Genomic DNA, 576,716 nt, shown 5'->3' with positions numbered 1-576,716 from the left:
ACCTGAGTTAAATATGAGTGTCACAGCAAAGGGTCTGAATACTTAGGACCATGTGATATCTCAGGTTTTTTTTTGTTTTTTTTTTGTTTTTTAATAAATCTGCAAAAATGTCAACAATTCTGTGTTTTTCTGTCAATTTGGGGTGCTGTGTGTACATTAATGAGGAAAAAAAATGAACTTTTAAATGATTTTAGCAAATGGCTGCAATATAACAAAGAGTGAAAAATTTAAGGGGGTCTGAATACTTTCCGTCCCCACTGTATATGGGGTAGGGATGAGCCGAACACCCCTCGGTTCGCTTCACACCAGAACCTGCGAACGGACCAAAAGTTTGCGCGAACTTTAGAACCCCGTTTAAAGTCTATGGGACTCGACCGTTCAAAATCAAAAGTGCTCATTTTAAAGGCTAATATGCAAGTTATTGTCCTAAAAAGTGTTTGGGGACCCAAGTCCTGCCCCAGGGGACATGTATCAATGCAAAAAAAAAGTTTTAAAAACGGCCGTTTTTTTTTTTAGGAGCAGTGATTTTAATGACGCTTAAAGTGAAAAAAAAGTGAAACATTCCTTTAAATATCGTACCTGGGGGGTGTCTATAGTATGCCTGTAATGTGGCGCGTGTTTCCCGTGCTTAGAACAGTCCCTGCACAAAATGACATTTTTAAAGGAATAAAAAGTCATTCAAAACTGCTTGCGGCTTTAATGTAATGTCGGGTCCCAGCAATATGGATGAAAATCAGTGTGACAAACGGCATGGGTACCCCCCCAGTCCATTACCAGGCCCTTTGGGTCTTGTATAGATATTAAGGTTAACCCCGCACCCAAATTAAAAAAAGGAAAGGCGTGGGGCCCCCAGGCCCTATATACTCTGAACAGCAGTATACAGGCGGTGCAAACAAGACAGGGACTGTAGGTTTGTTAAGTAGAATCTGTTTGTAATTTTGAACTGGTACATTTTTAAAGTGTAGCTCCAGCCAAACAATCTATTTTTAAGCTTTTTGGAAAACCATAGGGAAGGGTTATCACCCCTGTAACATTTGTTTTGCTGTCTGTGCACCTCTTCAGAAGATTTCACCTCACTTTCTGTCCCAATGACAAATGTTTTTTGAAAATTTTGGGGTTTTTAGTGAAACAAGGATTGGTGATAAAGCATCAGTGGAGAGGAGACATGTTTTTCCCATATTAACTCTTACAGGAGAGAATTTCCCTTCCTAGGGGTAGATTTCATCTCACTTCCTGTTGTCTCCTCCTTCCGTTTGCAAGTAGGAGTCATTTGTAAGTTGGATGTTTGAAAGTAGGGGCCTGCCCTATATACTCTGCAGAAATTGGGGCCTTAGGTGTTGGTGTTGCCACAACACTGTAAGCCCTCACAGTTACTCTTGGTGGGCGCAGGAATGGGCCCTGCTGTGAAATAGTAGATCAAGAATTGTAATTACATGTCCCTGTTGAACAGGGGCAGAAAAATTGAGCCTTAGCCACTGCTGCCACAACACTGCAACCCCTCACAGATACTATAGTTGGAGCGCAGGAATGAGCCCTGCTGTAAAGTATTGCATCAAAAATTGTAATTACATGCCCCTGTTAAACAGGGGCAGAAAAATTGGGCCTTAGCCACTGGTGGCAGTGCCCAGAATCAAAAATGTTCTTACAAGCTATCAGCATGAAAATTGAGGAGGAAGAGGATTGTCACTCAGCATAACAGGATAGTCACTCAGCATAGGCAGTCTTGAAGGGATCTCACATTTAAAAAAAAAAAAAAAAAATGATTCAGTTACATCAGCATCAGGTGCTTGGTAGCTGGTGATCCAAGACTGATTCATTTTTATGAAGGTCAGCCGATTGACCGATTCGGTGGACAGGCGCACCCTATGATCGGTTACAAAGCCTGCAGCAGGATTGAATGTGCGTTCCGAGGTGTCCAAGTCTGATCTTGCCCCTAGGTATTCCTGCACCATGTGAATCAGACACTGGCGATGGTTGCTGGAACCGATCATACCTTGGGGCTGCAGACTAAAAAATTGTCTGAACGCATCGGTCAGACGGCCACTATCTCCACCGCTCCTTCTGTGACTGACCGAAGCCTCAGCAACACGTTTTCCTGGAGGAACAGGAAATTGTAACTTCCCAGGCTCTGGAAACGCGTTGCATAAACCTTTCTGCAAGGCCTCCCGAAGATGTTTCATCCTCTGCTCCCTCTGCGACAGCAAGATAAGGTCCGCCACCTTACCCTTGTAACGTGGATCAAGGAGGGTTGCCAGCCAGTAATGATCCCTCCCCTTGATACCACGAATATGAGGATCCTTCCGCAGGCTTTGCAGGATCAGGGAGGACATGCAGCGTAGATTTGCTGAGGCATTCGGTCCAAAGTCCTCTGGGTCACGAAGGACGACATGATCCGCAGCCACCTCCTCCCAGCCACGTACAAGTCCATGGGTTTCTTTGGACTGTAAATGATCCCTTGAAGAATGCTGCTGATGCTGAGTGCCAGAATTCACCTCCATGCTGACACAATCCTCCTCCTCCACCCCCTCAATCCTCGTCCTGCTTGATCGGCGGACACGCAGGAACCCCATATTGACAGAAAAACACAGAATTGTTGACATTTTTGCAGATTTATTAAAAAAGAAAATGTGAAATATCACATGGTCCTAAGTATTCAGACCCTTTGCTGTGACACTCATATATTTAACTCAGGTGCTGTCGATTTCTTCTGATCATCCTTGACATCCTGCAATCCCAGGTACCTGCCCAAGAACTGCTGCACCACCAAGTTAAGGACGTGAGCCAAACAGGGCACATGGGTCAGTTGTCCCTGTCGGAGGGCGGAGAGGAGGTTGGTGCCGTTGTCGCAAACCACCATTCCTGGCTTAAGCTGGTGTGGCGTCAACCACCTCTGAACCCGCCCCTGCAGAGCTGACAGAATTTCTGCCCCAGTGTAGCTCCTGTCCCCCAAGCACACCAACTCAAGCACCACATGACATCTTTTTGCCTGTGTGCTTGCGTAGCCCCTTCAACGCCTACGGAGCACCGCTGGTTCTGAGGACAAATCAGCACAGGAAAAGGCCATGGAGGAAGAAGAGGAGGGGGTGGAGGAGAGAGGTGTGGCAGAATCACCACTATTAGAATTTTGGAGGCGTGGTGGCGGAACAACCTCCAACACTACTGCACCCTGTCCTGCATCCTTCCCAGCTGCCCAATGAGTCACCCAGTGCGCGTTGAAAGATGGGTAACGTACCTGTCCATGTCTGCTGGACCATGAGTCAGTGATGATATGCACCTTACCGCTGACTGCCCTGTCCAGCGAGGCCAAGACATTGCCTTCCACATGCTGGTAGAGAGCCGGAATCGCCTTCCGTGAGAAAGTGGCGTTTGGGAACCTGCCACTGAGGAACCGCACATTCCACAAACTCACGGAAGGGGGCAGAGTTTACCAACTGAAAAGGTAGCAGTTGACGTGCTAGCAATTTAGCCAAGCTAGCATTCAACCGCTGGGCATGTGGATGGCTGTGAGCAAACTTCTTTCGGCGGTGCAGCAGCTGGGGCAGGGAAACTTGCCTGGTACAATCTGACATCGGTGTACCAATAGCAGATTGCCCGCAAGTACTTGGCTGTGACGCACCTAATTCTACACCTTCATTCCTCTCAGTGCAGGTTTCAGAGAGCACTGAAGGTATAGTGGGGTTGGAGATCCCAGCTGATGAGGAGCAAGCAGAGGTCCGCTTTGTTCTTTGGTGTGGGTCTTTTAGATACACTTGCCAATGAACTGCATGGCAGGTCGACATATGTCTGGTCAAGCATGTGGTGCCCAAGCGGGTGATGTTTTGGCCACGCGAGATACGCTTGAGATATATATGTGTGTGTATATGTATATATGTATGTGTGTGTGTGTGTGTGTGTGTGTGTGTATATATATATATATATATATATATATGCATATATATATAAATGCATATGTATACACAATACACTGTAAGTTAACTGACTGACTCACCTGCCTACTCTAACTTTAAATCCAAATGACACTGTCTCTATCTCTCTCCACCGCCGCAACGCACTACAGAAGGCAGCCACGTAGGCGGCCTTATATAGTGTGGGGCGTGTACTAAACCCCCTGAGCCATAATTCGCCAAAGCCACCCTGGCTTTGGCCGATTATGGCTCTCTGTACAGACCGCGCTGTGATTGGCCAAGCATGCGGATTATAGTGCATGCTTGGCCAATCATCAGCCAGCAATGCACAGCGATACCGCAGTGAATTATGGGCCATGACGCGCCACTTGAATTTGGCGCGAACGGCCCATAACGTTCGCAATTCGAACAATTGAACAGGCGAGTCGAACATGGCAGAAGCTCATCCCTAATATGGGGTATGAAGTGGACGTGGTACTCATATTACAATACTCGATTGCAGTAGGTCAAAGAGAAAAGCAGTAAGGATCAAACTATCAGTAAAGGTGATGCGTTTTAATCTCTTCGTTGTATGTATTTAGTTGAGGAATATGAGAATCCCATTTGTGGGTCATATAATGAAAAATAGAGAAAATGGAGAAAAGGAAGTAGAAAAGAAAAAGGACTAAGTGTTAAGACGATGCAGGCCAGTAGGTCAGCTTAAAATGGAGAACAGGGGTAAGTAAATTGAAAAGGAAAGAAGACAAAGAAGGAAGAGTCTCTTGTGGTGGTAGCATGACTCGCGACAAGGAAATGCGTACAATTGATAATGAGGTGAGAAAATTAGTAAGGCAACAACAATAATTGTATGTGGGACGTTGAGATACTACTATAGTTGTACCTACAGTGTCGCCCTGCTTTTAGGTACACATTTATCTGGGAATTCTTCAAACAACAGTAATTGGTCGAAAATAGATAGTGGTTGGTATGTCCTTATTAGATAAGGCACCTCATCCCAACGGTTAGTTTAGAGAAAGGGACAGAGGGAAGGGGATTATTGCGGTGCCAAAACTAATCAGTGAAGATAATCATTAAAGTAGCAAATTTTATTACAATTATATTTAAAAACATATATTCCAAATACACATTCACATGCATATTGAAAGGAGCATATAGGATATACTGTTGGCCGAGATGATATTGGCTTATTAAAGTGGCGGGTCAGGTCTTCCCTACGTTTCGCCAAGACATTGGCTTCCTCAGGGGAACAAGACGCGACCAGAATAATTATAGCTCTACAGAAAGAAAAAACATTATTTTTTAGAATACGCCACATCAAGTAAATATAATATACAAAAAATATACTATTAAACATGGTGCGCAATACTGAATAGTTGGGCGAAAGGGTACTAGTTGTCTCATCCCCCTCCCCAAAAAAACATATAGTGGGAATAAACACCCCACTACCCCAAAGCAATCACCCAACCTACCCTGTTGCCCCCACAGGGCAGGGTCAGCAGGGAAATAGGTCCCAAGGATGGCAAGCCAGCACTGCTGCAGTGTGGCTTCAGAGGACAAAAGGGAGACCAATAAAAGGTACAAAAAAAATAAATATTAGAGACAAATAGCTCACATAGAGCCCATGTCTATTGCATAAATAGGTCTACATAGCCTCAATACATACCAAAAACACATATGGATAATGTTTAAAAGAAGGGGCGCTGAAATGACCAGAGTAGTATAATCAGTCATAGAAAGGCATTTAGACTGGAGTTTTGGAATCGAAAAACTAAATAACAATGAAATAAAATAAAGTAAATAGTGTCACAGGTATAGAAATATAAAATAAGTAAACTCAATCTAACATGCAGAGTATCACTATATGGTGACTATTAGCTTACCATTTATAAAAGTGTGGTGCAGTTTTAGATTTCAAAATGTTGTTCAAATGAACAAAGGGTATTGATTGAGAACGGTGCCTGGATTGAACGCCAAGCAAACCCAGAATATCACAACGTAAAAAGCCTAAGGCAAAGGAGTGATAAAAAAGGAAAATAGCAGTAAGATTAGAAGCTGCTCAGTAATAGAGTGATATGGCTCAATGAAAACAAGAGACCCCCCATTCTTGGCATTACCAATACCTACTGTAGGAAAGTTCAGAGTACCAACGCCCCTTGAAGACAGCGAAAGGAGCCTGGCAGGATCAACCTTTTAAGCCCCCCCACCCGGTCGGCGTGTGACATCAGACCGGGAGCTAACGGAGTACGGCCACCGCACCTGCGCATTACCAACCCCCGGCAGCCTACAATGCCCAGAATGCCTGGCGTGACGTCAATCGTGTCACATGGCCCAAGCCGTGCAGCATGAACAGACGGAGGCGGGACATAAAAAGGGGTCCTCCAATGGGAAGGACAGGGAGACACCGTCCATACCTATGTGGGAGGGTGTAAAAAGAGGCCGATGATAGGGGGTGAAGGGTGGCCAATAGGCGGGCCGAATGTCGAATGACAGTCTGCCCTTGGGTGTCCATACAGCCACCGGCTGTGATCGGATTGCTGTCCCTAGGGAAAATTTCCACTCGCTCCACAACCAGAGGGGGCACAGAGCAAATGGAGAAAGATGGAGAAGGGGAAAATGGTAATGGAGGAGAAGGGACCAGAGGAGAACAGTTGGACAAGAGACCCTGCAAACTTGACCCATCCTCCCCATACCAAATCCTCCAATCAGTACACGCAGCATGTATACAAATGTCAATAACATTAATACATATCAAAGAAATTATAAGGTTGAGCATCACTAAAAATAATGCAAAAAGTATGAACAATTGAATTCATGAAATTAGATACCTTACATTTAAATATAATTGGGTAAAAAATTGAAGATATAAAGAATCATAAAAAGAATTAAAGACAATATTATGAAGGATATATGACCCGAACATACTCTGTTGATCCTGAGGTGGTACTGGGATCATAGGGGCAATGAATAATCGGTTATGGAATAAGGGAGGGGAGGTGAAAGGCCAGTAGAATGTAGTCCCGGCCTGGGGCCAAGTACACTAACCACAATCAACCCAAGCGGAGGCACATTCAGAAGATAGGTTTTGGGTATACCAGTGTGTATATTAGATCTGAAAATAAAAAACAATACATAAAGTGGGCTAAACCACAACTATAAAAGGGATTTAAAACTAACACTTATTTAAGCCCAGATATTTAGTAGCATCTAAACTGTGTATCTACTTGGTTTCTAACTGTAGTAAGGTAACGTCGATTCCACCACCTCGAGCATGTAAAGGTACATGCTCAAGTGCGGCAAAACGAACAAGACTGGAATCAAAATCATGTTGGCATCCAATATGTCTATTGAGGGCAGTAGTCGTTAGCTGTTTATATAATGGTGTGATGTGATCTTTGATACGCTTAAATTACGAGCGTTTCGTTTTACCCACGTAAAAACATCCGCACTGGCAGGTAGCCAGGTAGACAACTCCCACAGTTTTGCACTTAACCCTATCTTTAACTATATGAGTTTGGCCATTAGGAAGAATAATATCTTTAGAGTTGGAAATGAAAGAGCAGACATCACATCGCCTGCAAGGGAATGTGCCAGTTGAGGTAGTAGTGTCTAAATTTCTACGCATATGATGTCTGGTTACCAAACGGTCCCTCATAGAGGGAGCCCGTCGGTATCTAATCACAGGATAAGGTTTTATATATTTCTTAATTGTACTAACTGCCGTCAATAGAGGCCGAAATTTGGTGAGAATACCTCTCCTCTGAGTGTGTTGTTTGGAAAATTGGGTAATGATACGAACCGATTGATCTTTGGGGGTTTTCTAGAATGAATAAGGTCCCTTCTGTTCAATTTAACTACTCTATTAAATGCCCTTTTAAAAAGGGATGCAGAATTTCATTATACAGTGAATGACTTGTATCTCGGATTACATCAAAGAGGATACAGTCAATCCCTTTTGAAAAAGGGCATTTAATAGAGTAGTTAATAATGTAGGAATAGTGTTGATAGAGACTAGTTTGTGCAATTGAACCAATACCGTAGAAGACCAGGCTGCGAATGACATTGGAAATTTCCAAGCAGGGTAGAAGGCGGGATTCCTGAAGAAGGAAAGGAGGGGGTTATGTGGGGATTGGAGGTTGCAAGAACTCCTGAATTTGTCCCAGGTAGCCAGGGAATGCTTGGTTATGGGATTAGAGAGATGGGCTCTATCTTTGGGTTTGAGCCACAGCAATGGTGTCACTGTCAATTGATTCAACAGCAATCCATAGGGGAATTTCCACAGTAGCTGTGATAATTGTGCCACATAGTAGTTGGAAGAAAAGTTCGGTAAACCTAACCCACCGCTTATTTTTTTAACAGCATTGATTTAGGTAGGTGAGGTTTTGTGGTGCTCCATATAAATGACATAACTCTGCGTTGCGTGAGTCTTAAGAAATATGACGGTGTTGGAATGGGAAGTTCTCTAAATAAATATAAGAATTTTAGTAATATCGACATCTTTATGGCATTAATTCTCCCTAGCCATGACAAGAAAAGAGAAGACTACTGTTTCATTAAGCCAGTGGTTTGTTTCAGTAATGGTAAATTAATTTGCTGCGAACAGGTCTGGTAGTGAGGTCGTGAGTTGCACTCCTAAGTACGGGATTTGGTGAGATACCCAATTAAATGGTAGAGGTTTGGGCTTGTTGAAGCTCAGATTGTGTTAAGGAAACATTCAGCACATTCGATTTTGTGGGGTTGACATAGAGTCTGGAGATATGGGCCAATGTATCTAATAGGTCTAGTATATTTGGGTGGACACATGAGAATGAGTTCAAAAGATGAGGATATTGTCTGCGAAGAGACATAATTTATGTTGATGCCCGCCTAGTTCTATAACAAACAAATGGCCCCTGCCCCCACCTATAACTGGCCTTCACAGCAAGGAGCACATGGAAGGGCTATCACATGAAAGACAGACAGAACATTCCATAGCTCAACTCACCAACCAGTCTGCCAAATGACCAAATTAACCTGTCCAACAGTCTGCGTTAATAACAGGGGTTTAGTTGACACACATTTGCAAACGCATGCATAAGCTGCAAGGCCTCTTCATGGCACCCTGTGTATGCTTGCAGTCCTAACGCTACTGAATTTATAAGCGTTTCCACTTTGAAGCACATGCATTAACCACTTGAGCCCCGGACCATTATGCTGCCTAAGGACCAGAGGTCTTTTTCCAATTTGGCACTGCGTCGCTTTAACTGCTAATTGCGCGGTCATGCAATGCTGTACCCAAACGAAATTTGCGTCCTTTTCTTCCCACAAATAGAGCTTTCTTTTGATGGTTTTGATCACCTCTGCGGTTTTTATTTTTTGCGCTATAAAAGGAAAAAGACCGAAAATTTTGAAAAAAAATGATATTTTCTACTTTTTGTTATTAAAAAAAATCCAATAAACTCAATTTTAGTCATACATTTAGGCCAAAATGTATTCGGCCACATGTCTTTGGTAAAAAAATTTCAATAAGCGTATATTTATTGGTTTGCGCAAAAGTTATAGCGTCTACAAACTAGGGTACATTTTCTGGAATTTACACAGCTTTTAGTTTATGACTGCCTATGTCATTTCTTGAGGTGCTAAAATGGCAGGGCAGTACAAACCCCCCCAAATGACCCCATTTTGGAAAGTAGACACCCCAAGGAAATTGCTGAGAGGCATGTTGAACCCATTGAATATTTATTTTTTTTGTCCCAAGTGATTGAATAATGACAAAAAAAAAAAAAAAAAAAATATTTACAATAAGTTGTCACTAAATGATATATTGCTCACACAGGCCATGGGCCTATGTGGAATTGCACCCCAAAATACATTCAGCTGCTTCTCCTGAGTATGGGGATACCACATATGTGTGGGACTTTTTGGGAGCCTAGCCGCGTACGGGGCCCCGAAAACCAATCACCGCCTTCAGGATTTCTAAGGGTGTAAATTTTTGATTTCACTCTTCACTGCCTATCACAGTTTCGGAGGCCATGGAATGCCCAGGTGGCACAAAACCTCCCCAAATGACCCCATTTTGGAAAGTAGACACCCCAAGCTATTTGCTGAGAGGCATGGTGAGTATTTTGCAGCTCATTTGTTTTTGAAAATTTTTCATTTTTCAATTTTCAAAACTTTGTGACAAAAAGTGAGGTCTGCAAAATACTCACTATACCTCTCAGCAAATAGCTTGGGGTGTCTACTTTCCAAAATGGGGTCATTTGGGGGGGGTTTGTGCCACTGTGAAGGCAGTGAAGAGTGAAATAAAAAATTCACGCCCTTAGAAAGCCTGAAGGCGGTGCTTGGTTTTCGGGGTCCCGTACGCGGCTAGGCTCCCAAAAAGTCTCACACATGTGGTATCCCCATACTCAGGAGAAGCAGCAGAATGTATTTTGGGGTGTAATTTCACATATTCCCATGGCATGTTTGAGCAATATATCATTTAGTGACAACTTTGTGCAAAAAAAAAAAAAAAAATTTGTCTCTTTCCCGCAACTTGTGTCGCAATATAAAATATTCCATGGACTCGACATGCCTCTCAGCAAATAGCTTGGGGTGTCTACTTTCCAAAATGGGGTCATTTGTGGGGGTTTTGAACTGTCCTGGCATTTTATGCACAACATTTAGAAGCTTATCTCACACATCACCCACTCTTCTAACCACTTGAAGACAAAGCCCTTTCTGACACTTTTTGTTTACATGAAAAAGTAATTTTTTTTTTTGCAAGAAAATTACTTTGAACCCCCACACATTATATATATTTTTTAAAGCAAATGCCCTACAGATTAAAATGGTGGGTGTTTCATTTTTTTTTTTCACACAGTATTTGCGCAGCGATTTTTCAAACACATTTTTTGGGGAAAAAACACACTTTTTTAAATTTTAATGCACTAAAACACACTATATTGCCCAAATTTTTGATGAAATAAAAAAGATGATCTTAGGCCGAGTACATGGATACCAAACATGACATGCTTTACAATTGCGCACAAACGTACAGTGGCAACAAAATAAATACATTTTTAAAAGCCGTTACAGGTTACCACTTTAGATTTACAGAGGAGGTCTACTGCAAAAATTGCTGCCCTCGATCTGACCTTCGCAGTGATACCTCACATGCATGGTGCAATTGCTGTTTACGTTTGACGACAGACCGCCGCTTGCGTTCGCCTTAGCGCGAGAGCAGGGGGGACAGAGGTGCTTTTTTTTTCTTTTTTTTTCTTTATTATTTTTTTTGCTTTTTTATCTTATTTTTAAACTGTTCCTTTCATTTTTTTTTTTATAATTTTTATTGTTATCTCGGGGAATGTAAATATCCCCTATGATAGCAATAGGTAGTGACAGGTACTCTTTTTTTGAAAAAATTGGGGTCTATTAGACCCTAGATCTCTCCTCTGCCCTCAAAGCATCTGACCACACCAAGATCGGTGTGATAAAATGCTTCCCCAATTTCCCAATGGCGCTATTTACATCCAGCAAAATCTAAGTCATAAAATGCTCGTAGCTTCCGGTTTCTTAGGCCATAGAGATGTTTGGAGCCACTCTGGTCTCTGATCAGCTCTATGGTCAGCTGGCTGAATCACCGGATGCATTCTCAGGTTCCCTGTTGAGACAGGAGAGCCCCAGAAAAACACGGAAGACGGGGGGGGGGCATTCCCTCCCATGGCTTGTAAAAGCAGTCTAGAGGCTAATTAGCCGCTAGGATTGCTTTTACATGAAAGCCGACCGCTGGCTGAAAAGAATGATACCAAGATGATACCTAAACCTGCAGGCATCATTCTGGTATAACCACTCAAAGTCGTGAATGGCGTACCTGAAGACAAAAAAATGGTTAACAATAAAGCACAGTAAACGGTAAAGTATAAAAAATTGCATACCTGAAAAACAAACATGATAAAACATAATAACAATAAAACATTGCAGAATAGAATACAGTAAAAAAGAGCAGAACAATAGAGAGAGAGAGAGAGAACAATAAAACGACAACTATTTTTTATATATATATATATATATATATATATATATATATATATATATATATATATATATAATATATAGTATATATATATTATATATTATATATTATATATTTTTTTTAATGCTTTTTTTGTAACTAACTTTTATAACTGTAACCGGTTCCACGTTCGGGTCTCTCAAAATGCGATGGCATCTTGGGAGACCCTGTGAAAGTGTGCCTAGTCTGTGCAATGCTGTACCCTACGCTAATACTCAATTAGTGAATGGTAGCGTTCAAAACATTCACCAATGCAAAGACCGGGATTGTCAGGACAGGAGGGACAATAATAGCGGGTGTCACACCTATATCCGCGCTTGCTGCAGACACGACATCTTTTTTGGGGGGGTTCGTTGGGTAGGGGTACTCGGGAGGACATAAAGAAAATGCCTCTCATGCAGCCGACTGCATTTGGTTGGGGATGTGAATGGGGGGGAAGTACGGGTGCTGCAGAAGCAGTGGGTTCCCAATTAGGATTGGCGAATGCAGCAGGAAGGGCATTATGGGCACGACGGGCCTGTGTTTGTCTTCTTGGTGGCAGCGGGATACTACTTGTGCTTGCCACCTCACCAGCTTGAACTGCACTTATGGGACTCGCCACGTCACCAAGTGTTACTGCAGTACTGGTTTGACTACGACTGGGGTGTACTAGGCCGCTGGTGCTTGCCAGTTCAATAAAAAGCTACCAAAAAAACTGTTAGCGATCGCAGGGATCAGGCCTGACTCTGCGAACGCTGCAGTTATGCGTTTAGTGTTTTGTAAGTGACAGTGATCGATTGATACTGCACTTGGGTGGGCTGGGCCGGGCGGAGGGGCAAAACGCAGGTGCTAGCAGGTATCTGGGCTGATCCCACTAACACTGCGTTTTTGGGAACCCTAAACTGCTGGGGACGCTAGTATAGATCTGATCAGATATTGATTCGTTCAGATACTATACCACTAAGGGAGGTGTATGCTGCGTGCGTGGGTGTTAGTGGTACTGGCGCTAACCTGACGCTGCCTGGGGCTGGTGCTTGCCAGTTCACCAAAATGCTACTAAAAAAACTGTTAGCGATCGCAGGGATCAGGCCTGACTCTGCGAACACTGCAGTTATGCATTTAGTGTTTTGTAAGTGACAGTGATCCATCGATACTGCACTTGGGTGGGCTGGGCTGGGCCGGGCGGAGGGGCAAAACGCAGGTGCTAGCAGGTATCTGGGCTGATCCCGCTAACACTGCGTTTTTGGGAACCCTAAACTGCTGGGGACGCTAGTATAGATCTGATCGGATCAGATATTGATCCGTTCAGATACTATACCACTAAGGGAGGCGTATGCTGCGTGCGTGGGTGTTAGCGGTACTGGTGCTAACCTGACGCTGCCTGGGGCTGGTGCTTGCCAGTTTACCAAAATGCTACCAAAAAAACTGTTAGCGATCGCAAGGATCAGGCCTGACTCTGCGAACGCTGCAGTTATGCGTTTAGTGTTTTGTAAGTGACAGTGATCGATCGATACTGCACCACTTGGGTGGGCTGGGCCGGGCGGAGGGGCAAAACGCAGGTGCTAGCAGGTATCTGGGGTGATCCCGCTAACACTGCGTTTTTGGGAACCCTAAACTGCTGGGGACGCTAGTATAGATCTGATCGGATCAGATATTGATCCGTTCAGATACTATACCACTAAGGAAGGCGTATGCTGCGTGCGTGGGTGTTAGCGGTACTGGCGCTAATCTGACGCTGCCTGGGGGCGACGCATATCACCTCCGGGCGATCAGGGGGCTAGACCTTTATTCGGTAATAAACGGCGGGTGCCCTGACACTATAAAAAATAAACAAACTAACCAGCGTCACCCGTAACACTTATATGGTGATCAGTGGTGAAAGGGTTAACTAGGGGGCAATCAAGGGGTTAAAACATTTATTAGGTAATATATGGGGGTCCCTGATGCAAAAAAACGTTGACGGCGAACCTAAATATTTACGTCCCTAACTAGCGTCACCAGCAACACTAATACAGCGATCAGAAAAATGATCGCTTAGTGACAATGGCGACAGGGGGTGATCAAGGGGTTAAAACTTTATTAGGGGGGGTTAGGGGGGCACCCTAGACCTAAAGGGGGCTAACCCTAACTGTCCTAACAAGACTGTCCTGTAACTGTCACAAACTGACACTATGCAGTAATCAGAAAAAAAAAAAAAAAAACTGCTTGGTGTCAGTTTGTGACGGCAGGGGGGGTGATCGGGCGGCGATCAGGTGGATCGGGGTGTTTTGTGTGCCTGGCATGTTCTACTGTGTGTGTGTGTGTGTGTGTGTGTGTGTTTTCACTCACAGTGCAGTCTTCTCTCCTTGGCGCCGGAACGGAAAATACCGAGCCGAGGAGAGATGACATCATTTCCTTTGCTGCTGTTTAGCATACAGCAGCAAAGGAATGTTCCCATTGGCCGGCGGCGATTGCGTGGGGGGGGGGGGCCACGAACGGATGGCCTCCCCCTCATCTCCGATCGCCGGGGGACAAAACAGGACCGCCCCGGGGGGAGTCCGATCGGACCCCCCACCCGCGGGAGGCAAATCACGTACATGTACGTGATTTTGCCTGCCCGTGCCGCCTTGCCGACGTACATCGGCGTGAGGCGGTCCTTAAGTGGTTAAATGAATAGATGAGGGGCAGGTGGGCCTGGAGGCAGCCCAATCCCCCTTAAAGGAACAGGAGCACACTGGAAACCCAGCAAGAGCACAATGGCAGCAAAGGTATACAGTGTGTCCCCAGACCAAATATACACCAGTAACAAACAAATGGCCCCTGCCCCCACCTATAACTGGCCTTCACAGCAAGGAGCACATGGAAGGGCTATCACATGAAAGACAAAAACAGAACGTTCCATAGCTCAACTCACCAACCAGTCTGCCAACTGACCAAATTACAGAGAAGAAAGTATGCCAAATTATTCTGCGCTGCCCTAAGGAAAGAGAATAAGCAGCTAACACGGCCAGTAGGATATGTGCATATAGGAAAGAAAACAAAATGAGTGTAGCGCTAAAACAATCTTAAATGTCCAACATAGAGACAATATAGTCCAAGAGCTGGTAAACCTCTAGGTACGAATTAGAAGAAAGTCCTCCCAAATTTGTGTGGCTCCTAATAGATGATAGTCCATAGAAATTAAGTGACTTCATGTGTGGAACATATCATTGATATGCACCCATTGATATGTTCCACACGTGAAGTCACTTAATTTCTATGGACTATCATCTATTAGGAGCCACACAAATATGGAGGACTTTCTTCTAATTCGTACCTAGAGGTTTACCAGCTCTTGGACTATATTGTCTCTATGTTGGACATTTAAGATTGATTTAACGCTACACTCATTTTGTTTTCTTTCTCAACTGACCAAATTAACCTGTCCAACAGTCTGCGTTAAAAACAGGGGTTTAGTTAGCACGCATTTGCTAAACGCATGCATAAGCTGCAAGGCCTCTTCAAGGCACCCTGTTTATGCTTGCAGACCTATCGCTACTGAATTTATAAGCGTCTCCACAATGGAAGCACATGCATTAAATGGATAGATGAGGGGCAGGTGAGCCTGAAGGCAGCCCAATTCCCCTTAAATGAACAGGAGCACACTGGACACCCAGCAAGAGCACAGTGGCAGCAAAGGTGTACAGTGTGTCCCCGGACCATATTTTACACCAGGACAAACAAATGGGCCCCTGCCCCCACCTATAACTGCCTTCACAGCAAGGAGCACATGGAAGGGCAAGGGCTCTATTACAAGGGATGAACAACATCCCTTGTGACAGCATGGGCCGTGACAGGTCCTCTTTATGGAGAGATCTAGGGTCCATTAGACCCACAAATTTCTCCTCTGGCCTCCAATACAGCTGATCAGACACAAATCGGTCTTATCGGCTGCTAACGGCCAGGAAAACAGAGGTGGAACCGGAAGTGACGACATACTAATTGCTTCCTGTTTCCGGTATCACAAAGAGGGAGGAACAGTGTCAGTTCCTCTCTCTCTGTTCTGTGCAGCATTGCTCCGAGGCTACGTGATCGGACGGCAGAGCCCGGGAAAGGTGGTGGGAAGGGGGTATTTAGCCACATAAATTACTTCTGTATTAAAGGGAATCATTGGCTGAAAATTTTCATACTGCCTGCTGTGGACATCCTACGGTCGGCAAGTGGTTAAATCAAACGCTTCTTGCCTTGTTAAAGCGTTTAACCCCCCCAAAAAAATATGCTGCTCCTGTCTCTTTAATGTGCCAGCTGCAGCATGGTACTTTTGCTTTTTTGCATTACTTCTCTGTATTTCTTACAATACCTGTTTAATCCTGACAGCTCCTGTCTTCCCCCCTGAGAACAGACCACAATTATCATGGCTGCTGAGCCAAGATACCGCAGTCTAAATGCGTTTCTGCATCATCCGCAGGTCTCCCCTTTCCTCTGCCTGTTTTCAGCTCCCCCTCCCTCTTCCTGTCAACACCGTAGTCTGGATTGAGAAAGATGATCTCCTACACTCCCAGCCACGCCCCTCAAGCCTCCGACCTCCCCTTATAACCAGTCCAACACACGCCTAAAAAAAATACTGGCCTCCGACCTCCCCTTATAGCCAGTCCAACACACGCCTAAAAAAAAGTACCAGCCTCCAGTTTTCCCATATAGCTGGTCCAACACACTGACTACCCGATCACTACACACTGACAGCCCTATCACTACACACCACACACTTGTACACACAGCATTGATGGCCACAGGGAGGAAGATAAGAGATTCCTCTTCTGACGTATCTTGCATACATCAGAAGGAATCTGTGTCCCTCCTACTCAGCTCCCTCAGCTTGGATATAAAGATGAAACAGGACAAGTGGCAGAGCTAAAAAAGGCTAGTTAAAAGGTATTTACACAAAAAAAAAAATAAGATGCTGCAATGCTTAGGGAACCATGTACGATGTGCCTGATTAACCACTTGCTTACTGGGCACTTAAACCCCCCTCCTGTCCAGACCAATTTTCAGCTTTCAGCGCTGTCCCACTTTGAATGACAATTGCGCGATCATACAACACGGTACCCAAATGAAATTTTTATCATTTTTTTCCCACAAATAGAGCTTTCTTTTGATGGTATTTGATCACCTCTACGGTTTTTATTTTTTGTTAAAAAAATTGAAAGACAGAATTTAAAAAAAAAAATTATATTTTTTTAATATTTTGTTATCAATTTTTGCAAACAGTTAATTTTTCTCCTTCGTTGATGTACGCTGATGAGGCGGCACTGATGGGCACCGATAGGTGGCTGTGATGGGCACTGATGGGTGGTGGTTATGGGCACTGATGGGTGGCAGTGTTGGGCACTGATTGATGGCAGCACTGCTAGGTGGCACTAGTAGGTGGCACTTGTGGGCATTGATAGGTGGCACTTGTGGGCTTTAATAGGTGGCACTTGTGGGCTTTAATAGGTGGCACTTGTGGGCACTGGCAGATGACACTTGTGGGCTTTAATAGGTGGCACTTGTGGGCACTGGCAGATGGCACTTGAAGGCACAGATGAGGCATCTGTGCCTCCTTCCTCTTCGGGACCGATGTCCCTTTGACATAAGCCGGTGATCGGCTTTTTTTTCCTCCTCACGCTGTCAGCGTGAGGAGAAAACGAAACCGATCACTGAGCTTTTGTTTACATCATGTGACCAGCTGTCATTGGCTGACAGCTGATCACATGGTAAGGGGCCGGGAACGGCCCCTTACTCGGATCTGTGATCATCCGAGTCTCCGTGACTCGGTGATCACAGCGCGCACACCGCGCGCCCTGCAGGGTGCGCGCGGTGCGCGTGCATAGGGGAGGACGTCATATGACGTCCTCCCGGAGATTGAGGTCCGCGCTGTAGCCGTCATTCGGCTATGGCCCGGACCTCAAGTGGTTAATTGGAGGCAATTGGATTAACATCCATTTTAACCACTTGCCAACTGGACGCTTTTACCTCCTTCCTGCCCAGGCCAATTTTCAGCTTTTCGTGCTATCACACTTTTACATAGTTAGTCAGGTTGAAAAAAGACACAAGTCCATCTAGTTCAACCATAAAAATAAAAAATATTGTACAATCCCATTTACCCAATTCTATACCCACAGTTGATCCAGAGGAAGGCGAAAAACCCCAGCAGAGCATGCTCCAAATTGCTACAGCAGGGGAAAAAATTCCTTCCTGATCCCCCAAAGTGCAATCGGAATTTCCCTGGATCAACTTTACCTATAAATGTTAGTACCCAGTTATATTATGTACATTTGGGAAAGTATCCAGGCCTTTCTTAAAGCAATCTTCTGAGCTGGCCAGAACCACCTCTGGAGGGAGTCTATTCCACATTTTCACAGCTCTTACTGTGAAGAGACCTTTCCGTATTTGGAAATGAAATCTCTTTTTCTCTAGACGTAAAGACTGCCCCCTTGTCCTCTGTGTTGACCGTAAAGTGAATAACTCAACACCAAGTTCATATGAACCTTCCTAGCACAAGCCCTCCCTAATCTTGTCTCCTAGCACAGCCCAACCTATCCCTCCTCCTAGCACCCCCCCAACCCCCATTAATAACCTTAATTACTTCTCCTGGAACAGCTCCCCTAATCCTCACTTCTACAACAGCTCCCCTAATACCTCCTCCTAGCACAACCCACCCACCTCTACCCAAATTTCCCGTCTAGCACATGGCTGTAGATGGTTTGGAAAGGGTGCTAGGCCCCCCACCTAGCACAAACCCTTCCAAATCACCTTCCTAGCATAAACCCTCCCTAATCCTGTCTCCTAGCACAGACCACCTTATCCCTCCTCCTAGCACAGCCCCCCAATCCCTCCTCCTAGTACAACCCACCCACCTCTACCCAAATTTCCCTTCTAGCACATGGCTGTAGATGGTTTGGAAAGGGTGCTAGGCCCCCCACCTAGCACAAACCCTTCCAAATCACCTTCCTAGCACAAACCCTCCCTAATCCTGTCTCCTAGCACAGACCACCTTATCCCTCCTCCTAGCACAGCCCCCCCAATCCCTCCTCCTAGTACAACCCACCCACCTCTACCCAAATTTCCCTTCTAGCACATGGCTGTAGATGGTTTGGAAAGGGTGCTAGGCCCCCCACCTAGCACAAACCCTTCCAAATCACCTTCCTAGCACAAACCCTCCCTAATCCTGTCTCCTAGCACAGACCACCTTATCCCTCCTCCTAGCACAGCCCCCCCAATCCCTCCTCCTAGTACAACCCACCCACCTCTACCCAAATTTCCCTTCTAGCACATGGCTGTAGATGGTTTGGGAAGGGTGCTAGGCCCCCCACCTAGCACAAACCTTCCCAAATCACCTCCCTAGCACAAACCCTCCCTAATCCCATCTCCTAGCACAGCCCACCCTATTCCTCCTCCTTTCACCTCCCCCCAAAATAACCCTCCTAGCACAACCCCCCCAATACCTCCTCCTAGCACAACCAACCCACCTCTACTCAAATTCCCATTCTGGCACATGGTTATAGATGATTTAGAAAGAGCGCTAGGCCCCCCTCCTAGCACAAACCTTCCTAAATCACCTCCATAGCACAAACCCTCCCTAATCCTATCTCCTTGCACCCCCCCCCCCTAAAATAACCTTCCTAGCACAACCCCCTCACCTCTACCCAGATCCCAACAACCTGGTGTGTTTGGCTTCATTTCAGCTTCTGAATGGCTTTCCATGTGTCACTGACAAAGGAAAAGCCATTATACAGCTGCTGTTCCTCAGCTGAAATTGAAGGTTCAATAGGGTCTCCGTCACAATCAATGTTGTTCATCAGGTCTTCCGGTTTTATCCTCTCTCTTGTGAAGTTTCTGAAGCTCTAAAAAAGAAAGAGAGAGAGCCATGAGATCCACCACTTATTAGAAGAAATGCCTTTATGACCTTTGGGGACCATCTGCCCATGTGTGGGCCATTCAAGTCCATAGGACTGAAATGTCAGATACCAGTCACCACTGTGCATAAGCAAAGATAAGGATTGTCACTATTAGAATTGTGCAAACTCACTTCTGAATAGTTTATATTTGTCCCCTAATCTCACTTCTCCTGAGTCTCCAGATTGAGTCAGGCAATAAGGCAAATATACTGTGCACTGCAAATGCACTTGCTCCAGAGCTTAGTAAATGAGGTAAACTTTGCAAAGAACACTTGACTGCATGCAACAAAAATAAAACAAACAGTGTTTTTGGTTGCACATGATTGGATAATAGAAATCAGCAGAGCTTTCCCTTAGAACTAGAGCAACTGCGCTTGCCGTACACAGTATATTTGCCTTTAGTAAATCAACCCCAGTGTCTCCCAGTTCTTGAGTGCATAACTGCATCAAATAAAAGAACCCTGTGGCCGTGAAATGTAAGTCCTTCCCTGAGACTCTCAAACTGGTGAGTCAGATTCAAGGTAAAGCTAAGATGGCAAATGAAAATGCTGCACAATTAGAATAAATGAAGTCTGAATATTCAGATTCTCCTCTCCTAACACTTATACTGAATTACATGTGATAGAAAGAGATATATCTATATCTATATCTATATATATATATATAATCTATATCTATTTGCCTATTTTTAGGTGATCCTGCTTCACTGTGTCAGCCAGTAGCAGCTGCAGGGGAGAGCAGGGAGCACTAAAAACTGTTGGGCCATATGAGTCTATGGGTGATGTCACCACTCCTAGGCATTCCAGCCACTGCCGGTGTTCTGCCGAGAAAGTTCCCCCCGGCGGATCAGGACTCCCCTGTACTGCGCAGGCCGTTCGTACTGCGCAAGCGCAGTGCATGCGCAGTACAGGGGGGGTCCTTGTCCGCCGGGGGAACTTTTTCAGCAAGACACCGGCACTATCTCCTCTCCCTTGCAGCTGCTTTTTCTGGCTGACACAAGGAAGTCAGATCACCTGACCAGATTGGAGCAGCCTGATAGGCAAGTATATACATCTTTTTTACATAGGTTAATCAATAGATGTTGGGGGAGGGGACATTTTTAAGATTAGTTAGGGTTTAGCTTGGAATTCCTCTAGAAGCACAATGATACTCTCTCACAAATGTCATTGTCTCCTCTATAAACACCCCCGCTAAAAGTGTCATGATTGGTCACAGCTGTGTACAGTGACAGGTTGGTGGACCGTATACAAACTGCTCAGATTTTTTTACTTACCTTCCGTTGTACGAAAAAAGGAGGGCGTGCCTCCCCCGCTTCCACTTCCTTCCAGTTTATGCCGTTGAAAAATGGGTGATCTTGTATGTCGGCAATGAAATCATTGCGTCTGCATGGATCTTTACACAGGAGCTGTGGGGGAAAAAAATAGAAAAACATAAGATGACAGCTATGGCATAACATTGCTAAGAAGTCTATTTATACAGTCCTGTGGCCTTCACTCTCCGCACATTGCAGGAAATACTCCACACGGCGCTGGTAATGTACATCCTATTAATAAATTGCTGAGCGCAATGTGGAGTCTACGGTGTGTTCTCTGCATAATGCTGCAAAGAATGCATGATCATAGGACGGAGTGCCGTCACATGACACTTTTTTTTTTTTCTTTTTTTTTTTTTAACGATCATTAGATTGAATGGGGCTTCACTTTTGTTCAGAGTCCCAAAGCAAGTTAAGTTCAAATCGTATTTATAAAGCACACTGGCTCCTTGGCTGAGCCTATATGTCTACTTTCCCTGTCCCGCTTGGACTGTCACTACGTACCTTTTCCAGAAGGTCCTTGACGTCGGGGTCAGCGCCCTTTGGGTAGCGTGGCACATCATACTTTATAGCTCGTGCCTCAGTCAAACTCTCTGGAAAGGCAAATCGATTAAATGCCAGATCAAATAGTAAGATCCCCAATGCAAAGTAATCCACGGCTCCATCATACGGAACTTTGAACAACATCTGTGAGAAAATCAGAGAGAGAGAGTAGGATTAGAATGACAAATCAGACTGGAAAGCAGCATCATTTAGAACAAGGTTCCACCCAGAAGTTTTCATTAAAATGTATAATTTAGGTTATTTAGAATCATCCAACTTCTATGTGGAGCCGACATAAACAAGCCATTACACACTGTCCAGATTCACTGTCTGTACACACAGAGCTATAAGTACAATTCTTTGACCCTTGCCAAATTGGCAAGAGTAATTTTTATCCTGACATATTTATATTAATAATGATATCAGTGATACATCATATATGGATTTTAACTAATCCTGAGCAAAGATATGGGTCTCCCAGGGCTGGATGATAACTGGACAGGGTCCCCCAGGGCTGGAAGGTAACTGGACAGGGTCCCCCAGGGCTGGATGACTCCCGAGCGAAACTTCCCATCCCAGAACACAATCAAATCTGAGCTTTCTATAGTCCAGATAAAGCGGTTATTTCTTGCCCGGTTATTGGCACATCAGAGAGAACCTATCCCTGTGGATTAAACTTGTCCCAACTTCCTATCAGTGCTGAAAGCTCTGATTATTCAACTTCCAAAAGTGGTGCTAGTTCCAGGGCAGGCCACACATACGGACATGCCAGCCATTGAACTAGCACTGCTGCTGGGAGTCAGTGCCTTTCTTTAGTGCCAGATGCGACCCTCAGTTGAGACTGGTAAAGGCCAAGCTGACAGGTTCTCTTTTTATTCTGGTCAATAATTATACTGTGTATATTGGTTTTCTATCATCTAGGCCTAATCTGGTTCATAGTTGCACTTCATACACAGGTTCTCTTTAATTCTGGACAGGCCCAATCTGGTCCTTTATTGACAGATTTATACAGGTTTCTTTAGGACTAATATGATATATAATTGCTATGTACATGAGCATATTAGAAAAGTAGAAAAAATTATTTTTTAACTTACTTCTGGAGCCGCATTAAACATACGTCCAAAGTATTCTGTCACCATGTTGTATCCAAACACGTTTAATACTGCCAAGCCGAAGTCCGCGATCTTTACATGACCGGTGCTGTCTACAAGAATGTTATCATTCTTTATGTCCCTGTGGAGAGAAAATAAGTGTCATTTCTGCATTTCAGACAATTATCCCCCATATACCCCAATATTACTGATCCACAGAGGGATCGACAATACCAAAGCTCCCTTTTCTAGCACAGTCCATGCACAGCTTGATACAATTCAGGAAACAGTCGATTCTTTCATGAACTGATTGCACTAAATGAGCTGTGCTGTCATTAAAGTGGAGGACCACCCTGAAAAAAAAATTCACCAAAAATCCTAAAAAAAAAAAAAAAAAAAAAAAAAAAATTTGAAAAAAAAAAAAAAAAGTTTAAACTTGCCTAAACCCTTGTTGCTAGGCAGTCTTCCTATTCTGCGGCGTGTTATGCTCCTCGGTGAGCGGCCCTGTTGTCTTCTGGGAACTGTGTGTGTTCCGAGAACACCACGGGGCCATTCAGAGTGCCGCTCGCGCGAGCACAGTAGGGAACTGGCAGTGAAGGCTCAAGGCTCCACTGCCTATTTCCCTTACCTAGGATGGCGGTGCCGAGGGAGGGGTCGGCCTCGGGCGGCCGACATCGTGGGCACCCAGGACAGGTAAGTATTTATTTAAAGTCAGCAGCTACAGTGTTTGTAGCTGCTGACTTTTACTTTTTTTTTTTACGGCCGGAATCCCGCTTTAACCACGTACAGACCACTACTGGGCATTTATTAACAATGCCTTTGGGCAGCTGTTGCGCCCTCTAACCACTGTGTAGTGAGCCATGCTTGTACAGCTCACTACACAGACACAGTGTGCAGAGCTGATCTGAACAGCTTAGTACCTTGCGATCGCTGTGATGACCACATTGCCAATCCCTTCTGCTTACATGAGAGAAAGGAGAAGAATTGTAATAACCCATGAATAGGGAATGAATGGAACAGCAACTGAACCATTCATTCATCGGGGGTTGGGGTAAAATGATTGAAGAATGTTATATTTACCTGTGAACGATGCCTCTGGAATGCAAGTACTCCAGACCACACACGAGCTCCGCTGCCACGAGTTTGAGTGTGGGGAGGTCCATTGTGTCAGTGGGCTCAATTATGCCACTTGCCTCCAATGCGTCAGGCAGATCTCCTCCTCTCATATAGTCCATAACATAGAATAAGTAATTCTGGAGAAAGAATACAGACAGGTCAGTGAATGAATTTCAGTTAAAAGGTCCAAATGAAAGTAACTAACATGTTACAATTTTCTACCAAAACAAACTACTGAAGATCTATCTATCTATCTATCTATCTATCTATCTATCTATCTATCTATCTATCTATCTATCTATCTATCTATCTCATGTATAGCATCTCACTTTCCAGCGGTTGCTGTAAATACATATGTCTTCTCCTACATCTGATTAATCTCATCCTGGATTCAAGCAATGTTTGTGCTCCTGTATGTTACATTTTATATATGCTGTTCATTTGATAATTCTGACTTTTTAACTTTTCCAACATTAGACTTACCTCCGTCTGGAATGTGGCATAAGCATGGGCACAGAAAAGACTGCCCGCAGCCTTCTCCATGGCTATGCGCTCATTTAGCACCCTGTCTGGGTTCTCCCTAATTGGCTGCCTCTTGTGGGCCATTTTCACAGCCACCAGTAGTCCGCTGTCACGGTGTGTCGCCAGCACCACCTGTAGGAGAGAGACAGTTAATACATCTTTTCCATGCACTCTAGCTGAATATCATTATTATACAATCCTCATGTTCTATGCCTAATTATCTTTCATTACTTCTGTCCTGTTGGTTTTGCCATTTGATGAAATATGACCGACTGCCATATGTGTTCTGTACACAAAAACTTTGTCAGCCTTATTCACCACAGGAGGCTGATTTATAAGCATCAGAATTCACTCAGCAGAAGTCAGACGAGGTGGATTCTGACTGGTTGCTGCACTGCCAGGCACAGTGTGACACTCCCCATTACAATGTTCCCTTGCAGTGGGGTCACCCTCTGCGCTACAAGGGTTAGTTGCTCATTGTAACTTAGGGATAATGAATAAGGTAATGTACTGTATTTACTGTATTCCTTACTCCTGCAGGCCTCCCCCGCACTGCATGACCACTCCCTCCGAAGTGTCTTCCCATTGCCTGGCCGGTTGTAGCTCTCTGATCTCATCCCATATAGTGCAGATCCAGGAGTCCTGCATTATATGGAAGGACGTTGAGGGCCATGGGAAGCGAAGGAGAGTGCTGGCTGCCATTGACGTGACTAACAGACATCCCGACCTGCAAAAACCCATTTCAGGGAAGTTTCAAACTCCTTTCAGGGAGGTGACGCTTCGCGCAGAGCATTGTGCTTGGAGACCACCCAGGTGTGTTAGAAAAGCAAATGAATATTTGCTTTTCTAACACTGAACCGCCTCTCCGGCAATCAGGAAGTGCGGGTCTGATACCCATCACCTGATTTGCTGAAAGGTCAGGCGCTCCTATTGGACATCTAGCAGGAGGAAAAGCATGGAGAACACAGGAGCTGCTCCCTGACCCGCTGCCCATCCCACAGCTCACCGCTGTCATCCGCTGCCTGACACGCCACCGAGATGGGGTAAGTGCCACTCAGACAGCGAGCGGGCAAGGGGGGGTGCTGGTTAAAAGCCGCCGGGGGTCACAGTGGCTGCATTTGATGGGTATAGTGCGGCTGCAATTCATGGGCACAGTGAGGCTGCAATTCATGGGCACAGTGAGGCTGCAATTCATGGCATGGTGAGGCTGCATTTGACTGGGGGGGTAACATGCAGGAAGACAGTGAGATCACCAACACTCACTGCAGCACACCAGTGTGAGCCCACATCATAGAACGCAGGACCAGGTACTGAAAGAAACCTCCTCACCTGCAGGGGGGGATTGGGAGCGAGCAGGAAAGGGGGGGTGGGGAGGCCGGTCACAGCTCATCTACTTGGAAGGAAGGACCCAGCACAAGGCTCAGTCATCAGCATCCAGAGCATCCCTAACAGTATAAAATGTCCTCTTATTTTAAATGTTCCCATCCACACGTCCTATTCAGACGCAGCACACTGGCTGCCCAGAGTGTGGGCGGGGACAGTGAGAAAGGGGGGCTGGAGGAGGCAAAGCGGATCCACCCTCTTCCATTCGGCTTTGCTCTAAAGGGACACAGACTGTCATCTCAGAAGCAGGGAACAGCACTGTGACAGGACAGATGTCCGCTCACAGCACTAACGTTCCTGCACCCCAGCCCAGCCCGCCCCTGACTCAGCCACAGACAGAGCAGCCGTACTCCATTCGGCCACTCGGGCTGCTCTGTCTGTCTGTGGCTGAGTGACAGGTGCAGCCAGGAGATCGCCCTACATTCGCGGGTGTCCGGGAGCCCGCAACCAAATGCGGGAGGTTCCCGCGGCTCGCGGGAGACTTGAGATGTCTGGATTAATAAGTTAATGATCTCGCCGTATTCACCTCCCCCTAGGCAAAATGAGCATTTAACATGCAGAGAGAGCAAAATGGGAATCCCGCCTATTTGAAATCGTAGCACTCACCGAATGAATTTCGGAGGGTGTGATCAAAAATTAGAATTAGTCAACACAGAAAAATAAAAAACAAATAGATCTCCACACACCTACATGAGTGTGTAAATAATGTTTAGAAAAAAACCCTCACAAATGGGAGGGGATAAACAGATCCCACAGTCTGCAGACCTATTCCCTCCCCTAGTATGGTGCTTTTTTCTATGTATATCCCTTTTTATAGGCAATAAAATTATTGTAGTTCAACTCATGTAGGTGTGTGGAGATCTATGTGTTTTTTATTATTCAGTGTTGACTTAAAATGATCATTTAACCCTTGCAGTGGTGGGGGGCAAGGGTGTACAGATAGTCTTGCTGAGGACTTCATTCCAATCCTTCTCCCCGCAGACTTAGCTGAGTGTACATGTTTATGCTGCACATGGTGTACAGTCTTCTGTGCGGAGGGTCATATTGTGTCCCCCCCCAGTGTTTATAGTTTCCTTAGTAATCTTCGATCACTTACCTTCCCAAAGCCTCCTTCTCCAAGTATCTTATGGAAGATGAAGTCGTCTGGACCCAGGGAGGCCGTTTCACGTTCTTTTCTTTTTTTGCTGTGAGTCAATGTCGTTCCGCTAACTCCTAGAGAAAGAAAGAAATTACATTTATTACCCCGTCACCAATCATGTTACAGGAATTGAAGGCTCCAAAACAGAAAGAACTGCTAAAACAGAGTACAGCAAACAAAAACATCTTACTCCAGCTAGAACTGATCATTCTGTTTTGCATGTAGGGCACTTTCACACTGGGACAGGCGGGTATTGGTGGTAAAGTGCCGCTATTTTTAGCAGTGATTTACCGTAGTTTTAACAGCACTTTTTGGCCACTAGTGGGGTGCCTTTAACCCTCACTAGCGGCCGAAAAAGTTTAAAAGTGCAGCTTCGCCAGCGCTGCCCATTGATTTCTATAGGCAAGGGCGCTTTAGGAGCAGTGTAAACACCGCTCCTAAAGCGCCTCAAAGATTCTGCTTGCAGGACTTCTTTTAGCGTCCTGCCAGCGCACCGCTCCAGTGGGCTTTCACATTGGAGTAATAGGAGAGGCGCTTTACAGGCGCTATTTTTAGCGCTATATCGCTTGTAAAGCGCCTCACTGTGAAAGTATCCTAAATCAGTTAAACAAATGTCAAATCGATAGCCAATTCCTCTGCCACAAGGGAAACCAGATCCTATTCAAACAGCGCCCCTCCCTGGTATACTTGGGATCTGACTGCCATCTCACCAATCTTCATGCCAGGATTAGAAATAAATAAAAACTCTCCATTTCTGACCTGATAGAAAGCCAGGATTATGATGTCAGGCCTGGACCATGAGCCATTAAGAAAAGGTCAGCAATTGGAGCCCCTGTATTGTTTTTACAGGGTCCCTTTACCCCTTCCTGCTAGCTCCTTTATGACCCTTTCAACTGGCATCTTTGCTGGACAGCTTGGTCTGTTAAAAAAAAAGCTGAACCACAGACTTACTGGCCGGATCACCAGGTGATAATCTATGTAAAAGATGGAACTCGGGAAAGCAAAGACTGTGATCTACTGACAGCCTGTATCATGTATGTCATTATTCATTTTGGCCAGAGTTCCACTTTAACGTTTCAAAATCTTCCCGATAACAAAGAAAATCTTTGCTGTTTGAGTTAATTTTAACTAATGTTGAAGTTGGTGGAGAAATGCCTTCCCCTCCCTCCTTCCCCATGTACTATATAATAATCCATCGTTATAACACTTACCTGCTTTGTCTGTTCTTCCTTTCTTCGTCACAGGACTCTCACATTCAGTCTCTTCAGTAGATTTCCTCTTCTTGCCTCTCTGTTCTGCGGTGTAATTTCTGCTCGGTGTCTCACCATTCTCCTCTGAAGAGCTCTGTAATGTCCTCTTCTTCACCACAGGACTCTCACATTCAGTCTCTGCAGGAAATGTCCTCTTCTTTCCTCCCTGCTGTGCAGAGCTCTGTCCTGTCTCTGCAGCGCTGTCATATTTGCTCTGCTTCCTTGTAGTATCGTCATCCTCCTCTGAAGAGCTCTGTACTTTCCTCTTCTTGGTCACAGGACTCTCACATTCAGGCTCTTCAGTATATTTCCTCTTCTTTCCTCTCTGCTGTGCAGAGCTCTGTCCTGTCTCTGCAGCGCTGTCATATTTGCTCTGCTTCCTTTTAGTATCGTCGCCCTCCTCTGAAGAGCTCTGTACTTTCCTCTTCTTGGTCACAGGACTCTCACATTCAGGCTCTTCAGTATATTTCCTCTTCTTTCCTCCCTGCTGTGCAGAGCTCTGTCCTGTCTCTGCAGCGCTGTCATATTTGCTCTGCTTCCTTGTAGTATCGTCGCCCTCCTCTGAAGAGCTCTGTACTTTCCTCTTCTTGGTCACAGGACTCTCACATTCAGGCTCTTCAGTATATTCCCTCTCCTTTCCTCTCTGCTGTGCAGAGCTCTGTCCTGTCTCTGCAGGGCTGTCATATTTGCTCTGCTTCCTTGGGGTTGCACCATTCCCCTCCACAGAGCCCCGTCCTTCCTCTCTAGTGCTATCAGATACTTTCTCTCTGCGCCTCTTTCTGGTGCTCATATCTGAATTATTAGATGTTGAACAGCAGACGTTCTCAACTCTGCTGACTTCTTCTTCCTCCTCCTTAGATTCCCTAAGTTGCCTCTGGGAGATTGGAGCAAAAGGCTCCTTCCTCTTACGGATCTGTCTCACCATTTTATTTTTTATTTCTTATCTTTTTTTAAAATATAAATATAAACAAACCGCTCTATTCCTCCTAGAGTCTTTCCTCTAATATATATTATATTATGTTCTATATAACAAAATGAATAATTCACCAACTCTGAAATGGAGCAACTGAAAACACGTCTGTACTCTGCAAGCTTCTAGTTAGAAGTGTCAGAGTGGCATCGTGAGCAGCTGTTTATCAGGTAGGTCTCACTATGACATCATCACTGAACATGTGTTGCCGCGGCAACTGGCTGGGTGGCAGTTATTATGCAAATGAGCAAAATCCCTGCAACATTACTGGACAGCAGATGTGACAGTTATTATGCAAATTAGCCAAATCCCTGCAACATTACTGAACAGCAGATGTGACAGTTATTATGCAAATTAGCAAAATACCTGCAGCATTACTGGACAGCAAATGTGACGGTTATTATGCAAATTAATTCAAATTTCCTTCCAGGTGCCATTCACCTCCTCTGACATATTCTGTAGTGTTGTACAATCACAAATCATTCTACATTAACTGACATATTCTACTCTATTTATTTATTTTTATTTGCAACATCGGCTGGATCCAGTACACAACACTTACAAATTTTACATATATGTGCCATTGTGCATATGTTAATTGTAAGTTTTTCAATCAACATGGACCCTGCCTTAGTGAGCTTCTGAGGGTTTAACCACTTGCCTACTGGGCACTTAATCCCCCTCCTGCCCAGACCAATTTTCAGCTTTCAGTGCTCTCACACTTTGAATGACAATTACTCAGTCATGTAATACTGTAACCAAATGAATTTTTTGTCCTTTTTTTCATACAAATAGAGCTTTCTTTTGGTGATATTTGATTACCTCTGGGTTTTTAATTTTTTGCACTATAAATTAAAAAAGACCAAAAATTTAGGAAAAAAACACATTTTTCTTAGTTTCTGTGATAAAATTTAGCAAATTATTTTTCTTCATAAATTTTGGCCACAATTTATACTGCTACATATCTTTGGTAAAAATAATCCAAATTAGTGGATATTATTTAGTCTGTGTGAAAGTTATAGAGTCTACAAGCTGTGGTTCAAATCATAAAAAAATTGATCACACCTGATGTACTGGTGGCCTATCTCATTTCTTAGTAATAGTGAGTACTGGTGCGCAAACCACAAACTAAAATATAAAAAAAATATATAATACAATGATAAAGCCGCCACCCCAAAGGTGTTCCCACACCAAAAAATATCTGACAAAATAATAGGTAATGTGGCGCTAAATCCAAAAAAAGTGTGCAAAAATACAATATAGATGGTGTGAAATAGTTATTATGATAATAATGTAAAACCACGTAAATGGAAATTCTAAAAGAAAATCCAAATGATAATTGTGTCAAAAACAATTAATCTACCATCATATTGTGTACCAAAGGTTATAATAAACCATTGCTACAACAAAAATTGGGTGTAGGTTTCCCTATTTCTAAATCGCTAATGGGCCTCACACATCCAAAAAACAGGGGTTATCATCAAATAATCCAAAAAGTGACTGAATCCAAGCAAAGCTTAATATTAAGAGTACATTAATAAGTACATCAGACCACTGTGCAAATGAAAACAATAAATATAGTACAAAATAATAAAATTGAATAATGACACTGCAAATTCTGTGTAATAACAATATATGTATATTGCACACCTATCTCATTTCTTGTGACCCGAACAAGTCAGGAAAGTACAAATACCCCCCAAATGACCCCTTTTTTTGAAAGTAGACATTCCAAGGTATTTAGTAAGATGTAGGGGTGCAACGGATCAAAAAACTCACAGTTCGGATCGTTCCTCGGATCAGGAGTCACGGTACGAATCATTTTCGGAAAAACAAAAAAAATCTCCCCCACTGTAATATCCACAGTCTCCCCCACTGTAATAGTATCCACAGTCTCCCCCACTGTAATAATACATTTGCAGGGAATTTGTCAGGGTATGGCAGCGTATTGGCACTGCTGCCATCCGATCTCTCCCCTCCACTGTACAGATCAGTACACAGAGGGGAGAGCAGAACCAGGGTCATGTCATTTGACGGAGCGATCATGTGGTAAACGGCCGCCGGGTGTACCAAGATGGCCGCCACTCCTGAGCTAGGCCGAGGCAGCGGCGCGCTCCGCGGAGCGCATGTGTGCCAATCCGAGCAGGTTGAACCGTTCGGATCACGGGTCGGTGACGATCCGTTGCAGCCCTAGTAAAATGCATGGTGAGGTTTTTGATGTCATTTTTTTCCCACAATTCTTTGCAAAATGAAGATTTTGTTTCTTTCCCACAAAATTGTCATTGTAATAAGTTATTTCTCTCACATGGTATGTGTATACCACAAATGACACCCCAAAATACATTCTGCTACTCCTCAGTATTACGATACGACATGTGTGGGACTTTTTCACAGCCTAGCCACATAGAGAGGCCCAACATGCAGGGAGCACCATCACGTGTTCTAGGAGCAAAAATTACACATCTAACTTGTTGATTACCTATTACATTTCGAAGCCCCTGGAGCACCAGGACAACGACAGATGGCACTGATACGTGGCACTGATGACAGGATGGCACTAATACCTGGCACTGATGACAGATGGCACTGATACGTGGCAACATGACACTGATAACAGATGGCAAGTGACACTGACAGGTGGCACTGATGACAGATGGCACTTATACGTGGCAGTGGGGACAGATGGCACTTATACGTGGCAGTGGGGACAGATGGCACTTATACGTGGCAGTGGGGACAGATGGCACTTATACGTGGCAGTGGGGACAGATGGCACTTATACGTGGCAGTGGGGACAGATGGCACTTATACGTGGCAGTGGGGACAGATGGCACTGACAGGTGGCAGTGGGGACAGATGGCACTGACAGGTGGCAGTGGGGACAGGTGGCACTGACAGGTGGCACTGTGGACAGATGGCAGTGGGGACAGATGGCACTGACAGGTACTCTGGGCACTTTTTATTTTCCGTTTTTTGTTTTTGTTTTTCTGACTCTCACGCTGCAGCTGTTAGCTCTCCCTCTTCACACGCTGTCTCTGTGTGAGGAGGGAGAGTCGGCGATGAGAGATGATCTTATGTGTTTACATATGAGATCATCTCTCATTGGAAGCTCTGATCGCGCTGTAAACGGCCGCTGTGATTGGCTGTGATTGGCCATTTACAGCGATCTGTGACTGGCTGACATAGCCAGTACAGAATTTCCCCAATGTGCGCCCGCGGGAGCGCGCCTCGTGGAAGTAAACAGGAGTACGTCCAGGGACGCCCTCCTGGCAATTGGCGCTGCACTTTCGGCTATAGCGCGGGCGCGAAGTGGTTAAACCCCCTTCCTAATCAGACCAATTTTCAGCTTTCGGTGCTCACATTTTGAATGACAATTACTCAGTCATGCAACACTGTACCCATATGAAATTTTTGTCCTTTTTTTCACACAAATAGAGCTTTCTTTTGGTGGTATTTAATCACCGGTGGGTTTTTTTTTATTGCGCTATAAAAGAAAAAGACTGAAAATTCTGTAAAAAAAAAAATGCATTTTTCTTCATTTCTGTTATAAAATTTTGAAAATTAGTAATTTTTCTACATAAATTTTGGCCAACATTTATACTGCTACATATCTTTGGTAAAAATAACCCAAATTGGTGTATATTATTTGGTCTTTGTGAAAGTTATAGAGTCTACAAGCTGTGGTGCCAATCTCTGTAAATTGATCACACCCGAAGTACTGACGGCCTATCTCATTTCTTGAGACCCTAACATGCCAGGAAAGTACAAATGCCCCTGAAATTACCCCTTTTTGGAAAGTAGGCATTCCAAGGTATTTAGTAAGAGACATTGTGAGTTTTTTGAAGTTGTAATTTTTTCCCACAATTCTTTGCAAAATCAAGATTATTTTTTTCTTTTTTTTTTTTTTCTTCTCTCTGTCCATTTGCCCTCCAACCAGCAGAGCAGTGACATGCTAGCTGCCTGTGAAAACTAGATAAGCCTCTCCTTGCTGAATGTATATGTCCGTGTCTAAGACATCTTGGCAGTTTTTTTTTTTTTTATTCTGCTTTCTAGGTCTGTCTGGGTCCCCTCTATGAGATATATTCAGCTACCCATCCACCTGTAATTATTTACACCTGCGAAATGAAAATCGAGGAGGTACGTGCATATATATATAAATAATCTATTTAAAAAAAACATTTTTTTTTTGTTAAAATGAAAAACGTCTGTAAATGAAATGCTGCTAAACGCGAGTTACCGCATTTAGCAGCATTTACAAGCTGTTACAGGCATTTGGCGTTTGAAATGCCTCTGAACATCCGTCTTAACCCTTTTTTTGCGTTAAAAAAAAATTCTTCTAACTGTACTGCCTAGAAACTACTGTAAACGACTCTGTGTACATGTACTGATAAGATAACATAGAGGAGAGTTCAGGAGAAGCTGAAAATGCCCAAATGCTCCTAAACGTTCGTTTACCAGCAGCAGTGTACATGAGGCCTAAGAATTCTCTCCCTTAAAAAGACTCAGATGCCTCGCTGTGAACTACATATACCACATATACTTTATAAGATGCAGCATTTATATTAAAGTGGTTGTAAACCCTTACAATCCACTTTTATCGGAGCCGCGATACCTGGAAGTTACGCCGGGGGAAATGTCGCCGGCCCGAGCTGTGTACTGGGACTGCTGTGGGGGCTTCGATCTAAGGTTAGTATTTCATAATGATATTGCTATGTCATTGTCTTGCAGTTTTTTTTTTTTTTTTTGTGGGTTTACAACCACTTTGCTACTACAATATTAATCCCTCCAAGGTTAGACATATTTATTTACCTATATTTCTATTCAGTCATTGTACATGTTTTAAGATAAAACGGCTCACTAGTGATTTTGGAATCTTTATGTCCAAACAGCACTTTTTTTTTCACTCTTCTGATTCTAACCGACCCCAGTGGAGTTCAGGCTGATTGCCCCGGCCCCCTGTGCCCCCTACTGGTAACTGGAGGACATTACCTATACTTTCCTTTGTTTTTACTATGGCTATTTCTTCAACCTCCAAACATGTACCAGCCATATATACAGTTAATACATACAAAAAAAGCTTATAGATTTGTAATATATTTTACTTTTAGCAGTTTCTTGAACAATTTGTTGATATGTTTTTATTATAGAATATTACTACTTGCTTCTATATACACCCCTGAAGAAGAAGACTATGAAAGTTATTTTTAAAACGCATTGGATGTGCATTGCATTAAGCACTCTGATGCTTTCAAGTTGGAAGTGTATGTATGAATAGCCATCTCTACCATGTGTTGTATGTGTTTTTTAAAACCATTGTTGTGACATTAACCACTTCAGCCCCAGAATGTTTTACCCCCTTTAATGACCAGGCCATTTTTTGCGATACGGCACTGCGTCAGTTTAACTGACAATTGTGTGGTCGTGCGATGCTGTACCCAAACAAAATTGATGTCCTTTTTTTCCCAAAAATAGAGATTTCTTTTGGTGGTATTTGATCACCTCTGCGGTTTTTATTTTTTGCGCTATAAGCAAACATTGTGGCGGACAAATCTGACCCCAAGTGACACTTTTTTGGGACCAGTGACATTATTACATTGATCAGTGCTATAAAAATTCAGATCGATGTATAAACGACACTGGCAGGTAAAGGGTTAACGCAAATGGGCGATCAAGGGGTTAACTGTGTTCCCTGGGTGTGTTCTAACTGTATGGGGGATGGGCTTACTGGAACATCACAGAGATCGCTGTTCCTGATCACTGGGAACAGCAGATCTCCATGATGTCCTCTGACAGAATGGGGATCCGCCTTATTTACATAGGCAGATCCCTGTTCTGCCTCTGTGTACCGCGATTGCGGGGCGCCGGCGGACATCGAGTCCGCATGAGCCGCCGGCGCTCTCCCGCAGGGTGCAGCAGGCGCGCGTACCTGCAGTTTAACATATATGGACCGATGTACAGGTACATCTGGTTAGGCAGGAGAGCCGGCCTGCCCCAGTATACAGTATATACTGTGGCTGGTTGGCAAGTGGTTAATAAAGTACTTTAAAAGATTTTTACAAACAATATACTCCTAATTGCAATTAATTTGGGTAATATTATCTGTTGCCATGTAAAGTCCCATTTAGGAGAGTCCTTGTTCCATATACATGTATTTAAGGGATGTAGGCAATCATCAGCTATATTTTAGACTTGCCTCCGACATTCTGTAGCGCTGTACAATAACACATTGCTTCTATAAATGTATTTGGCTCTGACATATGCTGTAGCATTGTATAATGGCTCGTTCCTGCTATACATGTACAGTATATGGCTCTGACATATGCCGTACCATGGCACATTGCTGCTATACATGGATATGGCTCTGACATATGCCATAGCATTGTACAGTCACACATTCCTGCTACTCACGGATATGGCTCAGACATATGTCATAGCGCTGTACAATTGCACATTCCTGTTATACATGTACAGTATATGGCTCTGACATATGCTGTACCATTGTACTATGGCACATTCCTGCTACTCACGGATATGGCTCTGTCATATGTCATAGCGCTGTACAATGGCATATTCCTACTATACATGTATATGGCTGTGACACATGCCATACTGTTGTACAATAGCACATTGCTGTTATGCATGTAAATGGCTGTGACATATGCCGTAGTGTTGTACATAGGCACATTCCTGCTACACATGTATATGGCTCTGACATATGCTGTAGCGTATAGGAACTTTGTTGAGAATCCTTCTTCCTATGTCTGGCAGCATGTAGAGAACTCGGTGTTCTGCAGTGGCAGTGTGCGGCCAGACCGGGGTACAGTGACATTGGAACTGGACCTGGTAGGTGACAGTGGTACCTGGGCTGGAAGGGGACTGTCCTCTCCTCTCTGTCCTGCAGATGGCAGAATGTACCCAGCTTTGGTTGTGCGCCCCAAGAACTCACAAATGCACACTCAGCTTCATGCTCTACCCACGCATGCACAGTCTGCTTTCTCTTCCAGCTTAGCTTTCCATGAGAATTTACTGTGCATGTGTGGGTAGGGAGCAAAGCTGAGAGTACAGTTGTGAGTTTTCTGGAGCCACAAGACAGAGAGGGGAAGAAAAGTTATAACATCTGAAGAAGTCAGAATTTATATACAAAACAGCACCGCAATGTTAACCTCTTGCTGACCACGTAATGCACATGTGTGGCCGCAATGAGGGCGGGCTTTAATGCCCACACAGCGCACATACATATCCATGGTGAATGACGTTTCTGTGCAAAGCTGGCCATACACTATACAATGTGATTGTACAATCTTCATTATATTTACCAGAACTATGTAATAGGAGTACAGATTTAAACAACCCGTTCAATTGTATCAGATCAGGCAGGTCCATACACCACAATCTGATGAAGATTGTACAACCACATTGTATACTGTATGGTCTACTTAAGGGACGAAGGAGAGAAGCGAGGACCTGAGTGCGCTGTGTGGATAGGGAGATGGAAGAACGCTCCATGTACTATCACTTGGCAAACACCGCAAGACACTTTACTGCATTGTCATACATTACACCCCAAGTATGTCTGCTGGAAGGTACATTGGGGTCCAAGAATGCCCCCTCCCCCAATCACATCCACCAACTTATGCACATGCACTATACACACCATACCGGTGTCAGGAAGATCCGGCATAACCTCCTCAGTCCTGTGTACACAGAGCCTTAATGGTGGTCATACACACTTCAAAAAATGATTTCTTTCCAGTCAATCTCTAGTTATTTGAGGTCATTGGATTTGGATCAATAATTGGAAGATCTGATCATAAATTATCAATCGAGGGTTAACCATTTCCATACCAAGCCAATTCTGGCATTTTTCTCCTACATGTAAAAATCATCATCATTTTTTACTAAAAAATTATTTAGAAACCCCAAACATTATATTTTTTTTTTAGCACAGACCCTGGCAAATAAAATGGCAATTGTTGAAATTTCACATGGCATTTGCGTATCAATTTTTAAAAGCAATTTTTTGGGGAAAAAAAACAAAACACAATATTTACCTACATTTTTATATAATGTGAAAGATGATGTTAGTGCGAGGTATTGTGCTAGAATGATTGCTCTCACTCTAATGTTTGCGGTGATACCTTACATATTTGGTTCAAAAAAAAAAAATAAATATATATATATATATATATATATATATATATATATATATATATTTATTTTTATTCCTGATACAAGAAAAATAAACATCCCTTGTAATAGGAATAAAGCATGACAGGTCCTCTTTATGGAGGTCAGTGAGACCCCAAATCTCTCCTCTACCCTGGAAAACGTGAGATAAACAAAAAACATTTTTTCCAGGACAAAAAACTGGCAGTGTTTTACATCTGTCAGTGCGGAAAGTGACATCATGACGTAGCTGCAAGCATCATTCAGATATCACTACTTCAACCTAAGCATGTCAGATGACGTCCTTGGGTGGGAAGTGGTTAATCCGGCCATACACAAATAGATTTTCTAACAAACATTTGTATGAAAATTCATCTAATCATTCGGTAAATGTAATTCCAAACGACTTCAACATTTCACTTGTTTTCAACATTCCGTTTTGGAACAAAAAAACTTTCCTGAATGAAAACCACATTCACTGCTGGAAATTTGTTGAAGAAAAAAATTGACATCAATTTCACTCCAATAACATTTTGAAATTTGAACAAACGTTCTTAAAATGAAATGTTTTGACCAAAATTCTACTAGTGTATGGCCAGCTTACGTTCACCTTTTCGCAAAACGAAGAAAGGGTGCACTAGGAAACCCCTCCCCACCCCCGCAAAACGCTGAACTTGGCTCCTTCCATAACCATCCTGTGCCACTCATGCCAACCAGTGCAGCGACATCGTAAAGCTTGTCTATGGTGAGCAGTCATTGGTCAGCCCCGGTATGTGACCACACTGACCAATGAGCATCTCTCTGGGCCCTCTTTGTTCTGGAACAACATCCCAGATGAAAGAAGGTACACATCAGTGCATTTTTTAAATGCCTGGACCGCTGCATTGACTAGTGTGGGCAGTGGAAGATTATCATTGAAGGAGCTAAATGTAATGGGGGGGCAGTGTGAGTCTGTTCAGCTTTTTTTTTTTCCTTTTGAAACTTGAACTAACCCTTTTAAATCAATAAACTTGTAATAGTTACCGGCATCTCCATGGTCTGTTCTCCCCCTGATTGTACAGCCCACCAGTGACGTCTGCTCCTGATTTTACACATGTGCCATACGAGATCTGACAGTTTGTTATTGAAGAAATACAAATCTCATCAGATCTCCTATGAAACGTGTGACATCATTCAAGATCTCCCTGGAGGGCACTGGGGACATCACCTTCTCAGGGGACAACTGTGAGGACCTGGCTACATCACCAGTGCCTAGTGAAAACCTGGATGTATGAGAAGGACCCTGCCTGGTTTTTGGGTTCTGGAAGAGCCCTTTGGCAGCATATCTATGCAGGATATTTCCTGTACATGCACAAACATGGCAATGTTTTGAGCCTTCCACAATAGCTGTCCTGGATGGATCTGAACCTGGAGGCTCCTCTGTGGAATCAGGGAGGGGGCGGGGCAGCATAAACCTAATTCTCGCCTAGAAGAGGTAATGCAGAAGTGCTGCTTTGTAAGAGAGGGAGGAGGGGCAATATGAGACTTAGTTTAAAGTGAAGATCCGCTTTATGTAAAGAACCTGCTCACAGTCGAGCTGTGTGCATCCATTGACACACTCAGAGGTTTGATTGACAGCAGCATTAGCCAGTTGCAGCAGCGGGAGAAACTGTTTAAAGGGATTGTAAATGCAGATTTGTTTTTTTTAATGCATTAAGATATAAAAAAAACCTGTGTGCAGCAGCCCCTCTAATACTTACCTGAGACCACCTTTATCCACCGATGTAGCAGAAGTGTCTCAGCTGGTGGGGACTCCTCTCCTCATTGGCTAAGCCTGCAGCGCAGCACGATTAGCTCCTGCTTCTGTCAATCAAAGTCGGTCAGTCAGCCAACCAGGAAAGAGAGAGGGCGGAGCCGGGTCACGGCTTCCTGTCTGAATGGCTCCCTGTGACTCGGCTCGGGTGCCCCCATAGCAAGCTGTGCAACAGGAGGGAGGGGTCAGGAGCACCGAAGAGGGACCCGAGAAGACTAGTTTTTTGCAAAGAGCAGGTAAGTATAACATGTTTGTTTTTTGTTTTTTTGTTTTTATTTTGTTTTGTTTTTTAAACAAGACTTTACAATGACTTCAAATGTGAAAAGCTCTTTAGTGTGGAGCTTTGCACATTTATACAGTGGATCCTGCTGCTGCTGAGCTCCCTGTGAGAAGAAGGAGAGAAGAGCAGTGCTGCTGCAGACGGGTACAGGACTGGATTGAGATTGGGATCAGGTAAGTATTTAGTGGGGAGAGGGGATCTGACTTGAAAATACACTTTTACCTTGCATTCTAAGCTTTGTGTGCAGCAGCCCCCCTCAGCCCCCACTAACACTTACCTGAGGCCCCTTTCTTTCCAGCAATGTCCCCAAGTGTTTTGGCCATCTCAAATTCTCCTTCCCGATTGGCTGATACACAGCAGCGGTGCCATTGCCCCCCCCCCCCGCTGCTGTCAAAGTTAGCTAGCCAAACAGGGGAGGGAGGGGGTGGGGCCAGGTTTGGGCTCCATGTCTGAATGGATACACAGAGCTGTGACTTGGCTCAGGTGCTCCCATAGCAAGCTGCTTGCTGTGGGGGCACTAAACAGGAGGGAAAGGCCAGGAGCAGTGAAGAGGCACCCAAGAAGAAGAGGATCCGGGCTGCTCTGTGCAAATCCAGTGCAATAGAGGAGGTAAGTATAACATGTTTGTTATTTTTATAGAAAAAAAAACAAGACTTTACAATCACTTTAAGATAAACACCTTTTGCCTTTAGAACCACTTTGATGCTGTTTAGGGATGCCGACATAGAGCTGCAGTCACCAGGAATTGTGTGTTGGTGGTAATGGTTCCATTTAGGGCCAGTTCACACCAGATGCAGTTCCATGCGCTTTTTTTCTGCACAAAATAGATGCACAGTGTTTTCCATGTATTCCAATGGCTCTAGCTCACACCATGCAGTCAGTTTCTGGTCAGTTTCCGGTGCATACTGCATGGTGTGAACTAGAGCCATTGGAATACATGGAAAACACTGTGCATGCATTTTTAGTGCAGACAAAAAGCACATGGATATGCATCTGGTGTGAACTGGCCCTTAATGGTAGTAAACCGCTGGGTTTTTGTTAACCTGAAAGATATACTTTTTCATTAATTTTTTTAAACTTGAAAGGTATACTAGCAAATTTTGTGAAACTTCCCTGAAAACGAAGCCTACCAGCGGCGCGCTGTCACGCTGAAGGCACTTCCATCTTCACCTGGTCTTCCTTACGGGTTCGGACGCTGGCTGTATGAGTGGCTGGAGCCATGATAACACTCCTGCGCACGTGTGCAGGAGCCGCCGTTTTATGGCACAGGACTCTGAAGGAAAGACACTGGTATGCTGTTCCTTCAAAGCATTTCCGCTTGCGAAGTCACCGGCTGCATGTACAGTAAATATCTCCTGTGCAGGTTACACGTTTAGGAGATATTTAGTGTACCCATAGGTAAGCCTTATTATAGATTTATCGATAGGTAAAATTCATGCATGGGCGATTACTTCCTCTTTAAGGGTTTCCTTGCCCACCAGCGACTTACTAGTGGCCAGTTTCTGTGATGGGCAGCCACACTAGCCGGTAGTAAAGCTCAGAACAGGATTGGCCAAGAGCCAACAACCACAGATCAGGGCTCACTAGACGAGAACAGATCTGGTGTGCAGGAACTTGGAGGTAAGTATGGACTTTTTTTTCCCATAAGTACACTTCAGTAAAAACAAAATACATACAGAGAGCACAGCATACCTGTCCTGTAGTGCAGTTTTTCTCCAGGTGATCCTGTAATGCACCACAGAAATTCCAGTCTTTTCCAGTCACTTTTGTTGGTGATGTGAGAACACATGTTTGCTATACAGGAGAGCAATTCCCAACATACATCCTAATGTAAAAGAAAGTGTTGGCCTTAGGAGACATCTCAATTCACACAATCAGAATCAGACTTGCTTAGGATTTTTGTATATGATTGGTGATGCAGGAAGCAGTGGGAGAGAGGAGAAGCACCATGGTCGCACATAGTGTTGGAGGCTTAGCGGCGGAGGTCTGTGTCCCAAATCCCGAATGAATGGAAGCAAGCAAACAATCATTGATGGGCGCTGGTAGGCTGCATTGATGGGCACTGGTAGGCTGCATTGATGGGCACTGGTAGGCTGCATTGATGGGCACTGGTAGGCTGCATTTGATGGGGGCTTCATTCTAAAGGTGGGGTATACATGGGAAGGGCAGAAGGGGTGGGGTCAGGGGTGGAGCCAGGGGGGGTGGCAAAATTAGGTTTGCCTAGAGTGTCAAAAATCCCTGAACCAGCCTGCATTTATACAGTAATTGGTCCCAAAAAAGTGGCTAAAATGTCCGATCTTTCCGCTGCAATGTCGCAGTCCCACTAAAAATTGCTGATCACCGACTTTACTAGTAAAAAAAAAAAAAAAAATTGATAAAAATGCCATAAATCTATCCCCTATTTTGAAGACTCTATTAATTTTGTGCAAAACAATCAATGTACGCTTATTGCGATTTTTTTTTTTTTTTACCAATAATATGTAGAAAAATACATATTGGCCTAAACTGATGAAGACATTTTTTTTTGGGGGGGGGGGGGGGGATTTATTATAGCAAAGTTAAAAGTGTGTTTTTTTTTTTTGTTTTTTTTTTCAAAATTGATGCTCTTTTTATGTTTATAGCGCAAAAATCAAAATCGAAGAGGTGATCAAATACCACTGAAAGAAAGCTCTATTTGTAGGGAAAAAAAGGACATTCATTTTGTTTGTGTACAGTGTCGCACGACTGTCAGTTAAAGCAACGCAGTGCCGTATCGCAAAAAATGGCCTGGTCAGGAAGGGGGTAAATCCTTCCAGGGCTGAAGTGGGTAAATTTAAAACATCCATAGTTGTAAACCAGAAGACCAAATGGCAAAGAGAGATTACCAATGCAATTATTTAAAGAAATATATTTACAGTATTTACCAATGAGAGTCACCAGTAGACGTGTGCAGAACGGAAAGATTTGTTTACGGATAGATTTGTTATGTTACTAATTTTGTGGAGTTCCACCTAATTAAAAGTCAGCAGCTACAAAAAGTGTAGCTGCTGACTTTTAATAATCAGACACTCGCCTGTCCCACAGTCCAGCAATGCGTGCGCATGAAGCCTCACTCCTCTCCTCCTCCTCTCTGCGGCGCCGGCATTCTAACTGTGGGTGATTGGCCGGGCAATCTTCTGCGACCTGTGACGTGTCCCAGAAGATTGCAGGGAGGGAGGGGGGAGAGGTGATCTTCCTTTTCAGTGCTGCGGCACCAGGGAGGAAGTGGGAGCTGGGTGCCTGTAAAAACAGGGTACCCGTTCCTCCCCCAAAATAAGGACTTGCCAAATGTGGCATGTCAGGGGGTCACCAACACTTAAAGCAGAAGTTCCATTTTTGGGTGGAACTCTGCTTTAAGAGGGCAAATCTTCCAGTCCTTAAGTGGTAAAAAAAAAAAAAAAAATTCTATTCGAGTTTGGGTTCTTGACTCAAAAAGTCCCATTGATTGCTTTCAGTTTCCTTCAAATTCTCAGTGTGTGTAGAAATGTAGACCCCCCCTCTGTATTGCCCAGAGTACTGGGATGTCTGCCTTTACACGCACATGAACTTTAATGGCATCCCAGGCTTATTGAGTTGGCCCAGCCTTTGCAGCAATGACAGCTTCAACTCTTCTGGGAATGCTGTCCACAAGGTTAAGGAGTGTTTATGTGAATATTTGGCCATTTTTCCATAAGCGCATTTGTGAGGTCAGAAACTGATGTTGGACGAGAACGCCTGGCGCGCAGTCTCTACTCTAATTCATTCCCATTCATTCATCAAGGTGTTCTATCGGGTTGAGGTCAGGACTCTGTGCAGGCCAGTCAAGTTCCTCCGCAACAAACTCGCTCATCCGTGTCTTTATGGACCTTGCTTTGTGCACTGTCATGTTGGAACAGGAAGAGGCCATCCCCAAACTGTTCCCACAAAGTTGGGAGCATGAAAGTGTCCAAAATGTCTTGGTATGCTGACGCCTTAAGAGTTTCCTTCACTGGAACTAAGGGGCCCAAACCCTGAAAAACAACCCCGCCCCATAATCCCCCATCCACCAAACTTTACACTTGGCACAATGCAGTCAGCCAAGTGCTGGTCTCCTGGCAACCGCCAAACCCAGACACATCCATTGGCTTGCCAGACAGAGAAGCATGATTGGTCACTCCAGAGAACACACCTCCACTGCTCTAGAGTCCATTGGCGGCGTGCTTTACACCACTATATCCAACGCTTTGCATTGCACTTGGATGCAGCTGCTCAGCCATGGAAACCAATTCCATGAAGCTCTCTACACACTGTTGTTGTGCTAATCTAAAGGCCACACGAAGTTTGGAGCTCTGTAGCTATTTGACTCTGCAGACAGTAGGTGACCTCAGAGCACTGTGCGCTTCAGCATGCGTGGACCCCGATCCGTCATTTTACGTGGCATACCACTTCATGGCTGAGTTGTTGTTGCTTCCACTTTATTATAATACCACTAACAGTCACTGAATATTTAGTAGCAAGAAAATTTCCTGGATTAATTTACTGCACAGGTGGCAACCTATAGCGGTACCACGCCTGATTTCACTGAGCTCCTGAAGGCGACCCATTCTTTCACAAGTGTTTGTAGAAGCAGTCTGCATGCCTAGGTGCTTGATTTTACACCTGTGGCCATGGAGGTGATTGGAGCACCTGAATCCAATAATTTGGAGGGGTGTCCTAATACTTTTGGCAATATAGTGTATGACCTCAACTAACGGTCTCTGTTCATTATGAACAAACAGAAGTGAGGGGGGGAAGCAGAGGTTCGAGAGCTCATAGAGGACATTAGAAGGCAGAAAAATACAGAAAGAAATACAGAAGAAACTAATGAAAAATAAATGACAGGCCCGTAAAATTGTGTATGGACATTTTTTTCAGAAAATAAGGATATCGGATATCTTTTAGTGTCACATTAAAGCTGGCCATAAACTATACAATCTGATTGTACAATTGTCTTTAGACTTACCAAAACTATATAATATGGAGCCCGATGTAAACAATCTGTTCCATTTGTATGAAATCAGACAGGCCCTTGCACTACATAGCTGATTGTACAAATGCCTCTGTATTGTTTACATTTGACTCCATATTACATCGTTTTGATATCAAATTAGACTGGCCCTTGTGCTACATAGCAGATGGTAGCAGAGATTGTAAAATCAGACTTTATAGTGTAGGGCAGAAACAACGAATCTATTAATTGACAACTACTCTATCATACAACATCCATACATGTCAGAAGACACAGTGCAGCACACATACAGCTCAGTACACCATCCATACATGTCAAAGTGCCTGAGAACTTGTGAAAGTGTGAGGAGCAATGCCTCATGGGACATGTAGTCTTGGGCAGGAAGTGATTGGTTCTAAAGGCAGAAGTTTTTTTTTTTACCTTGGTATAGGGGTACTCTATACTATACTTTGCAGCTTGCTATTGGGGCACTTTAAAGACAGGAAGAGCCAGAAGCGTCGGTGAGGGACCCCAGAAGGAGAATCGGGGCTGCTCTGTGCAAAACCATTACATAGAGCAGGTAAGTATAGGTTTGTTGTTTAAAAAATCACTTTAACCACTTGCCGACCAGCCGCCGTCATTATACGGCGGCGGGTTACTCATTACCACGAATCGCCGTACCTGTACGTTAATTCCTTTAAGAGCATAGCAGGCACGTGTATGCCCGGAAGCCGCAATGTCCGTTAGCAACCCGTGATCGCGGGCACAAGAGCCAGAAGGGGGATCTGTGTATGTAAACACACAAATCCCTGTTCTGGCAGGGGAGGAGATACAGATCTGCTGTTCCTAGTAATTAGGAACAGCGATCTGTCTCCTCCTCCAGTCAGTCCCACCCCCCCACAGTTAGAAACACATAAGGGAACACATTTAACACATTGTTCACCCCTTAGTGTTAATCCCTTCCCTGCCAGTGACATTTACACAGTAATCGGTGCATTTTTATAGCACTGATCGCTGTATAAATGTCAATGGTCCCAAAAAAGTGTCCAAACTGTCTGCCGCAATGTCGCAGTTCCGCTAAAAATCGCAGATGGCCACCATTACTAGTAAAAAATAAAAATGCCATAAATCTCTCCCCTATTTTGTAGACGCTATAACTTTTGCGCAAACCAATCAATATACACTTATTGCAATTTTTTTACCAAAAATATGTAGAAGAATACATATTGGCCTAAACTGATGAAGAAATTTTAGTTTTTTCAAACTTTTTTTTGGGGGGGATATTTATTATAGCAGAAGGTAAAAAATATTGTTTTTTTATTCTTTTCAAAAGTGTCACTCTTTTTTGTTTATAGCGCAAAAAATAAAAACCGCAGAGGTGATCAAATAGCACCAAAAGAAAGCTCTATTTGTGGGAAAAAAGGACATTGTTTTTTTTTAGTTCAGCATCGCACGACTGCGCAATTGTCAGTTAAAGCAGCGTAGTGCCGTATCGCCAAAAATGGCCTGGTCATTAAGGGGGCAAATCCTTCCAGGGCTTTTTTTTTAAAATAACAAACATATTATACTTACTACCTCTGTGCAAGGGTTTTGCACAGAGCGGTCCTGATCCTCCTTTTCTGGGGTCCCCCAGTGGCACTCCTGGCTCCTCCCTGCATCGATTGTCCCCCACGGAGAGCCGTATTCCATGGGGGCACTCATGCGGGTACGCTCCCGAGTCCTGTTGCTGCGTCCATTGACAGACAGTAGGACTTGGCCCTGCCCCTAATGGCTCCTGCTGCTATCAATTTATCCAATGAGGACCCAAGACAGCGGCTGGAGCTGCTGTGCTCATTCTTGACGCTGGAAGATCGGGTTCAGGTAAGTTAAAGGGGGGGCTCTGGGGGGCTTAATGCATAGAATGCATTAAAGTTGAGTTCTGCCGAAAAAAAATAATTAAAAGTCAGCAGCCACAAAAGATTTAGCTACTGACTTTTAATAATCAGACACTCACCTGTCCTGCGGTCCAGTGATGCGTGCATACAAAGCCCCGCTCCTCTCCCCCTCCTCTTCACGGCACCGGCATTCTTACTGTGGGCGCACGGCTGTGGCTTCATGCGCGCTGTGAATGGCCGGGCAATCTTCTGAGAACTGTGATGTGTCCCAGAAGATTGCATGGAGGCTGATAGATTGGAGGTAATAGAGGGCATTACAATTACATATAAAGTAAACTTTTTCCAGTATTGTGCATTATGTTTTAAATGATCATAATGATGAAAAAAAGTCTTCGCTTTTAGTTCCTCATTTAATGTAATATATATATATATATATCTCCCTTCCACCCCACGTATTTGGAAAGAGTCAGGGACTTTTTTCAACGCAAAACGGTGCTTACTATGGGAATAACGCTCCTGCAGGATTTACACAGGATTACCATCTAACCTGCATTACCTGCTTGACCTAGGGGATAGCTGTTTTCTATCATCTTCATTCAGTCACCTTGTTGATTGCAATTCTTTGGACGACTGCCACAACTACAACCATCCAGCTGTCACATCAGGAAACGTATCTGTGAGTTCACTCATACACATCTTGATCATATCGGCAGTTCTAACGGAGTACTCGGATTGTCAGGACCCATTCACTCACTGGCCGGATCGGATGTATGTAATTATCTGTGCGTCCCCGTGACACTGTATAGCACTTTCCATCTGTGGGGTCATTCCCATTCAGCATAATGCAGATTCACCTGTGCAATAAGTAGCGGGTGCAGGTAGTCCATGACTTCCAGGCAGATATCAGCAACCAGCATCCCAACAATTAGAGTCCATCTGGTGTAAGTAGGTATCGTACTGAATATCTCATTGGGTTCCTTTCAAATGGCTAAGGATGTGGTGCATCAGGGGGTGGGGGCTTCATTTGTTTTTTGTTTGTGGGTCTTTCTGCCTTTTAGCTTTGCCTTCAGCAAGTGAAATGCATGCTCAATTTGGTTGAGATCAGGTGATTAAGTCGGCCATTGCAGAGTTTATTCCACTTCTTTTCCTTCAAAAGCTTCTGGGTTTCTTTTGCAGTGTGTTTTTTATCATTGTCCATCTGTACTGTAAAGCGCCATCCAAACAACTTTGCTACATTTGGCTGACTCTGGGCTGACAGTAAATCTCTAAACACTGTATAATTCATCCAGCTGCTTCTGTCTTCTGTCACATCATCAATAAACACCATTGACCCAGTGCCACTGGAAGCCATGCATGCCCATGCCATCACACTGCCTCCACCATGTTTTACAGATGGCGTTGTATGCCTTGGATCATGAGCTGTTCCAAGCCTTCTCCACACTTTTTTTTTTTTTTTTTCCCCGTCATTCTGGTACAGATCCATTTTAGTCTCATTCGTCCAAAGAATGCTTTTGCAGAACTGATTTGGCTTTTTTAGATGTTTTTTTGGTAAAGTCTAATATGGCTTTTCTATTCTTTATGAATGGTTCACCTTGTAATGAACCCTCTGTATTTGTTCTCGTGAAGTCTTTTCTTGATTGTAGACTTTGACAATGATATGCCCACCCCTGGAGAGTGTCCGTCACTTGTCTGGATATTGTGAATGGGTTTTTCTTTTCCTGCGATCATCCAACACTGTTGTCTTCCATGGACTTCCAGGCCTTATTATGTTGCTGAGCTCACCAGTGCATTCTTCTTTCCTCAGAATGTATTAAACTGTTGATTTGGCCACTATTAATGTTGCTGCTATCTCTTTGATGGAATTGTTTTGTTTTTGAAAACTTATAATAGCCTGTTTCACTTGCCTGGACAGCTCCTTTGAATGCATGATGTAGGTTCACAGCAATAGATTCCAAATGTAAAAACCACACATGGGGGTTATTTACAAAAGGCAAATCCACTTTGCACTACAAGTGCAAACTATCAGTGCAAAGTGCACTTGAAATTGCACTGATAGTGCACTTGGAAGTGCAGTTGTTGTAAATCTGAGGGGTAGATCTGAAATGAGGGGAAGCTCTGCTGATTTTATTATCCAATCATGTGCAAGCTAAAATGCTGTTCTTTATTTTTTAGATCCGTCCCCCTCGGATCTACAGCGACTGCACTTTCAGTGCACTTTCAAGTGCACTTTCAAGTGTACTTTGCACTTGTACTTTGCACTTGTAGTTTGCACTTGTAGTTTGCACTTGTAGTGCAAAGTGGATTTGCCTTTTCGTAAATAACCCCCTTGGAATCAACTCCAGACCTTATAACGAAGGAGAAGCCCACACCTGGCCATGAAACCGCTTTTGATTCAATTGTCCAATTACTTTTGGTCCCTTAAAGGGGGGTGGCTATTCTTAAGAGTTGTAATTCCTAAACCCTTCCTCAATTTTCAATGTACATACCCTCAAATTAAATCTGAGAGTGTACACTTTCAGCCCATATATATCCATTATATAAGGATAGCTCTAATATGTTTTGGTAAATACCTGAAAAAAACTGATTGTGCCTGTGTCCAAATATATATGGACCTAACTGTATAAAGGCATACCCCACTTTTAAGTACACATTGGGGTTTATTTACTAAAGCTGGAAAGTGCAAAATCAGGCTCACTTCTGCATAGAAACCAATGAGCTTCTAATCCAGCTTGTTCAATTAAGCTTTGGTAATAAAACCTGGAAGCTGATTGGTTTCTATGCAGAAGTAAGTCTGATTTTGCACTTTCCAGCTTTAGTAAATAGACCCCATTGTGTACTTAAAAGTGGGGTATGCCTGTATACAGTAATTTACCCATTCATGCAGACATGCATTTATCCATACTTTCACACAGCCATATGCAGTCATTTACTCATACTTGCACATAGTATACATACAGTTTACCCAAAAAAAACATCAATTTACCTATACATGTATGCAGCCATTTACCCATACACACTGGCATGGTTAACGGGGGTTGCAATGGCGAATCTGAGCCATGTCCCTCTGGCAGCTGGGTGCTGAAATACTCCTTTTAGCACCCAGCTGCCAGAGTTAATAGTAGTAGACATAATAGCTGTTTTGGGATTCAGTGTGTGCGGCATCGCTCTGTGTCTGAGCTGAGCATTTCTCCCCTTCAGCCAACCAATGTACTGCATGCAAGCAGCTACAGGGTAGAGGCAAGAGTAAGTCACTAGCCCAGTCTCCTAGGACCTCCTAGGCTAGGGGCTCCTGTTATGCAGTATCTCACAAAAGTGAGTACACCCCTCACATTTTTGTAAATATTTTATTATATCATTTCATGCGACAACACTGAAGAAATGACACTTTGCTACAATATAAAGTAGTGAGTGTACAGCTTGTATAACAGTGTACATTTCCTGTCCCTTTAAAATAACTCAACACACAGCCATTAAAGTGGATGTAAACCCGAACAGTTAACCCGTCTCTTTTATTGTTCAGTGAGAAAAATCTTGACAAACTGAGAGAAACTTTGTCAAATCCTCCCCCTTGCTGTGAGTGACAGGTGGTTTACATATCTCGTGCACTAGCCTAAGACATGCATTATTTTTTAATTCCCTCCCCCACTCCTTTCTTCAGCAGCTCTGCAAGGATTGGCTGTTCCACACCTCAGCATGATTTGGCATACTGTAGTCATGTGGTTACTTTCCTGTCTTTTCACTCGATGTCAGAGATCATAGCAGAAGTTCAGGGTAAGAAATACACAGGAGAAAATGCATATTGACAAGGGGAGGTGTAGAGGTGGGCGGGGAGTCTACTGACATCACGACTCCACCCACGAGCTCCAGACAACAGACCCACCCACAGAATCTGCCATTTTTCGGGTCTAATAACAGACAGAGGGGAGATATTTGACAGGTAAAGATACATGCAGGAGGCATGTATATCCTTATAGATAACCCCTATGGCAGTAGTTTAGAAAGGATGACATTGGGTTTACATCCACTTTAATGTCTAAATCAATGGCCTACAAAAGTGAGTAGACCCCTAAGTGAAAAAATCCAAATTGGGCCCAAAGTGTCAATATTTTGTGTGGCCACCATTATTTTCCAGCACTGCCTTAACCCTCTTGGGCATGGATTTCACCAGAGCTTCACAGGTTGCCACTGGAGTCCTCTGCCACTCCTCTGTGATGACATCACGGAGCTGGCGGATGTTGGAGACCTTGCTTTCCTCCACCTTCCGTTTTGAGGATGCCCCACAGATGCTCAATAGGGTTAAGGTCTGGAGACATGCTGGGCCAGTCCATCACCTTTTACGCTCAGCTTCTTTAACAAGGCAGTGGTCGTCTTAAAGGTGTGTTTGGGGTCATTATCATGTTGGAATACTGCCCTGCAGCCCAGTCTCCGAAGGGAGGGGATCATGCTCGGCTTCAGTATGTCACAGTGCATGTTGGCATTCATGGTTCCCTCAATGAACTGTAGCTCCCCAGTGCCCGCAGCACTCATGCAGCCCCAGACCATGACACTCCCACCACCATGCTTGACTGTAGGCAAGACACACTTATCTTTGTACTCCTCACCTGGTTGCCCCCAAACACGCTTGACACCATCTGAACAAAATACGTTTATCTTGGTCTCATCAGACCACAGGACATGGTTCCAGTAATCCAGGTCCTTAGTCTGCTTGTCTTCAGCAAACTGTTTGCAGGCTTTCTTGTGCATCATCTTTAGAAGACCCTTCCTTCTGGAATGACAGCCATGCAGACCAATTTGATCCAGTGTGCGGCGTATGGTCTGAGCACTGACAGGCTTGCCCCCTACCCCTTCAACCTCTGCAGCAATGTTGGCAGCACTCGTACGTCTATTTCCCAAAGACAACCTCTGGATATGACGCTGAGCATGTGTACTCCACCTCTTTGGTCGACCATGGTGAGGCCTGTTCTGAGTGGAACCTGTCCTGTTAAACCGCTGTATGGTCTCGGTCACCGTTCTGCAGCTCACTTTCAGGGTCTAGCAATCTTCCTATAGCCTAGGCCATCTTTATGTAAAGCAACAATTCTTCTTTTCAGATCCTCAGAGTTCTTTGCCATGAGGTGCCATATAGTTACATAGTTAGTCAGGTTAAAAAAAGACACAAGTCCATCTAGTTCAACCATATAAATGAAAAAATCAAATATACCCAACCCTACACCCACAGTTTATCCAGAGGAAGGGGAAAAGCCCTAGCAAAACATGATCCAATTTGCTACAGCAGGGGAAAAAATTTCCTTCCTAACCCCCAAGAGGCAATTGGATTTTTCGTGGATCAACTTTACCTATAAATGTCAGTACCCAGTTATATTGTGGGCATTTAGGAAAGAATACAGGCCTTTCTTAAAGTTATCTACTGAGCTGGCCAGAACCACCTCTGGAGGGAGTCTATTCCACTTTTTCACAGCTCTCACTGTGAAGAAACCTTTCCGTATTTGGAGATGAAATCTTTTTTCTTCTAGGCGTAAAGAGTGCCCCCTTGTCCTCTGTGTTGACCGTAAAGTGAATAACTCAACACCAAGTTCACTATATGGACCCCTTATATATTTGTACATGTTGATCACATCCCCCCCTTAATCTCCTTCTTATCTCACCAAATTAAACACACCTGCTCCCCATTCACACCTGAGACCTTGTAACACTAACGAGTCTCATGACACCGGGGAGGGAAAATGGCTAATAGGACCCAATTTGTACATTTTCACTTAGGGGTGTACTCACTTTTGTTGCCAGCGATTTAGAAATGAATGGCTGTGTGTTATTTTGATAGGACAGCAAATTTACACTTTTATACAAGCTGTACACTCACTTTTTTACATTGTAGCAAAGTGACATTTCGTGTTGTCACATGAAAAGATATAATAAAATATTTACAAAAATGTGAGGGGTGTACTCACTTTTGTGAGATACTAGATAAACTGCACTATGATCGGGGGAAGTCTGCTCTACAATGATGAGACTGGAGGAAAGAGTCTGTATAGAGCACTGTGATCGGCCTCCTACCCAGCCGAGTACCAGCACCTCACAGTATCCTCTCTACAATCAGCGCATGCGCAGCCCAACTCTCGTCCAGCCAGGTCTCCCTGATGGCATAAGATGTCATGTGCCCTGGGAGTGCAGAGGGGTTGTTCAGGTAGGGAATGGAACATGTACTGTACTGTATTTCACTATATCAACTCACTTTACTGTTAAAAATAAGTGTAAAATGCAAAACTCTGATGGGTGTAACAAGATGTCCGCTTGCCCCCAGTGTATCCTTACTATGGAGGAGTGCGGGGTGTAGCAAGATGGCGGCGACGAAACGTCACGTCCGTTACCAATTCTGACGGGTCGCCAAATCTGATGGAACACGGGCTGCAGGTAAGTGTTGTGCCGGTGTTCTGTCAAATTCTCCAACCCGTCAAACTCCAACCACTTAACTTCTGGTTTATTTAAAACCAGCAGTAATTGGAGTTTTTGACGAATTGGTGGTTGGACACAACACTGGCAACCGAATAGAATCCGGTGCAGGATATTGTGAGCCGAGATTCTTACTCCGCTCCGATACTAGCCAACAAAATGGCCACCTCTGAGGCAGCGACAACTTTGTCTTCGTTAGCTGCTGTGCTGTCAAAACAGCTCAGTCTTCCTGCACCGGACTCTATTCAGTTGTCGGTGTTGTGTCCAACCACCTATTTAGTAAACTCTCTGATTACTAAGTTTTTAAATAAACTGGAAGTGACGTGGTTGGAGATATTGACAGAACATCGGTGGTCGCTGAGATTTATTTGCTGCTCATTACATCTCTCCTTTGTCGGGGGATCCGGGCTCTGTCCATGTCATTATTGGAGGATCTGTTTCTAGGGGGCGGGGTCTTCCTGTAATATTACAATGGATTATTGCATCCATCCCAGCAACTCCACCAAACTTTGATGTTAGAAATTCCCCCAGAGCTGTGCAGAGTGAGCTGTGACTGCAATCAGCTGTAGTAAGGGGGCTCTGTGTATATGGATTTTATATCTGTTTTAAAGACCTTGTGGATTAGTGGTAATGGTATAGTGTCAGGGATGACATCACACGCCTGACGAAGGGGCCCTGTGTGGCTCCGTAACATTGCACTATACTATTTTGTGATGTGATCTTTCTTGAATAAAAACCCCTTTGGACGAAATTGATGATCCTTGGTGTGCTCACAAATATCTAGTTATTGTACACTGCAGCTGACTCTCCCAGGTACAGAAATACGCACGTAAAGCCCATTGATGCCTTAAACTGCCCATGTGCATGAGGCCGAAAAGCCCGATGTTTGCAGCAAGACTCTTTCCTAACCCTAGATTCCAAAAACATTTTGTTGATTTTTCTAATTTGGGTAGGTGATTTGGGCGGCGTTCATACTGCTCCGTTGCAAAAACGCATGTTTTTTGCTGCGTTTCTGGTGCGTTTTTTGGTTGTCTGCACCCATGAGAAATGGGCAAATGACTCAAAAAAAAAAAAATAGGCACCAAAAATGCAAAACGTGTTGCATTTTTTGATCTGGTTTTGCCATGTTTTCTATTCATTTCAATGGGGAGCTTCGTTTTTGAGCTGGTGGTTTTTGAACACCGAAATGGTTTGAAGAGTCCCATAAGATTTAAAGGGAAAAACTTTTTTCTTGTGTTTTAGCATGGTAAAAAGTAGGGATCGACCGATATCGGTTTTTTTTTTTTTGGTGCCGATACAATACAGATTTTTCGGCCACCTCTCAGACCATCGATATTATGTGCCGATAATCTGTACATTTTTATTTTTACACTGTCCTTTTACATTTTTATTAAAAATTTTTATCATTGTTATTGCTGTCACAAGGAATGTAAACATCCCTTGTGACAGTAATAGTCAGTGACAGGTACTCTTTATAGAGAGATCTGGGGTCTAAAAGACTCCAAACTCCTCCTCTGCACTTGAAAGTATTCACAACACCAAGATCAGCGTTTTTGAATACTTTCTATTTTTTAAAACTGGCGCATTTAAAGTGGTCGGGGACCACCACCACTAGTGCCGAATGTCGGGGACCACCACCACTAGTGCCGAATGTCGGGGACCACCACCACTAGTGCCGAATGTCGGGGACCACCACCACTAGTGCCGAATGTCGGGGACCACCACCACTAGTGCCGAATGTCGGGGACCACCACCACTAGTGCCGAATGTCGGGGACCACTAGTGCCGAATGTCGGGGACCACTAGTGCCGAATGTCGGGGACCACTAGTGCCGAATGTCGGGGACCACTAGTGCCGAATGTCGGGGACCACTAGTGCCGAATGTCGGGGACCACCAGTGCCGAATGTCGGGGACCACTAGTGCCGAATGTCGAGGACCACTAGTGCCGAATGTCGGGGACCACCAGTGCCGAATGTCGGGGACCACCACCACCAGTGCCGAATGTCGGGGACCACCACCACCAGTGCCGAATGTCGGGGACCACCACCACCAGTGCCGAATGTCGGGGACCACCACCACCAGTGCCGAATGTCGGGGACCACCACCACCAGTGCCGAGCTGGGATTATTATTAGAAATGAACAACGAAGCGCTGCGCACTGTGCCAATACCGGAGGGAGTTGGACATCAGCGATCGGTGTTCTGATATACTATACCTGACACAGCGGGACATCCCCGCTGTGTCATACAAGCGATTTCTAATAAAAATATCAGCTCTGCACGGAGATCACAATAGCGGGCTATGCAGCGGGGAGACTGTGGATGGGCGGATTGCTGGCAGGGAGGAGAAGGAGGGAGGAGAAGGACACCTCCTCCGTGGGCGCCACAGAACGGGGGCTGTGAGAGCCCTTCCGTGCACAGGATGTCTGCTTCCTCACTGTTTTTTCAGAGGACTACAAGGGGGCGTGTCAGACCGCTGGCTGAGCTTATAAGAGGGATAAAAGCCTGCTGTCTTACAAATAGGAAGTCAGCAGGCAATAAAGATTTTTCAGCACGTTCAGCAGCCTATTACAGAGGAGCTACAGAGCTCAGAAGAACATGGATGGCAAACTTGGTGAAGGTAGGAGATTAGCAACAAGGACATGGAAAAAACATTTTGCCCGGAGTTCTGCTTTAAAGCCATGTTCCAGTGCAACTGTAACATGTCACATAATTGATACTGTAAGGTCTCGTTTACACGTGCTTTCTTGGTGAAGAGTGCATTTGATCAGCGGTGAGGAGGTGTTGTATCTCCTCCTCACCACCTGCTTTAACCCCTTTAACCTTACCGTAGCAAGGCCCAACCATGTGTAGAGCAGTCCTATTCACTTAAATGGGTCATGATCGACAGGCAATAGCACCCACCAAAAGCAGTACGGGATATAATTCTTGTCACATCCATGAAGCAAAGCATCACAGCCGTGGCGTTTGTGAATACCCCCGGCTGCGGCCATCTGCAGCTAACCACTGGGTTTTACTGCCTCCCAACCACTAGTGTAAGGAGCCCTAAACGTTAAAGGGTAACTCCACTTTCATGGGAGAAAAATAGCAAAAAAAATATACAGTGCCTTGAAAAAGTATTCATACCCCTTGAAATGTTCCACATTTTGTCATGTTGCAATCAAAAATGTAAATGTATTGGGATTTTATGTAATAGACCAATTGTGAAGTGGAAGGAAAATTATAAATGGTTTTCAAAATTTATTACAAATATCTGAAAAGTGTGTCGTGCATTTGTATTCAGCCCCTTTACTCTGATACCCCTCACTAAAATATAGTGGAACAAATTGCCTTTAGAAGTCACCTAATTAGTAAATAGAGCCCACCTGTGTGTTATTTAATCTCAGTATAAATACAGCTGTTCTGTGAAGCCCTCAGAGGTTGTTTTTTTTTAGAGAATATTTGTGAACAAACCGCATCGTAAAGGCCAAAGAACACACCAGACAGGTCAGGCATAAAGTTGCGGAGAAGTTTAAAGCAGGGTTAGGTTATAAAAAAAACATCCCAAGCTTTGAACATCTCACAGAGCACTGTTCAATCCATGATTCGGAAATAGAAAGAGTATGGCACAACTGCAAACCTACCGAGACATGACCGTCCACCTAAACTGACAGGCCGGGCAAGGAGAGCATTAATCAGAGAAGCAGCCAAGAGGCCCATGGTTACTCTGGAGGAGCTGCAGAGATCCACAGCTCATGTGGGAGAATCTGTCCACAGGACAACTATTGTTTTGCACTCCAAAAATCTGGCCTTTATGGAAGAGTGGAGTGAAGAAAGCCATTGTTGAAAGAAAGCCATAAGAAGTCCAGTTTGCAGTTTGTGAGAAGCCATGTGGGGGACACAGCAAACGTGTGGAAGAAGGTGCTCTGGTCAGATGAGACCAAAGTTGAACTTTTTGGCCTAAAGGCGGAAAACGAACACTGCACATCACCCTGAACACACCATCCCCACCGTGAAACGTGGTGGTGGCAGCATCATGTTGTGGGGATGCTTTTCTTTAGCAGGGACAGGGAAGCTGGTCAGAGCTGATGGGAAGGTGGATGGAGCCAAATACAGGACAATCTTAGAAGAAAACCTGTTTGAGTCTGCAAAAGACTTGAGACTGTGGCAGAGGTTCACCTTCCAGCAGGACAACCACCCTAAACATACGGCCAGAGCTATAATGGAATGGTTTAGATGAAAGCATATTCATGTGTTAGAATGGCCTAGTCAAAATCCAGACCTAAATCCAATTGAGAATCTGTGGCAAGATTTGAAAATTTCTGTTCAGACGCTCTATCCAGTCTGACAGAGCTTGAGCTATTTTGCAAAGAAGAATGGGCAAAAATGTCCCTCTCAAGATGTGCAAAGCTGGTAGAGACATACCCAAAAAGACTTGCAGCTGTAATTGCAGTGAAAGGTTGTTTCTTCAAAGTATTGAATGGGGGAGGCTGAATACAAATGCACACCACACTTTTCACAAATTTATTTGTAAAAAATATTTAAAAACCATTTACAATTTTCCTTCCACTTCACAATTATGTGCCACTTTGTGTTGGTCTATCACATAAAATCCCAACAAAAGTCATATTGTAATTGAATTTTTTTAAAAGTATCTTTCCTTTTCAATCTACAGCAATATGGCTACCTGGAGGTGTTCTGTAGACAGAATGTGTACAGAATGCTGAATGCTGCCCAGAAACAGTTTCCTGCTTGTGTGATTGGCTCACTAATTTTCCCAGAAGTCTGCACTAAGACACAAGTCAGATTTCAGGCATCCCCTGCAACACAAATGTCATTTTTGGTAAGATACTCTTGATAGAAAATCACTTCTAAAGGGATGCTAACCCTGAAGTTTTCCTCATTAATCCTGCAGGTGTTGCAGTTGATTGATAATTATGAAACCACTCCCATTAGACTCACTTAGCATATGGGCACAGAGAAACAAACTGTGATTTCTTCAGAATAACAAAAGGCAGGACTTTGCAACAAAGTTTGTTAAAACCCTTGCAATGTACATAGATCAACCAGATGGGAATGTTTGTTTCTCAACAAAAGTGGAGTTACTCTTTAAATTAAAAAAAAGCAACGATGTAGTAAACCACATTAGCATTTTACCCAGCAGAGGATGTGTCCTCTCTTTATTTTATCATAATCAATACACACAAATGTTTTCTAATAATTTATACTATGTGACCTTGATTTTTAATTGTTTTATATTCTATGTAGGATCATCTACTCCAGATTCTTACCTCTAAGGGAGCTCACAGTCTAATGCCCCTGCACTAGCCAAACAGATACATGCACTAGGGACAATATGAATGGAATAAAACTAACCCAGCAATGTGTTTGTCCTGGATGGTTTATGTAACAGTCCTGTTTTAAACCCAGTACTACTTATAGAAAACGTTTATGGGTTTGTGTGTTTTGCCATGGTGAATGGGGCTGATGCTTTAATTCTGCTGCTTTACTTTCATACAGAGAAAAAGCCAAGAGATGTATAGCAAATATTGACTTTTTTATACTGCCGTTTAGAGTTCTAGAGTCACAGCTCCAAACTCAGAAGAAGAGCTATGAGAATGAGTTGGAAGCTCTCAAGGGAGAGATCCAGGGTCTACGGGAGGAAAACAACCGCCAGCAACAGCTACTTGCCCAGAACCTGCAACTGCCTCCTGAGGCTCGAATTGAAGCCAGTTTACAGCATGAGATTACCCGGCTGACCAATGAGAATCTGGTATGTAGGTCATTCATTGGGGATGTCCTCAAAAGTATTGCTTAGATTGTGTTTTCATTTATTCATTTGTCTGCAACTCAAGGCTGCCCACTGTCATTTTCTTCTATATGCTGTCTGCATAGGAAAAGCAATTAAAAAAGAGAATCTTGCCTGTAATGGAAATGGAAGGATTGTCTTTTCAAGTATATTCCTGGCTGCCATAGCAGGATTATGGACATGGTAGAGGGAGGAATAGGATTAAGTGTTTGGAAAGCCCTATGCTATAATCACTACACTGGACTCCTGGGGCTGAAAAGGTACATATCAATTTAAAGTGGTTCTAATCTCTAAAGGTCTTTACCTAATGCATTCTCTGCATTAAAATGGTATTAAACCCAAAAACAGAAATGAATTGCAGATTACCAATCATTTGATGTGGTGGCTCTATTAGTTTTCTTTTTTTTTGCTTTTTTCCCTTTGTTCTCACCTGGTGATCTGGCCAGTATCGCACCTCCTGTACTAGAGTGCCTCCACACTGGATAAAGGAGCACAGGGGGCACCTTTTTGGAGAGCATTGTTGTCAGACTGGGGGTAGGAGAGTGTTAGATGTAATAGCAGATTTAGATACACTAACACATTGAAGCCAAACTCCAGCTCACACTTTTATATGCAGTTACAGCAGACTTTTTTTTAGGAATAAAGGTTTTACATAAATAAAATCTGATGATTGTAAGCACCCCTGTAAGTGTTAATGGGTTTGCCTCATCCCTCAAACTGCTACATCTGCAGGAGAGCTTGTTCTTTTGAAACACAGCAAAATTACCGGCCAGATCACCAGGTGATAGTAGAGATGATATAAGGATAAGTTCACCTTTGGGAACATGCTACACCCAATTTTATGGTGGAACATGTAGCACGTTACCAGTGCTGCAGTGGGCTCCGCCCACACGGGCGCATCATTCATACACACAGCTCTGAATGAACTACAAGTCCCGACATCCCTAGGAGCTGTCGCCTTGTAGTCCTCTGTGGCACTGTGGAGCGCTGTGGTAGCTCATTGAGTCTTCCTGTCAAGGAGTATCGGCTTCCCTGTACAGGATGTATGGCAAGCAAATACTCTGACAGTGTGCAGGAGACCTGCATGGCATCTGCTGATTGCTGGTGCAATGCTTTCCAGGCTCCTACTGCAAAAAATGAATACACATATTTTTTTTTTTTTTTTTTTTTTTTTTAAGTGAACTTATTCTGTAAAACGAATGCAGCCAACACATCTAAGAATTGGTAAGCTGCAATAGAACACATGCTTTCTCTTGGATTTATTAGCACTTTAAGGTAAACACTTTTTCACTATATGTCCCCGTCCCCCTCCAGCACTTACCCAAGTCCCATATTGATCCAGCACTGTGCCTAGCTTACAGTCTTCTCTCCCCTCTCTTTCCCCTCTGTCTGCTCTCACATACTTTTCTGAAAGCAGTGGGAGCCATTGACGCTTCTGCTGCTGTCAGTCAAATCCTGTGAGAAGGGAATGGGGTGCAGGACCGTGCTGCGCTGTATGTGTCTATGGAAGCACACAGCCCAGCTCGGGGATTGTGACTGCACGTGTGCCCCCAAGTGGCTTGCCATGAGGGCACATGGAGAAGAGATGAAGCGGAGATCTGAATTCTTTATTTGGAGAGGAACTCAAGCCAAAACTTTTTGTTTTAGATAGATTAGAGTAACAAAGGAAAAAGTATCAGGATCAATACATTTTTTGATATAGGGGTTCTAGCACTTCTAAAAACAATATAAAAATGTTTTTATTGTCCCCCCCCCCCATTTTAGAGCTCTATTTTACTTCCTGCTCCAGTGACACAGCCAGATCTCCCCAAAGGACACACATACATCTATAACTCCTATCAAATCCATCAGGAAAAATGTTTGGAATGAAGTTTCACTTTAAAGAGTTTTGCTGGATTTATCATTTTTGCCTATTTTAAATAAAATAAATGCGCAAACTTGAGATGCCACGTCTGCATTCTGGGCATATGTTCCTGAACACATACTAAACATGGGCACCATTCATTGAAGCGTTCAGCCCCATTTCAGCCTGCCATCAACTTTAACAGACTGCAGACAGCGGGGCTACACGCTGCATCTGTGCCTCTCAGGTGAACTAAAACGCTGGGATTTGACACACCATGGGAATGATTTACTGGAGAGTAAAAAATCTGGTGCAGCTGTGCATGGTAGCCAATCGGCTTCTAAAGCTGGCCATACATTTTACAATTTTCTTTAGATTTATCTTCGACTATGTAGTGGAAAGGCCTGCCTGCATACATATTGAAAGTGTTTCAGTTTGATCGTATATTATATGTTTTAGGTAAATCTAATGGAAAATTGTACAAGAAAAATATCTAATGTATAGCCAGTCTATCTTCAGCTTGTTTAATTAAAGTGGTTCTAAAGTCTAAACATTTTTTACCTTAAAGGAGAAGTACAGCCAAAGCTTGCTCGTTCTGCACTCCTGTGACCTGTTTTCAGCAGACTGATGTCACAGAGCTAGTCCAGGCTCAGGAAACATGACCATGCGGTCAGGATCCACCCACATACCTGGACCGGGACCCGGCTCAGGCTCTCAGCGAGCCGCTGAGAGCCTGAGCCGGCCGCTCCCAGCCCCACAGCCCAGTGTTTCAGTGCGGTGAGCGTGGGGGGGGGGCAGAGCAGACAGCGGTGACTGCCAATCACCAGTTTTCTGCTCAGGGACCACTGAGAACTGAGCAATCAGCAGTGTTTGTTCGATTGGTTCTCAAGCTTAGAGCCGGCAAGGGACATATGCAGCATCGGACTTGCATCCACCTAGGTAAGTATGATTAAAAAAAAAAAAAAATCTCATACTTCGCTTTTAATGCATTCCTTGCATTAAGGTAAAAAATGTTTAAGCATCAGCATCCCCACTCACCCCCACCCCCCCTTTCACTTACCTGAGCCCTGATTGCAGTGCACGTCTGCAGCTCTTCTCCCCTCATTTCCGGCTCTGGCTGGCTTTGCTGGGGCACTGGAATTCATTAGCTCCCAGTGCTGTCAATCAAAGCCAGTGACGCTGAAGGGGGGGGGGCCAAGTCCCACTGTCAATGGATGCTGCAGCCGAGCTTGGGAGCCAGCGCGCATGAGTGCCCTCATTGGAAGCGCCTTCGCATGGGGGCACTGGACAGAGAGGAGTGGACAGGAGCGCCAGTGGAAGACCCAAAAAGAGGAGGTTAGCGGCCGCTCTATGCAATTCCATTGCACAGAGCAGGTAAGTATAGACATGTTTGCAAACGGGAAAGTCTGGACAGCCGCACTTCAATGAAAATGTCTTTATTAAATAAAAATTCAGTCCATACAGCATGCGGAAACAGTGGAATCAAAAAGAACTGACGCGTTTCACACCCCTTACTGGTGCTTAGTCATAGACCTGTTTGTTATTTTTTTGTTTTTTACCTTCACAATCACTTTAAGCTTTGACAAAAATATACCTGGAAACTGATTGGTTTTTATGCAGATGTAGCACTAACTCTCGATGGAGCTGCTAATTTAAGTTGGTCTGTTACCTTCACTCTCCTTCCCTCTGTTTCACCGGCAGCGGGTCTAGGGTTCCGTTGAGTTTACCTCTGGACGACACACACACCAACACTTGAGTACGTTTTCAATGCTTTATTAAACAACTTGCTTAGGAAGTAGCAGGAAAGAGGTGGAAAGGAAACTGCAGAAGAAACTCATATCTTCTTGTAGGGTCTTTGACAAATGTCCTGGTAGAATTTAGATATTATAATAGGATGCGCTCCCCTCATGGGACACACTCCTTGCCCGCCTGGATAGGCCTCTCTCACTTGCCTAGCAGCCAGTACATAGCAGGAACAAAAGTCTCTGTCACAGACTTGTTTGGGACAAATCCGTACGATCCTCTGCCACAGGATGTATTGGTCTTTTTCTGCAATGAACGTCAGTCACAGTGCCTGAACCTTTAAGCCAACCCGGCAACACTATGCTGTATAGTTACTTTCGGATACGTCCTCCAACCGAGTCACCAGGCCCCTCTCCAGACCAGCACTCTGCATGATCCTTCCATGACGGGTCCTCCCCTGGGATCTCCTCGGATGTCCAGCTTCTTCACACGGGATAGACAGCTCAGGACCATTTCTCGGCCGCTGTGGTAGGCCCCAGACAGGCCTCTGGGCCCACCCCTGCGCCGCAGCGACGTGGGCCTCCGGAACGGAGGACCACAAGATAGCTCTCTAATGCATACCTGTCGGCCAGGAGGGCCAGCAGGTGGCTGTAAAACGAACCCCAAAAAATGTCTGTCCCATAAATACCCTCGCCCAGAATGCAACTCTGAGGACCACCTCCACCGAGTTGTCTCCGGGACAAAAGAGCATCCATACGCTTCGACACGTTGACTTTCCAACACTAACCAGTGATAACAGCGACACCCACCGGTCAGCATGGAAACACACGCAACGTCAGCCAAGCTGGAACAGAGGCAAACTTAACCTTCCTAACGAACAAGTTACTAAATTTACCTAACGTGGTAGATCACAAATCTACCAGTGCTACACAGAGCATAGTGTGCAGGTAGCATTATTGGTTTCTGTGGGCAGTTGCTCTGTTTTTGTTGCTGGTTTCTTTGCTCAAGTTTTGGTAAATCAACCTCAATGGCTACATGTGTGTCTCCTATTAGACAAGCCCCATTTAATATGGATTATTTTTGGTGAGAAGAATTTAAATCATTCTGTTACTAGACCACTTACTTTATTTGGAAATACCGTATTTGGCTGTTTTTAGGAGCACCATGCACAAGACAGCATTACCAATGAAATTGTTTTACTAGCATAGTAAAATATTATATGTGAAATCTAAAATCATGCTTTTAATTTATTAACCATGGCTCTGGAATTGAGATTTGTAATTATTGGTCATTGTGAACAAATTAGTCCTTAATGTGAAATTCTAATTGAAGAGGGTACATGCATTCTACCTATTTTTTCAGTATTTTGAGTAGTTCTAAGCAGATGATCCCATGAAGTATCAATCGTACCGGATTTCACTTTACAGACGGATCATTGTATGTAAATCACACATCTGCTTGCTCTTTTGTCCTTGTAGTGTCGTTGAAAACTAACTGAGATTCAGCCTGTCTGGCTGTCTGATGCTGTCGACATGACAAGGCTTCATTGTGTCCCTTACCATCACAGCTTTCAGTGTCATTGTGTCCTGTCTTCATGTTCAGCACAAGAGCACAACTTCTTACTAACCGCATCTGTACACAAAGTTATTCTAACCACAACCCAATGAAATTCTCTAGATTGCAATTTAATTTCACCATTGTTTATTGTACATGACATTATATACAATCCAGTGCAGGTTGAGTGACATACAGATTTGAATCTCCATACTTACAGATAACGTTGTATGTCAGATATGGAATGTTGCAAAGTTTGCCCCATCTGCTTTGACATTTTGTGTACAGTGATTTCATAATTTTATTTTTTTGCCTTTTTAATTTCACCACAGTCCTGGCATTTACCATTACCAAACAGCAAACATGATCATATTTTTTTCTTTTGGTTTCTCTAGTTTTAGGTGTAATGTAGTTTATTTGTGTACATTTTGTTAATACCATCAAACTCAGTTGAACTCTGTCCATCTTCCTAATGCCATTTATGCAGCACTTATTAGTTTACAATCCTAAAGATTATATCTATAAATCTTAATGTGTGAGTAAGTGAGGGAATTCTGGGGCAATGGCCGGTAATACATGGTTTGAATCTCAGCCACTTCAGCAGGAACCGGTCAAAATTTGAACTGTTAATGGGCAGGCTGAATGTACCAAGTTGATCGATCTGTCAACTTGGGTACAACCAGCCTGCCAGATTCTCTTGCGATTATCACTAGCAGCTGCTAGCAATAATCACGCTCTTCTCCTGGCATGGATGGCTTCCCCTGCTGGGAGAAGATAATTGCTGATTCCCCCGTCAGCACTGTCTCTGTGTTGATGGGGGAATCGTGTGAATTTATTTCTTGCAACTCGTAGTTGCAGAAAAGAAATTTGCACTGTGTATGGCCTGCCTATGACTAGGGATGACTGTGGGTATGTTTGGATCATGGTCTGAGCTCATCTGGGCATTATCACTGAATTTAACCAATCATAAGTGGCCCAAGACATTCTCTGACCCACAGCTGCACATGTATATGCATGGCTGCAGGGCGGGGAATGCCTGGACCATCTGATTGGCCACTTCCTAGCTGTATTGCCCAAGTGGGTTCGGACTAGGATCCCTGTGACTATGAGATCCATAGTTCTGAAAGGTAGTGTATACAGGTCGTGTATCCCAGGGACCTGGCAAGGTGAGTAACAGATTGCTTTTATTAGGAAGTGTCTGTGATTCAGAAACCAAGCCGAACTGTTGAGATTATCTGAATTCAATTTTTGAAGGGTTCGGTCAGCAGTTTTTTAATTAATATAAAAGGTATTGTGTTCGGAACATGATTTAATTAATTTTTTTAATAGTTTAATCAGGTAAATATATGAAATATCGCATTTTCATATTTCTTATTGCATTTTCATATTTCTTATATACCTAAATAGTTACAACTCAAGTTACACACAACAATTTTTTTCGTATTTAGACAAATCCAATCAACAAAAAGGTAAACAAAATGTTATAGACTCACTACTACATTTTTATTTTTTGTAAAATTAACTTTTATGAAAGTGATAAATAATTGGATTGTACAAAAGTTGAAAGATTGAGCTGGACCCATAAAGTTGCCTTATAGGTGTTGCTATCCAGTAGTGTTGTGATGAGGGCGATGTAGGTGATCTGGTTATTTTATTTGGCAGGTAGCGTCCATACCCTAGCAGACCACCACAATTTCCTTGATTTATAGGGCAAAGTGGCAAGAGTAAAAATTGAAATGCCACACTATATACAAAATGATATGGATCCAAATCATTCAGTGCCCAGATATAGATTCTAACATCCCACTGAATAGTTACAATGGTAGACAGCATGGATTGTGTATGAACCAATTGCTGACAAGATCTGTGAAGATTAAAATAAAATAAAAAAACGATTGAAGTTCCAGTCAATATTCAGTCCTTATACATTGTTTCCTATTGAAAACCCTGATGAAAGGGATGTTTGTGGGGCCTTCCAAAAAGCATTGTATACTCCTTTTATTAACATAATAAATGAAATAGTGTAGCGCTACCGAAACTACTAAATTATGTGCTCAAAACAGAATTACTATGACAAAACTTATACTTTTGACTTATAGAAATCTTAAATAAGTCAGCTTTCCCCTAATTCAGAAGTAGATGTGATAAAAGTCCAAACACATCATATACTTAAATCAGTAGAGAAGTAGCCCTATTAGAAGCTTCAGTTATGAACAGTGCCAGTAATCTTCTGTGAAATGTTCCACAAAGCATGTGGCAAGTGAGTCCACTCACCTCTATATTGGACCTCAAAGCTTCCTCAGAGGTCAAAAGAGCTTTTCCATAATGGGTACATTATCCAATCTGTCTTTGGCCATAGCCCCTCTCACCAACATCCTCTGTAAGCAACAGCAACAAGAGCATCATAAAATGTAAAAAAAAAGCATTACACATCACTGGCCTCCTTCAAATGTGCACACGATGGCATCATCAGCAGGTACCACTCCTATACGCATTACACCACAAACAGAGCTTCCTCAGTAGGTCCTTTTATTGTCCACTTGACTCCTACTGGAATAAAATTTTATCTGGACTACTGAGCAGTGCTGTGGTGCTTTAGTTCCTAGTTCCATGTCTCATACCGCACAGCTCATGAAGTGGGAACTCCATCAACATGGTGGGAGCACCTAACAGTGTACATTATTTTCCAACTGGATTTTTTTTTCTTTTACCAAGAATGGAAAGCCTTTTTTACACTGACTTGCTCTCAGCTCCTGATTCTTCATGTTGGATGTAATATTTTATATTTTGCCTATTGTGCCAGGATGCCATGATTTGCATGGTTCTTCTGTAGTTGCTCCCTTCTATTTATATTCTGTCTACCCTGCAGTTTTTAAACTTGTAATTTATAGTTGGCAATTCTTTGGGCAGAATTCTACAAGCTTGTTATATATGCCATATGACTTTACTACACAATATTTTTTTTTTTTTGTACTCACTGACAGGTAAATTACCCACAGCATAATATATGTACCTGCACAAGCAAGTGTATCTTCTGACAGATGAAATTATCTGTTGTGCCATAAAAGCCATACTTTAAATGAATGGTTCATTAGACTTGTAGGGGATGTGTAGATTTTTTTTTTACTTGCTGAATTCTGCCCAAATCAGCACTGACACTCCTATACATGCAGTACACACATCCGCCCGTTGGTGGCGCTGTTACCTAGCTGTCTGGTCCTGTTCTACACTAACCTTGGCTTGGCAAGTTGTATGCAAAACCTGCTATGTTGTTTAAAAGGGTGTTTTTTATTAAGATAATGTTAATCTCTGCAGGATCTAATGGAGCAACTTGAGAAGCAGGATAAGACAGTCAGGAAGCTGAAAAAGCAGTTGAAAGTATTTGCAAAGAAAATCGGGGAGCTGGAAGGTAATATGCTGCATCTGCTTTTGTATCATCCAGTTTAATCTGAATATACTGTTTGCTTGATTTTCTCCTCCCACATGGCTTTATAAGAATTCTGTAAACTGGATATTTTTTTTGCTCTGACATTCCTTGAGGAGATGGCAAATAGTTCCAGCATGTACCATGGTAAAAATGTCTGCAGAAGCATTTTCAATACAAATTTCATGCTATTAACTCGGATCTAGCTCCACTATAAGTGGATGTTACTGTGTTGCAGGGAAACCAAAAAAGATATCACACTGGGTCTCCATCTTGGTGATGGTGGCTTTTTATATTTGGACTTCATTAGTGTCATAAAACCCTCAGCCAGATTTGCATATCATGACAAATGAATATACCAATATAGGCATTTGTAAGTAGAACTGATTAAAAAAAAAAAAAATTCCAAATACCTTATTTTATTCTTTATATATATATATATATATATAATGCTGGTCAGGTGACTTTTATTCATATGCTCTGCACTGTGCAATCGGTGGGCAGAGCAACCATTAAACTTCCGATGTATCCTGCAGAAATCACTGCAGGAAGTTTTATTTGTTTTTCTGTGGCTGCCCAGCGTTGATTGGCAGTCACATAGTTTAACTGAAGAAAAAGTATTCTAAATTAAATGAAAAAAAAAAAAATCATCAACAACCGTTTAAGCAATTATTGCTATCCAAAATAACGGTAATAAAATGAATTAAAATGGTGTTAAACAATTTTTTTTTTTTTTTAATGGGCCCTTAAGTGGTTTGTGCCATAATGTGCTAGTATGCCCCACCACTTATCTGTCAAACGGTGCCCTCTATTGCTGCACTGTCATTGTTGCCGTTGGTCCTGGGCGCTTCCATCTTTGTCCCATCTTTCTTGCGGGTTCCATCTGTTTCTGCTGCTTGATTGGCCATGCTGGGATGATGTCACTCCCCCACATGTCCACAGGGAGGCACATCATTGCTGCACAGATCTGATGCTGTACATGTACTCTGAACTGCCCATATGTGGCTTAGTGTACATGAAAGCTGACAGGCAGAGGGAAGCATTTATGACAGTAGAGACCAATAAAGTGTCTCATAAAATCCCTACCTGGCAGCAGTTTTTTTTTTTTTTAAGTTGCGTTAAATACCTCTTTAAATAATAGTTGTTTTATAATGGCGAAGTTGGTTCTGAGCCCCAGTCATTGGGAGATATGGGACAGCTTGTTAGAAATTAGGAAATTAATGGTTTCCCAACAGGCACCAAGGGGAGCATGCACAATAAGAGTGGCAATGTGGCACAGGATCGCCTGCAATGGCGTTGTGACTGACAATGGGGCAGTGCATAGATATTGCAAGGCAACCAGGTATTTATAAAGATCAAACAGATGGATGGTAGTATGCATATGCACACTAGCATAGGACCTAATTTTGAAGACACATATATAAAGAAATGTTTTGGGTTTAATGACACTTTAATACATTACCTCTATATACTCGATAAGGATTCTCAGACAATTCAACAGAATTGTCATGTACACTCAAGGCACCACAGAAACACCAATTTCTATATTTACAATGTAGAACTTAAAAGATGCTGAACAAAAGAAAACTGATAGTGTCTCACATTATAAATATAGATATTGGACTTGAATGCAATACCTTTTTTTTAATCAATAAACTATTATTTATTTATTACATTTTAGTACGGTTTCAATCCAGTCAGTGTTCTAGCATTTAGAAGCTTCAACCTGTAGATTATACAAAGCTTGCAATGAGGCTATAGAGTCAGGAGGGGTGTAAAGAAAGTAACGATCATAACCAACATTTTAAGTCTTCTCCTATCTATCCAAAAAAAAAAATGTAGCTGGAGTTAGGTTTTAAAAAAACAATGGACTTCTGGGAAATATGATTTGCTTAGTAGGATAATCCACCATACCCCTTACAATGGGTATTTAGGACATGACACATCCAGACTTTGGTCTTCATGGTGTGCCGTAGGGTTCTTTTGTTATAGATGTCCTCTGGTTTCGGCATAATTACAGTTTGCACATTTCATATGTATTACAGTTGGTCAAATGGAAAATATGTCTCCTGGTCAAATAGTAGTTGAACCTATTCGTCCACTCAATATACCACGTAAGGAGAAAGACTTCCAAGGAATGCTGGAGTATAAGGAGGAGGATGAACCAAAATTAATTAAAAATCTTATATTGGGGAAGTATATGCAAATGTATTTTTTCCTATGTATTCTGAGCCATAAGCACCACCATACAGCAGCAAATCAAGGCTCTCAGGCTGACCTAAATTTCAAACGTATGGTGAAATATATAGAGCTGTGCTGGTTGGTATGGTAATTAAATGGCTGGAGGAAAAGTTTGGTGATTGTGCCACAGACATAGCTAGGTTTGGTCATCGTACACCGATATATGCCTTCTGCCATTTGTAACATTTTGCAGACATCCTAAACCTCGTATAGCATCCTTACTACTATATATCTGGTTACTGCAATGAAGCAATTTATGTTCCACATACGGTTTATTATCTCCCATCTAAAAATTTAGAACTGAAATTGTCTACCAATATAATCAGTCTGAATTTGAATAATTAATGGAGAGTTGCCAAATGAGCAAATTGATCATAAATGGTCATTGTGTGGGGAATGGCCTACCTCACTTCTGCTTGGTGATAATGCACAGCTGTTATCATCTGCTTTGTCATTTGGAATAAAGTGAAGATGATTTAGTAAACCTAGGCTACCTATTCACTGCCTGCTATATTTTAGCAGTAAGTAATTGACCTTCACTTGTGATACTAAAGCAGTGTAAAGCTGGGCATAGATGAGTCCGTTTTTTTTTTTTTTTTGTTCAGCGAGTGGGTTGAGCAAAAAACTGCCCCCCCTGTGTCTTTGTATTCTGACAGCAGGGAGACTTTCCCCCATAAGAATACACTGATCAAGCTATAGCCAGCAGCACTGATCAAGTGTCTAAAATCCAACAGGGTGGTTGATCGGTAGATTGACTTCTGTTCAACTACCGTGGCCACATATGGATTGAAATGTGGTCAGTGCCTGCTGAACCAGATGAATTTTGGACTATGTATGGCCAGCTTAAGAGTAAGGCCTCTTGCACACAATACTCCTGTTTGAGCATCTATTTTTTCAGCCTTTTTTTTTTTTTGGAAGCATTTGCACGCATATGCGTTCGTGCAAGTTTGTGAGTTTTCGCGCACATGCGAGCAAACTTTTTCTCGCGTTGACAATATGTAATGGACATTTGTGTGCAAATGAGGTGTAAATTGATGACCAAAAATGCTGAATTTTCTATTCTTTATTTTTTACTGAAAAATACACGCCGTTTGTTTATGCTCATGTCTGCATAGGCACATTACAATTAGAGGGCTGTATTTTAGCTCAATAAAAAAATAAGCTGTCCTGAACTTTTTTCAAGCTGCAATGTGCAAGAGGCCTTAGTGAGTACATGGTAATTGACGCGAAACGCATATACATTGTCTGAGCCTTAACAAACATAATAGAAATTGCATTTTAAAAAAAACTTGTAAAACCACACAGTTAGTTGAAGTAGAAAATTGGCTTTAAAAGTTAAGTATGGCCAAAGCTTTTTTGGACACACTTCTCTTGCACACTCCTGTGACCCAGATTCATCCGACAGCTGACTTCACAGACCCGGTCCAGGTTTTGCAAGGAACCCGACTTTAAAGTCAAGATCCACCCGGCATGCTGCTGAGAGCCTGAGCCAGCATCTCCTGCCTCCTTCACAGCCCGTTGCTTCTGTGAGTGCTGCAGGGGCAAAACAAAGACTGGGTGACTGACCATCACCACTCTACTCAGTGAACACTGAGGACTGAGCGATCAGCGGTCATGTGATTGCTCAGTTCTGTTTTAGAGCCAGTGTGGGACAGCTGCACCCAACTATATAGGTAAGTATGTACAGTATCTCACAAGTGAGTACACCCCTCACATTTTTATAAATATTTTATTATATCTTTTCATGTAACAACACTGAAGAAATGACACTTTGCTACAATGTAAAGTAGTGAGTGTGCAGCTTGTAAAACAGTGTAAATTTGCTGTCCCCTCAAAATAACTTGACACACAGCCATTAATGTCTAAACCGCTGGCAACAAAAGTGAGTACACCCCAAAGTGAAAATGTCCAAGTTGGGCCCAATTAGCCATTTTCCCTCCCCGGTGTCATGTGACTCGTTAGCGTTACAAGGTCTCAGGTGCGAATGGGGAGCAGGTGTATTATTAAATTTGGTGTTATCGCTCTCACTCTCTCATACTGGTCACTGGAAATTCAACATGGCACCTCATGGCAAAGAACTCTCTGAGGAGCTGAAAAAAAGAATTGTTGCTCTACATAAAGGTGGCCTAGGCTATAAGAAGATTGCCAGGACGCTGAAACTGAGCTGAAGCACGGTGGCCAAGACTATACAGCGGTTTAACAGGACATGTTCCACTCAGAACAGGCCTTGCCATGGTCGACCAAAGAAGTTGAGTGCACGTACTCAGCGTCATATCCAGAGGTTGCCTTCGGTAAATAGACGTATGAGTGCTGCCAGCATTGCTGCAGAGATTTAAGGGGTGGGGGTCAGCCTGTTAGTGTTCAGACCATACGTCACACACTGCATCAAATTGGTCTGCATGGCTGTCATCCCAGAAGGAAGCCTCTTCTAAAGATGATGCACAAGAAAGCCCGCAGTTTGCTGAAGACAAGCAGACTAAGGACATGGATTACTGTAACCATGTCCTGTGGTCTGATGAGACCAAGATAAACTTATTTGGTTTAGATGGTTTCTAATGTGTGTGGCGGCAACCAGGTGAGGAGTACAAAGACAAGTGTGTCTTGCCTACAGTCAAGCATGGTGGTGGGGAGTGTCATGTTCTGGGGCTGAATGAGTGCTGCCGGTACTGGTGAGCTACGGTTTATTGAGGGAACCATGAATGCCAACATGTACTGTGACATACTGAAGCAGAGCATGATCCCCTCCCTTGGGAGACTAGGCCGCAGGGCAGTATTCCAACATGACGACCCCAAACACTCCTCCAAGATGACTACTGCCTTGCTAAAGACGCTGAGGGTAAAAGTGATGGACTGGCCAAGCATGTCTCCAGACCTAAACCCTAATGAGCATCTATGGGGCATCCTCAAATAGAAGGTGGAGGCGTGCGGGATCTCTAACATCCACCAGCTCCAGGATGTCCTCATGGAGGAGGACTCTAGTGGCAACCTGTGAAGCTCTGGTGAACTCCATGCCCAGGAGGGTTAAGGCAGTGCTGGAAAATAACATAATATTGAAATATAAATATTGACACTTTGGGCCCAATTTGGACATTTTCACTTAGGGGTGTACTCACTTTTGTTGCCAGCGGTTTAGACATTAACCACTTCAGCCCCGGAAGGATTTACCCCCTTCCTGACTAGAGCACTTTTTACAATTTGGCACTGCGTCGCTTTAACTGCTAATTGCGCGGTCATGCAGTGCTGTGTCCAAACGAAATTTGCATCCTTTTCTTCCCACAAATAGAGCTTTCTTTTGATGGTATTTGATCACCTCTGCGGTTTTTATTTTTTGCGCTATAAACGGAAAAAGACCGAAAATTTTGAAAAAAAAATATTTTCTACTTTTTATTATAATAAAAATCCAATAAACTCAATTTTAGTCATACATTTAGGCCAAAATGTATTCGGCCACTTGTATTTGGTAAAAAAAATGTCAATAAGCGTATATTTATTGGTTTGCGCAAAAGTTATAGCGTCTACAAACTAGGGTACATTTTCTGGAATTTACACAGCTTTTAGTTTGACTGCCTATGTCATTTCTTGAGGTGCTAAAATGACAAACCCCACCCCCAAATTACCCCATTTTGGAAAGTAGACACCCCAAGGAAATTGCTGAGAGGCATGGTGAGCCCATTGAAATTTTTTTTTTTTTTTTTTTTGTCCCAAGTGATTGAATAATGACAAAAAAAAATTACAAAAAGTTGTCGCTAAAATTGCACCCCAAAATACATTTAGCTGCTTCTCCTGAGTATGGGGATACCACATGTGTGAGACTTTTTTGGGAGCCTAGCCGCGTACGGGGCCCCGAAAACCAATCACCGCCTTCAGGATTTCTAAGGGCGTAAATTTTTTATTTCACTCTTCACTGCCTATCACATGTTTGAGCAATATATCATTTAGTGACAACTTTGTGCAAAAAAAAAAAAAAAATTGTCTTTTTCCCGCAACTTGTGTCACAATATAAAATATTCCATGGACTCGACATGCCTCTCGGCAAATAGCTTGGGGTGTCTACTTTCCAAAATGGGGTAATTTGGGGGGGTTTTGAACTGTCCCGGCTTTTTATGCACAACATTTAGAAGCTTATGTCACACATCACCCACTCTTCTAACCACTTGAAGACAAAGCCCTTTCTGACACTTTTTGTTTACATGAAAAAAATTTTTTTTTTTTTTTTGCAAGAAAATTACTTTGAACCCCCAAACATTATATATTTTTTTTAAAGCAAATGCCCTACAGATTAAAATGGTGGGTGTTTCATTTTTTTTTTTTTTCACACAGTATTTGCGCAGCGATTTTTCAAACGCATTTTTTTGGGAAAAAACACACTTTTAAAATTTTAATGCACTAAAACACACTATATTGCCCAAGTGTTTGATGAAATAAAAAAGATGATCTTAGGCCGAGTACTTGGATACCAAACATGACATGCTTTAAAATTGCGCACAAACGTGCAGTGGCGACAAACTGAATACATTTTTAAAAGCCTTTACAGGTTACCACTTTAGATTTACAGAGGAGGTCTACTGCTAAAATTACTGCCCTCGATCTGACCTTCGCGGTGATACCTCACATGCATGGAGCAATTGCTGTTTACATTTGACGCCAGACCGACGCTTGCGTTCCCCTTAGCACGAGAGCAGGGGGGCACAGAGATGCTTTTTTTTTTTTTTTTTTTTTTTTTTTTTTTCTTATTTTTTTGCTTTTTTATCTTATTTTTAAACTGTTCCTTTCATTTTGTATTTTTTTTTTATTATCCCAGGGAATGTAAATATCCCCTATGATAGCAATAGGTAGTGACAGGTACTCTTTTTTTTGAAAAAATTGGGGTCTATAAGACGCTAGATCTCTCCTCTGCCCTCAAAGCATCTGACCACACCAAGATCGGTGTGATAAAATGCTTTCCCAATTTCCCAATGGCGCTGTTTACATCCGGCGAAATCTAAGTCATGAAATGCTCGTAGCTTCAGGTTTCTTAGGCCATAGAGATGTTTGGAGCCACTCTGGTCTCTGATCAGCTCTATGGTCAGCTGGCTGAATCACCGGCTGCATTCTCAGGTTCCCTGTTGAGATTGGAGAGCCAGAGAAAAACACGGAAGACTGTGGGGGGGGGCATTCCCTCCCATTGCTTGTAAAAGCAGTCTAGAGGCTAATTAGCCGCTAGGATTGCTTTTACATGAAAGTTGAACGCTGGCTGAAAAGAATGATACCAAGATGATACCTAAACCTGCAGGCATCTTTCTGGTATAACCACTTAAAGTCCTGAATGGCGTACCTGAAGACAAAAAAATGGTTAACAATAAAACACAGTAAACGGTAAAGTAGAAATAATTGCATACCTGAAAAGCAAACATGATAAAACATAATAACAATAAAACATTGCAGAATAGAATACAGTAAAAAAGAGCAGAACAATAGAGAGAGAATAGAGAGAGAGAACAATAAAACGACAACTATTTTTTTTTTTTTACACTTTTTTTTGTAACTGTAACTTTTATAACTGTAACCGGTTCCAGGTTCGGGTCTCTCAAAATGCGATGGCATCTTGGGAGACCCTGTGAAAGTGTGCCTAGTCTGTGCAATGCTGTACCCTACGCTAATACTCAACTAGTGAATGGTAGCATTCAAAACATTCACCAATGCAAAGACCAGGATTGTCAGGACAGGAGGGACAATAATAGCGGGTGTCACGCCTATATCCGCGCTTGCTGCAGACACAACATCTTTTTTGGGGGGGTTCGTTGGGTAGGGGTACTCGGGAGGACATAAAGAAAATGCCTCTCATGCAGCCGACTGCATTTGGTTGGGGATGTGAATGGGGGAAGTACGGGCGCTGCAGAAGTGGTGGGTTCCCAATTATTAGGATTGGCGAATGCAGCAGGAAGGGCACTATGGGAACGACGGGCCTGTGTTTGTCTTCTTGGTGGCAGCGGGACACTACTTGTGCTTGCCACCTCACCAGCTTGAACTGCACTTATGGAACTCGCCACGTCACCAAGTGTTACTGCAGTGCTGGTTTGACTATGACCGGGGTGTACTAGGCCGCTGGTGCTTGCCAGTTCACCAAAACGCTACCAAAAAAACTGTTCGCGATCGCAGGGCTCAGGCCTGACTCTGCGAACGCTGCAGTTATGCGTTTAGTGTTTTGTAAGTGACAGTGATCGATCGATACTGCACTTGGGTGGGCTGGGCCGGGCGGAGGGGCAAAACGCAGGTGCTAGCAGGTATCTGGGCTGATCCCACTAACACTGCGTTTTTGGGAACCCTAAACTGCTGGGGACACTAGTATAGATCTGATCGAATCAGATATTGATCCGTTCAGATACTATACCACTGAGGGAGGTGTACGGTGCGTGCGTGGGTGTTAGCGCTACTGGCACTAACCTGACGCTGCCTGGGGCTGGTGCTTGCCAGTTCACCAAAACGCTACCAAAAAAACTTTTAGCGATCGCAGGGATCAGGCCTGACTCTGCGAGCGCTGCAGTTATGCGTTTAGTGTTTTGTAAGTGACAGTGATCGATCGATACTGCACTTGGGTGGGCTGGGCAGGGCTGGGCGGAGGGGCAAAACGCAGGTGCTAGCAGGCAATGGGGGGTGATCAAGGTGATCAAGGGGTTAAAACTTGGTTAGGGGGGTACCCTAGACCTAAAGGGGGCTAACACTAACTGCCCTACCACACTAACTGTCACAAACTGACACCAATGCAGTAATCAGAAAAAAAAAAAAAAAAACTGCTTGGTGTCAGTGTGACGGGGGGGGGGGGGGGGGGGTGATCGGGGGTGTAATGTATGCCTGGCGTGTTCTACTGTGTGTGTAGTGTTTGTGCACTCACTCGGATGTCTTCTCTCCTTGGCGCCAGAACGGAAAATACAGAGCCGAGGAGAGATGACATCATTTCCTCTGCTGCTGTGTACTATACAGCAGCAGAGAAAGAATCTGATTGGCTGGGAGCGATCGCGGGGGGGGGGGGCACGAATGGATGGTTTACCCCTCACGTCTGATCGCTGCCAGACACAAGCTGACCGCCTCGGGCGGGAGGCAGATCACGTACCAGGTACGTGATTTTGCCTGCCCGTGCCATTCTGCCGCAGTATATCTGTGTTAGGCGGTCGGCAAGTGGTTAATGGCTGTGTGTTAATTTGCTGTCCCGTCAAAATAACTTTACACTGTTATACACGCTGTACACTCACTACTTTACATTGTAGCAAAGTGTAATTTCTTCAGTGTTGTCACATGAAAATATATAATAAAATATTTACAAAAATGTGAGGGGTGTACTCACTTTTGTGAGATACTGTATTTTTTTATTTTACGCACTTCTCCTTTAAGTTGTGGTAAACTATACAGTTAACAGAGACATGGTTGTCTGCATTGAAGCGCATTGCAGCTATCGGCAGTTGCAGCAGTGGGATCATGTTACATGTCCCACCCTAAAAACAGGTGCAAAAAGGTGAACTTATCCTTTAACACCATTTCTGCACAACACACCTGCACTGCAGGGTACTGCAGAGCACCACAGGGTACAGTTTATGCTGCAAAAAAAATGCAGCCTGCGCTAAGTGTTTGTGTAGCCAGAGCCTAGTTGTTTAGACTTAGCTTGAAGTGAAGTGAAGAAACAGATGTTTTATGCAAAGCAAATCATTGTTCAGGGAAATAAGTGACTAGTTTGTCTTACTATCTAAAAGGCCAAACTGAATATTTAGGTTGAAAGTTTTGTAATTAATTTTACGTAAATGATAAATTCACCTTTTTACAAAAAAATATTAAATGCACATTTTTTTGCAGGTAAAAAAAAGTGCATTTTATTATTTTTTGTTGTAGGAGCCTGAAAAGCATTGCACCAGCAATCAGGAAATCACCAGTGCCATGCAGGTCTCCAGCAGACTGTCAGTATATCAACTTGCTTGTACCTCGTACGGGAAAGCCGACACACTCTGACAGGAAGCCTCAATGAACTACCACAGCACTCACAGCACCGTGGTAGTTCATTGAGAACTACAAGCCAACAGCCGCTAAGGCTAAAATTTTGCCAGCTAACGGGGGGGTGGGAGGTCCCTCGCTAGCTGTCAGAGAGGGGGCTGCTCCTTTCATAACTAGTTCGGCACATCACGGATCTGGTGGACTGATCACTGGGAGGGGCTGGGGAAGACCCGGCTGTCATGGTGCACTTTGGCACCAACGATAAAGTCAGAGGCAGATGGAGTGTCCCAAAGAACAATTTTAGGGACTTGGCAGCTAAATTGAGGAAAAGGACCTCCAAGGTAGTATTCTCAGGAATACTACCAGTACATCGAGCCACACCAGAAAGGCATAGGGAGATTAGGGAAGTAAACAAATGGCTGAGGGGCTGGTCTAATAAGGAGGGGTTTGGGTTCCTGGAGGACTGGGCCGACTTCTCAGTCGATCACCAGTACTATAGAAGGGATGGACTGCACCAAAATGAGGAGGGTGCAGATCTGCTTTGGAGTAAAGATGGACAAAAAGAGGGGTTTTTAAACTAGGTGATTGGGGAGGGTCCAGAGGCAGAGATAGTCAACGTGGAACATATTCCAGAGAGTAGTATTGGGGGCATTAGTGGTAGGTTGACTAAAGCACATAAACCCAAGGTAAGTATAGTAACAAGTCCTAGTTGCAATCTCGGAACACCCAATAAGAGGATAGTATGCAACCGGTCTAAACTACGTGGCATGTTCACCAATGCAAGGAGCCTGACGGACAAGATGAGTAAACTAGAGATACTGTTGTACAAGGAGGATTTGGATTTTGTGGGAATTTCAGAGACGGTTCAACAGCTCTCATGATTGGCTGGCAACCATTCAAGGGTATACACTTTATCGCAGGGAAAGAGAGGGTAAAAAGGGGAAGGGGTATGCCTGTATATCAAGAATAATGTACAAGTGAATGTGAGAGATGACATCACTAAGGGAGCTAGGGAGGAGGTGGAATCCATATGAGTAGAGCTAGGGATGAAGCTAAGGGGAAAATAATACTGGAAATATGCTATAGCCCCCCTAACCTGAGGAAGGAGGGGGAGGTGGACCTCCTATAACAATTTGAATTAGCAGCAAGGATGGGAAGTGTTATAATGGGGGATTTTAATTATCCAGATATAGACTGGGTGGAGGGAACCACGCATTCGTCTAAGGCTCGCCAGTTCCTAAATGTCTTGCAGGACAATTTCATGGGTTAGATGGTAGACGCACCAACTAGAAATAAAGCGTTTCTAGATTTACTGATTACGAACAATACCGACCTGATCACGGATGTGGAAATACCGGGCCATTTAGGAAACCCCGATCACAGGTCAATTGACTTCAGTATAAATCACACAAATAGGAAACATAAGGGAAATACAAAGACACTGAATTTCAAAAGAGCCAACTTCCCTAAAGTACGAAGCTTGCTAGAAGATAGATATAAATTGGGATAAAATCTTAGGAACAAAGAACACGGAGGAGAGATGGGTTCGCTTTAACAGTATATTAAATAAGGGCATTAGCCAGTGCATCCCATTGGGTAATAAATTTAAAAGTGCGAACAAAAGTCCTGGATGGCTTAACGCCAATGTAAAAATGCATATAAAAGCAAAAGGGAAGGCCTTCAAAAAATACAAGGTTGAGGGATTGATCATCATCAGCATTCAAACTTTATAAAGAATGCAACAGGAAATGTAAGGGTGAAATTAGGGTGGCTAAGATAGAAAACGAAAGAGACACAGCGGGATAGCCGCCTCTAGTCTCACCCCCGGATTCTGTCTGGGCTGGGAGAACCACCAGCGTACTGTGACTAGGACGACTGTCCCTCAGTACAGCAGGAAATTTAGGAGAGCCAGACCTCCTCCCGATAGGGGAAGGTACAATGTCCGCTTTGCCACCCTGGGTGGCTTCCTGGCCCAGATGAATGAGGTCAGTACTCCCTCCAAGCGCCTAAAGAAGGATCTAGGTATGTGGGATGGGGTTTTATGAAAGAAATATAAAAATTTGGAGAGGAATACTATTTTGAGTAGGTTAACTCTACCCACTGGTGTGAGCAGGAGGGTGCGCCAGGCTGTGCATTTGACTGTAAGAAGGTAGAGGAGAGGTTGCACGTTCTTCTCTGTAAATTTATGTGTGGTGTTGCTAATCTTAATGCCCAGGTAGGTAAATTCCCCCACCCACTGGAGTAGGGTTCCGGTGTCCCCTTTTGGGAGCGAGGGGTGCAGCGGAAACAAGACCGACTTGCCCCAATTTGTGCAGATGCCAGAGAATCGACCAAAGTCCTTAAACAGGTCTAGTGCCCTCCGCAGCAATTGTGAGGCATCCGCAAGATAAAGTTGAGTGCCCCTGCCCAGGGTAAAGGTATCAGAGATTGTACCATTCATGCGGACCCTTGCTCTTGGGCTGGCATAGAGCATCCTCAACCATGTCTTGAATTTTGGCCCAAATCCGAACTTCGAGAGGACCCCCCAAAGGGACTCCCATTCTACTTAGTCAAAGGCTTTTTCAGCATCCAGTGAAGCCACCACTCCCGCCGGCCCTGGTTGTGCCCTGTTCATGTGTGTAAAAAGCCTTCTAATGTTGATGTCTGTTCCCCTCCCCGGCATGAACCCCGTTTGATCCGAATGCGCTAAAGCAGGCTAGGAGTTTTGCATCAACATTTATCAATGAGATAGGACGGTAAGAGGAGCACAGGGATGGGTCCTTGCCTGGCTTGGGGATCACAACTACCACTGCCTCGCTCAGGGAATTCAGGAGCTCTTCCACCCTCTGCGCCTCAATTAACATAGCATGTAGCGTGCCCGTCAGCTCCTCGGCATACTGCTTGTAGAATTCAACCGGTATACCGTCGGGGCCAGGGGTCTTACCGGATTGTAGAGTTTTAAGATCTTTTAAGATTTTGTCCATGGTAATAGGGGCATCAAGCGTCTCGCGATATTTTGCGGTCAGGACCGGGGTGTCAGTGGGGTCTAGGTAGGAAGTCAGTTCATCATTGGTTTTTCTGCCATCTCCAGTCAGAGACTGAAGTGTGTCATAAACCCTAGGGTACTTGGATCTAACAAATTGTGCTTCCTGCAGATCAGCCTTCTCTTCTGCACTGCTCAAGTCAGCACGTCTTTCCCTGTGAACCTGGGCTATAATAGTCTGGTACCTCCCCCTAGTGTATGCTTTGAAAGCATCCCACACCATCAATGCGCTGGCCGGGCCGGGGTTGACTCTCCAATATTCCTGCAGTGCCCTTCTGAATTGACCATCCACCACTTCATCCGACACCCAGAACCTGTATAGTCTCCACAGAGTAATTTCTGGGGCCGAGGAGAGTTCCATGGTTAGAAGAAGCGGCGCATGGTCAGATATGCCCCTGGGAAGTATCCTAATGTCCGCTACCTTGTATAAAGCCAGGCCACCCACATATGCCAGATCGATCCTAGAGAAGGATCGGTGAGATACAGAGTGACAGGTGTATGCCCTGGAGTGAGGATTTCTCCAGCGCCATACATTTCTGCCCACTCCACAAGTCCTGAGTGGGAGTGTCCACTTGCGGACATCCTATCCATGTCCAGGTCAGGATCCATATTGAAGTCTCCTGGTACGACCATGTTATCACTGGCAAATTCTGCAATTTTTGAGGTCATCTGATTTAGAAGAGACAATGATGCTGGGGGGGGGCAAATTCAGTCCTGCTATAACCCACTTAATGGAATGGATCTGTGCATGAATCAGTACATATCTGCCCTCCGAGTCCAATACCAGGTCTAGCAGCCTAAAGGGGAGGGACTTGTGCACCAGGATGCTGATGCCCCTTGCGAAGTTGGAGTGTGTGGAGTGATAGTGGTATCTAATCCAGGGCTTTTTTAGGGTCAGGGTTCTACTACCCACCAAGTGGGTTTCCTGGAGAATGCAGATGTGTGGACTGTGGGTCTTAATGAATTGGAACACCAGAGATCTTTTAACCTGGGAATTCAAACCCCTGGTGTGCCATGATAATATGTGAAGGGATGGCATATTTGCGTCTTGGGAGAGTAATTGTAGGAGTGAAGGGGTGCCGCCCCCCTGAGACCGCTCGTTGGACTCGGAAGGGGCAGTAAGAACAGACAGACAGTACTGAGATTTGTAATGCACTTTCAGAACATGTTAGCAATATTTTTTTCTTAAACCAAAAATTAACCATACACCAGCCCCGTTGGGGCAACTCTCTCTCCCCCACCCCCCCCAACCGCTTAAAACTGAGGCAGGTTTCCATCCCAAAGAAAATAAGCTCGCTGGCTGCAAAGGGGGGTCCTGTGCAAGAGGCGCTCCCAACCCCTCCGAAAGTTCTGCGGGGTCAAGGAGTGAGCTGAACTGCTTCTCCCACTCGCCGTAATGTTTAATTGAACTGTTAGGGACCATGATTTAGGGGGAAAAAGAAAAAGGAAAACTGGGCGTAGGACTGGAGAGGTCCCTTCAGTGGAGAAAAAAATCAACCATCGATAGGTGTGCATGTCAGTTAGGTTCCCTGGAGTCCCGGAATGAGAGGGAACAGTGCATGCCGCAACGGCCTTGAGAGTCTCCTGGCCCATCCTTTGGGGTGTCCCGGGGCACCCTGTGCATGCAACCTTGTGTGTAAACAGGGCACAACAGGTGCAACATAGGTTGTCAAACATCAGGGAAAGACACGGTTAGTGTAGCTCTCAGTGTCAAGCTTGGTCCCGGGACCCAGTGCATGTTAAACGATGTCAGCGGGTACTCACATATCAAGCTCTCGGTTGTCGATCCTGGAGCAGCGACTCCAGCCTTGTGGAAGCCTCTCGGGGGGAGGTGAAAAAGCGGGTTGTTTCTCCATTCTGGACCCTCAGGCAGGCTTGAATGTTGCGTGCCCTCATTGCAGCCTTTACGTGGTCGAACGATTTCCTGAGTTTCTGCATTTCTACTGAATAATCAGGGAAAATCATTAACTTGTTGTTCTGATGTCTCGGATCCCCCACCGTCCTGGACGCGTGGAGGATCTCATCTCTGTCCCCGGAAATTGAGGAGTCTTTGAATGTTCGTGGGGGGCACCCGGTGGGCCAGGTTTAGGTGGGGTATCATCCGTGTGCCCTTTCCACCGCATAGTGAGAAAATAGGTGGGCGTCAGGTAGCAGGTTGCGCAGCATGTCTTCCACATAACAGGTGGGGTTATTGCCCTTTGCACCCTCCGACAAGCCGACTATGCGCAGATTGTTGCGTCTATTTCTGCTCTCGGCGTCTTCCGCTCTATACTCCAGGGCTTTTAACTTTGGTTTGAAGTGAGTGAAGTGCCGCACTATGTTCTGCAACTGTATCGTCTTTGTTACTGACCGTCTGTTCTGTTTCTGCCACCCTGGATCTGAGTTTATCCATATCCTGTCTTAAAAGGCCCACATCCATTTGCACAGCCTCTATTTTTGCAGTGAGGGTGGATTGGCATGTGGCTATGGCCGCCATAATCTCTGCTAGCCAGGGGGATCTTGCTTCCTCAGCTTCCATTGGACCTGTCTGTGATGCCCTGTGTGAACTGCGTGTGGCCCAGGGGTCTGCTGGTGGTTCTGGCAGTGGAAGGGGGCTCTTTAGGAGGAGAGGGAATTTGATTTTTTTCCCCCTTACCGGCCATTGCACCCGATTGGCGGCGCCTCATTCAGGTATCTCTGCGTCCACGTTGGAGGCCTCATGCGCCCCAGGCTCTGTGTGCTGCGCCTCGTGGGGGGGCCGGAGGAGAAGGATAGGATAGTGGCCGCTGCAAGCCAAGCCGAGGCCCACCGACTAGTTCCCCAAACTGCCAGCACTTGGGGCTCCCTCTGCTGGAGGTCAGGCAGGGGATGTGTCACCGTTGGAGGCCTCGTGCACGCCGGGCTCTGTGCCGCACCTCGTGTGGGGACCAGAGCAGGAGCAGAAGGGGAGGATAGCACCCGCTGCATGCCAAACAGTAGCCCGCCGGCTGGTTTCCCAGACTGCCTGTGCTTAGGGCTCCCTCCGCTGATGGTCAGGCAGAGGTCTTGGCACCGATGGTCCGGATTGCGACTCAGATCCCGGCGGAGCTCAGAGGAAAGTGTCAGCTCACAGCGCCATCTTAAACACGCCCACGGAAGGGAGTTTAACAAGACACGTGGCCACTCATTAAAATTAGAAGAAAAGAGGTTTCACCTTAAACTACGTTAGAGGGTTCTTTAGTGTAAAAACGGCAAGTATGTGGAATTCCCTTCCACAGGCTGTGGTCTCAGCGGGGGGCATCGATAGCTTCAAAAAACTATTAGCTAAGCACCTGAACGACCGCAACATACAGGGATATACAATGTAATACTGACACGTAATCACACACATAGGTTGGACTTGTGTCTTTTTTTCAACCTCGCCTACTATGTAACTATATGTAAGTTACATGTTACACCCTGAATATGGGTGCAACATGTTATGAAAGGTCAACTTATCTTTTAAAACTAAATTCCAAGTTTTAAGAAACTGGTGCCTAGATTGTACCTCGCTGCCTCCTAAGCCGTTACCAGTCTGGCCAATGAATCCTCCACCTTGTTTCTTGTGTAAAGCACCTTAGGCAGCTCATGGGTTGCAGGAAAGAAATTTGCACATTTCCACCATCAATGCAGACAGTGCCCGTGGAATCCCTCCTGCCAAGCAATTGTCTTCTCCCGGTAGTTTCGGGAAGCTGTCCCTACCGGGAGAAGACAGTGATTATCGCTAGCAACTCTAGCAGCCGCTTGTGATAATCTGAAGCAAATCTGGCAGGCTGGTTGTACCCAAACTGATCGATTGATCAACTTGGTACATTCAGCCTGCCCATTAATGGTTCAAATCTTGGATGGTTCCCGACCTTAGTTTGGCCACTCATCCTAAGCTGTTGATGGGTATAGCAGAGTTGGAAATTACATGGGTAATAATCTTTATAGTCTGTCTACAAGAGATGAGCTGATGTGATTAGCTATCTGCATGGGCTGCTGGATCAAGCAGTTCAGGAAATTGCAGTGATATCACAAGTTGTAGTTTTTTTGCCAGCTTGCAATACGCGGCCTTAGATCAGCATTGCATTCGTTTTGTAGTAGTTGCACCATTTCACGTCACCCAAACTTTGAGAAGGTAGTGCAACAACTTACATTTTTCTAATTCTCCTCCATTGCTTATACTGGCCTACATTTTGTTCCCTTTCTGCTCTGTTCACCAGCCAGAGCAAAGTAAAACATAGTCCCGTGTAAGCTCTAAGTCAGTCTGGGCTTATCAATCCCCACTTGGCAGTGCTTGGGAATTGTGATTGGTTACCGCCCAACACTGAATTGTGAGAGGGGAGGGTAGACCATTACATGCACCTCATACACAGGAGTACCAAGTATTTCACTTTATTTCAAAAGGCAAACAAAGAGATGGAGGCAAAATATGAGCTTTACAGATGAGAATATGACCTGTAAATACCCAGGAACTTTAAATATACATTTTGTAATCGCTTTGTATTTCTTTACCAGACCTAAAGCCCCGCGGTGTTGCTGTGAACCTTATTCCAGGATTGCCGGCATATATATTATGTGTGTGCGCCATGCTGATTACCTCAATGATGACCAGAAAGTTCGCTCTCTTCTCACATCAACAATTAACGATATTAAAAAGATCTTAAAGGTGAGTTTTTCATCCTTTCCCTCTGATCTCTCTGATCCTTTATTCTACTTTTTTGGGGTTTGTTTGATTCATAACTAATATTTGAAATAATGGTAAGCAGCTAAGAATTGGATGGGATCTGGGAAAACTTGATATTTATAAAAAGTCACTTTTATTTGTGTAGTCTTTTAGGCCCCTTTCACACTGCCGCGACTTGAAAGTTGCGTGATTTTGCAGTGATTTTTATTGCGATTTTGCGGCCGCGATTTAGCCATGATTTTGCAGCGATTTCAGAGAATGCCTGTGTTAACTTGAGGTCTAAGAACCTCGACTCAAAGTCGGACCAAAGTAGTACAGGGACTACTTTGAAGTCGCACAGATATAAATGGTACCCACTAGAAATCATGGGGTACGACTTGTCATGTGACTTTGCAGTCCTAAGTCGCAGGACAAGTCACACAAGTGTGAAAGGGGCCTTAAAATGTTACAAATATAGACAGAAATGGTGTGATCCCAAATCGTTGTTCCTGTCTCTTTAAGACAACCTTACCATCATACAATATAAGGTATATCTCAAATTATAAATGTCCAAAAATCATGATCCAAACAGTGATTAAATAGTCTTTAAAATGTTCTTTGGTATATATGTGATTATATACACCACCAATTCCAGCAGTATCGTAAGAGTTGTTGGTATTTTCAAACGTGCATCAACATAAATATTGTTCCCCTCTATGTTAGCCATCATTCAGCCATCAAAGGGGACTATCCCCTCACCTGATGTGCCCTCACCTGGGGGTTAAAGCTAAGGCACCTTTCACACAGGCTTTCCGATCAGGTCCGCCTGCCAGTTTTTTAAGCGGACCTGATCAGACCCTCCGTTTAACTCTATGAAGCAGTGGATGTATTTTCCATCCATCTGGCGGATCGCATCAAATGGGATCAGATGAAAACAGACAGGGGGTCAATTTTTATCCGATCTCCACATAGAGGACAGTGGGGCTTTGACAGGTCCGTCTCAGCACAGTGAGCGGAGACGGACCTGTCATGCTCCTGCTCATTAGGGATCAGCGGATCGATTCCCCCACTGAGGAAAGCGGAGCCCTAAAGAATGGCCTATATGCGGTATTTGCCACTCTGGGGATCTGAAATGATGTTCCTCTCCTTATGGGTACCTCTGGATCTGGGTCCTCCTCTCCTATGGGTTCTCTGCACTCATCCACATGACCAAAAGAAAAAGCTAAACATAGTGCTTATCCTTTTAAAAACAACCAGTTTTTATTTCAAATGCATCTATAGTAAAACACTCACATTTACCTGGTGCTGTAAGTACATCAGACTGTAAACAGCATTAAATATTGTCAAACTGCAGGTATCTATCCACCAAAGTTCATGTTTACCTCAATCCTCGTGTGGTGCATGCCATGGCGTGATGTTAGACTGGCCCCAGGGAGGTAAGTGGCTGCATTGTCGGACAGCCATTAGGGGAGAAGTTATTCCCTGTCCAGCCCCATAGATAGCATTAGACAGAACATAGGAAGATGGGACTGAATGCTTTATATACTTTGTCCCCTGGGGAACATAACAAATTAATAAAAATGGAAGAAGGGAAAAATCTTTGTAGTACGTTTCAAAAAAAGCATAAAAAAATAATGTATTACAGAATTTTGGTTAGACCACCTTTCCTACAAAAATACCTCTCCAACCAGTAGGTATTAGACTAATGTCTTTCATATAATCATGGTCCGCCATTTATAAGGACAATATAACATCTCTGAAAGTAAAAATTTGAAACTGGAAATCTTTGTGTTGCTTTCTTTTGTGTGAAATCCCCGGTGCTCCTGCCAGTCCCTCTGCTTCCTATTAAAAACTGACCACACTAGGCATGAGAGCTCAGCCTGGTCAGTTTTCTAGCTGTGTTGAGAACTCCACTTGCTCTCCTTCAATAATCAGACTTGTGCTGAACGCCCCGTGCACAGCCATTCATTGGGAAGATCAGTTTGCTCTCTGAACTGTGTATGCAGCTGAAAACAGAGGCTATGTGATCACTTTAAAAAAGGGTATTTATAATGATTCTATTATATTTATACACAAATGTTTTGCCTTACATATCTATTTTAAACTGAATGGGTTTTACAAGGTGAGGGTTTACACATACAGTACTTTAATCTAAAGTACACCTCTATTGGTGATTCATAGTAGTACACCCAAATGGGAATACGTATGCCAACCACCGACCTTCACAAACTCTGTCACTCCACTAGTAAGATTATAACTTTGTAAGCAAAATATCTGGTATTCAGCTCCTCCGGGGTAAACAATTTGACAAGCTGTGTATATCTTGCATGTTTTAAAGTATGTATGTCAGTCAAAATGTGTGATGCCTCCGAGTGTAACCAGAAGTTTGAAAACAGGAGTTCCCACTCCATGGATGGCCTCGGGTGAACAAATGAAACTGCATTTCTGTGCATCTAGTAATCTGACACAGACAAAGCTGGTAATCAGTCATTAATTGATTGATGATTACCGGTAATTACCAGCTTTCCCTTTTTATAAATGTATTCCCAGATCTCATCCAGTTCCTTACTGTTCTCTTTTTCAAGTGGGATCTATAGTTTTGTTTGAAGATACTTGCTTTGCATAGATAGTGGCCATATAATTGTTTGGTATATGTTGGACTAAATAATGAAATTCCTTTTCTTGTGAAAAATAAAAAAAACGAAATTCCTCTTTAAACAAAGCCTCTTCGGGTCGGTTCACACTGGGGCAACACGACTTCAGCGCGACTTTGTACCGCGACTTCAGCGCAACTTCAGCGCGACTTCAGCAAATTACAAGGCGACTTGAAGTCGCCTCCATGACAGGCGACTTCGCCTGTGGCCAATCAGCTCTCTGGGAGGGAGGGGGGGAGGGAGGGGTTTTCCCTGCAAAGTCGCTTGACTTTACAGAGAGATCCGACTTGGAGGCGACTTCCATTGATTTCTATGGTACAGGTCGCCTACCAAGTCGGATCAAAGTAGTACAGGGAGTACGCTCTGAAGTCGGAGCGACTTCAGTAGCGTCTATTAAGACGCTAGCGTTCACTCCCATTGAAACTATTTCTGGGGCGACTTGAGGGCGTACAAGTCGGATCCCAAGTCGCCCCAGTGTGAACCGAGCCTTCAGGTCAAAGTTCTCAGTGATCTGAAAATCGAGATCAGGACTCATCAGAGCAGGCAACGTTTTTCCAATCTTTTATTGTCCAATTTTGGTGAGCCTGTGTAAATTGTAGCCTCAGTTTCCTGTTCCTAGCTAACAGGAGTGGGCTGCTGCTGCTGTAGCCCACGTGCTTCAAGGTGTTGTGCGTTCAGAGATGGTATTCTGCATACCTTGGTTGTAACGAATGGTTATTTGTGTTACTGTTGCTTTTCTATTATATCAAACCAGTCTGCCTATTCTACTCTGACCTCTGACATCAACAAGGCATGTTCCTCCACACAACTGCCACTCACTGGATATTTTCTCTTTTTTTTTTTTTTTGGACCATTCTCTGTAAACCCTAGAGATGGTTGTGCATGAAAATCCCAGTAGATCAGCAGTTTTTGAAATACTCAGACCAGCCCGTCTGGCACCAACAGCCATGCCATGTTCAAAGTCACTTAAATCCCCTTTCTTCCCCATTCTGATACTCTGTTTGAACTTCAGCAAGTCGTCTTCACCACATCTAGATGCCTAAATGCATTGAGTTGCTGCCATGTGATTGGCCGATTAGCAATTTGTGTTACCAAGCAATTGAGCAGGTGTATCTAATGTGGCCAGTAATTGTATTTTCAGTCACTTGTGTTAATCCAGCACTTTGTGGCAATAATGCTTAAAGTGTAAGTTTACATTTACAGAAAAATCTGTAAGGTGAGCTTTCACAGGACCCCAGCCCCCCCCCCCCCCCCCCCCCGTCCCGCTGACCTGCAGTGCAGCGATCTCCTGTTCTGAGCCCCGGTATACCCGCCTCACCAGACCGGGGCTTATAAATCCCCTCGGCATTCTCTCTACTTCTTCCCTGCTGACAAGACGGGCTACACGGGATCTGATTGGTCGACGCCGTTCATGTGTCAGGGCTGACCAATTAGAATGCTCCTAAACGTACCTCCTGACAGGGGACGTTTTGGAGATTAAGCCGAGGGGATTTCCAAGCCGCAGTCCAGTGAGGCGGCTATGCCAGGCCTCATAACGGGAGATCACCGTGCTCCAGGTCAGCGGGACGGGGGGGAGGGGCTGAGGAGGGGGTCCTGTGTAAGTTCACCTTAGAGATTTTTCTGTTAAGGTGAACTTGCCCTTTAAAGTGACACGAATACCCTCCACCAGATGTGCTCTCACCTGGAATATAGGATCGTATAATTAAGTATGGTCTCTAAATGCTTGCATCCTTCATAGTAGACTTAATAAACATTCCCAGATCAATGGATTTCACAGATGCTTCTTCATACCTCCGTGTGCAAGTTTTGCTCCTCTCAGCCGCACATAGGGAAGAAGAAACCACCAAACAGTGTGCTTTATCCTTGTAAAACAATTTATTGCTTCTAAAAACCTCCAGATATCCACTCACTTTTTACAGGTGAAGCACACCAGGCTTATACAGCAAATACAATGAATCTAATAGCCGTGACAATCCACTTTCTTAATAGTATTATTACCGCACTATCTCCATGTACACAGTGTCGTGACATCATCTAGACCCTCCCCTATTAGCAGGAGTTTTCCAAGCCCAGAATGTTATTTAACCACTTCAATACACTTATACACCTTCCTGACCAGACCAATTTTCAGATTTTAGCGCTATCACATTTGGAATGACAATTGCGCGGTCATGCGACGCTGTAACCAAACAAAATTCTTATCATTGTTTTCAGGAGAGCAGCCGATCAGCTCTCCTTTTCTGGCGTCTGTCAGCGCGAGTAGAGGAAAAGCAGATACACGGCTTTTCCTGTTTACACTGATCAGCTGTGATTGGACATAGCTGATAACGTTGTAAATAGCCTCCGTCAGAGGCTCTTTACCTAGATCGGAGATGCAGTGTGTTAGACTGACACACCACACCACGGATCGCCCTGCTGCGCGCCCCCTGCTGGCTCGCGTTCGCTGCTTATCCTGCTGGACGTCATATGACGCCCAATCAGGATAATGAAACCACTTTCCGGCTATCGTTTTGCTATATGGTGGGCAGGAAGTGGTTAAAGTGGTTGCAAACCCCTTACATATACCCAGTGAAGTGACTGGCTTTAGGTGATACACAGAGAGTAAACAAATCCTCCTGCATAAATTGCAGTCTTCTCTACATAAGTCCAGCATTTATACAGCTTGTCTGAGCTGTCAGAAAAAAGGACAGAGAGCTCAAGTTACATTCTGCAGAGCTCAGTGAGGAGAGCGCTATAAGCTGATTGGAGGGAAGGGACATGCCCCCTCCACACAGGAACAGAGCTAAGGATGTGTTTTGGAGCTCCCTGCCCTGTCACCTTTTTTCTCTTGGTGTCAGGAAAACTTGTCAGAAGTGATTCTTGCTGATAACAGAGGAAGGAAGCAGCAGACAGAAATGACAGTTACGGTATCTTAATTGAGACAAGCACACACTATAGAGGGATATGCTTTGTTCATATTTCATGTCTGAGGTTTACTATCCCTTTAAACAGTTCCTCCATATTAAAAAGGATAAGAAAGACTGTTGTTAGTTGTTTTGATCTAAAACATGTTCCAATCCACTAAATGGTTAATGAAATAACAGTGGAAAAATGTCATTAAGTCACATGATGTTGTGTTCACTGGACTTATATAAAGCCATATACTGCGTTGATGATTTACGGTTTGTTACTATAAATCTGTTCTCTTCCTGCATGCACAGTTTGGTTGTTGGCGGGTCTGATTGTCTGCCTTGGGATGAACATGGCTGTATGTGTGATTCATGTATGAATGCAGTCTTAGTGACTGTACCAGGCTGGGCGCAGTTCTGCATGTCCGCGGCTACAGGGAGTGAGACAAACTATGCAGTGACTTGGAGCCGAATTCTACCGTCTCAATGACTTCTGACGAAATGACATGTTATGCATGATGGCTTCTTTCCACTACTGAACAATGGGCATGGTTGTACAGAGCACGCCTGCCAAAACTGCCTAGTCTGAAGTTACTCCCTGCTGTTTAATTCTTCTAGACGTTCTTCTGTAACATTATTCTTAGTATCTGGGCTCTAATAATGAACAATACAATAGGTTTTATCAGGAATTTATTCTGAAATTCTGTTCTGCCCACAGGTAAAATTACTGCAAAAGAAAAGAAATAAAAAATATGCCAAGTTCAAGAGTAAAGTTGTTAAGATTGCAATATTCTATTCTTAAAGCGGTTGTATACCGCTGGACGTTTTTTTTTTTTCCTTGAAAGGTAATGTGATAATTGCATACTAGCACATTATGTGAAACTTACTTGAAAACAAAGCATTCCAGCAATGCGATGTCATCGCTGGAGGCCGCTTCCATCTTCACCCGTCTCGCTTCCGGGTTTGAGGGATCCGGCTCTGTGACGATGACGGCACGATGACGTTAACGGCACAGGGCTCTGAAAGAGTGGCACGGGTGGCCTTTACTTCAGAGTGAATATGCCAGTGACTTCACTGGCTGCATGTATAGTAAACAGTGGTGGCTGGTGCTCCAGCCGGGGTGGGGGGCAAACGAACCCCTGGCGGCGGCAATCAGACCACCCGGACCCCCCCACCACCATCACGGTGGTACTCACGCAGCCGGGTGGCCATGCAGAGCAGAGAGAACCCTCTGCTTCTAGATCTCCCCGTGCATCCTCCCCATCACCGATACCAGCCAATACGATTGCTTCTCCTCTTGGCTAATCGTGCTCCTCAAGCTTCCTGATTGGCTGGGAGGAGAAGCATAAAGACAATAGCGAATATTAATAAGCTATTGTGACACAACTGGGTGGCCTCAGGGCACAGTGCTCTTCACCCCGAGCCCACCCTTTTTTTGAAGCCAATTAGAGCCTCACGTTCTTATCTTCTGCTTAAAAAAAAAAAAACCCCATTGGAATCCATGGTCCGGTGCCCAGCATGCATATTAGGGGCCGGGTGCATGGATTAGGGCGGCGGCGCCTCTACGCTCCATATGGAGTGGCACTGACAGTAAATATCTCCTAATTGGTGCCCGTTTAGGACATATTTACACTACCTATGGGTAAGTCTTATTATATATCTAAACGCTTTCCTACTCTTAATGCCAAATATTTTTAGGGAAATAACAGTGGGCCTTGTGCTCCTAAATTTAATCACTCCTCTTGTATAATATCAGCTGCCCCTGTAAAAGTGTACGCTTACATGTATATACTTTGTGAATCAAATGAAAATGTGGCGCTATATACAAGCTAACAGTTACAATAGTAACTCTGTGCAATAATCTCACAAAATACTCAACATAAAATATTTTACTCACATTTTCATGCGCCCAGCCTGGCACCAAAACAACCATCACTCTGTTAGATGTATTAAGTTGGAAGTGCTGCTGCTCTGGGCGCTCCAAATACCGGAAATGATGTCACTGGAGCTGAAAGTGACAGCCAGAAGTCCCATCTATATGCATTTTGCCTATATGGCATCCTCAGAAAGGAATGTGGTTTCACAGTGGCGGAGGAGACAACATATGATTTGGCAAATTTTCAAGGACTTGTGTTGCACTATGGATATTTGAATTAAGTCTGTGCACAGATATATTTTATTTTGCGGTTTGTACAGTTGAGTATTTTGTGAGAATATTGTATTGTTACCATTGTAACTGTCAGCATTTTTAGCGCCTCCTTTTCATTTGATTCACTAAGATTTTTACATTATTCTTTGTCAGTCATTTTCACATCAACGCAATCCACAAAATTATGTTTAAAAAAAATGTTTTTTTCTTTTTTGTACATAATTACACCAAAAAAAAAAATCTAACACCTATCATAAACAAAGAATAGACCGCCAATAATTTGTCTCATGACCATCATGTCTTTAGACAGACATATTGTTTGAAATGCCAGCAATCTACGAACGTCTAAGCATTCTTCAAATGATCCACTTTTTCAGAACTTATAGATTCATCCATGGACTCCATAATGCCTGGTACAAACATTCAGTTTTTGTTTTTTTTTTCAACCCAGCATGCTGAACGGAAAAAACGGAGAGATTGTTGTACTAATTAAGTGATGTTAGTGCAGCAAACTCTCCACCCCCCCACCAGAACACACTAATCAGTGCTCGGTGCCATTGGCTGAGCGGGTGCTGGTTTTCCAGCATGTTCCTTCAACAGAAGCCGGTCCTTAGACCGGCTTTTGTCAGATGGACTGCTGTACACATGGTCCAAATGTTTGCTGGTTCCTGCTGAACCGGCTGATATTCGAACTGTATGTACCCAGCTTAAGTCTTGAGGAAACGAGATTTCGAAACGAATAATGTTTGATTGATTCTAAACTAGATTCTAGTTGTCCTGACTCTAAATTAAAAACTTAAAAACTAAACTCTAAATTAGAACCAAGTGTGAGGTCAACTGTATCACTATAATCATATGACTACCACCATATAACTATTCTCACATTGTCACACATACAATTACTCCTCAATGTATTTCTGAATATATTATGTACCTAGTTAACCAAGTTGGTTAGATTCAACTATTATTGAAACTTGTGTTTTCATTGAAGATTGATGTATTTGTTTGTTTCTCTTACACAGAAAAGAGGAGATGATTTTGAAACCGTGTCCTTCTGGCTTTCCAACACCTGCCAATTCCTCCATTGCGTGAAGCAGTACAGTGGAGAAGAGGTACTTCACTCCCAAATGTTCTCTGTCTCTCATCGTTGTGCAACCTTAACCTCTTCCCGCCCAGCCCCGACATCCCTTTAACAAGGTCTTTACACCCCGGGGGAACGGGAAGGACTACCCAATCATGTGACCACTGTGATGGACTGTTATAGTAGTCACATGATTGGGAGGCAATCCTGCTGGCTCCCAAGCATTACTAGAGACCAGGGGCTGGCTATGACTGCTGAGAGCACGCAGTGAGCACAAACTGTTAGCACAGAATCCTTAGCTTCCTATGGACGCATATGTGCAGCTTGTGGGCGTTAAAGCTGCACATATGCGTTACATGGGAGGCAAGAGGATAGGACCAGATTGGTTTTAATAGATGGTAGATGAGTTACGATTCTGTGCATCCTCCAAACAATCCCCTAAATATTACAGTTGCCATGTAAACATTAGCTTGTGTAATGTAAGCCTTATAGGCATTTGTGAACAAATTATTTTAAGGGCTCGTTCACACTATATGCAGTGATCTGCTGGTGTGATGTGCTTTGCGTTTGCAGTGTGGAAAAATGCAGCGTGTCTGTATTCTTCCACACCAGGCTGGATGGCCCTACATGTCACTGGACAGCAGTGCAGTGACATGAATAAAGTGTCACTATGTGACATGTCAAATAAAGTTGGAGAAAAAAAAAAACAAGCTGTGCAATGCGCTGAAATAGGCACTGCACAGCTCTCTGCTGGAGCAGACTTGACACTGGCCTGCATAGTAAAACGTTACATTTTACCATTCAGACTAGTGTTAACTTGGGCTAAAACTTACATTTTTTAGTTGCTTAGAAGCTAAATTCACAGGTGAAATGTCTGCAGAAGAATTTGTAACGTTGTGTTGCCAGTTCTGAAATTTTCACAACCCTTCCGGACAGTACAGTATTAAATGATAAAGCTAGGTCACCAATTTGTCCCCAGCCTATGACTGGATATTGAAATAGCAGCAGACCGATGAAATTATCGTTTTTCTCCCTCACCAAATTAACATGTTCCCTGTCAGCACATATACACGTTGCAGAGCTTGGCTATGTACTGACCTTCCCTCTCACAGTCTGAGTGCTGCTGTGTAGTGGATTATAAGATGCAGATATAAAGATGGATTCAAGCGCTTATATCGCTTACATTTACCTTTAAAAAAAAACTGTGAAATAATTTTTTTTTTATAAATAAAGTGGATAGCACAGCTCTTTATTAATTTGCCTCTAGCGTTGGTTACACCCCTGTAGACATATCCAGGGTGTTCCTGTCTGAGACATAACTAAGATGGGCTAATGTATGTCACTTGTCCTGCCTGGTCTTATTGGTGCAATAAAAGAAATGTAGAGCTATTGCAGACTTTATGATACAGGTCTTTTTTGCTGAATACTTTTGGTATTTTTTTAAAAAAGATGTATGGCCAAAGCTTTTTTGGTCATACTTCTCTTATGGATAACGGGAGTACACTTACTTTTGCCCTCCTAGCCCCAGAGTAAGCTGATGGCAGGCTATTGCCTGCTGTCAGCTGAAATGGCAAAGTTGCGCCAGGCTCTAAAAGGATCCTGATAATATTGCTGGGATCCACCTGGCTGTCTAATTGACGGCTGGCCCCACCTCTCAGTGCGCAGCTGAGAGCCGGAGCCAGCTGTACAAACCCCTCCCATGTCTGGCCCTCCAGTGAGCACTGACTGATCAATAGCCAACATGGGGCAGCTGCAGCATTACACTGATGCTGCAGCATTACACTGATGCTGCAGCATGGAGGCGAGTATGCGTGTTTATTTTTTTTAACCCAACTTCTCCTTTAAATAAAATTAATAAAATGCATTTTATTTTATATCTGCCTCAGTTAAAGTTTAACAGTTTCTTATTACTGGACTGTTCTTATAGGAATTGTCTGTTTTTACAAAATGAGAATTCTAGATTGTGTAACACAGAGATGTTGTGGGTAGATTCTGGCATTAAAATTTGCTTATGCCTATATGTATATGAGAAACATTTTCAGATATTAGGAACCTTTGACAAATCTGAAAAGATCAGCAATAATAGAAGATTCTAATGCAGCGTACACAAGAGCGGACTTTCCGACCGGACTACAATCTCACCGTGTGTGGGCTGCATTGGACTTCCGACGGACTTTAGATTTGAAACCTGCTTCAAATCTTTACGTTGTAACTCCGCCGGACTCAGTTCCTAACAGAAAAACCCGTTCGTCTGTATGCTGGTCCGACCGACCAGATATGATGCAGGGGCAGGGTACTACATCTCGCGCTCGCTGCAATAGGCAAAACAAATTTTCCTATTGCGGCCAGCGCGAGGCGACGATGTCCCTTAGGTCTGGTATGGATTTTAAGGGGAACCCCCTTACGCCGAAAAAACAGCGTGGGGTCCCCCCAAAATCCATACCAGACCCCTATCCGAGCACGCAGCCCGGCCGGTCAGGAAAGGGGGTGGGGACAAGCGAGTGCCCTCCCTCCTCCTGAACCGTGCCAAGCCTCAACATGGGGGGTGGGTGCTTTGGGGGAGGGGGGGCCCTGCGGCCCTCCCCTCCCCCAAAGCACCTTGTCCCCATGTTGATGAAGACAAGGGCCTCTTCCCAACAACCCTGGCCGTTGATTGATTTCCTTTTCTAGTCCCGTCGTACCCAAGTCACGTTCAAAATGAACGGACTTGTTTGTGTCTGGGCAAGTCCATTCATTCGGAAAGTCCGTCGTAACTCCGTCGGGAAGACCGGCGGACATAGTCTGCCTGAAAGTCCGGTCGTGTGTAGGCAAGTCCGTGCGTAGTCCGGTCGTGTGTAGGCAAGTCTGTTCGTAAAAAAAAGTCAGTCGGAAGTCTGTCAAAAGTCCGTCGGAAAGTCCGCATGTGTGTACGCCCCATAAGAGCACCTAATTGGCTGAGTGTAGGAGACTTTACTATGGCATACAACAGTCTGGTTCATACACATTGAGTGAGCCATGACTTCCTTCAATCAAGTCATCCATGCACACTTAGTAACTTTGTTTCATGCAAATATTAGTATTACATTTCAAGTTATATCTGTCATATACATGTATTAGGAAAGTTAAAATGTATGTCTATAGATTTGAACTAAGATTGTTTAATTGAAGCATTTGGATCAACATGATATTGTTTCTCTACAGGCATTTATGAAGCACAACACACCCAGGCAGAATGATCATTGTCTAACAAACTTCGACCTTGCTGAATATAGGCAAGTGCTGAGCGACCTGGCCATCCAGATATACCAGCAGCTTGCTGGAAAACTTCTTGCAGCCAATGATTGGTGAGTAATGGGGGATTTATAGAGCTCACGATACTAAATAACTGGCAAATGTGAACCTGTTTTTCCATCTGGAAACTTCAGTCACTTCACTGAGCAAAGCAGGTGATGAGATATTAATACACGGGCCAACGGTCTTTCTGTACACATTTATTTTTACATTGTGAGTAATTTGCCAGAAAAGACAGGAAAGCTGGCAGAGCCATCTCCACCATTCCTCTCGACCCAATAATACATGGATATTTTACACCTGTATCTGAAATCCTCTGTCTTCATTGAACCATGCCCATATGTCTGCTGTGTGACAGTATATCCTTATATGATGTGCCCAAAATATGTGTAGCTTATCTTTGTACATTTCAGCCCTGCCTTATATCAGGCAGGGCCAGGACAAGGGGTGGGAGGGAAGGGTGGGTGCCCTGGGTGCAATGGTTTACTGTAGGGATGGAGGCGCCTGACAGGAGTAGTGATAGCGGCAGTGATTCTGACAAGCAAGTTTCTGCTGGGCGTAGGATCCCTTATGCTTGCAAATCATGAACGGTGTATGTGGGTGGGGGGGTCACAGTTTGGTATCTTTGCCCTGGGCGCTGGCTAACCTTGTCCCAGCAACTAGTTTCAGGTTCCATAATACCATTGTGACTGCCTGTCAGAACATACTTTCCTCCATCATTGTTTGTTATCATGGTTTTCTTTTATAAGTTTTAAATGAAAAAAACTAATGCTAAACATTGCTGTGTATGCCCTTTAGTTTCAGGAATGCTGGAGCATGAAACTATTCAGCTTAACCCTTCAGTACAGACCCCAGTAAAGACTCCCCTTTGGTGCAGATCTCCTTACCAGATCAAGAGTGAGGGAAGTCCTTCCCTCGGTGGGGTCATGTGACTGCGAGCCTTTCCTAAGCTTTGACCTGCCGCTGTCAGACAGCAAGAAGTGGTGCTGCAGTGCCTATGATACTAGCACTACAACAATGCTTCTCCCTGTTTGACAGTGCAGTTGTGCTGTGCAACAAAAGAAAAGTCGGGACAATATAAAGGCTGACATTACTTACACCTACTCCTGACTGTTATTATGATGTTGATTTTAATACTCAGAATACAAAAACATTATATATATAGTTGGTGTATGTGTGTGTGTTTGTATGTATGTAATATATATATATATATATATATATATATATATATATTTTTTTTTTTTTTTTATTTAATTTATCCCGTGAATTTTCCTGTCTGCCAAATAAGTTACATATAAAATCTTGCTACTGCACTTTCTAGATCAGTCGCTGTAGGACTTTCCTTTCTCATGGGATTAGAGGTGCTGATACCTAAAAGCTCCTAAATGTAGGTCAGGAGGCTGATTTTCTGGCAGCACTGCCCATGCAGCAACGCTCGTGGTTTAACTAATCAAATACACCATCATAGATATTCTGATTATAAGGGGTCTTTACTGCTGTCACTTGTAGGTGGTATCAGCATAGCTAATGCGAACAATGAATACACACTGAATTAAAGAATGCCAGTGGAAGGCATCATAGGATATGTAGTGTGAGGCTGGCTGATGCCGGTGATCATGATGACAGGTGCACTACTCCAAGCCTTAAACAGGAAGGTTGGAAAGACTACTTTACCAGTTTGCTGGCCACCACGCAATTACTAATAGATAAAAAAAAAACACGTCCCTAAGCTCAGCCACCAAAAATTGCTATGAGGTAGCCATTACTGTTTAAGCACTTCAATACTGGTCACTTTCACTGCCCAGGCCAATTTTCAGCTTTCAGCACTGTTGCACTTCGTCATGCAACGCTGTACCCCAATGGAATTGTCATCACAAATAGAGCTTTCTTTTGGTGGTATTTAAACACCTCTGGGTTTTTTATTTTTTGCTAAACAAATGAATCAAACCCGAAAATATTGAAAACAAAATTGTTTTTCTTCGTTTCTGTTATAAAATTTTGCAAATAAATAAGTTTTCTCTTTCACTGACTGGCACTGATGAGGCACTAATATGCAGCACTGATGGGTACTGATAGGCGGCACTGATGGGCACTGATGAGCGGCACTGATGGGCACTGATGGGCGGCACTGATGGGTACTGATGAGCGGCACTGATGGGTACTGATGGGCGGCACTGATGGGTGCTGATGGGCGGCACTGATGGGTGCTGATGGGCGGCACTGATGGGTGCTGATGGGCGGCACTGATGGGTGCTGATGGGCGGCACTGATGGGTGCTGATGGGCGGCACTGATGGGTGCTGATGGGCGGCACTGATGGGTGCTGATGGGCGGCACTGATGGGTGCAGATGGGCGGCACTGATGGGTGCAGATGGGCGGCACTGATGGGTGCAGATGGGCGGCACTGATGGGTGCAGATGGGCGGCACTGATGGGTGCAGATGGGCGGCACTGATGGGTGCAGATGGGCGGCACTGATGGGTGCAGATGGGCGGCACTGATGGGTGCAGATGGGCGGCACTGATGGGTGCAGATGGGCGGCACTGATGGGTGCAGATGGGCGGCACTGATGGGTGCAGATGGGCGGCACTGATGGGTGCAGATGGGCGGCACTGATATGCAGCAGATGGGCGGCACTGATGTGCAGCAGATGGGCGGCACTGATGTGCAGCAGATGGGCGGCACTGATGTGCAGCAGATGGGCGGCACTGATGTGCAGCAGATGGGCGGCACTGATGTGCAGCAGATGGGCGGCACTGATGTGCAGCAGATGGGCGGCACTGATGTGCAGCAGATGGGCGGCACTGATGTGCAGCAGATGGGCGGCACTGATGTGCAGCAGATGGGCGGCACTGATGTGCAGCAGATGGGCGGCACTGATGTGCAGCAGATGGGCGGCACTGATGTGCAGCAGATGGGCGGCACTGATGTGCAGCAGATGGGCGGCACTGATGTGCAGCAGATGGGCGGCACTGATGTGCAGCAGATGGGCGGCACTGATGTGCAGCAGATGGGCGGCACTGATGTGCAGCAGATGGGCGGCACTGATGTGCAGCAGATGGGCGGCACTGATGTGCAGCAGATGGGCGGCACTGATGTGCAGCAGATGGGCGGCACTGATTATCACTGCACTGATTATTAGTGCAGACCCACCTCCTCTCAGGATAGGCGCTTATCGGCTCTCCTCTACTCGCGCCCTGTCTCCTGGTAACGCTGTGATCAGCTGTGATTGGACACAGCTGATCACATTGTAAAGAGCCTATGTCATAGGCTCTTCACGGTGGTTGGAGATACTGCACTACCGAGCGCTGTGTTGGAAGCCCCCAGGGGCGCCCACGAGTGGCTTGTTCTGCTGGACATCATATGATGTTCAATCAGAACGGGAGAGCCACCGCTGGCCGCCATTTTGCTATAGGCCGGGCGGGATGTGGTGAAAGAGAGACTTGACAATGTATTTTAACATTAGGTTTGAGTGACACTTTAAAAGTCTTTAAAAACATTTTAAAGTAGACTGCCATGGAGGTAGCATTTTCAGGCGGAGCCCAGTAAAACTGATGTTTCTCAATACAGTTTTTAGTTTTTTTTTTTTTTTTTTTTTCATTGCTGTGCAAATCACATGTGATGTCTGTGCAATGCAAATTCAGCCATACAAACTGGCTGAATTGCATCACATTTGGACCAAACTCGTGCAGGACCCTTTTTTTGTCCGCACCAGAATCGGATGCAAATCGGAATTCCTGTCCGAATTCACAGTTCACAGTGCGATCTACGAACTGATCTGAGGGTATCCATTAACTTATATTGATACCAGCAACGGTACGCAGAAGGCATTGTGAACTGTGATGTATTCTTTAGAGAAAAGCAGAGAAAAGGAATTGAGATCTCTGCTCCGTCCACATCCCTGGCCACCACCAGAGTACTTCTTATACAGGAGTTTGTCTCTTGCCATTATTCATGTAATCTGCTAATCACACCAGCATGGTTACTATAGAAGCCACCAGTGTGTAGAGAGTACAGAAGACCAAGCAGTGCTCTACTTTAATGGTAAATTGTAGTATGCCCTAATGGCTAAAGGCTGCGTCTTTCCACTCCTACCTTAAGGTTAATGATTCATTAAAGAACTGTATAAAGAAGAGTGAATAACCCCTCTTTAAAGGTCAGTAAACCCAATGAATATGTGTAAGAGCTATGAAGGGATAACAGAAATACACATATTTGGCAACTAAAACAGTTGATCTGTCTATTTTGGTGGTTTATTTAGCTTTTGTTTTACGTTCAGCTTTAGGAAGTTTGTGTGTTAAAGTTTCGTGTGCTTGTTACAGTTTAGCAAAGCTAACATTTTAGTTGTTGCTGAGATGAACCGCACCCCACCATATACAGTAAAACCTTGGTTTGAGAGCGTTTTGCAAGACAAGCAACATTTTTTAACAAATTTGGACTTGATATACAAGTGATGTTACATTTAGGCTCCTTTCACACGGGGCGGATCCGTTTGACTGACTCCACTCGCTCAGCGAGGGATCGCTCCATTGATCACCGCTGAGCAGGCGGATGACAGGTCCGTCTCCGTTCACTGTGCAGACTGTCCCGCTCTCCTCTATGGAGTAATTGGATGAAAACGGACCGCTTGTCTTTTTTCAACTGATCCCATCCGATCTACCAGATGGATGGAAAATAGGATCACAATCTGTCTGGATTTGGCGAACAGGATCGGATAGCGGCAGATGTCAGCGGACATGTCACCGCTGACATCCGCCGCTCCATAGGGGTGAATGGATGGTCCGATGAGGTCTGCCTGAAAAACTGACAGGCGGACCTGATCGGACAGCCCATGTGAAAGGGGCCTTAGGCTTGATTCACACTGCCGTGACACAATTGTGTGACTTTGATGCAACATTAGGCTTGGTTCACACCTATGCAGTTTGCTTTTTATTCGTTTCTGCAGTGCATTTTACATTTTTGCACATACGTTTTTGACGCATTTTTTGCTAGGTTTTTGGTGTATTTTGCAATTTTTAAGCTTTTTTTTGGCCAATTTGTTGTTGGCTGGATTAAAAAACACAAATTGTTGCAAAATTGCTGCAAAAACGCACTATATGTATTTTTGCAGCTTCTCCATTGAAGTCTCCTGAACAAAAAAACTCATCATTTTGCTTTAAAAAAGTTCCTGACCCTTTCCAAAGACGCAGCAGCTGAAAAAAGCATGTGAGCATGTCCCATAGGAAACCATTTTAAACGGACTGTAGTGCGTTTCTGCAAAAAGCATTTAAAAAAACGCATAGGTGTGAACTGTCCTTAGAGTCCATGGGACTTGACATGCATCAGAGTAGTGCAGGGACCTTCTTTGAAGTTGCATTAATTGGAAGGGCTGCAATTGAAATGAATGTGTTTTGACTTGATTTAGGGTAGATTTACTAAAACTGGAGCACTCAGAATCTGGTGCAGCTGAGTATGGTAGCCAATCTGCTTCTAACTTCAGCTTGTTCAATTAAACTTTGTCAATAAAACCTGGAAGCTGATTGGTTTCTATGCAGAGCTGCACCAGATTTTGCACTCTTCAGTTTTAGCGAATAAACTCCTAAGTGTCGCAAGTTGGATGACAAATTGCAGCAGTGTGAACTAGGGCTTATTCATTGGATCATCTGTTGCATGTATTTAGAACATCTTTTTCCAACCAGGGTGCCTTCTGGCTTCTTCAGAGGTGCCTTGGCAAAATGCCTAAAAATTGCCTCATGTTCCCCAAAAAATGTCAACAAACCAACAAGTAGATCAAGCCTGTCTTTCTGTTATACAAACCACTGATTTTTTTTTTTGTGCATCGTTACAATTTTGGGCACTGTGAGGTCCAGGCACTGGCATCCCAAAAACTGATGATGTAATTGGTTGATAAGGAAGACGTCCGATGCCTTCATCTTTGTTTGCCCTTCTCCGTCAGCACTGGGGGTCACTTTAGCTGAGTGAGGGGGAAGAGGAATGCTGGAATACTAGTTGGTATATTTGTTTTGTAAAAATAAATCACCTGTAATGTTGGATGTCCTACTTGTGTGGATGTTGGTCCGTTATGTAGATCTATTTGTTTAGTTCTTTACATTTTAGAGTGTGGGGCCTTAAGATTGTGCCCAAATGTAAAGGGTGCCTTGGCTGAAAAAAGGTTGAGAAACACTGATTTAGAAGACTGTCCAAGCTGTCAAACAACGTGTGTTTTGAAAGAATCTTATAGGTATGAGATGACTGTACTGATCAGGAAGGTGATATTTTGTGTTGCACTGTACAGGTACAATGTAAGCCAGTTAGAGGAATGGCTACGGGACAAGAATCTGATGAACAGCGGGGCCAAAGAGACCCTGGAACCCTTAATTCAGGCTGCCCAATTGTTACAAGTGAAGAAGAAAACATATGAAGATGCGGAGGCTATCTGCTCAATGTGCAATGCTCTGACCACTGCTCAGGTAAGGGGACTGTATTTACTGTGAGGATATGAGTCCATCCAGAAGGTTGATGTTTGCCATATGGTCTCTGTGCTTTGTATGTTAATGACCAGCTGCAAATCAGTGCCACTTTGCTTACACAACCAGCATTTTACCAAGTGACGTTAAGTCATGTTATTTTATAGTTTTTTTCTGTATTCTGTATTGTTTTTAGTTAGAGTTTGTTGGACCCACCATTCCAAAACTATGGTCACTAATCCTCCACCCTCCTTTGCAACTTAAAGTGATTGTAAAGCCACTTTGCTATGTTCATACATTCCCCAGTGTTCAATAATGTTATGTGCCCCAGTGTTTGTCCTTTATATAAAAAAAATGCTGTTCTATACCTCATTTCAGAGCACCGCTCAGCGCTCACATGACTGCCCGCCTCTCTCCTCCCCCAATCTGACAGCTACAGTGGGAGGGGCTGAGAATCCCCTGCTGACGTTAGCCGGGAGGAGGAGAGGAGAGAAAGAGAGCGGCGGGCGGTCATGTGTGTGCGCCGAGCGGCGCTATGAAATAAGGTATAAAACTGCATTTTTTTTTATAAAGCACATACACTGGGCACATAACATTATCAAACACTGGGGATTGCATGAAAATTACAAAGTTATTTTAGCAGCAGGAAGGGAGGGGAGGGGGCGGCAATGTCATGAGCTGGCAGGCAGGGACGGGAGGGAAAGGAGGACAGAGGAGATGAGAGGCACATAAACTGACCATGGCATCAGGGGCTCAGCAGCCATGATAAACGTGGTCAGTTTACAGGAAGGGGGGCAGAACCAGCCAGGTATTTTAGATGATAGAAAGGGTCAAATTACACAGCACAAGCACTGTGCTGTTCATGTTTTAAGGATCCTTTTTTTTTTTTTTTTTTTTTTTTTTTTTTTTTTTTTAGGGTAACAAACGCTTTAACAGCCTGCACTCTTGTAGAAAGGCTATGCCCATTACAGTACAACTAAAGTCAAAACTTTTTTCTTTTTTTAGTTTTCTATACATATAGAGTAGAGATGGATTAGAACATCTATCAGTTTTTATTGCTATCTGTACCCCTCTTAAGGAGATTCACCTTCTCCATTTGTCCTGTTTACTGTTATCATTGAAAGTGAAAGGAAAAGAAAGTCCCCATTTTGGGTTGTCTCCAGAAAAGTATTATAGGGGAAATCTTCCAATGAGCACACTAGTTCTGGTGATCTTGGGGTCCCTATGGGATTCCCCTATTTTCCTCTCTCTTCCTGTTTTGGCTATGGGACAGGAAGTGTAGGGAAATCTCCCCAACGGGACACATATGGCAGAAAATAAACTGACAGGGGTTATGACCCTCTTTTACACTATCCAAAATGAGAAAAAAAAAAGTTTTGCCTATATTTCTGCTTTAAGTTAAACAGTATTTGTCAAGTTAGGTACTAATGTTGGACAAGAGGACCTGTCTCACCACTGACATTCCAAGTCATTCCAAAAGTGTTCAGTAGAATTGAGGTCATGGCTCTGAGCAAGATAGTAGAGTTCTTCCACAGCAAACCCTGTCTTTATGGAACTGGCTTTGTGTGTAGAGGCACAGTCCAGCTAGGACAGAAAGGGGCCTTTCCCAAAATCTTTAGAAGCACGCCATTCTAAATGACTACTGGTAAACTTTCCATATGGTTTGTAAAAAATTGAAGAATAATATCTTGTCTTTTTACAGATTGTGAAGGTGTTGAATCTCTATACCCCTGTAAATGAGTTTGAAGAAAGGGTACTGGTAACGTTTATACGCAACATACAGGTACGGTATGATTTTTAATGTTTGGTCATAGGACATATCTTCCACATGTTTTGATACACTTGAGAATGATTTATGACCTCAGCATAAATTACTAATATGTTTGTATTGCTGTGTTTGAGTTGGGTACGCAGTCATAAATGGATAACGAGGGAAGTAGGAAACCTCTTTATTAATGGACAGTAAAACAACAAATACAGTTTGTATTGGTAATAAAAGTGTACAGATTAATAATACAAGATGTGGTCGTACACAAAACACCTGGTAAGACAGTCATGTCCATAAATATTGGGACATTGACACAATTCTAATCTTTTTGACTCTATACACCACCACAATGGGTTTGAAATGAAACGAACAAGATGTGCTTTAACTGCAGACTTTCAGCTTTAATTTGAGGGTACTTACATCCAAATCAGGTGAACGGTGTAGGAATTACAACAGTTTGTATATGTGCCTCCCACTTTTTAAGTGTCCAAAAGTAATGGGACAATTGGCTGCTCAGCTGTTCCATGGCCAGGTGTGTGTTATTCCCTCATTATCCCATTTACAAGGAGCAGGTAAAAGGTCCAGAGTTCATTTCAAGTGTGCTATTTGCATTTGGAATCTGTTGCTGTCAACTCAATATGAGATCCAAAGAGCTGTCACTATCGGCGAAGCAAGCCATCATTGGGCTGAAAAAACAAAACAAACCCATCAGAGATAGCAAAAACATTAGGTGTGGCCAAATCAACTGTTTGGAACATCCTTAAAAAAAAAAGAACGCAGCGGTGAGCTCAGCAACACCAAAAGACCCGGAAGACCACGGAAAACAACTGTAGTGGATGACCGAAGAATTCTGTCCCTGGTGAAGAAAACACTCTTCACAACAGTTGGCCAGATCAAGAACACTCTTCGGGAGGTAGGTGTATGTGTGTCAAAGTCAACAATCAAGAGAAGACTTCACCAGAGTGAATACAGGGGGTTCACCACAAGATGTAAACCATTGGTGAGCCTCAAAAACAGAAAGGCCAGATTAGAGTTTGCCAAACAACATCTAAAAAAGCCTTCACTGTTCTGGAACAACATCCTATGGACAGATGAGACCAAGATCAACTTGTACCAGAGTGATGGGAAGAGAAGAGTATGGAGAAGGAAAGGAACTGCTCATGATCCAAAGCATACCACCTCATCAGTGAAGCATAGTGGTGGTAGTGTCATGGCATGTATGGCTGCCAATGGAACTGGTTCTCTTGTATTTATTGATGATGTGACTGCTGACAAAAGCAGCAGGATGAATTCTGTATTATCTGCTCATATTCAGCAAAATGCTTCAGAACTCATTGGATGGCGCTTCACAGTGCAGATGGACAGTGACCCGAAGCATACTGCGAAAGCAACCAAAGAGTTTTTTAAGGGAAAGAAGTGGAATGTTATGCAATGGCCAAGTCAACCACCTGACCTGAATCCGATTGAGCATGCATTTCACTTGCCAAAAGACAAAACTGAAGGAAAATGCCCCAAGAACAAGCAGGAACTGAAGACAGTTGCAGTAGAGGCCTGGCAGAGCATCACCAGGGATGAAACCCAGCATCTGGTGATGTCTATGCATTCCAGACTTCAGGCTGTAATTGACTGCAAAGGATTTGCAACCAAGTATTAAAAAGTGAAAGTTTGATGGATGATTGTTAATATGTCCATTACTTTTGGTCCCTTAAAAAGTGGGAGGCACATATACAAACTGTTGTAATTCCTACACTGTTCACCTGATTTGGATGTAAATACCCTCAAATTAAAGCTGAAAGTCTGCAATGTTTGTTTCATTTCAAATCCATTGTGGTGGTGTATAGAGCCAAAAAGATTAGAATTGTGTCGATGTCCCAATATTTATGGACCTGACTGTACATACACACGGCATATTAATTATATACATATATACGGTATGTATGATACAGTCAACGACAGTGTCTGAAGTTAAAATTGGCATTTTTTTTTAACTTTGTAGATAGAAAAAAATAAATTCTTTGTGTGAACAGTTATTGTTGGTACAGTCTTCAAGTTTTGGGCGTTTATAGTCTTTCAATTTCATGGTCACTGAAATTCCTTGCACCCAAATATTGCACATAATGTAAAACTTTAAAGCGAATGTACTGCTTTGATTGAGGAAGGTGATGGAATTGTATTAGCTTGGTCATATTTAATGAGAATTATGGTTCAATCAAGTTGTCAGTGTCGGCAGTGTTTTTGGGGTGTACAGGCATTCACCTTGACACAATAGACTTGCATGGAATCTGGATGGACACTCACATTATCCAAGGTCTTTGCCCAGTAACACTGTCTTTATGGGCAAGTGTTGTGCCCACTCATGAATATTGGGATCAGAGCACCTTTATTATAAAAAGTATGAAACTTTTGCCGGCTTGAATAACAGAAAAAAGTAAGGTGAGGCTGAAGGTTTATAGAGGGTGATTAGCAAGAAGAAGAAACTAGCAGGGTTTGTAGGATGGATAAATAAGCCTTTCATTCTCTACAGCTATCCAGTGATTATTGTTATGAAGACTTAAAGTGGTTCTAAAGGCTCAAGGGTTCTTACCCATTTTTATGCATAAAGATAAAAACGTCTGTGTGCAGCAGCCTCCCAGCACCACAATACTTACCTGAGCCCAATAGCGATCCAGCATTGTGAACGAGAGCCTCGGCTCTCTGGGGACTCTCACTCCTCATTGGCTGAGACAGTCAATCACAGCCAGTAAGCCAAGGGGGTGGGGCCGAGTTATGGCTCTCTGTGTGAATGGACACGCAGAGCAGCGGCTCAGGAGCAAGCCTGCTCGGGTGCCCCCATAGCAAAGCTGCTTGCTATGGGGGGACTTGGCAGGAGGGAGGGGCTAGGGGTGCCAGCGGGGGGCTTCAGAAAAGGAGGACTGGGGCTGCTCTGTGCAAAATCATTGCACAGAGCAAGTAAGTATGATATGTTGTTTATTTTTTTTAAAACCAAGGATTTAATACCACTTTAAATGCATACATTGTTAGCTGTCACTTCATAATGTGTGGAAATTAAAATTTCAATATAATTTAATTTTCTGGCCAGTGTAGGGAGGAGAGGTAAAGGACTCTGCTGTCTTAAAGTGACATTAAAGCTTCCTTTCTTATTTAAGTAAAATAATAAACATGTTATACTCACCCGCTCAGTGCAGTGGTTTTGCACAGAGCAGCCCCGATCCTGCTCTTCTGGGGTCTCCCGCTCCTGGTTCCTCCCCCCCCCCCCCCCCCCCCCCCCGCCGAGTGCCCTCATAGGAAGCCGCTTTGGGCCCGATCTGGAGCTGGGCTGTTTGCATCCATTCAGACACACAGCCTGGCTTGGCCCCACCCCCCGCTCTCTGCTCACATGTTTTGACTGACAGCAGCAGGAGCCAATGGCTTCTGTTGCTCTAAGCCAAGCCTGTGAGAGCCAGGAGAGAAGCTGCTGCAGAGATGTGCACAGCGCTGGACTGAGATTGGGCTCAGGTGAGTGTTTAGGGAGGCGGCGGGGGGGTAGCTGCATGTAAAATGTTTTTTACCTTAAAGCAGAGAACACATTAAAGCATTATTGGTGTTGTTTAAGTCTTTTTTTTTTTTTTTTTTCAATAACAAACATGTTCTACTTACCTGCTCTGCTGCAGTAGTTTTGCACAGAGCTGCCCGGATCCTCCTCTTCTTGGGTCCCACACTTGGTACTCCTGGCTCCTCCCTCCTGCCGGGTGCCCCCAGAGCAGCAGGTAGCTTGCTCTGGGGGCACCCAAGCTGGCGCACTCCTGATCCGTGGATCTGTGTGTCCATTCACACACATGGAGCCGTGGCTCGGCCCCGCCCCCTCCTTCTCCTGATTGGCTTACTGGCTGTGATTGAGAGCAGCGGGAGCCAATGCCTAAAAGCCAATCAGAAGTGCGAGTCCCCAGAGAGGCAAGGCTCTCGTTGACATCACTGGGAGAGAGGGGGCTCAGGTATGTGCTGGGAGGGGGAGGGAGGGCAGGCTGCACACAGAAGTTTTTTTTTACTTTCATGAATAGAATGCATGAAGGTAAAAAACCTTGTGCCTTTACAGCCACTTTAAGGTAAAAAACATTTTACTTTAACAACCTTTTTAAGGTGGCCATACACTAGTATGTAGGATGGAACGTTCGTAGGAATATTCGTATGAACATTCTAATGAAATTTATCCGTGCATTTAATGAGTTGATGTATGTGGTTAGAAAGTACTTCAAAATTGTGTTTGCTGTTAACATTTGATTTAGGAATAAGTGGACTTTCCCCAAACAGAAACCACATACACTGTTAGAAATTACATTTTTAAAGAAAAATTTTCCATCCTGCTTCAGATTTTTTCATCGGTATAGTCAAAAAGTAAATTGATTTGACCCACGAACTATTAGAAAATTGAACAAGTGTTCCTAAAACAAGATTTTTACCAGTGTATGGTCAACTTAAAGCGTAACTAAAGTCCCAGTACTTGCCTCTCCTTTAGGCTGGGTTCACACTTATGCGAATTGGATGTGGGTTTCCCCTGCATCCAATTTGCATGACAGAAGAGTGTGCCCGACTCTCAATGGAACCTGGTTTATACAGCTCCAGGGGAAGTACGGAGCGAATTGCACAGCGGTCCTGTGTGTCATTGGCTCCGTTTTAGGTCTGAACTTGGGTAAAAATTGCACAGCGGTCCCGTGCTGTCAGCTGCATCAGAATCAAGTGTGAACATAGCTTTAAAGTGTTTGTAAAGGAAAAAAAAATTATAAAAAAAATAAACATGTTATACTTAGCTGCTCTGTGTAGTTGTTTTGCACAGAGCAGCGCAAACCTTCTTTCTGAGCTACCTGGCTGGCGCTCTGGGCTCCTCCCCATTGCTGAATGTCCCCATAGCAAGCTGCTTGCTGTGGGGGCACTCGTGCATGCTTGTTTCCGAGTCGGCTCTCTGCGTCCATAAGACAGAGAGCGTGGTTCAGCCCCACCCCCGCCTCACTAGCTTTGATTGATATAATGCATGAAGGTAAAAAACCTAGAGTCTTCACAACCAATTTAGTGGTCCAACATCCCTTGCTGGCATCTTCTCCCTTACTTCCTCCATGTGACAGGCTGTGGTCATCTTAATTGGCTGTCGTGGGATGATATCAGTCCTGCACATGTGCCCGAAGTTCAGTCATCCTGGCACACAGACGTTGTGCCGGAATGTAAACTGATCTGTACTTGGGTGCATGCTAAAGAAGTCTGCTTGCAGTCTTTAAATCTGGGACTTTTGTTCCTTTTGAAGTCACAGGACGGTGCCTACTCTGAATGTGTATAACCAGTAAAATTGTGAAATACTTTGATCTAAAATGATTTTGTCTATTTTCCCACAGTTGCATCTAAGGGACCGGAAAGACGCTCCTTAGCTGCTAATAGATGCCAAGCACATCTTCCCTGTCACCTTCCCCTTTAACCCATCATCTCTGGCTTTAGAAACCATTCAGATCCCAGGTAGTCTCAGCCTAGGTTTCATCGCTCGTGTGTAAAGAAAGCCACACTGGGGGGGCGGAGCTAGCAGCTGGTATGTGAACAGCGCTGAGCCAGAGCTCCGTGCAGGACAACAAATCCTTCAGCCAACCTGGGTGTCAGAGACACAGATTCTCCACACCAAAGCCTTCAGTACTCACTCTGGACCTGGCAGACCGCTGTGGTATGGTTAAATCCGGGCGAGCGCCCATGGAATCCTCGGCGGAGCGCCTCTCAGTATGCCTGGGGATCTCAAGATGGCGGCGGCCATGAGGCAGATGAACCAAGCCCCAGCAATACACAGCAGAGCGGAACGGATCGGCCCCCCTCTCACTCTGGCAAGGTAAGCCCGCTGCCCCCTAGAACTAAGGGATTGAGAAGAGGACTCTCCCTGGATGGGCTACCACAGGAAGAACTGGGGGACATAACGCCAGAGGTGGGGGAGGGGGAGCCATCTCTAAAACAGATTATGGAGGCTATATGTACCTGCCAGGCCACACTGACTGAACACATTGATGGAATAAGGGCTGAGATGTCGTTTTTAAAGAAGGATGTACAGACCATTAGAGAAAGGGCTACTGAAGCTGAACAGAGAATTAGTGACCTGGAGGATGTAGTCCGCCCTCTGGAGCATAAAGTGCAGAATATCCACTGTTAAAATGCTCATACAGATAAGCTCGGAGACATGGAAGACTGCCAAAGGAGGAACAATATTCGCCTGGTTGGTTTCCCTGAGAAAGCAGAGGGCAAACAACCTGAAGACTTCCTTGAAATGTGTCTTAAGGACAATATGGCGGATGATACCTTTCACACTTGTTCGCCATAGAGAGGGCCCATAGGGTCCCATCAAAGAAAGCCACACTGCCTCATATCATTTTGGATGTGAATCACCCAGACATGTAAGCTGCAATTAAAGCATTATGGAGTCCACCACTGCATCTCTAAATACATGACTTGTACATCTTCTGCATTTTGTAAATCATGTATAAGAGACTGATAGAAAGATGTCAGTTGGTACGCATACAGTGGAATTGTCCTTAAAGCCTATTGTTTAGGTAATTTGCCTTGATAATAAAACGCCATTCTGGGTCACCAGTTGTGTTCCTAAAATAGCCATTCCCGTCCTAATAGGAGATGGACACAGGTTACATGTAATGTATTTAAATACATTTTCTTAGTGTAATTCCGTGATTCACTGGAAGCAGAAAGGAAGCTACACGTTCTTGTGGTAGACTATATGGTAATCGGTCATTTCATCACTATAGGTGTATGAATACCTGTGTACACTTGTAACAATAGCCAGACCACATCATTATTTATGTTAAAAGAACAATTATATAAAAGTATTAGACGATAAAGAAATCAGCTTTACATGTAATGTAGATGATGTTTATTTGTTAGCACCGTGGTTTACTATGCATATAAAATGTGCTGCTGTGTTTTTGTGTTGCTCTAATGTTACGATATCCGTATTCGGCACTACACAATAAAATATTCATCTCTTTATTATCGAGTATGTTTACAGTCCAATGTGATCTGTTTATTAGGGTAAGCCACAGAATAGGCTGGATTCCTTATCTCTGGAAACAAGGAACAGGCACCTTAAGCACATATGGATTACTGATAAAAATTGCTGTTTTTAAATAAAATAAATAAAATATATAAAAAAAAAAAAAAAAATAGAAGCCTTAACCACTTCCTGCCCGGCCTACAGCAAAATGTCGGTCGGTGATTCAGTTATCCTGACTGGGCGTCATATAACGTCCTTCAGGATAAGAGCCACCGCGCCCGTGGGGGCGCGCATCGCAGTGATCGGTGGAGCGGTGTGTCAGTCTGACACACTGCTCCACCGATCTTGGTAAAGAGCCTCCGGGGGAGGCTCTTTACCACGTGATCAGCCGTGTCCAATCATGGCTGATCACGATGTAAATAGGAAGAGCCGTTGATCGGCTTTTCCTCACTCGCGTCTGACAGACGCGAGTAGAGGAGAGCCGATCGGCGACTCTCCTAACAGGGGGAGGTGCGCAGCCCCCCTCAGATGACCACACTGGACCACCAGGAATGCCACTAGGACCACCAGGGAAGGGGGCAACATGTGCATCCCATCCAAGTAAATACAGTCCTCGCACCGATGTACAGTGTGGTAGCTTGAAAATTAGATGCAAGGTAAATACATTTCCCTCTGTTTGCATGCGGTTTAGGTGTCTCAATTACTGTATGTCCATCTTGCTCTAAATATAATTATAAGAAAAAAATCTATATGCTTTTAAATCTATTTTCAGAGGTGTAAAGTAGTTTAATCAATTCCCACTTCTCCTTTCCTTTCTTTGAGGACACTAAAGCTAGCCATTGTAAGCTGGAATTTTGTTTATTCCCACTGAATTTGCTAAAACTTGAGTCTTAGGTGGCCCTGTCAGCACCACCTGGCTCGATAGAAGACAAAGTAAAAATTGTAAAATCTAAAAATTGACCGAGTCAGTTGGAAAATTATCTGCGAAACAGTGATTCATTCCTACCAGATGCAGTCAATGTTCTTGGTTTCCAAGAAAGAACTTTAGTAAATGATCTCGGATTTATTGATTACATGTGTGCAACCAGAACATCAAATGTGGGGGGGGGGTGTCATAGAATTCATCCCCAGCGAAACCCACACCTGCCACTGGTTTTTCTATGAACTGCATGTTTTAGTGCCATAGAAATCAGGCACATTAACATTTAGAGTCCCGGTAACTAAAAAAATAAAGACTGCCATGCTAGACAAATCTAGCTTCTTTATGTGTGACATTATCATCTTTATAAGAAGGCTGGTACACAGAAACCGGGCGACATTCGGCCAGTGTGTTCAGCAGCCTTTCCGACAGAAGCTGGCCTAATGTCCGGCTTCTGTGGAACGAGAATGTTGGAAGACCAGCAACCGGTTAGCGCTAACAGTCAATGTCTGGTGTGTTCTGGGGGGGGGGCTGCTGTCTCCTTGTCAGCACACAACAGCTCAGTTGGGGAGATCGGTGTACTGACATCATAGTACAGTGAGCTCCTCAGATTTTTTCATTCAGCCCGCTAGGTTGAACAGAAAAAAAATTGTATGTGTGTACCAGGCATTAAGCTGTCCATACACAAACCAAATTTTGACCAGTTCCTGATGGGCTGGCCAAAATGTGATCCATGGGTGGCTCTGGCTGGTACCTTTCCTGCTTGCCATCCTTTAATTGCAAAGTTTAATGCCGCGTACACACGGTCGGACTTTTCTTCTACAAAAGTCTGGACGCCGACGGACAAAATATGGCTGACAATCCGATCGTGTGTGGGCTTCCCCGGACTTTCAGCGGACTTTTCCAGCGGCAAATCTGACGGACTTTAGATTTGAAACATGCTTCAAATCTTTACGTCGTAACTACGCTGGACCCAGAAATCCGCTCGTCTGTGTGCTAGTCCAACGGACAAAAACCCTCGCTAGGGCAGCTATTGGCTACTGGCTATGAACTTCCTTATTTTAGTCCGATGTACGTCATCACGTACGAATCCGTCGGACTTTGGTGTGATCGTATGTAGGCATGTCCATTCGTTAGAAAGTCTGCCGCAAGTCTGCCAAAAGTCCGTCGAAAGTCTGTCGGACAGGCTGTCGGACTTTTGTAGCCGAAAAGTCCGACCGTGTGTACGCGGCATAAGGAGTCGGGCAGAGAATGGTTAGCCGAACAGCACTTACATCCAGCCAGATGCGCTGTACAGATTTTTTTGACAGCCGGTGATAGCCACAGAGATTTGTCCATCCATGTTTAGCAAAAAAAAATCTGTGTGTATGGCCAACTTTAAATACCAAGAGTTTTGATATAGAAGATCTTTATGTTTAGTGTTAAAATGGCGTTGGGATAAAACTACCAAATGTATTGGTGTCAATTTGCAAAAAGAATTGAGGATATTCACTCTACAAAGTAAATTTTCATTTTGTAGTGGAATTTTTACTTAGCTTGGTGAATGTGGGGAAAATTCTTCTTGCTAAATTAACATTAATTCATTTTTCTTTAGTAAACTAACCTAATGTGTTTAATGCGAGCATCGCTTGAACTGCATATTTTAAAAGCTTTGATACTTAAATTTTGATAAAGAATTCCTCCTGCCAACCTCATTAAAGCTTTCTCCATACACTTGTATCTAGATTTATTTATATCCACCTAAGTGGCTTCTTTTAGCAGATACACGTTCCCCCTTGGGTGCTTAATTCTTGATATAATGCCTTCATATAGTTTTTGTTTTTTGGGTTTTTTTTTTTTTTTTTTTTTCAAACTTGCTCACAAGGTTGTCAAACAGCAGTGACAACCAATCAAAAAAAATGAGGAAAGGGGAGGACTTGCACGTATGTGATTGGCAAGCAGATGAGAGAAAGTCAAATTTGCAGCTGGGGGAGAGAGACCTTTTGAAATGAAGCTCTTAAGACTGTGTAGAGAATACGTCCTTTAGTATAAAAATGGCTTCCTTACCACATTTAAGAATAGTGAGTATCAAATACTGGTTATCATTCCATGTGGATTGGTTGATGGGCAAAAAAAAAAAAAAAAAAATAAGATCTTTGAAAAACGTTCACCATGCACGATCTATTCTAGTCAAGGTGGTCAATGCACACGGTGCAGGATACAATGTTTCTCGCGTTTATTTCATTATGACATTAAGATGTAACTTATTCTTTACTAAACTAGGTACCAGAATAGGACTCCTTTCTTAATTCATACTTATACTTGAAAGAAAAAGGTTGTTGCTGAATTTCATTTAGGCAATAATAATAAAGAAGTCCATATGCTAAGAGTTATATTCTTTACTCTGTAATGTCATGCCTAGCAAATATTTGCATCATTAACACTGTAACTAATAAGCTATCACTGCAAACTGTAAAAAATTTTTTTAAAAATTCAAGAATTTGTCTAGCTATTTTATTTCACCAAAATGGTGTGATTTTTTTTTTTTTCTTTTCATGCTTGAACTGATTTTTTTAAAGAATTTATTTAAAAACAGGTGCATAATAATATGAGTGAGTGCTCAGGGGGTCCCCTGGGGACATGCATGCGCACAAAACGTGTTGGGTGGGGCCTGTATGGGCTGACATCACACCGCCAACTCCACAAGTTGGATTGGTGGCCTCTGGAGTGAGTTTATTTGCATTTTTATATACTTTCCATGTGGATTGCTTATTTTATGTACCATTGATCATATTTTAGTAAAATACTACACTATATACTTTTTCTGTATGGGCTCCATGGTGTGAGCTTTATATGCAGAGAAAGGATCACCAGCACCTGAGCTGTTGGAGTCTGATGAACATTGGGCAAAATATGAATTGGATGTGTATTTGCTTATACATTTCATCTATCTGGTGAGTGCATTGCAGAGGTGGTAATGCAGTGCACTGTTGGTGACAATGTGGATTATTTCTGCACTTGGAGACACTGCATATGCATTCTATAGGAAGGAAGATCGATGTTCATCCTTGCCCCTAATTTGGGGATTTCCAGCACAGTTTACACAATGAAAACAGGGCGGGTCTTAAAACCAATGGACATATATGTAAGTAGGGGTGAAACAAAATTGGGTGATAGGGGGTGCTAAAACCATTATATTTCCTATATAACATAAATTAAAGTGAATACGTGCATTAAAGTGCCATATTTTCTTGTATCATACAAACACAAAGTGAAAAGATACATAAATTGCAATATCAAAAAATATATATATATTAATAGTGAAAAAAACATTAATCAAATTATGCTTTTAAAGTCCATAATTCCAATGATGTGTCTCACAAGCAAAAGAGAATTCCATCACCAAATATATTGAATCCACCCAACGTGCTCCAAATTGAAAGCCGTTCACCAGATGGATATGACCTCTTTATTTAAAAAGATGGTCTAATGCGCTTTTGGGAAATCCTGGATTGGATACCCAGATGAGTCCTCTGTAATATGACCTCTTCTCCACCAGAATATCCCATATGGAAGAAACAAAAGGATAATTCCAATGTGCCTTAGCCTGGCACTGAGGATGGTATTAATTACGAAACGTACGTCGAGGCGCTTCCAGTCACGTCACTTCGTGGTCCCAGTTTCTGGTTTTCTCCCATGCACGAGTGGAACGCACGCCGGCTCTGGACGTGAGCCCAGCAGCAAGCGGCTCCATATACAATCTCTGCAGGCTATCCTCAGTGCCAGGCTAAGGCACATTGAAATTATGCTTTTGTTTCTTCCATATGGGATATTGTGGTGGAGAGGAGGTCATATTACAGAGGACTCATCTGGGTATCAAATCCAGGATTTCCCAAAAGCGCATTAGACCATCTTTTTAAATAAAGAGGTCATATCCATCTGGTGAGCAGCTTTCAATTTTGAGCACATTGGGTGGATTCAATATATTTGGTGAAGGAATTCTCTTTTGCTTTTGGTGGGGGGTCTACTAATCCAGACTCATCATTGGGATTATGGACTTTAAAAACATAATTTGTTGTTTTTTTCACTATTAATATATTTGTGTGTGTTTTCTGATATTGCAATTTATATATCTTTTCACTTTTGTGTTTGTATGATACAAGAAAATATTGCACGTAAAGGGACGTATTCATTTTTATTTGTTATATATGAAATATATAATTATTCTAGCGCCCCCTATCACCCAACTTTGTTTCAAGTATTGCAATACATGTGAACCAAAAATTCCTGTTTTTATACAAATGTTTGCTTGTAATATGTAAGTGTGCACAGCAGTATGCAGGCAATTGAAATGCCTTTTAGACGTAGTTGGCTTAAGTACCTAATTTACGAAGGCTCCATTGACACTTGCGAATGGGGTTGCGTGCGAATACATGTGAGAACCCCATCAGCAGTTCCCGGGGATAAGCTGGGGGGAGCACTCCAATGAAAGCACCCGTTCAAATTATCTCTCATGGAGCAGTTACCTGTGATTGATTGTCTATGGAGGCAGACAGTCTGCGCCCAGGGCCAAGCATTTACAGGTAATCACCGCTTGAGCAATTGCTTGCGAGCATCTATGACTAGCTGTGGGAGTTTTTCAGCTTCTTATTGCTTGCAATGGGGCTTCCTCCCTCAACTTATCACCAGAAACCCCTGATGAATTTCTCACATGTAACCACTTACAGCCCTGTTTGAAAGTGGGAATGGGGCCTTAGCTTCCTGTAATCCCCAGTACAGTTGCAGTCTTGCTGTACTGCATTGCACAGTGCTGTTGACCTAACACAGGGAACATGCTTTACAGGAGTGGAGAACAGAGAGATCTGTTTGAGCTGAGGTTTTTTTAACTGCTTAACTTTAGTTTAGTATGAAGGAAGGCCACATACCTGACTGTTCTATCTGGTAGGGGTGACTCGGATCACAAGAACGGTTGAGCAGTATAGCAATACCTAGGGCAGGTAGGAAAGTTGACAGGCCCTTTTTGTATTTTAAATATATACAGCAGGTAAAATAAGTATTGAACACGTCACCATTTTTCTAGGTAAATATATTTCTAAAGGTGCTATTGACATAAAATTGTCACCATATGTGTGTAACAACCTATGCAAACCACACATACAAAGAAACCAAAACAAATAAGTTCAGTGATTAAGTTATGTGTAATGAAATGGAACGACACAGGGAAAAAGTATTGAACACATGAAGAAAGGGAGGTGAAAAAAGGCATTGGAAGCCAAGACACCAGCTGAAATCTATTAGTAATTAGAAAGCAATCCTGCCCCTTGTCAGTGCAAATTAATATCAGCTGGTTCAGTCTCCACTGATGGCCTATAAAAATGTGTCTCATTACCAAGGTGTCACACAAGAAACATCTCATGATGGGAAAAAGCAAAGAGCTCTCTCAAGACCTTCCCAACATTATTGTTGCAAAACATACTGATGGCATTGGTTACAGAAGGATTTCTAAACTTCTGAATGTTCCAGTGAACAATGTTGGGGCCATAATCCAGAAGTGGAAAGAACACAATTTCACCATAAGCCAGCCATGACCAGGTGCTCTCTATAGGATTGCTGACAGAGGAGTGAAAAGAATTATCAGAAGAGTTGTCCATGAGCCAAGGACCGCTTGTGGAGAGCTTCAGAAAGACCTGGAATTAGCAGGTTCAATTGTTTCAAAGAAAACAATAAGTAATGCACTCAAGCACCATGACCTGTATTCACACTCACTCACCAGGCAAGACTCCATTGCAAGAAAAAGCACGTTGAAGCTCCTTTAAAGTTTGCTGCACAACATTTAGACAAGCCTGTAAAATCCTGGGAGAATATAGTCTGGTCAGATCAAACCAAAATTGAACTCTTTGGATGCTATAACACACACCATGTTTAGGGGTCAAATGGTACTGCACATCACCCCAAAAACACCCCTATACCAACAGTGAAGTTTGGAGGTGGGAACATCATGGTGTGGGGCTGTTTTTCAGCATGCGGTACTGGCAAACTTCATATCATTGACGGAAGGGTGAATGGAAAAATGTATCAAGACATTCTTGATAAAAATCTGCTGCCATCTACCAGGATGATGAAGACGAAACGAGGGTGGACTTTTTAGCAAGACAATGATCCCAAACACAAAGCCAAGCAAGCTATCAATTGGTTTCAAAGAGAGAAAATAAAGTGGCTAGAATGGCCCAGCCAATCACCTGACTTGAGTCCATCAGAAAATCTATGGAAAGAACTGAAGATCAGAGTTCATAGAAGAGGTCCAAGGAACCTTCAAGATTTGAAGACTGTGTAGAAGAATGGGCCAAAATCACACCTGAGCAATGCATGTGACTAGTTTCTCCATATCGGAGGCGTCCTGAAGCTGTCATTACCAACAAAGGACTTGTTACAAAGTATTGATTACATTTCAGTTAGCGCGTTCAATACTTTTTTTCCTGTGTCATTCCATTTTATTATGTTTTGGTTTCTTTGTCTGCATGGATTGTTACCGACGGGTGGTGACAATTTCATATCAATACCACCCCACCTTTAGAAATATATTTACCTAGAAAAATGGTGACGTGTTCAACACTTTTTTTTACCCACTGTGTGTGTCTGTATATGTATGTGTATATATACTGTGTGTATGTATACACACACACACACTATATTTTCAAAAGTATTGTGACGCTTGCCTTACATGCACATAATCTTTAATGGCATCCCAGTCTTAGTCCGTAGGGTTCAATATTGAGTTTGCCCACCCTTTCCAGCTATAACAGCTTCAACTCTTCTGGGAAGGCTGTGTGAGGGCTGGGCTCAGCCCTTCCTTCTCAAAGCTCTGTGCACAGCTGACGATCAATTGCCAAAGACTCTTCCTTCCACAGTGACTCACCTGGTCTTCATTTCCTGCTCATCAGCTAGAGCTGCTGGGTATATAAACTCCTTGGATCAGATCTCCTGTGCCTTTGCCTTGGTCAACATATCCAGACTCTCTCTGCTGTGTTTTCCTGTGAAAGACTTTTGCTTGGCTGACTTCCCTTCTGGTTCCTGATCCTGTTTGCTGCAACGACTTCGCTGATCTCTGGACTCCTGTTTCTCTGGGTTGTTCTGACTACCTGTCCTGGTTACCGAACTCTGGCTAAGTTTTGACTACGTTTGCTCTGTTTATACCATTTTATTAAATAGTGTGATTTTTACTGCACTTCTGTCTCGGTCTGATTCATGATTCCTGACAGGCTGTCCACAAGGTTTAGGAGTGTGTCTATGGGAATGTTTGCCCACCCTTTGCAGCTATAACAGCTTCAACTCTTCTGGGAAGGCTGTCCACAAAGTTTAGAAGCGTGTCTATGGGAACGTTTGACCATTCTTCCAGAAGCGCATTTGTGAGGTCAGGCACTGATGTGGACGAGAAGGCCTGCCCCGCAGTCTCCACTCTGATTTATCCCAAAGGTTCTATTGAGTTGAGGTCAGGACTCTGCGCAGGCCACTCAAGTTCCTCCACCCCAAACTCACTCATCCATGTCTTTATGGACCTTGCTTTGTGCACTGGTGCGCAGTCATGTTGGAACAGGAAGGGGCCTTCCCCAAGCTGTTCCCACAAAGTTGGGATTATGAAATTGTCCAAAACGTCTTGGTATGCTGACACCTTAAGAGTTCCCTGCACTGGAACAAAGGGGCCAAGCCCAACCCATGAAAAACAACCCCACACCATAATCCTCCCTCCACCAAATGATTTGGACCAGTGGACAAAGCAAGGTCCATAAAGACATAGATGAGCAAGTTTGGGGTGGAGGAACTTGCTTGTCCTGCACAGTCCTGACCTCAACCTGATAGAACACCTTTGGGATAAATTAGAGCGGAGACTGCGAGCCAGGCCTTCTCATCCACATCAATGCCTAAACTCACAAATGTGCTTCTGGGAGAATGGTCAAACATTCCCATAGACACACTCCTAAACCTTGTGGACAGCCTTTCCAGAAGGGTTAAAGCTGTTATAGCTGCAAAGGGTGGGCAGACTTAATATTTAACCCTACGGACTGAGATGTGCGTGTAAAGGCAGGCGTCCCAATACTATTGGTAATATAGTGTATATACAGTATCTCACAAAAGTGAGTACACCCCTCACATTTTTGTAAATATTTTATTATACCTTTTCATGTGACAACACTGAATAAATGACACTTTGCTACAATGTAAAGTAGTGAGTGTACAGCTTGTATAACAGTGTAAATTTGCTGTCCCCTCAAAATAACTCAACACACAGCCATTAACCACTTCAATACCAGGCACTTATGCATCTTCCCGCCCAGACCAATTTGTAGCTTTCAGCACTCTCACACTTTGAATGACAATTACTCAGTCATGCTACACTGTATCCAAACAAAATGGTTATTTTTTCCTCACATATAGAGCTTTCTTTTGGTGGTATTTAATCACCGGTTTTTTTGCGATTTAAACGAAAAAAACAGCAATTTTTTTTTAAACTCTTTTTTTTTTTTTTTTTTTTTTTTTTTTTTTTTAGTTTCTATTGTAAAATTTTGCAAATAGGTAATTTTTCTTCATAAATGTAGGCCAAAATTTATACTGCTACGTATCTTTGGCAAAAATAACCCAAATTAGTGGATATTATTTGGTCTGTGTGAAAGTTATAGAGCCTACAAGCTATAGTGCCAATCACTGAAAATTGATCACGTCTGATCACACCTGATGTAATGACAGCCTATCTTATTTCTTGAGACCCTAACAAGCCAGGAAAGTACAAATGGGGAAATGGCAGTCTGGTAATAATAAGGGGAACTAATATCTGATGGATGTGTGATCATTTTTGAAGCAATCTCCGATGCACAGGCCAGGTTGGGAGGGACATTAGGGACAATAGCTGGTATCTCTTCTTACTCCTCCTCTGCTGCATACACGGCATTTCTTTTGGCGTCTTCTTCCAGATTCTGTGGGGGGAATGTTATAGGGAAAATGTTGCTCATGATCTTGACTCGCACCATCAGGGCGAATGCTTCCTGGGGCGGGACCTTGTTGGTAAATCAGGGCAGTGAGGTAGGTGATTTGTTGGTTTTGAGGAGACAAACAAATTAAACAGAACCATATGAAACCGGTGAAATACAACTTTCTTATACCAGTAATGGGACTTTCTGGTTGACAAATAGGGTTGCAGCAACTGATTATTTAAATCCACCCCCCATGTACAGATTGTAGTCGTGGACACATTCAGGCTTTACAACAGGGCCACATCTTCTCTGGATCTCCACTAGGGATGAGCTTCGAGTTCGAGTCGAACTCATGTTCGACTCGAACATTGGCTGTTCGCAAGTTCACCGAACAGCGAACAATTTGGGGTGTTCGCGGCAAATTCGAATGCCGCGGAACACCCTTTAAAAGTCTATGGGAGAAATCAAAAGTGCTAATTTTAAAGGCTAATATGCAAGTTATTGTCATAAAAAGTGTTTGGGGACCTGGGTCCTGCCCCAGGGGACATGGATCAATGCAAAAAAAAGTTTTAAAAACGGCCGTTTTTTCAGGAGCAGTGATTTTAATAATACTTAAAGTCAATCAATAAAAGTGTAATATCCCTTTAAATTTCGTACCTGGGGGGTGTCTATAGTGTGCCTGTAAAGGGGCGCATGTTTCCTGTGTTTAGAACAGTCTGACAGCAAAATGACATTTTGAAGGAAAAAACTCATTTAAAACTACCCGCGGCTATTGCATTGCCGACAATACACATAGAAGTTCATTGATAAAAACGGCATGGGAATTCCCCAAAGGGGAACCCCGAACCAAAATTAAAAAAAAAAAATGACGTGGGGGTCCCCCTAAATTCCATACCAGGCCCTTCAGGTCTGGTATGGATATTAAGGGGAACCCCGGCCAAAATTAAAAAAAAAAAATGACGTGGGGTTCCCCCTAAATTCCATACCAGACCCTTCAGGTCTGGTATGGATTTTAAGGGGAACCCCGCGCCAAAAAAAAAAAAAAAAAAACGGCGTGGGGTCCCCCCAAAAATCCATACCAGACCCTTATCCGAGCACGCAACCTGGCAGGCCGCAGGAAAAGAGGGGGGGACAAGAGTGCGGCCCCCCCTCCCTCCTGAACCGTACCAGGCCACATGCCCTCAACATTGGGAGGGTGCTTTGGGGTAGCCCCCCAAAACACCTTGTCCCCATGTTGATGAGGACAAGGGCCTCATCCCCACAACCCTGGCCGGTGGTTGTGGGGGTCTGCGGGCGGGGGGCTTATCGGAATCTGGAAGCCCCCTTTAACAAGGTGACCCCCAGATCCCGGCCCCCCCCCTGTGTGAAATGGTAAGGGGGTACATAAGTACCCCTACCATTTCACGAAAAAAGTGTCAAAAATGTTAAAAATGACAAGAGACAGTTTTTGACAATTCCTTTATTTAAATGCTTCTTCTTTCTTCTATCTTGCTTCATCTTCTGGTTCTTCTGGCTCTTCTGGTTCTTCTGGTTCTTCCTCCGGCGTTCTCGTCCAGCATCTCCTCCGCGGCGTCTTCTGTCTTCTTCTCCTCGGGCCGCTCCGCACCCATGGCATGGGGGGGAGGCTCCCGCTCTTCTCTTCTTCTCTTCTTTTCTTCTTTTCTTCTCTTCTTCTCTTCTTCCTATTCATTTTCTTCTCCGGGCCGCTCCGCAATCCATGCTGGCATGGAGGGAGGCTCCCGCTGTGTGACGGCGCTCCTCGTCTGACAGTTCTTAAATAACAGAGGGGGGCGGGGCCACCCGGTGACCCCGCCCCCTCTGACGCACGGTGACTTGACGGGACTTCCCTGTGGCATTCCCCGTGACGTCACAGGGAAGTCCCGTCAAGTCACCGTGCGTCAGAGGGGGGCGGGGTCACCGGGTGGCCCCGCCCCCCTCTGTTATTTAAGAACTGTCAGACGAGGAGCGCCGTCACACAGCGGGAGCCTCCCTCCATGCCAGCATGGATTGCGGAGCGGCCCGGAGAAGAAAATGAAGAAGAAGAGAAGAAAAGAAGAAAAGAAGAAGAGAAGAAGAGAAGAAGAGAAGAGCGGGAGCCTCCCCCCCATGCCATGGGTGCGGAGCGGCCCGAGGAGAAGAAGACAGAAGACGCCGCGGAGGAGATGCTGGACGAGAACGCCGGAGGAAGAACCAGAAGAACCAGAAGAGCCAGAAGAACCAGAAGATGAAGCAAGATAGAAGAAAGAAGAAGCATTTAAATAAAGGAATTGTCAAAAACTGTCTCTTGTCATTTTTAACATTTTTGACACTTTTTTCGTGAAATGGTAGGGGTACTTATGTACCCCCTTACCATTTCACACAGGGGGGGGGCCGGGATCTGGGGGTCACCTTGTTAAAGGGGGCTTCCAGATTCCGATAAGCCCCCCGCCCGCAGACCCCCACAACCACCGGCCAGGGTTGTGGGGATGAGGCCCTTGTCCTCATCAACATGGGGACAAGGTGTTTTGGGGGGCTACCCCAAAGCACCCTCCCAATGTTGAGGGCATGTGGCCTGGTACGGTTCAGGAGGGAGGGGGGGCCGCACTCTCGTCCCCCCCTCTTTTCCTGCGGCCTGCCAGGTTGCGTGCTCGGATAAGGGTCTGGTATGGATTTTTGGGGGGACCCCACGCCGTTTTTTTTTTTTTTTTTTTGGCGCGGGGTTCCCCTTAAAATCCATACCAGACCTGAAGGGTCTGGTATGGAATTTAGGGGGAACCCCACGTCATTTTTTTTTTTAATTTTGGCTGGGGTTCCCCTTAATATCCATACCAGACCTGAAGGGCCTGGTATGGAATTTAGGGGGACCCCCACGTCATTTTTTTTTTTTAATTTTGGTTCGGGGTTCCCCTTTGGGGAATTCCCATGCCGTTTTTTATCAATGAACTTCTATGTGTATTGTCGGCAATGCAATAGCCGCGGGTAGTTTTAAATGAGTTTTTTCCTTCAAAATGTCATTTTGCTGTCAGACTGTTCTAAACACAGGAAACATGCGCCCCTTTACAGGCACACTATAGACACCCCCCAGGTACGAAATTTAAAGGGATATTACACTTTTATTGTTTGACTTTAAGCATTATTAAAATCACTGCTCCTGAAAAAACGGCCGTTTTTAAAACTTTTTTTTGCATTGATCCATGTCCCCTGGGGCAGGACCCAGGTCCCCAAACACTTTTTATGACAATAACTTGCATATAAGCCTTGAAAATTAGCACTTTTGATTATTCATGTTCGTGTCCCATAGACTTTAACGGTGTTCGCATGTTCGAACGAACTTTTTTCCTGTTCGCATGTTCTGGTGCGAACCGAACAGGGGGGTGTTCGGCTCATCCCTAATCTCCACCAAGGTATCATTGTGGATTGTAGAGAGGATGTGGAAATCTTTCTTGTCCCTCCACTTCATGGCCAACACCTCCTCATTTCTCATGAATGCCGATTCTCCTTTTTACAATTTGTTTGTTAGCAGATTTTGTGGGAATCCATTCCTTTTTTTTTTTTTTTTTTTTTTTTTAAGGTACCACAGGCCAGGGTTTGTTTACTGTAAAGGTGACGAAAAAGGGGCAGGCTGGTATAACAGGGGCTATGCGAGTGCCCAGACAATTTTCCCACTGGTTCCAATATATATGGGGCACTCACGTGGCTGGAGCTGGGAGTCTTTGTCTTCATAAATCTGGAATGTGTACACGTATCCAGTGGCTCGATCACACAATTTATTTTTTACATTTTTTGCTATAATATACCCCCAAAAAATGTAAAATAACAAATTTCTTCATCAGTTTAGGCCAATATGTATTCTGCTACATATTTTTGGTAATAAAAATCGCAATAAGCGTATATTGATTGGTTTGCGCAAAAGTTATAGCGTCTATAAAATAGGGAATAGACTTATGGCATTTTTAATTTTTTTTTTTTTTTTTAATAATGGCGGTGATCAGCAATTTTTAGCTGGATTGCAACATTGCAGTGGACAGATCAGACATTTTTGACACTTTTTTGGAATCAGTGACATCATAGTGATCACAGCTAAAAATAGCCACTGATCACTATATAAATGACACTGGCAAGGAAGGGGTTAACACTAGGGGCGATCAAGGGGTTAAATGTACCCTAGGAAGGTGTTTCTAACTGGGGAGGGAGTGGATTGACTGGGAGTACAGAGAGATCGCTGTTCCTGATCACTAGGAACAGACGATCACTCTATACTCTCCTGTCAGAACAGGGATCTGCTTTGTTTACAAAGGCAGATCCCCATTCTGCCTCTCTGAGGAGCGATCGCGGGTGGCCAGCGCCACATCGCCGCCACCATACCCACGAATCAGTTTCCCCGCTGTGCAGCGGGAGCCACCCTCAGTGACTCATTTGGACACCAGTTCTCAAAAAGGATATCGGGGAACTGGAGAAAGTGCAGAGAAGGGCAACCAAACTGATAAGAGGCATGGGGGAGCTCAGCTATGAGGAAAGATTAGAGGAACTGAATTTGTTCACTCTTGAGAAGAGGAGAATAAGGGGGGATATGATCAACATGTTTAAATATATAAGGGGTCCATATAGTGAACTTGGTGTTGAGTTATTCACTTACGGTCAACACAGAGGACAAGGGGGCACTCTTTACGACTGGAGGAAAAGAGATTTCATCTCCAAATACGGAAAGGTTTCTTCACAGTAAGAGCTGTGAAAATGTGGAATAGACTCCCTCCAGAGGTGGTTCTGGCCAGCTCAGTAGATTGCTTTAAGAAAGGCCTGGATACTTTCCTAAATGTACATAATATAACTGGGTACTGACATTTATAGGTAAAGTTGATCCAGGGAAAATCCGATTGCCTCTCTGGGATCAGGAAGGAATTTTTTCCCCTGCTGTAGCAAATTGGAGCATGCTCTGCTGGGGTTTTTTGCCTTCCTCTGGATCAACTGTGGGTATAGTATTGGGTATATTGGATTGTACTTTTTTTTTTTTTTTTTTTTTTTTATGGTTGGACTGGATGGACTTGTGTCTTTTTTCAACCTGACTAACTATGTAACTATGTAACTCATGCATGAAAGGACATACGGATATGTCGTTTAGCGCAACAGGGCCACCCTGCTGCAGTATATAGGCGGTGGGCGGCCCTTAAGTGGTTAAACCGCTGTATGGTCTTGGCCACCATGCTGCAGCTCAGTTTCTTGGCAATCTTCTTAAAGCCTAGGCCATCTTTATGTAGAGCAACAATTCTTTTTTTTTTTCAGATCCTCAGAGAGTTCTTTGCCACGAGGTGCCATGTTGAACTTCCAAATTTAACACACCTGCTCCCCATTCACACCTGAGACCTTGTAACACTAATGAGTCACATGGCACCAGGGAGGAAAATGGCTAATTGGGCCCAATTTGGACAATTTCACTTAGGGGTGTACTCACTTTTGTTGCCAGACATTAATGGCTGTGTGTTGAGTTATTTTGAGGGGACAGCAAATTTACACTGTTATACAAGCCGTACACTCACTACTTTACATTGTGGCAAAGTGTCATTTATTCAGTGTTGTCACATGAAAAGATATAATAAAATATTTACAAAAATGTGAGGGGTGTACTCACTTTTGTGAGATACTGTGTGTGTGTGTGTGTGTGTGTGTGTGTGTGTGTGTATGTATGTATGTATGTATATATATATATATATATATATATATATATATATATATATATATATATATGTGTATGTATGTGTGTATTTATTTATTTATTTTGACAGTTTGCCTGGAATTTAGCTTTATGTAAAGACACTGAGCATTACAATTGCTGTGTTCACTTCTAACAGATCAACCTTGGTGTCGGTTAGCTTTTAATTTACTGAACCCTTTCTGAAATGATTGAACTCTATTCTATTTCAAACACTTCTGAATGTGCCTTTAATGAATAGCATTTTTCATTTAAGATACTGACACTATCTCTCTTGTTGCTAGTGGAGCCAAAGACAACTGTTAGACAAGCCTTTTTTCATTTTTTTTTTTCTTTTACGGACCTGTTAGCAGCTCTAACCTGGACTATCTAGTTAAACAAGAAATTCTTGCTGAGCAGGAAAAGTAGCTCGGAAAGACAGTTTTTCTTTCAAAGAGAAAACATCTATTCTTAATAAAATGCAATTAAATTTCTTGCATTTGTAATCCTGCCAAGAAACCTCCAAGCACTATCCTTTGGCTATTTAAATTGTCTAATACATTAAAACCTTGGATTGCGAGCATAATTCATTCCAGGAGCATGCTTGTAATCCAAAGCACTTGTATATCAAAGCGAATTTCCCCAGAAGAAATAACGGAAACTCAAATGATTTGTTCCACAACCATTTATTCATAAATCCTTCAGTTAATAGTCCATATAAAATGATTATAGCAATGTGATAAGTTGTGTAACCATAAAATATCCATCCACAAAAGGCAGCCTCTCCGAAGGGGATTAGAAGCAAAACCCAGCAGGAGCCACAGACTATAAAAGAGAAGAGAGCGCCTCTAAGTGTAGCAATATAGTTACATTTAATCAAGGTACAACATTTAGCAACTCGCATTGATGATTAAAAGAGGCACATCTAAGTATGCAGGCATCCGGGGTAAAGCTGTCCACATAGACTGTCCCCCGCACCGCCGGCACTCACCGCTGTCAGTCTACAATCGTGACTGGGAAGACTACCCTGCAGTAGAGCGATCTGAAAGAGAGGCTTGAACCGTACATGAAGCGCAGTGTGGAAGGGACTAAATCAATGGCGGTAAGGAGGACGGTCTATGTGGACAGCTTTACCCTGGATGCCTTCATACTTGTATGTGCCTGTGTTAATCATCAACCATGTGAGTTTCTAAATGTTGTACCTTCATTAAATGTAACCATATTGCTACACTTAGAGGCACCTCTCTTCTCTTTTATACCCAGTTGTGATATGACGCTACTTGAATATCAAGTCAAAATTTGTTTAAAAATGTTTCTGGTCTTGCAAAACGCTCTCAACCCAAGTTACTCTCAAACCAAGGTTTTACTGTATTTTGGTCAGCATGATTTTATCGCCTATTCAGGAGATTAAAAAAAAAAAAAAACTTTTTTTTACATTTTTTATAACAATGTTAAAATTCTTTAAAGAGTTTTTCTATGTTTGCTGTAGACTTATCCAGCAACCCTAGTATTTCTTGAAAATTTCCTATTACAGTGAAACACCAGATGTGGGCAAGTGATGTCTGCTGAATGGGAGACGCACTGAGTATACACCAATAAGCCATAACTTTATGAGCACCCACCTAAGATAGAGCATTGTCCTTTTGCCAAAAAAAAATAACCCTGACCCATTAAGGCATGGACTCTAAAGTAACATCCACATGAATGGCAGAACCCAAGGTTTCCCAGCAGAACATTGCCTAAAGCATTACACTGCCTTGGGTCCTGAGAGGTCCATTGGACCCAGGCGGCACTTTGAGAGGGGCGGCAGAGGCGGCTCTTTAATTATGTGGTCGCCCAATGCCTTCCGCTCACAGGGGCCTCGTGGCTGCCTAATTAAAGAGCCGCCTCTGGGGGTGGATAGCAGAGCTCCCTACTCTACCGCACTGGTTGCTCTTTATTGTCGGATTCCCCGCCTGTGTGCTCGGCTGGCTCTTCGGGGTCCCTCTCTTCTGTCCCATGCAGCGCCACTCAGTTCAGTGTCCTCCCCAGCCAGAGTCCCGCCGCCCTATATCTGCTAACACTGCACTGCACTCCATGCTTCTTCTGGGCAAACAAATTTTAAGCACACAGATGCAGCCCTTTGAGTGAGAGCCAGCTACCCAGAGAACACCGCAGGCTTGTCTGCCAGCCCCCCCAAACCCCCCCACCCCCGTCATACACAGATCTCCCTCGGAGATATGCTGATCGCCCATCCGTTCTTCTGCTGGAGGGAGCCCAGGCGACCATGGATGAGTGCCCTGCAGCTTGGTCATGGTGAGTGAGACGACCCTATATCCCTGAAATAACAAAATATTACAGCGCACACATGCAAAAAAGACATTTACCTCCTGCAAGGCTTATTTAAAACACCTAGACATTTTCAAAAAATATGGGGATTTGGTCACACCATATTGCTATATGGTGCTTAAGCCCACTTACTGCGACAAAGTACCCCATGATTAGTGGGTCCTGCACTATCCATAGACTGGGAGTTTTTTGTTTGTTTGACCCTATATCCCTCACACACCATCCCATACCCCACTCCATCTCCCCTGGACAGGGACTCCCTCTACCCTGGGGACAGGGACCCCCTTATCCCCTGGGGACAGGGACCCCTTCTCACCTCACGGCTTCTCCGCTGCTATCTCCCACCAGGAGCTCTTCCCCTACAGGTAGTCCCGGGGGACCTACTGCTGTCAAATGGGGATGATGAGACCTCTGAGGTGGTGAAACTCACACAGCCCCTTCTCTTCTATGAGACCAAGTTCAAGGAGCTCTATGTGAGTACAGCACTGATAGAGACAGAGCACTGACACGAGCACTTTAAGACTTGATACATGCAATTTATACACTTAATTTTTATCACTTGAATTATATTTTCCATTATGTAATAAAAAGGGGAACCCCGAACCAAAATGTAAAATAAAAAATTGCGTGGGGGTCCTCCCAAAATCCATACCAGACCCTTCAGGTCTATTTTGAAATGGTAGTGGTACAATGTACCCGTTACCAATTCACATAGGGGGAGGCCGGGATCTGGGGGTCCCCTTGTTAAAGGGGGCTTCTAGATTCCGAAAGCCCCTCACCCGCAGACCCTCACAACCACCGGGCAAGGGTTGTGGGGATGAGGCTCTTGTCCCCATCAACATGGGGACAAGGTGCTTTGGGGACCCCCAAAGCATCCTCCCCATGTTGAGGGCATGTGGCCTGGTACGGTTCAGGAGGGGTGGCGCTCTCTCGTCCTCCCCTCTTTTCCTGCGGCCTGCCGGGTTGCGTGCTCGGATAAGGGTCTGGGTATGGATTTTAAGGGGGATCCCTACGCCATTTTTTTAAATTTTGTCTCAGGGTTCCCCTTAAAATCAGGTCTGGGATGGATTTTTTTTGGGGGGGGGGGCCCTACGCCATTTAAAAAAAAAATTGTCGCGGGGTTCCCCTTAATATCAGGTCTGGTATGGATTTTGGGTGGACTCCCACGCAATTTTTTTTTACTTTAGAAATTTCATTTTGCTGTAGTACTGTTCTAAGCACGGGAAAACTGCGCCATTTACAGGCATGCTATAGACACCCCCCAGGCACGATATTTAAAGGAATGTTTCACTTTAAGCATTATTAAAATCACTGCTCCCGAAAAAAGGGCCATTTTTGAAACTTTTTTTTTTTGTATTGATACATGTCCCCTGGGGCACTTTTATGACAATAACTTGCATATAAGCCTTCAAAAAGGAGCACTTTTTTTTTTCATGTTTGTGTCCCATAGACTTTGCCTGTTTGCAAGTTTTGGTCCGAACTGGGAGGTGCTCGGCTCATCCTTAATTGTAGGTGCTTTGGCACAACAAACTGTGATGCAATGTGTGTTCTGACACCTTTCTATCAGAACCAGCATTAACTTTTTCAGCAATCTACAGTAACGCTTCTATTAGACTGGACTACACAGGCCAACTTTCACACCCCACATACATCAATGAGCCTTGGCCGCCCATGCCCTGTTGCCAGTTACTCGGTTTATCTTCCTTGGACCACCTTTGGTCAGTCCTGACCACTGCAGACCGGGAACATCCCAACAAAAGCTACAGTTTTGGAGTTGCTCTGATCCAGTCAGATGGATTCATTTTATTAAATGAAAATAATCATAGTATACTTACCTGCTCTCTCCAATGGTATTGCACAGAGTGGCCCCAAACCTTCTCTTCTAGGGTCCTCTCTTCTAGGGCACTCTCAGCTCCTCCTCTTCTATGTCTGCCCCCAGGGAAAGCTGCTTGCTATGGGGGCACACCTGCGGGCTCGCTCCTGAACTGAGCTGTGTCTATAGACACACACAGCGCATCTTGGCCTTCCCCCTTCCTCACAGGAATTGATGGACAGCAGTGGGAGCCAATGGTTCCCGCTGCTGCCTCTGTGTCCTATGAGGAGAGGAACAGAGACTAGCACTGCTGCAGACAGGCACAGTGCTGGATCAAGATAGGAAAGGTATATAAGGAGGTGAGGGGGTGATAGAACTACTGGGACATTTTTTAACCTAATGCAGGGAATGTATTAAGGTAAAAAATATCCAGCCTTTAGAACAGGGGTGTCCAAACTTTTTTCAAAGAGGGACAAATTTGATGAAGTGAACGTGCGTGAGGGCCGACCATTTTGCCTGATATTCTTTGAACCGTTAAAATTACCGTATTTATCGGCGTATAACAAAAATCGGGAAAATCGTGGGTGCGTGTTATCCGCCGATCTCCGCTCCGCTGAGGGGAGAGGAGCGAGCGCCGCCGATATCACATAGCCGACTACATGGCAAATGAGGTTCAATGTAGAAAAATGTAAAATAATGCATTTGGGTGGCAAAAATATGAATGCATTCTATACGCTGGGGGGAGAACCTCTGGGGGAATCTAGGATGGAAAAGGACCTGGGGGTCCTAGTGGATGATAGGCTCAGCAATGGCAGGCAATGCCAAGCTGCTGCTAACAAAGCAAACAGAATATTGGCATGCATTAAAAGGGGGATCAACTCCAGAGATAAAACGATAATTCTCCCGCTCTACAAGACTCTGGTCCGGCCGCACCTAGAGTATGCGGTCCAGTTCTGGGCACCAGTCCTCAGGAAGGATGTACTGGAAATGGAGCGAGTTCAAAGGAGGGCAACAAAGCTAATAAAGGGTCTGGAGGATCTTAGTTATGAGGAAAGGTTGCGAGCACTGAACTTATTCTCTCTGGAGAAGAGACGCTTGAGAGGGGATATGATTTCAATTTACAAATACCGGACTGGTGACCCCTCAATAGGGATAAAACTTTTTCGCAGAAGAGAGTTTACCAAGACTCGTGGCCACTCATTAAAATTAGAAGAAAAGAGGTTTAATCTTAAACTACGTAGAGGGTTCTTTACTGTAAGAGCGGCAAGGATGTGGAATTCCCTTCCACAGGCGGTGGTCTCAGCGGGGAGCATTGATAGCTTCAAGAAACTATTAGATAAGCACCTGAATGACCACAACATACAGGGATATACAATGCAATACTGACACATAATCACACACATAGGTTGGACTTGATGGACTTGTGTCTTTTTTCAACCTCACCTACTATGAATGTACTCGGCTAGTCTCGGCTCCGCTCACAGTCACGCCCAGTCCCGCCATTGGACCTGTATTATGTCCATCATAGGGGCGGGACTGCGAGAGGAGCCGAGCATAGCCGAGTACACTCGGCTTTGTGTATGTCGGCGGTGTTCTATGTATCAGCTGATGATGTTCGGAGACTTTCGGCATCTCCTATGTCCTCCGTACTGCGTAAGCGCTGCACCTGCGCAGTACAGGGCGGACGCTATCCAATGGGGGACATTATTCAACAGGACACCAGCGCTCGCTCCTCTCCCCTCAGTGGAGCGGAGATCGGCGGCAATTTTAAATAATCAGCCTGCCCGGGCAAGTCTGCAATGACACAAGGCTGCAATGGTAATGACACAAGGCTGCAATGACACTGGACAAGGCTGCGGATGGGGACACTGATAAGGCTGCATTGATGGGCATTTAAATGTAATATTTTACCTTAAACTTCCCACCTAAAAGTTTTTTTCCTTAAAATTCCCTCCTAAACTTGGGGTGCGTGTTATACGCCGGTGCGTTTTATACCCTGATAAATACGGTATATATATATATATATATATATATATATATATATAATCTTTTGTGGCCCCCAATGAATCCCCGAGCACCGCGGGGGGGCCACAAAAAATATCTACTATATTTATCCTTCCTTGGAGGAGACAGGGAGGGGGCGGGACTAGTGCCGTCAGATTACATACAGGAGGATCTCCTGTTTACTCGGCGGCCTCTGTAATAGGAAGTCCCGTCCCCTGGGCTGGCATTGGACAACTGTTCTGTCTATTATAGAAGGTGGGACTTTGTATTAAAGAAGCCGCCGAGTAAACAGGAGATTCTCCTGTATGTAATCTGTTGTCGCTCATCCCGCCCCCTCCCTGTCCCCTCTGAGGCTGCAGATGGGTATCGATCAGGCTGCATTCAGGGCAATGGTGAGGCTGCAGATGGGCACTGATCCTTATTTTGCTTCACAGTTCTTTATTTAAAATTTAAATTTTTTCCTGAAACTTCCTACTTAAAGAGGGAGTCCACCCAAACCGCAAAAAAAAAAAATATTAAAAGCCAGCAGCTACAAATACTGCAGCTGCTGACTTTTAATACATGGCCACTTATCTGTCCCAGGGTCCAGCGATGTCGGCAGGGGACGCCGAGAACCCGCTCGGTTCTCGGCAGCTGCTGCCGCCACCATCCTAGGTGAGGGAATCAGGAGTGAAGCGTTGCGGCTTCACTTCCCGGTTCCCTACTGCGCATGCGCGAGTCGCGCTGCGCATCGTAAGTGGTCCCCGCTATCTCCTGGGAGCTGTGGGCACAGTGGCTGCATATGATGGGCACAAGTGGCTGCACATGATGGGCAAAAGTGGCTGCACATGATGGGCACAAGTGGCTGCATATGATGGGCACAAGTGGCTGCATATGATGGGCACAAGTGACTGCATTTGATTGGCAGTGGCTGCGTTTGATGGGCACAATGGCTGCATATGATGGGCACAAATTGCTGCATTTGATGAGCACAAGTGGCTGCATATGATGGGCACAAGTGGCTGCATTTGATGGGCACAAGTGGCTGCATATGATGGGCACAAGTGGCTGCATTTGATGGGCACAAGTGGCTGCATATGATGGGCACAAGTGGCTACATTGTGGGCACAATGGCTGCATATGATGGGCACAAGTGGCTGCTTATGATGGGCACAAGTGGCTGCTTATGATGGGCACAAGTGGCTGCTTATGATGGGCACAAGTGGCTGTATATGATGGGCACAGTGGCTGCATATGATGGGCACACGTGGCTGCATATGATGGGCACAATGGCTGCATTTGATGGGCAGAGTGAGGCTGCAATTGATGGGGGGGGGGTTCAGTATTTTTCAGTTTGTTTGCGCCCCCCAAAAATTTTGAGCACCAGCAGCCACTACATTACATGCTGAACCAAAGCAGAATTTGGAGACACTTCACTCTTCTCTTTTAGGTCTACATGTAGTGGTGCATAATGGGAAAACGGACTCTGCATGCCCTGTGTGGCTATGATGTCTGATCCAACTAGTGTGATCTGATCCCACTTCCATCTTCCTTCCGGGTTCGCAGACTACGGCTGTGTGAGTGGCCGGATCTGCAATGACATCACTCCCTCTCATGCACAGGAGCCCTCGGTTCCGGCACGGTATGCTGAACCTTCAGAGCACATGCACCGGTAATGTCACAGGCTACATTCAGTGTGAATGTCTCCTAAACTATGCACCTAATGTCACCCTAACCCTCTCTCTGTACCTACTCCAACCCCCAAACCCTCCTTTATCGTTTCTCAGAGTTCTGTTGAAGTGAATTAAATTAAAAACAAACTCTTCCCTGTTAACAAGAGATTGAATGGTTTTCTCTCTTGCTGCCTGTGCCGCCGATTTCTGAAGACATTTAGTATCCTGGCCCCTGCTGCCCATATTGATTTAATCTACTGGCCCCAATGTCACTACTATGTCCTGTGTCAGTTGGAGGAACCACAGCATGCAGCAGGAGACCAGCAAATTGATGCTTCAGGTAGTTTTCAGGATCTCATCAGCCATGTAGCTGCCCATTCCCTAATTTTATCAACGTCCGTCTGTAGGCTGGGGGTAAACATAGCTCCTAAGTACACTCACATACCAGGAAGCACACTGCTATTTTTTATAAAGAATTCTAGACAATTAGGCAAAATTAACATTTCTAAACAGAAAATCTTCATGTTTAGAGGTAGTTTCCACTGAACACCTGACCTGCCACCCTTGGCTTATCGTTTCCGAACTCTTGGCGGGGGCATAACTAGAACCTTCAGGGAAGAAAACCATAAAGGGCCCCCCTGACCCCTGGCCAGGGCACAGTTACAAGTGCCAACTTTGCAACCCTAGTAGTTCCGCCACTGGTGTCAGTAGTTTTTTTTTTTATTATTCTTTTTTTACCACTTTATTTTTTACAATTGTATTTTTTTATTATTTTTTAAAAACATTTTGTAGGAGCCCCGTTGGGGGGCTTTGGTGAGATATCAGGGGTCTAAACAGAACTCTGATGTTTCACCTTTGAGACAGAGAAATGAGATGGGGACCCGGCCTTCTTTCTCCATCTCTCAAGCCTCAGCAGCACAGATTGAATGGACAGAAATAGCTCTGTAAAGAGCTTCTTGTTCATTTACAAACTGAAGCATAGTAAACACAGTTCATTAAGGATCATTGACCCTATTCATTAAGACTATTCTGGATGAAGGGGGCAGGGGGATCACACAGGGGCCGGATGTTAGCAGGAGGTGGATAGGAGGGCCAGGAGGGGGAGGGGGGACATGTAGAGGAACCGATCCCCTCTGTTTTCCTCCTGAAGCTGCTGAAAGGCTGCAGGAGGAAAATGGAGGGGCTGTTCTAGACCAATCTGTTCCTCTATATGCCGCTTCGCTGCCCCTCCTATCCAGGTGTACAGGGGCCGGGTTGCAATTGTGACCCCTGTACGTGCGCCTCTGCAACTTTTGGTTTTATTATTTCAGTTAGTCGAACGTTCTTCATCCATGTTTTAGGGGTGTAGGTTGAAATGTTCTAGACCATTTAAACTAGAGAGGGCTTCACCACAACCACCTCACATGTAATGCAAGTGGTTGCAGCATGGTGCTTTGGGCTTTGAAGGGTAAAACAGTCATCCAGGAGGCATAATGCTTCCAGTCAGCCTATCAACCGCAAGTGTAAAACCTCATACAACTTAGGTTACATTTGCACAGGTGTTTTTCATGCACACACAATTGCATGATTTTGGGGCACATTCATGCACTACATTAGTCTGAATGAAACCTTACTGAGTATGCTAATGTACCCTGACCTGTATATGTGATCATTTGTTTTTGGGGGATGGGAGGGTGGTCCCTGACACATCTAAACTACAGTATATCAAGAAATCCCCTGGAGTAAATAAATTGGAATGTTGTAGTCTAGGGTCAGTAGACCTCCGGATTATATAAAGGTTTCCGCTGGATCAGACAGATTGGAATGTTGTAGTCCAGGGTCAGTGGACCTCCAGATTCTTTGAAAAGGTTCCTATGGGGTAAGCAGGTTTAATGGACCTGGAGATTATATGAAGGGTTCCTCTTGGATAGACAAGTTGGGATGTTCTAGTCCAGGGTCCCTGGACCTCCAGATAATATTAAGGGTTTCCCTGGAGCAGAAAAGTTTTAGTCCAGGGTCCATGGACCTCCAGATTATATGAAGGGTTTCCTGGAGCAGACAAGTTCTACTCCAGGGTGCCTGGACCTCCAGATAATATGAAGGGTTTCCCTGGAGCAGACAAGTTCTAGTCCAGGGTCTATTGACCTCTAGATTATATGAAGCATTCCACTGGAGCAGACAAGTTCTAGTCTAGGGTCCATGGACCTCCAGATTATATTAAGGGTTCCCCTGGAGTGGTCAAGTTCTGGTCCAGGGTCCATGGACCTCCAGATTATATGAAGGGTTCCCCTGGAGCAGATAAATTCTAGTCCAGCGACCTCAGATTATATGAAGGGTTCCCCTGGAGCAGGCAAGTTCTAGTCCAGGGTCCATGGACCTCAGATTATATGAAGGGTTCCCCTGGAACAGACAAGATCTAATCCAGGGTCCATGGACCTACAGATTATATGAAGGGTTCCCCAGGAGCAGACAAGTCCTAGTCTAGGGCCCATGGACCTCAGATTATATGAAGCATTCCAAAGGAGCAGACAAGTTCTAGTCCAGGGTCCATGGACCTCAGATTATATTAAAGGTTCCCCTGGAGCAGACAGGTTCCAGTCCAGGGTCCATGGACCTCCAGATAATAGGTAGGGTTTCCCTGGAGCAGATAAATTCTAGTCCAGGGACCTCAGATTATATGAAGGATTCCCCTGGAGCAGACAAGTTCTAGTCCAGGGTCCATGGACCTCAGATTATATGAAGGGTTCCCCTGGAACAGACAAGTTCTAATCCAGGGTCCATGGACCTCCAGATTCTTTGAAAAGGTTCCTATGGGGTAAGCAGGTTTAATGGACCTGGAGATTATATGAAGGGTTCCTCTTGGATAGACAAGTTGGGATGTTCTAGTCCAGGGTCCCTGGACCTCCAGATAATATTAAGGGTTTCCCTGGAGCAGACAAGTTTTAGTCCAGGGTCCATGGACCTCCAGATTATATGAAGGGTTTCCTGGAGCAGACAAGTTCTACTCCAGGGTGCCTGGACCTCCAGATAATATGAAGGGTTTCCCTGGAGCAGACAAGTTCTAGTCCAGGGTCTATTGACCTCTAGATTATATGAAGCATTCCACTGGAGCGGACAAGTTCTAGTCTAGGGTCCATGGACCTCCAGATTATATTAAGGGTTCCCCTGGAGTGGTCAAGTTCTGGTCCAGGGTCCATGGACCTCCAGATTATATGAAGGGTTCCCCTGGAGCAGATAAATTCTAGTCCAGGGACCTCAGATTATATGAAGGGTTCCCCTGGAACAGACAAGTTCTAATCCAGGGTCCATGGACCTCAGATTATATGAAGCATTCCACTGGAGTAGACAAGTTCTAGTCCAGGGTCCATGGACCTCAGATTATATTAAAGGTTCCCCTGGAGCAGACAGGTTCCAGTCCAGGGTCCATGGACCTCCAGATAATAGGAAGGGTTTCCCTGGAGCAGATAAATTCTAGTCCAGGGACCTCAGATTATATGAAGGATTCCCCTGGAGCAGACAAGTTCTAGTCCAGGGTCCATGGTCCTCAGATTATATGAAGGGTTCCCCTGGAACAGACAAGTTCTAATCCAGGGTCCATGGACCTCCAGATTATATGAAGGATTCCCCAGGAGCAGACAAGTTCTAGTCTAGGGCCCATGGACCTCAGATTATATGAAGCATTCCACTGGAGAAGACAAGTTCTAGTCAAGGGTCCATGGACCTCAGATTATATTAAGGGTTCCCCTGAAGCAGACAGGTTCTAGTCCAGGGTCCATGGACCTCCAGATAATATGAATTGTTTCCCTGGAGCAGACAAGTTCTAGTCCGGGGTTCCTGGACCTCCAGATAATATGAAGGATTTCCCTAGAGCAGATAAATTCTAGTCCAGGGTCCATGGACCTCCAGATTATATTAAGTGTTCCACTGCAGCAGACAAGTTCTAGTTCAGGGTCCATGGACCTCCAGATTATTTGAAGAGTTCCCCTGGAGCAGATAAATTCTAGTCCAGGGTCCATGGACCTTCTAAATATATAAAGGTTTCCTCTGGAATAGCCAGGTTCTAGTCCAGGTCTCATGATGGACCTCCAGATTATATGAAGGGAGCCACTTGAAAAGACAAGTTCTAGTCCAGGCCAGGACCTCCAGATTATATGAAGGCTTCCCCTGGAGTAGTTAAATTCTAGTCCAGGTCCATGGACCTCCAGATTATATGAAGGGTTCCCCTGGAGTAGTTAAATTCTAGTCCAGGTCCATGGACCTCCGGATTATATGAAGGGTTCCTCTGGAGTAGACAGGTTCTAGTCCAGGGTCCATGGAGCTCCAGATTATATGTACGGTTCCTCTGGAGTAGGCAGGTTCTAGTCTAGGTCCCATGATGGACCTCCATCCGTCCTGTAGGAGTTCTCTAACAGTCACACCCCGCTCACTGTACAGTCATCCCACAGGGCGCGCCCACCTGCTCAGCTCCCGGGACAGGTGCAGCGCGGGCACGTCTCTCCGCTGCAGGCAATGCGGACATGAACGCGCACCGAGCACCCCATGGGCAACCCGTGAATGTGTGACCGATCGCTGCGGAGGATTAACCAAGAACAAGGCGGGGGGAGAGCAGATCGGGCGGACCGTCCACCCTGCGGACACCATGGCTCTGGCCGAGCTCTACACTCAGGTATGGTCTCCTCTCCCCGGTGTTCGGACCGCGGGGGGGACAGAAGGGGCTGCTGTGTGATCACCGAGAGGTGACGTCATAGGGGAGCCAGCGATCCCCGCACTGTGCTGTCATCACCAATCATTCATTCCCCGGGATGATTGGAAACAATGAAAAAGATCGGAGGACTTCCTGTACAGTACTGAGTACAATAGAGGCAGCCATAGGGGATCCTTTCTATTGTGTGCACTAAACTTTCTATCCATATGGTGTGCCCACTCTGTACATGGATCCCTATAGAACATCTTGTGTTAAAACTGTAGTAAAGTCTTTTTTTTTTTTCTATATGGGCCCCCAGTGATGTCATAATGGCCCCCCGTGATGTCATAATGGGCCCCAGTGATGTCATAATGGGCCCAAAGCACTGCGCTGTCACCCATCCCGCAGGTCCCCAGTGCTTCCATCTTCACCCCGTCTTCCTTCCAGCTTCTGGCTGCTTGAATCCCTGAATTGTGATGATGTCACCCCCCCCCACATGTGTTCTGGAGTCACAGCACCAAGGCACGCAACGGGTGGCATAAATATACGTTGAGCCACGCATGCACAGCTCAATGTACATTGCAGCTGACAGACAGGGGGAAGTATTTACAGTGAGGGAAAAAAGTATTTGATCCCCCGCTGATTTTGTACGTTTGCCCACTGAGAAAGAAATGATCAGTCTATAATTTTAATGGTAGGTTTATTTTAACAGTGAGAGACAGAATAACAACAGAAATATCCAGAAAAACGCGTTTCAAAAAAGTTAGAAATTGATTTGCATTTTAATGAGTGAAATAAGTATTTGACCCCTTCGCAAAACATGGCTTAGTACTTGATGGCAAAACCCTTGTTGGCGATCACAGAGGTCAGACGTTTCTTGTAGTTGGCCACCAGGTTTGCACACATCTCAGGAGGGATTTTGTCCCACTCCTCTTTGCAGATCCTCTCCAAGTCATTAAGGTATGGAGGCCGACGTTTGGTAACTCGAACCTTCAGCTCCCTCCACATATTTTCTATTGGATTAAGGTCTGGAGACTGGCTAGGCCACTCTAGGACCTTAACGTGCTTCTTCTTGAGCCACTCCTTTGTTGTCTTGGCCGTGTGTTTTGGGTCATTGTCATGCTGGAATACCCATCAATGCCCTGGCTGAGGGAAGGAGGTTCTCAACCAAGATTTGAAGGTACATGGCCCCGTCCATCATCCCTTTGATGCGGTGTAGTTGTCCTGTCCCCGTAGCAGAAAAACACCCCCAAAGCATAATGTTTCCACTTCCATGTTTGATGATGGGGATGGTGTTCTTGGGGTCATAGGCATCATTCCTCCTCCTCCAAACACGGCGAGTTGAGTTGATGCCAAAGAGCTCAATTTTGGTCTCATCTGACCACAACACTTTCACCCAGTTCTCCTCTGAATCATTCAGGGCCGGTTCACACTAGTGCGATGTCAGAGATTGGATGTGATTCGCACCGCACTGCAGTGAAAATTACATGCGATCTCTGTGCGATGCGATTTCAGCCATAAAGATTGTATGGCTGAATTTGCATAAAACTCACACAGGACCCTTTTGTTTGTCCGCAGCAGAATCGGATCGCATGGGAGTTCACACCCATGCGATCCGATTCCTGTCCGAGTTTGCAGATCGCACTGCGATATGCGAACTGTTTTACCTGACACTCCCAGCAGTTCGCATAGGGCAGTGTGAACTGCCACCTGGAAACATGCAATGCGGGAACCCTCAGTGGATTTGCAGGGTTCCCGCATCGCAGCAGTGCGAACTGGCCCTAAGATGTTCATTAGCAAACTTCAGACAGACCTGTACATGTGCTTTCATGAGCAGGGGGACCTTGTGGGAGCTGCAGGGATTCAGTCCTTCATGGTGTAGTGTGTTACCAATTGTTTTCTTGGTGACTATGGTTCCAGCTGCCTTGAGATCATTGACAAGATTCTCTTGTGTAGTTGTGGGCTGATTCCTCACCGTTCTCATGATCATTGAAACTCCACGAAGTAAGATCTCACATGGAGCCCCAGACCGAGGGAGACTGACAGTTATTTTGTGTTTCCTCCATTTGCGGATAATCGCACCAACTGTTGTCACCCTCTCACCAAGCTGTTTGGCGATGGTCTTGTAGCCCATTCCAGCCTTGTGTAGGTCTATTATCTTGTCCCTGACTAAGGCCTCTTTCACACTGACGATCCGTTCAGGTCCGCCTGTCAGTTTTTTAGGCGGACCTGAAGGACCCTCCATAGATCTCTATGGAGCGTCGGATGTCAGCGGTGACATGTCCGCTGACATCCGACCCGCTCCGATCCGAAAAAGTGTAACGGAGGAAAAACCTACTTTTCCATCCATTTTCGGATCGGATCGGGTGACAACGGACTCTACGGTCCATCATCATCCGATCCCCCATAGGGGAGAGCGGCGCTCTGACAGGTCCGTCGCTGAGCAGCGACGGACCTGTCATCTGCCTGCTCAGCGGGGATTGGCGGAGCGATCCCCCGCTGAGCAGAGCGGGCTCCGTACACGGACACGTCCGCGTGAAGGAGCCCTAAGGATGAGCTCTGGCGTGTTCGCACACTCCACGTGCTGAGTCCGCCAGGAAGTCGGCACGGCGCTGCACTAATCACAGGCAGTGAGACGTTTCCCGATCTCTGCAGCCGCACATCGGGAAAATGTGTCACTGCCTGTGATTAGCGCAGCGCCGTGCCGACTTCCTGGCGGGCTCTGCACGTGGGGTGTGCGAACACGCCGGAGCTCATCCTTATCCCTGACATCCTTGGGAAACTCATTGGTCTTGGCCATGGTGGAGAGATTGGAATCTGATTGATTGCTTCTGTGGACAGGTGTCTTTTATACAGGTAACAAACTGAGATTAGGAGCATTCCATTTAAGAGGGTGCTCCTAATCTCAGCTCATTGCCTGTATAGAAGACACCTGGGAGGCAAAAATCTTGCTGATTGATAGGGGATCAAATAATTATTTCACTCATTAAAATGCAAAACCATTTATAACTTTTTTGAAATGTGTTTTTCTGGATATTTTTGTTGTTACTTTGTCTCTCACTGTTAAAATAAACCTACCATTAAAATGATAGATTTATAATTTCTTTGTCACTGGGCAAACGTACAAAATCAGCAGGGGATCAAATACATTTTTCCCTCACTGTATGGCAGAACAAATTGAAAGAGTCTCTTCATTCATAAAATAAAAAACGTGCCTGTCCAGAAGTTTTTAAAAAGTGGGGTTATAGTCATATTAAACCCAACAGCAAACATTTATTATATTGCCACTTACCAACTCTTGGATATGATGGCTGCATCCGTTTTCTTTTTTTAGGCTTTCTTTTTTCTATTTTCATCTGGTGATCCAGCCAGCAAGTCTGCTGTTTTTTCAAGAACACAAGCTCTCCAGCAGAATGTATCAGTTTACATGGACGAGACAAATCACTTAAACTGACAAGTTCTAGTCCAGGTCCCCAAACCTCCAGATTATATGAAGGGTTCCCCTGGAGTAGACAAGTTATAGTTCAGGTCCCATGGACCTCAAGATTATATGGAGGGTTCCCCTGGGGTAGTGAAATTGTAGTCCAGGTCCCATGGACCTCCAGATTTTATGAAGGGTTCCCCTGGGGTAGTGACATTCTAGTCCAGGTCCCATGGACCTCCAGATTATATGAAGGGTTCCCCTGGAGTAGTCAAATTCTAGTCCAGGTCCCATGGACCTCCAGATTATATGAAGGGTTCCCCTGGAGTAGTCAAATTCTAGTCCAGGGTCCATGGAACTCCATATTATATGAAGGGTTTCTCTAGAGTAGACAAGTTCTAGTCCAGGTCCCATGGACCTCCAGATTATATGAAGAGTTCCCCTGGGATGGACAGGTTCTAATCCAGGTCCACCGACCTCCAGATTATATGAAGGGTTCCCCCGGGGTAGTCAAATTCTAGTCCAGGTCCCATAGAACTCCAGGTTATATAAAGGGTTCCTCTGGGATAGACAGGTTCTAATCCAGGTCCATGGACCTCCAGATTATATGAAGGGTTCCCCTGGGGTAGTGAAATTCTAGTCCAGGTCCCATGGACCTCCAGATTATATGAAGGGTTCCCCTGGAGTAGTGAAATTCTAGTCCAGGGTCCATGGAGCTTCATATTATATGAATGGTTCCCCTGGGATAGACAGGTTCTAGTCCAGGTCCCAGTATCAGTTTACATGGATGAGAAAAACCACTTAACCCTGGCAGGGGTGCTTAAAATTAGGGATGCACCGATACCAGTTTTTTAAGACCGAGTATGGGTACCGATACTCTTTCTCAAGTACTCGCCAATATCAATTACTAATACCTATTTTGTCCTTGAATAGCCCTAGTTCACACCAGTGTGGCCAGATCAGTGCAATTTGGACCTCCAATTTCATTGCAGCTTGCGTCTTCATTTATCGGAAGTCTATGCAAGCAACAGTGAAATCGCATAAAAAAAGTAGTGCAGGAACCTTTTCTAAAGTTGCTACGACTTCAGTGGCAATGATTTAAACGATTCCATTGCCGTCAATGCGATGCGACGTGTCATTCGATTTTGAACGGTCAAATTGCATGACAAATCGCGCACTTTAAGGCTCGGTTCACACTGGGGCGACTTGGGATCCGACTTGTACGCCCTCAAGTCGCCCCAAGTCGCCCCAGAAATAGTTTGAATGGGAGTGAACGCTAGCGTCTTAATAGACGCTACTGAAGTCGCTCCGACTTCAGAGCGTACTCCCTGTACTACTTTGATCCGACTTGGTAGGCGACCTGTACCATAGAAATCAATGGAAGTCGCCTCCAAGTCGGATCTCTCTGTAAAGTCAAGCGACTTTGCAGGGAAAACCCCTCCCTCCCCCCCTCCCTCCCAGAGAGCTGATTGCCCCGTGATTGGCCACAGGTGAAGTCGCCTGTCATGGAGGCGACTTCAAGTCGCCTCGTAATTTGCCGAAGTCGCGCTGAAGTCGCGTTGAAGTCGCGGTACAAAGTTGCGCTAAAGTCGTGTCGCCCATGTGTGAACCGACCCTAATGTATCAGTTTTAGTATTGAAGCATTTGCACGAGTACAAGTATGCTTGTAGTGCTTAGTATCGGCATCGGTGCAACCCTACTTAAAATGGTCAGCTTTTTTTATTCATGTAAAATCTTCATCCCAAAAGGAACAAAAACTTTGCTGTACCTGATTATAAAGCGTGAGCTGGAATTTGGCTTCAGTTTGTAATTGTATCTAAATCTGCTAATACATTTAAAACTCCCCCGAACCCAGACTGTCAAGGCTGCTGTCTGCTGTGCCTCCTGTGCTCCTTCATCCAGAGTGGGTACACTATAATACAGGAGGTTTGTTACTGGCCAGATCATCAGATAGAAACAGAGGGAAAAAGCCAATGAAAAGAAAACGAATGCAGCCACCACATCTAATGATTGGTAAGCTGCAATATTTTACATATTTGCTTTTCGGTTTATTACCACCTTGAAATCGGTTTAAAGTCTACTTTTGTTTTTAAGCAGAATAGTGACCCCTGTCAGGTTTTCATTGCTGTAGAAATTCACCCATACACGGATTCTATATGATTCCCCCTCATATTCTATATCACAGTGTAGGTTCACACTGACAGCGGGAATGAAATCGACATTCCCGCATGTCGGTCCAAACTTTGGGGGCGATTTCAGACAAATCTGTGCGGGTTTCTGCACAGATGTCTATGAAAATCGCACCCCGATGTCACCAAAAGTAGTAGAAACTTTTGGAAATCGGTGCGGCGCCGCCAATTCGGACGGTGCCATATCTGGCAGTTGCCGCTGATTTGGCATGCGATTTGACATGTCAAATTGCATGCCAAGTCCCTCCAATGTGAACCAGGGCTAACCCCAGGTTTCCACTATTGCGACCTGAAAGTTGTGTGATTTTGCCGCAATTTTGATGCAACTTGAAGTAATGCCTGTGTATTCTTGGGGTCTATGGAACTCAAGTCACATCAAAGTGGGACCAAAGTAGTGCAGGGACTACTCTGAAGTCGCTGCGACTTGAAGTCACACAGATACGAACAGTACTCATTGGAAATCATAGGGTACGACTTGTCATGCGACTTTGCAGTCCCAAGTCGCATGACAGGTCGCACTAATGGAAACGGAGCCTAACATGGTCACGCTAATTTTTTTTTATTATTAATTATCAGATCCATAAACCAGTGTTAGTGGTAATCTCCCAGTACAGCAATGTTTGGAAGGTTCAGGCATCTGTAGGACACTTGTAAATACTGCCAGCCTAGACTCATCAAGGGAATAGCATTGGAGAGGTCAGAAAACAATGTTCTATCATTATTATTGGCCCACTGCTATGGCCTAGACCTGACACTGGAATGTAGCCAAAGCTGCATGGAGGATCACCGGATCTGGAGGTTTATCACATGAGCTTTAAAAATTTGGAATTGTTCAAGGAGGAGAGTGAGAGATACATTTTGCTTTTTAAAATTTTTCAAATGTTCGCCATAGTGACATACTGTCTCTTTTTTTTTTTTAACCACTACAGCTCCGGAAGGTTTTACCCCCTTCATGACCAGGCCATTTTTTGTGATACAGCACTGCGTTATGAACAATTGTGCGGTTGTGCGACGCTGTACCCAAAAAAAATGTACGTCCCTTTTTTTCCCACAGATAGAGCTTTCTTTTGGTGGTATTTGATCACCTCTGCAGTTTTTATTTTTTGCACTATACACAAAAGACTGACAATTTAAAAAAAAAAAACAAAACAATATTTTTTAATTTCTTCATCAATTTTGGCCAATTTGTATTCTGCCACAATTTTTGGTAAAAAACAAAACAATACGTGTCTATTAATTGGTTTGCACAAAAATTACAGCATCTTAAACTATGGTATATTTTTATTTATTCATTTTTATATTTTTACTAGTAATGGCGGTAAACAGCGAATATCGTACGAAAACGGTCGTCCGAGAAAGGATCGTACGATTTTCGGATTGTGTGTACACTACTTTCGACAGCTGATCACGACCGTTCACCCGATCTTATTCGATCGGGCATGCACGAAAAATTTTTTCGTACGATTCCAGATCGTAAGATTTTCGGTTAGCCAGTATAGTTGTCGTCCTGAAAATTCAATACAAATACATACAACAAATGACATCACTTCCGATTTTTTTTTCTGTCGTACGAGAATTTTCGTGACTTTATTTATCTATTCAATTTCTACTTGCGATTATTAAGCGAAATATGTCATACGATCGGTCATACGATATTCGGATCGTGTGTACGGGCCATTAGTGTGATATTGTGGCGGACAAATCGAACACCTCACTGACACTTTTGACACTTTTTTGGGGTCCAGTGACACTAATACAGTGATCAGTGCTATAAAAATATGCACTGTCACTGTACTAATGACACTGGCAGGGAAGAGGTTATCATCAGGGGCAATCAAAGGGTTAAATGTGTTCCCTATAAGTAATTGCTAGCTATGGGGGAGGTGCTTTGACTGGGGGAATGTAACGATCCGTGTTCCTGCTTAGCAGGAACACAGGATCAGCACATGCCCCTCTCACAGAATGGCGATCTGCCTTGTTTAAATAAGTAGACCGCCGTTCTGTCTTTCTCCTGAACGATCGGCGGGTCCCAGCGGACATCGCCTCCGCCGGACCCATTGATTGGCTCCCGCTGCGTCCAATCACAGTGGGAGTTGGTCACCAGAAGCGCACCCTAGAACTGTCAGGTTACTGACCAGGTATGTGATCTGGCGCAGAGCGGCCCCCTGCTGCAGTAAATATATGGTGGTTGGTTGCTAAGCAGTTAATCTTTTTTATTGGGTTTTCAAGTGTATACAAAGGCTGAGTGTCCAGGCCCACATGGGGTAGGGTACCCAGCAAAAAAACATAGCACAAAATTGTCATGCGACTTCCGTGCAACTATGCATTGTGATTTGCTTGCGACTTTCATGTGACATTAGAGTTCATGGCAAGTCACATCAGAGTAGTGCAGGGACTTTCTTGGAAGACACTGTGACCCGCCCAGAACTAGACCGGTCCATACACCCTCTTCTCCCCCACATTTCAGCAATCTTGGATCCTGACATCATCAAGACCAAAGAAGGTTCTGTAGCCCTGTTCTGGACGTGATGATGCAGAGGGACAGTGCATTGCTGAAGTGTGGGGGGGGGAGTGCTATCTGCCGGGGAGCAGAGGATTAGGTAAATAAAACGCTTTCTCCTGTCCCCTAAACAAAATAAGCTATGAACTCTTGCAGCCCCACTGCAAGAATCTTTTTAGGAATGGTGACAAACAGTGAGGCCTAAACAAGATTTAATTGTACCAGATCTATAGAACCAATGACTAAAAGAAGAGGAGCAACAAAAAAGTTGATTGAGAAACTGGTAGCAGAGTAGAAAAAAGAATGGGATTAGAGTATTAAAGTACATGCATAGCCAATTTTTTTTTTTAAAAGCAACATTAAATCATTTAAAAAAAAAATTAAATAACAAACATGTTATTCTTGCCTGCTCTGCGCAATGGTTTTGCACAGAGCAGCCCCAATCCTCCTTTTCTGAGGTCCCCGCCAGAGCTCCAGGCTCCTCCTCTTCGGCGAAAGCCCCCATGGAAAGCCACTTTCCAGGGGGGCACCCGTGCGTGCTCGCTCACCAGCTGGCCAGTCTGTGTCTATTGACACAGACCAGGCGACTCGGCCCTGCCCTCCCCTACTTCCTTGTCACAGCATTTGATTGACAGCAGTGGCAGCAATTGGTTATATCAATCTGTGCAATGAGGATGTCGCTTGCCTGGCTCAGGTAAGAATAAGGTGGGGGCTGGGGGGGGGGGGGGGGGGGAGCTGCAGCACAGAAGGTTTTTTACCTTAATGCATAGAATGCATTAAGGTAAAAAACCTTGAGGCTTTAGAACTGCGTTACGTTTTAGATATAGCGGGAGATGGGTTAAATCCCTGTCAGTTTATTTTTTGCTGTTTGGGTACCAATGGGGAAATTTAACTTTACTTCCTGTCCCCTGAGATGCAACAGGAAATTAAAATGATACTAAAGTCTAATTTTTTTTTCTTTAAAAATAACAAACATGTTATACTTACCTTCTCTGTGAAATGGTTTTGCACAGAGCAGCCTGGATCCTCCTCTTCTCGGGTCCCTCTTCAGAGATCCTGGCCCCTCTCTCCTGTTGGGTGCCACCACAGCAAGCTGGGCCGCAGCTCCGTGTATCCATTCATACATGGAGCCGTGGTTTGGCCCAGCCCCCCCCCTCTCTTCTGATTGGCTAACTGACTTTGATTGACAGCAGCGGGAGCCAATGGCACCGCTGCTGTGTCTCAGCCAATTAGGAGGGAGAGTCCTAGACAGCCGAGGCACTTGTGCACATCGCTGGATAGAGATGGGGCTCAGGTAAGTATTAGGGGGGCTGCTTCACAAGCAAGGTTTTTTATCTTAATGCATAGAATGCATTAAGATAAAAAAAAAACCTACTGCCTTAACAACCAGTTTAAGAGAGTAAATATCCCAAAGTGATGGGAATTCCCCCTGTAGACAGTTGTCCCTGGTACAGGTGTCCTCACTGCTTGTTCTGGGGGCAATTGTAATATATTGTATTTCCCTTACCTTTTTTTTTCTCAGAGAAAATAATGAGCAGGTCAAACAGAAGGGTAAATCTCCCCAGTGGGGACTCCGACAGCAATAAAAACTTGCAAACAAAACGAACAACCTCATGCGCTCAAGATAACTGCTTTGGCAGTGGCGGACTTTTGATCTTCAGCAGCTTGTCTCTATGCAAGATCTTGCAGCCCTGCGGACTGGGGGAAGTCCAAAAGGAACACTAAAACAGCAAGAACAGAGGGCGCACCAGCCTTGCGCATTACCTTTATAAATATTTTAATGAAGAAATAAAAACAGTAGTACTGTATACTCACAAACAGCATGGAATATAAATATGTCCACAATGTCCCACATTGCCTGGTCCACTGCCCCAATCCCAACAGCCATTTGAAGCGTCTTCCTCATGTTGGGATTGGGGCAGTGGACCAGGCAATATGGGACACTATGGACATTTTTATGAGTTTTATATTCCATGCTGTTTGCGAATATACTACTGTTTTTATGTCTTCAATAAAAAATGTATAACGGTAATGCGCAAGGCTGGTGCGCCCTCTGTTCTTGTTGTTTTAGCATTAAAAACTTCACAGAGGATATAAGCCTTCCCCACTCTATCCAAACCTAAAAAAATATTTTTTGCCTAGGTCAAATCCCGCATACTCTAATACTTATCCAGTTTAATGCCCATCAGTATCTGAGGACGTATAGTGGGAGTCCATATTTTATGAAATGTATGCAAGGAATCATAAAGAATTGCTGATAGCTTTTCATTCACTTAATACTATGCCGTTTTCTTCTTAACTTGTAGACCAGTTAGTGAAGGTCGAGTTTGTTTATCTGCTGTGTATATGAAGGTTATAAACTTAAACCAAGCAGTGCTAAAGCTTTCAGGTTTTAGTTTCGATAAGCCTTCCCAGGAATGTTCCCATATGCTTCTTCCCATTACTATGTATACAAGTTGGTAAACCCCAATCCTGAAGTGTTTGACTTTTGGGCAGTCCCACCATATGTGCAAGAGAGGGCCCATTTTTGGCAATCCACTCTTCTGATTTTCTTTGGTGATTTGTAAATAGCTACACAGTTCCTGCTGTAGCTGATTACTGTAGGCAGCTACAGCAGCAAATGTGTTTATGCAGCTACAAAATAATAATAAAAGGTGGTCAGTAGTTGAGATCTTGCGTGTTTTGATGCTTTTCCAACATGGTGGCTGTACTACTTCTGGTCGTATACAGGAAATGAGGTCAGACGTTACAACAGGAAGTTACTTACGAGAGAGGAGTGGGAGGATCTGGGTGTAGTAGGAGGGGAATAAGGTATACGAGAGAACCAGTCACGAATGCCCCTAGCTTCTGAAGATGCCCAGTGGGAGGTGCGAAACGCGTCAAGCAGGGACGAGATAGTGACGTCTATTCAGCAGTTGGAACGCGCACCGAGGTGGCAAGCCCAAACAATATACATGCTCAAACCTTTCTACTTTTGAAAGTGTATTTGCTTTTAATTTTTTAATAAACTAAATGAAATTATGCTATGGATATCTCTCTCTTCATTGAATTGCATAACACACCTGAGATGTGAACCTGGCAATTGAAGGAGAAAAGAAGGAACTGCATCCATCTGTTAAAGAAAAAGTAAACCCTGATTGGTTTTACTTCCTCTTTTTTCCCCTGCAAAGTAAAAGCATAATGGGCTAGTATGCATCGCATACTTACTGTACCTGCACTTACACTTACCTGCAAATGAAGCCCGCGATGTCCCTGCTCTCCCCGCGGGTTAACGCATCCACCTTCACTTCTCTTCCTTCCGGGGCCATGGACCCCGGCTCTGTGACTGGCCAGGGGTTGCGTGATGTCACTCCAGGGCATGCGCTCTGGAGCCGCCGGTCACGTCACGGGCCCTTTGGAAACGGCATGATTGTGCCCTTTCTTCAGTGCGCATGCGCCGATGACGTTGGCTCAAGCGTGTATGGTAAATATCTCCTAAACCTACACGGTTTAGGAGATATTTCCAGTACCTACAGGTAAGCCTTATTATAGGCTTACCTGTAGGTAAAAGTGGTGTAACAGGGTTTACAACCACTTTAAGGATATATACTATGCTGTTTTGAATTTTACTGTCAGTGAGTGGGGAATTCAGGAGGGGAGCATGGAGTGACATCTGGATTTTCACAAGAGAAACTGTCAGCACTGGCACTTTATTTGCACTTATAGACTACTAATTCTTGTTGAATGCACTGGCACTTTTATATATTTGTGTTTACATATATAATGTATGTGGAAGCAGCGCTGAGTTTAATCCTTTTTTTTTTTTTGCTGACAACCTACAAGGTTATATGACCTTTCACTACAGAAGCAGCTTCAACTATTATTTTTTGACTAGTTTTTTGACTATGTCTTCTTGACAATATTTTTATTCTTACTTTATTTCAATTTTGATATTTTTAGATCTTTTTTATGTTATTTAATTTGATTTATCAGATACAGGAAGATTTCCTGCTTTACATCCATATGCCCACAAACACGTCCATGTGCATGAGCCCTAAGTCAATAAAAAAAAAGACATGTACCTTGGGGGAAGCCAGATTAAACTGTCATTGTCATTGCTTGAGGATGGTATTCTTTGTATCTCAGAGAGTTCTAGGAATTGGCCAAGTTGTCTACTCATACATACATGTTATCTATGTGTTTGTTCGAGCAAGAAAGCATGTTAATAAATAATACATGTCACCAACAAAGCTTTGGAATACCTTATTACTGAAGGTAGTTTATCAATAACTAGGAGAGGGGGCTAAAGGAAAGGTGATACGTGTCACCTGAGGGCCATTGCAATCACTGGAGACAAGCGACTGTTCCGTAAAGTCCACATTTGTTCTTCTACACCATTTTTATTGCTCCGAATTACAGTGGGGACTGAGCCAGTGCTTGTGGTCAGACAATAGGTCAGGTTCTAGGCATACCCATTGAAGGTATTCTGTCTTAGGGGTTACATGGCTTTGTTCCTGATATTCAGTCCTGATAATAACCTGTATTTTAGTTCTACATTGATACCAGCAGGTCAGACCACTCTAGAGTTGCCACCAAATCCCTTTAAACCCGAACACATATTAATTACACAGGTTCTGAGGCTAATTGAATGCAGGTAAGACACTAAGTGGGTTTAGCTTCCACTTTAATCAGCCATGGAACCTGTGTAATTAATATGTGTTCGGGTTTAAAGGGATGAGGTGGCAACCCTAGACCACCCGTTGACATTTTTGTTAGTGGTGCACCGAAATGAAAATTCTGGTGCTGAAAACTGAAAAATCAGGATGCACGTGACCGAAACCAAAACCGAAATTGACGGTTTAAAAAAAAAATATATATATATTTTGTATACCATTGTATTATATTCAACTTTTAAAATAATATCATGAATTGAAATAAATATGAATTTATTGTCAGCCATTATTGGCACCTTTTGAAGCGGTGTTAAAATTCCTGCTTGCCGCATTTTTGGTGCATATTTGGTCAGTTAAAAAAACTGCACCAAAAACGCACCTCCCCATTTAAATGCATTGAAAACACATTAACCACCTCAATACAGGGCACATTCACCCCCTTCCTGCCCAAGCCATTTTTCAGTTTTCAGCGCTGTCGCAATTTGAATGACCATTGCGCGGTCATGCAACACTGCACCCTAATGACATTTTTATAATTTTTTCCCCACAAATAGAGCTTTCTTTTGGTGGTATTTGCGGTTTTTATTTATTGCGCTATAAACAAAAGAAGAGCAACAATTTTGAAAAAACACAATATTTTTTACTTTTTGCTATAATAAATATCCAATTTTTTTTTAAACAAATTTTTTCCTCAGTTTAGGCCGATATGTATTCTTCTATATATTTTTGGTAAAAAAAAAAAATTGCAATAAGCGTATATTGATTGGTTTGCGCAAAAGTTATAGCGTCTACAAAATAGGGGATAGATTTATAGCATTTTTATTTATTTATTTTTTACTAGTAATGGCAGTGATCTGCGATTTTTATTGTGACTGCGATATTGCAGCGGACATATCGGACACTTTTGACACATTTTTGGGACCATTCACATTTATACAGTGATCCGTGCTATAAAAATGCATTGATTACTGTGTAAATGTGACTGGCAGGGAAGGGTTTAACACTAGGGGGCGATCGAGGGGTTAAATGTGTGTCCTAGGGAGGTTATTCTAACTGTGGGGGGAGGGGACTGACTGGGGGGGGTGACCGATCGGTGTCCCTATGTACAAGGGACACACCATCGGTCTCCTCTCCTCTGACAGGACGTGGATCTGCGTGTTTACATACACAGATCCACGGTCCTGCTCTGTTACCTGGCAATCGTTGGTGCCCGGCGGACATCGCGGCCGCCAGGCACGTGCACCGGGTCCCGAGCGACGCAGCGGGCATGCGCGCGCGGCCCCTAGTGGCTCGGGAGGGCGATCACGTCATACGACGTCCGCCCGGAACAAGAGCTGCCTCGTCCCGCCGTCATATGATGGTGGGCGGTAGCCTAGTGGTTAAAAATGCATAAAAAATGCACCCGTTTTGCATTGTTTGTGATGCATCTTTTGAGTCATGTGACTTATGAAAAACACACCATAAGCACTGTAAAATCGCGGCAAAATTCCACGCGTTTTCGTTTTCGGCAGCCATTATCGGCACCTTTTTTTTCGGTGGAAAATTTTTGGCGGCTGAAATTTCAGTGCATCACTAATATTTGTGCCTGAAATCCTGCTTACCTGTTACAGCTATCATGGGGAGCGGGCGTAATAAGCTGGCCATATATTATACAGTGTTCTTGTGCAACTTTCCTTTAGATTTACCAAAACCATATATTATGAGGTCAAACCTAAACACTTTCAATTTGTATGCAATCAGGCAGGTCCTTACACTACATGGTTGGAGGTAAATCTAAAGGAAATTGAATTTAAAAAATGGTATAATATATGGCCAGCCTTACTCCCCCCGCTGGATTTGTGTTTCTGTTCGCAATATGGAAAATACATCTCTAGTTTCCTCTTGTTCAGCCCTGCAGGCTGGATTAGAGATATTAGGCAATTCTATCATTCAGGTTAAATGGCTTGAATGGAGGAATCTCCTCTGCCAGCTATTGTATTCAAATAGTCATGACACCCATGGCTGCCTGAGTACCCTAAAGTCGGCCATACATGGATTTAAATTCAGCCGATTCAGCATGGACTGGCTGAATTTCAATCCATGTATGGGCTAGCTGGTTTTACACAAGTCAATCTATGTCGGCTATAGCCAGCAACACTGGTCATTGTATTCTGGAGTGATTCCCCCATCAGCATCAGCACAAAGGAGCAATAATAAACAAAATAAGGAGATATGCACATAGGTTAAGTTTTAATGGTCAGTTTATTTTTTTTGGCAACAGTGATTCGTTATGGGGCAACCCAATTTTAGCAGCAACAAAATGAACTAATGTAAATTCTAGGAGTAGCCGTAAAGGCACATATGTCCCAAACATAGCCAATTCCAGAAACTCCAATCACGATGTCCATCCAGGCCAGACTGGAGGAGTAACCCCCACTAAATAAAAACACATGATGTGTAATAAATAATATGGGAGGGTGGGGTGGTAGCCACAATCTGGCTGATCTTAGGTGGGCTGGCTTAGCGGAGGGAGGAGAGCTTTTATAGGTTGCAGCATGGCGTCCCAATCCCACCAAAAGCCTCCAGTAGTAAGCTGTTGCTGGGGGAAGATTCCTGTTGTAGAAACCAGTGGCAACCTGTGAATAAAAGTAATCGGGGAGAGGGGATGAGCAATACAGCGCCCTTTGTGCTATCGCATGGGGTCCCTGCTTAGCTCTAGGGACCCAGGGCTCAATTCACAAAAGAATATTGCAAAAGACAATTGGATCACGTGACACGTTTTCCATTTTTTGAATGCGATATTCAGAATATCAATTCACAGTCAGTTTATGCGATATTTCCCGCACAATTGAAAAATGCACGGTAAATATCACATAAACTGACTCTAAAGTCAATTTATCAAGCTGAATAAATAAATAAACACATTCATTGAATAATTATTGGTCTAGCCACACGTTATTCAAGGAGTTAAATTGCTGCTGTTTGTTAAGGAGCCGCCGGTGTCCTTAACAGCCAGCATGGTTATTAAGGAGTGGGCGGCCACCGCGTCCTTAAAGCGGGGTTCCACCCAAATTTTGAACATTATCTCTATTCATTCTCTTCCTTGCCTAGATGCTGACATGCTGTGTAAAAAAATTTAAATCGCCGTAATTACCTTTTTTTTTCTAATCTTCTTAGCACTTCCTGGTTGTCCTCCCATGGGAGTAGGCGTGTTTCTAGCCTCTCCCAGACCTCCCACAGTCCCCTGGGAGCTAGTCTCAGGCTTCCCAGCATGCATTGTGCAACAGCGTCATCACAACATCTCGGTGAATGCTGGGAGCACAGCATTCACCGCATCCAGGAAATACATGCTTGTGGGCTTCAAATGCCCACAGTGAAGATGGAAACCGCCTTCAGTGAATTTTATAAGTTATTCTTTACAGCTTGTGGGCTTCAAATGCCCACAGTGAAGATGGAAACCGCCTTCAGTGAATTTTATAAGTTATTCTTTACAACGAAATCGGACACAGGCGGACTTATTACACAGAACATGTGAGTAGATAATCATGAGAAGAAAAGTTTGTGAATGAACTCCAAAAAAAAAAAACGATAGATAGGTGGACCCCCGCTTTAACAAAGGGTGAGTTATCAGTTGTCAGCAGAATTCCCGGCTGACAGCTGAATGTATAAAAAAAAATTGTCAGCCAAGAAAAAAAACGGTGTGAGCCCCCCCAGTGCATACCAGGCCCTTTGGGTCTTCTATGGATTTTAAGGGAAACAACATGGCAAAAAAAAAAAAAATTGCGTGGGGTGCCCCCAAAAATACATACCAGACCCTTATCCGAGCATGCAGCTCAGCAGGTCAAGAATGGGAGCGGACGAGCCCTCCCCCCGAACCATACCAGGCCACATGCCCTCAACTTAGGGGGGAGCCCAAAGCACCTTGTCCCCATGTTGATAGGGACAAGGTCATCTTCCCCACAACCCTGGCCGGTGGTTGTGAAGGTGTGTGGGCGGGGGGCTTATCAGAATCTGGAAGCCCCCTTTAACAAGGAGGCCACCAGATCCCACCCCCCTCCCCCTATGTAAATCAGTATCCTACCCATTCACAAAAAATGTGAATAAAGACACTACAAGAGTTTTTGACAATTCCTTTATTAAAAAATAAAATGTCCCCTGAAGTAAATCTATCATCAATCATGACGCCCGCTGTACCTGAAAAAAGAGGAGAAAAAAAACAAACCTCCGGCCCCGTCACAGAACTTGTGTCTTTACTTGTTTTTTACACTTTTTGGGTGAATGAGTAAGGGCCTGGTATGGTTCAGGAGGGGGGTGGGTGGGGGGACGCTCGCTCGCACCCTCCCTTTCCTGACCTTCCGGGCTGCATGCTCGGATAAGGGTCTGGTATGGATTTTGGGGGGGACCCCACGCTGTCTTTTTTTAAAAATTTTGGCATGGGGTTCCCCTTAAAATGCATACCAGATCCGAAGGGACTGGAATGTATTGGGTGGGGACCCCAAACTGTTTTTAATTGTTGGCATGTCTAATTTTTAATTGTTGGCATGTTTTCTTTACATTCAGCTGTCAGGGGGGAACCCCCTGACAGCTAATGAGTCATCCGTTGTTAAGGATGCGGTGGCCTGCTTCCTGGCTCACTCCAAGCAGCCAGCTCAATGCCATAAATTACCGCATGAAAATATTCGGTAATTACCGCATTAATGAAACTATATCGCAGTAGTTATTTACCGCACAACTCCTAACCCTGACTGTATTTTCTGTATGTTTCTTTTCTGCAAAGTGCTATGTAAAGTGATTGTAAATTCTTGTTTAAAAAAACCCCCAAAAAACAAACATGTTATACTTACCTGCTCTGTTGCAGTGGATTTGCACAGAGCAGCCTGGATCCTCCTCTTCTCGAGAGTCCCTCTTCTGTGCTCTTGTCCCCACCCCCCTGACGAATGCCCCCACAGCCCATCAACTTTCTGTGGGGGCACCCGAGCTGAGCTGCTGCTCTCTGTGTCCATTCAGAAACACAGCTGCCATTCAGCCCCTTCCCATCTCTCCCCTGATTGGCTAACCAACTTTGACAGCCCTGGAAGCCAATGGCACCGTGGCTGTGCCATAGCCAATCAGTAGGAGAGTCCCGGATGGCCGAGGGAATCGTGGACCTTTCCGGATAAAGATAGGGCTCAGGGTAAGTATTAGGGGGTGCTGGGGTAGCTGCTACACACAAAAGGTTTTTCATCCTAATGCATAGAATGCATTAGGATAAAAAACCTTTTGCCTTTACAAATCCTTTAAAGTGTTACTAAACCCACAACACTAAAATCAGTGTATGTATGCAGTAAAGCATGCTTGTTATACTCACTCTGGAACCTGGAAGAGGTTAATCCTCCATTTTGTATAAAAAGGCTGTTTGATCCTGTCTTCTCTCATCCTCCCTTCTCTCATCCTCCCTTCTCTCATCCTCCCCTTCTTCCATTGTCCCCAATCCATCTGCTGATAGAACATAGCCTTGGAGTCACTCTGCACATGCTCAGTGTGGTGTGGATTTTATTTTTTGGGAGGGTGCATGTGAACAGCACAGGGCCAATCAGCACTGTCCAGACGGAGGGCCAGGGGTCATGCAGCCTCATGAGACAGTCAGAGGAGAATGAAAACTCCTCCTACAAGCTTTACCAGTGCTCGGCTTCACACTGATAGAAGTCACAAGACTGCTATATATTGCTGATGAGAAAAAGTATTTAGAAGTTTATATTTACTAAAATAATTGCATTTCCATGTTCTGTGTACTGTGGGAGAACATATATTGAATGCAGGGTCCTGGATTTAGTAACACTTTAAGGGCTCATGCATATTGTATCTTAAAGAAGCGGCTCCTACAGGCTTTTGAGCTTTTTTGAGCTCTTATTTTTTTCTGCCTGGAAACTCCCCTCCATGTTAGCCAATGTGCCCATGCACTCTATTTTTTTTCAGGAGTTCAGGCTTTTTCAGGAGTTTACAGGCATATGCTCTTAAAGTGGAGTTCCACCCACTTTTACAACTCTTCAGCATCCATCACTAAACTGTGCACTGTAAACGAATTGGATATTTAAAAAAAAAAAATTCTCAGCACCTACTGTATATCTGCTGTATTCATTTGTCACTTCCTCCTGCCTGGCCGTGGCCCATCGCATCATTTCCTGTTTGCAATGCCTTCTGGGAAGGGGCGGCAACTTCCTCTGACACTGCCGTTGCTATGGAAACCTGACCTGAAACCTATTACACTGCTTATGTTGCACTGAGCATGTGCGAGATCTGCAAGGATGAGATCCAGGAAGAAATACAGTCTGGCTTCAGATGCCCACTCTTAAGATGGCCACGGCTTGCTGTAATTTTATAAAATAAACTACTGCTATAAACTAACAAAACAGACCTTAGTTTACAGACTAACTTTACTAGAATGCATTAAGCTTGTGTATTATAGGGGTATTTTTATTTAAAAAGTATAATTTCGTCCGGAACACCACTTTAAAGAGGAAGTAAACCCTGATGGGTTTTACTTCCTCTTTTTTCCCCTGCAGAGTAAAAGCATAATGGGCTAGTATGCATCGCATACTAGCCCATTATGTTGCACTTACCTGCAGGTTTAGGAGATATTCCCAGTACCTACAGTACCCTGTAGTAAACCCTACAGGGTTTACAACCACTTTAAGGAACAGAAGATACAAAGTTATACATTGTTGCACAAAGAGACTTTATTTGGATTTTATTTGGTTGTATTCACACTTTTTTTATAACATTATTTGATGCATTTATAATTTGGTTATTTATAGAGTAAAAGCCCCGATTCGCACTAGAACGCAGTGCTGGAAAACCCTTGATCCGTGCACATTTCCCGCACTGCGTTTAATTTGCACTGCACTTGTGATCTGCAGCGGGTGTCAGTGCAATGTTAAGGACACCCCAAAGACAGGTTGCAAATGCAATGCGTTTTTCTGCACCAGATCACATGGTACAAAACTACCATGCGATCCAGTTGCAGTGTGCATTTCCAAAAGTAGTGCATGCACTACTTTGATGCTATGCAGTGCGATTTGAGCCCATTCAAAATGAATGAGCTCAAATGACACCACACTGAATTGCATGTGAATTGCACAGGAATGCGCCTTTCTCAAAAATGCAGGTAAATACGCTGCAATTGTGATCCGCATTTGGGGTATCGTTAAGAAGAATATATCGACACCCGCAGCAGATCGCACAGGCAGTGCACTTTGAGCATGGTGCGTTACATGCACCTTTCTCGCACAACGTTTTGGTGTGACCTGGCCCTTATAGTAGACAGACATCCCAATTCTCCCGCAAGGTGCAGGAGTCTCCCGCATTTCTGTGGCGGATCCTGCATACTCGCAAGCGCCTCACAATCTCCCGGGAATGATCAGTGCGGCGGGGAACAGCTGTGAACACCGATCTCCTTTGTATAGATTTTTAGCTGACAGCCACTTCTCCTTCTCTCCCTCCTGCGGCTGTCAGCTAAAAAGCTATACAGGGAGATCGGTGTTCACAGCTGCCCCTCCAGCCGCACCGATCATTTCCAGCTGTTTCCTGTGTGCCCCCTCCATGTCCTTCTCCTTCCCCCCCTGTTCTCCTCTGGCCCCCTTCGTGTCCTTCTCCTTCCCCCCGTTCTCCTCCGGCCCCCGTGTTCTCCTCTGCCGCTCCTGTCCTTCTCCTCTGCCCCCCCCCTCGTTCCCTGCAGTCGGCTCCCCTCCTCTCCTCTCCCCCCGGATGCGGGGGGAACTGTCGGGAATTGGACACAGTGAGCGAGATCGCTCCTGTGATAACTGAGCAGAGTAAACTGTGTTACTCTGCTAAGTTTATGAATGAACAGGAACCTCTGTCTCCTGTTCATTCATCTTCAGTGCTGAGAAAAGGACTGGGGAATCTGTATCCTCAGTCCTTTTCTCTGTCTCAAGGGGGAGATGTCAGGGACCCCTGACATCTCACCAAAGCCCCCCCCCCCCCCCTAAAAAAAAAAAAAAAAAAAAAAAAAATAATATGATTGTAAAAAAAAATCTAAAAAATGAAAAAGTGTAAAAATAAAATTAAAAACTACTGACACCACTCTCCCCTGCCCTAACAACACTGCCCACTGCCCCAACCCTCTCCCCCCAAAAATCATTGTGAAAAAAATTAAAAACAAATTAAATTGTAAAAAAATCTGTTATTAAAAATAAAAAAAATACTGACACCGTCCACTTCCTGAAATGAGTTTTTGCAGATTGGGATGTCTGAGTAGAAGATGTGAGCTTCGATGTAAAAAGGGAAGAAAAGCTGCATGTCATCACTGTATTCTGTGGTTAAAACAACAAGCAAAAGGCCATATCCCATCTAACCGGAGGAGGAAGGGATGTTATGCTGAAGCTATAAAATAGCAGTTGGGATCAGATAATATTTGATTTGTTAATTAGCCAAAAAGACGCAGCTAATGTTTACACGTCTGCTTTATATAAAGTGTCATGTAGCATATGCCAGTCTCAGACCAGGATGTACTTCTGAGAGGCAGGAGCTGGATTCACACACCTAATGCTGCATAAGGGGACTCTGCAAGACTGCGTGCAGGTAAGTCCTATAGATCTGGATTGTTGTAGGTCCATCCATCTGCTTCTGTCTGGGCTGGACGAGTCCCACAAACCGGGTAACCATTGTATGTAAGAATTACAGATGGCACCAAACTTTTTGGATTCAGAGGCGTCCTAGCCAGGAGCCAAGAGACAGAAGGTCTCATCCGGGAGCCCCAGGCAGAAGCCAAGAGACAGGAAGGTCTCACCCAGGGGTCAGAGGAGCCACAGCCAGGAGCCAAGAGACAGGAGGTCTCTTCCAGGGGGTCGGAGGAGCCCTAGCCAGGAGACAGAAGGTTTCACCCAGGGGTCAGGGGAGCCCTAGCCAGGAGCCAAGAGAGAAGTTCTCACCCAGGGGTTAGAGAAGCCCCAGCCAGGAGCCAAGAGACAGGAGGTCTCTTCCAGGGGGTCGGAGGAGCCCTAGCCAGGAGACAGGAGGTTTCACCCAGGGGTCAGGGGAGCCCTAGCCAGGAGCCAAGAGAGAGGAAGTTCTCACCCAGGGGTTAGAGGAGCCCCAGCCAGGAGCCAAGAGACTGAAGGTCTCACCCAGGGCTCAGAGGAGCCTCAGCCAGGAGCCAAGAGACATGATGTCTCATCTAGGGGTCAGAGGAGCCCCAGCCAGTAGCCAGAAGGGTTCACCCAGGGGTCAGAAAAGCCCCAGCCAAAAGCCAAGAGCCAAAAGGTCTCACCCAGGGATGAGAGAAGCCCCAGCCAGCAGACAGGAAGTCTCATTACAGGAGTGTCTCCTATCAGGGTGTCAGGAGAACCCCTATCCAGAACCCAGGATTGGGCTATACAGCAGGGTGCTGCCACTAAAGGCTAAGAGAGCCAAGGGAACCAGCAGAGCTGAACACAGTCAGAGGGACTGGTAAGAAGAGCAGTGTTGCTGCCAACGAGGGAGCCAGGTAGCTTGGTATTTTTTGTTTGTTCATATTGATGTGAAAGAACCTTTGTGTGGGCACCTGAGGTTTATGTGAACTTTCCGTTTTATTTAATAAAAGTGAGCTGCAGTGTCCTAAAATAGTTTTGACTGTCGCAACTCTTTGGCGTGTGATCTTGGAAGTGGCATACACCTCATGTGGGTTAACTATTTGTAACACAGCCCTTTTTAATTTAAAATGCCTGGGGTTTGTTCTGCTTTAGGGTGCTTTCACACTGCAAATGCATTTTTGCTGTGCTTTTGATGATTTTTGCCATGTTTCTTAGCAAAAGGGATACGGGATTTAAAGGGATAGGTTTTTCATGCATTTTTCTTACTTTTGTAACCCAAAAACAACGGATCAGTGTGAAGGGGCCTTGAAAGTGATAGTAAAGCTTTGTTTTTTTGAAAATAACAAACATGTCAAAACATGTCAAAGGTTTTGCACAGAGCGACCCTGATCCTCCTTTTCTGGGGTCCCCCGGCGGCGCTCCTGGCTCCTCCTCTTCTCGAGTGCATCCACGGAGAGCTGCTTTGCCTGCTCCTGAGTACTGTTGCTGCGTCCATTAACACAGACAGCTGGACTTGGCCCCGCCCCCCCGTGTCACTGTATTTAATTGACAGCAGCAGGAGCCAATGGCTCCTGCTGTTATCCTATCCAATGAGGATCCGAGACAGCGACTGGAGCTGCTGTGCTCGTCCCCGTCGCTGGAACGATCGGGCTTAGGTAAAAAAAAAGGGGGGCTGCTGCAGCACAAAAGGTTTTTCACCTTAATGCATATAATGCATTAAAGGGGTAGTAAAGGTAAGTGTTTTTTTTTCACCTTAATGCATCCTATGCATTAAGGTGTAAAAACACCTGTGAGTGACCAGGCCCCCAGCCCCCCCCCCATTTTACTTACCTGAACCCTTGAACTTGTCCCACGAACTTGTCTCTCTGCTAGGGGGTTCTCGGCTCCCGCTATCCTGCTATCAATCAAATCCAATGACGCGGCTGCTGGGGGGTGGAGCCGAGTCCTGCATTCGACGTCTATGGACGCCGAATGCTGGACTCGGGAGCACGTCCGCAAGGTAACCCCCCAGGAGAGCACTTCTCTTAGCGGGTTATCTGATGTGGGGAGATAGCCGCCGAGGGACCCCAGAAGACCAGATTCGGGTCCACTCTGTGCAAAACGAGCTGCACAGTGGAGGTAAGTGTGACATGTTTGTTGTTTAAAAAAAAAAATTACCTTTAGTGTCACTTTAAGGTGAAAAAATGTGAGGGTTTACAACCCCTTTAAGTTTAAAAAAATTGCAAAAATAATTCAAAATTTGTGCTTGTAGTTTCCCTTTCAGTTCCCAATGGGAACATCTTCTATTTATGTAAATTACTTTTACGTTGCGCAGGAATGAGGAATAGAAAAATGAAGCGATAAGCTGATGTCAGGGACTTTCTGGTGGTAATGTCACGAGCTGTCTCATATTAGGTGAGCATAATGTGGAAATTACGTAGAGTGGAGTAAACATCCAGACATGATTAGTAGTGTTAGAGTGCATTGTAAAGGTGGATTTGAATTGGGAACACGTCATTCATTTACTATGGAATTTGGTGTTCGTGTAGTTTCTCCAGGGTGGTGTAATCAGAGACAGGCTGACAATACAGAGAACTCAGGACTGCGGCATCCCACCAGATGAGTCAGAACCAACCTGACGACTACAAATAAAATACACAATAGAAATAATTAGGAAGGTCCGGGCTGGAATAAATGACAAAAAGAATATTGAGGTTGAGGCAGGAACTTCAGGCCTACAGTGCATCTGGAAAGTATTCACAGCACTTCACCTTTTCCACATTTTGTTATGTTACAGCCTTATTTCAAAATGCATTCAATTCATTATTTTCCGCAAAATTCTATAAACAATACCCCATAATGACAACATGAAAAAAATGTGTTTGAAATCTTTGCCAATTTATTAAAACTAAAAAAGGAAAAAAAAATCACATGTACATAAGTATTTACAGCCTTTGCCGTGACAAAATTGAGCTCAGGTGCATCCTGTTTCCACTGATCATCCTTGAGATGTTTCTACAACTTGATTGGAGTCCACCTGTCGTAAATTCAATTGATTGGACATGATTTGGAAAGGCCCACACTTGACTATATAAGGTCCCACAGTTAACAGTGCATGTCAGAGCACAAACTAAGCCAAGAAGTCCAAGTAATTGTCTGTAGACAGGATTGGTTTGAGGCACGGTTCTGGGGAAAGTTACAGAAAAAATTCTGTAGCATTGAATGTCCCAATGAGCACAGTAGTCTCTATCATCCGTAAAAGTAAGAAGTTTGGAACCACCAGGACTCTCCCTAGGGCAGGCCGCCCGGCCAAACTGAGCGATCGGGGGGAGAAGGGCCATAGTCAGGAAGGTGACCAAGAACCCGATGGTCACTCTGACAGAGCTCCAGCATTTCTCTGTGGAGAGAGGAGAACCTTCCTGAAGAACAACCATCTCTGCAGCACTCCACCAATCAGGCCTGTATGGTAGAGTGGCCAGACAGAAGCCACTCCTCAGTAAAAGGCACATGATAGCCCACCTGGAGCTTGCCAAAAGATACCTGAAGGTCTCTCAGATCATGAGAAACAAAATTCTCTGGTCTGATGAAACAAAGATTAAACTCTTTGGCCTGAATGGCAAGCATCATGTCTGGAGGAAACCAGGCACTGCTCATCACCTGGCCAATACCATCCCTACAGTGAAGCATGGTGGTGGCAGCATCATGCTGTGGGGATGTTTTTCAGCGGCAGGAACTGGGAAGCTAGTCAGGATCGAGGGAAAGATGAATGCAGCAATGTACAGAGACATCCTTGATGAAAACCTGCTCCAGACACTGAAAGAGTGTGTGGCGAGGAGAGCCGATCTGTGGCATCTCCACGCAGGGGACATCGAGACATGTAATCAGGGCACTGATCATCAGTGCCCTGATTACAATAAAGCACCACAAGTGCCAGAAATCAGTCCCTACTAGTGCCAGCAATCAGTGCCCACAAGTGCCACCAATCAGTGCCCAATAGTAATGCCAGTCAGTGCTAGCTATCAGTGCCGCCTATCAGTGCTCATCAGTGCCCATAAGTGCCACCTCATTAGTGCCGGTTAAGGCAGCCTATCAGTGCCGCCTCATCAGCGCACATCAGTGAAGGAGAAAAATAACTTATTTACAAAATTTACTGACAGAAACTAAGAAAAACTTTTTTTTTTTCAAAATGTTCGGTCTTTTTTGTTGTTGTAAAAAATAAAAAGCCCAGCAGTGATTAAATACCACAAAAAGAAAGCTCTATTTATGTGAAAAAAAAATGATAAAAATTGCACATGGTTGCAGTGTAGCATGACCGCGCAATTGTCATTCAAAGTGTGAAAGCTGAAAACTGGCCTGGGCAGCAAGGGGGTGAAAGTGCCCAGTAGGCAAGTGGTTAAAATGCTTCAGTATTTGACACTTCATGGAGTGTAAGATGCCTGTGTCCACCACCATACACTGTAGTTTTATCCTCTACGTCGCCCCCTACAGTACATCACTACAAGTCACAGCAATGGTGTAGGTGAAGGAAAAAAACAGCATGAGCGTAGGTAGAAGATACGGGTCACCAGAGAGGTGAGAGGGAAGAGCTCTTCTATTGCAGGGCACCTTTATTTGGATTTTTTCCCTTTAACAGAGCAGTGTGTCAGAACATCCTCAACTCTGTATAAACTTAGCATGGCGGCCTTCCACTGTATGAAGTGAGACTCATAAGGTTTCACTTGCTGTTTTATTTTGTACCTTAAAATGATAGTTCACCTTTACAAAAACCTGCCTATGCAGATAAGGAGTGTTTGTAGATGAAAACAAACTGTGTAGCTCTGACTAAAGATGAATAACACCCTTGCTACAGGTGTAGACCATTTACATACCTTATGAAGCCTGACTGGAATGCTCCCAGGACGTTGCTAAGTGAGGCCTAGTCATCACTACTCACCTCCACATCACAGGAGTGAGCTCTTTCTCTGATTCAAACCCCCTCAAATACTCTTTCTCTCCTCTGATGAAGTAGCTCTGAGCTCAGAATTTGAGCGCTCACTCCTGTGATGATGGAGGATGACTAGGCCTCACTTATCAACGTCCTGGGAGTACCTAGCAACTTCCTGGGAGTATTCCAGGCAGGTTTCATAAGGTATGTAAATGGTCTACACCTATAGCAAGAGCTTTATTTAACTTTAGTCAGAGCTGCATTTGTTTATATCTATAGGTGCTCCTTATCTGCATAGGCAGTTTTGTGGTAAAGGTGAACTATCCCTTTAACCACCTCAATACCGGACACTTTCACTGCCTTCCAGCCCAGGCCATTTTTCAGTTTTCAGCGCTGTTGCACTTTGAATGACAATTGCGCGGTCATACAACACTGCACCCTAAAGAAATTTTTATCATCTTTTCCCCATAAATAGAGCTTCTTTTGGTGGTATTTGATCACCTCTGCGGTTTTTATTTATTGCGCTATAAACAAAAGAAAAGGGACAAGTTTGAAAAAACACAATATTTTTTACTTTTTGCTATAATATCCAATTTATTTATTTTTTAAACAAATTTTTTTCTCAGTTTAGGCTGATATGTGTTCTTCTACATATTTTTGGTAAATAAAATCGCAATAAGCATATATTGATTGGTCTGCGCAAAAGTTATAGCGTCTACAAAAAATAGGGGATAGATTTATAGCATTTTTTATTTATTTATTTATTTATTTTACTAGTAATGGCAGCGATCTGTGATTTTTATTGTGACTGCGATATTGAGGCGGACATATCGGACACATATCGGACACTTTTGACACATTTTTGGGACCATTCACATTTATACAGCAATCTGTGCTATAAAAATGCATTGATTACTGTGTAAATGTGACTGGCAGGGAAGGGGTTAACACTAGGGGGCGATCGAGGGGTTAAATGTGTGTCCTAGGGAGGTGATTCTAACTGTGGGGGAGGGGACTGACTGGGGGAGGTGACCGATCGGTGTCCCTATGTACAAGGAACACACCATCGGTCTCTCCTCTGACAGGACGTGGATCTGTGTGTTTAAACACACAGATCCACGGTCCTGCTCTGTTACCCAGCAATCGCGTGTGCCCGGCGGACACGCGCATCGGGTCCTGAGCGACGCCTTCTAGTGGCTCGGGAGGGCGATCACGTCATATGACGTCCGCCCAGAACGAGAGCTGCCTCGTCCCGCAGTCATATGACAGTGGATGGGCGGCTAGTGGTTAAAGTGATTGTAAATGATCACCTTGTAAAACAACCCATTCTGTTTAAAATAGAAATGAAAGGCAAAACATTTTTATATAGATATAAAAAAACTTTATAAAAAACTTTTCTTTCCCTTTTTTTGTAAATGATAACATTCCCTCTGGTCTCAGCTGCTTAAGAGCTGGGGGGGAGGAGAAGATGCAGCACACTGAGCTTCCCAGTGAATGGCTGTGCAATGGGGGCATGTCAGGACAAGTCTGATCATTGGAGAGCAGGCTGAGTTCCCAGCACAGCTAGAGAACTGACCATGATGTGCTCTCCTGCTTAGTGTGGTCAGTTTTTTTAATAGGAAAGCAGGGGGACTGCCGGGAATATCAGGGATTTCCCATTAGGGAAGCAATACAGAGAGAACAGCATACTTTCTCATACAAGTACATTGTACAGGAGGCACACATCAGGAATATGAAGTGTTGGGATAACAAACGCTTTAAGGGCCAATTCACATCATAGAAACGCAGTCCAGATGCATTTCAGATGCTTTTCTGATTTCTGATGCAGTCTAGTGCATTTTTCCCCCCACTTTTTTCTTAACCTTAAATAAGGACATGTGTGTTCCAGTGCATTCCTGGTGTGTTTAGGTGCGTTCCAGTTGTTCCAGTGCGTTTTTGGTGCGTTTAGGTGCGTTTCTGTGCAATCCAGTGTGTTTTTGAGGCGTTTTACAGCATTTCAGTACAGTCCAGTGCAGGAACAAAGGCAGCATGTTCTACTTTTTTTTTCTGGAACTGGAATGCACTGGCACTGCAAGCACTGGTGTGAACTATGCCATTGAAAACCATATAACCTACTTTCCATGTGTTTTTGATGCAGAAACAAAACGCACTGGACTGCATGTGGTATGAACTGGCCCTAAGAGCACAGATAATAGCGATTGTATTTATAACAAATTATTTGTGCAGAGTGTAACTGTATTTACGTTCATTCTGTGTGAATGGGGGCAAAATCAAATGTTATTGGGCTTTTCTCTCCAGGTTTAATGTTCTTCATTCATAAAGAACAAAGTCAATCAGGAAATTACAGCAATATGGCCACTATATGGAGTTGATGATCATTATTTCCTATGATCCTCAGCTCCATCTAGTGGCCATAATGTCGTATTTTCCTGATTAACTGTATTCTGTATGAATGAAGACCATTCGATCTGAACAGAAAATAACCTAATAACGTTCGATTTTGCTCCCATTTGCACAAATGGAGGTTTTTGCAGTTTCACGGGATGAATAGCTCTGTAAATTTTTTTTTTATAAGTACATCCCTAAGTATTAAGTAATTGTAACAGGTACAGGTGCACCATATTTGTTCAGACATGGTAAAGGGTCAGACTGGAATATGATGCTGGCCTTGTTGTTCTCTCCATGGATTGGCTAGATCATTTGGGGACTTCAGGAAGGTAGCTCTACCATGGTTTCTGTCCACCTCGGAGCCCTTCTTTTACTATGACACACTGTTACTGCTCTCCTATTTCATTGACATAAATGCAGACATGCAAATATATCAAGTACCATTCTGCTGAATAAGCACATTATATTGTTTGCTAAGTGGAAAGTGAAGCTTTACAAATGATGAATTTTTTTGAGGAAATTCCACTCTGTGTGGTTATAAATCCTGCCATACCGGTTTTTGCATTGAGTGTATTTCTTTTAGTTTCTTCCGAAGTTTTTGTTCGCCCCATTTAATTCTCTTCTTGCTTATGCTGGCTCCCACATTGTGATTTCCTTTGAAGCGTTTCCTGTTTTCACCCCCTGAGGATATTGAGCATTATCACTTATATCATTATTACCTTCCAATTTTCATTTCGTGTTTGTAATTGCACTTAATTATAGTAGCTTTGTGCATTCATAAGACATTTTGAGATCATGTATTTTAATTCCTTAATAAATACATTATATCATCTTGACACATCGTTCAGCACTTTACTTCGCTCACAGAATCATTTATGTCATTCCTAGAGAATCATACGGTCTAGAATCCTTACAAGAGTCAGAATGTCACATACGCACACAAAGACTCGGGGGCAGTTGTGATCATGCCATTAAAATAACTGGTCCCCACATATGACTCTTGCAAAGGACCACATACTGATGAACTGGTTAGTACACCAGAACCAGTATTCAAGGCAAATCAGGACTGTCCTCTGCACCACTCGTTTATATACTGATGTAGCACCCCCCTAGTGTAGAGCAGGCTGCTAAGTAGAGATGGGCGAACGGTTCGGCCCGGGTATGAGTTTGGGCCAAGCATTTGCCCGTTCGGCCGTTCGCCGAACACCCGAATTTGCAGGGTGTTCGCCAGGTGTTCGCCCCGACCAACACCCTGCAATGCACTGAACGCTGAACAGTGTATTCTGCGCCCTGATTGGGCAAAGCTTTACCCAATCAGGGCACAGTGTAAGTTGTTTGTTAAGGAGTGGGGCCGGGAAGCCGGCCGCAGTGTCCTGAACAACTGATGATTCATCAGCTGTCAATGGGTTTCCCCGCTGACAGCTGAATAAAAAAAAAAAAAAGTGCCGGTTAAAAAAATAAAGAAAAAAACAGCATGGGGTTCCTCCCCCCAGTCCATACCAGGCCCTTCGGGTCTAGTATGGATGTGGAGGGAAACCCCATGCCAAAACAAAAAAGACCAAAAAAACAGCATGGGTTCCCCCCCAAAATCTGTACCAGACCCTTATCGGCATGCAGCCTAGCAGGTCAGGAAAGGGGGGGGGGGGGCGAGTGAGCACTCCCCCCCTCCTGATCCATACCAGGCCACATGCTCTCAACATGGGGGGATGGGTGCTTTGGGGCTGGGGGGGTTGCTCGCCCCAGCCCCAAAGCACCTTGTCTCCATGTTGATGGGGACAAAGGCCTCTTCCCCACAACTGTGGCCCCCAGATCGCCCTCCCCTATGTGAATGAGCTTTGTGAAAAGTGTCAAAAGTAATAAAAACTATACAAGTTTTTGATAATTCCTTTATTAAAAAATAAAAAAATAGTGTCCCTCCATGTAAATCGTCAATTACGCCGCCTGCCAACCCGGGAAAAAAAAACGATTCACCTCCTGGGAAGGTGCCTGCTCTGCGCTTTGCCATTTCTTACATAGCTAAGAGGCCATTTCTTACATCAACATGGGGACAAGGTGCTTTGGGGTGGGGGAGCAGAGCCCCACCCCAAAGCACCCACCCCCCATGTTGAGGACATGTGGCCTGGTATTTTTTCAGGAGGGGGGGGGGCACTCACTCGTCCCCCTCCTTTGCTAACCTGCCAGGCTGCATGCCCAGATAAAGGTCTGATATGGATTGTCAGGTTTTTTTTTTATTTTGGCATGGGGTTCCCCCTAAAATCCATACCAGACCCGAAGGGCCTGGTATGGATTGGGGGGACCCCACACCATTTTTTCTTTATTTTTTCAATAACGTGCTGGCAATTGTAGCCGTCATTTTAAATGGGATTTTACTAGTTTTCTTTAGAAATGTTATTTTTGCTACAGCATGTTCTCTACATGCTACAGATGCGCCCCTTTACAGGCAGACTAAGGGGACCCCCCCCGCCACTATATTTAAAGAAAGTTTTTCATTTTTATTGTTGCACAATTGTAAGCATAATTAAAATCACTGCTTCTGAAAAAACGATTGTTTAACCATTTCAGCCCGGAAGGATTTACCCCCTTCCTGACCAAGCCATTTTTTGCGATACGGCACTGCGTCGCTTTAACTGACAATTGCGATGTTGTACCCAAACAAAATTTATGTCCTTTTTTCCCCACAAATAGAGCTTTCTTTTGGTGGTATTTGATCACCTCTGTGGTTTTTATTTTTTGCTTTATAAATAAAAAAATAGTGACAATTTTGAAAAAAACACAATATTTGGTAACTTTTTGCTATAATAAATATCCCCAAAAAAATAAAAATAAACACATTTCTTCATCAGTTTAGGCCAATATGTATTCTTTTACATATTTTTTGTAAAAAAATTGCAATAAACATATGTTGATTGGTTTGTGCAAAAGTTATAGCGTCTACAAAATGGGATAGATTTATGGCATTTTTATTATTTTTTTATTTTACTAGTAATGACGGTGATGTGCGATTTTTATCGGGACTGCAACATTGCGTCGGACACTTTTGACACTTTTTTGGGACCATTGACATTTATACAGCGATCATAGCTAAAAATAGCCACTAATTACTGTATAAATGTCACTGGCAGCGAAGGGGTTAACGATAGGGGGCGATCAAGGGGTTAACTGTGTTCCCTATGTGTGTTTCTAACTGTGGGAGGAATGTGGCCGGCTTGAAGAGGAGAGAGATTGTTGTTCCTGCTTAGCTGGAACACACAATCTCTCTCTCCTCTCCCCTGACAGAACCGGATTTGTGTGAAAATAGAAAATATCCAACTTACACGTTTTGTCATAATTGACGTCAACACCACCACACCTCTGATGACGTTAATTGTGATGAAACGCGTAAGGCGGGACTTTTGACGTCAGCATGCTGGACGCTGTGACCATATTTTTGGTTTGAAACAAGTGCTGTATTTTCCATTCACATGTGAGTTTACTACCTAATAAATGTAAAGTTATTTATTGAACGTATTACACTATGAAAGTCTTTCTATCTATATTTTTATGAGGATGTGTCCTATACATGCCTGTTGACTTTTGCTGACCACTGAGGGATTAAATAAGCCCTGGACAACTGGTTGTTAGGTATCAATGTCATTGAAGTGATCAGGAGATCTTGATCTGATATCATTGGGCTTTTTGTGACCACTGTATAATCTGAGGGTCCACTACTTCTGGTAAGCTGCATGGCTAGATCACAGTGGTGCTGAATGGTATCTTCTTCACATTGAAGCTGGTGTTGGGCTCTCCTTTTCCATCTACTGTTATTGTGGACTCATTTGTTTGAAGTAATATCAGCTATTTTATATATTATATGGACACTTTATTTTATTTAGTTTTTAATGGATTGTGCAAATGTATTTTTCACCAACCTTATGCTATGTGTAGTAAATAATATCAATGTACCTGAAAAATAATTTATGTATTCATGTTTAAGTATGTAAACTATGCAATAAACCATCACAAACTGCAACAATATTCCCCTGCGCATGAGTGAGATAACCACATAGGGAATATAGCTCTATTGCAAAGATGGATAATTCCCTTGAAGCTGCCCTCTAGGACTGGGGTTGTCCTCAGAACTCTGTAAAGATAAATTAAAGAAAGAGGATACTGGCCTAGTGCATTGTCTCAAAATATTTTTATTAGGTGTCAATAAAATAAATAGGTACTAATAAAAATATGTAGTATCGAGCCACTCAACGTAGTGGCGGCGGGGGATAGATGCAGCATCAGACCATACCTTATACTTCCCTTTTAAATTACAACATGGCTTGTGTAGCAATTGTATATGCTATATTATTTTTTTTTTTTATTTGGTATATTTTTCCACAAAAGTGGAGCTGCCCTTTAAGCAGGTGTAAATTGGATAAGTTTAGTTTCAGGTTGTATTGTTTGCAAGAGAACAACTGCGTGTACAAATGATTGTTTATAACCGACACCCCTAGAAAGGGTTGGCTGGCTGTCAATTTAAAAAAACGGAATATCTTCAATCATGAACCATTTTTCATTATTTCCAGTGACTGCTCTGACAGTAACAACACATTCTATAATCTAGAACTGCAACCCACCATTAAAAAATGTAACCCGTTGACAATAAAAACGTTAAAAATATAAAACGTTATCTTCTGAACGCTGCAAATAGCCTCATTCCCCAATAAGATGCCCTACATTGCGGACTGGCAGGAAGAGGTGAACAAAATCATGGAGGCAGAGAGATGGGTCAATTTTACTAGCGATAGGGAGGAACAATTTAGGAATATTTGGTCTAGTCAGATGTATTATTCTCTTGAAAGGGACAATCCTGTCTGAACACACCCCGCTTTAGACATGTTACCTTGATTATCCAACACCAATAGGTTATCGATCACCCCATGAACCATACACCCCTGGTCCTCGGAACACTGAGCAAGTATTGGTAAACCAGTGAACCAGGTCTTGTTATTTTCTGTCATTTCTTCCTTTCCTGGTTCTTGTCTTTTCTACTGTCTTCAAGTGGCGGCTGGTGTTTTTTTTTTTTTTTTTCTGGGAGGTAGCAAACAATGCCCCCACCCCCCCGTGGGTCGGTCGGTCGGCCCCACACTTACCCCATCTATGGTGCGGGCAGCGCTTCCCTCCTGGTGCTGGCTTCTCCTACGTCTCCTCACAGTGGCCATGCATCTCCTCCCTCCTCTTCCTAGGCCAACAGGATCACTTCTCCTTTCGGCCAACCAGGAAACGGGACCCACTTCCTGATTGGCCAGAAGGAGAATCAGTGTGACAATAGCGAATATTCATTCGCTATTGTCACACAACTGGGTGGGCTCGGGGCGCAGTGCTCTGCGCCCTGAGCCCACACTTTTTTTAAGCCTATTAAAGCCTCAGGCTCTAATCACATGCTTAAAAAAAAAAAACCTAATTGAAATCTATGCGTCCGGCGCCCAGCATGTAGATTAGGGGGCGGAACGCATGGATAGGGGGGCCACCACTGCTGTCTCCTAGACAAAGAGATTTACTACAGGTTCCCTTTATTTCCCAGTTATATTCTACAGTGGAGTGTGGTACGATTTTTACCTCCACTGCTCCTATAACTATCGCACTTCACTAATGCTATACTAGGAAGTTGTGTATCAGATATGTGATTATTTACAACTTATTTGGTCTATGCTATATGATATAGGGAATTTATGATGTGTAACCCATGATATCTCCGTTGAAGACAATCTTTTCCTTTTTGTTTTTTTATTTTCTACCGCAATGTTCTTTATGTATACTTTTGCATACAAACTTTTCAATTAAAAACTGATTATAAAAAAATATATATATATATAAAATGTTCTAAGTCTTCCAGTGGTTGCTCTTGAGATACTTGTTTTATTACTCTTAAACCTGCATACAGCACTTCCCACATGCATACAGAATTCTTTCCCGGCTAGGTGTATTGATACCAATGATGTCATCTGCTTGTGGCAGTGAGCGTGATTTTATATCCTGAACACTAAACGGCTCCTAACGTACTCTGCATATTTTCTGTTACCTAAGGGAGGGTGTCTTAGAATAGGGTGTAACATAATGCCCCTGATTGAGTAAACAGCTTAGTGTTGACTTGTTAGGCTGGGCTTTTTCAAGAAGTAATATTCACACGAAATGTACCATTTACCAATGGAGGCGTCAGGATCTCCAAAGAGAGCTAACAAGTCACTAACTTGCCTCCTACATGCATTTTCCTATGATCCCACTTCATTATGATTTACAAAACCTTGCTGAGTTGTTGGATGGCTGCAATTTTCTGAGCATATCATAAACTTGTTGCGTAGTCCTTGTAGTCCAGGGGTCTCAAACTGGCGGCCCTCTAGCTGTTGCAAAACTACAAGTCCCATCATGCCTCTGCCTGTGGGAGTCATGCTTGTAACTGTCAGCCTTGCAATGCCTCATGGGACTTGTAGTTTCGCAACAGCTGGAGGGCCACCAGTTTGAGACCCCTGTATGTAGTCCATTGCGTTTAGTAAATTTTCACATATTTTATGGTTTTCTGCTACGTTATTGTATATCGTGCAATATAATGATAAAATTATAATACATGGAAAATTTTTCTTTCTTTTTTTTTTTTTTTTTTTTTTAGTTTTTTTTAGTTTTGGATGGAGAGGAGAGGGATTAAAACAGCTGTCAGGTTTTTATTGCTGTCTGTGCCCCCGTTAGGGAGATGCACCCTCTCTCTATTTGTCATGAAAGTAAAATAAAATCCCAAATTTTAGGTTGTCACCAGAACAGCAATAGAAGAGAAATCTTCCAATGGGGGCACTAGTTCTGGTGACCCTGATATCAGCCAGAGATTCCCACACTTTGGTGATTCCCACGCTATCATGGGACAGGATATGAATGGAAATCTCCCCAGTGGTCACAGATGGCAAAAAAAAAAAAAAAACTTACAGGGGTTATATCCCTCCCATACTCTATGCAAAATTATAAAAAAATGCCTTTAGTTTTACTTTTGAAAAAAAAAAATGAACACCTGTAAGGAAATTGTATAATGTGCTGGTATGCATAGCTGTCTCCACTAAGAGGGCTTACATCTTCCCCCATTCTTCCTTCCCGGTTCACCGGCTCTGCCTGTATGTATGGCCAGAGCCGCACTGTCACTCCTGCACATGCTCGCGGGAGCCCTCAGCTCCAGCGTGAAGCTCTGAAGGTCCGGTATAGCATGCCATACCTTCAGAGCACATGCGCTGGTAAAGTCACTGGCTGCATCCAGGGTAAATATCTCCTAAACAGTGCACGTTTAGGAGATATTAATTTTACCTACAGGTAAATCTTATAGGAAATCCTTCTTAAAGAGGAACTGCAGTCTGCTCACATAATTTGTAATAAAAACATCTTTGCCATTCTGAAGCTTCCCTCCAACCACTCTGCATATTATTTTATGTAGCAAGGTCTCAGGCCTCCTTTAGGCTCGGTTCACACAGGGACGACTTGTCAGGCGACCTAGTCGCCTGACAAGTCGCCTCCCGTTCTGTGCTATGGAACCGTTCTAAGGGGAGCGACGCAAGTCGCTCCGACTTAGAAAAAGGTTCCTGTACGACTTCGGGGGCGACTTGGGGTGACTTGCATAGACTTCTATACAGAAGTCGTTTTGCAAGTCGCCCGGGCAGTCGTGTGCAGGTCGCCTCGGTAAGGCGACCTGCAAGTCGTGCCGCCTCTGGTGTGAACCGAGGCTTAGTCTAATGAGAACCTCCAGAGCCAGGAACAGCTGACATCCTTCTGTATACAGTGGGTTGCAAGGCATAGTGGGTGTTATGTAAGGTAGATTCATGGGCGCCAGACACTTCTTGAATGCAAAGAGATTTATTTTCTCTTGAACAGACTTGTGGGAGAGGGTTTAGGGCCAGGACACCCTTAGGTAGTTGCAATGTTAATTGGCAGACTCCGAGACTTCTACAGGTAGACAGCCATGCAGGGAAAGGCATCCAGCAAGACACCACATTTGCATGTGTAGGAGCGCTATCTCCTATGGCAACAGTCTTAGAAAAGTTTCTAACACAAATTGTAACAAACTTCTTTACTGTTATACAATCACTTTTTGTAGCTTCTCAGCCCACTGAGCTCCCAGTCTCTCTCACCAAACTTGCTGATTCACTGCCACTGAATCCCATGAGCTCTTCTAATCTTCTAATCTTTTTACTTTAGTATCTTCCTCAAGCTTCACCCCCGCTTTCCTGCTGGGTCCCTGGCTTGGCACTCCAGATACTCCTCAAGCGTCACCCCACTGGCTGGGTCCCTGGCTTGGCACCTGCCAAAGTTTCATGATTCTTCACCATCCATGGTTGGTGAGAAGACTGCTCCAGTACTTGCTTCAGCTACTCACAGTGGTCCCTGGTAACAAGGTGGATGGTCCATTAGTGGCGACAGTGTCTCCTCTACCTCTGACCATGTCAGGTTCTCCGGCCGGCAGACCTGTCACTCCTGGTTGGACTGCAATCCGCAATCCCAACCCTACATTGCTCTCTTGCTTCTAGATAGGCCCTCAGACAGCGTAGCAGCCAGATGTACCCAGGATAGGCCCAAACTCTGGCCTAGCAGCCCGGGCAGCACAACACACGTCCATCCAGACAGCCATCCAGGTGGCACAAAACCCTGATCACCTGATTCCACCGTAATAAATAGGTTCTCCCAGCAGGCTAAGGGGCCAAGAAAAACCCTGCCCATTGGCTGAGACACCCCATATACTTCTAATCCATCCTTGCATCACCCTTATCTTATCTAATGTCACCAGGTACCCGACCACCCAGTGACAGAAGAGAGAAGTGCAGCGATTCCAGACTTAGGGTGAAATCAATTGATCCCTAGCAATTGGCCAAGGCAACTATACCTGGCAGGTAAATTTAGGAGCAACCCTGCCTAAACATCAGGGTGCTACGTCTATATATACTGTGATTCTGTATTCACCAAATATGCTGCAGAAATCTCCCTCCACTTAGTCTGGCTGCATCCATTTTAACTGTGGGCAGCTGAAGCTGCTGCCTGTTCACTTCCTGGATTTACACAGAGGCACACCTCCAGCTCTGCAGCTCTCATTTGCCCTCTTATGACTCATCCCCCCCCCCCCCCCCCCCTCCCTGGCAAACTCTCATGAGATTGAGAGAGAGAGCTGTGCATGATGTCATAAGCCTAGGCTTTTTACCAGACAACAAACAGGAAGTGGGCTGTATAAGGTATTTACGGGCAGAATAAAAATGTTTTACTATCCAAAGTTAAAACGACAAGGGCAGAAAATGTAATAGATGGAAAGATGAAAAAAATGACTGATGTTCCACTTTAAGTGGACCTCCACTCCCCTGCAGTGTCCTGGGAAGAGATGGTAGATGCTGCTTTACCTATGTATAGACTTACATATACCATTTAGGGTTCTTCCTGGAAGTATGAGAAAGTTTGGTCTTCTTGGACCTCAAGTTGAACGCTGTTGACTATCTCTGTCTTTCTCATTGTTGTTAGACAAATAGACTGACTGTTTACCTGCTATTATTCAGTCTCTCATGTACAATACATGTGACGGATTTTATATTTTATTTGTTGCATTATTGTTTCTGTTTATGTAAGAGGATTACAGTATGCATCATGGCATTGTAGGGTTGAGTTTTGTAGCCGTGTATTCGACTGCTAATCAGATATGGCATTGTACTCTTTATGTGACTACCTATGCTGTATTGTCTTTTTTGTTCAATAAAGCACTCCTGATTTATATAAAAAAATAATAATCACAAAATGGATTTTACTACCACTTTAATCCCACTCACACTTATCCTGGCCCCTTTGCTGATGCTAAGAAAGTTCCTGGAACTTGGTATTGATTTTCTGGATCACTATAAATCATTATGGAACCGGGCAATTTCCACAGTAGCAAATTATGGTTAACAAATAACTAACTTTATTGACAGATGTATAAAAGTAGTTTGTATAGAGCAGCCATTGGTTCCTCTAGGTTAGAGAAAGGGGACGAGGGTGGGAAAAATAGGGCAGTTGCTGAAGCTGACCATATACATGTATATCTATTCCCAGGCTCAAAAATTGTGATGGATTGTCTCGGTACTAATAACAAACAATGTAGATAATATAAAATTTATTTATTACATATAAAAAAGACATACATTGTACATAAAACAGCAATTCTTGGAAGAAATTATATTTCGAGAAACAAATACGTAGGGTTCCCCCAAACAAAGTATCTGTTGATGAAGTAAATCTCAAATTTGACTTTTCCTCTACTATGTTCGCTGTGATATTACTGGCCGATTCTTCAGGAGGAATAATCTATAAAATAGATATTTGAGTAAGGCATAAGTCAAATGCATTACATTCAGAAATGGTAGACAATTGTCATTCAGAAAACACTATATAATGGGTAATAATCAAGTTGCTCACTAGGCTAGACAATGGCTATATGTGAGGCCAAAAACCCGAACTGAAAGTTCCCCCCGCGGCGGACAAGGGATGTGCGGATATGAGTCTAAATAGAAATGTAATAATGATACGAAGAAAATATAATATAAACTGGATTGTTTTGCAATCAATACAGACAATACAATGGTTTTTGACCTCACATATAGCCATTGTCCAGCCTGGTGAGCAACTTGATTATTACCTTTTATATACTATTTGCTGAATTACAATCGTCTATCATTTTTTGAATGTAATGCATTTGACTTGTGCCTTACTCTCATATCTATTTTATAGATTATTACTCCTGAAGAAGCAGTAATAACACAGCGAAACTAGTAGAGGAAAAGTCAAATTCGAGATTGACTTCATCAACAGATACTTTGTTTGGGGGAACCCTAAGTATTTGTTTCTTGAAATATAATTTCTTCCAAGAATTTTTTATATGTATTAAATAATTTTAATATTATCTACATTATTTGTTATTAGTACTGAGACAATCCATCACAACTTTTGAGCCTGGGAATAGATATATGGTCAGCTTCAGCAACTGCCCTATTTTTCCCACCCTCGTCCCCCTTGTCTAGATATCAACTTGGATGATGGTACTTTGCTATTTTTGAGTTACAATCTTCACATGAGGCTATACTCTCCATTTATTATAGGTTTCTCTAGGTTGCTAGGGGGGTTCAATGAGCTGTGGCTGATCTCTGTTTGATGGTGCCTGCATAGTTCCAGGGTCAACGGCACTTGGCACCAATTATCTTTTCAACTGTCTTTAAAGCTGGCCATACACTGATAGGGCTCTTTCAGACAGGCGGTAAGCCTACTGCCCTCTGAAAAGCAATCCCTGGAGGAGAGCACTTCGACAACGTCTGGTAATGCCTGAGCGGGTGAAGTTACCCATAGGCTTCAATTGCCCATCCGTTGTCGACACTCCCTCCTCTCCACTGCATTGGCCGCTGGCTGACCCATCCGATCACATGACCGAACAGGAGCGGCCTGAAAATAGGTAAGCAAATACATCTTTCTTACACAGGTTAGACAGAATAGGTGTTAGGAGGGAGGTGGGGACAGTTTTAGGAGTAGATAGGTTGCTTGTAATTCCACTTTAAAGCCCCACTCTGGGCACCAGATAGAAAGTACCCTTGTAGTGCCCCCACACGGCAAGGGTTAAATGCCTGTTAGGGTTAGAGGGGTAAGGTGTAATACCTCATTCCTTGCTCTGGCATGCTTCCTCCACACTCTATGACCAGTCCCCCAAAGCCTCTTCCCTAAGGCACTCTGGCCAGTATCTCATTGTGATGTCATCATACAACTCAGGACCAGTGGACATTGTATGTGAAGACCCACCCATAAACTGGCGTGTCAGAAAGAAAATGTGAGCACTGGGCAACTTGCCTGAGCAAAGATTAAAATTATTGTAAAGAATATTTTTTTATTTGGTTTAAAATAAAAAGATGTTATACTTACCCGCTCTGTGCAATGATATTGCACAAAGTGATCCCTTACCTCCTCTTCTGGAATCCCCCCACCAGTGCTGTTCACTCCTTACTCCGAGTGCCCCCTCAGCACCTGTGCGGATGTGCTGCTGAGACAGGCTGTGTGCATCTATAGACACACACAGCACCAGTAAGCCACGCCCCTGCTCCCGTCTCAAAGGAGTTTGACAGCAGCAGAAGCCTATGGAGGGTCGGTGATGGTGGGGGGGGGGGGGGTGTCCTTTGTGGTTATCTCAGAGCTTGTTTTAAGCCCAGTGAGCTCCCAAACTCCTATAGTAAGCTGGCAACACATTGACCCTGTTGCCTTTAAATGCCAAGCATTGTCACTTCACAACGTGTGACTAATTTGCCACAACAGCAAATCAAGTGTTTGGCTCAGGGCACAGCTCCATTGATTTAAATGGCCAATTTGACAGTAGGTGTTAGCCACGGCATGTGAAAGGCCTCATCTGTCTAATTTCAGACTTTCAGACTTTAAGACTATGTGGGTGATCGGGGGGTGGGGGGGGTGGGGGCAGTAAAACTTTAGCTTAACCCCCTGTTTTTACTGTCCCAAGGCTGCCCGTGTAAAAGAGACCTTAGAAAGTGGAGAGAGATATCCCCAACAAGGTAATAAAAACCTGACAAATTTTTGACCCTTCCTCAAGCTAATCCATACTTAAAAAGAGAGAGGATTTATACTAAAATACAGCAAAACAATTAAAAGATAATAGTGCTTAAAAAAATGACTTCTAAGTTAAAAAATATATACAGTGAGCTCCAAATTTAGCATCTCAAGATCACAAATCAAAGTGTTAAATCTTGTATTTTCAATATATACTCTTTTATCTGTGAGTGTGTTGATGTGTGCTTTTTATATATACCGTATATATATGCAGTATATACATAATTAAAGCGATATTAAACCCAAAACCGAAAATGTAGTATATCGCAGCTTACCAATCATTAGATGTGGTGATCTGGCAAGTAACACACCTCCTGTATTAGGGAGACACAACTCTGGAGGAGTGAGAACAGGAGGCATAGCAGACAGCAGCATCGTTAGTCTAGGGGGGAGGGGGGGAGTGTATAATGTATTAGCAGATTTAAGTACACTAACAAATTGAAGCCAAACTCCAGCTCACACTTTATGACCAGTTACAGCAAATATTTTTTCCTTTTGGGATAAAAGTTTTGCATGTATAAATAAGAGTTTGTGCTGTGAAAAACAGACTTGCTGGCTGGATCAACAGATGAAAATAGAAGGGGAGAACGTGCCCAGTAATCCAAACCTTCTGGAAGGAAGTCTTCGTGATTGCATCTAAAATATTTAAAAAAATAATACAACCAGATCCATATTTAACTTTGCTTAATCTAAAACCAGAATGGTTAACACTCTCTCAATTCAAACTTATGATCCAACTAATAACGGCTGCAAAACAAACAGTGGCCAAGGCATGGAAATCTCCTACATTGGTACTAGCAGAAACAATTCACAGAATGAATAATACAATGTCCCATGCTAAGATGGTAGCCATCGATCAAAATCAAATTCCAAAATTTGAAAAACTTTGGCATCCTTGGATAAAACAACAGTTCCTGTCAAACTTCAATGACTCTGTCCTGTTGCCATGGTAACAGATTAAATGACTTACAGAGACACCCATTCTAAGGCTTCAAAGAGAACTAAAAAGAATAATAAACTGACGAGCGGGACAACCTTGTGGACCATACCTCTACCTTTCAACCCTTTTTCTTCTTTCTCTTTCCTTTTCTCCACCTTACGATTAAAGCTCATTATCAGAATTTATTTGACCTATATACACTCTACTTGTAAACAATATGTATAGTAGGTATAAATAATTTAAATACATACAAAAGTAACTAAGGAAATTATATATATCTTTAATTTAGGTTTACGTGAACCCAATGTTTAATATTTGAAATTTCATGATATTTACCTATATAAACCCTACTGTAAAACAATGAGCTTACTTTATAGATCCTTGTAAACTTACTTTATGTATCTTTATAACATTGTATACTCAATAAACTTCTTTTGACAAGGAAAATAGAAGGGGAAATTAATGCAGCCGTCACATCTAAGAATTGGTAACATGCAATATAATAAATGTTTGTTTTGGGGTTTCTTATTGCTTGAAACGTATTAAGCACAGTGCCACAGTATACATACTGTACATACAGTCAGGTCCATAAATATTGGGACATCGACACAATTCTAATCTTTTTGGCTCTATACACCACCACAATGGATTTGAAATGAAACAAACAAGACATGACAGATGAACGGTGTAGGAATTACAACAGTTTGTATATGTGCCTACCACTTTTTAAGGGACCAAAAGTAATTGGACAATTGGCTGCTCAGCTGTTCCATGGCCAGGTGTGTGTTATTCCCTCATTATCCCATTTACAAGGAACAGATAAAAGGTCCAGAGTTCATTTCAAGTGTGCTATTTGCATTTGGAATCTGTTGCTGTCAACTCTCAATATGAGATCCAAAGAGCTGTCACTATCAGTGAAGCAAGCCATCATTAGTCTGAAAAAACAAAACAAACCCATCAGAGAGATAGCAAAAACATTAGGTGTGGCCAAATCAACTGTTTGGAACATCCTTAAAAAGAAAGAACGCACCGGTGAGCTCAGTAACACCAAAAGACCCGGAAGACCACGGAAAACAACTGTGGTGGATGACCGAAGAATTCTTTCCCTGGTGAAGAAAACACCCTTCACAACAGTTGGCCAGATCAAGAACACTCTCCAGGAGGTAGGTGTATGTGTGTCAAAGTCAACAATCAAGAGAAGACCTCACCAGAGTGAATACAGAGGGTTCAACACAAGATGAAAACCATTGGTGAGCCTCAAAAACAGGAAGGCCAGATTAGAGTTTGCCAAACATCTAAAAAAGCCTTCACAGTTCTGGAACAACATACTATGGACAGATGAGACCAAGATCAACTTGTACCAGAGTGATTAGAGTTTGCCAAAGAGAAGAGTATGGAGAAGGAAAGGAACTGCTCATGATCCAAAGCATACCACCTCATCAGTGAAGCATGGTGGTGGCAGTGTCATGGCGTGGGCATGTATGGCTGCCAGATGAACTGGTTCTCTTGTATTTATTGATGATGTGACTGGTGACAAAAGCAGCAGGATGAATTCTGAAGTGTTTCGGACAATATTATCTGCTCATATTCAGCAAAATGCTTCAGAACTCATTGGACGGCGCTTCACAGTGCAGATGGACCATGACCCGAAGCATACTGTGAAAGCAACCAAAGAGTTTTTTAAGGGAAAGAAGTGGAATGTTATGCAATGGCCAAGGCAATCACCTGACCTGAATCCGATTGAGCATGCATTTCACTTGCTGAAGACAAAACTGAAGGGAAAATGCCCCAAGAGCAAGCAGGAACTGAAGACAGTTGCAGTAGAGGCCTTGCAAAGCTTCACCAGGGATGAAACCCAGCGTCTGGTGATGTCTATGCGTTCCAGACTTCAGGCTGTAATTAACTGCAAAGGATTTTTAACCAAGTATTAAAAAGTGAAAGTTTGATGGATGATTGTTAATCTGTCCCATTACTTTTGGTCCCTTAAAAAGTGGGAGGCACATATACAAACTGTTGTAATTCCTACACCATTCACCTGATTTGGATGTAAATACCCTCAAATTAAAGCTGAAAGTCTGCAGTTAAAGTACATCTTGTTTGTTTAATTTCAAATCCATTGCGGTGTTGTATAGAGCCCAAAAGATTAGAATTGTGGTGATGTCCCAAAATTTATGGACCTGACTGTACGTAAAGTGGAACTACACTTTATCTGTGTCAAAAACGCTATGTAATTCATTTTTAATACTCAAAGCAAACTCCCTCATCCACTCAGGTCTCTATGATTTATTTTGTTGAGAAACCACCTTGAAAAATACCCCCCTACCGTTTCGACAGGAGGCCTCCCTCCTCTGTTAATGTTATGTCTTTTTTGTCTCTTATGCGCCAGTTCTAGCCCCTGCGAGGGCAGTCTAGGTGCCTTTGACATTGTTGTATGTTTTAATACGATTTCTGCAATAAAAATGTATTGAACCAGAAAAACACCCTCCTAGCATTTCTGGCCATGGCCATCGTGAGTAAGGGCAGATGATCCATGTAGCAATCCATCTGCCCTTAGCTCAAGCATCCATGCAGGTGAGTGTGCTTAGCTGAGAAAACCTCTCCTCCTGCCCTGAAGACTCCTGGGATATATGACATAAGATATAGCAGTAACTGAAAAAAATGTAAAAAAAAAACTTTATAACAAGTAAATATGATAAACTTTCCTATCTATTTACTAATGCTAGCAGCATAAGGATTACAAATAATCAATGTTGATTGGGAGAGTGAAGTTCCACTTTAAGAAAAAAACTATGTGCTGGCAGAAAGTATAAAATGACTGGGTTTGTATTATTGTTGGGGCACATGGTGCAGAATTATTGTCTGAATGTAGTCGTGTCGCATTGTATAGTTAAAAAAAACGATTTTTTTTTTCCCCTTTTCTTCCAGTATAATCGGGTTTGGATCCCTGATGCAGATGAAGTTTGGAAATCTGCTGAAATCACAAAAGACCTGAAGATCGGGGACACTGTGCTTCACCTACGCTTAGAAGATGGCTCTGTAAGGAAGATGGGGGATGGGGCATTGTTAGTACATTTTTAGGTATAAGTGAATATATTTTAGTAGAAGTTGGATCTGTTGCTTCTCAATGGTGGCCATGTTATGACTAATTATAATACAATAGATAGAGTCACCATTGCCTTTCACATATTTTTTATAAAGGGGCGATTAATGTCTCAGTTATATTGGTATCTCCCTTTCCTCATAATGGGAGACACCTATTTACTTTGCCCGATCACTCATCGGTGATGACAGGAAATTAGATATCTGTCTCCATCAATAGTGGCATGCTGCCAAATCCAACATGACTTCTTTTCCTCAATCTTGCTGTTATACGTGCATTTCAAACAAGAACAAGGGATGACCACTTACTGGAGGAATAGATTTTCTAGCATGTTCATATCCAATCAGTAAATGCTGGTTGACTAACATTGATCCCCATGATTAGGCCATGCTGATGATAAAACATGTTGGGGTCATGGTTTTGGGTGGGAGTGAGCAGCTTGCTGTCTTTGTAATAAACCTTGGCTAGAGTTGAAGGTCTTCGGTGTCCAGCCTGTGATTTGGATGGTGGACTACAGTGGAGCAAGAGAGGACTCCAGGACCTTGGTAATGTTCTGATTGCGGGGAATAAAGGAGGATACAAGCTGCCCTATAACAATCTATAACATCTACTGTAACATTTTGTCATCTTGAGCTATTAGATCTTTTTAATGTGTATTCTATTATCATTGCACATATGTGGGTCCACCCATTTTCCTTAGGATTCTTACTTAAGATGGTTTTTCTCAACCTTTTTACCCCAGAGGAACCCTTGAAATCATTTTCAGGTCTCGAGGAACCTTTTACTAAAACCAATTCATTGGTGGTCAGTAAAAAAAAAATGCCCCTTACATTTGTGGTCATCATACGGAATAAGGCAGCCCTTGCAGTGGTAGTCAAAATGCAATCCCTACGGATGGCTTAAAAGATTGTTGGCTTAATGCAACTGGCTCTAACAAGTTGCGTTGACCCCATAACTATGCAGACACCTTAAGATAGGAGGTCAATCAGCCACAGCTCAAGGAACCCCTATCAACCTTTGGAGGAACCCTAGTTGAGAATGGCAGATTTATCAGTATACAGTAGGTTAGATGATTAAACAGCGAGACAGGATAACAATCAAAATGTCAATGTCAGCAGAGGTCTGTATAGCTCTAGGAGTTCCTCTGATATGTGTAAGAACTAAATTAGTCTCTTTAGATATACAGTGCCTTGAAAAAGTATTCATACCCCTTGAAATTTTCCACATTTTGTCATGGTACAACCAAAAACGTAAATGTATTTTATTGGGATTTTATGTTATAGACCAACACAAAGTGGCACATAATTGTGAAATGGAAGGAAAATGAGAATTGTTTTTCTTTTTTTTTTTACAAACAAATATGTGAAAAGTGTGACGTGCATTTGTATTCAGCCCCCTTTATTCTGATACCCCTAACTAAAATCTAGTGAAACCAACTGCCTTCAGAAGTCATCAAATTATTAAATAGAGCCCACCTTTGTGTAATTTAATCTCAGTATAAATACAGCTGTTCTGTGAAGCCCTCAAAGGTTTGTTAGAGAACCTTAGTGAACAAACAGCATCATGAAGGCTAAGGAACACACCAAACAGGTCAGGGATAACGTTTAAAGCAGGGTTAGATTATAAAAAAATATCCCAAGCTTTGGACATCTCATGGAGCACTGTTCAATCCATTATCCGAAAATGGAAAGAGTATGGCACAACTGCAAACCTACCAAGACATGGCCGTCCACCTAAACTGACAGGCCAGGCAAGGAGACCATTAATCAGAGAAGCAGCCAAGAGGTATCATGGTAACTCTGGAGGAGCTGCAGAGATCCACAGCTCAGGTGGGAGAATTTGTCCACAGGACAACTATTAGTCATGCACTCCACAAATCTGGCCTAATGGAAGAGTGGCAAGAAGAAAGCCGTTGCTGAAAGAAATCTATAAGAATTCCCGTTTTTATAGTTTACGAAAAGCCATGTGGGGACACAGCAAACACGTGGAAGAAGGTGCTCTGGTCAGATGAGATCAAAATTGAACTTTTTGGCCTAAAAATAAAATGTTATGTGTGGCGGAAAACTAACACTGCACATCACCCTGAACACACCATCCCCACCATGAAGCATGGTGGTGGCAGCATCATGTTGTGGGGATGCTTTTCTTTAGCAGGGACAGGGAAGCTGGTCAGAGTTGGTGGGAAGATGGATTGAGTCAAAAATAAGGCAATCCTAGAAGAAAACCTGTCTGCAAAAGACTTGAGACTGGGGCGGAGGTTCACCGTCCAGCAGCACAATGACCCTAAATACAGCCGGAGATACAATGGAATGGTTTCGATCAAAGCATATTCATGTGTTGAAATGGCCCAGTCAAAGTCCAGACCTAAATCTGACTGAGAATCTGACTTGACTTGAAAATTGCTGTTCACAGACGCTCTCTATCCAATCTGACAGAGCTTGAGCTATTTTGCAAAGAAGAATGGGCAAAAATGTCACTCACTAGATGTGCAAAGCTGGTAGAGACATACCCAAAAAGACTTGCAGCTGTAATTGCAGTGAAAGGAGGTTCTACAAAATATTGACACCACTTTGTGTTGGTCTATCACATAAAATCCCAATAAAATACATTTATGTTTTTGGTTGTAACATGACAAAATGTGGAAAAGGGGTATGAATATTTTTTCAAGGCACTGTACCTAAATTTGTTATGGAAGTCAAAGTCAAATGATGCTGATCTTCATGTCTACATTTCCCATTAACATAGATACACCACACATCCCACTAGATGCTTTATTCTCAGCATTTATCCAAAGGATGTACTGAATGGTATCCATGCAGGAAACATTCACAATCCCAGGAATGAGCGAAATACTTCATGACTGTGAACTGATGTACAGTATATGACTCGTAATGCAGATGTATGGCACAGAAAAGTTTAAAGTGGAACTCCCGGCAACCAGCTAAATACAGCAGATAAATATTATTTTGCCTTCCACAGGATATGCCATACCACACAAGCAGGAAGATCACTCTCCTGGTTCACCTTTACAGCTCCCTGGGTTAGCTTTCTGCTCAATGTGTGTTGATGTTGTAGATTCATTCTCCAATGAGCAATGTGGAGGCAGAGGCTTGCAACTGGAAGCTGCAAAGCTGAATCAGGTGTAAGGTGTGTCAACTACCTGGAAGGGTAGGATTGCAGAAATGTGTAAATTGCAAGATTGGCTTAACAGAATTACAGATTCTTTGGAAGGTTAAACAAGATGTATATGTAATTAACCCAGGAGGTCCGCTTTAAAAAAAAGTTAAGCATTTTTGCACAAAATAAATATTTTAAAAAACAACTGATTAAAGTGTAGTTCTACTTTTTCAGTCAAATTTGAGAATAACCCCATTATATGTTTATTATGTGATTATCATTCACACAGCATACCTAAAAAATGTGTTTTTTTTTCAAAATGTTCTTACTTTTTGGCTCGGTTCACACCAGTGCGCTGTACGACCTCGCTTGTGATTCGGGATGTCTGTGCAATGCAAATTCAGCCATGCAGATTGTATGGCTGAATTTGCATTGAATTCGGACAGAAGTCGTGCAGGACCTTTTTTTTGGTCCACACCTAAATCGGATCGCATAGGTGTTCACACCCATGCAATCCGATTCATATCCCAACTGACAGTTTGCACTGCGATATGCGAACTGATCTGGGGGTGTCAATAACTTTGTATTGACACCCACAGCAGTTCGCATAAGGCAATGTGAACTGCCTTGCAAGTCATGTGCGACGTGGGAACCCACTGTGGATTTGCAGCATTCCCGCATCGCACCTATGTGAATCGAGCCAACAAATGTTTCTAAAGAGAAGGCCTCTCAGCCAAATGCAAGCATTTTTGGACAGCCTCACAATGTCTTGGTTGCCAAACTCCCTAAACTATTCCTTCATTAACAAACAATGCAGCTGGTGAGCTTCTTTATTAGTTTACAACTGATAATGAAGAGCTGCCAGCACAGTATAGACAGGGATAATTGTTTTAAACATTACTCCCCTGCCCCATGCTGATCTTTACAAAGCAGGGATAGCTTGGTAGGATTTCTAAGCAAGAAAAAAACACTTAAAGATGTAACTAGCATTTTTTTTTAGTTATGCTATGGTAATGGGAACAGGCAAAATATATAAAGCAGGTGTGATCCCAATTTGGCTGAAGAAGTGGAAATACACTTTAGGTCATGTTTTCTTTAGAAGTGGGTGCTGACAGAATCGTAGTCAATCTAATAGGGCAAACAACTAATGCTCACTGGGGAGTAAGAATTTGCTGTTATAAAGGTATACATAAAGTAAAATGTTTAGAATCACTGTTTAGTGGGCATCAAATACTGCAGCAAATATTAGTGGCAGGTCTCTATTATTGTAGTTACAGTGGGGAAAATACTTATTTGATCCCCTGCAGATTTTGTAAGTTTGCCCATTTACAAATGAAGGGCCTATAATGTTTTATCATTGGTGTATTTTATATGATAGAGACAGAGTAGCAATCAAAAATCCAGAAAAAAACAGATGATACAAATGTTACAAATGGAGTTGCAGTTCAGTGAGTAAAATAAGTATTTGATTCCCAAGCAAACCATGACTTAGTACTTGGTGGAGAAACCCTTGTTGGCAAGAACAGAGGTAAGACATTTCTTGTAGTTGGTGACCAGGTTTGCACACATCTCAGGAGGGATTTTGGTCCACTCTTCTTTACAGATCTTTTCTAAATCCTTAAGGAATCTTGGCTGCTTGAAATTTCAGCTCCCTCCCTAAATTTTCTTTAGGATTAAGGTCTGGAGACTGGCTGGGCCACTCCATGACCTTAATGTGCTTCTTTTTTAGCTACTCCTTCATTGCCTTGGCGGTATGTTTTGGATCATTGTCATACTGGAAGACCCATCCACGACCCATCTTCATTGTTTTTACTGAGGGAAGAAGGTTCTTCTCCAAGATTTTATAATCCATGGCCCCGTCCATTGACCCCCTAATGCAGCAAAGTTGACCTGTACCTTTAGCAGAGAAACTGCCCCAAAGCATAATGTTTCCACCTCTGTGCTTGGCTGTAGGGATGGTGTTCTTAGGGTCATAGTCTGCATTTTTGTTCCCCCAAACGCGGCATTTCGAGATAATTCTAAAGAGCTCAATTTTATTCTCATCAGACCACAGCACTTTCTCCCAATCCTTCTCTGTATCAATTAGATGTTCATTGGCAAACTTCAGACGGGTCTGTACATGTGCCTTCTTGAGGAGGGGGACCTTGCAGCCGCTGCAGGATTTCAATCCATGGTGGCGTTTTGTTTTACCAATGGTTTGTTTGGTGACTGTGGTCCCAACTGCCTTGAGATCCTTCACAGGCTCCTCCCATGTAGTTCTGGGCTGATCCCTCACTTTTCTCATGATCATCCCTACCCCATGAGGCAAAATCTTGCATGGAGCTCCAGACAAAGGGCGAATGATGGTTATTTTGTATTTCTTCCATTTGCAAATAATCGCTCCGACAGTTGTCTCCTTCTCACAAGCTTCTTGCTGATGGTCTTGTAGCCCATTCCAGCCATCTGCAGGTCTACAATTTTGTCCCTGACATCCTTTGACAGTTCTTTGCTCTTGCCCATGATGGTGGGTTTGAATGGAAGAAAGAGATTCTGTGGACAGATGTCTTTTACACTCATAATGATTGTAGCCAGGAGCACCACAGGACTAATCTGTGTAGCACATACCAGTCTGTGGGAGCCAGAATTATTGTTGGTTGGTAAGGGATCAAATAATAATTTTGTTCACTGAACTGTAGCTCAATTTGGATTTTTTTGGTTGATATTTTGTATTTCGTTTAAAATACACCTATGATAACAGTTATAGACCCTTCATTTGTTTGTAAGTGGGCATACTTACAAAATCTGCAGGGAATCAAATAAATATTTTCCTCACTGTATGTGTTTTATTCTATTTTCTTAAACATATCTCAGTTCCTTGTATCTGTGGTCTATATGAGGAAATCTCTATGCTGAACATCTAATCAGTGTATGTAAACCTTAAATCTAGTGCTAGTTCACCTTTACGTTCCATACAACTCCCCGTGCACTATCTGTCAATCTGTCAACAACCCCCCCCCCCCCCCCCAAAAAAAAAATAGAGCACCAATCTGCAAAAAAAAGTGTTTCTTTGTAAATTCATATTTGTAGGCCATACATGGCCTGTCCACAAAAAACTCAGTGTAGGCGATGCTACCCTCTGTCTTGCCTGAATAGAATGACAAAGGAACATTTTTTTTCCCTAAATGCTGAAGAGTTGATTGTAAAGTGCTTGGGATGCTGCACTGCATGTGGGGAGAGAGGGAGGAATGTCACTAAAGGTGACCTAACCCATTAAGCAAAAAAACAGTATCATCAGTCTACCATGTGCACTTCTTCCGGTAGCCATTGGGCTATCTATAAGGTTTCTCAGATAGGCAGCCCAATGGTCAACAGGAGGAGTGGACATGTATGCATGTATGTTGACAATGCTGCTTCTAATTGCGAAGTAGTAGCTTAGCATTGTCACCCTGCAACAGGAAGCACTATAACTGGCTGGATCTCTAGGTAAGAAACTTTTTAACAGATTCCCAAAAATAATTTGCTTAAAGTAGTATTAAACCCCCCTATTTTTGAATAGGAAGATGCCAGGGAAGATATACCCGTACGTTTTCTTTTTTAAATTTGCCTCTAGTCAGTTACTCCTGGAAACTTGACAAGCTGCATCCTCCTTGCCCCCACCACCGTTTCCTGAACTAGTGACCGGGAGGGTGCCCGCTGTAAACATTATCAATCAGATACATAACTGCCAGCAGCAGGACTATGTGCCCCAGTACCCCAGTGCCAGTTACATCAGCTCATGCTTGGTCATGCTTGGTCAGCATTGAATTATAGCTGGTCTCTCTGAATACAGCTGACAATCATTCTCTGGGGAAGAAGCTGGGAAATAATCCATCCATATGGTTTCGGGCTGCATATTGGCACCTTGGGCTGCAATGCCAGGCGGTTGCGTGCTTTTGGGGGTCAGATGCTAGGCAACGTTTAAATGCAAATGACAGGAGAACGTTTTTTTTAAACGCAAGGTTTTATTAATACTTTAAGAAAATTGTATACAATGAAACACGATGCCAAACATACTGAAAAATGAATTTTGGGCTTCCATACATTTTTACATTTACATTTGTGACCAATTTTTGTGGACAGATCTCTCTGAGAAGTAGTAGAACAGTGGCAGAATAAATGAATGTGGATAAGATTGATTACTGCTATTATTGTAGGACATTAAATACGTAATTGAGAAGAGTCTGCCGCCTCTCAGAAATCCGGACATTCTTGTTGGAGAAAATGACCTCACCGCTCTCAGTTACTTGCATGAGCCAGCTGTTCTCCACAACCTTAAAGTGCGATTCATGGAGTCCAAACTTATCTACACCTACAGTGGTAAGCAAACATTGTGTCACAGCTGCTTGAAGCTTTCTTCATGGTTTAAAAGATGAAAATGATTAACTTGCATTCCTCTGTATGTTGGGTTGGCTGTTCACAAAAGCTTGCCATCATTCATATTCAAATAATCTGATGTATGTTTTATGATGATGGCCTCACCTAGAGATATAGGGAACAGTTAACAATTTTGTCTCACAGCAAAGCAATGATAACAGGAGCAGTGACACAGATTGGGCAGTAGACTTACTTCCAGGTCACAACTTAATTCATGAATTCCTCTCACAGCACTGCAACAGAATGAAAACTGCACCTGACCACTGAGAACTTGGCTGTAGGGCTGCTCTAGTACACAGTGTTGGTGGAGGAAAATATGAGTAAGGCTATCTTGGGCCAGATCATCTGGATCCCTAGGCAATACAGAGGTCTCTCTAGAAAAATGGCTCCAATCACTACAGAAACATTGAGAATATGAGATAGGCTACGTAAAAGTATATCATGGCAGCATAATAGTCCCCTGATGCCCCTGACAGGTAATAATTATTTCCCGCTCGGGTAAGTTAAACCCATTGGAAAGATTAGTCGACCAAGGGGGAATAAATAGAGAGGGGATCTATAGAATATATAAGATGTTGATGTCCCCTTTGGACGATGGGTCCACGTGTCCCCTGGAGAGTTGGGAAATAAAATTGAATCAGCCATTGCCTGAAATAATGAAAAATAAAGTTCTAAACTATGTTCACTCCACTTCAACGGACACAAGGACAAAATAAATGAACTATAAACTACTAACTAAATGATATTATGTCCCATTAAAATTGCACAAGATGAACCCTGATATATCGCCTCTATGGGGGGAGGTTGGAACCCATGCTCATATTTGGTGGCAGTGCCACCTGATCCAGCTATATTGGGTGGAAGTATTAGATCTAATCAAGAAGATCAGTGGGAGTGAAATTGAGCTAGACCCTTGGCAATGCTTTTTCCATGCGAAGGGGACTTTAAGGAAGAAATATAGAGCAGCAGTCACCCCATTTTTATTGAATGCAGCGAAAGCATTAATCCCGAAACAATGGAAGTCAAAGAAAATACCGATGATAAAGGATTGGCTTAGGGAGGTAGATAAAATCAGACTTATGGGAGAAGTAATACACTCGCAAAATTACTCCAAAATGAGAGTTGTTAGCACTAGGAAGAGTTGGTTGTAATTTAAACAATCCCTGGTCTATGTGAGCTATATGCGAGGGTGGTATTTAGAGGCCCATCTCCTACCCCCCCCCCCCCCCTTTTAATTTTTTTGACATAGGAGAAAATGCACGATTTGCAGGGGAGATGGTAATGGTGGTAGAAAGACGAGTCTCTCTCCTCCTCATAAATAAATAAAAAGGGTAGGGGAAGGTCACGGATTCACTTATACAATAAGAAATTTGCTAACAGTATTTATTATTAACTATTATTATTAACTATTAATATTATAGGAAGGAACTGGGGGAATTATTCACTAATACACAATTAGGTAAGGGTAAATAGATTGAAGGTAAGGGGATAGGCTCTTCAGGGTATGGAATAATGGGAGGTGGGGGGAGGGGGTTCTCCCTTTTTTTTTTTTTTCTTTCTTTCTTGGGGTGAGAGGGTGGAATATTTTTAATTTTTACTTTTTTCCTGAGAAATTTGAAAAATCTGGTCTTTAGATGGATCCAGTTCTGTGTTTTTGTGTTTTTTTTTTTTCTTTTTTGGATGTTTTGTATACTTGTCTTTGAAATGATATGGAAGGTTTTATATGTGTATAAAAATGTTATAAAAATATTTGAAAACAAATAGTACACAGTCGGAATATGAACCTTGCAAGCACAGGGACACCTTTATGAATTTGCCCATTACATATTATTTATAGTAAATTCTGTTGGAGCTCCAACTACCTAGACATTATGTCTGTTGTGACAAGACAGAGCCATGTCATGGTGTCATAAGGGTCAGATGCTATGCCAGGATGCTTGTTTTGACCAGAAAAAAACTGGCTTTGCAGTTTTCTACAGAGTTAGCAAATCCTGGTATGGATCCTGAAGCTCACAGGCTTTGCAGAGTATTAGGTGGGATGAAACCTCCAACCCTGGGTCCACGTATTGATGGTGGCCAGCACCTTTTGATTGAGTAGCTGTGCACATGCCTTATGGCTGCCTTTCTCAATCTTTTACCCCTGGATAAACTTTGTAATATTTTTCAGGTCTCAGGGAACCCCTGTTAAAATGTATTCATTGGCAGTCAGTGGGAATAATGCCCCTATATTGGTGGTCAGTGGAAAGAATGCCCATCTTAGAATAAAGGTCAGAATGTTACTCTCACAGACAGCTAAAAAAAACATTGGTGTCATGCTGCTGGCTCTGGCAAGTGGCATTGGACACGGAACTATGCAGGCACCGTCAGCTGTGGAAGCTCAATCAGCCGCAGCTAAGGAACCCCTAGCAGCCAATGGAGCAATCCTTCTGCAGAACCCTAGATGAGAATGTTTGCCTTATGGTATGGGAGCTGACAAGAGTTCAGGGCTCCACCCTCCCAAGAAAATCATTGTACTGCCAGAGAGCAAGCAGCATGTTCACTGATACACAGGAAGTGTATGACCAAATACTAGCCTGTCTGTTGTTAAAGACAGGTGACATTACCAGGCCATAGCCTGTGAGGAAAAGTTGCAGTTTGTGTGGAGCTAAACTGAAGGTTAGAGTGGATTTCAATAGCTAAGAAGCTGAAGCATTCATGCTGTATGCTGATACCCCTGCAAGAGCATCCTTTCTATTGTTTTCCTTTTGAATAAAAGTTGGCAAAAAAACACTAAATGTTCCTTAATGGTTGAACTGGAGTTCATGAAGGACACTACATTTGAGATGAACCCCCACACTATGTATATGTAGCACCCTTCTAGATAGGTGCTAGGATTAGATAGATAGATTTAGTGTTGGCTTACTGTGTTCTGTGGAGCTGTGTTTTGATAGGTAAATTTAGCTTTTCCCACTGCTGTCAGGAACCATTAATCAGACTCAGACAGAAGTGCTGTAAAAATCACACTATTTAATAAAATGGTAAAATGGTATAAACAGAGCAAACATGGTCAAAACATAGCCAGAGTTCGGTAACCAGGACGGGTAGTCAGAACCAGCCAGAGAAACAGGGGTCCAGAGATCAGCGTAGTCAGGTGCACCAAACATGATCAGGAACCAGAAGGGAAGTCAGCCAAGCAAAAGTCTATCACAGGAAAGCACAGCAGAGAGAGTCTGGATATGTTGACCAAGGCAAAGGCACAGACAATCTGATCCAGGAAGTTTATATAACCAACAGCTCTGCTGACGAGGAGGAAATGAAGACCAGGTGAGTCACTGTGGAATGAAGAGTCTTTGCCAATTAACCGACAGCTGAGCACAGAGCTCTGAGAAGGAAGGGCTGAGCCCAGCCCTGACAACTGCATTTATTGTGGCTGGAATTGCTGTGCTAGGTAAATTTAGTTGCTCACTGTATTCAGTGCTGCTGCCTTTGACTAGTTAGGTCTGCTCAGTGTTTCAGCTTCTGCTGGGTTTGATTGTTTCCACTGCTGTCCAGAAGATTGGAGAAATCTCTAGAAGATAGGTATGAAGCAATGCAAATAGCAGCATGAATATTTATACAGCCCTGGCCAATCCCAGGGAGCAGGGACATGAAGGCTGCTGGGAGACTGTATATATTCTGTGAGCACACTGAGATTGGGGTTTTTCCTGGAGAGGATCAGTCCAGCCTGGAGGGCTTTCTGCCCTCCAGGGCAGTGCTGCCATATGCTTGCTGTTCGTGAAGCCTCAAGGGGGGGACTTGGGGGTCTGGATGCTAAAGCTAGTCTGGTATCACTGGAGGAAAGTGTCGCTTGGAAGTTGAAAGGAGTTAAATAGCGTTTCCTGGAAATTTTGGGAGTACAGACTGCTGAGCGATCTTAGAGTCTTTTTGGCTGCTGCCTCCCCTTTTGTGCTAGAAGGTCAGCTGTGTGTTTGCAAAGGAGACATTGTCTCATGTCCTGAAGAGCTTAGTTTATCTAATTGCTTGTGAAGGGACTATACTCTTATTGCTCAAAAGAAATAAGCTTGTGTGCTTTTGACTGACTGCTTCTACTACAAGCCAAATCCACAGTTTGCTATATGCAGGGGCTTCTGCTTCAGCTTTACAGATAGGAGTTCTCTGTCTTCACTCAGTTCCCTCAACCCTATCCAAGTTCTCCAAAAATAAAAACAACAAAAACAACACCTCTAGACTGATTATTGTGGAAAAGTGTGGCTGAGATTGTGTGCCTGGCTGCAGGGTATCCACTGGGAAAGAACCTGGGCAAAATTCCAAGGGCTCCTACGGGAGTAATCAATACGTATAGTTATTTTAAAGAGGATGTTGTAGTGCATGTAGTGCCTGCTGAATAAGATTGCTGCACCTGCTGAAATATCTGAATACAAGATATGCAAAAAATGTATAACATAAAAGCACAGTGTGCTGTCTTTTTAAGAAAAAAGTTTTAAACTATCAAAATATAATGACCAAAAACAGGGAAATTGTTAAATATATATCAATCATAGATAAATATAAAATAATTAAATTAAATAATGTGCACATAAGGTAACAAAAGTGAGAGTCCCACAGGTGAAAAGTGCTTCTTATGCCGCGTACACACGAGCGGAATTTCCGTCGGAAAAATCTTGGATGGTTTTTCAGACGGAATTCCGCTAAAGCTTGGCTTGCATACACACGGTCACACAAAAGTTCTCTGAACTTTCGACCGTCAAGAACGCGGTGATGTACAACACTACGACGAGCCGAGAAAATGAAGTTCAATGCTTCCGAGCATGCGTCAAATTGTTTCCGAGCATGCATGTTTTTTGCGCATCGGAATTGCATACAGACGAACGGAATTTCCGATAGGAACTTTTTCCGATGGAAAAATAGAGAACCTGCTCTCAATCTTTTGCTGGTGGAAATTCTGCCAGCAAAAGTCCGATGGAGCATACACACGGTTGGAATTTCGGATCAAAAGCGCACATCGGACTTTTGCTGGCGGAATTTCCGCTCGTGTGTACGGGGCAGTAGGATCAGCCTGGTAATTCAAGTCCTCAGCAGTGTTCACACAACAGACAATGGTAAATACAGCACACCTCCACCCATATCTACATACTTCTTACCAGAAAGAAAGATCCCAACATAGAGATCAATAGGCACCTGGCTGCTTAGAAGCTAAAGAAATTCATGCTAACACGATCACACAGCAATCTCGGAAGACATGGATTCCCACAGAAATCGATATATGCCTGTCTGCTTGGCAGTTAGAAGATATCCTGCTGTCACGATCACATAGCAATCTCTAAATTAACAATCTCCGCAGAGATATGTGAAGAAAAGAGGAATACATTCTACAGTATTAAAAGCAATTGCTGGACTTTATAAAAAATGCACTTAAAATGACAGGAGGCAAAATCGCGTTCGTAACATGAAACAACACATCCGCCTTCCACATCGCCATGTGTAGTGTTGATGTCACGGGGCAGTCTTTTCAGAACGCGTTTCTCCCGAAAAGGCATAGTCAGGGGAACAGAGCCTCTATAGGGGGATAGGGGAAACAGTTAGTGGGGAGTTTTTTTAGCCTAATGCAGAAAATGCATTAAGGTAAAAAAACAATTAAACTTTAGAAGCACTTTAAGTCCTAATTCAGTCCTAATTTTCATATACATTTCCAGTATAAGCAACAAAAAAACTCACTTGAACTTCAATAAATAAATAGTTGCAGAACTCCTAAACCAATACACCTGAACAAACATTATAATTTTCACACTGTGGTTCTCTTTGGGTGACGTAATTACGGTATTTGTAATCTAATTCTGCAGGATTATTTTCTTGTCAACAATTTAGTTACAGTTTTGGGTTAAAATAAGGTTTCTTTCTGCAGGTGTGTTGTTTTCAATCCTTCGTAATTAATAAAACAGTGCAGGGAGATGATATAAAATGCCAAAACTAGAGCAATGGCAGGGCAGGTAAAATAACATGATTAGGCATATAAGAAGATATACAACTAATATATTTCCATGTAATAAAGTAGTGCTCCCTGATTAGGTGTAAAGTCATGCTGATTATTTTGATGTTCATTTTCTCTCGTTCAGTTATTGCTGTACATACATTTTAAAGAAGTCTAAAAGTAAGTTAAAGAAGAATTCCAGGTATGACATTTTCACATTGGTTCAGCTTGGACCAAGGCAACTATGTATATACCATACCTCTAGGATCCCTCTAGGATAGTAGTCTCCAAACTGTGGCCCGTGGACTGGATGTGGTCCTCTGCTTACTTTTATCGGGCCCTTAGGGCACTATTTCTCCCACTGATACGAGGCACTATTCTTTCCACCGACACCAATGGGGCATTTTTCCTTTAACTAATACCAGTGATGGGGCATTGTTTACTCCCACTGATGCCAAGGCATTTTCTATTCCAACTGATCACAGTCCGGCCCCCTAAAGTCATAGATTGGAGACCCCTGCTCTAAAAAGCAGGAAATCACTGTAGAGGACATGAATGCCCACTGGCCAACCTCTTGTTTTTAAAATGCACTGATAGGTAACCGCTCTCTGTGCTGTTACATGCGATCAGCGGTGGCCACTGTCATCCTGTTATTAGTTTAAATAGGCTGAGCGGCAACAGCTATTTACATGACCAGGTCATTTCAGCCAAAAAAATCTGCTGACTCTTGCCGCAAAAATCCAGTGATTGTATGTAAGTGGCCATGTGAAAGAGACCAGTCATGGGCACATGTGGGTGTCCAGGTTTGGCAAGTGCTGGTTAAATAGTGCTGCTCAGGGCATTCATATAGGTACAGTACAGATAATATACATTCAGTAATTACTGGGACAAGAGTACTGGGACAAGAAAACATTACAGTACTGAAAACACTTAACCCCAATCCTTTAGGAAGTGCCATCAAATCTTGCTAACTGAAAGCCTATTCGTCTTGATAATATACAGTAGAATACAGTGAAATGTGGGATCCCATTCATCTTAGTGGTTTAAATGGTTTTAGCGGTGTTTAAATATATGGTAAACTGGACATACTGTATTTCCCTTCTTCAAGGGACACTGCTTGTACTTTCTATTGAAAATAAATATATGTTAAATGAATGCAGTTTTTTAAACCCTGAGAACTTGGCTGATACTTATATTACTTAGAAACACAAGTAAAAAATATAGAAAATAATGTTTTGGAAGGAACAATGATGTAGCGATATTAATAGTTACAGTATTTCTCATGTTACAATGATTAATTCATATGGAGAAGATAATAAGAAGTGTCCTAAATAAAGCTTTCAAGGACCAAGCATGATTTTTGGGAGCCAGGCCATGATTCCTGGTCAAAACCAAAAACACATAGCTGGATTCTTAGGCTAGGTTTACACATATGCGGGTCAGGGAATGCGTGCTAATCACATGCGTTCCCTGACCTGTAGACAAAATGCACTGCTCTTTAGCGACATGCGGGATTCCATTAATTCTTAATAGTACCCCACACATTGGAAAATGTGGCTCCGTTTTACGGTATGTGAAACCACATGGTGCTGTAGTACCATGTGGTTCCTTGTGGCCGCGTTTTGAAAAAAGGGGACTTTTTCCCCACATTTTTTCACAGTACGACTACCAATTCAAATGAAAGGCATGCAGGATCCATGCAAGTGTAAACCTAGCCTAAGTTACATCTCATTTTAAACTTAAAGCATAACTTGTATTAAACTAACATCCTAAGGCCCCTTTCACATGGGGCGGACTCCGTAATGCACATCTGCCTGTTCAGCAAGGGATCCCCTCGTTGTTCCCTGCTAAGCAGGCGGAGGATAGGTCTCTGTCCGCTCTGCATAGCCCCGCTGTTCTCTATTGGGCGGTCGGATGGAAACGTGAAATTTAGGGTTTTTGCTTCATCAAAATTTTGACAAAATATCGCTATTTAGTCTAGTCTAAATGCATTGGAGTTGATGCGGAAGGTGAAATTAATGTGTTTTTTCATATTTTTTAGGGGTGCAGTTGATTTTAATATCTCCTGAGAATTAGGGAAGCTAACTATGCTGAACCTGTTTCAGAAAATATCCCTTCATTATCTGGGAACATGACTTTAGCTGAGAACATTGATCTTTCAGATGATGTAAATTATTTCTAAACAGTGGAACAGAGATGGAGCTTCCATACTTAATTACCGTAACTATATTATCACCTAATTTGCTTGAAATCTGGCAAACGATATATACAGTAGATGAATGAAGATGGGCTGTTCACTTGATGTCTATTCTTTACTTTGACTCTGGACCACACCCAAGTTTAACTGCATCATTTGGAGTTTGGAGCACTATTTTATGATCCCCAGATAAAATTGAATATAAATTGTATAAGACTTGGCAGCAGGAAGAGGCACTAACACAGCCAGCAGTTTTACAAGTATGGAACAAATTTATAGACCATTGGTAGCAGTCTTGGATATAGAAAGTTGTCATCAGAAGGAAAGACTGGCATAGACACACAACACTTCAAGATGAACAGATTCCCACTGGTTCAATTAGAATGCACAATTTATATTATTTTTACCAGGCAGACAGGATGACACAGGTGGCAGCACCTCTAGTTGACTAGCCTCCCTGTGGCTCAGACTGCAAACTATTTTTTTAAGCCCATCTCTGGGCAAGTCCAACTGTGTCAGTAGAAAGTTACCATACATGGTTCTTAAGATTAAATTTTCATAAGAACAGAAAATACGGTGAACTTCAGAACTTATTGTCCTTTTGTTGTCCTTAAATGTGGGCATTGAGTAACAATTTACCTTTTTCCTGAAGGTATTATCTTGGTTGCAATCAATCCTTATAAAGAACTTCGAATTTACGGAGATGCAATCATCCATGCATACAGTGGACAAAATATGGGAGACATGGACCCACACATATTTGCTGTTGCAGAAGAGGCATACAAACAGATGGCCAGGTATTTGTGGGACATCTAAAATAAATCAAGGTTTTTGATCCTAAGAAGACTTTTTTTTTTTACTTGACCCTGTAATTTACTCTACAGTGTTTGTATGAGAACCTCTAGGCTCTATGGATGCTGCTACAAACATTGGCAGCAAAAACACAAATTCCATGTATGCTGACACTTATGCATGATCTGCTTGTACTAGTGGGTGACTCATGAATTGATAGGAGCCTGGGCCCATGGTACAATTAATCAATCACTGCTCATGGGGTTCCATTTTTCCTGGAAATACTCTGTATTAAGCAAACAAGACTCTTACCTTAGTGAATAATTAAGAGTAGTAGTGGTTGTCTTTTCCACACTGCGTGCAAAAAAGATTTTATTGTCCTAATTATGTTACTATTTCTCAGTCACACACTATTTGTTCCAGCTAAGTAACATCTACTATTGTGTGACATGTTAAATTGTTACTTTTTTTTTTTTTTAGTTGTGGATAGAGTAGGAAAATTATAAGTTTTTATTACTTATCTTTTTATGCATTTCGTCCAATGACTAGGAAAAATAGGAATCAGTCCATTATTGTAAGTGGAGAATCTGGAGCTGGAAAGACAGTGTCAGCAAGATATGCCATGCGCTACTTTGCCACAGTCAGTAAATCAAGCAGTAAAGCAAATGTGGAGGACAGAGTACTGGCATCCAACCCAATAACAGAGGTAATATGGCTCAATTATGTCATGTGATATATTCTTATATTATATTAGTACATTCCAATTTCTAGGATTCACAGTTTTTTCTTGGCTGGGATATACGGTGATAGAAGATATTTAACTATCATCCTTTCTTTCCAAAGCTTAAAACATTTTTTTTTTCTTTTTAAGAATTGTGGGTTTTGATGTTATTTAAAACTATTGAAACTTTACAAAGTTTCTTGACATTTGGACTTACAGGATTAGCAATGTTTTTGCACCCAACAAACAAAAGAATGTACTAGAATATTTCTATCTGTGCCAGCTCTCAGTTGATGTATGCAATATATGTTACAGTGAGGTCATGTTTCCCAGCCTATCCTAATTATTATTAAATAAAAAAAATTCCAACATAGATTTGCAACTGCAAATTTTAGTTGAATTCCTAGGACACCTATAGCAGACATATTTGCTATAAATATCTTGTTTAGGTATGACATATTAATTTGTTAAATAATGTTTTCTTTTTTATCAGAGTCTCATTTAGTAGATGTTTCCATTAATGCATCGATTTTTTTTTACATTATATTTATTTGCTTTTTTTTCATAGGCTGTAGGGAATGCAAAAACTACGCGTAATGATAACAGCAGCCGATTTGGAAAATACACTGAAATTAGTTTTGACAGAAGATACCAAATAATTGGTGCGAATCTTAGAACATATCTTCTCGAGAAGTCCAGAGTAGTGTTTCAGGTAACAACAGCAAAGTGCAATTTGATGTGAAAATATATATTTTATGCACAGAATTTTAGTTTATGTTGATTTTAAAGTATATTTTCTTTTTTGTTTAGTCAGATAATGAAAGGAATTATCACATATTTTATCAGCTCTGTGCATCAGCTTCCCAGCCTGAATTCAAGAACCTTCGTTTGAGTATGTATAAAATCCAGCGATTTCCTTTTTTTTTCTTTTTCTATGTTGGGTTGAACTGGATGGACTGTCTTTTTTAAACCGATTAACTATGTAACATGCTTTTTTAAACGGGGGCTCCTGGCAAAATTGAGGAACCAGCGTTGTAATATATTTTGGCTGTAATGCCTGTGCCATTATTAAAAATAGAATCATCCTTCCACTCCTTTTATACCTTGAGCATTGTGGGGTTCATTTACTAAAACTGGAGAGTGCAGCTCTGCATAGCAACCAATCAGCTTCCAGGTTCTTTTGTCAAAGTTTAATTGAACAAGCTGAAGTTAGAAGCTGATTGTCTACTATGCAGAGCTGCACCAGATTTTTTCACTTTTAGTAAATCAACCCCCATGATCTAAAGTCCCCAATGTATTCTATGGCTGTTCCTGGATCCTTCTAGCTGGATAAAAGGAGCATACCTGTATTCAGATTAGTCCCAGAGTCTTGGGCATAAAGACAAACTACTGGAAATGTGTTAGTCAGGGCTTTTTTTGTCAGAGAATAGGTGCACTAACTCATGTCCACCCCCCTTGAACAGTGTGAGGGTCATAAAAGGGCTTTGTTAAATAAAACCAGGTGTACAAGGTTTAGGGGTTCAGCAATACACAATGCACAGATTGCAGGGTTCAGGAGTGGGCTATGCATAGGGTGCAGTGTTCAGGAGTGAATTATGCACATGGTGGAGGATTGAGGAGTGCATTATGCACATACTGCAGGATTCAGTAGTGCATTATGCACAGAGTGGGGGTGGGGGGGTTCAGGAGTGCGCTATGCACAGAGTGCAGGGTTCAGCCCTCTTCCACAGCGCCTTACCTGTACATCCCCCATCCACCACTCACTTCTGCACATCCCCCCTCCCCCAGCACTCCCCTCTGCATACACCCCCCTTCACTGCCCTCATCATTGCCCCCCCCCTCCAATGCTCCACTATCTTCCACATGCTTACCTCTGCAAAAAAGCACCTCTCAGCAGCTGACTTGGCTCTAGTATCTCCCCCGGCCAAGGCTTGTTTTTCCTACACAGGGCACTGAGTGTACACTTCACCTTTCTTAGATTGGCAGCAGAGGCAGCGAGGACATCAACATCAGGCAAGAGTTGGGGATCACAGAGGGTGCAGCTCACCATGCAAGGCCCTCATGCGGGGACAGGGAGGGTTCTGTGGGAGTCACTAGGCGAGGTGCGCTGTCACCTTTAAACACAAAAGGTGGCTGAATGGAGTTCCACCACATTCTGGCTAAAAAAAAAAAAAAAAAGCTTTGCCTTTTGCAAACTGGAAAAAGGAGCATGGGAAAGAGAAAAAAAATGTATACTCCCTGGACATTGAGAGTGCCTTACTGGCCACTGAGAACACTTTCAAAGTGCAAGGAAATGACAGCTGCTGGGATTTACCTTAGGAGTTAGGTTCCATCTAACAAAAGCCCACAGAGAAGGAATTTCTTGCTGGTAATTATGCTAACCATTCTTTTGTAGAAACTTTAAGACCTTCAAATGTCTGACATACTTTTATTAACTACAATTTTGTACCTCTTTTAAGGTTTGTGTGTAATTGTTGCACTGTTAATTATTTGTAGTAGTGTTTATCTATGTATTTATGTATTGTACTTCTAGTGAATGCCGAGAACTTTAAATACACAAGTATGGGTGGCTGCATAGAAATTGATGGCGTCAATGACAGGAAAGACATGATAGACACACAAAAAACATTCCAATTACTAGGTAAGGATGTTAAAAAAAATTTCTAATTTTTATTTGGAACCTTTTGGAGGCCTTTTGTGTATACCCTTTATTATATGGTTGTGTATTAATATCCAATTGGTGTACCATGGAGAATTGTTGTATTTATATAATCATGTATAATTGCTGCTATTATTGCTAATATTTCTTTCCATTCATGATTAATATATTTTTATTTTATGCATGTTATATTTTTATGAATTGAATACATTTTCCTAGTTGTTCATCGATTTTGTTTCTGAGCATTCACGCAATTCATTTAAAGTCCCATCCTTTTCTCTTAGACTAGTACAGGGATGGAAACGCATGACCGCATCAGGTCATGGTTTCATTTAAAGTCCCACGGGATACATTGTCCCAACCACTTTCTAATAAGGATGTTAAAAAAATTAGATGCATTTACTGAAAACTGGTTTGTAGCTTCCGTAGCCTAGTAAAGAGAATTAATATCACCTGAAATCCAACAATTGGGGAACTTTTGTAAATGTTATTAATGCAGAAGGGACTGGGAATGACCATCTTAAAGGATGATTTGAAGAGTTTACAGCTTTGGAAGTCCTATACCAAGCACATCTGTTGCCTTTCTGCTTGCCATAATTTTCTAGTCAAACCTATCCATTTACAGCAGGGGTCTCCAAATTTTCTAAACAAAGGGCCAGTTTATTGTCCTTCACATTGTAGGGGGCCGGACTATGGCCAGTGGGAGTAGCATTTTTCCTGGCATTGGTGGGAGAAAACATTGGCACATTTGGTATTAGAGGGAGGAACAGTGCCCCATCATTGGTATCATTAGGAGGAATAGTGCCCCATTATTGGTGTCAGTGAGAGATATTGTGCCCCATTGTTGGTGTCAGTTGACAGAATAGTGTCTCGTATTAGTGGGAGGAGTAGTGCCCCAAGGGCCGGATAAAGGCAGACAAAGGGCCGCATTTGGCCCCAGGGCTGCAGTTTGGAGACCACTGATTTATAGCATGAAGCCAATGGAATTGTCAACCTTATAGGTGGAGGAAGAAAGGGTAAACTGGGATTTCTAGTATGTTATTGTGACCATTTATTTTTATTATATATATTGTTGCTTTTTTGTGTTCATGTTAGTTTTGATTATATTAATTGAAAACCTTTTGACTCTGGTCATCTCATGGATTTATGTGGACAACTTTTCTCCCAATAGAAAGAAAATAAAGGATGTTACTTTTTTTTACCAGATTAACCTAGACTTCCTTCTTTCTTTGTGGCATTTGGCGCAATGTTTAGGTTTCAATATTGACTTTCAGATGGATGTATTCAAGGTTCTGGCAGCTATCTTGCATCTGGGAAACGTAGAGATCAAGCGTGTTAGTGATGACAAGTCATCAGCCAATGTAAGAAATTCAAGCTATTGTAAATGAATCCAATGATCAACTTCTGCTTGGCCAATGAAATATTTCTCAGTTGAAAATAATAGCAGATAAACTGATGTTAACTCATCCATTAACTCTTCTAGATAAAATTTGGGTAATCTGATATAATTACCAAAAGAAATTTTCTGTGTTTTAACTTCAGATGTCTAAGACTATAACTATCTGAATATCTAGTATGTTATAGATATTAATTTTGTGCATTTACGTTTTCCATTATTTTATTAAACACTCCAAACTGACATTTGGACCTGATCTAATGAAAATGTATGCAACAAGGGGTCACCTATACGGGCAGCAAACTGCATTAAGCATTTTAATATTTTTTGTTATTATAAAGAATGTTGCTGTCATTCACACACAGCAGTCTTTTGCAAAATCCACGGTTTTGTATGCTGCGTACAGACGATCGGAATTTCCAACAACAAATGTTCGATGTGACTTTGTTGTTGGAAATTCCGACCGTGTGTATGCTCCATCGGACATTTACTGTCGGAATTTCCAACAACAACTGTTTGAGAGCAGGTTCTCAAATTTTCCGACAAGAAGACTTGTTGTCAGAAATCCCGAGCATGTGTACACAATTCCGACGCACAAAAGTCCACAAGGCTCGGAATCAAGCAAAAGAGCCGCACTGGCTATTGAACTTCATTTTTCTCGGCTCGTCGTACGTGTTGTACGTTACCATGTTCTTGACGTTCCAAATTTCCGACAACATTTGTGCGACCGTGTGTATGCAAGACAAGTTTGAGCCAACATCCTTTGGAAAAAAATCCACGGTTTTGTTGTCGGAACGTCCGATCGTCTGTACGTGGCATTAGTCTTTTTGGGGTCATGGGTAGTCCAACTTGTCCATGTATACTTCCCTAAACACTTTGGTGTCTACTGGACAAATAGCTCTGTTCATCTTTAAACAGTGAGAAATAAGCATTGTATCCAATAACTGTTCTTTAAACACCCATTTTAATATCTTTATAAAAAAGATGGTGAATATATATATATTTTTTTAAATCAGAGGAGACTTAATGAACAAATGAATAAAACAGCAGTGCATGCACTTTCATATTTAATGCGGGTTATATGCTAAATAATCCATTTTGCTGTAATTGCCATTGTTACTATAGATACATTCTGCTTTCTACATTTGAAGAAATTTACTCCAATCACTCTTCATTCATTTTGTAGAAAAATGACCAGCATTTGCAGATATTTTGTGAACTGCTGGACCTCGACATAGAAAAAGTGGCACAATGGCTTTGTAACAGGAAAATAGTTACAGTATCGGACACCGTCATCAAACCCATGACAAAACATCAAGCTGACTATGGAAAGGATGCTCTGGCTAAGAAAATCTATTCTCATCTTTTTGACTATTTGATTGAAAAAATCAATAAAGCACTGAGGATTCCAGGAAAGCAGAATACGTTTATTGGAGTGCTCGATATTTACGGGTAAAAAGAGTTTATTGCTTTGTTCTTACATACATAAAATGTCCAAATTTTATTGAGCTCATGTATGATGTTAGTTTTTGGAAAACATTATATTACCTCTGGAGGTTCCTATGGTGTAATTTAAACAAGATCGGTTGTTAATCAGACGTCTGCCTTCAGGGAAGAAAAGTCAAGAGGTAAGACTACTCAAGTTTAAGCCGCGTACACACGAGCGGAATGTCCGACAGAAAAAGTCCCACAGAATCTTTTTATCGTCTATTCCAATCGTGTGTATGCCTCCTCTGACTTTTTTTTTTCGAAAATTCTGAGGGACATAGAAATAGAACATGTTCTAAATATTTCCGACGGAACCAATTCCTATCGGGGAAAACTGCTCGTCTGTATGCTGTTCTGACGGACCAAAAACGACGCATGCTCTGAAGCAAGTACGAGACGGAAGCTACTGGCTATTGAACTTCCTTTTTCTAGTCCCGTCGTATGTGTTGTACGTCACTGCGTTCTGGATGGTCGGATTTTGGTGTGATCGTGTGTATGCAAGAGCGCTTCAGCGGAATTTGGTCGGAGTACCGTCGGAGAAACCTTCGGAGTTTATTCTGACGGCAAAACCGGTCGTGTGTACGCGACATTAGTAGTTTCACTTCCACCGACTAGTGATGGTGTTTCACCCAAACCACCTGACATGAATAAAGTTGAATTGTACGCAAAGAGCTAAATCCAGAGCTAAAATACAAATTTGGGAGCTGTCTTATCTGTCAAAGGATTTGTATTTCTGTCCCATCTAGTCCTGAGATTTATACAGCCCTGATACAGCATAGCATGTCTGGTGACCTTATTTTCTTTGCTGCAGTTAAAGCGGAATCATAATCATCTCAATTCCTGTGCTAAGGTGTCTTGGCTGCTGACATTGGTTAGTCTCCTTACAGGTTCCAATCTTCGGCTGTTTTGATTGGCTGGGCTGAGAAGACGTCACTTCTGTGCATGCACGGGAGTTTGTTCAACTGAGCTGCGTGTATGCAGTTCAGTGTACAGTGCGAACAGGCAGAAGCTTCAATGCAGAACAGACATTAAAAATCTTGCCTGCCTGGTCCATAATGCTTGCACCAATCTTCTAAACATAAAAAATGGATCAAATGCTGCTACTAATTAACAAATGGGGTGCTAAAACAGAGACTGGAGTAGGTAGCACAGATAGACCTGAAGCAGGCCTATCTGCTTACTTAGCAAATGCCACTCCCGGCAGTTTCCTGAGCCATTATAATGGTACAAGGTGGTTAGTTGATTCCCTGATATCTATTAAAAACAGAGGTGTTAGTCTTATATATTTGAAAAACTACAGTGGGTATAAAAAAGAATCTCCCCCCTTTAAAATAATCACATTTTGTTTCTTTGCAGCCTTAAATGAAGAAAGACACAGTTTTTGTTTTATCCGGCTCTCATTACTAGTGCAACTTATAACATTATAACATCCAAGTGAAAGATATAACACCAACATGTCAGAACAATAAATAAAAAATTCAAAAACAGAATCACTGAGTTGGAAAAAGGATCACCCCCTTATGTCAGTATTTTGTTGAAACTCCTTTTGCTTTAATTACAGCCTTTAGTCTGTTGGGATATGTCTCTACTAACTTTGCACATCTAGACTTTGCAATATTTGCCCACTATTCTTTGCAGAACTGCTCAAGTTCAGTTAAATTCGATGAATACCCTTTGTGGATTGCAGTCTTCAAGTCATTCCACAGATTTTCAGTGGGGTTTAAGTCTGGGCTCCCGCTGCTGTCAATCAAACTCTGTGACAAGGGAGTGGGGGGGTGGGGCAGTGCCCCATAGGAAGCCACTTCCTATGGGGAAACTGGCTGAAGAGGTGGAGTAAGGTGCGCCAATGAGGGACCCAAGAATTGGGGCTGCTCTGTGAAAAAACATTGCACGGAGCAGGTAAGTATGATATGTTTGTTTTAACTAAAAAAAAAGCAGAAGCTTTACAATCACTTTAATTCCTCCTTAAATGTGCAGAGACTAGTTTTTTATTGCTGTCTGTGTCACCCTTTGGGAGGTCCGCCCTCACTGTTGTGGTGTCAGTAGGATAGATGGTAAGGGGTAATCCAAGATTTTACAATGATCATTGTATCAGAAGTATCATTGTATCCTTGTATCAGAAGTAAAGGTGATGTCTTCCAATGGGAACATTTATACTGATGACAACTGTCAAGGGTGGGATTTCCTATCATTTTCCACTTTCCACATTTTTCAGTTTCATTGACATGTCTCAGGTATAGGAAGTGAAAGGAAATCTCTCCAATGAGAGCATGGGTGGTATGGTTGTCACTAAGACAGGAAAGCATGGACAGCAATAAAAACATGACAGAGTTTGTAACCTTTAACTACTATACAGTAGTCAAAAACATTTTGGCTGAACGTCATGGGTACAGTGCGAAATTGACAAAAAATATTCCTAGTGGGATTACAGTTAGAAATAAAACTTCCACACTCTACCCAACACTAACAATTGGGTTTTGATGGCTATAGTCTTTTTTTTTTGAAAATTTCTTGAATAGCACTGAGCTTATTAAAACATACATTTCTATAATGCAGGTTTGAAACATTTGACATCAATAGCTTTGAACAGTTCTGTATAAATTATGCGAATGAGAAACTACAACAACAGTTCAACTTGGTAAGTACTCAGAACACAATGTCCAATGCAGCAAACCATAGAGACCAATCAGACATCATCTTTTGAAACGAGAACCTTTGTGGCAGGATCCCCGAATAATACTTTAAAAGAGTTGTAAAGGCAGAAGGTTTTTATCCCAGCACCCCCTAATACTTACCTGAGCCCCCTCTCTGTCCAGCGATGTCCAGGACTCTCCCTCCCGATTGGCTGAGACACAGCAGCGGCGCAATTGGCTCCCACGGCTATCAATCAAAGTCAGTTAGCCAATCAGGGGAGAGAGGGTGCGGGGCCGAATGGCAGCTCCGTGTCTAAATGGACACACGGAGCTGCAGCTCGGCTTGGGTGCCCCCATAGCAAGCTGCTTGCTGTGGGGGTACAATCACTTTAATGAAAGCTTGAAAACTTCTGAAACGACATTAAAATGTTAAAGCATGTTTCTATTTTAGTGATTACATTTAGATCTACGTTAACAATAATATGATTGTTTGCTTTTGGTTATTGTTTTAGGTTGGCTTTACTCCAGTAGAATATTGGTTGAAATTTTCATTTTAGGAATGTTTGATTTACTGCTGGTTAGTTGGGTCAAATCAACATTTGTTTTTTACTGCAGTGTCAAGAAAATTCAAAGCAGCAGAATGGAAAATGTTTCTGGATTGAACAAGTTTCTAACAGCGTTATGTGTTTTTTTCGGGAAAGTCAATTTCCTCCAAAATCGAGTGTTAAAACTAGAGATTAAGGTTGGCCCGATACCACTTTTTTAGGACCGAGTACAAGTACCGATACTTTTTTCAAGTACTCGCCGATACGGATACTTTTTTTTTTTAATGTCACGTGACAGTGTTTTTTTTTTTTTTTTAACAATGCTTTCTTTTTTTTCTTTTTTTTTAGGGGGGGGAGGGGGTGAACGGTGTCTGTGTGTTTTTTTTTATTTACATTTTTATTATTTTTTACAATAATATTTTTTTTTATTATTTATTGCAATATGTTTTTTTTTTTTTAATCAGCCCTGTTGGGGGGCTTTGGTGAGATCTCCCCCTTGAGACAGAGAAAGAGACTGAGGATAGAGATTCCCCAGTCCCTTTCTCTGCAGCCTCAGCTGCACTGATAATGAATGGAGAGAAGACAGCGGCTCCACTCCATTCATAAACTGAGACATCGTAATCACAGGAGATTACAATGTTTCAGTTATGTGAATGGACAGAGTCAGCTGACTCTGTCCATTCACAAAGGAAGGAGGAGGACATGGAGAGAGACAGCACAACGGAGGGGGACAGCAGAACGGAGGGGGACAGAGGAAGAGAGGGGGACAGCGTAACGGCGTAACGGAGAGGGACAGAGGAACGGAGGGGGACAGCGGAACACAGGGGGCATGGAGGATGCGGTGACAGTCAGCAGTGATCGCGTGTGGGGGAGTTACAAGCACCGATCACCGCTGTATGTCACTAAAGCAGCTGAAAGCTGCTGGGGGAAAAGCTTGTAACTCCCCCAGGCGCCGATCACTGCTGACTCTCAAGGTATCGGGGGAAGCATCGGGAGCCTTTGCCCGAGTACAAGTACTTGGGCAAATGCTCGGTATCGGGACAACCCTACTAATGATGTACCGATACCATTTTTTTAAGACTGAGTATGAGTACCAATACATTTTCCCAAGCACTCGCTGATACCAATTACCGATACCTATTTTTAGTGTCATGAGACATTTTTTTTAAGGCTCGTTCACATCGTACATTCATGAAAACGAATGGGAAAACCACACAGATTTCACTTGCAGAGACATCAGGTTCACATCACAACTTTACAGCCCGTTGACATATGTGCAGGCCAGCCGCAGTGCGATTTGAAAAACTGCCCTGTGCGATTTCAGTCCGGTTCAGGTGTGATTTCTAATCTCAAACACTATAATTTGCATTGGAATCACACCTGAACGGCTGAACGAAAACGCATTGGCCCACACATATGTGAACTGAGAGGTATGCTTTAGTACCAGAGCATTTGCACAAGTACAAATACTTGAACTTGTGCAAGTACAGTGCAACGCTAGTTAAAACCAAACAACATTTTTAAGTATTGTCGAACATCATTCATGAAGTCATTGAATGTACTGAATTTTCGTACAAACGTTTGTTCAAAAAGCTATTAGTGTAAGGCCAGCTTAACTATGCACCATTACTAAGTAAGGAACATACCGATGTAAGTCATTTGAATGTCTTAGCTTATTTTTTAATATTATATCTATGTAGTGACAAGTTTTGCTGACATAGATTTTTACTATAACTTTATTTTTGACAGTTATCGTTGATTTTTCTGATAGATTTCATTATCCATTTAATAGTTTGGTTTGAGTAAAGTGTACATTGCATTAGTCCATAGCAACTATTTAGAAGTAGTATTTTAATTCCTTTGACTACGGTAAACCCCGAACTGTGAGGCTGCATTCACACCTCAGCGTTTTGAATTGCAGGCAGATTTCCCATGATTCTGCCCGTTATTTCAAAAGCGCAGAGGTGTGAATCACAAATTGCAGAATGCATTCGTTTGAGTATCGCCTAAAATCGTGGTGCGGTTCTGCAACAATTTTCGCATGATAAATCGCTCTGCAATCGTAGCAACCTGCATTGCATGAAGCATGTTGCCCCGAAAAAAGTTCAGGAGCTACTTCTAGGAAACATGTTTCACACTGTGTGGCTTTCCGCAACTGCAGCATGATTTATCACATGACAATCACGGCAGAACCGCACCATGATTTTAGGTGCCATTCAAATGATCTGTGATTTGTCATTCACACCTTGGTGATTTGAAATTGCGGGCAGAATCACGACAAATCTGCGCGCAATTCAAAACGCTGAGATGTGAATGCAGCCTGATTGCTTGCTATAAGTTATCTATACTGCTACCATATTCTATTTGTGTACATATTTCTTTATTCATTCGGTACTCGGCTAAAAACTGACCTATCAGAAAGGCCAGAGTGGTCTGCAAACATTGTCAGTACACCAAATTATTGTTTGTTTGTTTTTTTAATGTACCAAAGTATAGTTCTTTTTGGATGGTTTACATAGAAAGGCGTACACCAATTGCTAAAAATTCCCAAGTGCGACTTTTTGCAACAAAAGTTTCCCAATCTGTGCCACATAAATATTGGTACAGAAAATGGGTTTGTCAATATTCAGTGCCAAAAAGGTCAGTTACACATTCTACTACGTGCCAAATCAACAATATTACTGCAGCATAATAGTTTAATTGACATGAAATGCTCCAAAGTAGGTTGTCACACACAACAATTTGTATACTTAACAACTTCCAGGCTAGGTTTATCTGACCTATTGTGTTATGGAAGCACTCTGTATTTAATGTTTATCACCAAATTGAGGATTTTAGAAAAGTAATAAAAAAGATACTTTAAAAATATAAAAATATAAAATAAAATATTTTAAAATATTTGATGACCTGAAACATGTACGGATCAGCAGTTCTGCTTTCATACAGTGCCTTGAAAAAGTATTAACGCCAAATGAAATTTTCCACATTTTGTCATGTTACAACCAAAAATGTAAATATATTTTATTGGGATTTTATGTGATAGACCAACACAAAGTGGCACATAATTGTGAAGTGGAAGGAAAATGATAAATGGTTTTACATTTTTTTTACAAATAAATATCTTAAAAGTATGGCGTGCATTTGTATTCAGACTTGTATACAGCTGCAAGTCTTTTTGGAGATGTCTCTACCAGCTTTGCACATCTAGAGAGTGAAATTTTTGCCCATTATTCTTTTCAAAATAGCTCAAGCTTTGTCAGGTTGGATGAAGAGCTTCTGTGAACAGCAATGTTTAAGTCTTATCTTGGATTTAGGTCTGGACTTTTACTGGGCCATTCTAACACATGAATATACTTTGATATAAACCATTCTATTGTAACTCTGGCTGTACGTTTAGGGTCGTTGCCCTGCTGGAAGGTGAACCCCTGCCTCAGTCTCAAGTCTTTTGCAGACTCTAACAGATTTTCTTCTAAAGCCACGTACACACGAGCGGAATGTCCGTCAGAAAAAGTCACACGGAAGCTTTTCATCGTATATACCGATCGTGTGTAGGCCTCATCAGACTTTTTTTTTCCTGACAGACCTAGAAATGGAACATGTTCTAAATATTTCTGACGGAACCAATTCCTATCGGGAAAACCGATCGTCTGTATGCTGATCCGAAGGACCCAAAAAGACGCATGCTCTGAAGTACGAGACGGAAGCTATTGGCTACTGGCTATTGAACTTCCTTTTTCTAGTCCCGTCGGAAGTGTTGTACGTCACCGCGTTCTGGACGGTCGGACTTTGGTCAGACTTTGGGTAGGCAAGTAGGCAAGACCGCTTGAATGGAATTACGTCGGAGTTCCGTCGGAGAAACCGTCAGAGTTTATTACGACGGCAAAACCAGTCGTGTGTACGCGGCATAAGATTGCCATGCATTTGGCTCCCTCCATCTTCCCATCAACTCTGACCAGCTTCCCTGTCCCTGTTAAAGAAAAGCATCCCCACAACATGATGCTGCCACCACCATGTTTCACAGTGGGGATGGTGTATTCAGGGTGATGTGCAGTGTTAGTTTTCCGCTACACATAGCATTTTACTTTTAGGCCAAAGAGTTCAATTTTGGTCTTATCTGACCAGAGCACCTTCTTGCACATGTTTGCTGTGTTCCCCACATGGCTTCTTGCAAACTGCAAGTGGGACTTCTTATTGTTTTCGTTCAGCAATGGCTTTCTTGTTACCACTCTTCCATAAATACCAGATTTGTGGAGTGCACGACTAATACTTGTCCTGTGGACAGATTTTCCCACCTGAGCTGTGGATCTCTGCAGCTCCTTCAGAGTTACCATGGGCCTCTTGGCTGATTCTCTGATTAATGCTCTACTTGCCTGGCTTGTCAGTTTAGGTGGACGGTCATGTCTTGGTAGGTTTGTAGTTGAGCCATACACTTTCCATTTTCAGATTAAGGATTGAACAGTGCTCTGTGAGATGTTCAAAGCTTGGGATATTTTTTTTGTAATCTAACCCTGCTTTAAACTTCTCCACAACTTTATCCCTGAACTGTCTGGTGTGTTCCTTGGCTTTTATGATGCTGTTTGTTCACCAAGGTCCTCTAACAAACCTCTGAACGCTTCACAGAACAAATGTGAGATTAACCGCTTGCCGACCAGCCGTCGCTGTTACACTGTTGGCAGGTTGGCACGGCTGCGTGATTCGACGTAGCCGTACATCTGGCTCTTTAAGAGCTCTAGGGGTCACGCCCGCAGTGCGACGCTGGAGCCAATGCACGTGGCCGGTGGCCGCAATGCCTGACAGCGACCTGCGATCATTCCAGAGAGAGACAAAATGGGGATCTGTCAATGTGAACAGACAGATCCTCGTTCTGTCAGGGAAGTAAAGAGAGATCTGCTGTTCCTAGTGAACAGGAACAGCGACCTCTCTCTACTTCCTGTCAGTACACTGCCCCCACAATTAGAAACACCTCCCTAGGGAACACTTAACCCCTTGATCGCCCCCTAGTGTTAACCCCTTCCCTGCCAGTGACATTTCTACAGTAATCAGTGGCTATTTTTAGCTCTGATCACTGTATAAATGTCAGTGATCCCAAAAAAGTATCAAAAGTGTACGATCTGTCCGCCGCAATGTCACAGTCCTGCTAAAAATCGCTAATCACTGCCATTACTAGTAAAAAAAAAAAATAATAATAATAATGCCATAAATATATCCCCTATTTTGTAGACGCTATAACTTTTGTGCAAACCAATCAATATACGCTTATTGCTTTTTTTTTTTTATTTTTTTTTTTACCAAAAATATGTAAAAAAATACATATTGGCCTAAACTGATGAAGGAATAATTTTTTTCTATTTTTTTTTCTTAGATATTTATTATAGCAAAAAGTAAAAAATATTGTTTTTTTTCAAAATTGTCAGTCTTTTTTGTTTATAGCGCAAAAAAACAAAAACGCAGAGGTGATCAAATACCATCAAAAGAAAGCTCTATTTGTGGGGAAAAAAAAGGACATCAATTTTGTTTGGGTACAATGTCGCACGGCCGCGCAATTGTCAGTTAAAGAAACGCAGTGCTGTATCGCAAAAAAATGGCCTGGTCATTAAGGGCCAAATCATTCCGGTCCTTAAGTGGTTAAATTACACACAGGTGGACTCTATTCAATGGCGTCACTATGGGGGTGCGGGGGGTGCTGTCCGCACCTGGGTGACACCCGCAAGAGGGGTGACACCAGGACTTTTTCAGCTGGAACGTGATGGAAGAGAGTTCCGCCATCTACGTTGCTGCCCTCTGCTTTCCGCTCAGTACTGTCACTTCTAAACACGGAAGCCAGGCTTCTGTATTTAGAAGTGACACAGCGCTCCTTTCCGGCCAGATTCTCGGCACCTGTCCACACTCCCGCAGCAAGCATCGCTCGCCGCTGCTTGTCACACTAGAGCCGGGGAGGGGAAGCTTTTGCTGGGTGGCTCCTCCCCGGCTCTGACGTGTCTTACAGGTCATGAGGGGAGCCTGTGAGGAGGGACATCTCTCTGGATTGAGCCGCGCTGTATCTGAGGTCTGTGTTCACAGGGGAAAGTTTAATATGTGCTAATTGTACAGGAAGGGGGAATGGGTGTCTGTGCTGGGAGGGGGAAGACAGTTCTGTCCAGGATGGTGATTTAGTGGTGGAACTCTGCACCCTGTACCTACCTGCACCCTGTACCTACCTGCACCCTGTACCTGCCTGCACCCTGTACCTACCTGCACCCTGTACCTGCCTGCACCCTGTACCTGCCTGCACCCTGTACCTGCCTGCACCCTGTACCTACCTGCACCCTGTACCTGCCTGCACCCTGTACCTACCTGCACCCTGTACCTGCCTGCACCCTGTACCTACCTGCACCCTGTACCTACCTGCACCCTGTACCTGCCTGCACCCTGTACCTACCTGCACCCTGTACCTGCCTGCACCCTGTACCTGCCTGCACCCTGTACCTGCACCATGTACCTACCTGCACCCTGTACCTGCCTGCACCATGTACCTACCTGCACCCTGTACCTACCTGCACCCTGTACCTACCTGCACCATGTACTTAATTACACCCTGTACCTACCTGCACCATGTACCTACCTGCACCCTGTACCTACCTGCATCCTGTACCTAACTGCACTCTGCACCCTGTACCTACCTGCATCCTGTACCTAACTGCACTCTGCACCCTGTACCTACCTTCAGCCTGTACATACCTGCACTCTGCACCCACCTGAACTCTGCACCAACCTGCACCCTGTACCCACCTGAACTCTGCACCCACCTGAACTCCGCACCCTGCACCCACCTGAACTCTGCACCCTGCACCCACCTGAACTCTGCACCCACCTGAACTCTGCACTCTGCACCCACCTGATCTCTGCACCCTGCACCCACCTGCACCCACCTGAACTCTGCACCCACATGCACCCTGCACTCTGCACCCTGCACCCACCTGAACTCTGCACCCACCTGCATCCTGTACCCACCTGAACTCTGCACCCACATGCACCCTGCACCATGCACTCTGCACCCACCTGAACTCTGCACCCTGCACCCACCTGAACTCTGCACCCACCTGAACTCTGCACCCTGCACCCACCTAAACTCTGCACCCTGCACCCACCTAAACTCTGCACCCACCTGTACTCTGCATCCTTCACCCACCTGAACTCTGCACCCACCTGAACTCTGCACCCTGCACACACCTGAACTCTGCATCCACCTGCACTCTGCACCCTGCACCCACCTGAACTCTGCACCCTGCACCCACCTGAACTCTGCACCCACCTGAACTCTGCACCCTGCACCCACCTAAACTCTGCACCCACCTGTACTCTGCATCCTTCACCCACCTGAACTCTGCACCCACCTGAACTCTGCACCCTGCACACACCTGAACTCTGCACCCACCTGCACTCTGCACCCTGCACCCACCTGCACTCTGCACCCTGCACCCACCTGAACTCTGCACCCTGCACCCACCTGAACTCTGCACCCACCTGAACTCTGCACTCTGCACCCACCTGAACTCTGCCCCCTGCACCCACCTGAACTCTGCACCCACCTGAACTCGGCACCCTGCACCCACCTGAACTCTGCACCCACATGCACCCTGCACTCTGCACCCTGCACCCACCTGAACTCTGCACCCACCTGCACCCTGCACCCACCTGAACTCTGCACCCACATGCACCCTGCACTCTGCACTCTGCACCCACCTGAACTCTGCACCCACCTGAACTCTGCACCCTGCACCCACCTGAACTCTGACCTCTGACTCTGTATGTAGCACCCTCATAGTATTTAATGACCCTTAAGGACCCTCCCACTCCCAGCTGCTGTGGCACGCTCAACCCTCCACCCCCCTACTTGGGGAAAGGTGTGGAGCGTCGTTGAGTTCCTGCACCTTTTCTCTGAGATGAATGCCCTGGGTGACACTATCAATTAGCACTGCGGCAGGCTGGGGGGGCGTGAGAGGCACATAATGCGCTAGCCTGCTCAGTGCAATACTGCCTGTCATGCTGGGGGGGGGGGGGGGGGGTGACACCATGTTTTACCGCACCGGGTGACACCAACCCTAGTAGCGCCACTGACTCTATTTACTAATTAGGTGACTTCTGAAGGCAATTGGTTCCACTAGATTTTATTTAGAGGTATCAAAGTAAAGGGCTGAATACAAATGCACGCCACACTTTTCAGGTATTTGTAAAAAAAATTGAAAATCATTTATCATTTTATGTGATAGACCAACTTCACAATTATGTGCCACTTTGTGTTGGTCTATCACATAAAATCCCAATAAATTACATTTACGGTTTTGGTTGTAACATGACAAAATGTAGAAAATTTCATTTGGCGTGAATACTTTTTCAAGGCACTGTATATACAGCTAGGTCCATATATTTTTGGACACAGGCACAATTTTCATACTTTTGGCTCTGTATGCCACCAGAATAATATTAAAACAAAACAATCCAAATGAATTTGAAGTGCAGACTTTCAGCTTTAATTCAAGGGGTTGAACATAAATATCAAGTACAAATTTTAGGAACTGCAACCATTTTTATACACAACCCCCCCCCCATTTTCAGGGGGCTCAAATGTAATTGGACAAATTAATATAATCGAAAATATTATTTTCATTTTTAATATTTGGTTGAGAATCCTTTACTGGCAATGACTGCCTGAAGTCTGGAACCCATGGACATTATAAAAGACTGGGTTTCCTCCTTTCTGATGCTTTGCCAGGCTCTAACTGCAGCTGTCTTTAGTTGTTCTTTGTTTGTGGGCCTTTCTGCCTTTAGTTTTGCCTTCAGCAAGTGAAATGCTCAATTGGGTTGAGATCAGGTGATTGACTCGGCCATTGCAGAGAATTTAATTTATTTTCCTTCATAAGCTCCTGGGTTACTTTTGCAGTGTGTTTTGGATCATTGCCCATCTGTACTGTAAAGCGCCGTCCAATCAACTTTGCTCATTTGGCTGAATCTGGGCTGACAGTATATCTCTAAACACTGCATAATTCATCGGTCTGCTTCTGTCTTCTCTCACATCATCAATAAACACCAATGACCCAGTGCCACTGGAAGCCATGCATGCCCATGCCATCACACTGCCTCCACCATGTTTTACAGATGACGTGCTTTGGATCATGAGCTGTTCCAAGCCTTCTCCACACAGTACAGATTAATCTTAGTTTCATCCATCAGAAGAATGCTTTACCAGGTCTGGCTTTTTTAGACGTTTTTTTGGCAAATTCTAATCTGGCTTTTCTATTCTTCAGGCTTATGAATGGTTTGCACCTTGTGGTGAACCCTCTGTATTTGCTTTTGTGAAGTCTTCTGTTTATTGTACACTTTGACTATGATAAGCTCACCTTCTGGAAAGTGTTCTTCACTTGTCTGGATGTTGTGAATGGGTTTTTCTTTACCATAGAGAGGATCCTGCGATCATCCCACCAGCATGCTTGACTGTATGCAAGACACACTTGTCTTTGTACTCCTCACCTGGTTTCCTCCACACACACTTGACACCATCTGAACCAAATAAGTTTATCTTGGTCTCATCAGACCACAGGACACGGTTCCAGTAATCCATGTTCTTAGTCTGCTTGTCTTCAGCGAACTGTTTTCGGGCTTTATTGTGCATCATCTTTAGAAAAGGCTTCCTTCTGGTATAACAGCCATGCATACTATTTAGTACAGTGTGCGGCGTATGGTCTAAGTACTGACAAGCTGACTCCCCACCCCTTCAACCTCTGCAGCAATGCTGGCAGCACTCATACGTCTATTTCCCAAAGACAACCTCTGGATACGACTCTGAGCACGTGCACTCAGCTTCTTTGGTCGACCATGGTGAGGCCTGTTCTGAGTGGAACCTGTCCTGTTAAACCACTGTATGGTCTTGGCCACTGTGCTGCAGCTCAGTTTCAGGGTCTTGGCAATCTTCTTATAGCCTAGGTCATCATTATGTAGAGCAACAATTCTTTTATAGACTTTGACAATGATACGCCCACCTCCTGGAGAGTGTCCTTCACTTGTCTGGATATTGTAAATGGGTTTTTCTTTACCATAGAGAGGATCCTGTGATCATCCACCACTGTTGTCTTCCGTGGACATCCAGGTTTTTTTATGTTGCTGAGCTCACCAGTGCCTTCTTCTTTCCTCAGAATGTACCAAACTGTTGATTTGGCCACTCCTAATGTTGCTGCTATCTCTCTGATGGATTTGTTTCATTTTTGAAGCCGTTTCACTTGCATAGACAGCTCCTTTGAATGCATGATGTAGGTTCACAGCAAAAAATTCCAAATGCAAATACCTTACTTAGAATCAACCCCAGATCTTTTACCTGCTTAATTCATGAAGAAATAAAGAAGGAGTAGCCCACACCTGGCCATGTAACAGCTTTTGATTCAGTTGTCCAATTACTTTTGGTCCCTTGAAAAAGGAGGGGTGACTATTATTAAAGGGGCTGTAAACCCTTGTTTTAAAAAAATGAAAAAACAAACATGTCATACTTACCTCCACTGTGCATTTTGTTTTGCACAGAGTGGCCCCGGTCCTCCTGTTCTGGGGTCCCTCGGCGGTGCTGGTGGCTCCTTCCCGCATCGAGTGTCCATGTTGGAGAAGCGCTCTCCTTGGTGGACACCCATGCGGGCATGCTCCCGAGTCCCGCATCTGTGTCCATTCACACAGAATGCAGGACTTGGCCCCGCCCCCCGGCAACGCATCATTGGATTTGATTGACAGCAGTGGGAGCCAATGGCTGCGCTGCTATCAATCTATCCAATCGGGACATGAGACACCAGCTAGTGCTGGTGTGCTCGTTTCCAGCTGGAGAAAGATCGAGGTCAGGTAAGTAGAACGGGGGCTGGGGGGGGGCTTCAGCACCACAGAAGCTTTTTCACCTTAAGGCATATAATGCCTTAAGGTGAAAAACCATGAGGGTTTACAACCCCTTTAAGAACTGTAATTCCTAAACCCTTCCTCCGATTTGGATGTACATACCCTCAAATTAAAGGGGTTGTAAAGCCTCATGTTTTTTCACCTTGAAGTGGAGGGCCACCCTGAAAAAAAAAAATTCCACCAAAAATCCTAAAAAAAAAAAAAAAAAAAAAAAAAAAAAACATTTGGAAAAAAAAATTTATTTATACTTACCTAAACCCTTGTTGCTAGGCAGTCTTCCTAATCTGCCTCTTCCTATTCCGCAGGGTGTTCTGCTCCTCGGTAAGCGGCCCCGTTGTCTTCTGGGAACTGTGTGTGTTCCCAGAACACCTCGGGGCCGTTCACAGATCGCCGCGCCACTCGTGCATGCGCAGTAGGAAACTGGCAGTGAAGCCACAAGGCTCCACTGCCTGTTTCCCTTACCTAGGATGGCGGTGCCGGGACCCGAGAGCTGAGGTACAGGTAAGTCTACTTATTTAAAGTCAGCAGCTACAGTGTTTGTAGCTGCTGACTTTAAAAAATTTTTTTAGCTGGCCGGAATCCTGCTTTAATGCATCCTATGCATTAAGGTGAAAAAACATTTGGCAGTGACCGGCCCCCCTCGTTTTACTTACCTGAGCCCCGTATTTCTGTCGGCAGAGACGTGCTCTCCCACTCTCCACGGGGTCCCGGCTCTTGATTGGATAGGTTGATAGCAGAGCAGCCATTGGCTCCCGCTGCTGTCAATCAAATCCAATAACTCGAGTGTCGGGGAGGCGGGGCCGAGTCCGGCATTCGTGTCTATGGACGCAAATGCTGGACTCGGGAGAGCTCGGGAGAGCGCCTGCACGGTAACCAGCCGGGAGAGTGCTTCTCCTAGGGGGTTATCTGATGTGGGGAGGAGCCGCGAGAGCCACCTGAGAGCCGCATGATATGTTTGTTATTTAAAAACAAAACAATCCCTTACAATCACTTTAAGCCTGGGTGTGTGCACTTTCAGCCCATATCCATTATATAACTATAGCTTGAATATGTTTTAGTAAATACCTGAAAAAATTTAAATTGTGCCTGTGTCCAAATATATATGGACCTACAGTGGGGACGGAAAGTATTCAGACCCCTTTAAATTTTTCACTCTTTGTTATATTGCAGCCATTTGATAAAATCATTTAAGTTCATTTTTTTTCCTCATTAATTTACACACAGCACCCCATATTGACTGAAAAACACAGAATTGTTGACATTTTTGCAGATGTATTAAAGAAGAAAAAATGAAATATCACACGGTCCTAAGTATTCAGACCCTTTGCTCAGTATTTAGTAGAAGTACCCTTTTGATCTAATACAGCCATGAGTCTTTTTGGGAAAAATGCAACAAGTTTTTCACACCTGGATTTGGGGATCCTCTGCCATTCCTCCTTGCAGATCCTCTCCAGTTCTGTCAGGTTTGATGGTAAACGTTGATGGACAGCCATTTTTAGGTCTCTCCAGAGATGCTCAAATGGGTTTAAGTCAGGGCTCTGGCTGAGCCATTCAAGAACAGTCACGGAGTTGTTGTGAAGCCACTTCTTCATTATTTTAGCTGTGTGCTTAGGGTCATTTTCTTGTTGGAAGGTAAACCTTCGGCTCAGTCTGAGGTCCTGAGCACTCTGGAGAAGGTTTTCGTCCAGGATATCCCTGTACTTGGCCGCATTCATCTTTCCCTCGATTGCAACCAGTGGTCCTGTCCCTGCAGCTGAAAAACACCCCCACAGCATGATGCTGCCACCACCATGCTTCACTGTTGGGACTGTATTGGACAGGTGATGAGCAGTGCCTGGTTTTCTCCACACATACCGTTTAGAATTAAGGCCAAAAAGTTCTATCTTGGTCTCATCAGACCAGAGAATCTTATTTCTCACCATCTTGGAGTCCTTCAGGTGTTTCTTAGCAAACTCCATGCGGGCTTTCATGTGTCTTGCGCTGAGGAGAGGCTTCCGTCGGGCCACTCTGCCATAAAACCCCGACTGGTGGAGGGCTGCAGTGATGATTGACTTTCTACAACTTTCTCCCATCTCCCGACTGCATCTCTGGAGCTCAGCCACAGTGATCTTTTGGGTTCTTCTTTACCTCTCTCACCAAGGCTCTTCTCCCCCGATAGCTCAGTTTGGCCAGACGGCCAGCTCTAGGAAGGGGTCCCAAACATTTTCCATTTAAGGATTATGGAGGCATCAAAGAAATAAAAGTGTAGCGCTATATTCCACATCCACAAACGTGCGTATCACAATACATAAGTGCATATATAAGGTGAATACTAACAAAACACGTATGACCATAAATATGGATAATACCAAATAATTAAACAGTGTTGATCACAAGGAAAATTAAATAAAACGATAAATATACTTTGTTATCAGATGTACCAGTGACTAGTAATAAGAAACCCGTGCTGGTTCCATGAACCAAACACCTCAAAAATAAAAAATAAAAAATCATGAAGCATAACAGTCCATATTGAGTATGTAAAAAAATGTGTGAAAAAAATAGTGAAGAAAACGTCACCAAAGGTCTGTGGGGGTAATAAATGGCAAGTGATGGAAAAAAAACTCCCAAATTCACAGATGGATGGTTTCACCAGATCTGGCAAGTGGGTAGAAAATAAGAAGACCACAAGTGTGCAAAGATTTTACATCAGTGCCGGGGCCATCACCAGAAGTAGAGGAGGCTTACAGGAACTACATGACCTGAAATGGCGTACGCCAAACAAGTCAGAAAGGCTTAATGACCAGCGATTCTGAGGAGTGCTTCTTGTCAGATGTCATCAACATATGGTGGAGAAAGGGGTAACAGCACGGCTTCCTCACCCATGGACAATCCAGCATAAGCCAAACGTATAATTCATATGCCATGCAAGGAGCAAAGAAAACTCACATAGTGTAATAACATTTTTTAAAACACTAATTTATTAAAATAACAAAAAACAAACTCACATTTTTGAAGATCGAAAAAAGCTCAAATATCATATAGCGGCAATCGTGAGGGCCACTGTGCTCTTAGTAACCTTAAGTGCAGCAGAAATGTTTTTGTAACCTTGGCCAGATCTGTGCCTTGCCACAATTCTGTCTCTGAGCTCTTCAGGCAGTTCCTTTGACCTCATGATTCTCATTTGCTCTGACATGCACTGTGAGCTGTAAGGTCTTATACAGACAGGTGTGTGGCTTTCCTAATCAAGTCCAATCAGTATAATCAAACACAGCTGAACTCAAATGAAGGTGTAGAACCATCTCAAGGATGATCAGAAGAAATGGACAGCACCTCAGTTAAATATGAGTGTCACAGCAAAGGGTCTGAATACTTAGGACCATGTGATATTTCAGTTTTTCTTTTTTAATAAATCTGCAAAAATGTCAACAATTCTGTGTTATTCTGTCAGTATGGGGTGCTGTGTGTACATTAATGAGGAAAAAAAATTAACTCAAATGATTTTAGCAAACGGCTGCAATATAACAAAGAGTGAAAAATGTAAGGGGGTCTGAATACTTTCCGTCCCCACTGTGTATATATATATATATATATATATATATATATATATATATATATATATATTCAAACACGACTTTACAGTATTGAATCCCTTGGATCAGCATACCAACCAAGCCACTAGCATTTTTATAAGAAGGTCTGTTATGACATGCTACCTATTCTCTCAGCACAGAGATCCTTTAGGATCTGCTCATACCTATGCAGATGCGAAGGTACACACGGGTTTTTGCACGTTTGGGTTGCATTTAAGAAAGGTCATTAGTTTTAACATGCTGCCCTATGTACGAAAATTGCACAAAAGAAGTGCAAGCATCATTTTTTTTTTAATTGCGCTACACCAAAATGCTTGGTACTTTGTTACCATGTATTTTACACTGCAATTTCACTCGCATGTTAGCAAGGTGTGTTGGGGTGCTATTAAGAATTAATGTGGGAATGCAAGAGATTTTGCCATTCCTGTATCACATAAATGTGAGCCTATCATTAAAGAGAAATTTTTCCAAAGGTGCTTTTTTTAATAGGCTAGATAATGGTGAGAAGCAGTTCAGTAATAGTATGCTGTATTATTGAATTATAGTTCCTTTAATATCCCATAGAAGCCGTTATAAAAAAAAAAAAAGTGTCATTACATGCACTGTTTACTTAAATGGGCGTGTATCTTCATGATAACTGTCATCAACTGAAATATTTCATTCTGAAGACACCATGAACAGTTGAAAAACAGGTTTTGTAGGTTATGTAATATGGCACCATATTGCTTTACACTTGAAGTGGTTCCAAAGCCTCAACATTATTTCCTTAATGCATTACTTACATTAGGGTAAAAATGTTTAGGTATCAGTTTGCCCCCTCACACCCCTTATACTTGAGCCCTCACGTGATCCAGTGCTGTGCCCACCTGTAGCACCTCTTTGCCTTCTCCTCGCTCTCATAGCTATTGGCTCCCGCTGCTGTCAGTCAAATCCTGTGACAAGGGGGCAAGGCCGAGCCACGCTGTCTGTGCCTATCGATGCAGGCAGTGTGCCTCGGGATCGAGCCCACAGGTGTGCCACCATAGTAAACGGCTTCCAATGGTGGCACACCAAAAAGAGGAGGAGCCAGGGGGACTTAAGAAGATGAGAATTGGGGCCACTCTGTGCAATTCTATTGCACAGAGCTGGTAAGTACACTCACCTGACACTTTATTAGGTACATCTTGCTAGTACCGGGTTGGACCCCTTTTTGCCTTCAGAACTGCCTTATATCTTCATGGCATAGCTTCAACAAGGTATTGGAAACATTCCTCAGAGACTTGGGTCCACATTGACATGATAGCATCACACAGTTGCTGCAGATTGGTCAGCTGCACATCCATGATGCAAATCTCTCATTCCACCAGATCCCAAAGGTGCTCTACTGGATTGAGATCTGGTGAGTGAAGGCCATTAGATTACAGCGAAGCACCACCAGCCTGAACCATTGATACAAGTCAGGATGGATCCATGCTTTCATGTTGTTTACACTAATTTCTGACCCTACCATCTGAATGTTGCAGCTGAAATCAAGACTCATCAGACCAGGCAATGTTTTTCCAATCTTCTATTGTCCAATTTTGGTGAGCCTGTGCAAATTGTAACCTCAGTTTCCTGTTCTTAGCTGACAGTAATGGCACCCGGAGTGGTCTTGTTCTGCTGTAGCCCATCTGCTTCAAGGTTCGATGTGTTGTGCGTTAAGAGATAGTATTACCTTGGTTGTAACTAGTGGTTATTTGAGTTACAGTTGCCTTTCTATCATCTCAAACCAGTCTGTCCATTCTCCTCTGACATCAACAAGGCATTTTCCTTCATACAACTGCCGCTCACTGGATATTTTCTCTTTTTCGGACCGTTCTCTGTAAACCCGAGAGAATACCCAAACAAGCCCGTCTTGCACCAACAACCATGCCACATTCAAAGTCGCTTAAATCCCCTTTCTTCCCCATTGTGATGCTCGGTATGAACTTCAGCAAGTCATCTTCACCATGTGATTGGCAGGTGTACCTAATAAAGTGGCCAGTGAGTGTATAGACCTGTTTGCTATTTAAAAATGTAAAAGAATAGTGTTTACAATTCAGTTTAGGTATTGGTAATACCAGTTTGCATTACTTTTACAGCTCTGACATAAGGGATGACCTGGCTTCCAACCTAATTTTAGTCAAACATACACTGCAGGGGTATAATGCTGTGTAGCATAAAAAGTGCCATATTAATAGAGGCTTGTTCATATAAGATCAGAGCAGACTTGAAAAATGTAAAGCGTGCTGGCGCTATATACAGTATATCCTGTATAATAACAATAATAATAATAATAATGTAGAATTTGCTCTTTCAAAAGGTTGGCATCGTTTTGGGAAAACACCGTCATCATGCTTCACTCATTTCTCTGCAGGCATTTAATGACCTACACTTATAAAGAAATGTATTAGACTTCTTGCCAAGGAAAGGGATATTTGTAGAGACTGGAGACTCTTAGGCTGCATTCACACCTGAGCGTTTTCAGCTCATAAAACGCCCGAGAAAACGCCTGAAAAACCCCCAACATGCAAAATCCCATTAATTTCAATGGCACCTGTTCACATCTGAGCATTTTGGCACCTGAAATAAACTCCTGAAAAACGCCCTAAGCTCAAAAAAGAACATGAGCTTCTTTGGGGCAGATTACAGGCATGTTTCTGCCTTTTACATTGGTGACCTGAACAAAATTGCGGTAAAAAAAACGCAGTAAAATCGCTGTAAAAAAACGCCTTGAAACGCTCAGGTGTGAATGCAGCCTTAATGAAGTGGATGAATGGGAGGAACTATACGCCTCTTGGGGAAATACAAATAATAAATAAAAAAGAATAAAAAAAATATATTTTCATATCCCTAAATTGTTGTATTCATTACAAAACTAACATGTATTTTAAATATTTTTCCAGCATGTCTTCAAGCTAGAGCAAGAGGAGTACTTTAAGGAAGATATCCCTTGGAATCTCATAGACTTTTATGACAATCAGCCAGTCATTGACCTCATTGAAGCAAAGATGGGTATTTTAGAACTACTAGATGAAGAATGTCTGGTAGGTAGTTTTTTGGCCACATAAAATGATTTATTTCCTATTCTGTTTTACTATATTAATTAGTGGTGCCCATGACTGATAGTTATTCTACATTGACCTATCACACTTTCAGTATTTATAATTTATTGTAGTTGTAAATCCTTACATATATTCATTGAAGTGACTAGCCTCAGGTGGTACAGAGAGAGGAAACAAATGCTCATACATAAGTTGTACCTGTTTACCTACAGCCCTTTCTTCTTTATAGCCTTCTATAGCACATAGAGCAAAGGTTATTTCTAAGCCTAGAAGAGGAAGAGGCCAGGATCTGATGTCACACACTGCACAGCATGAAGAAAGGAGCTGAGTGTAATCTGAGACCTGGGTGGAGGGAATAAACACACCCCGCTCTACACAGTTTTAAAGGAAAACATGCTCAGCTGAGACTGTCAATCATAGGCTGGGGGGGGGGCATCTTCCAGGATTGTCTAGTATGGGCATAGACTGTCAGAAGGGCCTCATGCAGATAGCAAAGGATTGAGAGAGGTGACAAAAATCACACTGGGTGTTTTGGATTGAGGCAAGTACACACTATAGAAGGATATGCTTTGCTCATTTTTTATTTCAGAGGTTTATGAGGCACCCTTCTTCCCACTGACAGCAACAGTGGTGAATAATTCTACACATCGACACCAACAGTGGGGCGTATTTCCTCTCACTGACACCATCAGTGATGCACTGTTCCTCCCCCTGACACCAAGGATGAGGCAGTATTCCTCCCCTTGACACCACCAGTGGGGCATAATTCCTTCCATTGACATCCAACAGTGGTGCACTACTCCTCCCACTGACACCAACAATGTCTTTTACACCAACAATAGAGCACTATTCTTTCCACTGACACCAACAATAAAGCACTATTCCTCCCATGGACACCAACAATGGGACACTATTCCTCCTTTTTACACCAACATTAGAGCACTATTCCTCCCACTGATTCCAACAATAGCGCATTATTCCTCCTCAAAATGACCACACATGCTATGTCATTTTTTTACTCCCACTGACCACCAAGCCTGAAGCTTTGTTTTCTCTTGTTGACACCTGGGCATTTTCTCCCGCTTGCCACAGTTTGGCTCCCTAAAGTCTGAAGGACAGTAAACTGTAGTGTATGTAGAAAGTTTGAAGACCCCTGCTCTAGGCAGTACCCTGTGGAAGTGTATATCTTGTTATAGGATAGAAGAGTGGGACGTCTTTAGGGTTGCCTTTTGTAAAAATGAGAATTTCCCCATCCTGGACCTAGGATTTGGGGTCTCCTGGGGTGCCCTGCAGCAATGCTTCGCATAGGAAAACTCTGATGAGCACCTGGTACTTAGCATGTGAATGGTAGTGACACCTTTCCTTGAAGGCACAGCAATTTTTGTTGATTCTTCTGTTTTTCTAGTGGTACATTGTTCCTGTACTCCATCTAGTAGATTTTAGCTACATTCATTGCACTGTATTTAACAGCTACCACATGGTACAGATGAAAACTGGCTACAAAAGCTGTACAACAACTTCATTAATAAGAATCCTTTGTTTGAAAAACCAAGAATGTCCAACAGATCATTCATCATTCAGCACTTTGCAGATAAGGTAAGCTAATAAAATATACACCTAAAAAGAAGATATGCCTACATGTAATTCAAGGGGTTTAATGAATAAATGCATTTAAAGATTTTAGATGTGCTGTACAAAGTTTTCAGCATCACCACAAGGAGGAGATGTATCAAAATTAGATTATATTTGCCAAATAGACCATTTGCATGATCTGTTTAATTTCCTTTCGGACAGAAGTCCCTATATATTAAAAAATAAGTGAAGTTCAATTGGTTATTGTTATGCAGGTGTTTTATTTTTTTTTTTTCATAGGCCCTATGCATATCTGAGCATTTTTTAGCCTGAAACTCCAAAACGCTCCATATTCAAAATCGAACGGTTTTCAATTGTGCCTATTCACACCTGAGCATAGGGGTTGATTTACTAAAGGCAAATAAACGGTGGACTTTGCTCCATAGCTTAGTAAATGAGGTAAAACTTCACTTTGCCATGAATACCCAATCACGGAAAATAAAAAAAGAACAGCATTTTTGCATGAACATGATTGGATGATCAGAGTCAGCAGAGCTTCTGCTCATTTACTAAGCTCTGGAGCAACTGCACTTTGCAAAGTGCACTGTCTACCCTTAGTAAATCAACCCAGTGGTGTCACTTGAAGCTTGAAGCACAAAAGAGTACATAAGCATCTTTGGAGCTACAAGCTTCAAATGTCTTTGGTCCCAATATACTTCAATGGGAACATCTAAAAATCACACAAATGCGCAGCAAAGGCACGAAAAAATGTTCTTATCGCATGTTTTTATTTCCTAGTAGCTAGATTTCCATTGGATAATAATAATTTTAAAAACTGTCTAAGCCTCAGGCACCTGCAAAAGCTAGCAAAATGCCCATATGACCACTCAAAAAATGAATGATCTCTTATAGCAGACCTATGATATAGAAAATGTAAGGCGTCCGGTGGGATACCATGTGTATTTTCACGTCTAGGGATTTTCACCATGTACAGTGCATCCGAAAAGTATTCACAGTGCTTTACTTATTCCATATTTTGTTATGTTACAGCCTTATTCCAGAAAGAGTTAAATTATTTATTTTCCTCAAAATTCTAAAAACAATACCCCATAATGACAACATGAAATAAGTTTGTTTGAAATCGCTGCAAATTTATTAAAAATAAAAAAACGAAAAAAATCCCATGTACATAAATAGTCACAGCCTTTGCCATGACACTCAAAATTGAGCTCAGGTCCATCCTGTTTCCACTGATCATCCTTGAGATGTTTCTACAACTTGATTTGAGTTCATCGGTGGTAAATTCAGTTGATTAACCACTTTACCCCCAGAAGGTTTTACCCCTTTAATGACCAGGCCCTTTTTTTTTGTGATACGGCACTGCATTACGTTAACTGACAATTGTGCAGTTGTGCGATGCTGTACCCAAATAACATTTATGTCCCCTTTTCCCCACAAATAGAGCTTTCTATTGGTGGTATTTGATCACCTCTGCAGTTTTTATTTTTTGCGCTATGAACAAAAAAAGAATGACAACTTTCTGCTATAAAACATATCCAATAAAAAAAAATAATAAAAATTCAAATTTCTTCATCAGTTTAGGTCAATATGTATTCTGCTACATATTTTTGGTAAAAAAAAAATCCCAATAAGCGTATATTGATTCGTTTGCACAAAAGTTATAGCGTCTACAAAATAGGGGATATATATCTATGGCATTTTTATTTATTTATTAATGGCAATGATCAGCGATTTTTAGCGGTACTGCAACATTGCGGCGGACAGATCGGACACCTAGCTGACACTTTTTTTGGGAACCAGTGAAATTATTACAGTGATCAGTGCTAAAAATATGCACTGTCACTGTATAAATGACACTAGCAGGGAAGAGGTTAACATCAGGGGTGATCAAAGGTTTAAGTGTATTCCCTAATTGTGCTTTCTTACTGTGGGGGGGGGGGGGGGGGTGCGCTCACTGGGTGGACACACTGATCCGTGTTCCTGATTAGCAGGAACACTAGATCACAGTAGTTATGCCTGACAGACGGCAGTCTACTTGTTTACATCGGCAGACCACTGTTCTGTCTTTGTGGGGAGCGACACGCATATGTGTCGTCGTCCCCCCCCCCAGTGGCTATTGAACAAAATCACATACAGGTACATGATTTTGCGCAATAGAGCTGCCTTGCCACAGTATATGTACAACAGGCAGTCTTTAAGTGGTTAAACATGATTTGGAAAGGCACACACCTGTCTATATAAGGTCCCACAGTTAACAGTGCATGTCAGAGCACAAACCAAGTCATGAAGTCCAAGGAATTGTCTGTAGATTTCCAAGACAGGATTGTATTGAGGCACAGATCTGGGGAAAAGTACAGAAAAATGTCTGCAACATTGAAGGTCTCAAGGAGCACAGTGGCCTCCATCATCCATAAATGAAAGAAGTTTGGGACCACCAGGACTCTTCTTAGAGTGGACCGCCAGGCCAAGTTGAGCAATCGGGGGGGGCTTAGTCAGGAAGGTGACCAGGAACCTGATGGTCACTCTGACAGAGTGTCAGCGTGTTTCTGTGGAGAGAGGAGAACCTTTCAGAAGAACAACCATCTCGGCAGCACTCCACCAATCAGGCCTGTATGCTAGAGTGGCCAGGCGGAAGCCACTCCTCAGTAAAAGGCACATGACAGCCCACCTGGAGTGTGCCAAAAGGCACCCGAAGGACTCTAAGACCATGAGAAACAAAATTCTCTGGTCTGATGAAACAAAGATTGAACTCCTTGCCCTGAATGGCAAGCGTCATGTCTGGAGGAAACCAGGCACCGCTCATCACCTGACCAATACCATCCCTACAGTGAAGCATGGTGGTGGCAGCATCATGCAGTGGGGATGTTTTTCAGTGGCAGGGACTGGGAGACTAGTCAGGATCGAGGGAAAGATGAATGCAGCAATGTACAGAGACATCCTTGATGAAAACCTGCTCCAGAGCACCCGGGACCTCAGATTTGAGGCTGTAATTGGTGCCAAAGGGGCTTCAACAAAGTATTGAGCAAAGGCTGTGAATATTTACTGTATGTACCTGGGATTTTTGTTTGTTTTTTATTTTTAATAAATTTTCAAAGATTTCAAACAGACTTCTTTCATGGTGTCATTATGGGGTATTGGTTGTAGAATTTTGAGGGAAATAATTAATTGAATCCATTTTGGATTAAGGCTGTAAAATAACAAAATGTGGAAAAAGTAAAGCGCTGTAAATACTTTCCAGATGAACTGAATCACGTACGCACTGTTGGAAGTGCAACATCATCTACTATGCACTCCGGACTATAGATGGTGCTATAGTGATATACTAGCATCTGTGTATTTACATATGCTTGTATATTCTGCACAGGAAGGAAGTTTTTTTTCCTATCTGTCCTCTCCTGTAATACTGTTTTCACACATGTATTCTTTTTTCCCTATAGAAATAAAGCTGAAATCTCCATTCCTCAAGATCTCAGTGCCTCATCTTTCACATAACCAACCCCTACTAGTACCGCTATTATAAAATATATGAAACAACTGTATAGGAGATCTGTGATTGTATAATGATTGCTATAGTTTTATACAGGACTGCAAAATTACTGGTCTGGGAATATTGTTTTTTTTATTATTATGTAGGTATTTGTGTATTTGACAGTATTAGAAATAACAGTACAGATGTAAATGATTTCATTGTATGCTTTTGTGCATCATAACATATAATACTGTCTAAAGCTATGTGTTTGATCTGCACAGGTAGAATACAAATGTGATGGATTTTTGGAGAAAAATCGTGATACCGTATATGAAGTGTTGATTGATCTGCTGAGAACTAGTAAGGTTTGTGTGATTCACTTCCTTGTTCTTTATGTATATTTGCATTGAGAAACTTGGAAAATAGGAATTCATAGGCACAGGTTTTAGGAACAATAGGGAGTTCTTGTACATACACTTCTGTGCAGGGGAGGCTTCCAGTTAACATATAAAACATGTTAACATTGTGTACAGATCTGTGTAAAAGCATGGGGCATCATATATGAAAGCCCATAAAGTATAACGCCAAAAATATAAAAAACAAAAAAAAAACAAACTAAGACAATACCTAAGTTAGAGTGTAACTAAAGGCAAAACTTTCTTTTTAGTTTGGGATAGAGTGGTGAGGGATTAGAACACCTGTCTTGTTGTTTATGGCTGTTTGTGCGCCTGTTAGAAAGATTCACCCTCTCTGTTTGTCTTGTGTTATCACCACAAATGAAAGTGAAAGAAAATCCCACACTTTTGGTTGTCTCCAGAACAGTAATAGAGGAGAAATCTGACAATAGGGATACTAGTTCTGGTGACCCTTGTGACTGTCAGGACTCCCTCCCTTTGAAAGGAATTTCCTGTTTCGGCTGTGGGACAGAAGGAAGTGAAGGAAAAACTCCCCAACGGTCCCCCGTTCCTCTATCCAAAATGGAAAAAGGTGTTTTCCTTCCTTTCTAAATGCATTGGTTCAATTTATTCAAGGAGTAGAAGCTGTTCACCAAGCAAAGTAAACATTCGCTTTGAAAAACGTATGTTCGCTTAGCTAAGTAAAACTGTTTTCACTTTAAATACCCAATCAAGTGCAGGATAAATGGAAAACAAGACTTTTTCTTGCTGTTGAAACATCCATAATAAACAGTGCTACTCCAGACCATTCAAGCCTCAGATGCCCTGCTCCTTTCCTCCACTGCGGCCACCCTGGTGCCAGCACAGAGAACCCATCCCTGCTCACAACTGAAAGATTGTAATGAATACGAGCCACCGATGATGTCTCTTCCAAACACTTATGTTCTAATAAAGGCACTGGGAAGAGTTGCCATTGGTGTGCGGCTTTATTTTGTCCTGGAATATAAAGTATATAAAGTGAGGAGAACGACAATGAAAATCTGACAGAAGTTCACCCTTTTTAAAACAGAGCTAAAACATCTAACTTCAGCATTGCTATCACTTTAAAAGTTTGTTTGAGTTAAGCAGTGAATGCAAGGCTTCCTTTGATTGGCCGAAGTGGAGGGGCAGGCAGATGACATCACATTCTCCATCTCAGTCATTCAGAGGAAGCCTTGTATTCATTGATAAATATACAAAGCTTCCTATGAATGGCTAAGTAGTGCTGAGCCCGTCTCAAGTTTGTTCTGGAACACAGCGCTGTATACTGTATGTATTTGTTACCACATACAGCTTATACAGTGCTGACAGCGGCCACTTGTATTAGTAAATAAAATAGTATTTTCGGCCTAAACAAATTATTAATAGTCATTTCAAAGCTGGAGTTAGATTTTAAAGTTGGAGTTGGGCTTTAAATTATGTATAAAAAGAACAGAGAGAGGGTGCACTGGCCTTGTCCCAGGGCCGTTTTTAAGGCAGGGCAAAAGGGGCAGCTGCCCTGGGCCCTGACATTGTTATGGGGCCCAAAGCAGCTGCCGCATACTTGCCAACTATCCTGGTTTAAATTCCCTCGTCCCTTGAGGTTTTAGTCTGTGGGCTGTGTCCCAATATCTCAGTGTGATGTGCTGCTACTAATGCTGTCCAGCTCTGCCCTATTGTTGTGTACAGGTGACTCACCTGCAGATCCTGTGTTTACATGTAAATTACCGGCATTCATGTGTAAATAGCGGTGACATTCATATGTAAATAGCAGTGTCATTCATATGTAAATAGTGGCGGCCAGAGGTATTCATATGTATATCATGCACCCCAGAGGCCATGTCCTCAGTAATCTCTAGCAACCAGTCAACAAGCAGAAATCATGTGCTGTAACCTCTAGCAATTAATCAGTGAACCGTAATGTGTGCTGTAACCTCTAGCAACCAGTCAGTGAGCAGTAATGATACACTGTAACCTCTAGCAACCAATCACAATAGCTGCCTGATCTGATTCAGTAAACTGATTTTGAGTCTAGCAGCTATTTATTGTATGTCTCAGAGCAGTTGAAGAGCGAAACTACATGGGGGGCCCCCCAGAAAAGTTTTGCCCAGGGTCCAATCAATATTAAAGATGGCCCTGCCTAGTCCATTAACTTTTAACACCGTTTATTAAAAAGCTAAATATGCAGTTATACTCACAAACCAACATAAAGGAAAGGCTTGTTACAAACATCAAAATGAAGAACAGCCAGAACCGCCATGCGTGTGCCTTGTTTCACTGGGACTAGGCTGCACTGGCCTACAGATACTGATGCATTTCGAGGGATCCCTTTTTCATCAGAGCTCCCCCCTGAAAATGTGTCAGCTTCTGCAGTGCACCAAGGGACATGCATGGGGGTTCTGGTTGTTCTCCATTTTGATGTTTGTGATTGTAATGTGTTTGGTGAGTTTGCAAGGACAAGATATCTTCTAGCAAATGCTTCAAAAAGAACACCTAGGAATAATAAACATTGAAGGTTTTGACGTGTTTTTATTCTCACAATTTTTTTGTGGTCATTATCCAAGGCTTTTTTTTTTTTCTCTGAACAATCCTAGTTTGACCTGTGTGCCAGCTTTTTTCAAGAGAATACACCCAGCAGCACTCCACAGTATAGTGCTGCCATCAAGGTGAAGTCTGCACGGCCAGTGATAAAGTCAGCAAACAAAGAGCTCAGGATGACAGTTGGCAGCAAGGTACGGTCTATACAAAACACTCAACTGAATGCTCTAATGTTATCATAGTCACTTTTTACTTGCCCTGTAACTAAGTCTTAAGTGGAGAACATCAGAGTAAAAACATTATGTTTTTAATATAGCTTTACAAGCGTTGTAGGTAGACATACCTCAGTGAGGCTCCTTTCACACTCATGGTGATGTTTACCACCACCCTGAAAACAGATCTGCAGTAGATCATTTTTCAGAGGATGGTGAAAGGAGGTTTGCAGGTGTTCAGGAAGCAATTCTGTTGGCTTATGATGCCTGTTTTTTTTATCGCTGAATGGCAATTTTACATCGCGGGACCATGCCACAACTACGAGCCAATCGTTTGGCTCATTTTTGCAGATCATACCTATTCACTCTGCATTGAAGAGTCTGACAGGTGGTCCCACCTGCCCACCTGTCAAACTCTGTACATAGGGTTAAAACAGAACATAACTGCATCTGAGCACCACAAACTGAAAATGCTATTTAATTTATTTGTGATATTCAAAGCAAACTCACCCATCCATGCATGTCTCCATGTTTGATTTTGTTCAGAAATCACTTTGAAACCCCCCTCCCCCGCGCTTTTCTAGCCACAGGGATCTTGAGTAACAGAACATGTAATGTAGCATCTGCTTCCTGGAATCCATCTGCCCTTAGCTCTGGCATGCAGACAGGAAGCTGTGCTTAGCCAAGAAAGTCCCTCCTCTAGATGAAAGAAATAAATTGGCGATGAACATATATGGGATGTATGACGTCATTTTGGCCTAAGCCAGCAACCAGGAAGCAGCTGAAGAAATGTAAAAAAAAGTTGAAAACAAGTAAATATAATATACATTCCTATCTCTTTACTAAGCCTAGCAGTATAACGATTAAATATAGTTAATGTTGATTGAGAGAGTTTAGTTCTGCTTTAACCACTGCGCTATAGCAGATTTACGGTTACAGCACGGCTCTCCAGTTCTGGGAGGGCGTCCCTGGACGTCCTCCCAAGAATGTGATTCCCGTGCGCACCCTGGGGCACACATCGGGAAGTATCTGTGATCGGTTGTCCCTTGGACACAGCGGATCACAGATCTGGGTAAAGGGCCAATCACAGCGGCCCTGTACCATGTGATCAGACGTGTCCAATCACAGCTGGTCACATGGAAACTGTCTTGCTGGTTATCGGCTCTCCTTTCCACACACAGAGACAGCATGTGAGAAAAGGAGAACTGATCTGACAGGGCACAGTGAGTACAGCATTTACACTGTGCCCTAATTATCAGAGTTGCCTATCAGTGCCCATCAGCGCAGCCTCGTTTGTGCTCATCAGTGCAGCCTCATCAGTGAACAACAGTGAAGAAGAAAAATTACTTATTTGCAAAATGTTATGACAGAAACTAAGAAAACTTTTTTTGTTTTTAATTTATTTAGCAAAAAATAAAATCCCTAGTGGTGATAAAATACCACCAAAAGAAAGCTCTACCTATCTCAAAAATGACAAAAATGTAATTTGGGTACAGTGTTACATGACCGCACAATTGCCATTCAAAGTGTGACAGCACTGAAAGTACCTGACATTGAGGTGTTTAACATTGCTGTACCATGATGCAAAGAATCACGGTCATGGTAATATCATCTGAGTGGCACCATGTCCACTTGTAGGAGGGCATTCACTGGGTAGTAAAAATGTGGATCAACCACCTGTTTTAACCACCAATGTGACAAAAACCCTACCAGCATGATCTATCTATGTCATGGTAGCAATACACGGCTCAAATTTAGCAGGAATCACCAAAAAATTGAGCTGTGGCTGGCCTTATCAGCACCACCTGTATTGACAAACTTCGACTGAAAAATTAAAGGAGCCAGGTGGAAAACATGTTGGCCGAATAGTGACTGCATCCAATCCGATGCAGTAACGCCGCGTACACTCAAGCGGAATTTCCGACAGAGTCTGATGGGAGCTTTTCGTTGTATATTCCGACCGTGTGTATGCCTCATCGGCCCATCGTAACAGTAGAGTAGCTGCAGAGATCCACTGCTCAGGTGGGAAAATCTGTCCACAGGACAACTATTAGTTGTGCACTCCACAAATCTGACCTTTATGGAAGAGTGACAAGAAGAAAGCCATAAGAAGTCCCATTTGCAGTTTTGAAGCCATGTGGGGGGCACTGCAAACATGTGGAAGAAGGTGCTCTGGTCAGATGAAATTTAACTTTTTGGCCTAAAAGCAAAACGCTGTGTGTGGCAGAAAAATAACACTGCACATCACCCTGAACACACCATCCCCACCGTGAAACATGGTGGTGGCAGCATCATGTTGTGGGGATGCTTTTCTTCAGCAGGGGCATGGAAGCTGGTCAGAGTTGATGGGAAGATGAATGGAGCCAAATACAGGGCAATCTTAGATTGCATACCAATTGAAACTCCTAAGGATTGACCTCATATTATATGGTTTTGGTAAATCTGAAGACAAAAATCAGCAGAAAATCTGATAGTGTGTATGGGGCTTTATAAGAAAACCAGTTAGAGTCTGCAAAAGACTTCAGACTGGGGTTGATGTTCTCCATCCAGCAGGACTACGACCCTAAACATACAGCCAGAGCTACAATGGAAGGGTATCCATCAAAGCATATTCATGCATTAGAATGGCCCATTCAAAGTCCAGACCTAAATCCAATTGAGAATCTGTGGCAAAATTACTGTTCACAGACGTTCTCCATACAATCTGACAGAGCTTGAGTTATTTTGCTAAGAAGAATGGGCAAAAATGTCACTCTCTAGATGTGCAAAGCTGGTAGAGACATACCCAAAAAGACTTGCAGCTGTAATTGCAGTGAAAGGTGGTTCTACAAAGCATTGACTATTGACTCCGGGGTGGCTGAATACAAATGCTTGTATATGTGTATAGATAGATAGATAGATAGATAGATAGATAGATAGATAGATAGATAGATATATTATATAGATAATATAGATATTTATTTGTAAAAAAATTTGAAAACCATTTATAATTTTCCTTCCACTTCACAATTATGTGCCACTTTGTGTTGGTCTATCAGATAAAATCCCAATAAAATACATTTACGTTTTTGGTTGTAACTAGGGATGAGCCAAACACCCCCGGTTCGGTTCGCAGCAGAACATGCGAACAGGCAAAAAAATTTGTTCAAACGCGCGAACACCGTTAAAGTCTATGGGACAAAATCAAAAGTGCTAATTTTAAGGGTTAATATGCAAGTCATTTTCATAAAAAGTGTTTGGGGACCTGGGTCCTGCCCCAGGGAACATGTGCAAAATGACATTTCTAAAGGAAAAAAGTCATTTAAAAGTAATAGCGGCTATAGTGAATTATCTATGGAAGAAATCAAAAGTGCTAATTTTAAGGGTTAATATGCAAGTTATTGTCATAAAACGTGTTTGGGGACCTGGGTCCAGCCCAAGGGGACATGTATCAATGCAAAAAGTTTTCAAAACGGCCGTTTTTTCAGGAGCAGTGATTTTAATAATGCTTAAAGTGAAACAGTAAAAGTGAAATATTCCTTTAAATTTTGTACCTGGGGGGTGTCTATACTATGCCTGTAAAGTGGCGCATTTTTCCCGTGTTTAAAACAGTCCCTGAACAAAATTACATTTCTAAAGGAAAAAAAGTCATTTAAAAGTAATAGCGGCTATAGTGAATTGTCGGGTCTCGGCAATACAGATAAAATTTATTGAAAAAAATGGCATGGGGATCCCCCCAGTCCATTACCAGGCCCTTTGGGTCTGGTATAAATATTAAGGGAAACCCTGAACCAAAATAAAAAAAAAAATTGCGTGGGGGTCCCCCCAAATTCCATACCAGGCCCTTCAGGTCTGGTGTGGATATTAAGGGGAACCCTCCGCCAAATTTTCTTTAAAAATGGCATAGGGGTCCCCCCAAAAATCCATACCAGACCCTTATCTGAGCACGCAACCTGGCAGGCTGCAGGAAAAGAGGGTTGGATGAGAGAGCGGCCCTCCCCCCCTCCTGAACAGTACCAGGCCACATACCCTCAACATGGGGAGGGTGCTTTGGGGTAAACCCCCAAAGCACCTTGTCCCCAGGTTGATGGGGACAAGGGCCTCATCCCCACAACCCTTGCCGGTGGTTGTGAGAGTGTGCGGGCGGGGGGCTTATCGGAATCTGGAGGCCCCCTTTAACAAGGGGAACCTCCAGATCCTGGGCTCTCCCCTGTGTGAAATGGTAGCGGGGTACAAATGTACCCGTACCATTTCACAAAAAAAGTGTCAAAATGGTACAAAAGACAAGACACAGCTTGAGACAAGTCCTTTATTAAAAAATACAAAAATAAACATGTCCCACAAAGTCCTTTCATCTTCTTCTCTCGTTACGCTGACGGACCGAAAAAGAAAAAAATAAACAAAGCCGCGACTGACCCGCCTGCATGGTAGGCACCCACCGTATGACGCGTCCTCGCAGGTGACAGTTCTTTTATAACTGAGGGCGGGCCCACACGGTAACGTTCCCGGGTGACCCCGCCCCTCTGACGCACAGGGACTTCCCCATGGCTTTCCCGGGGCGTCAGAGGGGGGCAGGGCCACCCGGTTACGTAAACGGATGGCCCCACCCTCAGTTATAAAAGAACTGTCACCTGCGAGGACGTGTCAAACAGCCGGGTTCCCCTTAATATTCATACCAGACCTAAAAGGCCTGGTAATGGACTGGGTGGATCCCATGCCGTTTTTTTCAATGACTTTTATCTGTATTGCTGAGACCCGACAATTCACTTATAGCCGCTATCACTTTTAAATGACTTTTTTTCCTTTAGAAATGTCATTTTGTGCAGGGACTGTTCTAAACACAGGAAAAATGCACCACTTTACAGGCATACTATAGCCACCCCCCAGGTACAAAATTTAAAGGAATATTTCACTTTTATTGTTTCACTTTAAGCATTATTAAAATCACTGCTCCCGAAAAAACGTCCGTTTTTAAAACTTTTTTTCATTGATCCGTGTCCTCTGGGGCAGGACCCAGGTTCCCAAACACTTTTTATGACAATAACTTGCATATTAACCTTTAAAATTAGCACTTTTGATTTCTCCCACAGACTTTTAAAGGGTGTTCCGCGGCTTTCAAATTTGCTGCAAACACCCCAAATTGTTCGCTATTCGGCGAACACCCGATGTTCGAGTCGAACTTACGTTCGACTCGAACATCGGGCTCATCCCTAGTTGTAACATGACAAAATGTAGAAAATTTCAAGGGGGTATGAATACTTTTTCAAGGCACTGTATGTAGAATATTGTACAGAGATTGTATAGAAAGACTGTAATGTGTATGGTAAATTTTAGACCAGCTAAGGGTGAATTTAATTTACTTTGGTTAGGTTACTATGGGTTTTAATCTGCAGTAGACAACTGTTCAATTCATGAAAAGTTTTGTACCATGGTTCTAATAAATTAACAGAATGCATGTCATATTATTGTTTTTTGCTGGTAAAAGTCAATCTGCTAAGATGTACTTAACAGTTTTTTCCTTTTTGTTCACTGGCCGTACACATTTAAACAGAAGAAAGACAGAAGATTTTTTTGTCTGCTTTTAACATTTCAAGTAGATTTGAGTTACCCCTTTTTTAAAATAGAAAGTGAAACCGTCTCATATTGCTTCTTACAGTGCGTGAGAGCATAGTCTGGGTGCTCCCTCTGTTCTAGTCCAGGATTTATACTTTCTATTATGGCTTCCTCCATCAACACACTGGACCACCAAAGCCAGAGATTTGCTCACAGATTACCCCTGCTAACCCCTATCTGCAGCCATACCATGTGACAGAGGACTTTTCTTAAGAATTCTGTTTCTTTTCTCCTCTTTTATTCTCCTATTTGCATGGAACAAGATGCCCTTTTCCCTCTTCATCAGGGGGTATATTCCTCCAATGGGTCTGGGTTTGTTATTTGAGTTTTACTCCTCATTTATGCTAGTTTTTCCTAATATGATGCATTTTTTGAGCTATGGCAGACCTTGTGGGGAAAGGTTACATTACATTTCAGTCCTTTCTTCTGATAGCCCAAGCTTATGATTAACTGTGTCATAGTCATAGCTTTCAGGGTCTAATAAAGTTTGCTGTTGTCTAGATTTCATTTTCCTGTTACTTCCCCCTACTTTCGTTCATTATTGGGGTGGCCCTGTTCAGCTGGAGCTTCTTTAGATTGAGTTGTTTTGAAGATATCTATGATTGCCATTGCCATGTCTTTTCATTATTTGCACGTTTCTGCTCTTTATATTCCCATAAGCCTACTGTGGTCTTAAATTAATGATGAAAGAAAAGAGGATATGTTTTTGTACTCCATGTGAAGTCCTTCTCACCATGAGTTCATTAGGGGACACAGCTGCCAGATGTGCTTTATTATTCTTACAGTTATTGTTCCTCCTGGGTAACTTATTCACAATATGATATGGCCATAGGATCTAGTGCCTAGAGGAAGGTATAGTTTAGGTGAGGGGGCTAGTTTACTATCCTTCAGACTTTAGGTGGGCTGAATTGTGGCAAGTTGGTGTAGAAAATGTCCCAGCATCAGTGAAAGTAAACAATGCCTCAGTCTTGGTGGTCAGTGGGAATTAAAAATTACAGTCTGTAGTCAGTAGAAGGAGAAATACTGCCCCTTCATTGATATCAATAAGAGACATAGTCCCTTATATCAGTGAGAGTAAAAAGGGCTGTATAAAGGTAAACAAATGGCTGCATCTGACCCAAGGGCCGCAGTTTGGAGATCACTGGTCTAGATTAAACAAATTTTTTTTCTTAGTGTCCAACCCTCTATATCAGGGGTAGTGAATTAAAATTCAAGGAGTTCCGGTCACTAAAAAACGTTTCTGGCAGAGGTCTGAATCACAAGTCTGTGCCAGGAAAGATTTTACTTCTTCCTTTTGTGGCGCGTTTTCTCCACACACTCTGGTAATACTCTGTAAATGTAAATGTCCCCAATAGTGTTCCCCCGTACATCAGGTGCCCCTACCAAAGTAATTCATTACATTATTGGGTGCCCCCATCAGACTACCCCCATAAATCAGTTGCCGCCATCAGAGTACTCCCTTATATCAGGTGTCTGCATCAGAGTTCACCCTCACATCAGGTATTCCCATCAGAGTGCCCACTTACATCAGGTTTCTTCATCAGAAGGCAACCTTACATCTAGTGTCTCTCATCGGTGTGCCCCCTTACATTAGGTGCTGTCATCAGAGTGCCCCTTTACATCAGGTGTCCCCATCAGAGTGCCCCTTACATCAGGTGTCCCCATCAGAGTGCCCCTTACATCAGGTGTCCCCATCAGAGTGGCCCTTTACATCAGGTGTCCCCATCAGAGTGGCCCTTTACATCAGGCATCCCCATCAGAATGCCCCTTTACATCAGGTGTCCCCATCAGCGTGCCCCTTTGCATCAGGTGTCCCCATCACAGTGCCACCTTACATCAGGTGTCCCCGTCAGCATGCCCCTTTACATCAGATGTCCCCATCACAGTGCCACCTTACATCAGGTGTCCCCATCACAGTGCCACCTTACATCAGGTGTCCCCATCACAGTGTCCCCATCACATCAGGTGTCCCCATCATAGTGCCCCCTTAACATATGTGCCCATCAGTGTGCCCCCACTAACATATGTGCCCATCAGTGTGCCCCCTTAACATAAAATGTGCCAATCAGCATGCCCCTTATTCTATGTCAAGGGGCACTCTGATGGGTACATTTATGTTAAGGGTCATGCTGATGGGCACATTTTGTTGTGCCCATCAGAGTGCCCCTTAATATAAAATGTGCAAATCAGAATGCCCCTTAACATAAAATGTGCCCATCAGAGTGCCCCTTAACATAATATAGGAGGCATGCTGACGGGCACATTTTATGTTAAGTCGCACTCTGATGGGCACAACAAAATGTGCCCATTACTGTGCCCCTTAACAAAATATGGCCATCAGTGATCCCCTTAGCAAAAAAATGTGCCCCACATACCTTGAGGGCAGGAGTCTGCACATGTGGCAAACTGCAGGGTTCGGAAGCTGCGAGGTATCATACTTCGCAAGGACTAAGAGGTGAGCCGCGAGCAGAAGAGGGGCAGGGCGCGCACGTGACATCACGTCCCAACTCGCGGCCCCGCCTGGAGTATGAGCCAGGAGTGAGAGACACAGTTAGCGGCAGGGGGTGGATCACACACGTGACGGTGTCCCAGCAACCAGGGGCAGTGCGCACATGCAACATCAAAATGCAGCAACACACTGGCGGCCTGATAGTCCGGACAGGAGCGTCGCTTGGTTGTGTTCGGACCGCAGGCCGCCATTTAATGACGGTTGCTCTATATGTAGGTTTTATACCCCAGAGGTCTTCTTTTCAACCAGTGAACTCAACAAGGGAAGAATTTTATTTTAAGTACAAAAAATACCCCTTTACTCACAAAGGTTTTAAGTTCACCAATATCAGGGCTGTCCTTCTTGGGGCCTATGAGACATTTTGTAGCCCACAACTTTGACAGCCCTGACCAATATTAATATTGCATTGATATGGAATTGTGTGTATTTTTTTATTGCAGGAAATAGTTATATAACTTCAGAAACCCTTTATTTCTAGTAATTTATCTAAAGAAACATTATTTTCTCTCAGCCTCTAATGGCAAGCATCTAAATTTTGCTTTCGTCAATAGACACTTTAGAGAACCCTATAGACATATATTTCCAGGAGCACAATTTTGTACAACTATTTTTTGATGAAAAGGGGGGAAAAAGGGAGGGAAGGAGGGAAAAATGGGACTTTAAATGGAGCATGCGGGTGCAAGTAAATAACTAAATGGATAGGTAAACTTAAATTTAATAATTCATAAACGAGGTATATTATGGTATTAATTTATCGAAATCGAATTAGATTCATACATGGTAATGATACATAATCAAATAAAGTTCATGATATAAAACAATTATAATACAAAGTTTGGCCAGTATGATCTGGGGCCTCTCTAATCCCCAACATTAAGAGTAAACCAAGTTATACAGAAGAGTGATACATAGTCCAAAGAATTCATGTATGTACACACACAAATTTGACACAGCAATGCCCAATATGTCTGAAGCCTCACCTATCATTGATAGTAAGTCGATAAAAAAATGATAAAAAGCAACTATCCTATAAGGAATTTATATAAATACCCATGGTACCTAATATCAGTGTAGTATGCATAAAATGTTAGAATTGATATATTTAATAAAAGCATCTGTAGCTCAGCGCATTTCATGGCTTGGGCCAATCTTCAGGAGCGAAGCACGTGATGTAGATCTAAGATAGCTAAAAATTTTGATATTATAGTTTCCTAAAAAATTAGGCATAATTGATAGATGTCAGTGATGGGATGGATATAAAAATCCGCCTAAGATGTGTTAATTACAGGGTAACTGTGTATGAGGGTACGGTACTGAGAGCTGCGAATCCCCCCTGAATGTCATTTCCAGGAGCTGAGGTGGCGGGCCAACCAATGCCAACCAACGCAGGGCAGCATCCAAGGTGGATATGTGTCAGTAAAGATAATACTGGTGTAGTTGGGTTGGTGAGTAGACCAATCAATAGGGGGCTCTGTGGGAAAATAATATAATGTAGGTATGAGTTAATAATGTGGAGAGTGGCCCAAACACATGATTGGGCTATCATAAATATGCAACTGTGGCTAGTTAAAGCCCACCTGCTGAAATAAAAGGGCAAAAAGTGAGTGAATCATCCAAAACACCAAAACAACCAAAATAAGAGAAAATAAAACAAACCCAGTAGGTGACTATTAAAGTCTTAAGATGCCTCATTATAGAACGTTGAAGTAAGAAATCAAAGTGATGCCAGTGTCCAGTTTAAGAGGATAACGTAAGTGCCAGGACCACCTTGGAATGATCCCACACGGGTGGCACCGCAGCACACCACCAACGTAATGCAAGCGTGTAAATTTTTGTGAATTAATTTTTTTTATAAAATACCATAAAAGATTATAATGTGCAGTGGGTAAATCTAGCTGGTCAGTGTGGTAAGTCTTTTAATGATTTTATTTTATTATTTTTTTCTATAATAGTAAATAAAATACAGCATGCATTATGTGTTAGATAATTGACCCCCACTATCTTTTTTTTTTTGTGGTGTCATACTATGTTTTCCTGTATTTTCAGTTCCGCAATTCTCTGTGTTTACTTATGGAAACCCTAAACGCCACCACTCCTCACTATGTGCGATGCATAAAGCCTAACGATGAAAAGATGCCATTTGAGTAAGTATGAAGTTAAGGTGCTGATCTGTTTAAAAACTGATTTAAAGTATATGTCAGGGCGGGATAAAAAAATATATGCAATACTGTATATCTCTGCCATACGTGCACATTTTCATAAGTTTTATTCTGTCAAAGGTGCAAGTGCAGAAAAATACCTATTGGTCTTCTAGAAATGCGCTCAGCTGCTAAATCCTGTTGTGGGCTGACAACACACAGCATTTTTGTGGACGGAGTGTTGTCAGACCTTCCCATTTTTCTTTTGCTCAACTACTCAGACCTACCTACTCTCCATCTCTAAAACATACGTGTATTTATTTAGTAGTCCCAAGATAATAACTGGGAGGGCTAATTACTCTCCTTGGTACAACACAGGAATCATGCACAATACACTGGGCAGTTCAATTATCAAACAGATATATCAAAACTCAATAGTTTATTTAACAGACCAAAAGGGCCATATTTTCTGCTTTCAACACATCAACTTCAGGAACAACATGATCACTTGCTGCCTAATATATCCCACCCAGTTTGAGATGCCATTGTAACAAAATAATCAATTTTATTCACTTACCTGTCAGTGATCCTAATTGTATGGCACAAGGCCATCTGAAGGACAAAAAGAACACCTACAGAACACCAGCAATAGTCCAGCAGCTGGTTAATGACTTACCACCTTCCTTTCCTTTCTGTGGACTCTCTCTTACCTTTCCCTTTCCAGGATGACTTGTTCCCTTCACATGCTTTTACTAGACTTCTATTGGTGATGAGGAGAGGCTTCTTCATACATAAACATGGACATTATCAAAAAGATAGTGACAGATGAGTAGAGAATGACCATTGATTTCTACTTTACAAGCATTACATCGCCACCTACCATTATTCAAGGTGGAATCCGATCAATAGCCTGTTGCTGCAGTATTTAATATGCTTGTATCCAGATTATCACAAAACATTTTTGTGCTGCCACATGCTGGAGTTTTTAAGCCATCCATCCATTAGGAGCTTGAAAGAGTTCCTGAAAGGTTGGTTTTTCAGCATTGTATCTGGTTTTGAGCCAGCTTTCACCTATCTGGGGGGTCAAAGCCCTCAACCCCAACAGTTTTATAGAATTTTTACAGTTTTAGTGCCCAATTGTCTCCAATCTGTTACTATAGCACAAAAATACATCTCCTATTTAATTTGTCAGCCAGAGATAATAGTTGTTAAAATTTTCACCTGTCAAAATGCATGTGCAATTTCACTATTTTATGCTGATTTTGTTCTTTATTTCTACCATTTCTATAGTTAACAGCCTTTTGCTGCATAATTGTATCACAATTTTCTGCTTTTCTGTATCTCCCCAGTTACAATGTATCATGTGTAGTGAAAAGGTTCAAATTTAGCACTATAGCAAATTCCTTGCATTAAATATGATTTTTACAATACATTAACCCCCCTGGCGGTATTCCCGAGTCTGGCTCGGGGTGGATTTTTCAATACCAAAAGCAGTAATTCCAAGCCTCGGGATCGCATCGCAGGATCCATGTAGAGGTTACTTACCTTGTCCCCTGGATCCTGCGATGCCGCCGTGTCTTGCTCGATTCACAGTGCCGAGCTCCGTTCCCTGCGAGCGTTGCGACGCACAGGGACAGAGTTCGGCGCCAAATTCAAAAAGTAAAAAACAAAGTATAGATACAGTATACTGTAATCTTACAGATTACAGTACGGTATCAAATAATTACACATCCCCTTTGTCCCTAGGTGCAATTGAAGCAAAGAAAGTTTTCACCGCTCAGGTAGGTCTAAACCCAGGTGAACAATTAGTATAAGTCCTTCAGAGGTGGAGAGTCCCAGGTGCTGGCTAAATGCAAGGTAGAGCAGAAATTGAACGAGAAGATCTGGATGCCGCACACCGGATTGAATTACAAAAACGCCTTTATTGTAAAAGCTGGGTCACGAAAAAGTACAGGACAATCTGGCAGGATGTACAGGCTCAGCTGACGCGTTTCGCATGGTGAGTGCTTACTCATAGCTCAAGCTGAAAGTAACGAAAGCGACAATTCTGCAACTGAGCAAATTTCAGTGTTTTTGATTTGATTACATTATTGACAAATTTTTATTATTATTATATTATTATTTGTTATAATTATTTATAGTTATTTATTATATTATAATTTTTGATTTCGTTTTTCAAACTTTATCATACCCGAGATGTCTACTAGACTCTTGTTTGGACAGATTTAAGTGAGTCATTCCTAAGAATTACAGGCCTACAATATAAAACGGCAAATTTCTGTGCAAAATAATTGTACCTCTTTCAGCATCAAAAATCTGAAATAATCATACCGCCAGGGAGGTTAAGTAAAATGGCCTTTAACCTCCCTGGCGGTTTTCCCGAGTGTGGCTCGGGGTTAAAATTCAGTACCATTAGCGGTAACCCCGAGCCACACTCGGGATCGCATTGCAGGATCCTGGGGCGGCGTTACTTACCTTGTCCCCGGGATCCTGCGATGTCCCCCGCAGTGTCCGAGGGCTCCGTCCTCCTCCGAAGCCTCTCCGTGCCAGGCTCCGTTCCCTGCGAGCGGCGCGACGCACGGGGGCGGAGCCTGGCGGCAAATTCAAAAAACTGTCAAAATCATAACACATACAGTACTGTAATCTTACAGATTACAGTACTGTATGAAATGATTTCACATCCCTTTTGTCCCCAGTGCTCTGGCCCATGCCCTGCATGCAGTTTTACATGATATACACTGTTCTTTCTGCCTGGAAACTGGAGATTGTCCATAGCAACCAAAAAGTGTCCCTTTACGTCAAAAGTGGCTTTAGACCAGCTAGAAAACAGCGATAGTAAATTAGAACACTTGCAGAATTGAGCGATAGTGAATTGTGGGGAAATTTATTTTATTACTATTTTTTTTAATTTTTTTTAATTATTTATTTTTATTTATTATATTATAATTTATGTTTTTGTGTTTCAAAATTTATCATACCCGGGATATCTACTAGACTCTTGGTGGACAGATTTAAGTGTGTGATTGTTAAGATTTACAGACCTACAATATAAAACGCCAAATTTCCATGCAAAATAATGGTACCGCTTTCAGCACCTAAAATCCGAAATAATCATACCGCCAGGGAGGTTAATATGAATATTGCTCATTTCAAGGAGAAATTTTCATTCTGATTATTTTAAAAGGTCTAATTTAGTATTTGGCAGTTTGGGGTAATAATGCATGTGTTGCTGACCTTAGTGAATGAACACTTGTGTTTTATTCTCTATATGATATGAATTAGACATGAAAATGATGTTTCCATAGAACATAATAAACATATGTTTTACATGTATATGTTAATAATAATTTTACTTTATCCCAGGTTTGACCCTATTCGAGTTGTCCAGCAGTTACGAGCGTGCGGTGTGCTGGAAACAATCCGAATCAGTGCACAAAGCTATCCTTCTAGGTAATTCTTCATTTCAGATTACTTAAACACTAAACTTTAGCTATGAACCTTTAATTTATTGGGTTTGTGTCTTTCTAGGTGGACATACATCGAATTTTATGGTCGCTACAGCATTCTCATGACACAGCAAGAATTGACTTTGCATGATAAAAAGCAGATTTGCATGGTTGTATTGCAAAGATTAATCCAGGTATATTCAATATGTGATAGAGTGGGGCTGATTTACTAAAGGCAGATAAACTGTTCACTTTACAATGGAATGTGCACTTTGCAAGATAATTTACCCTTAACTTAGCAAATGTGGTGAAGCTTCACTGGCTTCCATCATCCAATCATGTGCAAGCAGCAGATAATTTTTAGTTAGTTTTCTTTTACTTTGGGGGGTAATGGGGGAATATTTTTGGTTTTTCATGTGCAAGTTTTTTTATTTTGCTTGCACGTAATTGGGGTTTCTTTGCAAAGTGAATTTTCAGCACATTTATTAAGCTAAGGGAACATTCATTGCATAATGAACAGTCTATTTTCATTTAGTAAATCAACCAAGTTTATGCTTTTTCAGGTACATATAGATATGTTTAGATACTGTGTATATTAAATGATCAGTTTCACAGATTTCATGGTAATTGTGTACAAGTATTTAACAGTTCTAACTAGGTCAGTATTTTCCATGCAATCAGGTTTTTAACCAGTAGGTGGCCTGCAAACCAAAGAAATATTATAGCAGAAATAGTTATAGCTTAGATTAATACAGTAGTTGCTATAAGAACAGAATGTGTGGCTGCTCAGGGACCTATGTTCACAGGGAGGCTGAAAAAGTTCTGCACTTAAGCACTGTTTGTGTACATTTCAATTTGCACATTGTAATCCGGTTGTACCTTAGGATTGTTAGCACTTTCTGATTTACTGACTTCTATATGTGGATAAGCTTTATTTGCAGTGCATTCATCAAGTATTCAGCCCCCTTCACGTTTTTCAATTTGGATATGCTGCAGCCTGATATTACAGTTGTTTTTTAAAAAAATCTTATTCATTTACACTCAGTACCCCATAATGACAAAATGAAAACAGAATTTTAGAAATGTTTGCAAATGTATGAAAAAGGAAAATCTAAAATATCACATTGGCATAAGTATTCAGACCCTTTGCAACAATACTTAAAATGTATCTCAGGTGCCTCCCGTTTCTCTTCATCATTGCTGTGAGGTTTCTACACCTTGCCATGATTTGGAAAGGCACACACCTCTCTATAAAAGGCCTCACAGCTGACAATGTATACTTTATCAGAGCAAAAGCCATGGGGTCAAAGGGAACTACCTGCAGAGCTTAGAGACAGGATTATTGTAAGGCACAAAAACAAAAAAAATTCTGCTGCACTAAAGGTTCCCAAGATGGAAGAAGTTTTGTGTAACAAGGACTCTTCCAAGAGCTGTTTGCGCTGCCAAACTGAGCAATCGGAGGAGAAGGGCCTTAGCAAGAAAGGTGACGAAGAACCTGATAGTCACTCTGAGCTCCAGAGATCCTGTGTGGAGATGGGATAAAGGTCTAGAACAACCATCACTTCAACCCTCCACAGATCTGGGCATTATGGCCACTCGCTAGACAGAACAATCTATTCAGTGCAAAACACATGAAAGCGCGCTTGGAGTTTGCAAAAAAACACCTGAAAGACTCTCAGATTGTAAGGAACCAGATTCTCTGGTCTAATGAAACCAAGATAGAACTGTTTGGCCTTAATTCTCAATGTTATGTCTGGAGGAAACCACGCACCGCTCATCACCTCCCCAATACCATCCCAACAGTGAAGCATGGTGGAGTCAGCATCATGCTTTGGGGGTGTTTTTGAGCAGCAAGGACTGGAAGACTAGTCAGGATCGAGGGAAATCTGAATGGAGAAAAGTACAGGAATATCCCCAATGAAAACCTGTATGTATACAGTATATATCATACACACATATATTTTATGATACTGCGTTTAACAGTCACACTATGTACAGTACATGAATTTCAGACTCAGGAATGACTTTCAGGTGTTTACTAGGAATAATTACACGCGTTTGAGATATGTTCACATTGACCTGTATGAAAGTACGCAAAGCAACTCAACACATGGCACAAACAAGTGTGTACAATTCTATAAATTCCAATTTAAGCATTGCATTGCAGATTGTTCAGTATGGCTTCACAAACTCTTGTCAGAAGCAAAATGCTTGACCTTGGCTAACAGTCTGCAGAATGATTGCTACCAGCTGGGCACAAATCATAATTAACTATTAATAACTGAATAAACAGTTCATGTGAATTCATTTTATTTCACAGAATGTATTTCAAATATACAGTATTTCACAAAAGTGAGTACACCCCTCACATTTTTGTAAATATTTTATTATATCTTTTCATGTGACAACACTGAAGAAATGACACTTTACTACTTCTTATAGCCCAGGCCATCATTATGTAGAGCAACACTTCTTTTTTTCAGATCCTCAAAGAGTTCTTTGCCATGAGGTGCCATGTTGAACTTCCAGTGACTAGTATGAGAGAGTGAGAGCGATAAAACCAAATTTAACACACCTGCTCCCCATTCACACATGAGACCTTGTAACACTAACGAGTCACATGACACCGGGGAGGGAAAATGGCTAATTGAGACCAATTTGGATATTTTCACTTAGGGGTGTACTCATTTTAGGTGCCGGCGGTTTAGACATTAATGGCTGTGTGTTGAGTTATTTTGAGGGGACAGCAAATTTACACTGTTATACAAGCTGTACACTCACTACTTTACATTGTAGCAAAGTGTTATTTCTTCAGTGTTGTCACATGAAAAGATATAATAAAATATTTACAAAAATGTGAGGGGTGTACTCACTTTTGTGAGATACTGTATGTTTTACCTAAAAAACACCATTACAGTTGTCAAGAGTTTTTACGTGTTAAACTGTGCCTTACTATAATGGTAGTCCTTTTTAGGCTTCATGTACACTGGGCTATTTTCATGGTGCATGAGATCCCGGCATTTGGTGCGGAAGGAAAACACAAGTGCACTGTACAGCCTCGCTGTTGGCAACCTTTAAAACTCTATAAGTTGAGGCTGAAAGCTGGACGGTGCAATGAGTGATATGAACATTGAAGGCAGTATGCACCCAGGAATGAATACTCGGAATGCAGACTGCTTTTGTTCTGGGCAGTCATCTTTGGGCCCACACTGCTCTAAATGGTAATAGCACTCCATACCCAACTAATGGCAAAATATCTGACAGGGAATGGATATCTCTAAATCACTACTCCTACTATACTATAGCTCAGTTTTCTTTTCTTTAAAGACTTGCATATGATGGCACCACTCAGTCCTTCACTCTTACAGTTTGTCTGTTTTTGGTTTCACCTTGTTTTCAGGACTCCAACCAGTATGTGTTTGGAAAGACTAAAATCTTCTTCAGAGCTGGCCAAGTGGCATACTTAGAAAAACTACGATCTGATAAGCTGAGAAATGCCTGTGTCATAATCCAGAAGAATATGCGAGGCTGGGTGCAACGCAAGAAGTTCCTGCGTGCAAGAGATGCAGCCATTGTCATTCAGCAGTATGTCAGAGGACAGCGGGCTGTCAGGTAACACCAACTTTAAATGAGTTCAAAGCCAACCATAGCACCCAACCAGATTTGTGTTTTCATTTTTATCATTGTTGATTGTAAATTGAAAGCTCCTATATGTTTTTTGCTAGTGCGTGATTGCTGTGACATCCTGTAAAGAAGAATCACACCTTTTGCAAAGAAAAAGAAATGTGCCCATTTTGCAAAAAGCACAAATGTACATTTATTATATTTTTGCAATTGAACCTGCAAAACATTGCAGCAGCGATCAATGGATAGTGGGTGCAGTGCTGTGGCTCCTGCAGACTATTCCTCCAGCTCAGGTCTGTATGAAGGTACCAACCTTCTATTACAGGGCTACAGGAAGAATCATTGGCTAGCGAATACTTCCAGCTCTATGAGGACCTCCGTAATGGAAAGCAGAAAGGACAATGATAATAGTTTTGGATACTAGGCGAATGTGGCCCTCCTCAGACGGGGTAATCCAATAGAAACTACAAAAACAAAGGGAAAAGAAGGCGCACGCACCTAGTGCATTATCGAAAAAACATTTAATCGATGTAAAAGCAAAAAATAAATACTCTCAAAATTGCAACAGACCACACAATGTCAAGCAGTGCGGACATCAGATGTTGTATACATCAAAGGGCTGTAGAGCTGACGCATTTCGGGGGTGTACCCTCTTTATCAGGGCTTGGCTGCTTTGTGTGTGTCTATATATACATATTTTTTTTTTCTCTCCCTCCCTCTCTCCAATATTCTCTCCTTTCGATCCACACCCCCCGCCCCCTTTGGGGGAGTGGGCTTTTTTTGGTGTTTTTATATAAATAGTTTGCCTTGTGGTGTCCAGAGCAGCCGAGCTCTGAGGAAGGGGGTCCGCCCCCGAAACACGACAACTCTACACCCCTTTGGTGTATATGTTGTCCACACTGCATGACATTGTGTGGTCTGTTGCAAATTTGTAAGTACCGTATTTATCGGCGTATAACACACACAGGTGTATAACACGCACCCTAATTTTAAAAGGGAAGTTTCAGGAAAAAAACATGTTTTTAAAATAAACAACTTTAAAGCAAATTAAGGGTCAGTGCCCATCAATGTCCATCTGCAGCCTAATTAATGTCCTCAATGCAGCCTGATTAATGTCCTCAATGCAGCCTGATTAATGCCGTTTTTTTAAACTACCATAATTTGCAGCCTCACCATCTCTCATAAAAGCAGCCTGAATCAGGAAATCACCAAGCCGCCATCTCCTCTCCACTCGGCTCTCACGTCACACACACACACTGTCCCGCCTCCACCATCGGCATTGGACCAGCTCCTGTGATAGGCAGAACACTGGTCCAATGCCGGTGGTGGAGGCGGGACTGTATGTGTGTGTGTGACGTGAGAGCCGAGTGGAGAGGAGATGACGGCTCAGTAAATTCCGGCGACGCTCATCCCACTCCGAGGTACGCTGTTGGCGTATAACACGCACCCCCTGATTTGCCCCCGATTTTCAGGGGAAAAAAGTGCGTGTTATACGCCGATAAATATGGTACAGGCATATACCCCACTTTTAAGTGCACAATGGGGTTTATTTTCTAAAGCTGGAAAGTGCAAAATAAGGCTCACTTCTGCATAGAAACCAATGAGCTTCTAACCCCAGCTTGTTCAATTAAGCTTTTGTAATAAAACATGGAAGCTCATTGGTTTCTATGCAGAAGTGAGCCTGATTTTGTACTTTTAAGCTTTAGTAAATATACCCCATTGTGTACTTAAAAGTGGGGTATGCCTGTATTTATTTTTTGCTTTTACATCGATTAAATGTTTTTTTTTGGTAAGGCACGTGCGCCTTCTTGTCCCTTTGTTTTTGTAGGAAGAATCATTGGGCTACAGATGCAGTGATGTCACCACACTTGTGCTCCATTAAGAACTACAATCCCTCTATTGCGGGGGGGCTGTGTGTGCTGGCAATGTTTCATGTTACACCCTAAATATGGGTGTACCATAAAACACGATCAGAAAAGTAGAATTACCTTTTAATGACCTGGAGGAAATTAGAATTCTACATGGCAACATTGATAAATATAGTCTGAACTTAAATTTGTTTTTTTATTTCTAGACAAGCGATAACTGCAACTGCCATTAAACACGCCTGGGCTGCTATCATCATTCAGAAATACAGCCGAGGTTTTCTAGTTCGCCGTATTTACCAGCTTATACTAGTAGCTACTGTGACCATACAAGCATACACACGAGGTTACCTGGCCAGAAAGAGGTATCACAAGGTAAGTTTATGAGACTGTCCTCATATGTGTCAGCTGGCAGCATGTTTTCCATTAATATGATACAGACGTTTAGAGATTTCATTCTTATCATTACCTTTGTTACTTGATTGACTGCCCTCTATAATAGCTGGAGAGGAGGGCAATTAGGAAATACTTAACTCTCCCCCTAGCAAGAAGGAGAAATTAGATTTAAAAAATCCCCTTCCTATTGGTGGTTTTGCCAAGGGCTGGAAAATTATTACATATACTAGCAAAAGTGTGATCATTCCAGAAGTAAGGGTGTGGATATTACACACAGTGATAAATAATTATTTTAGCAGAATGAGAAGAGGGTATGACAGCAGCCAGTATATCATGTACAGGATAGAGGAGAGTATGACATATGATGTACTGTATGTGCAGGAGAGGAGTGCAGGGAAATGCGAGTGGGCAGAATGTGCAGCAGAGGGGTCCAGAGGGTATGACAGTGGGCAGTATGGGCAGGAGAGGAGTCCAGAGGGTATGACAGTGGGCAGTAAGGGTAGGAGAAGTATCCAGAGGGTACGACAGTGGGCAGTAAGTATAGAGGAGAAGTACAGAGAGTGTGACAGTGTGCAGTATGTGCAAGAGAGGAGCCAAGAGGGTATGACAGTGGGCAGTATGGGCAGGAGAGGAGTCCAGAGGGTATGACAGTGGGCAGTGTGTGCAAGAGAGGAGTCCAAAGGGTATGACCGTGGGCAATATGGGCAGGAGAGGAGTTCAGAGGGTATGACAGTAGGCAGTATGAGAAGAAGTATCCAGAGGGTACGACAGTGGGCAGTATGTGTAGGAGAGGAGTCCAGATGGTATGAGAGCAGGCAGTATGCGCAGGAGAGGAGTGCAGAGGTTATGACAGTGGGCATTATGTGCAGGAGAGGGGTCCAGAGGGTATGACATCTCACAATAAGTATAGAGAAGGAGTACAGAGGGTGCGACAGTAGGCAGTGTGTGCATATCAGGAGTACAGCTTGTATGACAGCAGGCAGTATGTACAGGTAAGGAGTACAGAGGGTATGACAGCAGGCAGTATGTGTAGATCAGGAGTACAGAGAAAATGACAGTGGGCAGTATGTGCAGATCAGGAGTAAAGAGGGTATGACAGCAGTCAGGTACGGATTTATCAGACTGGTAGACGCACACTAACATGTCTCATCTGTTCTGGAGCATTAGGAATAATTTTGAACTCTATATTGATATACTTTGACCGATCTTAATAATTTCCTTTAAAAGATGCGTGAGGAGCACAAGGCAGTGATTCTACAGAAGTATGCACGAGCTTGGCTTGCACGGCGGAGATTCCAGAACATCCGGCGGTTTGTAGTGAACATTCAGCTGTCCTATAGGGTGCAGAGACTGCAGAAGAAGCTTGAAGATCAGGTAGTTTTTTCTATTACTTTGAGAGTTTACCAGAGCAGCATCCCCTTGATGTCAGGATAGTGAACACCATTTCAGTTTTCAGAGAATGTCTTGTAAAACCATGAACAGTGGTGTGCATTTCTTAAGGATCTGCAAATTGGAAACCTTGCACTAAACCTAGTATTGACGACTTGCAAATAAAATCAGTGTAGACATGTGGGACAATTGAAACATGGTACATTATTGCAAAACCCCACAACTTTGGGAGGTGCAGGCTGGAGTATATGTGTATAGTGACCATGACACCTTGTTGTGATTTAGACTTCTCCTTAATTAGAGCTACAAAACAAGCTCAAATATAAAGTATAAATATAAGTGAAAATTGATTAATTTCCTTTCTTCCATCTTTGTCCGTTGGGGAGGCTTTCCTGTCCTAGAGACGCCACAGGAAATCTCTAGAAATTGAGAGGGATTTTCGTCTTAGACAGTTGTCACCAGGTGTCCCCATTGAAAGTTATATCCTTACATTGTTCTGGTGACAACTGTTTCATTACTTTATCCCACAGTGACAGGCCAAATAGAGAAGGTAAAACCACATAGTGGGCGGCACAGTGGTGGTGACACTACCTGCCTGGAGTTTGCATGTTCTCCCTGTGTCTGCGTGGGTTTCCTCCGGGTACTCCGGTTTCCTCCCACACTCCAAAGACATGCTGGTAGGTTAATTGGATCCTGTCTAAATTGACCCTAGTATGTATGAATGTGAGTTAGGGACCTTAGATTGTAAGCTCCTTGAGGGTGTAGGGACTGATGTGAATGTATAATGTATATGTAAAGCGCTGCGTAAATTGACGGCGCTATATAAGTACCTGAATAAATAAAAATAAATAAAATAGTGGGGACACAGACAGCAATAAAAACTTGACAGGGATTCCAACTCTTGCTTACCTTATCCAAAACTAAATTAGTAGGCTATGGCTACATGGGAGTATGAAAAATCAGCCAAACAATAATCTCCTGAGCTCCAGTGTTTTGCTAGACACAGATGGTGTGGTCCATTCTTGAATATAAGGCAAATTCTAAAGTCTTGCAGCCCTCTTCAGAACAATGGGTATTCGTACAACTAAAGAAAAAATGAAAAGAGAAGAGGGCGCACCGACTAAGCCGTTCAGCCGTTTGGGGTGCCATCATCTACCTCTTGTCATCAGGCACCAAGAGATGTAGCTGCAACTGCTAAGAAAAGCCTGTTTTTTACGCTCGCTTGTGAGTAGTACCTTTGTTTTTATACTTTTAATAAGCTTTTTTATTGGTAATGCACTAGGTCGGTGCGCCCTCTTCTCTTTTCATTTTTTCTTTACATGTGAGTATGTACATCCAAATTGGAGGAAGGGTTTAGGAAATACAGCTATTAAGACTAGCCATCACCCCTTTTTTCATGGGACCAAAAGTAATTGGACAATTGAATCAAAAGCTGTTTCATGGCCAGGTGTGGGCTACTCCTTTGTTATTTTTGCTAAGTGTGGTATTTGCATTTGGAATCTATTGTTGTGAACCTACATCAGGAGCTGTCCATGCAAGTGAAACAGGCCATTGTAAGGCTTCAAAAATTAAATCAATCGGAGAGATAGCAGCAACATTAGGTGTGACCAAATCAATAGTTTGGTACATTCTGAGGAAAGAAGAACGCACTGGTGAGCTCAGCAACATAAAAAGACATGGATGTCCACGGAAGACAACAGTGGTGGATGATAGCAGGATCCTCTCTATGGTAAAGAAAAACCCATTTACAACATCCAGACAAATGAAGGACACTCTCCAGGAGGTGGGCGTATCATTGTCAAAGTCTATAAAAGAATTGTTGCTCTACATAATGATGGCCTAGGCTATAAGAAGATTGCCAAGACCCTGAAACTGAACTACAGCACAGTGGCCAAGACCATACAGTGGTTTAACAGGACAGGTTCCACTCAGAACAGGCCTCGCCATGGTCAACCAAAGAAGTTGAGTGCAAATACTCTGCGTCATATTCAGAGGTTGTCTTTGAGAAATAGACATATGAGTGCTGCCAGCATTGCTGCAGAGGTTGAAGGAGTGGGGGGTCAGCCTGTCAGTGCTCAGACCATATGCCGCACACTGCATCAAATTGGTCTGCATGGCTGTCGTCCCAGAAGATGATGTACAAGAAAGCCTGCAAACAGTTTGCTGAAGACCAGTAGACTAAGCACATGGATTACTGGAACTGTGTCCTGTGGTCTGATGAGACCAAGATAAACTTATTTGGTTCAGATGGTGTCAAGCGTGTGTGGCGGCAACCAGTTGAGGAGTACAAAGACAAGTGGGTCTTGCCTACAGTCAAGCTTGCTGGTGGGAGTGTCATGGTCTGGGGCTGCATGAGTGCTGCCAGCACTGGGGAGCTACAGTTCATTGAGGGAACCATGAATGCCAAACATGTACTGTGACATACTGAAGCAGAGCATGATCCCCTCCCTTTGGAGACTGGGCTGCAGGGCAGTATTGCAACATGATAACGACCCCAAACACACCTCCAAGACGACTACTGTCTTGCTAAAGAAGTTAAGGGTAAAGATGATGGACTGGCCAAGCATGTCTCCAGACCTAAACCCTATTGAGCATCTGTGGGGCATCCTCAAATGGAAGGTGGAGGAGCGCAAGGTCTCTAACATCCACCAGCTCCGTGATGTCATCATGGAGGAGTGGAAGAGGACTCCAGTGGCAACCTGTGAGGCTCTGGTGAACTCCATGCCCAAGAGGGTTAAGGCAGTGCTGGAAAATAATGGTGGCTACACAAAATATTGACACTTTGGCCCAATTTGGACATTCTTCCTCACTTTTGTTGTCAGCGGTTTAGACATTAATGGCTGTGTTGAGTTATTTTGAGGGGACAGCAAATTTACACTGTTATACAAGCTGTATACTCACTACTTTATATTGTAGCAAAGTGTCATTTCTTCAGTGTTGTCACATGAAAAGATAGAAAAAAATATATTTTTTGACATAGTCCCCTGCTACATTTGTAACCTTATCCCAGCATTTAACTAATGCCTGGACAGCTTTGACAAAGAGAGATTTATCAGTACGCCTGAACCATCCTAGGACAGCCTGCTTCACTCCATCCTCAGTGCTGAAATGCTGACCTCCGATGAACTCTTTTAGGAGTCCAAACAGGTGGAAATCACTTGGAGCGAGGTCCAGGGTGTAAGAGGGATGTGGCAATACCTCTCAGCCGAGTTGCTGTAATGTGTTGTCCTGGACAAACAGGACGCCGTTAGTGATCAAACCAAGCTGTTTTTCTGCAGATGCACATCACACAACATTAATATTTACTGTTGATAATGGCACCATGGGTAGAAAATCCACATGAATAACGCCATGTTTGTCAAAAAATTGCTATCACTTTACCTGCAGACGCAATTGTTCGAATTTTTTTGGTGGTGGTGAGTCTGTGGTGGAGCTGTTCCACGCACACTGTTGTCTGCCACCTTCATTAATGGTCTCTGGACTGGCCCATGATATGTGCGCCACCTACCAGTAATAGAACACATGCCACCTACTACTGCATGTAGTACGCTAGCATCCCTTTTTATACCTGTAAAATGAAAATTCTCGGTTTGACTTGAATGCCCCTCGTAGATATACACACTTTAATATTGCATAAGTAAATGCCTTAAAGTATATGTAAACCCTCACCTTGTAAAACAATCTATTCCATTTTAAATAGGAATGAAAAGAAACACATTTGTGTATACATATAAAAACATTTCCCTTTTTTATAAATGATCACATACCCCCCGTTCCTCTGTTCTGTTGCATAAGGATCTTAGAGAGAGGGAGGGGACAGCAGCACACTGGTCTTTCCAGTTAATGGCTGTGTGTGTGTGTGTGTGTGGAGTGTGTCAGCACACGTCTGATCATTGGAGAAGAGCAGTTCTCGTCACACTGAGAACTGACCACACTACTCTCTCATGCGTAGTGTGGTCACTTTTTAGTAGACAAGCAGAGGGACTGGCTGGAACACCAGAGATTTCACACAAAGGAAGCAATACAAAAAGAACAGATACTTTCTCATACAAGTACATGGTACAGCAGCCAATAATCAGGAATATGAAATGTTGGGTTTACATATTTTTTTTACTTTTACTAGGTATAGTTTGCTTTAGGTGCTTATTCATATTAATACTTCAAATACCGTTTCAGAACAAAGAAAACCATGGATTAGTGGAAAGATTGACTAGTTTGGCTTCCACTCACGCACATGATAATGATAAACTTCATAAACTCGAATCAGATCTGGAAAAATCTGTTACTCGGTTGAAGTCACAGGAGGAAAAGGGGAAGAAATACAGAGATGACACTGAGCAGGTCAGTGGACTTTGTTCTCTATAACACCGCTCTTCTATATAGCATGGTGATCGCTGGAGGGAACATTGTACTTTTGTCTTCATTTTTTTCATGTCAATATTTCTGCTGCCACTAGAGGGCACACTAATCTTTATGTCAGACAGCATTTGTGTATGTGATTCGGCTGCGAGGCTTTGCTTATCATGCACACAAATCTTTCTGTATAATACAACTGAAATCAGTCTGTTTTTGTGAATAAGTTATAATGGTCTGGGTCTGGGAATGGACGTCTGATGATTTCACCAGCTTTGTATACGCCCATCTTCTAGATATATAGATGTGATAAATCAGTTTCATAACTATATTTTTTATATTTAGCTATATATATATATATATATATATATATATATATATATATATATATATATGTAGAAATGGGACAAATAGGATTCTTGACCATGTAGCTGGATCTGTCCATGTATGCCTAGCTTCATTCAGTCATGGGTAACGGCTCCTGTTTTGCCTGGGATTGTAGGCCCCCATATCTGACTACTACTGACTACTTGCTTTAATAAATAAAGCTGTAATTTCATATTGGCAAGATACAGTGCATATAAAAAGTCTACACACCCCTGTTAAAATGTCAGGTTTCTGTGTTGTAAAAAAAGAGACAAAGATAAATCATTTCAGAACTTTCTCCACCTTTAATTTGACCTATAAACTATACAACTCAATTGAAAAATGAACTGAAATCTTTGGGGGGGGGGGGGGGGGGGTAAAAATAAAAAAAACTAAAATAATGTGGTTGCATAAGTGTGCACACCCTCTTATAACTGGGGATTTAGCTGTGTTCAGAATTAAGCAATCACATTCAAACTCATGTTAAATAGGAGTCAGTACACACCTGCCATCGTTTAAGATGCCTCTGATTAACTCCAAATACAGGTTTAGCTGTTCTAGTAGGTCTTTCCTGACATTTTCTTGGGTCGCATCCTACAGCAAAAGCCATGGTCTGCAGAGAGCATCAGAGGGATCTCATTGTTAAAAGGTATCAGTCATGAGAAGGGTACAAAAGAAGTTCCAAGGCATTAGATATACCATGGAACACAGGGAAGACAGTCATCATCAAGTGGAGAAAATATGGCACAACAGTGACTTTACCAAGAACTGGATGTCCCTCCAAAATTGATGAAAAGATAAGAAGAAAAATGGTCAGGGAGGCTGCCAAGAGGCCTACAACAACATTAAAGGAGCTGCAGGAATATCTGGCAAGTACTGGCTGTGTGGTACATGTGACAACAATCTCCCGTAATCTTCATATGTCTGGGTTATCGGGTGGAGTGGCAAGACGGAAGCCTTTTCTTACCAAGAAAAACATCCAAGCCCAGCTAAATTTAGCAAAAACACATCTAAAGTCTCCCAAAAGCATGTGGGAAAATGTGTTATGGTCTGATGAAACCAAGGTTGAACTTTTTAGCCATAATTCCAAAAGATATGTTTGGCGCAAAAACAACACTGCACATCGCTAAAAGAACACTATACCCACCGTGAAGCATGGTGGTGGTATCATCATGCTTTGGAGTGTTATTCTTCAGCTGGAACAGGGGCCTTAGTCAAGTTAGAGGGAATTATGAACAGTTCCAAATACCAGTCAATATTGGCACAAAACCTTCAGTCTTCTGCTAGAAAGCTGAACATGAAGAGGAACTTCATCTTTCAGCATAACAATGACCCAAAGCATACATCCAAATCAACAAAGGAATGACTTCACCAGAAGAAGATTAAAACTTTGGAATAGCCCAGCCAGAGCTGAAACCTGAATCCCATTGAAAATCTGTGGGGTGATCTGAAGAGGGCTGTGCACAGGAGATGTCCTCACAATCTGATTGGTCTGGAGTGTTTTTGCAAAGAAGAGTGGGCAGATATTGCCAAGTCAAGATGTGCCATGCTGATAGACTCATACCCAAAAAGACTGAGTGCTGTAATAAAATCAAAAGGTGCTTCAACAAAGTATTAGTTTAAGGGTGTGCACACTTATGCAACCATATTAGTTTAGTTTTTTATTTTTACTTCCCTCCACCTAAAAGATTTCAGTTTGTTGTTCAACTGAGTTGTACAGTTTATAGGTCACATTAACATTTACTGCGGCAGGGCGACCCGGCTGCGCAAAATAACATACGTATTCCTTTTTGAGTTTTTTGCGGGTCTGGGGCACGCACGTACACCACTGGCGACCTGCTTCCGCTGTGATTGGAAACAATGGGACCCGACGATCGTTGACAGGAGAGGCAGAAGGGTGGTCTGCCTTGTTTACATAGGCAGACCGTCGTTCTGTCAGAGAGGAAGATGGAGATCTTGTGTTTCTGCTACGTTGAAACACAGATCCCTGTTTTCCTCCAGTTATGCCATCCCGCATACAGTTAGAAAGCACTCCCTAGGAGCACACTTAACCCTTTGATCGCCCCTGATGTTAACCCCTTCCCTGCCAGTGTCATTAGTACAGTAAGAGTGCATTTTTTTTTAGCACTGATCACTGTATTAGTGTCACTGGTCCCCAAAAAGTATCACTTAGTGTCCGATTTGTCTGCCGCAATGTCGCAGTCCCATTAAAAATCACTGATACTAGTAAAAATAAAAATGCCAAAAAAAACCCCAATGTTTGTAGATGCGATTACTTTTGCGCAAACCAATCAATATATGCTTATTGGGATTTTTTTTACCAAAAACGTAGCAGAATACATATTGGCCTAAATTAATGAAGAAATTTGATTTTTTAAAATTTTTTTTATTGGGAGTGTTTTATAGCAGAAAGTAAAAAATATATTTTTTTTTTTCAAAATTGTTGGTCTTTTTTTGTTTATAGCGCAAAAAATAAAAACCGCAGAGGTTTTGAAACAAAGCTCTATTTGTGGGCAAAAAGGACACACATTTTGTTTGGGTACAGCGTTGCACGAACACGCAATTACCAGTTAAAATAGCTCAGTTCCAAGTTGCAAAAAACGCTTTGGTCAGGAAGGGGGTGAAACCTTCCCGGGCTGAAGTGGTTAAAGGTGGAAAAAGTTCTGAAATGAGTGATTTGTCTAATTTTTTTACATCACAGAAACCTGACATGTTAACAGGGGTGTGTAGATTTTTTTATATCCACTGTAACAAACAATTTAAGGGCACATTTATGTTGTTGTGCTGCGATAACATGCATTGTTTTTCTTGTTAAGATTGAGGTGTTATGCAAATTATTATGCATTGAAACAAGGCAGAACATTATTGAAGAATTCCAGATATGGCTTTTTTTTTTTTTGGATGAGATGGAGAGGTGGGACAGTGACATCCCGTTCCCCACCCGGTCCAATCAGAGAATGCTTTGCATTCATTGAAAAATTGAAAATAATTCTCTAAATGGTGCTCAGGCTGAGCAGGCCAACCTCCTGTGTTCCAAATGCAGCAGGTCAGCCGCTCATCACAGGACCTGGAAGCAAGTGGAGATCATTGGAGTAGCAATGCCTATTACAGTGATTTTCAGCTTTTATGGCTCAGTCACATGTGTGGCAGGGACTGCCACTTCTCTAAAAAAAAAAAAGTGATTCACGCTTGGATCACTTTTCATAGGTGTTTGACAGGCGGTGAGTAGGCAGTATGTCACCTCATCGTCTCCTGTTTTAACCCTATAATTGCCTTGCATTTTACACACTTGTGGCGTGGCCTCATAGAAATGCATTAGTCGCATTTGGAGGTGGCACTACCTGCTGAAAGGGACATGCTGTTTAAATTTTGCAAAGCATCGACATGTGTACAGCCATATGTGGCTGTATGTTAGTGTTCAGGGGGTGGTAAAACCACAGCTCAACCACCTGGCTGCAGGTGTGAAGGAAGCCTTCTAGGGATCCCACAGGTATGGTATATGCAAGGTTAAATTGATCCAACTTGGACCAATGTAAATGTGTTAAAAAAAAACCATATAAATCTTTAGTGTGACCATGAAAGGTACTATAAAGTGCTGAGAATTATCCCACTAAGCAAAAGGGTACGTATAAAGGTACTTAAAAGGTCTACCCTAGTGAAAAAAGTGACTTATGCTAAATAAACAACATGATATGTAAAAAATCCGTGAATGACCTACTATAAAATATGAATAAAGTCAATAAGAAGTGACTGAACATGTGAATAAAGTGATCATACCACAATAGATAACAATTATAATGTGGGTAAAGTGCCAATAGTGACAAAAATCTGTACTTAAACATTAAAAATGTTATGTGAAAGGCAAAGTCCAAAAATAGCTGGCAAGTATGTTCTTAAGTTGGCAAGTACGTATTAAGTTTAACAAGTCCAAGGATGATCCAAAACACACTTGGGCAGATATTCACACGATGTTGACACTCCAAAGAAACTGTGATAACAAATGGGCCACCACCATTGAAGAAATGGAGGCTTACCAGATGTCGATGACCTGGAGAGGCTTACGCCCCCAAAGTCATACAGGCTTATAAGTCAGCTGGCTTGATGGATACTCCGGGCTGAACTGGCACGACAGATCCAGGGTTAGACCGACACATGTTAGAGGATCATCAAATAGGCTTCGTATTGATACAGGAACAAGAGCGGTATATAAGTGGGTCCACCCGATGCGTTTCAACTAAAAAGTCGTCATCTGGGGATTCTGGGGGCTCCCGTTTTAGTAAATCTCCCCCACTCTGTTTTACTTGAATTTGGTAAGAATAACTAATGTATTCCCTAGATGTTTTGTCATCAATATGATCGTGAAAATGTCTCTCTTCTTTTAGAAAATATCAAAACTACAAGCTCAGAATGCTGATCTTCAGGAACATAAGCAGAGACTGGAGACCCAACTGGAGGAAAAAACCCAAGAGATGAAGGGTAAAGTATTTTCAGACTGACAGAACTTTTATATTATTATTAGGTTTGTAAAAATAATTAAATTGTGCTGCTTTCTTTTTTCTGCACAGATAAAATGGATGAACTTACCAACCAGCTTTTTGCAGATGTTGAGAAAGAGGGAAAGCATAGAGTGTATGTATAGCTCCTTTCATATGTGATGATTCTACTCTCTTATCATGAATAAAGAAACAAACTGGGCTCCTTTGTTGAAGGACATGCTCTGTAGGGTTATGGAGGTGGAGATAATTTCACATACACTTTTTACCTACCTAGATTTTTTTGTAGGTTGCTTTTAATAAAATCACATTCATTACATTAAGTATTAATAAAGAGCTTTAGTCACTCACTCAAAACACTGAGTTAGTATTATTAAATCATTTTCTTCCTTGTGTGTGCGTATCCTCATAGGGGACATGCAAAAGTAAAAGAACACATCCCTGGGCACCCTTTACATATGCATGTTCCAGGGAGGGACCTGGCCACTTGCTGGTGTAGATTTTAGCTATGCATTCCGCCCATCGGTTACTTGGTTACATTCTTTCAGACCTGCTTCTAGAACAGTAATCAGGCAACTGATCAACACAGCTAAAGTCTGCACCGTCCACTGACCAGCAGGGAGGAACATGCTCATTTAAAGGGATGCTGGGGTTATGTTCTTTCGATTAGGCTCAACGCTCATCATCACTTTCTGCTGTCATTGCATCTAATTGCATGGCTACAAAGGGAGATGTTGAGAGAGCAGAATGAATTGTAGACACAGGCATAAAGGACATTAATGCAGATGGGGATCTCTAAGGTACTTATGGGGATTTAATGTACACAAATGATGAAACAACTGAGAATTGAAACTTGAAGCATATATGTATTTTTTAAAATTTTGTTAAGCTTTAAAGCGGGATTCCGTCCTTAAAAAAAAAAAAATTAAAAGTCAGCAGCTACAAACCCTGTACCTGCTGACTTTAAATAAGTACTTACCAGTCCTGGGTGCCCGCGATGTCAGCCGCCCGAGGCTGACCCGTCCCTCGCCCCCTGGTTCTCGGCGCCGCCATCCTAGGTAAGGGAAACAGGCAGTGGAGCCTTGCGGCTTCACTGCCAGTTTCCTACTGCGCACGCGCAAGCGGCGCGGCACTCTGTGAATGGCCCCATGGTGTTCTGGGAACACACAGAGTTCCCAGAAGACCACGGGGCCACTCACCGAGGAGCAGAACACGCCGTGGAAAAGGAAGAGGCAGATTAGGAAGACTGCCTAGTAACAAGGTTTTAGGTAAGTTTAAATGTTTTTTTTTATTTTTTTTAGGATTTTTGGTGAATTTCTTTTTTTTCAGGGTGGCACTCCACTTTAATGATATTAATAGTAAATATGTCATATTTTAAGATTCCCAAACTCATCTGCAGGACATATATGTGTTACAGAGGGGGCCGGTACTTTCTTTTTGGATCATAGCTATTGATTTAGGTGTAACATATATGTCAATTATTGCTGTTTTTTGTTTCCATAGGAAGCTTGAAAAACATTTTGAAACCCAGAGAAAAGATTATGAAAAACAGATAAAACAACTGAAGGAAGAGATTGAGATCCTGAAAGGAAAAAACAAAAAGCTAGTAAAAGAGGTAGAGGAACAGACAGCCCATAATGGTGAACTACAACTGCAAGTAGCTCAGCTCTCTAACCAGGCAAAGGTAAGAAAAGGTCAAGTCCTGATGTCAGTCTATGGGGCCGATTTACTAAAGGTAAACGGGCTGTTCGCTTTGCAAAGAAAGTTTGCCTATACCCAAGAATACCCAAATATGTGCAAGAAAAATTAAGAAAATAAAACTGTATTTTTGCTTGCTCATGATTGAATGATTGAATTCAGCAGAGCTTCACCTCATTTCACTAAGCTAAATGAAAATTCCTACGCAAGGTGAACAGCTTATTTGCCTTTAGTAAATCAAACCCTATGAGGTTGATTTACTAAAGGCAGATATACTGTGCACTGCAAGTGCATTTGCTCTAGAACTGAGGGGTAGCTCTGCTGGTTTCTATAATCAAATCATGTACAAACAATAATGCATGTGATTGAGTATTCTTTGAAAAGTAAACCTCATTTACTAAGCTCTGGAGCAAGTGCATTTACTGTACACAGAATATTTGCCTTTAGTAAATCAACCCCTATGTGTTACGCCCTTCTTAGTGCATGCACAACATGGATGTATGAAATTGCTATCTTTCTATAATATTCTAGGCAGAGTTCCAACACATACGGACATCTACTTTATTGGTATGTGGTAAAGCGACACTGTAGCTAGATATATCAGGGTGGATTTGATTTAAATCAAGTCGATTTAAATCATGATTTAAATCACTAGTTAAAAAGGCTCGATTTAAATCATATTTTTAAAGAGCAACTGTCACCTCTGTCCCAGAGCGGCTCCTCCTCTGACCTGCTGTTGACTCAGACCAGCCATCTTCTCATTTGCCCTTTGTAGCCGCTTTTGGCTGTGGACATGGGTCACCATGGGCACCCTGACTGGTCTGTGGCTACAGAGCCCCATACACAACAAACTGTGTGTTCTGACACCTTCCTATCAGAACCAGCATTAACTTTTTCAGTAATTTGATCTACAGTAGCTCTTCTATTGGAGTGGACTACACATGCCAGCCTTTGTTCCCCACACGCATTGGTGAGCCTTGGCTGCCCATGACCTGTTGCTGGTTCACTGGTTTTCCTTCCTTGTACCACTTTTGGTAGGTCCTGACCACTGCAGACTGGGAACATCCCACAGGAGCTGACCCTGTGGTCTAGCCATTACAATTTGGTTGTTGTCAAAGCTGCTGAAATCCATACGCTTGCCCTTCCTTTCTGCTTTCAGCACAACAATTTCAGGGACAACATGTTGACTTTCTGCCTAATACATTCCACCCCCTTGCAGTTGCCAATGTAATGAGATATTTAATGATATTTACTTCACCTGTCAGTGGTCATAATATTATGGCTGATCGATGTGTGCATACAGTATATATGCATCTGTAAAAGCATGGTATTTCTACCTACCTGTTTCACCACTGGTGAATTGAATATTTGTTCTCATTCCGAACTTGAAATTTTGGTAGAATTTTCAGCATCCTTTACTTCTCAGTGTGCTGGAGGCCTTTGGCCCTTGCTGCGCACTGTGGCTTCACCTGCCAGCCACTATGTTATTGGTGTGTCTTAGGTACGCAGTATTGACATAGTGGCAAGCAGCTGGAACCACAATGGAGACACATTAGTAACAAAGCGGGTGTTTTGTGCACTATGTGAGCATCAAAAACACCCAGACATTTTGAATGCTGAGGAATCTACTAAACCTTTTATCTCTGCAAGAGAAGAACGATTTAGTTTACAGCTGGTGGTACTATAAGTAGAAGTACTGTTCTTTTAGGCCTCTTTCACATGGGCAGCAGTGTTCACTACCCCCGAAGAGTGATCCAGTGTGATTTTTTTACAGCCAATTGGGGATTTTGCATGGAAATATTGTATCGTACCTGCTGTAATTACAGATATGGAATGCTCATGTCTATCGAGACTGGGGCGCAAAGGTTTGCTTCCAACGAGACACAAAGGGGGTCTCCTTGGTGGACCTACCACTGTGCCACTTGGGTGAGATAAGCTGCCTGGTAGTACCTATAGAGAAGGGGAAGGCCTAGACATCCTTGAAGCTTGGGTCTATGTAATATTGTTTTAGCCACTTGAGGGAAGGTACCCTTCCAGACAAAATGTAAGATTCGCCTCTGCATTACTGGAAGTCGGTAGGATGGAATAGGGATAGGCAAGACTTGGGCAAGGTAAAGAAAGTTTTGTAACAACATCATGTTTACAGCCATGATCCTACCTTGTGGAGTTGTTTTAGACACATTTTTGTGCTGGTTCACTAATATTAAGCCCTTGATGAGGAGAAATGCCTTAGAGCATTGTGGAAAACATCAGATTTTTTTGGGATGGTTATTTTCCATTTATAAACAATAAAGATATTTGAAACGCCTAGATAATGCGCTTAGTGCAGCCATGAATTTTTTGTGAAATCCTGTCTCTCTTGCAGGTATCTAAATGTGTAAAAAAGCATAGATAATATGTTGAAACAGGAGTGAATCTAATCTCATTACATGCATCACATACACTGATCAGTACTGGCCCCTTACCTAGGTGTATTGTGAATTTGAAGGATATTCCCTCCTTTAAAAAGAGTGCTATTGTTTATGCCTTTTGTCTGGATTAACTCTAACACTTTCTAAAGCAATCCACGCTATGTAATGACCGCTTACAAATTGTGCTTTCACTGCTATTAGCAAAGACAGAAACTGCACACCTACTCTCGCCTATTCCAGAACGAACCAGTGAGCGTGAGGAATATTACATAACTGCCCCACATTGCTGCCAGGAGTTGTAGGTATTGTCAGTGTGCATCAGAAGATTCCCTCTGGCAACATCAGTTAATCAGCAGGATCATTTGCATTATATAATCAGCTTGTTAGGTGAAAGACCCATCCTTCCCTTGGGTGACCTGTTTCCATGCTTGAATGATAATTACTCCTTAATGTAAGGCGCAGCTTTCATCATTTGTGGATAAACATATGTTTGGTCAGTAGGTGTGCACTGTATGTAGGTCAGATTGATAGTTCGGGTTAATAGAAGGTTGATGATATAGCTTACATTAGTGCATGTTCAGAAAGGCTATGCAAAAGTGCAGTAATCCATAGCAACCAGTGGGATGTGCCCAGGACTCCATTACTAGTACTCCCAAAATACACAGACTGTGTTATCTGAGCAAAAACAGAGACCCATTCAAATTTAGAAATTACAATCACTATAGTAGCTGGAAACTGAAGGTGCTGAAGTTTTACACTTCCATACAGATTATTTTGCCTGTTTAAAGTGTTTTTTTGAAAGTGTCTCTCTCTTTTTTTTTTGTTTTTTTATTAAAAATAACAAACATGTTATACTTACCGGCTCTGTGCAGTGATTTTACACAGAGGAGCCCAGATCCTCCTCTTCGTGGGTTCCTCTTCTGTGCTCCTGGCCTCTCCCTCCACTTGAGTGGCCCCACAGCAAGCAGCTTGCTATGGGGGCACCCAAGCCGCAGCTCCCTGTGTCCATTCAGACATGGAGCCGTGGCCTGGCCCCCTCTCTCCTCATTGGCTCACTGAGTTTGATTGCAGCGGGAGCCAATGGTGCTTCGCTGCTGTCTCAGCCAATGAGGAGGGAGAGTCCCAGACAGCTGAGTCTCTCGTGCAATATCACTGGATTGGGATGGAGCTCAGACAGTGGCGGCCCGTCCATTAGGGGCGCAGGGGCACTGCCCCCCTAATCCATGCGTTCGGCCCCTAATCTACATTTTTTTTTGTTTGTTTTTTTGAACACCTGATTAGAGCCTGAGGCTCAAATTGGCTTCAAAAAAGGATGTGCTCGGGGCGCAGAACACTGTGTGACAATAGCGAATTAATATTTGCTATTGTCCTCCTGATTCTCCTCCCAGGCAATCAGAAAGCAGGTCTTAAGACCCGAATGGCCGAGAGGAGAAGCGATCTCATAGGCCTCCGAGAGAAGCCGCCGTGAAGCTGGAGACCCAAGGTGAAGCCGCCACCGAGGGGGAGGAGATGCAGGAAGGAGCCGAAGCTGCTAGATGAGGTAAGTGCAGGGCTGTTGGGGAGACAGACGAGCAAGGAAGCAAGCGATCAGGTTAGGGGTGGCAATGGGTGTCTTGTTTGACACCCCTCCAAAATATACAACACCAGCCGCCACTGGGGTCAGGTAAGTATTAAGGGGGGCTGCTGCACACAGAAGGCTTTTTATCATCTCAAATGGCATGCCAAATCGGCCCAATGTGAACATGGGCTTAAAGATACTAATAAACTGACAAGATTCTAAATATCATGTGGATGAGGTAAGTAAGAGGAAAGCACATTGGGATGGCTGGGCCAGAAATGGCATTGGAAAAAATTATGAAAAGTGAATTTCTGTCCGAAAAAGGTGAACTTATTCTTTAAAATAGAACTAAACTGTAAAAAAAACAAAAAAAAAAACAAACCTGTGAGCAGACGAGAATCAATATTGCAGAAGAAACATGATGTCTCTTCTGCAACAAAACAAACTTACCTGCCTGCTTGCAATCTTCTTGAGAATGTACACTGCTCTACGTATGTGCAGCTCAGTGTACATTCTTGGCATGCGTATCCCTGGGCCAGAATGAATGAACTTCCATGCATACACATGAGAGTTTCATCATTTCCTGCTGACCAATCAAGATGTTGTTAGTTCTTGTTGGTGTGCCCTCTTGTCCACTGCAGCAACCAGTCACGTGACCCGAGCAGATTAAAAATAGGTGTGCCTATTGTTGGGGCAATTGTTGGGTGGAGGAGGATAGGTGGTATTTTTGGGGTTAAAATCAATGGTTTCTTGTCTGTAATCATTTAAAACTTTCAACAAAACTGTATTTAACTTAAAATGTACATACATCTTTTTTTTTTTTATATAGATTAGATAGGATAGGTAGATGAGGGGGGGACATTTTTAACAATAGTTAGGCTTTTCTTCCCCTCTTTCCCCCTTCCCAAGATCACCTAAAATGATCTAAAATGATGATCAGGGATACACCGCACACATTTTATTCACACCTGTTTATGGTGAGAAAAACCAGCAGATACCGTCCTATAGTCTACGTTTGCTGCATTAATATTTTAAGCTGACATGTTCTTACATTTATGGTAGTCATGTAATATAGCGGGCAGTTTGATTTGAATCACTTTGGAAGTTTTGACCACCAATTTCCTTATCCAAAGTAAAGCTCATTATGAAACAAGCTACTTCATGCCATGTTCATCAGGAAACAAATTGCATTAGTGATTTTAATATGTACTTACTTTGGTATTGCATAATAATTAAAAACCTGAGCTTAGTTAAATAGTCAAATTAAAAAGAAAAAAAGACGCAAAAACTAAAAAAACTGAACTCCAAAGAAAGGCAAAAGAGCATTATAAAGCATAGTTGATGTAACAGTAGATAAGTTCCTTTCTATTCCCCAAAGGCAATCAGTTCCTCCCTAAATCAACCTTCTTCAATATTATTTTTGGTAACAGTAAAGAATTTTATTGTTAAATGTAGATTGTTACATACAGTTGTGCTCATAAGTTTACATATCCTGGCAGAATTTATGATTTCTTGGCCATTTTTCAGAGAATATGAATGATAACACAAACACTTTTCTTTCACTCATGTTTAGTGTTTGGCTGAAGCCATTTAATATCAATCAACTGTGTTTACGCTTTTTAAATCATAATGGCAACAGAAACTACCCAAATGACCCTAATCAAAAGTTTACATACCCCAGTTCTTAATACCACGTTTTGTCCCCTTTAACATCAATGACAGCTTGAAGTCTTTTGTGGTATTTGTGGATGGAACTCTTTATCTTCTCAGATGGTAAAGCTGCCCATTCCTCTTGGCAAAAAAGCCTCCAGTTCCTGTAAATTCTTGGGCTGTCTTGCATGAACTTCACGTTTGAGATCTCCCCAGTATTTTTTGATAACATACTGCATTCATACTGCCATGAATTTTGACCAAATTTCCTGTGCCTTTGTAGCTCCCAAAACATCAGCGATCTACCTCTGTCTTTCACAGTAGGAATAGTGTACCTTTCATCATAGGCCTTGTTGACTGCTCTCCAAATGTAGCGTTTATGGTTGTAGCTAGGGGTACAACGGATCAAAAAACTCATGGTTCGGATCGTTCCTCGGATCAGGAGTCACGGTTCGGATCATTTTCGGATCAACAAAAAAAAAATCTCCCCCACTGTAATATCCACAATCTCCCTATTGGCAGGGTGTGGCAGAATATTGGCAGAGTATTGCAGGGTATTGGCGGGCATATTGGCAGAGTATTGGCAGACTATTGGCAGGGTATGGCAGACTATTGGCAGGGTATGGCAGACTATTGGCAGGGCATGGCAGAGTATTGTCAGGGCATTGCAGCAGGGTATTGCAGAGTATTGGCAGGGTACTGGCAGGGCATTGCAGAGTATTGGAACTGCTGCCATCCATCTCCCCCCTCCACTGTACAGATCAGTACACAGAGGGGAGAGAGGAGTCGGCGTCATGACGCCGGTTTGTTACAAGTGATCGCTCCGTCATTTGATGGAGCGATCACGTGCTAAACGGCCGCCGGGTGTACCAAGATGGCCGCCGCTCCGGAGCTAGGCCGAAGCCGCGGCCTTTAATATGGCCGAGGCCACAGAATGCTCCGCGGATCGCGGGTGTCCCGTACGGATCAACCTCCGCGGATCGGATCACGGATCGATGACGATCCGTTGCACCCCTAGTTGTAGCCAAAAAGCTCAATTTTGGTCTCATCACTCCAAATGACTTTGTGCCAGAAGGTTTGAGGCTTGTCTCTGTGCTGTTTGGCGTATTGTAAGTGGGATACTTTGTGGCATTTGCATAGTAATGGCTTTCTTATGGTGACTCGATAATGCAGCCCATCTTTCTTCAAGTACCTCCTAATTGTGCATCTTGAAATATCCACACCAGATGTTTTCAGAGACCTGTATTTCACCTGAAGTTATTTGTGAGTTTTTCATTGCATTCCAAACAATTTTCCTGGCAGTTGTGGCTGAAATCTTAGTTGGTCTACCTGACCGTGGTTTGGTTTTAACAGAACCCCTAATTTTCCACTTCTTGATTAGAGTTTAAACACTGCTGATTGGCATTCTCAATTCATTGGATATCTTTATATATCCCTTTCCTGTTTTTATACAGTTCAACTACCTTTTCCCGCAGATCTTTTGACAATTATTTTGCTTTCCCCATGACTCAGAATCCAGAAACATCAGTGCAGCACTGGATGAAAGATGCAAGGGTCTGTCAGGAGTCCAGAAACTCATTGACCTTTTATACACACACACTAATTACAAGCAAACAGATCATGGGTGAGGATGGTTACCTTTAATAGCCATTCAAACCCCTTTGTGTCAACTTGTGTGCATGTTATCAGGCCAAAATCACCAGGGTATGTAAACTTTTGATCAGGGTCATTTGGGTAGTTTCTGTTGTCATTATGATTTAAAAGGAGTAAACACTATTGATTGCTAATAAATGGCTTCAGCCAAACACTAACCATGAGTGAAAGAAATGTTTTTGTGTTATCATTCATATTCTCTAAAAAATGGCCAAGAAATCATAAATTCTGCCAGGTTATGTAAACTTATGAGTACAACTGTATATGAATGGCTCAATGTATACAGCGGAAATTTCAGTGCATTATTACAAAGGATTTTTGCTAATATAAGAGCAATTTACCAAACATGGCCTCTGATTTGCAGTCAACAATAACATTATCGTTGAGTACAGAATATACGGCTTCATGCACACTACAGCTCCTAAACTCGAGTTTTGGAGCTTTTGGCTTTTTTTGCCGAAGCACCTAAACTCAACTCCATAAAAGCCTATAGGGTTGATTTGCTAAAACTAGAAAGTGCAAAATCTGGTGCAACTGAACTGTGCATGGTAGCCAATCAGCTTCTAACTTCATCTTGTTCAATTAAGCTCTGACAAAATACCTGGAAGCTGATTGGTTTCTATGCAGAGGTGCACCAAATTTTGCACTCTCCAGTTTTACTAAATCAACTCCTATGTGTCCATGTACACATAGGTTTTAGGGATCATTTAGGAGCTGCTGCGTTTAGGGGAGGTTCAACCTCCCTCTCCTAAATGCAGAATATTCGTGTTCAGGATAGGAACGTTTTGACCGTTGGCCACAAAACATGATAAAATCTCGGTGTGATTTTGCCGCATTTTCCCACGGCCATTAGAGTTGTTACAGGAAAGTACATATATGAAACCTAGAAGAGTTAAAGTGGTTGTAAAGCCACTTGTTTAGGAACATACAATCCCCTGTGTTTAATAATATTATGTGCCCCAGTAAAATATGACAATTTCTACCTTATTTCACAGCGCCTCCCGGCGCTCACATGACTGCTCGCCTCTCTCCTCTCCCAGTTTGACAGCTACAGCGGGAGGGGCCAAGAACTCCCGCTAATGTCAGCCGGAAGGAGAGGAGGAGAGAGGCAGGCAGTCACGTGAGCGCCGGGAGGTGCTGTGAAATACCATAGAAATCGCCATATTTTTTATGAAACACATACACTGGGGCATATATCGTTATTTAACTAAGGGGATTGTATGAATATGTAACAATTATGATAGCAGCAGGAAGGGAAGGGGCGGGGAGCAGAGCGGCACTGTCACAAGCTGACAGGCGAGGGGAAGAGGAGGACAGAGGAGAGCTGCGGATGACGGAGGCACGTAAACTGACCATAGTGTTAGGGCTCAGCAACCATGATAAACCGTGGTCAGTTTACAGGGGGGAGGGCAGAACCAGGCAGGATCAGCCAGGTATTTTAGGTGATAGAAAAAGCCAAATTACACAGCACAATCACTGTGCTGTTATTCATTCTGTAGCCACCCAGGCGGTATGATTATGTCAGATTTTTGAGACTCAAAGCGGTACATTGTTTGGCTTAGAAATGTGGCGTTTTATATTGTAGGCCTGTAATTCTTAGTAATAACACACTTAAATCTGTCCAAACAAGAGTCTAGTAGATATCCTGGGTATGATAAAGTTTGAAGTGTGGCGCTAGTGCAAAATGAGGCTCCTGTTGCTAAACAGGTAGATATAGTTATTTGAGGAGGAATGAAAAACACTTTCAGTGTAAATAGGTGAAGTGAAGAAAAGTTGTTTTGTGAAACATCCAAAGCTATTTATATGTGTAGAGAAATAGGGTACTTAGTGATAACCTATAGGTTGAATAGGAAACAATTCTGCATATGAAACCATATTCCAAAGGAAAAACAAAGCAAGTACATATCAATGCAAGGTATCTCGATGGACTGAGTATGTTGTTTAACAAAACTGAAATACAATAGAAATGGGAGCCAAGGCGGAGGACATCGGAAATCCCTGAGGGAGGGCAAACATAAATGGGAGCACAAAAGTCTCTCAAATGACAAGATGGGGCAGTCCCACTCAGTCCCACAGACCACAGGGTGCAAACCGTCTTCTCAAGAGGTAGGTAAAGGTTGTTGGGAGGGGTCCTGATAACTACGCTGAATCTCAACTCATGTGGATGATTCCAACCAGGAGAAGGGAAAAAGCAAAAGGATGCCCTTACCAGATCAGGTGGACTCACAGGCCGTGGCGGTGAGTCAAACGAGCATGTACCGTCAGACGGTATGGAGTGAAGATTTGTGGGAAGACTTGTGGAACATCTTGTCAGCAGTCCTCAATTGAAGAACCAACTTGGAGTCTGGGGTCCCCAGGGTACGGTTTCGATCGCCGAATGACCGTTTTCTCAGAGGTCCGTCAAATGTGCAAATAAGCAAGAAAAAAAGAAAAAAACTTCCACATAGTGTGAATCCGTGATTTGTAAAAAAGCATAAGAGCACTTTATTTGAGGAGTGTACTCCCAAAAAAAATATTTTTACAAACGGGGGGCAGTAAAAACTAGGCTCAATATAAAAACCGGCATAGAGAAATATAAAAATAGCGCAGTGGGTAGTGGTGGGGTATAATCATATGAACCCGACGCGTTTCGCCTCCAAAGGCTTCTGCTGGGCTTCTACCCCAGCAGAAGCCTTTGGAGGCGAAACGCGTCGGGTTCATATGATTATACCCCACCACTACCCACTGCGCTATTTTTATATTTCTCTATGCCGGTTTTTATATTGAGCCTAGTTTTTACTGCCCCCCCGTTTGTAAAAATATTTTTTTTGGGAGTACACTCCTCAAATAAAGTGCTCTTATGCTTTTTTACAAATCACGGATTCACACTATGTGGAAGTTTTTTTCTTTTTTTCTTGCTTATTTGCACATTTGACGGACCTCTGAGAAAACGGTCATTCGGCGATCGAAACCGTACCCTGGGGACCCCAGACTCCAAGTTGGTTCTTCAATTGAGGACTGCTGACAAGATGTTCCACAAGTCTTCCCACAAATCTTCACTCCATACCGTCTGACGGTACATGCTCGTTTGACTCACCGCCACGGCCTGTGAGTCCACCTGATCTGGTAAGGGCATCCTTTTGCTTTTTCCCTTCTCCTGGTTGGAATCATCCACATGAGTTGAGATTCAGCGTAGTTATCAGGACCCCTCCCAACAACCTTTACCTACCTCTTGAGAAGACGGTTTGCACCCTGTGGTCTGTGGGACTGAGTGGGACTGCCCCATCTTGTCATTTGAGAGACTTTTGTGCTCCCATTTATGTTTGCCCTCCCTCAGGGATTTCCGATGTCCTTCGCCTTGGCTCCCATTTCTATTGTATTTCAGTTTTGTTAAACAACATACTCAGTCCATCGAGATACCTTGCATTGATATGTACTTGCTTTGTTTTTCCTTTGGAATATGGTTTCATATGCAGAATTGTTTCCTATTCAACCTATAGGTTATCACTGAGTACCCTATTTCTCTACACATATAAATAGCTTTGGATGTTTCACAAAACAACTTTTCTTCACTTCACCTATTTACACTGAAAGTGTTTTTCATTCCTCCTCAAATAACTATATCTACCTGTTTAGCAACAGGAGCCTCATTTTGCACTAGCGCCACACTTTTTTATTTTTAATTTTCATTTGCAACGGTCATATTGCTGTGTTGGCTGCTTTCTTCACATTTAGGAGTTGGCGCAATTTCTACACCTTTCTCTCACATGATAAAGTTTGAAACACGAAATCATAAATTATAATATAATAAATAACTCCAAATAATTATAAAAAATAATAATAATAAAATTAATTTCCCCATGATTCACGATCACTTAATTCTGCAAGTGTTCTAATTTACTATCGCTGTTTTCTAGATGGTCTAAAACCACTTTTGATGTAAAGGGGCACTTTTTGGTTGCCATGGACAAGCTCAAGTTTCCAGGCAGAAAGAACAGTATATATACTATAAAACTGCCTGCAGGGCACTGGACAAAGCACTAGGGACAAATGGGATGTGAAATAATTTCATACAGTAATGTAATCTGTAAGATTACAGTGTACTGTATGTTTTATGAATTTTGTACTTTTTTTAATTTGCCGCCAGGCTCCACCCCCATGCGTCGCGACGCTCGTAGGGAACGGAGCCCGGAACACGGAGGCATCAGGCGGAGGACACAGCGAGGGGACATCGCAGGATCCTGGGGACAAGGTAAGTTACATGTACCAGGATCCTGCAATGCAATCTCGAGTGTGGCTCGGGGTTACCGCTAATGGTACTGAAATTTAACCCCGAGCCACACTCAGGAAAACCGCCAGGGAGGTTAAGGAAACAGAATCCATTTTTTTTAGGGTAACAAACACTTTAAAGGAATAGAATAATGGGAAGTAAGTGCAGAAAAAGGAATAAAGAAAGTGAGGAAGAAGAGTGGGAGAGAAGGGACCCACAGAGGCCACATGAATTGAAACGCAGGAGAGGGAGTATTCCCTTGTATTCAAAGTTGCATTAGACATAAGGGGGGAGAGTTACTAAAACTGGAGAGTGCATAATCTGGTGCAGCTCTGCATAGAAACCAATCAGCTTCCGGGTTTTATTGTCAAAGCTTATTTGAACAAGTTGAAGGTAAAAGATGATTGGCTACCGTGCACAGCTGCACCAGATTCTGAGTTCTCCGGTTTTAGTGAATCCTCCTCAAAATGTGAGAGAAAGAAAGGGGAATAATGGAGCCCTGGTTGCCAGATTGAAATACATTTGTTATGGGTATCCTTTAAGATAGCAGTCAGTTTTTCGTTATCTAATGTGCCCTGGATCTTAGATTTAACCTCTTCAAAATGAAGTCATAAAGATTTCCACACGTTGGCGATAGTTTTTGGTGGCTATAAAAATATGTGTAATAAGAAAACGACTACACCGAGGGATGTCGTTTACTGGTTTGTGAAGAAGGGCCTCTCATGGGTCTTTGTGAATATTGACCTGTAATACCAAGTTAATCTTTGTTTTGAACCCTATCCATAAATGATGCACCTTTGGGCAGGTCCACCATATGTGAACTTCAATGTTATTTTATAAAGGAACAGTGTCAGCCTTTTTAAGTCAATGTTATGAATGTTGTGAGTCTACCTTATGCCTTTCTGGTGACCTTGAAGTGAACAACTCTCTAGTGAGTTTATTATATGGACATATATGGGGAGATTTACTAAAACTGGAGCACTCAGAATCTCGTGCGCTGTACATGATAGCCAATCAGCTTCTAAACTCAGCTTGTTCAATTAAACTTTGACAATAAGGCTTGGTTCACACTGCCACAACTTAGGATCCAGCTTGTGAGATCCCAAGTCGCATGACATGTCAAATTCATTGTTAGTCAATGAGAGCTGACTTAATTAGCACTACTGTCGCTTTGAATTTAGAAAAGGTTCCTGTACTACTTCAAGATGACTTCTATAGGACTTCTATTCTATACTTCTCTCAAAGTAGTACTCAAGTCATGAGGAAGTTGCCTGGTAAAGTTGCACCGCAAGTCACGCAAATTTCAGGTTGCAGTGGTGTGAACCGAGCCTAAATCCTAGAAGTTTGCACTTTCCAGTTTTAGTAAATCTCCCCCATATTGTATTTTTGCCTATTATATTGATTTGAATTTTTTATGGTGTCTTTTAACATTGTTATACTCAAATTTTTAGACTAATCATCACAGTGTTAGAAAGCAGAAGGATATCAAAGTGCTATCCATGAAACCCTGGATAAGAACATGTCTGGTGGACAAACTTTGTTACCAAATTTGTCCGTAACAGACTGTTTATCCGTGTATATATATAAGTAGATGTTTGTTCTTTATATGGAATGTTTAGTTAAAAAAAAAAAAAAAAAAAAAAAACTCTATACTTTTCATTATGAAAAACTTGTTATGTTCCCTTCGGTATTTTTTAGCACACTCTGATCTCTGTATCTTGCCTGACTCTATCTGCTCTCTTTTTGTCATGCATCATGACTGCACAGTCTCCAAGGCTTCATTAAGAAGATTAATCCGTATGTAATAAAAAATAAATGACTACAGTTAGTGCATGTTCTGAAAACCTAATACACCATGATGTACACTCTACAATGTCCTCCACAGAAAATACCAGAGTTTCAATCACAGGTTGAACTTCTTGAAACCCAGAATAAGGAGATTGCCGACCAGGCCGTATTACAGAAGCAAGAAATGCGGGGTAAGATACAGCATTCTGCAGATTTCCTAGTTGAGTATAGTAAAAGTACAGTGTTTTATCACTTCCGTGAACTGTAACACTTTGTGATGGGGAGGTGGATATTTGGCAGAGCATTTATACATTAAATTTAGGCTTTTTTCGATATTGGATTATTTTTTGTTCAAATACATTTTCAATATCCATGCTCAATATATCCTACGCAGAAGTTAGAATGGACAACCTATCCATTCAGTACTGCCAGGGTCATATTAAAAACCTTCCAAGCAGGCAGCGTCTTTGCTTTTTGCTCACTGGTAAGCTTAACAGAAAATCTATATATTTGCCGTCAGAAAATAAGGCTTACTATAACTGTTCTTAAGAACACTCCCCCTCCTCCTACCTATTCTGCATACCCTGTATAAAAAAAATCAGTGTATTTACCTTTTATTAATCTGCTCCTATCACATGATCCAGCAGCTCCGATTCCACTGTTGAGTGAGTGGCTGCTGCAGGGGAGAGGAAGGAGCGTCAACAATGAATGGGCCATGAGATTCTATGGCTAATCTCACCACTCTGGGAATTCACAGCTGTTTTCAAGTGCTCCCTTAGGCTCTATTCACACTAATGCGTTTTTTGATGCATTTTGTAGAAATGCAGGGAAACTTTTTAACATGGGTTCCTATGGAACATGTTCACATCAATGCATTTTTGTGCCTCTGCATTTTTGGAATGGGTTTGGGACTTTTTTCCCGCAAAATGCAGCGTTTTGCATGTAATAGACTTCAATGGCCCCGCATCAATGGCTCCGGGTGGTGATGTCACAAGGGGCCTCCGGATAACGTAATATGATGGCCACGGCCCCATCGTTATCTAAGAAATGCTTGACATCGGCGTGGACAGATCAGCAGGACGCAGCATCGGAGGAGGGTCGTTGGTGGCAGATCAAGAAGAACATTGGACAAAGAAGAAAGAAGAAGAGCGGAAGAAGAAGCAGCGGGAGAAGGAGAAGCCTGGAGGAGGAAGATGCGAGAGAAGATGTAGGAAGACCAGAGGAAGAAGCGGGGAAGAAGAAGATATTTTTAATAAAAGACTTGTCAAAAACTGTTTACTGTATTTTTTCACACTACACTACTTTTTTTGGCTCAATGGGTAGCCCATACTCATTCACATAGGGGGGCCAGGATCTGGGGGCCCCCTTGTTAAAGGGGGCTTCCAGATTCCGATAAGCCCCTCCCTGAACGCAGTCCCCGACAACCACCGGGTAAGGGTTGTTGGGAAGAGGCCCTTGTCCCCCATCAACATGGGGACAAGGTGCTTTGGGGTGGTGGGAAACCCCGCCCCGCCCCAAAGCACCCATCCCCCCCATGTTGAGGGCATGCGGCCTGGTATGGTTTGCTCGTCCCCTCACTTTCCCCTTTCCTGACCTGCCGGGCGGCATGCTCAGATAAGGGTCTGGTATGGATTTTGGGGGGAATCCCACGCCATTTTTTTAAAATTATGGCGTCGGGGGGTCCCCTCTGAATCCATACTAGACCCAAGGGACTGGTATGGACCTGGGGGGGACCCCATGATGTTTTTTTTCACTTTTTATTTTTAGCCAACAATTCTTTTTTTTACATTCACCGGGGAAGCCCGCTGACAGCTAATGACACATTGGTTGTTAAGGACGCGGTGGCCGTCTTCCCGGCCCCCTCCTTAGCAACCAGCTATATACAGTGTAAAAACAAAAAATCGCAGCAAAATCACGGTAAAAACACGTGTCCAAAAACGCGGCAAGCACCGCAAAAAGCACTGCAGAAACTCTCAAAAGCAACATGCATAGATGTCAATCGAGCCTTACACAGGGGATATGGAACTGCTGCCTTGGATGAAAAAGGGTAAGTGCACAGGTCTTTTTATACAGGGTATGCAGGATAGGGAGGAGGGGGGATGGAAAGTTTTTAAAAATAGTTATAGTTAGCATAAGTAACACTTAAAAGCCCGGCTCTAGGAAGCATGAAAATTACCCTTTGCAGTTAGGCTGCACTTGCACTGCAAGTTCTAATTGCTTGTATAGGTCCAGGGCAGTTGTTAAAGAACATGTATTTACTGATTCACTGCACTGCTAGATTAGTCCCTGCTGTGTCTTCTCCCCTTCACTCCAGCAGTCTAAGGTCCTGACATCATCAAACCAACTCAGGGTTTATAGTCATTCATTGGATGTGATGACGCCAAGGGACAGTCCACCTTTAGAACATGGGGGGAGCCCGATCTGCCAGGGGAGTGGAGGATCATATAAGTAAAATGTTTCTCCGCTCCTGTAGACAAAACAAGCAATTAACCCTTGCAGCACGGGTGCAGCCTCACTGCAAGGAATAACTTATAGGTTTTCTGGAGTTTGGCTTTAAAGTGTATTTAAACCCTAACAATGAACTTCTCCTTTTCGCTCAATTTTGTTATGTTAAATATACCATTAAAACCTTTTTTTATATATCTGTTTGATAAGGAAAAAAACTGTTGATCCTTTCAGAAATTCAGAGCTGTCCTGTTCTGTTTCCTCTACTTGTGCTCTCTCATGGACTCCAATCAGCCTTCTCAGTTTTTACATTGGACTACAAAACAATTACCTTCCTATTGGTTGGAGATGAGGATAGGTGGAGGGGTCCTGTAGTTTAGTGGTTCTCAACCTCAGTCCTCAAGTACCCCCAACAGGCCATGTTGCAGGTTTTCCTTTATCTTGCACAGGTGCTTTAAATCTGAGTCAATGGATTGGTATTTCATCTAATGCCCCGTACACACGATCAGAAATGCTGCCAGCAAAAGACTGATGTGAGCTTTTGGTCAGAAAATGCGACCGTGTGTATGCTCCATCGGACTTTTGCTGGCGGAATTCCAGCCAGCAAAAGATTGAGAGTATGTTCTCTATTTTTCGGACGGAAAAAGTTCCTATCCGAAAATGCGTTAGTCTGTATGCAATTCAGACGCGCAAAAAAACACGCATGCTCGGAAACAATTCGGCGCATGCTCGGAAGCATTGAACTTAATTTTCTCAGCTCATCGTAGTGTTGTATGTAACGTGTTCTTGATGGTTGAAAGTTCCAAGAACTTTTGTGTGACCGTGTGTATGCAAGCCAAGCTTGAGTGGAATTCCATCGGAAAAACCATCCAAGATTTTTCTGACGGAAGTTCCGCTCGTGTGTACGGGGCATTAGAGAAATTCCCAAAACATGGCCTGTTGGGGGTACTTTAGGACTGAGGTTGGGAATCACTGCTGTAGTTTACCAAAAGACAACTGGGCAGGGCTGACACAATTTCTTGCAATTTTAGTCCAGAAATGCCATGTTTTGTTAGCCCACAACAATACAGTGAAAGCTGGGTACATATTTCTGGCAGATCAACAGGTATTTTCCTACTTGCAGAGTCTGAAAGTGGATAAAGCATGTGGTAATGTGCATGTATTGCAGAGATTTAATGTGTGTTTTTTATTTTTATTTTGCTTTGAGATACATTTTAATGGGGTAATCTTGTTACAGAAAAAATGTCTGAAATGGCCAAACAGCTTCTGGACAGTTTTGAAATTGAAGATGTTAAAAACAGGTATTAAAAATTGTGCCAATTTTATCAATAATTCTACTTTGACTAACAGTGCAGCCAGGTGCGTTCAATACTCCATAAGGTGTGGGATCTTGTGTCATGCTAGTGTCCTTGTTAGTGTTACATAGTGGTTAGAAGAAAGCAATACAATTGTAATGGAATTGTCCACTGAACTATTCATATCATGCAGTTAGTTACTGTAAGACGCCTTTCACACTGAGGCGGTTTTCAGGTGTTTTAGCGCTAGAAATAGCCTCTAAATAGCGCCTGAAAACCTCCTCCCATTAATTTCAGTGTTTCTTTTCACACTGGGGTGGTGCGCTTCCATTTAATTGAAATGAATGGGCAGCACTTACAACATGGGCATTTTTAACTCCTTCTTACGCGTTAAAAGCGCCCCGCTTGCGACCGAAAAGCGCTCCTTAAACAGCGCTAAAGCGCCGCTAAACTGAGCTGCGCTTTAGCGATAACACGGCTGCGGCCGCAGTGTGAAAGGGGTCTTAAGGTCCAATTTTTGAGATCGTTCAAGAAGCAAGTGGTGTAGTTTTTTTCTAATCACTTTCAGCAATTTTCAGAACTCTTCAGAGTCCTTTTACAGCTTGGATGACGTTTTCATGGAATTTTGTCTTTTTAAAGCGGAACTAAACAGCTGAATGAATGGCCTCCCTCTGCCCCTCTTCTGTGCCTCCATCATTAAAAAAACTCTGGTGTGTGTGCATATGTAAAAAATAGAATAGTAATTTTAAGCATTTGTGTAAGAGGGAGGATAATGGGATAACATTTAAAAAAAAAGGTTGTTGCTGTGAGTTTAGTTCCACTTTAAGCAAGTGTTTGCAATGTGAATATAACCAGGATACATTTTGTCAAATTGTTGAATATCTTTTAGAGTAGGTTTTAGAATAAGCTTTAGAAAAAATTCAGAATGTGCCTCAAAATAGGAACTATCCTGATATTTAACAAATCCTTGCCAGAAGTTCAATAAAAGTCTGGTTAATGAAATTATATAGAAAGTTGACAAAAAACATTTGGTGGCTTTTCGCATGTGTCGTGTTGAAGGGGCTTTACTGCCCCTGAAATTTGTTAAAAAGATTTTAGCTAGGATAAAAAAAACTTGAAATGATGAATGTTCACCCATTTTATATGTAATGCAAGCAACCCCAATATGGCTAGTTCTTGCTTTCTATACATCTTTTCACAGTCTCTTTAACCTCTTCATTTGTAAAAATGCAGCCCTCATTGCGTTGCCCTTTCTCATCTGACTTAGCCCAAGCACAAGGGTGGCATTGGGCTTCCCAATATTAAGCATTATTATTGGGCATGTGAACTTATACAAGTGGTGGACCAGAATCTGCATGCAGCCCTAAAGGACTGGGTACCTTTGAAGCACTTGTTCACTCTCCTGACACGGTCTCATGGCTTAATCCACAGACAATCCTCAAAGGCTTGACTGTACATTCACTTATCGGAACCACCATTTACAGCTTCTGTATGGCCTGCTTAGCGTTCTCCCTCTAGATAGTAACCAGGCCCCTTGACTCCTCTTCAACACTACCTACATTTGTCCCCTTTTTTTTAGAAACCACTGGACGTGTCCCACAGTGGTCACTAGACACTTCTTTAAAAATTGACTTTTTCAAGACTGCCTAGACCTAACCAACCATTCCCAAGCTGAACCATTCCCTATGTGGTCTTATCTTCAGAAAAGGCATTTCTTGAATCAGCCCCATATTAGTTGTATATTTAGGAGAGTACCAACACCGTTCAAGTCTCTTGTCTTTCGGGTACCCCACAGCGGCATCTTACTTCCACAGTTGATGCTTACATGACTGCCGATCCTGCAAAGCATGGGAGAAAGACCTATGCATCAATTACCTCAATGACCATTGCAAACATTTAAATACCACCATTCATAAATGTTTCCCTAATGTCAATCTCCAAGAAAAAAGCTACAAGCTTCATACAAGGTAGTACAGAATGCCCTCCTTACTACACAAAAATCTTGCCAATGCCAACAGTTCTAATCAATGCTGGCAACAAAGGGAGAAATGTTTTTTTGTCTATGGTGGCCCTATCCTTCAGTGTTGTACTGATTGAATGACTGAATCATCAAGACAGTATCTACTTACACAATGAAGATATACTCACCAGCTAGAACTCTGTGGCAGAGACAAGGCTCATCTGTAACATCTAGTCTTACATAGAGGGTATTCAGACCATTTTGGAGTACAGATAAGGAGACAGGTAGCCCAATAGATGACCCTTGCCACAGCTTGGGAATCCCTTGAGGACTACCCCTCTAATCCTAACCCCACCCCCTCCCCCATTCTATACATTTCTATTGTTTGTATTATTACTATACATTGCACTTGAGATGTACGTATATTTCCACGTTCAGACCCTGTTTTACCTCTGTGACATTTAATGCTGTTACTAGATCACATTTATCAATGTTAAATAAATTTATGGAAAGAAGAAACTTAACAAATGCATAACAATATCTATATACATTCTTTACATGTAGACTTGCCCAAGAAGATTTAGGAAATATAAATGAAGATGGAGAACTTTGGTTTGCTTATGAAGGCTTGAAAAAAGCAACCAGGTGAGGCATTCTTGTAACATTAGTGTAATTTTTATGATGGTCCCACCATATTGCACAGCCAGTTTGCAATAGCACTGCCTATTTACACATAGCAACTACTGTACATAACAGCAATCACCTGGAGGAGACAGAAGTTTTTCGAACAATATCCTTCCACTATAAATACAGAGAATCTGTATTCACCTGACCTAAATCGATGATCACAATAACTAGAATATATCTTTTTAGTGATCTTACACCTTACATAATAAAGGACCTATGAGGAGGCTTGGGATATATGGGGGCAGGGTCAAGCTTGACTTTATCTTGAAATGATCAAACTGTATATTGTTTGTGGTCTTTATCTCTGGATCTACTTAGAGTTTTAAAATTATGTTTTAAAGAAAGTATTCTCTGTTAATGGTTTTCTAATCACATGCTCAGTTAGAAACTGGTCAAGTTTGTGAAAGGTGTATTTTTACACATGTACCTATTTCTATAAAAGAACCAAGTATAATGTAATGAAGATAACACATGTACGCCTTTGAATAATACAAGGTGTCAAATGCTGATTGAAGGAAAGGTGTTTTAGGAAATATATGACCTTATGAATTCAGGTGTAACAGAAACTTGACAAGTCCATAATGCACAAAATAGTGCTCTTATGCCGCGTACACACAATCGTTTTTTCCTGACAGTTTTTTCGACGGAGTTCCGCTGAAATGGACTTGCCTACACATGATCACACCAAAGTCCGATCGTTTAGAACGCGATAACGTACAAAGGGACTAGAAAAAGGAAGTTCAGTAGCTAATAGCTGCCCTTGCGTAGTTTTTGGTCCGTTGGAATAGCATACAGACGAACGGTTTTCCCGATAGGAATTGATTCCGTCAGAAAGATTTAAAACATGTTCTATTTTTAGGTCCGTCAGAATTTTCTAAAGAAAAAGTCAGGTGAAGCCCACACATGATTGGAATGTCCGATGGAATGATTCCGTCGGACCTTTTCTGCCGGAAAGTCCGGCCGTGTTTACGCGGCATAAGACTTCCACTTTGCTATAGGTGGGACTTTTGCATTACTTTTGTGGAGTATCTGCTCAACACAATTCAATTTTGTTTTGTAGAATCCTAGAAAATCACTTTCTGACACAGAAGGAAAATTATGAAAAGGATATCGAGCTGTTGAACTTTAAAGTAAATCATTTTAGTGGCGACATAAAAAATATTCAAAAGTCATTGCAGGAAGAGAAGGACACAAACGATGCCCTCAGACAAGAGATCATAAGGCTGACATCTGAGAAAAAGGTTTGGATGACTAAAAACCAGGAAAATTGCATTTTTTTTTGTTAATCCTGTGACAGCATATTGAAATTCAGTGAAGCATAGTGTTTATTCTGCAGCAGTGGATTAAAGGGAATGGCATAGCATTGGTATTAAACTTTATAGTCTTGGGACTCTGCTAAACGGGGATTTTTTTTATAATAGTATTTGATACAGTGCCTTGAAAAAGTATTCACCCCCCTTGAAATTTTCCACATTTTGTCATGCTACAACCCAAAACGTAAATGTCAGAGGCGTAACTAGAACCTTCAGGGCCCGGTGCAAGAAACCATGATGGGCCCCCCCGTCCATGGACATCCTCCCAAAACCGTGCTTCCCGCATGCCCCCTGGGACGTGCATCCAGCGCAATCACAGTGGCCCTTTACTATGTGATGTCAGCTGATCACATGTAAACAGACTTGCCTGTTATCCGCAGCCCTTTCCTCCCACGTTGTGCCTGTGTTAGGAAAGGACTGCCATTAACTGTCAAGAATGTCATTAAATTGTTTATACTGATAATCAGTGCCCCAATCATCAGTTCCATCTATCAGTGCCCATCAATGCTGCCTATCAGTGCTCATCAATGCCGCCTATTAGTGCCCATCAATGCCGCCTATCAGTGCCCATCAATGCTACCTACAAGTGTTACCTATCAGTGCTCATTAATGCCGCCTATTAGTGCCCTTCAAATCTGCCTATCAGCAACACCTATCAGTGCTCATTAATGCCGCCTAACAGCGTCCATCCGTGCCACCTATCAGTACTCTTCAATGCTGCCCATCAGTGCCCATCAATACTGCCTGAGTTCTGCCAATCAGTGTTCCTCAGTGCCCATCATGCAGCCTATGAGTTCTGCCTATCAGTGCTCATCAATGCCCATCAGTGCCACCTATAAGTGTCCATCAATACCTCCTATCAGTGCTCATCAGTAAATCCTATCAGTGCCTCCTAGCAGTGCTCATCAGTGCCCACCAGTGCCTCCCATCGGTGCCCACTATCAGTGCCCCCTAGTGCCTTCTAAGTGCCCCCTATAAGTGTCACCTATCAGTGCTCCCTATCAGTGCCCCCTATCGGTGCCTTCTCAGTGCCCCCTATCAGTGCCTCCCTTCAGTGCTCATCAGTAAATCCCATCAGTGCCTCCCATCGGTGCCTCCTATCAGCGTCCCCTATCAGTGCCTTCTATCAGTGCCCCCTATCAGCGTCCCCTATCAGTGCCTTCTATCAGTGCCCCCTATCAGCGTCCCCTATCAGTGCCTTCTATCAGTGTCTCCTATCAGTGCTTTCTATCAGTGTCCCCTATCAGTGCCTTCTATGAGTGTCCTCTATCAGTGCCTTCTATCAGTGTCCCCTATCAGTGCCCATGAGTGTCTTCTATCAGTGTCCCCTGTCTTCTCATGACAGCACGGCTCTGAGCGGAGAGTGTGTCTCTCATGTAACAGCAGCACAGAGACACCAGCATTGACAGTATTATTTCCCCCTCGTCCATCCTCTCTCGCACGGGATGACAGAGGACACACAGCCGATCTGCTCCCCCTTCTCCCCCCTCCCCTCTCCTGTGTGCTCCGCGGGAAATGTGAGCTTGTTAGCTTCACACTTGACTGCCCGCGGAGCACACAGGAGTAGGGAGGGGAGAGAAGGGGGAGCAGATCAACTGTGTGTCCTCTGTCATCCCGTGCGAGAGAGGAAGGACGAGGGGGAAATAAAACGTCAATGCCGGTGTCTCTGTGCTGCTGTTACATGAGAGACACTCTCTCCGCTCAGGGCCCTGTGAATAGCGACCCCGCTGGGCCCCAAACAGTGACGGAATGCTAGGGCCCCGTCGCAACTGCGACCGCTGCGACCCTAGTAATTCCGCCACTGGTAAATGTATTTTGTTTACCAATGATGGTTTATTAAGATTTTCAAAGACAAGAAAGAAATACAATTGACATTGCATGGTAGTGACATATAGATTCTATGCCACTGATCCTCTCCCACACAAAATACATTAACAATATAACCAAATGGTTAACAAGAGGTTACTACTGACATTTTATTTCAATATATTGAAACCAGGAGATAAGCTAACTTTCAAATTTGCATTGTATTGCAAATTTTACGAGTAATGCAATACAATTCTAACCGTTATCCCAATTAGCAATTATGATCTGGTGAAAACAGGAGGAACTGCGCCAGGAAATAAATTTGAGCCAAGTATCTTGGCTCTCCTAGTATGCGCTGCAGCATACATAACCTCCTAACTGACGGAGAGTAATCCCATATTTTAAATAGAAAAATCTGACGTCCCCCTAAAATTAATAGGGACGTTCTACAGTGTAGAGAAAAGACAGATAGAGCATAAGAAAAGAAGGAAAAAGTAAGTAAGATAGATTTCCTGTACGCCCACGCTCCTCTCTCGGATTGGCTTAAAGCGGAGTTCCACCCAAAAGCAGAACTTCCGCTCATCTGATTCCCCCCCCTCCGGTGTCACAATTGGCACCTTTCGGGGGGAGGGGGGACAGGATACCTGTCTTTGACAGGTATCCTTTCCCACTTCTAGGAACCTCAGCCACGGCTATTGTCATCACGGCTGGGGCTCCCTCCTCCTTCCCCTGTCGCCAGTCCAGTAGGAGAGCAGCGGGCCTCACGCATGTGCAGTAGGGTTCCCGGCGTGAAGCCGAAAGGCTGCACTGCCGGGTACCCTTACCCACAATGGCAGCGGCAGCACCCGACAGCTGATGGAAACATCAGCTGCGGTGCCGACATCGCTGGACTCCAGGACAGGTAAGTGTCCTATTATTAAAATCCAGCAGCTGCAGTATGTGTAGCTGCTGGTTTGTAATTTTTTTTTTTTTTTGGGGCAGACCTTCACTTTAAGCCAAACCAGCTCAAGAATCACCTGCAATATAATTGATCCAGGGGCTCCAGACTTTCTCAAACTGTTTAATCTCATCATTCCAAATGGCTGAAAGGCGTTCATTTATCATAATCCAAGTGAGTTTCGCCTTAAGTAAGTCAAAAGGTATGATAGCTGACCTCCATGACCTAGCGATCGCAATCCTTGCTGCCATGAATATGAAGGTAATTAATTGTTTAGAATGTCTCGGGGCATTCTCTACCGGGCTGCCTATTAGTGCTTGTTTCGGGGATTTTTGCAGATTAACCTGGGTTAATGTAAATATATTGGTGGCACATAATTGGCACATAATTGTGAAGTGGAAGGAAAATGATGAATGACTTTCAAATTTTTTTCCAAATAAATATCTGAAAAGTGTGGCGTGCATTTGTATTCAGCCCCCTTTACTCTGATACCCCTAAACTAAAATCTAGTGGAACCAATCACCTTCACCTGATTAGTAAATAGTGTCCACCTGTGTGTAATTGAATCTCGGCATAAATACAGCTGTTCTGTGAAGCCCTCAGAGGTTTGTTGAGAACCTTAGTGAGCAAACAGCAACATGAAGGCCAAGGAACAAACCAGACAGGTCAGGGATAAAGCTGTGGAGAAGTTTAACCACTTACCGACCTGCTCACGCAGATCTACTGCAGCAGGTTGGCTCTCCTGCATGAACTGATCTACCTGTACTTCAGTCCGCAAAAGCAGGATAGCGAGCTTTAACCACAGACTCAGTGTCCGCCAGCAGCCCGCGATCGCGACGAGGAGAGGCAGAACGGTAAACTGTCCCAAAAAAAGGACGTCAATTTTGTTTGGATACAACGTCACACGACCGCGCAATTGTCAGTTAACCATTTCAGCCCCGGAAGGATTTACCCCTTCCTGACCAGAGTACTTTTTTGCGATACGGCACTGCGTCGCTTTAACTGACAATTGTGTGGTCGTGCGACGTTGCACCCAAGCAAAATTGACTTTCATTTTTTACCACAAATAGAGCTTTCTTTTGGTGGTATTTGATCACCTCTGCGGTTTTTATTTTTTGCGCTATAAACAAAAAAAGAGCGTCAATTTTGAAAAAACAGCAATATTTTTTACTTTTTGCTCTAATAAATGTCCCCAAAAAATATATAAAAAAAACAAATTTCTTTCTCAGTTTAGACCGATATGTACTCTTCTACATATTTTTGGTAAAAAAAAAAAAATCACAATAAGCATATATTAATTGGTTTGCGCAAAAGTTATCGCGTCTACAAAATTGGGGATAGATTTATGGCATTTTTGTTATTCATTTTTTTTCTATTAGTAATGGCAGCGATCTGTGATTTTTATCATGACTGCGACATTATGGAGGACACATCGGACACTTTTGACACTATTTTGGGACCATTGTCATTTATACAGAAATCAGTGCTATAAAAATGCACTGATTACTGTGTAAATGACACTGGCGGGGAAGGGGTTAAACACTAGGGGGCGATCAAGGGGTTAAGTGTGTCCTAGGGAGGTGTTCTAACTGTGTGTTGGAGGGGCTACCACTGACATGACAGCGATTACTGCTCCCGATGAGAGGGAGCAGTAGATCCCTGTCATGTCACTAGGCAGAACAGGGAGATGCCTTGTTGACACGATTGCGGGACACCGGCGGACATCGAGTCCGCGGGACCCGCGGGCATGGTCACGGAGCACGCGGCGGCGGGCGCGCGCCCACAATGCTGTGTTTTAAAGGGGTCGTACCTGTACGCTCATATGCCCAGCCGTGCCATTGTGCCGACGTACATCGTTGTGTGCTGGTCAGTGTGTGGTTAAAGCGACACAGTGCTGTATCGCAAAAAATGCTCAGGTCATTAAGGGGGCAAATCCTTCCGGAGCTGAAGTGGTTAAGGCAGGGTTAGGTTATAAAAAAAAATATCCCAAGCTTTGAACATCTCACGGAGCACTGTTCAATCCATCATCCGAAAATGGAAAGAGTATGGCACAACTGCAAACCTACCAAGACATGGCCACCTAAACTGACAGACCGAGCAAGGAGACCATTAATCAGAGAGGCAGCCAAGAGGCCCATGGTAACTCTGGAGGAGCTGTAGAGTTCCACAGCTCAGGTGGGAGAATCTGTCCACAGGACAACTATTAGTCATGCACTCCACAAATCTGGCCTTTATGAAAGAGTGGCACAAAGAAAGCCATTGTTGAAAGAAAGCCATAAGAAGTCCCGTTTGCAGTTTGCGAGAAGCCATGTGGGTGGACATGTGCAAGAAGGTGCTCTGATCAGATAAGATCAAAATTTAACTTTTTGGCTTAAAAGCTAAACGCTATGTGTGGCGAAAAACTAACACTGCACATCACCCTGAACACACCATCCTCACCGTAAAAACATGGTGGTGGCAGCATCATGTTGTGGGGATGCTTTTCTTCAGCAGGGACAGGGAAGCTGGTCAGAGTTGATGGGAAGAGTGATGGAGCCAAATACAGGCCAATCTTAGAAGAAAACCTGTTATGCCACGTACACACGATCGGAATTTCGGCCCGCAAAAGACCGATGAGAGTTTTTTGTCCGAAAATGTGACCGTGTGTATGCTCCATCAGTCTTTTGCTGGTGGAATTCCAGCCAGCAAAAGATTGAGAGCATGCTCTCAATTTTTCGGTTGGGAAAAGTTCCTACCTGAAAATGCCATCGTCTGTGGCAATTCCGACGCGCAAAATCCCTACGCATGCTCGGAAACAATTCGACGCATGCTCGGAAGCATTGAACTTAATTTTCTCAGCTCGTCGTAGTGTTGTACGTCACTGCGTTCTTGACAGTCGTAATTTCAGCGAACTTTTGCGTGACCGTGTGTATGCAAGGCAGACTTGAGCGGAATACTGTCGGAAAAGTGACAAGAAAACCGATCGTGTGTACGCGGCATTAGAGTCTGCAAAAGACTTGAGACTTGGGCAGAGGTTTACCTTTCAGTAGGACAATGACCCTAAACATACAGCCAGAGCTACAATGAAATGGTTTAGATCAGGGATGCCCAACCTTTTGAGGAGTGAGGGCCATTTTCGCGACTTGGTAACCTGTTGCGGGCCACAATGAACGAAATGGGTAGATGACAGGTCTGTGTCCACTCTGCGTATGCAGAGCAGACACGGACACAGCGCGCTCTACTCTATGGGCCCTCCGATCTGATCTGCTCAGACAGAAGGGGACAGATTCTCTTCTGTTTTTTTACGTTGATCGGATTGGAGATAGGCGGGTGTAAACAGACACAAGTCCGTTTACATCTGCCGCTTTATAGAGGTGAATGGAGGGTCTGACTGGGTCCGCCTGAAAAACAGACAGGCGGACCCGATCAGAACAATCGTGTGAAAGGGGCCTAAGGCTGCTTTCACACTGATGCACTGCAGTTTACCTGCACCTCAACTGACCTCAATCTGCACTTCTTCCTCAGGATTCCTGCAGGTGTCGCTGGCTGCTGCTGTCCCCCCAGGCGGGTATGGCTGGTGGCTGCTGCTGGCTATCCTCCAGGGCTGGTACTGCTGGTGGCTGCTGCTGGCTATCCTCCAGGGCTGGTACTGCTGGTGGGTACTTCTGACTGGTACTGCTGGTGGGTACTGCTGGCTGGTAATGATGGTGGGTACTGCTGGCTGGTACTGCTTGCGGGTACTGTTGGTGGGTACTGGTGGCTGGTACTGCTGGTGGCTACTGTTGGTGGGTACTGCTGGTGGCTACTGTTGGTGGGTACTGCTGGTGGGTAATGTTGGTGGGTATTGCTGGCTGGTTCCCAAGCCACCAGCCCCGAGCATCAGTGTGACAGGAACTGGCACTAGAGGAACCATGCGGCTGCAGTAGAGAGCAGAGCCAATGCTTCCTGTATTGCTCCTGTCACAGGCGGAGTACATTTGGTATCACTCCGCCAGTATCAGGAGCCGGCGCTATATTGGAAGCATCGGCTCTGCTTCCTCTAGCTCCGGCTTCGTTCTTCACACTGATGCTCGGGGATGGCAGGTTGGGATCTTGCCAGTCCGCCATCCCAGAGTGGCGGTTGGGCACCCCTGGTTTAGGTCATGTGTAATGCCCCGTACACACGGTCGGATTTTCCGATGGAAAATGTCCGATCGGAGCGTGTTGTCGGAAATTCTGACCGTGTGTGGGCTCCATCGGACATTTTCCATCGGATTTTCCGACACACAAAGTCGGAGAGCAGGAGATAAAATTTTCAGACAACAAAATCCGTTGTCGGAAATTCCGATCGTGTGTACACAAATCCGACGGACAAAGTGCCACGCATGCTCAGAATAAAAAAAGAGATGAAAGCTATTGGCCACTGCCCCGTTTATAGTCCCGACGTACGTGTTTTACGTCACCACGTTTAGAATGATCGGATTTTCCGACAACTTTGTGTGACCGTGTGTATGCAAGACAAGTTTGAGCCAACATCCGTTGGAAAAAATCCTAGGATTTTGTTGTCGGAATGTCCGAACAAAGTCCGACTGTGTGTACGGGGCATAAGAATGACCCGGTCAAAGTCCAGACCTAAATCCAATTGAGAATCTGTGGCAAGACGTGAAAATTGCTGTTCACAGATGCTCTCCATCCAATCTGACAGAGCTTGAGCTATTTTGCAAAGAAGAATGGGCAAAAATGTCACTCTAGATGTGCAAAGCTGGTAGAGACATCCCCAAAAAGACTTGCAGCTGTAATTGCAGCAAAAGGCGGTTCTATAAAGTATTGACTCAGGGGGCTGAATACAAATGCACGCCACACTTTTCACACATTTATTTGTAAAAAATGTTGAAAACCATTTATCATTTTTCTTCCACTTCACAAATATGGGTCCACTTTGTGTTGGTCTATCACATAAAATCCCAATAAAATACATTTACTTTTTACTTTAATTATGTTTTTGGTTGTAACATGACATGTTAAACATTTTAAGGAGTTTGAATACTTTCTCAAGGCACTGTATGTACCAATAAATATATTTGATGTTAACGACTTGCAGCCAGCAGGTAGAGCAGTATTCTCTGAATGATCTTTCTCCTGACAGAGGTGGAAACATGCAAACTCACACAGAATGGGCTTTATGATAAGATAGTCCAGCATGCTTTGCGAAAAGCACCCTATAAGGCATTTGTTTTTAAAATAAAAAACATGATTAAAACATGAAATAACTAATTACCAATATGAACGAAACATCCCACTATAATCCTACATCTTCTCAGTACCTTCATTATTATTTCTAAAGCTATGGGAGAGATTTACTAACTGGTGCACACAGAATCTGTTGCGGTTGTGCATATTTACCAATCGGCATCTATATTTTATTGTCAACACTTAATTGAATAAGCTAAAGTTAGAAGCTGATTGGTTACTAGGCACAGCTGCGCCAGAGTCTGTTTGCTCCAGTTTTAGTAAATCTCCCCCTATGTTTGTTAAATAGATAACTAAATCACATTATTTTTTGCATTTACTTTCCAAAGGTCATAGCTTCTCTAAACGCTAAAATCTCTGAACTTGAAAAGGAAAATCTGGACCTCCAAGGCTCCCTGTATGAACAGAGCATGAACATGCCAGGTATCAATGCATGGGCTGTTATTACACAATTATTTAACATGCTTCCTTTTTTTTTTTCAGTTCTCCAAATGCCATTACATGAAACCTGTAGTGGCAGAAATATATAGATTGCCACTGCAAAACTTTCCTTCTGGAAGTAACCCACCTCCTGCATAGAGAATTACCTTTCCCATACTCCTCCATTGGTCTATTTAGCAATGAGAGCCATGAGAAATACCCAATATTTCCAGGAATGGGAAAGCATGCGACTTTCTCCCCTTCCCCACAAGATGCCGCAGTTGGCATCCCAGCAATCAATAATAAGACTCAAGCATTGTCAAGTGGCAATGGAGGAAGGATCCTTACTCTGTGTAAGGATCAGGAACCATGAATCAGACTGAGACAGAAGTATAGTAAATCACACTTGTTTAATAATAATAATCATAAGGTGCAGAGTAAGCGTAGTCAAAACAAGTCAGAGTTCAGTAACCGGATCGGGTAGTCAGCCAAGCAAATGTCAGAGAGCCAGAGATAAGCCAGAAGGAACGTCAGCCAAGCAAGTCTTCAACAAGAATGCAGGAGAAAGTCTCTGTGATGTTGACAAAGGCGAAGGCAGAGATCAAGTGAGCTGGATGACTTTAAGTAGGCAGGACTGACGAGCAGAATCAACAACAGCTGAGCGGCCAGCTCAGAGAAGGAAGGGCTGAGCCCAGCCTTGACAGTAAGCTCTGACTATGATCAACCTGATGATTACATGAAGCTTTGATTTAGGTCTATGGAGGACAAATGAAGCAACAGGCAAGCCCAGGAAGTTTTAGTAGCGGAGGAGGCAGGCTATCAAGCCAGTCTATTCTTTTTTTCTTACGGGGCGAAGTGCGTTAATGTTGCATCAACCAATTCAGCTCTGGAAGATTTATCTCCCTTCATGACCAGACCATTTTTTGCGATACAGCACTGCGCTACTTTAACTGACAATTGCGCTGCCGTGCGAAGCTGTACCCAAATAAAATGTATGTCCTTTCTTTTCTACAAATAGAGCTTTCTTTTGGTGGCATTTGATCCCCTCTGCAGTTTCTGTTTTTTGCGCTATAAACAAAAAAAGGCCGACAATTTTGGGAAAAAAAACAATATTTTTTACTTTCTGCTATAAAACTCATCCAATAAAAAAATGTAAAACATTAAATTTCTTCAAAACCCCTTGCCGCCAAATGTAGTACCTGTACGTCATTTGGCTTCAAGTGGTTGTACCGGAGCTGCAGACATCACCCCAGTACTATTTTTTAGAGCTGACGGTCGGCTCTCTCGTAATAACAACCGATGCCGCTAAGCGCCCAAACCCCCCCCCGTCTTCCGCTGCTCATCTGTGCTTGCCGGAGACCCGAACAAAGCCGGATTCAGCTTCGATCGGGTCTCGGCTATGGTAACCCGGAAGCCACGTCATGACATCACTTCCGGTTTTCTCGGAAACCAACAGTACCAGTTTTCAAAAATCGAAAGCATTCAAAAATGCTGATCTTAATAATAATTTCAAGTGGAGCGGTTGGAGATCCCTCCATAAAGAGTACCTGTCACTGCCTATTACTGTCATGAGGGATGTTTACATTCTTTGTGACAGCAATAAAAGTGATCATTTTTTTTTTTTTTAGAGGGACAGTGTAAAAATAAATAAAAATAAATAATAATAATTAAAAAAATTAAAGTGCCCCATCCCTCCGTGTTCACACGCAGAAGCGAACACATACGTAAGTCTCGCCCACAAATGTAAACACTGTTCAAGCCACACAGTTGAGGTATTGCCGCGATTGTTAGAGCGAGAGCAATAATTCTAGCACAAGACCCCCTTTTTAACTCTACACATGTAACCATTCAAATCTTTTAAAGCGTCGCCTATTGAGATTTTTTGGTACCGTAGTTTGTCGCCATTCCACAAGTGTGCACAATTTTAAAGCATGACATGTTAGGTATCTATTTACTCAGCGTAACATCATCTTTCACATTATACCAAACAATTGAAAATTGGGCTAACTTTACAGTTTTTTTTTTTTTTTCTTTTTTCATGAAAGTGTATTTTTTCCCCAAAAATTACATTTGAAAGACCACTGCGCAAATACAGTGTGACAGAAAATATTGCAATGACCCCCATTTTATTCTCTAGGGTCTCTGCCAAAAAAAATATATATAATGTTTGGGGGTTCTAAGTAATTTTCTAAAAAAAAACCCCACAGATTTTAACTTGTAAGCAACAAATGTTAGAAATAGGTCTGGTCTTTAAGTGGTTAAATTTAGGCCACTATGTATTCCACTACATTTTTTTGGTTAAAAAAATAGCAATAAGCGTATATTGATTGGTTTGCGCAAAAGTTATAGCTTCTACAAACTATGGGATATATAAAAAACGTCCGACATTGGGCTCGTGTGTATGTCGGATGTGCATGCTGGAAAACCAGCAGCCAACCTATGGCAGAGAGCGCTGATTGAAGTGTTCTGGCGTGGGGGGGGCGTCCCCCTCTCAGAACACGACAGCTCAGCGGGGGAAATAACTGAACTAACCTCGTAACCACGGGGTTGAACAAAAAACAAATAGTGTGTGTACCCGGCATAAGGCTCGGTTCACACATGGGCGGCACGACTTGCAGGTCGCCTCAGCGAGGCGACCTGCAAACGACTGCGGGGCGACTTGCGAGACGACTTCTGCATAGAAGTCTATGCAAGTCGCCCCAAGTCGCCCCCAAAGTAATACAGGAACCTTTTTCTAAGTCGGAGCGACTTGCGTCGCTCCAATTAGAACGGTTCCATAGCACAGAACGGGAGGCGACTTGTCAGGCGACTAGGTCGCCTGACAAGTCGCCCCAGTGTGAACCGAGCCTAAGGGTCATTCTTTTGTACTCAATGTTCTAAGGGAGATCTGCTCTTCTGTGTTCAGCACCTGGTCTGTCAGTGCATTTTATTTCTGTGACATTGCCCTGTTTAAATATATTGTTTGTATCTCAGTGGCTGTGAATAGTTTTTGATATTTTCTGGGGCAGACACGAATCTAGCTGCACCCAGTCTTCAGGTTCACTATTATAATGTCAACACTACTAAATATAAAACATCCGTGTATTCCACAATGTGTTGACTTTGTACACACCTTATGACATAATTTCTGCAGTGACACAGCTATTATTTTTCTGTGTGTTCTTTATTCACATATGTTATATAATGTTTTAAATATTGCAGACAAAGGAGACAGAATGTTTAATCATAAACATCACTACCTGGAAGAGGAAGAAATGTCAGAAAAGTAAGTGATTATGTCACTGTTCCTGTATGTTCACCCTCTGCCCTTCATCCACATATCACCACTGCATAGCTCTCCACTTACTAATCTGATAGCCCTGCAAATACAAAACAGGAACAGATAATAGCTGCACATGACTTCCACAGCCTTGCCAAGGAATATTTCTGAATAGAGTTTGGAGAAAATAATTTACAGAAGGAAGTTTTTTAGGCAAGTCAGCAAGAAAATTTGGCACTCATATACAGTCCCTGACAAAAGTCTTGTCGCTTCTCTATTTTGTAGAAACTCCTGCTATTAACCTGACTTTTAATTAATCAATTGGTGTTAGAAATAGCTCATATGAAAAGCTAAAGCCCTCCCAAATGATGTTTAATGCACTGAAATAAATTAGTTTCACTGAAAAAAGATTTATCATTTAATCAAGACAGACAGGTCAAATTTTGGCAAGACAAAAGTTTTGTCGCCTATACAGAAATTGAACAACTTTACTGAAAATCCAAAAATATGTCAGCAAATTAAGTAGTGGTGCCGTGAGATCCAAATTTAATATCTTGTATGACTTCCATGAGCTTGAAGGACAGCATCCATGTGGTTTGGCAAGGATTCATACAATTTATTGATGGTCATCAGGAATAGCAAAGAAAACAGTCTTGCATGCCTCCCAGAGTTCATCAATATTATTTGGTTTCGTCTTCCATGCTTCATCTTTCATCCTACACCACATATGCTCAATGATGTTCATGTTTGGTGACTGGGCTGGCCAATCCTGGAGCATCTTGATCTTCTTTGCCTTAAGGAACTTTGATGTGGAGATGGAAGTATGTGATGGAGCACCATCCTGCTGCAAAATCTGGCCTTTTTTATGGTTGGTAATATAAGAGCTATCTAAGATTTCTTGGTATTTTAGACCAGTGTTTCTCAGCTCCAATCCTCAAGGCGCCCCAACAGGTCATGTTTTCAGGATTTCCATTATTTTGCACAGGTGATTTGATCAGTTTCACTGCCTTAGTAATTACCACAACCGTTCCATCTGAGGGCAATCCTGAAAACATGACCTGTTGGGGCGCCTTGAGGATTGGAGTTGAGAAACACTGTTTTAGACTGTTGATGTTGCCTTCCACCCTGCAGATCCCTCGCACACCCCCATACTGGATGTAACCCCGGACCATGATTTTGCCTCCACCAAACTTCACTGTTTTCTGGGTAAATCTCGGCTCCATGCGGGTTCCAGTAGGTCTCCTGCAATATTTGCGGCGACTGTGGTGTAATTCAACAGAAGATTCATCTGAAAAATCCACCTTCTGCCACTTTTCCAGAGTCCATCCTTTTAGCAGGCTGTGGCCCTTGGCAAATGCCACACGGTTTTTCAACTGTCTTTTGTTTAGTGCTGGCTTATGGGCACTGATTCGACCATGGAGGCCATTTCGAGACAGAATCCGACAAACTGTTCTGGTTGACACAGGGACTTCAGGTGACCAGGTCTCGTGGAGCTCTGCTGCAGTGGAAAATGGGCTGGCCTTGGATTTTCGAGCCAACAAACGGTCCTCTCGAGCAGTTGCCTTGCGGGGTCGGCTAGACCTGGCCTTGTCCAAAACGTCTCCAGTCTCTTCAAATCTTTTTTTTATCCTCTGAACTTGACACTGAGACACACTGAGGCTCCATTCACACTAGCGCGTTTTTTGATGCATTTTGCATTTTGCAGAAATGCACGGGAATTTTTTAACGTGGGTTCCTATGGAACATGTTCACATCAATGCCTTTTTGTATCTCTGCAGCGTTTTGCATGTAATACAATTCAATGGACAAGCATCAAAAACGCATGTGCACCGTTTTTGCAGCGTTTTTGATGCGTTTTTGCCGTTTTTTTTTTTTTTAATTTTTTTTCTTTTTGTCAGTTTCATTTTGCACTGAAACATTATTACAAAAGCTGTTGGGATTAAAATGACCCATTTCTTGTAACAAAATCTTGATTAGAAATATATTTTAGCGGCGCTTCAGGTCAATTTGTACACAAGCGACAAGACTTTTGTCAGGGACTGTACTGCAAATCAGACTGCCTCTAATTTAGCAAAGTAAACAGCAAACAGAGGTCTGAGAACGTTAAAAATAGAACTGTAAGAAAAACATCCATTTATCCCATATACAGTAGAACCTTGGATTGAGAGTAACTTGGTTTGAGAGCATTTTGCAAGACAAGCACATTTTTTACATGAATTTTGACTTGATAAACAAGCAATGTCTTGATATAAGAGTAGCGTCATGTCAGTATAAGGCCTCATGCACACTGGACATTTTTGGGAGTTTTTACAGCTGCTGTTTTTGGCTTCAGATGTTTTTTTGTACAGTCAATAAACACTCCAGCATGTTATCCTATGTGTCCATGCACACTTATGCCCCGTACACACGGTCGGATTTTCCGACGGAAAATGTGTGATAGGACCTTGTTGTCGGAAATTCCGACCGTGTGTAGGCTCCATCACACATTTTCCATCAGAATTTCCGACACACAAAGTTTGAGAGCTTGCTATAAAATTTTCCGACAACAAAATCCGTTGTCGGAAATTCCGATCGTGTGTACACAAATCCGACACACAAAGTGCCACGCATGCTCAGAATAAATTAAGAGACGAAAGTTATTGGCTACTGCCCCATTTATAGTCCCGACGTACGCGTTTTACGTCACCGCGTTTAGAACGATCTGATTTTCCGACAACTTTGTGTGACCGTGTGTATGCAAGACAAGTTTGAGCCAACATCCGTCGGAAAAAATCCATGGATTTTGTTGTCGGAATGTCCGATCAATGTCCGACCGTGTGTACGGGGCATTAGGCTGTTATCAACTGTTTTTGGCTGGAAAAACCCCTCAAAACTAGTGGGTTCTGAGAGGAGTTTTTCAGCTGTAAAAACGCTCTAACAACAAAAATCGCAGATAAACGCTCAAAAAACGTGGCTCACCAGCGTTTAACGTTTTTGATCCATTGGAAAAAAGAACGCTAAACAAACGCTATTGCAAAAACGTTGAAAAACTCACTGCAAAGCTACTGGCGTTTTTATAACGTTAATATAACGTCCAGTATGCATGAGGCCTAAAAGTGATGAGAGGCGCCTCTAAGTGTAGCAATATGATTACATTTAAGCCCCGGACCATTTGGCTGGCCAAAGACCAGAGCACTTTTTGCGATTCGGCACTGCGTCACTTTAACTGACAATTGCTTGATCGTGCAAAGTGGCTCCCAAACAAAATTTACATCCTTTTTTCCCCACAAATAGAGCTTTCTTTTGGTGGTATTTGATCACCTCTGCGGTTTTTATCTTTTGCACTATAAACAAAAATATAGCGACATTTTTGAAAAAAACGCATTATTTTTTTACTTTTTGCTATAATAAATATCCTCAAAAAAATCTATAAAAAAACATTTTTTTCCCTCAGTTTAGGCCAATACGTATTCTTCTACATATTTTTTGATAAAAAAAGTCACAAAAAAGCGTTTATTGATTGGTTTGCGCAAAATTTATAGCATCTACAAAATAGGGGGTAGTTTTATTGCATTTTTGTTAATTTTTTTTTTTTTTTTACTAGTAATAGCGGCGATCAGCGATTTTTATCGTGACTTCAACATTATGGCAAACAGATCGGACACTTTTGGCACTATTTTGGGATCATTCACATTTATACAGCGATCAGGGCGATTAAAAATGCATTGATTACTGTGTAAATGTGACTGGCAGTGAAGGGGTTAACCAGGAGGGGGCTCTGCAGGAGTTAAGTGTGTCCTAGGGAGTGATTCTAACTGTTGGGAGGAGGGGCTGTGTGTAACACGACACTGACCACCGATCACAGGGAGCAGAGATCAGTGACAGTGTCATTAGGCAGAAAAGGGAAATGCTTGTTTTCCATCACCATTTCCCTGTTCTTCCTCTTCGTGAGATGATCGCGGGGATCCCCGCAGACATCTAGTCCGTGGGACCCGCGATCACACTCACGGAGCTTGCAACCAGCGCGCGCGCCTGCAAGCCTCTACTTAAAGGGCACCGTACAGGTACGTTGGTATGCCTGTACGTGCCCTTCTGCCGCAGTATATGTGTGTGAAGAGGTCGGCAAGCAGTTAATGAAGGTACAACATTTAGAAACTCACAAGGTTGATGATTAAAACAGGCACATCTAAGTATGAAGGCATGCGGGGTAAAGCTGTCCAATTAGACCGTCCTCCGCACCACCATTGACGTCATACCTTCCACGCTGCGCTCCACGGCCGCTTCCAGCCTCACTTTCAGATCGGTGGTGTGGGGGATGGTCTATGTGGACAGCTTTACCCCAGATGCCTGCATACTTAGATGTGGCTCTTTTAATAATCAACCATGTGAGTTGCTAAATGTTGTACCTTCATTAAATGTAAGTATATTGCTACACTTAAAGGTGCCTCTTATATCTTTTATACTCTGTAACTCCTGCTGGATTTTACTTCTAATCCCCTTGTGGAGGCTGTCATTTGTGGATGGACCTTTTTTTGGTTACACAACCTATTACATTGCTATAATCTTTTTATATGGACTATAGACTGAAGGACATGGTTGTGGAACAAATCATCTGAGTCTGCATTATTTCTTATGGGGAAATTTGCTTTGATATAAGAGTTCATTAGATTACAAGCATGTTTCCAAAATGCAATCCAAGGTATTACTGTATACATTTAGGTTTTAGGCAATTGAATATTTGTCACATAATTCAAAGAATTAAGTGTGTAAGATTCTTCACATGTAAATTTACTAAGTTAACCCCTTCACGCCTAAGGGTAAATCAAATGTTAATGCCTAAGCACAATTTTGCCATTTTGACATGTGTTAGTAAAACCGTATACAGTAAAACCTTGGATTGCGAGCATAATTTGTTCCAGAAACATGCTTGTAATCCAAAACACTTTTAGATCAAAGCAAATTTCCCCATAAGAAATAATGGAAACTCAAATGATTTGTTCCAAAACCATTTATTCATAAATCCTTCAGTTTATAGTCCATATAAAAAGATTATAGCAATGTGATAAATTGTGTAACCATAAAATGTCCTTCCACAAATGGAAGCTTCCACAAGGGGATTAGAAGCAAAATCCAGCAGGAGCTACAGAGTATAAAAAAGAAGAGAGGGGCCTCTAAGTGTAGCAATATGGTTACATTTAATGAACGTACAACATTTAGCAACTCACATGGTTGATAATTAAAATAGGCACATGGCACAGGCATCCGGGGTAAAGCTGTCCACATAGACCATCCCCCACACCCCCGGCTCTCACCGATGGCAGTCTGCAAGCGTGACTGGGAAGACTACCCTGCAGATGAGCAAACTGAATGCGAGTCTTGAAGCACTCGTGGAACGCAGCGTGGAAGGGATGACGTTGATGGCAGTGCGGAGGATGGTCTATGTGGACATCTTTACCCCAGATGCCTGTTTTAATCATCAACCATGTGAGTTGCTAAATGTTGTACCTTCATTAAAAGTAACCATATTGCTACACTTAGAGATGCCTCTCTTCTCTTTATACTCAGTTGTGACATGATGCTACTTTTATATCAAGACATCGCTTGTATATCAAGTCAAAATGTATTAAAAATTTTTGCTTGCCTTGCAAAACGCTCTCAAACCAAGTTACTCTCAAACCAAGGTTTTACTGCATATCACCACAACTACTTTATGCATCTTTGGCTTTATTGTCAAAGCTTAATTGAACAAGCTGAAGTTAGAAGCTGATTGGTTACCAAACACACCTGCACTAGATTCGGAGTGCACCAGCTTTAGTAAATTTCCCCCATCGCATACTAGAAATAATGGTAATACAATGTGGACATTCATATAACATTTTTTTAAATTTGACCATAGATCTCTGGTGCCCAACCTGTGGCCCTTTGTTATATGATGTGCTGCCCTTGGACCTTCGTGGTCTGTAGTGGGAACATTAATTATGGTAAAAGCATTGATCTCTAATGGCCTCATGTAACATGTTCCCAGTTTCATATTGTCTTTAGCAGTATATCCCCATCCAAAGATGTAGCATGTCCACATTCTCTGACCCTCATTTCCTCTATTAGGTCTGCAGTTTCTGACAGTCCTCTCAAGTATTACCAGTGATGTCAGGGGCCACATTTGAGGCTCCCTTTAGCTTCCTTAGATACTCTTTAAACCTTATCTTTTATTATTTCTTGGACACTTTATAAATACATTTTATGATGTCCAGAAAAATGAACATACTATACATGGGAATTACATAGCATATGTGCACAAAGTTTTTTAGGGTTTTTGAAATATATTTTAATTATTTTTTAAGCAGAATAGCAAATGTAGTACAATGCAGGGTTTTGCCAGTAAGTTGCAATATGTTGCAGATTTTATTCTTCAGTTCTAATTTCTATTTTTCACCCTGTCAGTGGCATGCTGATGCAATATCCGCAGGACCATTTTTATCATTATCAAATCTTATGACATCTATCGATTTCTATACATGAATTCTATGTAAAACTTTTTTTTCTACTATATTTATTTCAAACATATTTTATATATATATTATGACAGTAAAATCAATCTCCTCTTTCTATTAGACTTCACAAGAAGCGGACAAAACATGAAAACGAAGAACCTGATGGCAAACAAATTCAAGAGGGCGGCCTTTTCTTAAAAGAGCAAAATGAAATGGACAGCCAGGTAAATGATAAAGACTCAATTCACAAAAGCGTAACACCTTTGTCCATTGAATTAATTGCTTATTTTAAGACTCATATTTTGTTATGTTCAGTTCAGTACATGAGAGATACATTTACCACACTGATTTACAGCACCTTGTGAGATGATAAAGCCATCAACATTAACGTAATTGTAAACCCTGACAGCAGTACAATGTCTAAGTAATAGGGTATACCACCAGCCATTAATTTACACGTGAACCACTTTAGGAACCACTTTAGGAATAAAAGCAATAAATACCTTTTTTCAGCTTTTTCAAATTGGGGTCACATGACTTTCTTTTTTTACTGCAGCATGGCTTTGGCTGGGGGCACTGCTAAGCAGGAACAGGTCACATGTTCTGTGACATCGCCTCATCGTTTTCAGGCCCTCCCCCCAGACCATGCAAAGCGGAGCGGACCTGTCAGTCATGGATCCGATTTGTCCATCAGCCCCTTCAGGTGGATCAGATCCTTGAATGACAGCTGCAAATAACTTTGCACAGCCTGGGGGGAGGGCTTGAAAAAGATGAAGGATTTCACAGGACATGTGAACGGCTCTGGCTTACCACCGATACAGCCACCCTGGGCCATAGTAAGATAGCCATTTAGGGGATTTCCTTCACAGTAATAAATTGTAAAAATGTGATGCTACAACCAAATAAGAAATACAGATAATAGGATAAAGTGTAGGTGCCTGTGCCAGGACAGATGCTGCACATATTGTCACCATGAGAATAGAATGTAAAGTCCGGCAGCTCAGTAGAACTTGAAGTAAAATCTGTAAAAGCTTTATTAATGATCCAACAAGACACAAGGAGAATCCATTACACAGCAAGGTTGACGCGTTTCAGCCCTACTCTGGGCCTAGTCATAACTGTCACGACTAAGGCCAAGAGTGGGGCTGAAACACGTCAACCTTGCTGTGTAATGGATTCTCCTTGTGTCTTGTTGGATCATTAATAAATTAATAAAGTTGTACCGAGCTGCCGGTCTTTTACTTCTCTTCCTTTACAGCAGTGGTTCCTGGACCCACTAACAGGCCAGGTTTGCAAGATAACTGAAATACATCACAGGTGATATAATTTGCTTTACAGTAAGCCAGAGGAAGTCAAGAGCAGCCTCATTCCTCTATGATCTCCTTAGTCACAGAGAGGCAGCATCCGATTGGATGCTGGCATCCCATGTGACTTTGGCAGTCATCTTGGGTCAGGCAGAGTCTATTTAAGACCGTGGCTCTCGGGTGTGGGGTGCATTTCATGCGTGGATAGAGTAGGGACAGGTCACCTGTCTGTCAGGGATAGTGCTTAACGTCAGGGAGAGGTTCCAGATGAGTAGGTAAAGTACAGGGACACACCATACTACCTGGAAGCTCCCCACTTGGGTACAGACCTGCCAGGCCACATTCTGCCCCTCGAGAAAAGCACTGTTGGTACACCTGAGACCTACCGCTACTACCCATTGTGGTACATTCTGTGAGTGCGCCTGGTCTGGTTGTTGTGCATTACTGAACATCAATTTCAATACAGTTCTGTCTTCTGCAACTACATGGTTGCATATACATTGGCAGAATTTATGATTTCTTGGCCATTTTTCAGAGAATATCAATGATAACACAAACATTTTTCTTTCACTCATGGTTAGTGTTTGGCTGATGCCATTTATTATCAGTCAACTGTGTTTACTCGTTTTAAATCATAATGGCAACAGAAACTACCCAAATGACCCTGATCAAAAGTTTACATACCCCAGTTCTTAATTCCATGTATTGCCCCTTTTAACATCAATGACAGCATACTGTATGTGTTGTGTGTGTTTCACTTTTTGAATTTGGCGCCGCTCTCCGTCCACGTGCGTCGCAACACTCACAGGGAATGGAGCTCGGCTCTGTGATGAATCGTGCGGAGGATGAGCCGCTCACGCTGCGGGGAGACATCGCAGGATCCAGGGGACAAGGTGAGTAAGCTCTTCCTGGATCCTGTGATGCGATCCCGAGTCTGGCTCGGGGTTACCGCTTCTAGTTCTGAAATTCCACACCAAGCCAGACTCGGGAATACCGCCAGGGAGGTTAATAAAGGAATTCTCAAAAACTGTCTCCTGTCGTTTTTACTTTTTTGACACTTTTTTGGTGAATGGGTAGGAGTACAATGTACCCGATACCCATTCACATGGGGGGGGGGCCAGGATCTGGGAGCCTCTTTGTTAAAGGGGGCTTCCAGATTCCGATAAGCCCCCCGCCCACAGACCCCCACAACCACCGGGAAAGGGTTTTGGGGATGAGGCCCTTGTCCCCATCAACATGGGAACAAGGTCCTTTGGGGGGGGACCCCAAAGCACCCCCCCCATGTTGAGGGCATGTGGCCTGGTACAGTTGGGGGGGGCGCTCTCTCGTCCTGCCCCTTTTCCTGCGGCCTGCCAGGTTGCATGCTCGTATAAGGTCTGGTATGGATTTTGGGGGGGACCTCCACGCTATTTATTTATTTTTTTGGCGCCGAGTTCCCTTTAAAATCCATACCAGACCCGAAGGGCCTGGTATTGATTTTGCGTGGACCCGCATGCCATTTTTTTTTTTCATTTTGGTGTGGAGTTCCCCTTGATATCCATACCAGACCCGAAGGGCCTGGTATGGACTGGGGGGGTGAACCCACACTGTTTTTTTCAATGATTTTTTATGTATATTGCCGGATTCCAGCAATACATTACAGCCACAAACAATTTTAAATGACATTTTTCCTTTAGAAATGTAATTTTGCTGCGGTACTGTTATAAACACAGGAAAGATGCGCTACTTTACAGGCAGACTAAGGGGACCCCCAGGCACGATATTTAAAGGAATATTTCATTTTTATTGTTTCACTTTAAGTATTGTTAAAATCACTGCTCCTGAAAAAATGGCTTTTTTAAAAACTCTTTTTTGCATTGATACATGTCCCCTGGGGCAGTACCCAAGTGCCCATACACTTTTTATGGCAAAAACTTGCATATAAGCCTTTAAAATGAAAAATTTTTTATTTATCACGTTCTTGTCCCATGGACTTTAACGGTGTTCGCATGTTCGCACAAATTTTTTGTCTGTTCGCATGTTCTGGTGCGAACCGAACTGGTGGGTGTTCTGCTCATACCCTAGTAGTTGGGGCTAATATAGTGATAGTCACAATCTTCTAGGTCCTGTGCCAAGCAGCTTCCCACCTGCACACTGACCACAGGGGATCGCTCGCTTGACACACCTACAAAACAAATCTTTTTTCACTGAATACGAAGGGTTCTCTGATTGGTGAAGTGAAAATCGTGATGTCACCACCCCTCGTTTCCACCTCATTCAGTCAGAGAACACCTTGTATTTGTTGAAAAAAAATACAAGACCATAGGTGTGCCGGCTCTGCTTGGGCACACCCTAATTACCCCATGCACCACTGGCTCCAGGGGGCCCCCGGGAGCATGGGAATTATCCCCATAGCATAACATAGGCTGCCTGCACACAGCTCCAACCACATAAAAAAAACACTGATTCACACTGTACACGCCACAGCACTCATGTGAATGAGCCCCAAGACCATATTCACACACACAGAGCTTTATTTATTACTCAATACAGTTTTATCCTTTAGATTTAGCAGGAATTTGTATGTGTGTGTGTGTATATATATATTACATACACACTCATGTGTGTTTGAGCTTTGAGGTGCACACCCTAATACAACAGGCTGTGCACACCTATGTACTAGACGTTCTGTAAATGGCAACAGTGCCAAGCGAGCAACCCCTTGTGGTCATTGTGCAGAAGGAAACCCACTCAGCACACAACCTGGAAGATAGCGGCTGCCACTGGTAGTGCCAATTATTACAGCTATTGTCATATTCCCCAGTTGCCCCTCAGATATGAGATATGTATGTAGCAATAACTCTCGGTGGAGCTGCTGGTTTAAGCGGGCCTGATACCTTCACTCTCCTTCCCTCTGTTTCACCGGCACCGGGTCTAGGGTTCCGTTGAGTTTACCTCCAGACGATACAAGCACCAACACTTGAGTACGTTTTCAATGCTTTATTGAACAAGTAACGAAGGAAGTAGCAGGAAAGTGGCAGAAGGGAAACTGCAGGAAAGCTCAAATACCTTTCTGTAGGTTCTTGACAAATGTCCTTTGGAGTTGAGTATTACAATAGAATGCGCTCCCCTCGTGGGACACACTCTTTGCTCGCCTGGATAGGCTTCTCTCACTTGCCTAGCAGCCAGTACGTAGCACGAACAAAAGTCTCTGCCACAGACTTGTTTGGGATGAACCCATACGATCCTCTGCCACAGGATGTATTGGTTTTGCGGTGAATGTCAGTCACAGTGCTTGAACCTTTAAGCCAAAACCGGCAACACTATGCTGTGAAGTTATTTTAGGATACGTCCTCCAACCAAGTCACCAGGCCCCTCTCCAGACCAGCACTCTGCGTGATCCTTCCATGACGGGATCTCCTCGGTTGTCCAGCTTCTTCACTCTGGATAGACAGCTCAGGACCATTCCTCGGCTGCTGTGGTAGGCCCCAGACAAGCTTCTGGGCCCTCCACCGAGTCGTCTCCGGGACAGAGGAGCACCCATACGCTTTGACACGTTGCCTTTCCAACACTAGCCAGTAGTAACAGCGACACCCACCGGCTCAGTATGGAAACACACGCAACGTCAGCCAAGCTGGAACAGAGGCAAATCTAACTTCCCTAACGAACAAATTACTAAATTTACCTATCAGATGGTAGATCGCAAATCTACCAGCGCTACATGTATACTTACATTGTGCCAAGCTGGACAAATGCAAGCATGCAATAAAGATCATACGTGGAGTTCAGCTTTAAAACAATCTTTTATTTAAGTTTTTTTGTGCTATTATGTGTTATAATGTGCTCTAACTTACTGAGCACTTTAGGGTTTGGGTCATGCAGAAGGGTATGTAGCGTTGAACTAAAACATAGTGTTCATTAAAATAGTTCAAGTGCAAAAGATAGTTCTTTTAGCAACCCATCAAATTTCATCTTCTACTCATTTGGCTTTAGTCACCCAATCAGAAGTAACTAGAGCCAGAAGTAACTGGCTTTAGTTACCCAGTTAGTCAACACCCAATCAGAAATTGAACTAAATGTAAAGCAAAAAGAACATAAGAACACCTAGCCTGATGAGATATCAGCTTAAGATAATACTTATATTACAAAAAGTAATAAAATACTTCAGTGGTGTAATTCTGTGCAAAACCATTCACAATAAAGCATTAGGACTGGTATTCTTCATAAACAATGGGGTTGATTTACTAAAGGCAAATAGACTTTGCACTTTGCCAAGTGCAGTTGCACTCTGCAAGTTGCATTCGCTCCAGAGTTTAGTAAATGAGGTAAAGCTTCACTTTGCAAAGAATGCCCAATCACATGCAACGAAAATAAAATAAAAAACAGCATTTTTGTTTGCACATGATTGGATAATGGAAGTCAGCAGAGCTTCTGCTTATTTATTAAACTCTGGAGCAACTGCTCTTGCAGACTGCAACTGCACTTTGTGAAGTGCACAGTCTATTTGCCTTTAGTAAATAAACCCCAATGTGCTGTTAGTCATGAGGATGTGGTGTAGAAGCGGATTCATGCCCAAATGTGAGGCCAAAATGAGGTACTGAACTGTGTAATAAATGCACCATTGCTGCAAAAAAAAAGGGAAAAAGGGTTACATTATTTTTGGATTTATTTATATTTGTTATATTATACTTTATATTCTTTTATATTATATATAGTTATATTTTAGCATATCATTTGGTTAAAATTGTATGCTAATGTCAACTAAATTAGATTTTTTAAGTAGATTGATTTCTTTTTTGTACTTTTACATAGGACTTTGAAGAACAAGTTGATAAAAAGGATAGGATTATCAAGAAACTACAAGATCAGATCAGAGCTCTCACAAAAACCATGGAAGTTGGTCAGTGTGTTGTATGAAGACGTCCTGTTTTGCACTATGACAACCAAAGTTCACTGCATCACCTTTTAATGGGATCACAGTCTGCTTGACATACATTTTGTGTATATACCACCGATTGTTAATATGTTTTACCTTAGGTGCCCATGAAGAATCACATTTGAAGCTCAGGCAAGCATTAGAAGAAAGATCTTAGACAAGTTATAGACGGACAATTGTAGGGGGGATTTACTAAAGCTGGAGCACTGAGAATCTGGTGCATCTGTGCATTGTAGCCAATCAGCTTCTAGCTTCAGCTTGTTCAGTTAAAGTGATACTAAAGTCTTGTTTTTTTTTTTCTTAAAAATAACAAACATGTTATACTTACCTGCTCTGTGCAGTGGTTTTCCACAGAGTAGCTCAGATCCTCCTTTTCTCGGGTCCCTCTTCGGCGCTCCTGGCCTCTCCCTCCTCTTGAGTGCCCCTCTTGAGGCAGCTTGCTATGGGAGCACCTGAGCTCAGCTGCAGCTCCCTGTGTAGATTCAGACACGGAGCCGAGCCCGGCCCCACCGTCTCGCTCCTCACCGGCTTACTGAGTTCGATTGACAGCAGTTGGAGCCAATGGCGCTTAGCTGCTGCCTCAGCCAATGAGGAGGGAGAGTCCTGGACAGCCGAGTCTCTCTTGCAACATCGCTGGATGGAGATGGACTCGGGTAAGTATTAGGGGGACTGAGAGGGGCTGCTGCACACAGAAGGCTTTTTATCTTAATGCATAGAATGCATTAAAGTGACTGTAAGGGTTCATTTTTTTTAAAGTAACAAACATGTCATACTTTCCTCCAGTGTGCAGCTCGTTTTGCACAGAGTGGCCCCGAACATCCTCTTCTGGGGTCTCCCGGTGGCTCTCGCGTCTCCTCCCCGCATCAGATAACCCCCTAGGAGAAGCGCTGTCCCGGGGGATTACCTTGCGAGCGTGCTGCCAAGTCCAGCATTTGCGTCCATAGCTGCAGAATGCTGGACTCGGCCCCGCCCCCCGGTGCCCACTTCATTGGATTTGATTGACAGCAGCGGGAGACAATGGCTGCGCTGCTATCAATCTATCCAATCAAGAGCCAAGACCCCGTGGAGAGAGGGAAAGCGCGTCACCGCCAACAGAATTACGGGGCTCAGGTAAGTAAAACAGGGGGGCTAGGGGGCCGGTCACTGCCATGTGTTTTTTCACCTTAATGCATGGGATGCATTAAAGTAGAGTTCCACCCAAAAGTGGAACTTCCGCTCATCTGATTCCTCCCCCCCCCCCCCCCTCCAGTGCCACAATTGGCACCTTTCAGGGGGGGGGGTGCAAATACCTGTAGTAGACACTTCCACTTCCTGGAATAGACTCCCACGGGAGTCACGCCCCTTCCCGCACCCCCCCTGCTGTATCCTGGGAAACACACAGGTCCCAGGAGATAGCGGGCACTACTTAGGACGCGCAGCGCCACTCGTGCATGCGCAGTAGGGAATCAGGAAGTGAAGCTGCAACGCTTCACTTCCTGATTCCCTCACAGAGAATGGCGGCGGCAGCAGCCGAGAGCCGAGCGATTGATCGGCTTCAGCTGCCGACATCGCTGGACTCCAGGACAGGTAAGTGTCCATTTATTAAAAGTCAGCAGCTGCAGTATTTGTAGCTGCTGGCTTTTAATAATTTTTTTTTTAGGTGGACTCCCTGAAAAAACACGAAGGTTTACAACCCCTTTAACCCCCCTAGCGGTATTCCCGAGTCTGGCTCAGGGTGGATTTTCAGTACCAAAAGCGGTAACCCCGAACCAGACTTGGGATCGCATCTCGCAGGATCCATGTAGAGGTTACTTACCTTGTCCCCTGGATCCTGTGATGTCTCCCCACTGTGATCTGCGAGCCGCCATGTCTCGCTCGATTCACAGTGCCGAGCTCCGCTCCCTGCAAACGTTGCGATGCATGGGGACGGAGTTTGGCGCCAAATTCAAAAGTGAAACACACACAATACATACAGTATTCTGTAATCTTACAGATTACATTACTGTATCAAATAATTACACATCCCCTTTGTCCCTAGTGGTCTGTCCAGTGCCCTGCATGCAGTTTTATATTATAAAAACTGTTCTTTCTGCCTGGAAACTGGAGATTGTCCATAGCAACCAAAACCGTCCCTTTACCTCAAAAGTGGTTTTAGACCAGCTAGAAAACAGCGATAATAAATTAGAATCACTCGCAGAATTGAGTGATAGTGATTTGTGGGGAGATCCCTCATCAAACACTAAAATTAATGACAGTGACAATTCTGCAACTAAGCAAATTTCAGTGTTTTTGATTTGATTACATTATTGAATAATTTTTATTATTATTATAGTATTATTTGGTATAATTATTTATAGTTATTTATTATATTATAATTTATGATTTCGTTTTTCAAACTTTATCATACCCGGGATGTCTACTAGACTCTTGTTTGGTCAGATTTAAGTGAATTATTCCTAAGAATTACAGGCCTACAATATAAAACACCAAATTTCCATGCAAAATAATTGTACCGCTTTCAGCACCTAAAATCTGAAATAATCATACCGCCAGGGAGGTTAAGATAAAAAAACCTTCTGCCTTCACAACCACTTTAAGCTTTGACAATAAAACCTGAAAGCTGATTGGTTTCTATGCAGAGCTGCACCAGATTTTGCGCTCTCCACTCTTAGTAAATCAACCCCAGAGTCTCTGAGAACATCAACTAGTGAGACAAATAATTGCTACATGACCATCACCCAATGCAGTGCTCTATCCAGCTCAGCCAAAGAGCAACCGTGATGCAGAGGTAGTCTTCTTCTCTTTTCTGTATAGGATTCCCCAGAGCCTGTCCAGACATACATTTTCTAGCTTTGTGCAGTAGCAGGCACTTCCTATGGTCAGAAATACTTGTTACCAAAACCTTGGAATCCCAAGCAAACACTTCTCCCTAAAATTGGCCTATATACATATACAGGTATAGGCACCTGTAAACAGGTCTGGCCATATACATACGGTATGCTTAATTACAAAATCTGGAAACACAGCAATAAAACAAAATTTCCAGATGACCACGGTTGATAAGGCAGTGTTTATTGACCCCATACACTGGCGTAAGATAAATTCTTTTTTATCCCAAGAGAATCTTGCTTTTTTATTACATTCTGCACAATATAATCCAGCCCTTGGTGCCACCCAAAGCAGCGATTTTGCTGCCGTCTCCTTCCACTTCTTTCCCAATACCCAGTTAGGATCATTAGGTCCCATCCTTTCTCAACCCTTCCAGCGTCCTTGTTCTCCTTGCAGTCACCCCTCCTTTTTTTACAGCTATCACCTTTGTCTCAGCATCCTCCACTATAGATTTGGAGACGGGCATAGTGATACTGGTCCAGAGTTAGACCTATCATGTGATGGTGCCTGCATAGTTCCAGGTCCAACACCACTTGGTATAGCCAGAGCCATGTCTGTAAAAGGAGCATTCTTCCCACTGTCCACCACCAACGGAGGGGCAATTTCCCAAAGACCACCAATGGACTACTTTTAGCAGGGGTTCCCTGGGACCTGACAATGATTGCAAGGGTTCCTTTGGGGTAAAAAGGTTGAGAAAGGCTGCCTTAAATAGTTGTGTCCATGTCAATAAACTGGAGAGGTAAGGACATCCAATAACATCTAACCAATGTGCTTTTTTTCAGAAAACCAAACAAGTGTGCCAAGTGTTTTTAAAGATTATTTGGGAATGCTCGAGTTTTCACCAGATGAAGAAACAAAGCTTATAGCCAGTCTTATCCTGGGTATGTGAAATCATTATTTTGTTCCAATATCAATAGAAAGGTCTCAAATCAATGTCAAATAAACAGAGCTTATTATTTCTACTAAAGCATTGCAACAAATAATGTAATAGTGTTTAAATAGAACCATAGGCAAAACTTTTTTTTTCATTTTCGATAGAGCAAGGGAGGGTTATAACCCCTGTCAGATTTTTTTTTCCAAACAAAGTTTATAAAAAAAAAATATTTTTTTTTTCTCATACAATTCAAAAACATCTCAGACATATGACTGATTTTAAACAAGGATCAGCATGAACACCAGTGCATGTACAACAAAATATGGAGCGAATATAACTGCTAATGCATAGAAATTTTTAAAACATGAAAACAGTGAATATTGATCAGCTACTTGCTAGTATCAGATATCTGGGGAAGTCCCAGCATGTAAATAGAAAAGGTATTTGAAAGATCTGAAAAAATAAAAAGACATCTGTCTCAGGGAGGAGGGTGTGGTCGGTGAACAGTAAGTAGAAAGAAAAAGATTGGAAACTATGACCAACAGGGCCCTCCTGTGTCAAAATGTTTTTCGCCATCTGTGTCCCGTTGCGGAGATTTTCCCTTCACTTCCTTTCCCATAACCAAAACAGAAAGTGAGAGGAAATCCCTGCAAATTAAGAGAATTTCCTGGGGACCCTCTAGTCACCAGAACTAGTGTCCCCATTGGAATATTTGCCGTTTGGGATAACCCAAAATTTGGGATTTTCTTTACTTTCACTTTTAATGATAATAGTAAACAGGACAAATAGAGAGGATAAATCTCCTTGATGGGGGCAATAAAAACTGACAGGTGTTCTAATCCTTCTCTACTCTATCCAAAACTAATAAAAAAAGTTTTGCCTTTAGTTATACTTTAATGTCTAGCTTAGGTTGATCTAAGACTACAAGAATGAACCACACAAAGCTAGCTGGGCTTGGGCTTGACCCTTAGACTATATTTAAAACATTTGGCTAAAAAAAAATCAGCAAATCATACAGATATTAATACCCTTATTAGTCTCCTCAATCAATCTTCCAGAATATATTGGGGCAGGGCTCGAGTCCTGCGGGAGCACATGGGAACCACGTTCCTGTTCTTTTTCATTAGATCCCTCCTGCACGGTGCCGACTCACCCCCCCCCCCCCCCAGCCAAGTGGATGTGCTACAGGAAAAGACTAAGCTCCGCTGATGCCCATATCGTGAGTACAAGCTACCCCCCTCTCTGCCCGGCTCCTCTCTGCTCTGAACGGCGTTCCCTCTGACCATGCTAGGCTATCTGGTGTCCTTTCTGACACTGTCCTCTGCCCTCTACTCCTCTCCTGACCCTGTGTTGGAGCGTCTCCTCTCCCTGAACCTCCCATCTACCCTGCTCCCCCTCATCCGTTTCTGATCTACCCTTCAGAACCCTGCCCCCCTCACTGTTCACCCTGCCCCCACCCCATAGAACCCTATCCCCCCACTGTTCACCCTGCCCCCACCCAAAGAACCCTGCCCCCTCACTCTTCACCCTGCCCCCACCCCATAGAACCCGCCCCCTCACTGTTCGCCCTGCCCCCACCCCATAGAACCCAGAACCCCTCACTGTTCACCATGCCCCTATCCCATAGAACCCTACAGCCCTCACTGTTCACCCTGCCCCCACACCATAGAACACTGCACCGCTCACTTTTCACCCTGCCCCTACCCCATAGAAACCTGCCCCCTCACTGTTCACGCTGCCCCCACCCTATAGAACTTTGCACCCCTCACCCTGCCCCCACACCATAGAACACTGCACCCTTCACTTTTCACTTTACCCCCACCCCATAGAACACTGCACCCTTCACTTTTCGCCCCCTGCCCCCACCCACAAAACCCTGCACCCCACACCCTGCCCCCACCCCCCCATAGAAAACTGCACCCCTCACTTTTCACCCTGCCCCCACCCCATAGAACCCTGCACCCCTCACCCAACCCCCACCCCATAGAACACTGGATCCCTCACTATACACCCTGACCCCACCTCATAGAACACTGTACTCCTCACTATACACCCTGCCCCCACCTCATAGAACCCTGCTTCCCTCACTATGCACCCTGCCCCCACCTCATAGAACCCTGCACCCCTCACTATGAACCCTGCTCCCACCCCACCTCATAGAACCCTGCACCCCTCACTGTACACCCTGCCCCCACCCCATAGAACACTGGACCCCTCACTATATACCCTGCCTCCACCTCATAGAACACTGTACTCCTCACTATACACCCTGCCCCCACCTCATAGAACCCTGAACCCCTCACTATACACCTTGCCCCACCTCATAGAACCCTGAACCCCTCACTATGAACCCTGCTCCCACCTCACCTCTTAGAACCCTGCACCCCTCACTATACACCCTGCCCTCACCTCATAGAACCATGCACCCCGCCCCACCTCATAGGACACTGCACCTCTCACTATACACCCTGCCCCCACCTCATAGAGAACTTATCGCTCTGTGCTATCTGCTGTGTCCTTACTCTCTGACCCAAACTCTTGTAGTAGGTCTGTAGTCTCTTGTAGCATGTCCGCACACTATCTGACCATCTCCTGTACCATGTCTACACACTCTCTGACCATCTCTTGTAGCATGTCTGCACACTCTCTGACCATCTCTTGTAGCATGTCCGCACACTCTCTGACCGTCTCCTGTATCATGTCCGCACACTCTCTGACTATCTCTTGTAACATGTCCGCACACTCTCTGACCATCTCTTGTAGCATGTCCGCACACTCTCAGACCATCTCCCGTTTAATGTCTGCACACTCTCTGACCATCTTTTGTAGCATGTCTGCACACTCACTGACCAGTTCTTGTATCATGTCCGCACACTCTCTGAGCATCTCTTGTAGCATGTCTGCACACTCTCTGACTATCTCTTGTAGAATGTCTGCACACTCTCTGACCAGCTCTTGTAGCATGTCCACACACTCTCTGACCATCTCCTGTAGTATGTCTGCACACTCTCTGACCATCTCCTGTATCATGTCTGCACACTCTCTGACCATCTCCTGTATCATGTCTGCACACTCTCTGACCATCACCTGTATCATGTCCGCACAATCTCTGACCATCTCTTGTATCATGTCCACACACACTCTCTGACCCCCTCTTGTAGCGTGTCCACGCAGTCTCTGACCATCTCTTGTATCATGTCCGCACACTCTCTGACCATCTTATAGCGTGTCCACACACTCTCTGACCATCTTCTGTATCATGTCCGCACACTCTCTGACCATCTCTTATAGCGTATCCGCACACTCTCTGGCCATCTCTTGTAGCATGTCCGCACACTCTCTGACCATTTCTTGTAGCATGTCCGCACACTCTCTGACCATCTCCTGTATCATGTCTGCACACTCTCTGACCATCTCCTGTATCATGTCTGCACACTCTCTGACCATCACCTGTATCATGTCCGCACAATCTCTGACCATCTCTTGTATCATGTCCACACACACTCTCTGACCCCCTCTTGTAGCGTGTCCGCGCAGTCTCTGACCATCTCTTGTATCATGTCCGCACACTCTCTGACCATCTTATAGCGTGTCCACACACTCTCTGACCATCTTTTGTATCATGTCCGCACACTCTCTAACCATCTCTTATAGCGTATCCGCACAATCTCTGGCCATCTCTTGTAGCATGTCCGCACACTCTCTGACCATTTCTTGTAGCATGTCCGCACACTCTCTGACCATCTCCTGTATCATGTCTGCACACTCTCTGACCATCTCTTGTAGCATGTCTTCACACTCACTGACCATCTCTTGTATCATGTCCGCACACTCTCTGACCTCACCTGTATCATGTCCACATGCTCTCTGACCACCTCTTATAGCATGTCCGCACACTCTCTGACCACCTCTTGCAGCATGTCTGCACACTCTCTGACCCTCTCTTGTATCATGTCCGCACACTCTCTGACCATCTTATAGCATGTCCACACACTCTCTGACCATCTTTTGTATCATGTCCACACACTCTCTGACCATCACCTGTATCATCTCCGCACACTCTCTGACCACCTCTTGCAGCATGTCTGCACACTCTCTGACCATCTCTTGTATCATGTCTGCACACTCTCTGACCATCTTATAGCATGTCCACACACACTCTCTGACCATCTTTTGTATCATGTCCGCACACTCTCTGACCATCACCTGTATCATGTCCACACACTCTCTAACCATCTCTTGTATCATGTCCGCACACTCTCTGACCATCTTATAGCATGTCCACACACTCTCTGACCATCTTTTGTATCATGTCCGCACACTCTCTGACCATCACCTGTATCATGTCTGCACACTCTCTGGCCATCTCTTGTAGCATGTCTGCACACTATCTGACCATCTTATAGCATGTCCACACACTCTCTGACCATCTTTTGTATCATGTCCGCACACTCTCTGACCATCACCTGTATCATGTCCGCACACTCTCTGGCCCTCTCTTGTAGCATGTCTGCACACTATCTGACCATCTCCTGTATCATGTCTGCACACTCTCTGACCATCACCTGTATCATGCCCGCACACTCTCTGACCACCTCTTATAGTGTGTCCGCACACTCTCTGACCATCTCTTGCAGCATGTCCACACACTCTAACCATCTTGTATCACGTCCGTACACTCTCTGACCATCTTATAGCGTGTCCACACACTCTCTGACCATCTCTTGTAGCGTGTCCGCACACTCTCTGACCATCTCTTGTAGCAGGTCTGCACATGGAGTACGTATTATACTGTATATATATATATATATATATATATATATACACACACCTACACACACTTTTTTTCTTTTTGAGGTGGGGGGGATCTTGGGTGAATTCCAATACTTTTCTTTCCCAGGACTTGACCCCTGGGCAACAGTAGTGGTCAAATGTTGACCATATATAGGCAGATGCAGTCATTGTTTAAATTTCTACCTAGCCTGTTCACTATGAAGACAAGCATGGGCATTATATATCGGAATTATAAAAGGGTAAGGTTGTATCACATGTTCCATAGGCTATCCTCCAGAAAATGTTGAATTTGATAAATATACTTTTATTTTTTTTAATTGCCTGATAACAAAGCTGATTTGTTACTGCTTATACATTGTAATTTTCAATCTATAGGCATGTTCCACAATAACACAAATTATAGATTTAACATTACAGTCCAGTTAATATTCATGCCATACAATACCAGCACCATATCTGATCTAGTGCAGTATATGCAGGCAACAGAAGAATAGGGTGTGGAGGGCTCTTTAATATATCTAACATAGGGCAATGTATAAATACAGAACTGTTTTTCCATCAATGGAGCCCATAGACAAGCATTCTTTGGTGCCCAAAAAAGTATCCCTCTAAAGAGAAAATTTTATATTGAATGTTGTCCAGCTGACTTTTTGATTATATGATCTATACCATATATAGCATTAGAATATATGTTTGTGTATATTTGTAGGGTTGACTTGGGATACATATATGTATTTGAATGCTTTGTTTAAGTGTAATTATTTACTCTATTGTGACAGATCTGAAGCCACGGGGAGTTGTAGTGAATATGATCCCAGGTTTACCCGCTCACATCCTATTTATGTGTGTTAGATTCACTGATTACATTAATGATGCAGACAGAATCAAATCTCTGATGAATGTTTCAATTAATGGCATTAAACAAGTTATTAAGGTAAGGTTAAACCCTTTCAAATTTTACAGAAGCCTGCAAACTTATGTTTCTTAATGGGGAGGGCAAATGTATAGAGTCTTGGTTCTTACAACGTGCATTTTCCCTCTAGAGGGCCTATTCTGACATATAGCTGTGTTATACACTTCATGCCTGTCCAGACCTCTACACTCTGGCAGTCAGCATGTCATACACAGTGGCGGCCCGTGCATTGTGGGCGCACAGGCGCTGCCCCCTCCCTGTCCCTGCTGCCGCCCGGCGTCCTGAAAGCATGAATTACAATTGCGGGGATAGGCTGGGGGGGGTGGTGTTTTTGAAGCACCTGATTAGAGCCAAAGTTCTAACAGGCTTCAAAATAGGATGTGCTCGGGGCACAGAGCACTGCGTCCGGAGCCCACCCAGTTGTGTTAAAATTGCAAATGAATATTCGCTACGTAACACTGATCCTCTGGGGGGCGTAGCCAGCCTCCGGTCTGTATGGTAGCAGTGTGAGAGCGCTCCGGCGCCAAAGTTCTCCCAGCGACCGTTCACAGCAACAGAAGTGACCCATCTTCTCCCTAACCACCACCCGCACCTGCCTTACCCTCTCCCCGCTATGTGTAAGCGAGGTAACTCCCCCGCTCCAGGCCGCAAAATTGCTTTCTACCTGCCGGCCAGGAGCAGGCTGCAATAAAATGGCGGCGGCCCACTCCACAAGAGACACACAGGACTTAGGCAGCTGCAGCTGGGAGACACACTTTAGAGCCTCTGCAAGCATCAGACGTGCCCAACACAGCCCAGGCAAGTGGTGAGTCTATCCTACCTGATAGTGGTAGGGGGCGGTAGTGCAGTGCCGCCCCCCCCCAAAAAAAAAAAACATCAGCTGCCACTGGTCATACCAGAGATACCCATCTTTGTACATTTAGCATGTCTGTCCACAATCCACTCAGAACGAGGGATGAGCTTGGTTTCAGTTCAAACTCATGTTTAGCCGAACCTGGAAGGCAGTTATCAGTGCTGGCCAATAAGCTGCAGATGGGGGGATTCCCCGTCCCACAGCTGCACATATACAAAGGAACATGGTTGCTTGTGACATCATTGACCTAATATGAGCACAAAGCCATATTAAGTCAATAGCGCTTTAATCTAATATAGCCATATGGCCATATTGGGTCAATGATGTCACAAGCATCCTCGCTCCTTTGTGTGCATCCAGCTGCGAGGTAGGGAATCCCCGCAGCTCATTGGCCTGGAACTGAAAGCTGCCTTCCAGGGACCAAACCCAAGTGCATCCCTCCTCAGAACATCCACAGAAAAGTATGAGACAAAAGGAACTCACCACCAAATTAACCTGACCACCAGGTGTGCTCATACAACAGAGGTTTTTAAATGGGAAATATGCGGTGTAGCATATTTTAAATGTATATATTACACAAATGTAAAAGAGAATACAAAAATATACTGTAAATTCAATTTATAAAGTACTACCACTCTCCACCATTTATTAACAATTACAACATTGTCATAACACCACCATTAGTCTGGACCATTCCCATCATGTTACCCGTGGCTATTTAATTAGAGCAGACACCTGAATCATAGATAAGGTGAAATAATTACTTAGCTCTTCATTTCTCCAAGAATATGGAAGTGAAGCCAAACTGAACTCCACCCTAATAATAGAGTTATAGAACCTGTCCTCTAGTACCACCTTATCACTCCTAGCACTAGAGGATCCACAAAAGGAGCTTGGCTTCCAGTGGGAGTTGGACCACTGCCCACAGAACATGGCATGTCTTTGCAGACTTCAAATCATTGCAATAAAATAAATGACTCATAATGGAACAGGAGAACTCCCCCTGTTGTATTTTTTATTGAATGTATACTAAAATCTTATAATATAACCAACAGTGGCTGTGAATTTATTACATATTACATATACATTTCCTTACTTTATGGCTTATGTATTTGTTTTACTTAGGAACATGCAGATGATTTTGAAATGCTGTCCTTCTGGCTGTCCAATGTACATCATTTCCTTAACTGTTTGAAGCAATACAGTGGAGAAGAGGTAGGTAGTTTCTCAAACCTACTGTATATTCTGAAAATCTAAGTGTATGAAGAGTAATGTGGTTTCAGACGACCCCCTTCTCTTTGTATAGTTCAGTGCTCCTATCTCAGCTCAACTGTTACTTTCTAGACACCTGCCTTTGTCACAGGGGACTTGCACGTTTCATGTCTACTTTTACTTCTTTTCAGAGACTTAAATTACTTTGCAGAGGACAAAGTCAATGTGATATTAAACCCTCATTTTTTAAATTTATCTTTCTTGTCAATAACATTAACCAATAAGTCTTAACTGATGTTTGAAAGCTCTTCCCTTTGTTATAATTTTTTTGTCGTTTGTGAAGCACTTCGCCTGTCTTCCTTTATAAGGTGCCTACTATCCCACAATGATGAGTGCACATGCGCAGGCATCCCAGCATCTGAGGGCACTGCAGCTCCACCTCTGCTCTGCCTTCTCACAGATATCATTTTTTTTTTTAATTTTTATTTATTGACATTTTCAATAAAATACAGCAGTACAACATGTACCAAAACCCCCCCCCCCCCCCCCTCACAGATATCATTGGCAGAGGCTGCGGCTACAGCACCAGAAACTCCGCCTCCAATGTGCACTGATTAACAGCAGCCCTGGGGACGGTAGCAACAGCTCCACCTCTGCATTGAATCCTCTCTAAGGCTGGCAGGCAGAAAAGGGGCATGTCAGAGGCGGGCAATGGGCATGCCTGGGAGGCAGAGCAGAGAGGTGTAACAATTGAGCATGAAGAACTCATGCGCACCAGCACAAAGCCTGTTGGTACATGTAATCCCAAAAGCTGGGTCACGCAATACGCAGGAACACACTCCCCAGGTGGAAGTTATTTCAATTCAGTGCCATAATCATAGAAGATGCAGCCCATAAAACATAGAAATATGTCATGTTAGGCACATTATTTAAAAAAAACATAATCATGGATTGAAGCTTAGTGTATCTAATAGATATATTTAACCCCTTCCTGTCTGCCCTGGTGCTCCCTTTAAAAAATTTTAACACCCAGGGAGGTGGGAAGGATCGGCGATCATGTGACCACTGCGATTGGCTGTCACAGTGGTCACATAATGGGAAGCCGGCCCCTCCAGCTACCAATTTTTTCCCAAGACAGATAGCCGTTTTTGGCTCCCAACACACAAACATTGCCCGCCAGGCGACACATATATGCATTGTGTGGGTGTTAAAGCCCAGCTTTTTTTCTGCCACATATATGGGTTACTGGGGCGTAAAAGGGTTAATGTAAATTTTTATGAGGCTTTAGAAACAATTTAAAGCAAATTGAATTAAACCTTTCATTGTAATGCAGGTCATTATGTTTACCAAAATTAAATTCTTGCGCTAAAGTGTCCAATAAATATACATCACCAACTTAATTATGCTAAAAAAAGAGAATAATGGTCAAACTGATCACAAACTGTTGACAGCAGCACGCACGATATCACCTCAACCAATAGATAGAATTAAACAAACAAAATGTGTTGCACGGCCATTTTCAAAGAAAACAATTCATATAGTGCAAAGAAAAAATCTTAAAAAATCATAAAAACATACATGTGTGTGTGTGTATATATATATATATATATATATATATATAATGAAATAGTGTTATCTATAAAAAGTCCCAAATTCATAAAAATATCCAAACAAATCTAAAATCCATCCATTGAAGGCTTATTTTCCATCCATCCATCCATCCATCAATCCATTCATTCAGTGGGCTCATTGTGGGACAGGAGGAGATCATCCATCTTGGGATTTTTCCCGAAAATGCGGTCAGATCTCCTATATTTTTAGGTCTGAGGGTCTGGTAAATGGCATTAAGTTATATGGTGGCGTGCACAGCGGTAAAGAGTCCTTTAAACACAGGACCATTTGGGTTGATTTTAGGTAATTTATGCTGCCTATATATTTGGTAAGAACTTTTTCAAAAATAGTTTTTAACCTGCTTACTATTAATCTCACACCTTCCTTAAAAAGTAACTCCAGCCAATACATTTGTGTTTAATTTCTCGTAGATTGGCGAAGAGTGGGAACCTCTGTCAGTTTTCTTCTCACTTCCTGTGCCTGTACATTATTGTTACTGGGCCAGTAATAGAAGGAAATGTTACAACAAAGGCAGAGACAATAAAAAAACTGACAGGGGTCTAGTCTATCCCCACTCTACTGTTTTCTACTTTTTTTCCTTTAATTTCCTGTCCTTGCAACACGTTGTCACTGGGACTTGAAATAAGGGGGATCTCCCCTACAGGGCCACAGAGCAGTAAAACCCGACAGAGGTTCTAACCCTTCACCACTCTATTCAAAAACGGAAAAAAAAAATGAAAAAGTTGGGATGGTGATACACTTTAACCACTTACCGCCAAATCACGTACCTGGTACGTCATTTGAATTCAAGTGGTTGTACTGGGCCGATGCAGGCATCACCTTTTTTTTTTTCTACACACACAAACCTACACAGGTTGAACTGGATGGACTGTTGTCTTTATTCAACTTTACCAACTATGTAACTATGTAACCTCGGTACTGTTTTTTAGAGCCGACAGTCAGCTCCCTTGTAATATATAAACAAAACAACTATACCGCGTTGTCTCTTTCAAATTGTTAGGTAGCAGCCAGCACAGCAAAGGATCAATTGCAAAATGAAAAGTGTGGAAAAATAAGTGCAGCGCTTATAAATTGTTTCAAACTGAGGCTAAAAATTTGTGCCAAGTTTACACTGTATGTGATCCACTTGGGTGGTGAGAAAACCAAAATGTGATGACAAACACATTGATTACTATATGCAAGAGTTAAATGCTGAAAGCACAATCTTAAAATTACATTATTCTCTCAATGTGATGTATAAATAATATGACTCTAATGAGTAAGACAATTGGATGAAACCAATAAAATAAGTGAACAGTATAACAGTGAAGTGAATGTCCAAAAAGGATTCAAAATCCATCAAGGAATAAACATTGGGACTTAAAGTGAAGATTGTGCAGAGAAATTGCTGATGATCCACCACCAATAAGTAAAAGGTTTACCAGAACGATTGAACTCAAACAGGCATACGCCTAATGAGTCAATCAAACTTGTGTAATGCACCAGGGGATAACAGCCTCGGCAAACACGACCTCCAGTTTGGGAGTAAACTCCAGTGGTCCCTCCCAATGACACTCCAAATGGGTAGCCCACAATGTTTTTTTTTTTGTAAAAGGGGAGCCAGAAGAATAGTTTATCCCGTATGGTATGGTTATGAGGAAAGAAAGAAAAGGGGCACATAGTGTAATTCTATTTTAAGAAGAAAGTGTATTTATTGTATAAAAGAAACACTCACATTTGTGGAGATAAAAAAGCACTTGTTATAAAATATGATATGATGCAGTGGCATCAGCAAAGCCCATCCCGATGCGTTTCGTCTCATAAGACATCATCTGTCACCTCTTAGCACCTACCTAGGTAGAGGGTGCTACATTTATATATACTGTGATTCTGTACTTGCCAAATATGCTGCAGAAATCTCCCTACACTGAGTCTGTGTGCATCCATTTTAACTTTGGGCAGCTGAAGCTGCTGCCTGTTCATTTCCTGGATTTACACACACACACAGAGGCATACCTCCAGTTTTGCAGCCCTGCAGCTTTCATTGGCCCTGTTATGACTCACCCCCCTCACTTCCTGGCAAACTCTCACTAGAGTGAGTGAGAGAGAGAGCTGCGCAAGATGTCATAAGCCTAGGCTTTTTACCAGACAAGAAACAGGAAGTGGGCTGTATAACCACTTAAGGACTAGCCTCGTTTTGGATTTTAGGTGTTTACAGGTTTTTTTGCTAGAAAATTACTTAGAACCCCCAAACATTATATATTGTTTTTTTTCTAACACCCTAGAGAATAAAATGGCGGTCATTGAAATACTTTTTTTTGCACCGTATTTGCGCAGCGGTCTTATAAGCGCACTTTTTTTGGAAAAAAATCACTTTTTTGAATAAAAAAATAAGACAACAGTAAAGTTAGCTCAATTTTTTTTTCAATATTATGAAATATAATGTTACGCCAAGTAAATTCATACCCAACATGTCACGCTTCAAAATTGCGCCCGCTCGTGGAATGGCGTCAAACTTTTACCCTTAAAAATCTCCATAGGCGATGTTTAAAAAACTCTACAGGTTGCATGTTTTGCGCTACAGAGGAGGAAGAATTATTGCTCTCGCTCTACCGGTCGCGGCGATACCTCACATGTGTGGTTTGACCACCGTTTTCATATGCGGGCGCTACTCACGTATGCGTTCGCTTCTGCGCGTGAGCTCGTCGGGACAGGGTGCTTTAAAAAAATTTTTTTTTTATTTTCTTATTAATTTTACTTTATTATATTTATTTTTGCACTGTTTTTTTTAAAAAAAAAATTTGGATCACTTTTATTCCTATTACAAGGAATGTAAACATCCCTTGTAATAGAAAAAAGCATGACAGGTCCTCTTAAATATGAGATCTGGGGTGAAAAAGTCCTCAGATCTCATATTTGGACTAAAATGCAAAAAAAAAAAAAAAAAAGTCGTTTGAAAAAATGACAAAAAAAAAAATATGCCTTTAAGACACATGGGCGGAGCTGACGTCATGACGTCGATTCCGCCCTCCTATGGTATGGAGACGGGTGGTGGCCATCTTAGCCTCACTCGTCTCCTTACCTCAGCAGTGACAGGTCCCAATCTCCTCCGCCGCTACCGACGGCTTCGGTAAGCGGCGGAGGCCGCGGGAGAGCGGCGGGAGGGGGGTGGCACCTCTCCCGCCGCCGATAACGGTGATCTCACGGCGAACCCGCCGCAGAGGCCACCATTATCGTACACAGAACCGGCTCCTGTAAAGATGGATACCTCGGTTGTGGCAGCAGCTGCTGCCGTTACCGAGATATCCATCTTCAAATATGTACAGGAGCGGGTCGGTAAGTGGATAAGGTATTTACTGGCAGATTTTTTTTTTAAACTATCCAAAGTTAAAACAACAAGGGCAGAAGGTTTAATAGATGGAAAGTTGAACAAATGACTGAAGTCCTCTTTAAGTGTAAGAGCTGAACACTAAAGGAGTAGAGAATGCTTGAAGCTATGCTAATACCCAATCAAGTAGTTTTGCTACTTTTGAAATTTTTAGTGTTGATGAACCAGGTTTGTCTTGTGCTTTCCGTGGGATTTACTTAATATGTAAAAGAGACACATAATTAACAGTGCCAAAGTTCTCATGTTCATAATTCAATACTAAAAAGATGTGACAGTGTAAGACACTGGAAGAAAACTGGACTTTAAGGTAAACTCTTTAAAGCCGAACTCCAGTGGAAACTAACATTCACTGTAGTAGTCGGCACACAACATTGATAACCATGATTTTCCCTCTCCTGTGTGGAGCAGTATCCCCTCTGCACCACAGGGGGTTGCTTGTTCAGCACTGCCATCATAGAACGCCTTGTATGTTTTTGAATGAATACTTGAATGAAGGCTTTGAATGAAGGGGTTCTCTGCTTGTACAAGGTGGATAAGAGGTGACATTATTATCTCAACCTTTTCCAATCAAAGAATGCCTTGTATTCATTAAAAAGTACAAGACATTGTGTGAATGGCGACAGTTCTAAGGGAGCAACCTGTGGTCAGTGTGCAGAGGAGAAGTCACTCAGCACAAGACCCAGAAGATTGCAGCTACTGCTGCAGTGGCACCAACTACTACAGTGATTGCCAGCTTTGTCAGAGGCCCTCAGGTATGAGATATACATCCTTACAATGTTCCAAGCGTGACCAATATAAGTATGCAAGAAAGATCATACCTAGAGTTCAGCTTTAGGCCTTCCACCAAATGTATTTTCACTTATACATACACATGTAGGTGGACGCTTTGCTATAGGGTTTCTGTGAGAAGAACGTAACACTACTGAGAGTGAAGCTTAATATCCGAATTTTCAATCACTGACACTTGTCACTATGCTTTCTGTTCACTCTGTAATCTCTGCTAATAATGCTCATGTGGTTCCATTTTGCAGGAGTTCATGAAGTACAATGTGCCACTTCAGAATAAGAACTGTCTAAAGAATTTTGATTTATCTGAATATAGGCAGATTATTAGTGATCTGGCTATTCGTGTCTACCAACAGTTCATTACAGTGATGGAGAACAATCTCCAGCCAATGATAGGTAAGGCAGCACCTTGAAAGTCTATATCATTTAAAATGGCAAATACTGAGTTTAAAGGGAAATGCTACATATAGGATGTAGTCAAACTGTGTATGGAAGAGAGTGCATTAACCCATAGCAACCAATAAGACTTCACTCTACAGAAGCCAAACCAGTGCAAGGTGGACTGTTACTGATTGCTGTGCTAACATCTGAAAGTTGTATGGCAGGAGAGCTCAGGATGAATGTAGGCATGAAATAATTGCTGATATAATCTGATGGCATTGTCATACTGTGCCCTCAAGGCTCACCTCACCAAGTAGAATTAGGAACCTCCCTTTGCTTTTGGAGTTTTAGCAAACGATCCACTCTGCAAGCACAACAGGAACCAGTAAAGTTCCTTTAGACTGCTCATCATGACCATTGGGGTGCTTGTGAAGACTTATAAAGAATCCACTCTCAAGCACAAGAGGAACTTGTGCAGTCCCTTAGATTGCTCCCCATGGCCATTGAGATGGTAGCTTGGACATCATTTATATGTATTAGTACATGAGCAGAGGATAACCATCTCTCATCAGGTGTGCCTCAGCAATGGTGGCATTGGTGGTAATGATAATATGTATTTTTGTAGTTAAATACTGTCTGATGATGCATTATTGCAGTGCCCGGGATGTTGGAATATGAAAGCCTTCATGGAATATCAGTTGCAAAACCCACAGGATTCCGCAAACGCTCATCTAGCATTGATGACACAGATGCATATACCATGACGTCCATTCTCCAGCAGCTGAGTTATTTTTATACCACCATGTGTCAGCATGGCATGGACCCTGAACTTCAGAAACAAGCTGTGAAGCAACTCTTCTTCTTGATTTCCACTGTCACACTAAATAGCCTTTTCCTGCGTAAGGACATGTGCTCTTGTAGAAAAGGAATGCAGATAAGGTATGGACATTAATCATGTCAAATGAAGAGATAAAGATGTATGCTTGGCTACAGAAAGTTTTAATAACAACAAACTATGATCTTCTTTATGGAGGACACTATGAAAACCTTCATTTTTACTGTACTCATTGTTTATATTTTAATATACTATGCAGAATTTAATGACAAAAATACAACCCTGAGCAACTACGTTAGTTTTTGGAGAAGTCCATATACTGCCAGGAGGCCTCCTTCCCTATACATTGTGCGGGCACATTGAGCACCCAGAAATTTCACATGAAATGCGAGCAATATTTAGTCAAAATATTTCAAGTTCCAGTGTGTTTGGATAGCTATTGGAAGGAAAAGTTCTCACATGTTTACCAAGAGCAAATCATTTTTTTGCACCGGATTGGCACAGATCCTGCAGAGATTTGGGAAAGTGTGGAGCACTACTGGTGCAAATAGTATATTCAGGTTTAGGGAGTGTTAGGAATTCATTTACAGTTAGAATAAGGGTTAAGGTTAGGGGAGGTTTGAGCTAAGGGTTTACCTCACATTGTTTACCTTAATGCATTCTCCTTAAAAAAATATTTAGATATTAGTATCGCCCCCTCACCCCCTCTAATCCTATCACTCGATCCAATACTGTGCCTGTCTGTAGCTGCTCTCTTATCTGCTCCCCACTTGCACAGGCTTGGCTGAGAGCTACAGGAGCCATGGGCTCCCACTGATATGTGAAATCTTGTGATGAGGGAATGTGGGGGGTGTTGAGCCTCACTGTCTGTGTCTATGGATGCAACCAGCATGGCTCAGGATCAAGACCGAAGGTGTGCCATGATAGGAAGCAGCCTTTTATGTTGGCACACTGAGAAGGGGAGGAGCCAGGAGCACCAGCAGGGGACCCAAGAAGAGGATGTTCTGGACTGCTCTGCGCAATTCCATTGCACAGAGCAGATAAGTATAACATGTTTGTTTTTTCGTTTTTAAGAAGACTACAATTACTTTAAACGTGTGCTAAGTTTTAGTGTTGGGGCAAAATGTGCAGTTAAAGCAAGTAAGAAATGTCTCTTTACAGCTGCTTCACAGAAATGTGTGGATAGACCATAACACTTTTATTTCTGAAATGTAATTTTGTGCAAGTATAACCATAAGAAAAATGATCCTGCTGCACATAAGACCAGACATCACAGTTTAACTACATGTACCTTGGATTGTCCTTTTCTAAGTTCTGAGGTCCCCCCTACCCAACCATATTTCTCAAACAGAACATTGAATTGGATAGGGAGTGTGCTAAAGCTCCGAAGTAGGAGCAAAGTAAAGACCCTGATTATCCATTAAAATAAAAGCACTGTTGCCACCAGGAACAACAGACCATCATGCAAACCAGCATTCAAAGATTTCAAGCCTTGCCTTTGGCCAGGCAGTACACATAGAAGTAAAGAGTCTGCACCAAGACATCCAGTTAATTGGGAAAAATTGTTCAGTAACGGCACAAATACTGTGGACAGTGTAAAATTCTTTCATGTGTTTTGCACCTTAGTGGACAAGGGGTTTTGTACTGCCAGTTGTATGTTGCTTTTGCTTTTACTGAATAAGGCAAGCCATGGATGATTCGATTTTATTACCTTCTACCACGGGTGGAAGGAAAGAACGTTGCTCGATTCCCCTATCAACAAAGTCAGTGGTGATGGGGGGATCCCTCCTTCAGCGCTATTGTGTTCTGCCGGCAGGGATCAATTTGGGTACATTTAGCCTGCCCATAGATGAATCGAATCTCAACGGGTTCCTACTCAACTGGCTGAGATTTGATTCATCTATGGCCAGCTTTAGTCTTCCCAATTAACCACACTTCTTCCCAGAAACTTTTTACTACTTTTGTGTAAAGGTGGTGATCCCTCATTGTGGCCAGATCTGGGTAATACCTGGGTATAGAGGAGATGATTTAGCAAATATTAAATGTACATGCAGACACTGTGTTCATTGCTTCACTTTGGTGGTTATTACTGTGTATTGTCAGCGACGAGACCCCTGTATACTATAAACATCAAGCAGGAGCACATACACAGTAAAGCATGCCTTCACTAATATTTGTGAAAAATGATTGTCACTTGGCTTAGCAGTGCACTCATGCTAGCAGTTTTAACCAGGCACGGTTCGTCCGGTTCCTTTGTATAGTGTGAGTGTGCAGAAACTTAGGCATGGTTCAGTTCAACCATGGCCAGTGTGTGTGCACCCTAAAAGTTCCATATCTTATATACAATATGGTACAAACTGACTTCCCTCTGGTTTGAAACATTTTACCCAAATGAATGTCACTCTGCTATGAATATGCTGGTTCTTGATGGACAATGATGATATTTTCATGGAAAACAAGCCTTTTGTTTATCTGTAGATGCAATATAAGTTATTTAGAAGAATGGCTGCAGGGGAAGAATCTACAAGGAAGCACAGCCAAGGAGACTCTGGAGCCCCTTTCCCAAGCTGCATGGTTACTGCAGGTGAAAAAGATCAAAGACGAAGATGCCAAAGAAATATGTGAGCGATGTACAGCCCTTTCCCCTCTGCAGGTATGGTTTACTCAATGAGTAAATCTTTAGTATCAATTTGTATGCATGTTTGAATATGGCCATATAAAGGCAATGCTGCTTTTGGTTATGAAGATGTTCTCTATTTTATTCTACCCATTAAGGGTATGAGAGGCTTAAAGTGTAATTTGAATGTTATGGATAATTTTGTCTTGGTTTTTGTATTTCTGTAGATCGCCAAGATCCTGAACTCTTACACTCCGATTGATGATTTTGAGAAACGTGTCACGCCTTCTTTTGTACGCAAAGTTCAGGTAAGACAAATTGTAAGGTATTATTCCTGGGGAAGGTTGGCTATGCTTAGTAGGTACAGCTTCTAAAACTCAAATAGTTAAAGAACAATACAAATCATATTGCTTTAAACAGTTATTACATTTTTAAGATAATAAAATGTGTAAACATTGTTCACACACTGCTCACCGAAATGTCTGTCTTTGCTAGTAAGAAACACACATACTGTATAATTTGCACATAAGATATGGTTGTAATTATATACTAAAGTCCTCGACTTTCAATCTCATGAAGCTTCACTAAAATATTTGAACCTCAAGGCTGGAGGGTGCATGTTATCCAGCAAACTTGTCACTTTGCCATAAGTGGGTAAAATACAGGTGCAATTTAACTATTGTCTTTTTTTTTAAAGGTAACTTTATTGCTTGTAAAAGATACCAAATACAAACCAAAGTGAATAACCTTTACATAGACAGGCAGCATAGCATTAAAGTGTCCAATAATTACAAAGCGATCACATAAAAAGAATTTTGGAATAACGACCATAACAGAGCATGTGATATACTGGATCAAAAAATAAATAAATAAATAAATAAGGGGGGGGCAGCAGAAACGTATTCCAAAAAGAACATAGTAATAGTGAAGAAGCAAAAAAAGGAGTGGCCTCATATTGCGAGTTATATATACCAAGTACATATTCAGAACATACATGGTGAAAGAGATAGCTTACAAGATCAGGAGCTACCACAACCTTCAGGCGTTATACCGTAGTGCGTTCAGATTCTACCCAAGGGGACCAGATTTTGTGAAATCTTTTAGGGAATCCTCTGGCCTCATAGGTCAACTTATATAGTGGAATTGCTTGATTGATTAATGTAATCCAGAAAGGTACATCAGGGGTAATTTGTGATTTCCAGCAAACGGCTATGGATTTTTTGACATAAAAAAAGACTAGGCATAAAAAATGTTTAGTTTGGTTAGGGATGCTCTCATCATCTATTTACCCAAACAGACATCTTAAGGGTTACAGACGTTAGGCAATTGCGTGAGATTGCTAATGAAATCCGTAACTGCAAACCAAAAGCTTCAGATAGGTGGGCACTCCCAGACTGTATGGTAGAATGTGCCATCAGCCGTGGAGGTTTTAGAACAGACAGGAGTGGACAGCCTGCCAATGCGAAATTAAAAAAAAATGGGTGTATAGTAAGATCTATATAAAAATTTGGTCTGGACAACCTTGTCCCTTGAAGAAATAACAGTGGGAACCTGTAGGGGGAGAATTTCCTGCCACACTTCTTCAGTAAGGCTCGGAACATCCTCTCTCCAGCAAGATTGTGTAGCCAAAGGCCTTCGGTTTTGGAATGTAATAGAGATAAGTAATAAGTGGACACCAATTTGTTATGGGAAGGGTCACATATCACGTTTTCCAGTTTGAAAGGTTTGAGGGACACATTAATCAAACCAAACTGTGCCTCAGCAGTGTGTCGTAACTGAATGTATCTAATATAAGCAGTAAAGAGAAGAATATGGTTTCGTGGAAAAATCAGCAAAGGGGTAAAAGGCACCTGAAGAAAATAAATGAGAGATTAGTTTCACCCCATGTTTAGCCCAAAACACTCCATTAGTGCCTAAAGGCTCGTACACACGATCAGACCTTCTGACGGGAAATGTTCGATGAGAGGCTGTTGTCGGTAAATCCGACCGTGTGTATGCTCCATCGGACAATTGTTGTCGGACTTTCCGCCAACAAATGTTGGCTAGCAGGTTCTCAGATTTTCCGTGGACAAATGTGTGTTGTCGGATTTTCCGAGCGTGTGTACACAAGTCCGTCGGACAAAAGTCCAAAGTACAAACACGCATGCTCGAAAGCAAGGACGAGCTGGAAGCGGTCGGTCTTGTAAACTAGCATTCATAATGGAGAATTAACATTCGTGACGTGACAAATTGTGAAATCTCCAAATGCAGCGCACAATTCTCTTCTTCTTTAATGGGATAATAATGACGCTGCTTTGCTGGTGATACTGATGGAGTTATTGCAAACTAATTTTCAAAGGCTTTTTATTCTAGTGATATCAAGAATTTAATTATTATGCGTTTTTTTTTTTTTTTTTTATTTGGGCAAGTTACCACAACACCATTATCCCGTAGTTTTTAAGATCAAAGTTACAACTATGTTAGTGTCCCTTGTCAATTTTACATTGTATTTTTTAAAATGTAACTGCCTACTCCCAAACTTTGGGTACAGTGTCGCATGATGTAATTGTCAGTGAAACTATCACAAGACTCAAAACTAAAAATGGCCTAGTAATGAAGGGGTATTACAAGCCTGTACTCAAGTGGTTAAAACACCTTAAATAAAAAAATATATACAGTGCCTTGCAAATGTATTCACCCCTTTGGCATTTTTTGTGTTTTGTTGCCTCACAACCTGGAATTAACATGGATTGTTTGAGGATTTGCATCATTTAATTTACAAAACATGCCCACAACTTTGAAGATGTTTTCTTTTTTCTATTGTGAAACAAACAGGACAAATAGGACAAAATAACAGAAAAAGTCAATGTGCATAACTATTCACCCCCCTAAAGTCAATACTTTGTAGAGCCACCTTTTGCGGTTATCACAGCTCCAAGTCGCTTTGGATAAGTCTCTATGAGCTTGCCACATCTTACCACTGGGATCTTTGCCGATTCCTTCTTGCAAAACTGCTCCAGCTCCTTCAAGTTGAATGGTTTGTGCTTGTGAACAGCAATCTTTAAGTCTAACCGCAGACTTTCTGTTGGATTGATGTCTGGGCTTTGACTAGGCCATTCCAACACATTTACATATTTCCCCTTAAACCACTCAAGTGTTGCTTTAGCAGTGTGTTTGGGGTCATTGTCCTGCTGGAAGGTCAACCTCCTTCATAGCCTCAAATCACACACAGAGTGGTACAGGTTTTGCTCAAGAATATCCCTGTATTTAGCACCATCCATCTTTCCCTCAACTCTGACCAGTTTCCCAGTCCCGACTGCTGAAAAATCCCCACAGCATGATGCTGCCACCACCATGTTTCACTGTGGGGATGGTATTCTTTGGGTGATGTGATGTGTTGGGTTTGCGCCAGACATAGCGTTTTCTTTGATGGCCAAAAAGTTAAATTTTAGTCTCATTAGACCAGAGCACCTTCCTCCATACATTTTGGGAGCCTGCCACATGCCTTTCCGCAAATTCAATACGTGCCATTTTGTTTTTTGCTGACCACTCTGCCATAAAGCCCAACTCTATGGAGCGTATGGCTTATTGTCGTCCTATGTACAGATACTCCAGTCTCTGCTGTGGAACTCTGCAGCTCCTCCAGGGTTACCTTAGGTCTCTGTGCTGCCTCTCTGATTAATGCCCTCCTTGCCCGGTCCTGGAGTTTTGGTGTGCGGCCGTCTATTAGCAGGTTTGCTGTTGTGCCATGTTCTTTCCATTTGGTTATGATAGATTTGATGGTGCTCCTAGGGATCATCAAAGATTTGGATATTTTTTTATAACCCAACCCTGACTTGTACTTCTCAAGAACATTGTCCCTTACTTGTTTGGAGAGTTCTTTGGTCTTCATGGCAGTGTTTAGTTAGTGGTGCCTCTTGCTTAGGTGTTGCAGCCTCTGGGACCTTTCAAAAAGGTGTGTATATGTAATGATAGATCATGTGACCCTTAGATTGCACACAGGTGAACATCATTTCACCAATTATGTGACTTCTTCAGGTAATTGGTTGCACCAGAGCTTTTTATGGGCTTCATAACAAAGGGGGTGAATACATATGCACATGCCAATTATCATTTTTTTATTTCTGAAAAATAGTTTTATGTATATATTTTTCTAATTTTACTTCACCAACTTAGACTATTGTGTTTTGATCCATCACATATAATTCAGATTAAAAAAACATTGAACTAAAGGCTGTAATGTAACAAAATAGGTAAAAAGCCAAGGGGGGTAAATACTTTTGCAAGGCACTGTATATACATACTTTTTTCCCAGGGGTCTTCTATCCATTCTGATGATGTCATGAGTCCTTCCTCCTGTGCTGAACAGCTCAAGTGTTTTAACATGTGAAAACCATTCAGTGACGTTCCCCAGGGGACTGGTCAATGACAGCTTAGGCCCAGCAGAAGTTAATTGAATGATGATGGCTGTCATTCAGTCAGGAAGAATGGTGGCATCAAGTAGCGGAAAAAGATTATTGTGGGGGACAGCTCTGGATTAGAGGTGGACATTGCAGGAAATTAAAAAAAGCTGAAACTTTTGATAATGCAGGCTTTTTTCAGTTTAAGTTAAAAAAAAACTGAGTTCTACGTTGAGTTGACTTGCAGTGATTTTAAAGATTCCCTTATAAAATGTATTATCATAGTGCCTTGATATTTGTAATATTTGTGTACATCAGAACATGCTAATTTTGCTTTTTTTAAAACAATAAGTGACTTCTTGCTGTCTCTTGTCTTAATGAAGCAAACACTGGTTTAACTACTGGAGTGTGACATTTAAAGCAGCATAAAACTGTCTGTCTTCTCAGTTCTGGGTAGTGGCCCACACTTTATTCATTGATGTGTTAAAATCAGTTAAGGTGAACAGGTGCAAGAATACCTAATCCAAGTAGCTTATTTTAGATATGTCTTCCATATACAGTGCAAATAAGTAGAAGCTGTTCGTATGATGCATCTATTTTTCAAAATCATCCTTGCTAAAATGGAGTAGTTATCATTGCAGATTCTACCATAAATACTTAAATGGTATCTGGAGCAGCACCTTCGGTAACAATCAGCATGTTATAGAACACTTAATTTCAGATAGGGGGTCAGATTTTACACAGTCCTCTACTCAGATAGTGAGCTGATGGTGTTAAAGCGGTATTAAACCCCAAACCAAAAATGTAATATATTGCAGCTTACCAGTCCCTAGATGTGGTGGCTGCATTCGTTTTTAAGGCTTTTTTTCCCCCTCTGTTTTCACCTGGTGATCTGGTCAGTAATTGGCTTCCTGTATTAGAGTGCCCCCACTCTCGATGAAGGAGCACAGGGGCATCTTTGGACAGCAGCATTTTCAGTCAGGGGGGAGTGGAGTGTTAGATATACTGACACAGTTAGACACACTTACAAATTAAAGCCAAACTCCAGCTCATACTGTAGTTACACAAGCAGCTAAAGCTTTTTTTTTTTTTTTTAAGATAAAGGTTTTAAATGAATAAATAAAAGCTGATCATTGTAAGCACCCCTGTCAGTTGTAAATGGTTTGTCTCATTCTTCTAACTGCTACATATGCAAGAAAGCTTGCTCTTTTGAAAAACACTAGAAAATAAAAAAAAAAAATAAACGAAAGTAAGCCTAAAAAAGAAAACGCAACCATTACATCTAAGAATTGGTAAACTGATAATTAATGTTTGCTTTTGAGTTTAATATCGCGTTAAATGACTGTGCAACATCCACCTAAACTAAGTTTGATGAATTAAAGTGAACATCTAGCTTTTGTTGGAAAAGATCACAATAAACGTCTTCTTAGTTTCCTGCCCCATCTCCACCACAAACAGCTTTTACGGTTTCCCCTCCTCAGCCACAAACAGCTTTCACTCTGCTTTTCTTTACTGCAACAACTATTATCACCTCCCTCAAATGTCACAATTCCCACTTTGCCCCCACCTCAATAACAATCAGCTGTTGCTCGTCCTGCTGAACTTCCATTCCTTTCTCTTTACAGATTTGACCACTCTTACTATTCTACTATATCCTTGATCAATAATCAGTATTTAATCCACCTTTTCTAACACCACCAGTCCACTTCCCCTCTGTTACCCTGACCATGATCAGCTTCCTCTCTGCCTCCACTCCCTTCATTCAAGGTATCTTACAGTCTACCTCCTCAGTCATAAGTCCAGATCTTCCGGTGGTCCACAATAAGCTTCCACTCAGCCTCCTATATCTCCTTTTTCATGATCAGCTTGCTCTGCCTCCACTCTTCCTAAGTCTACAATCAGGTACAAATCAGTCTCTTCTCCTGACTTCCGAAAATCAGCTTCTTTCCTTTACTCCCTGCCATGATGAGTTTTCCTCTTGCTTCCACACCACGCTCAACCAACTCCTACTGGTTGAACTAGATGGACTTCTTTTTGGTGGCTTTTTTCAACCAGATTAACTATGTAACTTGTCCAAGATCAGCTATCATTCTGCTTCCTCTTACACTCAGTCCAAAAGCAGCAGTTGATCTGAATTTTCTTTCCATCCCACATGGTCTACAATCAGCTCACATGTGGCCTCTTTTCCCAACCCAATGGTTCTTAAACAGTTGACACAAGGTTTACCACTACCAGCCAAAACCATTCCCTGCTTCCTATGTAACCACCGCCTGTGTCCACCACTAAAATCAGTTCTGATCACATACCACAGAGGGTCACTGGAGTCAGGAACACGGGGACACTTGGACCATGTAGAGGTGTAAGACAAAGAAAAAAACGCAGCACACCACCACGGAGCTATTTGCAAAATTAATCCTTTGTCTTCACAGCCAGAAAAGCAATACAGGACAATATGTTGATGTGTTTCACACTGACAACTCGTGCTCAAAGGGGTTGTAAACCCGCGGTTTTATTTTTTTTAAAAAACAAACATGTCATACTTACCTCCACTGTGCAGTTCGTTTTGCACAGAGTGGCCCTGATCCTCCTCTTCTGGTGTCCCTCAGGGATGCTAGTAGCTCCTCCCCGCATTGAGTGACCCGTCGGAGAAACGCTCTCCTATAGGACAACCGTGCAGGCGCGCTCCTGAGTCCTGCTTCTGCGTCTATTGACACAGAATGCAGGACTCGGCCCTGCCCCCCGGCACCGCGTCATTCGATTTGATTGACAGCAAATGGCTGCCCTGCTATCAATCTATCCAATAAGGACACAAGACACCAGCTACAGATGGTGCGCTCGTTCCTGGACGGAGGATGACAGCGTCCAGGTAAGTAAAACGGAGGGCTGGAGGGCTGCAGCACTAAAAAAGGTTTTTCCTCTTAATGCATAGAATGTAGTGTGGGAACAGAGAACAGGAAAATGTTTCAGAGGAGGAGATCAAACACCTATCACTCGTAAAAATGAGTAATGTCCCCTTCATGGTTCAATCCATGTGGGATAAGAGTTGTAGAATAAAAAATCCAGAAGTCTTCCTGTTTACATAAAAGTTGAAACACATCTCCCCCTCTTTTTTGGTGGATGAACCTTCTCCAGAACCTGGTCTCCCACTGCTGAAATCTCATCTGCATGATTATTAATAAAGTGGACTGATTTTTCTCAATATTATATAAGTGGGAATACAGTCTACTACATGGCTTCACTTCAAGGGCAATTTTTGGCAGCTCCATTTGCCCTTGCTGTAAACATATAAGTAGAGGAGACATTGTTCGCTCAATTGTTCGCATTCTTTCTTTGATTGTAACGCAAGTTATGTAGTCTGTTATTACCTGCAAGATTTGTTATGTGCAATATGTGGAACGCACAAATAGGCGATTAAAAGATCGATTTTATGAACACTTTTATAGCATCTACTAATGTTGCACGACACTTTATTAATAATCATGCAGGTGACATTTCAGCAGTGGGAGTCCAGGTTCTGGAGAAAGTTTGTCCACTTAAATAACCGAGTGCTATCCTATACTCACCTGAGCGGTACCATATGCACACTCTATTTGGATAATGTAGAGGTGACAGGGGATCACTTGGGGACACAGGGAACTTAGCATTAAGCATGGAGAGTGTGGAACAGGTGATACTATTTTTCTAATTGTAGTTTATCTTTCTAAGATACATTTTTCCATAAAATATTTCCACAAGAACCATTTTAATGACTTGTGTACTCAGACATCAGAATCAAGTCTTGCAGAAAACATGTTTTTTTGGTGCTTTCAGAAAAGATGTATTGCTAATGGGACTCATCTATTATGTATTCATTATACTTTTTTATAACATGTTTGCTATGGATTTGCATAGATTTATCTGTAGAAATTACAACAGGTAAGATGCAATACTGAAGGTAAACAGGTATTTTTGTGATATACAGCCTTGTGCTGTTCAGTAAGAGCAGGGTTCTCCAAACTTCCTAAGCAAAGGCCCAGTTTATTGTCCTTCAGTCTTTAGGGGGGTCAGACTGTTGCTAACAGGTGTGGAAATTTTCCTGGCATCAGTGGGAGAAAACATAACCACATTTGTTATCATGTGGAGGAATGTTGCCCCATTGTTGATGCCAATTGACAGAATAGTGTCTTGAATCATCGGGAGGAATAGTGCCCCAAGGGCCAGATAAAAGCAAGCAAAGGGCCGTGTTCGGCCCCCGGGCCTCAGTTTGGAGACCAATGAGTGAATATACTCTGCTGCTCCCGTGGTCAGCTCCCTGCTCACTGAATTGTGATTTTCCAACGAGGAGGTCAGAGGCAAAATGTGATATAGGAATTTGCATGGCTGAACCAGCAATATACAGTATTTTGCTGTACAGAGGGAATGTTTGCCTGGTGTTTTGCTATAAAGAAAATATCGAGTTTACAAATGCCAATGGGATACATAGCAAAGTACAAATTAACATTGCTCCATCCAACCCAGTTGCCAGGTTTTTAACCTCCCTGGAGGTATGACTATTTCGGATTTTAGGTGCTGAAAGCGGTACCATTATTTTGCATGGAAATTTGGCGTTTTATATTGTAGGCTTGTAATTCTTAACAATAACACACTTAAATCTGTCCACCAAGAGTCTAGTAGATATCCCGGGTATGATGAATTTTGAAACACAAAATCATAAATTATAATATAATAAATAAATGTAAATAATTTAAAAAATAATAATAAAATACATTTCCCCACGATCCACTATCGCTCAATTCTGCAAGTGTTCTAATTTACTGTCGCTGTTTTCTAGCTGGTCTAAAGCCACTTTTGACGTAAAGGGACACTTTTTGGTTGCTATGGACAAAACCTAAGTTTCCAGGCAGAAAGAACAGTATATATAATATAAAACTGAAATGCTGAAATTTAACCCCAAGCCACACTCGGGAATACCGTCAGGGAGGCTACAAAAGTACATTTAAAGGAGAAGTAGAGCCAACACTCTTTTGGCCCCACTTCTCCTGTTGGTCATAGGAGTACAGATATTTCTATAAGCCAGATTCAACTGATGGTGGGCTAAAGTCTGGTCTGGCCAGTCCAGTCTCTGGAGAGAACCCAACTTTAATGTAAAAATCCACCCAGATTCCTGACCTATTAGCGCCGCTGAGAGCCTGAGCCAGCAGCTCCCGCCCCCTCTGCACAGCCCAGCGCTCCAGTGAGTGCTAGAGGGGCAAAGCAGAGAACCAGTGACTGACACCTACCAGCTGTCTGCTTACTGAAGACCAAGAACTGAGTGATTAGTTGTGTTTAATCGTTCAGTTCTCAGTCTTAGAGGCGACAGGGGAAAGGAGCGATGCTGCATCCACCTAGGTAAGTATGTAGGTGTTTTTTTTTTTTCTTTTACATATTTCTCTTTATTAAAGGTAAATGTGATGAAGATAACATCATTTAGTGTGTCCATTTTCTTAAGAATAACAAAAAGAAACATAATGGCATTTGACATGGGTGATCTTTAAGTGGAATTACTGGTAGGACTAGTAACAGCTGTGCATAGGACATTGGAGAAACAACTAGCTTAAATGAGTTTCTCAGCAGTTGATTACAGCAGTCATGCTACAAGGAAAGTATATGGTCTATTTTACAATAATATCATACTTATTTCACATTGTTTACAATAAAGGAAACCTAAAACATAAAGAGAATTTCTCCTTTTTTCTCAGCTTGTCCTAGAATATATAAAATTTTTTCCAGATCATTTATTTTCATACATTATTTATTGTTTGTTCATGCAACACAGTTATTAATGTGTATTTTATTATTTCAGTCCATGCTAAGCAGTCGTGAAGATGGATCCCAGTTGATGCAGGACAGCAAATATCTCTTTCAAGTAACATTTCCATTCAGTCCGTCTCCCCATGCTCTGGAAATGATCCAAATTCCCAGCAGCCTCAAACTTGGCTTCCTAAAGAGGATCTAGAGCCTATAAAGACTGCACTTCCTCTATCCAGGGAACCATGGAGAAGTTAATCTGTGGATGAACTGTTTACTGTTCTTTATTTGGGAGTATTCAATACCTATGGCGGGAAGCCCCCAAAAATTTTATTTTTAATTGATCTTTTACAAAACAATATATATTTTTAAATGAAGGATTTCCTGAGAAGAAATGACAACATTTCATGTCATAACAGATATTTTTCTAATCCTAGCACAACAGAAAAGCTCCATTTTACCTTGCGTTACAGTGCTATGCATCAGCTGCTGCCCATTAGAGTTTACAATGTATATGTTTTATAAATGGACATGTTTTATGAACTGAACATAAAGTGATACTTTTCAGTTTATGTGTGTATTCGTGTTTTGTTGTGCTTGTAGGCAGATCTTGTTAAAGAATATCTAAAATTCTGGAAAAAACTGTTTTCTACCCATTATATTGATGCAGAGATAAAGATAAAACAATGGCAGTGCTACAGATCACATTAACTATTACATGTCACTAATCTTACTAGATAAGGCTACTATTTATACTATTTATGATTTTAGAGTTTTTACAAATCTGGTATGCAATGCTTTGTATATATTCAGTGTATTTTGGCTTTTTTTATCTTTCTAGATAATCAAAAAAACAAAGTTATGTTACTTTTAATTCTTTAATTATATAGATGTTTTATAGTGCTAATCATTTATTACAGTTATTGGTATGTTTGTGATATGTTTTCATTGAAGATTATCCATCATTCCACATTTAGACTCTTCTGTTTATTTAAAACAATTTCTGGCAGGATCGTTATTTTTTATTTTATAATATACTATATTGTCTATTCAAATTGTTCTGTTTAATAAAAAACATATTGCCAGACCATTTATTTAAATAAAAACCTTCCCATGTTATTGTAAGCGCATTTAAAGCAGAACTTCAACCCTAAAGGGAACTTCTGCTTTTCTGCCTCCTCGCCCAGCAAACTCCCCACCCCCCACCCCCCCTTCAACTTTTGGACACTTTTTGGGGGGGGGGACAGGTACCTTGTTATGACTTCCGCCCGGATCAGCTAAGTGATCCGTGCGAAAGTCCAGTCCCCCTCTCTGCCAGCAGCCTCTTGGGACACATCACCAGTTCCAGAAAGCTGTGGGACCATTCACAGGGCACAGCACGTCTCATGCATGAGCCGTGGAGAACAGCCTATAAAGCCACAAGGATTCACAGCGGGCGTCCCACAGTTAGCATGGTGGCGCTGGGGACCCAAAGACTGGTAAAGAACTGGCCCAGGTGTGTACAGCGCTGGATCCCTGGACAGGTAAGTGTCCTTTTATTCAACGTAAGCATTTGCAGCTGCTGAAGAAGAACCTTTTTAACATATTTTGTGAATGGTACGTACTTTCCTCTTTTGTGTAGATATCCCAATGCCCTGAGACTGCTACTGGGTGCTACCATCTGGAGTGTGATGTCAGCAGCCCAGGAGACTCATTATTCATACTCAAGTGACACATAATTATATTCTCATAATTATATACATAAAAGCTTACATACAGAGGTGAAGGAAGGAGTGTAGGAGCTGGGCCAGCACAGAGAGTAATTAGACACTCCCAAAAGAGAAGAGGGCTATGAAGAGCATGGAGGAAGATGGCTGTGCTATGAAAATGTACACTTTCTAAAGTAGCCAGATTTTTCAAGGGAAGATTGCAGGAGAATAAAAAATCACTTATGGAAAGGAAGAATTGCAAGAAAACCCTTAAAGTAGACCTATGGCCTCCCGTTTAAACAGTGGGATGACAAAATGTTGCAAGGGGTGTGGCTATCAGCATTGTCACTGCTAATTCACAAACCCGTAGGCTTATCAATTAGCACCTAGCCACACTTGATCCTTCCTACTACTCTATTGCTGATGTCATCGTGTTTCCGGGCATTCGTGCGGTTTATGTGGATGAGCAATTTTACTACCAGCAAGATGGGGCACCACCTCACTACCACCGAGATGTGAGAGCCTATCTCAATGACATTCTGCCAAGATGTTGGATAGGACATAGAGGTGCTGTTGAATTCCCTCCACATTCCCCGCACTTAACAGTCTTTAACCACGATTTCTATCTGTGGGGAACACTAAAGGATGTGGTGTAACGTAGGAAACCACCTACACCGACTGCACTATGGGAAGAAACTAATACACCCTGCAGAACAAATCCTGTGGATACTCTAGTCAGTGTTGTTTATGCATTAGTTTACCGAAACGAAAAGTGTCTGGAATCTGGATGCTAATGGTGACCACTTTGAGCACCTAATGTGAATGCATAATTCAAACATGACATACAGCTACCTTTTGATGTTTATATAAATCTAGCAATAATATTTTTATGCATATATTTTTCATGTTGAAGTGTGTATACATTTTTTGGGCCCCTCTGTATAAACAGTATGTTGTAATATCAATATTAATATATAATAATAAGGTGGTACTGGACCTTTCACACTAGGCCTACACACAGAGGTTGGTAAGGTAGCTTGGTGCTGATTATTTACTTTTGTGTGGAGAGATAGGAATTAAATTCCATTTTGTGCTGTGCAGCCATAAAACAGCCAATTCTAGGCATAGAGGATTGTGGTGGGTTTCAGTGGTCAGTCAATGTGAGCAAGAACGAGAAGTTTCACTGTTTGTGTCCATCCATGGCTAGTCGCAGTTGAATGCAGATTTTAGTGGGTTGCTGTTCATTAAAGTCCTGACAACTTTTTTTTTTTATGGTGGGTAAAGGTTAAAGCATTTGCTGTTTGTGACCCTGTTCTCAAAAATGTATGGGATCTCTATGGGTTCATTTAAAGATAAGATCCTCTTTATGCTTTTTTTTTTAAGCTGCTGTGAATATTTTTGTTATTCGCTGCTTGTGGTAAAATCCCTGGCCTGCTGCCTACACCTAAATATAACAGAACTCCTCTGTGACTATACCAATCATCTCAACTTGGCTGAATACAAAATACTAAATATGGTTTAGTAAAAACTGGTACTTTCCTTTTTTGGTATTTGATTTATTATTATCTATGGCAGGGATATGCAATTAGCGGACCTCCAGCTGTTGCAGAACTACAAGTCCCATGAGGCATAGCAAGACTCTGAGAGCCACAAGCATGACACCCAAAAGCAGAGGCATTATGAGACTTGTAGTTTTGCAACAGCTGGAGGTCTGGTAATTGTATATCCCTGATCTATAGGTTATACAAAGGACAAAGGGACATTAACTGCACATGGAAGAAAGATGGGAAGTAATTCATTATATCAGGAGTGGATAAAGCGGTAGTAAAACACAAAAAAACAAAAACAAATCTCATCCCTGCATCACAAATTAGCACATTATGAAAACGAAGCCCTCCAGTGGCTTGCTGTCACCTCTGCCAGGGCTAGCATCTTCACCTGGTCCTCCTTCCAGATTTGCAGGCTCTGGCCATTTGAATAGCATGTGGGTGGAAGTCGCGGCCACAGCACAGCTCTATCAATGGATGGTATGCTGTCCATTGAGAGTGTAGTGCGCATGCGTCACTGGCTGCTACTAAGGTAAATATCGTTTATGAGATATTTACTGTACCTACAGGAAAGCCTTATTATAGGCTTTCCTATAGGTTTTTATAAAAAACAAGCAGAGGTTACTACTGCTTAAGCCTAGCAATGAAGTTGAAATTGATGGATCTGTCTTTTTTTTATTTAGCCCGTGTTACTAAGCTCTCTCTCTCTCAGCATTTTTAATCGCTTCAGCCCCGGAAGAATTTACCCCCTTCCTGACCAGAGCACTTTTTGCCATTCGGCATTGCGCCGCTTTAACTGACAATAGTGCGGTCGTGCAACGCTGTACCCAAACAAAATTGACGTCCTTTTTTTCCCACAAATAGAGCTTTCTTTTGGTGGTATTTGATCACCTCTGAAGGTTTTAATTTTTGCACTATAAACAAAAAAAGAGCGACAATTTTGAAAAAAACACAATATTTTGTACTTTTTGGTATAATAAATATCCCCATTTTTTTTTAAAAAAAGCAATTTTTTTCTCAGTTTAGGCTGATATGTATTCTTCTACATATTTTTGGTAATAAAAATCGCTATAAGCATATATTGATTTGTTTGATTTGTCATTTCCATTTTATTAATACCATTTTTGGTTTGAAAATTCCCCTTTTTTTGGGATGCCATCTTAACAGTTACACTGACTTATTAGAGGTAAAAATCACAGTGGCATAACACCTCGCCTGATATCAGAATAGCGCCACACCCACACTCAACTTTCTTTCATTACAGCTTTTTCCACTTTGGTGGTAATTGCATCTGTGGAGGCAGCAATTCTGAACTACAGCTGCACCTATCTCCACTGCGCGGATTCATCATTACCTTTCTATTTTTTACCTTTTGCTATAATAAATATCCCCCAAAAATATATAAAAACATTTTTCCTCAGTTTAGGCCGATATGTATTCTTCCACACATTTTTGGTAAAAAAAATCGCCATAAGCGTATATTGATTGGTTTGCGCAAAAGTTATAGCGTCTACAAATTAGGGGATAGTTTTATGGCATTTTTATTATTAATTTTTTTTAATTAGTAATGGCGGCAATCTGCGATTTTTATCGTGACTGCGACATTATGGCCGACACATCGGACACTTTTGACACTATTTTGGGACCATTGTCATTTATACAGCGATCAGTGCTATAAAAATGCACTGATTACTGTGTAAATGAAACTGGCAGGGAAGGGGTTAACCACTAGGGGGCGATCAAGAGGTTAAGTGTGTCCTAGGGAGTGATTCTAACTGTGGGGGGAAGGGGCTTCAACTCACCTGACAGTGATCACTGCTCCCGATGACAGGGAGCACTGATCTCTGTCATGTCACAAGGCAGAATGGGGAAATGCGCTGTTTACATAGGCATCTCCCCGTCCTGTGGCTCAGTGACACGATCACCGGGAGACCGGCAGACATCGCGTCCGCTGGTCCCGTGGGCACGGTCACGCTTTCTGCGGAGGGCACGCGCGCTGCCGCCTGCTAGCCCTGCCAGTTAAAGGGGACGTACAGGTACCCCCATTTGCCCACCGCTGCCATTGCGCAGATGTATATCGGCGTGCAGCGGTCGGCAAGTGGTTAAAGTATAACTAAAGACAAAACATTTTTGTTAGTTTTGGATGGAGTGGAGAGGGATTAGAATGCCTGTAAGTTTTTATAGCTGTCTGTGTCCCCGTTAAGGAGAACCTCTCTATTTGTCCTGTTTACCATTATCATTGAAAGTGAAAGTAAAAGAAAATCCCAAATTTTGGGTTGTCTCCAGAAAAGTAATAGAGGGGAAATCTTCCAATAGGGACACTAGTTCTGGTGACCTGGGGGCCCCCAAGGAACTCCCTTCAATTGCAGGGATTTCCTTTCACTTCCTGTTTGGCTATGGAACAGGAAGTGAAGGAAAATCTCCACAATGGGACACAGATGATGAAGAATAAATATGACAAGAGTTATAACCCTCCCTTACAATATCCAAAATGAAAAAAAAAAGATTTGCCTATTGTTCTGCTTTAAATTGAGGTTTCAATCAGGTGAACAGAGGCATGAAACAGGCAACATTTAGGGTGGGTTCACACTGATGCAATGCATCACATCACATGTGATTTGCACAGGAATTGCACCACATTCCTTTGCAAATCACTTGCGATTTTGTGTATTACGATTTGAGCCCATGATTTTGTATGGCTCAAATCGCACCACATCCGCACGAAAAAGGTGCCGTCACCTTTTTTTACCATACTGGATTCTAGCAAAGGCACTGCATTTTGTGACTTGCTTTTGGGGTGTCTTTAACTTTTAATTAACACCCGCAGCAGATCGCATGAACTCAGTGCGATTGCTATGTGGTGAGATTCCTGTGCATTTCCCACATCGCATCAGTGTGAACCGAGCCTAAATATGCTGATGCTATCTCGCAGTGCTCTGGCAGTCCATTAAAAGATTATATATACCTTAGCAAAAAAACAGATATAAACAACAAATTAAACAAAAACAAATACAATTCAATGAAAGCTATTGTGGTTTTCTTTTTAAGAGTTGATTCTTCATGAGGCCAGTGTAGGGTGTTGTGGGGTTCTTATGTAGTGTGCTTTTTCTCTTATCATTTCATACATTGGAAGGGGTATCACCCATGTAAAACCATCTCATGATTATTTCTTCACCTGATATAAACATTCATTATTCAAAGTATGCAGAATGAGCATTTCCTAAGATTTGACCAGCACTTTCATGGTTATCTCTGCATTACTGCAAGGAACAATGGAGAAAATGTTACTCTACCCATACACTTTATACATTACATCAGATGAGACCTCTTCTTTTTTTAAAAAACAGCTTTAGTTATACTTTCTTTAGTCTGCCCAGATTTTGCATATTTACATATCATGCCTTAATTACACTTTAATATGCATTTGAAGGCTGCCGTTCTGGATTGCTTGACCCTGTCTTAATGGAATGGACTGAGAAGTTTTAATACACTAAGTAGATTAGCGGCGTAAGGTCTGTCAGTCTCTGGCTATTTACAGATAGCACAATTCGGCTTTGTTCTATGATCGATCTTCCACACTGTAAGTATTTTTCTTTTAAATTTCTCATCTGCAAACATGGTACTTTCTTATACAGTATAGCATTATATTTTAATTCTGATCATCTAGGTAATTAGTTCCCGGGAAAACTGAAAATGATACAGGACAGATTATAATAAAAACAGATGACTAAACATAAGGTGACATTTTGTCTTCACTGCAGTAATTATTTATTTTATTACAGTTAGTTATATAGCGCTGTCAATTTATGCAGCGCTGCACATATATATTGTACACTCACATCATTATTTATATTAAAGAAATAAAATAACTATCCACAAATTCTAGTAATTTAATAATGTTATTGCTTGTGTTATATCCAAAATGTTGTGACTAATATTATAAATGCAGATTCCTTATTATAAAATATAAGTTAGTGAGATCTGTTTTATTTCAGTAATGTCCAAGTGGTGGGTGCACGTGGCTTGCTGCCGTCTCCCGTGCAGCTAGTACATTTTTTTTCTGCTTTAATTTTTCTGAGGGGGAAAAGCTAAGAAAATTGCTGTTCGGCTGTGGACACTTTACCCCTGCTACCATTCTACTGTTAGACATACTGTAGTTTTCAAGGTTTGCTAAAGGCCCAACATTATTATGTTTACTGTTGTTTATATGCCTGAACCTAATTTTGGGCAAACTTTGTACTGACTCCTTTTGACCAAACACTATTCAAATTCCCCTCTGTGTTTTTCTGGATGGTTTATTGTGCATTCATATTCCTGTTCAGACTTAGGAAAGGATCAGTTGAGCATGTTAGTGTTGAGAATGAAATTTGTTCAGTGGTGTTGCTCCCAAATTCTTCCACCTTCATCATCACTGCGCCCAAGCCACTGTTCTTGGTCCACATAACAGCCTTCATGACTGTAAAGTAATTTGCCATGGTAGCCCTCTGAAATCAAATAAGTTGCTTACAAACCTATTAGCAACTACTTCATGAAAGACATGGACTTGTTTAGACAATACATTTTCAATACAATTGTATGAATCGTTAGTACCGAAACCTTTGGCAACCCAAAACAAGAATGTGATTTTGTTGCTATCATGCTTTCTAAAAGTGAATGTATACCTACAACTTTGTTTCCTGTCTTGAATAGAGTAGCGAAGGTTTAAAACCCTTGGCAGTTTTTTTTTTTTTGCTGTCTGTATGCTGTTGGGAGATTTCCCTTCCTCTCTTGTAGAGGACACAGAACAGAAAATCTGAGTAAATCTCTACAATTTGAGGGGAAATCCCCTTTTAGATAGTTGTTCCCAGAACAATTGTTTCCCCTTTCGATGAGTTCCCCGCAGCCATTGTTCTGGGTACAAATGTCAAATTTTGGATTTCCCATCATTTTCTGTTTAGGTGACAATGGCCAACAGGACAAAGAGTAAAAGGAAGGCTTCAAGTAAGGATATTAGAATAAAATATATAGGGGTACCAACATCCTAGTAGTGACAATAAAGGGACAGCAGCAGACAATTCCCCCATATGTCTCCATATATAAGAATTAATGGACTATTTCAGTACCCTAATGGATAACTCTTAAAAGTAAAACATACATTTTTATTAATGAATAATGTATAAAAAACTGGTGTCCAGATACAAATTTAAAACACTAATCTCATACTGAGACAAGATATTGTGGAATATCACATGTTGCACTGGTGCTTGGCATCCTCCAAAGTTGGAAACAGGAGGAACAGTAGATCCTCAGTGAACAGTAAATTCTCTACATGCTTTGTGGATATCTACTGCTTCTTAAGGAAGAATAATACTAAATACAGTCTGTAACAGAGACATAATGCACATGGTAAACAATAATATGGTACAATGAAATATAATGAGTCAATTACTGAAATCGGGGGACAAAGTGATATTGTCACTTACCAATGAGGACCAACACTCAGGGAAGACCAAGACAGTATTGCTACCAACTCTCTCCTACGGCAAGCATGGGGGCCATGCAAAAAGTGTGTGAGCTGATGCTATCTATAAGTAGCAACTAAAAATAAAGATTTATAAAAAAAAAAACACAAGGTAAGGAACGATCATATCCTACTAAAGGAAAAGAGGAGGGGGAAAAGGGGAAAGGAAGGGATGGGGGGGGGAAGGGAAGTGGAGGAAAAAAAGGACAGAGAAGGAGTGAATTTCTCCAGTGAGCACAGCAAAGAAAAAAAACTAATGGGTTCTAACCCTTCACCACTCAACCCAAAACTAAAAAAAAGTTTTGGCTATACATACTTATGACATATCTTATCTCAGCAGGAAACACAGTTTTTTTTCTGCTGTAATTCATTTACAGATTTTTTTACTGCTGCAATAAGACCAAATAATTGTTTCATATAAAACTACTAAGGAGGGGCTTGTTTTTCTCCCCAACAAACTCCATGAACCAGTTTGATGTCAGTAAAGATGTGGGCCTTTTCTTCAGAAAAGTATACTTGCGACAAGTACATTAAGGTACTCATGAGAAGACTACCGAAAATACCCAAGCTGATACCCAGGACAAGATGATGCTAGAAACACTCAAATCACTATGGTGCGGAGAGGATGAAAATCTAGAAGATCTCTTAACAACAGCACCTCAGGTTATGGAGATGTGATGCAAACCTCCAAATTAAATCAACAAAGTTGCCACCATTCCAGAAGAATAAGTGGCTGGGAGTCTTCCTAGACCTGGTAGAGGAAGATCTATCACACTTAAACTGGAAACATCAGAAAACCGATAACCTGGACCCCGATGAACGACAGGCCCTTCAAGAATTAAAGGAAGCGCCCAATGTTATCATTAAGAAGAGTGACAAAGGGGCAATGTAGTCCTACTATGCAAAGACTACTATGAGAAGTAAATAAAGGGACAACTGAATGGTACATCTACATATGAAAGACTAGCAACAAATCCGTTCCCTGCAATTGCCCAAGACCTAAACTTCAAATTAAGTCTAGCACATGAAGCAAATCTCATCTCCAAAAAAGAGCTAGAATATTTAAAAGTGGTGGAATACAACATACCCACCATATGTATCATCCCCAAAATTCATAAGTCACTACAAAATCCACCTGGAAGACCAATTATATCGGCAATTAAGGGTCCCCTGGAAAGAACAGGTAAATACCATGATGCACTTCTCAAAGAGATGGTCACTAAATTACCATCATACGTACAGGACACTCGACATGTGTTGTCAAAAACTGAAAATCTGAGAATACCACCCAATGCCATTTTGGCAAGCATAGATGTTGAATCGCTCTATACATCAATACCTCACACGTGGGGCCTAACTGCCATTGCACACTTTTTGGACCAAAACTTCCCCCCCATGAGAGCCCAAAATGAATTTCTACTAGAGCTTCTACAATTTGCTCTATCACACAACTGCTTCCAATTTCTGGGCACCAGCTATAGGCAGACCCAAGGCACATCTATGGGTGCCCCATGGGCATCGGCATATACCTGCTTTCATTTAGGCTAGTGTGAAGAAGTGGTGGTTTATTGCTCTGAAATGTACCTCAGTCACGTCCTCCAATGGCTTAGGTACGTAGATGATGTCCTGGTCCTCTGGGGAGGCACCCCAAGAGTCCTTCAAAGAATTAATTGACCAACTCAATTCCAACCAAAGGAACATTCGACTTACATTCATCTATGACCACCATCAGATTTTGTTTCTGGACCTTCTGATCTCGATAGACAATGGGAGGCTTGTCACAAAGACATACATAAAAGAAACTGCTGCAAATACCCTCTTGGAAGCTAACAGTCATCACCCTAAATGACTTATAAGAGGGATCCCTACCAGACAATATCTCTGAATACCTAGAAACTGCGCATTGGACTCCGATTATAAAGCAGAGGCTGTACGGCTCTATCAAAGATTCAGAGAAAGGAAATATCCGCACAGAACCCTGAGAAGATCTAGAAAAAAGGCATCCCAAAGACCTAGATCTGACCTATTAAAAATGCAAGAGAACAGAGATTACTCACAAGGGTCCCCAGATCCAGTAAGGATCATCACCCCATACGGCACACAATGGGAGGAAGTTAGCAATATACTAGCCAGGCATTGGCATTTGCTAACCCGAACACCCCAGCTGGCAAATATAGTGGGCCCTAGACTCCATCTGGTCGCCAAAAGGGCTAAAAACCTCGCTGATGAACTTGTGAGATCTTGAACTGATCTTCCCAAACTAAAAGGGATGTTCCCATGTGCAAAATGCCGCATCTGCAAATTTATGGACAAAACTGTAAAGTTCACAGATGCGGATGGACGGAAGACCTACCAGATTAAGGACTTTATTAACTGTAACACCACTCGTGTCCTCTTCATCATTAAATGCCCTTGCCACAAATACTATGTAGGCAGAGCAAAACGCCCTTTAAAAATCCATATCAGTGAGCATCTATCAAGCATCAGAGGTACTGGTGAAGAAAAGACTCCCATCGCACAGCATTTTGCTAAATTTCATAAAGGCCAAACTAACTGCCTCAAATTATCTGACAGGAGGGGAGATTTCAACACCAACCTCCTGCAACGCGAAAAGGAATGGATTTTCCACCTACAAACGATGGTGCCTAAAGGACTCATTAATGAATTAAATCTCCAAGTATTCCTAACAACATAGGAATATAATTACTCATAACCGCCAATCCTCCTAAACCAACATCACTAATATGTGTAATCATGCAACCAGCTGAACTAATTCAAAAATAATAAATGTGTAAATATGCAATATGAAGTAAAATACTGTATACCCAATACTAATTTAAAGCATCAACCCTGACCACTTTATCAAGTGTCAATATGCATATTAGCCACAAGATGGCGCCACACTGAACTGGAATACTACACACCCAAACTGACCGTGAGAAGGTTAGTTGTCATTAGGGCACAACCCAAACCCTTTAAAAGGCAGAGGAATTTGGGGAGAACGCCACCTAGTGGACGAAACTAGTCTGTGCATTTGCTTCAGCACACTCCAGTTCACACCAGAACCTAGTGATCGACAGCAGTAGACCGCCATTGATGGCACAAGCACTTCATCGCCCATGAAAGCAAAGAGACTACAGTGGCCATCGGAATCTTTCCCGCATAGCAGTATCACCCCTGGATCCCAGCACTCTACCACCATCCTGATTTCCCAACAGTGCGCTCGTGGCGCACGACTACCATTACTCCCCTGTGAGGAACATTTGCCGAAAGCTCCAGAGGCTCAGACGAGCCTCGCAACCACGGCACCCACTGACCTACACAGAACCAGGAGGAAAACACTGTCAGCAGCCCCACAACAGGAGAATTTCTGGATAAGCCACGGCCACCTGGCATTCAGCATCAATTCTTAACTGTGAGTAGTATTGTCAACTATATTGTCCCGATCGGGGACCAGAGGCTGACTAGAAATGCGGCAGATGAGTGTGATCCACATCACAGCTCCTTTTGCTTCCGACCACTATCTCCCAACATTTGAAGGCTCACAGTCACCCCCAGTGAACTGCTAGATCTCTCTCGCTGTACTCACCCTGCGAAACCCTGCTGTACATAGTTACCAACAAACTATCCACACACTGCACTTTCTGTGCGATCCTCCTACAAGGGAACACATACTCTTTGGAACAATATGATAGCGCTGACTATTTAAAAGTTTTGCCTTTTGGACATTTTTCCCCTCTCTGAAAGTGAAAAAATTACAGTGTAAATGAATGTTTGTTTCTGTGTTTTCCTGTAGTCTATGCCATTAAGACTCCCTGGGGATCTCAGGCATATCAGTGAGGGCAAACGTCCATAGTGTGTACGTACTAGCCAGAATCTAGGCTAACAACACTAAGGTTTCCTGTTGTCTCATTGCAACCTGACCCCCAACACTGACCAATGCTGCATGATAAGTAAATTTGAGGGGTGGATCTCAGATATCTATTTGAGAGCAGATGTCCACAGTGTATCTGTACAGCCATATATAGGCTAACAACACTGAGATTTCATGCTATCGCACTAGAACTGAACCCCCACACACTTATCTATATCTTTTTACAGTATTGCCTGCACTTCATTTTAATTCACGATTGTGGTCTGCATGTGAACCCGGGTGTGTGCTTTTTATGGCAAGGTTGTCCCATGTTTTAACCTGTATTGTGCAGTCTGCATTACTGTATCTGTCCAATTTTTGATATATAATAAAGTTCATAATTAAAGGAAAGACCGCTGTTTGCCTTATTCCCCTCCTCCCTTTGAACTCCTCGGGGTATCTTCCCCACTTTGTGTTTTCTTTTATATCTGCCTGGAGTTCAACTTTAAGATGGAAGACAAACAGATTGCAAATTAGGTATTTGCTTTCTAGTGGCTAATGTACCCAAATCTCTATATTTTATGCATTACAAAAATATGGAAGAACAAAGAGGTATAAAATATTAAAAGTACATTAGAATTCATTTGAAGCAAACAGGGAAATGACTCCTTTGGTTGATGAAGATCATTTGTACATTAAGCCTTTCCTTATTAAATATTAAGACTGATATGATGTATCTTTTGCAGAGATTGTTTTTAAGAATTCATATTCTTCCTACATGCCAGCCTATGTTCGTTACCCTGTATCTTTTCTGGTTTGTCAAGAGGTAATGAAGTGGAACAGGAAAGATGGGGTGCAGTTTTTGGGAGTGCCCTTGCCAGAATTAAGACATGGCAGCCATAGATCATGTTCGTGTCTCTGGAGTAAGGGCGGGTAGCAGACATAAGTTGCAGGAATGTGAATTGTGTCCAACCTGTCATTGCATTTTAGAAATTGGCGAGCTCACAGTTCCCTGGGGTAGGCAGAGGTGAATGTTTGAGATCAGTCTGGTCAAAGGCAACAACATCATTACAGTCAACAATTTTGGGGAAAACAGAGTTTTTATGGCCTTTGTAAAACTAGTTATGACTGAAATCTTGGTAGGTTTACATTTTCATAACTGTGTTCTACTGAAATCTATAAAGATGCACATTGAAAAGGGATCTGAGGAAGACTGTTTTCTGTAATAGCGCTGTTTTGCATGCATCCCTGAGCAGAATATTCTTTTTATATCACTGAATATCTTAAACTCACCATACACATAGTAATATGATCTTACAATCTCATTTAGATTTCTTAAAACTATGTAATATTATAACCTATTTAAAACTTAATCATATTTCCCCCTAAATAATACAAATTTAGTCAGGGAGGATCAAAAAGTGAAATTGTGAAAAGTCTCACTGTTCTTCATACCGCTGAACACAGACTTCTATTCTCACACAGGGAGCAGCACATCCCTAACTGCTTGGCCCAGGGATTTTCTTCTGGGGCAGCATTAAAGAAGCACTCTGACTGTGCATGTAGTTTTTTGTCCCATACTCCTACCTGCTTTGTAACCCTAGGTTTGAACAGGGCACCCTCCCCTGCAGCAGATACAACATATCTAACAAGGAGAAGGCTGTTTGAAGGCTCCAAGCACTTGGCCCCCTGAATCACCCAAAATACCTGGCAGATCCTGCCAGTTTCTACCTTCCCCTCTGTAAACTGACCACGGTATATCAGGGCTGCTGAGCCCTGACACCGTTGTAAGTGTACGTGCCTCCCTCAGCCGCCGTTATCTTTTTCCCTCTGTCCTTCTCCCCCCTCCCCTCCCTGCCTGTCTGCTCCTGTGTCATTGCTCGCCCCCTCCCCTCCTGCTGCTGAAATAACTGTTAAAGTGTTTGTGAACCCAAAAGTATAAATCACTGCCAGCCCCTCTATTATAGTTAGGCATACCACACTATAAGTCTTTTATCAAAACGAGGCATGTAAATACCATTTTAGAGCGATCTTCAGGCCAGTCACGTGACTCGCGGCCACTGTATACCTCTGATACATTGCTACTGCAGGTAGGGGCTGAGATCTCCCACTGACATCAACCACTGAGCCCCTCCCGCAGTAGCCCTGGAGACCGTCTGAGAGTCACATGACCGGCTTGAAGATAGCTCTAAAAAGGTATTTGCAATGCCTCATTTTAATAAAAGACTTATACAGTGTCGTATGCCTAACTATTATAGAGGGGCTGGCAGTGACCATTTGTAAAATTTTATTTCTAATAATAGCAGCGGGGGGGGGGGGGGGGCGGAGACAGAGACACAGAACACAGAGCTGACAGGCAGGGAGGAGGGGGTGAGGGGGAAGAGAAGAGAGCTGCGGATGACGGTGGGACGTATGCTGACCACGGTGGTTAGGGCTCAGCAGCCCTGATTATCATGGTCAGCACAGAGAGGGGGGTACAGGAAGTGGCAGGATCAGCCAGGTTTTTTACAGTTTAGAGAGGGGCAGATTACACAGCACAAGCACTGTGCTGTTTAATCTGCTTTAAGGGAACAGGATCTATTTTTTTTTAGGTTAACAAACACTTTAATGTTTCATATAATCTTATTTGTTTTATAAAAAAAAAAAACAGGCACAGGAGCAAATAACATTAGCAAACAAAGAGAATTATAAAAACTTATTAGTGTGGGTTAACAACCACTTTAAAACTACCCTAAGGGACAAAGGGACAACATCAATATTAGGAAGCACTTCCTATCACATGTAGAGATATTTAATTTTTATTAAACTTCTGAGCAATCCGGATGATGCTTTCCTGTTCTTTTTGAAAGTGGTAAGGGAGGTATCACTTTAGTACAGTTAGGCAAATCCCGAGTCATGAAACAGCAGCTGGTCCTGGCACTACAGATGATAGGCTGGTGTCTTTCATCAGCCTCTTTAATGGCACACGGGATAGATCAAGTCAGGTCACACAGAATTTCCTGCAAGCTGTGTTGATGAGCGCATCAATAATGATATCTCCCCCAGGGCAGCAAAAATTAGGTCAGATATAACAAATAGACCTGCGCTAGCAATTTACTAAAAATAATTAACTGTACCAAAACCAAATCATAAATAATCTATACAAATACTAGTGAATGTGAGAAATGTGTAAAAAATATTGATAATGTATACCATACACAATTAACCGCACACTGGGTGAAATCGTGCATGAAATGCACTAATAAGGAAAAAATATACAAAGTGAAAGAGGACAAATCGCAAATATATGTGATGAACAGGCGCGACTATGATAACGCCCTGGGGGAGGGGCGAAACGCGTCGACGTAACATCCTGCCTACGCCTGCTAACCAGTACCAGTGACATCACTTCCTGTTTTGGTGGAACGCACGCCGATCAGCGGCGAACCGACCAACTATCTGAATGCCTGCTCTGCATGCCGGTCTTGTGAGTAGCGCATATATGCGCAGGTGACCTTATGATATCCTAAGGTTTTATGCCATATATTTTTCCCTTCTTTTTTTGGTGGAACGCGAGTTCTATGGTCCCAACCATCTTTAACATCAGCATATCGGTAGCCATATATCATCCTGCGGATGAATATGCTGGAAGTCTGCCATCTGTCCCTTCTGTGAAGGAGCTTCTTAAAGCTATGGATATTCCATCATTTGTAAATTTGGATGCAATTGACTGTTTTGTTTCATTTTTTCACTTGGCGTCTATGATTGTTTAGAGGCTTACTTCATTGTCATTCACTATTTATGAGAGTGCTTTTATTTTATATAATTTTTGCATTAGTTTAATGACACTATATCACTTCATAGTCGCGCCTGTTCATCACATATATTTGCGATTTGTCCTCTTTCACTTTGTATATTTTTTCCTTATTAGTGCATTTCATGCACGATTTCACCCAGTGTGCGGTTAATTGTGTATGGTATACATTATCAATATTTTTTACACATTTCTCACATTCACTAGTATTTGTATAGATTATTTATGATTTGGTTTTGGTACAGTTAATTATTTTTAGTAAATTGCTAGCGCAGGTCTATTTGTTATATGTCATCAAAGTGTAAGCACTTTTATCCTGCAGCTGCAAGAGGATTTTTAAAGATCACATTACATGAATTTATTTGCGAGCGCTGTTTTATATATATTTTTTAAAAATTAGGTCAGGCCTCACCTGAACACCTGAATTGGTGTCATACCAGAGGCGTCATACCAGAGGCATCATACCAGTGGCAGGGCCAGGTAGTGTATGGTCACTTTAAATGTTCCACAAACTTTTCAGGGCTTGAGATAAGTAACATAAGCATGTTATTTCATGGAGACGTTCCTATATTACACTTTCCTTGCAATGTATGTATGTTATTGAAGGACATTTTAAGCAGATACTGGTCAACCTATCTTTTGTTATAAAGAGCTGCTAACAAGGTGTCGTTTGTCTACACCTGGCTCTAGAAGCCATTATATCCAGTGTATATATATATATACACCACACACATTTGTAAATGGTAATTTTACACATAAAGGTAATCCCTATTTTAGCTACATGTGTTTTAATTTCCTGGTCCTACAGAACTATAGAATAGATAGTATAGAGTTAGCGTATAGAATATAACAGTAAATATTATCCAATGAAATTTTTTAAATAAAAAATTAAACTGGAATGGTCATGTGGCACATTTTAAAGAGGTTTTTCTTTTTTTTTTTTTACAGTCTACTCATATTGTTTACCATCAAAAATTGATAACAAAATCTAGTACTGTATATGCAGCTATAGGATTAGCCTACAGGGATTATGAACAAGCAGCTTATCTGGCTTGGAGCTTCTCCATTGTCTCCAAGCCATTAGCTGCTATGGAAATAAAAGGAGGAGGTGGGATCTTATTTTGTCTGTTTCTCTTCCAGCTCTACTGAGGCCTGAGCAATGTGTGACCAGACCTTCCTTACTGTTCTCTTCGGCCCCTGTGCCAAATGCAGCCGGGAAAGACCATTACGGACCATTTACATCAAAGCTGAACCCGTGACTGTCTGTTCACTATGTGTGGAATTGGTACGACAAATAAGTATAAGTCAAATAACATGGCAACCATTTTTTGAACAACAGTAATGATGGCCATACATGTAATTATATACCTGTTTAGTATAATAATTATTCTTATGAAGGAATAACATCTTACAGAAATCTCATCATTTTGATCAAACTATTGTTTCCATTTTAAAAGTTTCTTTCTATAGACAATTATAAGGAATGAAGTCTATTCTTTGTGTATTGAAAATATTTTTTAAATGGTGTCATTTATGATTGATTATCATTACGTCACATGTGTAACTAGAGTAAAAGAGTGAAAATCTATAATGATATTTTAGTAATAAAAAGTACTGTTGGGATGCTTTTTACATTCCTAAAAAGTGCAGTTGTAATGTACCACCAGTTGTGAACAAGTGTAATATGAAAATAACAGTAACTGTTTTAAAATAAGGACCTAAACCATGGAAGCTCTGGCCATTAAAGGCATGCTGGGGACTAAAGACAGGTTGTCTGTTGGCTCCCTGTTGCTTATCTTTTCCCTATTATCAATTTAATATGCAGTGTTTTGTATTGTATCTCTGTATGGAGGCAGCCACCAAAGAAACATGGCTTTGCTTCCATATTTGAGAACTGTCCCCTGATGACTGGTGATCTAATGAATGTTGAAGGAATAATCAAAAAGCAGCAGGAGAGGTAGGTGAAGCACAGAATGAATAAGGCAGGGAGATATTTGCACTGCAATCCTCAGGCAGAGCCTCCTCTGCAGCAAGTACAACATTGAACAGCCTAGAAGTGACCGCCAAATCTCACTCTAAATCTCTCAAGATTAGCAGTCAAAGAGAACAGTGCCTTAAAGTGGAGGTCTGACGATTTTTTTTTTTTAAAAGTCAGCAGCTACAAATACTGCAGCTGCTGACTTTTAAAATAAGGACACTTACCTGTTCAGGGCGCCCACAATGTCGGTACCCGAAGCCGATCTCTCCCTCGGCTCTCGGGTGCTGCCGCCGCCATCTTCGGTAAGGGAATCAGGAAGTGAAGCCTTGCGGCTTCACTTCCTGGTTCTCTACTGCGCATGCACGACTCACGCTGCGCTATCCCACTGGTCCCTGGGACCTGTGTGTCTCCCAGAAGACAGCGGGGGGGGGTGGAGAAGGCTCCGGAAGTGGCATAAATACCTGCAGGGGGCTTGGGTATCTATGCCTGGAAGTGGGAGCAAAATACCTGTATTAGATAAGTATCTGCTCCCCCCTGAGAGGTGCCAAATGTGACACCGGAGGGGAGGAGGAACTGGAAAAGCGGAAGTTACATTTTTGGGTGGAACTCTGCTTTAACAGATATATAGCTATCAGGCTGTAGACTTAGGAGTGCCTAGTCGCAGTTACATGCAACCTTTCAGGACGAATCCAAGACAAAAGGGAATTTTTTTTTGTAGGTACTGCTTAAAGGGTTAGTTCACCTTTCCAAAAAATATATAAAGGTAGACTAACATCCTCTCCACCCTACCCCCTCCACAGTCCCCTCTGCAGTTACCTCTATGGGTTAGGAGCTATCAGTGCCCACGCAGCTGGTGAAGTGGTCCAGGGTTGTAATATGCCTGCTCGTCTCCCTCTTCTTTCTGCAGGGCTTCCGGGATGGATCATAGCAATGCTCTGTGCCAGCGCTGATCAATCACAATCACTCTGATCCATCCCAGAAGACTTGCAGAAAGAAGTGGGAGAAGAGCATGGATTTCAAATCCCTGGACTGCAGCACAAGCTGCATGGGCACTGACAGCTCATCATACATTGAGGTAACTACAAAGGGGACCTGGAGAAGGTGAGGTGGGGAGGATGTATGGTGTTAGTTCATCTTTTCATTGATTTCAAATCCCGGGACTGCTGCACCAGCTGCGTGGGCACTGACAGCTCTTCACCCATGGAGGTAAGTACAGCAGGGACCATGGGGTAGGGAGGGTTCGCTTATTGAGTCCAGATCCACTTAAGTGTAATGCACAATTTGATGCAATCCTTTAAAACAACAGAATGTTCCATCACGATAATCTTGTTTTTCAAGATAACTTGGCTGTAATGCTCTACTACATTATTTATATAAAAAGCACAGTGCGCTCCAATTGTCAGCGCTTATTTAATATCTGTGTAAGAAGAGTTAAGTCATTAGCACTGACCTAAATAATATTGGTGATGAAGCTGCTATTTGTGCAGTAGCTATGCAAAATCTGCTGCTGACTCACTTGCTACTAAAATTTATTTCTGTTTTGGCTTTAAGGTACCTTATGTCAACTTAGGTGCTATGTACAGACTAAAATACAGGTAACATCGCTACAGTTCACTGGGGTAACAGTTTGGGGCCCAGTCCATCAATATTCAAACTCGCTGATGTTATTAAATACCTAGGTAAATTGTTACAGCCAAAGTTTAGTTCATGCACAGGGGCAGCCACATATCTGAATCTGGCAGCCCTGCTGGGGCACAGTTAACGGAGCAAGAGTAGAGTAGAACAAAAGAAAAAGCAGAGAATGTAAGTCCTGCTACAAACCTCTCATTAAAAAATTACTTTGAAGTTACTTTTATGAAAAACTCAAACCACTTTCAGATTTAGCCTCTACATTATGAAACCTTTCTGTTATAGCAGTTCACCAAAAAAAAGTTGAAGATTTATTGCAATATTAAAAAAAATCAATGTACCAGATAGACTCTTCATGCTGGACCAGCATTTAGCCCACGTTCACACTGAGGGCCGGTTTGAAATCGTGTGAGTTCAGCTGAACTCGCAAGATTTCAATCCCACATTTCAGTTCAACTTCGGGGGCGATTTGACAAACATCTGAGCGGGTTCATGCACAGATGCCTATTCAAATCGCCCCCGAAGCCACCAAAAGTAGTGCAGGAACTACTGTTGGGAATCGGTGTGGCGCCGCAAAGTCGGCATCGCACCGATTCGTACGGTGCCTTTGCCGGCAAAAGGATCTGATTTGGCATGCAATTTGACATGTCAATTCGCATACCAAATCGGCCCAATGTGAACGTGCCAAAAAATACACACAAAAGAAAAAACTAGCGGATGCGGTGATCAGCAGTTTTGTATAGCCCTCCAGCTGGCGATTGGTGATAATTAGACAAGTCAAAGGGTGCTGCTGCTCTCTAGCCACTTACCGACCGGCCACTGAATATATACGTCATTACTTTAAAGATGAATATCTCTGTAACGGCAGCAGCTGCTGCCACAACCGAGGTATCCATCTTTAGGGCCGGCGGGTCTGTACACGATGATGTCAGCTCCGCCCACTTCTCTTAAAAGGCACTTTTTTTTGTGTCATTTTTTTAAACGACTTTTTTTTTTTTTTTTTTGCATTAAAGTCTAAATATGAGATCTGAGGTCTTTTTGACCCCAGATCTCATATTTAAGAGGACCTGTCATGCTTTTTTCTATTACAAGGGATGTTTACATTCCTTGTAATAGGAATAAAAGTGATCCAATTTTTTTTTTTTTTTTAAACAGTGAAAAAATAAATAAAATAAAGTAAAATAAATAATTAAAAAAAAATGTTTTTAAAGCGCCCTGTCCCGACGAGCTCGCGCGCAGAAGCGAACGCACACGTTATTAGCGCCCGCATATGAAAACGGTGGTCAAACCACACATGTGAGGTGTCGCCGTGACCGGTAGTGCGAGAGCAATAATTCTAGCCCTAGACCTCCTCTGTAACGCAAAACATGCAACCTGTAGAATTTTTTTAAACTTCGCCTATGGAGATTTTTAAGGGTAAAAGTTTGATGCCATTCCACGAGCAGGCGCAATTTTGAAGCATGACATGTTGGGTATCAATTTACTTGGCGTAACATTATATTTCACAATATAAAAAAAAATTGGGCTAACTTTACTGTTGTCATATTTTTTTATTCAAAAAAGTGAATTTTTTCCAAAAAAATTGCGCTTATAAGACCGCTGCGCAAATACGGTGCAAAAAAAGTATTGCAATGACCACCATTTTATTCTCTAGGGTGTTAGAAAAAAACAATATATAATGTTTGGGGGTTCTAAGTAATTTTCTAGCAAAAAAAACTGTTTTAAACATGTAAACACCTAAAATCCAAAACGAGGCTGGTCTTTAAGTGGCTAGGGATCCTCTGGGTGGCTGGAACACTTTTAGACAAAACGCAAAAGAAGAGAGCGCAAAGCCGCCCTAGTGTAACTCGGCTTTAATGTGGTAAAGTTAAAAACACTACAATGGTCAAACTCACATTGTGTGAAGATAGATATAACATAAGGATTCCACTGTGGCCGCACTCCTAAAACCACCTCAAGATCCCAACAGGGGTGGGGGGAGCCGTGGACGTTCAACCTAGCTGCCCCGATCCTGGCTATCCACCACCACGCTTGATGTGCAGATCCTAAAGCGCATGCGCCCGGTCCAGCCAGCGCTGCTCTCCGAGGACACACAAACCCACACGAGCAGGATACGGGGGGAACAGAGTGAGGACATTACACAGTTGCCATGACAGTATGCCTCCGAAATGCAATGTCATGTCCACTGTGTGATTTCCTCACTCTCTTGCTCCCCCCCCCCCAGTATCCTGCTCGTGTGGGCTTGTGTGTCTTTGGAGAGCAGCGGCGGCTGGCCTGGGCGCATGCGCATTAGGATCTGCACATCGAGCGTGGTGGTGGATAGCCTTGGATGTGCTGCCAGGATCCGGGCAGCTAGGTTGAACGTCCACGGCTCCCCCCACCCCTGTTGGGATCTTGAGGTGGTTTTAGGAGTGCGGCCACAGTGGAATCCTTATGCTGTATCTATCTTCACACAATGTGAGTTTGACCATTGTAGTGTTCTTACCTCTATAATGTGAATGTGGGGCTGTTTCACAAATTACATCAGTGCCTGGGGCTGCCATTCATTTTAAAATACTAAGACAATTCCCCTTGTCCTGCAATGCACATCATTGTGTTCCCAGCACTTACATGGGATACACTGATCATACAGCTTATATACAGTTGCCCATGCGTGCCCAGTCTAACACCACTATCTCAGGCAAGGTCATTTAGTGATGAATTTCTTATCAAAATAATGTTATGTTTTCTTCTTTTTAGTAATATTTTAATGTTATTTTATTAATGAATGTTCATTGTCATTTGCACTGTGCTAACCCTTTCTGCTGAACTGCCTTCTATTTAGAGGAATACAAAAAGTGTAAATGGCTTTGTCCTCTTTGGTTAATATTCTGTTATGGGTCAAGGTTTATCACCGCAACTTAACTGGACTTCCAGTTAGGGATAACTGACCTCTTCTATTCAATTTTTGTAGCAAAAGCAGAAACATGAAAAATAAATGATTCTCCTTATTCTATATTTGTGGCAGAGGTCAGTTGTTTTAACACTGCATTGCAAGAAAGCATGTGAATGTGGACAATAGAGAAGTCAATGACCCTCTACCTCAGGTCAGACAACATTTTTTAAAGTTCAGCAACAGAGTTGAGTACTGTCTGAGCTACTTTTTTCATTTGCACTAACAGTTATAGAGGAACACTTGTCCCTGTCCTAAAATTAAAAAAAAACATAGTTACTAGACCAGCCTGTAATGTGGTAGGCAGGTAGGGTGGTTGTCCCCTCTTCCATTTTTTTCCTCCTCGTTGGGTGCCAAGCAAGGGTCACTTGAGTGGCCTACACTGGTTTTTCTGGGCTACGCTAGACACCAGTGGGGGCTGGTGCTCAATATTTTGAGAGGGGGGGGGCAAATAAACCTGGCCCCCCTCTCTCGCACTTTCCTTAAAACAGTGAGGGGGGGAGGCAATCGTGCTAACCCATGTGGTGCTGGTGTGGAGCAGGCCAGCTTTCGCAGGGTTAGGCAGGTAGATGTCAGGGGGGAGGATTGCCCTTACCTTGTCTATGGTGCCCGGGAGAAGCCTCCCAGCGGCCTGCACAGCACCACTCCATCCTTCAGGGACGCCTGCAGGAAGCCCTCCTGGTCAGAGATCGTCTTCTTGGAGGACTCTAGCACCGCGAGTGTGAGGAGCCTTGCCACAGTCTGCTCGGCTGAATTAATGGCTGAGCAGAGCAAGTGGAGCAGGGGCCCTCAAATCTAGCCCCTTCCCCCCTCTATCTATAGACAGATGTATCGCTGCCTGGGCTGTCTCTGCGGTTACATTGAGCTCCAGCTCTGCTGCTTGCCGCTGCCGCTTCCTCCTCTCTCAGGTAGATGCTGTAGGAAGGAGGCAGGGTCAGCCGAACAGGAAGGGAGTCCTGAGACCCGATTGGTCGGGAGTCTTAAGACTCCCGACCAATTGGGTCTCAGGACCCCCTTCCCGATTGGCTGGGAGGAGAAGCAGAAAGACATTAGCGAATATTAATTTGCTAATGTTCACACAACTGGGTCCCACCCTTTTTTGAAGCCCCACTCTTTTTTGACCCTTTTTTGAAGCCAGTTAGAGCCTCAGTCTCTAATCATGTGCTTAAAAAAAAAACTAAAACAATTGGAATCCATGCGTCTGGCGCCCTGCATGTAGTTTAGGGGCCGGCGCATGGATTAGGGGGGGTGCCCCTGCATCCTGAAATGATCTGCCGTCCCTTCTAGACACCTTAACAGGGTCTTTTGCTTTGCACATGGGATACCTTGACCTTTGGGCTGAGCACTGTGTACATTTGACTGTAGTTTTGTTAACTCTTCTGTCCCATGTCGATTGACACAGTCACTGTTGCATTTATGAGGGACATGGAGAGCCAATGCCCTCTCCACCTGTCCAGCGTATCACCTCCACCTCACTCCCAGTAACAGTATGGGGTCCCACACCGCACGCAGTGATCTGGAGCTTTCTGTTAGCCGCCAGTAACTGTGCCAGGAGCGCGGAGGGCATGTGCTCTCTGCACAGCTGGTTTTACAATGTAGCATCAAGGCCCACCTGCCTAGAGGCCACATATTTGCGAGCCGTCGGCGCCAAGAGGTTAATTGAGACTCAGTGCATGCACAGACACGGCGTTTCTCTACTAGGTCTATGGGACCTGACAGTGATGCCTGCGGCATGTGTGCACGTACCAGATCCCCCACGCATGCACAGCCACACTGCAGGTCTCTGGTAGTTCCCTGAAAGAGACCCCATGGCATCACGCAAATGGCTCCTGGGGTGGCTACATCACGCTTCCCAGGAGGCAATTTTCCAGATATCATGTATGCACACACAAGCTTGTAGGGTCCCTCCCAGAGAGATGCAGCATATCTGTGCATGTAGGGGGCCAAGTAAAAAAATAGGTTTTGCTTTTCAATTTTTTTTTCTTTGTTAATGTGCAAGGGGGGAGGTATGCTTTATATTTTCAGGACAAGCTTTTAGGGTATACAGTACACCCTTCTTCTAAAGTCCAAGCAGAAAGGATACATGAGGCATTGAAATAATGTTTAACATTTTGCTAATGCCTTGTGTATCAGTACTGCTTGGGGGTTTACCCCTTATTACCCCGTATTAAAGTGACACTAAATGATATTCTTATTCTCTAAATATAATCAATACACACCCCTACCTAATGCCCTGTAATCTATTTTTCACAAAATTGTTTCTTCCTGTGTTTTTCTGCCTCCTTGTAATGTTATCTATGAGCTCCCAAACCTCTCCCTTTCCCCCTCACTTCTGTTAGTTTGAGTAACGTTAGTTGCAATCATGTGCACTGCTCCTTGCACGCTAAATATCCCATAGTCCATAGTGCACCTTGGGAGAGAGGAAGAGAAGGTGGCTACATTCCTACAAACAGTGGGGCCATGGAGAACAAAAGTAGCCACCCTCTCACAGGAAATCAGATGGCAGAAAAAAAATCAAGATTTTGGAGATTTTGGAGGAGGCTGAGAGCAATAGAAGGGGTTTTTTCTGCGTTAAGATTATATAATTTGAATATATCTTTCTTAAACCAGAGTTTAGTGTCACTTTAAACACTTGCCGACCGGCTCACACCGATATACGTCGGCAGAATTGCTCTCCTGCGCAAACTGATGTACCTGCGGACTCGATGTCTGCCGGCGGCCCGCGATCGCGGCAAGGAGAGGCAGAATGGGGAACTGCCTATGTAAACAAGGCATTTCCCTGTTCTGCCTAGTGACACGACAGGAATCTACTGCTCCCAGTGATCGGGAACATTGATCTCTGTCATGTTTCAGTAAGCCCATCCCTCCTACAGTTAGGACACGCTGAGGGAACACACTTATCCTCTTGATCACCCCCTAGTGTTAACCCCTTCCCTGCCTGTGTAATTTTTACATTGATCACTGCATTTTTATAGCACTGATCAATATATTAATGTCACCGGTCCACAAAAAGTGTAATTTGGGGTCAGGTATGTCCGCCGAAATGACGCAGTCCTGCCAAAAATTGCAGATCGCTGCTTTTACCAGTAAAAACAAGAAAAGTCCCTAAATCGATCCTGTAGTTTGTAGACCCGATAACTTTTGCGCAAACCAATCAGTATACGCCTATTGCGATTTGTTTTTTTATATTTTTTTTTTGGATATGTATTATAGCAGAAAGTAAAAACAAAATTTTTTTTTTTCATTGTCGCTCTTTTTTTGTATAGCGCAAAAAATTAAACCCACCGAGGTGATCAAATACCAACTAAAGAAAGCTCTATTTGTGGGAAAAAGGGACGCCAATTTTGTTTGGGTACAGCAGCGCACGACCGCGCAATTGTCAGTTAAAGCGACGCAGTGCCAAATCGCAAAAAATGCTTTGGTCATTAAGGGGGTTAAAACCTTCGGGGTGGAAGTGGTTAAACTTGTCCTGAAAATGTAACTGTTAGTACAAATAAAAAACTATCAGACAAAACACAACTGTGTTATTGCAAGTGCATGAATAGGACTATAATCACCTAAGCATTAAAGTTCAGCTAATAGCAACAGATGACAAAGCAGTTCAGCAGGAAGAGTCAGTACAGTGCAAATGACAGTGAAATATAAAGTGATATAAGGGCCGGTTCACACCACATGCAGTCCAGTGCGTTTTTTTTCTGCATCAAAATCGCATCGTCAGTAGGTTGCATGGATTTCAATGGCAGTGCGTTCCAGTGCAGTCAACAAAAGTAGAACATGTTGCATTTTTCTGCAAGAAACTGCACTGAAACATGGCAGAGTGCATCAAAACGCACTAGAACACATCAAAAATGCACCAAAATGCATTACAGCGAAAAAAAACGGAAACGGAAAAACGCAAGGGGCAAAACGTACTGGAGAGCATTGAAAACATATAAAAATATGCATTAAAATAGCGGCAGAACATATAAAAAACGTGCATGCATAAACGCATCCAGACTGTGTTTCTGTGGTGTGAACCAGCCCTATGGGCTCATTCAGATGGGTGCTGAGACCCGACCTCCATGATGATTTTTTCTGTGTCTGCATCCACCTCGGGGCTATGTGCAGGCAGCCCAAAGATGTGAATGCAGACGCTGCGGCTGCATGGACGCAGTCACATGTCAAAATTTGGCATGCGGGCAGAAGCAGGTGCACGGATCTGAATGCAGACACTGTGGGGTTGATTTACTAAAGGCAAATAGACTGTGCACTTTGCAAAGTGCAGTTGCCCCAGAGCTTTGTAAATGAGCAGAAGCTCTGTTGGCTTCCATCATCCAATCAAGTGCAAGCAAAAATGACATTTTTTTTATTTTTCTTGTATGTGATTGGGTATTTGCAGAGTGAAGCTTTACCTTATTTACTAGGCTCTGGAGCAACTGCACTTGCAGAGTGCACAGTCTGTTTGCCTTTAGTAAATCAACCCCTGTGTGTTCAGATCTGTGTGTTCAGACACGGAGTGGTGTCCGTGCTGCTGCATCCACTTGGGTTACCTGCACGCAGCTCTGAGATGAAGGAAAATGCAGCAAAAAGCGGCTCAGCCTGAATCTGAATGAGCCCTAAAACCCAAAAACAAAAATGTAATAAATTGCAGATTACTGCTCCTTAAAGCGGAGCTCCACTCAAAAAGGGAAACTCTGTTTGTCTGCCCCCCTCCCCCTCCTCTCCACATTTGGTACCTTGTGTTGGGCAGCAGGTATCTGGTTTTGACAGGTACCTGCTCCCACTTCTTGCTGAAGTTTGGCCCTTACTGTAGCCGGCTCATTGAGAAAGTGCAGCTTAATTTGTAAAGCTTCACTGCAGGTTTCCCTTACCCAAGATGGCAGCGCCAGCACTGAGATGCGATTCAAGAATCGGCTCGGGTGAGGACACCGCTGGATTCATGGACAGGTAGGTGCCCTAATATAGTATTTGTAGCTGCTCTGCTTTAAATGCAGTGACTAATAATTGATAAAATAACATCACACAAAAAACACATATTTCTGAAAAAATATCAAACATAGTGTTTTTCTTTGACCCCTCTCACACTGAGGCACTTTTCAGGCGTCTTTGTGCTAAAAAAAAAAAAAAAAAAAAAAAGTGCCTGAAAAGCTCACGAAAACCTAATTCCATTAAGATCAATGAATGCTAGGATTGGTGGTAGGATTGCCCTTTAATCCAGGACACATGAATTACACAGTTTCTGAGGCTGATTTAATGCAGATAAGGCACCAAGTGAATTTAATTACCACCTTAATCATGCACAGAACCTGTGTAAATTAATATGTGTCCTGGATTAAAAGTATGGTGTGGCAACCCTAGCTGGCGGGCGGTGAAAAAAGTCATGCAAGCAGCATCTTTGGAGCATGTTTGGAGTGCTTAAAAAAGTATCTCAAAAACGCCCCTGTCCATTGAAATGAATGGGAAGCGCTTAAAAAGCGCAGAAAAATCGTTCTTTTGCGTCACGTGACCGCAAACAAAGCGCCTCGCTAATGCTGCAAAACCGCTTGTAAAGCACCACAAAAACGCCTGGCATTTTATGGGCAGTTTTCGAGCGCTTCAATGTGAAAGGGGTGTTTACCTCACATTTTTCCCTAGAATAGCATCAAAAAACAAAAACATAAAGAGAAACAAATTGCTAAAAAAAAAAAACAAAACACTAAGATACATTGTTGCAATTTGAAAATCAAAGAGAAAGAAGGGAGAAGTAACAATTATAAACATGCAGTGCTCTTTTGTTTCGAACCAAATAAAGCTATTCTTGTTGAAAAAAAAAAAAAAAACACTGAGCCTCCAGCCTGCTAGAGCATCCTTGATAGTGCAGCCATCCCCATCATACACTGCTACCCCCTCCACCTCCCTCCTCTCCTGCAACCCTCTCTCTCTTATTTATCCCAAGATGGCAACCGAAGGCTTGCAGGAGAATGAAACCCTGGCCTCCCTGAAGAATGAAGCCGAGGGTCTGAAGGGGAAGCTGGAGGAAGAGAGAGCCAAGCTGCATGATGTTGAATGTACGTATGTTAATCTGTATTGAGTGTGACATCTGGAGTGTGACACAGCTGGGGAGTGATCAGAGCTGGGCGGTGTAAACAGACCGGCAGCTGGACTCCTCAGCTCTGTGTGACACCATCTTCCCATCCCATGACACACTGGTGTCACACTCTCATCACATTACAGGTCATCGCTGGTCACTGTTGTGTTAGCTGATTCCTGATCGATCAAATATATGATCATATAACTGATTTGCAATTAAAGTCTAGAACTGATCACTTATTATCACATTGTACTCCCATATTCGTTTGCCTGTCCCATGAATGCAACATTTCATTCAACCCCCTCCTTTAATATCTCGCTATTCCTTTTTATCTTGTACACATACAATGAGGTTGATTTGCTAAAGGCAAATAGGCTGTGCACTTTGCAAAGTTGCTCCAGAGCTTAGTAAATGAGGGGAAGCTCTGCTGGCTTCCATCATCCAATCCTGTGGAAGCAAAAATGCTGTTTTTCTTATTTTCCCTGAATGTGATTGGGTATTCTTTGCAAAGTGAAGCTTTACCTCATTTACTAAGCTCGGGAGCAACTGCACTTGCAGAGGGAAACTGCACTTTGCCAAGCGCACGTTCTGTTTGCCTTTAGTAAATCAACCCAAATAGTTCACGTTTACCTGGTAAATCGGTAACATGCCTTATGCACATGGGGCTATCTAGCTGCAGTGCGCCTAGGAGGGACAGGTGCAGCATTCACCCTCGCCGCAGGCAGCCTGTCAATGTCTATGGTAGACTGGTGCTGGATGGGGCTGAACACTGTACCTGCGTTTAGGTCCCCGTGCACTGAGCGATGAATGCACAGAACTCAGTCAAGTGTATGGGAATGCAAGGATTCCAAGACTTCTGATTCTTATTAGCTCATGCACTACCTAATAGGCCTCATGCATGCTGCTTCTACGGGCGTTTGAGCTTTTTTTTTTTCTCTGCCTCTAAATGCACCTCCATGTTAGCCTATGGGTTTGATTTACTGTGCACTTTACAAAGTGCAGTTGCCCTCTGCAACTGTAGTTGCTCCAGAGCTTAGTAAATGAGGTAAAACTTCACTTTGTAGAGAGTACCCAATCACGTGCAAGGAAAATTTTTTAAAAAATGCATTTTTGCTTGCACATGATTGGATGATGAAAAGTCAGCAGAGCTTCACCTCATTTACTAAGCTCTGGCACAACTGCATTTTGCCTTTCGTAAATCAACCCCTATAGGCATTTATAGGAGTTACAGAGGAACTGCAGTCTGCTCACATAATGTGTAATAAAAACATCTTTGCCATTCTGAAGCTTCTCTCCAACCACTTTGCATATTATTTTATTTAAACTGTGATTCTGTACTTGCCAAATATGCTGCAGAAATCTCCCTCCACTGAGTCTTGCTGCAGCCATTTTAACTGTGGGCAGCTGAAGCTGCTGCCTGTTCACTTCCTGGATTTACACAGACACACAGAGGCACGCCTCCAGCTCTGCAGCTCTCATTGGTCCTCCTATGACTCACTCCCCCTCCCTTCCTGAGAGGGAGAGAGAGAGAGAGCTGTGCATGATGTCATAAGCCTAGGCTAATGACCAGACAAGAAACAATAAGTGGGCTGTATAAGGTATTTACTGGCAGAAAAAAAATGTTTTACTATCCAAAGTTAAAACAACAAGGGCAGAAGATTTAATAAATGGAAAGATAAAAAAATGACTGAAGTTCTCAGTTCAGCAAACAGTAAGCTATGAATTGTATAACAATGAAATGTCTCTTCCTAGTAACCAAGGCAGCGGTATTTGGTTTGTTGACAGGACTTCCCCATTGTCCTTCTACTTCAATTGGATAATTGCCTTTTCCATAGGTCTGCCCAAGGCTTTTGAACACATTATTATATTATATTATACAGGATTTATATAGCACCAACAGTTTGTGCAGCACTTTACAAAACAAGGACAGACAGTACAGTTACAATACAATTCAATACAGGAGGAATCAGAGGGCCCTGCTTGTATTATTTAAAGCCTTTCACATGCACTGTGGCATCCACATTTATATCCTGTACAGTGGTGGCCCATGCATTGAGGGCGCACGGGCACCGCCCCCCTTTCCCTGCCGCCGCCTCCCTATCCATGCGCCGGGGCCCTTTCAGGACGCCGGCCCCATGGATTCTTATGGTGGGGGTGGGAGGGAGTGTTTTTTTTTTTTGAAGCACTTGATTAGAGCTAGAGGCTCTGATTGGCTTCAAAAAAGGGTGGGCTCGGGGTGCAGAGATTGCTCCTTGATCCCACCCAATTGTGTGACCATAGCGAATTAATTTTCGCTATCTTCACACTACAGTGCCTCCCCACCAATTAGGAGGCAGGTCAGTGAGACCTGTTTCCCGATTGGCCAAAGATCCAGGCAAACCTATTGGATGCCTAGTGGTGCTTTGGCAAGCAGGGGAAGCATGAGAGAAGCGTACACCTCCGCCGCTGCTGCTGCCCGAGTGTGGAGGAGAGTGGAGACACAGAGGGTGCTCTTTAGGTAAGTGCTGGACCTCCCGTTGGGGGGCCTAGAGCCGCGAGCCACGCACGGGGGGTGGAAGTGCCAGCTGCGAGCCCTGAGGGTGGGTGTGCAAGTGCCAGCAGCTACGAGCTCCGAGCTGGGGTGTGTGTGTGCAAGACATTTAGTGCCTTTTCTCTCAAATGTTTTTATTGCCAGGGTAAGTGGCTGAATTTGATGGGCACAAGTGGCTACCTTTGACGGGCACAAATGGCTGCATATGATGGGCACAAGTGGCTGCATTTGATTGGCACAGGTGGCTGCATTAGATTGGCACAAGTGGCTGCATATGACAGGCACAAGTGGCAGCATATGATGGGCACAAGTGGCTGCATATACTGGGCAAAAGTGGCTGCATTTGATTGGCACAAGTGGCTGCATATGATGGGCACAAGTGGCTGCATTTGATGGGCACAAGTGGCTGCATATGATGGGCACAAGTGGCTGTATATGATGGGCACAAGTGGCTGCATTTGATGGGCACAAGTGGCTGCATATGATGGGAACAAGTGGCTGCATATAAAGAGCACAAGTGGCTGCATTTGATGGGCACAAGTGGCTGCTTTGATTGGCACAAGTGGCTGCTTTTGATTGGCAAAAGTGGCTGCATTGGATTGGCACAAGTGGCTACATATAGTGGGCACAAGTGGCAGCGTTTGACAGGCACAAATGGCTGCATATGATGGGCACAAGTGGCTGCATATGATGGGGCACAGCAGCTGCATATGATGGGCACAATGGCTGCATTTGATGGGCACAGTGGCTGCATTTGATGGGCACAATGGCTGCATATGATGGGCACAGTGGCTGCATTTGATGGGCACAATGGCTGCATTTGATGGGCACAATGAGGCTGCAATTGATGGGGGGGGGGGTCAGCTCCGGTTGGAGCCACTGTACTAACGATTCAACGTTAGTACAGCGATCTCCCCTACTGAGCTGTTGTGTTCTGACAGGGGGGCGGCCCCTCCAGCCAGAACACTCTGATCAGCGATCTCTGCTGTTGGCTTAGAGTGCCGATCTAGAGCCGTTCGGCTGTTGGTTTTCCAGCATGCTTGTCTGACAGAATATGGCCAAACAGCCGTTTTCTGTCAGACAGGGTGCCATACACATGGGCCAAATGTCGGCCATTTTTTTTTGACCGGCTGATGTCAGCTGGCATTCGGCTTGTAAGTATACGGTGCCTTAAAAAAGTATTCATACCCCTTGAAATTTTCCACATTTCAACTCTGACCAGCTTTCCTGTCCCTGCTGAAGAAAAGCATCCCCACAACATGAGGCTGTCAACACCATATTTCATGGTGGGGATGGTGTGTTCAGGGTGATGTGCAGTGTTAGTTTTCCGCCACACATAGCGTTTTGCTTTTAGACCAAAAAGTTAAATTTTGGTCTCTTCTGACCAGAGCACCTTCTTCCACATGTTTCCTGTGCCCCCCACATGGCTTCTTGCAAACTGCAAAAGGCACTTCTTATGGCTTTCTTTCAGCAATGGCTTTCTTCTTGCCACTTATCCATAAGGGCCAGATTTGTGGAGAGCACGACTAATAATTGTCCTGTAGGCAGATTGTCCCACCTGAGTTGTGGATCTCTGCAGCTCCTCCAGCAGCCTCTTGGCTGCTTCTCGGATTAATGCTCCTCTTGCCCCGGCTTGTCAGTTTAGGTGGACGGCCATGTCTTGGTAGGTTAGCTGTTTGTGCCATACTCTTTCCATTTTTGGATGATGGATTGAACAGTTCTCCATGAGATGTTCAAAGCTTGGGATATTTTTTTATAACCTAACCTGCTTTAAACTTCTCCACAACTCTATCCCTGTCCTGTCTGGTGTGTTCCTTGGCCTTCATGATGCTGTTTGTTCACTAAGGTTCTCTAACAAACCTCTAAGGGCTTCACAGAACAGCTGTATTTATACTGAGACTAAATTACACACAGGTGGACTCTTTTGACTAATTAGGTGACTTCTGAAGGCAATTGGTTCCACTAGATTTTAGTTAGGGGTATCAGAGTAAAGGGGGCCGAATACAAATGCACGCCACACTTTTCACATATTTATTTGTAAAAAAAGTTTGAAAACCATTTATCATTTTCCTTCCACTTCACAATTATGTGCCACTTTGTGTTGGTCTATCACATAAAATCCCAATAAAATACATTTACGTTTTTGGTTATAACATGATAAAATGTGGAAAATTTCAAGGGGTATGAATACGTTTTCAAGGCACTTTAAGTCAAGTACTTTACCTCAGAGTACAGTCCTTGACTTAAGTTGGCCATATATTAGTAGATTATTCTCACAGCTCACATCCTGTACCTCCTGTAAATCCTGTACATTCAGACCTGTCTGGAATCTGCGGCAGTTTTCTGTAAGAAAAATTCCATCTTTTAACCACTTCAGCCCCGGAAGGATTCGCCTCCTTAATGACCGGGCCATCTTTTGCGATACAGCACTGCGTCAATTTAACTGACAATTGCGTGGTCGTGCCATGCTCTACCCAAACAAAATTTATGTCCCTTTTTTTCCACAAATAGAGCTTTCTTTTGGTGGTATTTGATCACCTCTGTGGATGGATTTTTTGCAATATTATAAAAAAAAAAGCGACAATTTTGAAAAAAATTATTTTTTAAATTTTTTACTATAATAAATATCCAAAAAAAAAAATGTAAAAAAAATAATTTCTTCCTCAGTTTAGGCAAATATGTATTCCACTACATATTTTTGGTAAAAAAAAAATGCAATAAGTGTATATTGATTGGTTTGCGCAAAAGTTATCGTGTCTACACACTATGGAATACGATTTATAGCATTTTTATTATTATTTTTTTGTTTTCTAGTCATAGCGGTGATCAGCAATTTTTAACGGGACTGCGACATTGCGGTGGACAGATCGGACACTTTTGACACTTTTTTGGGACCATTGACATTTATACGGACACTTTTGACACTTTTTTGGGACCATTGACATTTATACAGCGATCAGAGCTAAAAAAAATAGTCACTGATTACTGTATAAATGTCACTGGCAGGGAAGCGGTTAACACTAGGGGGCGATCAAGGGGTTAAGTGTGTTCCCTGGGAGGTGTTGCTAACTGTATAGGGGCTGGGCTGACTGGAGGAGGAGAGAAATCACTGTTCCTAATCACTAGAAACAGATGATCTCTCTCTCCTCTCCTGACAGAACGGGGATCTGTTTGTTTACACCGACAGATCCCCGTTCTGCCTGTTTCTGGAGCGATTGTGGGTGGCCAGCGGATATTGAATCCGCCGGGCACCCGACGTACAATGTAAGCGCTCAACGTACAATGACGGTGATTCGTGCAGGGGAGCCAACCTGCCACAGTACAACTGCGGCGGGCGGTCCGTAAATAGTTAAATGTGTGCACACCGTGCTCTAGTTTCTGTTTCACTCTGAAATAGAAATTGGAGCAGTTGGTGCAGATAGACCTAAAACCGGTATATCTGTTAATGTGACACATGTCACTCCTGACAGTTTCCTGCACCATTATAAAGGAAGTTTCTTTAAATCCCCAGAATGTATGTGAGATGACATCATGTGAAAAGAAGAACAGCAGTCATGCATGGCCCCATAACTTCACAGGCCCAAGTCATGATAGGGTTCAGGCCTACAAAGGGCTTACTCAGCACACTCCAAACACTGAAAGCAGATGCTGCAGATGGGTTGTGTGACTTTGTTTGCCGTCTCTTGTGTTTGGGCATGTCTAATAATGTGTAAACTGGTACAGGATTACAGAACCTCCTATAATTCCTAATGCTAACATTTCATAGTTATGTAACAGAGGGGTGAGCCAAGTGTTTCGACAGCTGGGTGTGAAAGAGATAATTTCTGGTATGTAGAAGGGTGAATTCAGATGAATCATAATATGTCACATAGCTGTCCTCATATATACAGTATATATATATATACATATATTCTCTGTTTTCTCTGCTTCCCTATGCCCACAAGCCCGCTCTTTTTGTTTAGATCTTATTGTATGTCTATGGGTTCTGTCCATGACGCCAGCCTACCTCCCTTTGGGAGTAGTATTAAATGAGATGGTTTACGAAATGTCTTCATTCCTATGTTCCTGTCCTGTGATGAGCAGTCAGTGCTAATTTATGTCTCACGCCCCACCTATTAAACACTTAAGGAACAAGCCTCTTTCTGAGATTTGTTGTTTACAAGTTAAAAACAGTTTTTTTTTTGCTAGAAAATTACTTAGAACCCCCAAACATTATACATTTTTTTCCCTAACACCCTAGAGAATAGAATGGCGGTCATTGCAATACTTTCTGTCACACCGTATTTGCCCAGCGGTCTTACAAGCGCGCTTTTTTTTGAAAAAATACACTTTTTTGAATGAAAAAATAAGACAATAGTAAAGCTCGTGGAACGGCGACAAACTTTTACCCTTAAAAATCTCCATAGGCGACGTTTAAAAATTTCTACAGGTTGTATGTTTAGAATTACAGAGGAGGTCTAGGGCTAGAATTATTGCTCTCGCTCTACCGATCACGGCGATACCCCACATGTGTGGTTTGAACATCGTTTTCATATGTGGGCGCTACTCACGAATGCGTTCGCTTCTGCACGTGAGCTCATCGGGACGGGACGCGTTTAAAACATTTTTACTTTTTTTATTATTTATTTTATTTTTTATTTTTACACTGTTCTTTAAAAAAAAAAAAGTGTTACTTTTATTCCTATTACAAGGAATGTAAACATCAATTGTAAGGCCTGCCGACCAGCTCCTGGTCAGCGCTCTGAGCCAATGGCTGAGTGCGCTGACCAGAGTGGAAATACATGTGTGCATGTCAGACTGCTTTCCAAAAACTATGAGCACTCATAAAGACCAGTACACACAGTATAATATAGTGTATTTGCTTATGGTACTGCCATATGCCATATTGTTTGTGTTTATATATGGGTGAAGCCATTTTGTGACCCGGGGCACATACGAATAAGAATGTGAAATTTGGCATTCCTTGGAAACTTCACTGTGCCACACATCCCCCACAGGAAACTGATAGGTGACAGGTACACTTTAATTTTGCTCATTTGTAAATGCCATTAGGTAAGCTGGAAGAAATGTGTGATGAGGCATTTGTGATATCATATGATTTATAGAACCTATGATGCTTTCCAAGAACATGTAACATCCATCAGTAATTGTTGGAACACAGCTAACTAATTCAGAAAAACTTGGAATACCATTGTTGTTGGAAGGGATGAACAAAGTCAAATAACAAGCATCTCATACAACAGATTCTATTGGGGTTGATTTACTGATAGCAAATAGACTTTTCACTTTGCAAACGAAGTTGCATTAAAAGTGGAACTTCACTCTCTCAATTGACATTGACTATTTTTAATCCTCGTGCTGCTAGCATTAATAAATAGATAGGAAGGTATATTATTTTTACATGTTTTAAACTCTATTTTTTTACATTTCCATAGCTCCCAACCATTCCTGATTTGGAGGGACTGCCCCTGATTTGGAGCAATGTCCCTCTGTCCCTCATCCTCCTCATTTGTTCCTCATTTGTATCTGATCTATATAGTTGTATATAAAATGCACTTTTTATCTTTCAAAAAGTGTTTCCCAGTGCTAAACCTTTCATCTAATTTCTAAATTGCTGCATTTGTACATTTTAAAAGCCAATATAAAGGAATAGTAATGATAAAAAAAGTCCTTGTGGATTTCATTAACCTTTTTTTTTTTTGGTTAATTCTCCCTTAAGGGGGTGTGGCAGGGGGTGTGTCCTATGCCTACATACATTTGATAGTAGGTGTCCCTCATTCCCATCTCAAAATGTTGGGAGGTATGCATTTCTTCAGTGACTTCCTGGTTTCCAGCCTAGGCAAATGATGTCATACATCCCAGGAGTCTTTGGAAGGGGAGCAGGGGTTTCCTCAGCTAGACTCTCCTGCTTGCATGCCTGAGCAGATAGATTCCAGGGAGTAAATACTACATGAATCATCTGCCCTAACTCAAGATGGCCGCGGCCAGAAATGCTAGGGGGGTGTTTTTCAAAGTGATTGCTCAGCAAAATAAAGCATGAAGACATGGATGGATGGGGAGTTTGGTTTGAATATTAAAAGTGAATAAAATAGCGCTTTTGTTTTGTGGTGCTCAGATGCAGTGTAGCTCCACTTTAATGTAAATTTTACCCAGAGCTTAGTAAATGAAGTGAGGCTCTGCTGACTTCCATCATCCAATCATGTTTAAGCAAAAACGCAGTTTTCCTTATTTTCCTTGCACATGATTAGGTATTCTTTGCAAAGTGAAACTTCACCACATTCACTAAGCTCGGGGGCAAATTCCCTTGCACAGTGCAATGTTCTTTGCAACGCAAACAGCCTAGTTGCCTTTAGTAAATTAAACTCTATATGCTTAGTTATAGTTTTTTTTTACTTTTTTTTCCCCTTGCACATAGTTGAATATTCTTTGCAAAATGTAATTTCACCACATTCACTAAGCTCTGGGGGAATTCCCATGCTAAATTCAACTTCACTTTTAAAGGGAACAGCCAGTGCCGGATTACCAAATAGACAGAGTAAGCACCAGCCTATGGAACCCATGCCGTTTAACCTCTTCCTGATTGTGCTGTAGCTGAATTAAGGCTACAGCATGGTCGTACATTGCTGGGAGGGTATCATATGACGTCCTCCCATGTTCATGTTTCTCGCGCGCCCCCTGCGGCATGCATCCACACTCATCTGTGATCGCTGTGTCCTTGGGATACAGTTGATCACAGATCGTGGTAAAGAGCCAATCACTGCAGCTCTTTACCACATGATAAGCTGTGTCCAATCACAGCTGATCACAGTGTAAACATTTGCTGGTTATCGGCATTCCTCTCCTCACACTGACTGCGCGTGAGGAGAGGAGAACTGATAACCGGCAAATCCACACAGGGGACATCTACACTGATCATCAGTGCCCTGGTGATCATTGCAGTCCCAACAGTGCCCACCAATGCTGTCAGTTAGTGCCTACCAGTGCTGTCAGTCAGTGCTGCCAGTCAGTGTCCATCAGTGCTGCCTGTCAGTGCCTATCAGTGATGCCTATCATTGCCGCCTATCAGTGCCCATCAGCGCCACATATCAGTGCCACCTATCAGTGCCCATTAGTGCACCCTATCAGTGCAGCCTCATCAGTGTCCATCAGTGACGCCCATCAGTGCTGCCTGTCAGTGCCTATCAGTGATGCCTATCATTATCGCCTATAATTGCCGCCTATCAGTGCCCATCAGCGCCACATATCAGTGCCCATCAGTGCTACCTATCAGTGCCCATTAGTGCCCCCTATCAGTGCAGCCTCATCAGTGCCCATCAGTGATGCTCAATCCATGCCCATCAGTGATGCCCAATCCATGCCTATCAGTGCTGCCTCCTCAGTGCCCATCAGTGCAGCCTCAACAGCGCACATCAGTGAAGGAGGAAATTTACTTATTTGCAAAATTGTATAACAGAAACTAAGAACAACTTTTTGTTTTTGTTTTTTCGTTTGTTTAGCAAAAAATGAACCCAGTGGCAATTAAATACCATCAAAAGAAAGCTCTATCTGTCTAAAAAAATTAATAAAACAATAAATATTTCAATCATTTCAATAATAATTTCAATAAACAAAGTACAGTGTTGCATGACCGCACAATTTTCATTCAAAGTGCTAAAGCTAAAAATTGGCCTGGGCAGGAAGGGGGTAAAAGTGCCCATTAGGCAAGTGGTTAAGGGCCCCGCAACAATGGATCAAAATATTATTGATTTGATTTTGTAATAAAATTACAATGAAACTTTCTTAACCACCCGGAAGGTGGCATGGGCATTTTTTGCTATTCAGTATTGGGTAATAAATTTAAAAGAGCGAACAAAAGTCCTGGATGGCTTAACTCCAATGTAAAAATGCATATAAAAGCAAAGGAGAAGGCCTTCAAAAAATACAAGGTTGAGGGATCATCCTCAGCATTCAGACTTTATAAAGAATGCAATAAGAAATGTAAGCGTGCAATTAGGACAGCTAAGATAGAACATGAAAGACACATAGCGGAGGAGAGCAAAAAAAATCCCAAGAAATTCTTTAAGTATGTAAACAGTAAAAAAGGGAGGACAGACCATATTGGCCCCATAAAGAATGAGGAAGGACATCTGGTTACAAAGGATGGGGAGATGGCGAAGGTATTGAATTTATTCTTCTCCTCAGTCTTCACGAGTGAATCGGGGGGCTTCAGTAACCAAAACTGCAGTGTTTATCCTCATGACACAACACAGGAAGCACCTACATGGTTAACAGAGGACGGAATTAAAATTAGACTTGAGAAACTTAACATTAATAAATCACCGGGACCAGATGGCTTGCATCCGAGGGTACTTAGGGAACTCAGTCAAGTGATTGCCAGACCGTTGTTCCTAATTTTTACAGATAGTCTACTGACTGGAATGGTACCAGCTGATTGGAGAAAAGCCAATGTAGCACCAATATTTAAAAAGGGCCCAAAATACATCCCTGGGAATTACAGACCAGTTAGCCTAACATCGATAGTATGTAAACTCTTGGAGGGGATGATAAGGGACTATATACAGGATTTTAGTAATACGTACGATATCATTAGCAGTAATCAGCATGGATTCATGAAGAATCGTTCTTGCCAAACCAATCTATTAACCTTCTATGAGGAGGTGAGTTGCCATCTAGATAAAGGAAGGCCCGTAGACGTGGTGTATCTGGATTTTGCAAAAGCATTTGACACAGTTCCCCATAAACGTTTACTGTACAAAATAAGGTCTGTTGGCATGGACCATAGGGTGAGTACATGGATTGAAAACTGGCTACAAGGGCGAGTTCAGAGGGTGGTGATAAATGGGGAGTACTCAGAATGGTCAGGGGTGGGTAGTGGGGTGCCCCAGGGTTCTGTGCTGGGACCAATCCTATTTAATTTGTTCATAAACGATCTGGAGGATGGGATAAACAGTTCAATCTCTGTATTTGCAGACGATACTAAGCTAAGCAGGGCAATAACTTCTCTGCAGGACGTGGAAACCTTGCAAAAAGACCTGAACAAATTAATGGGGTGGGCGACTACATGGCAAATGAGGTTCAATGTAGAAAAATGTAAAATAATGCATTTGGGTGGCAAAAATATGAATGCATTCTATACGCTGGGGGGAGAACCTCTGGGGGAATCTAGGATGGAAAAGGACCTGGGGGTCCTAGTGGATGATAGGCTCAGCAATGGCAGGCAATGCCAAGCTGCTGCTAACAAAGCAAACAGAATATTGGCATGCATTAAAAGGGGGATCAACTCCAGAGATAAAACGATAATTCTCCCGCTCTACAAGACTCTGGTCCGGCCGCACCTAGAGTATGCGGTCCAGTTCTGGGCACCAGTCCTCAGGAAGGATGTACTGGAAATGGAGCGAGTTCAAAGAAGGGCAACAAAGCTAATAAAGGGTCTGGAGGATCTTAGTTATGAGGAAAGGTTGCGAGCACTGAACTTATTCTCTCTGGAGAGGAGACGCTTGAGAGGGGATATGATTTCAATTTACAAATACCGGACTGGTGACCCCTCAATAGGGATAAAACTTTTTCGCAGAAGAGAGTTTACCAAGACTCGTGGCCACTCATTAAAATTAGAAGAAAAGAGGTTTAATCTTAAACTACGTAGAGGGTTCTTTACTGTAAGAGCGGCAAGGATGTGGAATTCCCTTCCACAGGCGGTGGTCTCAGCGGGGAGCATTGATAGCTTCAAGAAACTATTAGATAAGCACCTGAATGACCACAACATACAGGGATATATAATGTAATACTGACACATAATCACACACATAGGTTGGACTTGATGGACTTGTGTCTTTTTTCAACCTCACCTACTATGTAACTATGTAGTAACCGTGCTACTTGCGACTGGCAATTGCGCGAACATGCACCCAAATGAAATTGATAAAAACATTTTTACACAAATAGAGTTTTCTTTTGGTGGAATTTGATCACCACTGTTTTTTTTTTTAATTTTTTTATTACATAAACAAAAAAAAGACCGATTTTGAACAAAAAATTAAAAAAAAAAATATATATAAAACATATCCAATAAAAAATTAACAAAACCTAATTTCTTCATACATTTTGACCAAAATGTATTCTGCAACATGTATTTGGTAAAAAAAAAAAAAAAAAAAATCCAAATAAATGTATGTTAATTGGTTTGTGCAAAGTTATAGTGTCAACTATGGTATATATGCTGCAATTTATGCAGCTATAGATGCTATACTAGTAATGGCAATGATCAGCAACTTATAGGGGTTGATATGCTAAAGGCAAATAGACTGTGCAATTTGCAATGTGCAGTTGCACTCTAAAAGTGCAGGTGCTCCAGAGCTTAGTAAATGAGGTAAAACTTCACTTTACAAAAAGTTTTCAATCACGTGCACGGAAAAAGTAAAACTACATTATTGCTTGCACATGATTGGATGATGGAAGTCAGCAGAGCTTCTGCTCATTTTATTAAGCTCTGGAGCAACCACTGCTCTTGCAGAGTGCAGTTCCACTTTGCAAAGTGTACGGTCAATTTGCCTTTAGTAAATCTACCCCATAGTGTGACTGTGATAGGGTGGTGGGCAATCTGGCACTAACAGACACCGATGTCACTAGTAATTCTAATACAGTGATAATGTACACTGGCACTGTATTAATGACACTGGCTGGGAAGGGGTTAACATCTAGGGGCAAGCAAGGGGTTAACTGTTTTTTTGTAAACACAGAATACTGTCTGTGATTGGACACAGCCAATCAGCTGATTTTAGGCAAAATCGTTGGCTAAAATCTGCTACCAAACTAATGCTGTGTCCACGCTTGCGTGCGCCCGAACTTGGAAGACAGGCGGTGCCATACAGGTACGTTGTCCGTCCTGCTCGTCGGCAATAAATCTACTGTGGGGCGGCAGCAAGGAGTTAAAGACACTATAGAGAAAATACTGTATTAAGGTAATGTAAGTACAAGAACCATAGACATCAGGGTTTGTCTCCTAAAAGCTCACCTTCTTTCAGAGGTCAGTTTGTAAAAAATGTTGGTGCAACCTTTGTACATGTAATGTACAATAGTGATGACCATCTCCCTCTAGTGGCTGATGTGTACACTACTTAGTTCAGTGTTATCCCACTAGAGCGCGTGCATAAGAAACCTGCGAGGGGTCCCCCAAGGTCTCGGCTGCCTAGGGCCTCCACAGAGTTTATTCTGGCACTGGCCACAGCCTATTTGCCTTCAGTAAATAAATCCCTAAATGTTTTTCATATCGGACATTGAACTGGTACAGATGAACATCATTTGATGAGCGACATCATGTGCCTGTACAAAAACAAAGAGGCGGAGAAATAGGAGACAGTATGCAATAATAAAGTGAGACCTATCAACAACAACATTTCCAACACACATACACCTCTGTGGGTAGCAGCTAATAAAAATCACGCACAACTCACAAGATAAAGGAATGAGTCTATTATGTATTCTACTGGTTTCCACCAAATCTATCAGTTGGAGATATTATTATTAGAATTATTAGTTGAGATAAGCCTCATAAAAAAAGTCTCTTGAATATTTCAGTATAGCCAACCATCTTATATTAAGCACCATAACCAGAACATAGATGTTAAACCATATGACAGCCCCAACTCTCATGTCTCATATACCAGTCCACAAACAATACTATTTTTTTTTAATTTTCTAATTACACTTTTTTGCTTAAAGTGTTACTAAACCCAGGACCCTGCATTCACTATATCTGGTCTCCCACAGTACACAGAACATGGAAATGCAATTATTTTAGTAAATATACGTTTTCCCATCAGCAGTATATAGCAGTCTTGTGACTTCTATCACTGTCTGGTTAAAGCTTGTAGGAGGAGATTTCATGCTACTCTGACTGTTCTATGATGCTGCAGGACCCCTGACCCTCTGTCTGGACAGTGCTGATTGACCCTGTGCTGATCACATGCACCCTTCCAAGAAAGAAAAAACTCCCTAGCAATACACACCACACTGAACATGTGCAGAGTGACTCCAGAGGCTCTGTCTTATCAAGAGATAGATTGGGGACAGTGGAAGAAGGGGAGGATCAGAGAAGACAGGATCAAACAGCCTTTTTACACAATGCAGAGGATTAACCCTTTAAGTTCCACAGTGAGTATAACAAGCATGCTTTACTGTATATACAGACTGATTTTACCGTTGTGGGTTTAGTAACACTTTAAATATTTACATACAGTATAAATAGTGGCCATTTAATATATCTAACTTTTATGCAGCCTATATCTAATAAAGTATTGATATATTTTAACCAATGACGAACCTGCGCTATACCCACTTTTCAATGAAGCATTTCAGCTGCTCCACTATAACAATACAAAGGCTGATCGGTAGATGTGGGGATTGTAATGCTATGTGTGCTGCTGTTTGTTTTTATACTTTAACATAAAGAGCATCATAGCTTGTCTGAAAGTCATAAATTAGAGTATCACAAGATTAATGTTCTTGTCTTGTTCTGCGCTTGGGCTCAGCTAGTTTGCCAGGCAGTAGTGACCGCTATTACCCCACCATCACAATAAACATATGACCGGCTATATCACGTCTTGTGCAATGAATACATTCTTCCAGGAAGTCATGACCCGCTACCTTGTGGGCATTCTTCCCACTCAGGATGACATAATTGTTTTGCACAAACTTAAATCCAATCAACTGACAATGGAAACATTTGACTTTGTTTTTTTTACTCCAAATGCAGTTCCAAGTAGCAACTGGCTCCACATTGGTGGAAGGGCCACAGGTACAGTCTTGGATACACTGAGGAAATCAATAGACCAAATCTTTGTTTGGTTGGTATCTATCAAAGTTTGCATTTATCAAAGCTTGAACTAAAAATCCCCCAGAACAACGTAATGCAATGACTGGTATTCAAAACACTTTTCATCACTATAGTCAAGTAAAAAAGCTCCTTGAAGTAAAACTACATTAGCTGAGAAAATTGGGAGAATACATTGCAAAGGTTTGGAAAGCTTTTTTCCAAGTTTTTACATTTCTCTTTTTTTTAAGTAATTCATGCTTGCCTTGTTATGCCTTAAAACTGACCTCTGAATGGGAGATCCAGCCTTCATTACAATCACTTGAGTAATCTTTAAGTTGTAATGAGAAAAACTGCAGTGTCTGCATCCCTGTTGGTGAGGATGAGCCTTATTCCCCTTTCACATGAGGGTCTGATCAGGTTGATTGTCAGTTTTTCAGGCAGACCTGATCGGACCCTCCATTCACCCCTTTGGAACAGCGGGTGTACACAAACTTACCTACCTCCAATCTGATCCGGTCAGCTACAAAAAGTCTAGGCAGATCGGATCAGAGGGCATTTGGGTGTAAATGGAAAGCAGAGTCCAATTACACTTGCCGGTCTGAAGAACAAAGTGGGCCAACTTATGCAGAGCGGACACTGACCTCTCATCCACTCGCTCTGCTTAGATCAGCAGGGGATCAGCGGACAGATCCCCTGCTGATCTAATTGGAGTCTGCCCCATGTGAAAGGGACCTAAAACTGACCATATACCAATAGAATAGTGTTTGAAAACGTTTGTTTTTGAAGCATTATTTTGATTTCCTAATGGTTAGTGGGGTGAAATGGACATTTGTTTTTGACCATAGAGATAAGAAGATGGGAAAGAACAGGATGAAGAATTTTCCTCAAACAAAATTCTAACAGTTTATTTGCATTCTGTATTTAGTAAAGATTTTCCAATGTTTACAAAAAACAGGTAAACAAGGTAAAGTCACAACAAAACCCAAATAAACAAAAATGTACAAAAAACTAAAATTCGACATTCAAGGTTCCTTGAAAAAAGCTATCTACAGGATTGTAAATAACTCTTGTCTAGGACATAGTACAAAGGTCAGATATCAACAAGTTTACCATTGTAAGATAAAGGTCACGGGTCAGAGTCCCCTGTGGTCTATGTGCAATTTGGGGGTTTATGCCCATTAAAAAATCCTGAAATTCCTCAGTGCATGTATATGCTGACCAGTGGCACCACATTTTACAAATTTTCTCCTCCATGCCCCTTAATCCACCTGTCATGCTCTCCATTTCCTTAATGTCCTCGATTTTGCAAAACCATAGTGATAGGGAAGGTTGCGTAGAGGATTTCCATAGTGTGGGGATACAGGAACATGGGGCATTAATCAGGTGTCTAATAATGGATTGTTTGTAAAGAATTCTACAGCCAGAATCCTGACTAGGCCCTATACAAAAGACCATATTACCCCTATTGTGGAGTCCTTGCACTGGCTACCTGCCAGGTTTCGCATAGACTTTAAAATCCTCTTGCTCATCAATAAGGTTCTTCATGGCTTGGCCCCCCATTATCTCTCTGAACTTTTATCAACTTACTCCCCCCCCCCCTCGTAACCTCCGCACCTCAAATTCTGGTCTTCTGTGTCCACTCTACTCGCCTACACTCAATGGGAGAGACAGAGCCTTCTCCTGCGTTGCTCCAAAACTCTGCAATTCACTTCCAAAGAACATCAGAGAGTTGTCTTCTCTAAACTCATTGAAAGCTACCTTTAATGGCACTATATAAAATAAAGTTTATTATTATTATTGTTAGGGGGATAGTAGTGTGGTGTAAAAGAAAGAATCCCGGGGTGAAGGGGACGACTCGGTTGGTAAACTTCTGTATTATATAATGAGCATGGGTCCAGAGTGGTTGGAGCGCTGGTCAAGACCAGAAAAAATCTAACATGTCACCCTTACTTGTACTGCAGCGCCAACAAGTGTCAGGCACGGAAGGGTATATTCAGTGAAGTAGAGCTGGGGTAAGATACCAACCACTAACTATTTTATAGCCGGTTTCTTGATATTTAAGGCAAAAGAGGATTTGTAGGAGTGTGTGAGAATTTTTGAACACTCTTCCAGCGTCAGTTTGAGTTAGAGGTCTTGTTCCCAATGAGTCAAAAACTTATGGGATGCGAGAGAGGGTTCCACGAGCAAAAGTTTATAAGCGCGAGACAAAGCATGACTTGTGGAGCCCTCTTCACAGCATTTAAAATCAGAGATTTTAATGTGCATGTTCTAGGCACAAAAGAAATCTGTTTAACACATCTAAGATTCCATTCAAGTGGCAGGTTTGGACAAAGTTTTAAGGGCTTTTAAACAAAATTAGCTTACTCAATGATGGCAAGATCGAGTGGTCTGATATGAACATTCAAACCAAACTTTAACCTCCTTAGCGGTAATCCCGAATGTGGCTCGGGGTTCATTTTCAGTACCAATAGCGGTAACCTTGAGCCACACTCAGGATTGCATCACAGTATCCAGGTACAGTTGCTTACCTTGTCCCTAGGATTCTGCGATGTCCTCCTGCTGTATCCTCCAGTTCCAGGCTCTGGTCCCTGCTAGCTTTGCGATGCATGGGGGCGGAGCCCAGCTGCAAATTCAAAAAAGTACAAAAAACATAACACACACAATACATTGTAATCTGTAGATTACATTACTGTATCAAATCATTTCACCTCAGTTTTGTCCCTAGTGCTTTGTCCAGTGCCCTCTACGTCAAAAGCGGTTTTAGACCAGCTAGAAAACAACGATAGTGAATTAGAATCACTTGCAGAATTGAGCGATAAAGATTAGTGGGGAAATTCCTCATCAGACACTGAAAGTGACGACAGCGATAATTCTGCGACTGAGCTCAGTGCTGTGTGAACTTGGTGCTCTATTGACTGTGGTACGGATCACGCAGCACTGAGCTCAGTTGCAGAATTGTCGCTGTCGTCACTTGCAGTGTAGGATTAGGAATTTCCCCACTAATTACTATCGCTCAATATTGCAAGTGATTCTAATTCACTATCATTTCTAGCTGGTCTAAAACCGCTTTTGACAGAGAGGGACGCTTTTCATTGTCCTGGTTGTGACATGTTTCAAAATTTTTCATATCCGGGATGTTTACTAAACCAATATGCAGTGTCTGATATTACAGTCACTAGTATTAGTGTACCCTTGTTTGGACGAATTTCAGTGTTTTTGGTTTGATTACATTATTAAATAAAATGTATTATTATTTTTTATAATTATTTATAGTTATTTATTATATTTTTATAATTTATGATTTGTGTTTCAAACTTTATCATACCCAGGATGTCTACTAGACTTTTGTTTGGACATATTTAAAACGGTTGTATACCCACAGAAAAAAAATATGTTAAAAAAAAAAAAAACCCTGTAAGGCAAACGCATACTAGCTCATTATGAAATACTTACCTTAGAACGAGGTCCCCGTATCGCAGGCAAGTCCACCCCGAGGGCGCTGACATTTTGCGTGTCTTCCGGGTCCGCAGCTCCGGCTACTCACATGATGATGTCACTCCCGCCATTGCGCACGGGAGTCTTCTTCCCGGCAAGGTCTGGCAGCGTCTGCCAGAACTTCAGCTGGGCATTCACAGCGCATGCAACACTGACATCAGCGGCTGTATGCAAAGTGAATATCTCCTAAACCATACCATTTTACCTGTAGGTAAAAATTCAAAAAGTGGGTATACAACTTTAACTTTAAAAGTGGGTATATACTTTAATAACCACTACACATCCGCGCTATGGCCGAATGACGACCACAGCGCGGACCTGAATTCCCGGGAGGCCGTCATATGACGGCCTCCCCTGTGCACGCTCCTGCAGGGCGCGCGCAGAGTGTGCTGTGATCACCGTGTCACTGAGAGTCGGCTGTTCACCGATCCGAGTAAGGGGCCGGTCCCAGCCCCTTACCATGTGATCAGCTGTCAGCCAATGACATGATCACATGATGTAAACAAAAGATCGGTAATCATTTTTTTTTTTTTTTACTCACGCTGACAGCGTGAGTAGAAAAAAAAGCCGATCACCGGCTCGGATGTGAGGGACATCGGTCCCCAAGTGGAAGAGGCACATCTGCCTCATCAGTGCCACCTAATAGTGCCATATAACAGTGTCCACAGTGCTACCTAACAGTGCCCACAGTGCCACCTAATAGTGCCCACAGTACCACCTAACAGTGCCCACAAGTGCCACCTATCAATGCCAACAAGTGCCACCTATCAATGCCCACAAGTGCCACCTATCAATGCCCACCTGTAGTGCCAATCAGTGCCACCTGGCAGTGCTGCCCATCACTGCCACCTATCAGTGCCCATCACTGCCCCCTATCAGTGCCCATCACTGCCGCCTTATCAGTGTACATCAACGAAGGAGAAAAATGACCCGTTTTAAATTTTTTATAACAAAATATAAAAAAATAATTTTTTTTTTCTTTTTAATTCAGGTTTTTAAATTTTTTTAACAAAAAGTACAAACTGCAGAGGTGATCAAATACCACCAAAAGAAAGCTCTATTGGTGGTGAAAAAATGATAAAAATTTCATTTGGGTACAGTGTTGTATGACCGCACAATTGTCATTCAAAGTGCGTCAGCGCTGAAAGCTGAAAATTGGTCTGGATAGGAGCGGGGTTTAAGTGCCCTGTAAGCAAGTGGTTAAGTGAGTTATTTCTAAGAATTACAGGCCTGCAATATAAAACCCCAATTTTCCATGTAAAACAATGTACCGCTTTGACGTTCAAAAAATCAGACATAATCATACCGCCAGGGAGGTTAACCTCCTTGGCGGGTTAAATTTCAGCACCATTAGTGGTAACCCCGAGCCACACTTGGGATTACATTGCAGGATACTGGTGCGGTATACTTACCTTGTCCCCAGGATCCTGCGATGTCCCCTCGCTGTGTCCGTGGGCTCCGTCCTCTGCCCGATGCCCCTCTGTGCCGGGGGCCATTCCCTGCGAGCATCACGACACATGGGGGCGGAGCCCGGCGGAAAATTCAAAAAAGTGAAAAATCATAATACATACAGTACAGTGTAATCTTACAGATTACATTACTGTATGAAATTATTTCACCTCCCTTTTGTCCCCAGTGCTTTGTCTAGTGCCCTGCATGCAGTTTTATATGATATATACTGTTCTTTCTGCCTGGAAACTGGAGATTGTCCATAGCAACCAAAAAGTGTCCCTTTATGTCAAAAGTGGTTTTAGACCAGCTAGAAAACAGCGATAATAAATTAGAACACTTGCAGAATTGAGCGATAGTGAATCGTGGGGAAATTTATTTTATTATTATTATATTATTATTTTTTATAATTTATATTTATTAATTATATTATAATTTATGATTTTGTGTTTCAAACTTCATCATACCCGGGATGTCTACTAGACTTTTGTTTGGACAGATTTAAGTATGTTATTGCTAAGAATAACAGGCCTACAATATAAAACGCCAAATTTCTATGCAAAATAAATGTATTGCCTTGAGACGCAAAAATCTGACATAATCATACCACCAGGGAGGTTAAAGGTGTATGTCCAACTGTAAAGTGTATGTGTTCAGAAACTCATCAACATTCAACTGGGGGTGCGTGTAATTAGAATTGCAGATCAGTGTAAACTTCGGGGAAAACAATTAGCAAATCACAAGAAGGAAATGAAAGCAGTGTACAGAATGTACCTAGGATTCCATGTTGCAAGAAAGCTTTAATCTTTTGACAGTTTTATAAAATCATGCCTACTACAGACTGAAATGGAAAAGTAATATTTATTAACAATATATAACAAAGTGGCTTGAATTTTATATGTTATATAGAAATAAATCTGTTTTTGGAATTTCCTTTCCAGACTCTCTCTTGAGTGCAGTTTTTAAACCTCCCTATTTTGATTAGTTTGATGTATTTCATTTGAACAGATGACATACAACAGCTGGTATTTGAACTATGCCTACAAACAAATCCCACAAAGCATCAGATTGATTATCTATCCATAATTACACAATTGTTTCTATCATTATTAATAATACAATTTTGTTTGTAGTACATCAAGTTGCAGAACGTGTGGAGTCCCTGGGCCAGTTTGTCATGAAAACAAGGAGGACATTGAAGGGTCACGGCAATAAAGTTCTCTGCATGGATTGGTGTAAAGACAAGCGGAGGATTGTGAGCTCATCCCAGGTAAAGATACTTCAGCCTTATGTAATTAGGGTGTGACTAAAAGCTTCAATGTTAACACTGTCAAAATGTGTTTTTTAACCCACAGAGATGTCACAGAGTAACATGATTCATGTATCATTTTTAGAAAATAGTAATGTGACACAGATGTGGGATTGTCGGCATTCATAGATGTGGGTGTTTTAAGTACCGTATGTTTAGTTGCTGTGCAACAAAAGGCTTAAAAGCAGTATCCTTTGTTGCTACAAAATATTGTATTAATGCCTAAGTTTAGTTAAAAATATCAGCACAAGGGACATTGCTTACCATCAGTGTGATGTGTCCCATATGCTGCTGTCTCGTGGTTTAAGTGAAATATTCCTTCTCTGATGCCCCCCACCGGCATAATCTTGTGGTGCATTGGGGATTAATAGACCTGAGGGAGCAGTGACAGTTACGCTGTTCAAATCTCGGCTCGTTATGCCGAAATTTGAACCATTAATGGGGAGGCTGAATGTATCAGGTTGATCGATCGATCAACTTGGGTACAACCAGCCTGCCGGATTGGCTTGCGATTATCGCAAGCGGCTGCTATAGGCGCTAGCGATAATCACTCTCTTTTCCCGGCGGGGAGAAGACAGTTGCTCGGCAGGAGGGATTCCCCTGTCAACACTGTCTGTGTTGATGGGGGAATCCTGCAAATTTCTTTCCTGGTTGCAGGAAAGAAATTTGCACCATGAATGGCCTGCCTTACTCATCAAGAGTTCTCAACTATACCCACCCTTTCTGCCCAGCTTCTCCTCTTATTAAAGTTGTACTATCGCTACTATGATTGAAACACAATCTATGAATGGAGGGGGTGAACTCCATCCTCCATTCACAGATCACGTTTGATTCATAGAAGCCACAGTACGGTCTCTATGAATTGAGAAGCTGGGCGGAAAGGCATTGACTGTTGATAAGTGACTGTCCCTGCTCTCTTAGTTCTATAAACCATTTTCTGCACCAGAAGAATATAGTGACGGGTGTGGGGGCATCAGAGGAGGAGGCTTTTCCCAAATCACGAGACAGCAGCACTAGGTATACATCACACTAATGGTTAATAAGGTCTCTTGTGCTGATTTATTTTAACTAATCTTAAGCTTTAAAGCGTATCCACACCCAAAAAACAAAAATGTAATGTATTGCAGCTTACCAACTCTTAGATGAGGTGACTAAATGAAAATTTTGTTTTTAGTTTAATTTATTTTTTCTTCATTTTTACCTGGTGAAATGGCCAGTAACACACTTCTTGTCTTAGGGGCCTTGCACCCAGCTTTTGATGTGCTCCCACCTTACAATGGAAGGTGGCTTTTTGGTGCGCTTTTGAGAAACTGAACCTTATGCAGTGCAGCATGCAGGACTTTTCAAAGCGCGGCACACCAGCAGTGTGACAGTTACATGGTATTTAATTGGGAATAGCTTTCATGCCCTTTTGTTGCTCTGGAAAGCGCACCAGTGTCAAAGGGGCCTTAAACCAACCATACATGGATTGAAATTCATCCGGTTCAGCAGGAACGGCCAAACATAGATCCATTTATGGATGTTCCGGTTCATGAGAAGTCAATCTATTGATTGATGTTTTATGAACTGGCTTGTTAGTATATTTTTGCAGAATCAGCGCATGCAGCCAATCATCTGCTGTGTTGATCAGTGTATTTTTTTCTATTGAGGAAAAGGATTTAACCAAGTGAACAAAAGCTGACCATTGCATGCACCCCGTCTGTGATAAACCACTCTTTTATCTGTGGGTAATATTTTAATTTGTGGGATGCCAAGTTAAAATGAAAGTAGACTGCTATTGTTAAGGTTGCAATTCACTTGCCTTGTTCCCTTGGGCAGACCCCTAGTCAAAGAGAGTGACTAAATGTGGCGGGCAACTCTGGGGTAACACACAGGCACAAGATAGATGGGCATCAACTGCTTCTCAGATTTGGTATATTTGTAAAAAGCGAAACACTTCCCTTGTATCATACTTGCTTAATCAGTGTCCATGCAATATCCTCAATTACTAAAGAATCAGCTGGTCTACCTAATTTACGTCACTAGGATTCCTTGAATCAGTGTCAGCCAATCTAGGAATGCAACAAAATAGTTAAAAATGACCCATTGTCATGATTATATATGACATGTTTGGTACATAAAAAAGCTGAAGAAAATGATTGAAATGAGAATCATTCCAACTCAGGCTTGAACCAGAAAATACCAATAGATGCCCCATCTTTTTGATACAATAAATTAACTATCTAATGTTGTCTACACACAAACAAGTTTAAATGCATTTTTCAGCTTTCAAACACAAAAGGAACTGATTGAATCAAGGTGACCTGCTGTCCAATACTTTATATAACTTCATGTTAACCTGGTCATAGATGTGACAACTTTCAGGCAAGTTCAATGAACATGTAATCAAACATACAATCTAAATTGGTTGGCTAAAACCAGGCAATCTTCCCCCCAATGAGTTTGATCAACCACATTAATTTAATCATTGGAATTGGGCAATACATTGACAGTTTCAGGGCAGAAAATTTCATCAATAGCAATCAGATTTTTCTAAACAAGGCAAATTCAATCTTATATTGTTTCATTGATCGAAGCCACTATTTCATGTCCTCTACTGCTTTGCGAGTTTGACAAAAAAACGTACAATGGCTTGATCTAATTGCTACATATATGGCCAGCTTTAGTGGTGGGTTGCTTTTCTATGGTTGGCAATTTTTTTTGCAATCAAATGCTGTATGAAAAATGTCTGACACTTGCAATGTGTGTGGCCAACATAACAGAATATGTCACATTTTCGAGCCCACAATTCTATACAGTGGCTTTACAATAAAAAAATAAGCCATTTATAGTTACTAAGGATCTATGCACATTTCATAGGGACACAGATTAGACCAAATCAACAGTGTAAATATAAATATTTCTAATCTCATTTACTTGTGGATTTTTAATTTGTTTTTCCTTTTTGTTCGTGTTTCTTTATTATACAGGATGGAAAAGTGATTGTCTGGGATGCTTTTACAACAAACAAGGTCAGTAGTCAGCTGCTACTGCATGAAGACCTATTACAACTGATATAAAATAACCATCATATAGCACCAATAATATGAAATGTATTTTATTCTGATGACTGTTTACTGGTAATACATGTAATAGCAGCATTCCATATACTGTATTTATAATCCCCCTTTATTTACAGCATTTGTATTTTTTCTCCACATTTACATGCAGTCCAAGCTATCCAGCATTAGTGACAGGGCTGGGACAAGCTTTAACATTTTTTAAAAACATTTTCTTAAAAAGACTAATTATAAGGCGGGTACTCATGCTTCCTTCCATGTGGCCTAAACACACAGTTGGGTCCCACCTTACATACAGAATTGCAGAGCATCACGCCAGTGTTCAGCCCAAACCCCCTGTTCATATGCATAGAGGTCGGTGCTCCATATCCTCATGGTCCTTACACACATCAACCCCTTCTTGCCAGGAGTACGCACACATAGGCCTATGACTTACACATAGTCCAGACAGAAGCTCCAGAAGTCAAACCGGCCACCTGAGGGTCATGAGACACAGAAGTCTAGGCCACCTGATGCATGATAAATGAGAGTGTTATCTCTCACCGCCAGGCAGGGGACTTCTTTACTTCCATCACCACCCACTCCAGGGCAAATTAGACTTGCACCAGTGAAGCATACAACTCTTCATTCCCAGGCATTGGCTGCACTTAACCTTTACTTTTGATAGAACATTACACAGAGGCCTTCTTATTGCAAAGTAACTTCTTTACTCAGTAGCAAGACAATACACAGTCCATTTTAATAGTGATAACTTTCCAGATATTAGTTAGGTAGAAAACACCAGACTCTTATATTTTTGCATCTTGATAAACAGTGGAAGAGCAAGATGGTACTCATAAGCTGATAACGGTTCATAACTTGATTCCCAAAAACTATGGGCAATGTCCACCACTGCCTCTTCTCTGTAGGAAATACAAACTAGGACTCCTCAGCTCTCATAAACTTAGTGGCACCTTAGTGGAACACATTCATGTACCCAGTAATGCCATCACATGCTTTAGTGGCATACAGTTATCAGACAATTTTTATAGAGAGTATGAATATTATTCAGTGTTTTTCGGTGTGTCTATATTCTTATGCAACGTTTTGCAATGGAGACTGCTGGTAGAATTTGTCACCCATGCTCTGCTAAATTATGATGTTGATTTACTAAAAGTAAATAGGCTGTTAAATGTGCTTTGCCTAAGAGCAAAAGTTCAAGGAAAATAAAAAATAGTGCAAGAAAAATTTTAAAGAAAAGGAAAAAAAGGCATTTTTGCTTGCACATGATTGGACAATGGAAAGCAGAGCTTCATCTCATTTACTATGTTCTGGGGAAAAGTCTCTTGCAAAGTGCAACTTCCCAGTTAACAGCCTATTTGTCTTTAGTAAATCAACTCCAGTGGCATACAACTGACAGAACAGGTAGCTGGTTCCCAGGGTTATTTAGTAGCAATCTTTCTATTTATCAGTGATAAGAACTACGGAACGAAACAACATAATCAGACTATCATATAACATTGACAGCCAACAATGAATTTCCCACAGCCCAAGCTATATGTCACTTGTACACACCTATACAAACAATCTGTCTGTATTTATCATGTTAACCACATCAAAATCTCCCAAAAAAACCTCTAGAGCATGTAACATGAATAACACTCCCAATGACGTACTACAGATTTTAACACCACATTCAGCAATAGTATAAAAGATCAATACATCAGGTTTTTATTTCATCTGTCAATGCTTCTCAAGTGGCCCTTTTCATCGTAATATTGTTGGTTTAATTATCTTTGTGGGTACAGAGCAAACAGGCAAAGCAGTACAACCCATCAATTCTGCTGACATTAGTATGTTATTATTATGTTTATACCAATTATTAAAGGTGAAAGAAACATGCAACTGATTACCCTATAATCTGTTATTAAACACATAGGGGGGATTTACTAAAACTGGAGCACTCAGAATCTGGTTCAGCTGTGTATGGTAGCCAATTGGCTTCTAACTTCAGCTTGTTCAAGTAAGCTTTGACAATAAAACCTGGTTACTGTGCAGAGCTGCACCAGATTTTCTCCTGTTTTTGTACATCTCTCCCTTACTGATCAGAAACAGTTTACCTTAGGGCCCCCTCACACTGGTGCGTTGCGTTATTGCACACATGTTGATGTGAGTTAGTTCTGTGCGTAAACCTGTGTTAAGGCATCCCATTAATTTGAATGAGCTGGCAATGCACCAGAATGCATAGAAAATCAAGCCTGCAGCATTTTTCTGATGCAGCGTACCGCAATGAGCGATAATGCATTATGCCTTGTGGTGTGTTGCAATGCACATGCATTGGCAAGGTGCTGTGGGGTGACGTTAAGAATGAATGGCATCACAGCTCACCAATGTGCATTGCTGTAATAGTGTGATTCCAGGCGTAGGCCTGGTTTAATAGATAGGGACATTTGTCTTGGTGGTAGGTGACTAGAGCTTCAAGGTCAGCAGATCAGACTTTGGTTTTTTTGGCATATAACTTGTACTTTCTGTGAACAGTGAGATCAGACACTTTGATTTCTTAATAAATATAGTTATATTTATGAGAATATATAATGGAGAAAAGCTGCATGCACTAAGCACTGCACAGGCAGGTTCAGAGACGGAATTGCAAAAGAGCACTAGCCGTAAATCCTCAACTCTAACGTGGTATCAACTTACATAGTTTCTTTTATTTTTTTGCTCTAGTGAGATGGTATCTAAAAGAACTTCTCTAATCACATTACCATACACGTTGTTTCTTGTACAGTATGGTAATTTACTTTGGTAATGGACACTTTCTACCTTTGGATACCTTCAAACATGACACCCTCACTGATAATATCTATACTTCCATAAAATACAGAGATTAGGGAGGATGTAGTTTTTTTCATATTTCCTTTTCCACACTGTTACACTGAAGAAGCCCCTAGATCCTTGGTGCCCAACCTGCGGCCCGAGGGCCGCATGTGGCCCCTAGGTATATGATGTGCAGCCCTCGAACCTCAGTGGGAACATTGATTAGGGTAAAAGCATTGATCTCTACATGTTCTCAGTTTCATATTTTCATCTTTAGCATATCCCCAGCCAAAAATATAGCATGTCCACATTATCTGACCCACATTTCCTCTATTAGATCTGCAGTTTCTGACTGTTCTTTCAAGCATTAAATATATTAAACATTATGTGCAGCCCTTTGGTGAAGTCAAGGACTGTATTTGAGACCCCCTTTAGCTCATTGGTTGACAACCACTGCCCTAGATATAACCTTTTCATTTTAAAAAGGGAACTAAATTTTCTTCATCATAAATAAAAAAATAGAACCAGACTTTTCCTGTTTCTAAGATCATGCTGTAATAATGTGGTTTTTGGTTCCCTCTAGGAGCATGCAGTTACCATGCCCTGCACCTGGGTAATGGCCTGTGCCTATGCGCCATCTGGGTGTGCCATTGCATGTGGGTAAGTCTGTCATAACTGGTGCTATTCTAAATAAGATGTTTATATATTTTTATTTTTTGGATAAAATGTGATGCTACAAATTATAGTATCAGCCTGACACAGGGCTATTTGAGGTCCAGGACATCTTGAAACCACCATGGAGACCTTGAGTTAGTATGATACTTTTAGGCTGGTTTCACACTATGGGCGATCGCGGGGCACAGCAGGGGGTCCGGATCCAAAGACACACAGGACTCTTCTGCTGTGCGCTCCGCGGCCACCCTGGAGATGTGTGAACCGGCTCCATTGAGAGCTGGTCACAATCTCCTGTCATGTGAATTGGATGCGGAGAAACCTACATCCAATTCACAATAGTGTGAACCCAGCCTTAACATGTTCCCACGATTTGGGTTCTTATCCAAAAAAGAACCACATTGAAATTTATAAAATTATTTGTATGTCTGGATCAACTTAGTGTAATTTTTATATTGACTTTTAGTCACCTTTTTATTTTTGTAATGATGCTGAAGACGTACCCTTGTAGTAAAACTTGCACTGTTCTATCATCCCTAGCCCTGCAGATGCAACTCCTATCTCTATTTACATACTTCATATGGAAATTTTCTTCAGTACTGACTGTGCCTACACAGTACACCTTCATAGCCTTGCATAAGGTCATACTTTAAATGTCTCTAATCTTGGAGTATAGCACCATACTCTCTTTGATAAATTATCAATTTATTTTCTAAACGATCTCTTCTAATAGGAAAAATCGATCTATAGTCAACAATCCATCCAACTGGAAGTGGATTTTGTTTCGATAGTTAATCTATGACCATAAGTTATTAATTGTATTGATTGAATCCAACTGACTGTATTGATGGATTGATGGGGGAATTGAGCAATTTTCTTTCCTTCCACTCATGGTAGGAGGAAATAAACGTGCATAATCTATGGCTTGCCTTATTCAGGTTATCATTGAATTTGTTGTGTGGTCTCTCACTCCCTGTGTTTTTTCCTTACAGGGGTCTGGACAATAAGTGCTCTGTGTACCCTCTGACATTTGATAAGAATGAAAACATGGCTGCCAAAAAGAAGTCAGTGGCTATGCATACCAACTACCTGTCTGCTTGCAGCTTTACTAACTCGGATATGCAGGTAAAGACAATGGTCAGCAGGTGAAGGACGAAATGTGATTGGTTATCGGTTCTCTTTCACCATCTTAGCAGCTTAAAGTGAGCGTAACTCAATTAGATCTTTTTTGGGAAATGGTTAGCATCTCAGGTTTTTATTGCTGTCTGCACCCAACCAGACAATCACACTCTCAATGTCTTGGTGACCACTGTCACCAGAACAGAAAGTGATGGGAAATCCAAGGTTTTCCCTTCTATTGACTTCCCCTGAATTTTTATCCTTGTGATCAGATAGAAAGTGAAAACAAATCTTTCTAAAAGAAACAAACAGCAAATTAAAATCTTAAAATGTTTCCAACCCTTTTCTCTCCCTGTCCAAAACAAAAAGAAATTAAACGAGTCTGGGGTTAGGAACAGGAAGATACAGATTGAAAAAAAAAAAAAAAAAATCCCCACTCAACTAAGAATTACTCCATGCTAAAAAAAATGGAAATATTTACCCTGTTTCTTGTTCTTGTGATGGTGGCCATGGGACAGAATTAATGAGAACATTCTTCAGTGGTGACCTAGACAGCAAAAAAAAATAATCTTACAGAAGTTCAAACCATCCCTTTGTCCAAAATAAAAATTTTTTTGAAAATGTTCTAGCTAGAATCTGGTTTGAATAAATATGATCTACTCTGATTTCAAGTGGATGTGTACAAATGTTTTTGTTGTTGTAAATGCTCAATCTTTTTGGGGCATGTCTAGCTAGGCAGTTAAGCACACCATAGAGATGCAGCTTGTATATGTACTTATAATCCTGTTGATAGTGTCTTGCATAAGGCAGTATTTCTCAACACCAATGCCCTGTACACACGATAGGATTTTCCGATGGAAAATGTGTGATAGGACCTTGTTGTCGGAAATTCCGACCGTGTGTAGGCTCCATCACACATTTTCCATAGGAATTTCCGACACACAAAGTTTGAGAGCTTGCTATAAAATTTTCCGACAACAAAATCCGTTGTCGGAAATTCCAATCGTGTGTACACAAATCCGACGCACAAAGTGCCACGCATACTCAGAATAAATTAAGAGACGAAAGCTATTGGCTACTGCTCTGTTTATAGTCCCGACGTACGTGTTTTACGTCACCGCGTTCGGAGTGATTGGATTTTCCGACAACTTTGTGTGACCGTGTGTATGCAAGACAAGTTTGAGCCAACATCCGTCGGAAAAAATCCATGGGTTTTGTTGTCGGAATGTCCGATCAATGGCCGACCGTGTGTACAGGGCATAAGCCTCAAGGTGCCCAACAGGTCATGTTTTCAGGCTTTCCATTATTTTACACAGGTGATTTGATCAGTTTCACTGCCTTTGTAATTACCGCAGCCGTTGAATCTGAGGGAAATCCTGAAAACATGACCTGTTGGGGCGCCTTGAGGACCGGAGTTGAGAAACGCTAGCATAAGGTATCACTTTCTAGACCAGGGGTCTCAAACTGGTGGCCCTCCAGCGGTTGTGAAAGTACAAGTCTCCCTTGAGGCATTGCAAGGCCGACAGTTACAAGCATGACTCCCACAGGCAGAGGCATGATGGGACTTATAGTTTCGCAAACAGCTCGATGGCTGCCAGTTTGAGACCCCTATTCTAGACTGTCAATTGTTGGAGCCCACTAGACTTTCTGGGCTTAGAACCTGCGTCATATCTCATTTGTCAAAGAGCACATTGTTGTATTATCCCAGAAGTGAGAGAAATCTTGCCAGCAGTGACACAAGCAGCAATAAAAATGTAACAGAGAGTTTTTCTTGATCATACATTACAGGACACAGAGCAGCCATAGTAATCACTATGTGGGTTATACGCCACCTATAGGTGAATGGACACTGGTACACTCAAAAAACAGGAAGTCCCCATCTATATAACCCCTCTCCCACGGGAGCACCTCAGTTTTTTCGCCAGTGTCTTAGGTGTTGGTCACGCTTATGTTGTGCTAAAGATAGCGCAGCTAAAAAGGATTCCTGACAGAATCATGGGGCTATGCCTTGCTATCGGATCCATTCAAAGTGCTTATAAAAAAGCCAAAGTGAATGGTACCCGAGCCTCGAGGAAAGAAGACAGAGGTTTTGCCTGAAACGCTCCTCTTTTGAGGGCTGGACCCTAGGTCCTGATACCTGGGTTAAATTTATCATAACCAGAAGGTTGTCTGGCAGGGTGCTATACAGGTCCAAGGGAGAGGAACCCACATACAAGGGACCCAGTCCTTGAAGGTCTACCATGACATGCCTGCCGTGATGGGTGAGGATTCGGTCTGTCTGTACTCCAGCAGCATCCTGAGGCGAGAATGGTAAGTGAGAAGATCCTAAAGTATTACACTTATGGACTTCTCTATTGAGTAGATTGTGCTAACCTATCGTCTACACTAGAGGGTGTGAAAGAACATGCTAAGTTTTACATTACTATGCTTCAGCTCCTGTTCAGCAATAGTGCCAGATTGTAAGCTTGCTCTGGGCCACCAGGTATGGGCGGGGGTCTCCTGCCTGCAAGCATTGGGTCCCCCTGGAAGAGCCCCTCCCCCCACCATTCCGATCGATCCACGCCATCTGATCGAACATCCGATCCTACCATCTGATCGAACCACACCATCCGATCGGACCACGCTAAACGCACGTGGGCGGGAATCTGACTTCTTTTGTAAGTTAGGAGGGGGGAGGCGATCCTAGGATGTCGAGGGGCGTGGCTTAAGCGGCCAACGTGCACGAAGAATGCCGTACACAATGCACAGCGCAGGTGCAGGGCTCATTTCCCTGCAAAAAAAAAGTTTGCTTCTCTGCAACAAACTGGTTGGCTGGTAGAATAAAGGACACAGAGCGTATCTGGGGCACGTAAGCTGTATGGTTGGTGGACACAGGCAATTTTAAAGGCATATCTACTCAGCATCAGGCTGAGCAAATTATTAGCGGCATAATACTAATTACTGGACTAGTGCTCGGTTGCAGATGCATGGTGTTAGTACCTCTGCTTTGTGCTTAGAACTATGTCTTCCTGTAATACAAGGGGAAATGCCTCAGGGAGAAGTGCAAGGGTGCTACGGTCAGGGTCTGAGGATCCTAATCACGCTTCCACAGTACCATCTTCCCCTGAAAGGCCTGAAGCGACAGACCAAGCTGAGCCATTTAGGCCTTCTGGTATTGCAACTGCTTCCAACTTTTCAGCCTCTGCATTTGCCACTAAGGACGATTTGGCTTCAGCATTAGCTGGTTTGGAAGGGAAAATAGCTGAAATGATCGCATCTTCTTCCCAGTCTGGGAGAAAACGCAATAGATCCCACTCCCCTGACCTTCCAGCTTTGGCATAAGAATGGGCAGGAGATAGTGTGTTATCTTTGGAGGATCAGGAAGAAAGACAGACAGATGTCTCCTCCTCTGAGGACTCAGACTCAGAAAAGCCTGTTTCAGCCTCACAATCCCAAAGGTTACTGGTCCAGTCCCTTATGGAATTGGTCCACTCTGATGCCTCCAGCAGAGACAGCTAAGGCCTCTTTCTTCCCTGGGCTCACTGAAACCACCACAGAATCCTCATTCTTTTCTGGTACATCCCTTACTGGAACAGCTAATGTATGCAGACTGGGATCACCCAGACTCACATTTTCTTCCTCCTAAAAGACTTTCTATTCTTTACCCTATGGAAGAAAAGTTTATAAAAAAGTGGAGTTTGCCAGCGGATGATGCAGCCATCTCCTCTGTTAATAAATGTCTGACCTGCCCAGTGGACAATGTTCAGGTGTGTAAGGATCCAGCTGACAAGAGACTGGAAACTTTATTAAGGCCTCCTTTTCCATGGCTGGAGCAGAGGAACAACCTGCAATAGCAGCAATAGATATCTGCCAGGCTCTAAAAGATGAGGTTAAGCAGGTCATTAAAGATGTGCCTGCTTGAGGGGAAGGGGCTCAGGATCTAGCTGAGCTGCCAAGGGACTTGTGTTTTGCGGTTGATGCTATCAAAGATTCTATCCATCAGGCATCCCGCCTGGCCCTCCTATTGGTACACATGCGTAGAATTCTGTGGCTAAAACACTGATCAGCTGAATCACCATGTAAAAAGCTATTGGCTGGTTTCCCCTTCCATGGGGAACGATTGTTTGGGGTGGATTTGGATAAATAGATCCAAAAAATTTCAAGTGGTAAAAGTACCCTTCTACCAATTAAAAGGAGGAATAAGCGTTCTTCATACAAAAGAGCTTCCTCTCCAGTGCCAGGACCCCCAGCCTCTAGGCAGTTGTGACGGCTTCCACCATCAGGATCAAAGGGTAGGCCTCAGGGTCAAGTACATGCCCCAAAGAAGTCCTGGGGGCAAAAACCTACAAAGCTAAATCCCAAAGCCTCCTTGTGAAGGGGCGCCCCCGCTCGATTGAGTGGGGGGAAGACTTTTGAGGTTTTTGGGGGATTGGCAGTAAGAAATCTGAGACAGATGGGTCAGCTCTGTAGTAGTTCCTAGGCTACAAACTAGAATTTCAGAAGTTCCCTCCAGATCACTTTTGATTTCCAATGTTACCGAGGATCCAGGGAAAAGAAGGTCTTTGTTTCTAGCACTAGACCAGTTGATATCTCAGGGAGTAATCATAGAGACTCCGCCAAAGGAAAAAGGAATGGGTTTCTACTCAAATCTCTTCAAGGGACCAAAACCAAATGGAGATGTCAGACCCATTCTAGACCTCAAAAATCTGAATCAGTTCCTAAATATCAGCTCCTTTCACATGGAGTCAATTCGGTCAGTTGTCTCCATCCTTCGAGGAGCGGAACTTCTAGCATCAATAGATATCAAAGATGCATACCTGCTTGTGCCTTTATTTCCTGCTCACCAGAAGTTTCTGCGTTTTGCGGTAGAACACCACCACTTTCAATTCGTGGCCTTACCCTTCGGGCTGGCCACCACTCCACAAGTATTTACGAAAGTCCTGGCCCCGGTACTAGCAAGACTAAGGGCCCAAGGTATAGTGGTAATGGCATACTTGGACAATTTGTTACTAATAGATCAGTCAGTGGCAGGACTGAACCAGGGCGTGTTCACTACGATCAAGTATTTGGAACGTCTGGGTTGGATTGTCAAACTAGAAAAATCTTCCTTGCATCCAGTAAGAAGGCTGGAGTATCTAGGCCTAGTCATAGTCTTGCCCCAGGCAAAAATCACTGCTATAAGGGAGCTGGTCCAAATGGTCAGGACAAACAAGGATCCTTCCATTCGCCTTTGTATGAGATTGCTGGGAAATATTGGTGGCATCATTTGAAGCAGTGCCCTATGCCCAGTTTCATTCACGACTTCTGCAAAACAGCATTCTGTCTGTTTGGAACAAAGATACCCAGACCTCGGATCATCCATTGCGTCTGACACTGAAGGTATTCCAGAGTCTCAAGTGGTGGTGGGTAACCAAAAATTTGCTGAAGGGAAAATCCTTCAGGCCGGTTACCTGGAAGGTGGTAACAACGGATGCCAGCCTCTTGGGTTCGGGTGCAGTCCTGGAAGAATCCACCATCCAAGGGAAATGGTCTATGTCCGAAAAGACCTTGTCTATCAATGTCCTAGAGATTCGGGCAGTACTAGCGTTAACAGCCTGGACATACAGATTACGGAGCTGTCCTATCTGGATACAGTCCGACAATGCCACGGCAGTGGCCTATATCAATCACCAAGGGGGCACCAGAAGTCATGCAGCCCAAAAGGAGGTGAATCATGTTCTGATTTGGACAGAGGAGCATGTGCCTTGCCTATCAGCAGTCTTCATTCCAGGGGTAGAGAATTGGCAGGCGGATTTCTTGAGCCGTCAACAGATTCTCCCGGGAGAATGGTCTCTCCACCTGACATTTTCTTGGCCATATGCCAAAGATGGGGTACCCTGGACATAGATCTGTTGGCGTTCAGGTTTAACAAAAAGTTGGACAACTTGTGTCGAGAGCAAGGGAACCTCTTGCACAAGGGATAGACGTGCTAGTGACCCCATGGGATAAGTTTATGCTGATTTATGCGTTCCCTCCAGTTCAGCTGCTACCCCTGGCTTCGTCACAGAATCAAGCAGGAACTAAAGTGATTCTAGTAGCCCCAGCGTGGCCCAGAAGATCTTGGTATGCAGAAATGATCAGAATGTCAGTGGGGAGGACTTGGAATCTCCCAGATCGTCCAGACCTCCTGTCTCAGGGGCCAGTATTCCATCCTGCCTTACAGTCGCTAAATTTGACGGTCTGGCTATTGAAGCCCACATTTTAAAGAATTGAAGGCTTACAGGTTATGTGGTAACCACCCTGATTAAAGCAAGAAAGCCGGCTTCCAGATCCATTTATTATAGGGTCTGGAAGGCCTATATTTCCTGGTGTCAGGCTAGAAAATGGCATCTTTGAAAGTATGTCATAGGTAGAATTCTTACCTTCTTTCAGTTGGGGGTAGAAATGAAATTAACCTTGAGTACAATTAAGGGGCATATTTCGGCCTTATCAGTATTTTTTCAAAGGCCGCTTGCCTCCTCACGTACCTTGATCTGGGTGTTTATACAAGGGGTAATGCATATGGTTCCGCCGATCAGGAAACCCTTGTGTTCATGGGATCTGAATCTAGTCCTGTCGGTTTTACAAAAGCCACCTTTTGAACCAATACAGGATATTTCTTTGACCTTCTTGACAAAGAAATTGTTTTTTTTTGGTAGCGGTAACTTCCGCAAGAAGGGCATTAGAGTTGCCAGCTTTTTCCTGTAAAGAGCCATACCTTGTTGTCCATAAGGACAAAGTGGTGCTGCGTCCTACCCTCCTTTTTCCTGCAGCCTCGTTCTCCGGAAGAAAGACTTTTTCACTCTATTGATGTAGTAAGAGCAGTTAAAGTCTATCTGAAAGCGACAGCTCATATAAGGAATGCTGATGTTTTGTTTGTGCTGCCAGATGGCCCTAGGAAGGGGCAGGCAGCAGCAAAAGCGACCATTTTAAAATGGATTTGTCAAATTATTTCTCAGGCCTATGACCTGAAAGGGAAAGTTCCACCTTTTCAAGTAAAGGCACACTCTACCAGGGCAGTCAGTGCTTCTTGGGCAGTGCATCACCAGGCTTCCATGACTCAGATTTGCAAAGCCACAACTTGATCATCAGTGCATACGTTCAAAAAATTCTATCAGATGGAGCAGGAGGATGTCGCCTTTGGGCGCAGTGTACTGCAGGCAGCAGTTTAGATCCTCACGTCCGATGGTGGCCTGCCTTATTTGTGTCTCCCTCCCCTCAGTTGGCATTGCTTTGGGACATCCCACATAGTAATTACTATGGCTGCTCTGTGTCCCGTGATGTACGATCAAGAAATTAGGATTTTTATAACAGCTTACCTGTAAAATCCTTTTCTTGGAGTACATCATGGGACACAGAGGTCCCTCCCCTCTTGTTGGGATATAGGTATATTGCTTGGCTACAAAACTGAGGTGCTCCCGGTGTGGGAGAGGCTGTATAGAGGGGAACTTCTTGTCTTTTGAGTGTACCAGTGTCCATTCACCTATAAGTGGCGTATAACCCACATAGTAATTACTATGGCTGCTCTGTGTCCCGTGATGTACTCCAAGAAAAGGATTTTACAGGTAAGCTGTTATAAAAATCCTATTATTCCTTTGCCACTCTGTCCAAAAAAAAATTAGTTCTCCCTTTAACCCTTTGCCACTGGATGTAAGGCTTAAGGCGGAGCAAAACTGCGTAACCTTTACAATGGCAGAGTTTTCTAAAGCTTATAGTCACTTCAGCAACCATGAACTTACACCTAAGTAGTGCCTAACACCTTGTCTTTTTGTGAATGGATGTGAACATCGGCTAACAAGGCACTGATCACATGCAATGTGTGTAAATTGATTGGCTGCTGCTTCTTGAAGCACCTAGATTTGCAGATGTGATCTGGCAGCCAGATGGTGAAGATCCACAAGGTTGCAGCCAGTGTCCCCTTCTAACTGCTTCCTGTGTTCACCACTCCCTTCCCCCCAGCAGTAAGCTGGTGGCACCAGTGTCGGATTACCAAATAGACAGAGAAGGCAAAGGCCTAGGGGCCCCACACTGTTTAGGGCCTCATGATAACGTATCGAAATGATATTGATTTGATGTTAAAAGAAAATTACATAGTAGCTTTCTTTAATTGTTTACAAAAGAAATGAACCAATTCAAAGAAATGAAAACTTTACATTAAAGACTCTATAGAGAAAATACTGTATTAATGTAACATACTCAATAACAACTTAAGGAGAAGTACAGCCAAAGCTTTGCTGTACTTCTGTGGATCACAGGAGTGCAGTTCGTCCTGCACTCCTGAGACCCGTTTTCAGCCAACAGTGGGCTGAAACCTGCTATTGGCTGACATTACAGAGCTGGTCCAGGCTGGGGAAAGATTATGACCATATAGTTGGGATCCACCCAGCAGCCTGGACCAGCACCCAGTTCAGCCTTTCAGCAACCCGCTGAGAGCCTGAGCCAGCCACTCCCGTCCCTCCACAGCCCAGCACTCTAGTGAGCGCAGGGGGAGCAGAGCAGAGAGAGCCTGATAGTCAGCAGCTCTCTGCTCATGGAGCACTGAGAAACAAGTAATTAGCGGTCTTTGATCGCTTGGTTTTCAGTCTTAGAGCTGGCGGGGGACAGATGCAGCATTCACCTAGGAAAGTATGATTCTTAAAAAAGAAAAAAAATTCCAATCTTCTCTTTTAACTCCTTGCTAACAGCCCCACATCTATATACTGCGGGGCGGTGGCTAGTGTGCGCAGAATCACGTACAGGTGTGCGCCACGGGCAACCCACTCCTGCTGTGATTGAACATAGCGGGAGCAATCAGCGGGTCTGGCGGACCCAATGTCCACTAGGACCTGCTGATCGACAGAGGCAGAATGGCAGTCTGCCTATGTAAACAAGGCAGATCGCCGTTCTGTTAGTAGGGAAGACAGAGATCCTGTGTTTCTGCTAAGCAGGAACACGGGTCTCTGTCTTTCCACAGTTAAAGCACTCCCTAGGCACACATTTAACCCTTTGATCGCCAATGATGTTAACCCCTTCCCTGCCAGTGTGATTAGTACAGTGACAGTGCATTTTTTTTAGCACTGATCACTGTATTGGTGTCACTGGTCCCCAAAAAATCGCTGATCACTGCCATCACTAGTAACAAATATATATATATATATATATATATATATATATATATATATATATATATATATATAGATAAATATATATTCCATAAATCTATCCCATAGTTTGTAGACGCTATAACTTTTGCGGAAACTAATCAATGTACGCTTATTGAGAATTTTTTTTACCAAAGACATATTGGCCTAAATTGATGAATACATTAGATTTTTTACATTTTTATATCGGATATGTTTTACAGCAGAAAGTAAAAAATATTGTTTTTTTTTTCAAAATTGTCGGTCTTTTTTTGTTTATAGTGCAAACAAATAAAAAACGCAGAGGTGATCAAAGACCACCAAAAAAGTGCAAATAAAGCTGGAGTATAAATAGTCCTAAAAGAAATACATGCACCCAAAAATGAACATAACAAATATATAAATATGTGCGTAATATTAGTGCTGATTTAAAAAATCCCCAAAAAACGCATAAAGTATACCCAAAAGATGCACAATTAGAATCAATGGTGTAGTAAATAATTGACGTGATAGTGCACCAAAATTATCAAAAATAAGATCCAAATGATATAAGTGTCCAAACAAAAATAAAGTTCTATATATGTAAAAAAGAAAAAATCTGTGAGAAGTGTCTTTGCTTCCAAAGGATCCCGTGTGAATTGTTGTGGTTGTTATGTGATCTCCTCCTCTGGAACCCCCAATTGTGTCCCCACTCACTGAAAAGCCCAACCCCTGCAGGGGTAATGAGCATATGAATGTAAATCCACTGGCAGAAATCGATCGGTGTCCCCCTCTGTGATTCCACGTTCTCCTTCCTGCTGGGGTTACCGCTAGTCCTTTAAAAGCGCCTCAGATGACGAAACGCGTAAGGCGTGGTCACGTTGGTACGCATACGGCGCTGTAAGCTGTTGTTCGTTTACTTCCGGTTTCCGGCAGTCCGGCTGTGGAACGCACGCCGCTACCTCGCTACTGTCTCGGCTATTGGCTCTTCACTAGCCGGCGGAGCAGTGTCACTTCTCAGTCAGATACCATTCATTTTACCTATTTCATTTTATTTTATTTTGTTTTAATGTAAGCTGACTGGATAAATAATAAATTTTTGGATTTACACTATGAGGCTCCTCTCTTCTTCATACATATGGATACGCTCTGGTGGACTTTTTTAAAGGACTAGCGGTAACCCAACCAGGAAGGAGATCGTGGAATCACAGAGGGGGACACCGATCGATTTCTGCCAGTGGATTTACATTCATATGCTCATTACCCCTGCAGGGGTTGGGCTTTTGGTGAGTGGGGACACAATTGGGGGTTCCAGAGGAGGAGATCACATAACAACCACAACAATTCACACGGGATCCTTTGGAAACGAAGACACTTTTCACAGATTTTTTCTTTTTTCTTTTTTACATATATAGAACTTTATTTTTGTTTGGACACTTATATCATTCGGATCTTATTTTTGATCATTTTGATGCACTATCACGTCAATTATTTACTACACCATTGATTCTAATTGTGCACTTTTTGGGTATACTTTATGCGTTTTTTGGGGATTTTTTTAAATCAGCACTAATATTACGCACATATTTATATATTTGTTATGTTCATTTTTGGGTGCATGTATTTCTTTTAGGACTATTTATACTCCAGCTTTATTTGCACTTGACTTTATAATATTACGTGATGTTTTACACATGTGGCATTTACACATGACATACTGTTTGTTTACTATTTACACATTTTTTTACAGTACTTCTCACATATTGTAACAATTTTTCTGGGGTACTATTTTAATTTCATTCACTTTTGAACAGCGCCACATTCCCCACAAGAGTTTTTTAGTCTTTTTGGATTTCACCTCGGTGTTTTTCCATTTTTTTGGGGGGGGCTGCAGTTCTCTATAAATATTGTCCTAAGCGCGGAATATTTGAGTTTGGGAAAGACCACCAAAAGAAAGCTTTATCTGTGGGAAAAAAAGACATCAATTTTTTTTGTGTACAGCGTCGCATGAGTGTGCGCAATTGTCAGTTTAAGTTGTCAGTTTGCTGTATCACAAAAAATGGAAGTGGTTAAACCATCAGGTTCACATTACAGCTTGCATCTTAAATGTTTATCTTTTTTCAGCTGTCACTTTGTAAAAAATGTTGATGCAACCTTCTTATGTGTAATGTACAGTAGTGATGGTCATCTCTATCTAGTGGCCTACATACACACTACTTAGTTCAGTGTTATTCCACTAGAGCACACATAAGAAACCTCCACAAACCTGGCAGGGGGGCCCCCAAGGTTGCAACTGTCTAGGGGCCTGTCTAGGGGCCTCCACAGAGTTTATTCTGGCACTAGGTGGCACCTGTGCACATTAGATCCCAGTGGTACAAGCACTGGCTGCTATTGCTGTCTCTAATCAAGATCAGTGATTGCTTGAGTAATTAGTATGATTGCAGCATAATTATACTCAGTTTAGTGGATGTAATCTGGTAGCCATAGGGCAGTCAAGTGAGGTGGCTGACTCAGGAGGCACACGAGTGTGTAGTTTATGTTTGCCTTTAGTAAATCCACCTCAAGTAGGAGCTGGATTTACTAAAGGCAAATAGTTTGTGCACTTTGCAAGTGTATTTGCTCCTGAATAAATGAGGTGAAGCTTCACTTTGCAAAGAATACCCAATCACATGCAAGGAAAATAAAAAGAAACAGCCCCTCATTCACTAAGCTCTGGCTCGATTGCACTTGCAAAGTGCACAGTTTATTTGCATTTAGTAAACCAACCCCAGTGTGTCTTGTGGATTTGAAGATCATTTGTATATTGTTTTGAGTGAAGTGGTGGTGATCTGATTGCAGCAATGTTTTTATTTTTTTAAAGTGGTTGTAAACCCTTTACAACCACCTATTACTACAGGTAAGCCTATAATTAGGTTTACCTGTAGCTACACTGGATATCTCCTAAACCTGCACAGTTTGAGAGATATCCCTGTATTTGCATATGCCGACGTCATCGGCACATGCGCACTTAAGTAAGCTGAAGCAACAGCACGAACGTGGCGTTGCTTCAGTTAGACTGTGCCGTTACCGGCAGCTCCCGCGCGCATGAGCGGGAGTGACATCATCGCGGCCCTTGCCAATCCCAGTGCCGGGGCCCGCGATACCCGGAAGTAACCCCCGGGAGCGATGTCGGCCGCCGGAGCGTTGAACGAGGACCGCTGCGATGGCTTCGATCTCAGGTAAGTAATTCATAATGAGCTAATATGCTATGCATACTAGCTCATTATGCCTTTGTCTTGCAGGTTGTTGTTTTTTTGGAATTTTTTTTTAGGGGTTACAACCACTTTAAATCTCCATAAACGCGAGACAAGATCTCCCATGGTACGGCTGTGCTGACCTGAACTTGGCTTTTCCAGTTCTACCGAGCGTCAGAGCTATCTGTACAATGACATTTGTTTGATCTCTAAAAACCATACCTAAAAATCAGCTACAGGACAGTATTTTAAACATTTCAGGACACTTAGGAAACATACATACATTTTAATTCCTGAAAATGTGAGTCATAGAAACATGTTGAGTCTTGTTTTTAGAACTACTTTTCAAGGCATACCACTGTATCTGTGTTCAGAAATTGTGCTCTGAATTCACAGTGACAGTGCATAGCTGTATGGAATTCTTCTCTAAGGCTTATCACATCATAATATATATATTTTCATTATTTTGTTTACTTATCCAAAAAATATTGGGAAAATGGATATATCAATTTATGAATAGGATAGAAAACAGGAGCATGATGGCAGTCTACAACATTCCACAATGGCGCTTATTACTGCAAAGAAGCAATGAGATTAAATTTAGGGCAGCCATTATCAGAATTGAGATCAGGACATTGACTGCTATAGAGTTGCAGTGACATGTGATATGTCCTTAGTGCGCTGTGGTGCCACTTATTATGAAAGGCGCCACCATAGCGCAGCACAATGCATGGTGCCTTGTGTGTTGCGTTGTGCTGTGAAAAAAGATGCAAGCTGCAATTGTTTTGAGGTGCACTACAACTCATTCATTTTGAACTGGCTTTGTTCTTAGATCGCTTTCCATTCACAGAAGATGTAGTACGGCCTCTATGAAGGGAGGAGCTAGGCAGAAGGGACAGGCATAGTTAGGCTCTCAAAAGAGTCTGTGACAGCCTGTTCGTTGTATTAAAGATAAGGACAGCCAAAACTTGTTTGGCTGTACTTCTCCTGTGGGTCACAGCAGTGCAGTCCATTCTTCACTCTTGTGACCCATTTTCAGCAGCACGCTGTTGGCTGAAGCCCGCTGTTGGCTGACAGCACAGAGCCGGTCCAAGCTCTGGAAAGATTGCGATAATATGGTCGGGATCTGCCCATATGCCCGGACCAGCACCTGGCTTAGCCTCTCAGTGAGCCGCTGAGAGCCTGAGCCGTCCGCTCCAGCTCCCTCCGCAGCCCAGCGCTCCAGTGAGCACTGGGGGGGGGGCTGGGGGAACAGACAGCGGTGACTGGCAGTCACCAGGTCTCTGCTCACGAAGCTCTGAGAACTGAGCGATCGTCGGTGTTTGATCGCTCGGTTCTCAGTGTTAGACAGACCGATTCTGCATCCACCTAGCTAAGTATGATTCTAAAATAAACACAAATCCCATACTTCTCTTTTAACCCCCACCGAAGATTACGGTGGCAGGAGTTGAGAGCAGGGCGGCGGAAGATTTTCACTAACAAAAGAGGAATCAGCGCCAGGGACATACCTTACTGACTGTAATTTATATCCCTTGTGCTGATGTTTCTGTACTTAAATTTGGCTGCACTTAGGTTTTAAAAATAAGAATTATTTACTGCATAATGCATGATGTTCAAAGTAAAGTTTCATCTAGCAACTAATCCAGATGTCAGGTTATTACCATCAGACCATTTGAGATCATTTGTAATTAGTGACTATAGATGACTGCACCAATATGAATTCACTCTTTGAAGTCAGATGAATACACATGAATTTGGATTTTCCTTGCTGCACTTAAAATTAAGAATAATTTTTTGAATAAGACCTGATGTTCAATGCAAAGTAACCTCTAGCAACAAATCCAGATGTCAGTTTACTGCCATCACATCATCTGGGATCATTTGTAATTGGTTGCTATAAATCACTGCACTACTTTATTAAGTAGGCCTATTGTGTGTCCATCCTTTTCCATTACAGATAGAAACCTAGTATCTATCTGCTTTTTATGCACATCTGGGCTTGTCTTTGCTACAGTGCCCTGCAAAAGTATTCACCACCCTTGGCTTTTTACCTATTTTGTTACATTACAGCCTTTAGTTCAATGTTTTTTTTTTTATTGTGAATTATATATGATGGATCAGAACACAATAGTCTAAGTTGGTGAAGTAAAATTAGAAAAATATATACATAAAACTATTTTTCAGAAATAAAAAACTGATAATTGGCATGTGCATATCTATTCATGTTATGAAGCCCATAAAAATCTCTGGTGCAACCAATTACCTTCAGAAGTCACGTAATTAATGAAATAATGTCCACCTGTGTGCAATCTAAGTGTCACATGATCTGTCCTTACATATACACACCTTTTTGAAAGGCCCCAGAGGGTGCAACACCTAAGCAAGAGGCACCACTAACCAAACACTGCCATGAAGACCAAGGAACTCTCCAAACAAGTAAGGGACAATGTTGTTGAGAAGTACAAGTCAGGGTTGGGTTATAAAAAAATATCCAAAACCTTGATGATCCCTAGGAGCACCATCAAATCTATCATAACCAAATGGAAAGAACATGGCACAACAGCAAACCTGCCAAGAGACGGCCGCGCACCAAAACTCACGGACCGGGCAAGGAAGGCATTAATCAGAGAGGCAGCACAGAGACCTAAGGTAACCCTGGAGGAGCAGCAGAGTTCCACAGCAGAGACTGGATTATCTGTACATAGGACGACAAGTTGGGCTTTATGGCATTGTGGCCAGAAGAAAGCCATTACTTTCAGCAAAAAACAAAATGGCAGGTTTTAAGTTTGTGAAAAGGCATGTGGGAGACTCCCAAAATGTATGGAGGAAAGTCCTCTGGTCTGATTAAAAATAAAATTTAACTTTTTGGTCATCAAAGAAAACGCTATGTCTGGCGCAAACCCAACACAGCACATCGCCCAAAGAACACCATCCCCACAGTGAAACATGGTGGTGGCAGCATCATGCTATGGAGATGTTTTTCAGCAGTTGGGACTGGGAAACTGGTCAGAGTTGAGGGAAAGATGGAAAGATGGATGGTGCTAAATACAGGGATATTCTTGAGCAAAACCTGTACCACTCTGTGTGTGATTTGAGGCTAGGACAGAGGTTCACCTTCCAGCAGGACAATGACCCCAAACACACTGCTAAAGCAACACTTGAGTGGTTTAAGAGGAAACATGTAAATGTGTCAAAGCCCAGAACTCAATCCGATAGAAAATCTGTGGTCAGACTTGAAGATTGCTGTTCACAAGCACAAACCATCCAACTTGAAGGAGCTGAAACAGTTTTTCAAAAATCCCAGTGGTAAGATGTGGCAAGCTCATAGAGACTTCTCCAAAGCGACTTGGAGCTGTGATAGCTCCAAAAGGTGGCTCTACGAAATATTGACTTTAGGGGGTGAATAGTTATGCACATTGACTTTTTCTGTTATTTTGTCCTATTTGTTGTTTGCTTTACAATAAAAAAATAAAAAAAATTTCAAAGTTGTAGGCATGTTCTGTAAATTAAATGATGCAAATTCTCAAACAATCCATGTTAATCCAGGATGTGAGGCAACAAAACACGAAAAATGCCAAGGGAGTGAATACTTTTGCAAGGAACTGTACATTTTCTTTTTTTTTCTTTTTTTTTATAAATCAGTCTGTGTTATGTTATTACTTATTTGTCTTCTATCCTTCACTGTGAAGTTATATCAGAATGCCACCTTTAGTTAGAAATTTAATTTCAGAGCCGTAATGGGGATTTTGTAGCGTAATTCCATGTATTCATCACATCAGAAAAAAATGTAAACAGCCGAGTTCTTGATAGCCATAATCTTAGAAATAATGATGCCCTTCATTATTTTTGGCTCTCCTTGTATTCTAGACATTAAAATAGAAATATCTGTTTTTGGGTTTTTTTTACCATATACTAGGTCTAAGAGTCATTGGCATGTGCTCTCTAATGAGGGAGAAGATTAAAGATTTATGCACAGAAAAAAAAGTACCAAATAACCATTACAGGGTTTGTTGCAATAAATTAGTGTGTAGCTTGATAGAACGAAAACCTTGGTAGTTAATCTGTGTTGTTTGCTGCTTTGTGAACAAGATCAAAGTATCACGCTTTATGTTTGAAAATTATGTTTACTTTCTTGGCATACGCTGGTACAATGACATCAGTATTATCACATTTCCTATATGTCCTGTAGCTTTGGACACACTGACAAGACTGTCAAGTGACTGCATCTGACTGTGTGGTTGTTCCACCACTGCACGAACTCTGTCACTTAAGCAATCTTGCCCTAAACAAAAGAAATAACTAGGTCTTTCTGGTTTGGCTGCATAACTGGACTAATGGAATAAATCCATTGATATAATTATACTGTAGTAGAGCATGTAAGATCTAATGGTTGCTATCCACATTTCTATAAAGGATCAATTTATTTTCCAATTTTTCGATTACATTAAAATATTGCATAGCCACCATAAGATTTCACTTACCGTATATACTCGAGTATAAGCCGACCTGAATATAAGCCGAGGCACCTAATTTTACCACAAAAAAACTGGGAAAACTTATTGACTTGAGTATAAGCCTAGGGTGAGAAATGCGCAGCTACTGTGAGTGGAAAAGAGGGTCAACAATGCCCATTTGCAGCCTCACTGTGCCCATTTGCAGCCAAAGGTCCCCCGAACTTCAAACTCGGTAGTTAAGGGTTCCTAGATGCCCCCTAGCTGCAGCCAAAATTTGGGGTCTCTGGACCCAAAGGGTCCGGAAATAACATTGCTGCAGATGGACACAGTTGACCGACTTTGGGGCCCTGCATCTCTGGGCCACTTGGTGCTAGGAACCCCAAAATTGGTGTGCAAACCCAGTGGAACTAGCACTACAACATATCCAATATCCATTATCAGCTGGGGTTCCTAGCACCAAGCGGCCCCGAGATACGGGGCCCCAATGTCGGTTCGGAAAATGTCAGATAATGACATTATCCGAACTGATTTTAGGGCCCTGTATCTCGGGGCCACTTGGTGCTAGGAACCCCACCTTTGGATATGTTGTAGAGCACACCAAATTTGGGATTCCTAGCACTAAGTGGCCCCAAGATACCGGGGCCCCAAGTTGGTTCAGAAAATGTCATTCTCTGGTGCAGAAAAGTGCTTGACTCGAGTATAAGCCAAGGGGGGGCATTTTTAGCACAGCAAAAATGTGCTGAAAAACTCGGCTTATACTCGAGTATATATGGTACCTTTATTAGATATGGGTGAAATGTACCATTTACTGTAAACTATACAGATATTAGCATTCTCTTAGGTGTTCCATGCTGAGTCATGTATATTTATAAGAGCATTGGGGAAACCCTGAGGTATGCGGAAATGTTCCTATTACTGTAAGTTATACAGATGTCAGGATTCTTTTAGGTGTCTCATGGCCAAGTGCTGTTGAATTTAATATGGATGAACTAAATTGTTTTAGTATCTTTAAAGAGAAACTTTATGAAAAGTCTGTTTTGTGGTTTTAGGGAAGTAAGGTGTAAAGCTGTATATCGGACTGAGCTCCGTGACTGCAATGACTGAATCAGTGGGTGACTTATAGATTTGTATGTTAGATGTTTTTTTCATACTGTACATCAGTGGTCTCCAAACTGCTTGCCTTTATCCGGCCCTTGGGGCACTATTCCTCCCACTGATACGAGACACTATTCTGCCTGCTGACACCAACAATGAGGCACCAGTTCTAACATTGACACCAATAATGGGGCACTATTCCTTCCAATGATAGCAACGACCTGGCATTATTCCCCCACCTAATACCAAATGTAGTGTTGTTTAGTTGCACTAATGCTGAGAAAATTTCCCCTCCCACTGGCTACAGTCCAGCCCCCCTAAAGTCTAAAGAGCAATAAATTGGCCCTTTGTTTATAAAGTGTGATGACCCCCACTGTAAATGATAGCAGCAGGGAAGTTTGGATTGCTGTCCTTTTCCTGATTCTTTGCTATCCCCCCAGCCCCCCTTAGCTTAGCTTAGTGTGAGAAATCCTGGCGTTTTTACAGACAGACCTGCAGCTGGCACTTAGCACTATCAAGAGGCAGGTCTTTGCATGTGTGCTCTCTACAGAAACTGCTAGCCTCCCACACTTTGAGACTTTTTGTGGAGGGTTACTTTCGTGCAGCTGCCCCTGTGTATTTCCCCCATTGCTCTGTGGAATATGAATTTCGTTTTTTGGCTCTTCAAAAAAATGACCTTTTTACCATTTAGGGTTATTCCTCTCTCACAAGTTGTGTATTTGTTGTCATCAATGCAGGTCTAAGTCTATGACTATGGGCTCTATCTGTCTTACTTGTCAGTCTATCTGGCTGCTTGGGCATTCCTACCTACCCTGAGCTCCCTAGAGAAGACCTCAGGCATCCCATGGTCATTTATATTGGTCGGGAAGCAAGCAGTGTGCTTGTTGCTGCCTGATATAAGTAATTTCACTTTTTTGCCACCCCTTGGTGGACAGGACACTGCTTTGGAATGTCCCTACCATCAAGATCCAAAGATCTAACGCTGCGCTTTTCAATGAATGTAAAAGCAAATAGGATTTTTGTACTAAACACAAAATCCTTTTCTCTGTGTTCATTAAAGGACACAGCACCAGCCCCTCTGCATTCTATGCATTAAGGTAAAAAACCTTCTGCGTGCAGCTCCTCCCCCAGCCCCACCTTATACTTTCCTGAGCTCAATCTCGATCCAGTGATGTGCATGAGAGCATCGGCCATCCCGTGTCTCTTCCATCATTAGCTCACAAAGCAGTGTGAGCCATTGGCTTCTACTGTTGTCAATCACAACCAGTGAGCCAATGAGGAGAGATCACGGGTCACATTGCACAGTGCAGGTAAGTTTAACATGCTTGTTATTAAAAAAACCCCTTTAGAATCATTTTAACTTGTTCCTGACAGCGCTGTGGCCAAAAAACGGCTACAGAGTGGTCGTCCAGTTCTGGGGGGGGGGGGGCGTCCATTGATGTACTCCCAGAACCCTGTCTCCTGTGTGCCCCTGGGGCGAGCATCAGCATACTCTTTAACCACTGTGTCCTTTGGACACAGTTGATCACAGATCGTGGTAAAGGGCCAATCACAGCTGCCTTTTACCTTAAGATTTGTTTCTTTACACACTGTGTGTCTGTGTGCAGAAAGGACAGCTGATACCCGGCAAAGCTGTCAGTACTTTGTTTATTATGATAATCCCCATCAGTACTTATCAGTGCAGCTTATCAGTGTCCATCAGTGCAGCCCCCTCAGTGCCCATCAGTGCAGGCCCATCAGCACACATTAGTGAAGAAGAAAAATTGCTTATTTACTAAATTTTATAACAGAAACTACGTAAAATATTTGTTTGCTTTTTTTCTAAATTTTTGGTCTTTTTTTGTTTTGTTTAGTAAACAATAGAAAAAAAACTAGTGTTGATGAAATACCATCAAAAGAAAGCTCTATCTGTCTAAATTTCATATGGGTACAGTGTTGCATGACCGTGCAATTGTCATTCAAAGTGCAAGAGCACTGAAAGCTGAAAATTGGCCTGGGCAGGAAGAGGGTGAAAGTGCCCAGTATTGAAGTGGTTAGGCTTCCTCTGGCATATGGACATTTTGGCCACCGGCAGGGTCCACACTTAGGCTGTGTTTCTTCTTTTGTGCCTAGTGTCCTACTCCGGAAGGTGGTACTAGAAACCCAGTGGTCAGGCTCTAAAGATCTCCACTGTGTCCTTCAGCGAATCTAGAGAAAAGGATTTTATGATGAGTACAAAAATCCTATTTATTGGAAAAACTTTTACCAGAAAGTAGGAATGGTTTTGTTAGAGTTGTATCTAATTTGGCTGAGTGACCTACACATTGATTATAGTGTTTAGATTGTATAAACAGCCAATCCAAACATCAGAATGTACTGTTTATACATATATATTTAGTTTACAGGAAGAGACACTGTTTTATATGATTAAAACTGACTATCTGCCAATAACAATCCATCTACTTGGTCCAGCTGTTGGGTAGCTGATTTTTGACAGATTTGGCTATGCATATTTTTAACAGTGTTTTAAAGATCTTCCCATTTTGAGTGAGAACAGAAGTGGTTATAACCATATATATATATATATATATATATATATATATATATATATATATATATATATATAAAATAATGATAATGATGAAAAGCTATTTTTTCTAGTATGGTACAGATTTCCAGTCGTAGCCTTATCTCATTTTAAAAGAAATCACAAGATCTAAACTGTCATAGTCAGTAATAGCATAGCTTATACATGATCTATCACATAAAACTTTACAGTACCACACCATCCCATTTTTTATATAAAGCTGTGAAATAAAAGCAGTGATGATATGCAAATTACAGTAATCCTTAGCAACCAATCCGTTTTCACCTTAAATGTAGATTTATCTTAACGTGGGCTCTAAAAATAGTTGGTAATGTATCCTTTAATTATAAAAGCATTTACACTAAAACAAAAAATGGATGGACTTTTAAGGATCACAACATATATTCCTATAGGAATACAAAACTTTATTAATAACAAAATGTTGCTAAAAAATACAGTCATTAAACTCCATCACACAGCTATCCCTGTCCAGTCTTTGAGAACACTTTGTATATTATTCATCTCTAGTCAGTGTGTCACCTTCAATATATCATATATACATTATTGTGACTACTGGTATGAAGGACAAAGGGGATTCTTGTCCCTCCACATGTTTCACAGATATATGCTTCCTAAGGAGGATGGGAAAGACTGTTTTCAATAACTGTCAATTCCAATGACAATGGCCCCCATAGAGGTCCTTGGAGCAAGGGCAATCACAAAGTAATCAAGAAGCCCCTGTGGGGTCATGGAGGCACCAGGAGGCCATGAACTAACCAAATCTGATGTTAGCTTGTATTTTTACCTTCCCAAGATGTGTCCATAACCCTTAGGTATAAGATAGTGCATGGCATCTGACTATAGGGGATGGTAGTATCACTGCCGTCCTATCATGGATCCACTGGGGGATCACAGTGTTAAATTGTTTCTGATATCTCAGTAAGCAATGCACAATATTTTTCAAGAACAGCAATGAACCCTAAGGTAGAGTGAGAGAGAGGGGGGGGAGAGAGAAACAATGTTTCCCCCCTCTTGGAGTAGAACATGGCCTTTATGAATACAAGGTGTTATCTGACTGGAAGAAGTAGAGAAGAGGGGTGAATGACGTCAAATCTCTACCTCATCCAATCAGGGAACACCTTATTATATTCATTGATAAAAAATGTTCTCTGAATGGCAGCAGGGCAGACTGAGCGATCCTCTTTTTCAGAGTGCAGAGAGGAAGCCGCTGGAGCAGCACCCAGAGGATCTTAGCTTTTACTGTATGTATCAGACACTATTATAGTGATTTTCAGCATCCCCAGCAGCCCTCCAGATATCACATATGGATGTATACATTAAGCCAGCTGTACGTTTGCAAAAAAAAAAATCTATCCTTAATTTCTACTTTAAAGAGACTCTTTTAAAGCCAACAATAGCTGCTCACAAGTATGGAACTATTACCATCAGCCAGGCCAATCAATAAGGCAAAGCACCCATTCTTCTGAATAGTTTTGGAGCCTCTCTGGTCCCTCCTGTTCACCCCCAATTTATGTGTCCCTATTTGCTGCCTTCATGGCCAATAGGAATGTGCAGGAGACAGGCAGGTAGGTTTCAGAGCTATCAGAAAAGGTTAGAGGTCTGCCTGGTGAAAAAAACTGGGAATTCAGGAAAGACTGAAAGCTACTGTAGGTATTTGTAGGTACCTCTGGGTATTGCAACAGCTCTCAGAATCCCATTTAGCATTATTTTTTGGCTTAGTTATGAGGTAGGAGGGTTAGTCAAAGTTTCTAAGGGGCAAAACAGATATACAGGCGGTCCCCTAGTTACAAATATCCTACTTACAAACGACTCCTATTTACAAACGGTGGGAGACAACAGAAAGTGAGAGGAAATCTACCCCTAGGAAAGGAAATTCACTCCTGTAAGGGTCATTATGGGAAAAAGGTACCTCCACTGATGCTTTATCACCAAGGCTTGTTTCCACAACAACCCAAAATTTTCAAAATCCAATTGTCATATGGACAGAAAGTGAAGAGAAATCTTCTGAACAGGGGCACAGACAGCAAAATAAATGCTACAGGGGTGTTAACCCTTCTCTATACTATCCAAAAAGCTTAAAAATAGTTTTTTGGAGCTACACTTAAAAAATGTACCTTTCTTATCTTACATCACGGGACACAGAGCCATAGTAGTTACTATGTGGGTTATAGGCCACCTTCAGGTGATGGACACTGGAACGCCCTAAGACAAAAAGTGCACTCCCTAAATAACCCCTCCCACTGCTGGGAGTACCTCAGTTTTTTCGCCAGTGTCTAAGGTGTTGGTCATGAATAAAGATGTGCTGTGCTGAGCTCCACTGGAGCAAACCCTGCTGGGGCTAGCCATGCAGTCGGATCCATTCAAGGTGTCTTTTTGGGTCGAATTGAATGGTACCCGGGGCTTGTATCCGAAGAAACGAGGTCTTGCCTGTAAACGCTTCTCTTTTAGAGGGCTTGACACCGGGATCCAGTACTTTTTGGTATCAAGGCCATAAAGTTTTTACTGGCGGTGGTGCTATTACAGGTCCAGGATTGTGGGTTTCCCCCGAGGATCCCCAGCTGCTAAAGGTTTAACAGAACCCACCGTGAAGGGTGAAAATTGGGTCTGTTGGTTTACCACAGAAAACCGTGTGGCGGGAAAGGTAAGTGGAGTTTTCTAAGAAATTTTTAAAAATTTTCTTATGAATGTCTCCTTTAATATAGTAAATGTTGTCATGCCTATGTGTCACCACTGAAGGCTGTATAGAGCACTTACCATCTCATGCTTCTCAGAGAGCCCACGTTGTGTCTAAGAATCAGCAGTTTCTTCTTCCTCCGGCCAGCAGCAGACCTCCAGTAAGTCTGGGGGGGTTCCCTCTCCCCACCAGATGCCCCCCCTTGCTTTTTTTTCTTCCCCTCTCCTTGAGGAAAGAGTGCAACAAAAAATATAAAAAAAAAAAAAAAAAAAAAAAAGGGCGAGAACGGCACGCCGCTTAGTGGCTTCTAGACCCCCCCTTTGCCATACCTTCTTCCCTCTCTGTGGATCCCATAGGATCAGAGCCCCTTGCTCGCGTGGGAAAAAGCTCTTTTTTTTTAAAAAGAGGGGAAGGGCCGTAGGCGATGGGGGGGCGGGGCTTAGCGCGGCGTTGGCATCCTCCAACGTCCAGCGCGGGAGGTATGTTTTAAAAGGCACTATTTGTGCTGTTGCAAACTGCGGACGGACACAAGAGCAAAGGTGGCATATAAGAGGTTTGGTGACACAGGCATACCTTTTGACACATTTACTACTGCATCAGGCTGAGCATTAATAGCAGTGACAAAGCTGGACTATTGCTCAAGCAGTGGATGCATTCCATCTGGTAGTACCTCTGCTTCGCGCATGTGGCTATGGTTGGAAGGTGGGTGAAAAACACCTCAAAAAAGGGGTCTAGAAGGACTTCTACAGTCACACTAAAGCCTAGATCCATCCCAGTAAAAATGGCATCCTCCCCTTATAGTAATATGGCTGGTCAGAGTGAGCCATCAGGAGGGGCTGGTGTTGCAGCTGCTCTTAACACTGCAACCCCTGTGTATATTACTAAGGAGGTTTTTTTTCTTCAACCATTTTAAGCTTGGAGCAAAAAATTGATGCTTTAATCGCCTCCCAGAGTGGGACTAAGTGTAGCAGGTCCCCGTCCAGACCCTCTGGCTGAGGAACAAAGAGCGAGAGATGACGATTTTCTCTCAAAGGACCAGGAAGAAGCTGATGTCTCCTCTTCCGAAGAACCTAATGCGGAAGTATCAGGTTCGCAGGAAAGGTTGCTGGTACAGTCTCTCACTGAATTGGTCCGCTGTACATTCTTACTGCCAGTAACACAGCCAGTCGATGAGCCCACCTCTGGTTTGGGTTCACTAAAGCCTCCCCAATCTGTTCATGCTTTTCCTAGCCATTCATGGCTAAAAAAGCTAATGTATTCTGAGTGGGAACACCCAGAGAAACAGTTTTTTCCAGAGAAACAGTTTTTTCCTCCAAAAAAGTTTTCAATACTTTATCCTATGGAGGAAGAGTTTAATAAGAAATGGGGAATTCCAGCAATTGATACTGCTATATCCTCTGCGAACAAGAACTTGACTTGTCCAGTAGACGATGCTCTTATGCTAAGGGATCCAACAGTTAAGAAGTTGGAATTCCTTTTTAAGAACTATATTTCGCTTGCAGGTTCAGTCGTTCAACATGCGCTGGCAGCAATTGGAGTATCTCAGTCCTTAAAGGACCAGTTTATAAAGGTACTCAAAGTTATTCCTGATAAGCAGGCCCAGGAGTTGACCGGGGTATCAGAAGCGTTGTGTTTTAGAGTAGATGCTATGAAAGATTCTATTCTCCAGGCCTCACGGGCTCATGCTAGGGCTGGTACATGTGCGTAGAATCCTATGGTTGAAAAATTGGTCAGCTGAAGCGCCATGCAAAAAGCTCTTGGCCAGTTTCCCTTTTCATGGTGAACGGTTATTTGGAGACGATCTGGATAAGTATATCCAAAGAATTTATAATGGGAAAAGTTCCCTTTTACTGGTTAAGAAGAAGTTTAAGCATTTTTCTTTTAAACGTGCTTCTTCTCCAGTGCCAGGGGCATCAGCCTCCAGACAGTCACGACGGCCTCCACCGTCAGGTTCAAGAGGTAAACCTCAGGGTCAGTCCCAGGGTCAAAAGAGGACCTGGGGGAGGAAACCCACAAAACAAAATACTAAAGCCTCCTTATGAAGGGGCACCCCAGCTCGCTCGAGTGGGGGGAAGGCTTCTACAGTTTTCAAGGGTCTGGCAGGAACAATGTCAAGACAGATGGGTGGCTTCCTCAATTTCTCTGGGTTACAAACTAGAGTTCCGAGAGTTCCCATCTCCTCGTTTTCTCAGATCAAACGTTCCCAGAGATCCAGTGAAAAAGAAGTCTCTCTTTCTAGCTTTGGATCATCTCTTGTCTCAAAGAGTGATATCGGTGGTCCCCTAAACAGGTTTTTGAATATCCGTTCTTTTCGCATGGAGTCAATCCGATCAGTAGTCACCATCCTATAAGGGGGAGAACTTCTGGCGTCAACCGACATCAAGGATGCTTATCTCCATGTGCCGATTTTCCCCACTCACCAGAAATTTCTACGCTTCGAGGTAGAAAATCTTCATTGCCAGTTTGTAGTTCTGCCTTTCGGGCTAGCTACTGCACCTCAAGTGTTTACAAAGGTCCTAGCTCCTCCTTTAGCCAGGTTAAGGGCTCAAGGTATAACGGTACTAGCCTACTTAGACAATCTACTCTTGATAGATCAATTGGTAACCCGCTTAAACCAAAGTTTGGTCACCGCAGTCAGCTACCTGGAATGCCTAGGTTGGATTCTCAACCTAGAAAAATCCTCCTTAAAACCATCAAGGAGATTGCAGTACTTGGGGCTGATCATAGATACAGTTCAGAAGAAGGTATTTTTGCCCCAGGAAAGAATTGGTTCCTTAAAGGAACTGATTCAGTTGGTCAAAACAAAGAAGAATCCTTCTATTCGACTTTGCAGGAAGTTATTAGGAAAGATGGTGGCTTCTTTTGAGGCCGTTCCTTATGCGCAGTTTCATTCAAGACTGCTGTCAACTTGAAACAAGAAGGTCCAAGCTCTGGACATCCCAATGCATTTATCCCCCAAAGTGCGTCAGAGCCTCAATTGGTGGTTGATATCCAAGAATCTTCAAAAAGGAAAATCCTTTCTACTGGTTACCTGGAAGGTGGTAACAACAGATGCCAGCCTTCTGGGCTGGGGAGCAGTCCTGAAAGAAGCGTTTGTCCAAGGGAAATGGTCCAAATCAGAGATGACCTTGCCCATCAATATTCTAGAGATTCGGGCATTACACCTGGTCCTCGAGGCCTGGACGCTCAGACTACGGAATTGTCCTGTCAGGATCCAATCTGACAATGCCACAGCTGTGGCCTATATCAATCACCAAGGGGACACGAGAAGTCGTGTGGCCCAGAGAGAGGTGAATCATATTCTATCTTGGGCAGAAAACAACATTCCTTGCCTATCAGCAATTTTCATTCCAGAGATAGAGAATTGGCAGGCGGACTGCTTGAGTCACCAACAATTGTTCCTGGGAGAATGGTCCCTTCACCCCGACATCTTTCTGTCAATATGCCAAAAATGGGGAGTTCTGGACGTGGATCTGTTTGCTTCCAGGTTCAACAACAAGATGAACAACTTTGTGTCAAGGATAAGGGATCCGATGTCATACGGAACAGATGCCTTGGTTTTTCCGTGGGATCAGTTTTCACTGATCTATGCATTCCCTTCTGTTCTGCTGCTTCTGCGCCTTCTTCGGCCCAGGAGATCTTGGTTTGCCGAGATCCTAAAGATGGCAGTAGGGGACCCTTGGACCTTACCACTGTGGCCAGACCTTCTTTCGCAAGGTCCGGTATTCCATCCTACCTTACAAACACTTAGTTTAATGGTTTGGCTATTGAGACCCACATTCTAAAGGACAGTGGGCTGTCAGCTTCAGTAGTTTCTACTTTGGTTAATGCTAGGAAGCTGGCCTCCAAAGTTATATACTATAGAGTCTGGAAGGCATATGTCTCCTGGTGTGAATCCAGGAGTTGGCACCCCAGGAAATATGTCATAGGTAGGATCCTTGAATTCCTACAGATGGGATTAGAAATTAAGCTTGTCTTGAGTACTATCAAAGACCAAGTGTCGGCCTTATCTGTGTTTTTTCAACGACCTCTTGCTTCACACTCTCTGGTTCGTAACTTTATTCAGGGGGTAACGTGGATTAATCCCCCAGTTAGGTTACCCCTGAACCCTTGGGACTTAAATTTAGTCCTGTCAGCTTTACAAAAACAGCCTTTTGAGCCAATAGGAGATATTCCCTTGGTCCTCTCGATGAGGAAAATAATTTTCTTGGTTGCCATATCTTCTGCAAGAAGAGTATCAGAGTTGGCTGCTCTTTCTTGTAAAGAGCCATATTTTTATTATTTATAAGGATAAGGTTGTACTGCGGCCTTATCCTAGTTTCCTACCAAAGGTAGTGTCATGTTTTCATTTAAACCAGGATATTGTTCTGCCTTCTTTTTTTTCCAGAACCTCGTTCTGCGGAAAAAAGGTTACTACATTCTCCTGATGTGGTGAGAGCGGTCAAGGTGTATTTAAAAGTGACCGCTCAGATTCGTAAAACAGATGTTTTATTTGTGTTGCCAGATTGTCCTAAAAGAGGACAGGCAGCGTCGAAACCTACTATTTCTAAATGGATTCGACAAGTGATTGTTCAAGCTTATAGTTTAAAGAGGAGAAATCGTCGTTTTCATATTAAAGCGCACTCCACCAGGGCTGTTAGTGCTTCTTGAGCAGTGCATCACCAAGCCTCCATGGCTCAGATCTGCAAGGCCGCAACTTGGTCTTCAGTCCATACATTTACCAGATTCTATCAAGTAGATGTAAAAGGTCATGAGGATATCGTCTTCGGACGCAGTGTACTGCAGGCTGCAGTATGAGTCCTCTAGTGTCTTAGGGCCCTACTTTTTTTGTGTCTCCCTCACTTCAGTTGGCATTGCTATGGGACATCCCACATAGTAACTACTATGGCTCTGTGTCCCGTGATGTACGATAAGAAAATAGGATTTTTATAACAGCTTACCTGTAAAATCCTTTTCTTTGAAGTACATCACGGAACACAGAGGTCCCTCCCTTCTTTTGTATGCACGTGTATTGCTTTGCTACAAAACTGAGGTACTCCCAGCAGTGGGAGGGGTTATATAGGGAGTGCACTTTTTGTCTTAGGGTGTTCTAATGTCCATCACCTGAAGGTGGCCTATAACCCACATAGTATGGCTCTGTGTCCCATGATGTACCTCAAAGAAAAGGATTTTACAGGTAAGCTGTTATAAAAATCCTATTGTTCCGACTTAAAAAGAGATTCAACTTAAGAACAAACCTACAGACCCTATCTTGTTTGTAACCTGGGGACTGCCTGTAGTACAGAAAACATAACATTCTACATTTCTTAACATATTGTGCTTGTCTGTATTCCAGATCCTGACAGCCAGTGGAGACGGTACATGTGCTCTCTGGGACGTGGAAAGTGGACAGCTGCTGCAGAGCTTTCATGGACATGGTGCTGATGTTTTGTGTCTGGATCTGGCACCTTCTGAAACAGGAAATACCTTTGTGTCTGGAGTAAGTGCTGGAAACCTTTCCAATCCCTAACATTTTACAGAAACAAATCACAAAATTCTGTTTAACCATTTCATTGTCAGAACGCAGTGATAGCAATGGTATGTGTTTAGCTGTGACTGCCTTTCTGACTACTTTTGAAACCTGGAAAAGGGTGCAGAAAAAATTAAATTACTTTAAGGCCATTCTTGATTGGCTCCCAAATCATCCAGTAACCTTACGCTCATTCGTTCCCATGCAGCTCTCACTGGTTCCTTCATGTCCTCTATGTCACTACTATGCCCTTTCCTGTGGAGGTCAGCAGAAGGAACCAGTTAGAGCTTTGGGTCATACAGGACATCAACACTGTTGGTTTCCCAGCAGATTTCAGGTAATTATTTTCTTATCTAAAATCAAATTCTGAATGTTGGAAAATGTTCATTCAATCAGCGGCTGCAGCCAATCGGCTGCAGCACTGATCAGTATATTATGACAGTGGAGGAGTCCCGTTGTTAGAATACAATAGCACAGTGGAGAGGAATCCTTCATCGGCCTGGCTTGTTTTTCGATCAGCCCCCTGGCTGATAAAAAAAAAAAAAAACAATATGGGATTGAATCGCTCATGTAGCCCTGGGCTTAGGTTGAGCGGTGGTTTCAGGCTTTTCTGATGGATGTTTCATCAAAGAGTGTAACACAATGTTCTGATTGTGTGCCCAAGGAACCACTTAGTGATTCACACCATTGGTATCCACACAGATGGATTCTGGGTAGACCTGCTTTTTGAACAAAATGCATTTATTAGTAGTGAAATTAAGTTAAAATCTGTATTATATAATGCTGCTTCTGTCATCTATATTACCTTTTCAGAGTGAAAGCCTTGCTTAGCCAATTCAGCCCCGGAAGGTTTTACCCCCTTCCTGACCAGGCCATTTTTTGTGATACGGCACTGCGTTGCTTTAACTGACAATTGCGCGGTTGTGCGGCACTGTATCCAAATAAAATTGATGTCCTTTTTTCCCACAAATAGAGCTTTCTTTTGGTGGTATTTTATCACCTCTGCAGTTTTAATTTTTTGCGCTATAAACAAAAAAACAATTTTGTTAAAAAAACAAAACAAAAAAACAATATCACTTTAGACCAATATGTATTCTTCTACATATTTTTGGTATATTGATTAGTGTGCTCAAAAGTTATAGCATCTACAAACTATGGGATAGATTTATGGACTTTTAATTTTTTACTAGTAATGGCAGCGATCAGTGATTTTTAGTGGGACTGCGACATTGCGGCGGACAAATCTGACACTAAGTGACACTGAAATCTGCTGGGAAACCAACAGTGTTGATGTCCTGTATGACCCAAAGCTCTAACTGGTTCCTTCTGCTGACCTCCACAGGAAAGGGCATAGTAGTGACATAGAGGACATGAAGGAACCAGTGAGAGCTGCATGGGAACGAATGAGCTTAAGGTTACTGTATAAATGACACTGGCAGGAAAAGGGTTAACACCAGGGGCAATCAAGTGGTTAAGTGTGCTCCTAGGGAATGGTTTCTAACTGTGATGGGAGTGGATGCACTGGAGGAAAAGAGAAATCCGTGTTCTAGCTTAGCTGAAACACAAGATCTCTCTTTTACTCCCTGACAGACAGGGCTGGACTGGGACAAAAATTTGGCCCTGGACTTCATCCAGACTGGCCCACTTTGACAGGTCTCTCCCATGCCGGCTTGCCACCCAAGCCCCCCCCCCCCCCCACACTAGCCATTAGCCGTTCTACATTATTTCTCTTATAGGCAGTACCAGTGGGGAAGCTAGACATTATTTCACCTGGGGCAAAGAATCAGTTTGGCGCCCCCCCCCCAATGGGACAAGATTAGGCAGGAAAGTGAGGCCGCCCTCCTTCCAGATCGTATGATGAGCTTCTCAGTGTTGACTCCTGAGCATCATGTCTGTATTCAGGCGCGCTGCATAACTAGCCAGGGAGAGGAGGTGAGCACTGCGGGGGGGCGGGGGTTGGGGAGACGGACAGAGGACTGGAGGGAGGCAGCGGTCCACTGTCACTGAAATCGGCCCACTGAGCCATCGGCCCACCGGGAAACTCCCTGTAGTCCCAATGGCCAGTACATGCCTGCTGACAGAACAGTGGTCTGCCTTGTTAACATAGGCAGACCACTGTTCTGCCTTTCCTCCAAATGATCGGTGGGTACCGCCGGACCTGCTGATTGGCTCCCACTGTGTTGACGGGGCGAACACCCGGCAAACACCCTGCAAATTTGGGTGTTTGGCGAATGTTTAAGAATCGGGGAAGGTTTAAAAAGGCTACACATTTTCTTTAGGTTCAAGATATAGCTCAGTCTTCCTTATAAAGCCAGCCATACATGGATCGAAATTCATCTGGTTCACCAGTGACTAGCTGAATTTCAAACCATATATGGGCACTGTGGTTGTACCGGAGTCAATCTACTGATCAACTTCTGTATAATTACCTTGTCAGATTTTCCCCACTCAATCAGTGCTGCAGGCTCTAGCCTGCAATGCTAATCTGAGTATTCTGATGGCGGGGAAGTCTCCTCACCGTCAATACAAAGACACAGCGGGGAGGATTCCCCCATCCACCTCAAATGCATGGATGGTGGAATCGGTCAGTTTTTTTCCCTTCTACACGCTGGTTGAAGGAAAAAAAACGAACTGATCAATGTGCTGCCCAAGTCTACCTCTCCCTATTCTTGTAGCATGTTACCAAGGCACTGCTAGCAACAAGATGTCACAAAACCAATTTATCTAACAACTCTCCTAAGAAACTGATAAAAAGATAAGAATCTACAAAGAGAGAACTGAAGAGTGAGACAACCAGAATCCTGGTGACAGGTCTGACATCACTTTCTATGTCTGGCTCTCCGCAGTATTCTTGGCCTGGCTCACACTAGAGCGATTTGAGATGCAATTTCAGTCACACAGAATCGCATGACATTGGATTCAATGGTGCCCGTTCACATCAAACGACTTCATGCGGTGCGATTTTGGAAAGGTTCTTGGTGTGATAAAGGCCTCATGCACACTAAGCGTTATAAACACTGCTTTTAGGGGTGTCTGGCGTTTTTTTTCTGCCTCTAAACGCCCCTACATGCTAACTTATGTGTCCAGGCACACATAGGCGTTCAGAAGCAGAAAAAACCCACTGCCTGCGTGTCCAAGAACAGCAGTGTTTGGCAGAAAAAACGCTTGACACATGTAAACACATCTAAATGCATATTAACATTAGGCACGTCAAGCGCTTGAGCGTTAATTTATTGCAATGGCCAGAATAAATGATTATTCTGGCCAATGAGATGAATTAAGGCCCAAGTGCTTGATGTGGCTAAACACACCTAAATACGTTTAGACGTCACACGTCACATGTCAAGGCACCTAGGAGGAAAGGCGTTTAGGAGAGCTGGGCAAATACCCTGTGTGCATGGGGTCTCACTGTGAGATTTGGCCCCGTAGGCTAGATTGATGCTGTTTTCTGTCTCGTTTTTCAGTGAATTTTGCGTTTTAGAACACACAATTTTATGCATTGTGCATGCAGTTTTCATGCTTTTTTTTTTTTTTAACAAACTGGTTTTTAAAGTGGTTGTAAACCCTTACCGACCACCTTTTGCTACAGGTAAGCCTATAATAAGGCTCATCGGCACATGCGCACTGAAGCAATGGCAGTACGTGATGGCAGATTGTGCCGTTACCGGCAGCTCCCCTGCGCATGGAGCCTGCGATACCTGGAAGTAACTCTGGTAGTGATGTCGCCGGCCAGAGAGGTGAATGAGGACCGCTGCGGGGGCTTCGATCTAAGGTAAGTAATATATAATGAGCTAGTAGCTCATTATGCCTTTGTCTTGCAGGTTTTATTTATTTATTTATTTTTTTTACTAAGTGGGTTTACAACCACTTTAAGGAGCAGGTGCCTGCTGTGTCCTTAACAACCAATGAGTCATCAGCTGTCAGCGGGGTTCCCTGCTGACAGCTGAATGTAAAAATAAGAATTGGCGGCAAAACACATGTAAAAACGCCATTGAAGTCTATTACACACAAACACAATCTGCTGCAAGAAAAAAAGTTCCTGACCCTTTCCAAAAACGCAGCAGCTGAAAAACGCATAGATGTGAATGTGTAATATAGGAAATGATGTTAAATGGATTGCAGTGCCTTTCTGCAAACAGCAAAACGCATTAAAAAATAGCATAGGTGTGAATCTACTGAGAGAAAATGCAAGCCACATTGAAAACACAACCAAGTTGCAACAAAGTGACATTGGATCAAAATTACTTTGCGGTATTACCTAGCCGAAGCGCCGGTTCACATTAGAAGCGGCACGACTTGCAGGTCGCCTCACCGAGGCGACCTGCACACGACTGCCGCGGCGACTTGGAAGACGACTTCTGTATAGAAGTCTATGCAAGTCGCCCCCAAAGTAGTACAGGAACCTTTCTTCTAAGTCGGAGCGACTTGCGTCGCTCCGATTAGAAAGGTTCCATTGTACAGAACGGGAGGCGACTTGTCAGGCGTCTAGGTTGCCTGACAAGTCGCCCCCGTGTGAACCGGCTCTTAGGGGCAGATCATTAAAAAAAAAACATATTTTTCTACATTCCTGTCTACCTTTAAACAATGATGTTGACCACAATATGACAGGTCTTTTTTTTAAAGTATTATATGTGATTACCTTGTTAGAGAACTGTTAACATGCTTCTGTTCTTATTCAATTTCTTTACCTTTTTAGGGATGTGACAAGAAAGCTATGGTATGGGACATGAGGACTGGCCAGTGCATTCAGTCATTTGAAACTCATGAATCTGATATCAACAGCGTCAGGTCAGCACCGCAGTGTTGTAATACAGTGGCAGATCAACATACTACATACAGTATATGGCCACACAGTTACTTCCTCCCGCTGCGAAAAAGTGTCCTACACATAATAATAGGGGAATACACCATAATCAAAGGCAAAACTTATTTTTTTAACTTTGGAAAGAGTAAAGAAGGGTTATAACCACTGTCCTTTTTGTCATCTATGTCCCATTGTTGAGATTTTCCTTCACTTCCTGTTCTGTTTGCTTTGTTTGAACCATTTGGAGGTGGACTTGCTGTTGTGTTTCGGATCATTGTCCTGCTGCATAACCCAAGTGCACAGTAGCTTGAGGTCAGTAACTGATGGCCGGACATTCCCCTTTAGGATTTTCTGGTAGAGCTCAGAATTCATGGTTCCATCAATTATGGTAAGTTGTCCAGGTCCTGAAGCTGCAAAGCAACCCCAGACCATCACGCTACCACCACCATGTCTGACTGTTGGTATTATGTTCTTATTATGAAATGCTGTATTAGTTTTATGCCAGATGTAACGGGACGCACACCTTCCAAAAAGTAACATTTTTGTCTCATCAGTCCACAGAATATTTGCCTAAAAGTCTTAGGCAAATAATCAAAATGTTTTTTGGTTAATGTGAGATGAGCCTTTGTGTTCTTTTTGGCCAGCAGTGGCTTTGGCCTTGGAACTCTCCCATGGATGCCATTTTTGCCCAGTCTCTTTCTTATTGTTGAATCATGAACACTGATCTTACCTGAGGCAAGTGAGGCCTGTAGTTCTTTAGATGTTGTTCTGGGTTCTTTTATGACCTCCTGGATGAATTGTCGTCATGCTCCTGGAGTAATTTTTGTAGGCCCGCCACTCCTGGGAGGATTCACCACTTCTCCAAGTTATCTCCATTTGTGGATAATGACTCTCCCCATGGTTCACTGGAGTTCCAAAGCCTTAGAAATGGCTTTGAAACCATATCTAGACCGATACAAGTACATTACTTTGTTTCTAATCTGTTCTTGATTTTGTTTTTAGATTGTGGCATGATGTGTGTCTTTTTGTGATCTGGTAGCATGCTTCACTTTGTCAGACAGCTTCTATTTATGTGTGATTGCTTGATTCAACAGGTCTGGCAGTAATCAGGCCTGGGTGTGGCAAGTGAAATTTAGCTCAGCTTTCCAAAAAAGTGTGGTTAATCACAGTTTAATCATGACTCAGCATGGGAGGGGGCAATTACTTTTTCACACTACTCTATCTCTGTAGTCAGGATTTACAAATTTAATATGAATTCTTTTAAAAGTGGAACTCCAGACATTATTTCGTTTTGGATGAGTGGAGAGGGATTAGAAACTTTGTTGGGTATTTATTTATATCCTTGCCCCAGTGAAGAGATTTCCCCTTACTTCCTGTCATGAAACCACACGGGAAGGAAGGAGACACTTCTCCGATCGATACAAAGACAGAAATAAAACATGAAAAACTTTACCACATGTTGTTCATCATCTCATTTGGAGCACACTAAAATTAATGAGATACTTATGATACCTGGTTAAGCCCAAACCCAGGCAAAATTTTTGGAAAAGAGATTTTTAATATTATTATATTTGTCAGGTTTTTACTACTGTTTGTCCTCCCGTTAAGGAGTTTTAACCTTACTTCCTGTCTTGGTGACACATTTATTTTAACCACTTCAGTACCACGGACGTCATATGACGTCCTGGGCTTTGAGCAGGTACATCTGAATGATTCAGATATTCAGATATTGCCGGTTTCAGCCGGCGAATCTCTACACCATAGGAACAATCATAGCGGCTGTTCCGCCGCTTGATCGTTCCTATGGGAGGCGAGAGGGGATGTCCCCCCCCTCCCGCCGCCCTCCGGTGCTTGCTCCGACTCACCATTACGATCGGTGAGGCGGAGAGTGGATCCGCCGGCGCCGGATGTAGAACATAGAGATTTCCGGCGGACCAGATGGTCCCTGGAGTCTCTATGATCGTCGGAGGCTGGGCGCGATGATGACGTCACGCCCGGCCTCTCCATTCAAAAAAACGGAGCCGCTTCGGCTGGGAAGCAGCGATCGTTTTATTTATTTTTTTAATTTCAGGCTTCCCAGCCTAGTGGTGAGATATGGGGTCTTATTGACCCCATGTCTCACTATTAAGAGCACCTGACATGTCATATTGCTATTACAAGGGATGTTTAAATTCCTTGTAATAGGAATAAAAGTGATCAATTTTTTTTTTTTTCAAAAAAGTGTCAAAAAAAAAAATATATATATAATTAACAATAAAAAAAAAAAAAATTTTAAAGCGCCGCTGTCCCCGTGTGCTCGCATGCAGAAGCGAACGCATACGTAAGGCCCGCCCACATATGAAAACGGTGTTCAAATCATACATGTGAGGTATCGCCGCGAACATTGGAGCGAGAGCAATAATTTTGGCCCTAGACCTCCTCTGTAACTCAAAACATGTAACCAGTAAAAAAATTTCAAGCGTCGCCTATGGGGATTTTTAAGTACCGAACATTGGCGCCATTCCACGAGCGTGTGCAATTTTGAAGCGTGACATGTTAGGTATCTATTTACTCGGCGTAACTTCATCTTTCACAAAATGCAAAAACATTGGGCTAACTTTACTGTTTTGTTTTTTTTTTAAACACAAAACAGTTTTTTTCCCAAAAAAAACGCATTCGAAAAATTCCTGCGCAAATACTGTGTGAGATAAAAAGTTGCAACAACCACCATTGTATTCTCTAGGGTCTTTGCTAAAAAAACATATATAATGTTTGGGGGTTCTATGTAATTTTCTAGCAAAAAAAATTATGATTTTTACATGTAGGAGCAAAGTGTCAGAATTGGCCCGGTATTGAAGTGGTTAAAGAGTGAGTTGGGGGTATGAACATCTGTCAAGTTTGTATTGCTCACTGTGGCTTTCCTGTCCTGGTGACACCTACACCCTGTTGTTTCTTGTCCTAGTGTCTCCAGGACCATAAGCGAATGGAAATTTTTCTAACGAGAACCTAGATAGCAATAAAACTGGCTATATGGCACAAAGATCACAAGAAATACTGGAGCCCACAAAACAGACCATCTATGACCGAATTTATTCTCTTTCTTAGCTTACCCTCACCTCTCCCTCTCTCTGCAGGTATTACCCCAGTGGAGATGCCTTTGCCTCGGGCTCTGACGATGCCACGGTAATTTGCTCTCTTCTCTATGAAGTTGTGGGTGGATGGACAGTAGTGCCAGGACATGCTTTTCTTTTCTCACATTACTCATCCATTTGCCGATTTCTCCAGCAATTGCCACCAGTTCTTAACCTCAGACAAATATTTATGGAAGATTATATATGCATGTTTGTATATCTGCTGAGACTTTCCAGCTCTTTATAAATGAATGACATTTCCACGTCCTGCACCGAGTGTGCTCATACTTGACACAACACAAATGCTGCACACAGCTGCATGTCACTTTGTACATTCTCACCAAAATGATTTATCAACCAAATTCATAGTCAAAAAAGCAACAGAGCTAATACAGAGCTGTAAAAGTTATAAACTTATCTCTACAAAAAGTGTTCCCAGAGTCATTGGTGCCTGGGGGTAACTTCATCTCCACTAAATACCCAAGGAGTCCAAAACCTAGCATGCTCTATTAGGCCTCATTCACATGGTTATACTTAAAGAGGAGCTCCAGGCTCCCCCCCCCCAAAAAGAAAATAAAAGTCAGCAGCTACAAATACTAGCTGCTGACTTTGAGGGCCAGTTCACACCACATGCAGTCCAGTACATTTTTTTTCTGCATCAAAAATGCATGGAAAGTAGGTTATATGGTTTTGAATGGCATAATTCACACCAGTGCTTGCTGTTCCAGTTCGTTCCAGTTCCAGAAAAAAATGTAGAACATGCTGCATTTTTCCTGCACTGGACTATACTGGAATACTGTAAAACGCATAAAAAATGCATTGGAATGCACCAAAAATGCACTGGAACACACATGTCCTTATTTAAGGTTAAGAAAAAAAGAAGGGAAAAAATGCACTGTACTGCATCAAAAACGCACCAAAACGCATCAAAAACGCATAGGAACGCATCAAAAATGTGTCAAAAACGCGCATGCAGAAAAGCTTCTAGAACGCATCACAACTGCAATTCTATGGTGTGAACTGGCTCTTAATATTAGGGCACTTGCTTGTCTAGGAATCCAGCTGTGTCATCCGAGCCGATTTTTCAATCTGCTATCAGATGCCTGTGCTGCCATTTTTACTGAGGGAAACCGGCAGTGAAGCCTTGCAGCTTCGCAGCCTGTTTCCTACTGCGCATGCACGAAGCGTGCTGCACTTTGTGAATGGGCCAGCTGCGGGGGAAGGAAGTGGGGGCCAAACTTCAGGCTCAGTTCACTACAGCAAACTGAGCCAGAAGTGGGCGCTGGTACCTGTCAAAACCAGGTACCTTCTACCCCAAATGGTGCCAAATGTCTCAGCGGAAAAGGGGAGTAGGCAGAAAAGTGGACATTCACCTTTTGGGTGGAGCTCTGCTTTAAAAGTACACCCGTGCAAGGGCCATGCTTGGCCGCAGGGGGTTACACAAGTGTTCTGTGCATCCCCGCACAGTCTGATTTATGTCATTTGGGGCACAGCAACTTCATGGACATAGCCGCTTCTTCCAATATGACAGCTGTGCAGGTGCACAGCCCCTCTGTGTGCGGGGATGCATACCTGCACCCGCATGGCTATCGAGTGACATGAATGAGAATGCCTGCACAGGGATGAACGGAACAACTGTACATCCCCGTGAGGGCAAACAGGGCCCTCGCACAGGCGTATGCTTAAGTACGCCCATGTGAACAAGGCCTTAGGTCTCATACACACTGGATAGTTTTAACGCAGCTGTTAGGAGCATCTGGTGTTTTTTCTGCCTCTAAATGCCCCTGCATGTTAACCTATGGGGTTGATTTACTAAAGCTAAATAGATGTAGACTTTGCAAAGTGCAGTTGCTCCAGAGCTTAGTAAATGAGGTGAAGCTTTACTTTGCAAAGAATACCCAATTACATGTAAAAAACGTTTTTCAGGCTTTACGGCGGCTAGTGGGATTAGAAAATGCCCTGTCATCAATGAGAGTAAGCAATACCCCATCATTGGTTTTAATAGGAGGAATACTGCCCCATTGTTTGTATCAGTGACAGGAATAGTGCCCCATTGTGGATGTCATTGGGAGGAATGGTTCCCCATCATAGGCATCAGTGAGAGTAATAGTGCATCAAGGGCTGGATAAAGGCAAGCAAAGGGCCACATCTGACCCCAAGCCACAGTGTGGAGACCACTGTTCTAAGGAAAATGCTTCTTTTTTTGGCTTTAAGAAGAATCTAAATCTTTTTAATTAAGCATAATTACATAGTTAAGTTGAAAAAAGACAAACAAAGTCTATATAGTTCAACCAATAAAAAAATTTAAAAAAATCATACAATCCCATATACACAATCCCATGCTCACAGATGATCCAGAGGAAGGCGAAAAACTCCAGGAAATCATGATCCAATTTGCTACAGCAGGGGAAAAAAATCCTTTCTGATCCCCCGAGAGGCAATTGAATTTTCCCTGGATCAACTTTACCTATAAATGTTAGTATCCAGTTATATTATGTACATTTAGGAAAAAAATCCAGGACTTTTTTAAAGCAATCTACTGAGCTAGCCTGAGCCAGCTCTTGGGGAAATCTATTCCAAATTTTCACAGTTCTTACTGTGAAGAAACTTTTCCGTATTTGGAGATTAAATCTATTTTCCTCTAGACATAAAGAGTGCCTCCTTGTCCCCTGTGATGACCTTAAAGTCAATAACTCAACACCAAGTTCACTATATGGACCAGTTATGTATTTGTACATGTTGGACATATCCCCCCTTAATCTTCTCTTCTCAAGAGAGAATAAATTCAGTTCCTCTAATCTTTCCTCATAGCTGAGCTCCTCCATGCCTCTTATCAGTTTGGTTGCCCTTCTCTGCACTTTCTCCAGTTCCCCGATATCCTTTTTGAGAACTGGTGACCAAAACTGAACTGCATATTCCAGATGAGGTCTTACTAATGATTTGTACAGGGGCAAAATAATATCTCTCTCTCTGGAATCTATACCTCTCTTAATACAAGAAAGCATTTTGCTTGTTTTGGAAACCACAGCTTGCCATTGCATTCTATTAAGTACCCAGTTGTACCCACCTAGTATATATGATGCATGCATATTCTTAGCTCCCAAGTGCATAACTTTACTTTTATCAACATTAAACCTCATTTGCCATATAGTTGCCCAATTAAACAGTGCATTGAGGTCAGCTTCCACTGCATAGCTTGGTGTCATCTGCAAACGCTGAATGGTACTTTTAATCCCAGACCCTATATTATTAATAAAGATAATAAAAAGTAAGGGTCCCAGCACTGAACCTTGGGGTACACCACTGATAACCTTAGACCATTCAGAGTAATGCCGCGTACACACGATCGGACTTTATGGCATACTCGGTCTGACATTCTTCCCGCCGGACTTTCCGGCGGACTTTCTGAACGGACAGACTTGCCTACACACGACCGGACTTTCCGGCAGGCTAAGTCCGCTCGTCTTTCCGACGGACTTTCGCCGGAGTTACGGCGGACTTTCAGAATGAACGGACTTGCCCACACACGGACAAGTCCGTTCATTTTGAACGTGACTCGGGTACGACGGGACTAGAAAAGGAAGTCAATCTCGCCGCTTTTATCGGCAAGATTGACACCTTGCGAGCCCCGTCGCAGGGCATACCAGGCCCTTAGGTCTGGTATGAGTTTTAAGGGGAACCCCCTATGCTGAAAAAATGGCGTGGGGTCCCCCCTAAAATCCATACCAGACCCCGATCTGAGCACGCAGCCTGGCCTGTCAGGAAAGGGGGTGGGGATGAGCGCCCCCCCCTCCTGAACCGTACCAGGCCGCATGCCCTCAACATGGGGGGTGGGTGCTTTGGGGGAGGGGGGCACCCTGCGGGGCTCCCCCCAAAGCACCTTGTCCCCATGTTGATGAGGACAAGGGCCTCTTCCCGACAACCCTGGCCGTTGGTTGTCGGGGTCTGCGGGCGGGGGGCTTATCGGAATCCGGGAGCCCCCTATAATAAGAGGGCCCCCAGATCCCAGCCCCCCACCCTATGTGAATGAGTATGGGGTACATGGTACCCATACCCATTTACCTAGGGAAAAAGTGTCAATAATAAAACACACTACACAGATTTTTAAAATAATTTATTAGACAGCTCCGGGGGGGTCTTCCTCCGGCTTCGGGGGTCTTCTTCCGACTTCGGGGGTCCCTCCGGTTCCTCTTCTCCTGGTGTCCAGTTAGTTCTTCTCCGCTCTCTCTGGCCTCTTCTCCCCGTGTTCCAGTTCTTCTGCCGGCTCCTCCGCTGTCTTCATGTTGCTCTTTTGCCAGCGGAGGCCCGGAATTCTGGCTTCTTGTCTTTTTGGCTTCTTCCCTCTTCTCTTCTCCAGATGTTGACACGACGGTCTCTCCGGCTGGACTGCTCTCTGAGCGCTCTGCTGTGACTTATATAAGCGGAGACCCCGCCCCCTTTTGCCGTCACAGTCCCTGGGCACGCTGGGACTGTGACGTTTTAGGGGGCGTGGTCACCGGGTGATGGTGAAGACAGCGGAGGAGCCGGCCGAAGAGAGAGCAGAGAAGAACCAACCGGACGCCGGGAGAAGAGGAACCGGAGGGACCCCCGAAGTCAGAAGAAGACCCCCGAAGCCGGAGGAAGACCCCCCTGGAGCTGTCTAATAAATTATTTTAAAAACCTGTGTAGTGTGTTTTATTATTGACACTTTTTCCCTAGGTAGATGGGTAGGGGTACCATGTACCCCATACTCATTCACATAGGGTGGGGGACCGGGATCTGGGGGCCCTCTTATTATAGGGGGCTCCCGGATTCCGATAAGCCCCCTGCCCGCAGACCCCGACAACCAATGGCCAGGGTTTTTGGGAAGAGGCCCTTTGTCCTCATCAACATGGGGACAAGGTGCTTTGCGGTGGGGGGGCCCGCAGGGCCTTCCCTTCCCCAAAGCACACACCCCCCATGTTGAGGGCATGTGGCCTGGCATGGTTCAGGAGGGGGGCGCTCGCTCGTCTCCACCCCTTTCCTGACCGACCAGGCTGCGTGCTCGGATCGGGGGCTGATATGAATTCTAGGGGCGACCCCACGCCGTTTTTTCGGCGTAGGGGGTTCCCTTTAAAATCAATACCAGACCTAAGGGCCTGGTATGCCCCACGCTCGCCGCAATAGGAAAATTTGTTTTTCCTATTGCAGCGAGCGCGAGATGCAATACCCTGCCCTTGCGTCGTATCTGGTCCGTCGGACCAGCATACAGACGAACAAGCTTTCCGTCGGACCAGCATACAGACAAATGGGCTTTCCGTCAGAAACTGAGTCCGACGGAAAGATTTAAAACATGTTTCAAACCTAGGTCCGGCGGATTTTTGGGTAAAAAAGTCCGCCGAAGCCTACACACGATCAGATTGTCCGCCGGACCAAGTATGCCAGAAAGTCCGCTCGTGTGTACGCGGCATAAGAGTCATTAACCACTACTCTCTGAATTCTGTCTTTTAGCCAATTTTCTATCCATTTACAAGCCTATAGACTTTACCTTACACATTAGCCGTGTGTGGGGAACACTTTTGCAAAATCCAAGTATACCACGTCCACAGCCATCCCTCTGTCCAAGGTTTTACTTACCTCCTCATAAAAGAAAATCAGGTTTGTTTGACAACTTCTGTCTTTCATGAATCCATGCTGTCTGTTGCTTAAAATATTTTTTTCCAGCAAGAACTAATTTATGTGCTCTTTTATTAAACTCTCCAGTATCTTTCCCAACTATAGAAGTTAATTAAAATGTAATCTGTTTTGCTTTAAAGCCTAATATCTCTGCATAGTATATTTCATATGTATATGGGGTCAGGGGTGTTTACTCATGACATGCCGGTGCTTCCTGCTTACTAGTATTGCAGAATGATGGTGCTTTAATGTTCCTTGCTTTCAGCTCAAGCCTATCAGATTATTCTGATTGAAAACAGTCCATTCCGTATTATGCTGTAATGGATTTTATCTGAGCAGTAGAGATGTTGATCTGATCAGTAGTCTACAGCACTGTCCCCCCCCAAGAGTGATAAATTGTGGCACAGGGACTGTTGTACATTGCTTAGGTTGCCAAATATTCAGGTAGAAATAAAAGAGAATCTACAAATCTCTGTATGAAGCAGAGTCATCTAAATATAGAACGAGGAGCATCTAAAAATAGGGAGCCCTCTAAAACTGGAACATTTTCCTGCTGTTCAAGCAAAATAACCCTGGGAGAGAAGGGCCGTCATGTTGATGAATCCATGGGTCACAATTAGGTTCCTTTTTATTTGATGAACTTGTTCCAAAATGAACTTACTGCAGGCATACCAATTCCATTTTTTTTATAATTTTATTAGGTTGAATTTCATATCCAATTAAGTATAGCACGTTATATGCATTCCCTTGTGAGCCAAGGAAGTGATTAGATCTTGTGAAAATAGGAACAGTCAGAAAGAAAACTGTCACTTTGTGATCTTCACATCCAGTGTCCTTATGTGCCCTTACTATTTTCCACCTAACATGAACACTGGCGGCCTGTATACTCCATTCTGTAGGGTTATTACAGAGTACAGAACAGGAAGGTGTCATTCTACTAAGGAGCTGTCATAGACACCATAGATTATATCACATCATACGTCACAAGGGTTGGTCTGCTGAAGAGCATTGTTTAGCAATAGAGTACTTTTAGATGTTGTAAATGAGTGACTTGTAAAAAATGTTTTATTAAGTCAAAACATTTATTAACTATAAGTCTGATGACATACGAGCGATTCTGCTGCTAGAAAAAAAATTGCCAGCAGCAGGATTGCTAATGAGGCAGATTATGTGTGCCTCAAGACCGTGTGGTCAGTGGCTGGTGAGGCACTGGCTAGTATCAGAGCCAGATACACACAGGTTACATATTCCGAGATCGTTAGATTGAGAGCAATAATTCTAGCACTAGACCTCCTCTGTAACTCTAAACATGTAACCTGTAAAAAATTTGAAAGCGTCGCCTATGGAGATTTTTAAGTACCGAAGTTTGACGCCATTCCACGAGTGTGCACAAATTTAAAGCGTGACATGTTAGGTATCTATTTACTTGGCGTAACATCATCTTTCACATTATACAAAAAAATCAGGCTAATTTTAGTGGGTTTTTTTTATATATTCATGAAACAGTTTTTTCCAAAAAAAACACGTTTGAAAAAATTCTGCACAAATACCGTGTAACGTAAAAAGAACACCATTTTATTCCCTAGGGTGTCTTTGAAAAAAAAAAAAAAAAAAAATATATATAATGTTTGTGGGCCAGAATTGGCCTGGTTGGCAAATGGTTAATTACCATAAGTAAGTAATATACAAATAATTATTGTATATTATTTTTAAGGTAACTTACTACATTTTCAAAAACCGTACTCAAGCAGGTGGCTTAATGGACAAATTACTGAAGTTTGAAGTTATAACGCCAGTAATTTCACAGTAAATAGATAAATAATAAATTATTATCTTATTTATTTAATTTATTTATTTCAGGTACTTATATAGCGCCGCCAATTTACACAGCGCTTTACATATACATTATCCCCTTCCCGCCGACCGTACGCAGATATGCGTACTCGGCTTTCCGCAGCTGCAGGCATCATCCCGGTACCGTTGTTTACAGCGGGCGATCGGCTACCCGAGTATAACAACCGATGCGGCTAAAAGCCGCTCGGCTGTTATACCGGAGGAGTGGGAGGGGACATCCCCCCCCTCCCGTCGCCTCCCGCCGCTCTTACCGGGCCTCCCGTGCGATCGGGAGGCCCGGTGTCCAATCGGCTGCCTCCAGTGGCTGTGGGCGGGCTGGAACGAAGCTGTGGGCGGCTTCGTTCCAGCCTTCTCAATGTAAACGCGGAAGCGACGTCATGACGTCACTTCCCGTTTACTCGGCTGCCAATGGCGCCGGTTTTTTTAAAAAATACAGTATTCAGAATCGCCGTTTTTGGCGATCTGAATACTTTGATGTGCAAAGGAGGGATCGGGGGTCTTTTAGACCCCCGATCCCTCCATAAAGAGTACCTGTCACCACCTATTACTGTCACAAGGGATGTTTACATTCCTTGTGACAGCAATAAAAGTAAAAAAAAAAAAAATTTTTTAAACACAATTTATAAAGTAAAAAAATAAATAAAATAAATTTAAAAAAATGTTTTTTAAAGTGCCCCCCTCCCCGCGAGCTTGCGCAGCGAAGAAAACGCATACGGAAGTCGCACCCACATATGTAAACGGTGTTCAAATCACACATGTGAGGTATCGCCGCGAGCATCAGAGCAAGAGCAATAATTCTAGCCCTAGACCTCCTCTGTGACTCAAACCTGGTAACCGTAAAAAAAATTTAAAGCGTCGCCTATGGAAATTCATAGGTACCGTAGTTTGTCGCCATTCCACGAGTGCATGCAATTATAAAGGGTGACATGTTTGGTATCTATTTACTCGGCGAAAACATCATCTTTCACATTATACAAAAAAATTGGGGTAACTTTACTGTTTGGATTTTTTTAAATTCATGAAAGTGTCCCTTTTCCAAAAATTTGCGTTTAAAACACTGCTGCACAAATACCATGTGATATAAACTATTGCAACAATCTCCATTTTATTCTCTAGATTCTCTGCTAAAAAATATATATAATGTTTGGGAACTCTAAGTAATTTTCTAGCAAAAAATACGGATTTTAACTTGTAAACACCAAATTTCAAAAATAGGCTTAGTCATGAAAGGGTTATACATTCACATCAGTCCCTACACCCTCAAGGAGCTTACAATCTAAGGTCCCTAACTCACATTCATACATACTAGGGCCAATTTAGACAGGATCCAATTAACCTACCAGCATGTCTTTGGAGTGTGGGAGGAAACCGGAGTACCCGGAAGAAACCCACGCAGACAGACACAGGGAGAACATGCAAACTCCAGGCAGGTAGTGTCGTGGTCAGGATAACATATAGCATAATAATATATGATTTAGCTTGATTAAAACAGTACCTTAGCAGCAGCAGATTCTCATTCTCCCTCTTAACTGTGTGAGAAAAACATGGAATTATGGGTAAATCTTATACCCATAAACCCATGCTTTTTCCTTCTAGTTAAGAGGGCTGGGCTGGAAGGGAGCATTTGTCTTTTAGACACATTCCTCCTTCTATGACATTGCAGTGAGAGGACAGCCTCCACTGCAGCATTTGTATTGGACAGCTTGTTCCAATGCTGCTTTACCATTGGTCCAAGGCTCCAAGCTGTCCATTGAGCTCAGTGCTTCTGACAAGAAGTGAGAAGCACTGCGAGCTTGACCTCTCAGTCTGCTGCAAACAGAGTGTGCTCTGCCTCCCCTGACTGCATGTGGTGTGCCTATAGAATCCCTCGATCTGTAGCTAGATGCAGCGAGATGTTGCTTTGTCAATGGATTGAATGTTGCTGAATCTCGATTGTTAGCTATGGGAGCAACATCTCACTGTGTACTGATTGTTAGCTATGGAAGATTTACTTAAAGTGGATATAAACCCAATGTCATCCTTTCTAAACTACTGCCATAGGGGTTATCTATAAGGATATACATGCCACCTGCATGTACCTTTACCTGTCAAATGTCTCCCCTCTGTCTGTTATGAGACCCGAAAAACTGCAGATTCTGTGGGTGGGTCTGTTGTCTGGAGCTCGGTGGGTGGAGTCGTGATGTCAGTAGACTCCCCGCCCACCTCTACACTCCCCTTGTCAATATTCATTTTCTCCTGTGTATTTCTTACACTGAACTTCTGCTATGATCTCTAACATCCAGTGAAAACAGCCAATCCTTGCAGAGCTGCTGAAGAAAGGAGTGGGGGTGGGAATTAAAAAATAATGCATGTCTTAGGCCAGTGCACGAGATATGTAATTCACCTGTCACTCACAGCAAGGGGGAGGATTTGACAGTTTTTCTCTGTTTGTCAACATTTATCTCACTGAACAATAAAAGAGGATTGCTCAGAGCTGGATTAACTCTTTGTGGCAAGACTGGGCTCAAATGATAGGAAATCTTATACTCTACAGCAGGGGTCTCAAACTGGTGGCCCTCCAGCTGTTGCAAAACTACAAGTCCCATGAGGCATTGCAAGGCTGACAGCCCAGGAGACATTACAAGCATGACTCCCACAGGCAGGGGAATGATGGGACTTGTAGTTTCCCAACAGCTGGAGGGCCGCTGGTTTGAGACCCTTGCTCTACAGTATGATATAAAAAAAAATCAGGTTTACATCCACTTTAAACTGGAGCATGCAAAATCTGGTTCATCTCTACACAGAAACCAATCAACTTCCAGGTTTTACTGTCAAAGCTTAACTGAGCAAGCTGAAGTTAGAAGCTGATTGGCTACCATACACAACTGCACCAGATTCTGAGTGCTCCAGTTTTAGTATAGTAACTCTCCCCCACTGCGTCAACTACAAATGGAGTGATTTCCTTGGGACAAACAGGCAGCCTCTTAACCATCTTGTCACTGCAAATTTTGACAGATTGTCAGCCTGGGTTCACACTATTGCGAACACAGACATTGCATGTGATTCACACCGCATTGCTGTGCAAATCACATGCTATGTCTGTGCAATGCAAATTCGCATTGGATTCGCACGAAAAAGGTGCAGGAACCTTTTTTTCCCCCTGCACTGGAATCGGATCCAGTTCTTGTCCAAATTTACAGTTCACCGATCTGGGGGTGTCATTAACTTTGTATTGCTCTTGCAGAGTGCAATTGCAATTGCAGTTGTTCCACAGCTTAGTAAATGAGGTAAAGGTTCCCTTTGCAAAGAATACCCAATCACATACAAGGAAAATAAAAAAACCCTGCATTTTTGCTTGCACATGATTGGATGATGGAAGTCAGCAGAGCATCTGCAAATTTACTAAGCTCTGGAGCAACTGCACTTAGGTGCACAGTTTATTTGCCTTTAATAAATCAACCCCGTTGTCTTCTTCATGATATAATACCCTAAGGCCCCCTTCACACAAAGAACACGATGTGCCTGTCAGTTTTTCAAGCAGACCTAAGGCCTGGTTCACACCTATGCATTTTTTAGTGCGTTTTCAGTTTTGCAGAAACACACTACAGTTCATTTAACATGGTTTCCTATGGATGTAGTACACATCTGAGCATTTTATAGAAAGGGCCAGGGACTGTTTCTGGTTTTAGACTTCAATGAATCAAAAGCGTGTATTGAAAAACGCAAAATGCACCTGGAATATGCAAACTGTATTCTGCATGAGTGTGACTCAGGCCTAAATCGATGGTCCATTCACCCCTATGGACCGGCAGGTGTAAAAATGGACTTGCGTCTGTTTACACCTGCCTACCTCTGGTCTGATCTGTTAAAAAAAAACGTAAGGGGATCTGTCCTCCTCTGTCTAGGCCAATTGGATCGGAGGGCAGTGGGTTGCAATTGGACAGCGGGCCCTGTCCACGTTTGCTCTGTAGAAAATGAGTGAACACGGATATGTCCTCTGCCCACTCTGCTCCAATCAGCAGAGGATCAGTGGAGATATCCCCTGCTGATCGGAGCCCGCCCAATGTGAAAGGGGCCTAAGGGTCAGCTCTTGTAAAACAGATGTTTTGCTTTCAGTAGTTTTTCATTGGAAATATTTTTTATTTTACCAAAGTTACTGAAAGTCTGATATCCGTGTCACCCACCTTCACTTGTCTTACAATAGGACCACGGGCATGGCTTTATTTGTAGTGAATTGAGTGAACGAGTGTAGAGAGTGTGCGCAGTCCACAGTTGGGTCTCTGTAATGGAGTAGATAGAAAATATAAGAGGATAGAAGGACAAGGGGGTAGACAGGCTAAAATTGATACTTCAACAAAAACTGATAGTTGTGGCAGTGTACAGTCCACAGAATACATTTTGCAGTGTACAATGAAGGGGAGGTCTGTAACCACAATCCAGCTATGGGCAAGCTGGGTAATGTGACTACAGCAAAGGAATGAAGGGAGTCTGTGACCAGGACAGCATGGCGGATGGGAGGTGCAAAATGGTGCCAACATTCACTTACACTTCAAGAAATGTGTCATTACCATAATAAAAAGACAGAACATTTATAATACATTTTTTGTATTTCACAGTAAATCTTCTTTTATGTATTCTGATTGCAGTGTCGTATGTATGATCTTCGGGCAGATAGAGAAGTAGCAATCTATTCTAAGGAAAGCATCATATTTGGAGCATCAAGTGTCGATTTCTCCTTGAGTGGTGAGAATGCAATTTTAATATTTGAATTCATAGGGGTAAAAAAAACACTGGCCGAGCTAATTATCCTGTAAAAGTACATTTATATTTGTTCTGTGCAAATGGGGACAAATTTGAATGTAATCTCTTCAAGTCAAATATTCTTTATTCTTTTTTTTTTTTTTTTTTTTAAAGGGTGGTTTATGAAAATACCACATTATGGCCACTGGCTCTGATGATCATAGGAAATCAGTATTTATTTCCTATGATCATGAACTTCCTCTAGTGGCCATAGCGCATTATTTTCCTGATTTACTCTACTCTGTATGAATAAGTAGCATTCACCCTGGAAGGAAAATAGCCCAGTAACAATATAAATTTTGCCCTCATTTACACAGTTTACACAATAAAATTTTTTTCCTAAAAATATGTGTTTGATAAACGTCTGCGCAAATATGGTCTGCGCAAAAATTGCAGCAACCACCATTTTATTCTCCAGGGCTTTCAGAAAATACACAATGTGTGGGGGTTCTAAGTAATTTTGTAGCAAAAAAAGAGCAGATTTTTACCTTTAGGTCAGATATGTCAGAATTGGCCCAGACGGCAAGTGGTTAAAGGGGAAATGTCTAAAAAGTTTGTTTTTAGCACTATATATGTGTATGTTTGTTTGATTTCTGTATTTTATGATTTTTTTGTATGAATACATTTTGTGGTGTAAATCCCCTTGTAATCCTAAAATATGTTTGTGCGTTTCTTGGGTCTCTTAAAAGTCCATCCACTATAATTTTTGTAGTTTCTGTGATGTGGTGCCCTTTATAATGTCTATGACATCCCATGCCAATACAAATTATTGTACCTTTCCAGTTACAAAGATAATGTTTTTTTAAAGTTTATACCTAAAGTTCTAAACATTCTTGCAACATAGTATAATATCCAGTTAGGGTAGCATTAGTGTTAGTTTACAACATAAGGGCACTTAGGGTAAAGGATTTATATTTAGGCTAGGTTCACAAGTGTATATTCATGCATTTTTAATATATTTTGATGCATTTTTCATGCATTATTAAAGTGGTTCTAATGGTATGAGGATTAATGCATTCAGCCTCTCGCTTATACTTATCTGAGCCCAATCTCGATCCAGCAATGTGCACAAGATTAGCGTCTCTCTCTCTCTCCTCACTGGACAGAGAGGCAGCAGCAGGAGAGATTGGCTTCTGCTGCTGTCAATCACTGCCAGTGAGGAGGGAGTGGGAGGCAGGACTAAGCTGCGCTTTGTGTGTCAATGGACAGAGCCAGCTCAGAAGCAAGCACGCACGAGTGCCCCCAGAGCAAGCAGATTGGGGGGAGGAGCCAGGAGTGCTTGTGGTGGACCCAATGGAGGAGGAACATGGCTGTTCTGTGCAAAACCACTGCACAGAGCAGATAAGTATAACGTTTGTTATTTTAAAAAATAATAATTTTTACCTGTTCGGATCACGTTAATGCAATATCATGCGCTCCTATTAAAATCCATGAGGCCAAAAATTAACCAAGGAGCACCTGAACCTTTTTTTAAGTCACAAATTGCATAGGTGTGAATGAGCCCCTTAGTCAATAATGGGATGGCTCTTGTTGTGTATTGTTGCACAAAGTCCGAAATGTATAAAATCACATACAGTGGATATAAAAAGTCTACACACCCCTGTTAAAATGTCAGGTTTCTGTGATCTATAAAAATGAGACAGATAAATCATTTCAGAACTTTTTTCACCTTTGATGTGACCTATAAACTGTACAACTCAATTGAAAAATAAACTGAAATCTTTTAGTGGGAGAAGTAAAAATAAAAAATAAAAAAAAATGTGGTTGCATAAGTTTGCACACCCTCTTATAACTGGGAATGTAGCTGTGTTCAGAATTAAGCAATCACATTCAAACTCATGTAAAATAGGAGTCAGTACACACTTGTCATCATTTAAAGTGCCTCTGATTAACCCCAAATAAAGTTCAGCTGTTCTAGTAGGTCTTTCCTAACATTTTCTTAGTCACATCCTACAGCAAAAGCCATGGTCCGCAGACAGCTTCCAAAGCATCAGAGGGATCTCACTGTTAAAAGGTATCAGTCTGGAGAAGGGTACAAAAGAATTTCCAAGGCATTAGATATACCATGGAAGACAGTCATCATCAAGTGGAGAAAATATGGCACAACAGTGACTTTACCAAAAACTGGATGTTCCTCCAAAATTGATGAAAAGACGAGAAGAAAACTTGTCAGGGAGGCTGCCAAGAGCACTACAGCAACATTAAAGGAGCTGCAGGAATATCTGGCAAGTACTGGCTGTGTGGTACATGACAACAATCTCCCGTATTCTTCATATGTCTGGACTATGGGGTAGAGTGGCAAGAAGCCTTTTCTTACCAAGAAAAACATACAAGCCCGGCTAAATTTTGCAAAAACACATCTGAACTCTCCCAAAAGCATGTAGGAAAATGTGTTATGGTCTGATGAAACCAAGGTTGAACTTTTTGGCCATAATTCCAAAAGTTATGTTTGGTGCAAAAACAACACTGCACATCACCAAAAGAACACCATACCCACTGTGAAGCATGGTGGTGGCAGCATCAAGCTTTGGGGTGTTTTTCTTCAGCTGGAACAGGGACCTTAGTCAAGGTAGAGGGAATTATGAACAGTTCCAATTACCAGTCAGTATTGGCACAAAACCTTCAGGCTTTTGCTAGAAAGCTGAAGATGAACAGGAACTTCATCTTTCAGAATGACAATGACCCAAAGCATACATCCAAATCAACAAAGGAATGACTTCACCAGAAGAAGATTAAAGTTTTGGAATGGCCCAGCTAGAGCCCAGACCTGAATCCCATTGAAAATCTGTGGGGTGATGTGAAGAGGGCTGTGCACAAGGGATGTCCTCACAATCTGATAGGTCTTGAGTGTTTTTGCAAAGAAGAGTGGGCAGATATTGCAAAGTCAAGATGTGCCATGGTGATAGACTCGTACCCAAAAAGACTGAGTGCTGAAATAAAAGCAAAAGGTGCTTCAACAAAGTATTAGTTTAAGGGTGTGCACACTTATGCAACCATATTATTTTATTTTTACTTCCCTCCACCTAAAAGATTTCAGTTTGTTTTTCAATTGAGTTGTACAGTTTATAGGTCACAAAGGTGGAAAAAAGTTCTGAAATTATTAATTTTTGTCTTTTCTTTTACATCACAGAAACCTGACATTTTAACAGGAGCGTGTAGACTTTTTATATCCACTTTAGGTATGAACAGGGAATAAGCTCCTCTTGTCTGTTTTGATGCACCAAAACTCTTGCACTTTGCTGCATAAAAATGCATGTCAAGTGAAATTCCTATGTGGCTGGTTTACACCTATTTGCTGCAGTTTAGTGACTCTATGGGGTTGATTTACTAAAGGCAAAAAGACTGCACTTTGGAAAGTGCAGTTGCACAAGAGCTTAGTAAATGAGCAGAAGCTCATGTGCAAGCAAAAATGCAGTTTTTTTTTTTATTTTCCTTGCATGTGATTGGGTATTCTTTGTAAAGTGGAGCTTTACCTCATTTACTAAGCTCTGGAGCAGCTGCACTTGCAGAGTGCAATTGCACTTTAAAAGGTGCTCAGTCTATTGGCCTTTAGTAAATCAACCCCTATAAGTCACCCCCCCCCCCCCCCCCAAAAAAAAAGCGATTAACAAATATGATTATTGCAAATAATGAAATGTATGCTGGTTTTCTTTGTTGCATAAAACAAAATAATGTTTATGGGAAACAGCATATTTTGCTGGAAGCTGACAACGGCAGTGAACCCGATTCTGTGAAGTCAGCTGTGCTGCTACGTGGTATTTGGAGGTTCTCGCTTGGCTTTGTGCTGTGAGCTCATTGCTCAGAAAACTATCTTTAGCAATTGCATGCAGTCAGCATTCTGTTCCAGTCATGAAATCATCTGTCAACAGTTTCATCAAAACAGGGAACAGGCAGCTGAGGATCCAATGATTTGTATAGAAAAAGCAGCTAAAATCCTTCACAATGATGTTAACACTGCGGGGTCGATTTACCAAAGTCAAATAGACTGTGCACTTTGCAAAGTGTAGTTGCTCCAGAGCTTAGTAAATGAGCAGAAGCTCTGCTGACTTCCATCATCCAATCATGTGCAAGTAAAATACTGTTTTTTTTTCTTGCACGTAGTCTTTGCAAAGTGAAGATTTACTTAATTTACTAAGCTCTGGAGCAACTGCACTTGCAGAGTGCAGCTACACTTTGCAAAGTTCACCGTCTATTTGACTTTAGTAGGGCAAGCACTCAGTCTAAGTGAAGTGTGCCAGTACAGGCATACCCCACTTTTATGTACGCAATGGAGTTTATTTACTAAAGCTGGAAAGTGCAAAATCAGGCTCACTTCTGCATAGAAACCAATGAGCTTCTAATCTAAGCTTGTTCAATTAAGCTTTGGTAATAAAACCTGGAAGCTGATTGGTTTCTATGCAGAAGTGATCCTGATTTTGCACTTTCCAGCTTTAGTAAATAAACCCCATTGTGCACTTAAACATGGGGTATTCCTGTACTGTATCATCATCCACTGAAGTCTGTCTGAGCCAGTACACCTTTTTCCTGTTTGATTGCAATCAAGAAGTTTTAAAGGAAATGGTAAGTTTTTCCATAACCATGTATCATGCAGTCCAAAGTCAATGAACCTGTGCTTTGCTATGCTTTGGGTGTTTAATTATAAAAAAAATAACACTGTGCAGATAAATCAGGCATTTGCACAGCCTCCATTGACAATCACTGGAGTTTGCCTTAAACGGTTACTTCCTTTGATCGTCACCTCCATCTAGTGGCCATTCGGTGGTATTTTCCTGAAATGCTTCAATCAGGAAACATCACATTATGGTCATTAGATGGAGCTGACGATCATAGGAAATAACTGTTTAAGGCAAATTATGTTCACCATTCATGGAGGCTGTGTAAATGCTTGACTCATAGGAAATAAATATATTAGGCATACTACAGTGATTATATGTGACATTTCTTTTTCATAACTGGATCCCTTATAGTGCATTTCCACTTTTGCAGTCATATTTAAACTGGGATTTTAGCTAAAAAGAAAATGGGTGAACAGGAGGGATTTTTAATGCAGAAGAGACATGCTTTGTCTCGTCTGATGAAGCTGACTGCAGTCCTGTGACTGCACGGGAGGGACGTCACCCCCCTTTGGCCGGCGTTTAAGACTCAGCAGCCGGCTGCCTGGCGATGTGAGCGGCCAGCGGGGAGCTCAGCTGTGGGACGCCGCATCGCTGGATCCAAGGTGAGTATAATGCTGCTTTAAGAAAACCCCGCTATATGTTGGTTATGTGTTCCGATTTACACAGCATAAAAAGATTTCATACCTTTTAGATGTTTCTCAGGAAACAAAAATTAATGCCAGTCTGCAAGCATTTCTGAACAATGTCAAAGTCAGTCAGTTCAAATAGAAAGAAAAAAAGGAGAGAGAAGGGCGCACCAGCCATGTGCATTATCTTTTGTAAAACATTTATTAAGTAAAATGATAAAGGAAATTACTCACAAGCAGTAGAGAATCATGTGCCATAAACCTTGGACATCAACTTGCAACAAGTGGTAAAAATGATGAACAAAGCCTTCCAAAGGTATTTCAGAGGAATATATAACACTGCTCGCTTACGCGTTTCGAAGGGCTCTGATGAAGAAGGGACGAGCCCTTCGAAACGCGTAAGCGAGCAGTGTTATATATTCCTCTGAAATACCTTTGGAAGGCTTTGTTCATCATTTTTACCACTTGTTGCAAGTTGATGTCCAAGGTTTATGGCACATGATTCTCTACTGCTTGTGAGTAATTTCCTTTATCATTTTACTTAATAAATGTTTTACAAAAGATAATGCACATGGCTGGTGCGCCCTTCTCTCTCCCTTTTTTTCTTTGTCTGCTAGGATTCCCCATCCTTGAGGGCAGCAAGGCCAGTGTATCCCTTTTATCTATTGGGTCGACCACTTGTGCGCAGGAGTCATTTTCTGTTCTTGTATCAGTTCAAATAGAAAGGCTTAGGACAGGCTAAGCTTCCTCACATTACCATGAGAAACTATGCAAGAAGCCAAGCTTCTAAATCTATAAAGTGGTATTAAACCTGTTGCTCCTTCATCCAGAGTGGGAGCACGCTAATCAGTGCTGGGATAAGGTCACACGGCGCCCAGGGCAAAGATGCCAAACTGAGCCCCCCCCTTCCCTTAGGGTTAGCAGTAATGTTGTCACTACTCCTGTCAGCCTTGTAACAGAAGCAACTGGCACAAGGCGCCCCCATCCCTGCAATAAACTATTGTGCCCAGGGCAGCTTTCCCTCCTGCCCACCCCTTGTCCCAGCCCTGACTTTAATACAGCAAGTGTGTTACTGGTCAGATCACCAGGCAAAAAAAATAAAGAGGCTAGATCTGAGGATTAGTAAACTGCAATGAATTCCATTTTTGGTTTAGGGTTTCATGTCCACCCCATTCTCAAAAAGTGAGAGATGTGGGTGGCACAGAGAGACCTGAAGCAGTTCAAGTGTTTGTAGCTGGGTCCCTGCTAGTTTATGGGGGTGCATCCCTCCTCTGTAGGTCATTTGTCATAGCGTGTAGTCTGATCTCCCTGCTATACAGGTGCAGTTGGTAGTAATCCTAACTTGTCAACATGTAAAATATGAATGTATAATATTTTACTTTTAGCCATGTAAAAAGGAAAAAGAAAGCATATGCGATTGTTGCTAAATTCATCACATTTTATTTCTAAGGTCGCTTACTGTTTGCTGGATACAACGACTACACAATCAATGTTTGGGATGTTCTGAAAGGCAGCAGGGTGTCCATCTTGTTTGGTCATGAGAACAGAGTCAGCACTCTCCGTGTGTCTCCCGATGGGACTGCATTCAGCTCAGGGTCATGGGATCACACTCTAAGGGTGAGTTTTATGTCCTGTAAGTCTTACAAAGAACTAAACCTGACCATATGTCAGGTATACCTGATGTGCCTGATGAACCGGCTGAAATGTGCTCAGTGGTAGCCCTGTCAGCTGCCTCCTGTCCGACATCCCTTGATTAAAAAATCGAAGGAACCAGGCAGAAAACTGACAGCCGAACAGAGTCTCTGTCCATTCAGATGCAGGTACTGCTTAGGTGTTTTGATGATTGGTGGGGCCAGCTGTCAAAATACAGTCACTGCAGCAAAGATTAGTACATCAGCACTGCGTATTGTGGATGGAGGAATCTGTTAGACTTTAGGCTGAATAGAAAAAAACTATATGTGTATGACCATCTTTAGTTCTAGCTTATGCTAGGCATCAGGAAATAGTCTTGAGTTAATCAACATTTTGATTCCTCAGATGAATCATGGACCTAAATTTAAAATCTAAAGTTTGGCTGTCTAGCATTGATAATGTAGCACACTTTAATGTGACTGTAATTCCTGATTGGAAAAAGCAGAACACTACCATCCATGGGGCAGTGCTTAGGTACTCTTTTCCTTTAGTCCAGCCTTTCTCAACCTTTTTACCCCAGGGGAACTCGCAAAAATAATTTTCAGATCTAGGGGAATCCCCAATAGAACCAGTCTATATGGGATCATTGGGAAAAACATCCCATATATTTGTTGTCAATGGGAAGAATGCCCCCTTTACAACAACGGTCAGAATGCCACCCTTCTAGACATTTAAAAAGATTACTGGGGTCATTCTGCTGGCACTTTCAAGTGATATTGGCCTAGAGTATATTTAGGTACCTCAAATAAAAGGTCAATAAGCCACAGGTCAAGAAACCCCTAGCAATATTTGGAGAAACCTAGGGTTCCACAGAGCCCTGCTTGAGAACGGCTGCTCTATTCACACAGGAGCCTATCAAGCATTTGATGGGTATACTGATCCCACTTCTCTGATTACTATACTACATTGATCAGGGAACTGAGTATAGAAAGAAGAATAAAAAGGTGCTATGCACAATGAATAAATAGTGGACATGGGCCTATAAGCAGTATCAGAATACTTATCAAAAGCACTATATCATTCACAAAAGACTTGTCTGATGCTGTTTGATGGGAGTCTATGTTTGCTTTAAACCAGGGGTCTCCAAACTTTTCAAAGAAAGGCCAGTTTACTATTCTTTATACTTTGGTGGGGCAGACTTTGGCTAGTGGGTGTAGGAAACGCAACAGCATCAGTGGAAGTAAACAGTGCCTCGGGCTTGATGGCAAGTGGGAGTAAAACAATTACATAACGCCCATGGTTAGTAAGAGGAGGAATAGTGCCCCATCATTGGTATTAATGGGAGGAATAGTGCCCCATCCTTGGTGTCAATAGAAGAGTGGAGGTAATGGTCCCTCATCACTGGTGTGTCACACTTGCCCCTAACGCAAGTGGTACTATAGCTAGCTTCTGTGTTCTTCACCTATAGCAGCCCCCTTTCCCATAAGGAAAGCAAGCCTACTGGTATTCGGTTGCCCATAGGACTTGTACACAATGCTACCATGCCGGAGCAAATGCGAACTGAGCACAGCAAACAGGTAATTGCGGTTGGTAGATAGGCAAAGTGGTTCAACGACAGGTCCAAGGCAGACAGGGTTCAGATTAGTCGGGGTTAAATCTGTAGTCAAAAGTCAGGCAGAGTTCTGAGTATATTCAATATCTGATCTGAGGTCATCAACAAGGGAATCCAAACTAACAGGCACAGGAACAGGGCAGACAAATGGGAAGCTTGAAGCATGTGTTAAACACTATATCACAAACATGAGACTGCAGGCTTGGCTGGCTTGAATCAGGTTTAGTCTTCACCTAGAGGCTGGCTACATCAATCACCTTGCATGTAGACAGACAGGGAGAATGTATCACAGCCAAAACCAGGATGCTGGAATGAGACCAGCAGCTGTGATAGAGCAGGAGCGCTAAGCAATCCTGACATGGTGCCAGTAGGAGGAATAGTGCTCCATTGCTGGTGTCAGTGGGAGGAATGTTGTCCCAGTGTTGGTATTAATGGGAGGAATTTTGTCCCAGTGTGGGTGTCAGTGGTAGGAATGGTGCCTCATTGTTGGTGTCAGTGGAAGGAATAGTGCCTCATATTAATGTGAAGAATAGTCCAGCAAGGGCTGGATAAAAGCAAGCAAAGGGCCACATTTGGCCCATAGCCCACAGTATGGAAACCACTGCTTTAAACTCAACAATTTAAATAATGATTAAATAAATAATCATTTCATCTAATGTATTTCTTATTTCTACAGATCTGGGCATAATGCACAATTGTGAAGAAATATCTGCGGTCCCGCAGCTTGGCAATTATATCACAGGTTTTACCTTGTGTTATACGATAAGAGTTGAAATGTAACATTAGATGCTGGTTGTTTCAGAACTATGTAGAAAACAGGATGGATGGTACAAAAATAGAGCTAAATGAAGACATCCTTATTTATTTATTGGTGGTCAAGCCTGGAAAGTCCACCCAACACTCATCACTTTCTATTAAAGTAGGCTTCTCTGTCAGGAGGGTCAATGTACATAAGTGCTTGTAGCATTTCCATTAGCAATTGATCTGGTAAGACTTTACATTTTTTCTTAAATTTCATACATGCAAAGATGACCATGCTGCTCTACAAAATGATTACTAAAGACATCGTCAAAGTATCTGCACTCAATGTTGATGGCAATCATCCCTTGTTTACAAGTGCAAAAAAGGGAATTTGCTAAAGCTTTACTAGACCAGTGAACCTGTACTAGCTATAGTAGTAACTGTTATAACTTCCCTCAAGAGTACACTATACTATAACCAAAACTGAAGATTAAACCTTAAAATGCATACCGAGAACACTGACTACCTGTTCAGTTTTCAGCCATTGCTGTGGTGCAAGTCATCTGGAGATCTGGGAACCCTGTTTATAATGCAGAATACCATTTCCCAAACATACCCATTGCAGGCTCCTTGCCATATCTTACATGCAGAAAACTTGGTGTATAAAATGTCAGTACTTAGATGTTTCTTAAGGCTAGGTTCACACTAATGTAGGTCGGGAATCTGTGCATAATCCAGTGCATTTTCAACCCACACTGAGATGCCCAAAACGATAAAAAATAGTACCGCTCAAGTGCCCCCAAAATCTGTGTCAATCAGACCAGATAGTGAGTAGACTGGTGCAAGATAGACAGGATCGGCTTGTCAGGCACTAGTAGACAAAATGGTGCCCGTCTGGTGCCATTAATTCTTATTGATATCATCACACATCAGCACCCTTAGCATGGTTTTGCACCATATAGTGCCAACCATGTGGATGGGTGCTGCATGATTTAAAACAAACGGATCAGGGACTTCTTTCCCTGCATTTCTCATTTAAATAAATAAGCTGCTGTACCCGTGACGTGTGTGCGCAAATGCGCCGCACTGGCATTAACCAAGGCTAAGCTGGCCATAGATAAATCGAATTTTGGTTCGATTTATCTGGTTCAGTAAAGATCAGATGAAATTTGATTCATCAATGGCCACTCCTGCTTGACAGAATTTGATTGTTAGAATGAAACTGAAAATTTTAATTCGATCAGCTGCTGCAGCCAATCGGCTGCAGTGCTGATCAGTTTATTCTGACAGCAGAGAAGTCCCCACATTGTGGATTGGGGAATCTGTGTGGATCAGCCCACTGGCTGATTCATCTATGGCCAGTCTTACAATCCTCCACCAGACCCAAACTTGCCATTGAAGTCTGAATATATTTAGTAATATGGAAGCAAAGAGAGAGAGGGGGCATTGAACAAAAATTAGTTTTAGCACAGCTGTAGAGTTTGTTGATTTACTAAAGGCAAATAGACTTTTCACTTAGTTGCACTTTGCAAGGGAGTTATCCCCTGAGCTTTGCCAATGAGAAGAAGCTCTGCTGATTTCCATCATCCAATCACATGCTGGCAAGAATGTGTTTGTGTTTTTATTATTTTCCTTGCACATGTTTGGGTATTCGTTGCAAAGTGAAATTTCATCGCATTCACTTAGATCTGGGATAAATTTCCCTGCAAAGTGAAAAGCCTGTTTGCCTTAAATAAACCCCATTATCTCTACCAGGATCTGCACAGTTCACTGTTACATACCTTTCTTAGTTCTTATAATGGTAACATTTCTGGGTATGAGAGCTGGAAAGGTTTTCAGAGGAAAGTGTGATCTCTCAGCAGATGTCAGCGGAGAATCACTTCAAACCTAAAAGACTTTTCCTGGCAGTCGGACAGAGAGTAATATTACAGGTGACGGAGGAATAACATTACTCTGATATTAGCGGTCCAGGAAATCTCTTGGGCAATACCAAGGATCATATTTAAAGGCAGTTTTATACACTTATGAATTATTTCAATTTACCTTTGGAAATACATTTATAACTTTGGATTAGAATTGGTTACATTTTTTCAATTTAAATCTTGCGCTGAGTAAATTCTACTACAGGTTCACTGATACCCATTAAACCAGATAGAGCATCGCTGCTTAATTAGAAATTGTAAGTGTTCCAAATCCTGCAATTCTGTCGATATAAGTGAAAACCTCTGAAATGAAAAATGAACAGAGCATATCCTTCTATAGTGTATACTTGCCACAATCCAAAGCACCAAGCGTGATTTCTGTCTCTTTTATCTGCTAACTGCATGAGTCACTTCTGACATGTTATCCCACCACCACAAAATCTTGTGAATGACCACGCCCCCCCTCCAGCACAAAGAAGGTGATTTGCAGCCTCAGCTGTGTGTTTTTCCCAAAGAGACTGTGTACTGGGTGTGTGTCCATTCCCTCCACTCTGGTCTCAGATTACACTCAGCTTTGAGCTCTGTGTTGTGCAGTGTGTGACATCAGATCCCTGCCCCCTGCCTTCTGAAGTTGAAAACACTCCTTTGATCTGTGCCTTAGAAGGATGTAGAGGAGAGAGGACAGCAGATAAACAGGCACGACTTATGCAGGAGGATTTGTTTCATCTCTGTGTATCACCCGGGGCCAGTCACTTCACTGGGTATATGTAAGGGCTTCCAACCACTTTAAATCAGTCAAACATTTACACACTTACAACTGATCTAACTCTACTTTCTAATTGTGGCCTAAGGCAACTGGCATTATTTATCAATGTAGCATTATTTAGCTAGCATATAAAGTACACTGTTCCTATCAATTCTCATATATCTTTATAAAAACAGGTAATTGTACATTTTTAGCTGTAAGGCACGTAGTGTTGCATGGGTCAATTTCAACTGTTAACTGTAACTTTAGTTTCTAGTAATTCCTTCCCTGACATTAGATGCCCATTATTTACCTCTAATCACAGCAAGCTCAGACAATATTCTTCTAATTCAATATAGTTCTTCTAGAACCTGCAGAGATGCTGGGTTTTCAGGTAACTGCATATTCACAGTGCAAGAATAAGAGTATTCATGTGTATGAGATTGACCACTTGGCATGCATTGTACCTGAAAAGCCTAATGCTTGTGCCATTAAAGGATAACTGAGCTCAAGAACAAAAATGTAAATATTGCAGTTTACGGTCCTTCAATGTGGTGGCTGCATTCGTTTTCTTTCCAAGCTACGAACATTTTCAGCAAATACAGAAAATACCTGTTGATCTTGCCAGAAATGCAGCATCCTTGTCACTTCCTGTGAGCTGTCCTGAATAATATATGCCTTCCTTTATCCAGGTTTGCCTTTACCACAGGGCAAAAGGGGCTGCTGCCCCGGGCCCGGTCATTGTTGTGGGGCCCAAAACAGCTGCTTCTTGAGCCCTGCACTGCCCCCAAATAGTTGATAAGTGGATTCAGGTAGGCCCAAGAGTATGTTTGCCCAGGGTCCAATCAATATTAAAGATGACTCTGCCTTTATCATCTGTAAACTACCAATTAACCTGCCCTCCATGTATTGGATATGAAGAGATACAGACGTGTTCATTGTTCATATCAGGAGAGCAGCCTAGGGTGACAACCATGGCTCCCTCCATAGTTACAGTGGAGGAGTGACGTAGCCACCTGGGGACAGGAAGCGCAGAATCACACACACACATATATATATATATATATATATATATATATATATATATATATATATGTGATTCTGCATTTCCAGGTAGGGGGCACACGCACACACCCACCTGCCCGGCTGGGATGTAATTCGTCACAGCACATGCCGATCACCAGGCCAGTGATTGACTGCTGGCACCCGATAATCGGCCCTGAGCTTCACGGAACACAGCTGTGTGAGTGTAAACAGCATAGAGCTGTGTTCAGTGACAGGGGATCTAGTTGTTTTTTCATTCCCTGCTGAGCAGGGAATGAAAACATAGATCCCCAGTAAAAGCAGCACACAGTATGCACATAAACACTTGTTAGGCACATATTTAACCCCCTAATCACCCTAGATGTTAACCCCTTTCTGTCCAGTGTCATTAGTACAGTGACAGTGCATATTATTAGCACTGATCACTGCAATAACGTCACTGGTGATGTCCGTGGCAGTTAGTTCCCACAAAGTGTCAGGTAAGTCGCTGATCACTGCCATTACTAGTAAAATAATAAATAAATAAATAATTACAGTATATACCAGTATATATCCAGTAGTTTACAGACACTATAATTTTCACGCAGACCATTCAATATATACTTATTGGGTTGTAGCAGATGTAGCAGAATACATTCTGGCCAAAATTTATTAGCGATTAGATTTTTCTTTTATGTTATGGGCTATGTTTTATAGCAGAAAGTAAAAAATATTTTTTTTTTTTCAAAATTTCAAGTCTTTTTTTTGTTTATATAATAAAAACAAAAAATGCAGAAGTGATCAAATACCACCAAAAGAAAGCTCTATTTCTGTGAAAAAGATGCTAAAAATTTTATTTGGGTACAGCGTTGCATGATCGTGCAATTATCAGTTAAAATAGCACAGTGCTGCATAGCAAAAAATGGCCTGGTCATGAAGGGGGTTACACCTTCTGGAGCTGAAGTGGTTAAAACAAAAAAATGAATGCAGCCACCATAAAGTGGTTCTAAGCTCAGAAGGTTTCTATCTTAATACATTCTACGCATTAAGATAAAAAAAAACCTTCTGCTTGCAGCAGCCCCCCTCAGCCCACCTAATGCTTATCTGAGCTCCCTCTCGATCCAGCGATGTTGCACGAGAGCCACAAAGTACGGGGACTCTCCCTCCTGATTGACTGAGATAGAGGAGTGGGCGTCATTGGTTCCCACTGCTGCCAATGAAAGTCTGTGAGCCAATAAGGAGAGAGAGGGGGCGAGCTTGGGTGCCCCCATAGCAAGCTACTTGTTGTGGGGGCACTAGGCAGGAGGGAGGGGCCAGAGCGCCAATGAGGGACCCAAGAAGAGGAGAATCTGGGCTGCTCTGTGCAAAACCACTGCACTTAGCAGGTAAGTATAACATGTTTGTTATCTTTAAACAAAAAAAAAAATAGAACATTAGTATCACTTTAAGGACTAGTAAGCTGCAATATATGACATTTTTGGCTTTGAGTTTAGATACACTTGTAATGGACTTTACCACACATGACACATGGTTAGACCAGCTTTTGAACATGATATCACTTTACATCACAGGGAACACACATATGACACTATTCATATTATAAGTGGTTTGTAGTGTCCTCAGCACCAGTATCCTGTACTGGTTTGTGAATATTAGATCAGCTATATACTGACCTTGAAATACAAACTGCTGCTTCAAATAGGTACAGTATATACAAGGACATTATGCTGTGAGCACGGCGTGTCCAGAAAACAATGCTTCTATCAGCACATTCTAAAAAAGAAGTAGAACAAGTCACTTTTATAGGACATTGATATCTGGGACAAGCAAGTAGACCATTCACTCCATGTGACTCTCAATAAACGTGTCCAGAGCTGGTAATATTGTGACTGACGATTTCACTGGGCAATATTTTAAAAATCGAGGAGATAGAAATTAAATTACGTTTATTACTACAATTTAAAAAATAACAAAAATCAATGATTTACTAAAATAATGTGTCTTCTTCAAACGACAACAAATAGAATGTATCAGAATAAAAGCGCAAATACATTTTGCTCAAAAATCTGTTCAATTCCTCCACTATAAAATATTATTATGCTGTAATTGATGTAAACCTTTTACTTCATCCTGTCGTTTAATGATATGAAATGTTGAGTCTTCCAAGACAGTTGATAACAAAACGCTTAGTTAAAGCAGTACAACACTGTATCTGAGCACCACACGCTGAAATGCTATTTCATTCATTTTCAAAGTAAACTCCCCCATCCATCCATGTCTCCATGTTTTGTTTTATTGAGAAATCACTTTGAAAAACACCCCCATTTCTAGCTGCGGCCATCTTGAGTAAGGGCAGATGATTCATATGGCATTTACTTCCTGGAATCCATGTGTCCTTAGTTCAGGTATACAGGCAGAAGGATGTACTTCGCTGAGAAAGACCCTCCTCCCCTCCTCCAGATGTCCATAAAGACTCCTAGGGTTTATGACAGTGATAGCGAACCCTGTGATGTTTTGGAACTACATTTCCCATGATGCTCAACTACTCTGCAGAGTGCATGAGCATCATGGGAAATGTAGTTCCAAAACATCTAGGGTGCCAAGGTTCACCATCACTGGTTTATGACATCATTTTGGCCTAGACAGAAAACAGGAAGCAACTGAAAACATGTACAAAAAAGTTTAAAGTGGTTGAAAAGGCAGAAGTTTTTATTTTTATTTTTACTGCAATCTTTGCATTAGGGTAAAAAAAACCTTCTGCATGCAGCTCCCCCCTGCAGCCCACACTAAATACATACCTGAGCCCGATCTTGATCCAGCAATGTGCAGGAGAGGCGAGGCTCTCTAGCTCCTCATTGGCTCTCGCTGCTATCAATCAGAGCCATTGACTAGGGAGTGGGGGCGGAGCAAGCATGCATGAGTGCCCCCATAGCAAGCAGCTTGCTATGGGGGGAGGAGCCAGGAGCGCCGGTCGGGGACCCGAGAAGAGGAGGAGCAGGGCAGCTCTGAGCAAAACCACTGCACAGAGTAGGTAAGTATGACATGTTTGTTATTTTAATAAAAAAACAAAAAACCTTTGCAATCACTTTAAACCTAGTAAATATAATATACCTTCCTATCTATTTACTAATGCTAACAGCATAAGGATTAAAAATAGTTCCTGTTGAGAGTGAAGTTCTGCTTTAATACAATATTTTGTTAGTCATATCATGGCACTGGTTGTCAAGACAAGAGAAATAATTCAATAGAAACATATAAGCTATACAAAAGAAAGCAAAACTAACTATATGTAAAAATATGCACATAAATACTGTATTCTCGGAAGCAGGAAAAACACTTAATTACTCTTTCTGTATATGTGTGTTGGTTAGACATTTTGAAATATCTAAATACTTGTCTTTCATATTTGATGATCATTAATGGAAATGTGATGATCATAAATGTTATCCTTCCATTATAATATGGTCCACTACCTAAACTGGACAGAACACCCAGTGTTATTTAATAAAACCGGAGAGTGCAAAATCTTGTGCAGCTCTGAATAGAATCCAATCAGCTTCCAGGTTTTATCGCCAAAGCTTAATTGAACAATTACTCTGAAGTTGAAGCTGATTGGTTACCATACTCAACTGCACCAGATTCTGAGTGCTCCAGTTTTAGTAAATCTCCCCCAGTGTTTGTCTTCTGATGTTACCAGAGAGATATCATAGGACAGTGATAGCAAACCTTGGCACCCCTGATGTTTTGGAACTACATTTCCCATGATGCTCATGCACTCTGCAGTGTAGTTGAGCATCATGGGAAATGTAGTTCCAAAACATCTGGAGTGCCAAGGTTCGCCATCACTGTCATAGGATGTTGCACAACTAAGAAATATTCAATACTTTAATTATAGAATTTAGAAGGCACCAAATATGGTATTGCACTAGGAACCGTTCGTCTAGTTAATTTATTATTATGAGTTAATGCACTGTTGTACAAATTATACTAATTTATGGTACTTTTAATTTTCTATATTTTGTTTGGAACGTATTGTGATTGACACTAGATACTGTATAGATATGTCAATAAATACAAATAAATATTTTATAAACCACGTCTGAGCTTTATATATATATATATATATACATTGTTTCTCGTAGCACCAGTTTCCTTTAAAGGGGAAAAAAAGAAAAAAAAATCACCTTCCTTCAATTCATCCATGGTAATTTTAGAAGAATTAGCAATACTGAAGTTATAGGTTGGAATTTTAGTCTGCAACTTTCCTCTTTATTACAACACAAAAGACAAGTTTACACCACAATTTCCACGTTTCACATGGGTTTCTGCATGCACATTTTTTTTGTGCGTTTTTCATGTGTTCCTGTCAATTTTTTCCCTTCTTTTTTTTTTCTTCATCTCAATTAAGGCATTTTGGATGCGTTTTGCCAAGTTCCAGATGCATTCCATACAGAAAAAATGCAACATGTTCTACTTTTATTGACTATATTGGAACGCATTGCACTTGTGTGAACTAGGGCTATTGGAATCCATGTGCTTGTATTTTTGATGCAGAATAAAAACGCATTGGACTGCATCTGGTGTGAACCAGCCCTAATATTAACTTACTTATACAAAGCATGGCCTAGTTAGAAATAAGATGTCATTTTATATATTTTATTAACTATTTGTATTTAATATTTTGTATTAAATCACTGGAGGTTGATTGAAGTTAAATTTGAAATTATTTCATTTAAAAAAACAAAAATTTTCTTTTTCATTTTGTTTACAGCAGCTTTAGGTCATAAAGAATCATGTAAATTGGTAAAACAGCTGCAGCAAAGTACAATTTTGCTAAATTGTTACATTGCTTCTACCATTGATTAATGTAACAAACTTACAAAGATCACTGACCTGTTAGTGCCGGTTCACATTAGAAGCGGCACGACTTGCAGGTCGCCTCACCGAGGCGACCTGCACACGACTGCCGGGGCGACTTGCAAGACGACTTCTGTATAGAAATCTATGCAAGTCGCCCCCAAAGTAGTACAGGAACCTTTCTTCTAAGTCGGAGCGACTTGCGTCGCTCCGATTAGAACGGTTCCATTGTACAGAACGTGAGGCGACTTGTCAGGCGGCTAGGTCGCCTGACAAGTCGCCCCCGTGTGAACCGAGCCTCAGGCTAGGTTCAGACCTCTGTGAGTGGGGAACGCATGTGACCAACCCATAGAGAAACAAGTTGTTTTAATTCTTAATGGCACCCTTACACATCGTCAGGTATGGCGCAATTTTGCGCTCGCTAAACCGATGATGCTGCAGCACCATGCAATTATAGTGTGGTGTGATTTTAAAAGAAAGTCGGGGACATCATTCCCTGCATTTCTTAAGGTTAGGCAGCTCATTGAATTAAATGGGCTGCCCTACAAGCAATGTTCACGCACAAACGTGCTTGCGCAAATCTCAGCAGAGCCTTACAGTGATGACTGGCTTCTCATGGAATATCTTCAGCTTTAAAAAAGTGTGAGAGCATACATAACACTGGGAAGATGCATTGTAAGATATACTGTACTAGGTAGGATTACTTTTAGCTCCTATGGTACTTCCTAATATGTACAGTCTTCAGTGGTTTAACCACTTCAGCCACGGAAGGTTTTACCCCCTTCCTGACCAGAGCACTTTTTATAATTTGGCACTGCGTCGCTTTAACTGGTAATTGCGCGGTCATGCAATGCTGTACCCAAACGAAGTTTGCATCCTTTTTTTCCCACAAATAGAGCTTTTGTTTGGTGGTATTTGATCACCTCTGCCGTTTTTATTTTTTGCACTATGCACAAAAAAAGAGCAACAGTTTTGAAAAAAAAAAAAAAAGATTTTTTAATTTTTGCTATAATAAATATCCCCAAAAATGTTTTTAAAAAACACATTTCTTCATCAGTTTAGGCCAATATATATTCTTCTACATATTTTTGGTAAAAAAAAATTGCAATAAGCGTATATTGATTGGTTTGCGCAAAAGTTATAGCGTCTACAAACTATGGGAAAGATTGATGGCATTTTTATTATTATTATTATTTTTTTTTTTTACTAGTAATGGGAGTGATCTGCAACTTTTAGTGGTATTGCAACATTGCGACGGACAGATCGGACACTTTTGACACATTTTTGGGACCATTGACATTTATACAGCGATCAGTGCTATAAAAATGCAATCATTACTGTGTAAATGACACTGGTAGGGAAGGGGTTAAGACTAGGGGGCGATCAAGGGGTTAAATGTGTGTTCCCTCAGTGTGTTCTAACTGTATGGGGATAGTACTGAGTAGGAGAGGAGACATATCGCTTTTCCTACATAGTATTAACAATCGACATGTCTCCTCTCCTCTGACAGCACAAGGATTTGTGTGTTTAAACACACAAATCCCTGTGCTGGTGCTCATGCATGTGACTGCCGGCCACGCGCATCAGGTCCCCACCGCGCAGTGGGTGCCCCCCTGGAGGGGTGGCTCTTAAAGGAACCCCTTACCTGTACAGGGTTTCGTGCAGGGGAGCCATTCTGCCCCCGTATATAGATGTGAGCCGGTCGGGAATCGATTAAAGAAAAAGTCTAGCCTAACACTAAAATCTTGACATCTACAGACATCCACGATCTAACACTAACCTATCTAAGAAGAAATCAGTATATATACCTTTTTCTGAAGCTGCTCTGGTCCAGTCTCCAGCGGCAGAAGCACTGCAGAGGAAACAGCTGACAATGGCTGGGAAATGAATGGGAAGTGACGTCACCCATAAAAGTTACTATGGGACTCCTCTGCACCCGCCTTCACAGCGAAGCCACGGCTAACAGCTCAGCGTGGGATTGGGTCGGATTGGCTTCAGAAAAGGTATGTCTACTGATTTTTTCTTTACAGGGCTAGATAGATTCATGTTAGATTGTGGATGTCTGTAGATGTAGCGATTTTAGTGTTAGGCTGGACTTCTCCTTTAAGATCCAGCAGGAATCACATTGTAAGTGCTGAAGCATCAGGACAGGTCTGGGACTGCACATGTGGAAATCTGTCAACCAGGATCCATAAAAGAAATCAGTTAAAGCTGAACTCCGGCTACAAAAACTTTTATTTAAAACAATTCCCTAATAGCCACAGAGGATATAAATCCACTTTGTGTGCTCCAAATGTCTTTACAAACCCAAGTATTACCCTATAAAGGTAGCAGTGATGTCATCACTGTGCTGTACATAGCCTGTGCAGAGAGCAGTGGGAGGGGTCCAGCAGACTCCACCCACTACAGCCTGGCTGCAGAAAACTGCAGGAGGGGCGGAGACAAGACCGATCATCCTTTACAAGGATAGAGATCAGCAGTGAGCGGTATTTATTACAGAAAGCTCCTGCACACTAAATGACTGCACAGAAGAAATATACAGAGCACACTGAGATTCAAGGAATAATACCCATGGCATTGAGACAATATTTGCTCATCCTGAAGTTCAGAATTTACCGACTCTGGAAGCATTTTGCAAGAGCTTAAAGTGTTTTCAAACCCAAAAACAAATATGGAATATATTGCAGCCTACCAGTTCTTGGATGTGGTGCCTGCTTTTGTTTTCTTTTTCTAGGCTCTTTTTTCTATATTTTCCATATCTCCCCCTGGTGATTCTGGCATTAACACACTTTTTGCCTTAAGCCTCATACACACGATATGATTGTTGGCCAACCAAGCGTCTGATTTTTGTCAAAAAAGGTGTGTGCCAGGATCTTGTCTTGCATACTAACGGTATACAATTGTCGGGCCATAAACACAAACGTAGTGGCGTACTACGACGAATTTTAGCTCTTGACCCCCACCCTTTGGGCCCCTTCTGCTAATTTCGCATTTGGTGAGCATTGATTCCGAGCATGTGTGTTTGTACTTTCACCTCCTGTATACAGCATCGGTTCCAGATAATTTTGATTCCAAGCCTTACTGACCCACTGTCATATGAAATGTGTGTCCATCTCAGTTGGTAAGAGTATCCATCTACTTATCTCTGAAGGTTTTCCTAGAGTGACTACAGGCAACTTGTTTCTTTCACTTTATTGATTGGTGTCACTTCAAACAGGAAGGATTTCCATTCATTCACTCTTCAACTTTTTTGGACATTTTTCTGTATGTTCACACGTTTGGACTTTTTTCACTCATTATTTTTTATCTGTGCTTATGCACATTTACTATACGATTGTTTGCTTTTTGATGTTTATTCACCCAGCATTCACGATAGGGTTTTTTGAATATATTCATTATTATTCATACTCACATCATTAGCGCTACACTATTCTCACATTATTTGTTTTGGGCTTTGTTTGTTTGAGTGTTGGCGGCTTTTATTTCTTACATTTTCTTGAAGTTTAGCTCAGTTTTTTCCCCCTACATTTTTGTGTTTGTGCTTTCGACTTTTGTGTGACGAATTTGTGTACTGACCATCCGAAAATCTGACGTCAAACCGTTGTCCGCCGAAAATTTACTAGCCTGTCATCCAACATTTGTTGGCCGAAAGTTGGACAACAATTGTCAAAAGGAGCGTACTAATGGTAAGATTTTAGGACAACAGTCTGTCAACAGACAATCCCCTGCCAACAATCGTACCATGTGTACAAAGCTTTAGGGTGGCAATGCTCACTCTCCTGGGCTGCCTGTTTAAGGGGTACAAGCAGTACTCCTGTACCAGGCTCAGGCCCTATCAGGTCAGCAACACCAATGTTGGTTGGCTGCTACAGCCAGCTACCGACTACTAGTACTGGGGTGTATGCATTTTATCCCCTCAGGGAATCAGTTATCCAGGAACTACACCAGCTTTTTCCTAACAGACTCTCCAGGATCATTATGAAAATGCCAGAAAAAAGAGAAGAGCTCCAATAGTGTAAAACCTTTTATTATAAAAAATGCACCACCAAAAATAAAAACATATGTGCTTACAATAAAAAAGTACTTGCACAAGGCATGTTTTAAAGGAAATGTATGGTCAAAGTTTCTTTGGCTGTACTTCTCCTATGCAGTGGCAGCTGGTGCTCAAAATTTTTGGGAGGGCGCAAACAAATTGAAAAATACTGCCCCCCCCCCCCCCCCCATCAATTGCAGCCACTTGTGCCCATCGAATGCAGCCACTTGTGCCCATCAAATGCAGCCACTGTGCCCATCAATTGCAGCCACTGTGCCCGTCAATTGCAGCCATTGTGCCCATCATATGCAGCCACTGTGCCCATCAAATGCAGCCACGTTGCCCATCATATGCAGCCACGTTGCCCATCATATGCAGCCACTTGTGCCCATCATATGCAGCCACTGTGCCCATCATATGCAGCCACTGTGCCCATCATATGCAGCTGTTGTACCCATCAAACGCAGCCACTTATGCCCATCATATGCAGCCACTTGTGCCCATCAAATGCAGCCACTTGTGCTTATCATATGCAGCCACTTGTGCCCATCAAGCGCAGCCACTGTGGCCATCAAATGCAGCCACTTGTGCCCATCAAATGCAGCCACTTGTGCCCATCATATGCAGCCACTTGTGCCCATCATATTCAGGCATTGTGCCCAGCAAACACAGCCACTATGCCCATCAAATGCAGCCACATGTGCATATCATGTGCAGCCACTTGTGCCCATCAAATGCAGCCACTTGTGCTTATCATATGCAGCCACTTGTGCCCATCAAATGCAGCCACTTGTGCCCATCATATGCAGCCACTGTGCCTATCAAGCGCAGCCACTGTGCCCATCAAATGCAGCCACTTGTGCCCATCATATGCAGCCACTGTGCCCAGTATATGCAGTCACTTGTGCCCGTCAAATGGAGCCACTTGAGCCCATCATATGCAGCCACTGTGCCCACCGACCCCCCCCCAGTCGGGGGGCTCGCGGCTCTGGCAGCCCCCCCAACCCCCCACTGACAGACCCCCTGGCACTTACCACCAGGCAGCAGCTCTTCTCCAAGTGCACCAGAGCGGTGGCGAGCTCTGCTCCAGCGTGTGTCTCCTCTGCTCCTCTTCCTAATCACCAGGCATCCAATAGGGTGGCCTGGCGCTTTGAAAAATACTGAAACCCCCCCATCAATTGTAACCTCACTGTGCCCATCAAATGCAGCCACTGTGCCCATCAAATGCAGCCACTTGTGCTTATCATATGCAGCCACTTGTGCCCATCATATGCAGCCATTGTGCCTATCAAGCGCAGCCACTGTGCCCATCAAATGCAGCCACTTGTGCCCATCATATGCAGCCACTGTGCCCAGTATATGCAGTCACTTATGCCCGTTAAATGGAGCCACTTGAGCCCATCATATGCAGCCACTGTGCCCACCGACCCCCCCCCCCAGTCGGGGGGCTTGCGGCTCTGGCAGCACCCCCAACCCCCCACTGACAGACCCCCTGGCACTTACCACCAGGCAGCAGCTCTTCTCCAAGTGCACCAGAGCGGCGGCGACCTCTGCTCCAGCGTGTGTCTCCTCTGCTCCTCTTCCTAATTACCAGGCATCCAATAGGGTGGCCTGGCACTAAATACTGAAACCCCCCCATCAATTGTAACCTCACTGTGCCCATCAAATGCAGCCACTGTGCCCATCAAATGCAGCCACTGTGCCCATCATATGCAGCCACTTGTGCCCATCATATGCAGCCACTCTGCCCATCCTATGCAGCCACTGTGCCCATCATATGCAGCCACTTGTGCCCATCATATGCAGCCACTTGTGCCCATCATATGCAGCCATTCTGTCCATCAAACGCAGCCACTTGTGCCCATCATATGCAGCCACTTCTGTCCATCATATGCAGCCAATTGTGCCCATCAAATGCAGCCACTTGTGCCCATGCAGCCACTTGTGCCCATGCAGCCACTTGTGCCCATCATATGCAGCCACTTGTGCCAATCAAATGCAGCCACTGTGCCCATTAAATACAGCCACTTGTGCCCATCATATGCAGCCACTGTGTCCATCATATGCAGCCATTGTGCCCATCATATGCAGCCACTTGTGCCCATCAAATGCAGCCACTTGTGCCCATCAAGTGCAGCCACTTGTGCACATCATATGCAGCCACTTGTGCCCATCATATGCAGCCATTGTGTCCACCAAACGCAGCCACTTGTGCCCATCATATGCAGCCACTTCTGTCCATCATATGCAGCCAATTGTGCCCATCAAATGCAGCCACTTGTGCCCATCATATGCAGCCATTGTGCCAATCAAACGCAGCCACTGTGCCCATCAAATACAGCCACTTGTGCCCATCATATGCAGCCACTTGTGCCCATCATATGCAGCCACTTATGCCCATCATATGCAGCCACTGTCCCCATCATATGCAGCCACTGTGCTGATCATATGCAGCCATTGTGCCCATCATATGCAGCCACTTGTGCCCATCAAATGCAGCCACTTGTGCTTATCATATGCAGCCACTTGTGCCCATCAAGCCCAGCCACTGTGGCCATCAAATGCAGCCCCTTGTGCCCATCATATGCAGCCACTTGTGCCCATCATATGCAGCCACTTGTGCCCATCATATTCAACCATTGAGCCCATCATATGCTGCCACTTGTGCCCATCAAATTGAGCCACTTGTGCCCATCATATGCAGCCACTTGTGCCCATCATATTCAGGCATTGTGCCCAGAAAACACAGCCACGATGCCCATCAAATGCAGCCACATGTGCATATCATGTGCAGCCACTTGCGCCCATCAAATGCAGCCACTTGTGCTTATCATATGCAGCCACTTGTGCCCATCATATGCAGCCATTGTGCCCAGTATATGCAGTCACTTGTGCCCGTCAAATGGAGCCACTTGAGCCCATCATATGCAGCCACTGTGCCCACCCCCCCCCCCCCCCAGTCGGGGGGCTCGCGGCTCTGGCAGCACCCCCAACCCCCCACTGACAGACCCCCTGGCACTTACCACCAGGCAGCAGCTCTTCTCCAAGTGCACCAGAGCGGCGGCGACCTCTGCTCCAGCGTGTGTCTCCTCTGCTCCTCTTCCTAATCGCCAGGCATCCAATAAGGTGGTCTGGCGCTTTGAAAAATACTAAAACTCCCCCATCAATTGTAACCTCACTGTGCCCATCAAATGCAGCCACTGTGCCCATCAAATGCAGCCACTGTGCCCATCATATGCAGCCACTTGTGCCCATCATATGCAGCCACTCTGCCCATCCTATGCAGCCACTGTGCCCATCATATGCAGCCACTTGTGCCCATCATATGCAGCCACTTCTGTCCATCATATGCAGCCAATTGTGCTCATCAAATGCAGCCACTTGTGCCCATGCAGCCACTTGTGCCCATCATATGCAGCCATTGTGCCAATCAAACGCAGCCACTGTGCCCATCAAATACAGCCACTTGTGCCCATCATATGCAGCCACTGTGTCCATCATATGCAGCCACTGTGTCCATCATATGCAGCCACTGTGCCCATCATATGCAGCCACTTGTGCCCATCTTATGCAGCCATTGTGCCCATCATATGCAGCCACTTGTGCCCATCAAATGCAGCCACTTGTGCACATCATATGCAGCCACTTGTGCCCATCATATGCAGCCATTGTGTCCACCAAAGGCAGCCACTTGTGCCCATCATATGCAGCCACTTCTGTCCATCATATGCAGCCAATTGTGCCCATCAAATGCAGCCACTTGTGCCCATCATATGCAGCCATTGTGCCAATCAAACGCAGCCACTGTGCCCATCAAATACAGCCACTTGTGCCCATTATATGCAGCCACTTGTGCCCATCATATGCAGCCACTTGTGCCCATCATATGCAGCCATTGTGCCAATCAAACGCAGCCACTGTGCCCATCAAATACAGCCACTTGTGCCCATTATATGCAGCCACTTGTGCCCATCATATGCAGCCACTGTGCCCATCATATGCAGCCACTTGTGCCCATCATATGCAGCCATTGTGCCCATCATATGCAGCCACTTGTGCACATCATATGCAGCCACTTGTGCCCATCATATTCAGGCATTGTGCCCATCAAACGCAGCCACTGTGCCCATCAAATGTAGCCACTTGTGCCCATCATATGCAGCCACTTGTGCCCATCAAATGCAGCCACTTGTGCCCATCATATGCAGCCACTTGTGCCCATCATATGCAGCCACTTGTGCCCATCATATGCAGCCACTTGTTCCCATCAAATGCAGCCACTTATGCCTGTCAAATGCAGCCACTTGTGCCCATCATATGCAGTCACTGTGCCCAGTATATGCAACCACTTGTGCCTGTCAAATGCAGCCACTTGTGCCCATCATATGCAGCCACTGTGCCCACCGACCCCCCCCTCACTCGCGGCTCTGGCTGCACCCCAACCCCCCCGCACGCGGCTCTGACAGACACCGCCAGGCAGCAGCTCTTCTCCAAGTGCACCAGAGCGACGGCGACCTCCGCTCCAGCGTGTGTCTCCTCCGCTCCTTTTCCCAAGAGCCAGGCATCCAATAGGGTGGCCTGGCGCTTTGGCCAATCAGGAAACAGGTCTGATGCCTGCCTCCTGATTGGCGGGGAGGAAGGTTAGTGTGAAAATAGCGAAAATTAATTCGCTATCATCACACAATTGGGTGGGATCAGGGCGCACTCTCTGTGCCCTGAGCCCACACTATTTTGAAGCCTATTAGAGCCTCTGGCTCTAATCACGTGCTTCAAAAAGTACCACCTCCTCCCGCCCCTACCATAAAAATCCATGCGCCCGGTGTCCTGAAAGGGGCTGGGTGCATGGATGGGGGGGCGGCGCCCGTGCGCCCACAATGCACAGCCGCCACTGCTCCTATGGATCACAGAAGTGCAGTTAGTTCTGCACTCCTGTGACCCATTACCAGTCGACAGTGGGCTAATGCCCGCTATCGACTGACATCACAGAGCCGGTCCAGGCTCTGAAAGGGTCCCGACCATATCCGCCCAGAAACTCAGCCTCTCGGCGCCCCTCCACAGCCCAGTGCTCCAGTGAGCACCTGAGGGGCAAAGTAGAGAGTCGCTGACTGACAGTCACCTGCTCTCTGCAGGCTGAGGACCTAATGCTGAGCGATCAGTGGTGTTTTGCTCAGTTCTCAATCTTAAGCCTCATACACACGATCAGACTTCAAACAAACTTTTCCGAGGATTTCTGTCCAAAGGGCGTTGGCCGTGAACTTGGTATGCATACACACGGCAGGACATTTTCAGCCAACTTTCACCAAATAACGTGGTTTTTCAGCTCTTTACCGCCACCCTTTGGTCAACTTCTGTATTGTTGTCTGATCTTTTGCATTGGTTCTGAGCATGCGTGTTTGTACTTTGGACTAACGTCCGATGGATTTGTGTACACACGATCGGACTAGCTGACGTAGGACTTTTGTTGCAGGAGGGTTTGTCTATTCGCACAGCCAACATTTGTCCGATGAAAACCGAAAAAGTTTGTTCGATGGAGTTGGGATCGGTGCTGCAGCCATCTAGGTGAGTATGATTTTTTTGTTCTTCATATTTCTGAACTTTTTTAATTATGAAGGACATTGAAAGAAGCACTTTTAGTGAATGTAATTTATGTCGTATGTTGCACTTTATTTTATGTAATTTGGAGTGATGTAATATGGGTATTGCACTTTAATGTTTAAAGAGCGCTCTGAATCATAAGAGCAACATTTTGGAACCGCACTGCAACCAGATTTTTGTATCATGCGATCCGGGGCTGGCAAACTCACTGCATTTGCGACCTGCTTTTGGGGTGTTGTTAAGATTGCACTGACACCCACTTCAGATCCCAAGGACAGTGCGATTTGAATGCAGTGTGGTAAACGCACACAGATTGCGACATTTCTTGCACCACATTTTTTTGAACCTAGCCTAAGTAATAAATAAAATTACATGAATCCTTGAAAAAAAAAAAAAAACAAACATTGTATTCTCAAGCTTCTTGGGGGGTTATTTGAACATAGTCTAGAGTTAGGCTTTAATATACTGCAGTCTGTAAAGAAAAAAAATCAAGAACCACAACCTAAAACTGTTTCCTGGTTGGATATTTTGAAAAAAAAACCTCATTTGCATGTTTGTATTAAAATAAGAGGAACCTCCTGCTTTTGTACTGTTAAAGCGGTAGTAAAAAAAAAAAAATCTCAAGGCCCTCTGCAGGTTAAGGCCATGATGTGCTAGTATACCACATACTATAACAGACATACCTTTAAAAAAATGTCCTCCAGAGCTGTCACCGCTGCCTCCATCTTCACTTGGTCTTCCTTCCAGGTTTGAATGATCCTGCAGCTTGAATGGCTGGGCTACAATGACATCACTTCCTTGCATGCGTGCCGGAGTCACAATCATGGCACTGCACTGTGCATTCCACAGTACACTCTGTGGTCCCCCGAATGCGGAGCATCGCTGTGCATGAGCAGGAGATGTCATTGGCAGATGTGAATAGTGCACATTTAGGAGATGTTTATTGTATCTATGGATAAGCCTTAGGCCCTGTGCACACGGAGCGCTTGCCCAGCTCTCTTAAAAGCCTTTCCTCTTGACAGCAGCATTTTAGCAAAAAAAAAAAGTGCTTGACTTGTGCACATGCGTCTAGATATGTCAAGCTCATGGGTGTTAATTAATTTCATTGGCCAAATTAATAATATATTCTGCCCTTCGAAGCACTTGACGTTCCTCGTGTTAATACGCGTTTAGACGCACTTACACATGTTTACACGCATCAAGTGTTTTTTATTCCATAACGCTGCTGCTTCTGGACGCACTAGCAGTGGGTTTTTTTCTGCCTCTAAACGCCTATGTGTGCCTGGATATACAGTATCTCACAAAAGTGAGTACACCCCTCACATTTTTGTAAATATTTTTTATATCTTTTTCATGCGACGTCACTGAAGAAATGACTCTTCGCTACAATGTAAAGTAGTGAGTGTACAGCTTGTATAACAGTGTAAATTTGCTGTCCCCTCAAAATAACTCAACACACAACCATTAATGTCTAAACCGCTGGCAACAAAAGTGAGTACACCCCTAAGTGAAAATGTCCAAATTGGGCCAAAGTGTCAATATTTTGTGTGGCCACCATTATTTTCCAGCACTGCCTTAACCCTCTTGGGCATGGCGTTCACCAGAGCTTCACAGATTACCACTGTAGTCTTCTTCCACTCCTCCATGACGGTGCTGGTGGATGTTAGAGACCTTGCACTCCTCCACCTTCTGTTTGGGGATGCCCCACAGATGCCTAATAGGGTTTAGGTCTGGAGACATGCTTGGCCTGTCCATCACCTTTATCCTCAGCTTCTTTAGCAAGGCTGTGGTCGTCTTGGAGGTGTGTTTGGGATCGTTATCATGTTGGAATACTGCCCTGCGGCCCAGTCTCCGAAGGGAGGGGATCATGCTTTGCTTCAGTATGTCACAGTACATGTTGGCATTCATGGTTCCCTCAATGAACTGTAGCTCCCCAGTGCCATCAGCACTCATGCAGCCCCAGACCATGACACTCCCACCACCATGCTTGACTGTAGGCAAGACACACTTATCTTTGTACTCCTCACCTGGTTGCCGCCACACACGCTTGACACCATCTGAACCAAATAAGTTTATCTTGGTCTCATCAAACCGAAGGACATGGTTCCAGTAATCCATGTCCTTAGTCTGCTTGTCTTCAGCAATCTGCGGGCTTTCTTGTGCATTATCTTAAGAAAGGCTTACTTCTGGGACGACAGCCATGCAGACCAATTTGATGCAGTGTGCGGCGTATGGTCCGAGCACTGACAGGCTGACCCCCCACCCCTTCAACCTGTGCAGCAATGCTGGCAGCACTCATATGTCTATTTCCCAAAGACAACCTCTGCATATGACGCTGAGCACGTGCAGTCAACTTCTTTGGTCGACCATGGCGAGGCCTGTTCTGAGTGGAACCTGTCCTGTTCAACCGCTGTATGGTCTTGGCCACCGTGCTGCAGCTCAGTTTCAGGGTCTTGGCAATCTTCTTATAGCCTAGGCCATCTTTATGTAGAGCAACAATTCTTTTTTTAAGATCCTCTGAGAGTTCTTTACCATGAGGTGCCATGTTGAACTTCCACTGACCAGTATGAGAGAGTGAGAGCACCAAAATTAATACACCTGCTTCCCATTCCCACCTGAGACCTTGTAACACTAATGAGTCAACTGACACCAGGGAGGGAAAATGGATATATGTGCCTAATTTGGACATTTTCACTTAGGGGTGTACTCACTTTTGTTGCCAGCGGTTTAGACATTAATGGCTGTGTGTTGAGGTATTTTGAGGGGACAGCAAATTTACACTAAAATGATATAGAACGTCCTGTGAGCTTCCACTAACAATAATAAACCAATAAATCCTCTTTGAATCAGCTGCAAGCGGTAAACATGTCTCATAAACCATGTAAAAGTACTAAAATTGCATTAAAAACGCGCTATCAAAGGTATAAGCAAAAAGCCTCTGAACTGGAAAAAAATATATCCTCTACACCGTGGTAATAATAATGTATAAAATATATTATGAAAAATATATAAAATGACATGTGCTTAATAGCCAAATAATAAAGTGACAATGTGCATTCATATAATGATAAAAATTTTTTTAAAGCAAATAAGTCTGTGGAAATTTAAATAGATCCAAATACTGGAATTATAAAAGTGCTTAAGTGCACTGTGCAAAGTTCAAATTGATCCAATTTACAGGTGCTCCACACTCCATGCGATTCAGTATGCTGTGAAAGTGATGCGATAATCAGACGCTGTGTTCTCACTCAGGTGCCCCCCCCCCCCCCCCCCCATGTAATGAAGGCTCACCTTAAGGTGTGTGACCTTGCTGTTAAGCTTGGTCAATACACGCTTTGGAACCATTACAGGGTTCAACAGTGCGTCCGGGATCCTGGATCAATCGCCAATAAAAAACAGGTCCCACACAGGGTACTCACAATATCCAGGCGCTTCAGTGCGCTATTCTACATCAAGCAAAAAACGAATGGTGGAAACCGACCGGTAACGGGATGGTATGCTGATCGTTCCTAACAGCTGATCTGCTAAGCATGCCGTCCTGTCCCCTTCCCCTACATGTGTCGATACAAGGGAATTTCGTATCTTCCTCAGGGGGTGAGGGTTTTTTGCTTGATGTAGACTTGTTTGCTTTAAAAAATGCTATCAGCACTATATGAATGCACATTGTCACTTTATTATTTGGCTATTAAGCACGTGTCATTTTATATATTTTTCATTTTATATTTTTTACATTATTATTACCACGGTGTAGAGGATATATTTTTACCAGTTCAGAGGCGTTTTGCTTATACCTTTGATAGCGCAGCATTTTTAATGCGATTTTAGCAAATTTACACCGTTATACAAGCTGTACACTCACTACTTTACATTGTAGCAAAGTGTCATTTCTTCAGTGTTGTTACATGAAAAGATATAATAAAATATTTACAAAAATGTGAGGGGTGTACTCCCTTTTGTGAGATACCGTATAGGCTAACATGGAGGAGTGTTGAAAAGCAGCATTTTTAACACTTATGCCCCGTACACACGGTCGGATTTTCCGACGGGAAATGTTCCATTGGAGCTTGTTGTCGGAAATTACGACTGTGTGTAGGCTCCATCGGACATTTTTCATCGGAATTTCCGTCACACAATATTTGAGATCTGGATCTCAAATTTTCCGACAACAAAATCCGTTGTCGTAAATTCCGATCATGTGTACACAATTCTGACGCACAAAGTTCCACGAATGCTCGGAATCAAGCAGAAGAGCCGCACTGGCTTTTGAACTTCTTTTTTCTCGGCTCGTCGTACGCGTTCTTGTTGTTCGGAATTTCCGACAAGATTTGTGTGACCGTGTGTATGTAAGACAAGTTTCAGCCAACATCCGTCAGAAAAAATCCATGGATTTTGTTGTCGGAATGTCCGATCAATTTCCGATCGTGTGTACAGGGCATAAGTGTGCATGAGGACTTATTTTAAGCTTTCCTGTAGGCACAAGTTTAGAGTGGTAGCTTACTGCCACTTTAAGCGTGTTTTAACCCCTTCCCGCCGACCGTACGCAGATATGCGTACTCGGCTTTCCGGGGTTATACCGGGATGATGCCCGCAGCTGCAGGCATCATCCCGGTACCGTTGTTTACAGCGGGCGATCGGCTACCCGTGTATAACAACCGATGCGGCTAAAAGCCGCTCGGTTGTTATGCCGGAGGAGCGGGAGGGGACATCCCCCCCCTCCCGCCGCCTCCCGCCGCCTCCCGCCGCTGTTACCGGGCCTCCCGTGCGATCGGGAGGCCCGGTGTCCAATCGGGTACCTTTGGCGGCTGGGGGCAGGCTGGAACGAAGCTGTGAGCGGCTTCGTTCCAGCCTTCTTGTTATAAGCGCGGAAGCGACGTCATGACGTCACTTCCCGTTTACTCGGCTGCCAATGGCGCCGAATTTAAAAAAGTACACAGTATTCAGAATCGCCGTTTTCGGCGATCTGAATACTTTGAAGTGTAAAGGAGAGATGGGAGGTCTTTTAGACCCCCCATCCCTCCATAAAGAGTACCTGTCACCACCTATTACTGTCACAAGGGATGTTTACATTGCTTGTGACAGCAATAAAAGTAAAAAAAAAAAATTTTTTTTAAAACACAATTTATAAAGTAAAAAAATAAATAAAATAAATAAATAAAAAAAATTTTTTTTTTAAAGTGCCCCTGACCCCGCGAGCTCGCGCAGCGAAGAAAACGCATACGGAAGTCGCACCCGCATATGTAAACGGTGTTCAAACCACACATGTGAGGTATCGCCGCGATCGTCAGAGCGAGAGCAATAATTCTAGCCCTAGACCTCCTCTGTAACTCAAACCTGGTAACCGTAAAAATATTTTAAAGCGTCGCCTATGGAAATTCATAGGTACCGTAGTTTGTCGCCATTCCACGAGTGCGTGCAATTATAAAGGGTGACATGTTTGGTATCTATTTATTCGGCGTAACATCAACTTTCACATTATACAAAAAAATTGGGGTAACTTTACTGTTTGGATTTTTTAAAATTCATGAAAGTGTCCCTTTTCCAAAAAGTAATTTTCTAGCAAAAAATACGGATTTTAACTTGTAAACACCAAATTTCAAAAATAGGCTTACTAAATGCAATATGAACACATATAAAAGAAAAATGAATGTATTCTGATCAGCCGCATTTGCACCACTGTGGTGCTTCTATGTGTGTTAACTACTTCAGCTCCGGAAGGTTTTACCCCCGTTATGACCAGGCCATTTTTTGAATAGCACTGCGCTAATTTAACTGACAATTGCGCAATCATGCAACACTGTACCCAAATTAAATGTTTATCATTTTTTTCACACAAATAGAGTTTTCTTTTGGTGGTATTTGATCACCACTGTTTTTTTTTATTTTAAATTTTGAAAAAAACAGTATCTTTTACTTTTTGCTATAAAACATATCCAATTAAAAAAATCAAATGTCTTCATAAATTTTGGCCAAAATGTATCCTGCTAAGGTCTTTGGTAAAAATAAATAAAAAATCCCAACAAGTGTATATTGATTGGTTTGCATGAAAGTTATAGTGTCTCCAAATATGGCACACACATTATATTACCAAAAGTATTGGGACGCTTTCCTTTACACATACATGAACTTTAATGACATCCCAGTCTTATGCCCCCGTACACACGATCGGATTTTCCGACGGAAAATGTGTGATAGGACCCTGTTGTCGGAAATTCCGACCGTGTGTAGGCTCCATCACACATTTTCCATCGGATTTTCCGGCAAACAAAGTTTGAGAGCAGGCTATAAAATTCCGATCGTGTGTACACAAATCCGACGGACAAAGTGCCACGCATGCTCAGAATAAATAAAGAAATGAAAGCTATTGGCCACTGCCCCGTTTATAGTCCTGACGTACGTGTTTTACGTCACCGTGTTTAGAACGATCGGATTTTCCAACAACTTTGTGTGACCGTGTGTATGCAAGACAACATCCGTCGGAAAAAATCCTAGGATTTTGTTGTCAGAATGTCCGATCAATGTCCGACCGTGTGTACGGGGCATCAGTCCTCCGTAGGGTTCAATATTGAGTTGGCCCACCCTTTGGAGCTATAACAGCTTCAACTCTTCTAAGAAGGTTGTTCACAAGGTTTAGGAGTGTGTCTATGGGAATGTTTGACTATTCTTCCAGAAGAGCATTTGTGAGATCAGGCACTGATTTGGAGGAGAAGGCCTGGCTCACAGTCTCGGCTCTAATTCATCCCAAAGGTGTTCTATCAGGTTGAGGTCAGGACTCTGTGCAGGCAAATCAGGTTCCTCCACCCCAAACTCGCTCACCCATGTCTTTATGGACCTTGTTTTGTGCACTGGTGCACAGTCATGTTCGAACAGGAAGGGGCCTTCCCCAAACTGTTCCCACAAAGTTTGGAGCATGAAATTGTCCAAAATGTCTTGTTATGCTGATGCCTTAAGAGTTCCCTTCACTGGAACTAGAGGGCCAAGCCCAACCCCTGAAAAACAACCCCCCATCATAATCCTATCTCCACTAAAAGATTTGGACCAGTGCACAAAGAAAGGTCCATAAAGACATGGATGAGCAAGTTTGGGGTGGAGGAACTTGACTGGCCTGCACAGAGTCCTGACTTCAACCCGATAGAAGATCTTTGGGATGAATTAAAGTGGAGACTGCGTGCCAGGCCTTCTCATTTAATATCAGTGTCTGACCTCACAAATGCGCTTCTGGAAGAATGGTCAAACATTCCCATAGACACACTCCTAAACCTTGTGGGCAGCCTTCCCAGAAGAGTTGAAGCTGTTATAGCTGCAAAGGGTGGACCAACTCAATATTGAACCCTAAAGACTAAGACTGGGATGCCATTAAAGTTCATGTGCGTGTAAAGGCAGGTGTTTTGTTAATATAGTGTATATCGGAATTCTATTATTATTTTTCTTAATACTACTAATGGCGATGATCAGTGACTTATAACGGGACTGCGATAGTGCGGCGGGCAATCTGATACTATAACTGGGGGGAACTGACTAACTGTCACTGACATCACCAGTGACACTAATACAGTGATCAGTGATATTACTACACATTGTCACTGTACCAATGACACTGGCTGGTAAGGGGTTAACATCTAGGGCGATCAAGGGGTTAAATGTGTGCCTAACTATGTGCACAGTGTGCTGCCAATCAAGAGACGCAGGTTTAATACCGCTCACCTGATTGGCTGAAGGCACGGGCGATCCCATTGGCCAGTTAACAGAAGCAAAGAAGAGATGCGCGGAGGACACAGGAACCATTGCCTGACCCACACTACCCGTCCCACAGCTCCCCACCGTCACCCGCTGCCTGTCCCGCCACCAAGATGGGGTAAGTTCAGGTCAGACAGCAGGCAGGCGGGGGGGGGGGGGGGCACAGTGGCTGCATTTGAATGGCACAGTGGCTGCATAGGCTGGGCACAGTGGCTGCATTTGATGGGCACAGTGGCTGCATATGATGGGCACAATGGCTGCATTTGATGAGCACAGTGGCTGCATATGATGGACACAGTGGCAGCATTTGATGGGCACAGTGGCTGCATATGATGGGCACATTGGCTGCATTTGATGGGCACAGTGGCTGCATATGATGGCACAATGGCTGCATTTGATGGGCACAATGGCTGCATTTGATGGGCACAGTGGCTGCATATGATGGGCACAGTGGCTGCATTTGATGGGCACAGTGGCAGCATTTGATGGGCACAGTGACTGCATATGATGGGCACAGTGGCTGCTTTTTTTGGGCACAGGGGCTGCATATGATGGGCACAGTGGTTGCATTTGATGGGCACAGTGGCTGCATATGATGGGCACAGTGGCTGCATTTGATAGGCACAGTGAGGCTGCATTTGATGTTTTTGTTTCAGTATTTTTCAGAATTTTTCAGTTTGTTTGCTCCCCCCCTCCAAAAAAAAATTTTGACCACCAGCCGCCACTGTGGTGGACCCCAATTACAGAGATCAACCTCGCTGTAGGAGTATATTCGCCTGTCTAGATATCATCCACTTGGTTGTCCGGCTTCCATGCAACTCAGAGACGTGAACTCAGCTGATTCAAAGACCAAGGAATTGGATTGCTTTCATGGGCCAAGCTTATTAACTGGCTTGGAAATCTCAGGTGTATTGATACCAGATCTTTATATCCATAACAATGTAAAGGATCTCCAAATATCAGGAAATCATATAGCGAAGGAAAGAAAAAGCCTCATAGTGTAAAACTGCATGGATTTATTAAAAAAGCTTATAAAAGGTACACTTTACAACAAGGCAGAAATTTCAAGCATGAAAAACTGTAGTATCTGGCGGCGATATAATTCGTCTAACCAGTTGGGTGGCATTACAGGGACTCTCCGATCCGACACGTTTCCACAAAAATGCCGTCTACTGGGAATGGAGGATACTAGGTAACACCAGCCGACCGTCTTAAGGGCCGGTTCACACTAGTGCGATATCAGAGATCGGATGTGATTCGCACCGCACTGCAGTGAAAATCACATGCGATCTCTGAGCGATGCGATTTCAGCCATAAAGATCGTATGGCTGAATTTGCATCAAACTTGCACAGGACCCTTTTGTTTGTCCGCAGCAAAATCGGATCGCATGGGAGTTCACACCCATGCGATACGATTACTGCCCAAGTTTGCAGATCGCACTGCGATATGCAAACTGATTTGGGGGTGTCATGAACTTTTACCTGACACTCCCAGCAGTTCACATAGGGCAGTGTGAACTGCCGCCGGGAAACATGCGATGTGGCAACCCGCAGTGGATTCGCAGGGTTCCCGCATCGCAGCAGTGTGAACCGGCCCTTATAGAGGAAGTGCAATTGAAAACATTGTGTCATAATGAATAGCAGTGTACTTGTCTATTCAGTTGTTCAAAAGGACATAACTGTGAGAGATTGGTCATACATACATCATCAATATGTGTTGTTTGCATCAAACAAAAACATCTATCATTTCTAAAACATTTATTTATATAATATATCTACATTATTCATATATATAAAATTATGTCTGTGTAGCGGGCACCAGTGACGGCTGGTGCTCAAAATTTTTGGGGGGGCGCAAACAAACAACAAAAAAACATCAGTCACAGCCACTGTCATCAAAACGCAGCCACTGTGTCATCAAAAACGCATCCACTGTGTCATCAAAAACGCATCCACTGTGCCATCAAAACGCATTCACTGTGTCATCAAAACACATCCACTGTGTCATCAAAACGCATCCACTGTGTCATCAAAACGCATCCACTGTGTCCACTGATCCCAGACACCATGATTGTCTCCTTAATAGCAGCCAGCATCTCTTTGAACAAGAGATGAAGGGGGGAAAGTTATCAAAGAAGGATACTCACAGTGATTTGGGGGGCTGGAAGCAGATGCTGGATGTGCTAGGGGCCACTTTGGGAGCAGAGAGGATTTGTGCTGTGGGGGTCTAATTTTATATTAAACCCCCCCTTCTAGCACAAATCCTCTTTGCTCCCAAAGTGGCCCCTAGCACATCCAGGGCCGTCTTTAAAGGGGTTGTAAAGTTATTTATTTATTTTTTTTTAAATAACAAACATGTTATACTTACCTTCACTGTGCAGCTCGTTCTGCACAGAGTGGCCCCGAACCTGGTCTTCTGGGGTCCCTCGGTGGCTGTTTCAGCTCCTCCCCGCAAGCATTTACCACCTTCATGCGAGCTCCCTCGCACGGTGGTGAGTGCTTGCGGGCGCACTCCCGTGATACAGCCGGCGGCTATAGCCGCTCGCTGTATCACTCGGCCCCGCCCCCCGGCGCGCCGCGTCATCGGATGTGATTGACAGCAGCGCGAGCCAATGGCTGCGCTGCTTTCAATCCATCCACTGCAGCCAATCAGCGACCAGGCTGAGCTGCAATGAAGCTGACGAGGACGAGGAGCGAAGATTCGAGGCGTCAGGTAAGTAAAACGGGGGGCCTGGGGGCGGCGGTACTGTCAAAAGTTTTTTCACCTTAATGCATAGAATGCATTAAGGTGAAAAAATTTTTACCTTTACAACCCCTTTAAGGCAGGGCAAAAGGGGCAGCTGCCCTGGGCCCTGTCATTGTTGTGGGGCTCAAAGCAGCTGCCTCATAATTGCCAATTATCCTGGTTTAAATTCCCTCGTCCCTTGAGGTTTTAGTCCCGTGCTGTGTCCCAATATCTCAGTGTGAAGTGCTGCTACTAATGCTGCCCAGCTCTGCCCTATTGTTATGTACAGATGACTCACCTACAGACCCTGTGTTTACATGTAAATTACCGACATTCATATGTAAATAGTGGCAGCATTCATATGTAAATCGCGGTGATCGGCGGCATTGATATGTATATCTTGCCCCCCTGAGGTCATATCCACAGTAATCTCTAGAAACCAATCAACAAGCAAGAATCATGTGCTGTAACCTCTAGCAACTAATCAGTGAGCCATAATGTGTGCTGTAACCTCTAGCAACTAATTTGTGAGCTGTAATTTGTGCTGTAACCTCTAGCAACCAGTCAGTGAGCGGTAATGATACACTGTAACCTCTGGCAACCAATCACAGTAGCTGCCTGATCTGATTCAGTAAACTGATTTTGAGTCTAGCTGTTATTTATTGTATGTCTCAGAGTAGGTGAAGAGCGAAACTGCATTGGGGGGAAGAAGGGGAGTTTTGCCCAGGATCCAATCAATATTAAAGACGGCCCTGAGCACATCCAGCATCCGCTTCCAGCCCCCCAAATCACTGTGAGTATCTTTCTTTGATAACCTGCCCCCCTTCCCCTGCAAGTGTCATATTCAGACCTCAGATCAGCACGTCCTGTTGATGTGTCCATTCTCCTCCCCCTCTGTCTGTGTATAGGAAGGCACTTGGAGGTGTCTTCAGTCCGTGTGTTAGTGAGACAGGAGGGGGGGGGGGAAGAGAGAAACAGATGCAGCTGTGCTGGAGCTCACCCTCCTTGCGGCCGCTACATAGACCAGACTGCTGCTCTCTTACCTTCCTCCTGCAGCTCCGCTCGTGCCGAAGAACGGAGCTGCCGACGCTTTTGTCTGTTTCACGAAAGCCGGATGTGACCTCGAGATTTGAAAAGCAATGCTCCCGCCCGTAGAATCACACTGATTCTACGGGCGGAAGCTGATCGGCGTTTTCGATTGCGCCGCAAGGCGGGTTAAAAGCCCGCAAATGAAGCGCCACGTCTGCAATCTCGTGATTGCATTGACGTGGCGCTTCCCATAGTGCACTGTATCCGGCGCCACAGTGCACTTTGTTAAAGGACTTTTTTCTTTTTCTTTTTTTTTGTTCTTAAAGGGGCCGTTTTGAAATTTTTTTTTTTTTTTTTACACGAGGGGAGGGGGGGGAGGAGAGGAGTTAGTGACAGCATGTAGTCGCTGGTGTCGCTGGACGCCACTGCGGGGAAAGAGAGCATGCCAGACTGGAGAGAAGGGACGAAGAAACCATTTCAGAAGAAGTAGCAACTAAGCGGAAGACAACTGGGCGATCGATCATTTATGAGTGGCACATGGACTGTTGATAAAGTGAGTGAAAGCCCAGGTGAACGGTACTACCAGAGGCTGAGGGATGTTGGTACGCAAGTCAGTGAGACAGGTGGTGTTAGCCTGTGACTTAGGGTTCAACAATTCCCCGGGATTCCAATCAGTCAGGCGGGAGGAATTATTCAGAGTACTCTCTTCCTTAGCTCAACTTGGAAGTACTGTACAGACGGGAAGTAGTGGTCAAAAGGCGGCGGTAGAGCTCCGAGCACAGACAGAGATACAGATTGTTCTAAAAAGGTCTACGGGTGAAGAGGTTATTCAGAGTAACTCTTTACTACAACAGCCTATGTATCCTCTAGTAAATCTAGCAAAGTCTATATGCAAGGAGTTATTCAGAGTGGCTCTTTGCTGTTCATTTTCATTCTTTTCAAAGACCAGACTGCTCCCATCTTCCCAATGAGAAGTTATTTCAGAGTGACTTTTCATTATCCGCAGTGTTCTAAGTTTTTGCATGAGAGGCAAAGGAGAGATTATGAAGCAACAAAAAAGCATCTCAGAAAACCCTTTTCCTATCCCAGTTCATGTTATACTAATAAAAGCAAGAGAAAAGCACAATATGGACTGTTTCTATTTCTATGGGCTGCGATGGGCTAGGTGGTAAAATGTGATCTACGGATAGAACACACAAATTGCAGCTCGTTCGGGGGTAGTGCGCTACATGGAGGTCCCACCGAGATATCTGTTTCATATTTGATCACTAGCCATCTCCCATAGCAACGGAGTCTGCATTTAAGTAACTGTTGCCAAGATAGTCTGCAGTATAATAGTGCCTGCCACCAGGTGTCGCTGGGGAGGACTTTAAAAATGTGCAGCTACAGTTCCTCGTGCACTGAACCAACAAGTGGGGGGTGGAGCCACGCCCCAGAGGAAAAGTTTGTCAGCATTCAGCGTGCCACTCGCCAGACCGAAAAGGCGGAAGAAGATGGCAGAAGGTGTTCAGAGAACACCCGTCATGCAGCAGTTACCTGAGTTGCAGGACCGGGTTATGATCGATACCGGTGTTCGTTTGGAGCTCACTGGAGGACTGGCACTAGGAGTGATTGATGGAGTGGAGAGACTTTGTATGTTGTGTCCCGGATGTCGGAAGCCTACGGTTGGAGTTGTCGCCTGGGCTCGGTGTGGGCATTGCAGCGCTCAGCTAACACGCCTGGGACCTGTTCAACAAGAAGTCAGATACTATTCGCCAGTCTTACAACCGGACTTTGTCTGTCGCAGATGCACGTGACTCGGAAGGCCGGAGAAGGTCGTATGTTGCCTGCTGCAGCAGTAGAGGAGCTCCCGTCTGATTCGGCTGAATCAGAGCCACCGGAGGATCAGGTAGGATCTAATGGGGGAGCCTGTAGACTGCCGGAGTTAGTGTACAGTCTTTGGAGCAAACCCCTGAGGAGCCGGCTGGCAATAAGTCCTTTGTCGTACCTGTCCGGAAGGAGCCTAGTTTACAGGAGGGGGATCCCTCGGGTGAGCCGGACAAGGTGAACAGAGGCCGGGCTGTAGATTGGGGGTCACCGCAAGTCCTGGAGAAATATGGATCTATGGACAATTTATTTGAGAGGTCATCCCCTGAAGAGGCTGAATCTAGCAATGAGGAAGAATGGTTCCTAGAGAGTTCTACCTCAGTGGAAGCTTCTACGGGAGTATCAGAGAAGTCACTCAACACATCTAAAACCCCAGTACCCCCCCTCAATGTCTCAGCTACTGCCCTTCCTACCAGGGCAGCCACGTATCAACAGTGGGTCAGTAGAGCTTCTGACTCATGCATTTTGCCTGGCCAAGGAAAGGCTAAAGATTTACCTAGACTTTCGAGGTTTCAGCGGTAAGTTCAAAGAAAAGTTGCTCAGGAGTGGGGCCTGGATTACCCTTATGTTCCCGAGTGGATCATGGAGATTGTTGAAAATTCCCGGGAAGTGTGGGAAGATGACCTTGTTTGGGACTATCTTCATGTTCCTAAACCCAAGCGGACACCTGATAGTGAGGTCTGGGTCCGATTCAAAGACATTCACCGTGACTGGAGACTTGGGAGGGAAATTCACAAAGACAAAGTGTTGGTGGTAAAAGCAGGACAAAACACCCGCAGTTACTCCATCTCAATGAGAGGACAAGGGGGCAGTCGCAGAAGGTTACCCGACTCAAGGTATTACTTGTAAGCAGGACTGCTGGAGAGGTAGTCACAAGTGTGCTTTAGTACCCATATTGACTGCGGGACGGCAGATGGGTTAGGGTGGGTTTTCCCAAAAATTGTCTGTTCAGCAGGAGACTCACATTCAGGGTGCCTAACAAGGACAAAGTTATGGACACTAGAATGTGCTGTCTCTGCTAAGTCCATTTGCTACAAGTACTTTTGGAAAGGACTCCTGTTTAGGAGCCAAAGAGAAATTTTATTTGTCAATGGACAGATATATTCATTTGTTGAGCATGTCTGTTCAGGGTGCGCTCTGCAGGAAGTCTGCTAGACTCCTTTTGAGGGAGGGATGATCCTGACAGAAACATACATGCCATAAAAAGAAAAAAAGAAAATTGTATATTTGATTGATTACCCAATAGAGGATGATAACCCCCTCTTGTTTGGTAATGTGTAGCTAGTAGTAGTTAGAAATATTTTTGTGTCTTCTTTTAGGTGAATTGAAGATGTGACGGCTGTCTATCTTACAGATGAAGGCCTGCGGTAAGCAGAGTATTCCTCCTTCGGGAGCAATGCTCTGGTTCTACTTGTATGGAATGCTAGCTGTAGGGACTTACAGTTAGGCGATGTAAATTGTATAAAGAAATATGTTGTGTGGTATTGTGTACATTGATATTGATGTTATCCCTGTTTCAAGTTTATTTCTTTTTCCTCATTCCATTTGATGTAATGTGATGCTCTTTCCTCCTTGAAAGTCCTCTAAATTCATTCCCCACAACTGGGGACAGTTGTGATTTAAGTGGGGGGTGTATGTAGCGGGCACCTACTTTCAAGTTAATAATTACAGTAGTTACATAGTTAGTAAGGTTGAATAAAGACACAAGTCCATCCAGTTCAACCTGAGTGAGCACCCACAATTGTCCCCATCCCCGCACATTGCGTCCCATCAAGATGCCTATCCACTATATTTTTATTTTTTAATATATATATTTAAGGTATCCCATGTAGTTCCATCAATCTATGCAGCGCTACACACACACCCACCCCCAAGGGGTCTGCAATCCAAGGTCCCCAACTCACACCCATACACCAGGGCCAATTTTTGGACAGAAGCCAATAAACCTAGCAGCATGTCTTTGGAGTGTGGGAGGAAACTGGAGTACCCGGAGGAAACCCACGCAGGCACAGGGAGAACATGCAAACTCCAGGCAGGTAGTGTCATGGTTGGGATTCGAACCAGTGACCCTATTGCTGCGAGGTGAGAGTGCTAACCACTACACCACTGTGCTGCCCAAAGTAGGTGAGCTTTCTGAGTTTAAATAACAAAGTATGGTGTCAGGTAAATTTAGGCAGGCTTACATTGTGATTGCAGGCCTGGTTGTTTATTTTGAGAACTGGGAGTGTCAGTGTAGTGCAGGGTGTAGCCACCTGTGCTTGGACCCAGAGATGCCTCCTCTTGCTTTCAGTGAGAATGGTTCTGGAAGGGAGGTTGGACTTGGGATCTAAGTGACAGGCAGCTCATGTGTGAGTTCTGGACAATCATTAATTTGTTTGGCAGGAGGCGGGACTCCCATATAAGCTGGGGTCACATGCTGCTAAGGAGTTTGAGAAAGAATTCCAGAAAGGGAGAGTCCGGAGAGAGAGGCCCCCCTGCGGGGAGCCAAGTGGAGCCCCCCCCCCTACGGGGAAGGAGGGGGGGAGTTGGTGACACCGCACAGCATGTAGTCGCTGGTGTCGCTGGACGCCCCTGTGGGGAAGGGAGCATACCAGACTGGAGAGAAGGGATGGTGAAACCATTTCAGAAGAAGTAGCAACTAAGCGGAAGACAACTGGGCGATCGACCGTTTGTGAGTGGCACATGGACTGTTGATCAAGTGAGTGAAAGCCCAGGTGAACGGTACTACCAGAGGCTGAGGGATGTTGGTATGCAAGTCAGTGAGACAGGTGGTATTAGCCTGTGACTTAGAGTTCAACAATTCCCCAGGATTCCAATCAGTCAGGTGGGAGGAATTATTCAGAGTACTCTCTTCCTTAGCTCAACTTGGAAGTACTGTACAGACGGGAAGTAGTGGTCAAAAGGCGGCGGTAGAGCTCCGAGCACAGACGGAGATACAGATTGTTCTAACAAGGTCTACGGGTGAAGAGGTTATTCAGAGTAACTCTTTACTACAACAGCCTATGTATCCTCTAGTAAATCTACCAAAGTCTATATGCAAGGAGTTATTCAGAGTGGCTCTTTGCTGTTCATTTTCATTCTTTTCAAAGACCAGACTGCTCCCATCTTCCCAATGAGAAGTTATTTCAGAGTGACTTTTCATTATCCGCAGTGTTCTAAGTCTTTGCATGAGAGGCAAAGGAGAGATTATGAAGCAACAAAAGAGCATCTCAGAAAACCCTTTTCCTATCCCAGTTCATGTTATACTAATAAAAGCAAGAGAAAAGCACAATATGGACTGTTTCCATTTCTATGGGCTGCGATGGGCTAGGTGGTAAAATGTGATTTACGGATAGAACACACAAATTGCAGCTCCTTCGGGGGTAGTGCGCTACATCTACAATATATATGTAGCGCTGGTAGATTTTCAATAGGTAAATTTAGTGGGTTATCTGTTCATACATAGTCAGATTTGCCTCTGTTCCAGCTTGGCTGAGTTGCATGTAGTTTCACACTGTGCCTGTGGGTGTCGTTGTCACCATGGGTCGGTGTTGGAAAGGCAACACGTTGAAGTGTATGAGTGCTCCTCTGTCCCGGGGATAACTCGGTGGAGGTGGTCCTCCGAGTTGCATTCTGGGAGAGGGTATTTATGGGACAGACGCCATGTTTTAAGGGTTTGTTTTTGTTCCACCTGCTGGCCCTCCTGGCCGACAGGTATGTGATAGGAGTACTATCTCGTGGTCCTCCGACCGGGAGGCCCACGTTGCTGCGGCGTGTGGGTGGGCCCAGAAGCCTGTCTGAGGCCTACCACAGCGGCAGAGGAATGGTCCTGAGCTGTCTATCCTGTGTGAAGAAGCTGGACAACTGAGAAGATCCCAGGGGAGGACCCGTCATGGAAGGATCATGCAGAGTGCTGGTCTGCAGAGGGGCCTGGTGACTCAGTTGGAGGACGCATCCTAGAGTAACCCTACCACATAGTACTGCCGGGTCAGCTTAAAGGTTCTAGTGCTGTGTGTGCTATTCACCGTAAACCATTACATCCTGTGGCAGAGGATCGTACAGGTTTCTATTCCATTCAAGTCTGTGGTAGAGACTTTTGTTTGTGCTGCGTACTGGCTGCTAGGTTAGTGAGAGAAACCTATCCAGGCGGGCAAAGATTCAATACTAAAGGGAGAGTACATTCATCTACAAGATTCCAATTTCTAATAATACACTAAGAAAAGGTATTTGAACTTCCCTGCAACTCTTCTTCTACCTCTTTCCTGCTACTTCCTTCAGTTACGTTTATTAAAGCATTGGAAAAGATACTCAAGTGTCCGGTGCCTACATTGTCTGGTATTAAACTCAACGGGACCCTAGACCCGGTTCTGGTGAAATTGAGGTAACGAAGGTGATGGTAACAGCCCGCTTTAAACCAGCAGCTCCACCGAGAGTTATTGCTACATATATATATATAAAATCATATCTACATTATATATAAAATCATATCTACAATACATATATATAAAATAATATCTACAATATATATATATATATATATATATATATATATATATATATATATATATATATATATATATACACAATTATATCTACTATATATATATATATATATATATAGATATATCTATATATATAATTATATCAAAAATCTACAAAAGATATCTACATTATATATATACTAGTTCTTATTATAAGAACATATGATAGCCGATGATAGATCGGGCAGAAGCTGGGAATTGTACAGATGTATCCAGTGGTTTCCCCTCTGCTGTGATGACGTCAGAGAAGGGAACGCTCTGTTCCTCTGTATAATACAATAGTACATTCAGAAATACCCCGGAGAGCTTCCCGTGACATCATGTACAAAGGAGGGACGGGGCGATCAATGACATGGAATCCCCGCCTTCCAGTCTCTTACGGGTAGTTCCTTGTTACTCTATGGAAAGTTCTGGAACCAATCAGAATGAGGGGCGTTATCTTACTTCCTATCTGTACGCTGCTTTCATGAATGAAGGGGCGAGGCCTTGTCTGGCCCAATCAGCGCTCTCTGTGTCCAAGTTGGGCTTTAAACAAAAGCTGGAAGTGTCAGGCGGTGCGGTGACAGTCCGGGGAGTGTAGAGAGGAGAGAGGACGGTGTGCGGAGCGGTCGGTGATCGGTGGGCGTGGTGCGATGCCGTTGTATGGAGTGATCCCCACTCCCCCTATGTCGGATCCTCTTCTGGAGGAGAGCCGGGCTCTGTTGGAGGATTACCTCCGGCGTTTCCTCCGCCGGGACTGTCAGCCTCCCCCGACCCCCGTGGGGCAGACACTATGGAGGGTGACCGGGGAGATCCTCACCAAGAACCGGGACTTCTATGAATCGTGCGAGCTGCTGCCCGGAGATCCCCGGAACACATTGGAGCAGGTGGCGGCTCAGCTCCCGGAGGACGGGGGGCTCAACTGGGGCCGGATCATCGGACTCATCGCCTTCACTGGGGTCCTACTACAGAGGGACAAGGCGGGGACCGCCCCCGAGGAGCTGGCCGGGGTGCTGAGCAGGTTCCTGGTGGTGGAGCACGGGGATTGGTTCCGGGAGCACGGAGCATGGGTAATCCATCCTATCATCATCATCTCTCTACAGGGGGGACCATACACCATACAATCTGATTGATGAGTTTATTTTTGGTGGAGTCTGAGGTTACATGGTTTTGGTAAATCTGTGCAATCTGCTTGTATAGTGGATGGGCAGTTTAAAGATGACCACAAACCATGCAATCCTATAGATGTGCCATCATATCTGTAGTATAAGGGGCCACCAGACTGGATTCACATCGAATGAATGGTTTATGTTTGACCTTTTATTACATAGTTGGTGGGTAGAGCTGAAGGAGATTGTACAATCAGATTGTATAGTGGATGGTCAGTTTTTTAAAGATGACCACCTACAATACAATCCTTTAGATATCCCATTACCTATGTAGTATGCGGGTCCACCAGGCTGGATTCAGATTGCATGAATTGTGTAGGTTTGTCTTCATATTACACAGCTGTTGGTAAATCTAAAGGAGATTGTACAATCAGATTGAATAGTGTGTGGACAGTTTTTAAGATAAGCATGCTCCATACAATCTGTATAATCTCAATTAGATCTTCTACCATCAGCTATGTAATAGGAGGACACAGCTGAACCCTCCATTCACTCTGTGTCCATTCAGGCAGATCCTTGTACTACATATGTAATGGGTAGATCAGAAGGAGATTGTACACTCAGATTGCATAGTGTGTGGGCAGTTTAATCATAAGTGTGCCCTATACAATCTGTATAATCTCCTTCTTTTAGATTGATCATCAGCTATGTAATAGGAGGACACAGATAAACAATCCATTCACTCTGTCCATTCAGGCAGACCCTTGTACTATATATTAATGGGTAGATTGGAAGGAGATTGTACAATCAGATTGTTTTCCTAAATGGTGGCCATACACATGGCTGCAAAACTGGACAATTGATGTTCAATTTGACAAAAGAATCGAATGAGACAAAAGATAACATGTCTGAATGACGAGCGGCAGATAGTGGTGGTTTCCATAGACCCGAGCTGATTGGTTGTAGCAGTAAAAATTGATTGTGTGAAAAATGCCATCGGTCAACCCTGTACCCTTCCTTTTTTTTTTTTTTCTCCTTGATATGCAATAGCTTTTCAAATCAGACACTGATTGGTCAGAGCCACCATAATAATCAGTAGTGTAAGCAACGTCATTCCGCAGGTCAGGAGGGAGGATCCAGAGGCTGCTCAATGCACTGACAGCTCAGCTGATAAAGATGCTGTGTGGGGTGCGCAGGGTGCCTGGCTGTGTGGGGTGCGCAGGGTGCCTGGCTGTGTGGGGTGCGCAGGGTGCCTGGCTGTGTGGGGTGCGCAGGGTGTGTGGGGTGCGCGGGGTGCCTGGCTGTGTGGGGGTGCCTGGCTGTGTGGGGGTGCCTGGCTGTGTGGGGTACGCAGGGTGCCTGGCTGTGTGGGGTGCGCAGGGTGTGTGGGGTGCGCGGGGTGCCTGGCTGTGTGGGGGTGCCTGGCTGTGTGGGGTGCACAGGGTGTGTGGGGTGCGCGGGGTGCCTGGCTGTGTGGGGGTGCCTGGCTGTGTGGGGGTGCCTGGCTGTGTGGGGTGCGCAGGGTGCCTGGCTGTGTGGGGTGCGCAGGGTGCCTGGCTGTGTGGGGGTGCGCGGGGGTGCCTGGCTGTGTGGGGGTGCGCGGGGTGCCTGGCTGTGTGGGGGTGCGCGGGGTGCCTGGCTGTGTGGGGGTGCGCGGGGTGCCTGGCTGTGTGGGGGTGCGCGGGGTGCCTGGCTGTGTGGGGGTGCGCGGGGTGCCTGGCTGTGTGGGGGTGCGCGGGGTGCCTGGCTGTGTGGGGTGCCTGGCTGTGTGGGGGTGCCTGGCTTTGTGGGGGTGCGCGGGGTGCCTGGCTGTGTGGGGTGCCTGGCTTTGTGGGGGTGCGCAGGGTGCCTGGCTGTGTGGGGTGCGCAGGGTGCCTGGCTGTGTGGGGGTGCCTGGCTGTGTGGGGGTGCCTGGCTTTGTGGGGGTGCGCAGGGTGCCTGGCTGTGTGGGGGTGCCTGGCTGTGTGGGGGTGCGCAGGGTGCCTGGCTGTGTGGGGGTGCGCAGGGTGCCTGGCTGTGTGGGGGTGCCTGGCTATGTGGGGTGCGCAGGGTGCCTGGCTGTGTGGGGGTGCCTGGCTATGTGGGGTGCGCAGGGTGCCTGGCTGTGTGGGGGTGCCTGGCTGTGTGGGGTGCGCAGGGTGCCTGGCTGTGTGGGGGTGCCTGGCTTTGTGGGGGTGCGCAGGGTGCCTGGCTGTGTGGGGGTGCCTGGCTTTGTGGGGGGTGCGCAGGGTGCCTGGCTGTGTGGGGGTGCCTGGCTGTGTGGGGGTGCGCAGGGTGCCTGGCTGTGTGGGGGTGCGCAGGGTGCCTGGCTGTGTGGGGGTGCCTGGCTATGTGGGGTGCGCAGGGTGCCTGGCTGTGTGGGGGTGCCTGGCTGTGTGGGGGTGCGCAGGGTGCCTGGCTGTGTGGGGGTGCCTGGCTGTGTGGGGGTGCGCAGGGTGCCTGGCTGTGTGGGGGTGCCTGGCTGTGTGGGGTGCGCAGGGTGCCTGGCTGTGTGGGGGTGCCTGGCTGTGTGGGGTTGCGCAGGGTGCAGAGTGCAGTTCTGCATAGAAACCAATCAGTTTCCAGGTTTTATTGTCAAAGCTTACTTGAACAAGCTGAAGCTAGAAGCTGATTGGCTACCATACTCCGCTGCACTCCCCAGTATATTGCAGTGTGGTGAGTGGCTGACCTGTGGCCTGGCTGTGCCCAGTTCTGATGACTAAGCACTCAGTCTGTTCCAGGCTCATCAATGGTGGCTCTGAGTCACAGGCAAAGTATTTCTGCTGGAAATGGCTCATCCTGCGTCCAATCTGTAAATGGTATTTGTTTGGATCTTCTGTCATTGGGGGAGGGCTGATCTCCAGAAACAAACTTTGTATGGGATGTAATGATGTGCAGTAACCCTTCACTGTCACCCAGATAGCAGGCTTTACACTCGATCCCTGGAATTTCATAGAGGATTGATCGTGTGAATCTCATTTAAAATGTAATTTTCAGCCTTGAGGCTGCATTCACACCTGAGTGTTTTCAAAGTCATGTGGTTTTTTTTTCTGCGCTTTTGCTGCGATTTTGTTCAGGTCACCAATGTAAAAGGCAGAAAAGCGCCTGTAATCTGCCCCAAAGAAGCTCATGTTGTTTCTTGAGTTTAGGGTGTTTTGCTTCAGGTGACAAAACACTCAGATGTGAACAAGTGCCATTGAAATGAATGGGATTTTGCTTGCTGGGCGTTTTTTCGGGCATTTTACGAGCTCAGATGTGAATGCAGCTTAAATCTGCAGCTTTCAAATACCGCCAGGTGATCCGCCAGTCATTTCATGTTACAGGGTGACCACACTCCCTTTCTGTAAAGTTGTGTGTCTGTGTTGTCACCCATTCACATGTGTTGCCAGCAGAGATCAGAAGCTGCCATGAATATGCCAAGCATGTTCTACGGTTATATGGAGGTGACAACTCAGTCCCCATCTCCCAATTGTATGTCTGTGTTGTCACACTGTCACATGCACTTTCAGAGGGGCCTTTGGGTTGGATTTACTAAATGAATGGGTGAATAGGCTGTTCACATTGCCAGGAAAGTTGCAGTTATCACAGGACTTTACCCCAGAGCTTGGGATATATGGTGAAATTTCACTTTGCAAAGAACCCCCAATCATTTGCTAGGAATATAATACCATAATTATGCTTGTATATGATAGAAGTTAGCAGTTCTTCACTAAGTGAAGGGAAAATTCCCTTATAAAGTGCATCTAGCGCTACACACTAGCTTACACATATTGCACATGCATGTTCTAGGAGACACCTGGGCATCCCCATGCAGGCAAAAAATGGTCCTTGCATGGGTGTACAGCAGGGATATGCAATTAGCGGACCTCCAGCTGTTGCAAAACTACAAGTCCCATCATGCCTCTGCCTCTGGGTGTCATGCTTGTGGCTGTCAGTCTTGCTATGCCTCATGGGAATTTGTAGTCCTGCAACAGCTGAAGGTCCACTAATTGCATATCCCTGGTGTACGCTGTAGTATGCCAATGTAAATGGGGCCTTTAAAGCTGTAAAACTTCCACTGAAGGTCTAATGAACACCAGGATTTTAGCCACTGGGTATGAGATTCCAGCATTTTTGTGCAGGTGGAAGAGGCTGAAAGCTCCTACAGCTGGACAGTGCATCGAGTGATACGAACGTTCCTGGCAGTATGTGCCCGGGGGGCGAATGTCCGAGACGCAGACCTCTTGCATACTGCCCAAAACCACACAGTGCACCGTTCCAGGCGCATCAGCTTTCAATAGTTTTACGGGCTGATGGCAGCAGGACTTGTGCCCTCCACCCATATGAAAACACACAGGGGTTAAACACCAGGGGTAAAGGGTTGTGCCAATGTCAAGCCTGCAAAGCATCCCCATCTCATTGGCATTAGCATTGGGGCCTTTTTTGTAGCAAAATTGTAATGCGATATTTCAGGGCTGCAATGGGCCCCTTCTTTAAGGTATATAGTGACTGATGACTTGAAGGGGTCCATTGGGGCCTGGGCATTTGCTCATGCTAGTGACTGTTGGCTATCCTGATATTGGCAAAATAAATGGGTCACATGCTTGCATGTTCAAGGACACATATACCACAATGCTTTTCAGCGTGTAAATGGGACTTTGTCATGCTGTTATACACCTTTGTGTAAAGCCTCAGATGTAGGCTGCCATTTTAACTGCCAGATACATATTGATTCCAGGGCAGTGAAGTGAAGCTTATTCTACATTGTCACCACTACCCGAAGGGGCATGGAAAGACCGCTTCCATTAGAGGCTTCTCACACAAGTATATTGCCTTGTGACAGATTTAGGATCTGCTTCTTCTCCTGATTGGTTAAATAGCTAATGAGTTATTAAATGTGTGTGTGTGTGTGTTGTTGTTATTGTTGTTGTATGGGAAAGGGTTTAGACCCTTTTTTAGGTTTACATAGCTGTACCCCATTAGTGAGCTTCACCCCACCATTATTATTATTGTTATTGTGACAGTGGTCCCTGAGACAGAAAGGGAATCCAATAAGAGTTGTCATGAAAACAAGAGATGAAGGAAAATCTTCCAGTGGGAATTCCCTTCATTTTGGCGAGATTTCTCTTTCCTTCCTTTGGGCACAACAGGAGGTGAAGGGAAATCCCACTGGAAGATTTTCCTTTTTATCTCTTGTTTTCATGACAACTCTTATTGGATTCCAGGAGATAATGGAAAATCTTCCAGTTGGAATTCCCTTCATTTTGGGGAGATTTCACTTCACCTCCTGTTTGTGCCCCAAGGAAGGATAGAGAAATCTCCCCAACAGGGCCCAGACAACAAAAATAACCTGAAAGGGTGTATACCCTTCTCTAAACCAATACAAAAAAGAAAAGATTTTGATTATATGTGCTCCTGTTGCTGATCTTTGGAAAATGCTAGTTGCCTGGCAGTCATGTTGATGATCTGCCTTTCATGTGCATTCAGTCAAAGGCCCTGCAACAGGTACCTATGTAAAGATCTAAGTAAGTTTGTGTTTTTGTTTTTTTTTTGTTTTTTTTGTTTTTTGCCAGCTTTCATTTATTCCAAAATCTAGAAGCCTATACCATCCAGGGAACTGGCATTGTCAGAGGGATATCAGCAATGATGGAGATGGCTTACTTTTCCATTATCCCTAGAAAAATCTGTGTAGTAGTGATAGCTTGCAGGGGAAATGTGTGGGCCTGGCTGTGTAGAACATCATGGCTTCCTGATATGTCTGGGGGGGGGGGGGTATAGATTAGATTGGGAGAGCAATGTGGGCCAACTGAACGTAAATGATGGTGTCCAGCAATCTGTGAGGAATTATCTATTCACAGAAATCTGCCTGCTCTACATTAATTGGATCTTTATTTCCTGAAAAGAGACAGGTGTGTTTTCCTGTCATTTGTCGCTTCTCGTTGTTGGAAGGTTTCACAATGGAAATCAAATTTCCTTCCAGCAAGCACCTGGACTGTACATTGAGAAGGGACTTTCCTCACTTCTGCTATGAGAGCAATTTTACCCTTATTCATTTCTCATTTCTTTTGAAATGAGAGCTACGCATAGAATTTTTATATCCAGTATTGGTATGTTTGGCTTTTTTTTTTTTCTATTTGTACTTTTTAGCCCGTAGTTTACACTTCTGTCAGAATTGGTTTCTTATTGGGCCCATATGCATGCAGAAAATAGTGTGACGTGTCATGGATACATATACTAGTGGGTTAGTTGGCTCCTTCCAATATCGGCTCCTTCCAATATCAGCTCCTTAGTGTTTTCTGCAAAAGGGTTATGTGGCTGTGAGCTGCTTTAGGGAGCAGGGACCACTATGTGGCTATATAAAGTCTGGAAATCCAGTTAAAGTGGTGGTCCGCCCCCCCCCAAAAAAAGCCAGGAGCGACACATACTGCAGCTGCTGGCTTTTAACAATAGGCCACTTACCTGTCCTGGAGTCCAGCAATGTCAGCACCGCAGCTAATGTTTCCATCAGCTGTCTGGTGCTGCCGCCGCCATTGCGGGTAAGGGTACCCGGCAGTGTAGCATTGTGGCTTCACGCCAGGAACCCTCCTGCACATGCTCTCTGCTTCTCTCTCCTACTGGCCTGGTGACAGGGGGAGGAGGGAGCCCCGCAGTGATGTCACGGGCCGCGGCCCAGACTCCCGGAAGTGGGAACAGGATACCTGTCAAAGACAATTGTGGCACCAGAAGGGGAGAGGAGACAAATGAGCGGAAGTTCCACTTTTAGGTGGAATTCCGCTTTAAGTTTTTTTTTTTTTTTTTTCTTCTTCACATTTCTACAAAGATTTTAGGTGCTTTTGTTTCTTGCTGGAACTTGTACTTCTGCTACAGAACTTTTTGATCTAATAGATAAGCCTTTGCAGTTGGCCATTATTTCAAAACCAAGTAGTCTTTACTTGTTGCATGTAGGTGCTTTTTGGGAAGGGGGTTCCCAGGTTGTTGGAGTTATCAATTCACAGTTCTGCGTGTGTGGGAATCGCAGCGATACCCATCAGTGAAAGCGCACTGCTCTGCTGAAATGCCCGGGGCTGCCATTTATACTGGATGACACCCCAAGGCATGTAAAATTGCAGTGCGTGTGTGGGAACCACAGGGAAATTGCATGGTCAAAAAGACCATACGATTGTTTTGCAGCCACATTTTTGAATAAGTGCATGCACCTTCTTTTTTTTTTTTTTTATTTCTTGGCATTAAAATGGCATTTGAATGGGATGCCGTGCCCGCACAAACGCGGCACACACAATGCATGGGTGTAAAGGAAGCCTGTCCTGAGAAGAATATGGATTCTGTCTTTATTCTTCTGAAAAAAAACTAGTGGTCTTTAATGCTGATCCTTTGGCTTTAAAGGACAACTATACCTTCACTCCCCAGTGCAGTTTACAAGGAGAAATGTTCATGTTCATCCTCAATCCAGCAATCTTCACTATAAGGATCTCCCTATAGGATTGAATGGGGCTGGAGAGAGGGCCCAGCAAGGACACTTATTGAAGCAAGGCCATGTGGCTCCAAGAACAGGGAAAAAAATTGATCACTGGATTGAGGATTAAAGTTAAGTATTTCTCCAGGAGGGCTGCACTTATGGGATGGGGAGTACATGCCTTAAAGGACAGTTTGTCTTTATAAACAAGAACCGGTGTTCTATCGAAAAAATGCCTCAGATGGGTCTGCGCATGCGCAGTATGCAACGTCACTCCAGCTTATATGTTGATCAGTTGGCGTGATGTCAACGCTGCGCATGTGCAGACTGTCGGAGGCAGTATCCAACGATCTGCTAAGCGCCAAGGGAGAATGTAATTGTCATATTCTGCCTTGCTATAGCGGGGCGGGTTTTGTGTGCGTGGTGTGTTTTTTTTTTTTTTTTTATCTTCTCTCTCACCCCCTCTCTCACCCCCCCTCTCTCTCATGATCTGCACATGCGCCATGTTAACGTCACGCCAGCTGATCATCTGGAGTGACGTTGCGTACTGCACATGCACAGACCCATCGGAGGCATTTTTCGACGGAGGGCAGATTTCAGACTTCAAAACACATTAATATTAATGCGACTCAAATTTCAGCGACAAAAATTAGGTTTCTGCAACTTTGATGCGATTTGAGTACCGTAGACTGTAATGTTAAATCTCAAAAGTTGCTAGGAAATCGAAAGCAAGTTGCACAACTTTGGGGGTCACAGCCTTAGGACTCATGCATATGACTGTATAAAAAAGATGGTACAGCATTCTTAAACATCTAATGACCAGTGTATTGGGTTCTGTGGGTCCATGCACACAGCTGTGTAAAGAAAAGTAAACTTGCAGAAAACTGCATCTATAGTCAGTAATTTTATGCATGTACAAATCTAAACATGTGGACATGCGTAACTTACAGAGGAGGCATGGAAGAAGAATTTTGTAGATATTTTGTACATGTGTACATTTATATGGGTGTAGTTACAGTCTATTACACATTTTAATGCTGGATTTTTCTGCCAGTGAGATCCTGCATAGACGATCGGTCATTTAATTACAGCTGTGTGTATGAGCCCCTTATGGAGATCAGGAGTTCTGAGTTTTTCATTGTGAAGGGTTTCTGGGTCACTGACTCAATGTATTGATGGCCTTTTTAGAAGGTTGATGGAAGCCCCTATGCGTCTCGAAGGACCGCAGTATTGTTGTAGAAGGAACTATGGATTTACTTATGGTAGCGATATGTCACTGGAATTGTACGGTTATTTGAGCAAGAATGTTTATTCATAATTGTATTTTCTGGATTTGCTAGAATGTTCTTTTGCATCTCCCTCTACATATAGTTTAAAGTTCTGAGGCCTACTGGCCTAGTAAATAACAGAAAAGCCATATGAAATATTCGTTGTCTCTCTTGTTTAGTTGAAGAGTGAGTTTTTTCCTTTTTCCTGGTATAGGAAAGGTTAATGAGAATCACAAGGCAGAAAAGTTGTGTTTGCTCAAATTAATTGTAAAGAGCAGAGTTCCGGAAGGTGTTGAGGGTATAACTGTTTACACAGTCATCTGCCAAGCAGGATTCAAACATTACCATCTGGAGGCTATTGCTTCCATACTTTATTCTGCTGAATAAAGATCCGGTAAACAGCTGCTCGCTCTTGTCGCTGATCCTTCCATGGAACCTCAGTGCTTATCTGGAGAAGAGAAGCATGCAAGGGATGTATTGAATATCTGTAGGGTCATAAAAGAGCAAAGCTGACTTCAGAGCGGAGGTCTCCATTAACCAAGCTGGTTTTAAAATGGATGTAACTTGATCTAGAACAAACAGATCATTTTTTTCACCTTTTTTGTATTCTGCAATGTGAAGCCTTGGAAAGGACAAGTTGCTGAAGTTGGTTTCAGGTGAAATGGAAGGGATTTAAAATGTTAGTAGAGTGATGGAGGCTTTATGGGGGAGTCTGGACTCAGGAGCCCAAAGAGGCAAGTAGGTGGTCCACCCTGCAGAGCAGAAACTTTTCCTGCCCCTGACCCGATTTTCCCCTTGATCCTATACCCACACTTTCCTTCTAATTTCCCAGTCTATATGCATAGTGGGTTTATTACCCTAAAATTACCCTTTACCCTAAGTCAGTGATGGCGAACCTTGGCACCCCAGATGTTTTGGAACTACATTTCCTATGATGCTCATGCACTCTGCAGTGTAGCCGAGCATCATGGGAAATGTAGTTCCGAAACATCTGGGGTGCCAAGGTTCGCCATCACTGCCCTAAGTGATGAGGCGTTGTGTAACTCTGAGCGCCCATGGAAGGTGGGGGCAGAATGCCAATGAAGACCACTCATGTCCAGCTGACTAAATCGCGTAAGATCAATGTAAGCAGTGTGCAAGCAGCTGTTGGGCTCATTCACATGCGTTTGTTCACTGTGCGGCCAAAATCTTAGTAAATGTCAAGCAACGTACATCCAATTGCATGGGTTGAACGGGCGCACCTCTAAACTTGACAACTTTTTTTTTTTTTTTTTTTGAGATTTGCACACAGGTCATGTTGGCATGTTGCGTTCCCAACGTGTGACTTGCACCTTGTTAAAATTATGTAAAAAAAAAAAGACACTTGCTCCTCCTAAAAGGGGATTTAACACCCCCCCCCCCCCCCCCCAATGCACAGGATTTCCATGGGCTAACTTTTGCTTTTAAAGGGGAACTCCACACTCCACTCCATTCTCAAAAGGCTGTGAGCTGCCTTCACCAATCCAAACCATATGATTTTTCAGAGCATACAACAGGGCCAGCTAGGAAAGGGTCAAGAAGAGCGATCACCCAATCCCCTCCTGAACCATACAAGGCCACATGCACTCAACATAGCTGGCTGCCTTTGGGGCATGTTGGGCTCAGCCCAATACCAACCACAAAGCACCTTGTACCCACTAGTTTAAAGGGCCTTTCCACATTCCGTAAAGCCCCCTGTCTGCAGCCCCCCACAACACCAGCCTAGGGTTATGTGGAAGAGGACCTTGTCCCCCTGAATATAGGAGCAAGGTGGTTGACTTTTGGGGTGCCCGAGCCCTTCCTGCCCCCAAGCATCCATCCCCCTTTCATGGGCTGGCTTTCTGTGTGTTTGGCTAGGAGTTTGTTAGTGTGTGGGAGGGAGACAATATTTTTTTAGTTTGGGGTGGTATTTTTCACATGGGGGGTTCTCATTTTAAGCCTTAACAGACCCAAATGGCCTTGTATGTATTGGGGGGGGGGGGGATATTTTTTGTTTTGGATTAAAATCTTGCTGATTTGTAAGTTTTCTCTAAAGCCGTACATCTTTGAAGCAGCATTGTGGATACATGCTACAGATGCACCACTTTACAGGCAGAGTAACCCCCCCCAAGTTACTAGCGTTTAAGCAATTTTGCATTTTTAAAGGCACTTCCTGTTTGTTTTTGGGGTTGTCCAAATTGGTGACATTGATGTATTATGGGGAATCATGAATCGGACTGAGACAGAAGTATAGTTAATCACACGTTTAATAATAATAATAAGGTAAACAGAGTAAGCAAAGTCAAAACAAGCCAGAGTTCAGTAACCGGATCGGGTAGTCAGCCAAGCAAACGTCAGAGAGCCAGAGATAAATGTAGTAGTACAGCAAGCAGGATCAGGAGCCAGAAGGAACGTCAGCCGAGCAAGTCTTCAACAGGAACGCAGGAGAGTCTCTGTGATGTTGACGAAGGCAGAGATCAAGTGAGCTGGACAACTTTTAAGTAGGCAGGACTGACGAGCAGAATCAACAACAGCTGGGTAACTGGAGAGAGAAATGGGGAGCTGGCAATTAGCTGAGCTCAGAGAAGGAAGGGCCCAGCCCTGACATATATGTCCCTCAAGGTGGGACCTGGGCCCCCATAGCCATTTTAAGGCCAATAACTAGAATATAAGCAAACCAAGTGGGGACTAGCAAAATTAACAAGTCAGTTCCCATAGACTGCAATAGTATTTGTTGTATAACTTTTTTGCCCATGTTAGGCTCTGTTTGCCCCCCCTAGGGTGTTTGTCCCATCTGTAATTTTGTAGCATGCTGGATGATGGACAGATGGGTGGCTTATTTTGTGCTAGCTGCATTTGGGTTGTTCTGGGCATGCTCAGGGACTTTGTTTTTTTGTTTTCTGTGGCTTTTGGTGTGTGAAATGCATTTGGGGTTGGTCTGGGCATGCTCAGGGACTTTGTTTTTTTGTTTTCTGTGGCTTTTGGTGTGTGAAATGCATTTGGGGTTGGTCTGGGCATGCTCAGGGTGTTTTTTTGGGTTAGTAATTTAAGGACATCCTTAACAGGTGTACCCATTTTAGAGTTCTGTCTCTACATTGGGTGAACTTGCATTTTGTGTGTTTCAATGACTGTGCATGTGTTTTCAATTGTCTCATTAGCACACAAACCTATGTTCTATAAAGCTTGCAGATAGCATTCTTTACCTTGCTCTGAAAAGAGGTGTGTGTGTGTGTGTGTGTGTGTGTGTGTGTTACATTTGGGTGTCCTTAGAGTTTGTAACATATGTATTTTCTCTTTGTATTTTGTTTGTCTTTTGTTAGTTTCACTTTGCTTTAATTGACTGTCCTGCACTATTTTGCAAATTCTTCCTCAAGATGTTGTGACTAAAATGTTTAAATCCTTAAGAGACTGACTGTTTGTGGGCGCACTCTTTTTAACTCCTGTTAATTTCCTCTGAAAAATGGTCAGACCTCCAAAACCATATTCTGTTTAGTGTCGCAAATTAACACACATGTTTTTTTGCTTTCCTTGCTCTTTTTTTCCAAGTCCTGTTTTTTTGTTTTTATATGTGGTTTTGTTAACAGCTTTTGCAGATGCATGCTCAATCCAAGTAATGCATTTTACACCCCCCCCCCCCAACAATTTTCATGCAACAGATTTCCCAGCTGCAGCTTAACTAGGCTGATTGACATGGCAAAACAAAAAAAGGTGTAATTTGTCTAAAAGCTACTTTCCTAGTGCCTTCATGGTAGCATGTGCATAGATTGTGTGTATGCTGCCATGGATAGGCACCAGGAGAGGAAAATTACAGAGAGGTAAGTATTCAATTTTCCATTTTAGTGCAGTGGATCTCAGCCTCAGTCCTCGAGTACCCCTGACAGAACAAGTTTTGGTCATTTATTTTAGCTAAATAGCTGTTCAAAATACCAAGCAATTGACTCTAGTTTAAAGCACTAGAGATGAAGTGCTTTATGAAGGTGAAAGTATGAAGGATGAAGGTAAACCTGAAAACATGGCCTGTTGAGGACAGGGACCATTGATTTAGAGCACTGAGCTAAAATCTAGCTCAAGACAATCCTATTCTAATTGTAGGCATTTGAGGGAAACCAAGTGAGTGTTAGAATCCCTGCTTGTGTGTTGTGTGTGTGTGTTGTGTGTGTGTGTGTGTTGTGTGTGTTGTGTGGTGTTTTTTTTTTTTTTTTTTTTAAGGTTGGGCTTTGTGTCCCTTTTTCTGAAACTTGGCTTCACTTCCTGTCACATAGACAAACAGGGAGTGAGGGTAAAACCTTACCAATGTCTTTCCTTGGGGACACACAGGTCAATCTAACTAGTGTCCCCATTAGGCAAATTGCACTCCAGCACTTTGTTGTGTACACCCCAAATTATTAGGTATTTTTGGGGTTTATTAAAGGCAAATCCACTCTGCAAAAGAAGTGTACTCACTGTAAATCTGAGGGGAAGCAGTGGTGATTTTATCATGTAGAAGCAAAGAAGCTGCGTTTTTTTATATTTTATTTTTCTTGCATGTCCCCCTCGGATCTCCAGCAACTGCACTTCCAAGTGCACTTGTAGTGCAAAGTGGATTTGCCTTTGATAAGTAAACCCCAAAGTCCAAGATGCCTAATAATTTGGGGTGTACACAGCAAAATGCTAGAGTGTAATTTACCTAATGGGGAAACTATTTAGATTGCCGTGTGTCCCCAAGCAAAGACATTGGTAGGGATATACCCTCACTTCCTGTTTGGCTATGTGACAGGAAGTGAATAAATTTGAAGGAGAAACTGGCAAAATCTGGGAGGTGTCTTCACCCCATCAGGGGTGCAGACATCCCCAAAAACTGATAAGACTTCTAATCCCTCTGTACTCTATCCCCAATCAAAAATAAGAATGGATTTCATTTAGTTTAACTTTGCAAAGACACATTCCTAAGTTCAACTGTGATGGCTGTCAATGGCCCATTTAGACCTTGTTTAATAGAAAACAGTTTCCCTTCACTAGAAATATTTGTCAGTCCAATCCTGAAAATCTGCATCTACTTTACTATTAATTTCCCTAAAAATTGGGTTCCTGCAGCTAGATGCGCCAAATGCATCTAGATGCGCGACCGCTGTGTGCACGGAGGTATGTACCCATGGCGCATATCTGGTTCCCGGAAGCGGTGGACAGCACACAGGAATGACATCACGCCCCTCCAGGAAGTTGCTTGTACTGCTGCTAATTTCTTCCCACCACCATGCCCCGCTCACCATTCTCTGAGGAAGAGATGATCCTTATTTGCAAATCAAGATAATTTTTGATTTATTTTTACACGGGGTTGTATGTGTGTGTGTGTGTGTGTGTGTGTGTGTGTGTGTGTGTGTGTGTGTATATCTAAATGATTTGGCCTCAAAACGCACACCTACTTCCTGTGTACAGATTCACTTCCGGGCCAATGTATATTGCTGTGTGTGTAGATGGATCTAATAGATTTAGGTTTGTGTGTCTACCAGCAGAGAGAAGTTGGGTAGATGCCACACTCCCAATTCTGGAGGCATAATAATGGTCTATCACAGGGTTCTTCAAACTATGGCCCTCCAGTTGTTCAGGAACTACAATTCCTGTCATGTCTGTGAATGTCAGAGTTTTACAATGCCTCATGGGATTTGTAGTTCCACAAAGGCTGGAGAACCGTAGTTTTAAGATTCCTGATCACTCTAGCATGTCTTGAAAAAAGGTGGCTTTTCATGTGCCTTGTATAATACTCAAGAAATATCGTTAGGAAAATACAAGTGGGTCATGGCACATCTACATTCCAAATTTGGCACTTAAGATGGTCATGCACTATGCAATCTGATTGGCCAATCTCTGTACAACTCGATATTTAGGCAAACCACAATTCATTCAAATGATAGGAAGTCAAACAGGATCTTGCACTAAATCTAATTTAAGCTCTAACTGATTGCAGTGTATGGTCACCTTTTTCAAGATCTGAAAATATTACTTTTATTGGGTTTAGAAACACTTCTCTGTTCTTTGTAATGTATTGAAAGATTTAGGTGAAAAAAAACATTTCAAAGATATTAGAAGTGAAAGGAATGAGATTAGCTTCAAAAGGGTTAATTAACTGAGTACACCTACTAATTGCCTAAAGACACATCCAATAAGATGAAATTAACCAATTGTATTGGGCGTGCGCTATTATCAATGATAAAACCGCAGTTACCCTAGCGCCAGCTGCAGTTTACATATGCGGGTATTTATTATCGTTATTTGCGCTTCAATGTTTGCCGGTTCGCACGTTCAATTAATGACTTTTCCGGCACACCAATTAATGTATGAACTGGTGCAGTGCCTTCTTAGTAAATCACCCCCATTGCGTTCATTGAGAAAATACAAAGTGTTCCCTAAATGGTGCTAGCACCAAGCAACCTCCTGTGTTTGTAAAGCAGCAGGGCAGGCACTGGAGTAGTGGTGCCTTCTACAGTGATTACTAGTGTGCATCGGGATCCCAGTTTGGGCACATTTTATACTCTTTGGTCCAAATTGGATCAATGTAACTATGCAATATTTGCCGTGCTTAAAAGAAGTTTAAAAAAAAAAAAAAAAAATGTATTCACTTAATTATTTTTTTTTTCTGCGGGGGGGGTGTATTTTTCCTTTTTTTTTTTTTTTTTTTTTTTTTTCTTGGGCTCCTGTAAAGCATTGCACCCACGATCACCAGATTGCAGCAATGTCTGTACAGCTATCTGCCCCGTACCTCTGATATGGGCAAACCGTTCTTTAAGTCCAGGAAGATCAATAAACTACAAGAGTGCTCACCAGTGCCCTCACAGTCCATTGAAATCTAGAAGCTGTCTGCCGCGGTGGAAGGCTGTACTTGTAGAACTCGGCGAATGAATGATGCGGATGTGTGTGCTGTTTTTGAATTGTGAAAGCGGGTGCAAGGAGACGATCCCCTGCCTGCTGTCACAATAGGGGATCGGGTTGTGGGAAGGTGCTTTAGTAACCTGTTACACCCTGAATATGGGTCTAACATGTTGTTTAAAGCTAAAGGAGAAGTTCACTTTTAGCTTTAAATAACTCTTTAATACCACGACAAACAAGCCAAATTGCCAAACGCTGACAACCACGTGAAGGCCTCCTACATATGGACACTTTGAGGCATAACAATCTCTGTAGAGTAAAATCTTGCAGTTTTTCTGTGCCCAGGAAGCTGCAGGTAGCGCATACAGCCAGACATAGACGTGAACGGCTGTCTTGCACTTGGATTTATGTTCGTGCTTTCGTGCATTGCCCTTTACACACATGCATCGTATTCCCTGAATGTAAAGCTGAGTTTGGGGAATATGTCTTGCACATCCAATATCTGAGTAAAAGTGCATAGAGCCATTCACTTCTAATAATATGACGGCTAACATTTTTGTGCCAACTGTATTGGTCAACGTATTGATCTTGTCTTTGTTTTTTTGTCTTTCAGGAGGGATTCCATAAATTTTGTAGCAAGCATGAGACTGGCCAGATACAGGATAACAGTAGATTTTCCAATGCCTTGATGGCAGCTGCTGGTTTTGGGATTGCTGGATTGGTTTTTCTGTTGACTGTAAGATGAACTATGGAGGAAATACCTGCCACCAATGATCACCAATAACGTCATGGACCATCACATAGGACTTTGTTCTCAGCTGTTGTTGCCAAAGATCTTGCGTCAAGACTTTCAAAAGGACTTATTTGGTCGACCGTGTAGCTCGGAACAATTGTGCACTGCCATTTTGCTGTAAAATGTTCTTGTGAGTTTTTGTTTTTTAATGGGCGCACAAACTGCTTTTTATTTTAAACCTTGTGATTGGTGAATTGACAAAACTGACCAAAAAGCAATTAAAACACCTTATATGATATCATGGGAAAACGCACTAGGTGTGTGGTGGGTTTTTTTTTTTTTTTTTTTCTAGGATATACTAGTAGCATTTAAATTAAAGTGTAAACCATATTTGTGTAAGACTAACATTTTAGGGTGGTCTTACATTTTAGAAACTTTTAGAAAGTTACATTAGAATAATTGCCCCTTCTATTTTAAATAACTTGGATCTAAGATTCATGAAGATACCATAGTACTTTGTTAGAAGGCAAAGAGCTGGTTAGTATAGATCTGACACCGCCATTTTTACTTTGGCTTTCATAAGTTCAGCTGTCGCTGATGGGAAAAGGATTCCTGATTGGCTGCTTTGTAAGGAAAAAGGATTCCTGATTGGCTGCTTTGTAGTGCGCTTTTCTTAAAGAGAAAAAAAAGTTGGTGCCTACTACAGTGCACCACCTAATGGTCCCATAATTTCTGTGGGACTTGAAGTCACAGTAAATATTTCCCAATCTAGGATAATGATGCTGAACATTCAGCGATTCTAGTCATGAGTATTGTGCATTTTTAAATTAGGTAGCACATGTTCTTCTTTTTGAAACCTTCATGGCAAACTAGTGGAAGTTTTTGATAAACGTTTCACTGCTAATATATTGATTTTAACCAATACTTGGCAAAATTTGTATTTATGCTATAATATATTCAGTTAGTCCAACCCATGGAGATCTGGCATCTCTGTGTAAGCATTTGTAACTTTTTTTCCAAGGAAAAAACAATAATATATTCTATTGTGCTTGATGTTGATCTGTATCATATTTTTTTATTTTTATTGACACGTATCATGTTTTAATAAATATCAGCATTTTGAGATACCCCGGAGTCCTTGGCTATTATAATATATAAATTTTTTTTTTTTTTTTTTTTTTTTTTTTTTCTCCTCGTCCAAATTTCTCCAGTTGTGAACACAATATAGATCAGAATGGCCATCATGAAAATAGTTTATAAATGATAAAGATTACCAGGTATATCACAGTCTGAATTGCCAGGGCATAATGCATTACGTCTATTGGGAGTTTGTTATACATAACCACTTTGAACGTTGCTCCTCATACCTCTTGCGTTGATAAGTTGTTGGGTATGCGCACATCTAGAAACCATTTCTGAGTTTTTCTTTCGGATTATAAAATAAAAATGTTTAAGACAAACTGTTTGGCAATCCAGGACAAAGTGGTACAAACAATTTGCACAAAAAGTACATTTTGACAGATATGAGAATATGGATATAAGTGCCATCTAGCCAATCTGCAGCATACCATCTACACAATGAAGCCGTAATGGTACTCGCTCAGAAAAAGGTATTCTCTCAGAGGGCAATCGTAACTGAATAAACATCATTCACCTATGGCCTACCCAGACACAGGAAGATTCTCTGATATTCAAGCTCTCATGGGCAGAGTCCGGGGGTATCAAGCCAAAGTCCTCACAGCTTTTCCAGGGCAGTCCCTGCATTGGTAAATATGGCTTTCCAAAAGTAGCAAGTTGCCTACAGGGGTTTACCCAAGACTTATGGACAGGGGGATCGGGAGATTTCCAAAGTTGTAAGATTAGCTTACGTGCATGACAAAGGGCGCGTCCTTTGGCTTTCCTAGGGAACTCCCCCTGTACAACCTCAAGGACAATAAAAGCTGTTGTAAAGTCTTGTGAAAAGGCGATATCATGCACCACATACTAGCACATTATGAGAAAATTACCTTTGAAAACAAAGCCCTCCAGCGGTGCACTGTCACCGCTGCAGGTGCTTCCATCTTCACTCAGTCTTCCTTGAGGGTTTTGGGACTCCAGCCTCCTGACAGGACGAGCCTAGATGATATCACTCCCGCGCAGGAGACTCGGTCACGGCACACGTATGCTGTTCCTTCAGAGCACATGTGTCGGTGACATCACTGTCTGCTGCTCACCTGAATATCTCCTAAACAGTGCTCCTCTAGGAGATATACATTTTTTACCACTTTAAAAAACAACATTTTAGGATCCAACAGGATATTAACCTTGAATAACACATTCCGGTTATCCTGTATATTCCTCCAATAGTGATGTAGCTTGGGGAAGAGCCAAAGTAAATGAAGTCAATCCCCGTGTGATCTTTTACATGTACAGTGTGGCTCGGCACTGTTACCCATCCTATAGAGCCTGAGGGGAGTATAATGAGATCTCAATACAATGTAGAGCTGAGAACTTCTGGGTCACATCAAGTGAGTGCGTTACCACATCTTGAAACGCCTCCTCCCATTGGTCAGCGGGCCTAAGTCCCTCTCCCATTTCGTCACTGCCTTTCTAGGATGGCCTTTAAGGAATTATACATTTTTTATTAGATACAATTAAATGATCATACAAATGTTATACATTTTAGAAGTATAAAATAAAAACCCTGCAATGGTATGAACTATGCACTTAATAAATTATGCACTTGACACCTACAATAAAAGTTCTACAGTGGACAAATGCACAGAGCCTGTAGTTTTGTACATTATGCCTATCCTAAAGACAAACCCAATTTTCTTGCAGAATATCATTATAAAAGTGGTGATGTGAGAGGCATCTTTGGCAACGAGGAGATATCCTGTTAGTGTAAGGGAATGGCTTATTGTCTATAAACACACCAAAAAAATCAGAAACCCCTCGATTTCCAATGCATGTATAATAACGAATGCCACTCGGCCGCTTGCTGGCATTTGGGTGCATTTGGTAACTTTTCAGGTGAATTAAGTGAAAGACTTCTGACCATATGACTTCTTTACATTCTTCCTGCTCACTTCCGCTATAAAGAGTTATTTTTACTTCTAGTTTAAGAATTGATTCAATTGACTACTACAAGTTTGAGTTTCTTTTTTGGTGCATTAGTTCCTTATTCTGAAATGGAGGAAGTGTTCTACAAAAAATCCATGTGAATTTTCTATACAGGTTTCTCCTGAATGATGTAACTTGTCACGCAATAACATTTCAACGGTACGGTAGATAGCTATTTTTAAATGGTTTCAAATCCTTACTTTCCTTTTTTGCTTTTCTTATTTTTGGTGTAACATTTTTAACCATTCATGTAAGAAGAATGTCACATACACTATATTACCAAAAGTATTGGGATGCCTGCTTTTACACGCACATGAACATTAATGGCATTCCAGTCTTAGTCCGTAGGGTTCAATATTGAGTTGGCCCACCCTTTGGAGCTATAACAGCTTCAACTCTTCTGGGAAGGCTGTCCACAAGGTTTAGGAGTGTGTCTATGGGAATGTTTTACCATTCTTCCAGAAACGCATTTGTGAGGTCAGGCGCTGATGTTGGTATGAGAAGGCCTGGCTCGCATTCTCTGCTCTAATTCATCCCAAAGGTGTTCTATTGGGTTGAGGTCAGGACTCTGTGCAGGTCGGCCAAGTTCCTCCACCCCAAATTGGCTCATCCATGTCTTTATGGTCCTTGCTTTGTGCACTGGTCCAAATCATTTGGTGGAGAGGGGATCATGGTGTGGGGTTGTTTTTCAGGGGTTGGGCTTGGCCCCTTAGTTCCAGTGAAGGGAACTTTAAAGGGGTCAGCATACCAAGACATTTTGGACAATTTCATGCTCCCAACTTTGTGGGAGCAGTTTGGGGATGGCCCTTTCCTGTTTCAACATGATTGTGCACCAGTAAACAAACAAGGTCCATAAAGACATAGATGAGCGAGTTTGGGGTGGAGGAACTTGATTGGCCTGACCTCAACCCAACAGAACACCTTTTTGGATGGATTAGTGTGGAGACTGCGAGCTAGGCCTTCTTGTCCACATCCATGCCTGACCTCACAAATGCGCATGGTCAAACATTCCCATAGACACACTCCTAAACCTTGTGGACAGCCTTCCTAGAAGAGTTGAAGCTGTTATAGCTTCAAAGCTTAGGCCAAGTCAATATTGAACCCTTCGGACCAAGACTGGGGTGCCATTAAAGTTTGTGTGCATGTAACGGCAGGTGTCCCAATACTTTTGGTCATATAGTGTATGTGAAAGCTCCACTGCTTCTATTTGTGAACATTAAACATTCCATTTTCACATGATATTTGCGCAACCATTTTCAAAACGCAGATTTACAGGAGAAAATGCACTTTAATTTACGCACCCTGCAGAAGCTTAATTGGCATTACAACCTCCTTATATAAAAATGACTCCAATATTTAGATTTACTTACATAATTAAGAAAAGAAAGACAAGTTAAAAAAAAAATATATATATATAATATGGTCATGGTACAGTGACTTGCGCTTCCTTACAAGGCCGTAGATCCAAGACTAGTCTCTCTAACCAATCTGTCATTGTTTGATAGAACATTTTCTAATGCCTCTTGCATGTTTAGCTGGGCTCCTTCTTTTTAGAAACCATTAACTCTGTTTAAACATCTGTTACTAATGGCTGAAAGCATCAGACATGTAATATAATTACTGTGTTTATTTACGTGCCTTAGGAGCTGTAAACTAATTCATGTTTAGTACATGATTGCAAGAACTTTCTGCCATGAACATGTGTAGAAACCTTTCATAAAACCTGTGCCTGCACATTCAAAACACTATATGCTCATACCACTTTGATTTATCATGTATGATGAAAGAAGAATTAAAGTCAGAGCTGCTGGATATCTAACAAGGAAATATAAATAATGGATCAACTCGCATTGAACTATTTTTAAGGCGGGGGGAAAAAAAAAGATTAGAAGAAAAGAAGCATACATTACATCTGGGCTTGAATCAAAATTCATGTATTCTTTACAGGCCTTGTACATTCGATTCTAAATCGGCAAGATGCTTGTCAAAGGGTAGACCTTTTATGGAGCCATTTTTAGATGATCATTTGTCCATAATGTCTCATTTGATGGTTGCACTGGGGATGGTCCTAATCATACAACTGGAATGGTACCCTACTCTTTCTGGGCAATAACGGACACACATAAAGTGGCTGTGCAGAAATGTTGGGCCTCCGGCTGAATATATCTCAATGGAAAGAAACTGCATGTAAATTGCTACAATATGAAAATTGGTTGCCTCATCATGGAGGTGTAATTGGTACTAGGCTATATAGGGTTAGATGGCACTGAATGTGGTTCATAGGTAGTATCTAACTCCCAAATTGTAACAACCATTCCTAAACATGAGGGTGGCCATAACTAATATTAATACCCTAGTACAGGAGTCTCCAAACTGTGGCCCTTTGCTTGCCTTTATCTGGCCTTTGGGGCACCATTCATCCCACTGATATGAGACACTATTCTGCCCATTGACACCAACAATGTAGCATATTTCCTGCCACTGACATCAACAGTGGGGCACCATTTCTCCAACTGACACTAACAACGGGGCACTATTCCTCTCCCTAATACCAAGGATAGGCCACTGATGGCAAAAAAAATGTAAATTCCCGCTGGTCACAGTCTGACCCCTCCCACCCTAAGGTCTGAAGCAAAGTAAACTGGCCCTTTCTTTATAAACTTTACGAACTTTGGAGACCCCTTCCCTAGTAGTTTTACAATACCACCTCTGCTATGCAATTGGCATTTACCTCGTGAAATTCATGACACAAGTTTAGACCACTTAGAAGGTCAGAATTTGAATTTTAACCCCTTCGTGCCTAAGGGTAAAACAAATCTTAACACCCAAGTCCAATTTTGAAACTTCGACATGTTTTTTCAGGACAAATTGGGCTTTCATTTGGTGGTAAATGGTAATGGATATCTCCTGATTTTTTTTTTTTTTATTATTATTATCTAAGGAAAACTGTCCCAAAATAGTAAAAAAAAAATTTGTTGTTTAACTGTATATTTCTTGCTACTACCATAACCTACCACCAAAGAACAACTCAAATTAAATTCTTCTGCTCCGGACGATCACAGCGATATCACATATGTGTATATTAGTTGTTGTTTGTACCCGTAGTACAGCCCAGAAACAATAGTGTGCATTATGCTTTTTTTTTTATCCTACCTAAAAATACATAAACATTGATACTAATTTAAAAAAAAAAATATTCTGTCCAAAAAATACTGACCTTTGGCCCTGACCTTGACCCAAACACTAACCCTGGGGATTTTTTTTTTTTTTCTATTTCTGCAAGGACAAAGAAAGATACAATGACAGAAAACATGGTGGCGGGCTTCACAGTGACTGATCACTGATAACTGTGATAGCCAATCAGAGTCTATCACAGCGATCAGGGAACCCGGAACGTCTGATTGTTAGAATGGTGCCTGGGGCTCCCGCTGAGACCCTGGTCTCTTTGTAGGGATCATGCCATGCGGTGCGCACCCAGCACAAAGGGAGTATGCAAGTATGCGGACCCACAGAAAAAAGCCCAGTCCAGTGGGGCCGCAAATTTGCGTACAGTCGGCATGAACTTTTTAGCCATTGAAACCAATGGCAAAGCAAAGAACAGATTCCTACAAATAAAGCCAATGGCCTAGAAATAAATATCAACTTATGAGTTGATAGTGAAATGAGGGGAAGCTCTGCTGATTTTCATTATTCATTCATGTGCAAGCTAAAATGCAGCTTTTTATTTTCCTTGCATGTCCCCCTCGGCTCTACAGCGACTGCACTTCCAAGTGCACTTTCAAGTGCACTTTGCACTTGTAGTGCAAAGTGGATTTGCCTTTAGCAAATAACCCCCTATGTGTCAGGGACGGATCCAGAGTCTAGTCTCGGGAGGGGCACTGCCAGAAAATCCGTTTTCTTTGTGGGCAATTTATCGGGGAAACGGCTGGTGTTTGCGCTTCAATCATCCCGTCACCAGTGTCAGGATGATTGAAGCGCATTTTTTCTATAATTACATTGTAATATAAAATGAAATAGTTCAACTCACCATAATGCAGAATCAGTGGGAGACCTGAGTGTGTCACTTGCCACGTTACCTGCTACACGTTGCGGATTGTCACTTGCCACGTCACCTGCCACAACTTGCGGATTGCCACTTGCCACGTCACCTGCCACACGTTGCGGATTGCCACTTCACCTGCCACACCTTGCGGATTGCCACGTCACCTGCCACACCTTGCGGATTGCCACGTCACCTGCCACACCTTGCGGATTGCCACTTGCCACGTCACCTGCCACACCTTGCGGATTGCCACTTGCCACGTCGCCTGCCACACCTTGTGGATTGTCGCTTGCCTGCCACGTCACCTGCCACACCTTGCGGATTGCCACTTGCCTGCTAAGGTGGTGTTTTGGTTGTCTCTTGCTGTGTCCCAGACTCCCAGAGTCGGGCAGCAGAGAGATAATGTAATCTCCCTGCTGCCTGCCCAGTCACTGGAGCCAACACTAACGCTGCTATCCTTGGTGCTCCTGCTGGGGGTTTTCCATCCTGCCCTCAACCATTCCTTCTCCTCATGCCACATTCCCTGCTCCTCCGTGGAGAAGATGATGCCGCGCAGAGGGAGATTTGTTACCCTACGTGGATCCGGTCTGGCCATTCATCGGCCATAATCCATAATGGAGGCGCCTGTCACTCGCCTCCCCAGGCCAAGAAACAATTGCTGTGTAGCTACATGGTTGCGGGAGGCGGCCGCGGGAGGACGGGTGAAGGTTTTTTCGTGTGGGGGTGGCTTTTTGCCGCCCTCCCATGGCGCCCATGGCTGCCATACCCCAGAAACGCCACTGCCGACGTGACTCTGACGTCACTCGTTGCTAGACGCCGGGCGGCCCCGGCGTTAGCAACGAGTGCAGGGAAGCGGCTCCACCCACCCCTCCTCCTAGTCAGTCAGTGCGGCCGTAACTACATTAGACGGGTCTCTCTCTCGTTGCCGCTGATCGGCTGATGTGAGAGAGAGACTCGGGCTGCGGGCAGAGGGAGCAATGACATGGGAGATTGTCAGTGCGACTATTTCGGGGGAGGGCAATTGCCCTGTTGCCCCCCCCCGGATCCGCCCCTGCTATGTGTCCAGTTACATATAGGCTATTGCAAGAGTTTAGAAGCTGCTGCGGTTAGGGAAGGTTCAACCTCCCTTTCTTGAACATGGAAGAATCACTTTCAGGATAGGAATGTTTTGACCGCTGGCCGCAAAACATGGCAAAATTGCATGGAAAAAACATGGCAATGGTTTTGTCATGTTTTGTGTTTTCCTACGGCTGGCAGTCAACCTAGTTTGTGTGTACATCAGTGGTTCTCGACTCCTGTCCTCAGGACCCACTAACAGGCCAGATTTTAAGTATTACCTTGGGGAAGATGCAGACTAGAATACTGCAATCACTGAGCAGCAAATGATATCACCTGTGATGTATTTCAGTTATCTTGCAAACCTGGCCTGTCAGTGGGTCCTGAGGACAGGAGTTGAGAACCACTGGTGTACATGAAGCTTTATACGCAAAACGATGCTTTTTTTTTTTGTTTCATAGACTTCAATGGAGAAGCTGCAGAAAAGCATGTAGTGCGTTTTTGCTGCAATTTTGCCACAATTAGCGTTTTGTGTTTCTGCCCAAAAACAAATTGGTAAAAAAAAGCATAAAAAATTCAAAACACAAATCGCAGTAAAATCCCATGTGCAAAAAATGTAAAACACACAGCAACATGCACTGTAGAATGCAGCAATCACAAACTGCATAGATGTGAACTGAGTCTTACACAACCTATATCCAAGATTGACCCATTCTTCTAACTGCACCCTGTGTTAAACATGAGTAAATCTTGGGTAAAAACATTGATAAACCCCTTAATATATCAACTGAAATATCCTCCCCACTACTACCTAGCAGTTTCAGGCACTCCTTTCTAAAAGTCTACGTGCCAAAGAAATGCGATTCTCGAGTTAAACTTTTGGAAACCAACTGAAACCTGGCTCCGGAATCTTTGTTGTGATCTTTGAGAATGAATAAATTCACATTAAAAGCAGCTAAAGAGGCAAGTGGAGGCTTGTTTTACTGCTTGCTAAGAATATGTACATTATTTAATGCCAGTGGTGGGTGGTGAAGTTTTAGGATGGGGGTGCCAGACCCCGCCCTTCCTTTTTGACCCCTCCTACTTCTCATAAGCCCCACCCCTTATAAAATCCACCCACTCGGTCCCCTGTATTCCACTTGCTTCCACCCATAGTGTCAGGAGTATACAGGTCAGCATCACAGGACAGAGTATACAGCTCAGCATCACAGGACAGGGTATACAGCTCAGCCTCACAGATCAGGGTATATAGCTCAGCCTCACAGATCAGGGTATATAGCTCAGCATTACAGATCAAATGATAACATACTCCCAGGTAGAGGAGGGCTGGAGGAAGTTGAAAACTGCAGGATCATGTCATGGATCCTAAGCTCTTTGTAAACTGTTCCTAATGAACAAAGTTCAATGAAGAATGAAGAAAGTTGAGATAATAAATGAGCCAGGACTGTGAGAGGAGGATGTGGAGGGATGAAAGTTCAGGGGACATGAAAGGTGTGACAGATGTGTACAGAGGAGATGTCATCTAATGAGGACCCCCTCCATCCATCCAATGATGTCTCAGCATGACACTAGTGCTGATTACCTGCTCAGGACCCTGAAAGCAGATCTTACAGGTCGGAGGGCTGGGGGTATCTCCACTCTGAACTCTGTCCGAGTCCGTGCTGCTGTCTGGCTGGGAAGATGCTCCTCCGGTAGTGGTGACACACATACGACTCCTGCCTATCCTCATCCTCTGGCTTGTCACCCTGCATCCCGCTATCCAGCTCCGATGTGCTCGCTGTGGCCGGCTGTGTGACACTAGAGAGCAGTGCGGGGTCACTGAGTGTCCGGCTCCATCACTGGGGGAGGCTGCAAATCATCGGATGGAGACGGCAGAGGTATCCGTTCCTCCAGCGTGTGTCTCCTCTGCTCCACTGCGAGTTTCCTCTCCCTAAGTGCCAGGCATCCAATATGATCGCCTGGTGCTTTGGCCAATCGGAAAACAGGTCTTACAGACCTGCCTCCTGATTGGCGGGGAGGAACATTAGCGCGAAAATTCATTCGCTATCGTGACACAATTGGGTAGGATCGGGGCGCACTCTCTGCACCCCGAGCCCACCCTTTTTTTGAAGCCTATTAGAGCCTCTGGCTCTAATCACGTGCTTAAAAAAAAAAAACTACCACCCCCACCATAGGAATCCATGCTCCCGCCGTCCTGAAAGGGGTGGGGCACATGGATAGGGGGGTGGCACCCGTGCGCCCTCAATGCACGAGCCACCACAGTTTAATGCCCATAGTCTGGCCACATGTGCACTTTAAGGAGAACTCTGTATCATATTTTTGAAGTCTGAAGGATTGTTATATGCCCCCAGTTTTCCATCTCTCAGATCTTATGCAAGCTTTCATCACTTCCAGGATGATGGATTATGTCATTTTATGTAAGTATAGTAACATTGGTGATTGTTGGGAAGGCAAAATTATAGGCGTTTTATTTAAAGGATTTGTGTGTTTTCAATGTTGCCCATTAGACTGCACTAAAAGACCCTTTCTACGCTGTACTGTAAAGAAAGGGGGGGAAGGGGAGTTTGGGACTTTAAATGAGGCAATGAGGGGTAGGTTCATGCCTCCATCCCTAGTATATATACGATATATAAAAAATCTGTGCTGTACTATATTCATTTCCATTTTTTTTTTTTGTTTTGGTAAGAGTCCCCCATGGAAGTGCCCAGCTACCAATTCTTTTTTTTATGAACAATACCTTGTAAATTAGCCTTGAAAAAGCCAGATAAAACAGCAAAATTTGACTCCAGTAGACCTTAATACCGTTCATCACTATGTTCGTGGTTTGCGGACTTCCAGCTGGGTTCATTGAACCTCCTGCAAACTGATCTTTGCCTGGTTTGCTTCCTCAAAGCTGGGGCCTATGAAAGCTTTGGATATTTTCAGTTGATCATCGCGGCATGAAAACTTCAATGTGAACTGACTGTTACATCATTTCATTGTGGAAGTCAATAGGAAATAACCTGATTAAATTTTCAGTGTGTTTTGAAAAAGGTCTATTATGGTGCCCAGAATTTTCTAGCTGTGCAGTGATTTAGGCTGTAGAAATAATGTTCAGCAACTAAATACTGGTAAATGAGTATACATAGAATCACTATACAACTATTGTTATTCTATGTCACCTAAGAACTTTTCTTTGACATAAAAGTGAGGAAGGTGGGGGCTTATGAATGACCCTGTACTGTATATTATCTAGTCCTGTAATAGTTGGAGTGAAATGGTCATGATGAAGAGGGGTCTTTTAATTCTGTTTTTTCTGGTTATAGTCTCTATATGTAAAGCTGATTAGAAACCAATATTGCTGGTAATGGTGCAGCCCATAAATAATAAAAAACCAAGAGGGCTATGATAGACTGTAATGTTACTGCTTTTATCTAACTTCAAATTCTCTTTTAATTAAAAATTGTACAATAAGGGAGGCTAACCTTCAAGAAAAGAACAACTGGCCTTCTAGTTTGCCCATAGGGTTGTAATATATTATTGTCTTCAGTACACCCCAACCAGTACTGCTCTTTCTAGCCTTGCGTCTCTGTCAATGCTTAGCTATGGAGACAGTTCTAGTAAGTGCTGGTGACAATGCTATGATAAGGAACTTTTTTTCCAAATATTTGATACAAATGAACAATACAGCGGGTAAAATAAGTTTTGAACACGTCACCACTTTTCTAGGTAAATATATTTATAAAGGTGCTTATTGACATGAAATGTTCACCACGTATCGGTAACAACCTATGCAATCCATACATACAAAGGAACCAGAACAAATAAGTTCAAAAATTAAGTTTTGTGTAATAAAATGGAATTAATATATTTACCTAGAAAAATGGTGACATGTTCAATACTTATTTTACCTGCTGTATGCAATAACAGTATTAAAGGGGTTGTAAAGGTATACATTTTTTGAAAAAACTTTTGATAATACCGCCGCCCCCAGCCCCCCCGTTTTACTTACCTGACACCTCGAAACTCGGCCGCTCGTTCCCGACCTCCATTCAGCCGATCAGCCTGGTCGCTGATTGGCTATAGTGGATGGATTGAAAGCAGCGCAGCCATTGGCTCGCGCTGCTGTCAATCACATCCAATGACGCGGCGCGCCGGGGGCGGGGCCGAGTGATACAGCGAGCGGCTATAGCCGCCGGCTGTATCACGGGAGCGCGCCCGCAATAACTAACCACCATGCGAGGGAGCTCGCATTAAGGTGGTTAGATATTGCGGGGAGGAGCTGAGACAGCCGCCGAGGGACCCCAGAAGACCAGGTTCGGGGCCACCCTGTGCAGAACGAGCTGCACAGTGAAGGTAAGTATAACATGTTTGTTATTTTTAAAGAAAAAAAAATTTACCTTTACAACCCCTTTTAAGGTAGTGAATCTCATAACTGGTCCATTTAATGAACTTGGTGTTGAGTTATTTACTTTCAGGTCATCACAGAGGACACGGGGAGGAAAAGACCGCCACATACAGAAAGACTTCTTCACAGTAAGAGCTGTTAAAATGTGAAGTAGACTCCCTCCCTTAGTTCTGGCCAGCCCACTATATTGTTTTAAAAAAGAGCTGGATGCATTCCTAAATGCACAAAATATAACTGGATACTAACTTTTATGGGTAATAACACCAGGCGTAGTTAATTCAGAGAATATCCGATTGCCTTCTGGGGCATCAGGAAGGAAATCATTGAATCATGCCTTATTGTTTTTTTTGCCTTCCTCTGGATCAGCTGTAGGAATAGGATTGTGTATATGGAGGTTTTCTGTGTGTTTGTCTGTTTTTTCTATTCTCTAGATCAGGGATCCTCAAACTACAGCCCTCCAGCTGTTGTGGAACTATACATCCCATGAGGCATTGTAAAACTCTGACATTCACAGACATGACTAGGCATGATGGGAATTGTAGTTCATGAACAACTGGAGGGCCATAGTTTGAAGACCCCTGCTCTAGATGAACTTGTGTCTTTTTAAGCCTGACTAACTACGTAACAATATCATGCTAATGCTTCTACATTGGAAATGACTTAGGACACAGTGATCACACTGTTGCTTCAATAAAACAGTATGGTAGTGGAATAGGAGGCTCTCTTCCCAAGTTATTTGTGTCCATGCTACATCTTCAAAGAGTAATTGCTTTCTTGTTATGAAGGAGAGCACATAAATGCTTCATTGCTGCTAACATTTTCATCCCCAATGGGAATAGTATGTAGCTTACACTTGCAGTTAGGGTAGGGTAAAAATAGGCAGTTAGGCCATGTTTTTACTGCCTTCCTTTAAAGTATTACTAAACTCACAACAGTAAAATCAGTCTGTATATGCAGTAAAGCATGCTTGTTATACTTACTGTGGAACCTAATGGGTTAATCCTCTGCAATGTGTAAAAAGGCTGTTGGATCCTGTCTTCTCTGATCTTCACTTTCTTCCAGTGTCTCCAACATATCTCTGGATATTATTGAGGGAAGGGGACAAGCTGCACATGCTCAGTTTGGTGTGTATGGCTAGAGAGTTTTTTTTTTTCATGGGAGAGTGCATGTGATCAGCAGAGGGCCAATCAGCACTGTCCAGACAGAGGGTCAGGGGTCCTGCATTCTGATACAACAGTCGGTGCAGAATGAAAATTCCTCCTACATGCTTGTAACCTCACACTGATAGAAATCCCAAGACTCTAACTGTTGATGAGAAAAGGTATTTAGCAGTTTATATTTACTAAAACGACTGCATTTCTATGTTCCGTGTTCTGTGGGATACCACATATAGTGAATGCAGGGTCCTGGGCTTAGTAACACTTTAAGCTGCAATGGCAGCCAAATGTGGTTGTACACAAGCCACAGCTGTGAACATGACCCATTTATCCAACCACAGTGGTGTAACATTCTCAGGTTTAAAATTGATGGTGAGTAAGTGACATATCACCTTCTCAAGGCCTTTCAAACACCTCTGAAAAGAAATCCACTGTGGATCATTTTCAGAGGGGAGGCAAGTATCATGTTAACCTAACCATACCATTCTATGGGGTTATTGAAATAATTGTAGTTTTATTTGGTAATCCACAAAAGGTTATTTATGTGATTAGTAATAGTGTTATTATCTCTACAACCATGGCCAAAAGTTTTGAGAATGACACAAATATTAATTTTCACAAAGTCTGCTGCCTCAGTTTTTCTGATGGCAATTTGCATATACTCCGAAATGATATGAAGAGTGAACAGATTGCAATTAATTGCAAAGTCGCCCTTTGCCATTAAAATGAACTTAATACCATAAAAAAACATTTCCACTGCATTTGTGAAGAAGGCTTCAGATCGCCCAAAAAAGTCCAGCAAGTGTTAGGACCGTCTCCTAGAGTTGATTCAGATGTGGGATCCGGGCACCACCAGTGCAAAGCTTGCTCAGGAATGGCGGGAGATATGAGTGCATCTGTACGCACAGTGAGGCGAAGACTTTTGGAGGATGGCCTGGTGTCAAGAAGGGCAGAAAGAAGCCACTTATCTCCAGGAAAAACCACCAGAGACAGACTGATATTCTGCAAAAGGTACAGGGATTGGACTGCTGAGGACTGGGGTAAAGTCATTTTCTCAGATGAATTCCCTTTCCGATTGTTTGGGGCATCTGGAGAAAAAACCTTGTCTGGAGAAGAAATGGGGAGCACTACAATCAGTCCTTCATCATGCCAACAGTAGGGCATCCTGAGACCATTGATGTGTGGGTTGCTTCTCAGCCAAAGATGTGGGCTCACTCCCAATTTTGCCTAAGAACACAGCCATGTATAAAGAATGGTACAAAGACATCCTGCGAGAGCAACTTCTCCCAACCATCCAAAAACAGTTTGGTGAGAAACAATTCCTTTTCCAGCATGATGGAGCACCTTGCCATAAGTCTAAAGTGATAACTAAGTGGCTTGGGTAACAAAACATCAACATTTTGGGTCCATGGCCAGGAAACTCCCCATACCTTAATTCCATTGAGAACTTGTGGTTAATCTTCAAGAGGCGGGTGAACAAAAAAAAAAAAACACAAATTCTGACAAACTCCAAGCATTGATTATGCAAGAATGGGCTGCCATCAGTCAGGATGTGGCCAAGAAATTGATTGACAGCATGCCAGGGTGAATTGCAGATGTCTTGAAAAAGAAGGGTCAGCACTGCAAATATTGACTCTGCATAAACTTAATGTAATGGTCAAAAAGAGCCTTTGACACTTATGAAATGCTTATAATCCCGCATACACACGAGCTGACTTTTCGACGGACTAGGTCCAGGGGACCAGACTCCGTCAGACAATTCGATCATGTGTGGGCTCCAGCGGACTTTTTTTTCCCAAAAGTCAATCGGACCTAGAAATAAAACATGTTTCAAATCTTTACGACGGACTTGTGTCTGGTTGAAAAGTCCGCTCGTCTGTATGCAAGTCCGACAGACAAAAACCGACGCTAGGGCAGCTATTGGCTACTGGCTATGAACTTCCTTATTTTAGTCCGGTCATACGTCATCACGTACAAATCTGACGGACTTTGGTTGATCGTGTGTAGGCAAGTCCGTTCATTCGAAAGTCCCTCGTAAAGTACATCGGAAAGTCCGTTGAAAAGTCCACCGGACCTAGTCTGTCGAAAAGTCCGCCTGTGTGTATGCGGAATAATTGTACTTCAGCATACCATAGTAACGTGACAAAAAGATCTGAAAACACTGAAGCAGCAGACTTTGTGAAATTTAATATTTGTGTCATTCTCTCAACTTTTGATCATGGCTGTAAATCCTCTGTTGTCTATATTCTTACACCTTAAATAAGCAATCTAAGACTTCTGAAATGTAGCATGTTGACCACCTGCCTATTACCGACATAAAAGAAAACATATTTTAATTACATTGACTTTGTTCTTTTTTACAGTGATGAAACAATTAAAACAAAGAGTCTTTCATTATACTGGCCGAATTCTAAAATGTAGTTGGCCATTGGCCACTATGAGTGACTGCACACCACTGCTTTATACTTTTCAGCTCACATATACTGTATATGTAGCTCAAGAAAGGAAGCAAACAATCTGAAATATGTGTTTTTTTATTTTAAGCAAGTTGTACGCATATCTAAAATTTGCATTTAGGTATGCATGTATCTAAGTTTATTCAAAGGAGCATTGCTGATCTATTTCTGGATCCTAGCAATGACAGTGATTCTAGGAAGCATCTCCCTGGGGCTGTAAGATGCAGATGCTGTTTACTTCGCATGGTGCCTCGCTGCAAAGTAATTGTTGATGTGCTGAGCACAGCCTGGTACCGGCACGCACATCACTGCTTCTCCTACTAATATGTCTCAGAGAGCCCAAAAAGTAATACAACTTAAAGAGGTTGTAACCCCACATGAAAAAAAAAGACCTGTAAGACAAAGGCATAATGAGCTAGTATGCATAGCATACTAGCTCATTATGTAATACTCACCTGAGATCGAAGCCCCCGCTGCGGTGCCCATACACAGCACCGGCCGGCGACATTTCTCCCTGCAGTTACTTCCGGGTATCACGGCTCCGGCGCTGTGATTGGCCGGAGCCACGATGATGTCATTCCCGTGCATGCATATGGGATACGGCAGTAACGGCACACTCACTGAAGCAAATGGCACGTACATGCCATTGATTCAGTGCGCATGTGCCGATAATGTCGGCATATGCAGATACAGGGGATATCTCCTAAACCGTGCAGGTGTAGGAGATATTCTGAGTAGATACAGGTAAGCCTAATTATAGGCTTACCTGTAGCAAAAAGTGGATTGTAAGGGTTTACAACCACTTTAATAGGTTTAGGATCCTGAAAATGCGCAACTTGTTTTATCTAATAGGAAACTGCAAAGAGTAATGTTGTTGTGAAGGGTGAAGTTGACAATAGCATGCAGTCAGATTTCAGTTCACCCTTATTCATAAAAAGATGAATTGTAACAATAATTTACTGAATGCTGCATACTATTCTTTGCACAAATAATTAGATCTCTATGTACAGTATATTAAAAATCTTTACTTGGATACAAAAATGTTACCTTTTTTTTTTTTAAAGTAGTAAATCCTTTAGCAATTTGTTAACAGTGGACAGTGCAGTCTCCAGTCAGCCTGATAGTTTTGAGAAGGGAGGGGGGAGCAGGAGGGAGGAGCAGGTGCTTTGCCATCCTAGGCAATAGGGTTATGCGTTTCTATTGATGAACACAGTGTAGCAAGACACACTTCTAGTTCCTTAAGCTGGTACCATTACCACTGCCCTAGGTTTCCGGTTTCAGGGTGGATCCTTTCTCTTGCAGCATCCTGTGGAGCTACACTTGCATGCAGGAACTATGGTTTTGTCTCCCTACACTGTGTTCTTCAATAGAAATCTCTAAATCCATACCTTCTGTTCCCCATTATTGGGAACAAAGTCTTTCAGCCAAGAATTCAAGACCCATCTTTTGTCCTAATCCACAAAGCAGTCAAAATCAGAGTTTACCACTTTATCCATGCCAATAAATGGGTCAATAAGTGTCAAGAGTTTGTATACAAAGGCCTCATTCCCTGGAACTGAACACCCCAGCTACTGCATTGTTTTCACCCCAACACTCATTCTTTTAGCTGGAGATGTGGTGACCCCTATGGAGACATTCACCACATCTTCTGCTCCTGCCTCAAACTTGATCATTTCTGGGACCACGTTTTTACAACCATCTAAAAGTGTATGGATCACCCCATCCATAAATCGTAAATCCCCGGCCTTTTCCAATTACTCCACGACTTCATATCAATTAACCGGTAAAAAGGATCGATCCTAAACCACATGGTGAATGCAGCTAGAGCATGCAGCTCTCTGGAAAACCCCTTCCTCAGAGACAGTAAAATAATAGATATAAAGAATAAATGACGCTAATGGAAGACCTCACTAGCTCCTTCAAAGACACCTCTAAAAAGTTCTGGAACATTTGGTTCTACTGGTCAGATTTCAAAACCACAGATGAATACAAGGTTATGCAACAGCCATGGTCAGTTGATTGAATCTGCCCACCTATAACATCCCGCTGTTAGATTAAGCAGACTTTAGCAGACTCCCGATACCTGTCCTATTCCTACCCCTCGCTAACCTACTTGAATATGGCTATGGGATTTCCCCACCTGGATTTACCTCCCCCTACCTACACCCTGCCCCTGTTATGACTCCAAAATCCTGTTTACTACCAGAAAAACCTTGTTTGTGGTTAGCGATAATGTTATACCCTATCACCTTATTCAATTCGCTTTCTAATGTTTTCTATGCAGAAGTGAGCCTGATTTTGCACTTTCCAGCTTTAGTAAATAAACCCCATTGTGTACTTAATAGTGGGGTATGCCTGTACAGCTGCACCAGATTTTGCACTCTCCAGTTTTAGTAAATCAACTCCACAGTGCGAGCCTGTTTCCATATATTGAAATCAATCTATAAAATAATGTCTCACTGTCCACTTAACCTCCCTGGCGGTATGATTATTTCAGATTTTTGGTGCTGAAAGCGGTACAATTATTTTGCATGGAAATTTGGCATTTTATATTGTAGGCCTGTAATTCTTAGGAATAACACACTTACATCTGTCCAAACCAGAGTCTAGTAGACATCCCGGGTATGATAAAGTTTGAAACACGAAATTAAAAAAAATGATAATATAATAAATAACTATAAATAATTATACCAAATAATAATATAATAACAATAAAAATGATTCAATAATGTAATTAAATCAAAAACACTGAAATTTGCTCAGTTGCAGAATTGTCACTGTCATTACTTTTAGTGTTTGATGACGGATTTCCCCACAAATCACTATCGCTCAATTCTGCGAGTGATTCTAATTTATTATCGCTGTTTTCTAGCTGGTCTAAAAGCACTTTTGATGTAAAGGGACGGTTTTGGTTGCTATGGACAATCTCCAGTTTCCAGGCAGAAAGAACAGTATATATAATATAAAACTGCATGCAGGGCACTGGACAAAGCACTGGGGACAAAAGGGATGTGAAATAATTTCATACAGTAATGTAATCTGTAAGATTACAGTGTACTGTATCTATACTGTGTGTTTCACTTTTTGAATTTGGCGCCGTTCTCCATCCCTGTGCGTCGCAATGCTCGCAGGGAACGGAGCTCGGCTCCATGATGAAACGAGCGGAGGACGAGCCGCTCACACTGAGGGAAGACATCGCAGGATCCAGGGGACAAGGTAAGTAAGCTCTTCCTGGATCCTGCAATGCGATCCCGAGTGTGGTTTGGGGATACCGCTTTTGGTTCTGAAATTCCACCCCAAGCCAGACTCAGGAATACCACCAGGGAGGTTAAAGAAAGTACATTTTCAGATAATAAGCACAGTGAAAGTGCCATGTTTTAGTTATGGTTATTGAGGGCACATTCAGTTGTGCAGCCAAAGAGGTTGTAAAAGCAGGCAGTTGAGCTGTGGTTTTATTACTCCCCAAACACCCATCTGAACAAGGACATGGAGCCTTTCTATATACACTATATCGGCAAAAGCATTGGGACACCTGTCTTTACACGCACATGAACTTTAATGGCATCCCAGTCAGTGTTAATTTTAGTCTTAGGACTAAAATGGCATTTTAGTTTTAGTCCCATTTTAGTCTTCTGCAATTGTTTTAGTTTTAGTGGTATTTAGTCGACTAAATCTCCAGTACATTTCAGTAATTGCAATTTAGTTTTAGTCATAGTCTTTTGATTAAAATGGCATTTTAGTTTTAGTCTCATTTTAGTCTTAGGACAAAAATGGCATTTTAGTTTTAGTCTCATTTTAGTTGTTTGACTAAAATGGCTTTTAGTTTTAGTCGTATTTTAGTCATCTCAATTGTTTTAGTTGAGTAAAATACGACTAAAACTAAAATAGTATTCATTTAGTCGACTAAAATGTTTTAGCTATTTTAGTCGACTAAAATGTTTTAGTCGTTTTAGTCGACTAAATTAACACTGATCCCAGTCTTCATCCGAAGGGTTCAATATTGAGTTGGCCCACCCTTTGCAACTATAACAGCTTCAGCTCTTCTGGGAAGGCTGTCCACAAGGTTTAGGAGTGTGTCTATGGGAATGTTTGACTATTCTTCCAGAAACGCATTTGCTGTTCTGTCGGGTTGAAGTCAGGACTCTGTGCAGGCCAGTCAAGTTCCTCCACCCCAAACTCACTCATACATGTCTTTATGGACCTTGCTTTGTGCACTGGTCCAAATCATTTGGTGGAGGGGGGATTATGGTGTGGGGTTGGTTTTCAGGGGTTGGGCTTGGCCCCTTAGTTCCAGTGAAGGGAACTCTTAAGGCGTCAGCACACCAAGACATATTGGACAATTTCATGCTCCCAACTTTTTGGGAACAGTTTGGGGATGGCCCCTTCCTGTTCCAATATGACTGCACACCAGTGCACAAAGCAAGGTCCATATAGACATGGAGTTTGGGGTGGAGAAACTTGAGTGGCCTGAACAGTGTCACAACCTCAATCTGATAGAACACTTTTGGGATGAATTGGAGTGGAGACTGTGAGCCAGGCCTTCTTGTCCAACATCAGTGCCTGACCTCACAAATGCACTTCTGGAAGAATGGTCAAACAACCCCATAAACACTCCTAAACCTTGTGGACAGCCTTCCCAGAAGAGTTGAAGCTGTTATAGCTGCAAAGGGTGGGCCAACCCACTGTTGAACCCTACAGACTAAGACTGGGATGTCATTAAAGTTCATGTGCGTGTAAAGGCAAGTGTCCCAATACTTTTGACAATATCGTGTATGTTGCGACAACTGCGAAATTAAACTCCCTGTTGTGTTCGTCAGCCTGTTCCACTGCTGAATGTCACCTGTTTAACTTAATGAGGCCACTGTGCAACTGTCCTGCAACTGCATGCAATGTATGCAACTGTGGTGTTGTGGTAGGAATTTTGGTGATTAAACGGGCGGTGAGGAGGAGACATCAATGGATCGACTCAGGTACAATCAGCCTGGCCTTTCATGGTTCGAATCCCAGCGGGTCCCTGCTGAACTGCCTGAGGTTTGAACTTTCTATGGCCGACTTAAAGCTACTACCTCATTAGATCTCATTAATGATACATACCTCCCAAATTTTTGAGATGGGAATGAGGGACACCTATCAGCAAAAGTATGCAGGCATAGGACACACCCCTTGCCACGCCCCCTTAAAGGAGAATTGTACAAAAAAACAAGATTGGTTAGACCCACAAATGCTTTTTTTTACCACTACTATTCCTTTATATTGGCTTTTGGAATTTACAAATGCAGCAATTTAGAAATCAGATGAAAGGTTTAGCGCTGGGAAACATTTTTTGATAGATAAAAAGTGCATTTTATATACAACAATATAGATCAGACCAAAATGAAGGACAAATGAGGAGCAATGAAAGACAGAGGGACATTGCCCTAAATCAGGGACAGTCCCTCGAAATCAGGGACAGTTGGGAGCTATGAATGATACAGTAAATAGGGAAGCAATAAAATGAGCCTACTTCTGGTGATAAGATTAGAAATATCTTTCCGCAGTATGTACACAGAAGCTCTGTTTGCACATAGTATAGCAGTCTGTCCCTATACAGCCCTGAGAAATGAGTGGCTATGTGTTCACATGAGCTAGAAATCTATGGCTTAAAGCCGAAATCCAATTCTGAATTGTATGCATAGTTGCATTGATCCAACTTAGATTAATGTGAGTATATACAGTATATCCCCTATGGGATCCCTGTGGAAGCTGGAAATCAGTCTAATAGCCTCCGCTGCTTTGGTGATTATAATAAACAGGACAAATAGAAAAGGTGAATCTCCCTAACGGGGGCACAGACAGCAATAAATACCTGACAGTCGTTCTAATCCCTCTCCATTCTATCCAAAACTGAAAAAAGATTTGCCTTTAGTTATCCTTATGCTCTTTATATAATTCCTATGGTTTACAATTAGTGTATTATTAGACAGCCTTTCCCCAGCCTGATTTCCGTGAAACTTGTGACAGTCCGGTGAGGGTCGGATCGTGGGATTTTTGGGGGAATTTTCTTTCACAGCGCACAATCTCTTCTCTCTTCATAAACAAACATCAGAACATAGGCTTGTCAATCATAAATACAATCTTCACATTAATCTGAACAATCCAGGCTGTTATTAGATGTCTCGTGTTACCCTGATTATTGGGGCAGTCAGGGGTAGATTTTTGTTGCTGCCCTTTTTAGGTCACTACAAGAAACTCTGCTCCTTGGTTTAGGGCTGATTCACACCACAATTTCTGCGTTCCGGACGCGTTTTTGTATTTGTGATGGCTTTTTTTGTGCGCTTTGGTGCACTTTTGATGCGTTCCAGTGCATTTTTACTCTTCATCTCAATTGAGCACAATTGAGGAAATGTGCGTTCCAGTGTGTTTTTGATGTGTTTTGCTGTGTTCCAGATGTGTTTCATACAGACATAAAGCAACATGTTCTACTTTGGTTGACAGCACTGAAATGCACTGCATTGGGGTGAACTAGGGCCACTGGAATCCAGGTTAAACACTGTCCATGCGTTTTTGATGCAGAATAAAATCGCACTGGACTGTATCTGGTGTGAACCAGCCCTGATTGTAGTCTCTTGTCATTCCCAAATTGATTTTGCAGTAGAAGTAGGATAGAAACAATGGGGGTTATTTTCGAAAGGCAAATTCACTTTGCACTACAAGTGCAAACTACAAGGGCAAAGTGCACTTGGAAGTGCAGTCACTGTAAATCTGAAGGGAAGCTCTGAAGTGAGGGGAAGCTCTGCTGATTTTATCATCCAATCATGTACAAGCTAAAATGCTGTTTTTTTATTTTCCTTGCATGTCCCCCTCGGATCTACAGGGACTGTACTTCCAAGTGCACTTTGCACTACAAGTGCAAACTACAAGAGCAAAGTGGATTTGCCTTTCATAAATAACACCCAATGTTTCTCTTGATAATTGCAAAGGAGGTTATCTACCTAAATGAAGATTTTAAAATCATACAAGTCTGATATGATAAGTGCAATAAATATTTTTTTTTTTTTGTATTTCCTGTATTTATATTGCACCAGAATTAGTGCTTGTGCATTGTTGTGAATGCTGCATTTTGCATTTAAATGCAAAACTGCTTAAAGTGGATGTAAACCCTCACATATCCTCAGTGAAGTGAACAGCTTCAGATGATACACAGAGATGAAACAAATCTCCCTTCATACTTTTTACATATATATCTGCTGTCTTCAGCTTACTACATTCTTTAGAAAGTGCACATTGTGTTACAAAGGTTTTCTTCCTATTTCAGCAGTGAGTGTGGAGTCTGGGCATACACTGTGACAGCTGATTGGAGAAAAGACCCCCCCCCCCTCCTCCACATAGGCAGAGGAATGAAGAAACTTGCAGAGCTGTACTGTGAATAGACAAGCTCTCTGCTTATCTATCTCTATGTTACTTCCCTGATACAAACTTCCAGCTGCTTTTATCTCCTGTGTCAGGGGAACTTGTTTGAAAAGTTGTATTGTGTGTATGGGGTCTTAGTCTTTGCAGCATCGTCAATGTCCAGGTGGGTGGTCCATCTACTATCTGAACACTCTGAAGGAATATGTTCTTTGGTTCCTGCTACAACATACAAAGGAACATTACCTTGCTCAGTTAGTAGAGGACTGTGCACTAACAAAGCATTTGTGTAATTACTGGCATGTTAAATACTTGGCACAAAAACTTGTTAGGCCATGTGGCAAAAAAATGAAAACAGCGTCACGTGTCACAGACATTAATGCACGTGTTATATGACATATTCACTCTTCAGTTGGTGGATTACAGCACTGTTTACATTTCAGTACTTGTATCATAGCTCCCAACTGTCCCTGAATTTGAAGTACTGTCCCTGATTTGAAGTCCCTCTGTCCTTCTTTCCTCCTCATATGTCCCTCATTTCCGTCTGATCCATATAGTTGTATATAAAATGCACTTTTTATCTTTCAAAAAGTGTTTCCCAGTTAAAAACCTTTTTATGCAATTTCTAAATTGCTGCATTTGTAAATTCCAAAAGCCAATATAAGGAATAGTATTGGTAAAAAAAAAACACTTGTGGGTTTAACTAATCATTTTGTTTGTAATTTTCTTCTTTACCCTGGGTTCACACTAGTGCGATGCGAGAACCAGTGCAATTCTAGCCCGCAGTTCATCCAGTGCGATTCCAGCGCCAGTTCCTGCATCCCTCCTCTCCCGCAGGCAGTTCACACTGCCTTGTGCGAACCGCTGTGGGTGACATTATTAATAACCCCCCAGTTTAGTTCACAGATCGCAGTACGAACTGTGAACTTGCACAGGAATCGGATTGCATAGGTGAGAACACCCATGCGATCCGATTCTAGTGCAGAGAAAAACAAGTCCCTGCACTATTTTGTGTGCGAATCCAATGCGAGTTCAGTCGTACAACTGTATGGCTGAACTCGCATGCTCTCAGAGATCGCATGTGATCGGCATCTGCAGTGCGGGTGCGAATCACATGCGATCTCTGAGATCGCACTACTGTGAACCCAGGCTTAAGGAGACGCGGTAGGGGGTGTGTCCTCTGCCTACATACTTTTGCTATTAGGTGTCCCTCGTTCCCATAAAAATTTGGGAGTTGTACATGTGTCTATATTGTTGAGGGAAGCCGCTGCCCTCATCAGGAATGTTCTGGATTGTTAATAATTAATTGTCTCAGCTTTAGTTTTTGTCCATACATGAACAGTGTGGAGAGGTGGATTTGTCATGCATTTCAACTGCTGACCAAAGCCATGTGAGAGAGAGAATCACAGAGCAGCAAATGTATCACTGGGAGGATTTAGTGAGCAAGCTAAAGAAAATGATTAATGTTATTTTATAAGTCTGCATACAATAATGTCTCACATGTTTCATTCTAGACCAATGGTAGAAATTTCACCTTCATCATTCCATGAGCTCCAAGCAAGTGACTTTGCCTAGGCTGAGATGAGGTGATCAGTCTGCTGCAGGCAGGAGGGAGCATTCCTCAGTCTCCTCTCCCCTGTTGATCAGACTGCAACGTTCTACCTTTGTAGCAAGGAACAAGGTGAAAGGCTCTATCAGGGGCTGATCTATTTAAAGTGGTAGTACCACTTGTACCTAACAGGCAAGCCTATAGTAAGGCTTACCTGTAGGTACTATGAATATCTCCTAATCTTGCACAGTTTAGGATATATTCAGAGTGCATAGCTCCCAACTGTCCCTGAATTCGAGGGACTATCCCTTATTTGGAGCAATGTCCCTCTGTCCCTCTTTCCCCCTCTTTTGTCCCTCATTTCGGTCTGATCTATATAATTGTATATAAAATGCACTTTTTATCTTTCAAAAAGTGTTTCCCAGTGCTAAACCTTTCATCTAAATTCTAAATTGCTGTATTTGTAAATGTTAAAAGCAAAAAAAAAGTCCTTTTGTATTTAATTAACCTTTTTTTGGTTAATTCTCCTTTAAGGGTGTGTGGCAGGGGGCGTGTCCTATGCCTACATACGTTTGCAAGTAGGTGTCCCTCATTCCCATCTCAAAATGTTGGGAGGTATGAGAGTGCATGCAGCCGGTGACGTTACTGGCACATGCGCTCTGAAGGTCTCGCATACAGAGCCCATGCCGTAAACAGCGGCTCCTGCGTGCATGCGTGCGAGTGACATCGTCGCGCCCCCGGCCACTCATGTAGCTGGAGGACACGAACCCAGAAGGAAGACCGGGGGGAAGATGTAAGCCCTCTCAGCGATGACAGCATGGCGCTATAGGGCTTCATTCTAAGGTATATCTCTCATAATGTGCTAGTATGCGATGCATACTAGCACATTATGAAATTGCCTTGCAGGGGATTTTTGTTTTCTCCATTAACTGCGGTTTACTACCGCTTTAACCACTTGAGCTCCAGAAGGTTTTACCACCCCCTGGGGGCGTGGCCAGGATGTGAAGCGGAGAGTTACACAGAGGCTCCTGTTATCCTGTGCTCTTATCCTCTTAATAGGGAGCTACTTGCCATCACCCTGCTCAGCAAACCACTTATCCCGGGCTGGAGATCTCCCACCTGCATTGCCCATACCAGTGTGGAAGTCCTCCGGGAAGAAGAAAACTGCTGGCGGGCACTGGAGTTCCTCGCCTGTCACACGCGTTGCGGCCATTTTGTCTCCATGTGCACAGCTCCGATCGTCTGTGGCTGTGCACAATAAAGAACGATTCGGGCGGATCATGGCGACTGCACCTGGAGATAGCCTGGGGACATCTTCTCCTGCTGCCATATCAGAGAATCCTGCAACAGCAGCCATCCTTATGGCTATAGAGGCATGTAGGACCTCTCTCATGGCACGCATAGACTCCCTGGCCCTGGCCCTGGAGTGTGGTGGAATTAGGAAGCTTTTTACCCTTTCATGACCAGGCCATTTTTTGCTATTTAGCACTGCACTGCTTTAACTGGTAATTGCTCGGTCATGCAATGCTATACTCAAAAATGAAATTCATATAATTTTTTCACACAATAGAGCTTTTACTTTCTGCTGTAAAATATATCCAATAAAAATAATTTAAAAAAAAACATTTCTTAATAAATTAAAAAAGAAAAGACAAACTGTGAGAATTGAGGAGTGTGCTAACCTGCCAGCATCCTAAATTGCATTATAGAAAAACATGCAGAAAGTGCATTGGGAGGACACCCCCTTGGAATTTAAATGGCAGAAAAAAGTAATAAAGATTAAATAGGAATAAAAAGGCACAGAAGTGCTAACTTTATTAATATACAAAAATAGAAAAATAGATTATTATAAGATATAAACACAGTTCATTTGTAAAGTATGAACAATACACCAATGAATCAATGTTAGTAGGACATAATGATATATACCACCCAGAGCTAGTAATCCAGAATACTGCTCAAGTTATGCTATACAGGCATACCCCACCAATATACAGGCATACCCCACCAATATACAGGCATACCCCACCCCTACCAATAAGCTTCTAATCCCAGCTTGTTCACATAAGCTTTGGTAATAAAACCTGGAAGCTCATTGGTTTCTATGCAGAAGTGAGCCTGATTTTACACTTTCCAGATTTAGTAAATAAACCCCATTGCGTACTTAAAAGTGGGGTATGCCTGTATGTAATACACTGCTGTATACGTATACGTTTCACCAGGGGCGTTGCTAGGGGGTGGCTTTTGGGGCTACAGCCCCCAATCTGGGGCCCATAGCCCCGAGTCTCTCAGAGACGGCTGTGGTCGTGGCCTCTCTGCAGCTGGGCCGCGAGTGCAGCGGACAGCGCCAGAGAGCGGGCAGGCAGTACGGGAGAGCTGGGCGGGCGAGAGAGCAGAGAGATATAAGGAAGGGGCTCTCTAGGGACCCTGATCTAAGGGGGAGGCTCTCTGGGGACCCTGATGTAAGGGGGGCTCTCTGGGGACCCTGATGTAAGGGGGAGGCTCTCTGGGGACCCTGAGGCAAGGGGGGCTCTCTGGGGACTCTGAGGTAAGGAGGGGCTCTCTGGGGACCCTGATGTAAGTGAGGGAGCTCTCTGGGGATCCTGATGTAAGTGGGGGGGCTCTCTGGGGACCCTGATGTAAGTAAGGAGCTCTTTGGGGACCCTGATGTAAGGAAGGGGGTTCTCTGGGGACCCTGATGTAAGGAAGGGGGTTCTCTGGGGACCCTGATGCAAGGGGGAGGCTCTCTGGGGACCCTGATGTAAGGAAGGGGGCTCTCTGGGGACCCTGATGTAAGGAAGGGGCTCTCTGGGGACCCTGATGTAAGGAAGGGGGCTCTGTGGGGACCCCGATGTAAGGTGGGGGGGTCTTTGGGGACCCTGATGTAAGTGGTGGAGGCTCCCTGGGGACCCTGATGTAAGGGGAAGCTCTCTGGGGATTCTGATGTAAGGAGGGGCTCTCTGTGGACCCTTATGTAATGGGGGGCTCTCTGGGGACCCTGACGTAAGGGGAAGCTCTCTGGGGATTCTGATGTAAGGAGGGGCTCTCTGTGGACCCTTATGTAATGGGGGGCTCTCTGGGGACCCTGATGTAAGGGGGGGCTCTATGGGGACCCTGATGTAAGGGAGGCTCTCTGGGGACCCTGATGTAAGGGTGAGGCTCTCTGGGGACCCTGATGTAAGAGGCAGGCTCTCTGGGGACCCTGCTGTAAGGGGGGCTCACTGGGGACCCTGATGTAAGTGGGGGCTCTCTGGGGACCCTGATGTAAGTGGGGGCTCTCTGGGGACCCTGATGTAATGAGGGGGGCTCTCTGGGGACCCTGATGCAAGGGGGTGATTCACTGGGAACCCTGATGTAATGATAATATATGTAACATACAATATATATACACACACACACACACACATATATTATATACATGTGTATGCCCGCCCAAGCGTATTACTTTCTTTACTTCGCTGCTGTGGGCTCTAGCCCCAGATCTTTTGTAGACCTAGCAACGCCCCTGCGTTTCACTATTGCTTTTTGTTTCCCCTGTAAACATGCTGGCTGCTATAGTCCTCTTTCTCCACCAGGTGGCTCCCAGCCCCTCTTCCATGCCGTTCTGCTTGCACGCAGACACCCGGCGGCTAAGCTCCACTGGCGCAGGGTAGGCGGATGGTGAACTGGTTTCTGTCTCTGCCCTAGTCCCATTGCATTAGGAGGAGCATGTCTACGTCCCTGCTGTCGTTTCCTTGATGAGCGGGGAGGGTTATCCCGCGCGCCGCGCGCCCCCTCGTAGGAGAGGCGCTCTGATCTCCGCAGTCAGCTGCACGGTATGCAGCTGATTAGGCAGAATGGACAAATCTGATTGGCTCACGCCAGTCAGACCAGCTGTATAGATGCTGACACTCGGCTGGTTTGTGTCAGTTCACTGGCCGCCGCCTTGATGTCAGCACTGCACTCAGCTCCAACTTAAGGTAAATGATTACAGATACTTTAGGCAGTATATGGACCTGGTTTTTTGTCCATTTGTCTGCCATTACCCTTCCTACTTCCTTTACTACCTCCTGACAAGAGGAGGTTTATCTAAATTATCTTCCTGTCACAATTGTCCCCACAGTGCTGAACTTTGATCGCTGTTGGTAAAACCAGGCGTCTCTTGTGAATGCGCCCCAGCGATCGGCCTTTGGACACATGAATAATTCCTTATGTCGTATGTATGTGGACTTTTGCAGCCAGAATGTATCTGCCCTTTTTGTTTTTATCCCCCTAATTTTCAATGAATGAAGTACATGTAAGTACCTTTATCCTTGTTACTTTTCAATATGGTACAAACGGTTAAAGATAAGATTCTGATGTCTTTGCTATAGTACTATGCAAATATTGTTATACACGTATACATTTGTGTTACAGATAAGAAAACAATATACCCAACTGTAAATCACCCCTGATGAAGGAAAAAAATGTTCCAATGCGATTTTCCGAAACATGTCGGGATGTATGCTACAAATCCTAAACTGAACTCAATTTAACTTGAGTATTATTCTAGATTACTACCTCTGGGTGGTATATATCGTTATGTCCTACTAACGTTGATTCATTGGTGTATTGTTCATACTTTACAAATGAACTGTGTTTATATCTTATAATAATCTATTTTTCTATTTAAGTTGGCACTTCTGTGCCTTTTTATTCCTATTTACTCTTTATTACTTTTTTCTGCCATTTAAAGTCCAAGGGGGCGTCCTCCCAATGCACTTGCTGCATGTTTTTTCTTTCTTCGTTTTTTGTGAAAGTTATAGTGTCTACAAATGATGGTATATATACTGGAATTTTAATTTTTTTTTTAATTATTATTATACAGGATTTATATAGCGCCAACAGTTTGCGCAGCGCTTTACAACGTTAGGGCAATCAGTACACTTACAATACAATACAATACAGGAGGAATCAGAGGGCCCTGCTTGTTAGAGCTTACAATCTAAAAGGGAGGGTAAAAAGATAATAACTGGGGGGATGAGCTGATGGAAAAAATAAAAGTACAATTGTTAGGTGGAGACAGACTAGGCTTCTCTGAATAGAAAGATTTTCAGGGATCGCCTAAAAGTGGATAAAGTAGATAGTCGGACAGATTGGGGTCGAGAATTCCAAAGAATGGGAGAGGCTCGGGAGAAGTCCTGGAGGTGAGTACGGGAAGAGATGACAGGGGAACTAGAGAGCGGGAGGTCTTAGGAGGAATGAAGAGAACGATTTGGTTGTTACTTTGAGATCACGTTAGTGATGTAGCTGGGGGCAGAGTTGTGGATGGCTTTGTAAGTTATTCTTAGTATTTTGGATATAATTAGTTGGGAGAGTGGCAGTCAATGAATGGATTGGCAGAGAGGGGTAGCAGACGCTGAGCGGTTTGTAAGGTAGATGATTCTGGCAGCAGCATTCATGATGGACTGAAGGGGGGGATAGCCCATTTAAAGGTAAGCCAAAAAGGTGGGAGTTGCAGTAGTCGAGGCGAGACATAACCAGGGAGTGAATTAGGAACTTTGTGGTGTCATTGGTTCCGAAGGGATGTATTTTACAGTTGTTGCGGAGGTTGAGGTGGCAATCCTTGGAAAGTGATTGGATAGGGGGCTGAAAGGAAAGTTCAGAGTCCAGGATAACACCTAGCACTCTGGCATGCGAGGACGGGTTGATGGTTGTGCCATTGATCTTGGCAGAGAAGTCAGGGGAAGGGGCACGTGGGGGAGGAAATATGAGCTTGGTTTTGGAAGTGGTGTCATATCCAGAATGATATGTCTGTTAGTAAATTAGTGATGCCTGAGGAGACTGATGGAGTGAGCTAAGGAGTAGAGAGATAGATTTGGGTGTCGTCAGCGTAGAAATGATATTGAAAGCCTTCCCATGAGTCCATCTCTTTATGATTACAGTGTACCCATCTTCTTATGGCTACTTCCAGCAGAATAATGTCACAAAGCTCAAATCAATCTCAAACTAGTTTCTTGAACATGACAATGAGGTCATTGTACTCCAGTGGCCTCCACAGTCACCAGATCTCAATCCAATAGAGCACCTTGTGGTGGAATGGAAGATTTGCATCGTGGATCTGCAGCGGACAAATCTGCAGCAACTGCGTGATGCTATTACTTATAGAACTATTTTGGGGATCCTTGTAAGGGACTTCTCGAGCTCAGAGGATTTGTCATCCATTTGGTCATTCTTTCCATCGTGGATATGTGTCTTTCTACCTGTTCAGCTTCACCCTAAGAATTTTTTTTATAAATATTCGATTTCATGAATATAGTATTGGTATGTGTATGTTTTTTGGCTGTGATGTTCCATATTCCAACACAACATTTGCCCTGTTTTATTCTCGAACTTTAGACTTTGTTCTTCTATTCCAGAGTATCTCCAACTATTATCTCCTTCGTACCCCTGAAGAAAGGACTCGCCACGAATTTCCCAAAACGTGCCAGGCTATAGGAGAAGTGTTTTTCTCATACTATATGAACATTATATACTATTTTATGTATGGTGATGTTGTACACCACTACACTATTTTATAAAATAATACATTTTTCTATGTTTTCAAAATACTGTGTTTTCAAAAGTTCGCCCTTAAAGTCCCATAGTACCGGGGGGGGGGGGGGGGTACTTATAAATCGGCCGGTGTGTGTATGCCAATATTATTCAAGCTAATCAATCTTTCTAAAAGTATTTTCCTTTTTTAACTTTTGTAAGATGACAAAAAGTAATACATTCAATATATAATTCCTGATCCAAATTTCCTTGACTTTAGAACGTGAATGCCAGATATGCAAACCAAGCTGTTATCTTTGCACCTTTGGGATCCCAATTTTGGGGTGTCTAGGAGCAGACTCAGAAATCCTGGTTGGAATAAATACTAACCAAACAGAACCATACAGAACTCAGGGACAATAATGGAGTTTTTTGTTGATGGTGATCAAGCCTGGGTTCAGTCCTCTTCATCTTTATCAACTTTTTATATTGCCAACATGTTCATGAGGCCCATTATGGTGTTTACTATAATACCAAAAAAATAAATACTTCATATGTACTAAAACAATACAGGCATACCCCACTTTTAAGTACGCAATGGGGTTTATTTACTAAAGCTGGAAAGTGCAAAATCAGGCTCACTTCTGCATAGAAACCAATGAGCTTCCAGGTTTTATTACCAAAGCTTAATTGAACAAGCTGGGGTTAGAAGCTTATTGGTTTCTATGCAGAAGTGATCCTGATTTTGCACTTTCCAGCTTTAGTAAATAAACCCCAGTATGTACTTAAAAGTGGGGTATGCCTGTAATTGGCTGTTGTAGTGACGGATCATCTACTTACGCTCAATGCACTATGAGTTGTAATCACAAATTTAAACCAGGAATTTAGTACGGCTTTAAAAAAAAAATTTAATTGACTACATACTGTAAATGTATTGATAGCAACCATTACTCATCCTACCATTTAAATGAAGTTTACTGAATATGTTTGCCAGGGGCATAGTAATTGAAGAACTCAGTGTTGGGCTATATAGAAACACATTGAGGGAAATAAATGTACTCATATATTTACTCTATACAGTAAAACCTTGGTTTGAGAGTAACTTGGTTTGAGAGCATTTTGCAAGACAAGCAAAATTTTTTAATACATTTTGACTTGATATACAAGCGATGTCTTGATATACAAGTAGCATCATGTCACAACTGAGTATACAACTGAGTATACTTGTAGCTGTTGGACATTTTATGGTTACACAACCTATCGCATTGCTATAATCTTTTTTATATGGACTATAAACTGAAGGACCTATGAATAAATCGTTGTGGAACAAATTATTTGAGTTTCCATTATTTCTTCTGGGGAAATTTGCTTTGATATACAAGTGCTTTGGATTACAAGCATGTTTCTGGAACGAATTATGCTCGCAATCCAAGGTTTTACTGTATATGAGAAATTCTACTTTACTAATATCTTATAAGAAAAGTGTTCCTCACCAAATTGTGCTACCCTAGGCTACAGTCTTTGTGCCCTCTCTGCAAATCTAAGCATCAGTGTTACAAACAAAAAAGCAATATAATAATAATAACTACTATGGTATATAGAAATTCTTGAGTTGGAACAAATACAATTCTGCTGGGACCAGGCAACAATTGTTCTTGTTCTGTTTGGCTGTAGTAAGCTTATTAAAATGACAAAATAATTAGTGCCTGTAAAAGCAGTATCAACTATTCAAGGGGTACCATCATCCAGGGCAGTGTTTCTCAACCATTTTTTTTTAAGTCAAGGCACCTTTAAAAATTATGGACAATCTGGAGGCACCCCATTCTAAAATGTAAAAACTATTCTAATGGTTTTACATAATGCAGCAACATCCACACAAGTAGGACACCCAAAGTTAAAGGTGATTTATTCTTCCAAATCAAACACACTTTTGCAAACTGGTACTGACTAGTATTCCAATGTTTCTCTTCTCCTTCAGTTTTTCTCCGTCACTTAGCTAATGTGACCCCACCGCTGATGGAGTGGGGCAGGGGAGGGTCAAACAAGGATGCTATGCAGGCGACTGACATCCTCCATATCAACTTCTGCCATTGGTCGTTAGGATGCCGGCAGCTGGAAGATTGTAATGGTGCACAATGAAAACCTGTGGCTTTGTGTAACTAAAAGACAGCCTTCATCCACACGCCGGCATGTATACAATTTTTGGGCAATTCTTAGGCATTTTGCCAAGGCACCCCTGAAGAGACCTCAAGGCACCCTGGTTGAAAAAGGCGGATCCTGAAAATAACAACTAAATAACAAAAAGAGAGGTGTGGCCTCAATTGATGGACTAACCCGGTACCCAAAGACAAGGATTTGTATTAAAATTCACTTTTTAATTTTTTTAAATCAGCCCATTAAAAGCCAAGAAGTAGTCGCAACCGTCTTCCCCATCGCACACTATTTGGAATTCATATACTATCTCTGGATGCTAGTAATTTTTTCCATTCCAGGCAAAATGGTGCGGCCAATCTTGAGCCTGATACTGTAGCTGTTATTATGATATTCAGTTTGTTTTTTTATTTGTCTGTCTGGCGTTTAATGGGCTGATTGTAATAAAATTCACTTTTTAATTTTTTAACAAAACATTTTATGTGTGAAATCCTTTTCTTTGGTGACTCGGTTAAATTGATGATAGGCAACTCCTATCCTCATATTGATTAGGGGTTCCAAATTAATAATAACTACTGCAGTAGAGAACAGACACAAAAGATACCCTCAGCATCTTTCCAAATAACTATTCTGCTTTATTATGACACAATTGAAAGTTTTTATGCACATGATTACGTAGGTATCACATTAATATTACAATTGTACATTTATGGTAACAAGGGGCGTTACATAGGCAGGCTTATTCTAATCAGGACTCGAAAGAATGTAAACATTTACTGAAAACATTATTAGTGCTGTGTGCACAGTGAGGGCAATGTGCAATACATACAAAATACAATACAATTATATACAGAACTTACAAATTTCCATTACAGTCTCCCCTCTTTTGATCAATATTTTGATCACTAACCATACCTGCTATCACCTTTAACCTGGAACCTCCACACGCTTAGGTAGAGGTAGTCCTGGCCAAAGAGGCAAAAAACTCCATTGTGGAGAAAATAATAGCTGAGCAACTTTTTCATTACCAAATGACTTTTCATTGTGAAAAACAAATGATTGATAAGACATATTTACAGAGTACTGGCTGTACACTCCTGTGGCCAGAATGGCCTTCTAGCTGAATTGTGGACATGCTGACTTATCAGCATATGTAAACACAGACAATTCTACATAAAATGGAAGACGTACAAAAGACAAAATATGACTTCAACATGGCTGAACTACTTTTCAAATATATATATCCCTTACAATTAAAGTAATTTAATCAAAAAGCACCCTAGACTGTGATCACAAGAGGGAAACAAATCAAACACAGAGATTTCTTTAATTTAGTCATTTTTGCAGTGTCTGGTGTGGATCCAGGTGACTTTTCCTTCAAGTTTTGAAAAACTGTACATGAAATAGATTGGATAGTCCATTGATTGAGGCCACACTTTTCTTTTTGTTGTTTAGTTGTTAAAAAGACAGAAAATGAAAAATGCCTCTACTTTCCTGACATGACTATTATAAACACATTTACACAAAAATACTTGATAACAGCAACCTACCATAATATAATACTATGCAATATAATAGCATAACAGATGAGTTTATTAATGGTGGCCCAAAGTCAAATACATGTCTAGGGAGCTGTATGATAGATTGTGTGCTGCACACCTGACCAATGCAATGTTAGCTTCATATTTCTTCCCGTAGTGACAATCAACAGAAGCCAGCGCTGGTAAGACTTGTTTTTCCCAACAATGTCACAAGAAGCCTTGTGATGTGATCACGCTCAACAAAGATCATTCTGTCCTCCTTTTGTTTGTTTATCTTACAAGGAATTGTCTAGCTATGTTCCAATAAAGGAGCCTACATATCTGCAATATTGTTTATTGAACATTCATGCTGCATCACGTTTTTAAGCTATTTTTTTAATAAAGAACTTTTCTAAGTATCTAAAAGAAGAATGGCCCCAGTATGTATTTCTTCAAGGCAGCCAATCAGATTGCAATGTTCACTCTCCAACTGTTACTTTCTTAAAATGTGAATCTCATTGACTACTATAAGGCTCTGATACAGTTTTTCATTTAGGTACTGGAAAAAAAAATAGTGCAAAACATAAAGAGGAAATCTATTCTGGTTTTACAATGCTCAGATAATTCCTAGTCCTAGTGCCCTTCATATGTATTGAAGGTAACCCACCCAAGGTGGGAGCTGCACAGCTCAGGCATTTCCATCACAACATCACAGCTTGCCTCCTGCCCCTGGCCATTAACTGACATGCCAAAAGTGAGAGAGGAGGAATGTTATTGGCTTATGTGATTTAGCTCTGCCCGCTAAACTTGGAAAAGTCAGAAGACCAAGCCAGGAACAGTGTGTAACAGGAGTAAAGATTAAGCCACCTGCAGCTTAAACAGAACCAATAGGCTTCAGGGAGAAACCCAGGACATGAGCCGGAGGAATGTCCAGGCTACAACTGGAGGGACTGCACCAAGACCAAAGCATATGAGCCAGAAAGGGAAAGAGAAAAGAAAGAGAGAGAAATTGTTCCTTGTGTCTGCCCTACTGCAGAATATTTGTTGAAGGTTACTACTCCTCAATAGATTCTTGAGGAATGAGGGAGAAAGATGATCCATCTGACAAGACTTAGCAAGCAAAATGGCCTAGAACATCTTGAGCAGTGGTGGCTGGTGCTCAAAATTTTTGGGGGGGAGCAAACAAACTGAAAAATTCTGAAAAATACTTAAAAAAAACACATCAATTGCAGCCTCACTGTGCCAATCAAATGCAGCCACTTTGCCCATCAATTGCAGCCACTGTGCCATCAATTGTAACCACTGTGCCATCAATTGCAGTCACTGAGCCCATCAAATGCAGCCACTGTGGCCATCAAATACAGCCACTGTGCCCATCAAATACAGCCACTGTGCCCATCATATGCAGTCACTGTGCCCATCAAATGCAGCCACTGTGGCCATCAAATACAGCCACTGTGCCCATCATATGCAGCCACTGTGCCCATCAAATGCAGCCACTGTGCCATTATATGCAGCCACTGTGCCCATCATATACAGCCACCAGGCCCATTATATGCAGCCACTGTGCCATCAAATGCTGCCACTGTGCCCATCATATACAGCCACTGTGCTCAGCAAATACAGCCACTGTGCCCATCATATGCAGCCACTGTGCCCACCAAATACAGCCACTGTGTTATCTAATGCAGCCAGGCGCTTCCCCCGGCTGTCACTTCACAACCCCCTTTCCCCCTGCGGCCGGTCCAGTGGCACTTACCGCTCGTGTGGCGGGGCTCTGCTCCTCTCCTGGAGTGATGGGGCTCTCCTCCTCCTCTTCTGCAGTGGAAGCAGCGGCTCCAGTGTCCGCACAGCTCCTCAGTCTCATCCGCCGTGTTTCCTCTTCCACCAAAGCGTTAGGCATCCAATGCTTTGGCCAATCTCACTGACCTGCCTCATCTAATGCTTTGGCCAATCTCACTGACCTGCCTCCTGCTTAGCAGGGAGGAACGTTAGTGTGAAAATAGCGAAAATTCATTCGCTATGCCACACAACTGGGTGGGATCGGGACACAGTGCTCTGCGTCCCGAGCCCAACTTATTTTGAAGCCTATTAGAGCCCCTGGCTCTAATCATGTGCTTCAAAATACAAACCCCCGTGTATCCCCACATAGTATTTCATGTGTCCGGCGTCCTGAAAGGGAGGGCGGCGGAGGTGTTAGGGGGGGAGGTGCCTGTGCACCTATAATGCAGGAGCCGTCACTGATCTTGAGAGTGGATAAAACAAGAGTGGTCTGGTCAATGTGAACAGGTCTGATGGAGCAAAAGATCCCTCTGTTGTCTGTCTCTAAAAGCTCTAGAAAACTGCTGGCCAGAGCTTTTGCTGACTGCACAGCCAGAGGAAGCCAAGTTGGTTCACAGAAAGTGGAATCCACTAATTTACAGGGCCTCTGCTGATGATGCAGAGAAAAAGTGGCAGCTGTTTTTTTCTGAAAACACAGGAATACAGTGTTAGTGGATGTACATAATGAACAAAGTCATCTGGTACCAGAGAGGAATTTCAGCCTAGTCAGAAAGTTACGTGATCTGTGAGGCAGCTCGTCGGGAAGGAGCCTGGTGACGTTCTTCCGGTCGCGGCCGAGACCGGAAGTTCATGAATAGATCGATGCTATCTACTGTGAATTTTTATGTGAGTTACTACTATTGAATAAATGTGTTTTACTCTGAAATTACTACACTATGGAGATTTAATTTCCCTTTCTTATGAGTGTTTCATGGAGGAGATTGGAGGAGTCTAAGGAGAGTATATCTATTCAGAAGGAACATCAGTTTACCTTGATCCCTTGCCATTTCCATATACTGCAACTCTATGGGATATTACAAAGAGAGGATTTCTTAATGGTCTGCAGTGACCAGAAGCACCATAAGACCTACTGGGGTCTTTCTTTGAGGTGGGAGGCTGTGGCACACTTGTGGTGGATCATAGATGTTGGTGGAGGAAATGTTTTCCACATACTAAATAAAGTTCACCTTTATTGCCTTTAAAATATTGCACTTTATTTTGGAACATCCGTCATTGGACTTGAAGATATTTTGCACAATTTGCACATTGCTCTTTTTGCACTTTATTTATATAATACTGTTTTTGTGGACTATTGGATTATTGAAGTCACACTTTTGGAGTTGTTTTTATTGCACATGTAACTTGCACTTTATATTTGTCATTTTTATTAGTAGTTTTTTTATACATTTACCTTAGTTGTGTAAATTTACCCACTGGGTGGTGCTTAGCCATGCCCCATGGTCAGCCTCATGTTTTTTTACTTTGAATTAGGGAAATTCTTGTTATAATGATTGTTGCCATTTACTGCTTTCAGTGTTGTTCTTCAGTTTCCCCGTGTGTTTTAGGGAGGGCATTTCATTGGTGGTAAAGAGAACTAACACCGGACCTAGTTTGCCTACTGTGTTATTGACTTGTTCTGCTGTTAACAACCTATTGCCTTTACTGCTGTTCAGTTTGTCTAGCCACTTCCGTTGATTAGATGTTATTGCTATCTTTTAATAAATCTGAGTAGCACAAACTGAAAACGCTATGTAATTCATTTGAATATTCAAAGCAAACAAATGAGAAATTACTTTGAACCCCCCCCCCCCCCCCCCCAGTCACGGCCATCTTCAGTAAGGGCAGATTACTTCCTGGAATCCATCTGCCTTTAGCACAAGCATGCAGGCAAGAGAGTGTGCTTAGCTGAGAAAGCTCCTCCCCCCCTCCTCCAGATGAAAGAAAAAAATGCTCATGAAGTCACTTGGGATGTAAGAGATCATTTTAGCCTCGGCAAGAAACCAGGAAGCAACTGAAATATTAAAAAAAAAAAAAAACAGTTTAAAACAAGTAAATATAATTTACCTTTCTATCTATTTACAAATGCTAGCAGCATAAAGATTAAAAATAGTTAATGTTGATTGAGAGACTTTAGTTCTGTTTAATAAAGCCCATGTACCACCATCAATGTGGTGGTACATGGGTGACCACCATCCAATTATCGGGAGGGTCATCACTGTAAATGGTAGGAGAACAAGTACGTTTACTTGCAGCTCCTATGGGGGTAAAGTTACATTAACATGGGGCGCTGGTAAGTACTGTATGTTGGACTCTCCTCCCCAAAACAAAAAATAAAATCATGAATTACAAATTAAACCTGAACTAGGGGATCTTATTGTTTACTTTTTTCTAAACTTCTGTAGCTGCATAAAAAGGATCTTCAGTCAGCAGGTACAAATACTGCAGCTACTGACTTTTAATAAACATACACTTACCAGTCCAGGGATCCAGCGCTGTCCTCACCAAGGCTGGCTCTTCGCTGGTCTTCGGGTCTCCACCATGTTGAGTGTGGGAAGCTGGCAGTGATCCCCAGTGGCTTCACAGCTGGCTCCCCACTGCACATGTGCGAGCCGTGCTACACTCTGTGAATAGTCCTCCTAGTCGTGGGGGTGGGGCAACTTGGGGGGAAGTGGGAGTGGGTACCTGTCAAGCCTATGTACCCTCTCCCTAAAAATAAATTGTTTTCATTAGTGGCAGTAGAGGGGAGGAGGAGGAGGAACAGAAGGACTTCCAATTGTAAGTGAAGTTCTACTTTAAGTCAAGATACCTTTACAGTATTAACAAACAAACGGTGGTTTTAATAAAGCCTTTCTCGATTTTATTTTAACAAGAATTGCTTACCATTGGGGCCCATGAATGCTTCAAAAGCCTTTATGAATAAATAACAACAGTAATTGCTATTTAAATCTTATCTTAGTGTCCTGCTTTGGAATATTTATTGTCTACAGTTAAACTCTGTTAGGATTTATTACTGTCTTTGGTGAGATTTTTCTTTTATTCTTTTCCTCGTGATAATGTTGTCACAGTGGCAGGGAGCTGGGGAAATTCCCAGTGGGGACAAAGACAGCAATAAATTATGGTACTATGCTACCCTTACTGTATTAAAGCGGAGTTCCACCCAAATTTTGAACAATATCTGGATGTATTCTCTTCCTTGCCTAGATGCTGACATGCCATTTAAAAAAATTTAAATCGCCGTAATTACCTTTTATTTTTCTATTCTTCTTTGCACTTCCTGGTTCTCCTCCCGTGGGAGTAGGCGTGTTTCTAGCCTCTCCCAGACTCCTGAGAGCTAGTCTCAGGCTTCCCAGGATGCCACTGAGCATGTGCGGGAACGAGCGGTGAATGCTGGGAGCACAGCATTCACCACATCCAGGAAATAAATGCTTGTGGGCTTCAAATGCCCACAATGAAGATGGAAACCGCCTGCAGTGAATAATATAAGTTATTCTTTCTGACAAAATCTGACACAGACGGACATATTACACACAATATGTGAGTATGTAATGCTGAGAAGAAAAGTTTGTGAATGAACTCAAAAAAAAAAAAAAAAACGATAGATAGGTGGACCCCCGCTATAGTGATTAGTGATTGTATTGTTATTGTGTGCAAGTTAGTAAGACAAAAAATGTCATGTAAACCATTGAACCCCAACAGTGTGCAAACCCCAGTATTACAGGCTCTGCAGTCTCAACCAAATGTATGGAGCCATCATCAGTAGATCTCCAAATGGAAAATTGTTGAGTACAGCCTCAAATAGAAAAACCTAAACCTAGGCATAAAATAGTACCATCTTCGAAAGTGATATAGGAAAACAGGGGAGGGGTAGGAGCGTAAGGGTAGCTGCTGAGGCTAGCCAATTACTCAAACCCCCAAATTTTTAGTGGACTATCTCAGTACTGATAAATAGAAGTACAATTCTTAGATAAAAAATTCATTTATTTCATATAAAAGAAAACGAAAAAAAAAAGGAAAATAAGACACAAAAAATCACATTAAAATGATTGCATGAACAATATACAAATACTCAGAGGTTTCCCATAGAGGTATCTGTTGGTGGAGTGTTCCCCATAGATTAACCAGACCTCAACTAGTTTCACGGTATAAACACTGCTTCGTCAGGAGGAGTAATCTATAAGACAAGTAATCAAATTAAACACAGATTTATGACAAACATCAGGTAAATAGATACAGTTCAGCAGAAACAAATGGGAGGTTGCTTACCCAACAGGTCAATTGCCAGGTACAGGACCCAGCCGCTCAAAAAAATCACCCCCCGCGGCAGACAAGGGGGATTGTGCGAATTAAATCTACATAGAAATAAGGGTAAAATTGCAAACAATACTGAATCAGATATTGCCCACATGAGGAGTGAAAAACGTGCTGCAGGGAGAGAGAAAGGTGGGGGGGGGGGGGAGAAAGGGGGGAGGGGGGGAGGAAAGAGGGTAAAGAGAGGGGGAAGGTGGTGGGGAGGGGGAAAGAGAAGGAGTGGTAGAGAAGGAAACAGAGAAAGAAAGAAGGGGGGAGAAGGAAGAACAGGGAAGAAGGGGGGAGGGAGGGGGAGAGAAAGATCTCCAGTATTGCAAAGTCTCACCAGCACACGCTCACGAGCAAGAGGGAACATTTTATTGTCACAAAACTTTAATGCACTATTGTTTTGTGACAAAAAAAGTTTGCCATCAGCTCATGACAATGTGCTGGTAACTCTTTGCACCATGTAACTAGTAACGAGAGATTTCCTTTCACTTGCCATTGTGGTGGTGGTAATGTCCCTTCCGTACTTTATCTAAAACTTAAAAAAAAAAAAAATTGGCTAGAGATTAATTCTAGGCACTGGTATTTGTTCACTGAATGAGAGGACCCTTCTAATTTATTTAGAATTCTTCTTATTCTGCACAGATTGTGTGATCAAACAACTAGGATTTTAGATGGAGGTGGCACGGAGAAATGTTTCCTGCAGAAAAGGTAAGCATTTCAGCTTTTCTGATACTCTTTATTTATGCAATCTAGCAACACTATTAACATAGCCTCATGATCACAACGAAAAACTCTCTTTGACTTTTACATCTTCATTTTATTCCTTCTCCTTCCTTTTAGCAAACTGCAATTTTTTATTATTTTCTGTGGAGCGCAACCTGCACTTCCAGCATTCTACCCTGCCCAAGGCCTCCAGGCATACCAATGTAACACATCCCAGGAGTCTTTGGAGTTATACAGAACACACTGCGCATGCACAGTGGAGCATCACCAGGGGGCCGGCTGCTTGGACTTTGAAGGAAAACACCTGAAATATTAAAAAAAAAAAGTTTAAAACAAGTAAATATAATATATCTGGGGGCGTGTCCAAGATGGTGGCGTGAGCAGACGTGCTTCCTGGAGCTCTGCTAGAGTATTATTCGTAACTATTCTCCTGCCTTGCAAACAAAAGTAAAGGTTCTTGAATACCAATGTGGAGGACACTGAGAACAGGAGCTGGCAAAATAACCTGCGATGGGGCGGAGGGGCCGAATTCGTCTACCTTCGTGGAAGATCTGCTGCACTCCATGCTACCTGCGCCCCAGCTCTCTCCATACTTTACAGGGAAGTGGGAGCACAGAGTACCACCACAGCGGGGCCCGGCCGGTTCCCCTCCTCGTACGCTGATCCTGCAGCTGCTGAACTTCTGGGACCATGATGAGCTTCTAAGGGCTGCACCGGCGGTGAAGGAGATCTCATATCAAAATAACAAGTTACTCCTGTTCCCGAATTACACCATTGAAACGCAGAAGCAACGCAGTTTGTTTGATGCATTCAAGGCAACCATGAGGGCAAAAGGCATCAAATACAGCATCCTCCTTCCGGCGAAACTACAGGTGGTCGATAGAGAAGCAGTCTGTTTTTTCACCAATCCTCGGGATGCCGCCTCGTGGCTGGAGTCAATGCCATGTGAGCTGAGAAAGTTTCACCTTCTCCCTGATTATCTGACTGCGGATTCCATTCGCCTGTTGGTTGTGACTCTAGGAGCCGTAGGCTGAGTTACATGCCGCCTCAGAGTCCCATGTTAGCCCTGGGGGGGTTGGCACTGTTCCCTGAGGCACTGTTGGATACATGTTCCTATTTGTTTTCCATGGGTATATGCTATGTTACGCTGATGTTATATTCCTGCTATATTCCTTATATTCCTGACCCCATGTTTGCCTCGGGGACATGCCTCACTATGGCTGCTCTCCTGAAATGTTCCAGGCCTATATGCCACAGACTTTTAAGGTTTTTTTTTGCCCCTGGTTAGCCCAAGTAAACTGCACTTACAGTATCTCACAAAAGTGAGTACACCCCTCACATTTCTGTAAATATTTTATTATATCTTTTCATGAGACAATACTGAAGAAATGACACTTTGCTACAATATAAAGTAGTGAGTGTACAGCTTGTATAACAGTGTAAATTTGCTGTCCCCTCAAAATAACTCAACACACAGCCATTAATGTCTAAACCGCTGGCAACAAAAGTGAGTACACCCCTAAGTGAAAATGTCCAAATTGGGCTCAAAGTGTCAATATTTTGTGTGGCCACCATTATTTTCCAGCACTGCCTTAACCCTCTTGGGCATGGAGTTCACAAGAGCTTCACAGGTTGCCACTGGAGTCCTCTTCCACTCCTCCATGATGACATCGTGGAGCTGGTGGATGTTAAGAGACTTTGCGCTCCTCCACCTTCCGTTTGAGGATGCCCCACAGATGCTCAATAGGGTTTAGGTCTGGGGACATGCTTGGCCAGTCCATCACCTTTACCCTTCTTAAGCAAGGCAGTAGTCGTCTTGGAGGTGTGTTTCGATTCGTTATTATGTTAGCATACTGCCCTGCGGCCCAGTCTCCGAAGGGAGAGGATCATGCTCTGCTTAAATATGTCACAGTACATGTTGGCATTCATGGTTCCCTTAATGAACTGTAGCTCCCCAGTGCCGGCAGCACTCATGCAGCCCCAAACCATGACACTCCCACCACCATTATTGACTATAGGCAAGACACACTTGTCTTTGTACTCCTCACCTGGTTGCTGCCACACACGCTTGACCCCATCTGAACCAAATAAGTTTATTTTGGTCTCATCAGACCACAGGACATGGTTCCAGTAATCCATGTCCTTAGTCTGCTTGTCTTCAGCAAACTGTTTGTGGGCTTTCTTGTGCATCATCTTTAAAAGAGAATTCCTTCTGAGATGACATCCATGCAGACCAATTTGATGCAGTTTACGGCCTATGGTCTGAGCACTGACAGGCTGACCCCCACCCCTTCACTCTGCAGCAATGCTGGCAGCACTCATACATCTATTTCCCAAAGACAACCTCTGGATATGATGCTGAGCACATTCACTCAACTTCTTTGGTCAATCATGGCGAGGCCTGTTCTGAGTGGAACCTGTCCTGTTAAACCGCAGTGCGGTCTTGGCCACCATGCTGCAGCTCAGTTTCAGGACCTTGCCAATCTTCTTATAGCCTAAGCTATCTTTATGTAGAGCAGCAATTCTTTTTTTTTCAGATCTTTAGAGAGTTCTTTGCCATGAGGTGCCATGTTGAACTTCCAGTGACCAGTATGACAGAGTGAGAGCGATAACACTAAATTTAACACACCTGCTCACCATTCACATCTGAAACCTTGTAACACTAATGAGTCACATGACATCAGGGAGGGAAAATGGCTAATTGGGCCCAATTTGGACATTTTAACTTAGGGGTGTAATCACTTTTGTTGCCAGTGGATTAGACATTAATGGCTGTGTGTCGAGTTATTTTGAGGGGACAGCAAATTTACACTGTTATACAAGCTGTACACTCACTAATTTATATTGTAGCAAAGTGTCATTTCTTCAGTGTTGTCACATGAAAAGATATAATAAAATATTTACAAAAATGTGAGGGGTGTACTCACTTTTGTGAGATACTGTATGTACCACATTTTACTGGTTTTATATGTTTTTATTTTTTCCTACTACTGGAACTCTAGCATCTCCTGCTGGGAATGTTGCTGCGTGATCCCTTTCAACCGGGGTAGTGGTCCCCTCTCTGTGAGTCTGCCAAGGAGGGGTGACTGACTGTCCCCTCTTGATTGGTACACGCCTCCTGGATTTAGTTACCTTGAAGAGACTGGGCTGGAGGAAATATGCATGATTCCAGTTTGGGGAATCTGCGGGGTATGGGGGAGGGGCGGTCAGCCGTTGATGATCTTTGTTTGGCTTTATTTTTATTTTTCACGTTTCTTCATTACACTATTTTCCAATGCTTATTAGTATGGTTGTCAACTTATATGCCTCAGAAATCTTTAACCACTATGGTTCTGCCTACACTGGAATTTGGTCTTCCGCCCGGATAAATGCTAATCTCCCTGTGATCAGGGGCTGCTGTACTGCTCTCTGGGGCTCATACTATATGCTCACCCTCTATGGCTAGTTTTTCAGTACTCTCCTAGAATGTCTGAGGACTGAACTCAGCAGCTAAGCGCTCCCTTTTATTCACATACCTTAAAAAAAAATACTCCACAAATTTGTGTTTTCCAGGAGACTCATCTTGTGGGCTCCCGGATCCTTGGTCCTAAAAAGGCCTGGCTGAACAGTCACTATTATGCTACCTTCTCTAACTATTCTAGGGGGGTGAGCATACTGGTCCACAGATCCCTCCCTTTCCAACTCCAACATGTCAGGATAGATAGATAATTATGCATGCCAATATCGCCAGCACAGAATATGTTTTGGTGGGACTGTACCTACCGCCACCTGCTGATATTTCCTTCCTGTATGATATTATACAACATGCCATACAATATGGAATGCAGAATGTCCTCTTGCTGGGGGACTTCAATTTGGTTTCATGTCCGACACTAGACAGGCTCCACCTGATGGTTAGAAGGTCACCAGATCTCTTACAGTGGGCTACCACCCTCAAGTTAATAGACGCCTAGCATCACTATAATCCCTCAGATAGAGTGTACACCTGCCATTCGTCTACATTTCGGACCCTCTCCTGCATAGACCTGGTGTTCATTACCAGGGCGTTGCTGCAACGGTTGTCGAGGGTACAGATCCTTTCCAGGGGCATTTCAGATCATTCCCCCTCATGATAACTATGCTACTGCGGCCTCCCATTGGATGGAAATTATGGAGACTGTCTGGGCACTGGTTAGCAGACCCAAAAGTTCACAAGGACATGCCGGATGCATTATGTAACTATTGGTTGGAAAATGCAGATACAGCTGAATCTCTGGTGGTTTGGAACGCTTTTAAAGGGTGGCTGTGAAGGGAATACATCTCCTGCATTGCTAACAGCCAGAAGCAGTCTGTGCGATCACTGGAGGAACTAGAGAGAGAACTAAGAGAAAAGGAAGCTATTTATGTTACTGCTCCAACTTCCCTCACCCTCAACTATGGGTCATGGCGATATGCTCTCAGGGCGGTGGAACTAAATAGAATAGATATGACTAAGAAATCAGTGCTCAGTATGGCCCAACTGGTCTTTGAATATGGGGGCAAAAATGGCAAATGTTGGCATGGTTGTCCCGGGGGCAATTTTCAAGTACCCATACTGGGAGAATCCGGGATGAGAGGGGGGCCCATCTTACGAATCCTGATGAAATTAATAATAGATTCATGCAATACTATAGTGCCTTATATTCCACTAGGGTACATTACGAGGCAGCAGACCTCAGGAACTATCTTGATGGAGTGGACCTCCCTACCCTTTGTCAGGAAACTAGTACCCAGTTGTATCAGGAGATAACATTGGAGGAGGTCCAGACTGCAATGGCCCAACTGTAACCTGGTAAAACTCCAAGGGCGGATGGAATCCCAGTTGAATTTTATTCTACCTACCAGGAACTCCTTGCCCCTAGGCTCACCCAATTGTTTGCCCAGTTCTCCCAAGTAGGTTCCCTACCAGAGTCTATTTCAGAGGCAGTAATTGTGTTGGTTTGTGTTGGTGTTGTGTTGGTGCCCAAGCCGGCTAAGGACCCCGAGGACTGTGCATCGTATCGTCCAATTTCATGAATTATTGTTGAAGCAAAGTTATTGGCCAAAATCCTTGCCAATCATTTATCACAGGTCCTGAATAAACTCATCCTTATGGACCAGACAGGGTTCATGCCTGGTAAGGGCACTGATATTAATTTAAGATGCCTCTTTCTCAACATGTCCATTGCCCACGATAATGGTGGAACCAGAGTCATTGCCTCTTTGGATGCCGAAAAGGCATTTGACTCGGTGGAGTGGGGCTCTGGGAGATACTGGGCAGATACGGTTTTGGCACCCAATTCTTGCACTGGCTAAAATTACTCTACCAATCCCCCACAGCTTGTATACATACCAATGGCAGGATCTCAGAGAGCCTTCTGCTGCAGCGTGGCATGTGCCAGGGGTGATCCCTATCCCCTTCCCTTTTTGCCCTAGCTTTGGAACCACTGGCCATCTTGCTCAGGGCCTCCCAGCAGGTGGAGGGGATGCAGGTTGGCCCCCTGGAGGAAAAAGGTGTCACTGTGCGCAGATGACACCCTGCTATATTTGCATGATGCGGATTCGCCTTTGCGGGCCGCCCTGGTCCTCTTTGATGAATTTGGACGCTTCTCGGGGATCCGAATTAACTGGACAAAATCTGTACTCTTTCCCTTAGACCCCATGGCACAAGCTACCCTGGTCCATACTCCTTTACAATGGGTCGCTTTAAATATCTAGGTGTCCAAATACAGCGTAACCCAAATAAATTTTATGACCTCAATATACATTGAGGTGCACTTCCTGGGGGACTTTACCTCTGAACATGTTGGGGCGCATTAACCTTATAAAGATGGTATTCCTCCCTAAGCTCAATTACCGGTACCTATTTAGAAATTCCCCAGTATGGATACCAGGTTCTTTCTTCCGTTGACCTAGAGAGATGCATTGGGGCCTTTATCTGGGGGGGTTCCATCCCACGCTTGGCAAGATCCACCCTGTGTCTCCCTGTGCGGTGTGGGGGGTTGGCATTGCCTAGTTTCCAGGTATACTATTGGGCGGCCATATTGGTCTAGGTCCGCTGGTGGTGTGTCCGTTCAAGGGCCAACGCAACTGTGTGCCTGGAGGCGGTCGTACTGGACTCCCATTGATTTTTGGAGCCTGGTGTACTGAGGTCCTGAGGCCAACGCCAACCTACCACATCCGTCCAGGATGACTTTCAGAGTATGGGTGGTTGCAAGGAAGAGGTTTCATAGACAGAATTCCTGGTCACCCTTTCAACTGCTATGGGGTAATCCTAATCTCCCACACTTCCGGTCCATCCCGGACCCACAAGTTTGGACAAAACATGGTGTTAAGACCCTTAGAGACATTATGCCGGCCGGGATGTTACTTGGATACAAGGACCTCTCGACCAAGTTTAATTTACCTAGATGGATGTACTTCCACTATTGCCAGCTGCGTTATGCCACTAGGGCCAAATTTCTGGGGCCTATCGCCATGACCATGGATCCCATAGAGGAGCTCTTAGCCCAGGAGTCCTTGACCAAACCCCTCTCTTCCCTCTATATGTCGCTACTTAGCTTGGATTTCCCCAAGCTGGAGAGGCTCTGGGAGGCTTGGAAAATGGATATTAGAGAGAGAGAACTGGAATGAGTGTTTTGAGGATAGTTTGGGACTGGTTATTTCCTCTAGGGATAAATTGATACAAGCTAAGTTCCTATATAGGTTGTATTACACTCCACAGAAATTGCACAGACTGCACCCCCAGAGGGATCCCTTATGTAGCAGATGCCAGCTGGAAATTGTCACGTATTACCACAAGTTCTGGAGCTGTCCCAAGGTGGCACAGTTCTGGGCAGCAGTTTCTGAAACTACTAACGAGCGCCTCCAGTTGTCCTTGGCACTGTCTCCAGAGCTGGCTCTGCTCGGTATAAAGGAGGATGATCAGAGGCCCCGCTACACCAAACTCCTGATTCCTTATCTTATGTATTATGCTAAGAAAGCCATTCTACTTAAGTGGAACTCTGCCTCTCCTCCAATAGTGACTTTTTGGGAGGACTCCATCAATAGTGCCTTACGGCTATATAAAATGACTTACCTAAACAGGAAATGTACCAACAAGTTTGATGGCATCTGGTTATCATGGACGGCGTGAGTGGCCTGTTAACCACAATATAAGAATGTGGGTTGCCCCCCTCTTCTCTTCCCTTCCCCTCCTCCCTGTCCCCTTATGCTTCCTTCCCTCCCCCTCACCATTAACCCTTTCCAGGTGGTTAAAAATCGCTGATGTTTAACAAATAGTTGTTGACTCTACGAACGGACTCTACGGTCCGTGGTCATCCGATCCCCCATAGGGGAGAGTGGCGCTCTGACAGGTCCGTCGCTGCACAGTGTGCAGAGACAGACCTGTCATCTTCTTGCTCAGCGGGGATCGGCGGAGTGATCCCCGCTGAGCAAGCGGATGTTCACGGGGCGGATCATCATGGATCCGTCCCGTGTGAAAGAGCCCTTACATTGTGCCAAACTAGCCTAATCTAAGTTTGCAAGTATATCATACCTGGAGTTCAGCTTTAAAGTACAGAAAAACCCTATACTCTCAGTCATGGTTCAGTCATGAGGTAACATATTAAGTTTTCATTGTGCATTATTAGCTAGGTGACTCATTTTTTCTGCCAGCGATCTCATTTTGAACTCATTAAACCTATTACTAACTTAATTATAAGTGTCTGGGCATAGATGGGTATAGACAAATCACCAGCTCTGTGTTCATGTCAAACAAAAGCCCTTTTTGGTATTTTGAATATAATATGCTCTCATTGACTTTTACATCTTCATTTTATTTTATTCCTTCTCCTTCCTTTTAGCAAACTGCAATATTTTATTATTTTCTGTGAAGCGCAACCTGCACTTCAACCATTCTACCCTGCCCAAGGCCTCCAGACATACCAATGTAACACATCCCAGGAGTCTTTGGAGTTATACAGAATACACTGCACATGCACAGTGGAGCTTCACCAGGGGGCCGGCTGCTTGGACATGGAAGGGAAAGAAGATGGCAGTGAAAACCCCAATATGCGGTGGCTTTAGGGGGATCACAGCAGGACATTTGGATTTGCTGGGTGGGTGAGAATGTTATTTCAGCTCTTTCCAACAGACACGGTAAGAGGAGTTAGGGTTAAAATTAACTCCTTGGGGGGTGTTGTTGGGGTGGGGGTGGTGGAGTGAAGTTCCTCTTTAAATAAATGTCCGCTTAAAACATTAAATTATTCTAGTATGAGTAATATCATAGATCATATGCATTAAAGATTTCAAACAATAAATTACATGTCCTGAATTTGATGCCAATATTGTAGTATAATTCAGCAAATTTTGTGGAGGATTTTTTGATATTTATTTAGCATATAAATAAAATTAATAAAAGACTATTATTCTTTGGTCCAAATTGAGTGGTGTTGCATTCTTTCTAGTACTATATTTATATATACAGTAAATACTGTTTCAGCTACGTTAACAATGTTTTGCTATGGGACAAACAAACTTTCCCTCCCCTCCTATCTGCCTCATCCAATTAGAGAACACTTTGCAAGAGAAAAATGCTAGGCATCAATGGTGGCCAATGCAGAAGAGCAATCACTTGATGCAGCCATTACTCTAGTAGCTCAGTCATTAAAGCTTCTATAGAGGCGGTTCGTTTATCACATATGCACACTTACATTGTGCCAAACTAGCCTAATCTAAGTTTGCAAATATATCATACCTGGAGTTCAGCTTTAAAGTATAGAAAAACCCTATACTCTCAGTCATGCTTGAGTTATGAGGTAACATATTAAGTTTTCATTATGCATTATTAGCTAGGTGACTCATTTGTTCTGCCAGCGATCTCATTTTGAACTTATTAAACCTATTACTAACTTAATTATAAGTGTCTGGGCATAGATGGGTATAGATGAATCACCAGCTCACCAGTGTTCACGTCAAACAAAAGCCCCTTTTGGTATTTTGAATATAATATGCTTACAATTATAACTATACATTTATAGTTATTTATAGTAAAATGAAAGGTTCTCTGTTTCTACAGATGAGTTCCTTCTTTAGCAAGAAGCAAATAATGGTAGTGTAGATATTATGCCTTCTGAATCCCCAAACAGAGGTTTTGCTCCTATAGTGTTGGATCAGCCAACTACCCCAGCAACTGTATATGTACCTCCCCAGCGATCCCCTGATGCTCACTCTTCTGTACCCATGACTGGAAAATACTCATTGCTTCTCAGTATGGAGGAGTATGTGACCTATTTCCACAATGCAGTGTTCAGGTTCATATGGGATTACAGTTTTGTAAAAATGATCTACAGAAAAAAAAAATGAGTGGCTGGACCAAGAGGCCGGTCAGGCAGTGACACTAAAAGCTCCCATTCCAGCACCTGGCTCAATACACTAAGGAACTACACAGAGCCACAGAAACAATCCCATCGACAACCGCAAATACCAGGATCACAAGGGAGCATGGCTAGACTCGAATAACGAAGAGCCGCTGACACTAAAAGCAACCCAAGATGAAGCACCCCCAGATCTTCATCACTGCAAAAATCCCCATATGGATTTTGTCTTCTGAAATTGTGATGACTATGATCCTTCAACTAAGCCTACCCGTCTCCCACACCCACCTCTCTCTACCATTTCTTCCTCCTATTTCCCCTGTTCAGTGTTGCATTTAAGCTATGACAATTTCTCTTGCTTAAACCTAGACCATCAGTGGTATTCTGAAACTTCATAAAGAAAAAAGTTCAGTGCGCTACTCAAATTAAAACCAAATAATAATTTGAATATAAAGAAATGAAAAAATTATAGTTCATATGGAAAATGATGGTATCATAAACCAGAGGTGTGATTCCTCTTTAAGTCTTCAGTAAATCTTCTATGGATCTTCTAAGATAGTGCAGAAATAGGAAAAGGGGGCTGCTTACCAGATTTGATGGATCCCCACCACAGAGATCATGCGAGCCTGAACAAACTCCTCTCGGGGTCAGGAACAGCTGGTCTTTGAGTAGAGACAGACTTCCCTCCATGCCTGGTAGTTGAAATTTCAGAGGCGGCAATCAGGAACACTCTCCTCCATTAGCTGCTCCAGCAAGACCACTCGTAGCAGGAAATAGTATATTTTAAAAGAAAAAGAGGCGCTTAATTGTGCAGTAGTTTAAAATGCTTTAATCCATGAATGGACAACTGACATCAAAGCATTGGCAGGGTAAAACACCGTAGCAATTAAAAAACACAGCTGACGCCGAAGCCGATCAGCTGAGAGTGTGGGGACGTCAGGTCCTCTGGCTCCACCCTTTGTCCAAAAATTGAATGCCTTTACAGGTGATGTTTTACCATGTACGTATCCCAGAGATAACTCTCCCAATACTCATGCTTGAATTCCAAATATTCAGCCACCTCTAAAATCTTTAAATAAATTCAGCAACAAAATTTACCCGGAGGCGGTGGACACCTGTTGGCGCTGTGGAGAGACTGGGGGCACCATGTTGATTATCTTTTGGAATTGTAAGAAACTAGATGGGTATTGGTCTCAGGTTGGACAGACTATTTGGCAGCTTACAGATTTTGACCTGGGCTCAGATCCCACCAGATACTTTTGGCACCACTCTGATCTCCCAAGACACAGATATAAAAATTCTAAGCTCATTCCCTTAGTAAATGCGGCCAAGGCCTGTATACCGACATTATGGAAGCAGGAATCACCCCCTACTCACTCGTTATGGCTGTCCAAAGTGGCTGACATCTACTCCATGGAATCTATTACTGCTGCCCTGGGGGGAATCGAGGAGAAGTTGGGACAGAAATGGTTTCACTGGACTTTATACATGTGTTCCCGAGAGTACACTTCTACCCTTACTCTGGAGGGTTGAGGTCCCCATTTCCCCTCCCCTTCACCAGTTTCTTTATTTTCTCTCCTTCTATTTTCTTTCTCTTTTCCCCTACACTTTCTTAATTTCTTTGTGTTATTTTTAGTGGTTATTCACAGGTGTCGCAACCTTGTTTTCTGTTTTAATAAAGAGCTCAGACACAATGTGTAAGGCATTATTTAATCTCTGATACTTTTCAGGTTTTTGGCATCAATGTGAATTTATAACTGTTTGTTATTTTACCTTTTTACCTCATTTTGGCAATTGTGGGCTGCCTTTCTATGGCCTTATGTACAGTACAACAGCCATTTACTTCTGCTTGTATGCCAAATTTATAAAGTATAAAAAATAAATGCATTCAGCAAAATCCAAACTTTTTACCAAAATTACATTTTGGGCCACCCCCAAGGTTCCCCATTTACCAATGCAGTTTCTGCTTACCTGCCAAGAATAAACATTGCATTTTTAGGCATCAATCTAGCAATCCAGTAGATGGACCTCTTTAGACATAACTTCCAGGTTATTTACAACCATACTGTAAGCTATTTGTGCAGGTGGGACAGTCCTAAATGGTCTGGCTTTTGAGGATATTCCAAAATTAATATACTACCTCTAATCTTGATTATGTTTCAACATTTATGGTCACATAAAAAGCCCAGAATCCAAATTCTAAGTACTAACTAGTACTAAAACTAATAGAGGCATGGGCTTTCCAGGTATTAAAAAATACAATGAAGCCTCATTACTCAAAAAGACTTCGGAATAAACTTGTTAGAAATCTCAGAAACAATCTGTGAATGTGAAGGAAGCTCTTGCAGACCAAAAAGTTAGCACAATGCTCTGGAGACATGTCACTTTGAAATCTGGCCAACACCTATTCCCACAACTACCACTACACTTAGAATTTGGGATCTAGTATGGACATGCCATAACTGGCAGCAAAATGCCTCCCTCATATCAATACTAAATAACTCCCTAATCCTTCCAGGTCTAGATGTTAAAGCTTTTCAGCACTGTACTACAGAGAGCCCTGTGCAATTATATCATGTTACCAAGCACAACAAGGCATTTGATCTTTTGGAATTTAGAAATAGATGGTTTTGGAGGCACTGTTATACATTAGTGAGCCACAATCAGGGAAAAATGAATTTCTCCATTAATGGGGGCATATACCCCTAGACTACTGGAGATGGTTTAAATTCTGTTATTTTGTTAGGAGCCCTACAAAATGACTAGAAAACGTCCATCCAACAGAAACAAGTATTCTTACCTACCTGAATCACTCAGTGTACACTCTTTAAAAGACTGTTTTTATCTAATGGATGAAGAAGATTGGTTATCGCTAACACACCTCCCTGATTTAAATCATAAACACATGGAAATCTATGGTCACAGCATACACTTTCATTTTATAACAGCAGCTTTAAAGCAACAATTATTTTTGACAATCCAATATAAATTTACTTTAAAAATATTATTTTGTGCTGTGAGAGCTGCCTGTCTGCTGGCCATCTCTTTCCACAGCTTCCTGGATCTTCTGCATGCTTTGCAGCTTCTCCCCTGCTGTTTACTTTCAGTTTCTAAAGACTACATATCCCATGGTACCTTGCTGCCTGCAAGCAGTGATTTTTATACTAACTCTGCCTCCCGAAACTCATCCTCCCAGGACCTCTCTAGTTCAGAAGGCAGGCTCTGTGAAATGTGTATCACAGCAGTACCTGTTTTAGAACCTCAAGAAACAAGGCCAGAACTAGCCATTCTGATGTGGGGGTACAGTAAAACATAACAGGAGGGCAGAGTATGGGAGGTCAACAGTGACAGGTTCCACTCAGAACAGGCCTCGCCATGGTCGACCAAAAAAGTTTAGTGTACATGCTCAGCGTCGTATCCAGAGGTTGTCTTTTGGAAATAGACGTATGAGTGCTACCAGCATTGCTGCAGAGGTTGAAGGGGTGGGAGCACAGCCTGTCAGTGCTCAGACCATACGCCGCACACTGCATCAAATTGGTCTGCATGCCTATCGTCCCAGAGGATGATGTACAAGAAAGCCTGCAAACAGTTTGCTGAAGACCAGCAGACTAAGGACATGGATTACTGGAACCATTTCCTGTGGTCTGATGAGACCAAGATAAACATATTTGGTTCAGATGGTGTCAAGCGTGTGTGGCAGCAACCAGGGGAGGAGTACAAAGACAAGTGTGTCTTGCCTACAGTCAAGCATCTTGGTGGGAGGGTCATGGTCTGGAGCTGCATGAGTGCTGCCGGCAATGGGGAGCTACAGTTCATTGAGGGAACCATGAATGCCAACATGTACTGTCACATACTGAAGCAGAGCATGATTCCCTCCCTTCAGAGACTGGGCCGCAGGGCAGTATTCCAACATGATAACGACCCCAAACACACCTCCAAGATGACCACTGCTAAAGAAGTTAAGGGTAAAGGTGATGGACTGGCCAGGCATTTCTCCAGACCTAAACCCTATTGAGCATCTGTGGGGCATCCTCAAACAGAAGGTGGGGGAGCGCAAGGTCTCTAACATCCACCAGCTCCATGATGTCGTCATGGAGGAGTGGAGGAGGACTCCAATGGCAACCTGTGAAGCTCTTGTGAACTCCATGCCCAGGAGGATTAAGGCAGTGCTGGCCACTTTGACACTTTGAGCCCAATTTGGACATTTTCAATTAGGGGTGTACTCACTTTTGTTGCCAGCAGTTTAGACATTAATGGCTGTGTGTTGAGTTATTTTGAGGGGACAGCAAATTTACACTGTTATACAAGCTGTACTATATATATATATATATATATATATATATATATATATATATATATATATATATATATGTATTTTTTTTCTAATTAAACGTATCCATTACATATGTTTCTATGCACAAAAAAAGGATATTTTTGTCTTAGGTACCGGATGAATTTCTATCCATGTATGGGAAGGCTGGTTGTATAGAAGTCCACCTTCATTCATTCATTCATTCAGAAGTCCACCTTCCAATTAACTTCTCTACAACCTGCCTTTAGGAAAATTTCCACTTGATCAGCACTGGTGGCTGTGGCAGACAACAGTGATCAGTGTATTCTGATGGCAGGGAATTCTCCCCATCGTCAGAACACAATACCTCAGCAGGATTGATTCCCCCATCCACCGAGAGTGTGTGGATGGGGGAATTGGATCTTTTTTTCTCATTCAACCTCCTGGTTGAAAAATGACTAATTTCATTACTGCCTTACTGAGCCCACTTTAAAGAAAAACATCATTAAAATCAGCAACTGTTATAACAATGAATACCTTGGTCATGTCTATATCCAGCATAATATATACAATACAGGGTTCAGGAACAAGTAAAAAATAAAACAACATATTGAGTTCAGCACTCAGGATGAGTGCCACTTTCACATTAGAGTCCCCTCTTACATCAAAGTCCCCCAGCATTCGCCTATACATCAGAGTTCCCCCTTATATCAGTGTCCTCAGATTTTTACCACCATTCAACAGAGTCTGCAGAGTCCCTCCTTACAGCAGTGTCACACCTTACATCAGAATCCAGCAGAGTGCCCCCTTACATCAGAATCCAGCAGAGTGCCCCCTTACATCAGAATCCAGCAGAGTGCCCCCTTACATCAGAATCCAGCAGAGTTCCCCCTTACAACAGAATCCAGCGGAGTTCTCCCTTACATCAGAGCCTGGCAGAGTGCCCCCTTGCATCATAATCTGGCAGAGTGCCCCCATACATCAGAATCCAACATTGTGCCTCCTTAAATCAGAATGCAGCATTGATTGAAATATGACGTAGAAATGAATACTGTGAATGATTTTACATTTTGACCAAAGATATACTTTAAGGGATCAATACACATCTAATACCGAATGTACATACAGTAGTTTAGGTGATAAACCAACAATTACAGAGGGGTACTTTCTGCAAATAAAGGTATATAATATATAGTGTTCAATATTTAAGACATAATATATTGTGTTCAATAATATAAGGTATATAATATAATCTGTTCAGTATTAAATACTATAATATACTGTTTTAAAAGAAACCAGACAAGTCAATACAAACTACAACCAAGTTTAGTTATCAAAGTAAACATAAAATGTGTGCTTCATGATTTAAAAGTGAGAAATGAAAGGAAAACCACCTATGTATGTCTAATATTTATTCTTCATGATAATGTTCACTTTGTTTACTTCTTTGCACACAGGCTTTCTCTTCTAATGATGTAATTTCCGGGGTGCAAAGTCTAGAACTGTCTAGATATTTTTTTCTTTGATGTCAGACCAAATCAATTCGTTTAGCAATAAAACAATGAAGATAACAAACAGGATGTAAGTAAATCACTATCCATGTCAGCTCTGCCAAAAGTAATTTTTATAGTTTATTGTAAAATGGAATGTTTTCCTTTCATCTCACATGACACAATAGAGCGTGGGAGTGCAAAAATGTTGTCATTGGAAATTTGCTTTCACTGTTCCACTTACATTAGAATGTTGAACCTTTTCCCAGTTTATTTCAGTAGATTACTTTACAGAAATTCTTACAATTGGCCTCCGTATTATGTATACCCCTCACCTAGTGTATACATTATTGACCAGTTCAAGAAGTGGGACACTCTGAGGGTAGTATGTGCATAGAAAGTGTAAAAAATGTACAAATTTTGGCTTACTATTTTTTTTTGTATAAATTAAGAACCTTGTTTGTAGAGGATGTTTACCGCATTTGTTACCCCAACACTTCCTATTCCTGATATGTGCCTGTTGTACCATGTGCTTGTAAGTGTCATGTTCTCTTTGTATTGCTGCCTTTGTGTGAAATCCCTGGTTTTCCTGCCAGTCTCCTTGCTTTCCTCTTAAAAACCGACCACACTAAGCAGGAGAGCACACTGTGATCAGTTCATTAGCTGTGCTGGGAACTCAGTGTACTCTTCTCCTCCAATGATCAGATTAGTCCCCCCCAGCCATTCAGTGGGAAGCTGCTGCTTCTCTTCTCCCTAGCTCTTATGCAGCTGAGAACAAAGGGACTGTGATCATTTATAAAAAAGGGAAAAAAAGGTATTTATAATGTAAATGTATTATATTGCAGCTTACCAATTATTGGTTAGTCATTTTTTTTTAGCTTGGCCTGTTAAAGTGGAGTTCCACCCATTTAAAAGTCAGCAGCTACAAAAAGTGTAGCTGCTGACTTTTAATTATCAGGCACTCACCTGTCCCACGGCGTACGTGGCGGAGAGAGAGCGTCTGGCGCCCCCATAAAATGGCCGGTGATGGCCAGACCGGGTGCACATAATTTAACTGGTGGAGGCGGAGCAACTGCGTGGCATCCTTCCAATGCATCTGCTCCTGGGCCTGGGGCGGGGTCTCTCTGTGATGAGGAGGAAAGGGAGAGGAGGACGACAGGATCCCCCAGGCGGTGGCCAGGACAGCAGCAGCCAGGTACAAATTAATGAGAGGGATATACACGGATTGAAACAGGACAAATTTCAAAACATGTATACCCAGCAGCTTTCGTTTTCTGAATCACAAGTATTGCTAGCAGTAGTTAGTTACGCTCCAACTGCAGAAGACCGGTTGATTGTAACTGTAGCAATAACTCTCGGTGGAGCTGCTGGTTTAAGCGGGCTTGTTACCTTCAGTCTCCTTCCCTCTGTTTCCCCGGCACCGGGTCTAGGGTTCCGTTGAGTTTACCTCTGGACGACACACACAAACACTTGAGTACGTTTTCAATGCTTTATTAAACCATCAAGGAAGAAAGTAGCAGGAAAGAGGCAGAAGGGAAACCGCAGAGGAAAGCTCAAATACCTTTTTAGTAAGATTCTTGATAAATGTCCTTTGGGGTTGGATATTTCAGTAGAATGCACTCCCTTGGTGGGACACACTCCCTGCATGCCTGGATAGGCCTCTCTCACTTGCCTAGCAGCCAGTGCGTAGCACGAACAAAAGTCTCTGCCACAGACTTGTTTGGGATGAACCCGTAGGTTCCTCTGCCACAGGATGTATTGTTTTTTTTTTTTGTGGGGAAAGTCAGTCACAGTGCTTGAACCTTTAAGCCAACCCGGTATAATCTCTTTAGGATCCATCCTCCAACCGAGTCACCAGGCCCCTCTCCAGACCAGCACATTGCATGATCCTTCCATGACGGGTCCTCCCCTGGGATCTCCTCGGTTGTCCAGCTTCTTCCCTATGGATAGACAGCTCAGGACCATTCCTCGGCCGCTGTGGTAGGCCCCAGACAAGCTTCTGGGCCCACCCCTGAGCCGCAGCAACGTGGGCCTCCGGAACGGAGGACCACGAGATAACTCTCTAACGCATACCTGTCGGCCAGGAGGGCCAGCAGGTGGCTGTAAAACGAACCCCAGAATATGGCGTCTGTCCCATAAATACCCTCGTCCAGAATGCAACTCGGAGGACCACCTCCACGGAGTTGTCCCCGGGACAGAAGAGCATCCAGTCCGCTGGAATACCCGCGATCATCTCACGGAGAGGAAGAATGGGGAAATGCTGATGTAAACAAGCATTTCCCCGTTTTGCCTAGTGACAGGACACTGATCACAGCTCCCTGTGATCGGGAACAAGACACTGGTCACCGCCCACACCCATAACTGGCCTTCACAGTAAGGAGCACATGGAGGGCATATACATACAAGAAAAAGACAATTCCATAGCTCAACTTACCAACCAGTCTGCTGACCAACCAAATTTACCTGTCTAACCGTATGTTAAAGGCAGGGGTTTAGTTAGCACACATTTGCAAACGCATGTGAAAGCTGCAAGGCCTCGTCAAGGCACCCTGTATTACTTGCAGTCCTAACACTAAATTTATAAGTGTCTCCACAGTGGAAGCACATGCATTGAATGGATAGGTGTGAGACAGGTGAGCCAGGAGGTTGCCCTAGCCCCCTTAAAGGGACAGGACACACACTGGACACCCAGCAATAGCAGCAGAGGCGTCCAGTGTGTCCCCGACCCAAATATACAAACGGTAACAAGACACTGGTCACCGCCCACACCCATAACTGGCCTTCACAGTAAGGAGCACATGGAGGGCATATACATACAAGAAAAAGACAATTCCATAGCTCAACTTACCAACCAGTCTGCTGACCAACCAAATTTACCTGTCTAACCGTATGTTAAAGGCAGGGGTTTAGTTAGCACACATTTGCAAATGCATGTGAAAGCTGCAAGGCCTCGTCAAGGCACCCTGTATTACTTGCAGTCCTAACACTAAATTTATAAGTGTCTCCACAGTGGAAGCACATGCATTGAATGGATAGGTGTGAGACAGGTGAGCCAGGAGGTTGCCCTAGCCCCCTTGTTACCGTTTGTATATTTGGGTCGGGGACACACTGGACGCCTCTGCTGCTATTGCTGGGTGTCCAGTGTGTGTCCTGTCCCTTTAAGGGGGCTAGGGCAACCTCCTGGCTCACCTGTCTCACACCTATCCATTCAATGCATGTGCTTCCACTGTGGAGACACTTATAAATTTAGTGTTAGGACTGCAAGTAATACAGGGTGCCTTGACGAGGCCTTGCAGCTTTCACATGCGTTTGCAAATGTGTGCTAACTAAACCCCTGCCTTTAACATACGGTTAGACAGGTAAATTTGGTTGGTCAGCAGACTGGTTGGTAAGTTGAGCTATGGAATTGTCTTTTTCTTCCCTGTGATCGGGAGCGGTGATCAGTGTCGTGACACACGTAGCCCATCTCCCCCACAGTTAGAATCACTCCCTAGGACACACTTAACCCCCTGCAGCACCCCCTCCTTGTTAACCCCTTCACTGCCAGTCACATTTACACAGTAATCAGTGCATTTTTAATTTTTAATTGCACTGATCGCTGTATAAATGTGAATGGTCCCAAAATAGCGCCAAAAGTGTCAGATCTGTCCGCGATAATGTCGCAGTCATGATAAAATTCACAGATCGCCGCCATTACTAGTAAAAACAAAAATATTGATAAAAATGCCATAAAACTATCCCCTATTTTGTAGACGCTATAACTTTTGCGGAAACCAATCAATAAACGCTTATTGCGTGTTTTTTTACCAAAAATATGTAGAAGAAAACGTATCGGCCTAAACTGAGGAAAAAAATTGTTTTTTTATATATTTTTGGGGGATATTTATTATAGCAAAAAGTAAAAAATAATGCGCTTTTTTTGTTTATAGCGCAAAAAATAAAAACCGCAGAGGTGATCAAATACCACCAAAAGAAAGCTCTATTTGTGGGGAAAAAAGGACGTCAATTTTGTTTGGGAGCCATGTCGCACGACCACGCAATTGTCAGTTAAAGTGACGCAGTGCCATATTGCAAAAAAACGCTCTGGTCTTTGGCCAGCCAAATGGTCTGGGGCTGTAGTGGTTAAGATCACAACAGACACTAAGCCCTGGTTCACATTGGAGCGATTTGGCAGGCAATTTGACATGTCAAATTGCCTGCCAAATCAGCAACAATTGCCGACAATAGCATCGTCCGAATTGGTGCGACGCCGATTCCCAAAAGTAGTTTCTGTACTACTTTTGGCGACTTTG

General features: G+C 43.0%; 3 protein-coding genes and 1 pseudogene across 4 annotated transcripts; all 4 read left to right on the top strand.

The window, feature by feature from the left end:
• The first annotated feature begins 33,766 nt into the window (after positions 1-33,766).
• LOC141133911 (unconventional myosin-Va-like) lies at positions 33,767-112,138 on the top strand (annotated as a pseudogene).
• A 27,734-nt stretch (positions 112,139-139,872) lies between these two features.
• Positions 139,873-346,071, top strand: LOC141131445 (unconventional myosin-Vc-like). Of its 2 annotated transcripts, none has more exons than XM_073618725.1 (41): positions 139,873-140,106; positions 185,201-185,311; positions 192,665-192,827; positions 201,681-201,825; positions 202,370-202,526; positions 203,110-203,253; positions 203,352-203,433; positions 205,075-205,182; positions 206,455-206,561; positions 207,783-208,048; positions 210,641-210,722; positions 228,643-228,783; positions 230,272-230,397; positions 234,145-234,228; positions 236,871-237,008; positions 247,174-247,271; positions 250,629-250,715; positions 250,794-250,905; positions 254,112-254,323; positions 256,410-256,575; positions 257,824-257,970; positions 262,162-262,326; positions 267,087-267,180; positions 267,270-267,333; positions 268,701-268,881; positions 282,302-282,395; positions 285,887-285,950; positions 288,469-288,549; positions 289,652-289,832; positions 298,184-298,277; positions 301,476-301,539; positions 308,125-308,227; positions 314,099-314,186; positions 317,873-317,971; positions 323,538-323,692; positions 325,650-325,739; positions 331,767-331,917; positions 332,559-332,841; positions 335,216-335,390; positions 335,582-335,662; positions 345,555-346,071. In XM_073618725.1, exons 1-41 carry the CDS (start codon positions 140,080-140,082, stop codon positions 345,705-345,707), a joined length of 5,163 nt encoding a protein of 1,720 aa, XP_073474826.1. In that variant the 5' UTR covers positions 139,873-140,079; the 3' UTR covers positions 345,708-346,071. The 2 variants fall into 2 exon arrangements, with proteins under 2 accessions (XP_073474826.1, XP_073474825.1); XM_073618724.1 differs by lacking the exon at positions 139,873-140,106 and adding an exon at positions 161,279-161,442.
• Positions 346,072-352,222: 6,151 nt separating this feature from the next.
• Positions 352,223-469,549, top strand: GNB5 (G protein subunit beta 5). The gene is made up of 13 exons (XM_073618723.1): positions 352,223-352,314; positions 363,021-363,165; positions 374,334-374,445; positions 395,887-396,023; positions 399,032-399,073; positions 402,501-402,577; positions 403,582-403,714; positions 432,182-432,325; positions 437,052-437,143; positions 440,273-440,321; positions 452,383-452,479; positions 459,229-459,395; positions 461,699-469,549. The coding sequence occupies exons 2-13, from the start codon at positions 363,040-363,042 to the stop codon at positions 461,708-461,710; spliced, it is 1,188 nt and encodes a 395-aa protein (XP_073474824.1). The 5' UTR covers positions 352,223-352,314; positions 363,021-363,039; the 3' UTR covers positions 461,711-469,549.
• A 28,820-nt stretch (positions 469,550-498,369) lies between these two features.
• Positions 498,370-516,279, top strand: BCL2L10 (BCL2 like 10). The gene is made up of 2 exons (XM_073618722.1): positions 498,370-498,861; positions 515,033-516,279. The coding sequence occupies exons 1-2, from the start codon at positions 498,445-498,447 to the stop codon at positions 515,162-515,164; spliced, it is 549 nt and encodes a 182-aa protein (XP_073474823.1). The 5' UTR covers positions 498,370-498,444; the 3' UTR covers positions 515,165-516,279.
• The last annotated feature ends 60,437 nt before the right edge of the window (positions 516,280-576,716 follow it).

The sequence above is a fragment of the Aquarana catesbeiana genome, linkage group LG03 (genome assembly GCF_042186555.1).
Source record: "Aquarana catesbeiana isolate 2022-GZ linkage group LG03, ASM4218655v1, whole genome shotgun sequence".
Taxonomy (NCBI): Eukaryota; Metazoa; Chordata; class Amphibia; order Anura; family Ranidae; genus Aquarana; species Aquarana catesbeiana.
The sequence above is the reverse complement of the archived record's forward strand: the minus strand, read 5'-3'. Positions and strand labels throughout refer to the sequence as shown.

What these genes read in the sequence shown, in the direction of transcription:
- BCL2L10 (XM_073618722.1), top strand. Translation starts at nt 498,445, where the DNA reads ATGCCGTTGTATGGAGTGATCCCCACTCCCCCTATGTCGGATCCTCTT. An exon ending in TCCGGGAGCACGGAGCATGG is followed by an intron (nt 498,862 to 515,032) that starts GTAATCCATCCT and finishes TTTGTCTTTCAG; the next exon opens with GAGGGATTCCATAAATTTTG.
- LOC141131445 (XM_073618724.1), top strand. Translation starts at nt 161,407, where the DNA reads ATGCTGCATAAGGGGACTCTGCAAGACTGCGTGCAG. An exon ending in GCACAAAGCTATCCTTCTAG is followed by an intron (nt 250,716 to 250,793) that starts GTAATTCTTCAT and finishes GTGTCTTTCTAG; the next exon opens with GTGGACATACATCGAATTTT. An exon ending in ACAGAGATGACACTGAGCAG is followed by an intron (nt 262,327 to 267,086) that starts GTCAGTGGACTT and finishes CTCTTCTTTTAG; the next exon opens with AAAATATCAAAACTACAAGC.
- GNB5 (XM_073618723.1), top strand. Translation starts at nt 363,040, where the DNA reads ATGTGTGACCAGACCTTCCTTACTGTTCTCTTCGGCCCCTGTGCCAAA. An exon ending in GGGTGTGCCATTGCATGTGG is followed by an intron (nt 402,578 to 403,581) that starts GTAAGTCTGTCA and finishes TTTTCCTTACAG; the next exon opens with GGGTCTGGACAATAAGTGCT. An exon ending in TTACTAACTCGGATATGCAG is followed by an intron (nt 403,715 to 432,181) that starts GTAAAGACAATG and finishes TCTGTATTCCAG; the next exon opens with ATCCTGACAGCCAGTGGAGA.